The sequence below is a fragment of the Homo sapiens genome, chromosome 5 (assembly GCF_000001405.40).
Source record: "Homo sapiens chromosome 5, GRCh38.p14 Primary Assembly".
NCBI lineage: Eukaryota > Metazoa > Chordata > Mammalia > Primates > Hominidae > Homo > Homo sapiens.
The window spans coordinates 175,785,410-176,231,473 of NC_000005.10; the positions used below are offsets into that span (position 1 = coordinate 175,785,410).

The 446,064-nt window shown below is 46.2% G+C and overlaps 3 protein-coding genes, 5 long non-coding RNA genes and 4 pseudogenes across 22 annotated transcripts, besides 27 other annotated features; 5 read left to right on the forward strand and 7 right to left on the reverse strand.

The window, feature by feature from the left end:
- The first annotated feature begins 11,123 nt into the window (after window positions 1-11,123).
- CPLX2 (complexin 2) lies at window positions 11,124-98,612 on the forward strand. 8 transcript variants are annotated; one of them, XM_047416650.1, is made up of 6 exons: window positions 11,124-11,375; window positions 20,035-20,212; window positions 23,580-23,659; window positions 93,243-93,361; window positions 93,499-93,674; window positions 94,439-98,612. In XM_047416650.1, exons 4-6 carry the CDS (start codon window positions 93,331-93,333, stop codon window positions 94,634-94,636), a joined length of 405 nt encoding a protein of 134 aa, XP_047272606.1. In that variant the 5' UTR covers window positions 11,124-11,375; window positions 20,035-20,212; window positions 23,580-23,659; window positions 93,243-93,330; the 3' UTR covers window positions 94,637-98,612. The 8 variants fall into 8 exon arrangements, with proteins under 8 accessions (XP_047272606.1, NP_006641.1, XP_005265856.1 ...); NM_006650.4 differs by lacking the exon at window positions 20,035-20,212; XM_047416651.1 differs by lacking the exons at window positions 11,124-11,375; window positions 20,035-20,212; window positions 23,580-23,659 and adding exons at window positions 76,268-76,354; window positions 77,599-77,735.
- Window positions 11,618-11,737: a silencer, noted in NCBI's record as "silent region_16645". NCBI's record gives its function as "represses an Ori minimal core promoter by ATAC-STARR-seq in GM12878 lymphoblastoid cells {active_cell/tissue: GM12878}" and the evidence as "EXISTENCE:reporter gene assay evidence [ECO:0000049][PMID:35858748]".
- Window positions 35,203-35,703: an enhancer, noted in NCBI's record as "H3K4me1 hESC enhancer chr5:175247615-175248115 (GRCh37/hg19 assembly coordinates)". NCBI's record gives its function as "activates a minimal SCP1, AML or CMV promoter by ChIP-STARR-seq in primed H9 embryonic stem cells {active_cell/tissue: H9 hESC(primed)}" and the evidence as "EXISTENCE:reporter gene assay evidence [ECO:0000049][PMID:30033119]".
- LOC105377744 (uncharacterized) lies at window positions 35,561-41,569 on the reverse strand. Its single transcript, XR_941268.3, has 3 exons — window positions 41,396-41,569; window positions 40,164-40,500; window positions 35,561-39,478 (listed from the first exon to the last, which is right to left on the reverse strand). It is a non-coding gene; the product is annotated as an uncharacterized LOC105377744 (long non-coding RNA).
- Window positions 38,481-38,540: a silencer, noted in NCBI's record as "silent region_16646". NCBI's record gives its function as "represses an Ori minimal core promoter by ATAC-STARR-seq in GM12878 lymphoblastoid cells {active_cell/tissue: GM12878}" and the evidence as "EXISTENCE:reporter gene assay evidence [ECO:0000049][PMID:35858748]".
- Window positions 61,407-61,976: an enhancer, noted in NCBI's record as "H3K4me1 hESC enhancer chr5:175273819-175274388 (GRCh37/hg19 assembly coordinates)". NCBI's record gives its function as "activates a minimal SCP1, AML or CMV promoter by ChIP-STARR-seq in primed H9 embryonic stem cells {active_cell/tissue: H9 hESC(primed)}" and the evidence as "EXISTENCE:reporter gene assay evidence [ECO:0000049][PMID:30033119]".
- Window positions 75,924-76,425: an enhancer, noted in NCBI's record as "NANOG hESC enhancer chr5:175288336-175288837 (GRCh37/hg19 assembly coordinates)". NCBI's record gives its function as "activates a minimal SCP1, AML or CMV promoter by ChIP-STARR-seq in naive H9 embryonic stem cells {active_cell/tissue: H9 hESC(naive)}" and the evidence as "EXISTENCE:reporter gene assay evidence [ECO:0000049][PMID:30033119]".
- Window positions 86,586-87,309: an enhancer, noted in NCBI's record as "H3K4me1 hESC enhancer chr5:175298998-175299721 (GRCh37/hg19 assembly coordinates)". NCBI's record gives its function as "activates a minimal SCP1, AML or CMV promoter by ChIP-STARR-seq in naive H9 embryonic stem cells {active_cell/tissue: H9 hESC(naive)}" and the evidence as "EXISTENCE:reporter gene assay evidence [ECO:0000049][PMID:30033119]".
- Window positions 87,310-88,032: an enhancer, noted in NCBI's record as "H3K4me1 hESC enhancer chr5:175299722-175300444 (GRCh37/hg19 assembly coordinates)". NCBI's record gives its function as "activates a minimal SCP1, AML or CMV promoter by ChIP-STARR-seq in naive H9 embryonic stem cells {active_cell/tissue: H9 hESC(naive)}" and the evidence as "EXISTENCE:reporter gene assay evidence [ECO:0000049][PMID:30033119]".
- Window positions 93,505-94,235: an enhancer, noted in NCBI's record as "H3K4me1 hESC enhancer chr5:175305917-175306647 (GRCh37/hg19 assembly coordinates)". NCBI's record gives its function as "activates a minimal SCP1, AML or CMV promoter by ChIP-STARR-seq in naive H9 embryonic stem cells {active_cell/tissue: H9 hESC(naive)}" and the evidence as "EXISTENCE:reporter gene assay evidence [ECO:0000049][PMID:30033119]".
- Window positions 94,236-94,966: an enhancer, noted in NCBI's record as "H3K4me1 hESC enhancer chr5:175306648-175307378 (GRCh37/hg19 assembly coordinates)". NCBI's record gives its function as "activates a minimal SCP1, AML or CMV promoter by ChIP-STARR-seq in naive H9 embryonic stem cells {active_cell/tissue: H9 hESC(naive)}" and the evidence as "EXISTENCE:reporter gene assay evidence [ECO:0000049][PMID:30033119]".
- Window positions 122,674-123,516: an enhancer, noted in NCBI's record as "H3K27ac-H3K4me1 hESC enhancer chr5:175335086-175335928 (GRCh37/hg19 assembly coordinates)". NCBI's record gives its function as "activates a minimal SCP1, AML or CMV promoter by ChIP-STARR-seq in naive H9 embryonic stem cells {active_cell/tissue: H9 hESC(naive)}" and the evidence as "EXISTENCE:reporter gene assay evidence [ECO:0000049][PMID:30033119]".
- Window positions 174,122-182,906, reverse strand: THOC3 (THO complex subunit 3). Of its 2 annotated transcripts, NM_032361.4 has the most exons (6): window positions 182,533-182,906; window positions 181,702-181,858; window positions 179,542-179,746; window positions 175,864-176,025; window positions 175,642-175,742; window positions 174,122-174,723 (listed from the first exon to the last, which is right to left on the reverse strand). In NM_032361.4, the coding sequence occupies exons 1-6, from the start codon at window positions 182,797-182,799 to the stop codon at window positions 174,560-174,562; spliced, it is 1,056 nt and encodes a 351-aa protein (NP_115737.1). In that variant the 5' UTR covers window positions 182,800-182,906; the 3' UTR covers window positions 174,122-174,559. The 2 variants fall into 2 exon arrangements, with proteins under 2 accessions (NP_115737.1, NP_001363831.1); NM_001376902.1 differs by lacking the exon at window positions 174,122-174,723 and having other exon boundaries at window positions 174,781-175,742.
- Window positions 182,123-182,645: an enhancer, noted in NCBI's record as "OCT4-H3K27ac hESC enhancer chr5:175394535-175395057 (GRCh37/hg19 assembly coordinates)". NCBI's record gives its function as "activates a minimal SCP1, AML or CMV promoter by ChIP-STARR-seq in naive H9 embryonic stem cells {active_cell/tissue: H9 hESC(naive)}" and the evidence as "EXISTENCE:reporter gene assay evidence [ECO:0000049][PMID:30033119]".
- Window positions 182,907-186,710: 3,804 nt separating the features above from the next.
- THOC3-AS1 (THOC3 antisense RNA 1) lies at window positions 186,711-193,999 on the forward strand. Its single transcript, NR_183278.1, has 2 exons — window positions 186,711-187,543; window positions 193,758-193,999. It is a non-coding gene; the product is annotated as a THOC3 antisense RNA 1 (long non-coding RNA).
- OR1X1P (olfactory receptor family 1 subfamily X member 1 pseudogene) lies at window positions 220,736-221,980 on the forward strand (annotated as a pseudogene).
- Window positions 221,339-251,060, reverse strand: LOC124900194 (uncharacterized). Of its 2 annotated transcripts, XR_007059067.1 has the most exons (4): window positions 250,607-251,060; window positions 249,418-249,503; window positions 249,157-249,318; window positions 221,339-221,732 (listed from the first exon to the last, which is right to left on the reverse strand). It is a non-coding gene; the product is annotated as an uncharacterized LOC124900194 (long non-coding RNA). The 2 variants fall into 2 exon arrangements; XR_007059066.1 differs by lacking the exon at window positions 221,339-221,732 and having other exon boundaries at window positions 247,600-249,318; window positions 250,636-251,060.
- Window positions 224,841-225,341: an enhancer, noted in NCBI's record as "H3K4me1 hESC enhancer chr5:175437253-175437753 (GRCh37/hg19 assembly coordinates)". NCBI's record gives its function as "activates a minimal SCP1, AML or CMV promoter by ChIP-STARR-seq in naive H9 embryonic stem cells {active_cell/tissue: H9 hESC(naive)}" and the evidence as "EXISTENCE:reporter gene assay evidence [ECO:0000049][PMID:30033119]".
- A 156-nt stretch (window positions 251,061-251,216) lies between the features above and the next one.
- Window positions 251,217-260,037, forward strand: LOC124901141 (protein FAM83G-like). 4 transcript variants are annotated; one of them, XR_007059069.1, is made up of 3 exons: window positions 251,217-251,380; window positions 255,278-255,438; window positions 257,316-260,037. XR_007059069.1 is itself a non-coding variant. In XM_047417998.1 (3 exons), exons 1-3 carry the CDS (start codon window positions 255,036-255,038, stop codon window positions 257,436-257,438), a joined length of 306 nt encoding a protein of 101 aa, XP_047273954.1. In that variant the 5' UTR covers window positions 254,656-255,035; the 3' UTR covers window positions 257,439-257,562. The 4 variants fall into 4 exon arrangements, 2 of the variants coding, with proteins under 2 accessions (XP_047273954.1, XP_047273955.1); XM_047417998.1 differs by lacking the exon at window positions 251,217-251,380 and adding an exon at window positions 254,656-255,057 and having other exon boundaries at window positions 257,316-257,562; XR_007059068.1 differs by having other exon boundaries at window positions 255,278-257,562.
- Window positions 259,367-259,867: an enhancer, noted in NCBI's record as "H3K4me1 hESC enhancer chr5:175471779-175472279 (GRCh37/hg19 assembly coordinates)". NCBI's record gives its function as "activates a minimal SCP1, AML or CMV promoter by ChIP-STARR-seq in naive H9 embryonic stem cells {active_cell/tissue: H9 hESC(naive)}" and the evidence as "EXISTENCE:reporter gene assay evidence [ECO:0000049][PMID:30033119]".
- Window positions 260,038-264,268: 4,231 nt separating the features above from the next.
- LOC100996385 (uncharacterized) lies at window positions 264,269-276,646 on the reverse strand. Its single transcript, NR_103794.1, has 3 exons — window positions 276,286-276,646; window positions 274,823-274,956; window positions 264,269-265,323 (listed from the first exon to the last, which is right to left on the reverse strand). It is a non-coding gene; the product is annotated as an uncharacterized LOC100996385 (long non-coding RNA).
- Window positions 266,240-266,740: an enhancer, noted in NCBI's record as "H3K4me1 hESC enhancer chr5:175478652-175479152 (GRCh37/hg19 assembly coordinates)". NCBI's record gives its function as "activates a minimal SCP1, AML or CMV promoter by ChIP-STARR-seq in naive H9 embryonic stem cells {active_cell/tissue: H9 hESC(naive)}" and the evidence as "EXISTENCE:reporter gene assay evidence [ECO:0000049][PMID:30033119]".
- Window positions 266,741-267,241: an enhancer, noted in NCBI's record as "H3K4me1 hESC enhancer chr5:175479153-175479653 (GRCh37/hg19 assembly coordinates)". NCBI's record gives its function as "activates a minimal SCP1, AML or CMV promoter by ChIP-STARR-seq in naive H9 embryonic stem cells {active_cell/tissue: H9 hESC(naive)}" and the evidence as "EXISTENCE:reporter gene assay evidence [ECO:0000049][PMID:30033119]".
- Window positions 276,647-277,645: 999 nt separating the features above from the next.
- On the forward strand, window positions 277,646-341,733 carry FAM153B (family with sequence similarity 153 member B; annotated as a pseudogene). Its single transcript, NR_169299.1, has 27 exons — window positions 277,646-278,355; window positions 304,054-304,112; window positions 304,961-304,985; window positions 307,786-307,865; window positions 308,335-308,359; window positions 311,415-311,491; window positions 311,946-311,970; window positions 313,079-313,149; window positions 313,612-313,636; window positions 315,638-315,708; window positions 316,142-316,172; window positions 317,818-317,888; window positions 318,347-318,371; window positions 320,650-320,720; window positions 321,151-321,181; window positions 323,196-323,266; window positions 323,698-323,728; window positions 327,932-327,969; window positions 328,391-328,458; window positions 328,547-328,652; window positions 330,184-330,843; window positions 334,136-334,290; window positions 335,438-335,571; window positions 336,336-336,405; window positions 338,588-338,711; window positions 338,854-339,023; window positions 339,611-341,733. The product of NR_169299.1 is annotated as a family with sequence similarity 153 member B (transcript).
- Window positions 278,870-279,487: an enhancer, noted in NCBI's record as "OCT4-NANOG hESC enhancer chr5:175491282-175491899 (GRCh37/hg19 assembly coordinates)". NCBI's record gives its function as "activates a minimal SCP1, AML or CMV promoter by ChIP-STARR-seq in naive H9 embryonic stem cells {active_cell/tissue: H9 hESC(naive)}" and the evidence as "EXISTENCE:reporter gene assay evidence [ECO:0000049][PMID:30033119]".
- Window positions 287,154-290,143: a non allelic homologous recombination region, noted in NCBI's record as "PLCR-B recombination region, recombines with the DLCR-2B recombination region". NCBI's record gives the evidence for it as "EXISTENCE:nucleotide sequencing assay evidence [ECO:0000219][PMID:15580547, PMID:15640245]".
- Window positions 341,432-348,212, reverse strand: LOC107986487 (uncharacterized). The gene is made up of 3 exons (XR_001743014.1): window positions 348,123-348,212; window positions 345,873-346,052; window positions 341,432-341,520 (listed from the first exon to the last, which is right to left on the reverse strand). It is a non-coding gene; the product is annotated as an uncharacterized LOC107986487 (long non-coding RNA).
- SEPHS1P3 (selenophosphate synthetase 1 pseudogene 3) lies at window positions 344,304-344,885 on the reverse strand (annotated as a pseudogene).
- Window positions 347,293-347,794: an enhancer, noted in NCBI's record as "H3K4me1 hESC enhancer chr5:175559705-175560206 (GRCh37/hg19 assembly coordinates)". NCBI's record gives its function as "activates a minimal SCP1, AML or CMV promoter by ChIP-STARR-seq in naive H9 embryonic stem cells {active_cell/tissue: H9 hESC(naive)}" and the evidence as "EXISTENCE:reporter gene assay evidence [ECO:0000049][PMID:30033119]".
- Window positions 347,795-348,294: an enhancer, noted in NCBI's record as "H3K4me1 hESC enhancer chr5:175560207-175560706 (GRCh37/hg19 assembly coordinates)". NCBI's record gives its function as "activates a minimal SCP1, AML or CMV promoter by ChIP-STARR-seq in naive H9 embryonic stem cells {active_cell/tissue: H9 hESC(naive)}" and the evidence as "EXISTENCE:reporter gene assay evidence [ECO:0000049][PMID:30033119]".
- Window positions 349,257-349,551: a silencer, noted in NCBI's record as "tiled region #12759; HepG2 Repressive non-DNase unmatched - State 20:ReprD". NCBI's record gives its function as "represses a minimal TATA promoter and a strong SV40 promoter by Sharpr-MPRA in HepG2 cells {active_cell/tissue: HepG2}" and the evidence as "EXISTENCE:reporter gene assay evidence [ECO:0000049][PMID:27701403]".
- Window positions 357,676-413,886, reverse strand: CEP192P1 (CEP192 pseudogene 1; annotated as a pseudogene). Its single transcript, NR_036494.1, has 26 exons — window positions 413,827-413,886; window positions 401,994-402,187; window positions 400,753-400,971; window positions 399,692-399,933; window positions 397,822-397,892; window positions 397,276-397,354; window positions 395,407-395,477; window positions 394,915-394,939; window positions 391,350-391,414; window positions 390,873-391,041; window positions 390,425-390,492; window positions 389,739-389,803; window positions 389,565-389,651; window positions 388,097-388,154; window positions 386,344-386,454; window positions 382,254-382,308; window positions 373,455-373,787; window positions 371,453-371,580; window positions 369,342-370,223; window positions 362,605-362,729; window positions 362,277-362,461; window positions 362,130-362,157; window positions 361,557-361,696; window positions 360,680-360,798; window positions 359,616-359,786; window positions 357,676-358,217 (listed from the first exon to the last, which is right to left on the reverse strand). The product of NR_036494.1 is annotated as a CEP192 pseudogene 1 (transcript).
- Window positions 366,926-367,910: an enhancer, noted in NCBI's record as "H3K27ac-H3K4me1 hESC enhancer chr5:175579338-175580322 (GRCh37/hg19 assembly coordinates)". NCBI's record gives its function as "activates a minimal SCP1, AML or CMV promoter by ChIP-STARR-seq in naive H9 embryonic stem cells {active_cell/tissue: H9 hESC(naive)}" and the evidence as "EXISTENCE:reporter gene assay evidence [ECO:0000049][PMID:30033119]".
- Window positions 367,117-367,411: a silencer, noted in NCBI's record as "tiled region #4969; K562 Repressive DNase matched - State 8:EnhW". NCBI's record gives its function as "represses a minimal TATA promoter and a strong SV40 promoter by Sharpr-MPRA in K562 cells {active_cell/tissue: K562}" and the evidence as "EXISTENCE:reporter gene assay evidence [ECO:0000049][PMID:27701403]".
- Window positions 367,911-368,893: an enhancer, noted in NCBI's record as "H3K27ac-H3K4me1 hESC enhancer chr5:175580323-175581305 (GRCh37/hg19 assembly coordinates)". NCBI's record gives its function as "activates a minimal SCP1, AML or CMV promoter by ChIP-STARR-seq in primed H9 embryonic stem cells {active_cell/tissue: H9 hESC(primed)}" and the evidence as "EXISTENCE:reporter gene assay evidence [ECO:0000049][PMID:30033119]".
- Window positions 375,677-375,917: a silencer, noted in NCBI's record as "fragment chr5:175588089-175588329 (GRCh37/hg19 assembly coordinates)". NCBI's record gives its function as "represses an EF-1alpha promoter that drives an FKBP-Casp9 reporter gene in an ReSE screen in K562 erythroleukemia cells {active_cell/tissue: K562}" and the evidence as "EXISTENCE:reporter gene assay evidence [ECO:0000049][PMID:32094911]".
- Window positions 398,121-398,711: an enhancer, noted in NCBI's record as "NANOG-H3K4me1 hESC enhancer chr5:175610533-175611123 (GRCh37/hg19 assembly coordinates)". NCBI's record gives its function as "activates a minimal SCP1, AML or CMV promoter by ChIP-STARR-seq in naive and primed H9 embryonic stem cells {active_cell/tissue: H9 hESC(naive and primed)}" and the evidence as "EXISTENCE:reporter gene assay evidence [ECO:0000049][PMID:30033119]".
- Window positions 409,149-409,839: an enhancer, noted in NCBI's record as "H3K27ac-H3K4me1 hESC enhancer chr5:175621561-175622251 (GRCh37/hg19 assembly coordinates)". NCBI's record gives its function as "activates a minimal SCP1, AML or CMV promoter by ChIP-STARR-seq in primed H9 embryonic stem cells {active_cell/tissue: H9 hESC(primed)}" and the evidence as "EXISTENCE:reporter gene assay evidence [ECO:0000049][PMID:30033119]".
- Window positions 411,971-412,472: an enhancer, noted in NCBI's record as "H3K4me1 hESC enhancer chr5:175624383-175624884 (GRCh37/hg19 assembly coordinates)". NCBI's record gives its function as "activates a minimal SCP1, AML or CMV promoter by ChIP-STARR-seq in primed H9 embryonic stem cells {active_cell/tissue: H9 hESC(primed)}" and the evidence as "EXISTENCE:reporter gene assay evidence [ECO:0000049][PMID:30033119]".
- Window positions 413,887-446,064: the final 32,178 nt, after the last annotated feature.

Here is a 446,064-nt window from a genome sequence, read left to right on the forward strand (position 1 = left end):
ATGGAGTCAATAATAGCTAACCTACATGGATGAGAAATGCAAGATACTCTTAGGAAAGGGGAAATGAGTGTTAGAAGGCTAGAAATTGACCCCAAACTGCAAGCTCCACATGTTTCCTGGATAGAGAACACATTAAAATATTTAACTGACCTCAAAATGGTCATAATAATGCATGTTTGCACAACTCTTTAAAATATACATATATATACTTTAATTTTTAGAGCAGTTTTAGGTTCACAGCAAAATTGAGTGGAGATGCAGAGATATCCCACATACCCTCTGCACCCACACAAGCATTGCCTACCAACTTATCAATATTCCCCACCAGAGGGTATATTTGTTGCATTTGATGAGCCTACATTGACACATCATTATCACCCAAAGCCTATAGTTTACATTTGGGTTTACTCAGTGTTGCACATTCTGTGGATTTAGACAAATGTATGATGACAAGTATACACCATTGTAGTATCATACAGAGTAGTTTCACTGCCCTAAAAATCCCCTGTGTTCCACTGATTCATTCCTCTCTACCCCAACCCCTGGCAACCACTGATCTTTTTACTGTCTCCATAGTTTTGCCTTTTCCAGAATGTCATATAGTTGGAATTACACAATATATAGCCTTTTCAGACTGGCTTCTTTCACTTAGCATGCACTTAAGTTTCCTTCATGTCTATTCATGGCTTGACATCTCATTTCCTTTCGGCACTGAATAATGTTCATTGTCTGGATGTTCCACAGTTTATTTATCCATTCACCTACTGAAGGACATCTTGGCTGCTTCCAAGTTTTTGCAAAATCATGAATAAAGCTGCTATAAACATCTGTGTTCCGGTTTTTTTATGAACATAAGTTTTCATGCACACTTTTGAACAGTTCCTTTTCATCCATTACTTCTTTGGAGCCCCACATTTTCTCTGAAAGGTAGATACTAGTAACTCCAATGTCTAGATTACCAAACTGAGGTTCTGGCCAAGAACGCATAACAGATCAGTGATAGAGATGAGATTTGAACTCCTAAGGTCTATATTTTTTTCCTGGCCTTGTCATTGACTTCCTGGAAGATGAGTTTCTAGAAAACCAAACTCAAAGCTGCCCCCAAATGGCAAAACACAGACCGAGCCCAAGTTCTTCATCCCCTACTCAGTACACACATATGCCCACCAGGACAGCCTGTTTCATGCTGCCCTTGGTTCTGGGCACCCTGAATTCGATCGTTGGTGAGTCTGGCTGATGGCATGACCCACCCTCAGGCCCCCTGATAGTACCGTTATTTTCCACTAGGCAGATTCCCTGGCTGTATCCAAACCAACTCCAACCAGACTCTAAGTCCCTTGCCTCCCTCCTTCCCTCTGTTCTTGCCTTTCATCATCCAGTGTTTACTGAATACCACCTAAGACCTAATGTCCTTATCATAGCATTTTAGCTCCCTCACTTCCATTCCTCTGACCTCTCCCTCCAACCACTTTCCCCTCATTCACTCTACTCCAGCCACCTACACTCTTCACAGTTCCACAGATGTATGAGGCACACTCCACCTGGTCCCTGCTTCTTACCCACAGGGCTTATTCTCTCATTTCTTTGAAGTTTCTACTTAAATAACACCTTATAAGCAAGGTCTTCTCTGACCTCCCAGGAAAAAAAAAATCAACATCTCCAGTACTTCTAGCACCATCTCTGTTTTAACTTTTTTAAAATTTGTATGATAACAATTATCACAACAAATGTCTTACATATTTATGGATTTATTATATGTCTCCCTGTTCCATGAGAAGATGAAATTTTCAAAGATAGAGATTTTCGGTTTTATCCATTGATGAATTCTAAGCATCTAGAACTATTCTTGGCCCCCTAGGGTACTCAACAAATATTTGTTGAAATAATGAATCCTATCAAGACTGTCATGTAATGACTCTCTTCCAGACAGGGGTGACACCAGCCCAAGGACTCTCCAATCTCAGGAAACCCAGATGAGACTCTCCAAGAGCTAACCTTGAAGCCCCTTTTACCTTTTCCTTTTGTTTTAAGAGACAGGGTCTTGATCTGTCCCCCAGGCTGGATGCAGTGGCATAATCACAGCTCACTACAACTTCGAACTCCTGGGCTCAAGCAATTCTCCAAGCTCAGCCTTCCAAGTAGTTAGGACTACAGGCATGCACCAAATATATATATGTATATTTTCTAGAGATGAGGTCTCACTATGTTGTCCAGACTGGTCTTAAACTCCTGACCTAAAGTGATTCTCCCACCACAGCCCCCCAAAGCACTGGTATTGCAGGTGTAAGCTACCACTCCCAGCCTACCTCTCACTCTTGGGGTGCTCCTCTCCCTCCCCATGACAGTGATGGGATGGCGTGATACCCAGCACTCCACTAATTCCAAAGAAATCCCCTTTCCTTCTCTCTTTAACTTCAACTTTGTATGCCCTCAAGCCTGGTCAAAATTGTTTCAAAATCAATTAGTATATCTTTCATTGGTAGACTGGCACCTCACTTTGCCTGAGGCTGCTTGGCATATACATTTTATTTCTGGTCTCTGTGGCTTCAGCTGACATTGAAATATAAACAGTCCACTAACACCCTGCTACACATACATCATATCACTGAATGTTCACAAGGACCACGCCACACAAATCTCCTTGTCTCTCTTTTGCAGATAGGGAAACTGAGGCTCAGAGAGCTATTACTCTCTCACTGGATAAATGATCACAAAGTACTTGTCTCTCAGTTGAGAGAGCTATGGATATTATGGTATTCCGGCCCCTCAATGCCACTCCTAGACCGTGAGTCAGGGTCTGATTGTCTGCTGTTTTCACTGTAGCGTAGGACTCTGCCTCCCACCCAGTCCTTAGAACATCCCCTACTCCCAGCCAGGCAGAGCCCAGAGAGGCTGTGGACACCGATCAGCAGACCTCTTATCCACCGATGCAATAAGCAGCTTGGAAAGGAGATAAATGGATGTGATTATTGGCTTCAAATGAGGTTTAGGGATTATCTGTGGATTTTCTTTATCCTTGTGGCAGACACAGTGGAGAAGGGAGGGGCTGTGAGTTCAGAACCCAGGGGAGGGGACCAAGCACCTTCGTGACTTGAATTGTACCAAAGCTTGAGAGTCAGATGAATTTTGGCATGCATACAAGCTCTGTGGCCTTGGGTGCGTCACTTCACCTCTCTGAACCTGCTACCTTCCTCTCCACAAGGAGTGGAAACATGCTAGGAATGTTCTTCTTTCACATCAGAATAGGGTCACTCACTCAAGTACTGGTTTGAAGGAGTTCACATACAACCGCAAAACTGCATTAATCTTTCACATCAGAATAGGGTCACTCACTCAAGTACTGGTTTGAAGGAGTTCACATACAACCGCAAAACTGCATTAATTACCTCTGGGCATCTTATCTCCTATTGCAACTCCTCAGCAACATCTTGAAAGAGCAAACTGAAATTACTATATACAACACTAGCAATAATAATAGCAGCCTCCATATACTGAGCTCTTCTTAAATGCAAGCACTTGTGGTCATATTACCACTTAATCCTCTCAATAAATGCTAAGAAGTAGTTTTATTGTATTCCCATTTTACAGAGAGGAAACTGAGTTCCATCTGGCTTGCCCAGTGTCACAAAGTTGATGAGGGGTAAGACCATGCCTAGAACTCAGGGTTAGGTCCCCCAAAGCCAATATTTAAACCACCTGCTAAATGCTTCCATTGCATGTGCCGTGATTTCAATAGCATATTCTGAAATGGGTTTGAACCAGCTTCATTAGAGTAATTATATGTAATCCAACTACTTTTGTGAGCACTAGCTATACTTGTCTCTCTGAGTCGTCATTTCTTCATCTGTTAACTGGGGGTGATAACGCCTTCTCTCATATGGCTGTTTTGAGAATTGAATGAGATGTAATAAACATTTAAGAAGTATCAGTTTTCCTTCTTTTCACCTCAAAAAAATTAATATAAATTGATTTGCTGAAATTATAACAACTGGGGTTTAAGAATATCAATAACAATAGGAAAATAAGTCAGGTGCAAAATTGATGATGTTGGAAATTGTCTACCTACCCAGTCGTGTGTCGCACAATGCTAGAAGTTTTGAGATGCCGTTTATTGCATTGACACTAGAGCTACATGACATGGAAATTAGAGTGGAAAAAGTGTCATTCTCACTAATTCAACAAACAAGCATTGAGCTACTTTTGCCAGCACTGTGGGTGCTATGGTCTGTATGTGTCCTCAAAATACATGTGCTGGAAACTTAATCCTCAGTGCAATAGCACTGGGAGGTGGGGCCTTTGGGGAAGGCTTTTAGGTCATGAGGCCTTGCCCTCATGAACAGATTAAAGCCACTATAAAAAGGGCTTGTGGGAGTGAGTTCTGTCTCTTCTGCTCTTCTGCCATGTGAGAACAGAATTCATCCCTTTTGTCCTTCCACCTTCTGCCATGTGAGGGCACAGCAAGGAGGCTCTCACCAGATGCAGTGCCTTGTTCTTGCACTTCCCAGCCTCCAAAACTATGAGAAAATAAACTTCTGTTCTTTATAAGTTACTCAGTCTCAGGTATGTTGTTGTAGCAACACAAAACAGACTAAGACCCAATGTCCTTACCATAGCATTTTAGCATTTTAGCTATGGGTTCAGAGATAAACAAAACAGATATGGTCCTTGCTCTCATGGACATTACATTCTAGTGAAAGAAACAGAAAATAAACATAAATAAGATGTTTCGAGGAGTAGCGTGTGTTATCAAAAATAAAACAAGGTAATCATATAGTGTAACTTGGGGCAAGAAGAGGCTATTTTAAAGAGCAAGCAGTTCAACTTTCTCTGAGAAATAAACATTGACACGAAGGCCTGAATATTGAAGAATAGGCACTCCTGGAAGGAGCTAAGGCCCAGAGCTGAGAATGAAAGGTATGTGTTCAAGGTACACAAAGCAACTGCAGCTAGTGTGGAGTGAGCATCAGGGTAACTAATGGAATAATAAAATTAAAAAAAACAGGTGGCACCAAATTATGCAAAACCTTGAAGGCCATTGTAAAAAGTTTGGATTTCATTCTAAGTTCAACAGGAAAAATACCATTAGAAATTTTTAGCGGCCAGGCGCAGTGGCTCACACCTGTAATCCCAGCACTTTGGGAGGCCGAGGCAGGTGGATCACAAGGTCAGAAGATCGAGACCAACCTGGCTAACATGGTGAAACCCCGTCTCTACTAAAATACAAAAATTAGTCAGGCTTGGTGGTGTGCGCCTGTAGTCCCAGCTGCTGGGGAGGCTGAGGCAGGAGAATGACGTGAACCCAGGAAGCGGAGCTTGCAGTGAGCCAAGATCGTGCCACTGCACTTTCAGCCTGGGTGACAGAGTGAGACTCTGTCTCAAAAAAAAAAAAAAAGAAAGAAAGAAATTTTTATCAAGAGGCTAGTAACTTGATCTGTTTGATACAAGCCACATCGGACCCACACAAATATAGTGCTAATTGTTTGGATATGCTTTGTCCCTGCCAAAACTCATGATAAAATTTGATCCCCAATGTGATTGTGTTGGAAGGTGGGGCCTAGTGGGAGGTGTTTGGGTCGTGAGGGAGGATCCCTCTTGAATAGATCAATGTCCTCCCACGGGGGTGAGTGAGTTCCTGCTCTCACAGGAATGTATTAGTTCCCCCAGAGACTGGGTTGTTAAAAAGAGTCTGGCTTCCTTGGCTTTGCTCTCTCGTCTCCTCTCTTACCATATGACCTCTTTGCAATGCCCACTCTCCTTCCACTTTATGCCATGAATTGAAGCAGCATGAGGTCCTCACCAGAGGCAGCTGCCCAAGCTTGGACTTTTCATCCACCAGAATTGTGGGCCAAATAAGCCACTTTTCTCTATAAATTACCCAGCCTCAGATATTCTGTTACAGCAACACAAAATGGACTAAAACATGTGGGTACTTGATTTATAACAAAGATAGTACACAGAGCAGAAATGGGAAATAGTCTTTCTTTCAATAAATGGTGCTGTATCAATAGGGTAATGATATGGGTTACAAAAATCATAACCAATACTTTATACCATATACTAAAATAAATTCAATGTGGACTACAAATATAAATATAAAAAGTAAAACAATAAAGATTCTATAAGATAACAAAGAGAATATTTTCATAATCTGGGATAGGCAAAAATTAAACAGAAAACAAAAAGTGCTTTAAAATAGATAAATTAAACTTTAATAAATTAGCGACTTTTGGTTATCAAAAGACACCACCAACAGAGGGAAAGTAGCAAACCACCTGATGGGAGAAGATATTTACAATACATATAATCTCAAAGTATCCCTACCCAGAATAGATATAAAAGTCCTACTAATCAAGAAAAAATATATATATCACAATAGAAAAGTTGACAAAAGTCATTAACAGGTACTTTACAAAAGAAGGTTTTCAAATAATCATTAAATACGTGAAAAATTACTTCATTAGTCATTAGGTAAATTAAAATTAGAACCGCTAAATATCATAGAATGGCTAAAATTAAAAACAGACTGACAATACCAAGTGTTGGTGAGGCAATGGAGCAACTAGAACTCTCAGGCACAGCATACAGGATTAAAACTGGTATCCCTTGGCTGGGTGTGGTGGCTCACACCTGTAATCCTAGCACTTTGGGAGGCCAAGACAGCCAGATTGCCTGAGCTCAGGAGTTCGAGACCAGCCTGGGCAACATGGTGAAACCCCATCTCTACTAAAAATACAAAAAATTAGCCAGGTGTCGTGGCGGGTGCCTGTAGTCCCAGCTACTCAGGAGGCTGAGGCACAAGAATCACTTGAACCTGGGAGGCGGAGGTTGCAGTGAGCTGAGATCATGCCACTGCACTCCAGCCTAGGCAACAGGGCGAGACTCTATCTCAAAAAAGAAAAAAATAAATAAACAACAGCAACTGGTATCCCCACTTTGGGGAACTATTTGGGAGTATGGACTAAAGCTAAGTATATGCATACCTTACCCAGAAATTCCACTTCTGGGAAAATAACTGACCAAAATGCTTGCATATATGTACCAAAAGATTTACACAAAACTTGGAAACAATGAAAAACTCCATCAACAAACTGAGGTGTATTCATATAGTGAAATACTACACAGCATGAAAAGTAACATTGCTGACCCAGGCAACAACATGGATGAATCTCAAAAACATAATATTGAGCAAAAGAAAAAAGCCAAATTCAAAAGCGTATATACTGTCTAGTTTTTTTGTTTGTTTTTTATTTGCTTGTTTGTTTGTTTGTTTGAGACAGAGTCTCACTCTGTCATGCAGGCTAGAATATAGTGGCACAATCTCGGCTCACTGCAACCTCCACCTCCTAGTAGCTGGGACTAACACAGGCGTGCACCATCACATCTGGCTAATTTTTGTATTTTTAGTAGAGATGGGGTTTCACCATCTTAGCCAGGCTGGTCTTGAACTCCTGACCTCAGGCAGTCCACTTGCCTTGGCCTCCCAAAGTGCTGGGATTACAGGTGTGAGCCATGGTGCCTAGCCTTGACTTCTTTCTTACTCATCTGTGAAGTGAGGATGAGAGTCAAACCTACCTCACTGGGTTAATATGTTTCAAGGGCTTCAAAAGTCCCTGATACAATTCAGCCCTCTGTAAGTTAGCCATTTTCAGGGTCTGTGTGGACTTCCCCGAGGGATGAAGAGACAGAAGGTAGATTTTAGTTCTTGTGCCAAGACTGTTTAATTAGCATGGTGATTGCCCTTTAAATCAAGGAAACAAATGATGGCATATAATGTTATTGCCACATAATAAAGTCCATCAGGACCAAAATCCAGGAGCCAAAAGACATCAAGTGCATATATACAACAGAGGAAATCCTGGCTTAGCTGGGCATTGGCTGTCTAGGTGCTAATATGCTTTTCTGTATATGGGAGAGGAAAATCGTTACGATTATTCAGCAACCATTTTGGAGAGCTAAATTCCAGCCTCCCCAAAGTGCTTGGAGATAAGGGGCAATACACTTCAACTTTCCAGAGTACATAGTCCAGAGTTGTGCACTCCTAGATTAAGTGATACTGCTCATCCCTTTGAATTATTGCAGCAGCCTTTAAGCTAGACTCCCATCTGTGTCCAATTTTTTCCTCTTCAACCAATACTGATCACCTACACTGTCTCAGGTTCTCTACTGGGTGCTAGGGGACAATGAGAACAAGCTCACAGGGATGGCGCACTATTAAAGCACTTTGCAAATTGTAAAGTATTGATTCAATGCTGTTGCTGTGGGGATGATCAGGGGTAGTGGCAGTTGTTAAAGCAGTTGTTGAACAGTTCTCTGCTGCCTATGGAATAGAGGCATGGCAGCCAAGTCCAAACCAATTCCTGCCTAATTTCCCATCCCCTATTCCCTACATCAGCTTTACAGTCATCCACACCGAACCTATAGCAGTCCCTTCATTTTCACACCCCAAGGCTCTTAAATATTCCATTTCCTCTATCTGACATATTTTCTTCCTTTTGTCTGCCTGTAAAACCCCCACTTAATCCTTTAGGTTCCAATTTCACCCTCCTGTAACTCCTCCTAACAGGCAGTGTTCATCCCTTCCATGAGCATTTCTCAGTAAAGGCCAAGATATATCAGAATGACCTAAAATCATCTTCAAATCCCAGGCCCATACTGCTCACCAGAAGTTCAGATTCAATAGGTCTGGGGTGCATAATGATTAAGAGCTCAGGCTTTGAGTCAAAAAAACTCAGGTTAAGCCCCAGCTCAGTTGTTTACCAGCTCCATGAGCTTGGCCATGTTACTTAACTTCCCTAAGACAGTTTCCTCTGTGAAAAGGGAATAGGAAAAAGAAAGAATGACTCGTTGAGACAAAGTACATAAAATAGTACAGTACCTGACATCTGGGAAGCACTCAACAAATTATCATCATTGTTATTGAAAAGAGTTCCATTTTATTCTGATTTTGACAGCCTATCCACTTCTTCCCCACCCTACCCCATGCCTCTCCAGGTTGAGAATCACTGTTGAGCAATTATCAAATTGTATTATAATCCAATGTGTATGTGCTTGGGTCTCCTACTACCAGGAAATTCAGAAACTATGTCATAGTTGTAGATCCCCAACATGTAGCACTGTATCAAGAACAGCGTCAGTATTTACAAGCTGTGTGACCTTGTTCAAGTCTGTCTGCCTCTTTTGGCCTCAGTTGATTTGGCATAAAATGGGGAGAATAATGCTTACCAGATAAGGTTGTCAGAAATATCAAGTGAGATAGTGAATTTGAAATTACTTTAAATGATGTGTAGGAGTGAATTGCTATGCTTCTGCCATCTGGGGTGAAAAGGGGCTATGGTCCAGGTTTGTCACTTTATCTATGCCACATATCTAGGTAAAGGGGCTCTCTCCTTTCTCTCCTTCCCTATCTCATGGAGTATCAGTTTGATCCTCTTTCCTTAAACATTCGTAGATGATTTGTGCCTAATAGAAGACTTTAAAATGACCTGCAAAGTGGCTCAAGCCTTTCCAAGGAGAAAGGGACTATTGGTGCATTGGTGTAAGTTCAGTTTCTCTCAGAATGCTAACCACTGAGAACACTGCAGTAAGCTTGACAGACAGGATCCTTGCTCTGGTTGCGTTTGAATTCTAGTTGAGGGAAAGTGAATGATACACAGGTAAACATATAAATAAAATAATTTCAGAGAGTAATAAGTACTACAAAAAAAAAGAAGAAAAGAAAAAATGCAACAGGTAATGTTATAGAGTGATTGGGGGAGGAAGCATTAGGTAGGTGGCCAGAGAAGGCCTCTTTGACAAGGTGACATTTGGGCTGAAATTCAAATGACAAGTATTCAGCCATATAAAGATCAAGATGATGAGGGTCCCAAGCAAATAAAACAGCAAATAAAATTAAAAAAAAAAACTTTAAAAATACCTTGGTACAAAATGGAGGCCATTGTAGGAGGAATTACTGAGACGGGGAGAGTGGGTCATGAGGAGGCAGGAGGGTTGGGCACGGATGTTGTACGCGGAGCTTCGCAGTCTGTGATTCAAAAAATAGAAATCAGGCTGGGTGCGGTGGCTCATGCCTGTAATCCCAGCACTTTGGGAGGCTGAGGCGGGCGGATCACGAGGTCAGGAGATTGAGACAATCCTGGCTAACATGGTGAAACCTCATCTCTACTAAAAATACAAAATATTAGCCGGGTGTGATGGCACGCGCCTGTAGTCCCCGCTACTCTGGAGGCTGAGGCAGGAGAATCACTCGAACCCGGGAGGCAGAGGTTGCAGTGAGCTGAGATCACGCCTTGCACTCCAGCCTGGGCGACAGAGCAAGACTCCGTTTCAAAAAAAAAAAAAAAAAGAAAGAAAAGAAATCAAATGAGCAATTACATGAAGAAAAGGAAGTTATTTTGCCCTCTGCTTCTCATGTGTACATTCATTCAGCAGATATAACTCAACCTCTATTGTGTGCCAGTCACCATGCTAGGAGATGAAGATACAGAGAAACATAAAATATGGAACTAGTTTTTATTAGCCTGGCAACTGAGGATAGAGGTGCATGAGTAACACAATATGATGAGAAGTGTAGTGGAGGGTTGTAAAGGCTGAGGGATCCTAGAGGAGGCGGTGACTGACTGTGCCTTAGGGGCCAGGAAAATTTGCATGGAAAATGAGGATGCTTTCACTTGCAGATAAAGCATAAGTAGTAAGGAAGGGAGAAAGTCTCAGCCAAAGGGAAGGGCAGGTGCTAAGGCCCTGGGGTGAGCCTGTTCAGAGTAAGTGGTCCTCTGTCATGATGGGCACATAGCTTGTCTTGCTAGTGAAGGATCTCGTCAAAAAGTTAGTTTAGAGAGCTTTCTCTGGGACATGGTAAAAGACAACCTGGAATGAAGTACTAGCGGCAGTCAGGCCAGTGAGTGGGGTTGGCAACAGAGCAGGTAGGTAGACCTGCATTTGGTTGCTGGTCACAGAAATGGAGAGTGAGAGATATTTCTAAGTCAGGATGCCCTAGTGGCAGACCCCCAAGTCCTCGAACTTCAGGGCAGAACTGCCTGGGTGGGAACTCTCCCATGTCTCCTTGATTTCACTGCCACCTCTGCTGGCGTCCTCTCTCATCTCCGCCGCCAGCCCCCGCCTCCTTTCTCGGGAAGCTTGGGTCTCCCTGGGAGCGGGTCTGCCCTTAGGGGGAGGCCTCTGGGCTCTGTGCCCTGCAGCTCGGCAGGCATTCGAGGCGGACAGAAACGGGGCTTGGCGCCCCCCGCGTGCACGTGTGCTAGCCCAGGCAGGAGGGAGCGCCTCGGCGGAGGAGTCAAGGAAGAGGGGGAGGGAGAAACGCGCCAGAACCTCGGCCCGGGCGCCCTCGTCGGCCGCGGAGGAGCTGCAGCCTCCAACAGGTTCGTAGAACGCGCGCTCGCTCCCTGTGGCTGAGCCGCCCTCCTCCGCGGGAGCGGTTGGCGGAGAGACCCCGGCCACAGGCCCCGCGCTCGAGAGCTTCCTAGAGGCGGCTTCCTCCGGCCTCTCCCCCTCCCTGGAGCTCTCAGCCGCCGGCGGCTCTTCCGGGGCGAGGCAGAGGGCGCCTCGGGCTTCTCGCTCCAGCACCATCTCGGGGACAGCTCCCGCGCCGCACCGGGTCCCTATCGGGTCAGCACTGCAGCGGCGGACAGCGGCGGCCGGGCGGGCTCCTCCGCACCCTCCGCCCTGGTTCCGCGCGGCTGCTAAGGACCGTCCCTCGCCCCCGCGGGCCGCTCCCAACGCTAGCACCGCGGCGGCGGACAGCTCTCTCCGGCGGCACCGCGAACCGCGAACAAAGCCGCGGGTCTGGGGCCCCCAGCGCGCCTAGGGGTGGCGTGAGGCCGCATCGATCGGGGGATTTCAGCTTCTCCCAGAGAGGTGTCACCGGCGAGCTAGGCGGGGGCCTAGCACAGCCGCGCGTCTCCGGCTTGGGTCCGCCGCCCGCCGAGGCCTGGCCGTGCAATGGCGGGGCCCAGCTAAGAGTGGGCAAGAGGTAGAGGGGAAACAGGCACAGAACGGTCCCGGCTCCGCTAGGCGGGCTGGGCCTAGGCTGAGGTCCCGGCGGGGAGGAAGGAGTGCGCCGCCCCGTCTTCCCTCCAGACCCCCACCCCATCCCAGCTCAGAATCGCGGACTTCCAAGAGCCCTGCACAGAAGCCCGCGGCTGGCAGCTGCAATCACTGACTCCGGCTGTCCCCGGAACATCCCTAGAAAGTGTGAGGCTGAGTTTCCGTAGGGGGAGGGGGCTGAGAAGCCGCGGGGAAGCCTCACGAACGGGACAGCTCCAGGCTCCCTCTCTCCCTCACTCCCCGGGTTCCGCCCCCACCTCCAGAGAAATCCCAGACGGCAGAGAAGGCAGGGGGGAGGGGGCGACCCAGACAGCAGGTTGCGAACTCGGCTTAGACCTGGGAGGTTGCAATTAGCAAGAAAAAAGGTTGAGGGCGTCTGTGAAGCCGGGAGGTTCCCAAACAGGGAAGCCAGTTCCGCGGCAGGAAAGCATACGTGGAAGAGAAACCTTTTCTCTGAGAGCTGAGGCTGGGAGGGCCCTCGGATCACGTGACACTCTAGATCACTGATTGTCTCCGCGGAAGACAAGGCCTAGGGGGCAGGGGTGATTCGCCCAAGGTCACTCAGCAATTTAGTAGCAAAGCTGGGCCTAAAACCCGGGCTCTCTAACTCCTGGGCCTGTTGCATAACATTCATAGAGAAGTCTTTTAAAATCCCACATGCAAGGAGAATAGCAGAGTGGTTTACTTACTAGCATATGACCTTGGGCAAGTGACTGTCTGAGACTATCTTCAGCTATTAAAGAGGAATGAGAAGATCAATAATACCCACTTCGATGAGAATTTAATGAGAGAGCCATGTAATGAGCTTAGTGGCACATAGTAAATGCTCAAAAAATGGTAGATCCCATGACTGCTATCATACTTTCTGTAAACTTGTACTGGGGACCTGTTATATACCAGGCACTGGCTGTGCACTGGGGAGGCAGAGAAGTAGCTTGAGGAGGTCACAGGCCAGAAAAGGAAACAAACAGTTGCAATATGTTATGATAAGTATCAAGGCAACTGGGCTGTGGGATCTCAGAAGCAGGAGTCACGAACTGTAAGGAAAGACCAGGAAAATGACCCCAGGCAGACAGAGCTGTGTGTCAAGGCCAAGAGATGTGAAGTCCCAGCCACCAAGGCAATGTCACTGTGCCAGAGGGTCCTCAGGATGTGGACTGAAAGATGAGAGTGGAGAGAAAGGCTGGAGCCGGTCTCCAAAGAGCCTTTTATGGATGGAATCCTTCAAACATATTTAGAAAAATAGAAAGAATAGTATAATAACCCCCCACATACCCATCATTCAGCTTCAACAGTTGGCCAATTTTGTTTCATTTATACCCACACCCACTCTCATCACACACACCCACATCCACTCTCATCACATGCGCACACACTCACACTGACTTATTTGGAAGCAAACCCAAGACATCACATCATTTCATACAGAGGGATTTTAACATCAGTACAACTTCTGCCATGCAGATACTGGACAGCCTTGGAAGTCACTAACTCAAATCATGACCTTTCTACCTCAATTCATTCTGAACATTTCTGTCCTTTGCAGAATGTTTTGAGAAGCCACACTATAGTGATGAGCCACATGCATTAAAAGAAACTGTTTCAGAAATAAACAAGGGATGCATCAACACTCAACAGGTTTTACCATGCCAGAATTGTTCATGTCCACTACCTACAGTGGGCTTTAGACCAATTACTAAAGACAAATCAAACTCTACAGAGAAAAAGCAAGAGCTTCTCTTTCAAAGTAATCTGAATCGTGAGTTCCTAAGGCTAGAAAGCTTAGCATTATGGAAATCATTGATTTGGAAATCATCAAGCCCAATAGCCACATTTTACAAATGAGGAAGAGGGGGTAAAAAATGGGGAGAAAATGGCCCAAAGTTCCATGGTGCAGAGACCAGAACCGAGATCTTTGAACTCATAAACTTAAGATCCCATTTTCTTCTCTAGCTCAAAGAGGCTGGAAGGTGGAAAAGGAAGGGGGGCAAGAAATACCCTTCTTTGTTCTCAAGAAGATGGCAATGTATGACAGTTGGTCTTGATCTTTGAGATCCCTTTGCAAATTTCATATATATATATATATATATATATATATATATATATAGTAATCACAGCTTACTGTATCCTCAAACTCCTGGGCTTAAGGGGTCCTCCCTCCTCAGCCTCCCAAGTGGTTAGGACTACAGGCATGCACCACCATGCCCAGCTATTTTTTTTATTTTTTTTATTTTTATTTTTTTTGTAGAAATGGAGTCTCACTATGTTGCCCAGGCTGGTCTCAAACTCCTGGGCTCAAGTGATCCTCTTGTCTCACCTCCCTAAATGCTGCTGGGATTAAAGGCATGAACCATCCCACCCAGCCCCTTCCATATACTTTCTAAGTAACTTGATCTTGGTGGCACCTTCTTTCTGGCTGCTGTGTTAACCTCCCAGCTGGCCCCTTAGTTCTCATGAGCAAAAGGCTGCACAGTCAGAAGCCCAGATCTCATTTTTGTGGATTTTTGCCAGCCCTGCTTTTCTTAACCAGATGCATATGAGGCCTTCCTTTTCCGATTTGCCCTGAATTTGGCTGCACACCTAGCTCACAGACCTCAGCTCCTTGGAGGTGCTAAATGAGTAGTATTTGGCTCAGGCTCTGGAAGGACTCAGAGCTCTTGTGCCTTTTGAGAACATAAATTCTCCCCATTACTGATGAAATGTGATGGCCATGATGGGTATGTGTGTCCTGACTGGGCTCTGGGGCTCTGATTCTGCCAGTCAGGCTTTCCACTTTTCAGGGAAGCCCCTGCCTATCAAATGGGGAGGGCAGTGTCTCACAAGTTTCCCCAAGTCGTAGGTAGAAAATTCAGAGCACACGCAAAGAGCTCTTAGCATCCTTGGTGAAGGGAAGTCAGCCATTAAAAGCCAATAAGAGCCAATAAAAGTCCCCTTGAACCCAGGAGGCGAAGGGTGCAGTGAGCTGAGATCATGCCACTGCACTCCAGCCTGGGCAACAAGGCAAGACTCTGTCTCCAGAAAAAAAAAAAACAAGTGCCTTGTTCTGGGAGTGTGATTGCAGTCCAGACATAGACAAGTGATCAAGATAGGGCATCCCAGCTTGTGAAATTATCCCAGCTATCAGCTTGGGATGAGACTGACTTAGATGCAGTATATTACCTGGGCCTAGCTGAACTGCAATATGTAAGATCCCAAAGGGACTTGGTGAGCATCTCCTCTTCCTTCAAGACGCTTACTCATTGAATGGCTATTCTGTGTCGGGCACCATTCCAAGTGATGGTGATACAGCAGAACAAGGCATGCTAATCTCTGTTCTCATGGGGCTTACAGACCCACAGTAGGCACAGTCATTGATAACAATTGAAAAGCAAATGTGAAAATAGACAGACAGAGAAGGCCTGTGTGAACTAGTGACATGGAATTGAGGCCTGAATGACAAAAGTCAGTCATGTGACAACGTGGGGCAGCACACTCCAGGCAGAGGAAATCGCTCTGGCAGAGGCCCTAATGTGAGCCTGGACTGCATGGGGACAGATGGGAGGTGGAGTGAGTGAGGGGAGAGCAGCAGCCGCCAGGGGCAGGGAGGGGGCAGAGAGGAGATCATGCAGGCCCTTCTAGGCCATGGTCAGGATTGAGGCTTTTATTCTAAATGTAATAGATAGTAGCCAGATGGCTTTAAGCAGAGGAGTGTTAAAAAAAAAAAAAAACTGGGTTTTAAAAAAATGCCTCTGTTGCTGTGTGGAGAGTGGATGATATGGGGGTGCTGGGCTGAGCACTGAGGCAGGAAGGGTGAGACACAGCCTCTCCCACCTGGAGGAGGTCAGCATTCAGCTGAGGAGACCATAGGCAAGCAAGAACAACAGTAGCCCACGCTAAGGGCTGCCATTGTGGGAACAGAGACAAGAAGATTTAAGTCAGCCTGGGAAGCATCTGGGAAGGCTTCATGGAGGTGGGCAATGGATGTGGGATTGTATCTGGGAAAGGAGAGTGGTAAGGCTGCTGCATAGGTGGACCAAGGGGCAGCGTGTGGTAGCTGTGGAGGGCATGGCCCAGGAGCTAGGCTGCCTGGGTTCAAATCCCAGCCCTGCCATTGAGAAGCTGTGTGGGTTTAGGCAAGTTGTTTACCCTTGTGTGACTCGATGTCCTCATTCTTAAAGTGGAGACGATGAGAGTCCAAAGACTTATTTCAAGGGATTTCTGTGAGAGTTAAACAAGTTAAAATATGTGCAGCACTCAGACATTCCTGGCACTCAGAAAGTGCCGTATGAGTACGAGTATTCTAAATAAAAACGGAGCAAAATGGAGATGGGCGAGCCGGGAGCACATGCCAAGAAGTGTCCACTAGAGCCCGGCTCGGGGCCTCGAATCCCAGACCAGAGATGCCCACCTTGCTCTGTAAGCAATGGGAGCCATTGAAGACTTTTAAGCAGGGGGGTTCAGAGTAGAGAGGAAGATAAAATCCAAAGGCCCAGAGAGGGAAGGGAACTAACCCACAGTCACACAGCCAGTTACTGGCAGGAGTCTCTGTCCTCCAGCTCCTCCACTGAGTTAACATCTGTAGGAGAACAAAGGCAGTATATATTTTGTCCCATCATTGCATCCTCAGAGTCTAGAATAATGCCTAGGGTATTCTCAGAAAATATTTGTGGGGTACATTGCTGAATTGGTAGCCAGTTGGGCCAGGAAACATCAGAAACCTTGAATCCTCTAGAAGCTCAGTGCTTTCAGGACAATGGTGAAACCAGTCTCAGGAAAATAAACCAAACTTCCAGAGGTGTTGACGTGGGGTCTCAAGCCCTTCCAAATCCTAGGTTCTCCTGTGATCAAAGACACCACTGCCCACACTTTCCCTGCCGCCCCCTCAATCTGCAACAAGCATTGCTGCATAGGGTTCAGAAGTTAATCTTGGTAAAGTGCCTGGCAGATGAAAACTGTTCCTCAGACATTCAGTGTGGTAATTGCCAATGCGGAGAAAATGTATCTCCACGTTTGCAAGAGGCAGGCCTTTTTGTTCCACAAAAACCAGCCATTAGAATTCCTGTCTCTGACTCGTCGGAAGCTGCGACAGCCAGGAGGGCAAGCAGGGTCTTGCAGTTCAAGCAGCAAATGGCAAAAGGCTCCGAGGAACTCAGCCCTGGCTCTCACATCAGGAACACCTCTGCAGAGTAGGGCATGGGGCCAGGTGCTTCTCCAACAGGAGAGAGCCTCAGCCCTGACCCTTCCTAGCTGGACGATCTTGAGCAAGTCCCACCATCTATAAAATGGGGGTAATACCGCCAGGGCCCACTGGGTCATTTTGCACAATGACAGGCACATACCAGATGCTCAACAAATGTGCTTCCTTCCTTCCTTTCTTTTTTTTTATTTTCCTTTTTTTTTTGAGACAGAGTCTCGCTCTGTCACCCAGACTGGAGTGCAGTGTCATGATCTTGGTTCACTGCAACATCCACCTCCCAGGTTCAAGCAATTCTCCTGCCTCAGCCTCCAGAGTAGCTGGGATTACAGGCACCCGCCATCACACCAGACTAATTTTTGTATTTTTAGTAGAGACAGGGTTTCACCGTGTTGGCCAGGTTGGTCTCGAACTCCTGACCTCAGGTGATCCGTTTGCTGGGATCCGAAGTGCTGGGATTACAGGCATGAGCCACCCAGAGTGCTCGGCCCAAATGTGCTTTCAATTGTGACAATAACACTGTGGGTTAGGGTTATCATCCCATTTCCCAAATGTGAAAACTGAAGCCCAAGGAATGGCTCATTGATTCGTCAATACCCACTGGGCAGCTGTATGAGCCAATAACTGTTTTAGAAGCTGGAGAGACAGGGAAGACGAAGACAAGGACCATGCCTCTATGGAGCTCACTTTCTACTGGGAGACAGAAGCCAGGCAAGTAAACAAAATCATTTCACCAAGTCATATAAATACTAGGAAGAAAGTAAAAGAGAGGAGTGTGCCGAGGAGGATGAGGCTGTTTAAATCAGGGAAGGCTTCAAGGAAGAGGCATTGGGACTGGCATCTGAATGAGAAGCTGCCTATGGGACAAGCGTGGAGGCAGAAGAAACAGAACATGCAGAGGTCCTAGGGCAAAAACAAACCTGACAAGATTGCAGGATAGAAACCAAGTGAGCAAGGAGGAGAGTCACAGACGGTGACAGCGGAAAGGCTGTAAGGCTTGGGTTAGGCAGGACCTTGAAGGCTGAGGGAGTCTCTTTGGGAGACAGAGGGGTGGCGTGATCTAAATTGTGATGAAGTCACTTCCCTCAGTCACTCAGCCAGTAAGGGGTGGATGGGGTGAAGCCCATGTCAGAGTGATCCCCTGGGCCCTCCTTCAGGCCACAGTCCCTGCTGCCATCTCTAGAGCAGGTCAGCCAAGGGGCAGGCCAAGTGATGCATCTGCAGGACTCACCTGCTGGGAAATAAATCCATTGGCGCTGGCAGCCGTGTGGGCGCTGCAGTGCCTTGCGGGCAGCATCCTAATGCCGGGAGGATGCAGGGGGAGGGAGACGACATAAGGCCACCAGGACTGGGGTGAGGCCAGTAAGACACCTGCCTCTGGTGCACAATTTAAGGGGATGCTGAAAACTTGATTAAGATAAATAACTTTTTATGCAATTTTTTTTTAAATTAATGCAAAAAAACCGTGATGAATAAAATATCAAAATTTTAAATCAAGACAGGATACAAAAGAGCAGGGATTAGGGTGAGGAAGGTGAAATGAATTGTGCATAAGCAGGACCTAATCTTGGCCCGAAGACATTTGCTTAACTGCAGGGACACTGCCTGGGCCAAGCACTGTTCCCACTAGGAGCCAGTATCAAGAGCCAGTCTGCTCATGGTGAACCAAAAATAAGAAACTGTTCCTGGTGGGGGCCCCAGAGAACACTGCCTGCCTTGGCTGTGGAGACAGAAGCCCAGAGAAAGGATCACACATCAAGGAGGTGATACTGGGCCTGTACCCTAAGGTGCTGTGTAGGATCAGACCCACCCCTTGTATGCTTTGGGAGCCTAGTAAGGTGCATTGCCTCTCCAGCCTCAATTTCCCCATCTGTGAATCCAGAACTAATAAAACTTAGTCACCAGGATTCAGTAGGGTACTGGTTAAAGTCCTCTAGCGCCTGGCTACTCAATGTGTGGTCCACGGACCGGCAACATCAACATCAGCTGGGAGTTTATTAGAAATGCACGATCTCAGCTGCATCTCAGAGGCATTGAATCAGAACCTGTGTTTTAACAAGACCCCCCGGTGATTGACACACCCCGGTGATTGACACACACGTTTAAGTCTGAAAGCCTGGTCAACTCTTGGCACATAAAAGATGCTCATTAAATGTTAGTGCTACTCCCCTGACTACCCAACCCTGTTAGATTCTGACTTCAGACAAGAGGAAAAACCCAAGACGTAAGAAGAGATCCTGAGGTGGACACCTCATGCATTTTAAACCAGCAAGTTTTGAAGCGAGGGACCCTGGCCAAGCTCTTTCTATACTTAACTGTATGAGCCCTCCATTTTGTTCACATGTAAAATGGGGATAATAATTATAGGTAGCTTCTATGGTTGTTGTAATATTAGGAAAACACTCAGCACAATGCTTGGCACATAGTAAGCATTCGGTAAACTCTTGCTGCTGTGGCCGCTGCTGGTGGTGGGTCAATGAATTTCAATAGAGCATAGACCATGTGATGAAATGAAATCAATAACATTCATATTAATTATTCTTTGCCATTTGTAAAGCATTTCAGTTGACGCCATTTCAGCCAACCCTAATAACCCTTTTGAGTAAGCATAAGATATATCCATTTTTCAGAGAAAAAAATCTAGACTCAGGGATGAGGTGACTTGTCCACTAGGATTTAAATCCCTGGAGTCTGACACTAAAATCTGTGTCAGCAACAGAGAATCCGAGCAATAAGCATGGAAAATATAAAAAATGGGATGAGACAGCATTAGACTGCAGAGATCCCTTTTTGTTTTGCAGAAGGGAAAACGGACACCTGTGGAGGGGAAGAAACGTGTCCAAGATCATTCACACAGAGCGTCAGCTCTGGGGTCAGAACCCAGCTCCCAAGGCTTTCCGTGTCCAGACCACCTCCCTCACCTGGTTGGCCAGCCTCCACCTGATGAGCCGGGCAGGCTGCAAGTGGCAAGTTCCCTGGGTGGGTCTAGTGGTCAGGGGGCATCCCAGCCCCACCTTTCCTTCCAGCACAGTCAGAGGAGCTCACGTTGCCAAGGGGAGGGCTGCGAGGTTGCCAGGACATGGTCTGCAAGCAGTCAGGTGGTAGGGGAAGCCTTTGCTGGAACTGGCACTAGGAGCTGCCACAGCGATTTTCTCGTGGCTGGGAGAGGACCTCCAACTCCACAGCATGGGTCAGCTGATGAGAGGGTTGACTGCCACAGACGCCCATGTCACCGCTACACACACACCCAAGCCAGCAGGCTGAGTCCCATTCTCCCTCAGCTCCACACCTCATCAAGCCCTGAGTCCTGATAGCTACTCCTCCTATCTTTGCCACCCCAAGCCACTGCCTTAGCACAGTTCCCTGTCCACAGCCTGTTAAGAGCACCCCAGATTCCCCACCTTCATGCTCCCTTTCTCATCCTTGAGCCCCTGAGGTGCCTGGAAGGATCTAGAGCGCAGAGCTGAGCCCTGCAATGGCTCCCCATCACCCTCAAGGTGAAGCCCAAGCTCCTCTAAGGCCCCTTCTAAACTGGCTCTGACAACCCGCCAGTCTTTTTTTTTTTGGCCCTGAGGCTCCAGCCAAGCCACCTTCCTCCCAGTTCCCTCAGTAAACCATGCATCCCCCGTGTCTTTGCAGATGCTGTTCCTTCTGCCTGGAAAGCCCTTCCTGCCTCACTATCCACTTGGCCTCTGCAAATCCTTAGCTCCAGACTCACCTTTTCAGAGAAGCCCTCCAGCTTCTCTAAGGTGATGAAGAGAGAGGCACCTTAGAGAAACCTGTGTTAGAGGGGGTGACACACTGTAGCTTAAGGATCTGCTTTCCTGCTCGTGTCCCCATTCGGCTGTGAACTTTTTTTGTTTTTGAGACAGAGTTTCACTCTTGTTGCCCAGGCTGGAGTGCAATGGTGCCATCTTGGCTCACCGCAACCTCTGCCTCCTGGGTTCAAGTGATTCTCCTGTCTCAGCCTCCCGAGTAGCTGGGATTACAGGCATGTGTCACCACGCCCGGTTAATTTTGTATTTTTTTTTTTTTTAGTAGAGATGGGGTTTCTCCATGTTGGTCAGGTTGGTCTCAAACTCCCTACCTCAGGCGATCCATCACCTCAGCCTCCCAAAGTGCTGGGATTACAGGTGTGAGCCACTGCGACCAGCCTCAGCTATGAAGTTTTTATGTCTCACTCTTAGAGTAAGACAAGAGACCTTGGCAGAGTCATTCTCCTACTTAGTTACTCACGGGTTTCCACTGTGCGAGATCAAGGCCTCTCTGGGCCTCCGTGCCATCCTCTGTGTGGTAGGGGTTATGACATTGGCCTTGCCAGGCTAGCGGGAGTGTTAAGGATTGTGACTGTGGGGGTTTGGCACACAGTAAATACACTGAAGGTGGTGGCATTGCTGTTTTGTTTACACCAACACCACCAGTGCCCAGCACAGAGGCACAGAAAACTCACCAGCAAGTGCGTGCTCAACGGGCCCCTCGCCTGCACAGGAGAATGACTAGTGTGTGAAAAGGCTCTGTAAGGAATGACGCTCCATTCTAAGTCATAATAATTCTAGTAGTTCACGCTTTTGATTCTCCCTGCCTCCTAGACCCAAGTCATCCCAACATGTGTTCTGCCCACTCTTCATTCATGGAACAAAAGTTTACTAAGCACATACTATGTGCCAGATGACGCGCTAGCTGTTTGGGACTGAGCAGTAGGTAGACATTAAACACAGAATTGTACCACCTCTCCTTCTTTCCTTCCCTTCTTAAAGGCCAGCCTCCTGTCCCTGCACACAGGTGGCCCCACCTAAGGACAGGGAAGATGCCATTTGCTCCCAGGTGCTCGTTCCCTGGGCAGACAGCAGGCTGCAGCCCACAGGCGCCTACCCTTTCTCCCTCCCCAGCAAGCTGGAAACAGGAACATCTGCCCTGTTTTTAATCCAGTTGCTAGTTTTAAATTCAAATATTGTCAGCTCCCTGAGAGCAGGGATCATGCCTGCCCTTTTCACTGCAGTTGTCACCAGCATTTAGAACACAGCCTGGCAGAGTCATTCACCCACTTACTCATCATTCATTCATTCATTCATTCACTCAACATATACTTATCAAGTCCTGCTAAATGCCAGGCTCTGGGGAAACCACTGGGCTCGGCCCCAAGAAGCTCCTATTCCAGCAAAGGAAGAGGGGAGGGAAGTGGGGGTCTGAGGATTGTGTTAGGAGGTAACGGTGCCTGGAGTGGGCTGATCCCTGTGGGAATCCCTGATTCACTCTATACTGTCTCCCTGATCTGGGCCAACCGTTCATGCCTCTCATCCTTAGTCCTCACCTCTGCAAGTGAGACAATAGTATCTGCTTCCTGGAGCCACTGAGAGCAGGGCTATCGTTACTAAAAGAAGAGGAAATAGAGAGCTGGGGGAGGAGGCGACAGGTTGTCCTGGGAGGAGGACATTGCAGCCCCTTCAGTTGCTGGGGCCTTGGTGCCCCGCCCAGTGGGGGCCTGGCTGCAGCAGAGAGCAAGAGCTGCAGAGAGAAGAGTTCCAGCTCCACACCTACCCCTGTGTGATCTTAAGCAGACCATCTCCCCCTCTCCGCATCAGTATTTTCATCTATCAAATGAGGATGGAACATCGACCTCACTCATCCTAAATATGTGATACCAAATCTAGCAAACTTGTCACGATGCTCAGTCAACAATTATTTACTGGCACCTACAATCTGCCCGGCCCCGTGCAGAGCTCTGGAAACAAAGTCATGTAACGGCCAACCTTTGCCTTTTACGGAATGCATGGTGCCCCCTAGAATCAAGCAGAGGAAGGTAATTAAAATTTAAGGAGCTATAGTGTAAAAAAAAAATCTTCACAGACGTGGTCTTATTTAACAACAGCAATCATAACAAGCACTTATATAGCACTGAGTATATGAGGCCAGTAGTATTAGGCATCCCATTTTACAGATGAGGACACTGAGGCTCAGAGAGGACATCCCCAAAGCTGGAATTCAAAACCAGATATGATTGATGATAAATCCTGTCCCTTTACACCAATCAGAAATCACATTTAAGTAAGAAAAGTATGGTCAATTGTACTACCACCAAAGTACGGTCAATGGTACAGTGCTACCCGCACCAGTGAACAAGATGAGTAACTACTATCAGATTGGGTGAGGTGGGCCAGGAGTTGGGTCTGATGCCAGGCAGGGTCCCATCCCGCCCAGCCCTTTGCTGGAATCAAGAGCAGCAGTGGTGGCCTCCGGAGAAGTGAGGGCATGCCTTCACTGGGGTCTGGGGCTCCATGCCCATTCAGCAAGCCAATTCCCCAAGAAGCTCTCTCCTTAGCCCTCAACCTCCTCTCTCCTCCTCCAGGAAGGTGTGGTCCCTGCCATGCTATCTGCTCTGCTCAGCGACTGAAGGTGCCCGCATCCCAGCTCTGCCAGGAAGCAAAGGTAAGGGCACTGCTCAGCACTAAAGCCCTGGATAGTGTTCAGGGCATCCCCTCATCCCTGGAGCCCTGATGAAGGGGGCACGTCTTCCCCTCTGTGATTGCCAAGAACAGTCCTAAGATGGAGTGAGATGGATCAGTTGGGCAGTGTGATGGAATGGTGTTTACCTTGCATGTTCAGAGCCGTTTACAACAGAGAAGCACTTTCTTGTGCAATGCCTTATTCAGTGCTCCCCAAAAAACCTGAGGTGGATATTATTATCCCCAGTTACAGATGAGAAAACTGAAGCTCAGAGAGTGAAAGGACTTGCCTAAAGACACACAGCTGGTAGGTAGCTAAGGCTGAATTCCAAGCTTTTTCATGTCCGTATCCCAATGGCCTGTGCACATTGTAGGTGCTTGGTACATGTTTGATGAATGAATGAATGAACTGATGAACTGCCCAAGATGAATGGAAAGGCAGGGCTGGGCTGGCACTTGGCTCTCTTGTCACTGTCAGATCCTGTGCTTTTTCTGCTGAGCCACGGCTTCCTGCACTGATGAGCTCAACATCCCCCATGCCACCCCCTCCCCAGCCCAGGATCCCAACCATCTTATGGGTGGAGGAGTCAACCTCAGCTCCTCTTCCAGGTGGCCGGCCAAGCTCGGATCACACCCGGCATCCCTCATCCACATCGCCTCTTCCCCACCACCCACGACCAGTAATCCAGTGTGCATAGTTGTAAACTTGTTTCTTTAAATAAACAGTCTTGAGTTTCATACCAAATAGTCTCTTAAGAGAAGGAACGTCTCCAGGCCACCTCGTATTTAGCATACAGTGAGCCACATATTTGCACAGAGAGAGTGTATGTGGATATAGAGATCGCTCGATCGCTATAGATATCGTTGCTCATCCAGATGGGAGCTATTTATGATGCTGAGTCATTCGCAGAGAATGCCACTGAGGAATTCCAGGCTGGGCTCCGAGCCCCAGCATCACAGACCTCATGGCTCTCTGCCTTGTCTTCACTGTTCACAAATGAGAGGTGGGAGGGGGGCCTCCCATCACAGGGCAGGGACAGAAGGGAACATTTTGGCCACAGGAAATGAAGATTTCCTCATAACTAGTTCCTACTGTAAGTCATTCTCCTCCATCCAGAGCCTTGCACCCTTAGGGATCATCTTGTCCAATTCCTTCATTGTGTAGGAGAGAAAACTGAGACCCAGAGTGGGGAGGGACTGGCCCAGTGTCACACAGAGAGTCGGGGACAGAGCTGGTGCTAAAGCCCAGACCTTCTGGCTGCTGTCTGGGGTTTCCACATTCCCAGCAACCTTCTTCAGGTTTTGTCTCCAATGTCTTGGCATTTCCTCTCACTGAGGAGCTTCTCATCTTCCAAAATTTGGAGATGTCACTGAGCACTTGCACCTTTGGGCTCTTGCAGGACAAGAGCTGACTCCAGCTTGTTTGGGTACTCCAGCCCCATGCTTAGTGCAAGACCTGCACACACTGGCTGCTCAATACGTGTGTACTGAGTGTTATATAAGACCAAACTCAGTACCAATTCCTGGGGAACCCATTTGGAAAAGCACCCATCTATCTCCACCCTCTCTTTCTTGTCTCTAAGCCAGTTCCCTATCCATGCAAAAATAGACTCCCTCCCACTCACCACCCACCTCTGCCCAATTCTATAATGAATCAATTTTATTAATAGGCTTTGGGATGGAAACTTGACAAAGGCTTTTTGTGAAAGTCTCGCTTTATCTCCCTACATAGTTCACTTCTCAAAGAATTCTAATAAACTGGTCAGGTGGAATTTGGTCTTACATAAAATATTCATTAATCCACTCTTTCCCTCCATATAGAATGTATTGGTTTAAGCATTCAGTGATCTCTAGCCTGTGTTATAGATTCTATTCAATTGTTCTAAGAGGCAGTGGGATGAGATGGAAAGAGCACGGGCTTTGGAATGAGGGCCAAGTTGAAGTCTAGCTGGCCCCTTACTGGTTTTTCTTTCACATTGATTACTCTGAGGATTAAATGAGATAATATATGTAAGGTGGATGGCACATAGTAAGTGCTCGATGCAGGTTTGTGAATAAATGAATGAATGATTATGAATGATTGGTTCAGGACCCATATAAACCAGATCTTAAAGCTGGAGGAGCCAGCTGACTCTGCATTCTGAGTTAACAAAGTCATACTACCCAGGAAGGGTGGTTTGAAAAGTCTTGAGAAGCAAACTTCAGGATTAGGCTGTTGGTTGGCCTGTCTCCAGGCCAGAAAGGAGGATCTTTCTCCAGCCCCTGGTGCAAGGGGTTCCCTCAGCTCAAGAAAAAATTTGAGTCTGGAATCTGGGTTCAAAACAGAAAACTCCTTGAAAATCAAGACTGTGTCATTTTATTGGTGGATTCTGCCTTTCTCTCAACTAGAGCCTGGCTCAGAGTGATGTCGAATAGGCAGAGAGGTCCACAGCACATATTCATGTTGTGAAGATGAGGTGCATTGACTTGAGTTGATCTGAGTTGACTTGGCTTGAATTGACTTGAGTTGTTCTGAGTTTACTGGTGGACTCAACTCTTGGGCCCACCGAGAGAGAAGCTTCCTGAAACTTGGACTTAGCTAAGACCTGGCTGGTCTCATAGCACAGGGGAGACTTCACAGGTGATGTTCTGGGGACATTACAGAGTGTCCCGAAGATAGAGGCCTTTCAGAGAGGACCAGGGCCATAGTCAGCACTGAAGAGCTGGATAGCAGTCTTGGCTCAGTCAGGGGGCACCACATGGCTAAATGTCCCTTAGGAATCTTTAAAATCTATTGGAACTCTGCCAGGACCTTTTCATATTTTTAAGGCAATAGAAGCCTTTCTTACTGGCATAGAGGGATCTTTTTGGGGTACCCACTTCAGTGGGAGGATGGCCTCCAGGTTGGAAGGTCAACTAGACTCAGCAATGAGGAGAGAAGACAGGGTGAGGCTGGGAACCAGGCAGAGTTTCATACTACAGATGCTGGGACCATTGTAGGTGGGTCCTCCCATGGAAGCGAGGGTTTGGGGATCTGAGTGAGATGTGATTCTAACTCTAGACTTATGTCAGGCAGTGTTTGCTGAAGGGAAAATGACCCAGAAAGTACACTGGGAAATCAGGCAAGACCTATAGCCTCACCATGCGGAGGGCAGCCAGCACAGCTCAGGCCCCTTGGCCAGCCCCATCCCAGGCCCTGCCCACCACAGAATGCAGCCAGCACCTGAGGGAGACAGGAATGAGAACACCAGTGAGCTTCAGGTGAGCAGGGGCTGCTCACACGCTTACTGCACTTGACCAGTGTCTGTCTCTCACACGGGTCTGGGAACCCACCAAAGGAAATATGTTGCGTTCCTATCATCCCCTTTGTACCCCCTAAAAATCTGGGTACAGATTTTAGACATCAGTGTTTGATGAGTGAATAATCAGGTCAGAGTAAGATTTAGAAAGCCAGTGGAAGATTTCAAGATGGCAAAATGGAAAATTTCAAGATTTCAAGGTGGCCAAGGTCCAAGGTAGAGACGCCTAGCCAGAAAAAATAAGATAGACCCAGAAGCTGCCCCTCAGGAATTTGGCTCATGGAAAAATAATGCACTAAATGGAGCCAAGGGACAGGGTGGTGCAATGTGAGCTTGAAATAATGTTCCTCAGCATCCTGGGCTTCTAAGAAGGTTCTCAGGGCCCATTATGGGATGGGTTTGGGGAAGAGAAGGCCTCAAAGAAGAAGCCCTAGATCCTCCAAATCCATTTCAACCACAAAAGCTTCGCTTTTATCTGTTGTATATGTTGGATTTCCTCCTAAATTTTTACTTTTAAAGGGTTCTTTTGATTTTAAAAAGTGCATTTGGGAAAGTACTGGCATTGAAAGAGCCTATGCCTTTGGAGGTAGACTGGGTCCAGATCTCAGCTCCATCCCTTTCCACCAGTGGGACTTGGGGCAAGTGTCCCTTTGAGCCTCCACATTCTCAGCCACGAGCCACCCTCCCAGGGCTGTATGAGCACAGCTAAGCGGCTCTGGTACCTCCCAGAGGCTGGCACACGTGTGATTGATTGATGCTGTACAAGATGACTTTAGCTGGTATACAGATGAACATTTATTATTTTAATAGCTCGCAAGTGATGCGTGTTAGAAATATATAACCAGCACACTAAACTGTGATTTATGAAAATAATATGGCATTTCCTCTGAAAATAAAATTGTGATCTTTTTAAAAAGGCAAATCAATTTAAAGAGAAATACTAAGTAAGTGATAGGGCAGAAATCATGAAGGTGGCACAGGAATGACTGAAATTTGGGGGAAATTGAGAGAATCTATGTAAACACCAATCACAGTGTCTGTCACTTAAGAAGGGCTCAAAAAGTTAGTTCTTATATCCTTCTATTTTAGCTCCCTGGGGTGGTTGAACCTAGAACCATGCTCAAAAAACAAAACAAAACAAAAACAAAGCTTCCTGGGACAAAGTAGGGGCCCAGGCCCAGTCGGTCTGGAACAGTGTGGGGTGGGCATGAGACAGGCAGCCATGGATCCAGCTCTGATGGGCAGAAGTGGTCAAGTGTGGCCAGGGAGCTGGCCACAGGCACACAGAGCAGTCCGAGGCTGCTGAGGTAGCATCTCCCACAAAGTGGGCACAGACCATCGGGGATCCATGAGACAATTTGAAGAGTTATTCAGGCACAAATTAAATAGCACTGGGAGAGAATGACTGCCTTTTTGGTTGATTACATCAAGGAGAGAGTCTCAATTGAAGGTTAGCCTCTCCTTAACCAGCTTGATTTCCTTTCCAAGGAAGAGGCTCAGACTTCAGCCGGCAACAGTAACTAGCTGGAAGTGGATAAACGATGTTTTATTTTCCATTTATTTGTTTTTAACCATGGCCTTCTATTTACAGAACAGGATACTGCATTCCTGTTTATGAGAAGGATCTTATGTTCTCTTTCCAAATATATGTATTAAAGGTCAAAAAATGAACCTGTTACTCTTGCTAAGTATAAAGTGAGTAATAGTAAATGCAAGATGTACATGAGGAAAACAGAGAGAAGTGGTGTATGACTGAGGCAAGAGTCACCTGGCAAAGGTGTTGCAAGGGCTTCCATGGCTCCAGAGCCCATGCTGGGCCCAGAGGCAGGAATGTCTCCAGGCCCCACCACAGCCTCCGGGGCAGTCCTCACCCTGGGGAGGGCAAAGGAGGCCCCATCCTAAGAAGGAGGGAGATTGCTGGGCAGGTGACCCAGAGCCTCCTGCCTGAGCCGGGAGTGCAGAGACCAGGACAGCAGCCTGGCCAGCAGTCAGTGAGGTCAGGGCTACCACCAGAGGGTGGATCTGAAACAGACCCTAGGCCTCTGGTTTCTGGCAAGGTTGATTACATCCAGAAGGGGGTCTTAATTAGAGGCTGTGGTCCAGTGGTTGATCATAACTTGGATTATCCAGCGGGGGCAGGAAGGAGCTGAGGGACAGGAAGAGGCAGCCCGTGTCAGCCTGGTGTTCAAGGAATCAGGTGTGAACCTCAACAGTTCACAGCAGCCTTAGAGAGGGGCTGGGTGTGAATTAGGGTACACTGATAGCAAGCAACAGAGACTAACTCTGTCAGACTCAGACAGAAAAGGGGGTTATCGAGGTTATCAGATGGGACCCAGAACCAAAGGGAAAGCTGGACACAGGGCTCAGGAAAGGACCAGAGCCAAAGCTGCACAAGGGGTCTGGAAGCAGGACCTGAGGCCGGTTTTGTCCAGGTCCCCTCTGGGATGCATCTCAGCCACAGCCGCTTTTTTCCTCCTTGCATCACTCGGCTCATGAGTCACAGCCCCAGGAGGGAGACAGCTGGCTTGGCGTGGGTCCCGTGTCCTCCTCTCGGCCAGCCCAAAGCATGGCGGCTTGACAGGACTGCTTCCGAGATTGAACGTGAGGGAGGGGTGGTTCCCACAAGGAAAATCAAAGGGCTGTCACCAGAAGGAGGAGGAGTGGATTCTGGGCAGCTCAAACCAGCAAATGTCTACCAGAAGGATCCCAGGGAGTACGAGGCACTGTGGTCTCCTAGGTTTCACTCTCTGGGACCATCCCTGAGGCCTCCTTTCTCCTACCCTGAATGGACAAACGTCACCATCCCAGTCTGGGAGCAGTGGTCTGCTGTACCTGAGTAAGGTGGTGAGCTGCTGCAGTGAGGGTCCTCCGATGGGCTGGGGGCCCTAGGGGAAGGGTACTGGGCAAGTCTGATCCTTGGCCCCAGGGCTGAAAAGGATCTGCTGGGCTGAGGAAGTCTAATGAGAACCGACTCACTCAGGGGCTGCAAACCCGCTCGTCAGCAGGCTTGGCGGAGAGCACATGCATGGAGGAACTGTGACAGGGGACAGACATGCTTAGCTAGCAGGACAGCCGCTGCCCACTCCAGGGAGTGGAGTTACCACTCCAGCAGTTACCACACAGGCACGGGGCCCCAGGGTTGATGGTTACACCTGGGCTGGTTTGTTTAAATGAAGGCCCAAATCAGGAGTTCTATGTGAAACTCCTCCTTTTTTAGTATTATCAATTCACAGGAAAACAATTAAATGTTGTGTTGACCAAACAATATGTACCACCAGTTTGTGACCATGGGAACTAACTTCTACTCATCCACTACAACTAAGATGAGACATCACTTCCTCCAGGAAGCCTTCCATGACTTGCCCCTCCCTCTGCCTTGCCACCAATTCTTTGGACTCCCACAGACCCTGTATTTCCTTTTGTCACAGCATTGACCCTCTGTGTTACTTGGAGGCACACAAGTTCGTTTGTTTTTGTCTGCTGCTTTTTGACTGTAAGCTCCTTGAGGAGACCCACTGTCTCTTGTTACATCTATGCCCAGCATCATGCCTGACACACATGAAGGGCTGTGGCATTGATGGAAGGGGCCTATAGGGACTGCAGGTCTCAAGGTTATACTGTGGCAACCAGTTAATCCTCAAATCCTGTTGTGACTTAATACAACAAAGATTTGTTTCTCCTTAACATGATGTCTTCTGTGGAGCCAGCAGCTCTCCAGGCAGCATCCTTCCAATCGGTGACTCCGGGATCTAGGCCGGCTCCGCCACTATGCAGCAGCGGAAGAGAGTGAGTGGAGAACTCACAGTCACTCTTTTTTTTTTTTGAGACAGAGTCTCACTCTGTCGCCAGGCTGGAGTGCAGTGGTGCAATCTCGGCTCACTGCAACCTCCAGCTTCTGGGTTCAAGCGATTCTCCTGCCTCAGCCTCCCAAGTAGTTGGGATTACAGGCCCGCATCACCATGCCCAGCTAATTTTTGTATTTTTAGTAGAGGCGGGGTTTCACCGTGTTAGCCAGGATGGTCTTGATCTCCTGACCTTGTGATCTGCCCGCCTCAGCCTCCCAAAGTGCTAGGATTACAGGCTTGAGCCACCGCACCCAGCCAACAGTCACTCTTAATACCTCAGCCCAGAAGTGACACTGATTGATTCTTCTCACAGGCCGTTGGCCAAAACTAGTCACATGACCTATCTCACCATCAGGGGCGGGAAAGAATTCACTGAGTTCACGTTCTTGCAGCACAAGCCCTGACCTGCCGCTGGCAGTGCTGGGGAGCCAGGGGTCCAAAAGGAGGACTTGGGCTATGCGTGGGGCAGAGGCAGCCAGGAACCAGAGGTGCTCGAGACACAGAAACTTGCCAGCATCACTGAGAACCAGAGGTGCCTCATGGCTGGTACATGAAAGCACCTCTTAATTTGCATGTTTAACTCAACACATCCTAAAAAGTGGGAAAAGAGTGGGGAGAGAATTTCATTAACCTGAGCTTTCCACCTTTCCTTATTTTTCCAATCAGTAAACACTAGCAAATGAAAATCAAGTTGATGGAAAAATAGAGGTCAAATGCCAATGGGCAAACTGTTCAGAAAGAAATTGCCACCTGGTCCCTTCAACATCTTACGTGGTGTCCATGGTGACCCAAGAGCGACTGCAGCTGTTGGAAGGGCTCAGACGCCAGTGCACTCGGGGATACCGACCCTCACTGCTCTGACAGCCTTGGCCAGACCATGGCCGATAGCAAGTCAGTGGGCCCCACTCCAGGGGGCTCCAAGACACTTGCCATGCTTTCTTCAGGCTATATCACAACAGCAGATGTTTCTTTGGGATGGAATCACAGGATCTTAGATGGCTCTAGAAAGAGCAGAAGCTTAGGAGCCAGAAAGATCTGGGTTCAAATTCCAGTTCTTTCCTAGTAAGTCAGCTTCCTACCTAGCAAGACCCTTCACCGCTCTGAGTTTCAGCTTTATCGCCTGTCTAATGGGTACAAGGATAACACCTACCTCCCTGAACAACTGCGCATAGTCTCTGACATCACGTGTCTAATGCGTAATGTCCTAACGCACAGTATGACCTCAACTGATGTCACTGTTTCTCCTTTTCCCCCACTGGGGTCAGAGGGACTGAGTCCAACCTCCCCTGACTGCAGCCAGCCAGTTCCTATTTGCACACCTCTGATGACAAGAAGCTCACTACTCTTCCTACTGCCCCCCTCGCCCTACAAGCCCTGAGCATCTTGCTCCATTTTTTAATTACTCCCACGATGTTTGTGAAGAGAGGGTCTGATGTCCCTAGGGACTAGGGATTGAGGGGAAGGTGCCTGGCTCACTTCCCCACCTGGCTGACTAATCACAGTCTTTGCCCTCAGGAGTTGTGCGGGGGAACTGAGTATAGTGAGGATGAAGGAGGTGAGGGGATCAGGGTGGAGGAATGTGTATCCATTTCTGGTTCACAAAAGGAAACAGAGAAACCCATCACACATGGGAGACAGGATCAGGACTGGGGACATGTGTCCCATAGAAAAGAAATCTCAGGAAGACTGCCACAGGACAATGATGGAGGTTCAACCTAGGGTTAAGTGTGGGGAGCCACAGAGGGGAAAACAGGAGCCTCAAATAAGAGCAAACTTTCCTTCATTCATTCTGCAAGCACTCCCTGTTTCTCCACCCTGCCTGGCCCCAGGCTGAGCATAAGCGCAAGAAATGAATCCGTGGCCTTGACCTTGGGAGAGTGGGCAGGCATGTAGATGATAACATGGAAACCATTTGAGTATTGCTGAGATAAAGGAAAGTTCAATGGGGGCTGTGGGAGCTCAGAGTGGGGGTAGCTGGCCCACTAGGGAGGGGAAGGATGAGGAGGCAAACAGAAAGTCGGGAGAAAAGGGATACCAGCTAGAGGGGCACCATGGGCAAAGGCATAGAGGTGAAAATCAGCCTGTGTGTGGAAAACCCACCCCTTTCTCTAGTGCTTGAGCAGGGAGTGGTGACAGGTGGGCTGATCCAGCAGAAAAGGGCCTTGCAGACAGCCACAGAGCAGAGACCCTGTCCCAGGCTAGGAGGAAGCCATGGAAGGGCGAGTTGTTTTTCATTTTTGTTTTTTCAGGAAAAAAAAATTACTGAACTATAACCTATGTTCATAAAGTTCTCCTAAGTTTACAGCTCAGTGAGTTTTCACAAAGTGAACACGCCCACGTAACCTTCCCCAGCTCGAGACACAGAAACTTGCCATCACGGAAGCTCCCTTTGCTCCCCTTTCCAGTCCCCACCTCCCTGCAAAAGGAGCTGCTGTCCCAACCTTTTTTTTTTTTTTTTTTTTTTTTTTTTTGAGACAGAGTCTTGCTCTGTCACCTGGGCTGGAGTGTAGTGATGCGATCTCGGTTCACTGCAACCTCTGTCTCCCGGGTTCAAGCGATTCTCCTGCCTCAGCCTCCCAAGTAGCTGGGACTACAGGCATGCGCCACTATGCCCAGCTAATTTTGTATTTTTAGTAGAGATGGGGTTTCACCATGTTGGTTGGCCAGGATGGTCTCAATCTCTTGATCTCATGATCGGCCCACCTCAGCCTCCCAAAGTGCTGGGATTACAGGCGTGAGCCACCGCGCCCGGCCCCGACTTCTAATTTCATAGATTCATTGGCTGTTTTTGAACTTCATATAAATGAAATCACGCCGTGTTGGACCCCTGCTCAGCGACGTTGGAGAGTCTCTTGAGTTGTTGCATGTGGTTGTCATTCATTCTCATTGCTGGAGTAAATCTCATCGTGGGACTAGACCAAAATGCAGTTCTAGTGTTGATAGCCACTTGGGTTGTTTTCAGCTTTAGACTCTTGGGAGAAGCGCTGCCATGAAGATTCTTGCACGTGTCTTTGGAAAAACACATGTACACATTTCTAGGGGGTTTATGCCAAGGAGTGGAGTTGCTGCATCACACGAGATGCGGGTTCAGCTCTAGCAGATACTGTCAAATGTTTCTTCCAAAATGATAGTAGCAATTTACATTCCCTACTGTAGCTACTTGGTGGAAGTTTCAGGAGCTCCAAACCCTCACCAACATTTGGTATTTTCCGTCTTTTCCATTTCAGCGATTCTGGTGGATGTGGAGTGGTGCCGTTGGAATTTTTATTTCCCCAAAGACGAGTAGGTTAAACACCTTTTCATATGCTTCCTAGCCATTTGGACATCCTCTTTCCCAAAGTGTCTATTCAAGGCTCTGGACAGGGAGGGTCAAGGGCCGCCTTTCATTTTAGAAAGTTATCTCTGGCAGCCAAGTGGAGTGTCTGGGATTGGAAGTGGGTGTCCTGGAACCTCTGGCTGATACCAGGGGCATCTCTTAGGTACCAGGTTTCATCGGCTTCCTCTGCCTTCTTCACTCCTCACAGTCACCCTTTGACCTCACAGGTCAAAAGTGTTATCAGTATTTCACAGATGAAATGGCCAGGCTCAGAGAGGTGAAGGGCCTGCCCAAGGTCTCACAGAGGGTGCGGAGAGGACAGCTGGGATGTTCTCAGCCTGAAGCAGGTAGCCCAGGGAGGAATAGAACAGAAGGGAACAAAAGGAAGGTGAAGAAGCAGCTACAAGGACATCTATCTCACTCCTTATTTTGCAGAAAAGGAAATTATCCACCTGTCTCCCCAGTTCTCTCCCCTTCCTTCCCCTCTCTCTGCATCACACCAAAAGTCCCTACAGAGGTCAGCAGCCATCTGGAGGTGAGTGTCCCCAGCCTGAGACTGTGTTGGAGGCCCAGTGATGTGCAGGGAGCCAATTTGGTCAGCTCCTGTCTCTGCCACCACCCACCGTGTGGCCCTGGACTGGTCACGTCACCTCCCTGAGCCTTAGGCTCTTTACCTGTTTCAATAATCCCTTCCTCTGGGCCTTGTGGGGAGAAATCACTGAGGGAAACTGATGCAGTGCCCAGCAGGGCGCCTGGCGTCATGAGCCCTTAGTTTACTTGGCACACACTCATTCCTTCCCCCGACACTTCTGTGACTAGCGGGGCTCCGTGTTCTGCCCAGGCCCCCTCTCCCTGGGTAGCAGGGTCAGCCTCTTCACGTCTCATGCAGCCACAACAGGCCACTGGTGGGTTCCTCACTGCCTGAAAGCAGGTGTGGTGGGCCAGGCATGGCATTCCCTCCCGCATCACCTTGTCTCCCTGCAGCTGCCCCCACTCAGGCTGACAGCCACACAATGAGTCCTAGAAGGGCCTTTCTCGTCTCAAGGACTCTCAGCTCAGAGCCCAGACGCCTTTATTTTAGGAGCTGTGGTTAGTAAAGTGCTTCATCAACGCCACCTCCAAGCAGCCCCCCGCCCCCTACCACACACAGCCCGTGTGACTGTCTCACCCGCCCTGTCCTTCCACTCCTTAATCCGTGCTGCATTTCATGAGCATCTCCAGGCACTGTGCTAGGCACCAAGAGGCCCACCAGCTCCCTCCCTTCATGGAGTTTCCTCTGCATTGAGAGAAACAGACAATAAACAAATATATGGACATGGTAAACAGGATGCCTTTGGATGGTGCTCAGGGCCGTGGAGATGATGGAGAAAGCTATAACAGAGAGGGACAGGCAGTCGGCCGCTCGGTCCCAGAGCAGAGTCAGGAACTCCCAGGCCTGCTGCTGGGGATGGTGCGTCCTTCTCTGGTTTGGGCTCTTCCTGGAGGGAGCAGTGACACTGCAGACCTCCTGGGGGTTGTCCTGGGATTTGGCAAAAGATCCTGGCTGCTCCTGACCCCTGGCACTTCCTCCATCCACCAGCTTCTCCCCTCCCGCCCCATAGGATTTCTTCCTCCCAATCCTACTGGATCCTGAGCAAACTGAGTCCTTTCCTGATGGTTTCCCCATCCCCAGGGGCAAGGGCAACTGAACCCCACACAGGGCCAGCAGAGACCCTCAGCTCTACGCAAGCAGGACACTCTTTCTCCCTTCTCAGGCCTCCACCTTCTCTCCCTCCTTCACCCCCTTCCTGACTCAGTCTCTCTGTCTCTGTGCCCCATCTCGCTTTTCCCCTCTCCAACTTCCTGTTACTCTCCTTCTCCTAAATTTCTTTTCCTTCTTTTCCTTTTTCTTTTTTTTCTTGAAATGGAGTTTCGCTGTCGTCACCCAGGCTGGAGTGCAATGGCGCGATCTCGGCTCATTGCAACCTCTGCCTCCTGGGTTCAAGTGATTCTCCCGCCTTAGCCTCCTGAGTAGCTGGGATTACAGGCACCTGTCACCATGCCCGGCTAATTTTTGTATTTTTAGTAGAGACGGGATTTCACCATGCTGGCCATGCTAGTCATGAATTCCTGACCTCCAGTGATCTGCCCGCCTTGGCCTCCCAAAGTGCTGGGATTACAGGCGTGAGCCACCACGCCCGGCCCTAAATTTACTTCTTATTGGGACACTCATTTCCTTCAAATAAATATATGTATTTTTAAATGCACTGAGCCCCTACCGGGTGCAGGCATAAGGTGAGGAGCTTGGGTCTAATCAAAGATGAGTAAGACATGGACTTCCCTGCAAGAGAGATGAGTCATGTACCTAAATAAGTGAAATGGGGAGGCTGAAAGTGGCCAGTGTGATAAAGGAGACACTGATGGGGGCTGCAGAGTAGGAGGGTTCCTGAGGGCTTCAAGGAAGAGGTGATGTTTTTAGTCACCTTGAAATACGATCATGCAATGAAACGTGGGCTGACTCTGGGCCTCTCCTGTGGACAGTTGTTTAAGGACCAGCTCATTTGCCTGGAACGTAGGGAATTTGAATGTCATCTTTCTTTCACTTTATAGTTCTCTGATTCTGACTCACTTCCTTACCGATCTCACCACCTTCTCCTTCATTTTCTCTTTCATCTGTACTTTTTTTCTTCCCCACCTGTCCCTTCACAGACCATAAGACGTACTTTTGAGTTTTGTCCTCAATTTCGTTTTCCTTCCATCCTTTTCTCTCAAGTCTAAGTCCCACTCTCTAGCATCCTTCCTTCCTAACCTCCAAGGTGCCCTGGTAGACCACGTGGACTTTGATGTCTAACAGACCAGGGTCTCAGCCCAGTGACTCAACTCTCTAAGCCTTCATTTCATCATCTGGAAACAGCCTCCTAGGGCTATTGTACAAACCAATGAGACAAAGGATGTGGAAACGCTTCCTACTGTAAATGAGAGTCTTTACCGTTAACGAGGCTCTTTAGACTTAAGTGACAGAAACCCAACTCAAGATGGCCTGAAGGGAAAAGGGAAAGTCTGATGTTGCTAGGTCAGACACACATGGCCCCAGGGCTTCAGACAGTGACCACAACACTCTATCTTTCTACATCTCTCCACTGCCATCCCCCATGTTGGGCAGGCCTTCCTTTGCAGAGTGGGAACACAGCCATCTCCTTCCTATCAGCTGAGCAACTCCAGTGAAAATCGGGCACCCATTCCAGTGGTGTCAGCAAAGCTCTGTGATTGAACGTCAGTGGACTCAGCCCTAACCCATTCCCATAGCCAGGCCTGGGTCCCACGCTATCACACGGACCCGTTAATGATGGGATCCTCCCACCCAACCCATAAGGACCATGAGTGGGAAAGGGGAACATCTTCCCAGAGAGGGGCCATTTCACAGTTACAAAAAGAAGGGGAAATGGCTGTTACGAATCAAGCTCCTTGAGCAACGGAGACAAGAAACACAGGGAAAGGAACAGGCTCACGCCTTCTTAGCCCTCAGGTGTCATCTCCTCAAAAAAAAGTCTTCTCTAATCCCTTAAGGATGTGTTGGGTGCTTCACCTGTGCTCTAGCAGCACCTTATGCTTCCCCTATTATCATATTTTTCGTGTTTATTATACTATTCTATTTGCTTGTCTGTCTCCTTCACAGGACTTTAAGTATCGTCAGGACAAAGTCAGTGCCTGTCTTGCCTGTTGCTGTACACCCAATGTTGACAAATGCCAGACCCTTAGTAAATGATGGATGGAGGGATGGATGGATGGATGGATGGATGAGTGGTGAGATGGATGGAAAACAGACAGCTGGATGGGTGAATGCATGGATGGTAGGATAGATGAGGGTAGGTGAATGAATGAGTGAGTGGTGGAGCGTATGAACGATGGACGATTGGTTGGATAATGAGTGGATGAAGGGATGAATAAATAGATAGATGGATGGATGAATGGTTCAGAGATAACTGGTGAGATCAGTTTGGAATGGGCTTAGCCTGAACTGCCTGTAAACACAAACAGAGCTGCCCCTCAAGTTGTTGATAGATGAACCCCAAGTTCGGGAGAGAGGTCTGGGCTGGAAACAGAGGTTTAGGAGCTATTAATACAGAGACTATAATGGAGTGGATCAAGGTTACAGGGGAGGCAGCAAAGTGGGGGGAGCCAAAATCAGACAGCACCTAAGTGACACTTGAACCCAGGGCTGTGTGATGATGTCAGAGCTTGCTTTCCTTCCTTCATTTTATGGCAGCTTGGCCACTACTTGAGGTGACAGCACAGAGTTAATGTATCTCCCTCTCCCCTCCCTCCCCCTCCTCAAACCACTCAGCCAGAAGGGAGCAGCTGCCTGGGAGGACAGAGAGACAGATTATGTAAACTGTGATTGCCACCCACAGGAGGAGGAGGAGACTGAATAGGTATTGAAATGCGCTTTCAATAATGCATGTCCTCCTCCGCACAGGCCTGGGGCTTGCTGGGGAGGAGAGGATCCTTAAAGGGACCGATCCTCCTGTCCCCAACACCCACAGGCCCCCTGCCAGCCATACAGGTCCCCTGTGCACAATTGGAGGGCTCTATGGACATCCACTCCAGGGGTCCCCAACCTTTCACCCTCAAGGACGCCTTTTTTTCTTTCCCTCTTGACTTCAGTGGATTTGACTTTTTAAAGATTCTGTTTCCCAAACATGCTGCATTTAAGTCATGATTAATTCATTTTCCCCATTTTTTATTAATCAAAGACACTTAACTGCCAGTCAGAGCTTTGATCAGCAAGAGGTAAGCCACGAGGTGAGGTGATGTCATTCCAACCCAAAGCTAAGAAATATAGCAAGCAATATTGTTAGGCAGGCCGGCCTTGCTGCCAGAAAGTGCCCTCCCTTCTTCTAACCCCAGAGATAGAAGAGCCCCAGGCTGGGGACCAGGGACCCTGCCCAAGTCTCTCTCATTTCCCAAAGGAGGAAACCAAGGCCCAGAAAGGCAAATGGACTTGCCCAAGGCCACAGGATCAGTGAGACCTAAAGGCCAAGGTCTGGCCTCTGCAGTTTCAAATGACCTAGAACTTGGCAGTGAAACAGGCCAAGCAGGGGACCTGAAAGTCAAGAGGAGGGCAGGAGAAAGAGAAGCCATGAGAGCCAGCACCTTCATTGTGCTCCTACTACGCACCAGACCCACTAGAAAGTGTCTACCACCTTGTTCTCACACAACAACTCGGAAGGCTGAGATTGACATTCCCGTTGCACAGAGGAAGAAATTGAGCATCAAAGAGGATCCGTGGTTTTACATCATCCACTCAGCTGGGAAGTGAAGGATCAGGATTCCAGCAGGTGTGTCCAACCGACCGTGAAACTTTTTCCACCTCACTGGCCTGGCTGTGATGGAGGCGAGGAGATCATTCAGACCAGATTGGCATTTCTGTTTGCCACTCACCAGTGTGTGAATTTAGCTAATGATCTCACCCCTCTGAGCCCCCATTCCCTCCTCTGAGGAACTGGGATAGCATCTGATGGCTTGAGTGATGGTGGAGGATAAGAAAACAGGGTTAAAGAAAATGGGGCACAGAAACTAGGGTACAGAGAAGCTTTAACTTGGCGAACTGGACCGGGTACAGTGGCTCGCACCTGTAATCCCAGCACTTTGGGAGGCCAAGACAGGCAGATCATGAGGTCAGGAGATCAAGACCATCCTGGCCAACATGGTAAACCCTGTCTCTACTAAAAATACAAAAATTAGCTGGGGATGGTGGCATGCACCTGTAGTCCCAGCTACTTGGGAGGCTGAGGCAGAATTGCTTGAACCCAGGAGGCAGAGGTTCAGTGAGCCAAGATCGCACCACTGCACTCCAGCCTGGCGACAGAGCGAGACTCTGTCTCAAAAACAAACAAAAAGAAAAAAAAAAAGGAAAGAAAATGGGGCACAATACTTAGAAATGGCATCCTCTCGCTCTATTCCCTCCTTTTCTAGTGAAAAACTTCCAAGCTGGCAGAAGCCAGAGTGTGAGATCTGATTGCTTCTGTCTCTGGGGATCTCCTGGGTTGTAGTTCAGGAAAACTTTACCCTGTTCTTCCACTGCTTTCAGTTAAAGGGACTGTTTTCCTCTGGTCCAGTAATTCTAAGACAAGGGTTGAGAGTGGGACGAGAGTCTCTGCCTGTAGCTTGAATGCTCTCCTGGTCACCACCATCTGCTTCCACATCTGGTTTTATTGCTGGGCGGGAGATAGCTTGACCATTCCCATCACACTCCTGGAAACTCCGTTGATTTCCCCAAGGCAGCCAAAGAAGCTGGAGTGGAAATCTCAGCTCCCAGCAGCTAGAGAGGGTGACCCTGCTGGACTTGCCACAGTTGCTCCTCCTGGACCAGGCGGAGGTGGAGTAATTGACTCTCTGGTTTCCCCTGGAAGTGGTTTTAAATGAATAAGTGCAAAAAAAAAAAAAAAAAAAAAAGCCTGGTAACTGGGGTGGGGCACTAAGCAATTTCTTGGGCAGGAATTCAGCAGATCGGATGCTTGTGCCAGTGGTGTGGGCTGGGCTGAGACTCAGGGATGCACAGGGCTTGGTGCAGACAGGGTGGGAGCACTGACTAGCGGCACCACGAGGTTAGAGGGCTGCGATAAAGGTGTGTGAAGGGCACTGCAAGAACCCAGGGTGGGCGCCACTGACTGAGTGGGTAGGATAGTATGGGTGAGGTGAGCTTCTCAGAAGACGGACCTTTGAGCTGAGCCTGGTAAGAAATGGGGAATTTCAGATAGTGTAGACAGATGCAAAGATGGGACCACATGAGAGCATTCTAAGGAGGAGTCCAGGTTGTTTGAATACAAGGGGATGGACAAAAGGTAGGGCAGGAGCGCAAGGCTGGGCCAGATGTTCGAAGGCCTTGAATGCTATTCCCAGTGCGAAAGGACTCCACGCTTTGGTCATGGCCACAGCATGAGCATACCTGGGGTGGGGCTAGTGTTTAAGAAAGATCTCTATGAGAATCAAACTGGAAGCAGATGTTCCCAAGCAAAAGCGATAGGCCAGCAGGAATCAGACGGACCCTCAACTGGGCTGGAGAGATGTTTGTGGCGGGTGAATGGGTTGGATTTGGTGGCTGATTGGATGTGGGAAGGAGACGAAGAAAGGAATCTCCCAGGATGGCACTTGCTTTGGGGCCCCTACTGGCCCCTCTACCCTGCTCAGGGTGGGGAGAGAGGACCCACCAATGCCTAGGCCAACCCAGGTTCCCAGGGAAGCTTGGACAGGGAGGGCTTCCCAACACCCACTCCCTCAAAACTGAAGAGAAAACTTACTACTTGTATTCTTGAGCTGGTCAACACACTCAGTTGCAAGTGAGCAAAATCCAACTTAAAGTGACTTCAGCAAAAGGGGGAATGTGTTTGGTGTGTGTAATGAGAAGCTCTAGGGATGCTGCTTTCCCCTACAGTTGGATCACGCAGCTCGAATGAGGAGAGTAAACCTCATTCTCTCTCCCTGTCTTGGCTCAGCTTTCCTCTGTGTCCAGGCCAGCTCTCGTCACAGGGTGGTTTCTGCTGCTCCAGACTTACATCCCCACAGCTCAGCAGCTGCAGCAACAGGAGACTCCAACAGCCCCATCAAAAGTTCCAGAACTGAGTCTCATTGGCCCCTTTTGGGTCACATGCCCTTCCCTGCACCAATCACTCTAGCCAGAGGGTGGACTACACTGATTGGCCTAAACCGTGGTCATGTGCCCTCTATGGGAGAACAGGCTGGGGCCTCACCCTCAACTAAACCTCACTGAAGGTGACTGGGGGAGGAGCAGCTTCCCCAGAGGAAATGGGGATACCCTTTCTAAAATAAGGGAAATTGTTGCTTGATTGCTTTTCTACAGCAGCTGAGGGCAATGCAGAGTGGCCCCTCTTCTTTCCAGCATCTGACACCCATATTATGGTTTCATACCCAGGCCTCTTCAACATACCTTTAAAGTCCAAGAGATGATGGCCGGGTGCAGTCCCTCACGCCTGTAATCCCAGCACTGTGGGAGGCCGGGGTGGTTGGATCACCTGAGGTCAGGAGTTCGAGACCAGCCTAGCCAATATGGCAAAACCCTGTCTCTACTAAAAATACAAAATTAGCTGGGTGTGGTGGTCAGTGCCGAGCACCTGTAATCCAGCTACTCCGGAGGCTGAGGCAGGAGAATCGCTTGAACACAGGAGGCAGAGGTTGCAGTGAGCTGAGATCACGCCACTGCACTCCAGCCTGAGTGACAGTGAGACTCCGTCTCAATAAATAAATAAATAAATAAAGTCCAAGAGATGAACCAGCAGGGAGATGCACTTGACCTTGTGCACATTTACAAAAAAACCAACTGCAACTATTCATTCATAGACCCATCTGCCTCCTGCGTGCCCTGGCCAGCCCTGCCTATCGAGGGTGATAGAAAGACCCAGACTCTGCCCCCAAGGAGTTTACAGTCAGTGGAGTCTATTTTAGGTATAACTCCTGGATAATTTAGTAGAGTCAGACTTACTCTCCAAAAAATACACTTCACTGCATATGTTTTTCTGGTATTCGGATGCTTTTATTTGCTTTTAGATTAACTGCCTCACATGAAAATCATGAATTGAAAAGACCTTTAAAAATTCACCATTTACTTCTGAGTCAATTTTGTCTTCACTGATAAAAAATACCTAATATCTATTGCACATCCTCACTGAGGCAGCCTCTGGGAGTTTCACGATTTATTCTCTGGAAATCCGGATCTGGGTCCTGAGAAAGTGTGGTGGTCCCTTCATGGACTAAGAGGGTGAGGGTCTGGAAACTGTTCTATTGGAACAGCGAGCTACAGAATGATGGTCTGGACGAAAGAAGACTCGGGGGCATGTGCTCTCTATTACCCAGCATCTGTATGTGGAAGCAACGCACGTTAGAGGGTAGAGAGTAGAAGTGATTGGGAATAGATTTTTTAGCTCAATATGAAAGAGAAATATTTAGAGACCAGAGCTATTGCAAAACAAATAGACTGCCGTATAAGCTAGTGAGCTCCTCATTCCTGGAAGCGTGTAAACAGGGACTCTTAGGTGGAAAGTTAGACCAAATGACCTCAGCCTCTTCCAACTAGAAGATTCCTCAACTATGGGCTGAACAGTGTTTGAGTTTTGGCTCAAACACTATTTTTCTCTGTGGCCTTGGGTGAGGCGCTGTCCCTCTCTGAGCCTCAGTGACCTAGATAGCCCCCACAGCGTCTTCCTCTTCTAAATACTTTGCCTTGCTCATGTCAGATATTCACACCTGCCTCTGCACACTCAGGCAATTTCTGCCCCGTGCATATTTCGAGGCTCCAGAGCCTGAGCAAACCAGCCCACCAAACCCACAGGTGTGAGGCAGCTTCTGTCTGTGCCTTCTGTTCCTAGAGAGGCTGTGATTCATGGCCATGGGGGATGCCTCCCCCATCTGACAGGTGGAGAAGTGAGGTCTGGGGGAGGAAACTAACCACTGGAGCCAGACGCACTCCCCGCAAACACACCTGACTGGGCCTCTCCCACCTCACCATCTCCCTGTCCCCATTATTGGCCCTCAATCCACAAAGGACCCTGGGAATAGGCCTCTCCCCACCACGTCAGGTGAAGGGCAGCCACTGAAGCGGATGCAGACCCCAACATCTTGGACCTGAGAAGTGCATTTCCCACAGATCTCTCCATAGGCAGCCTTAAGGCTTTTTGCGTTTGATTTTTACAACAGCCCTGCAAGGGAGGCATTACCGTCCCCAACTTCTGGGGAGGAAACTGCGGCTCAGCGAGGCCAGCAATTGTCTGAAACCAGCTGGTAAATAAGCTGCAGAGAGGGCACTGGACCAGGCCCACCTGCTCAGCCATGCTCCCTCCCTGGGGTCGCGCAGAAGCTCACCTCGGGAAGAAGGCCCCGCTCCCCCAGGAAGGGCCCCCTTGCCAGGACAGTCATCCAGAGCCACACCTGACCCCAGTTCCTGCTGTCACTCTTTGCTAAAAGATGGAGGGGACTAGGTGGGCCTCGAGCTCCACCTTCCCTCGGACTTCTGCTGGGTCTTTTGGAGAAGCCACTTGCCCTCTCTGAGCCTCTGCTTCCTACCTAAGGATTCCATCAATCTAAGTCTCTGCACCCCTATATCTCCATCTGAGTGGGGAATAAAACTTCCGGCCACACAGAGTCACAAAGCATCCTCTACCCCTTGTCTGCCCTGATATGACCCTGTAATGTGGAGAGCAGAAGACCCACTGCACAAATGAAGAAACTGAGAGACTTTAACTTGTGCCCAAGATCACACAGTTAGGAAGACACAAAGCCAGAGATGCGGTCCTGACCCTTACTACTCAGGCAGTGCCTGCCCAGGACTCTCACGCAGACCTAGCTGGGGCCACAGAATTCACAAGGATGCGGGGTAAGCTGATGACACACTTGTCAGTGGGCCCCACCAGCCACCAGGTCCTCCCTCCCTCCCAGGGCCTCACTGAAGCCAATTTCTGCACCATCAGAGCCGCTGAACCTTCTGCTGTTGGTGGAAGCCAGTCACAGGTCACTGCCTAGCGGTCTCTCTCATCCACCAGCGTGGCTGCGGCCCTCCGTGCTCTCTGGGGTTCTGAAAACAGAACTGTGTGGTGCCAGGTGATCCAGAAGAGAAGCAGTGAGAGCTGGAAGGGCACATGAAGGGCAGTGTGGGCAGAGGGACAGGCAGGGAGGGCACTGCCGCCACAGAGCTGCCCTGGTTCCCTGCCCCCGGGGGAGCACAGCCCAGCAAGAGGGAAATGATGGCATCTTTTGTGGCTGAATTTTCACAACTCATGAGAGAGGAAGAGATGATTAGCCCCATTTTTCAGCTGAAATCATTGATGCTCAGACATGAAGCAACTTGCCCAGGGTTACACAGCCAGGGAGCAGCAGAGCCCAGGTATGAACCATCATGCCTGTCTCCTTCCCCGCCCCCGGAGGTGCGTGATGCCCCCACAGAGGAGAGTGAAGCGAGGCAGCCCTCCTTTAGGAGGGGGAGTTTTAGGGGTGAAGCACCCCACCCCCAGCTGTCCAGCCACCCTTAGCCTCTTCCTCTTTGCCACAGGCCATGCGGCACTAACAAGGACTCTGGTGGTCTCTTCGAGGGACCCTCATACATAGCTCTGCAGGCAGGCAAGGGATGAGCACAATCCAGTCTCTGGAGTCCTCACTCCCCAGAGCTTTCCTGGAAACAGCAGGAAGCTATTTTTAAAGCAGCATCCGCAGGCAGTAACCTGGGAGATGAGTCTCCCTCCAGATCCTCACCCCTGTGGGCTGGGGGCAGCGTTCACCCTGCTCACAGCTCAGCCAAGAAGCCCAGATCTGGGAAGGAGAGCAGGGAACATGTCACCTGCCAAGGGAAGCAGGTGGGTCTGCTCCAAACAAGCCTCGATTTTACCAACTGGAAGGGGCCTTAGAGCCCAAGGGAAACGTGCGTGTGTTCGTGCTCACACAGTTGTGTCAGTGCGATTGTGAGCATGGCTGGGGGTGCGCGTGTGTGCTCATGGCAGCTGAGTGTCTCCATATCCTATGCAGGCGTGACATTTAGGCATAAGTGCGTCTCTGTGTCTGTGAAAGCCAGTGTGCTGATGTCAGCTTGCCTCTGTGTGTGTGTGTGTGTCTCGGTACATCTGAATCTATTTGTTCCTGTGTGCATGTGTGTGGGTGTAAGTATGCATCAGTGTTTACGTGTGTCTGTCAGTCTCCCAGAAACCCTGGAAATACATGGGCAGAATGTTAGAAGTAGGAAGAGCATTCGCTCTCTCCAGCTCCCTCCCTTCTCTCCCCACTGCTCAAGTCACAGAAGGGGAAATCGTAGCTCAGAGAGGGGAAGGGACTTGCTCAAGGCCAGTCAGCCGCAGAGAGAACTGGAACCCAGATTTGCTTCCTGGCTCCCAGGGCCCGTCTACTCAGTCACCCCATTCAGGCTCCATTCCCAAGGCCAAAAGCTGCTCCCTCCTGCCCTGACGCAGGTGAGAACCAACAGGGCCCATCTTCTCCCTGGGCTTTGACTTGGCTGCTGAGAGGGGAAAAGTGTCTGATGCAAGTGTCTCTGTTATGGGCTCTGAGCAGAACATTGACTATGATTCAACAAACCATAGTCTGCTATTGGGGCAGAGCATGTACAAAGCCTACCAGCTGCCCAGCCCTGGTCCCGCAGATATCCCAAGAGAGGCCAGGCATGGCCCCTGCCCTCAAGATACCCACAGCTCAGCAGGAGGTCAGATAGGTCAACCAAGAACTATGACATGGGATTAAACATGCCTAACGGAGGCATGCAGAGAATTCCAAAGCAGCACAGAGGCAGAGGCAACTGATTCTGCCGAGAGGATCAAACAAAGCTAGTGAGGAGATGGGCGACATTTGAGTTGGGGTTTAAGAGAGAAATAGGTATGTCAGACATTGAAAGAGAAAGGGCCTTCTAAGCTGGGGGCACGAGTTATGCCAAGGCAACTTATCCACTTCTGACACTGTTCTAAAGAGGTCCAGCTCTTCCCTGGTCTACCCTAGGACTCTGCTGGCTCTGCCCTCCATGTCTCTTGTCTGTGCTCCTATTATTTCCACCATCTGGGATTTATTCATTCCTTTAGCAAATATGTCCTAGCCACCAAAAAGGTTCCTGGCCCTGAAAGTGGTACAGGAGATAAAGCTGTAATTTTGAGCATAGTCTCCATGTCTGACAGCAGGAGATGGGGGTAGTTAATCATCAACCAGTCACAGCTCCTCATTTCCTATGTGCCTGGCCCTGTGCTCAGTGCCATGAGGAATGGAGAAGACCATGAAAGCTCATTGAGCACCATGCTTGCAACAACACAGAGAGTTAAGTCTTGAAGGCCCCATTTCTGGAAAAGAAAGTTGAAGCTCAGAGAGATGACCTGACTTACCTGAGGTTGCACACAGTGCTGAGAGCCAAACCAGCTCCGTGTGATGAGTGTGGGTTCTTTCTGCCAGGCTGGGCTGCCTGCCTTCACAACCAGAAACATGGGCGTTGGAAACTGCTGCTTCTGCTGTTCTTTTGCCTATAATTGTCTCCTTAACGGGCCTGTGACGCTTTCAGTTATGTTCTTTTGTAAATGCCAGACAAGCTTGGGGACCCAAGGCAGTAGGGAGATTGTCTGCCAAAGAAAGTAGAATCAAACCTCCCCTTCCAAGGAATCTTCCAAACCCAGCAGGTTTGAGGTTAAAATTGGAGAGGGCAGGAATCTCAGGGGTCAAGACTGGGCCCCTATGTGCCTTCCAAGAAAGCACCTCTTCCTGAATCTGATGCTCAGACCAAAAGAAGGGAACATGCATGGAGAGGACCCAGGCAGGCCCCACACATGAAGCCCTTAGCACTCTGCTTGCCTCTTTAATGTGAGCTAAGAAAAAAGGATTAGGCTGGGCGTGGTGGCTCATGCCTGTGATCCCAGCACTTCGGGAGGCCGAGGTGGGCAGATCTACCTGAGGTCAGAAGTTCAAGACCAAGCTGGCCAACATGGTAAAACCCCGTCTCTACTACAAATACAAAAATTAGCTAGGCATAGTGGCAGGCACCTATAATCCCAGCTACTCGGGAGGCTGAGGCAGGAGAATCACTTGAACCCAGCAGGCGGATGTTGCAATGAGCTGAGATCGCGCCACCGTGCTCCAGCCTAGATGACAAAAGTGAAACTCCATCTCAAAAAAAAAAGAGAAAAGAAAAGAAAGGAAAAGAAAAAAGGATTAATCTGCATTGCATGGCCTCCACAAAGCTTTGGGATTTTTTGAAATCTCTTTTGTTACGGAGGCTTCATAATCTACCTTGTGATTAGGAATTGCCACCCTGATTTTGCAGATGAGAAGGGCTGGCTGCTTGGGATACAGAGATGAAGAGAGTACAGTCCCTGACCCCAGAGAACTCGTGGTGAAGAAACACAAACGCACAGAAGGCCTCTAGGGTGCTCAAGTCTGTAATACAAAGAAGCATGGGGGGCTGTACAAGGGACACAGGGGACTCGTTTCCAAGTTGGAAAGTCAAGAAAAGCTTTCTGAAGGAGCAGACATCTAAGCTGAGACCAGAGGAAGAAAGTTAGCCAGGCAAATGGAAATGGGGGGGCCTGGTATGCAATAGGTCAAAGGCTCCAGCCCAAAGCCTAGATCCCACTCCAGGACTCTTTGAGAAACACTGTTTGACACATCCACTGGGCAGGTATGGTTTGGAAGAATTTAGCAGTTAGGATCTGGGGTGGGGATGGGAGGCTGGAGAGGGATTCCACAGCCAAAATCAGTCAGTCCCCAGACGGAGGGGACTCTCTCCGCCCCTTCCTGCCATAGCCAGGCCCCTTCTTTGAAAACTTTGCCCAGACCGCAGGCTCGGCTGCTACCTACCTTCTGTTGCCTGCCTCTGGTTTTCCTCCCTCACATCCCCTTTCCTGGTGAGCTGGGGACCCATCTAACCTGGAGGCCCAGGTTCCTGCAGGGCACTTAGTTTCCATGCATGGCTCCAGCCCCCATGGGCTCAGCGTTCCTCCCTGAAACATCCTCTCTGGCTGCTGTTTTAGCGCAAGATTTTGCTTCAGGGTAAATCCTACGTTTCCCAAACCAACGGCATCTTGGCATGTAACTGAGATGCACAGGGAATCCCTGGATTTGAAGTCAGGAAGGCCTGCCTCTGGATGCCAGCTCTGCCACTGATGTAGCTTGGCAAGTTCCTACGTGTCTCTGGACCTTGATGTCCACAAATGTAAAATGGGGTAATGACACCAACTGCACAGAATTACTGTGAAGATTCAAATGAAACCCTGCATGCGAAAACTGCTCAGAAACGGTCCAGAGATGTGTAGATACAGGCAGGTACTACTGCTGTGACCCTGGTCACAGAAATGTCCATTCACTCAGCAAGTGTTTATCCAGGGCCCGGGTGCCAGGCTCTGCACTCAGAGCTGGAATCTAACAATGGACTAAGTAGACGCAGAGTCTGCCCTCAAGGACCTCACAGTCTGGGAAAGAGACAGACATGGACAACTTCAACGTAACGCAATTCATGCTTGGGTGGGAGGAAGCACAGTGGGCGGGGTAGCAGGGGGAGTCACCTTAAACCTAGGCCAGCCTGGGAAATGCAGAAAAGTTTTGTGGAGCTGGGTGTGGTGGCTCAAGCCTGTAATCCCAGCACTTTGGCAGGCCGAAGTGGACAGATCACGAGGTCAGGAGACATCAAGACCATCCTGGCTAACACGGTGAAACCTGGTCTCTACTAAAAATACAAAAAATTAGCCAGGCATCATGGCGGGAGTCTGTAGTCCCAGCTACTCAGGAGGCTGAGGCAGGAGAATCGCTTGAACCTGGGAGACGGAGGTTGCAGTGAGCTGAGATCGCACCACTGCACTCCAGCCTGGGCGACAGAGCGAGATCCTGTCTCAAAAACAAACAAACAAACAAAAAACAAACAAACGAAAGTTTTGTGGAAGCAAAATCCCAGTGGAGCAAGCCAGGACAGGGTCGGGGAAGAGTGCTCCAGAGAGGGACAACAGGAGGGGCAAAGGCCAGGGGGCAGGACCACAGGGTTGATGGGGACATGGCAAAGAGAGGGAGCTGAGGCTGTGAAGGCAAGCAGGATACATCAATTTTAAGATATGTTTGAAGTTCATGGTATTTTGTTAATTTATCTTAAACAGATTGCAAACAATGTGTTGATTTTTTTTGAAAAAGTAAAAACTGCCACACCATCACATACGTTTAGATCATATTACAGTTACCGGAGCCTGGAGCAGCTAAAACAAGAAAAAGGTTGGAAAACACAACATTGAGAAATAGTTCAATCAATGCATAAGACAGGAATAGTCAGCAAAACAGCTCCCTTTTTAAAAAAGTAATTTATAGCATCAAAAATCTGAATCATGCCTCACTGGTAAATTCTACCAAATATTTAAGGAAGAAATAATACCAATTCTACACAAAATATTTCTAGAAAATAGGAGGGAACCTTCCCAAATCATTTTAAGAGGCCAGGTAAATTAGCTTGATACAGAAACCAGACAAAGGTATTACAAGAAAACCACAGGCCAATATCCCTCATGAACACGGATGCAAAAATCCTCACAAAATATTAGCAAATGGAATCCAACCATCTGCACCTTATTTCCAGATGCTCACAGCTGAGCTCTTCCCAGTGCTGAAATCAAAGTTTTTGTTGAAATCAAATTATTTATTTAAGTGAGTTAGTAAGAGAAGTCTTTGTTGTAAGTGGTTTTTATTTATTTATTTATTTATTTACTTTTTTTTTTTTTTTTTTTTTTTTTTTTGAGACAGGATCTCGCTCTGTCGCCCAGGCTGGAGTGCAGTGGTGTGATCTTGGTTCACTGCAGCCTCCACATCCCGGGTTCAAGTGATTCTCCTGCCTCAGCCTCCTGAGTAACTGGGACTACAGGTGTGCACCATCACGCCTAGCTAAGTTTCATATTTTTAGTAGAGATGGGGTTTCCCCATGTTGGCCGGGCTGGTCTCAAACTCCTGACCTCAAGTGATCCATCTGCCTCAGCCTCACAACATGCTGGGATTACAGGCATGAGTCACCGCGCCCAGCCGCAAATGGCTTTTAAAATCTCAACTGACTAGGCCAGGCGCGGTGGCTCACGCCTGTAATTCCAGCACTTTGGGAGGCCAAGGCGGGCAGATCACGAGGTCAGGAGATCGAAACCATCCTGGCTAACACGGTGAAACCCCGTCTCTACTAAAAATACAAAAAATTAGCTGGGCGTGGTGGCGGGCACCTGTGGTCCCAGCTACTTGGGAGGCTGAGGCAGGAGAATGGCATGAACCCGGGAGGCGGAGCTTGCAGTGAGCCGAGATCGTGCCACTGCACTCCAGCCTGGGCGACAGAGCGAGACTCCGTCTCAAAATAAATAAATAAAATAAAATAAAATAAAATCTCAACTGACTTAAGTAAAAAGAATAAGGTGAAGCACTGGTTCGTGCTCCTGGTCACTCAGGTGACTGGAACGAGGCTCTTACTCAAGTCCACAGGGAGCCAGCTGCCTGCACCCCTCAGCTCTACTCTCCTGGGGTTGTCCCATTGTCTCAGGCAGGTTCTCCAGCGGGGTGGCGAGATGTTGCTATTCTCACCAGGTGTTTGTCCAACCAGCTGCAAGTCATCTGGAAAGAGGGGCCCTCTTTCTGGGGAAGCCCAGAATTGAGGTTCAGCCAGGGTGGGTTACACAAGGGTTTTGCATAAGCATTCCGTCTTCAACTACCCCGTCCTCTGTCCAAAAGATAGAGGCCTTGGCACAGAAAACAGGATAAAAACAGTAGTAATCATTCTCAATCCATGCCTCCCTTTACAGTCTATGAAGCTCCAGCAGCCATCGTCCCAGCTGATCCTTGCCCTGCAAGGCAGGCAGAGCAAGTGCCAATGTCACACCCACTTTACAGATAAAGAACATGAGGCCCAGAGTGCAGGCAGTGGCACAAGTGGTGCAGCCGAAGCTGTGTTCAGTTCAGAGCTGCAAGATGCCACATCCCAGGGCAGTTTCAGTTCTCAAGAAAACCTCTCTAGAAGAAACTAGACCCTAACTTGGGTATCCCAAAGGAGTCAGGGGGAAAGGAAGCACGGGGCCAAGGCTTGGTCACCACTGGTCTCATTCACTCCCTTCTCCACACCTGCAAGGTGGTCTCACTGACCTGAGGCTCTGAGAGGAGCTGTGACCTGGTCAAGGTCACAGGGCTAGGAAGGGAAATTCAGACCCCAAGCTGTGCTTCCCCCTGACCTTCACTTAGCTCTGAAGAAAGGCCTCGGGGCAACCCCACGGGGCGTCTCTGCACGGCTCCCCGCAGCAGGCAGCAGGGGCTAATTGGAAACTGGAGCCTTGAAACCTTCCCGCCCTCCCCTCTTCACCTGGAGCCAAGGCCATCTGTTCCCTTTTGTCTTCAGGCTGCAGGGGAAGATGAAACTAAATTTAAATACTAATAATACTTAACATTTGTCTGGAAAGTGTTTTGCACACTAATTGCTGATTAATCCTCCCCAGGCCCCAGAGAGATCTCCCTGTCTTTGTGTCCCCATTCTGCAGACAGACTGGTGGCTTTCAGACAGAAAGGAGCTGGACCAGAAGGCTGGAAGATGGATTCGGGGCGTACTGTGCAAGACCTTTGCCAGAGCCTGAGCAATTTCCATCTCTACTCAGCTGGATGGGCGTGGTGAATAAATTCATTCAGTTCATTGTTGCTCCACAGCTAACAATAAAGCTGGGAGCTGGGTCCAAATGGTGACTTGGCTGTCTACCAGCTGCTTGGCCATGGGCAACCCCCACCCCCTCTGAGCCTTGGTTTCCGTATCTGTAAAATGTACATGATGCTCCCTGTTGGTTGGGTCAGCCTCCCCAGTGTTACCAAGCCACGGGGCCGGACACTGGGATGCTACATTGAACCAAACAGAGAAGGTCCCAGCTTCCATGCAACTTGCAGTCTAGTCAGAGAGGGAGATAATAGTTAAAAATAAGCAAATAAGCAAGGTAATTACAGCTCGTGATGGTAAGGCTGTTAGAAAACAATTTTGTAAATGTATTTTTTAAACTGTGATATACCTCAAAGATTCTTCTGGGTGGTAGAGTCCTATTTTTGTTGCAACATTTATCTAGAAATCAGAGATGTGTTCCCCAAGAAATGGTTGCAAAAGACGGAAACATAGACCGGGAAATTTTGCCAACGTAAGGGAGCGTCCTAATGGGTCCTGGGGCAGACAGGGCGCCGTCAGCTGCCCACCCTTACATTCCTGCATGGAGGGCAGCTGTAGCTAGCATTTCTCACCCCTCCTGTCTTTTTTTTTTTTTTTTTTTGAGATGGAGTCTTGCTCTGTTGCCCAGGCTGGAGTGCAGTGGCACGATCTCGGCTCACTGCAAGCTCCACCTCCTGGGTTCACGCCATTCTCCTGCCTCAGCCTCCCGTGTAGCAGGGACTACAGGCGCCCACCACCAAGCCCGGCTAATTTTTTTGTATTTTTAGTAGAGATGGGGTTTCACCGTGTTAGCCAGGATGGTCTCGATCTCCTGACCTCGTGATCCAACCGCCTCGGCCTCCCAAAAGTGCGCGTGAGCCACCGCGCCCGGCCCCCCTTCTGTCTTTCATCTTTATACTTCCCCAGGGGTTTCTGGGCTGCCCCCTCACCCAAGCCTCAGAGCCAGGTCTTTCTTATGGAGTTGGAGGCTGTGACCACATGGTTTTCCAGCTTTTCTAGTTCTTTGAAGTCCTAAGATTCTACATCAGGTCTCATAGGCCACCGCAGGGAATGAGGGGACCCAGGCAGGGGTCTCCAGGCCCCCCACCACTCACGCAGCCAGTGCATCTTCACTCTAACTTTCTTACCCATTTGGCTTCCAAATCAAATGCAACTAAAAATAGAATCCCATTTCTATAAAATGCTTGAAAAATAGCTTTCTTCAGGGAGATGACTTGGAGTTGGGACACCAAGATTTAAATCCTGGCTCTGTCTCCTAAGAGCAAGTAACCCAGAGCAGGCCGGCACTGTGAAATGAGGTTGCTGTCTGACCAGAGAACACAAGGAAGGTCGTCCTGGCAACAAACCCAGTGTAATGCTTGGGGCACTCCATAAGCATTTTTTAAAAATGTTTTTAGAGACAAGAGTCACACGATGTTGCCCAGGCTGGCTTTGAACTCCTGGACTCAAGCATTCTTCCCACCTTAGCTCTTGAGTAGCTGGGATTATAGGCACGAGCCACCACATTCAGCTTTAAGCATGTTTTTCTTTTTAATTTTTCCTCAAAAAAGAATGATACAACTTTTATTTTCCATGAATTTTTGTTTTTTTGTTTTGTTTGTTTGTTTGTTTGTTTTTTTGAGAAGGAGTCTCGCTCTGTCACCCAGGCTAGAGTACAGTGGCGTGATCTCGGCTCACTGCAACCTCCGTCTCCCAGGTTCAAGCGATTCTCCTGCCTCAGCCTCCCAAGTAGCTGGGATTACGGGCATGCACCACCATGCCCGGCTAATGTTTGTATTTTAATAGAGATGGGGTTTCACCATGTTGGCCAGGCTGGTCTCGAACTCCTGACCTCAGGTGATCCGCCCACCTCAGCCTCTCAAAAGTGCTAGGATTACAGGCGTGAGCCACCTCATCCGGCCTCAACCTTAAACAATTTTAAGGTGATATGTTTGGTAATGTATCTGTGATCTTTAAAAGGTGTAGAGTTTTGGGAATGTACAACATACAAGGTAAAACCAAGATTACATTAAACATTATTTTATCCTCTGCACTAATTTTGCAGTGAGGCACAAATGGCAAGTACACTATTAAATGACATTTACTGTCAAAATTAGGAACTTCATTGGAATTACTCTGAAAAACTTAAGCCACTGTAACTTGACACAATGACACATTTTTCCATTTTAGGACATCCAATTATATATAAATCTCTGGACTATTACATTCAAACTCATTTGTACTGCCAAATGTGGCATTTTAAAGAAGTTTCTAGAAAACAATTGCAATCACTGTTGTTTGGGGGGAAGGTTATCACCCTGTACATAAGAGATTAAATTAAAATAAAATGTAAACATATAGTATATTATAGTGACAGGTCGTTCTTACCACTCAGAAAGGCCAAATTTATCCATTTCTTTTTCGAACAAAGGTGATTTTTTTTTCTACAGAACATATCCTTTGACATAAAACAATTACAATACATGCCCATTCTTTTTTAAAGGAAAGTCTTCAGAGATCTTCAAAGCATAAAACATATGTTTTTTTTTCAAAGACTGACAGAAATGCTTAATAATCACTAAAATGCCAACCTCAGCAACTAAAAATTAGTGATTCACTATACTGAAATTAAAATAGCTTTAACAAGCTAGTTATAGGTGTTTTACAGATAACAGATGTGATAAAACAAGAGTTGGAGAAGTTTTAATTTGCGTCTTTTCTTCAGGTATTTAACAAGATAGAATAGAGCTGGGTTGCAATATCTTAACTCCACCACCAGGTGGACCTTGCCTGAGAAGGCCAAAAGAAGGCAAAACAAAGTCACAACTTAGATTTTCAAGCCTATGGCTTCTAAAAGTCGGTGTATCCCATTCATTTTAAAACAGTAGATGCCTCCTTCTTTCACTTAAGAACTCAATGTCAAGTCTTCCTTTCATGGAGGACGAAAAATCAGCACCATCCCTCTCAGGGCAAAATAGAGAAAGCCCACTCAAGCACTGTTTTCCTAATGCAAAGGCATGAAGTTCTTTGCAGGATTGACAGGGTCTCACCTCTTCTGTATTAGGCTGGTGCCAGGGAAAAGGGCAGGCATGGAGAGGAAGCAAGAAGACTGTCTTGCAAAAATGTCAAGGAAACATCCCCTGTTTGCACACATGTGGGAAAGCGAGTGGGCCAGCACATGGTGTGACAAGACTTTTTTTTATAGCATGCTCAGCTCAAAGAGCTTCCTCTGTGCTGGGCACACAGGTGTCCTCTGCAAGCCACACAGCAGCCTGACTATCCTCATCTCACAGAGGAAACCAGGGCCCAGGAAAGTGGGTAATTCACCAGCCTCCCACACCACAGTTGGGGAAACTGAGATTTGAACTGAGAACTCTCTAACTATGAAGGGCTGTGCCAGGAATGTTTTAAGGTAGAAACAAGGAAAGCATTGACCTTCATGCTTCAATCCAAGACACAGAGACCTTGAGGTGAGTCTAAGACAGTGATTGCTGGAGGCTCCAGTTCCCATACATACCCTCTGGTGAGCTTCTCAGCATACATCTCAGCCCACTCCAGTTCCCCACACCACCACATACATCCCCCCAAAACCTGCAAACCCAACACGGAGACAGACACTCAGATGCATAGTCAGAACTCATGCCCACACAGAAGGGCAGTTTGTGCAAGCTCCCAGCAGGTGCACACACAGGCTTACGTGGGCACCAGCACACAACAAAGCACAAAGGTGCACCTGGGAGTCACGCTTGTGAAGAGGACATTACACACAGGAGAAGTGCACATCAGAAACAGCCTGAAGCTAGAATAGAGGCAACCAGAGCAGGGAACGTGGGGTACACCTGCCCCACTCCTCAACTACCCTAAAACATGCACTCCTGCTGCTAGCAAGAACCCTATGTCTGAGACCTAGATTCCAGGGACCCCCCAAGTCTCTTCCACACTGCAGGCTCAGAGGATCAAGGTCCCTTACCAGCAGGGACACATGAGTGCCTCTCACACAGAGGCATCCTCTCAAGTGGCTCTCAGATGTGTAGGAGGGCCATGTCTCCCTTCTTTGCCTTAGATCAGATTGGCACAGTGGTTAGAAGCAGAGACTGAATGGGAATCCCAGCTCTCCTCCTGCCTGGGTGGGAGTGACCTTGGACAAGTCTTCTTTTCTATAAGCCTCAAATTTCTCGGCAAAATGAGGGTATGATACTCACCTTGTAAGGTTTTAGTAAGAAATGAGATAAAGTGTAAACATCCAATAAGAACTGAATAGATGTTGATTACCTTTTCTTGGACCCCACTCTCCTAGCACTCGCTGCTCAATGCAGCAGACAGACAGACACCATTCAATCAGCCACAAGCATTCCTCCCATAGGCCCTCCCTTCCAGGGGCTAAGAATTGCAGCGAAGACAGAGATCTAAGCAGATAATGACTGTCCAGCATGGAGGGCCATGAAGGAGGACACACTGCTGGTATGGTGGGAGCCCAGAGGAGGAGACAGCAAAGCAGTGGCACAGCAGGCTGCCCAGAGCTGTGGGTGCCAGCAGGATGGGGGCCATAAGGCCACATTTCAACCGAAAACAGCAGGTGGTAATCATTTCCTCAATGACTCCCACTATTGACACTTACTGAGCACCTACTGTGTACTAGACATTTTACATGTCCCTGTGAGTGAACCAGTGCTCTAATCATACAGCAAAGATGCTATTATTATCTCCTCCTAAAGAAAAGGAAACCAGGGGAGTAGGCATGACCTGCTCAAGGTTACAGAGATCAGGGTGAAGCCTGACTGCAAACCCCACACTCTTCCCTGATGATCCCAGCTCTCAGCTCCTTTAGCAAACGGCCCCGCTTCCTGATTGTGCCTTCCTCCTCGAGTTCACTGGGAAGACACATGGTACCGTGGTGACCCACATCACCATCTCTGCAGAGTCCAGCACCCCGTGGAAGGACGGCCATGGGGCCTGCACTCCAGGGTTCCCCTAATCCTCCTCCCCTGGCCCCAGCCAGGCCCTCTACCTCTGAGGCCCTTCTCACCCACCTGCACTTGCAGGACAGCTGCTCGGTGGCCCCAGCACAGGCCTGCGCCTCTGGGTATTAGGCAGCCTCTCCTGAGCCCTGGCATCTGCCAACCCTGCCCTTCTTAGACTCTTTGGCTAAACACCCAACTCGTGACAACCATTTCACAGAGGGAGAAACTGAGGAAAGAAAGACCAGGGGCCCTAGAGGTGAGGGCCGGCACCCATGCTCTGAAGAGAACATCCCACCAAGTTTCCCCTCTAGGCCCTGGCGCAACTGTGAGTCTAGAGACCCCTCTCCCTACCTCATCCTTGGGAATCAGCAGCCATAGCTTTAAACAGCTCATCCCCCCAGGCTGAGCTAGGATTACAGCAGGCTTGCCAGTGAAGGAGGTTACCAGCGAGATGAGTCAGCCAGCCAGTCAGGGTCAGCGGGTAGGGGAGGGCCAGTCGGTCAGGCAGACAGCAGCAGCCACCCAGGGTCCAGAGCCAGTCTCTGAGGCAGCCAGACGGGGTCAGCTAGTCAGACAACAGGCTGGCCTGGCTCACAGCCTCCTCCAGCCCCTCTCTCGAGCTCTGCCTTCCCCACAAGCCTTTGATGGGGCCTCAAAGCAGTAGCCAGAAAGCCCCAAGCTGTAAACACTGGCTCCCAAGGCACACACACTGTGGTCTCACGCATGCACACACCTGCATGTGCTTACTGTGTGAATGTCCCCCCAACACACACACACAGCGCTGTGCATGCCTAGGCACGCATACACCAGGCACACATGTGTGCATGCTTACTATGTCATGTTGCACACAACACATGCTCACAGTCACGCACACACATACTCACCAAGGCACACTCGTGGCCTCCTTCCTGCTCACATCTTTGTAAATGAACGCAGGATCTCCCCTGCTGATGGGGCCCCTGAACAAGGGAAATCCAATCCCTACCATCACCTAAAGGGCTGAGAAAGCCTTGGGTCGGGGAGGCCACTCCTCACCAGCAAAGGGTGAGTGAGGGAGCAGGCAGGGCCTGGGGTCAGGCCCAGGGTCTCGCTCCATGTGAGCCAGGCTGTGAGCCAAGTGGGTGCCTTCAAAATTAGGTGCTGGCTCCTCTCACCTGGGTTCCTCCAACTGAGGGGAAAGCCTCAGGAGAGAAGGTCGTTGTTACCTGCTATAGCCCCGGGCCAGGTGGCTGGGCAAGCCAGCTGTAGGGAGGGTTCCCAGGAGCACAGAGCTCTGGGCAGGTCCCAGCCCCACCTCTGAGACCTCCTTTCACCCCCTACACAGTGTTCTCTGATTCACTGCCTCCTCATTTGGGGCCTTGCCCATGTGGGGCAGATTTGAGGGCAGAAGACCTGTGTGCCTACCCAGAAATGACCCTTGAGCCCACCCCAGCATCACCTCACCTATAGGACAAGGTTAGTGATCTTCATTAAAAGGGGTGGGGTTTCTGTGCAATGCTATCTAGGGACCATCTTGAGGATGGAAGGCACTGCCCAGGTGGGAATCACCAATGCCCAGCCAGAGGCCAAGGAACACGCCAAGAGGAACAGCCAGAGGCTGCCTGGCAGTTTTGAATGTTAGCAGCGGGATGGAGACAGGGGCTCATTCCCAGAAATGGAGGCACCCAGAAAGGCAAGAAGTTTCTGTTTCTTCATCAGGAAAATCAGTGCCTACCACACAGAATTGGTCACGCATTCATTCAACAAACCTTTACTGAGCTGCTACTGTGTACCAGGCACTGCGGTTAGAGGGGCCAATAGGGACAGACAAGAGCCTGCTCTCTTGAGGCTTCTGTCTGGTGGGAGAAGACAGACAGTCAACAAGGGGACAGATGGAAAAAATAAAACAGAGATTGTCAGCTGTGACAAGGAGGGTGGCTTGTTGTATAAGCAAAGTCAGAGAGGGTCTCTCTTGGGAGGCAGCCTGAATTTGTCTGGCCACCTGAAAAAGAAACCACCAGCCATATGAAGAACAGAGAGAACAGCCATGGGGCCGAGGGAGCAGCAAGTGCGAAGGGCCGGAGGCTGGCGGAGCTTGCTGCAACTCCACGAACAGAGGGATCCTGTGAAGTGGAAATAACGTGAATGAGTTTTTAAAAGCAGGGCGTGGATTTAAAAAGTGCCTTTGCAGGGGGAGGAAGGGACCAGATGATGTAGGACATTGTGAGGACGACCAAACAGCACGTTTGTAAACTCCAAGGGCTGGGAAGATGAGTCTTTGTCGAGGGCTGGATTGTATTTCTGGAAAGCACATTTCAATGCAGGAGCCTCTAGGGTGGATGGAAGACACCAGAATAGCTACAGAACAGAGGCTCTGTGAGCTTTTGGCTGCCCCTCTGCCCAGAACATTCCCTAACAAGGACCAGTTCTTAGAAGGGGAAGCCCCAGGCAGGCCCAGATGGTGACCCAAGAGAGCCTTCCGTGCCCATGGAAGCACTTGCCTGCAGCTTCTGTGGCCAACAGATCACTCTCCTGTATGTTTTCTCATTTTCTCTTCACAACCACTCTGTGTGGGAGTCAACAGCAGACACCTTTTCCAAACCAGAAAGCTCCTTAAAAGGGAATCACACATGTCCCTCCTGTACTTACAACCCTACAAGGATCCACTATTCTTGGACTAAAACCCACAGCCCACTCTGGGACCCGCAAGGCCCCACATCACCTGGCTCCTGCGGCCTCTCCGGCCTCATTTCCTCAACTCTGCCCCTGCTCCCACACTGCAGCCACATGGCCTTTGGTCTATTGCTCCAAAGCACCACCAGGCTCTTTCCTGCCACAGGCCCTTTGCACCTGCTTTTGCTCTCCTTGGCAGATTATCCCATCAGGCAAAGGTCACTCCCCCTCATGAGGGCCACTCCCCCTAGAGTAACTGCCCCCATCTGCGTCACTGTGTGTTATTTTCTTCATATTTTCTTCAGAGCATTGCCTGAAATTATCTTGTCTTTGCATGCTTAGGTAGTATCTTTGCTCCTACTGGACTGTGAGTCTCTTAAGGGCGGGGACTCATTGGTGCTGGTTCCACGGGCCTGGCACACTGCCTGGCACAGAGAAAGAGCCCGAGGGATATTTGTGGGATAAATGGATGAGTGATGTGCCCAAGGTCACGTGGCTGTCAGATAACAGAGGCAGAACTTACACCCAGGCCTTTGGGCTGCTAAGGGCAAAGTTTTCTCCTAGAATCCCAGGACTTTGAGGGAAACCCAGGATGGGTGGGCCTGGGTCCCAGGAAAGGGGAGTCATTTGTGTTCCTCCTGGCTTCCACCCCTCTGGCTTCATCCCCAGCAATCTGAAAGATGCAGATGGCCTGTCCCCTCACCTCCTGAAATCAATCAGGGCGAGACCTTAGTGAGGGCACTAAGGTCTGACCCTCCTGCCCACACCGCACCTGTGGCCTTTTCCTTCCTTCATTTTGAGGCTTGGCTGGCAGGTCTCCACTTCTGGCCATGCACACACACAAACACACACACCCGCACCCCCCTGCCTGGCCAAGTCCTCCCCAAGGGTGGGGGTGAGGCCCAGCACTAGCCATTCTGCACCCCCTGATTCCTGGTCTGTGACTCCACAGGACAGGCATGGCAGATCAGTTCTCCCTGCCCTGTAGGTTCCCAGGGCTCAAGGGCACCTGTGGTCAGCCCCGCAGTAGGATGAAGAGTCAAGAGGGCTGCGTGGAGAGTCAGAGGACCTAGACTCTAGCTCTCTCCACCTCCCTCTGCCTGTATGACCTTGGGCAGGTCACTTCCATCCCCTGAGGCTCAATTTCCTCATCTGTAAAATGAAAACAGGGTGGATTTAATGGTCTCTGAGGAATCTTCTAGGTTGAAAGATAAAGATTTTTTGGGATGCTGGACATTTATTGAACACCAACTGCATACCATCCCCAGATACTGGGCATTTATTGAACACTACTGTATACCACAGCAAATCCATGACTACACCCAGACTCAGAGGGACAAAGAGGCTTGCTCAAGTTGTCCGAGCTAGCAGGTGGCAGAACTGGGATTTGACCCTGGCCTGCCTGATTTCTCTTCCCCAACTGTTCTAGGAGCCTTTGCTGCCTCAGCCCCCCAACTCAATGCCACTCCCCCATGCCTGTAAGCTGGACTTCTGTCTTCTCTGTCTGAAAAGTTTGCTTTTGCACTGAATCCCTCCCGGGCTGCTGGAGTGTGATTTGCTGCCTGACAGCTGGAAGTCAAAGCAGCAAGGCTAACTCCATCCTGCAGGCCTAGCCAAGCTCAGGGGCCCTGAAAGTTTCCAGGGGCAGTTAGACCAAGCTGGGCAACCTTGGGCACGTTGATCAAGCTCTCTGAACCTCGGCCTCCTCATATGTAGTGCAGGGAGGCTACTTCTCCTATTTAGGAGGCGTTGAGATGAATCAACAAGGTGGTGGCACCAAGGAAGCAAAAGGGAGACCCCCGCCTGGAGTCTGGGTGTGTAAATAAAGAGGCGTGGGGCCAAGGAGGGCTTTAGGGGCCTCGTCCCAGGCGACGTGAGGCCACCGCAGGAAGTTTCTGAGCAGGGGAGTGCTGTGAGGCGAGGAGTATTTTAAGAAGATTCTTCTGGCAGCACAGACCAGGTTGAGTTGGAGGAGCCGCGTGGGGGAGTGCGAGCGGCGCCCATGCCTGGAAAACTTTGCAAATGAGGCCCCCTCTTGGAGCCCTTCAGGATCCAAGGCAATCTGAGAAGCAGGGGCTGGGTCCGAGGTCTCACCCCCGACACAGGTTGCATCTACAACCTCAGGGCCATCAGCATCCCCAGAGCAACTCAGACAGGCTCCTAGTCCATCACGACGTGCCTTCGCTCACAGCATGCGTGGCCCACTCAGAGCCGCCGCTAAAGCTAGGATTTGAAGCTGGGTCTGTAGGACATCAAGTCCAGCGCTCTTCCATCAGAGTTACACATACTCCAGGAACCTTGCCTGAGCCTCAGATGGGCATCTTACTGCCCTCAACTCAGCCCAGGGCAGGATTAGAGAGAACGGGAGGTCCTGCTTAGCTGCAGACTCAACAACTCCTGCAGGGGGCATGAGAAGGCGGCTGCAGAACCTGCCCAGACCACACACAGGCTCCACTACATGGTGCCAGTCACAACAGAGTTAACCCTGGCTTCCCCGATTCTGCTAGTCAGGCAGCCACCATGGCAGAGGCACCAAGAGACACTGCCTGGGACCCCCAGCCCCTCTCCTCCAATCCACATGTCTGTCAGTCCCCCCGTGAGGTTCAAGCTTTCTCAGCTGCCGGCGAGTTTTATGGCCTCTGATGCTGACAGTGCTGTTCCAAGTCTCTCACCTAACAGCTTCATCACAGGGCTAATGGTCACTGCTATTCATTCAACAAACAATCTGTGATGCTTGCTTTGTGCCAGGCCCTGGGGCCAAAGAGATGTTTAGACACAGCCCTGCCTCAACAGCCCCAGGCTGGCAGCAAAGAGACACTGCAGGAGATGGGAGATAGTCTGTCCAGCCAGGAAACTCCTAGAAGTCTCCCCAGAGCCCATCATACCTATAAGGAGATCTGAGGGGGGCGGGGGGCAGGGAAGCCAGACACAGCCATTGGTAGGGGAGAGGAAGGAGTGTCCCCAGCATGTACAAAGGCTGAGGCATGATGAAAGGCCCCAAAAAGGAGGGACAGACTGCTGCAGAGGGGCCCATCTACCCAAGGGGGTCAGGAAGCATCCCTGGACCAAGCGATGCTGAGCTGAGTTTTGTGTAGGAGTACAAGTCAACCAGGGGACAGGAGGAGGACAAGGCATTCCAAGAAAGGGAGAAGCAAGTGCAACACAGGCAAGGGAGAACAGGGTGTCTTCTGGCAATTGCAAGGTGTTGTTCAGTGTGACTGAAGGAGAGGGCACGAGGGAGGCATGGGCAGAGTAAGACTCAGAGGACTCAGGGGCTATTTCAGGTGCTGGGACAGAGCCACAGGAAGGGTGGGTGAGGGTCCTACTCCTAGAGAAAAGTCATTCTAGTTGAGGAGATGCAATAAACACATTTAAATGAATAAAGATAATTCCAGACAGTGGCAAGTACTACAAAAACCATTAAATAGAGTAGTGCAATAGGAAGTGAGGTCCTGTTTTAAATATAGCAATCAGAGGGGTTGCTTTGGGGAAGGGACATTCAAGCCAGAATGTGAATACCAAGAAGGAGCCTGCCAGGCAAAGATGAGCATGTTTCAGGCAGCAGAGAGCATGTGCAAAGGTCCTGAGGCAGGAACAAGCTTGGCAACCCGGGGAAGGCAGGGAGTCCGTGTGGCTGAAGCAGAGTGAGCCGGGGAGAGCAGAAGGAAAGGAGGGCATAGAGGAGACGGCTCAGTTTGCATGGGCTTCAGAGGCCCAGAGAGTGACTGGATTGCATTCTACCTGTGCTGGTTTCTTCTAAGCCAATGGAGACTTTCAAACAGAGGTGTGTCGTGATCTAACTTACACTTCTCAGGATCCCTCCTCTGCTGTGGGAGGCTGTGCTGGTGTGTGTTTTTAACACCAGCCAGTGCTGCCGTGTGTGCAGGACCGATGTCCACACTTCACAGGTGGAAACAGAGCACAAAACAGTCAGTTTGCTTGTTTGGGTGGCACTGACCTGTCCATTGTCACCAGCCAGCAGCTCAAAGGGATGTCCGGCTACCCTTGGGTGAGGACAGGGTAGTGTGCTCTCTGATTCCAAAGGGACACCTGATGGTGAGTTTCGCAACACTGGACGTCCGTGTATACTTTCCTGGGACTGATGTCACAAAGAACCAGAATCTTCCTTAGGCCAAGAAACATGGACCCCTCATCTCATACACAGGACCTCATGCATGCAGCCGAACCCCACACTGGATGTTAGAGGCACAAAGACTTGACCTTGAGGGGCTCCCAGCATGGCTGGGGAGATAGCACATAAGCAGAGACTCTCCCTGCACAAGGGGGTGCTACCACGCTGGACAGGGGACCACACTGGCTGGGGGAGCCTTCTCAGGGAGAGAAGAGGAGAGGCTCCTGGAGAGAAGCCCTCTGCCGCAGGTCCTCGTTGGGGTCATCATGGGAGAAGCCGGGCTTTGGAGCTGGACTCACCTGAGCCTCTCGGTGTTATAGCTCCCCTGCTGCGTGAGCTCCAACAGGGCCCTGGACCCCACCCTGGCTCCATCTCCCCTTGGAAGCACCTTCCTTGCCTTGCTCCAGCCATTGGGGTCATGGCATGTGGCCTCTCACCAGGTGGGCTCTCAGCAAACATGAGTCCCTTCCTCAAATATTAATGGAATTGTCCCTTTGGGGGAACGACCGTGTGACTCTGAGCATGAGAAGTGTGGTTTTGGGTACCATCTGTTTCCCACTGAATCAGGGGCTCCCTGTGCTCCAAAGGAGCCACATACACAGAAGTCATCCTTGGGAATGTGTGGTCTGTGCAGCGGGCCACACCACGGCATCAAGGCACATGAGGGCAATGGCGCAGGCCGAGTGAGGAACCTGCTGTTGATGCTGATCAAAATACTGGAGTTTGCAAGTGACAGTTTTTTTGTTTTTTTTTTTTAAGCAAATTAGGGTTGATTCAAAGATTTCCCTGTAACAACGTCACATTCAGGATGATCTAGCATCAGCCAGATATGGGGCCCTGGGGTCTGAGGTCACCCATGCAGGGCCCAGCAAGGGGGTGGTATTTGGGCCGTGCCTTGAAGAAAAGGAAGGGCTGGCTGTATGGAAAACGCAAGTCTGGCAGGAGGATGAGTGGGCGGGAGACAGAGGCAGGAAAGCTGCACAGGCGCAGGGAGCCTCCAGAGGTTCCTTTCGGCTGGCCAGAGCAGACTAGAGCCGCACTGGGAAGGACCCTGACCACTAAGGTCAAGGTCTAGTCTAGACTCTGGCCAACACACCTGCACTTCCTCGGAACACCCCCTTGATGTTCCACATCAAAAGGTGCATGATCAAATAAGTTCTAGAAATGCCACATGCTGCTTCACCTCTCGGAAAATCATCATCCACAGGAGCACAGCAAAGGCCCTGAGAAGTCCTGCAGGGGAAGTCTGTCTGATTCCATTTAGCCCAGCAATCCCCACTCATTTGACCGAGGGCACCCTCATCCCCAGAACCCCCACTAATATCTGCAAGATCCACTTTGAAAAATGCCACCATAGAAAGGGGTGAATTGCTGAGCAGGGGCAGAGCGATGTGTTCAGAGCTGGGCTCACTGAGTCGGAACCAGGTGAGGGCTGGGAGTGACGAAGGGGCTGAGGGAGCCAGGCTGAGGCAGAGACACAACTAGGAGGCTGTGTGTGGTGCAGAGTGGGGCTGGGAAGGCCTGAGGAACCAGAGGCAGGAGGGAGGTGGTAGGGGCAGAGAGACGAGATCTCAGGGGGTGAGTAGTCCAGATTTGGCATCCAAGCAGACCAGGGATTTGAGCTTAAGGAACCACAGAGATGGTAGAGCCGCTGCCTGAGGTGGTTCTGGTGGGAGATAAATAAGTGTGGCTCAGGGCATCTTGCGTGTGAGGAGCCTGTGGACAGGTGGCTGTACCACACTAGAGACAAAGCCCACTTTCTTGTCTCTTCAAAGGTACCCTCAGGTTGAAAGGTGGCCCCCTTTGGTTTGAGCTGGGGAGCCCCTTAATGAAACACACCAGCACCATTCATTCATTCCTCCAGTAAACAGCTGTCAGGTCCAGTTGGGGCCAGGTTGAAGGGCCACGGTGAAGCCTGCACAAAGGCCCAGTGAGGCTGGGGCTGACTGCCCAGGGCAGGTGCCATGTGTCCTGGGTCATAAACAGTCACACAAGGAGAAAGGGCATCCCAGGCAGAGGCACGTGCAGCTTGAGGTGCTGAAAAGGGTGTGGAGAAGAAACACGTGACTGGAGGGAGATTTCCCCCACAAGAAGTCACTTCATGGCCCAGACCTCAGCTTTCCCACCTGTGAAATGGGCGTAATAACTTCCACTGTGGGGTCCTCTGCAAGGCCCACAGAGGAATGGCTGCGGAAGCTCCCTCATCCACACTCCAGGCCCTACTAGGCCTTATGCCAGCCATGGGGGCCACCAAGATGAATGAGTCTCAAGACCAAGGTAGGCTTCTTTGTGCCACTGGCACAGGATATCTGCTTTTTGCCCTCCAGGGTTTAGGAGGTGGTTATTGCTGGAATCAACGCCGGGGCTGTCCTCAGCTCCCAGGGACTAGGTTCCAGATGTGTGCATCTGGCAGCCGTGCTTTGGTCCTGGCTTGAGTGTGAGGATCCGTGGGCCGCTCAAGAAGAGGCAGATGTATTTTGACAAGCCTGCCACAGCTTCTGCAGCATCCTGAGTCAAAATAAGCCCTTCTCTTGGGCAGCCCCTGGGACGGGCTATTTCTGCACCGTGTTTCTTTTTTCTACACAGGGGGCTGAACAGCAATGATTCCAGCTAAAAACAGAAGCTGCCCCAGCTGGAGCCCACAATATTCCCCTCAATGACAGAAACCTCAGCGCACAGCCTGTCAGGAACTCAGGAAGTCTTTCGTGTGGGCTCAAACTCAGATAATTTCCCCTGAGGGTAGGCAGTCCAACTCCAGGAACACTCTGATAGCCTTCCAACCCCAGGTGGTTACGAATAATAAAAATAAGTCCTCACAGGAATACGAAACTTTACCAATGACAAAGTATTTTCTTGCCTAAACAGTAACTTGTTGAGGGGATTCTATTATTCCCATTTTAACAATGAGCAAACGGAGGTTTTGAGAGTTGACCTGCCTCTGGAGGGATGGAGGAGAGAAGATTTGAGCCCATAGCTGTTGAACTGTCTTGGTAGAAAGAAAGAGCCTGCAAAAGAGAAAATGGAATTGCGGCAGAGGTGGCTTCAAACAGTTTCTCGGTTTGACCAGATCAGCACCAAACAGCTAGAGTTCTTGCTTTCTGTGCCAGGCACCATGCAAAGGCACGTACATTCACACACTGCATCTCATTTAATCTTCCGAACAGCCCCGGAAATGGGGATTGCTGTTGCCTTTTTCTGGATAGGGAAACTGAGGATCAGAGAGACAAAGTGTCTTCTTCCCATTTGGCTACAAGTAACGCAGGTTCAACCTGGGGTCTTGTGCATCCAGCAACCATGCAGAAAAGTCCTTTGCCTCCCTGGTACTGGAAGAGCTGAGGCCAAGGACCAGCTAGGTGGGATGGGAAGTAGGGCTGACCCCAGAGAAAGCAGGGCGGGCAGGTGAAGGTGTCTCGCGGTGTTTTCCAAACCCAGGGAAGCATTGGCATCTCCGTGACTGTAGGTGGTTCTGTGGGTACCACTCTCGATAGCAAGTCATATACTGAGGAATCTTTCAACACTCCAGTCATGTCTGTGAGGAAGTCTCAGTACGTCCTCAGCAGTCTCTAATGTTAGCCCCCTCCCTGTCCATGACCAGAGGGCTAGCCTCAGACTGAGGGCCCAGGCCCAACAGCGTGGGGCAAGACAGTACACGGGTTTCCTTTTCACTGCATTTATGTGCATTGTTACCTTCTGTTAATAACAAGTGATACTAGTTTTCTGGTTTAAAGTGCCCATGTGAGGTTTCTTTTTTAAATAAATGCACCAAAGCGTTTTATTTTTGCAAGTGAATGAAATGAGAGAAATGTTAAGTAAATAGCATAGGTGGTTTGGAGACGTGGCAAATACCATAGAGGTGCTACTCCACCAGTCAAGCCGGGGACACACTGGCTCCTCAATTCTGGGCCAGCCCTGGCAACAGCCTCACACGGTGCCCCTGGAAACAGCTGTGAGGACCCCTGAGAAACTGGCCCCAGCGCCCCTCCTCCGAGAGCTGCCCGGCCTCTTGTCTTTCAGGGTTGTACAGAGGCTGTCAGGAGCTCCAGGCCTCAGTCCCACCCTGTCACCTGCTGAAAGAGCTGGGTACCAGGTCTTATTTGTCTCTGGGCCCCAGTTCCAGCACAGGCTCCCACAGGCTTGCTGGCAAATATCTGTCTATTGTGCCCTGAGATATGCTGGGGACAAGGGGCAGAGTCTCTCGGAGGTAAAATTATGAAAATAGCAACTTGAACCCATAAGAGGAGACGGTACAAAGTCAGCAACTGTCTGCACCGGCCCCTTCTCTCATGGACATCCAAATTCAAGCCCTTCTTGTGATGCAATAGGAAAGGGCGGTTCTGGAACCACACGGCCAGAGCACAGATCTCAGGGGCCTCTGACGACTGAGGGCCTTGAGCAAGCGGCTGCACTTCCCTCCCCAGCTTCCCCCTCTGTGGAGTGCGATTGCTGCAATGCCCACTTTCTAGGTCTGTTGAGAGGCTCCCTGAGTTCATGCAGATGAAGAGCTTACAGCACCCCTGGCCCATGGCACCCCATTCATGGTACCTGTTCCTCCATGGCAGGCACTGGCTAGCAATTCCCAGATGTTATCTCAAGCCTGGCATCAGCCTGGGAAAGTGGGCTCAGAGAGGCGCAGTGCCTTGCTCTAGATCACACAGCCAGAAAGTGCTGGGGCTGGGTAGGAGCCCAGGTTCTCCAGCTTCATGCCCGGTGCCCTGTCCCCAGCACCCCTGAGCCCCTACCCATGTGTCCTTGTCCTGAGGCCCCCACTTCTCACAGCTCCTCCTTCCTTTGACCAGCTCTTTTCTCCTTTTATCTTCCACAGTGAGAACTCTTTTCCTTTTGACCAGGGACAGCCAGGCCTTCGTTTGCTGGATCAATCTTAAAGCTCCCTGCTGACCCCAGCCTTCCTGCCACCCTTGCTGCCTGCCATCCCAGCCTAGGTTTCCTCCATAAAGTCACTGGGGAAGCAAGGACTCTTGATTGCATGACACAGAACCCTAACTCAAACTGGGGAGGCGCAAATAGTCCACGCAACCTTTCTGAGCCTCAGTTTGCCCTTCAGTGTAATGGGGTCATAATGCTACATGCAGTACAATTGATGTAAGGATGAAAGGAAGCTATGCATGTCAAAGCCTTAGAACCGTGCCTGGCAGGTGGTGAGCACTCATTATCAGCGTACTATTTGTATTATTATTACTACTGTTATTAGCACTACTCAAGGCATGCGGGGTCAGAGACACTGCCCCATCTTCAAAGAACTCACTGTTAAGAAGGAAAAGCCTAAATATGTATACAAAGATAAGTAAACATCCCAAGATCACAGCAGCCTACGAGACAGCAGAGCCAGAGTGAATTTTGCAGTGTCAGAGTGATACAACACTGCAGTCAAACAGGTGTACCATGATCCAGCGCCACAGTGGGAGCGAAAAAATTACACAATCCATTGATTCCACAAACATTTACCAGGTACCCGCCATGGGCCAGGCGCTGTGCCAAGGCATCGGGGCTGCAACAATGGCCAGACAGACGTCATCTCTGCCTCTGGGGGACTCCCACCCAGCAGAAGAGATAAACCCAGAACAAATAATTATTGAAGTTCAGTGGAGCTCAGAAGAAAAATTATATTAGGCCATAAAATGTCTACCAGAAAACAGAGCTTAGTCTGAGGGTGTAGCCAGCAAGGCTTCTTTCCTGAGGACCTGGGGATTAAAGGGCATGACAGTCGGCAGGGAGAGCAGCTGGATGAGAGCAGGAGAGTAGACATTACACACAGTATTTAGGGGTGACATCTGCCTTCTACCATAAGGCAGAGCAGTCGAGGTTCAGTCCAGAGTCGAAATGTGTGGAGTCTAATCCCAGCTCTACCATGTGCTAGCCGTGACCTCTCAGCCAATATAAGACACCTCTTTTAGCCCTAGTTCCTTCATCTGCGTAATGATCACAATGTCAGTACCCCACTGGATTAAGTGAAATAACACATGTGAACTACTTAGCACAATGCCAGTCAATCCTATTTTAGATGCAAGTGATAGAAAAACAAATGTAAATGGTTTAAGGCCAAAGGAGTTATATTTGTTCATGTAACTGATAAGTTCAAGGGTAGATCTCTGGATTTCAGGAAGGGCTTGATCCAGGAGCTCAAAAAATGTGACCGAGGTTCAGCCTCTCTCTGTCTATCAGCACCTCTTCTGGCGTGGCTTTCCTTTGCGGCAGGCTCTTTCCACACTGTGACCCTGCAGCTTCAGGCTCATGCTTTCCCAGCTCAGTAAGTCCAACAGAAAGAGAGGTTTTCTAATATTTTCAGGACGAGCCCCAGGATCGAGTCTCACTGGACCATCTTGGATCACATGTTCATCCCTAAATCCTAGGCCTGGATTACATGCCAATCTCTAGAGCTTGAGGGAAAGGAGATTCAATTCCATCCAAACCACATGGCCAGAGAACGGGAAAGAGTGGTTCCCCAAGGTAATATTAAGGTGCTATACGGAAGAAAGGCTACCAGAGAAAATAGGACAACCTGCGTCTACCATAGCAACCACACAGAGACACAGGATGACCATGGACAGTGCAGAATAATCCCTCAGTGCCACCTCATCCTACATCCAGCCATGGAGTGAGCCTCATCTCCCATGCAGACATCCTGGTTCCAGAAGGACAGATAGGTTAAGAGAGCAAATTCTTGGACTAAACAGCCTAGAAGCAACCCTGGTATAGCACCTTCTAGTTGTGCGACCTTGGCAAGTTTCCTAACCTCTCTCTGCCTCTCTCCTTCTCTGTAAAATGGGCATAACAATAGTACTTACCTCATAAGGTGGTTGTGTGGCTGAAATGAGGTAGTATAAAGCTCATGTAAACCCATTTTCGTTAAGCACCCAACTGTGTGCCTCACATTCAGCTGAGACTTCTGTACAGTCCTCATCTAATCTTCACCACAGACATGGGTTTTTGTACCCCTGCACTTCTGATGAGGAAACTGAGGCTCAGAGAGGTGCAGTGACTTGCCTACAGTCACCCAGCTAGTGAATGGCCAAGCTGGAGCCCAGCCCCAGGCTTTCAAATGCAACATCTGAGCTCCCGCCACGCTCCGCGCAGAGCCAAGCCGAGGAATCTGACAACCCAGCAGCCCAAGTGGAAAGACAGAGCAGGTTTCCAAGGAGAAGGAGGAGAGGTGTTGGGAACATGCAGTTATTTACAGGATGCCGTGTGGGCTGCGGCATGCGAGAGGGAGCTGTCCTGAGGTGAGGAGGGAGCGGGAGAGACTGGGTCCTCAGTTTCCTCATCTACAGACAGAGATGACGATGGCAGCCTCTCACCAAGAGTGGGCTGATGAAAGGACGTGGCAAATGTGCAGGGCCTGCGCACAGCGGGTTCTCAGGAAGGTGGGGGGTGGGGAGGACCAGCTGGGGTGTGATTGGTTGGCTGTTGTCTTCATCAGTAGGACCAGAGCCTGACCCAGGGACTGTGGGCCTCAGCTTTCCCAGAAATGAGGAAGGAACTTGCCTGGATCCTTCACTGCGGACCTTGGTTCTCCAAAAATGGCAATTCGCTAAGGAAACTGAGCTGACAAATGCAGTCAGAGAATTTAGAACTGGGGACTGAAGAACTGAACTAGGGACTCATGACAGATTCTACCTGCTTATTAAAACCTCCAAATGGCCCCCATCTCAGTCTGATAGCATCCAGGCCTCTCACTAGGGCTGATGAGGTCCCAAACAACCTGGGACTCAGTTCCCATTACATTCCCTGCCACCTGGGCTCCATTCTGTCCTGGGAACAAGCCAAGCTCACTCCCAGCTCAAGGGAGCATCCTTCAGGCCACACTTTCTGCCCCAGATCTTCAGCATGGGCCTCATCCAATTTTTCAGGTCAGGCTCAGATGTCACCTCTAGGAGCCATACTGGGACATCCCTGTCCTGTCTTTCTTTCTCATATCAACTGGCTTTATTTCTGCAGCGCACTCACCACTCTGAATTATCTTTCCATTCACAGATGCTCCTTGACTTACAATGGGTTTATGTCCCAATAAACCCATCGTAAGTTGAAAATACTTTAAGGTGAAAATGCATTTAATACACTGAACCTACTGAGCATCATTGCTGAACCTAGTCTACCTTAAACGTGCTCAGACACTTACGTTAGCCCAGTTGTGCAAAGTCAACTACCACAAAGCTGCTTTATAATAAAGCGTTGGATATATCATGTAATTTATTGAATGTTGTACTGAAAGTGGAAAACAGAGTGGTTGTATGGGTACCTGAGGTACGGATTCTACTGAATGTGTATTGCTTTCACACCACTACAAACTCAAAAAAATCATAAGTGGAACCATTGTAAGTTGGGAGCCATTGTATCTGTTAATTGCCTGTCCACTCCCACCAGAAACTCCCCATTAGGCAGGGCCCTCCTCTGCCTTATTCACCCAGTATTCCAGCTCAGAGACATGCCTGGCCCAGAGCACGTGCTCAGGGAGCAGTGTTAAGTGAGCACGAAGGTGCTGGTCTCTGCCAGACATGGGCATGATGGTTGATTCCAGCTGCTGGTAGCTGTGTGCCTCCCAGCAGCGCCAGGGCCTGTGCATACACTGTCTCAGCCCAGCAACGTGCCTGCAAGGAAAGTGTCAACATCCCACTTTGCAAATGAGGAAACTTAGGCTCAGAGTGGAAAGCTGACTTGCCCAAAGTCACACAGTGAGGGCCTGGCAAAGTCTGGATACAAACCCAATGCCCCTTCCTGCCATTCCCCGGGGAAAAGAGCTCTGAAGAACAGTACATAATAGGAGGTAAGAGAACTCCTTCGGTGAGACCCTCCTGGAGCCCCAAAGTGCTCAATACTGAGGACTGGGAATCGTGAGCTGGTGCCTGTGGTGGACATGACCAGAGCACAACCATACCCACTTACCCCTCTTCTGAGCACAAGCGACACCACCCTTCCCAGCCCCCTGCAGCGGGCAGGCCCAAGGCACTAGGCCTGGCCAATGAATGGTGAGCAGAAATGTGGCTATTGGTGAATCCACGAAGACCCTGGCAGGGAGCATGGGCCACTTTATCTGGCCCATTTGAGGAGAGCTACATCAAGGCATGGGCAGCGTGAACAGATGCCACAAGGATGGCTCAGCCCCCGGGGGCCAGTGTCAGTGGGGAGCCATTAGCACCTCCAACCTGAGGGGCGAAGGAGGAGCAGCTGCCAAGCCTAGAGAGGGTACAAGCAGGAAATGTACACAATATATTACACCAAAAATATCCCAGTGACAAAATGACATGATGATGGGGCCAAAGCATGGAAGGATCTTGCGAAGTTATAGGCACCGGCTGCAAAATGCAAAAAAGCCTCCACCTTCAGCTGAGAGACACTCTGATTGTGCTCTTTTCCTTGCCTCTAATCCCTGCCAGTACCTCTTTGATAAAACCCAAGAAAGCTGAAGACCAAGGGAGCCTGTTGATTGGTCTATGTGGGGCAGCCTCCTGGCCACAGGGCAGCAGTGGAAGGGAAAGGGCAGAACCGGAGAAAGAAACAAGATAGTCCGAAGGATCACTTTCCAGCATGGAAACCTTGGTGACACACAGCTCCCTCTTGCTACCAGAGAAGCCACGTGATCTGATGGCATCACAAGACGATGGAGCCTCCATGAGCCTCACCAACCTAGCATACAGGGTCCCTCCTCCAACTACAGCCTGGCATGGTCTGACCATCACAGTGGGAACCAAAACAAAACTAAGCAAAAACAACAACAAGCTAAGGAGACACATCTGAGAGGCTATTGCAAAGAAAAAAGCATCTTTGGGAAAACATTTAAAACTTGATGACTTGGAATCAGGAGGCGTAGCCAGGGCAGAGAGGCCTTGAAATTATGCAGTCCAAACACACTCTGAAAGTCACCTTGGGAAGGCCTGTGGGACCAAGAATAAGAGGCCTTTCAAATGCATCAAATGGAAAGAGGCCAGATAAAGAACTGGCAAGATGCTTGATGATCATAGCTCTGAGATGAAAAAGAGATATCGAGAAGATCTGAGGAAGCCACAGCCCCAGTCCCAACTGAGGAGGACCCCAGGGAAATCCCTGCTCCCAAATGGTCTCTTGGAAGTAAGGGCACCAAAGGCACTGCTCTTGCAGGCAAATGTTCCAACTCCAGTTGACAAACTAGATGCAGACAAATTGCCAGGAACAGATGGCACCTGCCCAAGAATGCCGACGCCACTCAAAGGTGAAATTGCAGAGCTGTTGGCCAAAAGTATGTGCATCTTTGAGGGGGTGTGGAGATATGAACTGTGGATATGATGTTTGGACTTTGGCAAATCTTTAAGCAAGCACCACCATTGTGAATTCCCTCTCTTTCAGTCAACGTGACCATGGGGACCAGCTTGTAGTAGGTCAAGATGCAGCTTAGAGACAAAGGAAGATCAGCTTCTTCTTTGAATGTGAGAATATTAAATGGTGGGGCTTCCCAGGATTTGGACCTGCCTGATAAGAAGTTTTCTGAAGGAGGGGACACACAGCTCCAAAGTTACAGATTCCAGCAGGTCCCTTCCAGGTGGCCGAGACAGAAACCTAATTCAGAGCAACTGAAGTAAAAAGGCAGCATTTATTGGCTCACATAACTGAAAAGTGCATGAGCAGAGCCGGGACCTGGGCCCTCACACACTGTCATCAGGAATTTGTCTCCTGCCCTTCGCTCAGCTGTGTGCTTCTCTGCATTGGCATCACCCTCGGGCAGGCCCTCCCCAGGTGGTGGCAAACCAGTCACCAGCTGCTCAGTCCCACATTCTGCCAGCCCTGCTAATCCCATACATACAGCCTCCTTTTGGTCAGGCACTGTGGCTCATGCCTGTAATCCCAGCACATTGGGAGGTCAAGGCAGGAGGATCACTTGAGCCCAGGAGTTCAAGACCAGCCTGTAGCCCCAGCTACTGCAGATGCTGAAGCAGAGGATCTCTTGAGCCCAGGAGGTTTTAGGCGGCAGTGAGCCATGATTGTGCCATTGCTCTCCAGTTCTGTCTCAAAAAAAATAAAGAAAGGAAGGAAGGAAGGAAGAAAGAGAAAGAAAGAGAGAGAAAGAAAGAGAGAGAGAGAAAGAAGAAAGAAAGAAAGAAAGAAAAGAAAGAAAGAAAGAAAAAGAAAGAAAGAAAGAAAGAAAGATAGATAGAAAGAAAGAAAGAAAAAGAAGGGAGGGAGGGAGGGAGGGAAGGAAGGAAGGAAGGAAGGAAGGAAGGAAGGAAGGAAGGAAGGAAGGAAGGAAGGGTCTCTTTCCTGTTGGTTCCAGCTAAAGTCCCAGGGCTGACTCTCATTGGCTTAGCTTGTGTCACTTGCCATCCTAGAGCCAATCACCATGGCCAGGTGGCTATCCAGCACTCTAATTAGCTGGCTATGGATCTAATGCCCACCCATGGCAGTAGGACATAGAGTCAACCCCACCCAAACCACAAAGACTGAGGGTGGAAGAAGACAGGAACTCCAGGCAACACTAGACAGGTCAAAAATGTATTATGACCACAGCAAATTACACCAGAAACATCCCAATGACATAATGCCATAGTGATAGGGTGAGAGCATGGAAGGATCTCATGGGGTTATGTGTGTGGGTGAGAAATACAAAAAAAAAAAAAAAGCTTCAGAAGAGGCAAGTGCAAGATTTAAACAAGGATGCCAGAGCTATTATTATGCTCTGTGATCCAGAAAGTGGCCTCAGTCTGCAAATCCTGCCCCTGAGATGGGGACCTCAAAGGCCATGGGCCAAGACAAGTTATTTCAACCCCAAGTAGGTGGGGCAATGCCAGGCATGTATTCTACCTCTGGAAATATTTGTTGACCATCCACAATCAAAAAAGCCTTGGGCTTGATGTTGGGGATTCAGGGATGAGCAAGGCATGCACTTGCTCTCAAGCAGCTTAGGATCCAGCAGCAGGAGACAACCAAACATAGGGTAAAAAGGGCGCCCCAGAGGTGTGGAGGGCTCTGCAGCAGGGAGCACTATGTGGGAGAAGAGTTGAGGTAAACAGGTTGACAAAGGAAGCAGAAGTCAGATCAAGAGGGGCCCTAGTAGGTTTGGACCCGATGCTGCAGGTAATGGTGAGTCACTGAAGGCCTTTGAGCACAGGAGTGACCCAAGCAGGGTGACGCTTCACCGCCTTAATAGAGCCAGACAAAGGCCCAGTGGAGAGTCACAGAGAGGATCAAAGGGCTGGCAATAGGCCTAGAAGGGAGACGGCAGAGGGAAGGCTAGAAAGCTGGAGGCGGGGAGAGCCTTGATCAAAGTCAGGCAGGGGAGCACAGCGGCTTCCTGACGCTGGACCCAGGTGGGGACAGAGCGGCCCTGTGAAGTCAAAGAGAATGTTGCTTTGTTCAGCTCTCACTGGGAAAGGTGAGTGTTGCACAGATGCACCCCAATGTCATTTATATAACCATGACCCCCTCAAGAGGGGGTGTAGGCTGGAAACTGGGACTAACTCTCTAACAAAGAGGTTCTGGCAGAGTCCTGAGTAACAGTCATAAAGGAAAGCAGAGGGCCACCTGGGTGTCTGGGGACGTTCCTTAATCATTCATTAAACAGCCACTTCCTGAGGGCCTGTTTTGGGCCTGGCCCTTCTCTGGGCTCTGAGCCCAGAGACATGAAGCCAGCATGCCCCTGTCTTATTCTGTCATAGCCCAGCACCTGCTGAAAGCACCCTGCCCCTGGGTGTGTTTGCTCAAGCAGTGCCCACTTCTCCTACTAGAAGAGACAGAAATTTGTGTATTTTCTCACCATGTATCCCCAGCAACAAGATGAGTCCCTGGCATACAGTAGATGCTCAGTATGTGTTTGCTAAGTAAAGGACTCCCTCCTCTTCAGTGAGTCCCATCCTCCAAGAGCTCACAATCTAGTAGGGAAGTCAGCCAAGAAAGCAACCTTAAGTATAAAGCTTAGTGCTACAATGAAGGGGTCCACATGGGTGCATGGGTAGTTCCACATGGGTGGTTCCATCCTGTTTCCCAAATTAGATTTTTTTTAATGCTCTAGCTGTGCCATGATGGTCAAAGCAAAGGTTTGCCAAGTGCACAGAGCAGACAAAGGCATTCCACCCAGAGCAAACAGCACGGGCAAAAGTTCAGAAACATGGTTGAGGTTGTGGCATATCCAAGAACTGTAAATCATCTGGTGTTGATGGGGCACAAGTGGCTACTATGAGACTGCAGAAAGCAGTCAGAGTCTGATCACCAAGGGCCTTCAAGGCCAGTTTAAAGGGCTTGGACTTTATACTGAAGGCAATGGGAAGGCATTAAAGGATTTGTATTAGTTAGGCTCCTTTTGGATCCTTAAAGTGTCTTTAAACAAGAAACAAAGGGAAGAGACAAAAGTATAAGACCCAGAATGGAGTCTCTCTGGCCCTCTCTGCTCATGTGCCCTCAATTGATCTCTGGGGACTGGGGGACCAGATGTGCTGATCAGTCCAGCCCAGTTCATGTGATCTGCCACCCATGGGTCCAAATGAAATACACAGGTGGGCTCCTCCAAAGCTGATGCCACACGAGGAAGGAGTTGGCCAAAAAGCTGTGACTACGGCGTGTTTTAAGGAGAGGAGTGATGCAGTCAACTCTGTGTTTTAGAAAGCTCTGATTCTCCTACAGGTCTGGAAGCCAGTTAGAAAGTAAAGAAGAAGGTAAGAGCAGAGGCAGGAGAAGTGGTCCCAGGCTGGTGGTGAGAACAGGGCTGAGCCAAGCTGACTGGAAGTGCACAAAGGCCTACCCCAGAGGGAATTTCTTATGTAAGTCCTTAGGGCACAGCTCTGAGCCCTGACCTACAGCTCCGTCACTTTTGGTCACCTTGAGACCTAGAACACCCAGCCCCATCAAGGATCAGCCCATGGTGAGGTCGCCATATAGGGTGCCCTAGCAAGATCACCCAAACTCTGGGACTAGTTGCCTTGAAGCTGCAGACCCAGGGTCAGCTTCTAGAAACCCCCAATCTCCCTCAGGAAATGTGGCCACCTGGAGAGAGACACCAAGTTCAGATGCTGTTGCTGCTGCTTCTTGGCTGTGTTATCCTGAACAAGGGCTTAACCTCTCTGAGTCTGAATATCCCTCTCTGAATACAAAGTGGAGATAATGATATTTAAGGTAACGGAGGCGAGGGCCTGGGGATTAAATCAGATAAAGATTATGAATCACCTTCCCCCATGAGAGGCTCAGTCGATGAAAATCCCTTCCTCTTCTGCCCTTTAAGCTTTTCCCTGGCTTCATCTTCCCAAGACTTCCCCAATCCTTTTCTTGTTTGCCAAATAAAAGGGAGTTTTGTTTTATTTTGTTTTTTTGCCAGGAAGAAACAACTGGAGGTTGAGTGGCCCAGAGCAGCCATTTTTAAATTTGTGGGTGGAAAATTCCTCCTGTTCTTGGGCCTGAAGTCTAAGTCCCCTCTGGACTTTCCTCACACAGTTCCCATTTTGGAGGACACAAATATCCTAGGCCTTCATGTGCAGGAGAGGCAGGGAGGAAGCCAAGAAAAGGGGTAAAAAGAAGAAGAACCATCTCCCCCATTTTCCTCTAAGCTTTAAATTCTTTTCTTTCTCATTCCAACTTAAATACATGCAGGAAGATTATGAGGCAGAGTTCTTTGACCAAGAGGATCATAAAAGGAGGTTTTGTCTAGTGGTTAGTCTGCCCTGAACTCCAGAAGAGAATGCTATGCCTTGCCTGGGTGTTGGAGAGAAAGAGGGAATTAATACTTGCTGAGGCTATGCTGCTATTTCCTAAGCATTGTTTGATTAGAGCCACACAACCACCCTGGAAGGTAGAGATCACTCCCCCATTTCACCAATGGGACACAGTCTCAGGGAAAAGCCACACACCATGGGAAGGGGCAGAGAATTAGTGAGATTTAACTCCCTGTCTTTACGTGGCCAGTGCCCATGGCTGCCACCACCATGAAACCTCTGAGATGACTTGGATGGCCCCAGAGCTTTCATGCATCAGGAGCAGGGGGTACCAGCCACCCCTGCCCCTTCCCTGCTTTGAGCCTCCAATTCCATCTGGCTTGCAAGCTGTGTGTGTTTGATTCTCTTCCTCAGAGCTCCCTCTTCACTAAGACAGCACTTAACATGTTGTATGGTCATTGACTGTTTGCGGGCATCTGTCTCCCACTTGCTTCTGAGTGCTTCAAATCACAGAGTCTCGGATCTGAAAGGATCTGGAGAGTGTGAACTGGTCCGTGTGTTAGCTCTTAGTGAAGCATTTGCATCTCTCACTGTGGAACGAAGTGGGGGAAGAGAAACTCTGGAACTTCTTGTACACCTTTGCCTAGGAGAGCTCCTGGGGTGCTGTAGGCTCTCCATATATGTTAGATAAGAGAATGAGTGAGTGAAAAATGCTTGCTACATAGGGTTGTCATATGGCTTAAAGGGTTGACATCCGTAATGTCCCTAAAGCAATGCTTGGCACACTGGAGGTGTTTAGGACGTGTGGAGCTGGGCGCTGAGTTATACCTAAAAAAGAATACTTACCTAGAGTGAGAAGTTTCATTAACTTGTTATGTGACCTTGAGAAAGTCCTTTCCCCTTTCTCACCCTCTGTTTCCCCATCCGTAAACTGAGGACACTGGGTTAGATGACCAGAAATTTCTCTCTTCATCACTGATTTCTTTAATGCATGCCTCATTGCCTCCCTTCATCCAACCCTCCCCCAACCACATACTCACATGCACGCATGTGCGCGCGCGCACACACACACACACACTCGTCTATTAATCTCCAGTAGCATTCCTCTGCCCCTTGGCACTCTTTCTCTTTCTTTCATTTCCTCGACCAGAGGCCCCATAAGCTTATTAACCTCTGTTGTCCATGTTCAACCAATATCCTTGCTTTAACAAGACAGCAATAATGTCCTTTTGAATTCATTTTTATCAACAAGCAAGATCTGTTTTGTGGGCCAGAGTGTGCTGGTTCTAAATGGAAAGTAGAAGTCATTTCCAGCTCACTTACTCCATAAATGCAGGGGTTCTGCCGACTGCCTCTGCACCAAGATGGAAAGAACATCTATCTTCACAAATGTAGGCGACACCATAGAGGCAGTCGTTCAAGGGACAAGGGAAAAAGCTTTCCATTCCAAAAGGAACAGGAAGGCTGGAAACTAAAAATTCCTCCTAGAACGGGAACAAAATCACACTCCAGGGTCACTTCCAACTTCACAATTCTTGACACTGAGATTCATAGAATTTAAGATTCTAAAGTTGTGAGTGAATGTGTGTAATTGGTTGATCTGAAGCTTCCATGAATCCTAAAATATTCTATGGCTCCACGATCCAGTTTTTCTGTAAGATGAGGGTCCAGGATCTTATGATTCTCTGACTCTATTGACCCAGGGCAAGGGTTTTTCAACCAGTCGATGTGTCAGAAACACCTGCGGAGCTGGGCAAAAGATGCAAATTCCTGGGCTTCCGTGTCAGAGATTTTGGTTTGTGCCATGTGGGATGAAGCACAAGAATCTGCAATTTTTTAACAAGTCCCCCACTCCAGTGGTTCTGAGTAGGAGTGGGCTACTCTTTGACATATAGTGTTGTAGGGAGCCTATAATTCTGTGATTCTAAATGTGATTCTAAAATGGTCTTTTGCATGATTCTAGTATCCTGCAACTCTGTTATTCTATTTCCCTGTGGCTAAGGAGGATTCTAATGTGTAAAAATTGTCTTTCTGAGCATGCATGGGTTTCACTGGTGGAGAGGAAAAGGGACCAAGCGTCCTGAGGGTGGACAGACACTCAGGAGGGGGACCCTCTCGAGAGCATGGAAAGCAAACTTTGATGCTACACTGATTGTGCCTGGGCAAGTCCAGAGCTGGGACTCAGAAATGAGGATGCTTGGCTGGGGTCATTGGCTAGCTCTAGGGAGAGGCCATCAGAGAAGAGTTCTTAATGGACGGGTATATCCAAACACATCTCAAAGAGTTGAAAGGACTGAGGTTGGAGGAGAGGAGACAGAAGTCATAAATGAGAGTTGGAAAAAGAACCAGAGGCAAGAGAGGAAAGATTTACTACCAAAATATTCTTCCTTTGATAGGATGGGGGCAAGGAGACTGCAGACTGATTTGCAGACATGAAAATGCAAGGTTTCAGGAAAGCACAGGATGAGGGGAGCTAACCAAGTGGGGATATACAGGGCTACAGTGTGGGCTGGGAGACGACTGCTTTGACATGCTAATGAGTGCCTGAATCTGGGAGGGTGGGACGGGATGAAGGCTGGCAGAGGACCTCTGAGGAGCTGCTGGGCAGATGCTGGGCTGGGAGAGAGGCTCTGAGTTAGGGGCAGGGCTTTGGGATAGGGAGGGGCTCCCCCAGGGAATTTCCACATGGACTCCATGCACGACCAATGAGTCAGAGTTCATATGTTGAGCCTGGTACCCTCTTTCTGAGAAAAGTGAAGAATGAACCCAGGTATCATGGCTCCTGCCTGCAATCCCAGAGCTTTGGGAGGCTAAGACAGGATTGCTTGAGGCCAGGAGTTCAAGACTAGCCTGGGCAACATAGTGAGAACTTGTCTCCACAGAAAATAAAAAAAATAAAAATCAGCAGGCTTGGTGGTGCACCCCTGTAGTCCCAGCTACTCAAGAGGCTGAGGTGGATCACTTGAGCTCAGGACTTCAGGGCTGCAGTGAGCTATGATTGTACCACTGCACTCCAGCCTGGGCAACAGAGCAAGACCCTGTATCTAAAAAAATAAAATAAGAATGAAAGGTGCTGGGGCTTTTGCAGCTTCCCAGGTGGGATAGAAGCCAGCAAGTTGGATTAATCAGGGTGCCTCTAGTGGGGGCAGAATAGACAAGGAGGGGTCAGTCACTATCTGTGACACATTTTGCCTGCATACCTGCCCAGTGGTAATGACACACTCCTGGCTGCACACACACACCCTTACTGCCCTACACAATAGCAGTGACACATGTTCCAGCCCATTGTGGCACACTCATATCTGCAGCCTTACCACTGATGGTTACACAGGACTACACCATTTCATACTGATGGTAACACCCTATCACCTGGGGCATTACTGGCTGACAGCAACACTCAGACATACACCAATATACAGAAATGGTGACACGTCCCCAGAGCCTTTGTGTCTGGCACAGTCTATGTAAATGGTGCCCTCTGTGGTTGTGCAGTACACAACCTGCACAGCTCTATGTGGTACTCTTGCCTTACAGCCAAATGCCCAGACAATGCCATTGACTTATTCTACTCTAATAACACCCCACGTAGGTCTATACCATCACACACCAACAACACGCTGACATAGGAGTCACATCCCATCAGGAGGGAAACACCACCACACACCGAGAGTCAGAGACGCACGCCTGCCCTGCCACACGCTGATGATGACACACAGCGCCTGTGTCACTGCACATGAGTGCTGCCACTCTCCCACCTGCACAGTCCCACACTGCTGGGCACTCAAATACACCATTGCACACTTATGGGTTTGCCCTCACACCATGCCATTCCATGTTAAAGGAGGTACACTGGGACCCTCACAGTGATGGCACCCGGCCATTGTCAGTGACAAGAGGGAAGGCACTCATCAGATGAGCAAGGTGGCCTAGAGCCCTTCTCTGTGTACCACCCCCGCAGTTCTGTTTCCTCGGGCACACGGCCAACCTCCCAAACCAAGACCAACTCTGCCCCTCCAGGCTTAGGCTAGAATGACAGGATGTGAAGCCAGTGTCTGGAGCATTTGAATGTCTCCCTGCACCCACCAACGTAACTCCCAGCAAGCTCAGGACCAGCCAGCGAGCTCCAGATCAGAGCTGGTGCCTGGCATTTCCTAGACACCCCCTCACCTCCCACATGGCATCCAGGATGCCCTCTGGGCTGAGGCAATTGCAGGGAAGAAATGGGCTGACCTTTGGACAGGCACCTTACGCAAGCTCTCTCACTGATCACCACGTTTATGGTCTGTGACAGTTGTCATTCCTCACACATTGTTCCTCGATCCTCACACAAAGTACTAACATTAGCTCTCTTGATTGGCTTCCTACTGAACATTCAAGGCATATACATAACATCTTACAAATCTGTTCAAATCTGAACCCCTCCTCCTGCCCCCAGGGCTCATAAATAAAAGTGGAAATTCAGCTCCAGTCAGGATAAGTCACCTGAAGCAGAGCCACATCTATATTTTACCAGGTGACTCTTAGAAGCTGTCTACAGAGCAGGCTCGGCAAGAACCTGCGGCTGGGCCTGTTTGCACTCCCGCTGGATTAGAGATGCAGGAGATGAAGGAAATGCTGGCAACCCACATGACATGAGGACCCCGATCTGGGTGTGAATTCGTGGCAGGTTTTTTTTTTTTTCTTTTAGTGAGAAACTGGAGAACAGGGAAGACTATAAATGCCAATGTAAAAAAAAATCTGCAGAGCAAAAGTTACATTTCCATAGGCTGTGGGATGTGTCAGGAGAGAAGCAGCCCCACGTGCTGGAAGGACCACAGAACTCAGTGTCAGGCAAGCCTGGTCTGGAACCCTGGCTCTGCCAAAGATTCATTTTATCTCCCTGGGCCTCAACTTTCCCATCTTGAACATAAGTGCTTGTGTAAATTAAATGAGAAAATGTAAATTATATAAAGCACCAAAGTTAACACCTGAGACATAATGAAAGCTCAAATATTCACTATTAGTAGTAGTATTTTAATCATTAGGAAAGACTTATGATATTCAGCAACTTTTTCAATAATAGTAGGGCCTTCGGGAAGCATGTCAAGGCTGGTAACACTGAATAGGGAGCAGGTACTCATCTCTTCGTCACCTTTAATGGCTAAAGTGTCATGATTTACCCCTTATTGTGCAACAAAATGAAGTCACCAAAACTTGGCTGAGCTGCCTTCCTATTCGCCAGTGAGATTTTCTGCAGTGAGACACAGTTCATGTCAGCTTAGGCAGTTTTTTATAGACTCAAAGATGCTTGGGTTCAAAGGGGGCTTTAGCCATCAGCTGGACCAGCCTCCCACACACCTGCCATCTTCCAGAGATAGAGAACCCATAACCCCACACAGGGCAGTCTATCCTATGGCTGGACAGCTCCTATGGAGAGCCAGTTCTTCCTCTCAGAGCTTCTGCCTGCTTCCTTTACCTTTCCCCCATTGCCCTAATTCTATCGCCAGCAATAGAAAAAGCAATAGTACTACTCTTCCGCTACAACAGTTATTCATCCATTCAAGCACTTCCTTAGCATCTACTTTGCCAGGCACGTTACTAAGCGGGGGAATTATAAATTAAGCAGGAATTGCCAGCCCTTAAAGGGTTAATGCCCCCTCCGTGTTCTTTCTTCCAGGTGAAAGATCCTCAAATCCTTCAACCTGCCCTCATTTGACCTGATTTCCAGGTGCCCACCACCAAACTAGCCCCTTCTCGAGCTTGACATACTCACGTTTGTCAAAGTCCATCTTAAAGTGTGGTGTCCATAACTGAGCTCAGTATTTTCCTTAAGCCTCAACTAGATTTGTAGCCCAGCTCAGTTGATGTCCATGTCAAAAGCAATACCAGTTGTGGAAAAACTCCAATTGTAACCAGAGTGCTGCCAGCCAGGTCCCATTTACTGAGAATATTCTTGAAGCACATGAAGAAAGAGGGGACGGGGAGGACTGTGCACTTGAAATGACATGATGTCAGATCTCCCTGCCCAGAATTCCCCTCAGGCATTAGTGGAAAGTCTAAGTCACTCTAATCAAAGAGCCTCCCTGCCACTGCCATCCCCCTCTTAGTATCTGCCCTAGGAAAGGGAAGAAAAATAAAGAATAAGCATTCTATGCTGATGGCCCAACACAGTGCTAAACATGGAACTCAGCCCTAAAGGAGGGGCCTTCCTTACACAAGCCTGTAAGGGGAGAACAGACATAGACTTCAGAAGGTGATTCTCCAGGTGACGAGGATGGGTTCACCAATGGCCTCTGACTGGTGGGGGGGTCTCCTGCTTTAAGGCCTCTGCTGTGATCGTGTGTGAAGGGATAAGTTCTCCCTCACTGGAACAAAATCACATTTCTGCAGCTCTTGTTGCCCCTTCCTTGGAAGGAAGCCATCCCCTTAGAAGGAGAAGCCATCTCCACTCTGACATACCTTGATGGATGTGAAACTCCTGCAGATCTTTCACAGGCCTTGTGCAAGGCCCCTCCTCTCCGAAGCCATTTTCCTACACATCGGGCTGGAGTAATTGGGAGCCGAAAGATGGCAGGCAGAATAAAAAGGCTCATTAGGTGAGAGTAATAAAACAAAACAAAACAAAACAAAAATGAGTGCAAGGGGAAGAGGAAAGGCTGGGGGTGGGAGCAGATGTTGTCCTGCCTCTTGGAAGTCCTTTTACTTTCTTGGGCATAGGAGGAAAAGAAATGGCCTTCTAGAATAAATTTTGCCAGAGGAGTCCTTATTCTTCACAGGATATCAGATCTCAAAGGGATTGGCGAGTGGCTTGCCTAAGGTCCACTGCAGTTTTGCATCAGTCTTCTCTTTCTGGGTGCGCAGTGGAGGTTCCTGACCCACTGCGAGGGTCTTGCCCACACGCTCCATCAGTGTTTCCTGAGTGCTCCTGTGGCTGGACACTGTGCTGGGGGGCTGCAAAGATGACCTGGCCAAGGTCCAGTCCTGGAGCTGCTCACAGGCAAGAGGCAAACCAACAGGTGGAACGGGGGTCGCTGAGGCAAGGGCTTGTCTGGGAGTGGCAGGAGCCGCAAGAAGTGCAACCACTCTGCCTGGAGAAACCAAGGAGGGCTTTCCCAAGGAGGTGAACTTTGAGCTTTGCTTTAAAGAACCCTTCCTCCACCCCTTGCCCCCACCACTCCTCAGGAGCAGCAAGCTTGTGGGCCTGGAGCTGTGGCCAGGATGTCTGGTTGCAGGGAGGCGGCAGGGGCGTCTGCGAGGGGGAGGAGAACAGTGTAAGGTGGAGGAGAGAGGGGAGGGGAGCGAGAAAAGAGGGGGAGGAATGGAGGGAGAAGGAGACGGGAGGGAGGGAGAGAGGGAGAGAAGGAGGGGACGAGGGGGGAGGGAGGGAGAGAAAGAGAGAGAGGAGAGAGAGAGAGAGAGAGAGACAGAGAGAGAGAGAGAGAGAGAGAGAGAGAGAGAGAGAGAGAGAGAGAGAGAGATTTGAATTTCCCATCTGGAAGGGGAGCGGTAGAACGTCAGGGCCCGGCTGAGGGGCGTGATTGGAGGGCGCCTTCGGCAGCCGCCCGCGGCAGAAGCCGCGGCTCCAGCTCGCCTGGCGGAATTGCACGCGGCGGCGGGAGCTGGAATAGCAGAAGGAACCACCTCGTGGAGTCGGGCCGGAGCCCTGCAGTGGCTCAGACGGTTGCAGGGACCGCCAGGTCGGTGCTGGCCGAGGGCCGGGAGGGCGGAGCTGGGCTGTGGGCAACAGGGTCCCGGCTCTCGCCTCGAGGCCTTGGGGCAGCTCGGGAAGCTGGGGAGCACGGCTTTCGGGGGGACAGCTCCCCAAGGCTGCCTGGGCACCGGATGGGGACTGAGAGGCGGTAAAGGGGACACTCCCGGGTGCGCTCTCCGTGGTGCTGAAAGGACAGCTCCTTGCGAGGGGCCGCGAGCAGGCAGCTAGCTGCGAACTAAGAGGAAGCGTGGGCCCTAGCCGGAGACTCCGGGCAGAGCCCGAACGGCCGGGGTCCCGGAGCCAGGACCGCCCCGGCTGCGGCGGAGACTCAAGTCTGAACCCAGAGAACAACTTTGAGCTCGCGGGAGTGGGGGACGTCGATCTAAGCTACTTCTGGCTGTGCTTAACCCGAAGCCCGCCGGAGCACGCTTCGCCCCGGAGGAGGGAGTCGCCCCCAGGGGTACAGTGCGCACTCCCGGAGTGAGTCAGAGGGCGGCGGCAGGGGGGCGGACAGACCGCAGGTGGAGGGGAGGAGAACGTAGACATTGACAGGGGATGGGGGACCAAGGGGACTATTTGTCCCTTTCCGGGAGGAGCCGCCGCTTGGACAGCGCACGCCCGCCGCCTGGAGTCTTCGGGAACGACCCCTTCTGTGCTCTCGTTCTCGTCGGCCTCAATCTGCCCCCTTCCCCAGCAAAGTTTGAAACCGGGCCGGGTCTTGGGGTTGGAGCTATGTGTGTTGGGGGAAGGGGCGCTCTCCGTGGCCCACCGGGAGATCCAGGACAGAGCTGCTGGGGGTGTGGGTCTCCGCGGGGGTCCGGGAGAGGGGCGCCGGGGTTCCTGTCCTCTCTTCTGGCCGGGAAACGGGAACCCCCGGCCACTTCCGCTTTTCAGCCGGAGTCGGCTCCCTACCTCCTCCCATCCTCCGCTGCCCCTCCCCTCCCCCATGCGTCTCCCATCCCGGGCCACGGGGTGGGGACGGGGCGGGGGGAGGGGGTGGAGTGACATCCCCTGTCTCTGCCACTGCCTTTGGCGTAGTCCCCTGCCAGAAGCAAATGAGTGTTGAATTGAGTTGCGGTGAATATAGCCCAGACTTGAATCATAAAAACAGAAAAACGGCCATAAGGACAACCACTGCAGGTTACCCGAGTCAGCCTGTCAGATGGCGGGGCCCAGTCCCGAAAACCTCTAGGGGCTCAGATGGTCGAGCCTGAGTCGGTGCTTGGGCTGGGACGGGCTCGGAGGGAGTCGGAGAGGGGAAGGAAGCTGAAGGCGCGCCCTGGGTCCCCGGCGCACTGAAGGTACGGAAACCTGGTGCTACGACGGCATCCCTCGCCGCCCCCGGCCTCCCCTCCCCCAGCGCAGCATCCCCCACCCACCCCCACTCCCACCCACCCCCACCCTCACCCCCCTTCCCGCGCAGGGATAGACCAAGGCTTCCCGCAGAATCGCTAAGGAGCGCCTCCTGGCGGCCTGGCCCAAATCCTCAACTGCCGGCAACCTGCTGGACCTCAGCACTCCCGCAGGCATATGGCAAAACATACACACACACACACCCTGCACACACGCACGCACTCACACGATGTCTAAGTCCAGAGTTGCACACACGGGGTCATACTTTCAACGCACACACCCTCATGCACTCGTTGACACGTTAAATTCAACCCGGCACACACGTCCTCAGGATCTACCATGTACCAGGACATGTAGCCAATTCTGGGGACAGGAGAAATGAAACAAGATACTGGTCCTGTCCTGAGAGGAGCTCAGAGTAACCAGGAAGGGCAAGACAAAGAAAGACAAACAGACAAAGAGAGCATGTACTGGAGGCAGGCAATACTGCCCCCAGAAAGTGCCACAGGTCTCCAAAGGGGAAGATGCCCTCACATCTTGCCAAGGAGATCCGTGAAATTGCATGGAGGGAGTGCTGTTTGAGAGAGATCTTCAGAAATCAATGCTGCTGATGATGATAATGATGACTGCGATGATGTTAGATAATATGTACCTACTTTGTGCCAACACTGGGCTGAGCACTTTATTTGCATCACCTCATTCAATGCTCACTACAAGCCTTGGGAATAGGTGTTGTTGTCTCCATTTCATAGATGAGAAAACATTGAGTCATTTGCTCAAGGTTACTTAGTAAGTGATGGAGCCAGGATTTGAACTGGCAGAGATGAGGGTAAGAGGTTCCAAGGCTGTGGGAATAGCATGCACAAATGCCCAGGCATTCTCAGAAAGATTATCTGTTGGGAAATAATACGTGCTAAGCAGAGCCCTGTGCAAGAGGTGGCACACGAGCAGCAAGGAAGACGGGTGCTAGACTGTGCAGGCCTTGAAGGTCAGCACAAGGACTCGTATCAGTTTAACAAGGCCATGGGGAGCCATTGCAGGGTGTGTATGCATGAGAAAATCTGCCCTTTAGGAAGATTAATTGGATGGCCACGTGGAGGCTGGATGAGAGCTGAGGGAGAGACAGTTAGAGGTTATGGATAAATCCAGAATCTCTAGGTCCTGAACCAAGGCATTAGCAGCAGTCACAGAGTGGAGGGTGGGGATGTAGGCAGCATTGCAAAGCTACAGCGTCTGGACTTCTCCCTGGAATTCTCCCTCGGCACCCCCATCCCAATCTTAACTCACCAATTCCTTGCATGATCTGTTATCCAGCTTCTACCTCCCCAGCCCAACTGAATGCTGTGAGACCACTGCTGGGACTCCCTTGTTCCCTGCCACAGCCCCAGCACCCAGAACAGTGTCTGGCAGAAAGTAGGTACTCAAGGAATATTTGTAGTATGAGCAACTGAGTGAATGAATGAATGAATAATGAGGAATTTGCTGTCTCTAGAGTTTTCAGTTGAGGTGATTGGGACAAGGCATACTAGAGAAAAAGATGGGTGTGTGGGGAAAGCCAGGATGAGACTGATCTTTGGACAGACAGAATTTGAGATTATCCATGTGACAACATCCAGCAGAGAGTTAAATGTGCAGGTGTAGGGGAGGGGAGGCAGAGAGAGGGAGGTATCTGTGGCTAAAGAAGTGCACTAAACCAATAGGGGTGGACGAGATTCCCAAGGGAGACAGAGGGGCAGGAGAGGCAGGAGGGGAGAGTTTGTTTGGAGACCATCTTCACTTTAAAGGAAAGGAAAGGAGTCAGCAAAGAAGAGAGAGAAGACCTATCTGAGAAGTAGGATGAAGACCACAAGAGTGCTGTGTCATGGAATTCAGGAGGAGATTCCAGAAAGCTGGAAAAGGTGGGGGGAGGGAGTCAGCAGCAGCATGTGATTCAGCAGAGGGATGGAGGAGGATGACGGCCGTGAAGACCCTCTTGAATCTGGCAATGGGAAAGCCTCTGGCGACTGATTACCGCAGTTTCAGGGCTCCTGCAGAGGCAGCAGAGCTCTGGTCTCACAGAGAGGTAGGGCTTGACTGGGAGGTGAAGATGTGGAGATACCATGTGGAGATCACTTCATCACAAAGTGAGAGGGGTGGGATTAAGGGAAACGCAGAATTTAGGGAAGGAGTTAGAGAAGGGAGGGAATAAAAGCAACATATGGAGAGGGATGGAAGATGTGAGGAAGAGGGAGTGGTGAGGTACAAAGAGAGGGAATCCAGGGCACAGGTAGATGAATTGGCTTCAGCCAGGAGAGGGCTTCTTCCTCAGGAGCTAGAAGGAGGGGAGGTTACAGGAGCTCCCACTCACTGACATTAATTGTTTTGATTATTACAACCATTTACTGAGCACCCAGCATGTGCAAACACATCCCATAGAGTATTTCTAAAATTTCAAAGTGCCATTATAATTCTCATTTTATAGAGAAGATCAAGTATCAATGAGGTTAGGTCAATTACTCACTATTGCACAGCTTAAAAAGTGGCAGATTCAAGATCTGAGTCAGGCATGCCTAACCTCAGAGCTCAGACCCCTTATACTTTCGCCCGTGAAGTGGAGGGAAAGTCACCTGCTGAGAAGGAAGAGGCAGTAGCATTTTGGGCCTTAAGAAAAGGAGAATTGGTTGGGAGAGTGTAGACAGAGTGAACAGGAGACTGCTTAACAGCTCAGAGGTCCATGCTGGGATCAGGCAGCAGGATTTTTGGGCAGACTCGGGAATTTCAGATAAAGAATCCCAGCAGGCTGAAGAAGAGCTACTTAGAGCCACAGGGATGTAAGCATTGAGAAGACTCAGTGGTGAGTAGAGGTACTTTGCAAACTGGTGGAGGGGTGGCAGTGGTAAACAATGTCTGATGAATGCATGCTGGCAAGCAGAGGTGGCCGGAGAAGGTGATAGTTTGGTGATACAGAAATGGCATGTTAAGTTTGAGGGGTGCCCACAGACATCCAGGAAAGGGTATCCAGGAGAAGGTAAATGTGTTTTTTTACTTATTTATTGCTTATTTTCCTACGCATGTGTGCATATACCCCCACACTCACATACACACATACATACCTCAGAATGTAATCTGCATGAAGGCAAGGCTTTGTCTGTCCTGTTTCCTATAAATCCCCAGTGCCTAACACATTGACTGGCATATAGTAGGTGCTCAATTAATACTTGCTGGATGAGTGAATATAGAGGTCTAGGTGTCATCAGTGTCAGTGGTCATTAAAACCCCTAGAATGGATGAGTTCTCCCAGGGAAAGATTAGAAAGTAAAAAGAGGCAGGGGCTGAGGTCAGAGTTATGGGGAAGAGACAGGAGGAAGAAGAGGAGTCAGAAAAGGCAAAGGAAGAGAAGAAAAGAGGAGAGGAGAGGAAACAGTAAGGGGAAGCAGGGATAGGAAAGAACTGAGTCACAGAACCAAGAGAGAAGGAGGTTTGAGGGTACAGTGGGGTTGTCAGCAGTTCAAATGCTGCAGACTGCTTCAACAGAGGCATGGGAGAAAGGGCCTGGAAGATCATCTGATCCAGGAGAGAGACGTGTCAGAATCACCCAGCAAGTTAGGGATGAGGCTGCAACTAAAGCCCGGGTGCCCTGCCTACCAATTTGGAACATCTCAAATTAGAGCCCTGCATCTCCCACTGCCACCTGGTAATTCCTTGAGCTCTATGTAAACACAGAGTAGGAACCCAAGAGTTTCTGAAATCACTTGATTATTAAATTGTTCATTTCCTGTTCTTAGAAATGAAGTTTTTTCACAATGTATTAAATCGAACGAAAACATCTTGACTGAGCTGAGCAACCTGCAAACTCAGAATTCGGGGTTAGGAGGGTGGGTTCTCTTGCATTTCTGAGAAAGCATGGAAAGCCTGTTCCTTTTTGGCTTGTTCCACAAATATGTAGTCGGCAACGGCTGACATTTTATGAGTTCCTGCAACACCCCAGGCACTTGACCGGTATCATTCATTCTCCTTCAAACGTCCATTCAAGGGCAACCTTAATACTCCCCCATTTTGCAGGGAGCAAACTGAAGCTTGCCCAGGGACCCCCAGCCAGTAAGTATAGCTGCCTGGATTTTGAACCAGGTGTGTCTGATGCCAAAGCCCCTGGGCTGTTTTGTGTTTTGCTTTTTTTTTTTTTTTTTCCTACACATCATGACTTTCTCTTCCCAAAACAACCTATCAGATGAGATGGTCTGATCACGTAGATAAGCTCTTGGGCCCCATATCATGAAATAATCTCAGTCTACCGATATGACTTCTCATCTTGAGAGAAATGAAGAAAATCTATCAAAGAACAACCAGTGACCCTGAACTCAGCCAGGCTGCAATATCCAGCCTTGAACCCAACAAGGTTGCAACATCTGCCACCCTTTCCCAGGAACCCTTTTTCTTCCTTGCAAGGCTGTGTGGGACAAAAGGCCTTGGGGAGCAGGCCTGGCCTCAGCTTACCATGAAGCTACTTCACACTTTGGATAGCTCACGGATGTCCCCTCTACACTTGAAAAGAGATCTGTGTCTGTTAAAGAACAGTGGAACTGAATGGTTAAAATACAAAGAAAATCTCAAGTTAGAGCACTAGGGTTCAGCTTCTCAGGGATGTAGGGGGAAGATGGTAAGGAGGCCAAGGGGGAAGGCTCTTCCTCCCCCACCACCTCCACTGGAAGAGTTCCACTTTTACATATTTTGCATATTGAGAATCCCATTAAGATTTTATTTGGAGAACCCTTCTGAGGCAAAAACATAATAAAAAATATAATAAAAACTGAAAGCCGGTGATTTAGGAAGAGGAGTAGGGTGCTAATGTCTGCCGAGTGCCTGCAAGGCCCGTGCTAGGTAGTTTAAAAGCCCTAAGCCCCCAGAAGATTATAATGTCTCCAACACTCCCACGTGAAATTCAAAATAAAAATCGATATTAAGCTATAAAACATAAAAATTACACGTACATTACAATAAAAATAACGTATTTTCCATTTGTCTAATTTCAAAAGTCAGGATCTGTTTATCCAAGCTGGCTGTTCTCATTTGCTCAGCTGCCTCCGATTGGCTGGGGCAGTAACACCGGCTGGTCTTTTGATGGGCTGATCCAGTGGCCCAGGCTGGGCCCCCTCCAATCTCCGCCGGAGCCGGGGAAAGGTGGCATTGCCATTTCTCTCTTAGAGAGGAGGAAACTGGGGACTCGAGCAGGTTAGGGCCTTGCTGAAGGTCCCATGGCAAATAAGGAAATGACGGTGGCGTTGGAAACCAGATCTGCCTGACTCCAAGTTCCAGGCTCTTTCCAATGCTCCTGGCTTCAATCAAATCTGAACAATAGGGTCAAGATGAAGGCTTTAAAATAGGGACCAAACCGCTTTCAAAAAGCTATTTGGCAGCACCTACGTGTCTGCCCAGTAAATCGCTCTCTTCCATCTCCTTTCTCCTCCAGCAGGGCATTGGGTCTTGACCTCAGAGCGATGGGTGCCTGGTGTCTGAACCAGGGTGAGGCTGCTGTCTGCCTAGCTCCCCCGCCCTGCCTGTGCAGAGGCCTCTCCCATCTGACTCCCAATTCTCTTCTGCAGGTTGTCACATCTTCCCAAGCCAGGCCAGCCAGGAGCGCTGCATGCAAATTCTGCCGTGGGCTAAGGCACGCTAACCAGAGCCGGCGGCATGGACTTCGTCATGAAGCAGGCCCTTGGAGGTGAGGTCCAGCGCCCCTCCGCGTGTCCTCAGCCGGTCCCACCCTTGTGGGAGGTGGCCTCGGCCCACCCGGCCCCTCTCTCCCCAGCCCTGACCCCTAGCTGACCCCGCCCTCTCCTTCCCACCCCTTCCTCGTAGGGGCCACAAAGGACATGGGGAAGATGCTGGGGGGAGAGGAGGAGAAGGACCCCGACGCGCAGAAAAAGGAGGAGGAGCGGCAGGAGGCGCTGCGGCAGCAGGAGGAGGAGCGTAAGGCCAAGCACGCGCGCATGGAGGCGGAGCGGGAGAAGGTCCGGCAGCAGATCCGAGATAAGGTCAGCTCCGCCCGCCCGCCCGTCCTGGGGAGGGCCACAAGCGGGTAAAACCGGTCCAGCTAAAGCCCCTGCTGGGGCTCCCCTGGATCCCAGCTCTCACCTTCGCCCTAGTTCTGAGCCTCACTCTTCTCATCAGCAAAACGGGTATCACAAGGTCACCTCCCTCAAGGGATCCTTTTGGGGATTAAATAAGAGAATGCGCGTAGTAGGTACTCCAAGAGGGTGGACCCTACGGTCCACCATTTCGTACTGCAGATCTTTGGGACCAAAAATGAGTGCAGTTCTGAATTTGGGAATGTTCGAAAAATACCACAGTGTCCTAAGCACTTTGTGCTGTCAGCTGTCACTCCCAGCGGGTCTGGGGCTGCCACCCTACTCCAGACAGTCCAGTGCATGTCTGTTAGTGCGTGCAATAAATAAAGGCTAGAAGTAGTCTTCCATTGGTTCAAGTCAGATTCGTCACCAAAATTTGGCTCAAAATATATGGGCAAACGCCATGTGTTCAGATCTTTGGGGGTTTCAACACAGCAGGAAGTTCTGATGGGCAGGTGTTAATTTTAAAGGAAACCCCACGTATGGTCTCTCCCACTGAGGACCAGGCACCATCCTACAGGGAAGACACCCTTATCCCCACTTTACTAATGACAGGACTGAGGCTTGGGAGGCACTCCTGGCCACCTCAGCCAGTGCTGCATGATCATGAGACTCCTGCTGTCTCCTTGCCCACCCCGCTTCATGCGCGTCTCTGCCCTCCCCCTCCCCAGTATGGGCTGAAGAAGAAGGAGGAGAAGGAAGCAGAGGAGAAAGCAGCCCTGGAGCAGCCCTGCGAGGGGAGCCTGACCCGGCCCAAGAAGGCCATCCCTGCGGGCTGCGGGGACGAGGAGGAGGAGGAAGAGGAGAGCATCCTGGACACGGTGCTCAAATACCTGCCCGGGCCGCTGCAGGACATGTTCAAGAAGTAACCAGGCCTCCTGCCCCAGCCTACTCCACCTGTTACTACTTCTTTTTGGTTCTTTCTTTTCTTTTTATTAGGTTAAGTCTCAATTCTGAAGGGGAAAACCTCAGTTGGCCTCTGCCCCTCTTCCCTGGCCAGGGGCTTCTCCCCCTCAGCTCTCCCTCACACCTCCCTTCATCCCAGGGTATCCACCTGCACCCCACTCCCAAGTAGCTTGAAAAAGGGAGGACAGTCTTTCCCCAGCAGGGGTCAGGGGGGCCCCTCAGGAAGCCTAAGGTCGTGCTAGTGTGGTGACCCCCATACATTCCTCCCTGCTCCCCACTGCCAGGAGGACCACTGTCCCCAGCCAGCCAAAGTAATGACACATTCCAGCCCTGCCCAGCATGCTGACCTTTGGCCTCTAACCCTCAGTGGGCCCCCAGGTCAGGGCAGGGGCACTGAGTGGCCTGGCTCTGAGGAAGGGAGTCAGGGGAAGCCTGTCCCGGGAAGGCCCAGGCTGAGAGGCCCTGGCTCTGGCCAGGCTGGGATCTGGGTGGGAGGCTGGGGCTCTTCTTCTTCCATCTCCTTGGTGACACCCAGCCCAGGGGCACCCCCTTCCCCAGCCCCCACCTGGAGAGACATGGCCCCTGCCAAGCTGGTCCCTTCAAATGGATCCTTTGTGGACTTTAGCTCATTTGTGGAGGAACCCCAGGTAGGGACGCCCCTTGTTCCTCACCCCCACCCCACTTAGGTCCTGGGCCCCCACTGCCAGGCTGGGCCCAGCTTGCTCAGTCAAGGGGCTGCCAGGCCCCCAGAAAACACTTGGAGCCATCGGGTAGCGATGGTCTATGCCATGGGGAACACCTCCATTGGTGTGGCCAAGCTGCCCCCATTCCTATCCACCCCTCTCCCCACCCCGTCCTGTCCATGCGCTTCCAGGGCCCCACGGTCCCCAGGAGGACGCTTCCTGGCCAAAGCCCCAAGCCTTTGGTGAGAAGCCAATTCCCACTTGACAGAAGGCGTCCATCCATTCATCTCATTGGCCAAGGACAAACTCTCCTCTGGGACGTCTGGGACTGGCATTTGTCCCCCACTCAAATTATCAAAGCTTTCTGCTCAGTCAGTTGTGTGGGGATGGTGAGGGAAGAGGGGTCACATGAGGGAGGAAACTGTATCCATGCATGCATGATAATGCGTGGCAGAGACTGCAACAGGGATTGTGTGTTCAGAGATCATATGCATATGTGTAGGGCTGGAGCGTGTGTGTGTCTTGAGATTGTGTGTGTTGCAGTCATCATATCTATGTGTTACAGATTGTGTATGTTAGCCTTGTGTATGTGTGCTTGATTGAGGTGGTGTATTTGGGTTGAAATTGTGTCATATGTGTGTGCTATCCATCTCGTGTTTAGAGGCTGTATATGTTAGCTTGTGTAAGAATGTGTTTTCAAAACAGTGTGTGTATTGGGAGTGATGGGTATGTGTTAGGTATGTGATGGGTTGTAGAAGCGTGTGTTTGAGAGAATTCAGAGACATTTGAAGGCTGCTGTGTGCATGTTTGGGGGTCTGAAAAGACAGTTGTGTGCATGGATGTGTGCGTGGGGAGAAAGAACGTGGGTAAGATGTCCCTTCCCAGCCCTGAGACCACTGGTCACAGTTGGCCACCTCCAACGGGAGACCTTGTCCTTGGCCTAGAGTCCTCCCACCCTTGGGGGGCTCCTGCCTGAGGTCCTCAGAATCCCACTGCAATGGACCCAGGCAGCGCCCCAGGAAGCCATGCTGGGCCCCCGCCAGGGCCTATCCCAAAAGCAGGGGCCAGGGAGGGGGCGACTTGCCTGCCCCTGAAGCCCTTGTTCCCATTGGCCCCAGTTTGCATTCTGCAGGTTTTCCATTTTAGTGGGTTCTGCTTTTATTTCAGAGACAGACATGTGTCTTCTCTGTCCGTTTCCAATAGGTAAAGCCATATCAGTTAGACTGCAATACTTTAAACACGAGACAAAACAATCCATATGTTTAGGGAACCAGAAAAGTCCCCTGGTCTGTCCCTTCTTTGGGGAGCAGGGCCTCGACAGCTCCAGCTCCCTTGACCTACCTTCCTCCCCGCACCCCGCCCCCACCTTGTGCCCCTGTGTCCAGCCCCCCAGGGGGCCTGTGTCTGTGTCTGTGCCTGTGTCTGTGATGGGGAGCCGCCTCGCACCCCTGTTGTCTGCTTGTCTCTTTGTGTCTGTTATCCTGGGCAGGATGGTCATTCTCAAAAACCCTGGGGTCCTGGGCCAGAGACAGGCAGGGCCCAGTCCAGGGGCCCCAGGCCTCCCCAGTCCCAGTGTGCGAGCCCCACTTGGACACAAGTGTTCAGAGAGGTCCCCCTCTGCCACTTGACAGGGACCTTCAAACCTCGACAGTGATGCAAGGACACAGAGAGTACCAGATAGGTAGCAGAGACCAAGGCGCAGGGTGCTTCAGATGAGCAAGAGAACCCAGTCGAACCAGATACCCCAGGTGGGCCGGAGGGACCCCAGACCTTCAGAGGGCTGCCCTGGTGTTCTCCACAGTGCAGTCCCTCTGTATTCCCAGAGTGGGATCGGGGCTTTCAGCCCCACCCTGATGCCTGCCCTCCAGGATGGCTGGTTTAGTCTGGGTCCATGTCCCAGACCCCTCTATTCTGCTCCAGGACAGCAGGACTTCAGGTCTTCCTGGGGGTGGATATAGGAGAAAATTTCTGCCTGGCACACACCTGGCTCCAACCACTGCCAAGTGATCACTCTTAGGCCCAGGGGAACACAATGACTATCATTACTGATGCAGACCTGGCTGTGGAGAGCAGCTAATGTGTGGCCCAGAGAGCCTGTCTGTGTGGAGCACGTAGTGCACAGAATACGTGAGAGTTGCTCTGGCAGGGGCAGAATCCTCACAGGATCGCCTGGGAGGTGAGGTGTGTGTGACCCACTGGATGGGAGGGCAATGAGTGTGCACATACAAATGGGGCAGTGTGCATGCAACACACTTAGGGGAGGAGTGGCCCCAGAATTCAGCACGCACACAACACACAAGGGAGAGAACCCCCAGATGAGAAAATAGGAAGGAGCAATCATTTGTAGATGGGTGAAAAAAGAATGAGGTTCAAGGGAGCGTGCACCAGGTGAGGTGAGCGTGTGTGCTCTCAGGGAAGGGCCCAGGATCCCATGCCTGGGAGGAGCTGCCAGAGAGAAGCAAAAAGGCGGCTGTGGATCGCCCTGGGCTGGGCACCAGTGACAGGTCAGGATCTCCAAACATGGACGTCCTCCCCTCCAAATCCAGAAGCTCCCAGAAGGTGTCCTTAACTGCAAAGCTGTGCAGGGTACTCCTCCAGATGGAATCAGGAAGTCGAGACACCATCCCAGGTGTGTGTAAGAGAGAGAGAGAGAACAGGGAGGATACAGAAGTATTGCAGCCCAGATCCCCTATCAGGGGGACAGCTGGTGGGCAAAGCAGCCACCCCACAGCCTTGTGGCTAGAGTACAGTGGGGTAGACCCTCCAGCCCCAATAGCCCTAGTACCCAGCTGGCAGGGTTGCCCACCCCTGCTGTCCACCTGCTCCATCCTCTAGGGTTCCACAGGCCCCTGACCGCACAGGGAGGCTGGGGCCAGCCTGGTCTCCCAGGCCTGAGGACATGCCTCCCACCAAATGTCCCCTGCTCCAGTCCCACTCCTGTCACCCCACGCTCTGCACTGGGGAGAAAACGGGAGGTGCTCGTGCTGGCCCTGGGTGGGAGCGGGGAGTCCTGGTGAGACCCCGGTGAGATGGACCATCCTGCCCCCGTGGGGGATCCCCTTTCCCACATCCGTGCTGTGTCATTGTTGCTCTGCTTCCTTTCAATGTGTCAGTGCCTGGGGGGAGGGGAGGAGCACCCCCTCAGCCCCCCTGAACCTGACCAAAAGCCATGGCTGTTGCTCCCCCCTTTGTATGATGCAAATGCTGAAATGTACAAAATCAACCATGACAACAAAGAAAAAGACCTTGTACAGCAGCTCTCTGTCTGTGCTCTTCTGTCCATCGGCACCACCAGAGACAAACAGGGGCACCAACTCACCAGGGAGGAGGCAACCCACAAAGCTCGAGGCCCCAGAAAATCTTCAATTTTACCCTGGCTTCTGGCCAGGACACCATGGAGATGACTCCAGAAATCAACCGCAGCCAGAGTTGGGACTGGGCTTGGGGTTCCAGGATCACTCTGCTTCCCTGCCTTCCAGAATCAATTCTTCAGCCCCAGGGGCTGAGTGTTCCCCATGGACCACCCCCCCACCCCCCGCACACACACACCATCTCTGACACCCCTTCCCCCGAGCCCCTCTGGGTGCCGCTTCCTGAGAATGCTGTCAAGTCGCACGGTGGGCAGCAACCTGTCCTCATTCATTCCCCAGACACTGAGGGAGACCTACTCCCCACGGGCCACGTGCAGAAGCCTGGGGTCCCAAAGAAAGGACACCACTCAGCATTCCTCCCAGACACAGGCACTTCCCAGGCCTTGGTGAGGAGTCAGAACTGTTCCGGAACCCCCTCCACCCTTACCCTCACCCTAATACCCTGCCTTAGTTAGGTCCCAATCCTCTCAGCTTGGCTGGGCCCTTCCCATGGCCACGCAATGGTCTCCCAGCCCCCACCCCTCTCCTTCCATGCACCCTCTTCTGCCACCCTGCGCCTGCCTCCAAGGCGCATCCAAAATGCAGACTTCACCATGTCACTCCCTGCCCAGAGCCCTCTAAAGGCCTACAGGAAGGCGCCTGCCTATAGGATAACATCCAGATTGTCCAAATGGCCCTGTGTGATGTGGCCTCAACCTACTGATCAGACCCACACCCACCTCTGTGCTCCAAGTGCCCCAGTCCCCATCTATACCATCTTCTTGGTGTTTGCATATTCTGTCCCCGGTGCCTGAGATGAATGGTGCCCTTACTCTCCTTGGTGCTCTAAGGAGCTTGGAGCTCCCTCAAGCTCCAGCTCAAACATCACTTCCTCTGCGCAGCCCACTCTGATCCAGCCCGTCTCCCTGACCAGAGCAGAGGCTGTTGTGCTCACAGCCACAGAGCATCATGTCTGAGTGTTCAGACAGCGCTGGATGTGCTTACGGCTCTGTCACCCAGCAGAGTGATCTTGAGTAAGCCACTTAACCCCTCTGAGTGTTTGCTCGCAAGTGAAATGGGATGATAAGCATTGCTCCGATCTCCACGCTTGTTGTGAAGAGTAAATGGGGTCCTGCACATGCTTTGAGCACCACACGCCAAGCATTCAGTGAATGGAGCTTTGCAATTTCTGTTGAAAGAGATGTCGCTGCACCTGTATCCCTCACTAACTTGGGAGCTTTATGAGGGCAGGGCTGGCCTGTGCTCTGATCCCTCTGCAACACCCAGCATAGGGTCTGGCCCACAGTGTGTTGCCAGGGACCCCAATGCTGATTCAGGGCCCAAGATATCAATCTTTGCACCATCTACTTGGTAGCCACAGTCACTCTTCTTTTGGCTCTTTGTACTTACTAGGCAATGAGGGGAGGGGTGCAGACCCTGATCCCCCACCTTCTATGTCCTGACATCACCCTCCTGCCTGTTCTCCCAGATCCGCCCATACCCCTGGGTTAGTGCACTGTAGGTAGCAGGGCCCCTGGACTCTCTGAGTCAGATGGAGCTCAGTGTGCAATGGGAGGCCGTGCTAGTGATCGATGGCTACATAACAAATTATTACAAACTCAGCAGCTTAAAACAACACATGTGTATTATCTCCATTTCTGTGGGTCAGGAGTCCCAGCACAGCTTACCAGGGTCCTTCTGCTTCAGGACCTCTCACAGGGCTGCAGTCAAGGTGCAGGCCAGGGTTGGGGTCTCATCAGAAGGCTCAGCTAGGCATGACTCACTTCCAAGCTCACATGATTACTGGCAGGCTTCAGTTCCTGTTGGATTGCGGGCTTCAGTTCTTGGCTGACTGTTGGCTGGAGGCCATCCCCTAGCCCTTGCCAGGTGGGCCTCTCCCACTGGGGCAGCTCACCACAGGGCAGCTTGCTTCACCAAAGCGTGCAAGCCACAAAGGCAACAGAGAGAGTCTGCTAGCAAGATGTAAGCCACGTTGTTATATAAACTAATCATGGAGGTGACTCCCCCGTCACCCTTGCCATCTTCTATTGGCTAGAGGTAAGTCACAGGACTCACCCACACTCTTGGGCAGGGGACTGCACAGGGTGTGAATACCAGGACAGGGGATTATTGGGGGCATCTTAGAGGCTGCCCACCATAGAGACTGAGGCAACTCCCCCTTTCCTACAAAGCACTGGAGTAGAGCAGGGCCTTGGAGAAGCCAGAGCTCCAAACCTCTTCAGCCACAGGGTCCCAGGCGGTGGAGGAAATGTCTCAGAGCTGGAGCAGCAGCCAATGGCAGGCTCTCCTGGAGCCTCTACAAGACTACGGTCATTCCCAGAGCCCCCAGGCTGGGCTCTGAGGGCCTTCTAAGGGTGGGGACTGGAGAGAAAGAGAACAAAAGGGCTTGTGGCTTCCCTGAGAGTCCATCTGTGTGCTCTGCCCAGCACCCCAGGCACTGTCCTCCTAAGACTCAGGGCGCACCTCCAGAAACAACCCAGCCTGGGACACTCAGATAGCTGCCCTCAGCTTCCATCTCCTCTCCACTCCACTCAGTGGATCGCAAGGTCAGTAAATGCCAGCATCCTCTCATTTTCAGTCCTGAATGTCTTCTCCTAAGAGTCTTAATCCTCTCCGGTAAAATGAGTATTCACTGGGCTTCCACCATGTGCTAGACACCAAGAATACCAATCATACAGCCCTCCCTCCAGGAACCTACGTGCTGAAGGAGGAGATAATGGAGAAACAGAACAGCTGCCCACCACAGCATGAGCAGTGCCACCGGTGAACTTGGGATCGTGCTGCAGGCTCCCTGGAGGGGTTTACATCTGAGATGAGTCTTCAATGAGAAGGAATCAGCCTGGTGGAGAAGGAGGGCACATCCAGGAGAGGGACTGGCATGAACAAAGGCATGGAGCAGACAAAAGTAGTTTAACCTGGGCAATGGGAGTGGGGGATGGAGAAACAGAGGGTATCTGCGTGAATTCATTGAGCTCTCCGTGAAAGGCTGAGAGGTCGGGGACTTCAACCTGGGTGCCAGGACGTGGAGCTTGGACTCTACCTGCAGGCAATGGGAAGTCACTGAAGGGTATTGAGCAGAGATATGCCATGATCAGATGTGCAGATTGAGGAAGATCAGCTGGGGCTGTGAGGAAGGTGAACCCCAAAATGTAGCCATGTCTTGACTATTGACTTCACTACAGGATCAAAGCACAGGAAATCAAGAAACCTGGGATGGGAAGGGGATGTAAAGTCAAATCCATCCTCCCATGCAATTCAGGAAAACCTCCTGTGTCATCTTAGGTAGAGGGCGCACTCCTGCTTACATTCTCCACAGTGTTGGGAAGCTCATTCTAGGCAGACAGCTCCCCTCTTTCTCCTAAACCAAAAGCTGCCAGGAAGCAGGGGGTTAATGAAGCCTCCTCCAGCATCTCTTTAATTGACTGCAAAATCCTGCTTCCAGACCACTCACTTAGCACTTGTAATTAATTGGGGCTTCTTGCCTGATCTGAGAGATGATGCGATACCCCCTGAGGACAATGTTTTCTCAGCTGGGATTCTCCAGCTGGAGACAACGCTACACACCCAGCGTCTCCACAGGCACTAGTCTGGGTATGAGTGCAGGCTCCAGCCCTTTCCCTCTGGGTGAGCTCAGGCAGGGCACTTCCCCGTCGGAGCACAGAGCCAGCACATTGCACAGACTCAGTGGGTGGGTCAGAGCTGGTGTCACCATCTCCGTGGGCTCCAGACCCAGGGCATCCACTCTATCCTGGGACAGGACCAGGGGTCTTCAGCTCTTGGCCACATCAACTCCCTGCTGCTCTCATTGTGAGAGGCACTTGCCATGGCCCTGTCTGCATGAGGGTCAAGACAGCCCATGTCAAAGTACATAAGACAGGGGAGAAAAAGGGAAGGCAAGGGAACCCCTACTCACCAACCACCTGCTGTATGCCACACATGGGGGCTGATTACTTTAAAGCCTCCTGCTCTCCTCATCCCAACAGGAATCTGTGAAGTCAGTATTCTCCCCACTTTACATATGAGAAAGCTGAGGCTCACAGGTAAAAGCGTGAAATGGAAATGGACACAGGCTTTGGACTCAGACAAACCTGGCCTTCAATCTGATTCCTTGTATCTGATCCTGGGCAAGTGATCCAACAGCCCTGAACCTGGGTTTTATCTATTTTTAAAAATTATTATGTATTATAATACATACATAATAATACATAATAAAAATTACTATATATACTAATGCCCACCATGACCACCAGGGTCATTGAGGGAACTGAATAAAATGCCCATAGATCCCCTAGCACAGTGCCAGGCACATAGCAGGTACCTAAAAAATAATAGCGACTGGGCGTGGTGGTTCATGCCTGTAATCCCAGCACTTTGGGAGGTCGAGGCAGGTGGATCACCTGAGGTCAGGCATTCGAGACCAGCCTGCACAACATGGTGAAATCCTGTCTCTACTAAAATTACAAAATTAGCCGGGCATGGTGGCGCATGCCTGTAATCCCAGCTACTTGGGTGGCTGAGGCAGGAGAATCTCTTGAACCTGGGAGGTGGAGGTTGCAGTGAGCCAAGATCGCACCACTGCACTCCAGGCTGGGCAACAAGAGCAAAACTCCATCTCAAAAAAAAAAAAAAAAAAAAAGACAGCCATTGCTACTAAATGCTACTATTACTATAGCAAGACTGATGAAGAAAAGTAACTAGAGGAGGAAAGGAAAGGAGGGAGAAGAAATGAAAAGGATAAGGAGAATAATTTGTTATGACAAAAATCCTCCAGTCATCCAAATAGTAAATTGGGAAGCCTGGATTTAAAAAACCAACCTGTCTTTTGTCTTTTCATGTAACACAAGACAGGTGAGAGCCAAGGGCTGAAGTGAGTTAGGGGACAGAGGGAATAACTGACTCCTTCAGGAAGCGCTCTTGAATTTTAGCTCAAAAGACACTTAGCAATTTGCAGTAGTTACCTGTTACTCCATAATAAATTACCCCAAAATATTAGTTGAGTGTGGTGGTGCACACTTGTAGTCCTAGCTACTCAGGAGGCTGAGGTGGGAGCATTGCTTCAGGAGGCTGAGCTGCAGTGAGCTATGATCATGCCACTGCACTCTGACCTGGGCAACAGAGTGAGATCCTATTTCTATAAAAATAAATAAATAAATCACCCTAAAACTTAGTGGCTTCAAGCAATAAACATTTATTTTCTGTCCATTTCTGTGGGTCAGGAATTCTGGAGTGGCCTAAGTAGTTCTGGATTGGGGTCTGTCATGAAGCTACAATCAAGATGTCAGCCAGTCCTGCAGTCTCATCTGAAGGCTTGACTGGGCTGGAGGATCCACCTCCAAGGTGGCTCAGTCACGGGACTGGCAGCTGGTGCTGGCTATTGGCAGGAGGCCTCTTTTCCAGAGCCTCTTCATAGAACTTCTTTAGCATCCTTGCAATATGGCAGCTAGCCTCCCCCAGAGTGAGTAATCCAAGAGAGCAAGGTGGAAGCTGCAATGTCTTTCATGACCTAGCCTCAGACACATACCATACCTTCTGCAGTATTTTATTAGCCACACCAACCAGCTGTGATTCAATGTGAGCGGATGCTACACAGGGCATGAATACTGGGAGGGAAGCTCCCTGGGGAGTGCCCCCACTCCGCGCCCCCCCCCCACCCCTTGCAGGTTGTCTACCTCACAATGCAGACCTCAGCACACCTGCAGCTCTTTCTTTAGTCTCTAGTTAATAAACACTCCTTCATTCATCCATCCATTGAGAAAACATCTCCTCATTCCTTTCTGCCATCAGCAAGTGCCTTCCTACCAAGGGCCTCCTCACAGCCAAACCCAGGCTAAGCACTGCCTTTCAGACCCAAATCTGACATGGTCACCAGAGCCTGTAGTCGGGACATGCAAATCAACACACAGCAAGCAGCCTATCATGAGCAAACACTTGGAACCTGGTTCCAAGCCAGGCTTCATTTGACCTTGATCACATTATCTCATCTCTCAGGGCCTCCGTAAAAAGAGATAAGACTTGCACTGCCCAGTCATGGCAAAAATATGTTAAAGTGCCCAGCACAAGGCAAGTTCTCAATAAATGATGACTAAGACTGTTAATATTACTATTCTAAACAAACAGAACTTGCACCCCCAAACCCGAACAGTCACACACCTAGGCTTCCCCCACCCTTCAAGAGAAGGCTGGGCTCTTGGACCCCAACGCTGGCCCCCAGTTCCTGCCAGCCACCTTCTCCAAGGCCTAGCTGAGCCTTGCCTTGGCTCTGCCTGCCAGAGCCTCCCCAGCTGCCAGCCCTAATCAGCCGCTCCAGCCAAGACCTCAAATTGATTTGCCATCGTTTAGCTGGGAAGCAAGAGCTCTTCTTGACTCCTGGCCAAAATCCATTCTGTGATAGCAGAGTAATCACCTCCATGGCGGGTGTCCGGAGAATGTGATAGAGATCTAGGACACAAAGTCTCCATCCTAACGCCCAGAACTCCAGCCTCGCTGCAGCACACCTCTGGTCTCCCTCCTCCCTCCTGCACCTGTGCGGCCACCATGTGTGTCCTCTGCAGTAGCATGTCCCCTCCTGTACTTTACGTGGTCTGATGCAGTAGCTCTAAAACTTTGCAGCACAGCAGACTAGCCTGGGGAAGCTCCAAAATATACTGAAGCCTGGCCCTGGCCCCCTGACAATCTGATTCAATTGGTATGGGGTGCATGCTGGGCATGGAGGTGCTTTTCAGTTAGTTTGTTTGTTTGTTTGTTTGTTTGTTTGTTTGAGACAGGGTCTCGCTCTGTCACCAAGGCTGGAATGCCCCATGGTGCAATCACAGCTCAGTGCAGCCTCGATCTCTTGGGCTCAAGCAATCCTCTTGCCTCAGCCTCCCTAGTAGCTGGGACTGCAGGCATGCACCATCAAACTCAGCTAAATATTGTTTTGTTTTAAGAGATGAGGACTTGTTGTGTTGCCCAGGCTGGTCTTGAACTCCTGGCCTCAAATGATCCTCCTGCCTCAGCCACCCAGGCATTGGGGTTTTTAATTAAGAGCTCTCTAGGGGGTTCTGATGGGCAGCAAAGTCAGGGAACTGCTAGTCTAAGGCATACAGCACTGCCACCCCTGGATGCGTGCACTCAGCATGACTCATTTAGTCACTCAACAATTATTTATTGAGCACCTACAATGGCTGAGCGCTGTTCTAAGGGCTGGAAATGCCACCAAGAACAAAGTCATTGCCTGCATAGACTCAACATTCTAGTCAAAGGCAGTGGCCAAGAAACAAGAGAATAAGTAAAATTTATAAGCTACTAAATAATAATAAATGCCGGCCAGGCACAGTGGCTCACGCCTGTAATCCCAGCATTTTGGGAGGCCGAAGCAGGCAGATCACCTGAGGAGTCCAAGACCAGCCTGGCCAACATGGTGAAACCCCGTCTCTACTAAAAATACAAAAATTAGCCAGGTATGGTGGTGCACACCTATAATCCCAGCTACTTGGGAGGCTAAGGCAGGAGAATTGCTTCAAGTGAGCTGAGACTGAGCCACTGCACTCCAGCCTGGGTGACAGAGCAAGACTCCATCTCATAATAATAATAATAATAATAATAATAATAATAAGTGCTTAAGAAGTCATGTGTGGCCAAAGTGGCTTTTGAATGACACCTGAGTCCCCCATATACCAGCTTATGGCATCTGCCCTGCCTACTGCTGGACAGATTCTGGTCCCTTACCTCAGGTCTAGACTGAGTCTCCACCTCAGCCATAGAGTGACGCCGACTCACACTGTACCCCCAACCCTGGCCACACACTCAGTCTTGACACCAAGCACAGAGTGAGGCTTAACCCTAGTGGCAGACCGAGCCCGAGGATGTGATAGTCTCTGACCATTTGCTTGGGCCCCAAATTCTCCCATGATCCCAGGTCTTATCTCCCAGCAGCACCGCATGCAGAGAACAAAGCTCCCTAATGCCTGTCTAGCCCTGCTGCCAATCCCAAACTTAGCTCTACTCTCCACAACTTTCCCTACAGAAAACCCACTGGGTTTTCTAAGGATTTTTACTACTGGTGTCTACAGGCACAAGAAAACAGATGGGCTAAACAGATGGGAAAAGCCTCCGAGTGGTAAGGTTTTCGAAGCTGGAAGGTCCCTTAGAGAGCATCCAACCTCACCCCCTTGCTTTACAGCAAGGCCCAGAGAAGTTCCTAAGTAACTTGCTCAAGGTCATGCAGCAAACCAGCAGCTAAACCAGAAATGGAATCCAGGTCGCCTCTCAGCCCAGTGTTCCCTCTCCTGCCTCCCTACAACAGAGTAGGGGGTATCGCCCATCTGGTAAAACAGCGCCCAGAATTTCCTCTGGGAACCCACTCCTCCTCTATTCTCTACCCATGATTTGCGTGAAATCCAATCCAATCTTCGGCAAGTGTTCCCCTGGTCCTGTGATTGGTTGGAAGCCAGACTCAGCACCCAATTGGGCAAGGCGGGGCCGGGAAGTGTGCTGAGACCGCAGTTCCTCCTCCTTGGTGCACTCAAAGCTGAGGACTGGGAGGCACGAGTGCTGCCTGCCTCACTGTCATCTCACGTGGGCTGAGGATGAAGCCAATCCCGGATGAGGAGGAAACATGTGCAATGAAGAGAAATGGAATTGTCGGGGCATCATCTGAACATCCACCAACCCATACCTGGAAGAGTTCCTCCCTCTGGCTTTTTTAGTTCCGTAAGTCAATAAAATCCCCTTGTACTTAAAGCCATCTGGGTTGGGTCGCTGTTGTGTGCAGGCCTGACCAATACCGAAGGCAAGCTCTTTCTGGCTCTCCCAGAACGGCACTTCCCTACATCAAACCGTCCCGCTCTCAGACCTCAACCATCTTTTTGCCCTTGGTTTCTCCCCACTTCTGGAGCTCCATGGAGCATGGTCCCTCCCCCGACAGGGCTCTGTCTTCTCCAGTGTCCCCCACATTGTGGCAGGCAGAACAATGCCCCTAACCCCCACAAAGATGTCCACATCCTAATGCCTAGAATCTGTGAATGTGTTCTTATCGTACGCAGCAAAGAGGAATTAATGCTGCAGATGCAATTAAGGTTTCTAATCATCTGATCTCAAAAGAGTAGATTATCCTGGATTATCTGATTGGGTGCAATGTAAACACCAATGTCCTTAAAAGTGGAAGAAAGAGGCAGAAGAGAGCCAGGGTGACAGCAGTGTCAGAAGGACGCAGCCCAACATTTCTGGCTTTAAAGACAGAAAGGGCCCATGAGCCAAAGAAAGTGGGCGGCCTCTAGAAGCGGGAAAAGGCGAGGAAACAGACTCCTCCTGAGAGCCTCCAGGAGGAACACAGCCCTGCCCACACCTTGATGTTAGCCCAGTGAGATTGAGTCTGGTCAGATTTCTGACCTCCAGAACCCTAAGAGAATAACTGTGTTGTTTCAGGCACTGCGTTTGTTACAGCAGCAATGGGAAACGGATATGATACTGGTACTCAACAGGGTGGTTAACAAACAATCCCCCTGAGGCCCTGGATCAGCACTAAGCACAGGCCTGACTCTGAGCTGGATGCCAGGAACAGCGAGATAAACAAGGCCCCCAGTGCCAACCCTCCAGGCTCTGGCAGTCAGCTGGGGCAGGGGCCAGATCTGCAGTAGACTCTGGCACAGCATGCTCAGTGCTGTAACGCAGGACCGCGCAGGATGCTGCCGGAGACCAGGGTAGAGACACCCAAACCTGCTGGGGGCATTTCCTAGAGGAGGCAGAAGCTGAGCTGACTCTCGAGTTAGCTAAGATTGAAAACCAAAAGCCAGGGGGTGGGGATGCAGGGCAGGCATCCCAGGCAGAAGGAGCTGCAGGAGCAGAGGCTCCGAGATTGGGGGAGCCAGCCCCCTGTGGGAACTGGAGGGTGCAAAGGGCTGCAGGGGGATGCGGAAGCAGAGGCTACAGCGGGGACCCGGCTGTGCGGGCCTGGAATGCCAGAATAAGGAGAGCGAACTTCAACCACAGGGCTGGGGGCCACTGGAAATATCAGGCAGGAAAGAGATGTAGACAGACAGCGGGACCAAAGTGAAGACTGTGAAATGGTCCAACAGGGAAGGGAAGGTGTGAGGTCTAGGGCTGTGAGGAAGGGAGTGGAGGGAGACACTGGAGAGCTGACATCCCTGCGGGGGGTAAGGAAAGAAACAGAGTTGAGGATGAGTCCAGTTTTCTGGCCTGGACTAGTGCTCTTCCTGAAGACAGGTGCCACGGAGGCAGAGCAGATTTGAGGGGAGGAGGAGAATGCAGGAGTCTGTGGAGCCTGGAAACACCCCAAGAGACACCCTGGAGACAGCTGCTCAGCAGAGAGGTCTGAGCTGTAGACAGGAATTCGAGTCACCACCGATGGCCGGGGAGCACATGGTGACGGGGAGAGAAGAGGCCAGGGGAACTGAGCCACCTAACAGATGTCCTTCCACATGGAACAAGGGAAAATGCTGTGGTCTGCAATATGGGAGCAGGAAGAGGCCCCAAAACTGCAAACAGAAATGGCAGGATTCTCAGAGACAGACAAGGCGGGGTGTGAGAGTCCAATGGACACCCCCAGCCCCCACCATGGAAGCCAAGGCCTCAGGATGGGGGTGCCCCTCAGAGGGGCCATGGGGACCAGGTCTGACATTAATCCAGCTCCCTGCCTGCATATAAGGATGCCCAAGACATCTGTGCTGCCAGGGGGTAGCCATGGTGACAGGTATAGGCCCTGGAGAAGCCCCAATATCACCTCTCCCCCAATCAAATGAGACCAAGGGGTTTCCTAGTCCAGGCAGAGCCAAGCCCCACCCCCTCAACACACAACTCCCACAGTTGGTTTTTCCCCTCCCACCAAGCTCTTCAACATAGGGAGTATTTAATAACTGGCTGCCAAGTCCCCTGGGGACAGGCTAATGAAGCTGCCTCCCTGCCTCCCACCTCGTCTGGGGCCTTGGCCCCCTCCCCACCTCTCCCTGCCTATTCTACCCCTCCCAGCTCTCTCCTAAACCTTCCACCTCCTCCTCTCTGAAGCAATGGGGACCCAAATTGCTTTAGATGAGAAAGGGAGGCAGAAGACGCAGGCCAGAAAGTAAAGTCTCCCTCTGTGCCTCCCGTTCCAGTGTCCTCAGAATATTTGCTGAGTGACTGTGGGACAAAGGCGCACCACCCACCTGCCATGTTTCTGGGGTGCTGCAGGCTGCAATTGGGTCTCTGGCCTCCAGCAGAAAAGGGGTCCCAGGGTGGAAGAAATGGTGCTTGTATGTCACATGGACTGGGGGGAATCTGGCTTCTCTACCTTCCAGTGTGTGACCGTGGTGGAAGTCTCCCAGTTTCCTAGAAGCTCAGTTTCCTCGTCTGCGAAATGGGAACAATACCCCCTCACACGGACAGGCTGGAAGGAGACCATGTATGTACAGCACCTGCCACAGGGCCTGATACGCAGAATGTTTGCAATAAATTATACGCCAGAATGTTTCCAATTGCACTCCTTGGCAAGGTGAGGTGTCCAATCAGGATGTGGCGGTTGCCCTGGAAACACAGGTTTCTCTACACAAAGGGTCAGCAGATGCCATGGGGACTAAGCTCACCTCTCTGGCTTCCCCTAGGCTGGTTTTGTCCCTCCAGGGGTTGGTACTAATTTCTAAAACCCCTTTCTTCCTCTTACTTAATCACTTCTAATCCCTTGAGGGCTTGATCAGGTGGAGTCTGTGGTTCAAGCTGGTGAGTTGCGGAAGCTCAGATCCTTCGTCACACATCCTTCCTCAAGATCACAATCAGGACAGTGTGGGGAGGAGACAGAAACGCTCCTCGCCCTGTCTGAGCAGTTCGCCGCGACCATGCCTGTTCCCTGACACAGCTTTCCACCGTCAGGATGGTCATTCTGCCTCTCAGGCGGGCTCCTCAGGCTGTGTGCCCTTCCCCCCTCCCCCAGCTCAGGAGCCTGATGCCTTTCTCAGCCCAGGCTCAAAGGAGATCACTGGGCAGCTCTGTCTCCTGAAGACCAGGCTGCAAACTCCTCTGGGGTTCTGTGAAGGACACCGGCTGAGCATGCTGGCCTTCTCTCCTTCTTCTAAGAGCAGAACCCCAATATTATTTTGAGGGACCACCCTTCTCTACTCTCAACCCCTGTTCTGGCTCCGCTGGCCAACTTCAAAGGTGAATCAGGATGGGTTCAAGGATGATCCCATGAAGCAGCTATGACCAGTAAGAACCCCATCTGAAATGCTCACGAGAACCACTGGGAAAGCAGCTGCCCCTCCCTCCCCTCCCCTCCCTTCCCCAGCCCTCCCCTCCCCTCTGCTCTGGCTAAATGGCTACATACAGGTCTGGAGCTGCCAGTGTTCCTCCTGCCACCTTCTAGGGAGGGCCCACTTGAGAAGGACGTTCACACAGGGGAGAGCAGAGCTGAGTGCTGGTGGCAGTCACGTGTTTGGGTCTTTGAGTGCCAGAGTTGCAGCAGGAGTGAGTCTTGGGAACAGGAGCGCTCATTTCGCTCATTTTGAGGCGAGCTTTGACCACCAGGCTCAGAGTCACACAGAACTGGGTGTGAGTCCCAGTTGTGCATTCTGCATGCCTGACCTGTGTGAGATTCAGTTACATCCTCTAGGGCTAATTTAATATAGGGTTAATACCTGAAAGCAAGCCAGGAGATCCAACATTATTTCCTTTGAGGGAATGTACTACTCCAGCTTCTCCACTTTGCAAACTCCTACTTGGCCTTCAAAACCCCATTCAGTGTCACCTCCAAGCAGTCAGATTCTCTCTGCCACGCCCCCACATAGAATGAATGCTTACTATACGCCGGGCATTGTGTTGTTGCATTTCATCTGCACAATGACCCTGAAAGGTGGGGACTAAAATATCACAGTTTTGCAGATGAGGCACCAGAAATGTAAAGAGTTTAATTAACTGGCCAGGGACAGTGGCTCACACCTGTAATCCTAGCACTTTGGGAGGCCAAGGCGGGTGGATCACTTGAGGTCAGGAGTTCGAGAGCAGCCTGGCCAACAAGGTGAAACCCCATCTCTACCAAAAAATATAAAAAATTAGCCAGGCGTGTTGGTGTGCACCTGTAATCCCAGCTACTCGGGAGGCTGAGGCAGTAGAATCACTTGAACCCAGGAGGCAGAGGCTGCAGTGAGCCGAGATTGTGCCACTGCACTCCAGCCTGGGCAACAGAGTGAGACTCTGTCTCAAAAAGAAATCAAAGAGTTTAATTAACTTACCCAAGATCATACCCTCCATTCTGGTCTTATAATTGTCCATTTTGCCTCATTTTGCTCTCTCCTCCACAAAACTATGAACTCTCTGGACCTTGTTTATCTCTGCATCCTGCCTCTCAGGCGAGCTCCTTGGGCTGTGTGCCCTTCTCCTACCCGAGAGCCTTTACGCCAGATGGAAGCATGTACACACATGCCAACCACCAAGAGAAACTCGGAAGTCCCTCTTTCCATTCACCCACCCTCTCGGCCCCAGCCTGCATCCCCGCCCTTTAAGAATGCCCCGGGACATAGAAGAGAGGCTGAATTCGAATGCCCCCAGGAACCTACTAGGCATGCAGAGAAAGCTGGTGTGGGGAGGCTCCCCTTAATGGAGAACCCAGCCCTTCTGAAGGGCCAGCTTCTGTCTATGGATTTGGAAATCTCTTCCAAACGCATCATTAAGTATCAAAGCAAAGACAGAGCCTATTATAAATGAAAGACAGTTGAGGGAATATCTATTCATATTTATTTTTACCTGCATTAAAAAAAAAAACCCTGAAAGGATGCACAAGAAACTCAAATAAGGGTTTCTTTGTGGTGGGGGGTTGAGACCAGTGAATGGTGGCAGGTGTAGGAGTTGGAGATTTCATTCTATACTGTTGTGTATTGTTTTGATTGTTGAACCCTAAGATGTATTATTTATTTGATATAAACATTAAAATTTGTAGATAACAGAAGAGGAAAGCCCCACTCCCCTCCAGCTGACTAACGCTGTGCAGAGATGCGGGCCCTGTGTGGCTGGAGTTTGCAGTTACTCAGAAGAAACCAGAATACAGGAGCTTAATGTGAAATAGCTGGATTTTTTAAAACACGTCTTCTCATTATTTTTTATTGTGGCAAAATCCATATCAATAACATTTCCCATCTTACCCATTCTTAAGTGTACACTTCAGGGGCATGAAGTACATTCACACTGTTGTGCAGCCATCACCACCACCCCTCTCCAGAACTCTTTTCATCTTGTTAAGCCAAAACCCTGTGCCCCTTAAGCACTAGCTCCCCATTCGCCCCCTCACCTCAGCCCCTGGCACTCACCTTTCTGCTTTTTTTTTTTTTTTTTTTTTTTTTTTTTTGCTTTTTTTTGAGACAGTCTCGCTCTGAAACCCAGGCTGGAGTGCAGTGGTGTGATCTCGGCTCACCGCAACCTCCGCCTCTAGGGTTCAAGCAATTCTCTTGCCTCAGCCTCCTGAGTAGCTGGGATTACAGGCACCCGCCACCAGGCCCGGCTAATTTTTTTATTTTTAGTAGAGACAGGGTTTCACTATGTTGGTCAGGCTGGTCTCGAACTCCTGACCTCGTGATCTGCCCGCCTCGGCCCCCCAAAGTGCTGGGATTACAGGCATGAGCCACTGCACCCAGCCCTGCTTTCTGTCTTTGTGATTCTGACTCCTCCAACTACCTCATGCAAGTGGAGTCATACAGTATTCGTCCTTCTGTGTCTGGCTTGTTTCATGCAGCGTCATGTCCTCAAGTTCCATCCAGGCTGCAGCATGTGCCATGATTTTCCTCCCTCCTAAGGCTGAATCATACTCCATGTGTGTATGTGCACATTTGGTGTCTGTCATGGACCCTTGGGTTGCTTCTGTGCTTTCACTATTGTGAACAGTGCTGCTGTGAACCTGAGTGGACAAATGTCTCTTCAAGTCCCTGCTTTTATTTATTTATTTATTTATTTATTTATTTATTTATTTATTTATTTTTGAGACAGAGTCTCACTCTGTCTCCCAGGCTGGAGTGCAGTGGTGCAATCTCAGCTCACTGCAACCTCTGCCTCCCTGGTTCAGGTGATTTCTCCTGCCTCAACCTCCTGAGTAGCTGGGATTACAGGCACGCACCACCACACCCGGCTAATTTTTGTATTTTTAGTAGAGATGGGGTTTCACCATGTTGGCCAGGCTGGTCTCAAGCTCCTGACCTCAAGTAATCCACCCGCTTTGGCCTCCCAAAGTGCTGGGACTACAGGCGTGAGCCACCACGCCCGGCCAAGTCCCTGCTTTTAATTCTTTTGAGTATATCCCCAGAAGTGGAATGCTGCCTCATATGGTACTTCTATTTTTAACTTTCTGAGAAAGTGACATGCTGTTTCCCCAATGTTTAAATGTTGATAATTACTGTATTTCACCAATACTAAGCAGTACATATTTTCACATATTAAAATCACTGAAATTGGGGGCCATCTTACAATTGCTGGATGTCAGAGTTTGTGAGCTTTATTTCCTTGGTGGTAGGTAAAATAGAGGCTTACCTTGCAATCAGTGTCACAGTAGATTTGATGAAATAGTACAGAAATGGTAATGTAGATAAATGTTTTTAAACATTTGCAGCCCAAAGAGAGCACCCCCTGAGAGCCAGACAGACCCAGGGACTGCCGGCTCAGGCTGGGGCTGGCTCCTCTTCAGCCCCCCAGCTCCCTGCTGCCTCATCCCATGGAGCACTGTGTGGCCCAGTCCTCAGCCATCTATCCTTCACAGGGGAGAGGCTCAGATACCACCACCAGGGCCTCACACTGGGGCCGGCAAAAGTAGATGCTAATAATGCGTATTGAATGGAGGAAGCCAGGCAGAGGAATGATTTTGAGACAAATTAGAGTCAGACGTGGCCTCGTGGTCCACCTGGACTCAGTCTTGGGGCCAGGGGCAAAGGTTCACTGCCCAGGGCTGACCGAGCAAAGGATCTGCAGCCAAGAAGTCATTCAAGAAAACCAGGTTTCCAGAACCCATGGGCCAAAAGACAGTGACTGTCTGACGGGGCTTTGAGAGATCAACAGCTTAAGCCAAAAGAGAAAGATGTTTTGACACAGACCAAAAATCCTGGGGGTCTTGCCCCAGGGAAAGTCAGAGACGCAAACCCAGTCCCTAGGGGTCCCAGACCCTTTGTGCAGAGAAACCCACGTTTCCAGGGCAACCACCGCCTCCTAAGTAGGCAATCTCATCTGCCAAGGAATGCATCTTAAAATATTCTCATGTTTAATATATTGAGAACAAACAGTGCACCAGGCCCCATGCCAAGGGCTTCATGAGCTGTCACTTAATTCGCACAGGGAGAATCCGGTCCCCTCTTCAGATCTGATGCCAGCGGGGTTCTCAGGCTCAGAAGCCTAACCCCAAGGTCACACATAATTTCATCCAAGTCTGTCTGACCCCCTGATTTTTTCCCATTTCCCCAGGAAGCTGGGGCCCCTTTGATGCTGGACCCACTCTGATATACCCCAGAAACACGGTCAGTGGGCCATGCAGTGTGTCTCCAGGCAGCCACACAGACACGTGTCACATGCGATCACGTGAGCCACATTCCTGAATTTAGCACACGCCCCCACACAGCCGACCAGTCCCATGCCCCTTCGCCCTCTCGATGGAATGGGGAGGGCTCCCAGGTGGAGGGAAGTGGTATCTGGTTTTTGCCAGCATCTGCCCTCCTTTATTTTGCTCACGGCATCTCAGTTTCCCTTCAGGAAACCTCCTTCCCCAGTTCCCATGGAGAGGGGCTGCCCTCATCCCCCCAGGTCTAGGGATGAGCCCATGTCCCAGGCCTGGCCCATGGGTGTCTGCCCCTGGGGTTTATCCTAGAGCTATTCATTGCTGGGTGTGGGGCCCAACCTTTCTGCCAGTGTTGCTGAGCTGGCAGGCTGTGGGCCTGGAGCTGTTGGGGGCAATCTTTAACTTCAGTAGGGAGATTGCCTGGGAGTGAGGCCAATGCCGAGGAATTAGAGATGGAGAGACAGGTGTGTCTGTGGAGATGGAGATGCAATCTCCCTGAGGACATACTTTGAGGAGAGGGAGATGCAATCCACCCTGAGGACATCCTTTGAGCTGCTGAATCTACCCATTCCTGATGCCATCTTTCTAACTGCATGAACAAGTAAATTCCTTTCATTACTTAGATTATTTTGAGTTGAAGTCTTACCACTTATAAATATCCTCAAAAGGCCAGGTGTGGTGGCTCACGCCTGTAATCCCAGCACTTTGGGAGGCCAAGGCAGGTGGATCACTTGAGGTCAGGGGTTCAAGACAAGCCTGGGCAACATGGTGAAACCCCATCTCTACTAAAAATACAAGAAATTAGCCGGGCATAGTGGGGTACCCCTGTAATCCCAGCTACTCTGGAGGCTGAGGCATGAGAATCACTTGAACCCAGGAGGCAGAGGTTGCAGTGAGCCAAGATCATGCCACTGCACTCCAGCCTGGGCAACAGAACGAGACTCTGCCTTAAAAAACAAACCAACCAACCAAAAAAAAAACCTCAGAAAACTACCTATAAAGTATGTAATAGCTATCATTTGCGAGTCCTTATCAGTTAACCAAGTGTTAGCTAAGGACATTTATCCCTATTTCACAGAGAAGTGAACTCAGGTGTTAGGTGGATACTGCGATGCACCACTCAGGTTCCCCTTCAGAAATAAAGGACCTATTACCCCAGCTGTAGGAAGTGCCACCATCAGACAGCCCTCAGCTATCCGCACCTTCAAGGGTTGCCTCCACAGGAAAGGGCCACCTCACCTGGGCCACACACTGTTCCCAAAACTGCCCGCATCCAGTGACTGATCAACATGGCGCTACAAAGGCCAGGCCCTCTTGCTCCAGTGAGGACAGCTCCAAAGGCTCCTACCACCTTCGGAGCTCCCAGCGAGCCAGCAGAGGCTGCCATCCTGTGTTGCAAATTGATTTCCCTCCTTACCCAGTCCTGCTTCTCGCCCTTTCCTTCCACAGGTGTTGATCCCAAAATTAACTCTCCATAAATATCCTGCATGCTGAACTTCATCACAGTCTTTTTTCCAGGAACCCAACCTGTTACAGTTGGTGCTGAACATGAGTCAGGAAAGCAGACACTGGGGTGGAGAGGTTGGAGCTGAACCACCTGCTGCTCAGCTGGCAATGAGACGCCTGGCACCGATCGCCCCTGGCCCAGGTGATGAAGGATGCTGGACTTGTGAAAGAAATTCATTAACTGGTGTGATGTGTCAGTGTGACAGATTTGAGAAAGACGGGGGTGGAGGGTCGGGGGGCGGAAGTAATATAACAGTTGAACTGGGTGGCTATTGTTAAACCCACTTGATCTGGAAAGCAATAACAAAAAGCTAAGCGTGATTAATCAGCAATTAAAGGCTAACGTGAAAGCCAGAGGCCCTTCTGTTGGCGTTTAAAGAGGCTCTCATCTGCACCAGGAGGACGGAGAAAGCAGAAACCAGGCTCAGGATCCACAGAAGATGCAACTCCAACCAAGGCAGGTCTACTGTGCCAAGGCCAGGGCCCTGGTTAGAAGAGAGCGCAACCCTGTGGCCTGCCACAGTGGCTCACACTTGTAATCTCAGCACTTTGGGAGGCCGAGGTGGGTGGATCACGAGGTCAGGAGTTAGAAACCAGCCTGGCCAACGTGGTGAATCCCTGTATCTACTAAAAATATGAAAAACCAGCCTGGCCAACATGGTGAATCCCTGTCTCTATTAAAAATATGAAAATTAGCCAAGTGTGGTGGCATGCACCTGTAATCCCAGCTACTCAGGAGGCTGAGGCAGGAGAATCACTTGAATCCGGGAGGCGGAGGTTCCAGTGAGCTGAGATCGCACCACTGTACTCCAGCCTGGGTGACATAGCGACACTCTGTCCCCCCACCCCTTGCCAAAAAAAAAAAAAAAAAAGGAGAGAGACAGAGAGAGTACAACCCTGACACACAGGCTGGGAACATTTAGGTTGAGGTCTCTACAAACGATGGACTCTCTATATCCCCACTGAGCCCTCTGAGCTGGCAGGAATGCCACCCCTGCCGCTAAGGGCTGGCACTCCCTCCCTCCTTGCCTGGACACTGTGCAGAGGCCTCTCCCCAGCCAGACAACACGTCCCCGGCTCAGGCTCTGCCTCGTCTGTCCTCCTGGTCATTAGGCCAATGACTAGGATGAAGTCACAACAGCAACCAGCTGTGGGCATGTTGAGCCTGGTGAGGAAAGATGGGGCTATACCCCAAAGGAGCTGTAGGACCTACCCAGCACAGGTCTGCAGGAACATGGGATTGGAATCCAAGGGTGTCTGGTCAAGGAGGTCAGAAGGTAAGGTTAGATAAGGGAGTATTTATCAACTTGGGAGAACTCTCCCAGGATACAGGATTTAATACTCTCACCAGTGTCCCAGGAGATGGTGCAAACTCACTACAGATGGTTCCTAGAAACATGGGAAAAAGCAGCGGCCAACATGAAGTGAGAACTGCTGGAGCAGACGGTAGGCCCTTGGCACTTAGGCTCAGAGAGGTGGGCCCACCAGAGGAGGTGTGCCATGTAAGGCTGGAACTCCCAGAGGCCTGTGCTGCACACAGGACCCAGATGATAACCCACTTACCAAGGATGTTAGGAATGGATCACTTAGAAATTCAGTGATGGCTCCTCTCTGGGGACCAGGGCTGGCAGGAGGAATTGCCACTGTACAACCAGGCTTACTCACAGAAATGATCCCAAGGACCTTGGAAAACTAGAAGCCATCTACCTTAGTGCTGCTGTAACAAAATGCCATAGGCTGGGTGGCTTATAAAGAAATTTATTTCTAACAGTTCTGGAGGCCGGGAAGTCCAAGATCAAAGTAGATTTGGTGTCTGCTGAAGGCCCACTTTCTGGCTCATAGATGGTGCCTTCTCACTGTGTCCTCAGAGTGTAGAACAGGCAGGGCAGCATGCTGGGACATCTTTTCATTAGGGCACTAGTCCCATTCATGAGGCTCCATCTTCATGACCCAATCGCCTTCCAAAGGCCCCACCTCCTGATACCCTCACATTGGTGGTCAGGTTTCAACGTATGAATTTTGGGGAGACACCAACATTCAGACCATGGCACCATCAGAAGGCAGGAAGATGTCATTGTGGTGAGTGGTAGGGTAGAGAGGAGGCCAGGGGAGCCTGACCTACAGAGACCTGTGGAGTGAATAGAACTTGGCACCCCTAGGGGCCACATAGATATGGAGCCAATAAGGATACTACTGTATCTGCATAATCAAAAACAGCACGGATGGATGGCTGGGAAGCTAAGGACAGTCACCTTAATTTAAAAAAAAGTAAAAATCCCTTCCGCAATGTCCATCCCTGAGCAAGTTCTTGGACGTGGAAACTTGATAGACAGAAAGCCTATGTCCCCAGGAGGAAGAACCCCATGACTGCACACAGCGAGGATTCCTCCATTTCTTCCCAGCGTTACTCAGATAACTGTGTACTGGGGAAGGGGAAACCCAGAGCATTAGCATGGCCCCTCCTAAGGGAGCCAGGTGATAAATGGAGTTCTAGCTTAGGTCCAGCTCACCCACAGTCCATGGTCCCACCGTCAGTGGTCTCCAAATGTATAACTGTAATTGACATACTTAGTAATTGACACAAGCCCTTTATCCTGTGAGGTAAGAGCTATCATAGTGGGGAAATCCAAGTGGAAGCCTCTGAAACTCCCCCTTCTGGCCAAGATGGCAAATTAAAAAGCAGTATTACATCCCAGGGGATGGCAAAGATGAGTGCTGTTCTTAAAGATCTAAAAGATGCATGGATGATCATTCCTATTATAGTCCCATTTAATTCACCAGTCTGTTCCCCATGGAAACTACCAGAAGTGCAACAACTAGTAGCCCCATTGCAGCTTCCTTGCTAGGTGTGGTATTGCTGCTAGAGAAGATTAATATGAATTCAGGGAGCCAGGCAAAGTGGCTCATGCCTACAGTCCCAGCATTTGGGAGGCTGAGGTTGGTGGATCATTTGAAGTCAGGAGTTTGAGACCAGCTTGGTCAACATGATAAACCCCATCTCTGTTAAAAATACAAAAACTGGCCAGGCATGGTGGCTCATGCCTGTAATCCCAGCTACTCAGGAGGCTGAGGCAGGAGAATCACTTCACCTGGGAGGCAAAGGTTGTGTGAGCCAAGATCGCGCCCCACTGCACTCCAGCCTGGGTGACAGAGTGAGATTCCGTCTCAAAAAAAAATTGAATTCAGGTACATGTTATGAAGCCATTAATCTGGTGAATATGTTCATTTCCATCTCAATCAAGAAAGAGAATCAGAAAGAGTTCACATTCACATGGAAGGGACAACAGTATACATTCACAACTTTCATCAGAGCTCTGTCATGACCATCCAAAAAGATCTGGATCATCGGACATCCTGCAGAACATCACACTGATCCAGTACACTGATGTCATCATGCTGATCAGGCAGATAGACAAGCAGTACCTAGCATGCTGGAAGCCAAAGGGTGAGAGAGAAAACTACTGAAGATCGAGAGGCCACCACATTAGTAAAATTTCTAGGAATTCAATGGTCTGGTGAATACTGGGACATACCTACAAAGCAAAGATAAATTATTTAATCTTTTACCTCCCACCATGAAGAAGAAATCCTAACACCTGATAGGTAGATCTGGAGGCAACATATTTCATAGCTAGGAATACTGCTCCAACCCCATATGCCAATGCCATGAAAGGCTGCCAAGGCCCAGAGCAAGAAAGGATTCTGCAAAAGTGTCAGGCTGCTAGAGCCATCAACCCCATCCCTTGACTTGAGCCATACAGTACTCAGCAGACCCTATGGTGTCAGCCATGTGAGTGATAGGAAGAGATGCCAGTGAAGAATGCAAGCTCCAATGGGAGAATCCCTTAGGATCTGGAGACTCCCTAAAATTTGGGAGTGAATTACAATTAGCAGCAAAGGATTATTCACCTTCTGAAAACAGGTCCTGGTGTGCCTGTGCTACTAGCCCTCATGTGACACACAACACCCAGACATGAGACACCGAGTGATCAGGCAGCTGGAACTGCCTGTCATGAGCTGGGTCTGCCAGACCCAATCAATCAATCTAACATGGTGGGGACATCCCGGGTCAAACATGAGCACGCCTTGAGGACACCAGCAAGCTACACGGCAGGTAGCCCAGACCCCACATCATCCCCACTGAGGCACCAGCAGCCTCAGCTCATTCGAATGGCCACATGGGGGACTCCCATGTCACCAGCTGAAGAGGATAAAACTGAGATTGGTTTGGCTTGGCATGTGGCAGATGACTACACTGGACCCTCTCCTGAAAGATCAGGAATAGAGACCAGTTCCACATAGAGATTTGCCTTTCCTGCCCATGGATTCTCTGCTCAAGGGTCTATGAAGTGTTTGATTCACTGGCACACGATGCCACATAACATCACTTCTGACTCAACAGCCCATCTTATAGCAATAACCCTGCAGGGGCGGGAGTGGGCTGGCCCATGACCAGGGATCCACTGTTAATACTGCACACCACATGACCCCAAAGCTGCTGGCCCGATGGAGACAGAGCTGCAATGCCAGTTCAGAAACAAGCCTTCACAAGGTTTCAGTACCATCCTCCAAGATGCAGTATCACTTCAAATCAAATACTATATATGGCACTGCATCCCCACTGGGCAGAATACACGGGTCTAGGAACCTAGGGGTAGAAGCTTAAGCGGCCCAGTGGCCCACTTAAAGAATTTGTGCTTTCTGTCCCTCAACTCTGGGTTCCGTAAGTTTAGAGGTCCTTGTTCCCAAAGAGAAAATACTTCTGCAAGGTGGCACAGCCAGAGTCCCTCAAAGTCGAAGCACAGTCGCCTCCTTGGCACTCTGGGTTTCTTGTCCTTGCATCAAGGGGCCAGCGGTAAGAAGAGGAGTCGCATCCTGGCATCCAGAAGCGGTTGCATATGGGGTCTGGGAGGAATATGTTTGACATCCAGGCGATGCCCTTGGGTGCTTCTTGGTACTCCCTTGCCCAATTTTGATGTTAAGTTGACAAGTGTAGCAACCCTGGCCTGAAAATAGCATGGTGACCAGGGTCTCAGTTCCCTCAGGTAATCAGGAGACCAACAGAGATGTCGTCTGAGAGTGAGGTGGTCTATAATGGGTAGTGGAGTGGGCAGGTGAGGATGTCAGTTGCAGCCCTGAGACCCCAAAACTTCAGAGGTAGGGGTTGGAGTTCATCCCAGTAATTTTCCTCTTCAAGTTGCCTCCTAGAAGAGCTTCTCACAGAACTTACATGAAGTGGATCCAAGAGGTGACTGTGAAGGACTCTGTAAGGTGCCACCCAGGTCCCTCTGCAGGAATAAAGGACTTATTACCCCAGCTGCTGGGAGTACTGCCTGCAGAAAGTTGACAGCCCTCATGCTCCATTCCCAGGGAGGCCTACATCCAATGACCCAATGTGGGGTCACTGGCACCAATGTGGGGTGCCAAGTACCCGAACTTTTGCTTTGACTCGGGACAGTCCTGAGGGGTCATCCCATCCTCAGGCCAGCTGAGCCTTCTGCTGAGATAGCATCATAGGTCAGCCTCCCCCTTTGCCCAAGCCTGCTCCTCCCCACTCCCTTCCAATGGTATTGACTTCAGGAGCACTGGCCAATGAGCCCCCACACACTTCATCTCAGAGACCTGCCCAAGCTCATACTCAGACCTGAAGTGGCAGAAACAAACCTCAGACTCACTGTGGCTGTCCAAAGCCCAGAGATTGGAAAGGTTAGCACGTGCAGGACTCAGAAGTGAGAAACAGAGCAGATACCTTGGATGCAATGAAGATTTGAACTCCATACAAGGAATGATAGTCTAATTACCTTAGGCTGCTTGTGATGTTGCTCAGTTTCTGCTCACAGGATGGGGAAGGGGAGATATTCCAGAAGAACAGAGCAGCCCCCTCACCCATCTCAGGCTTGGGGGTCATTCAGATCTGAGAATGTCAGAGCTTTCACTTCCTAGCTGTGGGGACTTGAGCAAACCGCTCCACCTCCCTGAGCCTCAGTTTCCCCCACTCCAAACTGGAGCCAATAAGATGCACCTGTGATTCTTGCGTAGATCACATTTGCAGGGCTCCTCGTGCACAGAAATCTCTCGGTAAATGTGGCCATTATTATTCAAGAGCCGAGGAGCTAATTAGCCTCGCTGCTGATGCAACAGGAATTCACAGCGCGGGGACTGGCCTGCTGAAGGGAGGACGAGGCTGGAACATCTCATTTTGACAAATGGCTTTTGTTTACCCACGACTGGCAAACAAACGCTCCACGACGTGCGGCTAATCACCTAAAAATAACAGCACATATGTTCCCTCTGAGGAGTGTTCCTTGCTAACAAGCACAGTGGCTGTGGGCTGCTGGGGGTGGGGTGGGGACACTCTGCACTCCTCTGAGGCAAATTCAAAAGCCTCTCTCTCTGCCCCCAGCCGTCCTCCTGCACCCCACATCCATCCTGCTGCCCAGCCCTGTCCGCAGCGCCACACACAAACCACCCTCCCTTGTGTCTCCCTGCACCACCCCCCGACCAAGTCCCCGGCTGCTGTGCTGGGGCAGGGCTGGTGCCACAGTCCCCTTTCTGCCCTCCTGGCCTTGCTCCATCCCCTCCACCCTGCCCCGGAGGCACCCTTCTAAAACACACACATCTGACTAGTCACTCCCCTTCTCGGAACTCCTCATGGCTCTCTCTGCCTCCAGGCCATGCTAGTCTCATTTCCCACACTACCTGGGCCTGACCATCAGTGTGCACCAGGGCCTTCCAGCCTCCAGGCCTCTGCAGATGTTGGAGTAGGGCTGCTTCTCTACCTACACACCTCCTCCACCCTCGGGCAGGTGCTCAGCTCTAAATGACATCCAAGCTGATGACGAATGAATGAGTTCTCTCTGAACTCCTGCCCACTGCATGTCTCCTCCTGGTTGTCCAGTGGGCATCTCTGAACCGTGTCCAAAAGCACACGCGAACACACACACACACACGATCCTCCTGCAATCTTATTGGTTGCTCAGGCCAAAAGCCTTGGAGTCCTCCATGTCCCCCACCTGCCATCCCACAACCAACCCATTAGCAAATGGGGTCAGCTGTCTTCAAAACACACGCAGACTCCCCTCAGCACCTGCACACTGCCTCCTGGCGCCTCCATCCCACCTCTCACCTCCAGCGGCTCCCCCCTCTTGCCAGCCACAGTCCGCTCACACCCCAGGACCCTTTAAAACTGGTCACGCCCCGTCTCTCCTGCACCCCAAAGCTTCCAGTGACTTCCATCTCAGAGTAAAGCCAAAGTCTTGTAGAGGCCACAGCTAGGGTGGCCAGATTTCACAAACAAAAAGGCAGGATGCCCGTTAGGTTTGAATTTCAAGGACATGTTAAGTGAAATAAGCCAGACACAGAAAAACAAATACCACGTGATCTCACATGGACATGCGAACTCTGAAAAAGCCAAATTCATTGAAGCAGAAAGTAGAATGGTGGTTACCAGAGGCTGGCGGACAGGGAGTGAGAATTGGGGAGCTGTGGGTCAAAGGACACAAAGTTCCAGTTAGGGAGAATAAGTGAAAGAGCCCCATGGTACGTCGTGGCAGCATAGCTAATGACAGTGTACTGCATTCTTGAAAATCGCTAAGAGTAGATTTTAAGTGTTCTCACCACAGGAAAAAAAAAACAAGGTGGGAAGTAATGCATATGTTAATTAGCTCAATTTAGTCATCCCATAAATGTATACATATTCCAAAACATCATATTGTAGGCCATAAGAATATGCAATTTTTATTGGTCAATTAAAACAATGTTTTAAAAAGAAGAAAGGGATATTAGGAACTAAAAATCTTTTTTTGAATTTCAGAGAAAGGCAAACTTGCGTGGGACACACTTATACTAAAAAATTATTTGCTGCTTATCTGAAATTCCAGTGTAACTGGGCATCCTGTAATTTTCCAGCAGCCAGACCTACAAAGCCTGAGATGACCGGGGACACCCCCGCACCCCATCGTACCTCACGCCCCCCACCTCCCCTGCAGCTTGGGTGTCCTGCTTTTCCCGGAGCCCAGAGAGAGTTCCTCCACTTCAGGAATGCGTCCCGCCATCCCCTCTGCTCCTGGTATCCCTGTGGGCCACTCCCCTGGCCCCTGCAGATCTCTGCCCAGATGGCGTCTCTCGCCGAGGCCTGTCCTGACCAGCCAGTACAAAACAGCAGCTCTGCCACTGCCCCCTCACTGCTCGGTGGCTTCTATGCCCTTCCACCAGAAAGCCGTCTCCTTGAAGGCAGAGTTTCATCTCTGCCGTCCACAGCTGTGTCCCCACACTGAGGACAGTGCCTGGCATGTAGTAGTTAGTCAATAAATATTTTTCAAATAAATGATGTCCCTACTGCCCCACCCCAGGCCACCGGCAAACTCCTTAAACCACAAGGACAGCTTTGTGGCCTCTCCTCTGCAAAGCTCTCCCTGACCACACGCGTGTCCTCCAGGCAGGAAGAGCCTCCTCACTAGCCGAAGAGTCCCTCCGAGGTAGCGATGGTGTCCCATCCACCTTTCTATCCCCAGTGCCACATCGATGCCAATGTGAGAGGTGCTCGGTACACGTGTGAGTGGATGACTCAATGAATGAATATCTGAGTGAGTGAAGAAATGACGAGCATAGGAACCAAGCAAAACTCTATCTCTAAGGCTCCCTGCGGGAGCTGGTTTGATTCCTGTTGCCCCTAAAGAAAGACTTTTGATATTTATCCCCACTCGGTAAAGAACAATGAAGAAGGAGGAGATGGTGAAGATGCCCTTCGCTCCCCTCTAGTCCACATTCTACAAAATGTGTCCACCTCATTCCATGATCCTCTCACCAGCCTGAGAGGCAGCTATCATCACCCCATAGTTGAGATGAAGAAACACAGAGGCCCAAAGACAGGAAGCGAGTTGCTGGAGCCACAGGGAGAGGGGAGAGGAGATGCAGCTGGGACCCGGCCCCAGCCCATCCAGCCCTGAAGGCCTCCATGCCTCGCTGCCTCTCCAGCCTGCCCAGGGTTTCGGTGACTCAGTGACCCATGCAGGCCCCCCAAGCAGGGAGGAGGGAGAAGTCAGGTTGCACAAGAGGACAGGGACCCTGCCCAAGGCAGAGCTGCTTTGCCCCCTCTTCCCCTCAGGCATCCCGGGGACCCGGCCTGGTTGTCCACCCACATATGCACGGCTCTCTCTGTCTTGGACCACGGTACCATCACCCACACCAGCTTCTGAGCCAGCCCTCCATAGGCGTCTGCCCTGAATCATTGCATTTGTCTCAGAAGATTTTTGATATTAATGTCATTCTGCACTAATGAGTCCAGCCCACTTGGTCCCAGCTGGAGCTTCCATTGTCTGCTGATTAATTGGTACAGAACTCTGGGGGGTAGCAGGGGGGAGGTGGGGGAAGAGAAAGGGAGAGAAGAGCCATTTCCAGAGCAGAAATAGGTTTCCTCTGCTCACCAGTGATTATTCTCCTTATCCTGAAGCCTTCAGCTAGGTATGGGGCAGAAACTAGAGGGCCACTCCCTCCTCAGCCACTTAACTGTCCCGCTTCAGGAAAAGTGAGACCCATGGATACTGTCCCAGCGTACGAAGGTAGGTCTGGAGGAAAGCACAAGTTAAGAACTGGTAGACTTGAGCCAGTGCAGTGGCTCACGCCTGTAATCCTAGCACTTCGGGAGGCCCAGGCATGTGGATCACTTGAGGTCAGGATTTTGAGACCAGCCTGGCCAACATGGTGAAACACCATCTCTACTAAAAATACAAAAACTAGCCGGTGTCATGGTGCATGCCTGTAGTCCCAGCTACTCGGGAGGCTGAGGCAGGAGAACTGCTTGAACCCAGGAGGTGGAGGTTGCAGTGAGCCGAGATTGCGCTGCTGCACTCTAACCTGGGTGACAGAGTGAGACTCCATCTCAATTGGTAGATTTGGATTCCGACTCATCCCAGCTCTGCTCGCTGTTGCCCTGGGCAAGTTGCTGGCCTCCCCAAGCCTCATTTTCCATCTGCAAAATGGGGGACAAAAGTCCCACCAAAGCACAGAGTTGAAAGCTCTTGGATTTGACAACTTGGCTTTCAACTCCATATCTTCCATTTAGTGGGGCTGCGTGGCCTTGGGCAAGCTGCCTAACCTCATGTGCAAAATGGAAATATTAACAGCACCCACCTGATGGGGCTGCAGTGAGGACTGAAGGAGAAATGAGGAAGGTGCAGTGCTTGGCCTGGCGCTTAGCAGGATCAGTAAATAGAGGCTATTGTTACCACGTCTGGAAATAGCCACCTGATTAAACAAAGCCTGTGACTCTACTTGGTGGAATATTATGCAGGCACCAAAAAGGATACACAGTAGATGGTGCAGCCCAGGAAATGCCTATGTCCAAATGCCTTCTTCACTAGATCTCTGCAAGGGAATAATTATCTCCATTGACAGAAGGGATAGCTGAGGCTTACAGAAGGGGCCTGAATGGTCCCAGGTCACAGAGCAAGTAAATAGCTGAGCTGGGAATTGAACACAGGGAAAACCTGTCTCGAAATGCAGATTCCATCCTCTTTGTCACAATTCCTGCACATCATATTTTAGAAATTGATTTGCTCAAGTCAGGAGCCTGCAGGCATTTCATTTTGGTTTCTGTCCAGGTGATCATGATGTTTTTGTGCCATTGATAATTATTTTTTAAGGCAGATAATAATGTTGACCTGCACTCCCCACCTGGCTAATGTGCAGAGCAAAGGAGCTCAAAGCTGTGTGTGGGATCTGGCAACAGGACAGAGCATGTGAGCAACAGTTAACATCATTCCAGGACCAGGGTGGCTTAGCTTAATACTACACAGTCATTCATTCATTTATTCTACAAGCATTTATTGAGCCTAAAGGTACATGTTCTGGGCTCAGAGGACACAGCAGGGAACCAGAGAAATGACATATTCCTGCCTTCTCAGAGCTGACATCCCTGGGGAAAAGACATACACTAGACAAGTAAACAGACACAAATACTAGAGAGGAAAATAAAGCAGGATCAGGGCATGGGGGCGTGGGGTGACGCTCCTTTGTTCCTAGTGTCATGGAAGGCCTCTCTGGTAAGGTGCCATAGGAGGCTAAGGTTCAAACAAAGAAAGGAGATAAACCATGATATCCAAGGGAAAAGCATCTGGGCAGAGAAACAGCAAGTGCAAAGGCCCTTAGTCTGTTGGGGCTGCTCTAACAAAATACCATAAAATGGGAAGCTTATAAACAAATAATTGACTTCTAACCATTCTGGAGGCTGTGAAGTCCAAGATCAGGGCACCAGCAGATTCAGTGTCTAATGACAGACAGCTTGCTTTCTGGTTCCCAGATGGCACTTTCTCACCATGTCCCCACACAGTGGAAAGGACAAGGTGGGCCTCTTTGATGAGGGCACTAATTCCATTTGTGAGGGCTCCACCCTCATGACCTACTCACCTCCCAAAGGCCCCCTTCCTAATACCCTCACACTGGGGATTAGGTTTCAACATAGATTCAGAAGGACACAGTTGGACCACAGCAGGCCCTGAGGCTGAATTATACCTGTGAAGTTCAGGAAACAGCAAGCAGGCCAGTGTGGCTGCAGCAAGTAGGGGAAGGAGGTGGGGAAGGGGTGTGGTGGGCAGCAGATGCTACAGGGCCTCACAGGCCACTGTAGGAACTTCAGAATTTACCATTCAGCATGAAGGATCTGGCTTGTCATTCTCTCATTGGTTGTATTATTTGCATTTTCTTTACCCAACAATTTCCCATTTCTGACCAGATAAAATCTGAACTCCCAGATGTGGCATTCAAAGGCTTTCAGAGTAAGGGGAGGACAGGGAGGTGCTCAGTACCCCACCTCACTTTCCAGCCTCCTGTCCTGCCGCTCCCCACCATACATCGTCACCGCCCCCCTCCCCTCACTACCCTCTGTCACACCTCTGTGCCTTTGCCCATGCAGGGCTCTCTGCCTGCCTTCATTCAGGCTGACACTCAAATACTTGAGGAGCACCTCCCGAGTGCCAGGCCCTAACGGAGGGGCTGGAGAAATAGTGGTGAGCAAAACTGTCCCCGTCTCTGCTCATCTGGCATCTAGCAGAGAACAGCAACACTAACCTGGTAGGTGGGGAACTGTGGGCCGCGGCAACGGCCACTCTGGAGTGAGGGTAGACAGGGAGGCCCTGAAGAGGGAGTGTGGAAGCTGAGACACAAGAATGAGCAGCAGTCAGCCCAGCAAAGAGGTGGGAAGAATGACTAGCCCCCTTGAACAGCACAGCAGAGGGAGGAGGGAGGGAGAAAGAGGGCAGAGCTCGCCTCACCTGAGCCAGGCCGGGAAGGGAGCTCAGCAAATAGGCAGCGCCCGCCAGGCTCAGCGGCAGGTAAACAGGACTCTGTGCCACACCTGCTGCCCCCTCACCGCCCGCAGCCGCACAGGGATCAATATTTGCCTACAGACCTGTCTTGCCTGATGAGTGTTTGGGCATCCGCCAGGCAGGCCTGGCTGGAGGGGAGCTGGCAAGAAGCGGGACAGTCCTGGGGGATTCCAGCGCCTCACTGCCTGTAGCCCTGAGATGTGGGACCCAGACCAAGAAGAACCACAGCCAGGAGCCATGGGCAGGGCATCACCAAAGTCCTTCACTACTGCTCCAGCGGGGTTAGGAAGGCCTGATGCCAGGAAACCAAGGATAGAGTGACCCCAAAAAGGGCAGCCCACCTCCACACCTGACCACAGCTGCCGACCGCAGAGCAGCCGCTGCCTGTGTCCCCCACCCTTTCTCACTCACTTCTCCTCCTTCTTCTAAATACACTAAATGCATGCCGGGAATAAATTAATTCTGTATCAGATAGTTGAGAGACCTGCAGAATTATACATCTCCACCTTGTGCCTTCTGAATTTTTGTGCATTATTGGGTATTCAAATGAGTAAATAGTAAGGTGCATATTTTCATAATTTTAAAAAATCAAATTGTAAAGAAGATTAATTCATTGAAAACAGAAGTCCCCTGACCCCCTAATTCTACTTCACAACTTATCTTCATCTTAACTTTGGTAAGATTTCATTTTCAGCATAAATAGCATCATATCACACATCCGGTTCTCCCCTAACAACATGGTATACCCTGGGCACCTTTCCACCCCCACACATCTGGGGCTACCTCATTCTTTTTTGCAGCTAAAATATCTTCCATGTCTTGGATGTACTGGGGTTCGTGTAGACCCATTTTGGTAGGCATTTGTTTCCAGTTTTGTTTTGTTTTCTTTCAGTTTTGGTTTTGGTTTTTGCTATTAAAAATAATTCTCTACTGGACAGTCTTTTACTTGCATCTCTGCATATTTGTTGGAGTTTCTTTGTAGAATACATTCTAAACTGGAGGGCAAATGGCTTGTACAGTGTTTACATTTCACAGACATTGCCACAGTGCCCTCCAAAGAGGCTGTGCTCCTTCCCCTCCTACTGCCTCAGCCCAGGAGAGACTATTTCCCTGCCCTCAGCTGTCAGGAAACCTTTAGCTCTTTGACAAACTCATGAGTGAAAGATGATAGCTGTTTTATTTGTATTTCTTAATTATTAGTGAAGTTGGTATCTTTTAGGGCTAAGTCATTTGCATTTTTTGATGAATCGCCTCATTATACACTTTACACCGTTTCTTTAAAGGGGTATTCTTTCCTTATTTCATTTCAGCGATGTTTTAGCACCTACTCTGTAGTGGTTTACCACCCCCTTGTGAAACAGGATAGTGTGTCTGCACGGAAGCAGGGGGCAGAAGCAAACAAGAGTTCCTGTGTGGGGCATTCCCAACACAAAAGAGAGGTCATCAAGCCTTGAATCTGGTGAGACTTGAAGCATCTGATTACAAATGGACTGAGCCTCCATTTCCTTATCAGTAAAACAGAAAAATACAGTAATTCCTGTCCCTTGGTGAAAAAAAGCACAAAACCGTATGTGTAAGTCAGAATACCAGTCAAAACTGACATAAACCAAAAGGGAACTTATTGGTTCATGTAACTAAAAGCTCCAACTTCAGGCATGGCTGGATCCAGGTGCTCAAACACCATCAAGCATCGTCTGGCTCTCTCCACATTTCAGCTCTGCTTTCCTCTGTGTTAGCTGCATTCTCAACCTAGAGATACTGAGATAGCACCCAGTAGCTCCAGACTTATATCCTATTGATTCAACTATCCACAGAGAGCAGCTCCAGCAAAAACCCAGGGATTTGCTGTGATTGGTCTGGACTGGGTCATGCATCCATCCTCAAGCTAATCACTGAGGCTTGGGTGATAGACGATATAGATTCACCAGGCCTGGAGCTGAGGGATGAGAATGAATCCCATATGAAGCATGTGGCCTGAGCAGGAAGATGAGGAAATTCAGCTGCTGTTACCAAAAGAAAGGACAGGATAAAACTACAGATGTCCCTCTGCGAGATTTTAGCCCTGCCTCAGGTATGTGACCCTGCACAAATTATTTCTCCTCTCCAGTCTTTGAGTTCCCTACCTGTAAGATTCTGACTTCAAACTCAATTGCTGATTTTGATACCTTTTGTAGCAGAAAACTTTTTTACTTTTCAATAAACAATACACGGAACCCAAAACATAGAACAGATAAGAGCTGTGTTTTATTAGAAATGTTATTTGTGTTTAATTTTTATTTTTTATTTTACTTTACACTCTGGGATACATGTGCAGAACATGCAGGTTTGTTACATAGGTATACATGTGTCATGGTGGTTTGCTGCACCTATCAACCCATCATCTAGGTTTTAAGCCCCGCATGCATTAGGTATTTGTCCTAATGCTGTCCCTCCCCTGGCCCCTCACCCCCCAACAGGCCCCGGTGTGTGATGTTCCCCTCCCTGTGTCCATGTGTCCTCATTGCTCAACTCCCACTTATGAGTGAGAACATGCAGTGTTTGGTTTTCTGTTCCTGTGTTAGTTTGCTGAGGATGATGGTTTCCAGCTCTATCCATGTCCCTGCAAAGGACATGAACTCATTTTTTATGGCTGCATAGTATTCCATGGTGTGTATGTGCCACATTTTCTTTATCCAGTCTATCATTGATGGGCATTTGGGTTGGTTCCAAGTCTTTGCTATTGTAAATAGTGCTGCAATAAACACACATGTGCATGTGTTTCTATAGTAGAATGCTTTATCATCCTTTGGGTATATACCCAGTAATGGGATTGCTGGGTCAAATGGTATTTCTGGTTCTAGATCCTTGAGGAATCACCATACTGTCTTCCACAATGGTTGAACTAATTTACACTCACACCAATAGCGTAAAAGCGTTCCTATTTCTCCACAGCCTCACCAGCATCTGTTGTTTCCTGACTTTTTAATCATCTCCTTTCTAACTGACGTGAGATGGTATCTCATTGTGGTTTTGATTTGCAAGAAACGTTATTTGTTTGATCCAGTATTAGTCAGGATAGACCAGAATCTGCTGTAATAAATAAACCCCAATATCTCAGTGGCTTAACACACAAAGGTTTGCTTCTTGCTCCTGTCACTGTTCGGTGCAGGTCAGGGAACTCTTCTTAGCAGATCTTCTCTACCCCTCAACCAGTGGTCCAGAGACCCACCCTCCCACCATCTGTGGTTCTGCCATGATACAGCTCTGGCCTCTGTGTAAGGGGAAGAAGCCACAAACTCCATGTCTGCCCACATCCCAGGGGCCCTCAGCATCCAGTCACAGGCCTCTATTCAAAGGCAAGAAACTCTGGGAAATGTAATCTTCCTCTACTGGAAAAGGAAAATGACACTGTATGTTCTATAACATTTACTTATTATAAGGTCAGTCATTGAGAACAATGAGGTTGTTTTGATAGATCAAAAAGAATAAGAAATTCCGCTGGGCGTGGTGGCTCACGCCTGTAATCGCAAAACTCTGGGAGGCCGAGGCGGGTGGGTCGCTTGAGGTCAGGAGTTTGAGACCAGCCTGGCCAACATGGTGAAACCCCGTCTCTACCGAACATACAAAAATTAGCTGGGCTTGGTGGTGGGCGCCTGTAATCCCAGCTACTTGGGAGGCTGAGGCAGGAGAATGGCTTGAACCACTGCACACCAGGCTGGGTGACAGAACGAGACTCTGTCTGAAAAAACAAACAAACAAACAAAGAAATTAGATATCATGGATGACAGATTTAGTCATGTCTCAACCTCAGCACTGACTTTAAGCTTCAAAACTTTTAAACTTTTTAAAGTTGCAAATATATTAAGAAAATCCCAGGTCAACAAGTAATAGCAGTTGAAAATCCTAGCAGTATTTAGAACCTTGCTTTGCTTGCAATTTTTAGGGTCCTCTTTACTTGTACAGAGATAGCAGGACAAACTTCAGTGTCAAACTTACTGACAACTGAGTTAATGGCAGAAGAAACTGTGCTGGCCATCTCCAGATGCTAACATTTAGTATGCAATATATCCAAGGGTTTTTGTTCTGTTTATTACAATGCTCAAATCCATATTTCAAATGTGAAGCTCAAATACAGTGTTTGCGGAGGGCTCTGTTCTGGAGCGCACAGTGCCAGAGGACCTTTGGGTTTCATAATGCATATGCATCTAAGCAGAGAATGGCTGGGTGTCCTCAGGCAAGACGTTTCCCCTCATTAGGCCTTGTTCTTTTCATCTATAATAGGGAAGGCTCAGCAAACCCAAGGGCCTCGACCAGAAAACAAATAAACAAACAGACCACACACAAACACACAAAGATCCTTTGCTTTGGGTGAAGGCATCTGCCACGTTGTGACAATGCTCAGGTAGACTAGATCGGGCAACGGAGAAAGAACCTCAGGCTTCCAGACATCAGCCACTGAACAAGCCTGGAGATGTCTGCTTCAGCTGGAAGCTTTATTGCAACCTCATGAGAGACTCTGAGCCAGAACCATCCAGCTAAGCTGCTTTCAGATTTCTAACAGTCGGGCACTGTGAGATAAAAATATTTGTGGTGTTAAATGCTATGTTTTGGAGTATTTTGTTACCCAGCAGCAGATAACTAATACAGATGATAAAGGGAATGATTTCATCTTCTTAGGTGTGATACTGGTGGTGTGATTATGCAGGAGACTGCCCTTATTTTTAAGAGTTTCAGGCCAATGTGTTTAGTGATTTAGTGGTGATACCCATGCACACCTGTGACTCACTTGGATTACCTACAGCTTAACCTACAAAGGCCATTAGCATGAAACTGCTGTTTTTATAGATCAAAAATGGCCAAATATAAGCAATTTTGCATGCAATATAAACTAATATATGAGAACTGATAGTCTATGGCCCTTTTCTAGCCCATATACATGTCTGTTTGTTTTTTTAATGTGTTTCATTTTAATCTTACAAATTGAGACGTCGCACACAGAAAACAGATTTCTGGTCTCTCTTTAGAAAAAAATACCTTTAAAGGAAGACATAGACATAGGGGGAAATCTTTGTGATCATAGATTAGGCAGAGGTTTTTTTAGCTATAACACTAGAAGAATGACCCATAAAAGAAAAAGTTGATAAATTGGACTTCGTCAAAATCCTGCTCTTCAAAAGATGTTGCTAAGAGAAGGAAATCAAAACCCACAGACTTGAGAGAACATATTTGCAAACTGTCTATCAGATTTTTAAAACTCTTATACCCAGACTATACGAAGAAGCTTCAAGTCACAAAAGACTACAGATTACATGATTGCATTTTATGAGACATCCAGAATAGGCTAATCCATGGAGAGACAGAAATAAGTAGTTTCTTAGGGCAGAAGTGGAGGGGTTATTATGGGGCTTGGGTAATGCCTAAAAGAATGGGGTTTCTTTTTGAGGTAATCAATATGCTTTAAAATGGACAGTGGTGATGACGGTACAACTCTGTGAATACACTAAAATATGTAGCCCCAGCCCTGAAGCATGCCCCACCCCACTGACCCCTTCATTTCCCTCCGTACCACTTATCACCATGTCACAAATATCTGCTTGCTTGTTGTCTTTATCCTCCCACAGAATATAATAATGACAGGGCCGGGCACGGTGGCTCATGCCTGTAATCCCAGCACTTTGGGAGGCTGAGGTGGGCAGATCACCTGAGGTTGGGGGTTTGAGACCAGCCTGACCAACACGGAGAAACCCCATCTCTACTAAAAATACAAAATTAGCTGGGTGTGGCGGCCCATGCCTGTAATCCCAGCTACTCAGGAGGCTGAGGCAGAAGAATCACTGGAACCCAGGAGGCGGAGGTTGTGATGAGTCGAGATCGCATCATAGCACTTTCCAGCCTGGGTAACAAGAGCAAAACTTCATCTCAAAAAAAAAAAAAAAAAAAAAAAAAGAATAATGACAGCAGAGACACTGTTTAATTCATTGCTGTGTCCGAAGCACCTAGAATGGTGTCTGAATCAGAGCCAGGAGCTCAATAAAATATTTGTGAAATAAATGAATCCTTTTTTTTTTTTTTTTTTTTAAAGAGGCGGGGTCTCGTTCTATCACCCAGGCTGGAGTGCAGTGGCACAATCACAGCTCACTGCAGCCCTGCCTCCTGGGCTCAAGCCATCCTCCCACCTCAGCCTTCCAAGCAGCTGGGACTAAAAGTGTGTGCCACCACGCCTGGCTGAATCCCTATTTTATAGATGAGGAAATAAGGTCTCACAGCTAGTACGATCTGGGTTTTATATGAGTTTGACTTTAAAGAACGTTCTCTTAACCAGAGTCTGGCACAGGGGGCCTCAGAGAACAGGCTTTGGAATCAGAATAGCCTTGGCTTAAATTAGTGGCTCTTAATCTTTGAGAATCACTGACCCCTTGGAGAATCCTTTGAAAGTTTTAAGCTCCTTACCCTGGGAAATGGATACAAGTACAAACATAAAACATTTTGCAGATGATTTCAGGAGCGCATGGACATTTTTGTACCTTCCTGAGTGTCTTGGGTTTGTGTCTTTGAATAGTCATTTCATCCCTCTGAGCCTCAGTTAATGCTATAAAGTGAGGATAATGAGATTGACCTTACATGGTTGCCTGGAAGATCCAATGAGATCAGTACGAACATTAGGGGTTCAAATATTGTCAGGCCCCAATTCCCCTTCCCTACCTGAGCCTGGGTCCCAGGCTGGCCTCTCCCTTTTCCCAGCTTGTATGACTCTCAGACCCTTATTTTCCATCAGCCTTAGTGCCCCCTGCCCAGGAAAATAGGATTATTGCTCATTTAATGGAATAACTCAAATGAGATAGGGGAAGCCCTCAGGAAACATGAAAGCCCTAGAAACGTTTCCCAAGACATTCGCTCTGCCTGCTGCAAATTGTTTTACTTTTTCAATTTCAGCTACAAAAAGTGTTCTGCAGGTCCACGCCTAAGGAGCTCAAGGATAATGTGGGTCAAATCCCATTTCACTAAATCCTATTATAGTGCCCCTTTTCCATGGAAGGCTGCTCTCCTGGATCGCAGCCTCCCAGGGAGGACCGACTGACTTGCCTTTGTCCCCAGCCACCCTAGCACAGAGCCTGGCACCATGGGAGCTTTGCTGCCAAAACTGTCACCTGCAGCCAAAAACTTTGTGTAGTCCCCACGATTTCTGTTTCAATTAAATGCCAACATTTAACAATCAGGAGAGTTCATAAACAAATTGAGGCTTTTGGCTCCTCTTGGAAAATCAGATCTATATCCCGAGCTCAAGTTCTCACGTGTTGGAAGAGCTGGAACTGCAGCTGCCCCCATCCTTTTCAATGGCAACTAGCATGTGGCCTCTAGCCCCCACAGTCCCCACAGTAGTATTTATGTCCATCTCCAGGCTGGAATCAATAGGCATGGGAGTCAGCTTCTGTATTTTATATCCTTAGAATGCTACATGAAACCCGTTCGCAAGCAGCAGCATCTTCTTTAGCCCGTAAGAAACCTCTGTGAGTTACGTACTATCAACTCACATCATAGTTGAAAAAACTAAGGCTCCAAGAGGCAAAGAAACTCATCCAAGAGCACAAAGTTAGTAAGACACAAATTCATGGCTCAATCATAAATTCCTGTTACCTGGAGAGAGATTAACACCTCTAATAAGTGGCTTCCATTTATTTAAAGTGATATTCACTGCAACTACACTCTGGTGCAAAGACTTTGAGGCAAGCAGATCTTGTTCCAAATCTGGATTCTGCCATGTACTGACATTGAGACTTGACCTTATCCATTTCTGCATCTCTAAAATGGAGCCTCAAATTCCTTCCTCACAGGGCTACTTACTAATCCTTTGTAGATCTTAGTAAGTGAATCTGGAAACTGCTACCCTGACCCAAGAATGAGGGCCACCCCATGGAGTTCATCAAAATGAGAGTCAACATGTGGGTTTTGTTTGGTTTGGGACAAAACCAAAGGACAGTGATCTCTAAACAGGAACTATGAAAAGATATATAACCAAAGGCAGCTTTCTTTAAAATATTTGAACCATGTAGTCATAGCTGAACAGATGCCTAGAGGAGGTATTCAGAGGGTTCCAGTGAGAAGAGGAGATGAGAGCAACAAAACTAATGAAACTAGATGGATAATAACTGTTTTAGCAGACCAGAGGAAGCAGAAACCTAGGCTACTGGTGGGGAAGCTCAGAAGCTGGCCGATTAGCACTGCAAGTCTCCAGAAGGCCTCAGGAATTGAAGGCACCAAATACCTCTGAAAGAGGCATGAAGATGGGACTTAAAGCAGGTAGTCTGGTTGAAAGTCTGTTTAAGAAGCAGTTGGAACCAAATGATCAAACAGCATCGCCAATAGCAATCCCTCCTGACATATGCCTCCGGGTGAAGTACATAGCTTTGGCTATGATATCTTCCTGGCAGGATGTTTAACCTGAATTTAAAAGGCCTGTAGACTAAACTTTCAATCCATAGGAAATACAGGGGATAGAGGAACAAGTCAAGTGAGGAAATAATCAGCAAGCCTAGACTGTGGGACGTTCTAGAAGACTGGCCTTTTCAAAAAGCCAATGTCATAGATTAGAAAGACCAAAGAGATACAACAGCCAAATGCAATGGATCCTGGTTTTTGGTTTTTCTGTGTTTTTTTTTTTTTTTTAGGCCATTTGGAGAAATTTGAAGATGAATCAGATATTAAATGGTGAGGTAGCCAGCCTCCAAGATGGGCCATAGTGATCCCCACCCCCACACTCATACATAGTCCTTCCTGCATTACACTAGGATTGGTCTATGTGTCTAATACCATACTGCAGAAGTGATGGTAAGTCACTGCTGTGAATAGTTATAAAAGACTACAGCTTCCGTCTTGGGTACTTGCTCTCTCTCTCTCTCTCTCGCTCTCATTCACACACACACACACACACACACACACACACACAAAGATCCTTTGCTTTGGGTGAAGGCATCTGCCACGTTGTGACAATGCTCAGGTAGACTAGATCGGGCAATGGAGAAAGAACCTCAGGCTTCCAGACATCAGCCACTGAACAAGCCTGGAGATGTCTGCTTCAGCTGGAAGCTTTATTGCAACCTCATGAGAGACTCTGAGCCAGAACCATCCAGCTAAGCTGCTTTCAGATTTCTAACCGTCGAGCACTGTGAGATAAAAAATATTTGTGGTGTTAAATGCTATGTTTTGGAGTATTTTGTTACCCAGCAGCAGATAACTAATACAGATGATAAAGGGAATGATTTCATATTCTTAGGTGTGATACTGGTGGTGTGATTATGCAGGAGACTGTCCTTATTTTTAGGAGTTTCAGGCCAATGTGTTTAGTGATTTAGTGGTGAAATGTCCTGATACCTCTACAATTTAGTTTCAAATGGTCCAGCAAATATATAAACATGGCAGGCGTGCGTGCACACACACACACACACACTCACACACACAGTTCCTGAATCCAAGTGCTAAGTATACAAATAATCATTGTATCATTCTTTTAACGACTCTGTATCTTTGAAAATTCTCACAATAAAAACTTAAAGAATTTCTGCTTCTAGCCAAGATGAAGTAACAGAATCTTGATTTATCCTACCATTGAAAACAACCAAGAAACCATTAAAAATATATGAAATAGGCCAGGGAACAGTGGCTCACACTTGTAATCCCAGCACTTTGGGAGGCCAAGGTGGGTGGATCACTTGAGGCCAGGAGTTCGAGACCAGCCTGGCCAACATGGTGAAAACTCGCCTTTACTAAAAATACAAAAATTAGCCCAGCATGGTGGCAGGTGCCTGTAATCCCAGCTACTTGGGAAGCTGAGGCAGAAGAATTGCTTGAGCCCAGGAGGCGGAGGTTGCAGTGAGCCAAGATCACACCACTGCACTCCAGCCTGAGCAACAGAGCGAGACCCTGTCTCAAATATATATATACATATATCTAATATTTTATATATAAAATACATATATTTATATATAAATAAAATAATGAAATAGCAGTTTTCAAGACACTGGACACCAGACAACAACAAAGGACAGTGATCTCTGAGAGATGCAAAATAAGACAAACCCTGTAATTTTCCCCAATCACCGTATTAACAGAGTTTCCCAACCATAACCCAGGGCAGGCGAACTGAGGCAGATCCCAGCAGACTCCCTACATTGAGGAGATAGAGCTTCTTCTCAATGTCTGCCTACAAACTCTTGTTTGTGTTAAAATCTTCCATTCATTGAAAGAAAACACTAACTGATGAATCATTTGGAAAGCAAGCTTCTTTTTACTTTCTGGGGCTGAATATCTCCATTGGCCTGTGGATGCATATGAGAGTAAGAAATTTCTTCTACTAGATTCTTCTTGATATCTACCTACGATCTCCTTTTTGTCTTAAGATTTTCCACTCCAGGAAGGGAGACAAAAGCAGAGTTTCTAGAGCAGATTGCAGAGAAAAGGTAACTGCCCAGAGAGAGAGCACCAGAAATCTGCAGTGGGTCTCCCTCATGGAAACGGCAGAGTACTGGTCAACTCATGTATGCAATAAAAATACCTGAGGCTAGGCCAGGCATGGTGGGCACACGCCTACAGTCCCAGCTACTCAGGAGGCTGAGGTGGGAGGATCGCTTGAGCCCAGGAGTTCAAGACTGTAGTGTGTGATGATCATGCCTATGAATAGCCACTGCACTCCAGCCTGGGCAACACAGTGAGAACTCATCTCTAAAACAAACAAAATATAAAAGAAACCTGAGGCTGTGGAAAAAAACAAACAAACAAACATCTGAAAGGATTCAAAGCAATAGTATCTCGCACTCACACAGGGCTAAGAACAGTGCTTACTGACACCAGGCAGACGTTAAAATCGAACAATTCACGGATCATTGGGTGGAGTACTCACAAGGGTCTTTCTTTAGTCATGTGGAATAATTAGTCCTAGACTAAGCATTGCTCTAAACCTTCCTAACAAATAATAAAAGCAAGACCCCAGAAAGATCAAACTATTTCCAAGTAAATTGGATTCCAGAGCACATATTTATAAAAATACAAACATATTAAACACCTGACAAAGTAAAATTCACATATGGCATTCAATCATCAGGGATTATCAAGCATGCATAGAGGTGGCAAAAACACAAACTATAATGAGGACAATAATCAATAAATCAAACTGACCAAGAACTGACACAGATGTAAGAATGAGCAAAGAAAGGCTGGGTGCAGTGGCTTATGCCTGTAATCCTAGCACTTTGGGAGGCTAAGGCAGGTGGATCATTTGAGGCCAAGAGTTTGAGACCAGCCTGGCCAACATGGCAAAACCCCATCTCTACTAAAAATACAGAAATAAGCTAGGTGTCATGGCAGGCACCTGTAATCCCAGGTACTCATGAGGCTGAGGTAGGAGAATGGCTTGAACCCATGAGGCAAAGGTGCAGTGAGCCAAGATTGTGCCACTGCACTCCAGCCTGGGCAACAGAACAAGACTCCATTTCAAAAAAAAAAAAAAATCATCAAAGGAACATTAAAACAGTTATGAAAATTATACTCTATAAATTCAACATTAGGTAGAGATATGGAAGATATACAAAATACCCAAATCAAACTTCTAGAGATAAAATTTATAATGTTTAAGAGGAAAAATATGTCTAAGATTAAAAGCAGATGAGACATCGCAGAAAAAAAGATGAGTGAACTTGAAGACATAGAAATTACCCATAATTACACAGAAGAAAAAAGAAAAAAATAAAAAGAGCATCAACAACTCTATGTCCAAAATTTAATAACTTAATTGAAATTGACCAATTACTTGAAGGACACAATCTACCAAAACTCACAAAAAGAGCAATAGACAATCTGATAGGCCTGTATCTTTAACAAAATTTAACCAGAATTAATAACCTTCCAAAACAGAAAACATCAGGTCCAGCTGATTTCACTGGTAAACTGTACCACTTAAGGAAGAAATGATACTAATTCTCTATCATCTCTTCCAGAACACTTCTTAACTTATTCTGTGAGTCCAGCATTACCCTAATATCAAAACCAGATAAAGAAATTACAAGAAAGGAAGACTTCAGATCAACATCTTTCAAGAACATAAATACAAAAATCTTCAGCAAAACATTAGCAAATCAAATTCAACAATGTATTTTTAAAAAACTACATGCCATGGCTAAGTGGAATTTATTACAGGTACACAAAGCTGATTCAAGATTCAAATGGCAGCAAAGATGGTGGAATGATCACGATGCTGCAAACTGGCCTCTTGGCCAGGGGGCCAGCTGCTTTCTGGGAGGCTGAGTGTGTCTGTTGGACTGTGCAAGGAGAAGAAAAAAAGATATCAACCAGAGGAAAGGAATGGAATATTTTTCTTCCCTACCTTACAGCGGGGAGTAATAATCTACTCTAAAGCAAAGGTCTTAAGTAGGTGACTATAAACTATTGGAAATTTTATGCACAATTACACATTTTTGTAGAAAGAAGAAGGTCCATAATATCAGCAGATTCTCAAACAGGACAGTGTTCCATAAAAGCTTGAGAACCGCTTCTCTGCGACTTCTGACATCTTTTTAAATTAACCCCAGTGCAGCTTCCTTAACACAGGAAGAACATCTTTTCTCGAACTTTAGGTGCCTTGATATGCATCTCAAAAAAAAAAAAAATTCTGAACTCGGGACGTGGCAAGTATCTCTATGTTGTCTCCTAAAGCGGGCAGTCCTGCTTCTTTTATCCAGTTACTTTCTCTCTTCTTGAAATGTGGTTGTCTCTTCTCTACACATTACCTCCATGGCTTGGAATGGAAAAGGCCACTTTTCTTTTTGTTCCACGTCTCAGATTCAACACAGAGATGCCCCTAGGGTTGCAGTTATCCTGTCAACTTCTCCAGGAAGAAAAAAGCAACTAGCATAGGTTTTCTGCTGCTATTTCCTTAATTATAAAGACATTATTTTGCAAGCTGAAGACTGATGTTTCATTTGAAACAGGGGCTTAGGTGGTAGTATTTGTGAATTATTTACTTTTTGTTCCAAACAAGAAGACTAAATAAACAGCAAGCATGGATAACTTCAGGATTTTTTTTTAATGTCTTCTCATGTCAGCCATTATCACGAGACTACAGCAGTAAATTCCAAATATGTGGTTCTAATTTGAAATGAAAGATACTAAAAAGTTACATATATTTACATATCTAAATCCTGGCTCATCTTGTAACACGGATTTACTGAATAAGAACAAAGGTCCAATTTTGCAAGTAAACCTTTGATGTGATAAGCCTGAAGATAACGAAGTTAATTTCATATGCAATTAAAATCATCACAGTATCTGTACAGTTTTAAAAAACATTCAAAATCAATAAATATAATCTGTCACATCAAGAAGCTAAAGAAAAAATCATATGCTCATATGAATAAATGGATAAAAAGCATTTGACAAAATCCAACCTCCATCTTGATAAAAATTCAGCAAACTAGAAATAGAGGAGAAATTCCTCAGTTTAATACAGAACATCTATAAAAAACCTACAGCTACTGTCATACTTCATGATGAGAAACTGGATGTCTTCCCCCTAAGATTAGGATGTACTCTCTCATCATTCCTATTCAACATTGTACTGAAAGTTCTAGCTGATGACCTAAGACAAGAAAAGGAGATAAATATACACAGACTGGAAAGAAATAAATGAAAACTGTCCTTGTTCACAGATGACATGATTTTTATATAGAAAAATCCTAAAGAATTAACAAACCTGAACCAATCATCAATTATAGCAAGCTTGCCAGGATAAAAGGTTTATACATAAGTCAATTGTTTTCCTATATACCAGCAATGAACCACTGAAATTTGAAATTTCAAACACAATACCATTTATATTAGCATTAAAAATACTTGGTTATGAGTCTAATAAAATATGTATAAGATCTACATGACGAAAACTACAAAACTGATTAAAGAAATCAAAAGAAATCTAAATAAATAGATACTTCATGTTTATGAAGAGGAAGACTCAATATTGCCAAGATGTCAATTGATCTATAGATTCAATGCCATCCCAGTCAAAATTTCAGCAAGTTATTTTGTGGATTTTGACAAACTGGTTCTAAAATTTATATGGAAAGATGAATGACCCAGAATAGCCAACACAGTACTAAGGAAAAACAGTCAGGGGACCAATAATATCTGATTCAAGACTTACTGTAACGCTACAGTAATCAAGACAGTGTAGTATTAGTAAAAGAATAGATGAACAGATCAATGGAACAGAACAGAGACCAGAAATAGACCTATACAAGTAGTCAACTGATCTTTGACATAGGAGCAAAGGCAATTCAAGGGTAGCAAAGGCAATGGAGCAAGGGGTAGTGTTTTCAACAAATGGTGCCGAAACAAGTGGACATGCAACATCACATGCAGAAACAACAGGGAAGGAAGAAAGAAAGTAAGGAAGGAAGAAAGGAAGGGAGGGAGGGAGGGAGAGATGGAGGGAGGGGAGGTTCTAGACACAGACCTTACACCTTTCATAAAAATTTGCTCAAAATGAATCATAGACCTAAATGTAAACTACTAGAAGATGACATAGGAGAAAATCTAAATAACCCTGGGTTTGGCAATGACTTTTATTATACAACACCAAAACCCTGATCCATGAAAGAAATACTTGAAAAATTGGACTTCATTAAAAATTACAAACTTCTGATCTCAGAAAGTCCTTGATAAGAGAATGCAAAGACAAGTCACACAGTAGGAGAAAATATTTGCCAAACACATAAAAGACTGGCATCCAAAATATGTGAAGATCTCTTAAAACTCAACAATAAGAAACAAACAAGCCAAATTTAAAATGGCAAAAAATCTAAGCAGACATCTCATCAAAGAAGATACATAAATTACAAATAAACATAGAAAAGATGCTCAACATCATATGTCTTTAGGAAACTGCAAATCAAACCAACAATGGGATAGCGCTGTATACCATTTAGCAGAATGACTAAAAATCTGACAATACCAGAGGCTAACAAGGATCCGAGGCAACAGGAACTCTCAGGAACTCTCATTTATTGCTGGTGGGAATACAAAATGTTGCAGCCACTCTAGAAGACAATTTGGTAGTTTCTTACAAAATTAAACATTCTCTTACCATACAATCCAGCAACCATGTTCCTAGGTACTTAAGTAATTGGGTTGAACACATATGTCTACATAAAAACCTGTATATGAATGTTTATTATGGCTTTATTCATAATTGCCCCAAACTGGAGGCAACCAGGATGTCCTTCAATAGGTGAATGGTAAAAACAAACATATATACAATAGAATATTATTGATGGATAAAAAGAGATGAGCTATCAAGCCATAATAAGACCTGAAGGAAGTATAAATGAGTATTGCTAAATGAAAGAAATCAGTTTGAAAAAGGCTACATACTGTGTGATTCCAACTATAGGACATTCTGGAAAAGGCAAATATAGACAGACAATAAAAGATAGTGGTTTCCAGGGAGAGGGGAAGCAGGTACATTTAGGGGAAGCAGGTACATTTAGGTGGAGCATAGGGGATTGTTTTCAAGGCAGAGAAATGATTCTGTATGATACTGTAATGGTGGATATATGATATCATCATTTGTCAACATACCTAGAATGTACAACACAAAGAGTGAACCCTAATGTAAACTATGGACTTGAGTTAGCAATAATGGATCAGTGTTGGTTCATCAATTGTAACTAACGTATAACACTAAAAAAGCTATAGGAAGGAGAGGGGAGAATGGACATATGGGAATTATCTGCATGATTTTTCTGTACATCTAAAACTGCTCTAAAAAATAAAGTCTATTAATTTTAAAAAAGTATCAGTGAGTTGTGGGACAAGGTCAAGCAGCCTATTATGTATATAATTTGAGTCACCAAATAACAGGAGTGAGGTGGGGACAGAAAAAATATCTGAAGAAACAACGACCAAAAATTTTCTAAACTTGCCATAGATCTAAAAAGCTCAAAGAATCCAAGCACACACCCACACCAAAAAAAAAAAAGAAAAAAAAAACTGAAGAAAATTACATGTTATAATCAAATTTGTAAAGACCACTTAGCAAAAGAACATCTTAAAGGCAGCCAAAGAAAAAAGAAAAGGACATGTCATGTAGAGAGAAATCAAAATAAGGATGGCACAGATTTCTTGTCAGAAATATGGCAATCAAGAAGACAGCAGATAAACATCATTAGGCTACTGAAAGAAAAACATTCTCAACGTAATTGACAATAAAATATTTTCACTATACTTAGTTAAAATATTGAAAAATGAAAGTGAAGTAAAGACTCACAAAAGCTGAGGAAATTAATCACCAGCAGATCCACACTATAAGAAATGTTAAAGTGAGGGCTTCGGGCAGAAAAAAATAATACCAGCTGGAAATCTGGTTCCAGACAAAGGAATGACGAATACCAAAAATGGTAACTATGTACGTAAATATATAATTTTTTTTAATTTTTTGAAACTCCTTACATAAAATTGACCATACAAAAACACTAACAATGTAGTCTGGATTTTAAAACATAAGCAAAAGTAAGATACATGACAATAAGTATAAAGAATAGGAAGGAGGCAATAGAAGTACATTATTCTAAGCTTATACTGTACATGAAGTGGTATAATAGTACTTGCTTGAAGATAGATTGCAATAAATAAACATATACCTTATAAACCCTAAAACAACTACTAAAATAACAAAACAAACAGTTATAGCTAATAATTTACTAATAGTGCACCATATAAAATGGAATCACAGGCCAGGCATGGTGGTTCACACCTGTAATCCCAGCACATTGGGAGGCCAAGACAGGCAGATTACTTGAGGCCAGGAGTTGGAGACCAGCCTGGCCAAATATAGCGAAACCCCATCTCTACTAAAAATACAAAAAAATTAGCTGGGCGTGGTGGTGCATACCCATAATCTCAGCTACTCAGGAGGCTCAGGCACGAGAATCACTTGAACCCAGGAGGAAGAGGTTGTAGTAAGCTGAGATTGCACCACTGCACTCCAGCCTGGGCAACAGAGCAAGGCTCTGTCTCAAAAACAATAATAATAAATAAAATAGAATCATTAAAAAAATTAATCCATGAGGATACTGAATGTTCCCAAAACAAAGAAACAATAAAATGTTTGAGATGATGAATATGCTAATTACCCTGATCTGATCACTATACATTATATGTATTGAAACATCACTATGCTTTCCATGAATATATACAATTATTATTTGTCAATTTTAAAAAATAAAATGAAAATTAATCCAAAAAAGTCAGAACAAAAGGAAAAAGGAAACAAAGAATGACGGGAAATAGAACACAAATAAGATGATAGGCTTCAAAGTAACTATATTAATAAACACATTAAATATAAGTGATCTAAACATTCCCAATTAAAATACAGGAATTACCAGGTTGCATTTTTTTAAAAGGCAGGACCAGACTCTATGCTGTCTACAAGAAACACACTTTAAATATGAAGACACCAATAGGTTGAGTAAAAAGATGGAAAATTATATAGCATGTTAACACAGTTCAAAGATAGCTGGAGTGGCCATATTAATATTAGACAAGGTATACTTCAGAGCAAAAACTATTATAAGATAAAAAGAAGTTTATTTTGTAATAAAGGGGGACAATTAATCAAAAGAACATAACAATTCTATACACCTATGTACCTAATAACAGAGTTTCAAAATACATGAAGTAAAAAATGATAGCACTGCAGGGAGAAATTTAAAAATCCACGACCATAGTCAGAAATTTTAATATCATCAATAATGAATAGAACAACTATATAGAAAGTCAACAAGAATATAGAAGATGAATAACACTATCAATCAACTTGACCTGATTGACATTTACAGAACATTCCATCCAACAACAACAGAATACACATTCTTCTCAAGAGTACATAGAACATTTATCAAGATAGACCACATTCTGGGTCATAAAACAAATCTCAATAAATTCAGAAGGATTCAAGTCATAAAAAGTGTGTTATCTGACAAAAATAGAATTAATTAAAAATCAGCAACAAAAAGATCTCTGGAAAACCCCCAAGTGTTGGGAAATTAAATACCATACTTCAAAATAACCCACGGATCAAAGAAAAAAGTCAAAAGACACTTATATTTTGGACTGAATGAAAGTGAAAATACAACATATCAAAATCTGTGGGAGGCTGCTAACACATCATTTAGTGGGAAATTTATAGCACTAAATGCCTATATTAGAAAATAATAAAGGTCTGCTGGGTGCAGTGGCTCTTGCCTGTAATCCCAACACTTTGGGAGGCCAAAGTGTTGAGTCCGGGAATTAGCAATCAGCCTGGCCAACACAGAGCATAAAGCATACAAAAAATGCTTTAAAAATTAGCTGGGCATGGTGACATGCGCCTGTAGTCTCAGCTACTCAGGAGGCTGAGATGGGAGGATCGCTTTAGCCCAGGAGGTTGAGGCTACAGTGAGCTGTACTCCAGTTTGGGTAACAGAGCAAGAACCTGTCTCAAAAGAAAAAAGAAGAAAAGAAAATAATCACATCTTAAATCAGTGAGTCCAACTTTCCTTTTACAAAACTAGAATAAGAAGAGATATTAAATTTAAAATAAACAAAGAGGCTGGGTGCAGTGGCTCATGCCTGTAATCCCAGCACACTGGGAGGCCAAGACGGGCAGATCACTTGAGGTCAGGAGTTCTAGACCAGCCTGGCCAACATGGTGAAACACCGTTTCTATTAAAAATACAAAAATTAGCCAGTTGTGGTGGCATGCACCTGTAGTCCCAGCTACTCGGGAGGCTGAGGCACGAGAATCACTTGAACCCAGGAGGCGGAGGTCACAGCAAGCCAAGATCACACCACTGCACTCCAGCCTGGGCAACAGAGCAAGACCCTGACTCAAATAATAACAACAATAATAATAATAATCATCATCATCATCAAAGAAAATAGTGAGAATGAAAATCAATAAACTACAAAATAGAAAAACAATACAGACAATCAATGAAAATGAAAGCTAGTTGTTTAAAAAGATAAATAAAATTGATAAATTTCTAGTCAGATAGATCAGGAAAAAAGGAAAGAAAATAAAAATTATCAAGATCAAAAATAAGAGAGGTGCCATCAGTACAGATTCTATAGATATTAAAAGGATAAGAGAATACTGTGTACTCTTTATGCCAATAAATCTGAAAACTTAAAGAGACAAATTCATGAAAGATACAAACTACAAAAGCTCACTTAAGAAGCAATAGTCAAGGGGAATAGCCCCTTATCTATTTTAGAAGTTGCAGTTGTAGTTTAAACCTTCCCACAAAGAAAACTTCCAGTCCACATCACTTCATCGTGAATGTTATCAAATATTTAGGGGAAGAAAAAATGCCAGTTCTACACAAATTCTTCCAAAAAATTGAAGAGGAGCAAATATTCCCCCAATTTGTTCCATGAAGCAAGCATTACCCAGATACCAAAACCAGAAAAAGACATTGTGAGAAAAGAAAACTACAGACCAATAATGCTCATAAATACAGATAGGGAAAAAAAGTCTAAACAAATTTTAGCAATTTGAATCTGACAACATACTAAAAGCATAATAACCAATTGGACTGACTATGTGTCAGAAATTAAAGGTTGGTCATTATTAGAAAAATCAATCAATGTTTAACTTACAATAGTAACTACAAAACAGAAACCATATGATCACTTACACAGACATAAAAAGCATTCAAAAAAATTCAATGCCCATTCCTGATTTTTTAGAAAAAATCTCTTAGAAAACTAGGAACAGAAAGGAACCTAACCCGATTAAAAAAAAAATCTGCAAACCACTTACAACAAAAAATCAACTTACTGATGAAAGACGGAATGCCTTCCTCCTGAGATCAGAAATAAGACAAGACAAGCTCTCACCACTCCTATTAAACATTGTTCTGGAGTTCGTAGCCAGTAATAAAAGGAAAAAGATACATAAAAGGCATCCTGATTAGAAAGGAAGAAGCAAAACTGTATTTGTCTATGTAGAAAATCCAAAGAAATGCAAAAAAAAAAGCTACTAGTACGAATAAATGACTTTGGGCAAGATTGCAGGATACAAGATGTGTAGACCAGGGCAGATTATATTTTTGTATGTCAGAAACAATCAGAAATTACAACTTTTTAAAATATCATTTATAAAACATTAAAAATGTGAAACAGACATTTGACAAAAGATGCAGAAGACTAGTACACTCTAAACTATGAAACCTTGCTGAAAGAAGCTCTCAAAGACAAACAAGTAGAAAGATATACCTGGTTATTGGGTCAGAATAGTCCTTTTTTTTTTTTTTTTTTTTTTTGAGATGGAGTTTCACCCTTGTTGCCCAGTGGCACGATCTTGACTCACTGCAACCTCCGCCTCCTGGGGTCAAGCGATTCTCCTGCCTCAGCCTCCCGAAGAGCTGGGATTACAGGCACCCGCCACCACGTCTGGCTAATATTTTGTATTTTCAGTAGAGACAGGGTTTTGCAGGCTGGTCTCGAACTCCTGACCTCAGGTGATCCACCTGCCTCGGCCTCCCAAAGTGCTGGGATTACCGGCGTGAGCCACCGCGCTCGGCCAGAATAGTCAATATTTAACATGGCAATTCTCCTGGTTTGATCCCTATATGCAACACAATCTTAATAAAAATATCAGGGAGCATTTTTTTGTACAAATTAGCAAGCTAATTTTAAAATTCTAGCAAAGGAGCTAGAATTCACACACACACACACACTACTCACATATTATTAGGTGTGTGCAAAAGTAATTGGGGTTTTTGCCATTACTTTTGAGAGCAAAACTGCAATTACTTTTGTACCAACCTAATAGAATGGTTTCAGTGAAAAAGACTGACCATAACAAGTATTGGTGAGAATGTAGAGGAAATGGCACTCTCATGGTGGGTGCAGTTAAACACATGCTTACAATATGATCCAGCCGTTCCACTCTTAGGAAATTCCCAAGAGAAAAGGAAATATATATCCATGTAAAAACTTGTACCCAAATGTTCAGAGCAGCTTTGTTTGTAAAAGCCAAAAACTGGAAAAAATTCAAATGGCTAACAACAAATCATGATATAGCCATTCAATTGAATATTATTTAGCAATAAACAGGAATGAAATATTTATGCAAACAACAACATAATCTCAAAATAATTATGCTGAGTGAAAGAAGCCAGACAAAAAAGTACATATTCTATGATTCTAGCTAAAACACTAAGAAATGCAAACTAAATTATAGTAACACAAATGAGAACAGTGCTTTCTTATGGGAGGGTGGCATCCATGGGGGAGTGATGACAGTCAAGAGGACACCGTTGGGACAAAGGCTATGTTCACTATCTCAATTGTGGTAATGGTTTCGTGGATGTATACATCTGTGAAAGTTTATAAAACTGTACATTCTAAATAGATGCAGTTTACTGTCAATCAGCCATACTCCAATAAAAGCCGAGCAACAAATTAAAGCACAGAGGAACATGTTAAATGATACCACAAGAATGCAATCTACAAAATCCACACTGTGAGAGACTCTACAGACAAATGACCCAGTGTCTTCAACAAGTAAATTACAAGAAAAAAGAAAGAGAACCATGGAGAACTTTATGTTAAATAGACTTAAGAGATCTATCAACTAATGGCAATGATCCTGACTTGAATCTAATTCAGACATCCAATTAGAAACTTGACGCCAGGCACGTGGCTCACGCCTGTAATCCCAGCACTTTGGGAGGCTGAGGCGGACAGATCACTTGAGGCCAGGAGTTCAAGACCAGCCTGGCCAACATGGCAAAACCCTTTCTCTACTAAAAATACAAAAAAATAAGCCGGGCATGGTGGCATATACTTGTAGTCCCAGATATTCAGGAGGCTGAGGATCGCTTGAACCCAGGAGGCAGGAGTTGCAGTGAGCCAAGATTGTGCAACTGTACTCCAGCCTGGGCAATGCAGCAAGACTCTGTCTCAAAAACAAAAACAAAAAAACCTTGAACATTGGGTATTTTATGATATTAAGAAGGTATTTTTAATGTTTTAGGCATGACAATATTGTGGTTACTAGCTTTTAATCTTTTTTTTTTTTTTTTGAGATGGGGTCTCACTCTGTCACCCAGACTGGAGTACAGTGTGATCACTGCTCACTGCAGCTTTGACTTCCTAGACTCAGGCAATCCTCCCACCTCAGCCCCCTCCCAGTAGCTGGGACTACAGGTGCACGCCACCACGCCTAGGTAAATATTTGTATTTTTTGTAGTAGAGATGGGGTTTTGCCATGTTGCCCAGGCTAATCTCAAACTCCTGGAATCAAATGATCCACCCACCTGGGCCTACCAGAGTGCTAGGATTACAGGTGTGAGCCACCAAGCCTGGCCTTAAAAGAATCTTATTTAGAGATTTGCCTAAGATTTATTCACTCCCTCCACAAGAACTAATTTTTGCCCCCTTTGACACCCTCAACCCTGGTTGAGAACAAGTGCCTTATATTACATTGGTGCAAAAGTAGTTGTGGTTTTTGCCATTGACAGTAATGGCAAAACTCAGCCTCCCAAAGTGCTGGGATTACAGGCATGAGCCACTATGCCCGGCGGGCGTCAAGTTTCTAATTGGATGTCTGAATTAGATTCAAATCAGGATCATTACCATTAGTTGATAGATTGAAAGTAATGGCAAAAACCACAACTGCTTTTGCACCAACCTGATATTATTCTACTTTTGTATATGTCTCTAAGTTTTCATTAAAATTTAAAAAATATATTTTTTAAGAAAAAACAAGAGTGTAATCACTCATATAACAAATCACTGGTGAGGGAAAATCCCATTGACCTGGCTTTTCAGCTGACTGGAACCAGAATTCAAATAGCATCAAGACTAACTTGTCAGCTGAGAGGCTTGTGGTCGTATTTTAGACCATAGAGGGGATTTATGACTTCCGTATCAGGAGGAGCCAGAGATAGGATGGGCTTCAGGGAAGAAGTGGTCAACTAGCTAGACCCAGAATCTCTGCTTGTCTCTCTTCCTTAAGAATCATTCTCGGCTGGGTGCAGTGGCTCATGCCTGTAATCCCAGCACTTTGGGAGGCCAAAGCAGGCGGATCACCGGAGGTCAGGAATTCGAGACCAGCCTGGCCAATAGGGTGAAACTCTATCTCTACTAAAAATACAAAAATTAACCAGGCATGGTGGTGCGTGCCTGTAGTCCCAGCTACTCAGGAGGCTGAGGCAGAAGAATCACTTGAACCCCAAAGGCAGAGGCTGCAGTCAGTTGAGATTGCACCACTGCACTCCTGCCTGGGCGACAGAGCGAGACTCCGTCTCAAAAAAAAAAAAAAAAAAATCAATCTCAGGCCAGGCGAAGGTGGCTCACGCCTGTAATCACTTTGGGAGGCCAAGGCGAGTGGATCATGTGAGGTCAGGAGTTCGAGACCAGCCTGCCCAACATGGCAAAACCCCATCTCCACTAAAAATACAAAAATTAGCCAGGAGTGGTGGCAGGAGCCTGTAATCCCAGCTACTCGGGAGGCTGAGGCAGGAGAATAGCTTGAACCCAGGTGGCAGAGGTTGCAGTGAGCCAAGATCTCACCATTGCCCTACAGCCTGGGTGACAGAGTGAAACTCCATCTCAAAAAATACATACATACATACATTTAAAAAAAAAAAAAGGATCAAACTTATTCCAAGACTGGCTTGCCTGCTGGTCCCAAAATGGAAGCTCACAGGGTAGTTGCATGCTTCCTGGTTGGTTCTCATCCAACAGGAAAGAGACACTGCACTTCAGCATTCAGTACAAGTCTTTAATTCACTCTGATTGGACTAGCCTTGATAACTGCCCATCTTGGGCAGTTTCTGCAGTGGGGAAATGGAATGTGCTGAGTGCCCAGCCCAGGCCAAGTGGTCCACTCTGGGGTCACAGGGACAGGGAGAGTCAATGTTTCTAGGACTACATAGCTCTCTAAACAGAAATCAGGGCTTTTGGAAGGGAGAAAGAGAAACTGCCCATCTTTTCTTTACTTTATTGGCATATGTTTAATTTGTTCCAGTCAGTGTCTCCACAAGGTTAAGAATGTGTTTGCCAGATGATCTGGGAAGACCTACCATTACCTTTTGCTAGAGGGGTAAGTAAGGTTATGAGCTCCAATTTTAAATAAAAAATCTCAGAAAAGGATGTGATTGGCCTGGTTTGAGTCATGTGCTCATGCCTGGACCAATTACTATTGCTGTGGAGGTGGAATGCTATGATTGGCACAGCTAGGGTCAAATGCCCGCCCCCAGGCAGGGAGGCAGTGCTGGGGATGCAGCTCCTGTTTCCCTGAAGACAGAGGGTTGCTCTTAGGTGGACAAAACATTTGGAGTTCTCTCAATGGTTATCAAACAGGGTTATTACAAAAATGTACAATTAAGTTTTCTTTTCTCTTGGGCATCCATTGTGTCTTTAATCCTTGTTTTCTTTCCCAAGTCCCCATCCCACCCCACCTTCCAGCTCCGAATTTGCCAAGTGGAAGAGCAGGCCCTGGGAAGAAACAAAACAATAAAAACTACTGGATGATTTCTATTGAAGCAGGCTCTGACTCCCCCATGAACATCTTTCTCATCTCAAATAAATAAAATGCAGCGGGGGCTTGAACTAGCCACCATATCCCTGAGACACAGACTCCTCGCCTGTAAATGGAATTAGTAACAGAACCTACCTCACAGGGTAAATGTGATATGAAGTGGGTTGATGCACGTGAAATGCATTCCAAGCATACGGTAGATACTTAATAAATGGTAGCTATTATGTTCCAATCTATTCTACACTTTAAATAACCCAGTCAGAAGGAAATTTGACTAAAAACAAATTACCCAAGTACATTTCAAAATCTCCTCCATAGCCAAGAAAAGACCACATCACCTTCTTCCCAGGAAACCACCTGTGCCTTGGGTATCACCCACTATTGTCCCCACCTGCAACTCTGCACACCAGACTGACTCCCTTCCACCCTGTTTCTCGGAGATCTGAGGATCTGCACATTAACCTCCCACCACCTCCCTCCCCACCCACCAGTCATCTGTGCTGCCCACCCTGGCAAGCTGTCTCCCTAACACCTCACCTACTCACGGCTTCATTATTTTATTTCCCACCTTTCTCACTCAGAGAAAGGGGGAGGAGCAGAGATAATCCTACAAGCCAGAAGACAGTGGGAGCCGGCTGGACCTAGCTCCTGTCCCCTGGGGCCACGCCATCCACCCACAGCTCCTGCAAGCCTACCCACTGGCCTTCTGGTACTCCCTTCTCCCTCCCCTCACCTCCCTGACCACCCCAACCTGAGCAACCAGTACTTTTTATCCATTGCCTCTTCCCTAATCCCTCTTCTCCACTTTCCATGAAAGCCCACAAAGCCAGGCCAAGTTCCAGACCTCCAGGTCTACAGCTCTGGCAAAAAGCCCAATTCTCCTGTCTGGATGGATGCATGAGGTAGAAGGCACACTCCTTTATCTGAAGGGGTTGGGTGTGGGAAGGGGGCATTAGGAAAACAACTCATGGAGATCTCTGACTCTCCACAAACTCCTGGGCTCATTAGCCCCGTAGGCCTTGATATATTACTCTCTGAGCCCACCTTTATTGACCTCTCCCAAAAAAAAATATAGTGATGCCAACCCTTCATGTGGTTCTGTCTCCCCTGTGGGAACTACAAGTATAATGGGGACATGGGTTCAATCCTGGCTCTGCCGTTATAGACTGTGTGACCTTGAACAAGTCTCTTCACCTCTCTGAGGTTCTGTCCCCTTATCTGTAAAATGGGAATGACATGACACCCACCTCGCAGGCTTACTTTGAAAAGCAGAGCAATCACAGGACAATGGGAACACACTTTGTCAAGCTGTCGGTTGTTGTTACAGAGGAAAGTTCCTTCTAATGTGGGTTTTGAAGGAAAAATAATATATTAAAAAGGTAACACTTCTACTTCTAGCAAGATGGTGTCACAGGGTATGGATTTACTCTTACCTGACACAACCAAAAAGCCAGAAAAAAAAATACACGAGACAACAGTTTTCAGGCCAGTGGTCATCAGGCAACAAATGACAATAATCCCTGTGAGACAGAAAACAAACAAAGTGAGCCTACAGCTGCACTGCCTCGCTGCCTGGAGTGTCCAGGCTGTAGGGCAGGGAGGGAGAGAAGCAAGGCAGAGGTCTGCAAAATTTGAGTTGGGAGACAGAAGTCTGTAGATACTTAGGTGTCTGCAGTGTGCAGGGCAGATTCTAAAGAGTATACAGCTACACAGAGAACTCTGGAGCTACCTGATGAGTCCCCCAGAGTATGTAGCAAAGCACTGAGCAGTACATGCACTATCCAAGGCCAGGGGAAAAAAACATTCAAGGGCATCTGAGGGAACAGCTTCAGGTTCTGAGGGCCAGGAATAGCGCCCGTTCCTACCAGCCAGATTGTAAAGCCCCAAGCTCCACAGGGCATTCAGTAGAGTACTCAGAGGCTTGCCTTCATAGTGAGGGATAACCAGCCCAACACCACATACAGCTATGGTCTTGTACAACTCATCTTCAAAGCAAGACAAAAAAATAAACTGTTTTCAAATGATTTAACTGCTTTTTAAAACAAAGCTCAGGAACATTTTTAGGAATACTAAAATAGCTAGCAACACAAGGTAAAATTCACAATGCATGACATCCAATAAGAGACTAATAGGCATAAAAAAGAGCAGGAAAACATAACCCATAATAAGGCAAAAAATCAATCATAACCAATCTAGAACTAACATGAATATCAGAACGAGCAAAGAAGGACATTATGTTACTATATTTTAGCATATTGTATTATATTATAATATTTTGAAAATATTCCATATTTTTAAAAAGTTAACCAGACACATGGAAGGTATATTTTTATAGACCGAAATTGAATTTTTAGAGATGAAAACTGCAATGTTTGAAATGGAAAATATACTATATGGGATTAACAGCAGATTAGTCATTGCAGGAGAAAATATTAGTGAACTTAAAGACACAGCAATAGAAACTATCCAAAATAAATCACACAAAGGAAAAATGGCTTAAAAAATGAAAGGAATGCCAGTAAACCATGGAACAACTTCAAACAACCTAATATACATGCAACTGAAGTTCCTGAAGAAAAGAATACACAGAAAAATATTTGAAGAAATAACATCCTAAATTTTCTAGATTTGATGAAAACCACAAACCCACAGATCCAAGAAGCTCAATAAACTCCAAGAACAAGAAACATCAATAAAACTACACCAAGACACATCATAATAAAATTGTTCAAAATCAGTAATAAAGAAAATCTTAAAATAGAGGGGAAAATGTCACATATAGAGGGATAAAGATGAAGATAACACAAATTTTTCATCAGAAACAATGCAAGCAAGAAGACAAACAATGTAGCAATATATTTAAAGTATTAAAAAAGACAACCGTAAACCTGGAGATATACCTTGTTATTGGTTAAGAATTATCACAAGATAGAGAACCCAGAAATAAATCCACGTATTTACAGCCAACTGATTTTTGACAAAGATGCCAAGAAAATACACTGAGGAAAGGACACCCTATTCAATAACTGGTGCTGGGAAAATTAGATATCCATATGCAGAAGAATGAAACTGGACCCCATCTCTCACCATATACAAAAATCAGCTCAAGATGGATTAAAGATTTAAACATAAGACCTAAAACTATAAAACTACTAGAAGAAAACATACAGGGGAAACACTTCAGGATACTGGTCTAGACAGAGATTTTTGTGGCTAAGACCTCAAAAGCACAGGCAACAAAAATAAAAATAGACAAGTGGGACTATATTAAACTAAAAAGCTTCTGCACAGAAAACAACCGACAAAGTGAAAAGACAACCCACAGAATGGGATTAAAATATATGCAAACTGTCCATCTGACAAGAGATGAATATCCAGAATGTACAAGGAACTCAAACAACTCAACAGTAAAAAAATAAAAAGTCCCATTAACAAGTGGACAAAGGACATGAACAGACATTTACAAATGGTCAACAGGTATATTAAAGAACACTCAGCATCACTAATCATTAGGGAAATGCAAATCAAAATCACAATGAGATATTCTCCTAGCCCAGTCAGAATGGCTATTACTAAATGACAAAAAGTAACAGATGACAGTGAGGATGTAGAGAAAAGGGAACTTTTATACAGTTGGTGGGTACACAAAATAGAGCAGCCACTATGGAAAAGTGTATGGGGATTTCTCAAAAAACTAAAAACAGAAATGCCATACAGTCTAGCAATCTCACTACTGGGTATTTATCCAAAGGAAAAGAAATCAGTGTATCAAAAGGATACCTGAACTCCACGCTTAGTGAAGCACTATTTACAATAGCAAAGATATAGAATCAACCTAAGTATCCATCAGTGGACAAATGAATAAAGAAAATGTGGTATATATGCACAGTGGAATACTATTTGGTCAAAAAAATGAAATCATATCATTTGCAGCAACATGGATAGAACTGCAGGTCATTATGTTAAGTAAAATAAGCCAGGCACAGAAAGACAAATATCCCATATTCTCATTCAAATGTAAGAGCTAAAAAAGTTAATCTCGTGGAGGTAGAGAACAGAATGATAGACACTAGAGACTTGGATGGGTAAGTGTGGTGCAGGGGGATAAAGAGAGGTTGGTTAATGGTTACAAACATATAGTTTTATAGAAGGAAGAAGTTCTAATGTTTTATAGCAGAGTAGGGTGACTACAGTTACCAATGTGTTTTATATTTCAAAATAGCTTGAAGAGAGGACTTGAAATGTTCCCAAGATATAGATATGATAAATACTTGAGGGGATGGATACCCCAAACACCCTCGTTTGATCATTAAACAGTCTATGCATATAACAAAATGAAACAGGAAATTTTCCCTAAACCCTCTGCAGGCCTCATGACAAGGGTGCTCACTTAGCCTGCAGCTCTCAACCCCTCATGGGAGGGGCAGCACGCAGGTGATGAGGTACAGGAGCCGAGCCAAGGTGAGTGCTTCTGGGTGCCAGCAGGAGCAAAACACCGTGCAGGCCCAAGGCAGCATCAAGTGGGGAGTACTCGTGATCCCTGAAGCTCCAGAGGGCGTGTGTTACAGTGTGCTCTTTTAGCTTTGCCATCCACAGACAGCTTAAGTGTTAAACAGCTCAGTGGGCCCTCTGCCTTTTCACGTGAGGTGGTTGCTCTCCACCAGTGAGGGCAGAGGGTCAGTGTGACAGCCTTTAGTGTTCACACCCGTAGCTCCTGAGCTGTTATTCAGCATCCAGGAATAATCAGGTTGCACGAACAAATTGAAGGGTGGTGAATATGGAGGATTTTATTGCCAATGGAAGTGGCTCTCAGTGGGAAGGAGAGCTAGAAAGGGGATGGAGCAGGAAGGTGTTTTTCTCCAAAGTCCCACCATCAAGCCATTCCTCTGAAGTCAAACTGCTTCTCTCTGATGTTCAGCTGCTTCTTCTCTTCTCCCTTTCTCTGCCCTCTGCCAGTGAAGCCTGGGGTTTTTATGAATAGGGGATGGGGGTGCAGGGTGGGCCAGGGGTGGTTTTGGAAAAGGCAACATTCAAGCAGGAAAACGGGGATGTAAAGTTCTCACTTTGGGTCAGGCTTGAGGGTGGGGCCCTTGCCAGGGACCCTGCCCTTTTCTGCCTGGAATTTCTCTGCCTCCTGGCCCTATCAAAAATATCACATGAACCCCATAAATATGTACAAATACTATAAATCAATTTTTAAAAGAAGAGTCAATATTATTAACATATCAATTCTCCCCAAATTGTTGCATATATTCAACATAACCCCAGTTAAAGTATCAGGAAGCTGTTCTTACAAATTGACAAGCTAATTATAAAGGTCATAGGGAGATGCAAAGAAGCTAGAACTCACACACACACACACACACACACACACACACACACACACACACGTACACACACACCCCTCTGAAAAAACAAAGTTGAAGGGTTAGGACTACCAGATTTCAAGAATCATAAAGTTACATTAATCAAGGCAGCATGGTATCGGCATCAAAATAGCCACACAGATCAGTGAAACAGAAGGAAGCGTCAACAAATAAACCCATACATATTTGAATTTTTGACAAAACTGCAAAGGAAATGCAGTAGACAAAAGGCAGCCTTCTTAACAAATGGTGTTAGGACAACCGGATATCCATATGCACAAAGACAAACTTGGATACATACTTGTAATCATCTATAAAAAATTAACTAAAAAATGGATCATAGACCTAAATGTAAAGCCTAAAACTATAAAATTTCTAGAAGAAAACACAGAAAAAAATATTTGGCCTTGAATATCATATCAAAGATTTTTTTATATCTGACACCAAAAGCATGATCCATAAAAGAACAAAGTTCTTGTACATGAGTTCCTTATGTATTCTGGATCTCAATAAATAAATTGGACTTCATCAAAATTACATACTTCTGCACTTTGAAAGACACTTTAAAAAATAAAATGACAAGCCACAGACAGGGAGAAAATATTCGTGAAGAATATATCTGATTAAACATTTATATTCAGAATAAACAAAGAACTTTCAAAACTCAACAATAAGAAAACAAGCAAGCTAATTTGAAAAAACGGTCAAAATATTTTAATAGGCATTTCACCAAAGAAGACATACAGATGGCAAATAAGCACATGAAGAAATGCTCTACAATGTAAGTCATTAGAAAAATGCAAATTAAAACCACAGTGAGATACCATTACATGCCCATTAGGATGGCTTCAATAAAAAGACTGGCTATAACAAGTGTTGGCGAAGGTGTGGGGGAAATGGCACTCTCGTGGTGGTAAAGTTAAACATACACTTACCATATGATGCAGCCATCACACTCCTAGGAGTCTGCCCAGGAGAAGAGGAAATATATATCCGTACAAAGACTTGTACACAAATGTTCACAGAAGCTGTTTGTAACCGCCCCATATTGGAAACAAATGGCCACCAACAGCTAAATGGATAAACAAATTGTGATATATCCATTCAATGGAATACTCTGCGGAAATAAAAATGAACTATTTTTGCAAAAAACAAAATGGATGAATCTCAAAATAATTATGCTGACTAAATGGAGCAAGACAGAAGAGTACATGCTGAGTCAGAGAAATTAGGCAAGAAAAAGAAGTAAAAGGCATCCAAATCTGAAAGGAAGATGTCAAATTACCCTTGTTTGCAAAGGACATGATCTTATACCTAGAAAAAAATTTAAAGATTCCACCAAAAATACACTATGGAGTATTATTCAGCCATAAAAAAGAATGAAATCCTATCATTTGCAGCAACATAAATGAAATTAGAGGTCATTATGTTAAGTGAAATAAGCCAAGCATAAACAGATAAATATTGCATGTTCTCACTCATATGCAGGAGCTAAAAAGGTGGATCTCATGAAGATAGAGAGTAGACTGGTTGTTACCAGAGGCTGGGAAGGGGAAGGAAGAGAGGTGATGATGGGAGAAAATATACATATAAATGTATTTATTTTATTTTTATAATTTAAAAAAAATTTTTTTGAGATGGAGCCTCGGTCTGTTACCCAGGCTGGAGTGCGGTAGCGCAATCTTGCCTCACTGCAACCTCCACTTCCTGGGTTCAAGCGATTCTCCTGCCTCAGCCTCTTGAGTAGCTGGGACTACAGGCATGCTCCACCATGCCGCCTGGCTAATTTTTGTATTTTTAATAGAGACAGGGTTTCACCGTGTTGGCCAGGCTGGTCTCGAACTCCTGATCTCAGGTGGTCTGCCCCCCTCGGCCTCCCAAAGTGCTGGGATTACAGGCATGAGCCATCGTGCCCGACCTTATAAATCTATTTATTACCACTGAACTAGACACTTTAAAATGGTAAAGATGGTAAATTAAATATATAATTTACCTCAATTTTTTAAGTAATAATTTTAAAAAGAGTACATGCTGTATGATTCCATTTATACGAAACTCTAGACAAACTAACCACAGTAACGCAAAGCAGATCAGCAGTTGTCTATTGCAGGGAGAGGTGCAGGCACAGAGAGGAATGACAAGGAGATATGAGGAACTGTCTGTAAGTGACAGGTGTATTCACTACCCTGACTGCAGTGATGGGTTTCATGAGAGAATATGTATGTCAAAACTTATCAAACTATCGTATGCTTATCACACACTTTCAACATGTGTAATTTATTGCATGTCAATATGTAAATCAAAAAAGGCATTTAAAAACATAACACAGGAGTAAAGCAGGCACTGCTCCACCCAGTACAATCTACTTCTGGTTTGAAATTATCTTACACTTACAGAAGTGTTGCAAAGACAACACACATTATTTCCAAACACCCTTCCCTCAGATCCCCCTAATGCCAACAGTGTACATAACCACAGTACAATTAGCAAAATTCACACACTCCTCGCTCTCCTCCCTCTCTGGGACAGCCTGCTGCAGTCCAGAAGGTCCATGCCTTTAATAAGAAGGTCCATGCCAGGCCTCCACTCCGGCTTTGCCTCTGCTGCTCTGCGCGCAGTCAGCACTCTCCACACTCCAGATGTCTCACTGGCTCCCCCCAGCCCCATCTCTCACAAGCTCCAGATCCTATAATTAACTGCATCCTCAACGTCTCCCCAGCTATCCCACAGACACCTCGAATGCAGCTCGTCTAAAACTGAATGCATTACTGTTGCAGCATCCCCCACAACCCTTTCTCCTGTGGTCTTTAGCTAAGCAAATGGCATTGTCATCTATACCCCCTCCCTCCACCCCTCCGGCCCCAGTCAGACATCTCTGACATCACCATTCAAGTTCTACTTTCTCCACATGTCGCTCAAACCCCACCCTGCAGGCCCCATCTCTGCTATGGACACCTTGATTCAGGCAGGATGTCAACTGTCCTAAGGCTGTCAGAACAGGCTCTAAACACTCCTCACACTTGAGTCCCTCTGCCTCTAATCCTACTGCCTGGAGTGGTCTCTCTGAAATGCTCACCTATGTCACTTCCTGCTGAAAATCTTACAGTGCCTCCCAAACGCGCATAGGGTGGCATTCTGGCTCTGGGATTCAAGGTCCTCTCCAAATAGGCTTTGACAACCCCTCTTGACTATAACTGGCCAGTTTGCTCCTTGAAGGAGTCATCAAATGACACGAAACTCCTCTTCCTCCTACACCCACCGGACAGCCTCACGCCCCTGCTCCTGTTGTTCCCTCAGCCTAGGTTCTTCCCCATCTTCCCCACTGGGAAACTCCTATCCAGATGCAGCACTATTTCAACCCTTAGAATGAAGCCTTCACAGAAATACGAGGCAGAATTGCAAGTCCTTTCTTGTGTACGAGAGCCTTTTATACATCCTTTGAGGCAGGTTTCTGTGTCTGTCTGCACTGGATGTAAAAGCCTAAACAGCAAAGATTGTTTCTTACTTATCTCCATCCCAGCACAGCCTAGGACTTGGGCCTTATAGACACACTGATGGCTGGATGAATGGATAAAGAGATAAACAGATGTACTCATGGATGGATGGAGAGAGGAGACAAATGGAAAAATGAGTAGATAAAGGACGAATGGGGGGATGGATGGGTAGTGAGATGAACAGATAAGACAAACACCAGATCAGTGATTGCATGGACAGAAACATGAACGTACAAAGGGATGGATGAATGAATGGAAAGTTCCTAGGCATTTCAAGGGCAGAGATTATTTCTTATTCAACTCTGTTTTTATAGGGCCTAGAAGAGGGCCTGGAATATACTAGTAGATGTTCAATATGTGCTACTGGAGGGAAGCGCCAGGTTTTTGTGGGAAAAGTTTTGGACTAACAGTTGGAAGACCTGATTTCCAGCTCTATCTGTATCCTCAATAGTTCATATAAACATGAGCGACCTAACCTCCAATTTTCCATTTACTCTTCTGTAAAGTGGGTAGGTTGAATTAAACGACTTTTAGGTATTTTCCAAATACACTGGCTCCCTGATTTGAAGCTGCCCAAATCTAAGATAAGGCTACAGAATGGGACGAGGGCCACATTTGAGCAAATGTGTGTTTACTTACAACTTGTCCTAATGCAGAGCTGATCCCAGATCTCTGCCAGCAATGGGGGAGAAGAGCAAACACACTCCAAATGAGATTCTGTTCCAACTGTCTGGCTGACAGCCTTGTGGTGGGAATGAGAGACAGGCTGATAAAAGAGCCTGGGGGGTAATTAATAGTGAAACATGAACCTCCGTGAGGCTGTACCCACCCCTCGCTGAATGGAAGGAGGGAAGGGCCGGGCTGCACAAAGCCTTCCCAGGGCCCTTGGCTGCTGGCCAAATGTACCCTTTATCCAGAAAGATGGGCTTTTGTTCACAGAGTATGGGGTCTGTCCCGTTAGATTCACACCTGGACTCCTGGCATGCTGTGGAGTAGCAATTGTACTATGAACACAGCTATCACCACTCCCAGAACAAAGTGTGCCAGGCTGTCTACATGTCCCCTTGACACTTCCAACAACCCTGGGAGGCAGGAAAGGTGATTATCATGAAGGAACATGTAGCTTGTAAGTGGGAGGTTCAGGCTTTGAACCCAGGACAGCCTGACTCTTTGTGCTACGACCGGCTGCTTTCTGCAGACAGCTGCCCTGGAACTGGTCGGATAACATGCCAGAGACATCATAGTTCATGCCACCCCAAACTGCAGTGCCGCCTGCCTGAGCCTGCCTGGACTCTTTGCAAGGTGCTTTCACGTTGATTCAAGTTGGCAGTGTGGGCCATCACTCCTATTGTGCAGATGGGACACTGAGACTCAGGCTGACAGGTGAAGTGACCCAGCCACAGTCACACAACTTGTAAATGGTGGAGCTGGGATTCCATCCCTGGGAACTGGAGTCCCAAGCCAGGTGCTTAATGGGTGAATTATTCTGTTCCATGGTGGTAGCTGTAGTGGACATCTGTGGGTTTTGCCTGGTGACAGCATCTGAATTTTCTTTGTGAAATAACAGTTCCCTCCCCCCACCACCCACCTCAGCTCATGTGATTTGGGCAAAACTAATATGCCCTGTATCTCTGTACTCCTCGCAGGGGTGGGCAGGCAATCCCTGCAGCCATGGTGGATGCATATGACTGACAGTGTCCTGTGATATTCAATTCCACAACTCCAGAGGAAACTACTGATCAAGAGGCATCCTCCTTCTGCTGGGGTTCCCTGAGCTGGTGACTTGGAAGCCAGGAGCTGCCGGAGGCCACCTGTGACACTGCAAAGGGACAATCTGCCAAAGAGTGAAGCCAACACAGAGAAAAGCAGGGGAAAGAGGCAAGCAGTTTCCTAAAGACATATTTTGAGACCCCCGAATCCAGCCACACTTGAATATATTCCAGGTAAATGAGCCAGTGTGAATTTCCTTTCTGCTTAAACCAGTCTGACTCGGGTGCCTCTCACCCACATCTGAAAGGCTCCAAGTCAATACTGCCCCTCATCACACTGAATAACCATCACTTGTTTCCTTGGCTGTTGTCCCATTAGACCCAGGGCACTTGAGGGCAGGGCCTAGTTCAAAGCCATCACGATGTCTCAGTGCCTGATTCCAACCATCCTGGATGAATATTTGCTGAATGAATAAAAACCCAATCTGACTCAATGTTCATTTGTGAACTTATTGGTATATGAGGCCCAAGAGAAGCCTGAATTCTCTAGTCCAACCCACTCTTCCCCTCCTCCTTCCACCTTTCAAGGCCTAATTCCAAAGCCACCTCCTCTGAAGCTGGCCCATGGCCTGCACCCCAGTCCAAAAGTGCTTTCGCCCACATCAGGACCTCCATGGTATGTTTCTGCCTTTTACAGTAATTCACACACATGCCTGGCCTCTCCAACCAGACTGAGAAGTCCTGAGGAAAGGGTCTAACATTGATTCATTTTTATATCAAGCTAGCTCCTGGCACCCGCCAACTCAAAAAAAAAAAAAAAAATCTGAATCCAAAGGATCATTTTATTCAATATTCACCAACCCCTAATATAAGTCAGGCACTGAGAATATATGGGTGAATACAGCATAATGATTAAGAATAATGATGATGATGACAATAGCTACCATCTACTGAGGTATTACTTAGTGCCCAGCACTAATCTAAGCACTTTACATATATTAACTCATTTAACCCTCAGAGAAAACCAATGAGGTGGCTACCATTATGCCCCATTTTACAAATGAAAAAACTAAGGCTCAGACATCAAAGAATTTGCCCAAGGTTGCAAAGATGGTAAGTGGCAGAGCCAGGACTTGAACCCAGGCAATCTGGCTCTGAATCCCTGCTCTTAACTGAATCTTATGCTATAGGATCATGAATACTAAACAGACTGCTTTGTAAAAACCATGGCCTTCTCCTGTCTAATGCCTAATGTCTTTTGGAAAGAGCTGGGCTAAAAATGGAATCGACCATGCCCAGTGATTCTGGAGCTTGGACAGCAGGCAGGTTTTTAGCAAACTGGAGTCAGACACACTGGTCTGAATTTCTAATAGCACCATTCTTTGGCCCAATGTGTGTTACTGGGACCTCCCTGAGCCTCAGTTTCTGCAGGATTAATAATCTCACGGGCAGTTACCGGGCTTAGAAGAGTTAACACATGAAAATCACTTAGCATAGTACCTGGCTCCTACCACACAATCAGTGAGCGGACGCTGCTGTCACTAGTACCTTTTATTATTATTATGGAATAAAGCAAATGTACAGGGCTTGGGACAAGGTATACTGTCCAATATTATAAATGTGCTTCTGGTTTTTTTTTTTTTTTTTTCTTTCTTTCTATAACCTTGAAAGAATACCTGCCCTTCTCTAAAATGATTCAACTAGGGCTGCTTACCAGGCCCACAGAAAGCCCTGCTGCCAGCCGGCCTTCAAAATGGCTTAAGGATTTGGAGTTCTCTTCATTTCTCCACTCACAGGATCAAAGGGTGCGGGCGAGGACTGGGAAGCGGGGGAGGAAATGCAAGATGGAACAGGCCCCAAGTTTTTAACTGGCATAAGAGCAACTGTGGTTCATCCTAGGCTCAGCTGAGCTGCAGGGAGCAGGCCCCCATGATCTGTACAGCCTGTGCCCTTGAGAAATAAACACAACTGCCAGAAAGCAGCACGCTTCAGCTACTGCTAATCCCAGGCTACAAGACAAGCAGGAAATCAGAGGTGCCCTGTGATGTGTTTTCCAAAAAGCGTCAGCAAGTACACAGAGCAAGGAGGAGGGGACAGTCCAATGCAAATACACAATTGGGTTTCAGAACAGGGAATAAAGGCTGAACGCACAGACCAGCCCCAACCGAGGGCACACAATGCTCCATCCTCAGCCTTGACTCCACTGCCCTCTAGAGGACACACAGGCACCAGCCGACAGGTTTTCAGCAAGTTCCCGCTGTGGAAGGAAGCAGCGTGTTCTCCTATGAGGGAGGATCATAGGCTTTGAGCCACTGAGAAAACAGATGCCCTCCATCCCTCAGCCACGAGCCTCGTTCAGCCTCTCTTTCATCTCTCCCTTGGACTTCAGCAACAGCCTCCTCACTGGTATTAATAAAATAATAAAACGATCCTCTATTAAATGCTGACCACAGGCACTGTGCTGAGGGATTATACACGTTAAATCATGGGATTCTTACAACATCCTAGGAAGCAGGTAGCATTCCAATTTACAGATGAGGAAACTAAGGCTCACACAGGTTAGAGGAACGGGCCAAGGCCACATAGCTAGCTACAAGTAGAAGATCTAAAGTTTAAACCCAGCAAGGGTTTAAACCCTGGGCAAGGGCCCTGTATCTATCTGACTAACCACTTTACCAACATTAGCGGCAGCAGCAACAGCGACCCCTGAGAATGTTAGAAAATCAAACTCTCGGCTGGGCTCACACCTGTAATCCCAGCACTTTGGGAGGCCGAGGTGGGCAGATCACGAGGCCAGGAGTATGAGACCAGCCTGGCCAACATGGTGAAACCCCATCTCTACTAAAAATACAAAAAGAAAAAATAAAAATTAGCCGGACATGGTGGCAGGCACCTGTAATCCCAGCTACTGGGGAGGCTGAAGCAGGAGAATTGCTTGAACCCAGGAAGGCTGAGGTTGCAGTGAACCGAGATCGCACCATTGCACTCCTGACTAAGCAACAAGAGCAAGACTCCGTCTCAAAAAACAAACAAACAAAAATAAAACTCTCAGAGTGGGATCTAGCAACACGTGCTTTAACAGCTCCTCCAGATACTTAGATGCACCCTAGCTTGAGAAGCTCTGCACTAGACGGAGTTGCTTCAAGAAACTCTCTCCCTCAATCATGACATTTCCACACTGCCCCAGGTGGTCTTCCTAAAACACAACTCAAACTCTTTAAAGGCCTTAGAACTCCACTGGCAGGCCCCGGTCCTAACTCAGCACAGCAGTCAGGCCCTCCACAGCCCCTTAAATCCATGAGAAGCAGGACTTGGAGAGAGAACCCGATCGAGCATCTCCTCTATCGTGTACAAGCTCTGCCCTAGTCCTGAGCCTACAGGAGGGTACTTAGTCCTTGTCGGTGAGAAAATCCTTCTGCCCAGAATAGAGAGACTGAAACTGGGACAGGTGACAAGATGTACTCATGTTCATGCAGCCAGCAAGCGCCAAGGCCAAGATCAGCGCGTGGGACCATTTGACCCCACAGCCCAAGTGCTTCCAAGGCAAATAGGGCCAAACTGGTTAGGAAGCTGGGCCAGGGGCCCATGGCTGTGGGCTCTGACATCCAAACAGGCACAGGCTTCCCACCCCAGGTTCTGGTCTTTAACAAAGTGACCCAGCCAATATCCAGCTGATTTCATCCAAAGAGCCTTCATGGGTAAATCCCAGTCTTGACCTCCTCCTCTGTGACCCTAATAATAGTGGGATAGGAGCTGGGAGAGGCCAAAGCCCTGAAAGGATCCTCAAGAAACCACATCCTGCTGGGCGCGTGGCTCACGCCTGTAATCCCAGCACGTGGGAGGCCAAGGCAGGCAGATCATCTGAGGTCAGGAGTTTGAGACCAGCCTGGCCAACATGCTGAAACCTCATCTCTACTAAAAAATACACAAATTAGCTGGGTGTATTGGCACACACCTGTGGTCCCAGCTACTCGGGAGGCTGAGGCAGGAGAATCGCTTGAACCCGGGAGGTGGAGGTTGCAGTGAGCCAAGATCACGCCACTGCACTCCAGCCTGGGTGAGACTCAGTCTCGAAAAAAGAAAAAAAAAAAAAAAGAAAAGAAACCACACCCAGAAAAGACATGCGTTAGACCATGACAGACAAGGTAGAAGAGTCCAAATATGTCAGTCAACACTCTCCTCAGTGCAAGACTGTTCAAGGAGTCCATCCTCACCCTGCCTGCCCCGCTGCCCTGCTCCTTGTCCACACCAGACCAGGATGGTGCATGTCTCCACGCCTTTGCAGACACCAGCCCCTCTGCCTCAAACCTTCTCCAAGAGCTGCCCAGCAGATTCCTACCCACCCTTCTAAGACAAACCCCAGTGCCTTCTTCAGGAAGCCTTCTCCCTCCACTCCCAGGCACTGTTGTGCCATTTCTGTGACAACACTCACCTTTCCACAGATCAGAGAAGCACCAGGGCCTAGGATGGTGATTCTCCATCCTGTTAGAATCCCCTGGGGAGCTTGCTTGGCATGGAGAATGAACATCAGGTGGTTCCAGTATATAGCCAGGATCAAGAAAAATTGACCTCCTGGAAGACCTGGGCTTTGAAGCTGCACACAAATGTATAGATCCTGCTTCTCTGCCTCACAGCTGAGTCACTGGAGCAAGGAAACACAACCTGCTTCCCACCCTGTGAACTGGGGATTACAGCACCTACCACGCTGAGATCCCACCTTCTTGCCTCCTCCCCTCCCACATCCCCACCAAGCAAGGACTAACCGCCTGCTTGTCATTCTGCCCAGATTGGTAACTCCTTTCTCGTGCATTCGTTTACTTAATGGCTATTTATTGAACACCTGCTGAGTACTACCAGGCACGGTGCTGGAGATGTGGGGTACGGCAATGAACATGTCAGGCAAAATTGCTAGAACATCTGGCAGTTTACCTGGGGAGACAGCCACAAAGGAAGCAAACAGGAGTAGCTTCCCATGATAAGCACGCTGAATAAAATTAAAGTCGGTGGGAAGAGATCCAGCAATGGGGCAAAGGGAGGCTACATTAACATTCAGGTTAGAGAGGACTGCTTCTAAATTAAGACCTAAATGCTGAGAAAGCAGCCTGGGAAGATCAGATCTGAGGAAGGTGGAGTGAGAGCCAATGGAGTGTTCTAGGCAAGGGAGAGGTGGGATCTGTCTTGCTTTTTAATGAAACCACTCACATGAATTGTCACCATCTGCACACCAGGCTGTGGGACCTTCACCTCTGTACCCTCAGTGTTCCAGTCAGGCCTGGCACAGGAGAGGGGTTGAGTGACTGGCTGAATAAATGAACCCTCTTCCCCTGAATGTGTTGTTTCCAGGTCTCCAAGCTAAAGCTTCTCTGTCCCCTGGCTTCTGCCCATCAGCAGTGTGACATCTTTCCCACAAAGAACCAGGTGAATCCCATGTTGATGGTCAAACTCCTAAGACCCTAAGCCTTTACATCTGTGTTACTGTTAAGCCACATCTAGACTAGGCTAAACTTAAACAGCTGGGATGAAAGGAACATGGGCTTCAAACTCATATACAGACCGTTTGACCCTGGACAAGTTCTCTAACCTCCTTGAACCAGTTTTTACCCGTACAGTAGGTCCAAGGTACAGTGGTCTGGTTTATCCCTCTCCCTTGTACAGTCCTAGCCAGATGAGTTCAATTTGTGGTCAACCCAACAGAGCGTGAGAGGGCCTCCTATGTGTTGAGCAAAGCACTTTGGCCGTCATTTTGGAGGAGACACAGCCCATCATAAACGTTCAATAAACAATCACAGGCCTGATCACCCTCAACCTGAACTCAACCGTGATACTTCAGGAGAGCAGCTATTCTCGAAGCTGACTGTAATCCCCCTTGGGGGTACAGTTGATGACCAGCTACAAATCAACCTGTGCCAGCCCAGATTTCCTTTGGTCCTCAAGGACATCCCGAGATGACTGGACAGATTCCTTGCTGCATCTGCACCATTCCCTGACCTGTATTCCAGTAACCTTATCAGGAAGGTAACAGGAAATGTAAATTTATCAACTTGTTCTTGGTAGATCTATGGTGCCCCAGTGGTCCCTGACAGCGGGCAAGTTGTACCCGGTGACTCTGTCACTGACGCTGCTGGTCAGGTGGGCATGTTTTCACAAGCAGGTCTGCTTCTTGTAAGTCGTAAAAGAGTGAAATGCTAGATGTCTTAAAATTGAACGACTTATGCCTCTTGCCGGATGTCTTAAAATTCAACAACTTATGGCTCTGCATCACTAACCATCCCAAACATGTAAACTGTTAGTAAATCTGTATAAATATTGGCTGAATAGTTTCCAGTTTAGTGTTCCTGAAAGTTAAATGGCCTTAGCTCTACAAATGGGTGATAAAAAATAATTGTCAAATATTCATTTTCTCCAAATCCCATCCTCTTTTCAAGGCTACAGTATCTTCTTTACAACGCTATATCCCTCCCTTTTAGACAATGTGATGAGCCCAGGGGACACTGAAAACCCCTTCCTAAGGTAGGGAGGTTATACAGCACACACGTATGGTATTAGCACCTAGGTAACAAGAGCTGCTGTTTCCTGCACGCCCACAGTGTGCCAGGCATTTACACACAGCAACTCATTGAACCCTCCTAAGTCACATTACCATCAGGCACATCTTAAAGACAAGCAAAATCATGGAGGTGAAGTAATTTGGCTAAAGTCTCCCTGTTAGCAATGGCAGGAAAGGATCTGAACCCAGGTATATCCGTCTCTTACCTACTCACCCAGCCACACTACCAGCCAGTCCAAACTGAAACCACTCAGAACCAGACACCCCTCCCTCCCTCTTCCCTCCAGCGACATCTCCTACTGCCCCTGACCATCTTCACGTCCAGGACACTGACGGCCACACCTTGGCTTGGCTCCAAGCTGCAGCAACGCCCCCCCACCTGTCCCCTGTCCTGCACTCACCTCTGCTCTACCCAAGGCCTGCACTGAGGCCACCCCCTCCCCATACGACCCTTTCCCAGCAGCCTCAGTTAACAGGAGCTTTGCCCCCCTCCTCCTTCACCCGCTGCTGTGCAGTCTGAGTTATGCTCCACTTGTTCACACACACACACACTTATCCATCATGAGCCCAAACTGACTGCAAACGGAAAGCAGATCTCATATTTCTCCTCTGAACCTCCCACTGCGCCCGGGGTGTGATGGATCCATATCCTCCCTTCACAGCACTCACTCTGGAATGATGAACGTTGCTCGCTTGGTGGCGGCACTGGAGCTGAGAAGGATGACAGACCAGTGACAGGTCTCCATGCTCTCGCTAGGAGCTCCTCCACCTCAAGCAAGGGGAAGGCTTATTAAGCACCTCCCTTGTGCCAGGTGCTGTGCTAGACACCGTACAGGCTGTATCTTGTTTAATCTTCCTAACGACCCAAGAAGGGGATTCATTGTCTCCACTTAATGGATGAGCAAAGTGGGTTCAGATAAACCACTGCTGGAGCCAGCTTCAAATCTGATTCTGCCCAAGTTATGAAGCCAGTGTTATCTCCACCGCACCACAGCGTCAGAGAGAGAAAAGAACGCAACGCCTCACCTACATCTGGGTATCTCTGAGTCCGCAACACACTCTGTTCAACCTCTACTCTCTTCCTGAAGAGAGGAATTACCTTTTACATCTGTCTATGGGCTTTTTTCCTTCCAAAGCAGGAAGACATTTCATGGTCCTTTGTGTAACTAAAACCCTTAGGGAGCAGAATACATCTTTCAAACAGGAAAGGGCTCAAGGACATTTCTACCCCATTCCTGGCCACTCTCAACTGAGCCAACCCACACATCACATCGCACCCCAACCAGATTCTCTCTGTCTTCCCTCCCCCAGACCCTACACCCCCCGCCCCTGCAAGACCTCCTAGGAGCCTGCTCTGGGCTTAGCCCCTTCCTTGGATCCACCTGCCTCTGGTCAGGACTCCCTGCACCAGCCTCCCATCCCCACACAGGACCCTCTCCCAGGACTCCAGCTGCTCAGCCTCCCACCCACACAGGTTAAGGTGTGGGGAACAACATGGCACATACACTTCACAAGCTTCCCATGTGGCATGGCTCATCCTACTCTGGATCTCACGCCATCCAAATACCAGGATCTCAGCAAAAGAGATGATACTACAAACTTCACTACCTATCAGTCTGACTTGTCATTCCAGCCAACACAACAGTGGGTCATTGGTATGTGGATACTGCAGTCTGTTTGGGCACATGATGAGTAAGTGTGTGTGTGAACAAGTGCAGCAAATCCTAGACTCTCCCTGCCAACTAAAATCTAGCTCGTAGCTGACCTCCCCACTCACTCCTGACTTGCTGATGTGTGTAGTAGCAACTGCAGAAAACGCCTCGACAGACCAAATAATAAATGGCCAGCTGTGACTCTGAATGGCATCCTTCCAGCTCTGCAGAATTAGAAAATGCACTCAAACCAAAGGGGCCCCGGGTCTGAGACATGTCATTTCCCCAGGATGGACCCACCTTGAACTCCTCCAGTACTTCAAAGCCAAGGCACAGAGATGGTGTCATCAAGACCTTGAGAGTCTGCAAAAACTCACACACACTGGGACTCCTTGCTCATGGATGTGTGTTCTCCTGTTGCTACAAGTGTCCCACCAGTTAAATGCAAAGTTTCCTCTTGTTTAAGTGACAGGTCGTGTGGATCACTAATTTACATAAACCCAGAGGAGAAAAAAATCCACAAGGATGGAAGAGGGAATCAATCAAATATTAAGATGTAGCCCAAACCCTCAGCATCTGGTACCAGTTCTAGAGGGAATATATAAACATGGCAGAGACCACAGGAATGACAGATGGTTGCAAAAACAAGAAATAATGCATCAAATTTACTCACGGTGACACGAACAACACTCAACTTCTGCCGCTGAGGTGGCAAGTTGGTTTGCAACTGAAAAGACCCTTCATCAGGGAAGGTGAGAAACGCTACTGCAAACACTACTGTGCACACTACTGCACCTGCTCAACACATCACTCACTACTATGAGCCAACAGTTGACTTCTCATGGCCATGGTTTATTCATCTGTGAAGCGGGAATGGCAATACTTGCAGAAACAGAGTAGCCCATTACAAGCAAAGGCACATGGGCCTTTAAACAAACCTAGATCTGAATACAGTCACTTGATGAGTAACACTGAGTTACTTAAACTCCCTGAGGTAGTAAAATGGTGATAACACCCACCTCAGAAGGCTGCTGCAAACACTGAGTAACAGCTGATAAAAGTGTTCCTTATAGTAGCAGGCATGTAGTGAATGCCCAGTAACTACAAATGTCTATTAAGACTTGTTGAGTGTTTATAATACTCCCCAACATGGTGCTATGCACCTTGCCTAACTTATCTTGCCATACTTGGTTTGTCTACCCTTCATGTATGAAGATAAACATGTTTTTATACATAAACATGGACACGAGAAAACTTCTGGAAGGATATACATCAAAATTCTAATAGCAGTTACCTCTTGGTGCTAGGAATGTAATTTTTCTTTTTGCTTATCTTTTTCCAAAATTTTCTACCAACACTATTTCTATATGCCTCAATATTTGCTTTAACACCAAACAAAATTACAATATAATGAAAAACCACTGCTCTTAGGTAACAACCCTCCAAACATAAGCCCTTTTTTTTAGAGGGAAGAACTAATAAAGCTTTGCTTTCCATGAGGAACCAATAAGTGTTTTTCTTTTCAATAAGAAAGCTAAATGACTTACTCCCCTCTTCACTTTGCCACCAGGAAGCTCAGAGCCAAAATTTTAGTTTGGTCATTCAATTAGCTTTGTCCCTATATTTCAGAGGCTTCTTGGTTGGGACATTAAATGACAGAATTATAACATTTAAATTCTCTTTCTGAAATTAAAAAAAAAAAAAATACAAAACTGCAACTCAAGGACATAATAATTTTAAAAGTCTTAGAAGTTCCATAATAACAAAAGTCAGTTTATTAAATGCTCAATTCTCAAAATTATATATATATATTTTTAATTATTTAAAAAAACTTCCATGCCCTTCCATTCCCCTCCCTCCAAACTAGGTATTGTCCAAGTTGTATCAAATGCCACAAAGTCTACCATGCACCCAGAAGCAGAGAAGACAGGAGGTCCAGAGGACAAGGTATGGTGGGGTCACTACTCGCACTGCAGAGTCCACGCGAGTTAACTCATGCTGGGGGCAAAGAATGGAAAGAGCTAATACACAGACAAAGCAAAAGAATGAAATGCGCAGCCTGACCAGAGACGTTTACAATTTATACCAACTTACAAATATTTAGGGTGCCCACCAACTCCGAGAGAACAGACCAAACTAACCACATGAAGGAAGACCTCTGCCGGGGCCTCCTCTCCCTACAACCTCCTCTCAAGAATCATTAGGAAGCCCAAACAGCTTCACAGTTCCGGCTTCCCGGCTGCTGTCATATTTGCCGTCTTTGTCATCACAGGCAAATGCCAGCAGAGGCCTTTTGGGGTGCCACGCCACTGTGAAGGTCGGAGACTCACACTGTACCTCCCATAGTTTGTCCCCTACAGAAAACAATAGAGAGAAACCAATCAATACGTTCAAAACGAAGGACACATTCATTAAGTACTTACCAGTATTAACTGGTTTAATCCACCTACTAATCCCATGAGATAGATACAACTATTACCTCATTTTACAGAGAACCCCCAGGCACAGAGAGCCCACAAGCCAGTGGAGGACAGAGCCGGTTCTGAGCACAGGTGGGTTAACTCAAGAGCAGGTCACTGAGCAGGAAAGTGTCTCCGCGTCACAGGGACATGCAGTTACATGAAGGATCTGCATGGCTGGATGCTGGACAATGTTCACCACAACGTGACTAACAGGGGCATGCATTCTTTACATAGTGGAATTTCAAGTTCTTTACTTTCCTCTTCGAAGTTTTCTATACAGTTTTAATCTTTTTACGAAGAGTGTCAAAGATTTCCAAAAACAATAAAGCAACATTAAAAAACAAATCTGAGGAAATTCTTTTGCAAAATGAATACTCTCCTCCCATTTTTCTATTTCCAGCTTCTGTTGTTTTTAAAGCAAAAACTTTATAATTCCTCAAATTTTAAATAATATTTTTTCAAGTTCATATACAGGCAAAAGATAAAGAGAAATATATCACAACATTTAAAACAGGTGGTATTTAGAGAGTGGGACCCCAAGTGGTGCTTTTTTCTTCCTTCTACTCTGTAGTTTAAAGTTTAAATAAATCAAAATATTTTTCTAAATCACTTTCCTCAGACCTGCCTGTTTATTTCTTAACTCTTTGCTTCCTCACCACCTGGCAGTGACAGTCAAAACAGAAACATACTTGTCTAAAGGAGACAAATTCATTCATGATCATGCTGGTGAAGTAGTCACATGCAGAGATGAGATCACAAGAGAAGTCCTGACTGCCAAAGGTGAAAGACGGTAGATTCTCATGAAGTTACCTGTCTCCACTTCAGCAATGTCAATAAAATGATCTTCCGATGCTGACGCCAGCATTTTCCCATCATGGCTGAAACTGAGGGTTCTTACAGGCCAATCCAGCCTATGATACAGAGTGGACAGAAGAGACAAGAGAATTACCAAGTAAGAGGAGGGAACAATGTCACTCAAGATGAAATAAAATTAATGTACCCAACAAGGGAAGTGCTGATAGAGTCACTTACCTGGAAAAGCACCGAACACACACTAACTCATCCACATCCCAGAGGCTGACCAAAGCATCTGCACTTCCTGTGGCAAAGTACTTCCCCATGGGGTCAAACTTGATACAGATGCAGTTGGAAGGATGGGCGTTGATGGACTGCACAGGCTTCAGTTCTGGGTAGCTGAGAAAAAAGACAGCGATCAAACTGCAGAAGAGGACTGTGGTGCTGAAACAATAATAGGAGATGATGAAGAAGAAAAGCAAAGATAATAGACCACCACCAAGAACTGTCATTCAAGATAACATTCCTGAAATAAAAAAAGATTTTGAACTACATTATTTAAAAAGCACAACACATACCTGAGACTACAGAACCAAAGTTACCAACATCGAGACAGAGACTAGCAAAACTAGTGGACTTTAAAGAAAAAGAAAATTAGATTATTGGGCTTTCTGACAGCAACACTTAATGCCAAAAGAAAATGGAGTACCATATTTAAGAAAGATACACAAGCGAGAAAACGAGCCAAGGATTTTTACATCCAGCAAAACTGAATTTCAAATATAATGATACAAACAATAAGCACAATAACGTTTTATAAAATCTGTAAGTTTTAGAAGTACGTAAATAAGTTGTAATAAAAACTCCAGGAATAATGTTCCCATGAACGCTTCCCGAGGAATCTTAACTAGAGAATGAGCTTCAATTAAAAAAATGACTAGAGACTTATAAGGACTGGTGCTCAACACTGAATATACAGTTTCTTGCAAAAACTATACATGGTTTAAAGAGAGGGTATAATATGTAACATCTGCACATGCTTACAACATATAGTACTATTTTTTTAATGGGGGAAGAATGGAAAGAGTATATGCAAAAACCAAAAACATTTTTTGTTTCAAGTCATCACATTGGTGGTAGCAGCAGTAATATTGTTGTTCTGAGACATCTATATGTTTACCATGGGAGATAGGTAATAAGTAACCATCGGATATTCTAATTCTATGATCCCCTGTGCCCTTGAGAACCAGAATACTCAATTTGGGAGGAAAGAAATATATTTGTAATATAGAAGAGGTTTAGTAAAATCCCTGGAGTCCTCAATTTTGATTGCAAGTTATCAACATGAATTCATAAGGTATTTTATCTTTAAATATATATATATATACACACACACACACACACACACGTAATTCCTAGGCCAACCCAGCAGTAATGAACATTCCTAACTTCAGTATCATTTCTCAGTAAAAGAATGTAAGGCTCCTTTTTTTTTTTTTTTTTTGAGGTGGAATCTCACTCAGTCGTCCAGAATGCTGGAGTGCAGTGGTGCAATCTAAACTTACTACAACCTCCGCCTCCCGGGTTCAAGCGATTCTCCTGCCTCAGTCTGCCAAGCAGCTGGGAATATACACGTGCGTCACCACGCCCAGATAATTTTTGTATTTTGAGTAGAGACAGGGTTTCTCTATGATTGCCAGGTCTCAAGTGATCCACTCGCCTCGGCCTCCCAAAGTGCCAAAGTGCTGGGATTACAGGCGTGAGCCACCGCACCCAGCCAGAATGTTAAGGCTTCTTGGAGAATGTTCTGATTAAAGGTCTGGGGCAAGAAATGCACAAGATGAACTTGGAACATCTTATCAAACCAGAGAGCAAAAAAACAGAAGACGATGGGATTATGTCAAAAAAGGTCTCAGGAACCAACTTGAAGAGGTTCTTATTGGCCAAAGATGGGATAATTTGAGCTTCAACAGGCGTAACAATTACAAGAGATGGAAACACACCAACTATGTTTAAAAACATCAGCCCGTAATGATTCTTTAAAAAAAAAACACCTAACTGCTCATCTTTGGAGGTAGCAGGAAACAAAATCATTATCTGACAAACAGAATCAAAATTTTATCCTGCCTTCCCTACATGAACTACACTACTGGGTAACCAAATCGCAGATGAGAAGCAGCATCTCTTTACACAACAGTCCAACACATAAACAGCATATGGAATCAGCAAAAGCCAAACTGGGAGAATCTCCACAGGTTAACAGTCTGGTTTTTCAACAGCTACGTTTTCGGAAGTTTCTTTTGAGTAATTTAAGAGATACAAAAGACATATCAATTTTTTTTTTTTTTAATGAGCAAAACTAGGGTATCTAGGGGCTGCACATGTGGTAGATAAACTATGAAGAAACACTATAAAAGTCAGGATAGTGTTTGCTTTTGTGGAAGGAAGTTGTAATTAGGACAAATCACCTGGATGGACTTCTGGGATGGCTGGAAAGAACTACTTCTCAACTTGGGCGGGGTTGCACAAGAGTTAAGCCTATAAGAGTTCATTAAGCTATACATTTATTTTATGTGGTTTTCAATATCTGTGTTTTATAATAAAAAGATTTTTCTTAAAAAGTTATAGAATCCCCATTGCCTACAAAATAAAACCCAAGATACTAAGCATAAAATAAAGGCCTTTTATAATCTGGTCCCAAATTAGACTTCATCTTCCCATTATCATGCCCTCTCTTATTTCCCTTATCTGCCACCACTCCCCCAACAACCCTGACCTAACCACTCTCCAAGTAAGTCATGCTCACTCACACCTGCTTTGTCAGTTATGTGGTTCCCTTTTGCTTATTCTTAAAATTCTGCTCATCTTTCAAGATCAAGCTCACAAGCTCCCTCCTTCAACCCCCCATATAGTATGTCTGTTCTTTCCGTGGAATTTCACAGCAAACTCCTGGCCTCCCACTCACAGAACCTATCTCACTTGGTCTTGCATTGTTCACCTGGGATAGTGGAAGGCTAGAATTGAACAGACCTGAATTTCAGCTCCACAGTTTCATTCATTTACAGAACAAATATTTACTAAGATCCTACTACGTGGAGCAGGTACAGGACTAGACATTAGGGACTCAACACTAAACAAGGCAAACACCATCCCTACCATCAAGGAATTCACAGTCTAACAGGAGACACAGGCAAATAAACATGCAATTACAATATAGAAAGAAAAGTGCTTCCTACAGAAAGTATATAAAATACGCCTCTAACCTACCTCTAACCTTGGGGTAGCGGGGGAGCTTCCCTGAAGGCAAAGTGATATTTCAGTTGAAACTTTAAGAGTACGAATTAGCCAGAGGTCGGGCTAATCACCTGAGGTCGGGAGTTGGAGACCAGCCTGACCAACATGGAGAAACCCTAAACTACAAAAAATACAAAATTAGCCAGGTGTGGTGGCACATGCCTCTAATCCCAGCTACTTGGGAGGCTGAGGCAGGAGAATCGCTTAACCTCGGAGGCAGAGGTTGCGGTGAGCCAAGATCACACCATTGCACTGCAGCCTGGGCAACAAGAGCAAAACTCTGTCTCGAAAAACAAAAAAAAAGGGAGTACGAATTAGCCATAATTCAAGGTGCATCCAGTTCTAGCACACACTAGCTGACTACTGATGTAACCTCTCACCCTCAGATCCTCATCTGTCAAATGAGAAGCAAATCATCAACCCCTAGAATTTCTGTAAGGACTCAGTAAAATATAAAGTATATAAAATATACAGCTCAAATGTACTTAAGACAGGTTAGGATTCTCTCTTACTATTTGTGTTTTAAGCTCCTTCAGGATAGGCTCACATCTAATTCATCTCCATATCTGACACAGCACCCAGCACAAAGACATGACAGTCCCCTAAGCTAGACCCCCTCACCTGAGGATGTTGATACAACCATTGCCATTTGTCAGGAAGAACATATTATTGTCATTGTTCCAGGAGATTTCGTTGACCTCGAACTTGAACTGCTCTTCTGCTTTGGAACGGTGTGTCTTGGCATCAATAAAGGTCACCACATCATCCTTGTTGCCTACAGCAATGGTCTGCCCATCAGGACTCCAGCAGATATTAATGTTCTCCCCTGGGAACCCAGACATAATCAGCAAGATAATCTGTTTGCTCATAATCTTCCACAAGTTTATTGCACTATCCTAGAAAGAAGACCAGAGCTTTCTTCCGGGCTTACTCATTAAAGTCCTAGACAATGGAAGGGAGCTACCACTTATGATTCAACAATAAGTCCAGAACTTTCATCTACACATTTCCCCATTTGGTCTTCACAATACTCCTCTAACATACACTTTATTATCTCCATTTATAAAATCTATAAGATTTTATAGATGAAGGAAATAGGAGATAAGACGACAAGCCAAAGTGTCAAAGCTATGAAGTCACAGAGCTATGAAGTGGCGCAATCTCGGCTCACTGCAAGCTCCACCTCCTGGGTTCACGCCATTCTCTCGCCTCAGCCTCCCGAGTAGCTGGGACTACAGGCGCCTGCCACCACACCAGGCTAATTTTTTTGTATTTTTAGTAGAGACGGGGTTTCACCGTGTTAGCCAGGATGGTCTCGATCTCCTGACCTCGTGATCCGCCCGCCTCGGCCTCCCAAAGTGCTGGGATTACAGGCGTGAGCCACCGTGCCCGGCCAAGCCAAGATTTTAAACCCAGATTTGACCCCAAAGCCCCCTTTTCTCTTACACCAGCATTTCTCAACTCCAGCCATTCGCATGCCAACATCACAATTTTTGTCCTATCCATTAAACACTATACTTTTCTTTATTCAAGATTTTTCTTAAAATTGATTCAAAAAAGTTTACTTAAATAAATTTAGCAGCCAGCTGTGGAGGCTCAAGCCTGTAATTCCAGCACTTTGGGAGGCCAAGGTAGGCAGATCACTTGAGTCCAGGAGTTCAAGATCAGCCTGGGCAATATGGCAAAACCCGTCTCTACAAAAAATTAGCCAGGCATGGTGGCATGTGCCTGTAGTCCCAGCTACTCAGGAGGTTGAGGTGAGAGGATGGCTTGAGCCCAGGTGGAGGCTGCAGGGAGCCAATATTGTGCCACTGTACTCCATCCTGGGTAACAGGGCAAGACCCTGTCTCAAAAATAAAAATAAAATAAAATAAATAAAAATAAAATAAATTTAGCTTCAACTGAATAATAAATTCTATGTGCTAGTTCTTCTAGTAGACATTAAGATATTTGCAAAACTGGTTTTTAATGTTCACCCACGCATCACCTGAATCACTCATGGATCAGCAGCTGTATACTTGGGGAAAAACCACACCATTCCGCCTCCAGAGATAAGTCTTGTCAACAAAGTCCAGTGGCCCACACTGAACACATCAATTAAAAATCTCACCAACTTTTTCCATTCTAAAACGCATATTTTCTCACATTTTAGTATCTACACTGTATCTTAAAATGTATCAGAAAGCATTTCAAAATTTTGGGTGTATCACAGTTATTTACCAACTTTCTTTCCTAATGGAACATCTTACGATCAATGAAAACTCAGAGTCCCATACAATATCGGCCTCAATACTTACAACAGAGCCTATAAATGTACTGCACAACTTTCTCCCAGATCACCAAGACCATCCAAGTTTCAACCATTCTAACTCATCAGAATTTTCCAAATTCTCCATGCCTTTGCACATGCCGTTCCCTCCTGGAAATGTCCCATTCCCCACCCACAGCACCCTGACCACTCAACTCCTATGGCTACCCTAAAAGTTTGCTCAAATTTGGTGAGGCCTTCCCTGGCTCCCCTAGGCAGACTTTTGTTTTCATTTCTATTCTGGGTATCCACCTTGCAGACCTCTCCATTATAAAATGAACCATATCTTGCTATGTTATTTGTATATATATGTCTTCTCCCCGCAGGGGAGGTCCTTGGAGCTGGAAACTCTTATTCAGCTCAGGATGTCTCATACACAGCTGAGTGCCAAGCACAGAAAAGATATTCGGAAAATGGTTGTTGAATGAATCCAAACAGCTTATCTTCCTATTGCCCTCTCTCTGAATAGTCACCTTTAGTGTTCACAGTGGCAATGCATTTTGTAGTCCTCACATCCCAGATGCGAATGGTTTTATCTCCGGACGCCGTAACAAATAGGTCAGGATTACTTGGATGCCAACAAAGCTGGTCCACACTATCCCCATGTCCCCGATAATTGTTTTCTTTGACCTGAAAGAACAGAATCCAGATGTGACTTCACATAGATGTAACTGCCTCCGCATGTAACTTTATAAGCTTATTCAAACCAAAGTATGCTGGGACCAGTAAAGATCTGGGTAATTCAGAATCCAGTTCCTCCAAGCCCTTTCTCCCTTCTCTTCTCCGCAGGCCTTCTGAACTGTTTTTCTCAGCTTCCACACCTATGCCCTTACTTTTGTGCCCTCCCTGGCCTTCTCCTCCTTCCTGGTTTTCCACCCTTACTCTACCACCAACGTACCACCAACGTACCACCACCAACGTACCACCACCACCACCACCACCACCACCACAGCCCCTAGCCACTTCTTATCAGCACAGGATTCGACTCCAAACCAGTAAGGCTCCCATCGCAGCCCTGTCCCATCCACCCTCTCCTCACCTTCACCCGCCATCGCCAACCTCCTTACTTCCACACTCTTCACACGCCCCCAGTCTTCCTCTCCTCACCCCTCACGACCCCGTCACCCCCACACTCCACCTTCTCCCTACTCCCTCCTCATCTCCACACTCCCCCTTTCCCCTTCCCTCAAACCCACTCTCCTTTCACCCCCGCGGCTCCGTTCGCCCCCATTCGCTCTCCCACTACCGCACCTCACTTCACCACGGCCCCTCTCCCTAGCCTGAGCCGAGCCCCGGCAGCTCACCAACCGGTCCTTCTCCAGCAAGAAGACGCTGGCCGTCTTGTCGAAGGACCCCGAGGCTAGGCGACGCCCGTCGCAACTCCAGGCCACCGAGTGCACCTTGGCGCTGTGCGCCAGGAACTCGCGCGTCTTGCTGTGGCCCCGGAACAGCTCCTGCATCCCAAGCACGTAGCGCGACGGGCCGCTGCTCACTGAGCACCACGGGGCCATCGAGCCGGGGCCGCTCTGGCCCAACGCCGAGGGCCCCATGGCTGCAGCGGGGACCGCCATGCCGAGCTCCCCAGCTTCCAACTCACAACACTGCAGCAGCCTCCACGGCGCAGTCAGTCCTGGCGCCGCTGCCGCACGCATGCGCCCGGAAGAGCGACGGCCCCTCTGCGCAGGCGCGCTGTACCCCGCCCCGGAAGGGACTACAAATCCCGGTATGCAGCGCGTGCCCGCGTCTGCTTACTTAGTAATATTTGGTTCTTTTAACTCCAAATATGCTTCACACTTAACGATTCCGAGTTTTTTTAGTGTTCTTATTTCTCCCTTACCTATTCTTTGGTAGATATATGTGTATTCCTGTTTAATCGAATAAAAGAACCAACACTAACCTTCTAAACAGTTAACTCATCACCTTTCTTCTGGGGTTGTTCCGTAATCCCTAGTCCCCTCCCTTAAGAGCAGAAAGCTCTGGTCTTTTTGCTGGAGAAGGACCAGCTGGTGAGCTTGTCCCATGAAAAGGGCTAGCGGGTGTGGAGTGAGGGAAGAGGTGTTAAGAAGGGGTCTGGAGGTTTTGTTTTTTTTTTTTAAATAAAAATGGATTTTTTGTTTTTAAAAGGTAATGGCAGAGGCGTGTGAACCAGAGCAACTCTATCTTAAATAGGAACTGGGTAAAATGAGGCTTAAACCTACTGGGCTGCATTCCCAGACTGTTAAGGCATTCTAATCACAGGATGAAATAGGAGGTCAGCACAAAATACAGGTCATAAAGACCTTGATGATAAAACAGGTTGCAGTAAAGGAACCGGCCAAAACCCACCAAAACCAAAATGGCGATGAGAGTGACCTCTGGTCATCCTCACCTCTACACTCCCACCAGTGCCAGGACAGTTTGTAAATGCCATGGCAATGTCAGGAAGTTACCCTATACGGTCTAAAAAAGGGAGGCATGAATAATCCACCACTTGTTTAGCATATCATCAGGAAAAACCATAAAAATGCGCAACCAGCGGCCCTCGGGGCTGCTCTGTCTATGGAGTGGCCATTCTTTTATTCCCTTTACTTTCTTAATAAACTTGCTTTCACTTTGCACTGCGGACTTGCCCTGAATTCTTTCCTGAGTGAGATCCAAGAACCCACTCCTGGGGTCTGGATTGGGACCCTTTTCCTGTAACAGTATTACATGCACATGATTGTAAATATAAAAATAAAAGATATAGAGTGAAAAGTAAATGTCCACCTGCGTATCCACCCCACCTCTCATATCTCCCTTAAACCAGTGGCTTCTTGCTGGAGAAAAAAGGGGTGGTGAGCTGCCAGCGCCAGTCAAGGCCCTGGAGAAGAGCTGAGGGGGGAAGGTTTTGGTGGTGAGTAGTAGTGGTAAATGTGTTTAAAAACCCAATTTTTAAAAGGCAACACGTGCACTTGGTAACAAATGTAAAATGTATAAAAGGGAATAGATTGAAAAGCTTCCCTCCATCCTGTGTCCCCAAACTTCTCTTCTGAAAAAGTTAAATTTCTTGTGTGGCCTTCCAGAGACAGTGTAAGTAAGCACCTGGGCAAGGTAGATAGGTGTGTGCATAACCTCTCCCAACACACTGCCAAAAAGGTAGCATTCCTTACACAACTTGCTTCCTATGGTAAATATGTATAGGAAATCATTTCTTGTCAGAAAATGCAGACGTCTCATTCTTCTCAATGGTGGCAGTCTTTATATGAATATATAATATTCAACTGATCCCTTCATGAATTTGCTTTTAGAACAATATTAGAACAATATTGCAGTGAATATCCCTATACAACCTTCATTGTGCACATCTGCACTTTTTTATTTGGATATATATTGCCAAAACACCTATGAAGAGGTTTAATAATTTATACTTCCACCAGCAACATAAGAAAGTGTCAGAAGGTCCTAGGTACTAAATGAGTACACATATAAAGCATATGGCTCTCAGAAGGACCGTAGGAAATAAGGTCCCTATCTTTCCCCAATCTTTTCCCTACCCCATTGCAACCAGAAATTCTTGGAAACTACAAAGCTTTTCAGACTCCAAGAATACCACTGAAGTCTCTAAAATCTTGGAGTAGGAAACTATTTGGTGTCTAGTTTTCTTCCTTACCCCTCTTTTTCAGGAATCTTCATATATATATATATATTTAGATATTTTTCCTACATTTTCCCTGTATTTTGTATTTTTTTTTTTTTTTTTTTTTTTTTTTTGCTGCATACACTGAGGATTTACAAGTCCCTGCCAAGATACAAAAACTGAAGTAGAAAGAGGTAAAATGTCCTGGTCCAGGTCACATGACTATCATGTGACAGAGCAAAGGTTAGAACTCAGATGTTACTGACTCTAAAATCTACACTCTGATTCTCAGTATCTGAAATCACGTAAATGTGATTCTTTGTATTTCTGCATTCATTTTGTATTTTTGTATGTAATGTATATTTTTTATTTTTTAATTTTTTTTTGAGATGAAGTTTTGCTCCTATTGCCCAGGCTGGAGTGCAGTGCGATCTTGGCTCACTGCAACTTCCGCCTCCCAGGTTCAACCAAGTCTTCTGCCTCAGTCTCCCGAGTAGCTGGGATTACAAGCACCGCCACCATGCCTGGCTAATTTTTTGTATTTTCGGTTGAGATGGGGTTTCGCTATGCTGGCCAGGCTGGTCTCGAACTCCTGATGTCAGGTGATCCACCCGTCTCTGCCTCCCAAAGTGCTGGGATTACAGGCATGAGCCACCGCGCCCGGCCTGTAATGTATGTTTTTTACTTAATTTCCCCTTGTGTTCCTTTTCTATATTCTGTATACATGGATGTTAGAAACTCAGTTGTGATAAGTATATCCGACTGCTCTTGCCTGAGACAGAAACTGGTATAACATTTCAAGTTGGACTAGCACACATCTGGGGGCAATGTTGAGACTGAAGTCAGAGTCTCTCAAAGGGGAGATAAAATTGAGGGGAACAGAGTCATGGGCCATTTTTTAAAACTTTTTATTTGGAAAAATTCAAATTTACAGAAAAGTTGCAAGAATACTAAAAAGCACTGCTATTCCTGTGACACAGATTCACCAAATTGTAGCATTTTGTTCCACTTTTTTTCTTTTTTTAGTTTTATTTTTATTTATTTATTTTTTTGAGACACAGTCTTACTCTGTCACCCAGGCTGGAGTGCAGTGGCGCGATCTTGGCTCACTGCAACCTCCGCTTCCCAGGTTCAAGCGATTCTCATGTCTCAGCCACCTGAGTAGCTGGGATTACAGGCATGCACCCCCACACCCGCTAATTTTTTGTATGTTTTGTAGAAATGGAGTTTCTCCATGTTGGCCAGGCTGGTCTCAAACTCCTGGCCTCACCCGCCTTGGCCTCCCAAAGTGCTGAGATTACAGGCCTGAGTCACTGTGCCCAGCCTCCATTTGCTTTCTCTACATATATCTACGTTACTACTCTTTTGTCTAAACATTTGGCAATTGTGCATTAGTCCGTTCTCACATTGCTATAGGGAACTACCTGAGACTGGGTAATTTATAAAGAAAAGAGGTTTAATTGGGCCAGGCGCGGTGGCTCACACCTGTAATTCCAGCACTTTGGGAGGTCAAGGCGGGTGGATCACGAGGTCAGGAGTTCAAGACCAGCCTGGCCAAGATGATGAAACCTCGTCTCTACTTAAAATATAATAAAATTAGCCAGGCGTGGTGGCGGGCGCCTGTAGTCCCAGCTACTTGGAAGGCTGAGGCAGGAGAATGGCGTGAACCCGGGAGGCGGAGCTTGCAGTGAGCCTAGATTGCACCACTGCACTCCAGCCTGGGCTACAGAGCAAAAAGCTGTCTCAAAAAAAAAAAAAAAAAAAAAAGAGGTTTAATTGGCTCGTGGTTCCATAGGCTGTACAGGAAGCATGGCTGGGCACGTCTCAGGAAACAGAGAGACAGGGAGGTGCCACATACTTTTAAACAGCCAGATGTCATAAGAACTCAGTCACTGTAACGAGAACAGCAAGGGGGAAATTCGCTCCGATGATCCAGTCACCTCTCACCAGGCCCCTCCTCCAACACTGGGGTTTACAATTGGAAATTTTCTCAGGGACACAAATCCAAGACATATCACATTGTAAGTTGCATACATCTTACCCTTTACCCCTAAATATTTCAGTATTTCCTAAGAAATAGGATGTTCTGTTTCCTACCCCCAGTATAGTTATCGATGTTGGTAAATTGAACAGAAACATGGAATTTTATTTAATCTACTGTCTGTATTTCATTTGTGTCAATTTAGCCAGAAATGTTCTTTATAGCCCTTCTTTTCTTTCAGTACATGTTCCAGTCTAGAACCTCATACTATATTTAGTTATTATATGTCCTTAGTCTCCTTGAATCTATAAAGGTTCCCCAGCATTTCTGTGCCTATTATGACATCAACATTTTTGAAGAATGCAGTTGATGGACCGTTTTTACAGTTCCTTCTCTCACCTAGAAATTCTCTCTTAGGAGCTGATCAAAATCAAACTAAGAAATTTTTTACACATGTGAGTCTTGGGGACTTCAGGGTCATTCAAGGCAGAATCAGGCCATAAATAGTAATGCCAGAGATGACAGGATGTGTAGAGGGACAGGGGAAAAATCTTACAGTGAAAGAAGAGTAGGGGAGTCTTGAAGTATAAGTCCTTTGGGGGTCAGAGGACTTTAGAGAAGCTGATGTTGTAAAAGAAAACAGACTTGTCACCTCTGGCAAAGCCTCAACATATGGGTATGTATCCGTCAGGGTTCAGCCAGAGAAGCAGAACAACTGGAAGATAATTAGAATTATCAGGTAAGTGAAGAAATCAAACTAAAGAAAGGATAGAGTTTCATTTCAGCAGCTTAAAATTTTATATCACAAAGCTGATAATGTTACAACTTAATTATATACCAGACTAATATTCAGAACTAAAGCAGATATATATATGTTCTGCTTTAGTCATATATATGTGATTTTAAAATATAAATATATATTCATATATTTAAATGTTTATATGATAAAATACCTAGATATAAACTTATACAAAATATATTTAAAAATTTTACCAAAAATTACTAATTTTAAGAATTATTTAAGCTGGTGTGGTGGCTCACACCTGTAATCCCAGCACCTTGGAGGCTGAGGCGGGTAGACCACCTGATGTAAGGATTTTGAGACCACCCTGGCCAACATGGTGAAACCCTGTCTCTACTAAAAATACAAAAATTAGCTGGGCATGGTGGTGCGCAACTGTAGTCCCAGCTACTCAGGAGGCTGAGGCAAGAGAATCGAATGAATCCAGGAGATGGAGGTTGCAGTGAGTCGAGATCATACCACTGCACTCCAGGTTGGAGGACAGAACAAGACTCTGTCTTGACAACAACAACAATAAGAGTTATTGAGAGGCCAATAAGAATTTTGGTGAAAAAACTGAAAAGGGAAAAATTAGGAAACCATTTATAGAGGAAATATCCATAGATGTAATTCAAAACAAACAAAAAATATTGCTCTACAGAATTCCTACTGCTCCCTTAAGTGTTTGGATATGCAAAACAGAGGCCTCACCGATTCTCCGTATAAAGATGGGTTTAAGTGATTAGATTGGGTATGGTCATGGGAGAGTTGAGTTGCTCTGTATGAAAATGAAAAGAATAGGCCGGGCATGGTGGTTCATGCCTGTAATCCCAGCATTTTGGGAGGCTGAGGCAGGCAGATCACCTGAGATCAGGAGTTCGAGACCAGCCTGGCCAACATAGTGAAACCCCATCTCTACTAAAAATACAAAAATTAGCCAGGCGTGGTGGTACATGCATATAGTTCCAGCTACTAGGAGGCTGAGGCAGGAGAATTGCTTGAACCCAAAAGGCGGAGGTTGCAGTAAGCCGAGATCGTGCCACTGCACTCCAGCCTGGGTGACAGAGTGAGACTCCATTTCAAAAAATAAAAAATTACATGAAAATGAAAAAAATAATTTAAAATATTTGGGGGAATACCAAGACAGAGCAGCACAAACCAGCAGAGTGGAGCACTGCATAGGTAGAAAGGGGAGATTTTAGGTCCCTTAGGACAGGTGGCTGTTTTTTCAAACGCCTTCTTAAAATCACAAGGCACACAAAGAAACAGGAAAATATGGCCTGATCAAAGTCAACAAAATAAATCTCCAAAAACCAACTCTAAAGAAACACAGGTTTCAGGCTTACTAAACAAAGACTTTAAAACAATGGTCTTTATTAAATATACTCAATGAGACACTGAATTAAAGGAAGCAGGAAAACAATACATGAACAAAATAGGATATCAGCAAAGAGACAAATTATTTTTAAAAAGAACCATACAGACATCCTAGAGTTGAAAAATCAGCTAACTGAATTGGAAAATTAACTAGAGGGGTTCAAAATCAGAATTGAATGGGCAGAAGAATCAGTGAACTTGAAGAAACATCATTTGAAATTATCAAGTCTGAGAAGCAAAAAGAAAAAAACAATGAAGAAAAGTGAACAGAGCCTAGGGAGCATATGGAACAACATCAAGTGGACCAAGTTATAAGCTATTGGAATTCCAGAAAGAAAAGAGAGAGACAGAGAGAAACACAGAGGGAAAAAAATAGACTTTTTTTTCTTTTTAAAATTAAGATGGAGTCTCACTCTGTCATCCAGACTGGAGTGCAGTGGCGTGATCTCGGCTCACTGCAACTTCCACCTCCCAGGTTCAAGCAATTCTCGTGTCTCAGCCTCCCAAGCAGCTGGGACTATGGGTGCGTGCCACCACACCCAGCTAAGTTTTTTTTTGTATTTTTTAGTAGAGAAGGGGTTTTGCCATGTTGGCCAGGTTGGTCTCGAACTCTTGACCTCAGGTGATCCACCTGCCTTGGCCTCCCAAAGTGTGGGATTACAGGCGTGAGCCACCACTCCCAGCCTAAAAATAGACACTAAGTAAAAATAAAACTGTTACAAGAAACAGGAGAATATTATATAATGGTGAAAGGGTCAATTCACCAAGAAGATATAACAATTAAAAACATTTATGCAATAAATATTAGAGCCTAAATATACATAGCAAACATTGACAGAATTGAAGACAGAAATAGACAACTTGAAAAAATAGTAGGAGACTTCAGTACTACCCTTTCAATAACGGATAGAACAACTAGACAGAAGATCAATAAGGAAATACAAGAACTTGAACAACACTATAGACGAAATGGCCCTAACAGACATAAACAACACAATCCACCTAACAATAGAATATACTTTTTTTAAAGTGCATTATGAAACATTCTCCAGGATAGAGGATGTGTTAGGCCACAAAACAAGTCTTAATGAATTTTAAAAGATTAAAATCATACAAAATATTGTTTCCAATCACAATGGAAAGAAACCAATAGCAAAAGTTGTGCTGAAAAATCCACAAATACATGAAAATTAAACAACACATTCCTTAATCCCAGATACTCAGGAGGCTGAAGTGGAAGGATCACTTGAGCCCAGGCATTTGAGGCTGCAGTGAGCTTTGATCATGCCACTGCACTCCAACTTGGATGATGGAGCAAGAGCTCATCTCTAAAGAAAACAAAAGAGAGAACAAAACAATACACTCTCAAATAACAATGGGTCAAAAGAAAAAAATCACAAGGGAAATTAGAAAATATCTTCAGACAAATGAAAATAAAAACAAATGTACCAAAATGTATGGGATGCAGCAAACATAGTACTAAAAAGGAAATTTACAGCTGTAATTGCTTGCATACCAAATAAGAACCCAAATCAACAATGTAACTTTACACCTTAAGGAACTAGAAAAATAACAAATGAAACTGAAACCTCGCAGAGGAAAAGAAATAATGAAGATTTGAGCAAAGATCAACAAAATAGAGAATAGAAAACAACTTTTAAAATTAAAAAACAAGAGTTGGTTCTTCCATAAGATCAGCAAAACTGCCAACTGACTAAGAAAATAAGAGAGAAGTCTCAAATAACTAAAATCAGAAATGAAAGGAGACATTGCTGCTGCTTTTACAGAAATAAAAAGGATCATAAGCTAGTAATGTGAATACCTATATGATGAAAAATTAGATAACTAGATGAAATGAATAAAATCCTAGAAATACACAATCTACCAAGAGTGAATCTGGAGAAACAGAAAACTGGAATAGACTACAATTAATAAGGAGATTGAATCTATAGCCAAAAACCTTTCAACAACAACCAAAAAAAAAAACAAAACCCTAGAACAAGATGGTTTCACTAGTAAATTCTACCAAACATTTATAGAAAAATTAACAGCAATCCTCCTAAACTGTTAAAAAGACTGAAGAGAGGACACCCCCCACTTATTCTATAAGACCAGCATTACCCTAATATAAAAGCCAAACAAATACACTACAAGAAAAGAAAACCACACAGACCAGTATCCCTGGTAAACACTGAAGTGAAAATCCTTAACAAAATACTAGCCAACAGAATTCAACAATGCTTTAAAATTACTACATACCACGACCAAGTGGGATTTATTTCTGGAGTGCAAGGATGATTTAACATACAAAAAACAATGAATGCGGCCAGGTGCAGTGGCTCATGCCTGTAATCCCAACGCTTTGGGAGGCCAAGGTGGGCGGATCACCTGAGGTCAGGAGTTTGAGACCAGCCTGGCCAACATGGTGAAACCCTGTCTCTACTAAAAACACAAAAATTAGCCAGGAGTGATGGCGGGCACCTGTAATCCCAGCTACTCGAGAGGCTGAGGCAGGAGAATCTGAATCCAGGAGATGGAGGTTGCAGTGAATTGAGATCGCGCCAGTGCACTCCAGCCTGAGTCACAGAGTGAGACTCCCATCTCGAAAAAAAAAAATGCATTTCTCCACATAAATAGAATTAAACACAAAACCACATGATCATCTCAATTGATTCAGAAAGAACGTTTGACAAAATTCAACATATTTTCATGATAAAAAGTACTCAGCAAACTAGAAATAAAAGAGAACTACCTCAATATAATAAAAGCCATATATGTAAAGCTTACAGCTAACACGTTAAATGGTTAAAGACCAAAAGGTCTAGGATCACAAACAAGAATAAAGATGCCTGCTTTTGCCACTTCTATTCAACATAGTACTGGAAGTCCTAACTGGAGCAAGCAGGTAAGAAAAAGAAATAAAAAGCATCTAAATTGGAAAAAAAACACATAAAATTATCTCTCTTCTCAGATTACACATTTAATGTAGGAAACCCTGAAGAGTCCACTAAAAAACAAACGAACAAACAAACAAAAACTGTTAGAACAATCACTAATCATTAGGAAAATGCAAATCAGGCCAGGCATGGTGGCTCATACCTACAATCTCAGTACTTTGGGAGGCCAAAGTGAGAGGATGGCTTGAGCCCAGGAGTTCAAGACCAGCCTGGGCAACAGGGTAAAACCCGGTCTCTACCAAAAATACAAAAATTAGCTGGGTGGGGTGGTGCATGCCTGAAGTCCAGCTACTCAGGAGGCTGAGGTAGGAAAAGCACCTGAGCCTGGGAAGTCAAGGCTGCGGTGAGCTATGATTGTGCCACTGCACTCCAGCCTGGGCAATGGGAGAGAGACCCTGTCTCAAAAAAAAAAAAAAAAGCAAAAATTAAAATTGAAATGATAATGAGATGCTACTTCATACCCATTATGATGGCTACTATTTAAAAAATGAGCAGAAAATAAAAAGTGTTGGCAAGGGTGTGTAGAAATTGAAACCATTGTGCACTATTGGTGGGAATGGAAAATGGTGAAGTCACATTGGAAAACAGTATGGCAGTTTCCCAAAAAGTTAAAAATAGAATTACCATATGATAAAGCAATTCTGTTTTGGGGTATAGACCCAAAAAGAATTGAAAAGCAGGGTCTCAAGGAGATCGCCATATACCCATGTTCACAGCAGCATTATTCACAATAGGGAAAAGATGGAAGAAATCCAAGTGTTCAGTGACAGATGAATGGGTAAACAAGATGTGATAAATACATATAATAGAATATTATTCAGCTTTAAAAAGAAATTCTGACACATGCTACAACATGAGTTTGAACTTTGAACACATTTTGCAAAGTGAAATAAACCAGTTACAAAAACAGAAATGCTGTATAATTCCACTTATATGAGATTTCTAGAATAGTCTAATTCATAGAAACAGAAAGTAGAATAGTGGTTGCCAGAGGCTGAGGGAAGGGGAGAATTCCAGGGAGTTACTGTTTAATGGGTATTGAGTTTGAGTTCAGCAAGATAAACAGTGTTCTGGAGACAGATGGTGGTGATGGTTGCAGAACAATGTGAATGTACTTTGTAAACCAAAAATAAAATTCTAACCACCTCCTGCCCCACCATCTGAATGGACTTCTCTTGGCAAGAGCATTCCAAGGCTAACCAGGGGGACTGGTTCTGACCATAATGGGAGGCAGGGAGCAGACATGTCTCATTATGCCCTCTTCCCTTTCAAAATTACTGAATAGAACAGACTGTTGAAGTCTGATGAAAAACATTTACAATCTGTTCTCTCTGAAGCCTGGTACCTGGAAGCTTCATCTGCATGATAAAACTTTGGTCTCCACAACTCCTAATCATCACAACCCAGACGTTCCTTTCTACTGATTCCAGGTCTTTAGATAATAACATAACTCTTTCGACCAATTGCCAAATAGAAATTTTTTTAATCTACCTATAACCTGGAAGCGCCCCCTCCTTCAAGTTGTCTGGCCTTTCCAGACTGAACCAATGTACATTTTACATGTACTTTATTGATATCTCATGTCTCCCTAAAATGTATAAAACTAGGCCATGCCCCAACCACCTTGGGCACATTATTAATAGAGACAGGAGGCAGAGAAATCATAGTCAGATAGGGTGGGTCCCTGGTGAAACCCCACCTTCCAGCCCAAAACAGCCTGAAACTCACAGAGCAGAGTGAGACCTTCTATTCCTGTTTGCCTGCTCTCTCCCAATTGGATCTTTCTGAATAATGCCTTTTAACCAAACAAATGTTGCTTTTTCCTGTACTACCTACAGCCTGTGCCACCCCCATCATGTGTCTCTAAAGACCCCAGACTCAGTCAGTAGAGGGGAGATGGCCTGACTTTGGGGAGGAGACAGCCTGACTTCAGGGAAGAAATGGCCTGACTTCGGGACAAAGACCTCCTGACTTCAGGGGAAGACAACGAGCGGCCCTTCCCATCCCCTCTCCAACTCCCCTCTCCGCTGAGAGCTGTTTTCATCACTCAATAAAATTCTCTGCCCCCACCGTCCTTCAATCGGCAAGTGTGACCTCATTCTTCTTGGACGCTGGATAAGAGCTCAGGCCCCACCAAGTGTGGGTACCCAGAAGGGTTGTCACACTGGCCCTTTGCCCTCGCTGGCAGAGTGCAGCCACCCCACGCAACAGGGCCAGGGGCCGACTGAGCCGCTAACAATCTGTGGTCCATCAGGCTGTGGGCAGCAGAACTAAAAGAGCTAATTAGCACATGAACACAGCCTCTGGGGCTTCAGGGTCACAGGCACCCTTGTCTGGGTGCCACGGCATTCCCCTCAAGGCAACATGCCTGGTCTGGCCATGGGTGCTGCGTAGAGCTTGCTCCCGTATCAGCACCCAGAGCAGCCAGCCGGATCCCACACTCACTCACCCACTCACGTACTCCCTCCCACAAGAGGGCTGAGTGCGGCAGGCCAAGTAGATGGGGCACCCCTGCCGTGAGTCCAGCAAAGGGGCGGAGAAAAATCCTGCATCATTGTCGGAACTTGCTGAGGCTGTTTAACCTTGGCAAAATAAACTTTCCACGTTGATTGAGATCTGTCTCAAATACTTTGGATTCACAACTTAACACCACTTAACTGTACACTTAAAAATGGTTAAGATGGTAAAACTTATGTTGTGTGTATTTTATGACAATTTTAAAACTAAGAAAAAAAATACATACTAAATTGTTAACAGTGGTTACCACTGAAGAAAAAGACAAGGGGAGAAGGAAACACTTTCGGTTTTCACAATTCTAAATTGTTGGAACTGTTTTTATAATTAATAAACCTTGTATTAGGGAAACAATTTTAAACATAGAAAAATTTCATGTACAAAATTATTCCCTACAGTATTAGTTAACAGTGATAAATTAGAAGCAACCTAAAAGTCCTCCTATTGCAAAGTAATGGTTATGTAAACCATAGCATGTCCACTTAATTAAATGTCATATAGCCATCAAAATCCTCAAAACAGTAAAGGGAGGTTCATATGACAGGATATATAAATGTTACTTTGCAGCTCGGTTTTTAAAAAGGATAGAAAACCAGCTAAATGGAAAGACACCAAAATGTAAAACATAATTGTGATTGGATAATGGCTGTTTATTTCCTTCTTCCTTTCTGTATTTTCCAATTTTAAAAATACAGACAGGTATTACTTTATTATAAACTGTATTTTAAAAAATGTTAGAAGATAGAAACAAATTGAACAAAACTGCAGGATACAAAATCAAAACACAAAAATCAGTTGGGTTTCTAAACACCAACAATGCACAATTTGAAAAGGAAATTAAGAAAACAATTCCATTTGCATAGCATCAGGAAGATGCAAACACTTAGGAATAAGGTAAACCAAGGAAGCAAAAGACACACTGAAAACTACAAAATGTATTTTAAAGAAATTAAAGAAGACACCAATAAACGGGAAGACATCCTGTGTTCATGGATTGGATAACTTAATATTGTTAAGGTGTCAATACCACCGAAAGTGATACACAAATTCAATGAAATCCCTGTCCCAACCTCAATGACTATTTTTATAGATTTTTTTTAGATACTAAAATTCATAGGCAATCCCAAGGGACCCCAAATAGCCAAAACAATCTTGTAAAAATAACAACGTGGGAGATCCCATATTTCCTGATTTCAAAACTTACTGTACAGTAACCAAAACAGTGTCATGCAAGCATAAAGACAGACATGTAGAACAATGAAATAGAATAGAGAGCCAAAAATAAACCATTGCTTATACAGTCTAATGATTTTTGACAAAAGTGTCAAGACCATTCAAAGGGGAATGGGCAGTCTTTTCAACAATGGTGTTGGAAAAGCTGGATATCCACATGAAAAATAATGAAGTTGGACTCTTATCTTATACCATAAACAAAAATTAACTAAGAATAAATCAAAGACCTAAATATAAATCTTGGAAGAAACTTAAACTCTTAGAAGAAAACATAGGAGGAATACTTCATGACATTGGATTTGGCAACGATTTCTTATACATGACACCAACAACACAGGTAGCAAAAGAAAAAGATAGACTACATCAAAATTTAAAACTTCTGGGTATCAAAGAACAAAATCAACAGAGTGAAATAGGAACACATAAAACAGAAGAAAATATTTGCAAATCATATATCTGATAAAGGATTAATAGCCAGAATATATATAGAAATCCTACAACTCACCAATGACAACAACAACAAAAAAATCAGATTTAAAAAATAGGCCAAGGCCAGGCGTGGTGGCTCACACCTGTAATCCCAGCACTTTGGGAGGCCAAGGGAGTGGATCACCTGAGGTCAGGAGTTCAAGACAAGCCTGGCCAACATGGGGAAACCCGTCTCTAAATAAATAAACAAATAAACAATCAGCCAGGTGTGGTGGCGGGCACCTGTAATCCCAGCTACTCAGGAGGCTGAGGCAGGAGAATCACTTGAACCCAGGAGGTAGAGGTTGCAGTGAGCCAAGATGGCGCCATTTTACTCCAGCTGGGCAACAGAGTGGGACTCCATCTCAAAAAAAAAAAAAAAAAAAATAGGCCAGGCATGGTGGCTCACGCCTGTAATCCCGGCACTTTCGGAGGCTGAGGCGGGTGGATCACCTGAGATCAGGAGTTCAAGACCAGCCTGGCCAATGTGGTAAAACCCCATCTCTACTAAAAATTAAAAAAAAAAAAAAATTAGCCAGCCGTGGTGGCAGACGCCTGTAATTCCAGCTACTTGGGAGGCTGAGGCAGGAGAAATGCTTGAACCGAGGAGGCAGAGGTTGCAGTGAGCCAAGATCGTGCCATTGCACTCCAACTTGGGCAACAAGCAAAACTCCATCTCAAAATAAAAAAAAATAAAAAAATAGAACTTGGACATTCCTCCAAAAAGATATACAGATGCCCAGTAAACACATGAAAAGATGCTCAACATTACCAGTGATTATGAGAAAGCAAATCAAAACCATAATGAGGTACCACCTTACACCCATTAGGATAGCTATTATCAAAAAAGAAAAACAAAAGAAAAAAGCAAATGTTGGCAAGGATGTGGAGAAATTGGAGCCCTTGTGCCCCGTTGGTGGGAATGTGAAATGGGGCATTTGCTATGGCAAACAGCATGGCAGTCTCTCAAAAAATTCAAAATAGAATTATCATATGATCTACCAATTTCTTTCTTCTTCTTTTTGAGACAGTCTTGTTCTGTCACCCAGGCTGGACTGCAGAGGCGCCATCTTGGCTCACTGCAGCCTCCGCCTCCCGGGCTCAAGCAATTCTCCTGCCTCAGCCTCCTGAGTAACTGAGATTACCGGCGCCCACCACCACACTCAGCTAATTTTTGTATTTTTTAGTAGAGACGGGGTTTCATCATGTCGGCCAGGCTGGTCTTGAACTCCTAACCTCAAGTGATCCACCTGCCTCAGCCTCCCAAAGTGCTGGGATTACAGGCGTGAGCCACCATGCCCAGCCATTGATCTAGCAATTTCACTTAAGGAGATATACCCAAAAGAATTAAAAGCAGGGTCTCAAAAAGGTATTCATACACCCAAGTCCATAGCCAAAAGGTGGAAGCAACCCAAGAGTTCAAGAGATGAACAGATAAACCAAATGTGGCATAGACCTACAATGGAATATTCTTCAGCCTTAAGAAAATTCTGACACATGCTACAACATGAACCTCAAGGCTGTCACGCTAAGTGAACCTTGAAGACATTATGTTAAGTGAAATAAGGCAGTACCAAAAGGATGAATACTATATAGTTCTTCAAATTCATAGAGTCAGAAAGTAAAATGGTAGTTGCCAGGGCCTGCAGGTAAGGAGGAATAGATGAGTTATTGTTTAATGGGTACAAAGTTTTATTTTTTGCAAAATGAAAAGTTTGAGAGAGAATAGTGGCCATGGTTTCTCAACAGTGAGAATGTACTTAATGCCACTAAACTGTACACATAATAAAACAGCTAAAATGGTAAATAAGGAAAAATCAACTGTTTTTCCTCTTAATGCTTCATTTCTGTCAGCAGATATATAGGGGTGGGGGTTCCCCCCAACAATCAATTCTCCAACACGAACCAATTCTCTGATACCTACTATTCAATTTAATTCTGACACTAAAGAGTTAGCACAAACCCCAAGGGTTAAGGACACAGTCCCACAAGACTGCTCCACTTCAGATGCCAATCACAAGTCCCACATTGTCACCTGTACTTCTGACCAGCTGGCTATAAAATCTGGGCTTCCACAGTCCCATCCTCAGGTTCAATAATTTGCTAAGACAGCTCATAGAATTCAGAAAAACACTTACCCACATTTACGGGCTTATCTTATAATAAACGATGTGTGATAAAGGACACGAATAAATAGCCATATGAAGAGAGACATAGGGCAAGGTCTGGAAGGGTCCCGAGAACAAGAGTCTGTCCCCATGGAGTTGAGGTGCACCACCCTCCCAGCATGTGGATACATTCACCAACCTGGAAGCTCTCTGAACTCTTTTAATTCAGGGATTTTTATAGAGGCTTCGGATACCGAACCAGGCTTACTCTTCCCCCTTGTTCAGTAAGCCAATCACTGAAATGACAAGTTTTGCCATAGAGAAAACACTTTATTTGCAGGGCGGCCCAGCGAGGGGATGGGAGAACAGCTCTGGAATCTACCTCCCTGAATACAGGGCTCGAGGACATTCATGGGATAAAGAAGTGGGGTGGTCTAAGGCATGGGGAAAGGTGACTGGAGGTGGGAAAAATGAGGAAATCGGTGGTCTGCACAAGCATAGCCAGGGTTCTTGGCAGTTTAGAGGACACATATTCAGAAAATGGCAGTGTTAGCATGAGCTGAGGGAGGAATTTTTGGCCCTTTGACATCTCGCACACTTGTGCAGGCCCAGCCGAAGGGTCAGTGGTCTCAACTGGTTCAAACTGGACAAGAGCTTCCCCCTAGCTCCTGAGAAACAACTTTAAGCAGCCATTACCATAGTGACATGTATATTAGAAACGTTATCCGTAAGGAGCTAGTGGGAGTTTACTAAGATATTGTTTGGCTATGTGATTTTTAGCTATATAGGTTTTCAGGTCAACCAGAAGTCAGCGATGAAAAGCAAGGAAGGCAGGTTACATTTGGTGGGCTTAATCAGGCTAGCCCTCTATCTCACTTCATCACATAGGCATGATCCATTATTAACAGTCTCCAGTCCCTCCCTGCTTCCCAGAGAATGGGTGGTGGGGATGAAAATTTCAAGCTTCTAATCATCCCCTAATCTTTCTGGTGACCAACCTCTGTATAGGAGCCCATCAAGAGTCACCTCATTAAAACAAAAGACACCCCTATCACCCAGGAATGTTCAAGGGATTAAGAGCTCTGTCAGAGACTGATGCCAAAGACCAACTGTTACAACAAAAGATTCTCCTAGCACCTCTATTGCTCAGGAAATTACCAGGGTTTAAGGAGCTCTGTGCCAGGAACTGGGGACAAAGTCTAAAATATATATTTCTTATTATAAATCACAGTATCACAGGTGGTAAATTTTTGTTATGTATATTTTGCCACAAAATTTTTAAAACTTTCTTAAAAAAATACTTGCCATGGGGACCTCTCTCCCTTTTTGCCAATCTTAAAGTATCTTTAACAGAGGCCACATTGGTCACTAAAGCTTTCTTGTAAAAGTGGATGTTTTGGGGAGAACCTGAAAGCCGTGGCTGAACTCTATGTCTGCTTTACACAAGGCAAAAACAGAAGCCAGAGTTGAAAACAAAGCAGGATGAGAGTATAATTCCCCAGGAATTAACAAAAATTCCTGGAATAACTCCAGACTTTCAAAGCTATAGAATTAGTAGGATCAAAGCTGACAATTTTTAAGGGCTAAAGCTGAATCGAGCTCTGGTTATACGAATAAGTAGAGAATTGCACTAAAATATATATTATGTGCTGAAAGGTTGGAGTTAGAAAATAGCAAGGCTCAGAGAAGAGTGGAGGGGTGCAGATGGTCCATGATGGGTGGTGAGATCTGCTAGGCTGGAGGGTAAGAGAGGTGCTTTTAGGTGCAGGCTCTTTCTTCTTTGTGTCTCCTCCACGAACCTCAAAAGACCATAGTGACTGTTCCATAGCTATGTGATCCAAGTCAGGAACTCAGCTAATGAACATTCTCAGTGCCCAGGTGCCTGAGGCAGGTGTGTGGTTCAGATGATGGAGAAATCTCTCTTTCTTCTGAGAAACTCTAGTAGCCCATGAGTGAGTTCAAGCTTGACTTTATGGGACATTTTTCTACTTTCCAGCTCATTTGTCATGTGGGGATCCTCTGTGTTGGGAACCGATGCTTGGTATCACAAAAATCAACACTGAGACAAAGTATCTCTCAGCAAGGCTAGTTTACTTTCTGCAGAAAGGGTGCCACTCGCTAGCAGTCTCGCCATGAGAGCACACACGAACAAAGGAGACAGGGTCATTTATAACCTGAAGTGTCCACCCTTCTGCTGTGTCCAGTTTCCACTGGCTGGAACAGGACCTCACATTCTGTACTCTACCCGAATGGCTAGCAACTTAGAACTTCTCAAAAGAGGCAAACGCAGAGGAGAACAAAGGAAGAGAGGAAGTAACTTATGGAATGCTGAGAGAGGCAAAAACACTTCCAAATAAGGAAAAGGAGTAGGCTGTGACCTAATGCTTGCTTGGACTGGTTCAGGCATGCCAGGGCAAATATCTAGGCTAAAATGTAAGAGCTAAGAACAGAGTATATTGATTTCTTTATTACGGCTAACAGAATTTAAGAATATCAGCACAGGTCTCTGAGTAAATTTTGCTTCTAAGAGAGGTTACTATCTATTCTTAATTAGACTGGGAGGAAAGTCCCTTTGAAGAGGAACCTGTATTTATTTAATTTTCTACACTCTGTTTCTCCACTCCCTCCAGAGGAATCTGCTTCTATCAATATTGGGTAGGTGATCCCTAGACTTAGCCTCCAAAATGAACTGATTCTTGTTGTCTGTTCCTCTTCCCACTTTACTAAATCATTTACAGAGATGCCTCAAAGGGGAACACACAAGGTACAGCAGAACATCACCCTTCTAGGGGAACAGGATAGAATGAGGAGGAGTCAGAATGGCAACTAGAGCTTTGCTTCAAAGCCCACAGTCAAATCCAGAGGCTGTATAGAGAGAGGACTCTGTCTCAAAATCTCTGGTCTCTGAGATTCTGGATTGGATAATTAAGAAAGTTCAGGGTACTTGCAGCAGAACAGAATCCCACAATACTTGCTTCTCAGTTACCTTCCCATATGGAGTCTTGGTCTTTGGGCCAAGCCTTTGTGTCAGGGTTAATCTGGAAAGCAATTCTCATCCTGCAAAACTCTCTCAGCAGATTCCAAAAACTCACTCTGAACTTGGAGACCAGAATCCTACCTGCTGGAGCAAATTGCATCTCGAGTTTTGAGAATCAGCACCCTTATTAAGCAGAGAATGACTGAAAGATCATTGAGGATCACATATCAAAGGCACTTTATTTGAAATTTTCAAAGAATCAACAGAAAATATTTTTATCTACTTTAAATGAATGACAGAAAAGAACACAGAGACCCATGAATTCAATGAAAAAGACATATTATTCATGAATAATGAACGACTGCTGTAGCCCAGAGAAATGATGGTAAGAACTGATTCCCAGCCTTTCATTCTTGTCTTTTAGTGTCAACAGAGTAAAGAAAAGTGATGGCCTCACCTGGCCCTACACTGTCTCGTGACATCAAGCTCTCACCAAATGTGACCCACCCCTTGGATCCCTGATTCATTCACCTGGCACCCTCCACTTTTAAAGCATTCTATCCTACCACTGCCAGACTCCACCTTAAGTCCCAATCTGGTGTGATTTCCACATGACTGAACACCATTCCAGAGAGCTCATCTCTAGCTGGCACCCCTGGTTGGCCTCCTCTGTTCTAACATTCCTAAGCATGGACCACTCATACCTGCATGTTTCACATTTCCCTGAGGGCTGGCGTCTCGTACCTCCTCCACCAGGTTTTTGAGCAAGAGCTTCTTTCACTTCAACCCCCTCTGGGGAGAGTCTGTAAGCAGGCCTATGGGAACAAACAGCATCTTTGTCCTCACCCTTTACATCCAAGTACATCTGAAGATATCAGTTATAAAGAGAGTGGATTTCTAAACTTTGGAAATTGGAAATTTCCTTAGTCCAATAATCCTTTAGGGGCACTATGGGTCATCCTGGCTGTATCCCCGTCTCTTCAGATTGCCCACTAACCTAGATCAATGGGCCTACTAAAGCAGCTTTTGTTCTAATAACTGAGTTTTTGGTACATTTCTTATCTCCAAGCACCCACCTTGCAGACCAGTGGAAGTGACTAAGATGCTTCTCTCTCCTGAGTGTGAGACTTTGCCCCAGTTCCCTTTCTCATAATCCAAATCTTACAGGACTGGGATCTGTCTTGTCTCAGTCCTGATTTCTTTTCAAAACCCGGATTCTGTTTCTACTGGCCGGGCACGGTGGCTCACACCTGTAATCCCAGCACTTTGGGAGGCTGAGGCAGGTGGATCACCTGAGGTCAGGAGTTTGAGACCAGCCTGGCCAATACAATGAAACCCCATCTCTACTAAAAATACAAAAATTAGCCAGGCATGGTGGTTTGTTCCTGTAGTCCTGGTTACTTGGGAGGCTGAAGCAAGAGAATCGCATGAACCTGGGGAGGCAGAGGTTTCAGTGAGCCGAGATCTCACCACTGCGCGATCGCCAGCCTTGGCGACAGAGAGAGACTCTGTCTCAAAAACAAAAACAAAACTGGATTCTGTTTCTAAATGACAACTCTTTTTGTCAGTATTATTACTGTTTTTTTTGTTTGTTTGTTTTTTGTTTTTTTTTCACTAAACTGATTTTGCCACTACTGTGAGTTTTTGGACTTTCTAATGTCTTGTTTCTCCGGGCTGCTGGAGATTTGCCTATGGCTGAAAAGTTCTCCTATGAATGTTAATGTTATTTCATGTATCCAATGACCTGCTCTTCTAGTATTGCTTCTGGCAACCGTTTGAAGGAAAAAATGACCAAAAATCATTACCCAAACTTATTAATCTAGGGAGATGGAGGAAACCCAGCATAGAGCCAGGCTTTAGGGAAAATAAAGCCCTGGAATTTCTCCAAAAGAACATACACCACTTCCATCCACATCCCAGGCGCCCTCAGTATCCAGGCACAGGCCTCCATTCAAATGCAAGGTAGTCTGGGAAATGTAATCTTCCTCTGCTGGAAAAGGAAAATGGCACTGTATACTTACTCTACCACACTTACTTATCAGGTCATTCATTGAGAATAATGACGTTGCTTTACAGGTCAAAAAGAATAAGAAACTAGATAAGAAACTAGAAACAGAAGCAGTCATGTCTCAACTTCAGTACTGAACTTAGTCTCATCTTTTTTTGTTGTTGTTCCAAATATTATGAAAATCCCAGGTCGCAAAGAATAGCAGTACTTAAAAGGCTAGCAGTACTTAAAAGCTTGCTTTACAATGTCAGGATCCTCTTTAATCACACAGAGATAGGAGGAGAAACTTTAGTGTCAAGCATCTACCCAGCCTAGTTAGAGGTATAGGAAACTGTGCTAGCCATCTCCAAAATGTTAATATTTAGCATGCAACGTATCTGAAGATTCACACTGCATTAATTATGGTGCTTACTTGAATGTTATTTCAAATATGAAATTCAAGTAAAATGTCTGTGGAGGCCTCTGCTTTGGAGATCCGTGCACCAAGTGACCTTTGAGCTTTACAGTCCATACCCCTAAGTGGACTCCTGTTGTATGTCCCTGGGGAAGATGTTTCCCTAATTAGGCATGAGTTAAAGATGGCTTATCTAATTCATAGGACTTTACCAGACCAAAAAAAAAAAAAAAAAAGATAGATTCTGTACTGAGCCAAAGACATATGTGACTAGGTTGACTGCCTACAATTTTAAAAGCTGCTGTTTCTATAGGTCAAACATAGCTGAGTATCTGTGATTTTTAGTATAATATAAGCTAATATATTAAAACCGATAACCCATAGCCCTTTCCTAGACATGTTTAGGAAGAAAACAGACATGTTTTGTTTTAAAACATTTACAAATTGAGCTACTTCACCTGCAGACAAACAAACTTCTATTCTCTTTTTAAAAAAATAGTTCCTGGAAAAAAATAGGAGAAAATCTTTGTGACCTTGGGTTTGGCAAAGATTTTACAGATATGATACCAAAAGCGTGATCCATAAAATTATGAAAATTTAACAAGCTGGAATTCATCAAAATTAATTACTTCTGCTCATCAAAACATATTGTTAAGAGAATGAATATGTAGACTGAATAAGTTCCAGGGTTCTATACCACTGTAGGATGACTATAGTTAATAATACATAGCTTTGAATAGCTAGAAGTATACTGAATGTTCCCAACACAAAGATATGATAAATGTTTAAGATGAGGGATATGCTAATTACCCTGATCTGATCATTATACATGATATGTATCGAAGCATCACTGTGTACTCTATGAATATATACAATTATTATTTGCCAAATATTATAACAAAAACGAGAATAAAAACATAATCCACAGACTGTTAGAAAATATTTGCAAACCACATATTTAACAGAGAAGATGTGTATAGAACATATAAAGAACTCTCAAAACTCAATAATAAAAGTGTTTAAAAAACCCACCGTAGATCAATATCCCTCATGAACAAAGATGTGAACATCCTTAAGAAAATACTAGCAGGGCCGGGCACGGTGGCTCATGCTTGAAATCCCAGCACTTTCGGAGGCCGAGGTGGGGGCGGATCACCTGAGGTCAGGAGTTCAAGACCAGTCTGGCCAAAATGGTGCAACCCCATCTCTACTAAAAATACAAAAAAAAAAAAAAAAAAAAACTTGGCCCGGCACAGTGGCGCATGCCTGTAATCCCAGCTACTCAGGAGGCTGAGGCAGGAGAATCACTTGAACCCAGGAGGCGGAGGTCGCAGTGAACCGAGATGGTGCCATTGCACTCCTAAGGCCTGGGCAACAAGAGTGAAACTCCATCTCAAAAAACAAAAAGAAAAGAAAAGAAAATACTAGCAAACTAAACCCAGCAATGTGTAAAAATGCAAGATCAAGTAGTTTATCCCTATAAGACTGGTTCAATATTTCAAAATTAATCAGTATAATCCACCATATAACAATCTAAAGAAAAAATATGATCAAATCAAGTGATACAGAAAAATCATTTGACAAAATTCATCATCATATATGGTACAAACTTTTGGCAAACTGTGAATAATTTATCCCCAACTGATAAAGGATACCTATCTAAAAAAAAAAAAAAAAAAAAAAAAGCTGTAGCTAACACTTTTTTTTTTCAAGACAGCATCTCACTCTATCATCCAGGCTGGAGTGCAGTGGCATGATCATGGCTCACTGCAGCCTCAACTTCCTGGGCTCCAGTAATCCTCCCACCTTAGCCCCCTTGAGTAGCTGGGACCACAGGCATGCACCACCACGCCTGGCCAATATTTTTGCATTTTTGATAGAGATGGGGTTTTGCCATGTTGCCCAGACTAGCATTCATTTTTATCTTTTTTTTTTTTTTTCTTTTTTTGAGACAGAGTGTTGCTCTGTTGCCCAGGCTGGAGTGCAGTGGTGTGATCTCTGCATACTGCAACCTCTACCTCCCGGGTTCAAGTGATTCTTGTGGTTCAGCCTCCCAGGTAGCTGGGATTACAGGCAAGTGCCACCATGCCCAGCTAATTTTTGTATTTTTTTTAATAGTAGAAATGGGGTTTCCCCATGTTGGCCAAGCTGGTCTCGAACTCCTGGCCTCAAGTGATCCACCTTCCTTGGCCTCCCAAAGTGCCAAAGTGCTAGGATTACAGGTGTGAGACACCACGCCAAGCCCAGATTAACATTCTTAAATGGTGAAAGACAAATGCTTTTCCCCTGAGACCAGGGAATAAGGTAAAGACATCTACTCCCACCACTACTATAAAACAAATTCCAATCAAAATCCTGGCAGAGTATTTTGTAGCAACAGACCAACCAACTCTAAAATTTGTACAGAGAGGAAAAGAAACTAGGTAGCTAAAATAATTGACATAGAAAGGCAAAGGACCTAGAATACCTAAAAGAATTTTTGAAGAGAGAAACAAACACGTACGAATTATACTACCTGATTTTAAGGCTTACTATAAAGTTACAGTAATCAAGATACTGTGGTATTAGTGAAAGGATAGAAAAATAGATTAATGGAATAGAATATGAAGATCAGAAATAAGTTCATAAAAACATGGCTATTTTTTGACAAAAAGTAAAAAAGCAATTCAGTACATTGCTTTTAATAACTGCTATTGAAACAATTAAACAAAAATGATCTTCAGTATAAATTTCACATCTTATAAAAAATTTAACTCAAAATGGATCATAGATCTAAGTATAAAACAAAATTATAGAATTTCAGAAAAAAATGAGAAAATATTTATGACATACAATTTAGTCATGACACCAAAGAACAAGGCATAAGAAACTGAGCATCATTAAAAGTTTTTTCTCAGCCTGACACACAGCTGAGATTCCTTAAAAATTTATTTATTTATTTATTTATTTATTTATTTATTTATTTATTTAGCGAAAGTCTCACCCTGTCACCCAGGCTGGAGTGCAGTGGCACAATCCCGGCTCACTGCAACCTCTACCTCCTGGGCTCAAGTCCTGGCTCACTGCAACCTCCACTTCCTGGGCTCAAGTGATTCTCCTGCCTCAGCCTCCTGAGTAGCTGGGATTACAGGTGTGCACTACCATGCCCAGCTAATTTTTGTATTTTTAGTAGAGAAGGGATTTCACAATATTGGCCAGGCTGGTCTTGAACTCCTGACCGCAAATGATCCGCCCAGCTAGGCCTCCCGAAGTGCTGGGATTACAGGAGGGAGCCGCTGCACCCAGCCTCATTAAAAATTTAAAAAGACATTGTTAAGTGAATGAAAAGACAAGATACAGACTAGGAGAAAATATATGGAAATTTTGTATCTGGCAAAGAACTTTTATGCAAAATATATCAAGAACTCTTGCAACTCAATAATTTTAAAATGGGTGCAATATTTGAATAGACATTTTACCAAAGAAGATATATAAATGGTTAGTAGGTACATGAAAAGATGCTCAACATCATTAGTTATTATGGAAATGCAAATTTAAAAAGACAATGAGATACCACTTCACACCCACAAGTATGGCTATAATCAAAAAGACAAACAATAACAAGTACTGGTGACTATGTGGAGAAATGGAAACCTCATATCTTGCTGGTGGGAATGGGAAATAGTAGTGAAATAGTATTGAGACGGGAATCTCACTTAGACCACTTAGATCCCACCATGGAGCCACCGAGCTCCCAAAAATGAGTCTCCCTTGATCTCACCCCATCCAATCTGCTGTCAGCTTCCCACCGGCCCAGAGATCTGCTACTGTAGGAAAATCAGAGGCATATGTCCAACTTAAAGCCTTCAGGCAAAACTAGGGGAAGACATTCCAAACTGTGCATCTTCAGCTCAGACCTCTTCCCCTCATTTCATCTATGCAACGGCCTACTCAGCAATCCAGTCTCTTAACATTCCAAACTGAAATCTGAATTCACACACACACACACACACACACACACACACACCTATTACCCCATCAGGTTGATGGCACCACCATCAACCTAGGTACTCAAGCCACAGTCCTGCAAACTGTCATTCTTCAGATGACTTTCCCTCAACCTTCCCATCCTCCAACAATTCCAACAGCAAACTGATAATTCTCCCTCTAAAATATATCAGCAATCATCCACTCCTCTCCATCCCACAGCCTCCATCATCACCATCACCTCTGGCCAGCGTGACTGCAGTAGACTCCTTATTGGTCTCCCTGCTTCCATTCTTGCCCCCTTCAATCCTTCTCTCCAGACACAGCAGCCCCAGTAAGTTTATTAAAACACACATAAGATCACATCACACCCCTTCTTAAAGCCTTTCATTAGCTTCCCATCTCATTTAGAATGAAATGAAAAGCCCACACCTTGGTTTACTAGCCCAAACTTGACAGAGCTGCATACGGCCTCTCTGAGCTCACCCCCTTCCACTCCTCCCACTCCACTCAAGCCACACTGGACTCCTTGCTGCCACTTGCACTCTCACGCTGTGGCATGCTGTGCTTTCCAAACACAGTCATGTCACCTCCCATCCCTTATGTTCTTATATATTTTTTCTTAACAGTCTTGCTCTGTTGCCCAGGCTGGAGTGCAGTGGCACAATCATGGCTCACTACAGCCTCATCCTCTCAGGCTCAAGTAGTCCTCCCACCTCAACCTCCCACATAGCTGGGACCACAGGCGTGCACCACCACACCTGGCTAATTTTTTCATTTTTTGTAGAGATGAGGTCTCTCTATGTTGGCCAGGCTGGTGTCAAACTCCTGGACTCAAGTGATCCTCCCACCTCAGCCTCCCAAAGTTCTGGGATTACTACCATGCCCAGCTCTTATGTTCTTCTTAACAATGTGTCTTGGACATGTTTCCTATTGATGGGTGGGGGTCTCTGTTCCCACCCTATGAATCCTGAGAGACCTTGTGACTACAGTGGCAGTGATCGGAAAAGGTGATGCAGCTTCCACCCTGCTGCCTGGACACTCCTACTGTGGCCCAGAGCAGCTTGTGGATGATCCAGTGGCCTTGAGCAGTCACACTATGAAGAAGCCTTCACTACTCATGCAGACCAACCACACAGCGAGGCCCTGAGCTGACATGAAGAGGCAGACAGGCTCAGCCAGCTCCCCTCTGGCCTGCCCCTCCACTGTTCCAGGTGTAGCCACTGTCTGAATGAAAGCATAAGAGAAATCCACCCAGCCAAGCCCTTCCAAAATGCCTCACAGGGGAATCATAAGACCATACGTTGATTGTGGTTGTTATAAGCCCCTAAATTTCAGTATGATTTGCTACATAGCAATAGATAGCCAGACCATTTACCATGAGTGTGCTTTCTTCAGGATGCAGACCCAGATCTTATATAGGTTTTAATTTTAAAGAATATCCTCTTAACTAGGATCTGGTGGAGGGTGCCCCCGCATACAGGCTTTGGAGTCAGAAAGGCCTCAGCTTAAATTAGTGGCTCTTAACTCTTTGAGAATCACAGACCCCTTTGAGAATCTGTCCAAAGTTTTAGGACTTTTACTCTGAGAAACAGACAAAAGTGCAAATATAAAACATTTTTCAGATTACCTCAAGGAGTGCATGGACACGCTTTGGTACCTTTCTTGAGCTTCCTGGATGTATGTCTTTGGATGAGTCGTCTCATCTCTCTGAGCTGTCCGCACTTCCCCCTCCCTATTTGTAGCAAGCTGGGAAACAGACTCAGGAGGGCTGGGTCCCAGGCTGGCCTCTCCCTCATCCCAGCCTGTGTGACTCTCAGACACTTATTTCCCTTGAGCCTTAGTTGCCTGCTACCCCTCGACCCCCAGGAAAATGGGTTTATTGCTCATTTAATGGAGTAACTCAAATGAGATAGGGAAAGTCCTTAGGAAACTCAAAAGCCCTTAGGAGAAAAAAAAGCCTGCTGCAAGGTGTTTTACTTTTTCCATTTCAGCTACAAAAAGCCTTCTGCAGATTCATGCCTAAGGAGCTCAAGAATAACGTGGGTCAAATCCCATTACACCAAATCCTATGACAGTGCTCCTTTCCCCTGTAGAAGGCTGCTCTCACCTGTGGATCAAAGCTTCCCAAGGAGTCCTGGCTGACTTGCCTTTGTCCCCAGCCACCCTAGCACAGAGCGTGGCACTGCAGGAGCTCTGCTGCCAAAAACTCCTTTCACCTGCAGTCAAGAACTACATGTGAAGAACTGCAGTTGAGAACTGCACTGTTTGGTCCACATGTTTTTTTTTTTTTCAATTAGATGCCAACATTTAAAAATTGGGACAATGGGGCCAGGCGCGGTGGCTCACGCCTGTAATCCCAGCACTTTGGGAGGTCAAGGCAGATGGGTCACCTGAGGTCAGGAGCTCAAGACTAGCCTGGCCAACATGGCAAAACCCCATCTCTACTAAAAATACAAAAATTAGCCAAGCTTGGTCGTGCGCACCTGTGATTCCAGCTACTCTGGAGCCTGACGCAGGAGAATTGCTTGAACCCAGGAGGCGGAGGCTGCAGTGAGATGAGATCACATACTGCACTCCAGTCTGGGTGACACGCGAGACCCTGCTGAAAAAAAAAAAATTGGGACAGTTAACATACAAATACTAACAGAAACTCTAGCTTCCCACAGGAAGAGGAGTTACTATTGGAGTAGTCAAAACGATACCAGTTCACTCAATAGTATCTACTATGCAGAATGTATATAGGAACCTAATACTGTATTTGGCACAGTCTTAAATATTGTATTCTCTTCTCTCATCCCTCTCCAAATCTGCTAAGCTGAGGTCAAGGCCCTCCCATGAATTCTGTCTAAACAGACTCCAGCCCCCTATGAACATCTTGCGTTGAAAGAAGGAAGCTCATGACTGTAATCCCAGCCCTTTTGGAGGCAGAGGTGGGCAGATCACCTGACCAGCTGGGCAACATGGTGAAACTCCACCTCTACAAAAAATGCAAAAAGTTAGCTGGGCATGGTTGGTGCACGCCTGTAATCCCAGCTACTCAGGAGGCTGAGGTGGGAGGATGGCGTCAGCCCAGGAGACTGCACTGAGCCAAGACTGCACCTCTGCACTCCAGCATGGGCCAAAGAGCAAGACCCTGTCTCAAAACAACAATAACAACAACAAAGCAGGCTGGTGGCTGACATCTGTAATCCTAGCACTTCGGGAGGCTGAGGCAGGAGGATCGCTTGAGTTGGAGAGGTTGAGGCTGCAGTGAGCTATAAGCTATGATTGTGCCACTACACTCCAGCCTAGGTGACAGACTGAGCCCGTCTCAAAACAAACAAACAAACAACAACAACAAAAAAAACCCACCACACACACAAGACAAAGCACAGGGTGCTTCAGTAAGCCATCCCCATGGCCCTGAGCCTCAAATTCTGCACCTGTGAAATGGAATTAATAGTACCTACCTTATGTGAGAATGAAACAGGCTGATGCATGTGAAATGGGTTCTGAGCATACAGTAGGCACTTAATAAATGGCACTATTCTGTGCCATTCCACACTTTAAAAAACTCAGTCTGAAAATAATCTCACTATAAAAGAAATTCTCCAAGAACCTTTCAAAGCCTCCCCCATGGCCAGGAAAAGACCACATCCCCTTCTTTCCAGGAAACACCTGTGCCTCAGGTATCAGCCACCAGTGCCCCCACCTGCCACTCTGCACACCACGTTAGCCCCCTCCACCTTGTTTCTCAGAGATCTGAGGATCTGCACATTCACCTCCCACCACCTCCCTCCCCACCCACCAGTCATCTGTGCTGCCCACCCTGGCAAGCTGTCTCCCTAACACCTCACCTACTCACGGCTTCATGAATTTATTTCCCCACCTTTTTCACCCAGAAGTGGGAGAAGCAGGGATAATCACAAACCAGGAGATGGGTGGAGAGCGGTGGAGAGCTGGTGTAGCCCCACCTCAGTGTGCTCTGCCCACAGCTTCCACCAGGCTACCCTCTAACCTTCTGGTGCTCCTCCCTCCCCTCACCCCGTCCTCTCTACCACTGGGTGCCAGTAACTCCCCACTATCCCTGAGATTTCAGGGGTTTCAGACTCCCAACTCCACAGCTCTGGCAAGAAGCCTGATTCTCTGGCAGATGCATTAGATAAGAAGACACACTCTCTGACCAGGCGCGGTGGTTCACGCCTATAATCCCAGCACTTTGGGAGGCCAAGGTGGGTGGATCACTTGAGGTCAGGAGTTCAAGACCAGCCTGGCCAACATGGCAAAAACCCAGCTCTACCAAATATACAAAAAATTAGCTGGGCGTGGTGGCACGCGCCTGTGATCCCAGCTACTTAGGAGGCTGACGCATGAGAATCATTTGAACCTAGGAGGCAGTGAGCCAAGATGGCACCACTGCATTCCAGCCTGGGCAACAATGTGAGACCCCCATTTCAAAAAAAAAAAAAATTGCCTTATCTTCTGAATAAGGCGCAGTCAGAAGACCAATCACAGAGATCCCTGATTCTCCCCAGGTGCCCCAGCTCAGTGACGCTGTCACCCTGGAAATATCACTCTCAAAGCCCACCAAAAAATAAAATAAAATAAAAATTAAAAATGAAAACAGTAATACCAACCCTTACACCATATGGCTCTGTTTTCCCTGCTGGGAACTACAGCAGGTCACACAGTCTGTACAATCTGTACAGCCGGGAACTACCAAGGTCACACAGTCTGTACAGGCGGAGCCAGGATCAAGCCCATATCCCCACTACAATGGCGGTCTGTGTGACCTGGGAAAAGTCTCTTAACCTCTCTGAGGCTCTGTCCCCTTATCTGTAAAATGGGGATATAGCATCCACCTTGCAGGCTTGCTTTGAAAAGCAGAGGAGTGACAGAACAATGGGAACACACTTTGTCAAGCTGTTGGTTGTTGTTACAGAGGAAGGGTTTCTTCTAATGTGGGGTTTGAAAGAAAAATATTAAAAGTCAGTGGACACTTCTGCTTCTAGCAGATGGAGTAAAAGGAAACGGATTTACCCTCCCACTTGGCACAACCAAAATCCTGAAAAAATACAGGAAACAACAGCTCTCAGGCCAGTGGGCACGAGGCAATAAAAGCTAATGATCCCTGTGGCAGCCCTGTGACTGCCCGGCACACCACCTCAAGCAAGTGCCTAGGCATAGGGAGAGGAAACGAGGAGGAGGGCAGGCTCCCTGAACTGAGGAGGCCAAGGCAGTGGGTGTTCACAAGACAGAGTAACAGGCAACAGAAAGCAGGAAAGGAGAAAACTCCAGACTTCTGTGGAGGGTCTGTTTGAGTACTGATCAGTGCAAGCGTTGTCAGGAAACTACCAGAGATCAGAGAAGGAATGATCGGAAAGGACTAGTGAGAACAGCACCTGGGTTCACAGAGGGCTGAGAAGGGCACCTGTTTCTAACAGCCGGACTAGAAACCTAATAATTCAGGGACACTGGTGGTAGAAGCAAAAAGCTCTTGCCTCAGTGATAGGGAATAATTAGCCCTAGGAAAAAAAATGTTGCTCTGTTCTGACCTAACAAATCTTGACAGCCAGACCTGAAAGGATCAAGCTTCTTCTAAGCAGCTTAACTACATCCCAGAACAAAGCTAAAGAATATTTATAGGAGTAATAAAATACCCAGCAACACAAGGTAAAATCCACAGTATCTAGCATCCGGTTGAACTAACAGCACACAAAACGACAAGAAAAGACCCACAATGAGGGGGAAATCAGTCACCTTAAACTGATCCAGAAATGGCACAGATGTTAGAATTAGCAGACAAGAACATCAAAAACAGTTACTATAACTGTAGTCCATATGTTCAAAAAGTTAAGAAGAGACAGAGATAATATTTTTATTTTTTCTTTTTTTCAGCTCTAACTCCAATGGATGATATTTTTTAAAGACCCAAATCATACTTCTAAAGATGAAAAATATAATCACTAAGGTGAAAAAACAGTGGATGAGATGAATGGCAAATTAGACATTGCAGAAGGAAAGATCAGTGAACTTGAAGACAGCGATATATATTATCCAAAATAAAACAGAGAACAAAATAATTTTCAAAAACAGTTATCAGTGAGCTGTGTGACAGCATCAGACAGCCTAATATATGTGCAAATGGAAAGAGGGAGCAAGGGGTACAGAAAAATAGTAATTGTTCAGATTTTTATGAAACATACAAATTCAGCTGGGCGCGGTGGCACATGCCTGTAATCCCAGCACTTTGGGAGGCCAAGGCGGGCGGATCATGAGGTCAGGAGTTCAAGACCAGCCTGGCCAACATAGTGAAACCCCATCTCTACTAGAAATACAAAAATTAGCCAGGCATGGTGGCACGCGCCTGTAGTCCCAGCTACTCAGGAGGCTGAGGCAGGAGAATCACTTGAACCCGGGAGGTGGAGGTTGTGGTGAGCCAAGATCGCACCACTGCACTCCAGCCTGGGCCAGAGCAAGACTCCATCTCAAAAAAAAAGAAAAATAGAAACTTACAAATTCACAGATATAGGAAGATCAAGAAACCCAAGCACAAGTAATGAAGTTTCCTTACTAAAAGAAGCCACCTAATAATAAGAGAGTGCAAAATCAGTGAGAAAACACAAGTAACCAGAGAGAAAAAAGGCACTGCATATAAAGAAACAAGGACACGGATGACAACAGATTGGTCATCAGAAACCATGCAAGTGATATACAGGAGAGCAATAGCTTTAAAGTACTGAAAGAAAAAGAAACTGTCAGTGTACAATTCTAAATCCAGTATAAAACAAATCCAAAGTGAAACAGACTGTCAGAAAAAGAAATGCTGAAAGAATTTACTACCAGCAGACCCGCACTAAAAGAAATGTTAAAGGAAGTCTTTCAGGTAGAAGAAAAATGACCCTATATGAAAATGCACATCTATACAAAGGAATGAAGAACACCAGAATCGATAACTGCACAGATGAATATATGACTGTTTTCTTATTTAAAAATCTGTAAAAGAGGCTGGGCGCGGTGGCTCATGCCTATAATCCCAGCACTTTGGGAGGCCAAGGCAGGTGGATCACCTGAGGTCAGGAGATTGAGACCAGCCTGGCCAACATAGTGAAACCCCGTCTCTACTGAAAAAAAAAAAAAAATTAGCTGGGCGTGGTGGCATGTCTGTAATCCCAGCTACTCAGGAGGCTGAGACAGGAGAGTCACTTGAATCTGGGAGGCGGAGGTTGCAGTGAGCCAAGATCACACCATTGCACTCTAGCTTGGGTGACAAGAGTGAAACTCTACGTCAAAAAAAAATAATAATAATAACTGCAAAAGACAGATGAATGTAAACAAAAATAATAATAATGCCATATAGTGTTTGTAACATGAATAAGATGATACAGCTTAAAGTCTGAGAGAGAAGAAATAGAAATATAACACAGTAAGGTTCTTATACAGGAGATGGTATAACATCACTTGCAGATAGACCGATAAGCTGAAGAAGTATATAATAAACCCTAAGGCAACCACTAAAAGAACAAGAGAAATAGTTATAGCTAATAAGTCAACAAAGGAGATCAAATGAAAACATTAAAAATATTCAATTAATCCAAAGGAAGTTAGACCAAGAGAAAACATAGAACAACTAACAGATGGAGCCAATAGACAACACGTTGCAGGGTTTGTAGACTCAATCCTAACTATATGAATAATCACATCAAATGTAAATAGTCTGAATATCCTAATTAAAAAACAGAGATTGGGCTGGGCTTAGTGGCTCACGCCTGTAATCCCAGCACTTTGGGAGGCAGAGGAGGGCGGATCACCTGAGGTCAGGAGTTCGAGACCAGCCTGGCCAACATGATGAAACCCCATCTCTACTAAAAAAAATACAAAAATTAGCTGGGCGTGGTGGTGGGTGCCTGCAATCTCAGCTACTCAGGAGGCTGAGGCAACAGAATTGCTTGAACCAGGGAGGCAGCGGTTGCAGTGAGCCAAGATCGCACCATTGCACTCCAGCCTGGACAACAGAATGAGACTCCATCTCAAAATAAATAAACAAAAGCAGAGATTGATTTTAAGATTTGATTTAAAAAAGTAAGACCCAATTTTATATTCCCTACAATAAATGCACTTCAAATATACCTATCAAAATCAAACAGTGGAAAAAGATATACCATGCTAACACTCATCAAAAAGAGTGGCTATTGTAATATCAGACAATGTAAACTTTAGAGCAAGAAATATTACCAGGGATAAATAAGGTCATCTGATGATGATAAAGGGGTCAATTAATCAAGAGAATGTAACAATCCCACATATTTACACATCTGTGAAAGTTGATCATACAAATTGGGTTATTCTTGTCATACCCAACTAAAACAGAGTCAAGAGGCCAGAGAAATAAAAGCAATCAGGGCACATAACATTGCTCCAAGAATGAATTCTCTGCAAGCCTAGCTGTTGTAAACTGAAGCCAGTTTATCTAATTAGCTGTTAAAATAACCTGGTACAACTCTAAAACTAGTTTGACCCACCGCCATCACTCACCAATCAGAACTTGCCAGCTCCCCGGAACCTTACCAGTGACAATGTACTTTCTTGCAAAACAATATGTAACATTTCTCTTTTTCATAACACCTCTAACCTTCTCTTTGTTCTTCAGACATACCAAAACCCACCTGGTCTGTGTGTATGCCCCAACTGCAATTCTTGCTTCCAAAATAAAACATTTTAAATTTAGAGATTCATCTCTTTATTTTATCTGACTTCAACACATCTAATAACAGAGCTTCAAAATATATGAAGAAAAATCTAATAGAACAGCACAGAGGAATAGACACGTTTATAATTATAACAAGATTTCAATCTCCCTCTCCCAATCTTCCAGAGATTTCATTGTCTTCCAGATAATGAGTAGGATATAGTATACTTGAACAGCATTATCAAACAACTTAACCTGACATTTATAGAATACTCCACCCCAACACAACAGAATACACATTCTTTCCAACTGCGTAAGAAACTTTTACCAAAATATCCATGAGTATGAACTCATGGATATTTACTGTATACTCTGGGTTATAATCCAATACTACTCTCTTTATTCTGCTGCTCCAGTTGTTCCAGCTTTGACCATTGGGAGCTCTTTCAGTTGGCTCCTGTCATGTAACCCCATCAAATACGGTTTTCCTTATTCAGTACTTCCTTACTTTCTGGTGCTACAAGATGTTCCAGGCTCATCTTGTGTATTTCCTGCCTCAGTCCTAAAATCAGCCACTTCAAGGAGCTCTAGATTGTTTTACTGAAGAATGGTTTTAAAAACCAAGATCTGGGTACTAGGTATGCTAACTGCTATTGAAGCAAACAATTTTGAGAAAGGTGCAAAGGTAATTCAGTGGAGAAAGCGATCTTTTCAACAAATTGTGCTAAAACAACTGGATATCCATATGCAAAAAAAAATGAGGCTGGGTACAATATCTCATGTCTGTAATCCCAGCACTTTAGGAGGCCCAGGTTGAAGGACTGCTTGAGCCCAAGAGTGCGAGACCAGCCTGGGCAACATAGTAAGACTCCATCTTAAAAAAAAATTTTTTTTTACTAGTTAGCCAGACTGGAGTGCAGTGGCACAATCTCGGCTCACTGCAACCTCCATCTCCCAGGTTCCAGCAGTTCTTGTGCCTCAGCCTTCCAAGTAGCTGGAGTTACAGGTGCCCGCCACCATGCCTAGCTAATTTTTGTATGCTGAGCCAATTTCCATCAGGTCATCTTTTAGCTGCTCTGAACTTCATGTTTATTGTGTTGCTGGTCAAAAATTACTGGTTTGGGCTCCTTGAATAAATGGCTGATTCTAGGCCTGAGGCAGGGAAAGCGTAAGATGAGCCTGGGGCATCTCGTAGTGTAAGAAAGTAAGAAAGCACTAAAAAAACCAACAGGCCAGGTGCAGTGGCTCATGCCTGTAATCCCAGCACTCTGGGAGGCCGAGGCGGGCAGATCACCTGAGGTCAGGAGTTCAAGACCAGCGTGGCCAACATGGCGAAACCCCATCTCTACTAAAAATACAAAAATTAGCTGGGTGTGGTGATGGGTGCCTGTAATCCCAGTTACTTGAGAGGCTGAGGCAGGAGAATCACTTGAACCTGGGAGGCGGAGGTTGCAGTGAGCCAAGATTGCACCACTGCACTCCAGCCTGGGAGACAGAGTAAGACTCTGTCTCAAAGAAAAAAAAGAAAAAAACCAACAATGAAGAAACAGAAACCAGAACAGAGGATGGGTACATGTCAAAGAGATACAGCAGCCAATGTAAAAAAGCTACTAATGGTCAAAACTGGAACAATTCAAGCAATAAACAGAGTAGTATGAGGGGCTTTAAAAAGTTCATGGAAAAAACGCAATTGAAAGATAAAAATTAGGGCTGGGCACAGTGGCTCACGCCTGTAATCCCAACACTTTGGGAGGCAGAGGTGGGCAGAATACCTGAGGTCAAGAGCTCGAGACCAGCCTGATCAACATGGAGAAACCCCCTCTGTACTAAAAATACAGAATTAGCCAGGCGTGGTGGCACGTGCCTGTAATCCCAGCTACTTGAGAGGCTGAGGCAGGAGAGTGGCTTAAACCCAGGAGGCAGAGGTTGCAGTGAGCCAAGACTGCACCATTGCACTCCAGCCTGGACAACAAGAGCAAAACTCCGTCTCAAAAAAAAAAAAAAGTAAGAAAGGTAAAAATTAAAAATACAAACTTTATTTCTTAACAGACGCTCCATCAAGTTCAAGACACTTTTATAAGTGATGATGCCAGCCATTTAGTGTCCATCCCTAAAGAACTGAGGGTCCTGGGAATTCAACTGTGATAACGTAGCATTTTTTACATTATTAATGGAAGAAAAAATGGGTGCCCTTTAAAGATTTTTGTAAGATTAGAAAACAAAAAAAATAGAAGGAGCCAAATGAGAACTGTAAGGTGAATGCCTAATGATTTCCAATAGAAACATTTGCAAGGCCAGGTGCAGTGGCTCATGCCTGTGATCCCAGCACTGTGGGAGGCTGAGGTGGATGGATGACCTGAGGTCGGGAGTTCAAGACTAGCCTGACTAACATGGAGAAACCCTGACTCTACCACAAATACAAAATTAGCCGAGCATGGTGGCACATGTCTGTAATCCCAGCTACTCAGGAGGCTGAGGCAGAAGAATTACTTGAACCTGGGAGTCGGAGGTTGTGGTGAGCCAAGAGTGCGCCATTGCACAAGAGCGAAACTTGCAAAATTGCCCTTGTTTGATGAGAGGAATGAGCAGGAGCATTGTCGTGGTGGAGAAGGACTCTATGGTTAAGCTTTCCTGGGCTAAAGCTTTTTTTTTTTTTTTTTTTTTTTAGCTTTCTGCTAAAGCTTTGGCCAACTTTCTGAAAACACTCTCATAATAAGCACGTTATTGTTCATTGGCCCTCCAGAAAGTCAACAAGCAAAATGCCTTGAGTATCTCCAAAAACCAGTTGCCATGATCTTTGCTCTTGACTGGTCTGCTTTTGCTGTGACTAGACCCCTTCCGCCGCTTGGTGGCCATTGCTTTGATTGTGCTTTGTCTTCAGGATTGTACTGGTGAAGCCATGTTCCATCTCCGGTTACATGTCTTCGAAGAAATGCTTCAGGATCTTCATCCCACTTGTCTAAAATTTCCATGGAAATCTCTGCTCTTGTCTGCAGCTGATCAGGGTGCAATGGTTTTGGCACTCATCGAGTAGAAAGTTTTCTTAACTTTTTCAGTCAGAATTGTGTAAGCTGAAACAGTTGAGATATCTATGGTGCTGGCTATTGCTTTTGCTGTTAATTGCCAGTCCTCTTCTATTAAGGCAAGACCAAGATGAATTTTTTTCTTGCAAATTGATGCAGATAGTCTGCCACTGCAAGCTTCATTTTAAACATCATCTCATCTCCTCCCTTCTTAAAACAATGTATCCATTTGTAAACTGCTAATTTCTTTGGGGCATTGTCCTCATAAACGTTTCAAAAAGCATCAATGATTTCACCACTCTTCCACCCAAGCTTCAATTTGATGTTTCTGTTCCACTAATTTAATGTTTGTCCCTGTTTCAAATTTAGCAGAATTTATGTTTTTCTGATAGGGGCTCTTTTCAAACTGATGTCTTATCCTTCCTAGTGCCTCAAACTAGATTCTGTTCAGACATGTTATAACATGTTAGTATGAGTTTATTTTGATGCGAAAAAATGCTTGAGATCCGTGTATAGTTTTTCTCATAATATTAACACATACTTTCCATGAACTTTTTGAAGACCTTCACATCGGATTATAACCCAAAGTATGAAATAAATATAAGCGAGTCCATACTGATGAAAACAGATGATTAAATAAATCAGTGTGGGAGAAGAAACAAATTTTCCTTACAGAAGAATTCCAAGTAATGTCTGTGAACACTTTTCCCACCCCCAAACCCACCCACCAGAAGCTGAAGCTTAATCCTCTCCTCCCACTTGAGGATGGGCTGGACTTAGTGACTTGCTTCCAACGAACAAAGTATAGAATATGGGAAAAAACAAACTTTATGGTGGAAAAGCCTGGGAAACATTACCCTAAACAAGTGAGGAAGGTTAACATTATCAGTGATAAGTCATGCTGATAATCACGTACCTCTGGTATGATAAAAATATTTCACCTCTCTGGGGTTCTTCCCCCAAAACCATAATGGTAGTTAATGGAGTCAAGGACGTGCTATCCCCAAATATGCTTAATCGGCATATTGATTATTTTGAATGAAAAACATTGGAGAAATTGTAGCTTCAGAAAGGGTTAGCTGACCTGTCTCTCCCTGCATGCAGCCAGCCATAAAGATTCCTCCCAGTGACATGGCAAGAAAATAGTCCCTTATCACCAGAGACTGAAAATTAGGGCTGCAATGAACCTGAAAAATAAACTTCCTGAAACAACCCTTACTTTCTTATTTATTTATTTATTTATTTATTTATTTATTTATTTATTTATTTATTTTAGACGGAGTCTCGCTCTGTCAGCAGGCTGGAGTGCAGTGGTGAGATCTCGGCTCACTGCAACCTCCCCCTCTGATTCTGCAATCTGATTCTGAACATAAAGCAAGCCCAGACTCTGCTAAGTGATTTTCCCCTGTGGTCTGTGTAGCCTGCTACCTCCCTGAGCTGTAGTGGGATGTCCAGGGGGTAAAGAGAATGAGACAGGAGTTGGCGAGTTCCTCTTGCTCAGCATCACCAGTGACTCAGAGAAGCAGCAGGCCCTCTTCTGGCTCTTCCTGTGTATGCACTTAGTCACTGAGGCTGGAAACACACCCATCATCCTGGGCATCGGCTCCAACCCTCGCCTGCACACCCCCACGTACTTCTTCACCCATCTCTCCTTTGTCAACATCTGCTTCATCACCAACCTGATCCCCAAGCTCCTGGTCAACCATGTGGCAGGAACAGGGATGATCTCTTTTTTTTTTTGAGACTGTCTTGCTCTGTCACCCAGGCTGGAGTGCAGTGGCCCGATCTCAGCTCACTGCAAGCTCCGCCTCCCGGGTTCACGCCATTCTCCTGCCACAGCCTCCCGAGTAGCTGGGACTACAGGTGCCTGCCACCGTGCCTGGCTAACTTTTTTTTTTTTTTTTTGTATTTTTAGTAGAGACAGGGTTTCACCATGTTAGCCAGGATGGTCTCCATCTCCTGACCTCATGATCTGCCCGCCTCGGCCTCCCAAAGTGCTGGGATTACAGGTGTGAGCCACCTCGCCCGGCCTATGGACGATCTCTTCTCCCCAGTGCCTGACTCAGATGTACTTCCTCATCTCCTTTGCCAACGTGGACACCTTTCTGCTGGCCATCATGGCACTGGACCACTATGTGGCCATCTGCAGCGCCCTGCGGTACTGCTCCATCATCACCCCCGGCTCTGTCAGGGGCTGGCCGTGCTAGCGTGAGCAGGCTCCAGCCTCATCTCCCTGGTCCACACGGTCATCATGAGCAGACTGGCCTTCTGCTCCTCCGCCCAGATTTCACACTTCTACTGTGACGCCTACCTGCTCATGAAGATTGCCTGCTCACATACATGTCAATCAGCATGTGTTCCTGGGGGCCGTGGTCCTGTTCCTGGCTCCCTGTGCGCTCATCTTGGTCTCCTACATCCGCATTGCTGCAGCCATCCTCCGGATTCCCTCTCCTACAAGAAGGCGCAAGGCATGTTCCATATGTAGCTCCCACCTGTCTCTGGTCACCCTGTTCTATGGAACTGTCCTGGGGATCTGCATATGACCCCCAGACTCCTTCTCAGCCCAGGACACCATAGCAACCATCATGTACACTGTGGTGACCTCTATGCTAAACCCCTTCATCTACAGTCTGATGAACAAGGAGGTCCAGGAGGCCGTGAGAAGGCTCTTCAGTAGGGGCTCACACTCATCATGGTGCTGGTGAGTGCTGGGCCGATGTCTGGGGAGGTTCAAGATGGGAGGAAACAGAACCCGACTCTGGACGTCACCTCAACACCACTTCCTTCCACACACCAATTTAGACTATTTTTAGAGAAGGGAAAAAAAAACTGAAAGTGGGAGAAGAATTAGAAGAGAATTTTACTATTATTAGAAGAGATATGCCTATCTCTGGGAATCTAAATCAGCTGCAGGTAACAGAAAATCCCAATTACATCTATTTAAACAAGACGGGTTTATTTTTGTCTTCCATAATGACAATTCCAGAATGGGAAGTCCAACGCCAGAAACGTGGCTCCTTCTAGATCCCTCCTCCCCCAGCCATAGAGTGAGGCTTTCATCCCTGTGTTTCCAAAATGGCTGCTGGGGATCCCACCATCTTGTCCTGTCTCAGTGGAAGGATGAGGAGAGGAAGGGCAAAAGAAGTTTATCACTTTCCAGGGATTTCCCAGAATCACCACTCAGCATCTTCTTTTCACATCTCAATGGCCACCTGCCTGCCACGCAGGCTGGGAAAGGTTGTTGTCATATGTTGCTGTTGTTTGTTCACTTGTTTGTTAGGGTTAGATACATCACCATTTCCAATAAAATATAGATTATCTTAGAAAGGATGAGAAGGAAGTGGATAATGGACAAACAAAGGGAAGAAATGCAATACCTGACTTATTTTGCCACATTCACAGATGTGAGGTCATATTGTTATTTTAGGAGTTTTGCACATGGATTCCCTCTGGACTGATTGTGTATTAGGAGACAAACCAGACGGGTTTCCACACTCCTGAGGCTACAGAATCTGAAGACAAATCCCACAGTTCTCCCAAACATCAGAGTGAGGTTCCTTCTGGTGGAGACAAGCAGTGTGAGAAAAAGTGATGGGCAGATTTAGTGGCATTAACTTTTTGTGAGACTATAATTTTTTTAAGGAGGAGTAGATTTTATTTGAGATTTGTTTTTCCTCTGTGGGAACCTCTGTGTTTTGTTTGTTTGTGACAGAGTTTCACTCTTGTTGCCCAGGCTGGAGTGCAGTGGCACAATCTTGGCTCACCGCAACCTCTGCCTCATGGGTTCAAGTGATTCTCCTGCCTCAGCCTCCCAAGTAGCTGGGATTACAGGTGCACGCCACCATGCCTGGCTAATTTTTGTGCTTTTAGTAGAGACCAGGTTTCACCATGTTGGCCAGGCTGGTTGCAAACTCCTGATCTCAGATAATCTGCCTGCCTTGGCCTCCCAAAGTGCTGGGATTATAGGCATGAGCCACCGCGCCCAGCCCCTCTGTGGGAACTTAATATGGGGGAAAATTTATACTGTTAAAATTTTGCACATTGTACTATTGATATAAACTGCTCTTAAAATAAAGCACCAAAATACCCCAAATGTAATAAAGGAGACAATGAAGCATATAGTAAAATAGCAAATATTTCACAAGGCTTTGTGGAACATATATTTCTAGGTCCAATATCAAGGGCTAAATCAATACAATTTGTAAAAAATCAGCTGCAAGAGACTTTTTAATTGCTATGCTTTCTTAGTCTGATGTTTTGACATTGAGGACCTCTATAATGGGAGAGGGACTGTGCCTCTGAGAGATAGGTAATTCCTAGAGATAGCAAACAACTCAACCAGGGTGGTGCCTTTGACATGCGAGCTCATCATTCCAGAACCCAGACCACTCCCAGCTCCTCACTCTGGGCCAACACTCCCGTTCCATAATCATCCCAGGTCCAGGTATCAGGCCACTAGGTACAGATCCTATGCCCAGAGCTCACTGAAATTACTCAAACCAGCCAATCCTAAACCTGTGTAGCCTGCCTCTCCCATTCCTAACTGCAGAAACCATAACAAAGGATCTTCCTCATGTTTTCTTCTTGCTTCCTCTACCTCCTGACCAACGCTAGTACTTCCTATGTGGCCCACCGTGGCATGCTGTGCCTCCTGTTTCTAGCAATCTGTGATATAAAAACTTCTTCCTTCAAGGCAGTCATTTCTGTGTCTGTGTGTCTTACCATACCTGATTAAAACAAACCCAGGGAACATGTTTATCCCGATGTGATTGTTTGTTTGTTTTTGTATTTTTGGTAGAGACAGAGTTTCACCATGTTAGCCAGGCTGGTCTCGAACTCCTGACTTCAAGTGATCTGCCCACCTCGGCCTCCCAAAGTGCTGGGATTACAGGCGTGAGCCACCTCACCCAGCCCTGATGTGATAGTTTTATAATTGAGAATATCCAGTATGCTTGGAGTGGTGAAGCAGGCACTTAAGGTGTGAATCAAAGGTTAATCAAACTGTGATTGATGGTGATACAAACAGGAGACAGGGAAATACTGGGTAGAAGAGGGTGGCTCCCTGGCAAAGGCCCCACCCTCCAGCCTGAAGACCTGCAGCCCTAAGTGAGGACAGGCATTTCTGTTTTCATGCCCAAAAAGTTGCCTTTTGGCCCTCCATGCCCCCCATCCTGTGCCCATATAAACCCAAGACCTTAGGGGGTACAGACAGAAGTGGCTGAATGTCAAGAGGAGCAGAGGAACAGACCAGCAAACACCAGCAGACCAGCAATGGTGGAATGACACAGCAGAGAAAGGGAGAAGAGGACGTCTAGACACTGAGGGGAGTTCAGCCGCGGATGGTCGGGCTGACTCTAGGGGAAGACCACCTTCTCACTCCATCCCCACGTCCAGCTCCCCATCCATCGCACTGAGAGCCACCTCCGCCACACAGTAAAACCGTGCACTCATCCTTTCAGCCCACGTGTGATCTGATTTTTCTGGTACACTGGGCAAGAACTCAGGCTGTCACACTGGCCCCCTGCCCTTGCAAAAAGGCGGAGGGTTTATTGAGCTGATTAACACAAGCCGTCTGCAGATGGCAAAGCTGAAAGAACACACTGTAACACATGTCCACGTGGGCTTCAGGAGTCGTAGACACCCCACCCTAGGCACCGCCATGGGGCCGGAGCCCAAAAGCACTCCCCACAGCCTCTGCATCTGCCCGTCTGCATGCTCCCCCTACGGGCTGGAGCAGCCATACTCCTGCTGCATGTCCTGCCAGGGGGATAAGGGACCTCACCACTTTCAATGGGAGAGTAAACTGGGACAAACTTTCTGAAAGAAAATGTAGCAATTTTTACCAAAGCCAAAAAAACCTGGCTCAACAAATCATATTTTAGGAGTTTATCATTAAAGAAACATAACAAGTTGTTACGATGTTCATTATACGATATTGATAATAATAAAAAGAAAAGATTTAGATGTCCATTGGTTTGGGAAGTGTTAAATAAATTATTATTTTGTTCTTAAAAATCATGACAATCTATACTTACTAACATGGAAAGATGTCAAAGATACACTCAGTTTTTTAAAAAAGCAAGTAAAAGGACAAAATAAACGACTCTGTACACATAATCATGCACAGAAAAATGTTAATAGTTATATATAAAATCTTAAGGATGAGTATCTCTTAGCGAAGGGTAATTTTCATATAAAGTTTGTGCATCCAAATATTTTAAGGGAGTGTTTTTTCTCTTATAATCAGAAAAAAAGCAGTTTCATTTATTTAAAAACTACAAAAATACTGAGGGTAGTACACAGAAGCCTGTCACTTACATGTTCCTTCCAGTTTGCCTGACTGAGGAGGAAGGCCCAGCGGTGATAGACGATGGAGCAGCACGTTGGTGGTAGGCTTGAGGAAGTAGTTCTACAGGGCAAGCCAGAATGGAGAGAGGGATATCATGCAAAAGGGCAGAGTAGGGAGCTCCAGGGTCAGCACCCCCACCAAAGCAATGACTGACCTTGAAAGAGCAAATGGAATCAATGATTTTGGAATCCTGGAACCTGATTGGACCCTTAGAACAACCAGTGGAGTGCTTCACGAAGGGGGAGGCTACTGCGCTTTGGTACGAGAGCAGCATGCATAATCAGCTACCACCCCTCCTCCCACCATTTCTCAGCCCCACTGGAGGGTCAGGCTGCTGCCAGATCAGAAAGCCAGGACCTTGTCTTGCAAATCTGGGGATTGTATAATACGTACTGGGTGATCTGAATAGTATTCTGAGGGACCAAAGCAGACATCAGCCTTGGTTTCATCCCACTTCGCTACAGTAGCTTCTCCAAACCCTTAAAGAGATAAAGCCCCTTTTTGTCGCCTTTTTGGAGCCAGGCATTTAAGGGACTCTCATCAGTTGATGCAAGTGGAGGGCTCACTTCGTTTCTTTCCTTTTTCTCAGGAATTACTGTCCTTTACAGTTTGATGCCCAGTGTCCTAAAACCATCAACTCATACATTTTGTCCATTTTCAGCCAGAAGATAAGTTCACTGTTACTCCATTCTAGCCAGAAGTGGACATCCAATTAATTTTTATTTTTTTGAGACAGAATCTCACTTTGTTGCCCAAGCTGGAGTGCAATAGCGTGATCTCAGCTCACTGCAACCTCTGCCTCCTGGCTTCAAGTGATTCTCCTGCCTTGGCCTCCCAAGTAGCTGAAACTACAGGCACACGCCATCACGCCCAGCTAATTTGTGTGTGTGTGTGTATATATATACACACACACATATATTTTAGAGGAGATGGGGTTTCACCATGTTGGCCATGCTGGTCTCAAACTCCTGACCTCAAGTCATCCACCGGCCTTGGCCTCCCAAAGTGCTGGGATTACAGGCATGAGCCACCACGCCCGGCCTAGATAATTTATTTTTGACAAAGACCTCAATGCAATTAATTGAGGAAAAGGGCAGTCATTGCAAAAAATGGTGCTGGAACAACTGGATTTCCACATGCGGAAAAAGTAAACTTCAATCCCTACCTCATGTCATACATGAACATTACCTCAAAATGGATCACATGTAAGGGGCAAAACTGTAAAGGTTCTAGAAGAAAAGAAAGGAGAAAATCTTTACAACCTTAGTGGGTGTAAAGGTTTCCTAAATAGGACACATAACTTCTAACTATCAAAGAACAAAGTGATAAATTGGACTCTATCAAAATTAAAATTTTCTTTTCACCAAAAGATATCCTTGGCCTGGCATGGTGGCTCACACCTGTAATCCCAGCACTTTGGGAGGCCAAGATGGGTGAATCACCTGAGGTCAGGAGTTCAAGACCAGCCTGGCCAACATGGTGAAACCCTGTCTCTACTTAAAATACAGAAATTAGCCGGGCGTGGTGGCAGGTGCCTCTAATTCCAGCTACTCAGGAGGCCGAGGCAGGAGAATTGCTTGAACCCGGGAGGCGGAGGTTGCAGGGTTGCAGTGAGCCGAGATCGCGCCATTGCACTCTTGTCCTGGGGGACAAGAGTGAGACTTCGTCTGGAAATTAAAAAAAAAAAAAAAAAGATATCCTTAAGAAAATGAAAAGGCAAAAGCAAGCCACAGACCAGGAGAATGAATACGAGTATATATATATATATATATATATATATATATATATATATATGAATAATATATATAATATAAAAATTGTTTATATAATGTATTCTGGGAGGATTTTTACCTAGAATATATAAACAAGTCACACAAATATTTAAGACAAACAATGTAATAAAAATGGGCAAAGGACTCCTTGTGATTTGGGTCAGGGCAGACTAGCTGTGATTCAGGTCCCTGAAGGACATGAAGCTATGCCAACACTGGACATACATAGCGCCTGCTCACAGTGAATGATTGCTAGTAAAAGTTCATAAACAACATGAAATATTCAGTAACAGTGCACATGCACCTGCTAATGTATACAATCCAAACAGGCATTTCAGAGTGCTTCTCATCTGTGATGCCCAGAAAAGACAAATAAATTTGTCAAGAAAAAGCTAAGGGAAGTTAACTATAAGTAAATCTGCCCAAAAGGCAGTTTAAGTTCATAGACTGTCATGAGGTTCAATGAAGTTGAATTGATGGCTAGGGAAACAGAAAGCCACAGCTCTAATTGGGGCCTCCAGCATCAGCAAACTCCTGACTCTCTTTAGACAGGCTGAAACCCTTTGCTGTCAACTAACCCACATTTGTAGAAATATTTGGCATTGATTTGTTTTTTTTTTTTTTTTTTTTGAGATGGAGTCTCATGCTGTCGCCCAGGCTGGAGTGCAGTGGCATGATCTCAGCTCACTGCAACCTCCACCTTCCAGGTTCAAGCAATTCTTCTGCATCAGCCTCCCAAGTAGCTGGGATTACAGGTGTGTGCCACCAAGCCCAGCTAATTTCTGTAATTTTTTTAGTAGAGATGGGGTTTCACCATGCTGGGCAGGCTGGTCTTGAACTCCTGACCTTAGGTAATCCACCCTCCTTGGCCTCCCAAAGTGCTGGGATTACAGGAGTGAGCCACCGCACCCAGCCTGGAATTGATATTATTTTGATATTATATTCTGGGATCCATGGAGTAGCAAGCTGAGCTCCAAACTGATCCCACAGTTCATCCGATTAGTGGGTGAGATCAGATAGTGACCAGAGGTGGAAATCATGCAATCTTTGATGATAAGAGGACAAAGAATTATTGCCTCATTAGTACAGTGTAAAGGCTATATCATGGGCTGGGCAAGGTGCTAGTCCCAGCACTTTGGGAGGCCGAGGCGGGTGGATCACCTGAGGTCAGGAGTTGGAGACCAGCCTGGCCAACATGGCGAAACCCCGTCTCTACTAAAAATATAAAAATTAGCCAGGCGTTGTGGTGGGCACCTGTAATCCCAGTTACCCGGGAGGCTGAGGTGGGAGAATTGCTTGAGCTTGGGAGGCGAAGGTTGCAGTGAGACAAGATCACACCACTGTACTCCAACTTGGGTGACAGAGCAAGACTCCATTTCAAAAAAAAAAAAAAAGAAAAGGATGGGGGGCAACCACAAGGTGGTTCTGGTCACGCTTGGGCTCATCCCCATGTGAAAGCCTCGGAGAGTGGCACCTGGCAACTACATCTCACCCCCATCATTCCCACCCTGCAATGTGCAAGCCCAAAGGACCAGGCATGCGGACGAAGAGGAAGAAGGGCAGGAGGCCTAGGACACCATTGTGTGGTGTGCTATATATGAAATGGCCGGGTCCTCTCTAACCTCCAATCCACTAGGAGAAGCACCCAAGAACTCTCCATGCAGGGCATGCAAGAGAGAAAGAGCAGATGTCTGCCAGCTGCACACAGTGCTGGGTGGACGGCAGAATGGCCTGACTCAAACAGCTGCTCAGTGTGATGTGACCCTGGCACCACGGGTGGGAACGTGGCAAAGGTGCCTGAGCTTCTGTGGATGGCGGTAACCTGAACAGCCCAGCAAGAAGTCTGGCGAAGTTGGCTGGAATATAACCAATGATCTGTGCTGCCATGTAAGGAAAAATGGTGCTGATGCAAACTAAAAAAAGAAAAGCTTTCCTGAAGTAGTAATTAAAATAGGCTTTTGAGAGACTATAAAAATATTGACTGGGTATTTTAACAATATGAACCAGCGAGATGTGAACATAACTTCGTTCTTTTCGGACTGGGGAGAGTTGTGCTTCCAGATCTGGAAACATCCTACTTTATTACTGGATCAACATGGAGTGTGAGAAAAGAGTGAGACCAAAGAGAATCTCAAATTTCTGACCCGAGTAGCTGAAAGGACAGAGTTGTCATTAACTGAGATTTTTTTTTAAAAGTAAGCCAACAGCGGGCGTGGTGGCTCACGCCTGTAATTATTCTAGCACTTTGGGAGGCCGAGGCAGGCGCATCACAAGGTCAGGAGATCGAGACCATCCCAGCCAACATGGTGAAACCCTGTTTCTGCTAAAAAAATACAAAAATTATCTGGATGTGGTGGCGCGTGCCTGCAGTCCCAGCTACTAGGGAGGCCGAAGCAGGAGAATCGCTTGAACCTGGGAAGCAGAGCTTGCAGTGAGCCGAGATCGTGCCCCTGCACTCCAGCCTGGTGACAGAGCGAGACTCTGTCTCAGAAAAACAAAAACAAAAACAAACAAAAAAAAGTAAGCCAACACCAAGTCCTGTCCTAATGTCAACAGGACTTTGGGTGATACTGACATGTCAGTGTTGGTTATTCAGTTGCAACAAATGTACCTCTTTATTTCTTTTTCTTCCTCCCTTCCTTCCTTCCCTATCCTTCCTCCCTCTTTTCTCCTTCTTTTTCTTTCTCTTTTTCCTTCCTTCCTTTCTCTTTTTCTTTCTTTCTTTTCCTTCCCTTTCCTTCTCTTTCTTTCTCTTTATTTCTTTTCTCCCTCTCTCTTTTTATTTTTCCTGGGTCTTGCTCTGTCACCCAGCCTGCAGTACAGTGATTTGATCACTGCTCTCGAAGCTTTGATCTCCGAGGCTCAAGCAATCCTCCCACTGCAGCCTCCTGAGTACCTGGGACTACAAGCACATGCGGTCTCGCCATTTTGCCCAGGCTGGTTTCCAATTCCTAGGCTCAAGTGAGCCTCCCGCCTTCAGCATCCCAGAGTGCTGGGATTACAGGCATTAGTCACAGCACCTGGCCACTCAAATGTACTAATCTTGCAGGATGTTAACAGGTAGGCTGTGAGTGTGTGGGACAAGGGGCTATGAGAACTCTCTGTACTTCTGGCTCCATTTTCCTGTAAACCTAAAAACAGCTCTAAAAAATACAATCTATTTTTTTAAATATGGGTAAAACTGATTTGGGAGATAAGACAAAATATCCTATTTTAAAAACATGTTAATTTTGAGATACCTAAAAGAAACACTTGCTGAAGTATGAAAGTGATCGAGGAAATGGGGAGATGTGAGTCAAAGGACACAAAATAGCAGATATGTGGGATGAACGAGTCTAGACATCTAATGTACAACATGAGGGCTAAGGTTAATACGATTGTAATGTACTAGGGATTTGTGTTCGATAGATTCTAGCTGCTCGTCACAAAAAAGTAACTACGTGAGATGATAGATATGTTAATCAGCTTCATTACAGTAACTGCTGTACTAGCTATATGTATCCCATAATATGTTGTAATCCTCAAGTGTACACAATAGCATTTATTTTTAGAAAACAAGTGATACTATACTCTGGTTTGATATGTTATTTCTGTCAATTAATACTACACTTTGCATGTTAAGCACTGTCATACTATTAGATAACACTGCTTACAAAAATACTATGGATACTATGAAATTATTTTGACCCAAACAATGACCTTTCTTTTTTTTCTTTTGAAACAGAGTCCCCCTCTGTCACCCAGACTGGAATGAGTGATGTGATCTCAGCTCACTGCAACCTCTGCCTTTGAGCTCAAGTGATTCTCCTGCCTCAGCCTCGCGAGTAGCTGGGACTACACGCATGCGCCACCACACCTGGCTAATTTTTTTTTTAATTCTTTTTAAATTTTTGAGGTGGACTCTCGCTCTGTTGCCCAGGCAGGCTAGAGTACGGAGTACAGTGGCGCAATCTCGGCTCACTGCAACCTCCGCCTCCCAGGTTCAAGTGATTCTCCTGCCTCAGCCTACTGAGTAGCTGGGATTACAGGTGCACATCACCATGCCTGGCTAATTTTTGTATTTTTAGTAGAGACAGGGTTTTACCATGTTAGCCAGGCTGGTCTCTAACTCCTGGCCTCAAGTAATCCTCCCGCCTCGGCCTCCCAAAGTGCTGGGATTACAGACCTGAGGCACTGCACCTGGCCACAACGACCTAATTATTTAAGGAATAAGTGGGATGTTAATGGCCCATTTTATAATTCAAATCCTGGTGATCATGAGTATATTAACTTATATTCTTTTCTATATTTAAAAAAATAAGCAGTGTGTTATTACACTATAGTTTTGCAAGATGTTGCCATTGCAGAAGCTGGGTGAAGCATACATAGGATGTCTTTGATTATTTATTATACCAGCATGTGAACCAACAATTATCTCAAAAATCAAAGTTTAATTAAAAAAAAATTAACCAAAGATCAAGGGGATAGATGATAGGGATAGGAAATGAGTTAACAAAATCCTTTATCCATCTCTGTAAAACAATTTGACCTTGGGTTAGCTTACTACCGCAGTTCCCCTACCTACCAAGAAAGCACGTCAACTATGTTCCTAAAGCAACTTATTTATAGTTCTGATTGCCTTGGTAACCTGCTAGAAACACTCATCAGTTTCACTACTAGGCAACACTGCTTATGACAAGCCTGACTCCTGGTTGGTAAACTGTATCTGAACTTGGCAAGCCCCTTGCAGGAACACTGAAAACCACACTCACTATATTCATAGGTTACTATAAGATAGTGGGTCTGGTAGGGCTTAGGGCTTCAAAGCCAGCGTGAGTTCTTCTTACCTGAGCTGTCACTTGACACATCAGAAGAAACAGCTGCTGAATACCTGTGCGTGCTTTTTTTGTTTTTGTTCTTGAGACAGAGTCTCACCCTGTCACCTAGGCTGGAGCACAGTGGAGGGATCTTGGCTCACTGCAACCTCCGCCTACTAGGTTCAAGCGATTCTCCTGCCTCAGCCTCCCGAGTAGCTGGCATTACAGGTGTGTGCCACCACACCTGGCTAATTTTTGTATTTTTAGTGTAGGCAGGGTTTCACCATGTCGACCAGGCTGGTCTCAAACTTCTGACCTCAGGTGATCCACCCACCTCGGCCTCCCAAAGTGCTGGGATTACCGGTGTAAGACACTGCGCTTAGCTGCTTTTTTTTGTTTGTTTTTTAATTTAGATTTTCCTTTTTTGGAATCAGGGTCTCTCTCCATCACCCAGGCTGGAGTATAGTGGCACAATCATGGCTCACTGCAGCCTCCAACGGCTGGACTCAAGCAATCCTCCCACCTCAGCCTCCTGCATAGCTGGGACTACAGACACACACCACCCCCACCACATCCAGCTAATTTTTAGGGGGGTGTGTGTGGTTTTTTTTTGTTTTTTGTTCTTTTAAGAGACAGGTTCTCACTATGTTGCCCAGGCTGGTCCCGAGCTCCTAGGCTCAAGTGATCCTCCCTCTTCAGCCCCTCAAAGTGCTGGGATTACAGGTGTGATCCACAAGCCCAGCCTGTATGTGCTTCTTAAAAGACTACTCTCACTGATGGACAATGTCTGACACAGACAATCTCACATGCTGTGCTCCCTGCATTTAATCCAAACATCATTGAAGCAATGTGATAGTGTGAGGCAATGTAATAGGTGAAGCTGTGGCTGCTGAGCCAGAAGATATTTCTGAACACTTGGTCAGGAGGATGATCACCCAAAAGTTACACCTATCTAATCTTTGAAGCTCTAATCCATCATCTAAGCTCTTCATGTTAAGACCCATGGGTATGTTTATTAACCATATTTATTAACCTCTCCTTCTTGGGACAGAAAACGTTTACCTCAACTTAAAGATTGTTGCTCAGATTTGTCCTTCTGTGTGGGTCATAGCTGCCTGGTGTCTGGAAGCCTTGGGAACACCCTGGCTCTGTTCCTCCAACACAGAATCATGCGCTTTGTGAATGTGCTGCTTTAGGCATTCAGCTGCAGGGGAAAACTTTAAAGGTTAACTTGAAATATTTGCAGAGAATATTCTGTGGTAGCAAGACATTAACATAACACAATTTGCTGCTACTTGGTCTTTGCTAAACAAGCTATTGCTACTTGGTGTTTGTTAATGAAAGGAGCTCTTAAGACTCTTATGAATTTGTCCTGCTTAAAATATATTATATTGGGCTGGGCGTGGTGGCTCACACCTGTAATCCCAGCACTTTGGGAGGCCACGGTGGGCAGATCATGGGGTCAGGAGGTTGAGACCATCCTGGCTAAAACGGTGAAACCCCATCTCTACTAAAAATACAAAAAATTAGCTGGGCATGGTGGCACGCACCTATAGTCCCAGCTACTAGGGAGGCTGAGGCAGGAGAATTGCTTGAACCCAGGAGGCAGAGGTTGCAGTGAGCCGAGATGGCACCACTGCACTCCAGCCTGGGCAACAGAGTGAGACTCCGTCTCAGAAGAAAAAAGAATCATATCGTCTCAAACAGGCAGCGAAGATTGAAATGTTGCCACCCATAGGATTCTTCACTGGAGGTGACTAAGACCAGCATAAGTCCGTGTTATTTGCACCACTAAGTCATATTTCTCAGACTGATGTATTGCCAAACCAAGAAATGGAAAGTATTAAGATAATGTCAATAATAACATGAATGAGAATAGAGTAAGTGTGGACCACTTGTTAGAACTGGCTCGATTACAAACGTGTTGCTCAAACCTAATAGCTTTAGTCTTCTTCAAGAAGATTAGATTTGGATTTCAATTAGTGTTACTAACTGGCATGGGTATAATGATATGCTGAACCTGTAATATGATTACAGGTTCAGGTCCTTATTTGTTATATTATTAGACAATTTCTGTTAAATGTCATATAAGAAAAGTGTAAAAGATGATTGCAGAATCGGAACCGTGGGATGAAGCGGAACGTGACACACTGAGGTCTTACGGGTGGTAGAGCAATTTGCTCCCAACTGGGACCATCTGAAGGCACAAGGCTGTGCCCCAGCTCAGGTCCACAGCTAAACATTGAGAAACATATCAGCAGAATGCAGAGCCTCTCCTCCGGTAAATTACTTGAGATGAAAGTTCTTAACCAACATGAAATAACTGAACTGAGTTTGATAAAATTCAGCTGGGCCTTTCAGGGGCCTTTCCCACCAGCAGAACCCTCATTTGGGAAAAGTAAATTTGCCAGGAGAAAGTTAAGAGAGGCTACGTTGAGTTAACTTGAACAAGCGGCTAAGGGACAGTTTAAGTTTATACGGCAATTAGAGGTTTAATGAAATTTAATTTACAGCTGGGAGAATAAGAAATTGCTCTGTCTACTTGGGGACATCCAGCATCACTGCAATTCTCGACTGTCTTCAGACCTGCTTGTATCCTTTCCTACCAAATAAGCATGTTTCACAGAGACTTCTAAGACTGAGATGTTAATTTGCAAGAGACTTGAGCAGACATTTTGCAAAGGAATATATACAAATGGCCCATAAACACATGAAAAGGTGCTCAACGTCATCTGTCTTCCGGGAAATGCAAATTAAAACTACAATGAGATACCACTATATAGTCAGGCTAAAATGAAAAAGATGCCACTAGCAAGTGCTGGTGAGTATATGAGCGGTCAGAACTCTTATACACTGCTCTTGGGGGTGTACAGTGATACAACCACCTTGGAAAACTATAGCAGTTTGGAATAGAGTTAAACATCACCTACTGCTATGGACAGAATGTTTGTGTCCCCTCCTAAGTTCATATCTTGAAGCCCCAACTTCCACTGTGATGGTTTTGGAGACAGGGCTTTTGGGAGATAATTAGGGTTAAAGGAGGTCATGAAGATGGGGCCCTTGCAATGGGATTAGCATCCTTATAAAAAGAGACTCCAGAGAACTTGCCCTCTCTCTTCCTGTGTTGTAATTTCTTTCTAATGTGGTCTTGAGGCATCTCTTTCTGGAGAGTGGCTACAAACAATAACCCTGCCCTCACAGGGCACCAAGCATGTTGCTCATAAAAGGAATGTTTACAGTTTACCTTTCACAGGATCCTTCTTGATCCTGGCAGGTGGCCTCATGCCCAAGTGCTCAACCTGTGACAGATGTCCCTTTCACAGGAAGCTTGTATATAGAGGACGATGCCCTTGTAGCTGTTGTCTGACCTGTGTTCAATTTATTCCTACCAAGACAGCCACTCTCTAGGGCAGCCCTGATGAGGAGGGTTGGGTTCGGGTGTGTCAGTCAGGTGAGACACAGTGTGTGCAATAAAACACATGAAATAGCAGGAGTAGTTGATTACTCACAGATCCCAGAGAGAGGAGGGCACCATGCCTCGCAGGGCCAGCAGGAAGTGGGGAGCCATTCAGGATACCCACGTTTAGCCAGCAGGTGGGGACTGAAAGAGAGAGGACCTCTAGGACTAAAGCCTTTATTGGGGTCCAGGGTGTGACCCCAGCAAGTTTCCCATAGGAAGCTCTAATTGATTGTTTAGAGCAAGCAGGCACGAGCTCCAGGTGATCATGCTGTGACTGGGAAGTGGGCACTGTGGTGTATCTGGGCAGACCACGTAGGGTGAGGGGTCAGAGGGTGAGTCAAGGGCAGACCACGCAGGGTGAGGGGTCAGAGGGTGAGTCAAGTACGTTGTATCCAGCTCCCCTCCAGGGAGGTGGTGCCTGGGAGGTGGCTGTACATGGCAGATATCTGAGTTGACCACTTTGAGGAACTGGAAGGAGTTAAAGAACTGGAAATGGTGTTAAGGGTAATTATGCCATGCTTCTGGTATGAGAAAGTCCAACTTAAATTCAAAACGGGGGCCGGGCATGGTGGCTCATGACTGTAATCCCAGCACTTTGGGAGGCTAAGGTGGATGGATCACTTGAGGTCAGGAGTTTGACACCAGCCTGGCCAACATGGTGAAACCCTGTCTCTACTAAAAATGTAAAAATTAGCCACGCGTGGTGGTGCATGCTTGTAATCCCAGCTACTCGGGAGGCTGAGGCAGAATCGCTTGAACTCGGGAGGCAGAGGTTGTAGTGTGCCAAGATCACGCCACTGACTTCCAGTGTAGGTGACAGAGTGAGATTCTGTCTCAAAAAACAACAACAACAAAAATGGATTCCATGGCAACATAAAATTGTAGGAATTCACTACACCATGCACCTACACAAAGAAGTAATCACAGGTACACACATAGGGAGACAACTTGTAGGCACAAACCAAGAGAAGAGGCCTCAGAATGAAATCCACCTTGCCAGCACCTTGACCTTGGACTGCCCAGACCAGAACTGTGAGAAATTTCTGTTAAGTTACCTAGTCTATGGCATTCTGCTATGGCCACACAAGCAGACCAATATACCTAACTAACAACCATCAATTCTGTCTTCGGTATTTGTCCACAGGAGATGAAATCCATGTCCACTACAAGACTTGTACACTAATGTTCACAGCAGCCTTACTCACAATAACTTCAAAACAATGCAAATATCCATCAATGGTAACTGGAGAAACAAATTGTCTGTGTGTGCAGTGCAATACTCCACAGCAATGACAATGGAACTACTGCTACGCAGGGCAGCACACATGAATCTCATGAGTGATACAATTTCATGAAAGACGCCAGATGCAAATAAAGCACAGACTATATGATTCCATTTGTAGGAAGTTTTAAAACTGGTGACATTAACCTATAGGGGAAGAAGTCGGTCACTGATTCAAGAAGTACCTTCTTGGAGAGCACCAATGTCCCCACAGAGAGCCGCCAAGAGTCACCAACCAAAAAAAATAGAGATGGATGGAAAGCTCCCAAGCTGCAGGGTTCTTCCCACGCAGAACCAGAACGCAAAGGAAATGTGTGGACACCACAGAAAAGGAACCAACACCAGGACAGGGGCCGGGAGGAGGAGGAACAAGGGTTCTGAGCGAGAATCGGTCCTCCAGGGATGGTCGGGGATTGCACGCAGTGGCCATGCTGCGAACGCTCTCCCCAGCCCCCACCACTGGACAGATTGTTTTGAAGATGTTGAAAGAACTTTTCTTAAGACAAAGAGAATGATCTGCGGGTTTCAAAGTCAATGGCATCACATATTTCAACGTCGTCCAGAAAACAGCCTCTCCTGGTAAATCCTGTCTCTGGTTATTCCTCACAGACTCAGCCCAGCTCCTGGGCAACATCAAAGTCAGCTTCCCCTGGGAACCCAGTGAGTGTCTGCTCCCATCTTCTCCTTAATGAACAGCCAGTCTGTAGGCTTTAAATATAGTCTGCCACTATCTGTTTAAATTGTTGTGTACATTCACACACACACACGTGCACACATGCACACAACAGCTTCTGTCAGCTTGCGGGGACATCCATTTTGTAAGCAATGCAAATTAAAGCTGTGATCCAATCTGGGTGAACCTCCTCCTCCCCGACTTAGAATCGAAGCAGAGTGTACTGCGGCAGGGAGCTGGGGGACGACGACGCAACCTTTGAAGACCTGCCTCTAAAAAGAGTCAAGTCTTGTCTGTATCAGCAGAACTTAAAATTAAAAGGCAAGAGCCACAGCTCTCACCAGCTCTTTAAAAGGTTAAAATTGGCTGGGTGCAGGCTGGGTGTGGTAGCTCACGCCTGTAATCTCAGCACTTTGGGAGGCCGAGGCGGGCGGATCACGAGGTCAGGAGCTCGAGACCAGCCTGGCCAAGATGGTGAAACCCTGTCTCTACTAAAAATACAAAAATTAGCTGGGCACAGTGGCATGCACCTAATTTTTAAAAATTAGCCAGACAAGGTGGCATGCACCCGCAGTCCTAGCTACTCAGGTGGCTGAGGTGGGAGGATTCCTTGAGCCCAGAAGTTCGAGGCTGCACTGAGCCGAGATCGTGCCAGTACACTCCAGCCTGGTGATAAAGTGAGGCTTTGTCTCTAAATAAATAAATAAATAAATAAATAAATAAATAAATAAAGTGTCTGGAAATTGTCCTAAGGGCATACAGCAAATGAAGAAATATTTATTCTAGAAAATCTACAAAAATTCAGAAAGAACCATGAGTCTCTGTGATATTGAGCTACAACCCACTCCCTTCTCCTCCTTCCCCCAGCTCAGAGTGATGGAGGCTCTGCTCCAGGTAGGTCGGGTTAAGAGTAGGTGGTTCCCTCCTTGCTCAGCTGCCACTCAAGCTCACCATATCACACTGGGAGGCATGGGCTGCCAGCATTTCTCATCCCCTCTCTTGAGGAACCACAAAGAAAAGAACTGAAAAATATAGTTAAAGAATTATTAAAGTAACCAAAATGTGACACTGGAAAATATTTACTGAATGCAAAAGAATGTAGTAAATAAGGTAGGAGAGAACAAAGAAAGACATGAGACATAGAAAACATGAATGACAGACACAGATCCAACCATATAACAAAATCCTTAAATGTGAACAGATTAAACAATCCAATTAGAAGGCAGAGATGTCAGGCTTGGTTAAAAAACAAACTATATGCTGTCTACAGGAAATACACTTTAGATTCAAAGATACAAACAGGCTGAAAGTAAAAAGATGGGAAAAAGACATACCGTGAAAACAGCAACCATAGCAAGCTGGAATGGCTATATCAATATGAGACAAAATAGACTGTAAAAATGTTACAAGAGGCCGGACGTGGTGGCTCACGCCTGTAATCCCAGCACTTTGGGAGGCGGAGGTGGGTGGATCACTTACGCTCAGGAGTTCAAGACCAGCCTTGCCTACATGGTGAAACCCCATCTCTACCAAAAATACAAAAATTATCTGGGTTGGTGGCAAGTGCCTGTAATCTCAGCTACTAGGGAGGCTGCGGCAGGAGAATCACTTGAACCTGGGAGGCGGAGCTTGCAGTGAGCAGAGATGGCACCACTGCACTCCAGCATGGGTGACAGAGCAAGAGACCCTGTCCCAAAAATTAAATAAATAAATAAATAAATAATAAAAAATAAATTAAAATGTTACAAGTGATAAAGAGGGACATTTTATAATGAACAAAGTGTCAATTCATCAGGAAGACACAACGGTTATAAACATATGCAACTAACGAAAGAGACCCAATATGATGCAAAAATGAACCACAGAACTGAAAGGAGAAATGGACAATTGAACAGTAATAGTTGGAGACTTCCATACCCAACTTTCTTTTTTTTTTTTTTTTTTTTGAGATGGAGTCTCCCTCTGTCGCCCAGGCTGGAGTGCAATGGAGCTCTATCTTGGCTCACTGCAAGCTCCGCCTCTGGGGTTCACACCATTCTCCAGCCTCAGCCTCCCAAGTAGCTGAGACTACAGGTGCCCGCCGCCATGCCGGGCTGATTTTTTTTTGTATTTTTAGTAGAGATGGGGTTTCACCGTGTTAGCCTGGATGGTCTCGATCTGCTGACCTCGTGATCTGCCTGCCTCTGCCTCCAAAAGTGCTGGGATTACAGGCGTGAGCCACCATGCCCAGCCTTCCATACCCAACTTTCGAGAACAGATACAACAGCTAGATGAAAGATTAACAAGGATATAGAAGATGTGAACATTGTTAATCCAACCAGACTAACAGATATCTACAGAACACTCCAACCAACAGAGGCAGAACACACATTCTTCTCAAGCACACACAGTACATTCTCCAAGACATACCATGTGCTAGGCCATAAAACAAACCTCAATAAATTTAGAAAGACTGAAATCATATAAAGTACATTCTGTGGCCACAGTAGAAATTAGAATTCAATAACAGAAGACCATTTGGGAAATTCACAAACATAGAAAAATTAAATGTCACACTCCTAAATAACAAAGGGATGCTATGGTTTGAATGTATCTCTCAAAACTCATGTGTTGAAAGCTTAATGCCCAATGGAACAGTATGGGCAGGTGGGGACCAATGGGAGGTGTATAGCTCATGAATGGAAACGCCACTATAAAAAGGGCCCATGGAAGCAGTTTCTATCTCTGTCTCCCTGCCCCCACCTCCTGCCATGTGAGAACACGGTGTTTCTCCTCTCTGGAAGACACAGTGCTCAAGGCACCACCTTGGAAGCAGAGAAACCAGGCCCTAACCTGCTAGCACCTTCATCTTGGATTTCCTAGCCTCTAGAACTATCAGAAAATAAATTTACATTCTTTTTTTTTTTTTTTTTTTTTGAGACAGTCTCGCTCTGTCGCCCAGCCTGGAGTGCAGTGGCGCAATCTCGGCTCACTGCAAGCTCCACCTCCCGGGTTCATGCCATTCTCCTGCCTCAGCCTCCCGAGTAGTTGGGACTACAGGCGCCCACCACCACCCCTGGCTAATTTTTTTTTTTTTTTGTATTTTTAGTAGAGATGGGGTTGCACTGTGTTAGCCAGGATGGTCTCGAACTCCTAACCTCATGATCCGCCCGCCTCGGCCTCCCAAAGTGTTGGGATTACAGGTATGAGCCACCGCACCCGTCCAGGTTTGTTTTAAATTTATTGAGGCTTGCTTCATGACTGAGCATGCGATTGATCTTAGAGAGTCTTACCTGTGCAGATGAGAAAAATGTATATTCTGTGGTTGTTGAGTGGAGTGTTCTGTAGAAAACTATTAGGTCTAACTGGTCAAGTGTTGAGTTTAAGTCCAGTTTCCTTGTTAATTTTCTGTGTTAATGATCTGTCTAACGCTGTCAGTGGGGAGTTGAGGTCTCCCTCAACTGTGTGGTTGTCTAAGTCATGTTGTAGGCCAAGAAGAACTTGTGTTATGAATCGGTTGTTCCAACGTTGGGTGAATATATATTTAAGATAGTTAAGTCTTGTTGGATTGTACCCTTCATCATTATATAATGGCCTTCATTGTCCTACTTAATTTTTATTGCTTTACCATTTGTTTTATCTAAGAATAGCAATGCCTGGGCTGGACGCGGTGGCTCAGACTTGTAATCCTAGCACTTTGGAAGGCTGAAGCAAGTGGATTGTTTGAGCACAGGAGTTGGAAATCAGCCTGGGCAACGTGGCAAAACCCCATCTCTACCACAAAATACAAAAATTAACCAGGTGTGGTGGTGCATGCCTGTAGTCCCAGCTACTCAGGAGGTTGAGGTGGGAGGATCACTTGGGAGGTTGAGTGCAGCGAGCCATAATCACACCAGTGCACTCCAGCCTCGGTGACAGAGCCCATCTCCAAAAAAAAAAAAAAAAAAAAAAAATGGTGACTTTTGCATGGTAGATATTTCTCCATCCCTTTACTTTGAGCCTGTGGATGTTGTTACACGTGAGATGAGTCCTTGAAGATGGTGGGTCTTGCCACTGGATCAGAGATTTAAGTGTAAGGCCTCAAACCATAAGAACTCTAAAAGAAAACCTAGGAAATACCATTCAGGACATTGGCCTTGGGAAACAATCTATGACTAGGTCGTCCTCAAAATCAATTGCAACACCAACAAAAGTTGACAAGTGGGACCTAATTGAATGACAGAGCTTCTTCACAGCGAAAGACATTATTAACAGAGTAAATATACAACCTATGAAATGAGAGAAAATATTCCCCAACTATGCATCTGACAAAGGTCTAATATCTGCATCTGTAAGGAACTTAAATCAACATGCAAAATATAAATAACCCTATTAAAAAGTGGGCAAAAGATATAAATGGACACTTCTCAAAAGATACACAAGCAGACACACATGAAAAAATGTTCAGCATCACTAATCATCAAACAAATACAAATCAAAATCACAATGAGACACCACCTTCCTCTTGCAAAAATGGCCATAATTAAAAAGTCAAAAAACGGTAGATGTTGGTAGGAATGTGGTGAAAAGGAAACACTCTTACTCTCCTAGTGGGGAATGTAAGTGAGCATAACCACTGTGGAAAACAGTATGAAGAGTCCTTAAAGAAATAAAAGTAGAACTCCCATTCAGTCCAGCAGCCCCACTACTGGGTATCTACACAAAGGAACAGAAGTCATCCTGTGAAAAAGGCACATGCACATGCATGTTTGCACAATTCACAAGTGCAAAGACGTGGAACCAACTTAAGTGCCCATCAACCAACGAGTAGACAAAGAAAACGTGGTATATATACACCACGGAATACCACTCAGCCATAAAAAGGAACAAAATAATGCCTTTTGCAGCAACTTAGAGGGAGCTGGAGGCCATTATTCTAAGTGAAGTAACTCGGGAATGAAAAACCAAAAATCATATGTTCTCACTTAAAAGTTAGAGATAAGCTACACCGATAAAAAGGCCTAAGAATGATATAATTGACGCTGGGGACTCAGAGAGGAAAGGATGGGAGGGGGATGAGGGATGAAAGACTACATATTAGGTACAGTGTACACTGCTCAGGTGACGGACCCACTAGAATCTCAGAACACATCCATGTAACTGAAAACCACCTGTACCCAAAAACTGTTGAAATAAAAATAAAATTTAAAAAGTAATTATTCCTGGGGATCTGTTTAAAATGTACTGTCAATATTCCATGACCCGACTCTTTTAAATTCCCATTCAAAACCCTACAAATACTCAGAAACAGATTTAACATCTCAAACCATTGCAAAAAAATTCACTGGGCCTGGTGGTAGGCACCTGTAATCCCAACTATTTGGGAGGCTGAGGCAGGAGAACTGCTTGAACCTGGGAGGTGGAGTCTGCAATGAGCCAAGATCACCGCACTGCACTTCAGCCTGAGCGCTAGAGTGAGACTCTGTCTCAAAAAAAACCAAACTTATAAAAAAATCACCCAGAGACAATGACTGTTAACATTCCTGGCTGGTGTATTTTCTTCCTGCTCCTGTTCCTTATTTTATTTTATTTTATTTATTTATTTTCTTTTTTTTTTTGAGATGGAGTTTCAATCTTGTCGTCTAGGCTGGAGTGCAATGGTACGGTCTCGGCTCACTGCGACCTCTGCCTCCCTGGTTCAAGTGATTCTCCTGCCTTAGCCTCCCCAGTAGCTGGGATTACAGGCATGCGCCACCACGCCCGGCTAATTTTTTGCAGTTTTAGTAGAGATAGGGTTTCTCCGTGTTGGTCAGGCTGGTTTCGAACTCCCGACCTCAGGTGATCTGCCCTCCTCGGCCTCCCAAAGTGTTGGGATTACAGGCGTGAGCCACCGCACTTGGTCCCTGTTCCTTTTTTTACATGGAGGTGACATTTTCTGCTCCACCTAAGGAAGGTCATGGCCTACATGATTCTACATCACTTTATTGAAATATCATGACAGCCTGGCATGGTGGCTCATGCATGTAATCCCAGCACTTTGGGAGGCCAAGGTGGTAGATCTCTTCATAGGGGGTTCGAGACCAGCCTGGCCAACATGGTGAAACCCTATCTCTACTAAAAACACCAAAAAGTTAGCTGGGCGTGGTGGCGCATGCCTGTAGTCCCAGCTACTTGGGAGGCTGAGGCACAAGAATTGCTTCAACCCAGGAGACAGAGGTTGCAGTAAGCTGAGATTGTGCTGCTACACTCCAGCCTGGGTGACACAGTGAGACTCCAAAAAGAAAAAAAAAAAAGAAAGAAAGAAGAAAGAAAAGAAAGGAAAGAAAGGATCAAAGAAAAGAAAGGAAAGAAAGGGTCAAAGAAAAGAAAAAAGAAAACAGAAATATCATGACAGGCATCATCACTCTAATTTCACCAACAGGGAAATTAACGCCTAGGGCAGGTTAGAGGCCACAGAGCTTAGAAGGGCCAGGACTGAATGTGAATGCAGGTCCCTGAGGCCAAGTTCCAGAATCTCACCACGCCAGGATTCTTTCGAGGAAGTTCATTCCCTCATTCCTGTACACATTCACTTAAGCATGCCAAGGACCTTGTGGGTCCTGGCCTGTGACAGACCAGGGGTGACAGAGTCTAGCTGGCAGTAGTCCTGCCATCAACCAGCTTCCATTCTAAAGGCTTAATGTCTGCAACCCAGGGCGCCCACTACCCAGCGTAGCCCAGCAGGAGTGAGTGGGGAAGGCGATATGCCCCTTCAAAAGGACTCACTCTCTGCCCAGCTGTCAGCACCTTCCGGGTCCCCTCAGCTCTCAGTTCGAGGCCACCCTCTTCCCTGGTGGCCAGTGACTGAGCAAGTGGTATCAGGGCCTTTTCTGTCTAACAGGGGACTCCTCTGTCAGGCACTTAGATCCAGAGCTCCTCTGCTGGTGCCCTCTGCCCAATCCAGTTCCTCCCCATTTATTTTTCTTTTTGAGACAGAGTCTTGCTCTGTTGCCCAGGCTGGAGTGCAGGCATGATCATAGCTCACTGTGGCCTCCAACTCCTGGGCTCAACTGATCCTCCCACCTTAGCCTCCTGAGTAATCGGGAATACAGACACCACGCCAGGCTAATTTTTTTTATTTTTATTTTTTTTGTAGAAACAGGGTTTTGCTATGTTGCCCAGGCTGGTCTCAAACTCCTGGCCTCAAGAAATCCTCCCACCTTGGCCTCCCCAAATGCTAGGATTTACTGGCATGAGCTACCATGCCCAGCTCCCTTCCTCCCCTTTGCTCTCCTAACTCCATCTCAGCATCTACCCCTGAGGACCAATGCAACAGGGCACTCAGTGCATCTGTGAACCTCCCATCAGTCCTGTGGTGGACTACTGTCCCCTCTGGTGCATTCTTTGTCCCCATCAGCCTAGTAAGCTCCAGGGGCTGGCAGCTGGCACAGAGTAGGAGGCTGCACTCCCTGACTTTTCTATGCTGCACACAGTCCTGTGACCATCTTGTCCTCAGACCTGCCAGGGCCATGACCAACCTGCCAAGGGTGTGGGAAACTGTGTGTGACCCAACTCTAGGAGGAGGTGGAGCAGGCGGAACGTAGGGGAAGCTGCTGCCCCAGTAGGTTTAGAGGAAGGGTGGGGTGTGGCAGGGCCAGGCAAGTGAGGGTGTGAGGGTGGGGGTGTGAGGGTGGGGGTGTGTGGGTGAGGGTGTGGGTGGGGGTGTGTGGGTGAGGGTGTGGGTGGGGGTGTGTGGGTGAGGGTGTGGGTGGGGGTGTGTGGGTGAGGGTGTGGGTGGGGGTGTGTGGGTGAGGGTGTGGGTGGGGGTGTGGGCGAGGGTGTGGGTGGGGGTGTGGGGGGGAGGGTTTGGATGGGGGTGTGTGAGTGAGGGTGTGGGTGAGGGTGTGGGTGGGGGTGTGGGCGAGGGTGTGGGTGGGGATGTGAGGGTGGGGGTGTGTGGGTGAGGGTGTGGGTGGGGGTGTGGGCGAGGGTGTGGGTGGGGGTGTGAGGGTGGGGGTGTGTGGGTGAGGGTGTGGGTGGGGGTGTGTGGGTGAGGGTGTGGGTGGGGGTGTGTGGGTGAGGGTGTGTGAGTGAGGGTGTGGGTGGGGGTGTGGGCGAGGGTGTGGGTGGGGATGTGAGGGTGGGGGTGTGTGGGGGAGGGTGTGGGTGGGGGTGTGTGGGGGAGGGTGTGGGTGGGGGTGTGTGGGGGAGGGTGTGGGTGGGGGGGTGAGTGCCTGTCTGGCTCTCCTGGGTGGGGCTGGATGAATGTTTGGGCACAGGCAGCAGCTGTCACATGGCCTGGCTGTGGGTTTGGGACGGAAACCAGGTAGGTGTGCCGTATCAGGCACAGCTACAAACTGTGCCAAGGAAACAGTCAGAGCAGGGGCCCGGGGAAACTTCTGCCTTGGCAGAAGGTACTGGGGAGATGGGATGATTTGGGGAGGTCTTCCAAGGCCCATGGTGCTTCATGGAGCCAGGGCCCAGGGCAGGGAGGGCTATAACCCTGGCTTGCCTGATTGGCTGAACACAAACAGGATGGAAGGGGGTGTGAGCAGCCCGCTAGGTGGATGCCTAAGTGAGGAAGGAATGGGTGGCCACGTGGCTGAGACCCCCAAGACCAGGACCCCACTGTCAGGCCAGTGGCTTCCATAGGCCAGTAAGAAGCGTTCTCCTTTGGGCACTGAGGCCATCGGCTTCAGCTTCACACCCTTTTCCAAACAGACAGAAGTCCTTCAGGTAACCTCAAAAGTCACTTCTCCTGGCCTTCCCCAGAGGGGAAAGGAGAGAGCGGTGCTTGTGGCAGGGGGCCCTCAGAGCTGGTGGAGGGCACAGCAGAGAGACTGCTTGCATGTGGGAGGCCCCCAGCAGACCTTGCCCAGATGTCAGCCCTCGTTTGAGGCAAACTATAAAATTATTACAATTTAGGCCAGGCGCAATGGCCCATGCCTGTAATCCCAGCACTCTGGGAGGCCATGGCAGGAGAATCTCTTGAGCCCTGGAGTTTGAGCCTGCAGTGAGCTATGACTACACCACTGCACTTCAACCTGGGCAACAGAGGAAGACCCTGTCTCTAAAATAAATAAATAGGCTAGTCGTGGTGTCTCATGCCTGTAATCCCAGCACTTTGGGAGGCCAAGGCAGGTGAATCACCTGAGGTCAGGAGTTCAAGATCAGCATGACCAATATGGTAAAACTTCATTTCTACTAAAAACACAAAAATCAGCCAGGTGTGGTGGCACGTGCCTGTAATCCCAGCTACTCAGGAGACTGAGGCAGGAGAATCACTTGAACCCGGGAGGCAGAGGTTGCAGTGAGCTGAGATCACACCACTGCACTCCAGCCTGGGCGACACAGCAAGACTCCACCTCAAAAAAATAAAAAATAAATAAATAAATAAAAGATGGAAAAGCTATGTTCTTAACATTTTTGAAATGATAATTCATACTAAAAAATGTTACCAATATTAATGCACAAAGCATTTTATAAGTTTTAGACTATTAATAAAAGATACTAAAACTGAATTTAAGTATTTGTAGCCATAATTAACACTATAAGTTTGTATACCTATAATGTAGCAACTAATTATCCAAAAATTTAATAAATGACAAAATAAAATTTTGCAAACAGATTTGTAATAACCAGAAAGAAATCTGTATTGGCAATTAATGTAACATAATAAAAATAATTTGTTATGGTCATCTGCTAAATGCTAATTAATGTAAAATGTTAAAAGATTATCTTAATTATGACATCTTAATTTTTAATGGTTTTAAATATTATAAATATAATAAGGGGTTTCTAAATTTAAAAGAGGAACGACTAAATTTTTCAGAATTAGTTCATATTTCTTGTTGTACAATATAAGAACACCATTCCACTTTTCCTGTTAGATTAGGAACCCTCCCTTATTATCTCACTGAAGGAGAATGCTGGATGGTGCTACAAAGAAGGCAATCTAAGGACTCCAGAACTGAAGTGGCACTGCATGTCACTTCCCTAACTCAACTGAAAAAGCAGACAAAAACCTAGCGTTTTCTACCCTCAAGCCAGCAAGAAACACAGTCCAGGTAAGCTCGTTTCTTCCCCAGTGGAGCGGGAGTCTATCCAACAAGAGGCAACCATTCTGCCATGATCTTAGAGTAGAACTGTTCAGAAGTTTGCTAACAATAAGCAGCCAACATAGACACATTCTTTCTCTAGTAAATCTAAAATTCCCTTTTTCCCCAGAGGCACTGGGGTGCCTGAGGGGCATGTAGCAAAAGTGACCCCAGCCACACCACGCAAACTAGCCAGGAAACCTTTTTGTCTTCACAGATCTGAGAGTCCCTGAGAACCCAGAGACAACACAGAGGCAGCAGGACATGAACAGGAGAGTCCCAGCATCAGTTCCTGGCCATAGAATCCCTCCTGAGCAGCAGGCAGGACAGAACCCCTTTCAGCAACCAGCCTGCCGGAGAAGCCTCTGCCCCTGTGGTGTGAGGATCCACTTCCCCCAGGTGACACCATGGGCAGGTGGGCTGAAGAAGTGGGAAGGCCAAATCGACTGGCCCAGGAGGATGCCTCTTTGATGATACAGGTGACACAGGTCTAAGCCTCCCTTCTTCCACAGGAGGCCCAGCCAGGATGCCTCTTTGATGATACAGGTGACACAGGTCTAAGCCTCCCTTCTTCCACAGGAGGCCCAGCCAGGATGCCTCTTTGATGATACAGGTGACACAGGTCTAAGCCTCCCTTCTTCCACAGGAGGCCCAGCCAGGATGCCTCTTTGATGATACAGGTGACACAGGTCTAAGCCTCCCTTCTTCCACAGGAGGCCCAGCCAGGATGCCTCTTTGATGATACAGGTGACACAGGTCTAAGCCTCCCTTCTTCCACAGGAGGCCCAGCCAGGATGCCTCTTTGATGATACAGGTGACACAGGTCTAAGCCTCCCTTCTTCCACAGGAGGCCCAGCCAGGATGCCTCTTTGATGATACAGGTGACACAGGTCTAAGCCTCCCTTCTTCCACAGGAGAAACTAGGTGGCCCAGAGGCTGCCCAGAGGTAGGGGATCTGCCACAGCAGCCACCCTCCTGGGAGGTTCCCTTTCTTCTCCTTGATGAACTCCCTCCAACACACACCTTCCCAGGAAAGCACCCTTTATCTTGCATGGGAAGGGGATCCCACCACACCAAAACCCAGCCAAAGAAGCCTTTTGTTCCTTAAGGGATAAGTTATCAAAACAAACACAAGCAAAAAGACACACAACTAGTCACCCCCTAAATTCTGTTAAGAATGAGACAATGCTGCCACTCACTCCTGGCTCAGGCACCAGCAGGAGGAGGACACCCTCCAGAAACTGCAGAAGAAAGGGGAGGACTCCTCCTTGCCCTGGCTGCACCTCCACCACTGTCACTGAGGCCTGCAGTACAGAACCAGCAGCTTCCTACACACCCCAGGCCAGGCCAGGCCCCAAAGCTCTCCTACTCCCCCTTCCCGGCCCCCAGACTTGCTGCTGTTACCACTATTACCGCCGATGCCAACACAACCAGTGCTTCTGTCACCTTCCATGCACCCACCCACCCTCCAGGGCTCCTTCCACCTGGCCTCCACGGGCACCCTCCTACCATTCCTGTCGAGCTGCAGTCTCCATCGCTGTCACTGCCACAACCACAGGAAGTGAGCCACAGAGCCACGCCATCTACAGGCTCCAACCTCCAGCTCACCACAGGTGACTCCTACTTCACCAGCCTGGCTTGGAACAGCTGGAGAGGAAAAGCCAGAAAAACCTACAACGGGATGCAGAAAGTGGTAGTGTTAAAGCCTCGCCTTGTCATGCTGGCCACTGGGTGGCAGCGGCCAGTTTCAGCAAAGGCATTCACACTCACCTGCCAAAGTCCAGCCTCTCCTCCTGGCCCAAGCTGGCCTCCTGACCTGGGGTGGGGACTGGAGACACCACAGTGCCCAACACTCCCTGGGGAGCAGGAACAGCAGAAACTCACACTCAGCCAGTACTCCCCACCCAAGTACTGGTTCCCATTCCTGACTCCTCCACCCACAGGCCCTGAGCCCCCGTGGTGCCCACTACTCCTGCTCCATGCCTGGAGGTCCCAGATGGTCTCCACAACATGGAGCGAGAGGGCAAGGGCTGGGGAACCACAGTGGGTGTGGGGGCCCTGCCATGCTTAGAGGATTGGCATGAAAACTCTGTGCGCCCGCCACACTCCCACACGAGCAGGAGGAGTTCTCTCTCTAGAGCCCTGAGTCTGAGAAAAGGAGAAGGTCCCCTTCCTCGGAGGCAACCGTTGTCCCGGCCACCTCCACAACCTGCCTCTGGTGGCAGCAGTGCAGACCCCGATAGCGCCCCTAACCTGGCCCCCGCTGCCGGCAATGCAGCCCCCGGATTGCACCCACAACACACCCAGAGACTACCGTAGTAGGCAATGTAACCCCAATAGTGCCCCCAAACCACCACTCTGCCCCCAGCAGTGTAGCATTTGATGGTGTCCACAGCCAATCCCGCTACCGGCATTGCAGCACCTGACAGCGCCCCAAACCAGCCCCCCACCAGGGCCACAGGCAGCACAGCCCTGGATAGCGCCCCCAACCTGCTCCCATCGTGGGCAGTGAATGCCCAGGATAGTGCACCCAACCAAACCCCCCACCCCACCTTCCCCTTTCCCCCTTCCCCCACAAGCACTGCAGCATTTGACAGCTCCCCTAAACCTCCCCCGACTGCCGGCCCACATTGTTGCTGGCATTGTAGCCCAGGATAGCACACCCAACCTGCCCCCTGCCTCTGGCAGTGCAGCAAATAACACCCCTAACCTGCCCCCATGAGCCGCTGGCTGTGCACAATAGCGCACACAACCTGCCTCCAACCCCTCGACCTTGGGCACTGTAGGCCCTGATAACTCAGCCAACCTGCCCCCCACCCCCACAGCAATGCAATGCCAGATAGCGCCCCCACCAGCCCCTCCCTACCCCTGCGGCAGGCACTGCAGCCTCAACAGCTTACCAAATATGCCTCCCCAACCCCCTGCAGGAGGGCAGTGCAGCCGCAAAGAGTGCACCTACCCGGCAAACTTTCTACCACTCTAACAGACCTGCAGTCTCGGTCGCCACCACCAACCGCAGCCAGAGGAGCCTCGGTGGCCAAGGCTCCAGCCTCCAGCGTGGAGCAGGGGGCCCCCCTTCTTCTAGACCGCTAGCCAGTCAAGAGCAGCTCCCGCTGCCATCCTCCCTTCTACCGCTCTGGCCGTGCTGCCTGCTGTCTCTGTCACCACTGCCAACTGTAGCGAGGCGAGCCACAGTGTTGCAGGCTCCAGCATCCAGCTCCCCCTTCTCTTGATCTGCTAAGCTAGGAACAGAGTAGCTCCGCCGGCCGATTTAGGAAAGCCTAGGATGGCGTGAGGCCTCCTCAGCATGCACATGGGGTTATGCACAAGGATTCTGAACTACATGTTCTGATTGGATGAGAGAAAACCTCTAGGCCTTCTCTGATTGGACTTTATTTCATACGCTGACTGGTTGTCCTAAGACTTGCTCTCATCCAATCAGAACATGCTAACAAAGTCCAATCAGAGTAGGCCTCTGCGTTTTCTCTTACCCAATCCTGGAACATGTAGTCCAGGAACCTCATATGCATAACCTCAGTATATAAATGGTGCTGAAGGGGTGTCAGGCCGTTCTAGGCTCATGCGTGTCTGCGCGCTGGGCTGCTCCGTTCCCGGCTTAGAGGACCAGGACAAGGGCTAGCCACCGCTGCATGCTGGAGGCTGTGGCTGCGGCACCACAGCTCGCCTCGCTGCGGTTGGTGGCAGCGACGGAGACTGCAGTGTGGCTGGAGCGGTAGGAAGGGGAAAATAGTTTTGGGGTAGATGGAGGAGTAAAGAGGGTGGTTAGTGCCAAAGGGAAAAGAGGATGGCGAGCAGGAGAAGGTGTTGCAAAAAAGACAGTGAGGAAAAGACGGTGGGGAAAAAATGTTGGGGGTAGGTGGAGGGGGAAAAACGGTGGTGAACAGGAGGGAGAGAAGGTTTTGCGGAAAGATGGTGGGGAAAAAGTTTTTGGGTAGATGGAAGGGGGAAAGAGAGGGTGGTGGGGGGAACGGGGGTGAGCAGGAGGGAGAGAAAGTTTGCAAAAATACAGTTGGGAAAAAAAGAAAGGGAAAGAAGAGGGTGGATAAAAAGATTTTGAGTAGATGGAGCGGGAAAAAGGGGTGGCAAGTGGGAGGAGAAAAGAGGGTGCAGAGAGGGAGGGGGAGGAGAGAGTGGCGAGCAGGAGGGAGAGAAGGTTTTGTGAAAAGGCAGTGAGGAGAGAAGCTTTTAAGTAGATGGAGGGGAAAAGAGGGTGGCAAGCGGGAGAAAGATAAAGAGGGTGGCGAGCAGGGAGAAAAGGTTTTGGGAAAAACCAGTGGGCAGAAAAGAAAGTGCAGAAAGAAAACACGGTGGGTAGAAAGTGGGTAGATGGAGGGGGAAAAGAGGGTGGCAAGTGAGAGGAGAATAGAAGGTGCCCAGGGGGAGTGGGGAGAGTTGGGAAAATGATGATAGGGAAAATAGTTTGGGGTAGATGGAGGGCAAAAAGAGGGTGGCAAACAGGATAGAGGAAAGAAGAGGGTGAGCGGGAAGCAGGGAAGGCCTTTGTGAAAAGACGGTGGGGGAAAATTGGGGAGGTAGATGGGTAAACGAGGGTGGTAAGGAGGAGTAGGAAGGCGGCTTTGCAAAAAGATGGCTGGGATGTTTTTGGGTAGATGGAGAAGGGAAAGAGGATGGCAAGGAGGAAAGAAGAAAAAGACGATGGGGAAACAGTTTTTGGGTAGATGGAGGGGGAAGGAGGGTGGCGAGCAGCAGGAGTGGAGAGAAGGCTTTGGGAAGAGATGGGAGAAAATGTATTTGGGGAGATGAAGGAACAAAAGAGGGTGATGAGAGCCGGAGGGGCAAAAAAGGGTGGCCAGGGAGAGGGAGAAAAGACGGTGGGGAAAAGGTTTTGGGTAGATGGGTGGGGAAAACTGTAGTGAGCGGGTGAGTAGAGAAGGCTTTGCGAAAAGATGGTGGGGGAAAAAGTTTTGGGGTAGATGGAGGAAGAAAAAGGGTGGCGAAAGAGAGGGGGCCAAAGGTCGTCGGGAAAAAAAGATGGGGAAATAATGGTGGGGGACAAAGGTTTTGAGTAGATCTTTTTCTGATTTTTAAATCAGATTATTTGTATTTTTGCTTTTGAGTAGCTTCAGTTCTTTATATGTTGTGTGTATTAACCCTTTGCCTGATGTATAGTTTGCAAATACTTCCATTGTCTGGTTTGTTTCTTCATTCTATTGATTGCTTCCTCTGCTTTGCAGAAGTTTTAAGTTTAATGTAATTGCATTTCTCTATTTTGGCTTTTGTTGCTTGTGCTTTTGATGTCTGTTTCAAAATCCCTTGTCCTAACCAATTCCATGAAGTATTTATCCTATGTCTTCTTCTCTAGTAGTTTCATAGTTTCAGGTTCTACATGTCAATCTTTGAGTAGATTTTTGTATATGGTAAGATAAAGATCTAAATTTATTCTCGTACGTGTGGGTGTTGTGTTTTCCTAGCGTTTACTGAAGAGATTGTCCTTCCCAAAGGTGTGTTCTTGGTGCCTTTGTTAAAAATGAGTTGACTGTAAATGCGTGAATTTATTTCTGAGTTCTCTACACTGTTTCATTTGTCTTTGTCTCTGTCATTCATCTATGTCTGTCTGTCTGTCTCTGTCTCTCCTTGCTCCTTTTTTCGCCAGTTCCATGGTATTTTGGTAGTATATTTTGAAACCAGGTATTGTGATGCCTCCAGCTTTTTTCTTTTTATTCAAGATTATTTTATCTGAGGTATTTTGCATTTCCATGTGAATTTTAGAATTTTTTTTCTATTTCTATGAAGAATGTGTTTTGTAATTTAACGTGGATTGCATTGATTCTGTAGCTCACATTGGGTGATACAGATATTTTACCAATATTCTTCTAGTGCTTGGACATGGGATATCTGTCCATTTACATGTGTCTGCTTTAATATTTTTCATCTATGTTTTATAATTTTGTTGTGGGATCTTTAACCTTTTTGGTTATCTCTAGGTATTTTTTTGGTGGTAGCAGTAATGAAATAGCTTTCTTGATTTCTTTCTTAGGTGTTTCACTATTGGCGCATGCGTGTGCTACTCATTTTTGTATATTGATATTGTGTCTAGTAACTTTACTATATTTATTGTTTCTAGTAGGTTTTGTTGTATAATCTCTAGGATTCTCTCCATATGTAAAAGATCATGTCACTTGCAAACAGAGACAATTTGAATTCCTTTTTTCCCATTTGGATGCTTTTTATTGCATTCTCCTGTCTAATTGCTCTAGCTCAGACTTCCAGTACTATGATGAATAAAAGTGGTAAAAGTAGCCACACTTGGGCCAGGCACAGTGGCTCATGCCTGTAATCCCAGCACTTTGGGAGGCCGAGGTGGGCGGATCACGAGGTCAGGAGATCAAGACCATCCTGGCTAACAGAGTGAAACCCCGTCTCTACTAAAAATACAAAAAAAAAAAAAAAAAAGCTGGGCGTGGTGGCAGGCGCCTGTAGTCCCAGCTACTCAGGAGGCTGAGGCAGGAGAATGGTGTGAACCTGGGAGGTAGAGCTTGCGGTGAGCTGAGATCACGCCACTGCACTCCAGCCTAGGTGACAGAGCAAGACTCCACCTCAAAAAAAAAAGTAGCCACACTTGTTCCAGATCTTAGAGGAAGAGTTTTTAACTTTTTCCCGTTGTTTATGATGTTAGCTGTGTTTTTGTCATATATGGCCTTTATTGTGCTGAGATATGTTTTTTTTCTGTACTCATTTTGTTGAATTTTTATTATGAAGGAATGTTTAATTTTTTTCAGCATCTACCGAAATGATTATATGGTTTTTTCTTTGATTCACTGAAAGTGGTGTAGCACATTTATTTATTTGTGTTTATTGAATCATCCTCATATTCCTGGGATGAATCCCACTTGATTATGGCAAATGATATTTTTATTGTCTTGTCAAATGCATTTTTCAAGTATTTTGCTGAGGATTTTTGCATCTGTGTTCATCAGGAGTGTTTCCCTGTGGTTTTCTTTTTGTGTTGTGTTTTGGTCTGCTTTTTGTACCAAGGTAATTCTGGCCTCATAGAACAAGTTTGGAAGCATTCCTTCCTCTTCATTCTTTGGGGGAATGTTTTGGTAAAATTGGTATTAGCTCTTTTAAAACATTTGGTTGAATTCAGCAGTAAAACCATGATTCTTGTGGGTTTCTTTGACGGGAGACTTTTTATTACTGCTTTAATTGCATTACTCATTATTGGTCTGTTCAGGTTTCTTATTTTTCTATCATTCTATCCACATCAGCCCAGGGATGCAGGGGAGGTCCCAGCAAGTGGCCACGCCAGCTGCTGCCCTTCTCCCCTGGCCATTGACACATCTGGTTCACCTCAGCATCCCTAGGTGTTACGAGGAGGGCAGAGTGTAGCCAGCCCTGGCCTGGGAATGCACCAACACGGGGTCCCTGGTGAGTCCAGAGCTGGGGCTGCAGCTAGAACTTCAGGGCAAGAGAGACCCCATGCCCTTCACTTCCTGGTCCCGGTCCTGAGGTTCCAGGAGTGGGATCAGAGTGGGCACCCGTGAGAAGCTGGTGGCATGGGAGGGCTGTGCGTTCTGCTGAGGCACCGTGTCCCCACTGCTGTGCTGTCTGACAGGCCCCTGTCTCTCTTCTTGCTCCTGGGTGATAGCTGTGGTCATGGACATGTTCACCCATGTGGACATCTTCAAAGACCTGCTGGATGCCGGCTTCAAGAGGAAAGCAGATTTGTACATCATCGTGGACGGGAGTAAAGTCAAGTACGTTCTGCATATGTGTGAGCAGACCCGCATGCACCTGGGGCACCTCAAGGTGAGCAGGCTCCTCACTTGCCTACGTGGCCAGATGGCAGGGGTCATTCAGTTTGTCAAACACCTCGAGTACCTGCCTGCTCTGGACGGAGTCCTGTGCCAGGCACTCAGAGTCCAGTAATCCTAGAGCCTCTGCTTGAATTCCCTGAGGGACAGGATACTTGCCATGTCTGATGGGACAGAGATAAGATAAACATTGATGAGGTGCTTGCTGACCAGGTGCTGGAGCTCATGCCAAGTGCTGCATCATATGTTATTTCAGAGCAGCCCATGCCACATTGGTTACCTGTCTGCTTGCATACCCCTGGTCATAGTGTGCTCACTATGTCCTCAGGTAGCTCGTGGCCTATCTGGAGAGATTCAGTTCCCAGGAAGTCTTTCTTGGGTTAAGCCAAAACCTGTCTCCTTAGAATGTCCATTTACTGGTTTTAGGATCTGGCTCAGACAGAAGCAGCTCTCCCTCAGGCTGAGGCCAGGGAAGGCTTCCTTGATGTCTGCACAGTTGAAGTGGATTTGAGGCACATGAGCAGAGTAGAACCTTTAGGGTGGGGAGAAACCACGGAACAGAGGTGGATCAGAGACGGCTGCCAGTGGGGTCAAGGTGGGCTGCAGGTCCCCAGTGCTGCTTTTCTGTGTGTCCCTGGGCATGTCACCTCCCCTTTCTGGGCTATACAACATCTCATTGCTCCAACTCTGTTCTACCCAGACACCCTGGCATTTGGTGTCTGGCTAATTTTTTTTTTTTTTTTTTTTTGAGACCGAGTCTTGCTCTGTCACCTAGGTTGGAGTGCAGTGGTGCGATCTCGGCTCACTGCAACCGCTGCCTCCTGGGTTCAAGCAATTCTCCTGCCCCAGCCTCCCAAGCAGCTGGGACTACAGGCGCGCACCACTACGCCCAACTACTTTTTGTATTTTCTGTAGATACGAGGTTTCACCATATTGGCCAGGCTGGTCTCAAGCTCTGGACCTCGTGATCCACTTGCCTCGGCCTCCCAAAGTGCTGGGATTACAAGCGTGAGCCACCGCACCCAGCTAGTGTCTGGCTAATTTTTTTGTATTTTTAGTAGAGACAAGAGTTTCACCATGTTGGGCAGGCTGGTTTCGAACTCCTGACCTTGTGATCCATCCACCTTGGTCTCTGAAAGTGCTGGGATTACAGGTGTAAGCCACTGTGCCCAGCCAATAAAAGCCAGTTTTAAAACTGAAAAAACAGCTTTGAAATTGAGGGCTGCATTTTTACAGAGAATATTTTCCAGCATGTGCAATCTAACATAGTAGCACTATACTCCTCACTTAAACAGACTAGCTTTTATAATGAATGATTTTGTTTTAAAATGTGAGTAACAGCACACCAGGGGCTGTGACAGCATGATCGCTTCTGTTAACATCTCTTTCTAATACCGTAGTCCCACGTAAGCTGCATTTGGCTTTCACGGTTTCACTTACCTACAGGCAATCCTGGTCTGAAAACATTAAATGAAAAATCCACAGATAAACAACTGACAAGTTTTAACTTGCTGTGCTGTTCCAAGTAGTGTGGTGGGAGCTCCTGTCATCCCCCTCTACTCAAGGCCCACCCAGGACGTGAATCATCTCTGCCCACAACATCTACCTGTCTACCTTCCCACTTGTTAGTCACTTAGCAGCTCTCTGAGTCGTCAAATCCTCTGTTGAGATATCACAGTGTTTGTGTTCAAAGAAATCTTGTTTTACTTAATGGCCCCAAAGTGCAAAAGTACTGATGCTGGCAATTCAAAAATGCCAAAGAGAAGCCATAAAGTGTTCCTTTTAAGTGAAAAGGTGAAAGTTAATCATAGGGCATGCATGTGTAGAAACAAAGATAATCTATATTGGATTTAGTACTATCTGTGGTTTCAGGCATCCTCTGAAGATCTTGAAATGTATCCCCTATGGATAAAGGAGGACTACTATATTCTCAATGGATTTTGCAAGAAGAAAATTAATCATTCACAAAATATTTTAACCTTAGAATTTAAATAAATGTGTATATTCTCTACAAGTTAAACACAAATATTGTAATAACCTATGGCCACTTTTTCTTATTTTTATGCCATTTGAGTAATGACTGGTATTGATTTGCTGAGGTTCAAATTTCGAATTCTAGTTTTTCTTAAACATGACTTATATTAATAAGAATATGTTCAACTCTGGTGTGCTTTATCAGTCAAAAACACAAATTAATTATGCAGAGAATATTATTTTCTTTTTTGAGATGGAGTCTCCCTCTGTCGCCCCGGCTGGAGTGCAGTAGCGCAATCTTGGCTCACTGCAAACTCCACCTCCCGGATTCAAGTGATTCTACTGCCTCAGCCACCCAGGTAGCTGGGATTACAGGCATGCCCCACAATGCCTGGCTAACTTTTCTATTTTTATAAAATCTAAAACCTGGGACCTGGTATAAGGCCTGGGTATCCACCCGGGGCTTGATTTTAGCAGGGGCCTGAAGTTCTTCTAGCACCTGGTGTCCACCTGAGGCCTGGGTGTCAGCCTGGGACCAGATGTCCAGCTGGGGCCTGAGTGTTTCTCGGTGCCTGAGGACTTTCTGGGCCCGGATGTCCACGTGGGACCTAGATGTGTACCTGGGGTCTAATGTTCACCAGGAGCCAAGGTATCTACCTGGGGCCTATGTCCACCCAGAGCCTGATATCCATTTGGAGTCAAGTGTCCACCTGGGGCCCAGGTGTCCTTCAGGAGCCTGGTTTTGACCTGGGGCCTCAGTGGACACTTGGGGCCTGATGTCCACCCGGTTCCTAGGTATCCTCCTGAGGCCTGGTGTGCTGCTGAGGCCTGGTTTCGGCCTGGTTTGTACCTGGGGTATGGGTATCCACCTGGTTACTGTTGCTTACCTAAGACCTGTTGTCCACCTTGGACCTCTTGATCCTCTGGGGCCTTGTGTCCACCTGTGCCCGGGTGTCAGCTTGGTACCTGATATCCACTTGGGGCCTCCACAGCCACCTGGGGCCTTGTGGTCCCTTGAAGCCTGAAGCCCTGGGTATAGGTATCCACCTGGGTCCTGGGTGTCCACTTGGGGCCACATGTCCAGCTCTGGTCTGAGTGTCCCCATGGGGCCTGATACGCACCAGGGGCCTAGGCATGTACTTGATGCCTGGTGTCCATATGGAGCGTGCTGTCCCATGAGGATTGATACTCAGATGGGGCCTGGTATCCACTTCGGGCCTATTGTACTCCTGGAGTCTGATACACATCCTGTGCCTGCTGCCTACATAGGGCCTCATGCTCCCCTTGAGCCTGGATGTCCACCTGAGTCCTTGGTATTCTCTGTGGGATGGCTGTCCACCTGTGACTTTGTGTCCAGCTGTGGCCTGGGTGTGAGCCTGGTGCTTGATGGACACCTTGAGTCCGTGTGCACCTGGGGCCTTATGTCTATCTGGGGACTAGTGTCTACTTGGAGCTGATGTCTATATAGGGACCGTGTGCTTATCCAGGACCCGATGTCCATCTGGAATCAGATGTTCCCTTGGGGTCAGGGTGTCCGTCTGGGGCCTAATTCTCACCAGGGACCTGCTGTTCACCAGGAGCCTAGGCATCCACCTGTGGCCTGCTGTCCACTTGGGGCCCCCTGTTCACCTTGGCCCTGATACTTACTTGGGGCCTGGACATCCACTTGGAGCCTGGGGTTCAAGTGGCGCCTGGTGTTCCTCCAAGATGCCTGATGTCCATCTGTGGCCAGGTTTCCACCTGGGGCCTGGTACGTAGCTGGGGCCTCGGGTCCACCTGGGGCCTGGTATTTACCTGAGGCCTGGGCGTTCACCTGGGGCCTGATGTCTAGCTGGGGCCTCATATCCACCTGGGGCCTCCATGCCAAACTGCGACCTGATGTCCAGCGGAGGCCTGATGTCCATGCAGGAACTGGAGTCCCTCTGGGACCTGTTGTCCACCCGGGGCCTGGTGTCCAACGTCCACCTTGAGTCCAGTGTGCACTTGGGGCCCGACGTTTTCCTGGGGCCTTTGTGTCCGCTGGGGCCTTATGCCCACCTGGAGGGGGTGTGTCCCACGCACCCGCCCTTGTCCTGGGGAGAGTGTGTAGAGAGTTGCTCTGGCCCTGCCCCTTGTCATCTGGGAATTGCCCCTCCTGCCAACGCGGTGGGGAAGGTGTCATCTTGACTCAGGTGGGTGCTGGGTTTCAAACTGGGGCCTTATATTTACCTGGGGACTGCTGTCCATGTGGGGCCTGGTGTCCACGTAGGTGCTGGGTATTCACCTGGAGCCTCACGTCCACCTGGGGTCAAAAGTGTTCACCTGGGGCCCGATGTTACCTAGCACAGGCGTTGCACAGAATACACACAGACTGGAAAGGAAGAAGGAATGGAAACGTGGGACCTACGTATTCAGTATAAGAAAAGTGAAAATAGCAACCAGGAAAGAACACAAAGAAAGTACGAGAAGGATGGTATGAAGAAGACACAAACCAACCTAGGCCCAGTTTCCTAAGAAACACTGGAAACCACACTGAAATGAAATGTCAGACGGAATCAAGCCATCTCTGGATTTTCCCCTGTGGGCCGCTCAGTGTCAGCGGGGATGGGAGCAACTGTGGGCCGCTCAGTGTCAGCGGGGATGGGAGCAACTGGGACTCTCCTACATCACTCTTAGGGCTAGAAATTGCTAAGGCCGCCCCGAAAACATCCTACTCACTTTTCAGAAAATCACAACTTGCAAAGTACAGCAAAACCAAGGAAGGCCAAGAGCTTACCTTGGAGAAAGTTCTCGCAGCCCTGGGCGCCACCGGCTGGCTGGTTCTGGGGCTGCTTTGCCAGCAGGCAGCCTTTTCTCAGCTGCCTTTCTTCGCATCAGGTGGCGGCGGCTGATGGCCCGTGTGGCCTTTGCCCTTGAGGATTAGCCCAGCAGGTTGACTTAGGCCTGGAGCAGCGGTAAGGGCAGCGTTCTCTGGCGCTGCCCTTTTCCTGTTGGCAGCAGGATGGGGCGAAGCTCCAGGGCCCCAATTCCAGCACCTGATTTGGAAGCATCCAGCGGCCTGTGGCACGACGGCGGTGGAGGCGAGCCTGAGCGACTGCAGCTGCATCTCTGTTCCCAGTGCCATCTCCAGATCTTCATGCCCTGAGCAGTGACCTGGGCCAAGAAGTCACTTTCCTGGATGGTGTCTTCAGGAGGGCATGTTCCTGAACCGTGAGGGGTGGGTGTTCAGCAACTCTCCACAAACTTTTCCCAGGAATTGGGCGAGGTGCATTGTGCCACAGCCCTTTTTGGGTAGGCATAAGGCCCCACGTGGACACCCAGGCCTCAGTCAATATTCAGGAGCAAAGTGGAGACCTAGGCTCCAGGCAAACATCAGGCCTCAAGTGGACAGTCCCAGGTGAACATTGGACATCCAACACCAGATTGACGCTATGTCTTAGGTGTATGCCAGTTCCCAGGTGGACTCCAGTTTCCAAATGGACATCAGGCACCAGGCGGACATCAGGTTCCCAGTTGACAAATAGGTTCCAGATGGACAACAGGCCCCAGGTGATGCCTAGGCCCCACGTTGACACCTGGGCCCCAGGTAGACATGAGGCCCCACGTGGATAGTTATGTTCCTGGTGAACATTAGGCCCCAAATGGACACTCTGGTTCCAGGTGGATATATGGCCTCAGGGGGCCATCGGGTCCCGGGTGCGCACTGGACTTGACGTATACATCAGGCACGAGGTTTACACCCAGGCCCCAGGTGCACTGAATGTCACAGATGGACTTCAGGCCCAAGGAGGATACCAAGGCTTCAGGCGGACACCCAGGCCTCACGTGGATATCAGGTCTTAGGTGAAACTCAGGCTCTAGTTGGATACCGAGTCTTCAAGTGGACATAACAATGCCCCAGGTGGAACCCAGGCTTTAGATGGATACCAGGCTCCAGGTGGACATTAGGCCCCAGGGTGACACCAAGGCTCCACGTGGACAGTAAGCCCCAGGTGAACCCCAGACCTCAGGTGGACATCAGGCCCTAATGGATGCCCACACTGCAGGTTGACATCAGGCCTCAGGAGGGCACCAGCCCTCAAGTGACCACCAGGTCCCAGGTGGCTGTGTAGGTCCCAGGTGGATATCAGGCATCAGGATGACTCTCAGGGCCCAGGTGAATGCCAGGCCACAGATGAACAGCAGGTCCAAGGGGTGGACACAGGCCCCCGGTGAACACAAGTTCCCAGATGTATACCCAGCCTGATGTGCACCTGCAGACCAGAGTTCGCCTAGGGTCTGATTTCTCCCTGGGGCCTGGGTGTTTTCCTGGGACCTATAACCTGCCTGGGGTCTGGTGTTTACCTAGGGATGGGTATCCACCCTGGGTCTGATGTCCGCCTGGGGCCTGGTATCCATCTGGGGCCTGGGTGTCACCCTGGGGCCTTCTGTTGATCTAGGGCCCGATTTCCATCCTGAGACTGGGTGTCCACCTGGAGTCTGTGTCCCCATGTGACTTGGTGTCCAACTGGGACATTGGACACCGGTAAACACCAGGCCCCGTGTGGATTACTGTGGTACACCTGATGTACAGCTTGAATCCAGTGTCCACTTGGTCCTGATGGCTACCTTAGGCCTGTTGTTCACCTGGGGCCAGGCGTTGTGCTGGGCCCTAATGTCCACTAGGAGCCTGGTGTTTACCAGGGGGTCTCGACTCCCACCTGGGGCCTGGGTGTTTCCATGGGATCTGATACCCTTCTGTGGCTTTGGTTTCCATCTGTGGCCTGATGTTCACCTGGCATCTAGGTACCCATGTGAGGCCTGGTGTCACCCTGGGACCTGACGTTCACCTGGAGCCTGGTGTCAACTTGGGGCATGGGTGTTCACCTGGGGCCTAGTAGTTTACATGTGCCTTCATGTTTACTGAGTTCTTAAGTGTCAACTTGTGTCTTGATTTCTACCATGAGCCTGGTGTCCACCTGGAGCCTGGGTGTCACCCTAGGGCCTGAAGTCCTGGGGACTAGCTGTCCAATTGGAGCCTAGGTATCCACCTGGGTCTGAATTTCGCCTGGGGTCTGATGTCCATTTGGAGTGAAGTTTTCACTTGAGTCCTCATGTAAACCTGGGGCCTGGGTGTCAACCTTGAGCCTGATGTTCACCTGTGGTCCTGTGTCCACATTGGGACTGATTATTCACCTGGTGCCACGTGTGCACGTGGGGCCTGAGGGTTTACCTGGCTCATGCCCACCTGGGACCTTATGAGTTCCTGGGGCCTAGGTATACTCCCTAGGCCAGGTGCCCACCTGGGTTCTCATATCCACGTTGGGCTTTGTGTTCACTTGAGGCGTGGTATTCTTCTGGGGGTGGGTGTTCACCTGCGACCTCATACCTACTTGGGGCTTGGGTATCCTCCTGGGGCCTGATATTCCCCTATGACCTGGGGTGCAACTGGGGCCTGGGTGTCAGCCTGGCAGCTGAGTTCAGTGTCCACTTGGGGCCTGGTATTTAGCTGAGGCCTGACACCCACCTGAGGCCTGGGTGTTTAGGTGTGGTCTGTTATCTTTCTGTTGCCTGGGTTTTTATCAGGAGCCTGATGTTCACCAGGCCACCTAGGTGTCCACCTGGACCAAATGTCTCTCTGGGCCCTGATGTTCACTTGTTGTCTGGTATTTACCAAGGCTTGGGCATCCACCTGTTGACTGATGTTCAGCTGGGGCATAGATATTCACATGGGGCCCGAGGGTACACCTGGTGCCTGACGTCTGCCCGGGTCCTAGTAATCCACATGGGCCTGGTGTTTACCAGAAGCCTAATGTTCACCCTGGGCCTCATGTTTACCTGGAGCCTTGGTGTCAACCTGGGGCCAGATATCGACTGGGGGCCTAGTATCCACCTGGAGATGGGATGTCCAGCTGGGTTCTGATGTCCACCTAGGATTGTCCTCATGTGTGGTGGATGAAATTTAGGGCCTGGTGGTGAAATTTAAAACAGAGCCTTAAAAGCTATCGAGCCAAGTGAAGCAAGCAGAGGAAGGTCATTCCATTCCGGCAATGAGAAGAATGTGAGCCCAGTGATGGAGCCATGAACAGCTCAGTATGTGTTGGGATCTGCAAGAGGGAGGTAAGTTGTGGGTGCACTGGAATACCAGACCAGGGACGGGAGGATGCTTTTCAAGCTGCCTTTCGCTTTTTCCTCGAATGTCATAGGAAGTCAGACTTATTCTTTGTAGGTCAGAGTTGAGTGTTACCTAATATCAACGTTTGCAGGAAATGAAGTGGAAACACTTTTCTTAGATAGAAGAGATAGCACTTGCAAAAATTTAGAAATGTGAGGGAACATAAATTGGAAATAATTTTGTTTTTAAAACAAGTAGTTAATAATACTTTACTTTCTATTTATTTATTTATTTATTTATTTTTTGGAGACAGTCTTGCTCTGTCGCCCATGCTGGAATGCAGTGTTGTGATCTTGGTTCACTGCAACCCCTACCTCCCAGGTTCAAGCCATTCTCTGCCTCAGCCTCCTGGGTAGCTGGGATTACAGGCACACACCACCGAGCCTGGCTAATTTTTTTGTATTTTTAGTAGAGACACGGGGTCTTGCCACACTGCCCAGGCTGGTCTCAAATTCCAGAGCACAATGTGATCCTCCCACCTTGGCCTCCCAAAGTGCTGGGATTACAGCCAGGAGTCACTGCACCCAGCCAGGATGTTTATTTTTTAACCTTCTATTTGTCTGATGTCTGGGCTCTATGGGGAGTGGCAAGGGAAAGTGATATACACTTAATGACACAGAGGAGACTTTGACCTAAATGGTGAGACCCTGAAGTGTGAATGCTTTGGAGGAGAATATAGATCAGAAGTTTATGATCAAAGTAATTATTTACAAATAGATATTTTCCATTACTTTATTTTTAATTTACAGTTCTATATAACATTGGAAGTAATATTCTTTATGTACAACTACAATAGATTTTATCCTTTTTCTAATACTTCTGTTCTAGTTACAGAACCATGAATGACCTCTTTGATAACTGGAATGAAAATGTTGTAGCTGCTTATAAGATTTTTTAAAGATAATTCTTTACGACAGCCTTGGGGGGGTGCATGTTGGTGTGAGAGAGGAGTAAGTTAAGGGGATGATATGAATATCAAAGGGAAACTAATGAATAAAGAAGTCCAACCTTAAGATTAGTTTCAGCAGAAGTAATTTTCCACCAAAATTTCAGATTACCTTTTCACTTATATAGGAGTGTGATTAATTAGGGAAGACATTTGTAACACTTGCACTTTTAAAACCATATTTATTATGCAGCATTGCAAAGCAGTCTTTTCTTCCACAGCCCCCAGTCCCAGAACAAAAAAAGTATGGGGGAAAGTACCTCAGAAAACCCAGTCACAATATGCTATATTTGAAAATAGCCATTTTGTGGAGACCTTAGCAGAAATTTGGCCTTGAAGTCATCTGGGGGCATTTTAAAATTCTTACCTGTGTTAGATTCACTAGTTTAGATGTTGATACCATACTACCATAGCCATGCATGTAATGGTGGTAAGCTTTAAGGTTGAATATAGTATATTTACCAGAATTTACCTAGATTTGGCTGATCTTTGAGGAAATGTTTAGATGACGCCAGTTATGATTTCACCCTGTGCTAAAGAACATGTATATGTTTTTGCCATAGGTGTGTTTTCTTTACATTATTTATACAAATAATTTTCTATAATATCTGGGAGCAAACTGGGGAATTTGGCAGTCCAATTGGCAGGTCCCCTCAGATACCCACGGGCTGACGGCATTGGTACCAAGTGACCAGGTTCACAGTGCAGCTTGTGGCTCCAGTCCAACTGGCAGGTGGCTCTTCCTCCACGTCCCAGCTGCCATTTTCATAAAACAATCCGTGGTGTCCCGCTCGGAGACTGGGTTCCTGGCTCTCCCACTCGCATTGCTGTAGCAAGAGATCCATAGAACATATTTTAAAATGTTACTTGCTATTTGCTTAAATGTAGACTTTTCTAGGCTATTTCTTTTCCTTACTCCATTACTGAACAACTCCCTTACTTCCTCCTCCCCCCCAGTATCACTCCCAAGTAAGGGATTGGTTTTAGTCCCAGAACTGAAGTACCCTGAGCTCCATTCGAAGCAGTACTCTACAGAGACCCACATTTTCTTTATATTTTGAATTTAACAAGTTTAGTGAGTAGTTATTTTTGCTGAATTTATGGACCCTTTGTTTTAGATTTGCAAGACAAGAAAAACTTTTACAGACTTCTTACTTAATGTTTTATTATAATGCAGACCTGTACAGTGTTGTATGCTGAAGATACTGGAATGCCTGTGTGCTCTTCTACCGGAGAGTGTCTGATCAGAACTCTTCAGTATGACCAAAGAAACTCAAGTTAGCATTGTCCTGCAGGAAGCTGAGGATCTCTCTCTCTCTAAGTTTTTCTTCTGTATAATTTCTTCTGTGTGCTTTGAGTAGATATAGTGTGATCTTTAAAAAGATCAGGCAAGGCTAGGTGCCGTGGCTCATGCCTGTAATCCCAGAACTTTAGGAGGCCAAGGTGGGCAGATCATCAGGTCAGGAGGTCGAGATTGTCCTGGCCAACATGGTGAAACCCCGTCTCTACTAAAAAATACAAAAAAATTAGCCAGGCATGGTGGTGCACGCCTGTAGTCCCAGCTACTTGGGAGGCTGAGGCAGTGGAACTGGAGGTTGCAGTGAGCCGAAATTGTGCCACTGCACTCCAGCCTGGCAACAAAGCGAGACTCTGTCTCAAAAAACAAAACAAAACAAAAAACAAGGCAGTTCCTCAGAGAGTGGATCCAGGGTCAGAACGAAGAACTTTGTACATGGACACAACAAAATCTTTATAATATCTGACCTACAGAATTCCACTATTGCAATGGATCAGTGACTTCTGTGTTTTTTTCCCATCTTCTATTTTCCAAATGAAAAATTTTACTGGGACTGGGAGGGTTCCAACATAGCCGAATAGGAACAGCTCCAGTCTACAGCTACTAGCATGAGAGAAGCAGAAGACGGGTGACTTCTGCATTTCCAGCTGAGGTACCGGGTTCATCTCACTGGGGCTTGTCGGACAGTGGATGCAGGACAGTGGGTGCAGTGCACTGAGTGTGAGCTGAAGCAGGGCGACGCAACACCTCGCCTGGGAAGCGGGAGGGGTCAGGGAATTCCCTTCCCTAGCCAAGCAAAGCTGTGACAGATGGCACCTGGAAAATCAGGTCACTCCCACCCTAATACTGCACTGTTCCAACACCCTTAGCAAACGGCACACCAGGAGATCATATCCCGCGCTTGGCTCAGAGGGTCCTACACCCACGGAGACTCACTCATTGCTAGCACAGCAGTCTGAGATCAAACTGCAAGGCGGCAGCGAGGCTGGGGGAGGGGCGCCTGCCATTGCTGAGGCTTGAGCAGGTAAACAAAGCATCTGGGAAGCACGAACTGGGTGGAGCCCACCACAGCTCAATGAGGCCTGCCTGCCTCTGTAGACTCCACCTCTGGGGGCAGGACATAGCCAAACAAAAGGCAGCAGAAACCTCTGCAGACTTAAATGTCCCTGTCTGACAGCTTTGAAGACAGCAGTGGTTCTCCCAGCACGCAGTTTGAGATCTGAGAACGGACAGACTGCCTCCTCAAGTGGGTCCCTGACCCCCGAGTAGCCTAACTGGGAGGCACCCCCAAGTAGGGGCAGACTGACACCTCACACAGCCAGGTACCCCTCTAAGACGAAACTTCCAGAGGAACGATCAAACAGCAACATTTGCTGTTCAGCAATATTTGCTGTTCTGCAGCCTCCACTGCTGATAACCAGGCAAACGGTCTGGAGTGGACCTCCAGCAAACTCCAACAGACTTGCAGCTGAGGGTCCTGACTGTTAGAAGGAAAACTAAAAAACAGAAAGGACATCCACACCCAAACCCCATCTGTACGACACCATCATCAAAGACCAAAGGTAGATAAAACCACAAAGATGGGGGAAAAACAGCAGAAAAACTGAAATTCTAAAAATCAGAGCACCTCTCCTCCTCCAAAGGAATGCAGCTCCTCACCAGCAATGGAACAAAGCTGGATGGAGGATGACTATGACGAGTTGAGAGAAGAAGGCTTCAGATGATCAAACTTCTCCAAGCTAAAGGAGGAAGTGCAAACCCATCACAAAGAAGTTAAAAACCTTGAACGAAGATTCAGACGAATGGCTAACTAGAATAACCAATGTAGAGAAGGCCTTAAATGACCTGATGGAGCTGAAAACCATGGCATGAGAACTACGTGACATATGCAAAAGCTTCAGTAGCCGATTTGATCAACTGGAAGAAAGGGTATCACTGATGGAAGATCAAATGAATGAAATGAAGCGAGAAGAGAAGTTTAGAGAAAAAAGAATAAAAAGAAACAAACAAAGCCTCCAAGAAATATGGGACTATGTGAAAAGACCAAATCTATGTCTGATTGGTGTACCTGAAAGTGACGGGGAGAATGGAACCAAGTTGGAAAACACTCTGCAGGATATTATCCAGGAGAACTTCCCCAATCTAGCAAGGCAGGCCAACATTCAAATTCAGGAAATACAGAGAATGCCACAAAGATACTCCTCGAGAAGAGTAACTCCAAGACACATAATTGTCAGATTCACCAAAGCTGAAATGAAGGAAAAAATGTTAAGGGCAGCCAGAGAGAAAGGTCAGGTTACTCACAAAGGGAAGCCCATCAGACTAACAGCTGGTCTCTCGGCAGAAACTCTACAAGCCAGAAGAGAGTGGGGGCCAATATTCAACATTCTTAAAGAAAAGAATTTTCAACCCAGAATTTCATATCCAGCCAAACTAAGCTTCATAAGTGAAGGAGAAATAAAATCCTTTACAGACAAGCAAATGCTGAGAGATTTTGTCACCACCAGGCCTGCCCTACAAGAGCTCCTGAAGGAAGCACTAAACATGGAAAGGAACAACCGGTACCAGCCACTGCAAAACCATGCCAAATTGTAAAGACCATCAAGGCTAGGAAGAAACTGCGTCAACTAACGAGCAAAATAACCAGCTAACATCATAACGACAGGATCAAATTCACACATAACAATATTAACCTTAAATGTAAATGGGCTAAATGCTCCAATTAAAAGACACAGACTGGCAAATTGGATAAAGAGTCAAGACCCATCAGTGTGCTATATTCAGGAAACCCATCTCACGTGCAGAGACACACATAGGCTCAGAATAAAGGGATGGAGGAAGATCTACCAAGCAAATGGAAAACAAAAAAAGGCAGGGGTTGCAATCCTAATCTCTGATAAAACAGACTTTAAACCAACAAAGATCAAAATAGACAAAGAAGGCCATTACATAATGGTAAAGGGATCAATTCAACAAGAACAGCTAACTAACCTAAATATATATGCACCCAATACAGGAGCCCCCAGATTCATAAAGCAAGTCCTTAGAGACCTACAAAGAGACTTAGACTCCCACACAATAATAATGGGAGACTGTAACACCCCACTGTCAACATTAGACAGATCCACGAGACAGAAAGTTAACAAGGATATCCAGGAATTGAACTCAGCTCTGCACCAAGCAGACCTAATAGACATCTACAGAACTCTCCACCCCAAATCAACAGAATATACGTTCTTCTCAGCACCACATTGCACTTATTCCAAAATTGACCACATAGTTGGAAGTAAAGCACTCCTCAGCAAATGTAAAAGAACAGAAATTATAACAAACTGTCTCTTAGACCACAGTGCAATCAAACTAGAACTCAGGATTAAGAAACTCACTCAAAACCACTCAACTACATGGAAACTGAACAACCTGCTCCTGAATGACTACTGGCTACATAACAAAATGAAGGCAGAAATAAAGATCTTCTTTGAAACCAACGAGAACAAAGACACAACATACCAGAATCTCTGGGACACATTTAAAGCAGTGTGTTAGAGGGAAATTTATAGCACTAAATGCCCACAAGAGAAAGCAGGAAAGATCTAAAATTAACACCCTAACATCACAATTAAAAGAACTACAGAAGCAAGAGGAAACACATTCAAAAGCTAGCAGAAGGTGAGAAATAACTAAGATCAGAGCAGAACTGAAGGAAACAGAGACACAAAAAGCCCTTCAAAAAATCAATGAATCCAGGAGCTGGTTTTTTGAAAAGATCAACAAAATTGATAGACTGCTAGCAAGACTAACAAGAAAAGAGATAAGAATCAAATAGAGGCAATAAAAAATGATAAAGGGGAGATCACCACCGATCCCACAGAAATACAAACTACCATCAGAGAATACTATAAACACTGCTACACAAACAAACTAGAAAATCTAGAAATGGATAAAGTCCTTGATACATACAACCTCACAAGACTAAACCAGGAGGAAGTTGAATATCTGAACAGACCAACAGGCTCTGAAATTGAGGCAATAATTAATAGCTTACCAACCAAAAAAAGTCCAGGACCAGACGGATTCACAGCTGAATTCTACCAGAGGTACAAGGAGGAGCTGGTACCATTCCTTCTGAAACTATTCCAATCAATAGAAAAAGAGAGAATCCTCCCTAATTCATTTTATGAGGCCAGCATCATCCTGATACCAAAGCCTGGCAGAGACACAACAAAAAAAGAGAATTTTAGACCCATATCCCTGATGAACATCGATGCAGAAATCCTCAATAAAATACTGGCAAACCGAATCCAGCAGCACATCAAAAAGCTTATCCAACACGATCAAGTGGGCTTCATCCCTGGGATGCAAGGCTGGTTCAACATACGCAAATCAATAAATGTAATCCAGCATATAAACAGAACCAAAGACAAAAACCACATGATTATCTCAATAGATGCAGAAAAGGCCTTTGGCAAAATTCAACAGCCCTTCATGCTAAAAACTCTCAATAAATTAGTTATTGATGGGACGTATCTCAAAATAATAAGAGCTATGTATGACAAACCCACAGCCAATATCATACTGAATGGGCAAAAACTGGAAGCATTCCCTTTGAAAACTGGCACAAGACAGGGATGCCCTCTCTCACCACTCCTCTTCAACATAGTGTTGGAAGTTCTGGCCAGGGCAATCAGGCAGGAGAAGGAAATAAAGGGTATTCAATTAGGAAAAGAGGAAGTCAAATTGTCCCTGTTTGCAAATGACATGATTGTATAGCTAGAAAACCCCATCGTCTCAGCCCAAAATCTCCTTAAGCTGATAAGTAACTCCAGCAAAGTCTCAGGATTCAAAATCAATGTACAAAAATCACAAGCATTCTTATACACCAATAACAGACAAACAGAGAGCCAAATCATGAGTGAACTCCCATTCACAGTTGCTTCAAAGGGAATAAAATACCTAGGAATCCAACTTCCAAGGGATGTGAAGGATCTCCTCAAGGAGAACTACAAACCACTGCTCAATGAAATAAAAGAGGATACGAACAAATGGAAGAACATTCCATGCTCATGGGTAGAAAGAATCAATATCATGAAAATGGCCATACTGCCCAAGGTAATTTATAGATTCAATGCCATCCCCATCAAGCTACCAATGACTTTCTTCACTGAATTGGAAAAAACTACTTTAAAGTTCATATGGAACCAAAAAAGAGCCCGCATTGCCAAGTCAATCCTAAGCCAAAAGAACAAAGCTGGAGGCATCACGCTTCCTGACTTCAAACTATACTACAAGGCTACAGTAACCAAAACGGCATGGTACTGGTACCAAAACAGAGATATAGACCAATGGAACAGAACAGAGCCCTCAGAAATAATGCCACATATCTACAACTATCTGATCTTTGACAAACCTGACAAAAACAAGAAATGGGGAAAGGATTCCCTATATAATAAATGGTGCTGGGAAAACTGGCTAGGCATATGTAGAAAGCTGAAACTGGATCCCTTCCTTACACCTTTTACAAAAATTAATTCAAGATGCATTAAAGACTTAAATGTTAGACCTAAAACCATAAAAACCCTAGAAGAAAACCTAGGCAATACCATTCAGGACATAGGCATGGGCAAGGACTTCCTGTCTAAAACACCAAAAGCAATGGCAACAAAAGCCAAAATTGACAAATGGGATCTAATTGAACTAAAGAGCTCCTTCTGCACAGCAAAAAAACTACCATCAGAGTGAACAGGCAACCTACAGAATGGGAGAAAATTTTTGCAATCTACTCACCTGACTAAAGGGCTGATACCCAGAATCTACAAAGAACTCAAACAAATTTACAAGAAAAAAATCAAACAACCCCATCAAAAAGTAGGCGAAGGATATGAACAGACACTTCTCAAAAGAAGACATTTATGCAGCCAACAGACACATGAAAAAATGCTCATCATCACTGGCCATCAGAGAAATGCAAATCAAAACCACAATGACATACCATCTTACACCAGTTAGAATGGTGATCATTAAAAAGTCAGGAAACGACAGGTGCTGGAGAGGATGTGGAGAAATAGGAACACTTACACTGTTGGTGGGACTGTAAACTAGTTCAACCATTGTGGAAGAGAGAGTGGCGATTCCTCAGGGATCTAGAACTAGAAATACCATTTGACCCAGCCATCCCATTACTGAGTATATACCCAGAGGATTATAAGTCATGTTGCTATAAAGACATGCACACGTATGTTTATTGTGGCACTATTCACAATAGCAAAGACTTGGAACCAACCCAAATGTCCAACAATGATAGACTGGATTAAGAAAATGTGGCACATATACACCATGGAATACTATGCAGCCATAAAAAATGATGAGTTCATGTCCTTTGTAGGGACATGGATGAAGCTGGAAACCATCATTCTCAACAAACTCTCGGAAGGACAAAAAACCAAACACTGCATGTTCTCACTCATAGGTGGTAATTGAACAATGAGAACACATGCACACAGGAAGGGGAGCATCGCAGACCAGGGCCTGTTGTGGGGTGGGGGGAGGGATAGCATTAGGAGATATACCTAATGTAAATGATGAGTTAATGGGTGCAGCACACCAACATGGCACATGTATACATATGTAACAAACCTGCACGTTGTGCACATGTACCCTAGAACTTAAAGTATAATAAAAATATATATATATATAAATTTTATTGGGACTATTTTGATTCTACACCACTATTCTTTATTGGGTGTAACCCAGCAGGTCCACAAATAATTATTATTATTATTATTACCTTTTTTTTTGAGATGGAGTGTCACTCTTGTCACCTGGGCTAGAGTGCAGATGCGCAAAAGAGTGAGACTCTGTCTCAAAATAAATAAATAAAATAAAAACAGGAAAATACATTTGTTGACCTCCTGGGTTGTGCCCAATAAAGAATAGTGGAGTTTAATAGCGGTTCACTGCAACCTCCACCTCCCAGCTTAAAGCGATTCTTCTCCCTCAGTCTCCCAAGTAGCTGGGATTACGGCACCCACCACCATACTCAGCTAATTTTTGTATTTTTAGTAGAGACAGGTTTCACCATGTTGGCCAGGCTGGTCTCAAACTCCTGACCTCAGGTGATCCGCCCACATTGTCCTCCCAAAGTGCTAGATTACAGGCATGAACCACCACGTCCGGCCTAACAAATGATTTTTCATAGGTCACTGGACATCAAGGAGCCACTTGTGAACCAGGTGGAATGCAGGTGGGATGCATAGCACATGGCCCACAGGACCTGCACTGTGGGTTGGATACAGTAACGGAAGGGGCCTTTGGTCTTTCTTTTTTTTTTTTTTTTTTTTTTTTTGAGAGAGAGTCTTGTTCTGTTCCCCAGGCTGGAGTGCAGTGGCGTGATCTCGGCTCACTGCAAACTGCGCCTCCCGGGTTCACGCCATTTTCCTGCCTCAGCCTCCAGAGTAGCTGCTGGGACTACAGGTGCCCACCACCACGCCTGGCTAATTTTTTGTATTTTTAGTTGAGACGGGGTTTCACCGTGTTAGCCAGGATGGTTTCGATCCCCTGACCTCGTGATCCACCCGCCTCGGCCTCCCAAAGTGCTGGGATTACAGGCGTGAGTCACCGCGCCTGGCAAGGGACTTTGGTCTTTCTTGCTTGGGGCTGGGATGAGTGTGTCCTGTGTGAGAAGAAGGAGGCACAAGGCAGATTGGGTGGCCACAGCTGTAACCTGGAGCCACAGAGCGGGCTTCTGTTACACACTATTCTTCTTTTCTTCACTTTAACAGAACCATCCCTTGAGGTTTAGCTGGGGGCACCTGGCTGCCCAGCTACAGACTAGATTTTCCAGACTAATTTATATCAATTTTCTTTATTCTTTTAAAAGTTGTTTATTTATTGCACTTACATACTAAGATACCATTCTCAAAGGACCACGAAAGCAGAAATGGTTAATATATGAAGCTGTCTATAGGCATGATAGAATAAAAAGTTTAAAAATTATTTGGGTCGGGCTTAAATAACTTTAACAGGTTAAAAAAGTGTTTGACAATATTCAACAAATAATTCTTCACCTAATTTCTTATTGAAGCAATCACCTTAATATTCATTGGCCTTGATAAATGTGAACACTGGTCATATTTATGTAAATAATGGTCATGTGGCTTTCTTGGCATATCTAAATTCATGTTAGATCTGGCTTAACCTGTGCTTATGTATGTATATGTTACAGTTATGTACATTAAATGTGTGTGTAAGAGTTGGAATTATTTGAAAGATAGCAAAATTTTAACTAGAAAAAATAAGTTAATATCTAATAATAGTTGACTTGTTGATTAAAATAAGTAGTTATTATGAAAGAGAAAAAAGGTGATTTCAAATTGATTCAGAAGAACTGGCCTAGCAACTAAGATTGTATGCTTTCCTTTTTTTAAAAAAAAAAAAAGAACGGATATAATGTTATGTGACAATTAAATACAGAAATTACAAAACTAGTTAAATTGATGTTGCCATTAAAGCAACATTAAATAGTTTTGGGGGAGAAGAAAGAAGCCGAGAAGATGGTATCTGTGCAGTTAAGATGGTCATGTCATTTGATACATGTAAACAGAAAGCAGCCTGAGGCCCACACCTGCACCATGCTGAAAGAGCTGACCAGCGTTATATGTTCAGTCCTAGATGAAGTGCTGCATTTGTTTTTTAAACACTGGTATGCATTGTTTTAAAAATGTATAAAATAACAGTGAAAAGTTAAAGAATCGTAAGAATGTAGCTAAAGGTAAAAAAATTTTGCAAAGCCATAATTTTTATGATGAAACAATGTATTTTTTATCTTTTACGTATAATGTTTTAATGCTTTTTTAGCCCAATGAAATGTGGAAGTGTTTTGTGATTTTTATCTTACTATAGTGATTGTTTTATAAACAAAGAAAAAATTAATTCAGGATTGCAGATATGGTAAACTATTAAAATAGTTTGGGTATTAAAATATGAAATAATTGGGTATTAATTCAAAATCCAAGAGTTGCCATTGAACAAACCTGTAGGCATAGGTAAGTGCTGAGGTGAAAGTGCCAACCAAAGCCGTTAGATTGAACATTTATGCCTGGAGGGAATCAGTAGAGGAACTGGCTGTGGACCTTCACCTCTGCATCCCCTTTGCTTTCTGCTGTAGCTGGGTATCACAAAAACAACAACAAAAGCCACTTATTTCTTAAAGACAGAGAAAGGATAGTTCCTTCCATTTAGGCATTCCTAAATTGCCTCCCCGGTGGCCCCTGCGCTCTTGGAGGAGGTCAAGGCAGAGCAGACCCTCAGGTGGGTGAGCGATGCACTTGACCCTGAGGACATCAGGTACCAGGCCCACTAGCCCCCGCAGGCGCGGAGCTGCGGCTGCAGCCACCAGCCTAGACGTGGCGCGCCCGCAGCAAGTGGCTGGACACCGCAGACCAGGCCCGCGTCCCCAGCAGCGCGGATCCCGGGGCCAGCCGCCCAGGCAGCAAAGTCAGGCGGTCGGCTTCGCCAGCAGCCGATGAGTCTCATCCTGTGGATTGCCCAGCGCCAGGGATCAGGATCCGGAGAGGTGTCCAGGAGGAGCAGACCCTCAGACCAGGTAGGCTGTGCACTCGGTGACCCTGACGCCATCCAAGGGAAGCTCCGCCATCCCGCGCCAGTGCCTGAGCTGCAACTGCAAACTGCGCGTCCTGGCACGAGCAGCGGTGGGGGCGGGTGGGGGAAGGAGCGAGTGACTCTCCAGGCGTCTTCCGCTACCTGACACCAGCCAGGCAGCCCCCAGGGCCAGAGCGTCAGCGCCGAAGCCAGGCTCATCCGGGAAGCCACTCCGGTGGCCGCGGGGTGCCCATGCCAGCACCAGATCTCTCTTCGGAAGGAGGAGCGGGGCGGGCTACACGGCCAGGCGGGCCCTCCCCTTAAGGCGGGGTGGGCCGCGCGCCTGCGATTTTCCGTCCGTGGTCCTGGGGCAGCCCGGGCCAGCCAGGAGAACCCGCGAGCCCAGCGGCGCCTGCACCTGCGGCTTCCGGGAGCCGGGCGGCTTTGCGAGGCTCACTAGGTCTGAGAGGTCGGAGGCCGCCAGTGTCGCTGCTGAAGGGTGGACCAGGCGGGATCGCGGATTCTGGGCTAGATCGCAGACTTGGTATCGCGGATTGGGATTTGGATCGGGGATTTTGAGTTGGATCACGGATTGGGGGTTGGATCGCGGATTGGGGGTTGGATCGCGGATTGGGGGTTGGATCGCGGATTGGGGGTTGGATCGCGGATTGGGAGTTGGATCGCGGATTGGGGGTTGGATCGCGGATTGGGGGTTGGATCGCGGATTGGGGTTTGGATCGCGGATTGGAGGTTGGATCGCGGATTGGGGGTTGGATAGGGGATTTGGAGTTGGATTGGGGATTTGGGGCTGGGTGTGGGGCGAGGGGGAGTGAAAAGGTGACACGGAGCTGCCGCGGCTCAGGAGCCAGTGGTTGGGGGTCTGAGAAGAACTCACCACCTTGAAGAAGTTCTTCGGCTTTGGGAGCCGCAGGGGCCGGCGGTCCGGGGCTCCCTAGGCCACGTCTACAGGGGTTCGGGGTACCGAATCGGAAGATCCACAGGGCGCTGTCAAGGGCGAAGCCGCGGAAGTGGAGCGCTGCCTGGAGCGCAGGAGCAGAGACCTGGAAGCCGGGGACAGGCAGCACAGGCAGTGGGGTGGGGGCTCAGCCCAGGGTGGGAGGGGGTCCCCAGGCCCGGCTTCCCCGCAGCCCCTGGGATGGGGCCTCGGAGGGCACCCTCAGAGGGGTGGTGCCAAACGGAGCCTCAGCTGCTCTGCATCCCCCATAATTCCCCAGCTGGAGCGCTTGGTGGAGAATGTGAGTGATTTAACTCACCAAGCTAAGCATACACAGTGTTATTTTTAACCTACACGTTTAAAACATGGTGTTATACACATTATAGGAGGTGCCTAATGAGAGAACTCATTCCTCTATCAAAAAATACCGTGAGTCGGCCGGGCGCGGTGGCTCAGGCCTGTAATCCTAGCACTTTGGGAGGCCGAGGCGGGCGGATCACCAGGTCAAGAGATCGAGACCATCCTGGCTAACACGGTGAAACCCCGTCTCTACTAAAAATACAAAAAAAAAAAAAAAAGATTAGCCGGGCGTGGTGGCGGGCGCCTGTAGTCCCAGCTACTCGGGAGGCTGAGGCAGGAGAATGGCGTGAACCCGGGAGGCGCAGCTTGCAGTGAGCCGAGATGGTGCCACTGCACTCCAGCCTTGGCAACAGAGTGAGACTCCATCTCCAAAAAGAAAAACAAACAAACAAACAAAAAACCGTGAGTCATTTTCAGTAGCGAAAAGCTCTCACCTAAAACTGTCCGTTTTACATCCGTATCCACCTGTGTAGATCGGTTCTTTACTGAAGGTTCTTAGAAGGAAACTTGGAAGTGGGAGGTGGGTTCTGTGTTCCTGAATGGGAAGACACATTTTTCTCAAAATGTGAGCTCTTTCTGTGATTATCAATTTTACATAAGCCGAATGAAAAAATCAAGGTTTTAACATTTTTGCATGACACCTACTGTCTTTTACTATTGTAATGACATTTGTAAAAATTTTAGGGCTGGGCGCGGTGGCTCACGCCTGTAATCCCCGCACTTTGGGAGGCCGAGGTGGGCGGATCACGAGGTCAGGAGATTGAGATTGAGACCATCCTGGCAAACACGGTGAAACCCTGTCTGTACTAAAAATACAAAAAAAAAAAAAAAAAATAGCCGGGCGTGGTGGTGGGCGCCCATAGTCCCAGCTACTCCGGAGGCTGAGGCAGGAGAATGCTGTGAACCCGGGAGGGGGAGCTTGCAGTGAGCCGCCATCCAGAAGTGCTGGGATTACAGGTGTGAGCCACCGCGCCCGGCCTGAAAAGTGCATCTTCATTTTACAGGGAATTCTTTCAAATCAAATAATCAAAAACTGTAAAAGGGGGCAAAGTACTTTTTTGCAGATCTACAAGTTTCTTATGTAAATAGGAAAAAAAGCCTTTGCTTTTCTGGTATAAGAATTTAAATTAAAAGAGGAATGAAACTGTTTTCTATCCACAATGTGTGAGGATGTTTTTTATACTGCTGCCTGAAGTTTAAGTTGCTGATTACTTTTTAAATAGATAATTTGGTGGTAAGTACTATATTTTAAAAATGCGTATGCCCGTTACCCTTCAATTCCATTATACTAAAATACCCTTGGGAAATAGAGATACATGCACTTTGTTTTTCACAGCACTTATTTTAAAAAGAACCCATAGAATGGATCTTATAAGTAAATTTCAGTTGCATCCATAGGATGCAATAATATGTGACCATCAAAGGTGACAATAGATATAGAAGTACGTTGATGTGCGAAGATGTATTTTGTTTTAGCCAGCGAGGAAAAAAGAATCAGTTTGATTATACATTTACCAAACATTAAGAATTTAATATGGTAACTTTTATTTCAGTATTAAAATAGCAATTTTATTTATTACTTTTTTATATACAGAATTCGACACCAAATTTTGGAACTTAAAAAGAAGATTCTTAAAACTTACAATCCAGGTAAGACTTCTGATAGTGAATTTCTCATTTCTCATGGTGGTCCTACTCTTGGTTTAAAAAAATTAAGATGTAAGATTAAGGTAGTTTTGAAGGAAAAGAAAAGTTTAAAAAGATGTGTAAATTGCATGTATATATACATATATACATACATGTAAATTAGTTTCTTATATTTAACTTCTTTAGTTTGGAATTAAGAGTTATTTAAGAAGGTAGTTGTAGCTGATTTATAATCTCAAACAGTATTATCTGAAAAAAAAAATCATTTACTTAATTATGATCCTGAAAATCCTATATAATATTTATGTTTTCTCTATAGTCACATTGTAACAAATTGGACTTGTTATACATATGGATCTTCTAGTTCATTTTTGTAATAAGTTGTTTATTTTTATAATAAATTGTTTATATTTAGTAAATACATAATTACACTTGACCCATGAATAATGTGGGGGTTAGGGGCTCTGATTCCAGTGCAGCTGAAAATCTAAGTATAACTTTTGATTTTCCCAATTTAGCTACTAATAGCCCACTATTGACTGGAAGCCTTCCTGATAACATAAACGGTCGATTAATACCTATTTTATTTGTGCTGCATTATTATATACTGTGTTCTTACAATAAAGTAAGCTAGACAAGTGAAGCTGTTAGAAAGAAAATCTGCAGGAAAAATATATTGACTTTTCATAAAGCGTAAATGGATCCTCACAAAGGTCTTCATCTTTATCATCTTCAGGTTGTTCAGGCTGAGAAGGAAGAGAGGTTGGTCTTGCTGTCTCTGGGTTGCAGAGGCAGAAGAAAATCTGCATATAAATGAACTCCTGCAGTTCAAACCCTTGCTGTTCAAGGGTGAACTGTATTACCTGTTAATTTGTGTCACTAAGGAAGTATCTTTAGAACCGGGAACTCAACAATCCCTTTCTCGTAGAATAAATAAATGGCAGTAAGAACTGTAAAAGTGAACCAGTGTGCACCCATACGAATAGGAGATTATTGTTTGAAGATACCTACTGAGTGCAGAAAACAGAAAAGCAATTCCTTTGTGAGAAGCACAAGTTATGTTACATATTCTTACATAAGCAAAATGGTTTTATCTGTCATAGTTTACACACACACGTGCACATACACACATGTGCGTTCGGGTGCGCACACACACACATGCACACAAAGTTAAAAGTCCTGCTGATTGTTAATGACCAAATCCACTGCTTGCAGGGAGTAGTGGATAACACAGCCTACAGCTTGGATGCAATTCTTTTGGCTTTTTGACTTGTTCTGTGATGAACTGCCTTGAATGGGTCAACCATGTTTTAGTCTTATGAGAAATGAAAAGATTAGGGGCAAGTAAAAGGAACTCTATGATCAGTAGTTATACTATTATACTATATTCAATGGTTATGTTTTTTTCCAGTTATACAAGTTACTTGAATGATGCACAATTAATTTATTATCATTATTATAAGAGATGGGCTCTCTCTATGTTGCCCAGGCTAGAATATTGTGTCTATTCAGTGGTACAGTCATAGCTCACTGTAGCCTGGAACTTCTGGGCTCAAGCAGTCGTCCCACCTCATCCTCCTGAGTAGCTGGGATTGTAGCTATGTGTAGTTACATCTAGCTGGATACACAATCATTTGTTTATTTATTTATTCATTTTTATTATTATTATTTTTTGAGACAGGTCCCCCTCTGTTGCCAGTACTGGAGTGCAGTGGTGGGATCTATCTTGGCTCCCTGCAACTTCTGCTTTCTGGCCTTAAATGATTCTTTCACCTCAGCCTCCCGAGTAGCTGGGACTACAGGCATGCCCCACCACGCTTGGCTAATTTTCCTTTTAAGGTTTTTTTTTCCTCACTATATTGCCCAGGCTGGTCTGGAAGTCTGGAACTTCTGGGCTCAAGTGATCCTCCTGCTTCGGCCTCCCAAAATGCTAGGATTTTACGGATGTGAGCCACCACACCTGGCCTGCACAATTATTATAAAAAGGAATTAAGCCCAGTTGAGTTGCAGAAAATTGACCACCTTTTCATTTTTTGTTTCTAGAAACATTCATATTGTAGAACATATTGTCAATCATCAAGATTCCCTATTTTTTATTCTGGTAAAACTAGGATTGCTGCTTATTTCCCATTATTTTCTAACAATTGCTTCACTTATTTCTTTTATGGCTTTAATCAGTTGAGTATAGAAATACAAGAACCTCCAAGTCAAATATCAAGGAAAGAAAAGAAAAACAGATTAGGGAAAGTTATTCTGTGAAATAACCATCTGATTATAGGTCATGTCAACTTAATAAAAACCTTATATAATGCATTTGTGACAAGGGTTCCCAAGACCACCCCCAGGTTTGGTGATTCACTAGAAGGACTCACAGGATTCAGCAAATAATCATATTCAGATCTTTAATTGATTACAATGAAAGGGTACAAGCAAAATGAGAGGGAAAAGGTGCATGTGGTGGTCAAGTCTGGAGGAAACCAGGCACAAGCTTCCAGAAGTTCTCTCCTGTGGAGTTCCCAGGATCTGCTTAATTCCCCCAGCCTCACATTTTGACAACCCATGTGCAGTGATGTCTACCAGTACCAGAATCTCATTAGAGACTCAGTACCCAAGTGTTTTTTATGGAGGTTACTCTCCCTCACATGTACCCACATTCCGACCTTCAGAAGGAAAGCAGCTGCTCAGAAGTAACCGCATTGTTTCTATAAACACTTTAGACACAGTGACCAGTCTTAGGGCATGGTGGGAACCCTCCCAATTCCAATTTCCTAAACAACAGCCAAGGGCCAGGCTTGCATGCGGGTCTTTCTGAGGACGGCAGTCTCTCTCCTGCTATATGAAATCTTTCCTGCACAACAGTTTTAGCCCCAACTTAACTTTTGGTGCTGTTTTAAAATTTCATTTTAACAGCAAATAATATTATAAGATAAGGTAACCTGGTGCTAGTTTCTGTTGCATGATCCATCCTGTGTTGCAATGCTGGCTACCTTTTTGACTTCTGGTGACTCACAGGTATTTGAATGGAAGTTACCATAGCAATATTAAGCAATTATAATCTGTCCTTCTTATCTCTTTAACCTTTCAGTGAAAGTGTTAAATTGAATAAGCATAATAATTTCTGAGTTAAAATTAGAATAAAAATGGTCTTTTATTTTGATTATGTGAATCTAGTTTTCATGTCGTGCTAAATCCCTGTTTAGAGTTATGAAATAAGATATTCAATCATTTTATCAATATTTTCTTGCCTAAGCTTGCAATTGAATCTATTTGTTTTATGTATTTTCTATACTGCGATTTGAGAAATCATGCCCACATGCTGTTACTTTGGTCTTTAATGATCTCCAATTTTTAGGGTTACCACTGTGTCCTGCTTAAATATATCATAATAACAGATTCAGTGAATATCTTTTATTTTTTATTTTTGTTCTGGAAATCCTGGGATGCATAGACAATGAATATGTTTTTTAAATCAGTAACTCTATTTCTTATAGCAGTTTTAGGTTCACAGCAAAATCGGAGGAAGGTACAGAGATTTCTCCTATGTTCCATGCCTCCCACACATGCATGGCCTCCCCCATGATTAGTATTTTCCACCAGAGTGGTACATTTGTTACAACTGATGATCCTACATTGACACATTATAATCACTCAAAGTTCATAGTTGACATCAGGCTCCATTCTTAATACTGTACATTCTGTGAATTTGGACAAATGTATAATGACATGTGTCTATTTATTATAGATAGAACAGTTTCACTGCCCTAAAAATGCTCTATTCTCTGCCTGTTCATCTCTCCCTTTCTCCCTAGCAGCTGCTGGAAACCACTGATCTTTTATCTGTCTTCATAGTTTTACTTTTTTCAGGAGAGTCATATAGTTGAAATAATACAATGGATATCTTTTTGAATAGTTAAAAAAGTAAAGTTCCATGGTAATTGAATGTAGTCATTTAAGATGTTCTTTGTCCTTTTGTTTTTCTTTAGCTTCTTTGTCTTTGTAAGGTCTGATGACATATGCTTTACATACTTAGGAAACATGATTTGTATAGGCCTTTGCCACATAATGGAAAGGGTTGAGGAAAATGACACCATGCAATACCACACAGCACAAACTGGAGCATCTTGCTCCAGTGAGGTGGGTCCAGATAGACTCCCTAGCAATGGAAGGGGAGAAGCTCAAGAGGTTGTACTTTAAAAAACTGGAATCACAAAGTCTTTCATACTTACCTTGGGTTGGAAATAAGACCAGGCAGTGAATGTTATAGATAAATACATATGTTCCTCACTGATCCTCTTCCTTTGAGGGATGACTTTGAAAACAGTCTGTGTTATGATGACATGACTCACCTGCAACTAGATTCTGTGTCATGAGGGACGGCAGTTTTGCTTTGTGTGAGGTGAAAAAGAATTTTTTTCTCCTACTAGGGAAAGGGGCAAGCATTGGAACATTCTGGCAGCAAGAGGGCATTGATAGTTTTCTTTCTGTATATTTTTCATATCATATAGTACTGCCTGGCAGCCTGGCATACCACGCCGGTGTTTCTTAAGCTTCTCTCTGAATGTGAGGCGTGGTTCCGAGTGGATAAGCTCTTAAAGGAGTGATCTTTCCAGTGGTTCTTTCTGTGGGAGGTAAAATGGCAGGTGAATTTGGGCCTTGTTATACGTGGGGCAGAGTATATAGCTACAACTAAGGAAACCACCCAGCACCTTCCCCAGAAGAGTAGTATCCAGAGTAACACATTGAGCTCTCTTGAGCTCTTCTCCACTGGCAGCTGGAAAGTTTTTGCAAGGATCCCTGTTGCTGGTCTGATTCCTATGTTCTGCTGGCTGCTGGTGATAGGGTGTTTTATTCTAAACTGAAAAGTTTTAACTGAAGAGCTAGAGAGGCTGTGTTGTGTTACAACAAAATAAGTGCAGTAGTTCCCCATTAACTATGGGAGATAACATTCTAAGACACCCCCAGTGAATGCCTGAGACCACAAATAGTACCGAATCACCCACTGGTTTTTCCTACACATACATAACCATGATAATATTTAATGTATAAATTAGGCACAGTAAGAAATGAACAATAAAATAAAAAATTATACTGTAATAAAAGTTACTTGAATGTGGTCTCTTGAAATATATTGCACGGTTCTCACCCTTTTTTTTGGGGGGGGGGGGACGGAGTCTCGCTGTCGCCCAGGCTGGAGTGCAATGCTGTGATCTCGGCTCGCTGCAAGCTCTGCCTCCTGGGTTCACACCATTCTGCTGCCTCAGCCTCTGGAGTAGCTGGGACTACAGGCACCCGCCACAAAGCCTGGCTAATTTTTTTTTTTTTTATTTCTTTAGTAGAGATGGGGTTTCACCGTGTTAGCCAGGATGGTCTTGATCTCCTGACGTCGTGATCTGCCCGCCTCGGCCTCCCAAAGTGCTGGGATTACAGGTGTGAGCCACTGCACCCGGCTGGTTCTCACCCTTTTTCTTGTTATGATATGAAGTGATACAATGCCCGTGTAATGAGATGAACTGAGGTGAATGACGTGATCCTAGATAGTCAGGCCTTGATGTTGGCGGCAGGGTACAGGAGGAGACCGTGTTGATGACTAACGGGTGGACAGCATGTGCAGTGTAGGTGCACTGCAGGACGATTCACATCCTGGGCTGGATAGAGGGTGCTGACGGTTTCACTGTGCTTCTCGGAATGGCACACTAAAACTTATGACCTCTTTATTTCTGGAGTTTTCCGTGTATATTTTTGGAATACAGTTGACTATTAGTAACTGTAACCACAGAAATCAAAACTGCAGATGTAAAATCTCTGGATCTTAACTCATTTGTTGGGTACAATTCTTAAAATCCTTAGGATTTCCAAAGTGATGTTTTTTTGTATGCTAATGATCGATGGCTGGAAGCCCCTAGGTAGCTTCAGGATGGGAACTGGTCACCATCCTGAAGACATGATTGATTAGAGTGTTGAGATCTTCTGTCTCATTCAGGAGACTCTGGAGAGGAGAGAAGAGCTGAAGGTTGTCAGTCACCAAAGGCCAGTGATGCCAATATAATGAAGCTTTCATCAAGACCCAAAGTGACTGGGCTTGGAGAGCTTCCAGATGGCTGAATGCATGGAGGCTCCTACAGGGTGGTGTGTCCTGGGAGGGCATGGAATCTCTGTGCCACCTCCCCCATACTTTGCACTATGCATCTCTTCATCTGTATCTTTTGTAATGTCATTCATAGAAAACTGGTAAATGTGTTTCCCTGAGTACTTTGAGCCACTCTAGCAATTCAATTTAACCCAAAGAGGGAGTCCTGGGAACCCCAATTTGAAGACAGTTGGCCAGAAGTTCTGGAGTTTCAGACCTACGACTGATGTAGGGAGGCAGTTTCATGGGACTGAGCCCTTTACCTGTGCAATCTGATGCTATCTGCAGATAGAGTGTGAGAATTGACTTAAGAGGATGCCCAGTTTGTGTCATCTGCAGAAATGATTGCTTACTTGTTGGTGGAGAAAAACCCTCCCCACGTTTTGTCACAGGAGACTTCTTTGTTGATGATTGTTGCTGTGACGTGACAGCAGAGAAAAACAGGTCAAATGTGTCTTTTCCACACATACAGTGGACAAGGGGTACTACTGTATACTCTGTTTGAACTGCCCGTCATGTTTTGGTCCTGAAATCATGCTCTTTGACACTGTTCATTCATCACACCTGTTCTGCTAACAATACCATTTTTAGTCAATCTCATAGGGTTTGGCTAGGATAACTTGTATACTGCGGTTCACTTGTAGATATCAAATTTTATAAATTTATTCTTCTTTGCATTTAATAAATACAAAGTAAGGGAAGTAAGAGTTCTTACTGCATTAATTATCTACTAATAGGTATAATTAATATTAATTCTAATAAGGTCCCGGTTATGCTCCCAAAGGAATGCTTTATAACAAAGCATCAGTCCTATGCTTTAAAAAAAGAAAAGAAAAGAAAAGAAAAGAAAAAAACATGGTCTGAAGTCTGCACACAAGTGTGCATAACTTTTTTGTGAAGGTAGAGTCTTGCTGTTTCCCAAGCTGGCCTCAAACTTCTGGGTTCCTCAAGTGATCCTCCTGCCTCAGCCTCCCAAGTAGTTGGGAATACAGGCATGTATCACTGTGCCTTCTTATGCTTTTAATATTCTATACAATTATTATTGATTTATAATGCAGTATACCTTTTTCTTTAATAGATTCTGGGAGTTCTGATGAATATGCAGTCAGGTAGGATTTTACAGATTTAAAAAATTATGTTAACTAAGGAAATATAGATGGAAGAGATTCATATCTGTTGAGTGTTGTATTCTGGGCTAAACCCCTATTGTGTGCTATGCATTTATCATCCCATAAAGCCATCGCAACATCTGTGTTCTTATAACCTACTGTTTATTACATAGGCGACTGTGGTTTAGAGGTTGATTAATTGGCTCATGATCCTGTAGTTAACAAAGTAGCCGACCCACAGTTAAACCATCAGCCTGTCTGGCTTCCAGATCCCTTATCTTGCTCCTCAGCATAGATTGATAGAAATCTGTGCAGCACTTGGATCAAGGTACACGTCTGAATCAGATTAATTTAGACAGTCAAATCTAGTTGTATGTTAACTCTCATTTAAGGTTATTGTTAGAAATGTGGTTAGTCCAAGAGTTTCTCCTCATAAATTTGACAGTTTCAGTGGTAGCCAATATCTTATTTTACTATCAGAGGCTTTAGGGCAAGGTAAAGGTTTGGCCATAGGATTATAATTTTACAAAAGCAAGATTAGACAAGTCTCAGAAATTATTTGACTTCCCAGTTTGGTTTTCCCTTTAGGCTAGTACTTCTGCTTAATTCCATAATACTTTTTTTAAGACTTTTTCCTTTTTCCATGACATTTCTATAATCCTGTCTTGATGTTGTAAAACTTTCTTCTCTGCTTTTCTTGGTCTTTCGTTATATTATTTTTTCAAAATCTGCTGACTATGTATTCCCAGTTTTCTTATAGACAGAATCAAAAGCACATAGAATTACAGAATTTTAAGGAATCATAGGACAAATTAAAATAACCTCTAGTACTTTAACCTGTGTTAAACATTCTGGTCAAGTGTTTCTCTAGATAGAGAACGTGAGACTCAAAGAGATTAGGATAGTTTTTTTATATATAGGAAGTGGCAGAAAGGAGATTTCAACTCATTTTAAAGCTCAGTACTTGTCTTTTTTTTTTTTTTTATCCTATTGGCATGTTTTTCTGTTTGTTTTTTGTTTTATTTTGTTTTTTTGAGACAGTCTCTCTCTGCTGCCCAGGCTGGAGTGCAGTGGCACAGTCTTGGCTCAATGCAACCTCTGCCGCCCGAGTTCAAGCGATTCTCCTGCCTCAGCCTCCTGAGTAGCTGGGATTACATGCACTTGCCACTACACCCGGGTAGTATTTGTATTTTAAGTAGAGGTGGGGTTTCAGCATCTTGGCCACGCTGGCCTTGAACTTCAGACCTCGATCCACTCGTCTCCACCACCCAAAGTGCTGAGATCACAGGCAAGAGCCACGACGCCCGGTTTGGCATGTGTTTTAATAATACAAAGTAGGGCGGGGCACAGTGGCTCACAACTGTGGGTCCTCATTTGCATGAGCTAAGTTTTTCATAGCAATCAAAAGCAAAGCAAGCCCAGGTGTTCGCCATTCTCCTTAATGGCATCAAGCCCAGGGTTTGAGAGCCATTTTCATTGGCCCCAGATGACCTGTTCATACCTGTCTTCATTGTGCCCAGCTCGGGGCTTCAAAGCTGGCTTCATCCAGGCCTGCAAAGGTGTTCACAGTGGTCCTCATCTAAGCCAGCCAAGGTGTTCTCTTACCATCCACACGATAGCCAGCCCAGATGTCCCTAGCCGTCCTCATCGAGGCCAGCCAGTTTGTTCACACTCGTGCTTATTGGGGCCAGCCACCTTCATAGAGGTCATCTCAGGTATTTACAGGCATCCTCACTGGGCCCAGCCCATGTGTCCACAGCTGTCCTCAGTGGGCATAGCCCGGGTGTTCATAGTTTTCCTCACTGGACTTAATCCAGGTGTTCTGAGCAATTCACATGGTCCCAGGCCAGGTGTTGACAGGTGTCCTCAATGGGGATGGCCCAGATGTTCACCGTTGTCTTAATTAGGCCAAGTGCAGATGCCCATAGCTGCCTCACAGGGCTCAGCCAAAAGGAACAAGGCTGTTCTCCTGAGCCCACATCACGTATTTATAGCTTTCCACATTGGGGTCAGCCCAGGTGTTGGTAGCCATGCATTCTGGGCCAATCCGTTATTCCAAGCTGTTTCCTTGGGCCCAGCCCAGGTGTCCACAGCCATCCTCATTGGTCCAGCACAGGTGTTCAGAGCTATCCTCCTTGGCCCCAGGCCAGATGTTGACACTCGATCTGACTGGGCCCAGACCGGGTATGCAAAGCTGTCTTAACTGGGAGCAGCCCATGCTTTCACAGCGGTCTTCACTGGTGTCAGCCAGGTTTCTCAGAACTGTCACTTGGCCGAACCTTGGTGTACATTGCCATCCCCATGGAGCACAGCTCAGGTATCCATAGCCATCCTCACTGGGGCCAGCTGAGGTGTTCCCAGCCATCCTCATTTGTCTCAGTGCAGGGGTTCACAGCTGTCCTCACTGGCTGAGCCTAGTTGTTCCTTGCAATCATTACTTGAGCAAGACCAGGTGTTCATGGCTGTTCTAATTGGGGGCGAGCCCAGGAGTTAATGGTGCTCCTCATCTGGGCCAGCCCAGGTATTCACAGCCATCCTCATCATGATCAGTTTCAGTGTTCAAAGCTGTCCTCCTGAGGCCAGCCTGGTTGTTCGCTGCTGCTTTTACTGGGCCCAGCCCAGGTTTTCCCAGCTTCCCTCACTGGGGCTAGCGCAGGTGTTCACAGCTTTCCTCATTGGGCCCAGGCCATGGGTTCATAGCCATCTTCATCAGGCAAAGCCAAGGTGTTCACAGCCATTTTTTCCGGGTCCAGCCGAAGTCGCCCTCACTTGGGCCCAGCCCAGGCGTTAATAGTCATCATCAGTGGGATTAGCCCAGTTGTTCACAGCATCTTTCTAGGGCTGAGTTTAGGTGTCAAGAGCCATTCATCTTGGGCCCAGCCAGCTGTTCATAGGCATCCTCATGGGGACAGGCCCAAGTGCTCACAGTGGCTCTCACTGAAACCAGGGCAGGTGTTTTTGGCTGTCTTCATTGGGCCCAGCCTAGACATTCATAGCTGTGCTCAAGGCGACCAGCCACGATGTTAACAGCTGTCTTCAGGGCAATCGTCCCCGGTGCCACAGCTGTCCTTATTGGCTTAGCCCAAGTGTTCTCAGCTGTTCTCGTTGGACCCAGGCCAGGTGTTCACAGCTGTCCTCACTGGCCCAGCCCAGGTTTCCATAGCCACCCTCACTGGGTCCAGCTCAGGGCTTCACAGCTGTTTACTCTGGGCCGAGTCCAAACACTCCAAGCTGTCCTTAGAGGGCCCAGCCAAGGCGTTCACAGCTATCCTCATTGGTAGCTAGCCCAGGTGTTAGTCCTTGTCCTCAGTGGGCCAGACCAGTGTTCACAGACATCCTTATTGGGCCAGCCCAGGAGTTCCATGCTGACCTCGCTGGGCCCTGCCTAGCCCTTCATAGCTGTCCTCACTGGGCCCAGGCCAGGTGTTTGCAGCCATCCCCATCAAGGTCAGCCCAGGGGTTCACAGCCTTCCTTGTTTGTATGAACTCAGTTTATTATAGCAACAGTTTTTGATGGCTGTCAATATCAAGGCAAGCCCAGGAGTTCACGCTACCCCTCAGTAACATCAAGCCCAGGGTTAAGAGCCATTTTCACTGGCCCCAGGCCACCTGTTCATAGCTGTCTTCATTGTTTCCAGCCCAGGGCTTCCCAGCTGTCTTCATCCAGGCCTGCGCCGGTGTTCACAGTGGTCCTCATCTAAGCCAGCCAAGAAGATCTCTGTCATCCACGTGACAGCCAGCCCAGATGTCCCTAGCCGTCCTCATCAAGGCCAGCCAGTTTGCTTACACGTGTGCTAATTGGAGCCAGCCACCCTCATAGAGGCCATCCCAGGTACCGACAGCCATCCACACTGAGCCCAGCCCAGGTGTCCACACCTGTCCCCATTGAGCCTAGCCCTGGTGTTCATGGCTTTTGTCACAGGACTTCTCCCAGTTGTTTCCAGCAGTTTCCATGGTCCCAGGCCAGGGTTTCACAGACATCCTCAATGGGGACAGCCCAGCTGTTCACCATTGTCTTAATTAGGCCCAGTGCAGATGTTCACACGTGTCTTCCTTTGGCTCAGCCAAAATGAACAGAACTCCTGAGCGCATACCAGCGGTTTCTAGCTGTCCACATTGGGGCCAGCCCAGGTGTTCGTAGCCCTACGTTCTGGGCCCATCCCAGTTATTCCAAGCTGTCCTCTTGGGCCTAGCCCAGGTGTCCACAGCCATCCTCCTTGGTCCCGGCACAGGTGTTCACAGCTATCCTCCTTGGCCCCAGGCCACATGTTCACATGCCATCTCACTGGGCCCAGAGCAGCTATGGAAATTTTTGCTCTTGAAGTTGAGGTCTGTTTTAATTGAGGTTTCTGAGGTTGTATAGCAGTGTGCAGATGCAGGGGACTTGTGCCCCAGCACTGGGCTGCCTGGCTGTGCCCTGGGCTTGTGTGACCTTCAGTCTGTGCTGGGCTGGAATCTGCTCTAGAGGTTTCCAGATTTCTTTTTACCCTCCACCCCAACAGACCCTCAGGCCTTTTTGTGCTCACTTCCCAAGCTCCCCCTGGACTCTGCTCCAGAGTCCATGTCAGCCCCGCCTGGGACCTTGACTGCCACATCACCCACATTGCTCCTCTCAGCCTGTGATGACGATATATCCAGACCCCTTTCTGCCCCAGAGCTGCAGTGGGTCTCAGAGGAGCCCAGCTTTACCCCACAGTCTACCCTGGGAAGGTGGAGACACATCTGATACTGACACTGCAGGGGGTGCCCCATATGGCAGCTGCTCCACCAGGGCTGCCCTGACCCGTCCCCAGCTGTAAGTCCCATGTCACTGGTGTGCACAGGCACTCACCTCTTTAACTTTGTCACGTCCACATTCTTAAGTGTTTGGTGGCACCAGGACCTGGCAGGTCTGAGGGAAGGACCCCTCGAAGCTCAGTTAGTTCTCTATGTCCAGCAAGGATGAGTGTGAGGCCCCGAGCATCGAGCATCGGGAAAACCACGTCAGGTGTTCCTCCCAAGTAGGTGCCCATTGCAGTGCCTGCCCCTGCCAGAGGGCACTGCCTGAGCTAAATCCCCCGTCTCACCTTCCCAGACCTTCACCTGGTTTCAGGGCTCCTCAGCCACCCACATATCGCTGAAATGTCAAAGAGCTTGTGAGGAAGCTTCTGGGGCACCTGCCTTCTAGAGGAGGCTGAGGGCAGCTGCGGATGGTTATTTATGGGGATGTTTTTGGCCTGGGCCACAAGCAGGTGGGTAAGTGGCACAGGGATGGCAGCTTAAGGTGCCCCGGCTTCTCTGCGTGGCTGTCACTGAGCAGAGGAGTCCGGGCCTGCCAGCAGGTTCCATCCTAGCTTATTCTCTGTGTGTCCTCAGTTGGGGTACCTACCCGGTCTCTGCCTCAGTTTCCTCCTCTGTGAGACAGTGATCCTAACAGGCCCTACCTCTGACAGTGGTTTTGATGAAGTACGCGATGTGGGTGAAGCACCTGGAGCTGGCCCACTCACAAAGAACGCGCCACGGACTCTCAAGGTTAATGTTGAAAAGGGGCTGGGGTGGGGCAAAAGTGGGCAGGCCATTTCAGCTCCAGGTGCCTGGGCTGACAGATTGGATTAAATTAGCATGTGCATTGCTGAGTGCACAGGGGACAGTTGCCCAGGCCAGAGGCATCAGGGTCAAAGCTGGTGATGCCTTGGCCTCATCACCCCAGGCTAGGGCCAGTGCATGATGTAGTCAGCCAGGGGAGGGCTCTGGAGCCCTGCAGCCGAGGGGGCCTGGTGACCCTCACAAGGTCATTCACAGGCCACTAGGATGGCCTGCCCTTTTCCGGCCAGGCCTCACTCTAGGAAAAAAAAAAAATTGATTGTAACCTCGTTGGCAGTTTCCTTTGCATAGAAGTGGGAATTCGCTGCTAGCGAGGCTGGTGATGAACTCCGCAAAAGCTGGGAAATCTCGTTTGAGCAGGAGCGCCCATTATCTTGGCCAAGCTGCTGCAGCTGGGCTGAGCGGGTGTGGAAGTGTGGGTGGTAGTCGTGTAAGTTCTCCAGCCAAGCCCAAGTTCCTCTGCAGACCTGTGCATGACGGCATATCCAGATGATTCCAACCTCCTGCTGTGGATTCAGTCCCGCTCCATAAGACTTCTCTGCAGTCCCCAGACATCAACAAGGAGCAATAAGCTATCTTTTCTGTGTCTTACCTGAATTCTTGTCCCTGTGAAGCATTAGCAAATTGAAATGTTTGTTTTCTACCAGCATTTGGGGGTATTAGTTTTTTTTATTTAAAAATAATCACAGTAAAGACATCAGGAATAACACACTTGTAGGACATTCACGAGGTACAGAAGAATGCACACCAAAATCTGGACTTGTCTTTTCCTCTTCTGTAGCCTGCCAGCTTCTGCCTCTGGAAGTAACAACTGTTAAGTTTCTGCACATCTTTCCAGATTTATTAATTGAACAATCATACAGCACTGACACCGTGACAAAGCTTTGTCAAAGGACTTTGGCTACCAGTGTAAAAGACTCATTTATTTTCATTTACTGTGAACACTTAGGTGGCACCAGGAAGGAAAGCCTTATGTTCATTCCTTTTTATTCTTCCTAACATATTCTGTTTTTAAAAATGTCTTTTCTAGGGGCTGGGCACAGTGGCTCACGCCTGTAATACCAACACTTTTGGAGGCCGAGGCAGGTGGATCACTTGGTCAAGAGATCGACACCATCCTGGATAACACGGTGAAACCCTGTCTCTACTAAAAATACAAAAAATTAGCTGGGCACAGTGGCGGGCGCCTGTAGTCCCAGCTACTCGGGAGGCTGAGGCAGGAGAATGGCGTGAACCTGGGAGGCAGAGGTTGCAGTGAGCCGAGATCGTGCCGCTGCACTCCAGCCTGGGTGACAGAGCGAGACTCCATCTCAAGAAAAAAAAAAAAAAAAAAGTATTTCCCAATTTGGCATTAAGAGATATAAATCTGTGGTCTAGTATTTTTTAATTGAGTTTTCTCACTCTCTCTCATATATGTGTATATATATATGTGCACACCTGCCCAATTTTCTATTCAGTTGTTGACAATTAAAATTCTCCATTTACACAGGTAATATGTGTTCCTTCCCAAATTCTGTTAACCACCCCTTCAATTAGATAATTCCTGAAAAAAATTGCAACATCTATGTTAATGCAGTTTTTTTTGTTTTTTTTTTATTTTTTACTTTTTGTTTATTATACTATAAGTTTTAGGGTACATGTGCACAACGTGCAGTTTTGTTACATATGTATACATGTGCCATGTTGGTGTGCTGCACCCATTAACTTGTCATTTAACATTAAGTATATCTCCTAATGCTATCCCTCCCCCCACCCCCCACCCCACAACAGGCCCCGGTGTGTGATGTTCCCCTTCCTGTGTGCATGTGTTCTCATTGTTCAATTACCACCTATGAGTGAGAACATGTGGTATTTGGTTTTTTGTCCTTGCTATAGTTTGCTGAGAATGATGGTTTCCAGCTTCATCCATGTCCCTACAAAGGACATGAACTCATCATTTTTTATGGCTGCATAGTATTCCATGGTGTATATGTGCCACATTTTCTTAATCCAGTCTATCATTGTTGGACATTTGGGTTGGTTCCAAGTCTTTGCTATTGTGAATAGTGCCACAATAAACATACGTGTGCATGTCTTTATAGCAACATGACTTATAATCCTCTGGGTATATACTCAGTAATGGGATGGCTGGGTCAAATGGTATTTCTAGTTCTAGATCCCTGAGGAATCGCCACTCTCTCTTCCACAATGGTTGAACTAGTTTACAGTCCCACCAACAGTGTAAAAGTGTTCCTATTTCTCCACATCCTCTCCAGCACCTGTCGTTTCCTGACTTTTTAAAGATCACCATTCTAACTGGTGTGAGATGGTATGTCATTGTGGTTTTGATTTGCATTTCTCTGATGGCCAGTGATGATGAGCATTTTTTCATGTGTCTGTTGGCTGCATAAATGTCTTCTTTTGAGAAGTGTCTCTTTGTATCCTTTGCCCACTTCTTAATGGGGTTGTTTTTTTCTTGTAAATTTGTTTGAGTTCTTTGTAGATTCTGGATATTAGCCCTTTATCAGATGAGTAGATTGCAAAAATTTTTCTCCCATTCTGTAGGTTGCCTGTTCACTCTGATGGTAGTTTCTTTTCTGTGCAGAAGCTCTTTAGTTTAATTAGATCCCATTTGTTAATTTTGGCTTTCGTTGTCATTGCTTTTGGTGTTTTAGACATGAAGTCCTTGCCCATGCCTATGTTCTGAATGGTATTGCCTAGGTTTTCTTCTAGGGTTTTTATGGTTTAAGTCTAACATTTAAGTCTTTAATCCATCTTGAATTAATTTTTGTAAAAGGTGTAAGGAAGGGATCTAGTTTCAGCTTTCTACATGTGGCTAGCCAGTTTTCCCAGCACCATTTATTATATAGGGAATCCTTTCCCCATTTCTTGTTTTTGTCAGGTTTGTCAAAGATCAGATAGTTGTAGATATGTGGCATTATTTCTGAGGGCTCTGTTCTGTTCCATTGGTCTATATCTCTGTTTTGGTACCAGTACCATGCTGTTTTGGTTACTGTAGCCTTGTAGTATAGTTTGAAGTCAGGTAGCATGATGCCTCCAGCTTTGTTCTTTTGGCTTAGGATTGACTTGGCAATGCGGGCTCTTTTTTGGTTCCATATGAACTTTAAAGTAGTTTTTTCCAATTCAGTAAAGAAATTCATTGGTAGCTTGATGGGGATGGCATTGAATCTATAAATTACCTTGGGCAGTATGGCCATTTTCACAATATTGATTCTTTCTACCCATGAGCATGGAATGTTCTTCCATTTGTTTGTATCCTCTTTTATTTCATTGAGCAGTGGTTTGTAGTTCTCCTTGAAGAGACCCTTCACATCCCTTGGAAGTTGGATTCCTAGGTATTTTATTCCCTTTGAAGCAATTGTGAATGGGAGTTCACTCATGATTTGGCTCTCTGTTTGTCTGTTATTGGTGTATAAGAATGCTTGTGATTTTTGTACATTGATTTCGTATCCTGAGACTTTGCTGAAGTTGCTTATCAGCTTAAGGAGGTTTTGGGCTGAGACGATGGGGTTTTCTAGATATACAATCATGTCATTTGCAAACGGGGACAATTTGACTTCCTCTTTTCCTAATTGAATACCCTTTATTTCCTTCTGCCTGATTGCCCTGGCCAGAACTTCCAACACTATGTTGAAGAGGAGTGGTGAGAGAGGGCATCCCTGTCTTGTGCCAGTTTTCAAAGGGAATGCTTCCAGTTTTTGCCCATTCAGTATGATATTGGCTGTGGGTTTGTCATACATAGCTCTTATTATTTTGAGATACGTCCCATCAATAACTAATTTATTGAGAGTTTTTAGCATGAAGGGCTGTTGAATTTTGTCAAAGGCCTTTTCTGCATCTATTGAGATAATCATGTGGTTTTTGTCTTTGGTTCTGTTTATATGCTGGATTACATTTATTGATTTGCATATGTTGAACCAGTCTTGCATCCCAGGGATGAAGCCCACTTGATCATGTTGGATAAGCTTTTTGATGTGCTGCTGGATTCGGTTTGCCAGTATTTTATTGAGGATTTTTGCATCAATGTTCATCAGGGATATCGGTCTAAAATTCTCTTTTTTGTTGTGTCTCTGCCAGGCTTTGGTATCAGGATGATGCTGGCCTCAGAAAATGAATTAGGGAGGATTCTCTCTTTTTCTATTGATTGGAATAGTTTCAGAAGGAATGGTACCAGCTCCTCCTTGTACCTCTGGTAGAATTCGGCTGTGAATCCATCTGGTCCTGGACTTTTTTTGGTTGGTAAGCTATTAATTATTGCCTGAATTTCAGAGCCTGTTATTGGTCTTTTCAGAGATTCAACTTCCTCCTGGTTTAGTCTTGGGAAGGTGTATGTGTCGAGGAATTTATCCATTTCTTCTAGTTTTTCTAGTTTATTTGTGTAGAGGTGTTTATAGTATTCTCTGACGGTCATTTGTATTTCTGTGGGATCGGTGGTGATCTCCCCTTTATCATTTTTTATTGCCTCTATTTGATTCTTCTCTCTTTTCTTGTTAGTCTTGCTAGCAGTCTATCAATTTTGTTGATCTTTTCAAAAAACCAGCTCCTGGATTCATTGATTTTTTGAAGGGCTTTTTGTGTCTCTGTTTCCTTCAGTTCTGCTCTGATCTTAGTTATTTCTTGCTTCTGCTAGCTTTTGAATGTGTTTCCTCTTGCTTCTGTAGTTCTTTTAATTGTGATGTTAGGGTGTTAATTTTAGATCTTTCCTGCTTTCTCTTGTGGGCATTTAGTGCTATAAATTTCCCTCTAACACACTGCTTTAAATGTGTCCCAGAGATTCTGGTATGTTGTGTCTTTGTTCTCGTTGGTTTCAAAGAAGATCTTTATTTCTGCCTTCATTTTGTTATGTAGCCAGTAGTCATTCAGGAGCAGGTTGTTCAGTTTCCATGTAGTTGAGTGGTTTTGAGTGAGTTTCTTAATCCTGAGTTCTAGTTTGATTGCACTGTGGTCTGAGAGACAGTTTGTTATAACTTCTGTTCTTTTACATTTGCTGAGGAGTGCTTTACTTCCAACTATGTGGTCAGTTTTGGAATAAGTGCGATGTGGTGCTGAGAAGAACGTATATTCTGTTGATTTGGGGTGGAGAGTTCTGTAGATGTCTATTAGGTCTGCTTGGTGCAGAGCTGAGTTCAATTCCTGGATATCCTTGTTAACTTTCTGTCTCGTGGATCTGTCTAATGTTGACAGTGGGGTGTTACAGTCTCCCATTATTATTGTGTGGGAGTCTAAGTCTCTTTGTAGGTCTCTAAGGACTTGCTTTATGAATCTGGGGGCTCCTGTATTGGGTGCATATATATTTAGGATAGTTAGCTGTTCTTGTTGAATTGATCCCTTTACCATTATGTAATGGCCTTCTTTGTCTATTTTGATCTTTGTTGGTTTAAAGTCTGTTTTATCAGAGATTAGGATTGCAACCCCTGCCTTTTTTTATTTTCCATTTGCTTGGTAGATCTTCCTCCATCCCTTTATTCTGAGCCTATGTGTGTCTCTGCACGTGAGATGGGTTTCCTGAATATAGCACACTGATGGGTCTTGACTCTTTATCCAATTTGCCAGTCTGTGTCTTTTAATTGGAGCATTTAGCCCATTTACATTTAAGGTTAATATTGTTATGTGTGAATTTGATCCTGTCGTTATGATGTTAGCTGGTTATTTTGCTCGTTAGTTGACGCAGTTTCTTCCTAGCCTTGATGGTCTTTACAATTTGGCATGGTTTTGCAGTGGCTGGTACCGGTTGTTCCTTTCCATGTTTAGTGCTTCCTTCAGGAGCTCTTGTAGGGCAGGCCTGGTGGTGACAAAATCTCTCAGCATTTGCTTGTCTGTAAAGGATTTTATTTCTCCTTCACTTATGAAGCTTAGTTTGGCTGGATATGAAATTCTGGGTTGAAAATTCTTTTCTTTAAGAATGTTGAATATTGGCCCCCACTCTCTTCTGGCTTGTAGAGTTTATGCCGAGAGATCAGCTGTTAGTCTGATGGGCTTCCCTTTGTGGGTAACCTGACCTTTCTCTCTGGCTGCCCTTAACATTTTTTCCTTCATTTCAGCTTTGGTGAATCTGACAATTATGTGTCTTGGAGTTGCTCTTCTCGAGGAGTATCTTTGTGGCATTCTCTGTATTTCCTGAATTTGAATGTTGGCCTGCCTTGCTAGATTGGGGAAGTTCTCCTGGATAATATCCTGCAGAGTGTTTTCCAACTTGGTTCCATTCTCCCCGTCACTTTCAGGTACACCAATCAGACATAGATTTGGTCTTTTCACATAGTCCCATATTTCTTGGAGGCTTTGTTTGTTTCTTTTTATTCTTTTTTCTCTAAACTTCTCTTCTCGCTTCATTTCATTCATTTGATCTTCCATCACTGATACCCTTTCTTCCAGTTGATCGAATTGGCTACTGAGGCTTGTGCATTTGTCACATAGTTCTCATGCCATGGTTTTCAGCTCCATCAGGTCATTTAAGGACTTCTCTGCATTGGTTATTCTAGTTAGCCATTCATTTAATCTTTTTTCAAGGTTTTTAACTTCTTTGCCATTGGTTTGAACTTCCTCCTTTAGCTCGGAGAAGTTTGATCATCTGAATCCTTCTTCTCTACTCGTCAAAGTCATCCTCCATCCAGCTTTGTCCTGTTACTGGTGAGGAGCTGCGTTCCTTTGGAGGAGGAGAGGCACTCTGATTTTTAGAATTTTGAGTTTTTCTGCTCTGTTTTTCCCCATCTTTGTGGTTTTATCTACCCTTGGTCTTTGATGATGGTGACATACAGATGGGGTTTTGGTGTGGATGTCCTTTCTCTGTTTGTTAGTTATCCTTCTAACAGCCAGGACCCTCAGCTGCAGGTCTGTTGGAGTTTGCTGGAGGTCCACTCCAGACCTTGTTTGCCTGGGTGTCAGCAGTGGAGGCTGCAGAACAGCGAATATTGAGGAACAGCAAATGATGCTGCCTGATTGTTCCTCTGGAAGTTTTGTCTCAGAGGAGTAGCTGGCCATGTGAGGTGTCAGTCTGCCCCTACTGGGTGGTGCCTCCCAGTTAGGCTACTCGGGGGTCAGGGACCCACTTGAGGAGGCAGTCTGTCCGTTCTCAGATCTCAAACTGTGTGCTGGGAGAACCACTACTCTCTTCAAAGCTGTCAGACAGGGACATTTAAGTCTGCAGAGGTTTCTGCTGCCTTTTGTTTGGCTATGCCCTGCCCCCAGAGGTGGAGTCTACAGAGGCAGGCAGGCCTCCTTGAGCTGCGGTGGGCTCCACCCAGTTAGAGCTTCCCAGCCACTTTGTTTACCTACTCAAGCCTGGGCAATGGCGGGCGCCCCTACCCCAGCCTCGCTGCAGCCTTGCAGTTTGATCTCAGACTGCTGTGCTAGCAATGAGCGAGGCTCCATGGGCGTAGGACCCTCCGAGCCAGGTGCAGGATATAATCTCCTGGTGTGCCGTTGGCTAAGACCATTGGAAAAGCGCAGTATTAGGGTGGGAGTGACCTGATTTTCCAGGTGCTGTCTGTCATCCCTTTCCTTGGCTAGGGGAGGGAATTCCCTGACCCTTTGCACTTCCCGGGTGAGGCAATGCCTTGCCCTGCTTCGGCTCACACTCAGTGCGCTGCACCCACTGTCCTGCACCCACTGTCCTACAATCCCCAATGAGATGAACCTGGTACCTCAGTTGGAAATGCAGAAATCATTCGTATTCTGCATCGCTCATGCTGGGAGCTGCAGACTGGAGTTGTTCCTATTCGGCCATCTTGGCTCCACCCCCTATTAATGCAGTTTTTGTGCCTCATTAATGACCCATTTGATTTAATAGTTCTTAAAACTTGTGATGAATCAACAGTGATGGAAAGTTGTACTGAATCATATCTTTTTTTATTACTATGAATTATATTGTTAGAGATTGGCTTTAAAATTGAAGTTACACTAATGCATTTTAAATGTAATTTGGAGCTAGTTTAGAATTGTTGAAGCTAGGACTCTCTGGTGACTCAGGAATAGTAGAAATTGGTGGGGAAGGCATTTCACATCAAGCCTGGAATCTCCCTTTATTCTCAATGTATTAGCTTTTCTTATCTTTACCCTGAAATTTTCACTATCAAATATATTTGAGAGGCAAATCTTTTTCCTCCTTTAATGTTTGTTTCATACACATAGAATAATACTGTGTGTCTGAGATTCAGTTTTTGAAATGAAACATGGAGTCTAAGTGACCCCTTGTCGATGTGACAATGGACTGGTCTAGATCACAGCAGTTGGGCCCCATATTGTGACATGGATGCTTGCGAAAATTCTACTGTGACCTGTTGCTGAGGTGATCTGATGATATAGGTCTTGCCTTTCATTTTAACTGCCATTCTGGCAACTGAACGTTGGCAGTAAACGCAGCTTAGTTGTCTCAGAGGACTCACAATGGGATGTGCTTATAGTTGTTGCCTCGAAGGTATGTATGTTCATTTCCATCTTCTGACTGCAATTTCTTCAGATAAGCCAGTTTTCCTGTACGTTAAATGTCATTCTGATTTTTTTTTATTTCCCCAGCTCCTATTTGTCTACAGATTTATAAATATGTTTCAGAGTTTTATTACTCAATTTGTGTTTTTTTATTCTTCTATCAAGATTTTTGCCTCAAATACTTTTCTCTAGAAAATACACTGCTTCCAATGCCAATTTTTTTTTTTTTTTTTTTTTTTTTGGAAGAGTCTTGCTCTGTTGCCTAGGCTAGAATGCAGTGGTGTGATAATGGCTCACAGCAACCTCCACCTCCCAGGTTTAAGCAATTCTCCTGCCTCAGCCTCCTGAGTAGCTGGGATTACAGGCATCCGCCACCACGCCTGGCTAATTTTCGTATGTTTAGTAGAGACAGGGTTTTACAATGTTGGCAAGGGAGGTCTTGAACTTCTGACCTCCTGATCCACCTTCCTTGGCCTCCCAAAGTGATGGGATTATAGGCATGAGCCACAGAGCCTGGACTTTTCTTTTCTTTTTTTTTTTTGGCAGAGTCTCATTCTGTCACCCAGGCTGGAGTGCAGTGGCACAATCTCAGCTCTTTGCAACCTCTGCATCCCAGGTTCAAGCGATTCTCCTGCCTCAGCCTCCCAAGTAGCTGGGACTACGGGTGCCTGCCACCATGCCTGGCTAATTTTTGTATTTTTAGTAGAGACAGGGTTTCACCATATTGACCAGGCTGGTCTTGAACTCCTGACCTTGTGATCTGCCCACCTTGGCCTCCCAAAGTGCTGGGATACAGGTGTGAGCCACCACACCCGGCCTCCCCCGCCACACACACTCTTTCATAGACTAGATACAGAATAAACTGCTGAAAAATCCACTGGGGGGCCACATTTTCAGTTAATTCCCATTAATTGCTTCTTCAGAATGGTTCAGTTGAAGGGAAGTTTATTCTTGGCACAGCCATCAAGTGGTAGTTAGTTTGGAAGGTCCTAAGTTCCGAACTACCTTGGGGGCCAAGCAGAACTTGGTCCCTTGCTGTGGTCAGTTGGTCATGGAGGGGTGCTCACTGCCAGACAGCTGACAATACAGGGCAATGGGTAGGATGACCAGACATTTGAATTTGTTCCTCAGAGAGGCTTCGTTTGCAGGAAAGTGCCATATTTTAGCCCAGGAGTTAAAACCTAGAGACAGGAGTTTTGTTTTGTTAAATGATTTGGCTTTTTTCTGGACTCACCACCTCTTCCAAATACATCAACCTTCCTGAAGAGCCCTTGGTGCAGGAGGATTGAGAAAGGGAGTGGAAAGAGCTCCAGGTTCAGGGTCCAGGCCATGATTTAGAGGCCTCAGGTATTCAGGGATCTCTGTCCCCAGAAAACCAGCCAAATTCTTGTCCCAGATCTATCATTCGTCAGTGTTGTGACCCTAGGCAGGTCGCTTCAAATCTCTTCATTTCACTTCCCTGAACCGTCACCTCTGAGTGGCAGCCCCTGCTCTGCCCATCTCTCTGGGCCTATGTGGGCATCACAGGAAATTCAAACAAAAACTTTTCACGAGTTCTAAAGCATGAGACCCATGTCAAGAATGAAAAGAATTTTAGCCTCCACTGCCCTGGAGTCCCCCAAGTGGCTTCTCTATTAACCACTACCAAGGGCCTGGCTTATTCTTCCAGACATGAAATAATTGAACACTTTATGGCACTTAGGAAGCACCCGTTTTAAGGCTTTAGGTCCATTTAACTATTCTTACCCTTTTAACATAACGTAGGCCATTAGGAGGCACAGAGGGATCTATAGAACTTCCTCAGGTTCTAGCAGCTTCTCAGAAGTCCCTGAGCTCAGATCCTATGCTCCGGACCCTATGCTCTTGGTCACTCCAATCTACTACCTTTCTGTAATGTCTCATCTCAATACAGGCATTTGCCTGCACACTTATACGTGCAACCCACAGTGCAAGTCTTTCTGAAGCCCAACTCAGATTCAGGGGGCTTTGCTCTGCAGATGATGAACAATGGAATCAAACATTTAAGCTGTGAATAAATAATTACTCATTTCTCTGATCTTTTGCGGCAAGACACCAACACCTGTCTTTATTTTAATTCATTTCCCAGTGTGTTGTGGCGAGGATGAAATAGTGTATCCTAGGATGCCAGGGGAATCCACCGTCTGCCACCGCGAGCGTGAGAAGCCAATCACCTATCACTGGTATCACTGGCATCCCGGCCATATATACCCTAGAGTTGCATCAATGGAAGGTGTTGTGGAAATTCAGTCATTCAGTTCATTCATGATATGATTTCTAGATTCTTCAGTGTCTCATATTTCAGACAATTATAAAATTGCGATGCTATATTCTTTATTTCATGTGTGCATATTTAAATGTGTTAAGTCAATCACTAGTGCTACAACCAGAGGAGTAAAGGTGTATTTCCATTCCAGATTTGGGTTTACTTTTAATAGTAAATAACATCTCAGTGCAAATTGTAGACATTTTGCTGATTGTTAAAACATTAATTAAAAAGGATCTTTTTCTGAGACAGTGTTGCCAGGTTTGTAAAGTAATGGACATCACTTCAAACTGTTTGGAAGTAACCGAAAAATGGAGGAAGTGGCAACAAAACTTTCCATATACCCACCTTCCTCAGTATTTTTTGGTGATCCCATCTTTGTGAGTGTGATAACGCTCGTAACAATGACTGAGCCAATAGTGATACATTCTTATGAACAGAAGTCCAAGGTTAGCATCAGTGACTGAGCCAATAGTGATACATTCTTATGAACAGAAATCTAGGGTTAGCATCAAGGTTCACTCTGTGTTGTCCAGCCTATGGGTTTTGACAAACTGACAATGTCTTTTGTCACCCTGACGGAATAATTTCACATCCTACACATGACCTGAGCTGCATCTACTAATTCCTCTCCTTTTCTGAGGATTCCTGACAACTATGGATGATTTTACTGCCTCTATAGGTTTCCTTTTCCAGAATTGTATAGAGTTGGAATCATAGAGTATGTAGCTACGTATAACTAACTTATTTTACTTAGCAATATACATGTAAGATCTTTTGTATCGTTTTGAAGCTTAACAGCTTAATAATTCTTATCAGTGAACAATAGTCCATTGGTTTCATCGAACAGGGTTAGTTGGTTCACTCACTGCCTGAAGACCATCTGAGCTGCTTCCAATTTGGGTAATTATGAATAAAGCTGCCCACATTCTTGTGCAGATTTTAAGATGAACATAATTTTCTAATTTAGCTGGGTAAATATGTAGAATTTTGATCACTTGCTGGTAAGACTATGTTTTCCATTGTGTTAGGCAGAATTCACCAGTACAATTATGTGGGCATTTTTTTTTAAGTTATTACTTCCTGATTAAATTCTATAATGATAGAGGCCTACTCAGATTATCTATCTCTCCTTTGGGTGGTTATGGTAGTTTCTCCCTTTGAAGGCATTTGTCCATTTCATCTAAGCTAGGAAATTTGTGGGTGTAGACACTTGAATCTGACAAGTTGCCTGCTTGGTTCTCATCAAAGGCTACTGTGCTTCCTGTCATTCCTACTCTCAAACTTTTCAATAGACTTTCACTCCTGCACTTAAAAAATTGCAGGCATAGATTTGTTGAAAGTATTCTGTTATTATTTTCTTAATGATTATGGGATCAGCAAGGATAATTCCTCTTCTATTCATATTGTTTGTACATCGTGTCTTCTGTATTTTCTTTGTGATTAGCCTTGCTGGAGGTTTACCAATTCTATTGATCTTTTCTAAGAAGCAGCTTTTGGTTTTGTTGAGTTTCTTTATTTTATTATTTCTATTACATTGATTTCTGCAAATATTGTTATATTTTGGGGGAGGAGTGTTGCCTGGTTTACATTACACTACACTTTTTTCTCTAGTTTCCTAAGGTGGAAAGTAAGACATCTGGATTTGGATTACATTTAGTTTACTGCACAGAATTGTGAATGGCACTGATGCCCCTGAAGTGTGCACTTGATTATTAAAATAATAAATATGATGTATTTTGGCCACAATACTGATTTTAAAGCCAATTAAATGGATGATAAGTACAGGAGGAGCATATGTAGATCAAGGAAAGATAAATGACATTATAACATTTCAACAACAAAAGAAATTTACCGGGCCTCAAAATGCACAAGGGGGTGATGGGACACTGTCATGAAATCAGCAGTGCATTTGTGTGCCACCCTGTGTGAACTCTGCCTTTTTTGCAGTGGTGTGGGGGCTTAGCCAGAGAACCAGGTCCTGACTTCTGTGGCTTCCTGATGGTCTCATTTGCCTTCCCTCATCACCCAGGAGGGTGTCCCAGTGGCAGCCAAGTTTCTACCCTTAACCCACCTCCTTTACACATGCCAGCCCCCTGTCCTTAGCATCCAAGGTTGCCTAAGGGATTCCTTCAGTGGAACCAACATGATGACAGTTACTCTGTGTTTCCTAGATTACGATGAGGACCTGGTGCAGGAAGCTTCATCTGAAGATGTCCTGGGCGTTCATATGGTAAGTTCTTCTTTATGTTTCTGAGATGGAAATTTTGTTGCTCTTGGTTCTTTTTTATTTTATTTGAATTGAGATATGAAAATCTTACCATGTACATTATAGATGACTTACAGAATATTTTGGTGGGAAAATGTGAGGGTCATTACCAGGTAAGAAATGATCTCAGATGGCATTCTTAGATGACACCTTCAGTTATGAACTGTATGGCAGAAAGAATTTTTGTTAGGGGAAAAGCTTTCTTCTTACAACATTGTGACTATACAACCAAAACAATCTTGAAAGTCTTGCATAAAAATCTTGTGCCTTTCCAGAAGTGTCTTCGAGGCTTTAGGACCATTGCCTCAACCACTGTCTCCCATCTGCTTTTCTAATGTCACCAAGTAAAGAAAAGACTTGTATGGTGAAACCCCATCTCTACTAAAAATACAAAAATTAGCTGGGCATGCTGACCGGCTACTGTAATCTCAGCTACTGGGGAGGCTAAGGGAGCAGGATCGCTTGAGGCCAGGAGGCGGATGTTGCAGTGAGCCATGATCATAACACTGTACTCCAGCCTGGGTGACAGAGCGAAATTCCAGCAAAGAAAGGGAGAGAGGAAGGGAGAGAGGGAGTAGGGGAGAGAGAGAGAGAGAGAGAGAGAGGCAGGAAGGAAGGAAGAAGGGAAGGGAAGAAGGAAGAGAAAGAAGGAAGGGAAAGAAAGAAGGAAGGAAAGAGAAAAAGAGAAAGAAAGAAAAAGAAAGAAAAGAAAGGAAAGAAAGAAGGAAGGGAGGGAGGGAAAAGGAAAACCTGTGCACACAGGACACAGCATGGTCTGACCCTTGTAGTGTTTTGTTTTTCTCTAAATGCAGGTGGACAAAGACACAGAGAGAGACAGTACGTATTCTGGAATCACCCCTATGCTGAGGAAAAATTCTAGTGTTGACAAAGGTGACACTTTCTTGCCTCATTTTTTCTGGAGAGCCACTCTGGTTTGAACTTCCTGCCAGAAATGTGGTTCAAGCACTTTTGTCTTGACAAGTGAAGAACCTGGTCAAGAAATGTGACCGTTGACTCTGGTGCTTGGAAGGAACAGGGTCATTTGGATAGAAGAGGGTGTTGTGAATCAGAGTTGGGAGGTATGGAGGAATGAGTCAATGTGGAATGATTGTGAATGTCTCTGCGAGTTTGTGTGCTTTTCCCCAGAAAATACGTTCCCATATGCAAAGCACAACACAAAGATTGATATTCTAGAAACAAAATTTGATCACCACTGCATTTTTGCAAAAAATCAACCCATTCATTCCTCACCACAGCTGTAGCTGAAGGTAAGTTTAATATCCCAAGTCCTCACATGGAGATGATGTAGAGATGAATTTTTCAGGCTTTTGGTCTCCTAAATGGAAATGGCATAGATGAACTCGGGAATGGGTGGAAGGGTGATGCTGTGGGCTACTAGTCTGAAGTTATAACATGGCCCTGGTGTAACTTGTCACCATGTCAGAGAGTCCTTAGCATCTATGTGTATGTGGAAGTATGTTGGCCTATAAAGATCTCCAGCACTGTATACCACAATAGAATGGTCTCAATGGTCAGCTGACCCAGAGTTTGAGTAGGTTCATTGTACAGTGAACTTGGGTGCGGTCATTAATATGAAACATACAGAGGGAGCTGCCAGGCCTTTGGTCTTAAGTGATGGGGTATTCCTCAGTTCCTGGTCAAGGGCAGAGAACATTCAGAGATATATTCTATTATATTTAATGAGATCATCACCACAAACGTTAGAAATGCTCCAATTCAGTAGCACACATACCCAAGACACAGCACCCAACAAGATCTCACAGAGCCAATTGGCTGTTAGCCTGGTGCCCATCTTGTCTGCTGGAATCTCTGCACAGCTGGGTAACAGAGGGTCAGCGCTCCCACCTGCTGTCACCCATGAAGGGCTGTCCCATTCCTGGAGCCAGTGTGAGTATGAGCAACAGCGGGCCCCATGACACACACACACAGTGTTAAAAGAAAGAGCAGAAGGACAAATATCACAGGCTAAGTAGAGGTCATCTTTAAATGGTAGGATAATTGAGTATTTTCAAATCTTGGTTTAGTCTTCTTTGAAACAAAGGTTAGTGAATATGTAGAATATTTTGGCTAGAATTATATCACCTCTTTGAAGAAAGGTTGCTTTTTACCTCGTACAAAATGTTCTGGCTGGAGACGGTGGCTCATGCCTGTAATCCCAGTGCTTTGGGAGGCCAAGGAGGGTGGATTACCTAAGGTCAGGAGTTCAAGACCAGCCTGATCAACATGGAGAAACCCCATCTCTACTAAAAATACAAAATTAGCTGGGCATGGGAGCACATGTCTCTAATACCAGCTACTCAGGAAGCACATGTCTTTAATACCAGCTACTCAGGGAGCACATGTCTGTAATACCAGCTACTCAGCTACCCATTCATCGTCCACCACAGCTGTACCTGAAGATAAGTTTAATATCCCCAGTCCTCAGATGGACATGCTGCAGAGTTGAATTTCCCAAGCTCTTGGTCTTTTAAATGGAAGAGACACATGTGAACTCGGGAATGAGTGGAAGGTTAATGCCATGGGCTACTACACTGAATTTGTCACAAAGCCCTGGTATAATTTCTTGCTAGGCCAAGTTATTCCAGCACTTCTGTGTGCTGGAAGAATGAAAACCTATTCAGATCCCAAACACTATCATTATCGGATGGTCTCAATGGTCAGCTAACCCAGGGTTTGTTTGAGTAGGTACATTGCACTGTGGGCTTTAGTGTGATCATTAATGTAAAACACACAGAGTCCTCAGGCTTTTGGTCTACAGCGTTGAGGTCATTCCTCAGCTCCTGTTCAAAAGCAGACAATAATCAGTGACATACTCTATTGTATTTAAGGAGATAATCACCACAAGTCTTAGAAATTCAGTGGAAACCAATCCCAACACATAGCATCCAATAAAATCTCAAGACTCAACTTGGGTGTTAGCCTGGCACCCATTTTCCCTGATGGAATCTCTGCACAGCTGGGTTGGAGAGGGTCAGTGCCCACCCCTTGCCCCGCCTCGCTGCTCCCCATGACAGACTGTCTCTGTGCTGGAGTCAGTGTGAGCATGAGCAGCAGTGAACTCCATGGTGCACACACATGGTGTTGAAAAGGAAGAGCGGAAGAACAAATATCACATGCTAAGTAGGGGTCATCGTTAAATGGTAGGATAATAGAGTATTTTCAAATCTCTGTTTATTTGCCTTGTAACAGAAAGTTAGTAATAAAATCTTTTGGCTAGAATTAAATCTCCTATTTTAAGAAAGGTTACTTCTTGTTTAGTACAAAATCTTCTAGAAGGGATGATAAACAGATCAGCAGCACATGTGGATTCTGAGGAGGAAATGACTTTGGCAGGGATCAATAAGAGGGCAAGTTAGCTCAGGTCAGATTAGGAAGGAGGAGCCCTAAGAGGCTGCCAGGGACACACAGCCTGCACTGCTGGTGTGCACTGTTTGAGATTGGCTATTATATGTTTATGAGGCGGCCTGGAGCTAGGAAGCCAAAGGCCCTGATTCCCTTTCTTCCTGCATCTCTCCTGTGCCTGCTACCCTCCTCCCAAGCCCACCTCAAGCAGTGTTACTGAATTGTTCATGAGCGCCACCACCAAGGTGCTGACGGTCACTCTGTATCCTCCTAGTTGAGATGAAACGGCAACTACGGCGACTACGGGAGCTCCACCTATACAGCACATGGAAGAAGTACCAAGAGGCGATGAAGGTCAGGCCACCTGGATTTGTCTGAGAAAAAACAGTTGCTTTCTTAGCTTTATCTTATTTGGATTAAATTAAGATATGAGACTCTGACAATATGTATCTTAGTTACACAGTGTCCTTGGGGGGAATTGTAAGTGAGAGTCTGTCCCCACTGAGGCTTGATTTAAAACAGTGGGAGAAAATGACAGCATCAGTCACACATTGTGGGGCAGGGAGCTTTTGCCTTACTAATTTTGTTCTCTCTTTGGAGCAAAATCAGTTACTTGCCAACCAACATGGACTTGAGAGGAAATATCCTCTGAGAAAAATTTGTGTCTTTAGTATGAGTTGATTTGCTCTGTTCTTCTTTGGGGTTCCTTTGAACACTGGTTTTTCCATCTTGTTTTCTAATGTCACTAAGTGAAGAAAAGTCCTGTGCTCACAGGACACAGCATGGTCTGATGCTCATAGCAATTTATTTTCTGTCGTTACAGACATCCTTGGGAGTTCCACAATGTGGTACGTATTGGGGAACCCCTCTCATACTGATGAGTAATCTAGATGTTGAGGAATGTGGCCCTGTCTCACAGGCTTTCCTGTAGACAGGCAGCCTGAGCTGAGCTTCATGTTGTGAATGAGGACCTAGACTGTGATGGGAGAAATGGTTTTTCTAGATAAGAAACAGTGGCCACATTCTGCAGTCCCCGGGAACAACTGTGTTCTCTGAAGGTGGGGTGGGATCCCGTGCAAGGGGCCTGCCATGTCTTTTGTGAATTCATGTGGTGCCATGGTCCGTGTGTCTGGCGGGCGGGTGTGTGGGTTTCCATACTACATATCCCCAGAGTTTCTAGTGTCCACATTCTCAACAGAGATTTCCGTCACCATTGCGGTCCTATTGTAGGCACAAAAAAAGATTAACTTGTAAGCTTCCAATGTTTGCAGTTTATTTCATGCACAGGGCACTTCAATAAACCTAAAAGAAATCCTGTCAACACAAAGGCAAATTCTTACTGCACACCCATAGAACAGGACTGTGTCAGAATCTCTGCTGATTTTATTTTTTCATTCAGAATTCCCTGCTATACTTTATTTTCTAATAAACCTCACCTCTTCACAGGCCTTTCTATTTCCTCTGCCACTGGAGTGGTCATGACACCTCACTCTAGCCCCTTCCCTCCTTTACAAGCCTTTTATCTACCAAAGCCCTCAGAATTGACCCTCCACCACCCATCTTGAGCAGGGAGAGTGGGGCAGGGCTTCTTCCTGTGCATTTAGACCCTGGAGCAGCCTCATGCTACAGCGAGTTCTGGGAAACTGAGAAAGGAGCCTGCAGGTGGGGTTGGGGTGAAATCACCCCAACTTTCTCCATTGAGGCCTCATATTGACCATAAGATAATGGGGCCCAGAATGGATAATTCCAGGGTCATATAGAGTTTCAGCCTTCTATCCCTCAGCCTAGTCATGGTTTCTGTGTGCTCGGCTCAGAAACTACATGAAAAGAAAACCAAGGGGTTTGCCCTAGGGTCTGAGAGGCAGGGCGAGCACTTGCCTTCCTAGCATGATGGAGGGTGGCTCATGCACTGCAGGTGGGAAAGCAAACTCGGCTGTGGTACTGCAGAGGCTCCACGATGTCCCCATTCAACCGACTGTTGGCAAAGGTGCTTGTTTGTTTCTGAAGGCTGTTGCAAAAAAAAAAAAAAAAAACAAAAAAAAAACAAGTGAATGCAGTTGGTTTCGGTGAATAGGAATATAAAGTCAGCCAAATTTAGCTTGAGTTTTTTCTTGGAGTATGCATTTGGTGGAAACTTATTGTGTATAAATCAAATTTGATTGCTGTGTAGGTGTCATTACTTATCCCACGTTGTAAAACAATCAGGCTGGTGTGATTTGAAAATGTCCTTCACTAACCTCAGACACTGTCCCCTCATAACCCGATTCCCCTAGTCATCTTTAATCTCTAGAATATAGTTTCTTGTGGTACTCAGGGGGCTTTCTGCTGTGAGCGATTAAAGGTACAAATCAGTGTTACCAACATTGGGGCTCTAAAAATTCATAGACAGCTGCCCGTTGGGCTCTATGCGAGAGACAGCAGGCTACAGCCTTGGCCTGGGCCTGCAGAGGAACATGATTTGGAGGAGCAGAAGGAAGGCATGAGGGCAGCAAAGCCACGAGGGAAGCCAAGGTGCAACATCAGGAGAGTCAGTTCTACATCACCTGGGCACGGCCGGAATGTTCAAGCCTCATCTGAAGGAGGAGTTGAGCTCCGACTTCATGGCTGGCCTGAACATTGGCCATCTTCCCAAAAGCCTGGACAGAGGAGCTACTTTCTTGTTTCTTGTCTTCTCCATCTCCCTGTGTGTTGACAGCAATGGCACCACCAGAAATTAGTGAGAGACAGAGAACAGGAGTGAGTTCCTGAAATGTTCAACTTAGCCCAGAGAGGACATGATCATTAGGGATGGACTTCAGGGTCAGGCCAGACACAGAGTAGTTGCCAGGCTTGATCACCCTGTGGCTGGGACAAAGATCAGCTTCTGGGAGTCGCTGGACAGGTGGTCCTTGTGTAGCTACTATTGGCCAAGAGTGTCCTGGCCCAGAGTTCCGTTTTACTGGAGGGAGCCTCAGCTCCAAGGCAGGGCAGCTGCCCAATGCTAGTGTTGGAGGAGGCGAGGAGGGGACCTTGCTCTAAGGCAGGCTGAACTCAACAAAGGGAGAGGGGCTGCCCTGGAGTTTAGGTGGTCCTTGCAACCCTCCCGCGTGATCCATAAGAGATCAGTTTCTCTGAGACAGCCTTGCAATCATCAGTCCCAAAGTCTGTAGTCTCCTACTCACAGGTGGAGGAATCCTGGCCATGGCTGGTCACTGGGAGGGCAGGGACTGTGTCCTCATCCTTCTTTCTCATCCCAGAGCTCAGCTCTGGGCAGCCCATCTTGGGCCCCAGTGATGTTCCGATGCCTGCATTCCTGTTCTGAGATCTAGCACAAGTGTGCAAAAACTTTCTGCTCATTTTCTATAGTCTCCGGGTTCCCACACTTACCCAGTTACCTGCGTGGGTTGTAATCCAGGGTCGGGGAGAAGAGGGTGGGCTCCTCAAACAGTGAGGTTTTCTCTTCTCTGCCCCTGCGGTTCTGGTCTGTCTGTTCCTGAAGTGTGCACTGAATGATTACAATAATAAATTTTGTATATGTTTTACCACAACAATGTCTGAAGTTCAATAAAATGAATGGAAAGTGCAAGAGAGGCATATGTAGACCCAGGAAAGATAAATGACATTGTCACATTTCAACAGGAAAGTGGAAATTTCCCAGGCCTCAAAACGCATAGGGGAATGATGAGACACTGCCATGGCATCAGCAGTGCATGTCTGTGCTGCCAAGGCTCTGTCTTCCGTGGCTTTCCTGATGGTCTCATTGACCTTTCTTCATCACCAAGGAGGATGTTCTGGCAGGAGGTCCGTTTTTGCAGTTAACCCCCCTTGTCTACATGTGCCAGCCCCGTGTTTTTAGCACACAAGTCTGCCTGACGGATTCCTTCAGTGCACCCAACGTGCTGACAATTACTCTGTGTTTCCTAGAGCGTGACGAAGGCTCCTTGGGCAAGCCATTGTGTCCACCCGAGATACTCTCGGAGACGTTGCCAGGCTCTGTGAAGGTAAAGTCTTTTTTGTTTATCTGAGGTGGGAATTTTATTTCTCTTAGTTTCCATAGAAATTGAGATAAGAGATGATCATCTTACCATGTACATTATAGATGACTTACAGAATGTCTTGGTGGGCAGCTGTAAAGTCAGAGTCAATTACCAGCAAGAATGAATTCAAGATGACAGGTTCACTTAAAAACTCTAGGGCAGTAAGCATTTTCCATAGGAGAAGTGCTTCCTTCTTGAAACTAATGGTGAACATGCAATGAAAATAAACTTGGAAATCATGCACAGAAAACTTGTGCCTTTCCACGTGCCCTCTAGGCTTTAATTTGGAGCCCTTGTGTTGACTATTTTCACTATTTCCATTGGGTTTTCTATAATGTCAACAATGCAGAAAAGACCTGTGCACACAGGCCACAGTGTGGTCTGACTCTCATAATGTTTTTCTTTTCTCTATTTGCAGAAAAGGGTATGCTTTCCATCAGAAGGTATGTATTCTGGGTTTACTCTTTTTATTGTTTTTATTTTGCTTGCAATTCTAGGATGCATGTGTAGAACATGCAGCTTTGTTACATCGGTATAAATGTGTCATGGTGGTTTGCTGCACCTAAGCCTTGATCATGGCACTGCATTCTAGCCTGGGCAACACAGTGAGATTTCATCTCAAAAAAAAAAAAAATGCAGAGAACAATCAGGGACATATTCTACTATGTTTAATAACATGATGGCCACAAGTGTTCCACATGCCCTTATTCAGCCCACACATCCAATACACAGTGCAGAATAAGAGCTCAAGGAAGAATTGGGGTGTTATTCTGGTGTCCATCACCCCAGTGGGATTTCCTGCACAGCTAGTTTGGAGAGTGTTAGCGCCCCCACCTACTGCCCCCCATGATGATCTGTCCTAGTGCTGGAGTCAGCGTGAGCATGAACAGCAACTGACTCCATGGACACATACATCGTGTTGAAAAGGAAGAGTGGAAGGACAAATAAGCTAAGTGCGGGTCATTTTTAAATGGTAGGATAATTGAGTATTTTCAAATCTTGGTTTAATTCTGTTTGACTCAAAGGTTCAGTGAAGTCATAAGTTTTTTTGACTTCAGGGTCAGGCCAGACACAGAGTAGTTGCCAGGCTTGATCACCAAAGGTTAAATTTTTTTGAAGAAAGGTTGCTTTTATGCAGTACAAAATGTTTTAGGAGGGATGATGAACAGCAGCAGCACATGTGGATCCTGAGGGGGAAATGACCTCAGAAGGGATCACAAAGGGAGGGCAAGTTAGCTCAGGTCAGATTAGGAAGGAGGAACCTGAGACGTTGTAGGGAAGCACAGCCTGCCCCTATGGTGTGCCATCTTTGAGATCAGCTGAGTGCCATTGATGAGCTTGCGTTAGCCAGAGGACCAACGCTCTAGTTCCCATGGCTTTCCTCGTTGTCTCATTTGCCTGCCTGCACCACCAAGGAGAAAGGGCCTGCGGCTCCGTCTGGGGTAGCCAACCTTCTTCACACATGCCAGCCTCATGTCCACACCACCCAATACAACCCGAGGGATTCCCTCAGCGGAATCCATGCAGTGACACTTACCCTATTTCTCCTAGATCATCTAGAGGAGTTTATAGCAGAACATCTCCCTGAAGCATCCAATCAGAGTCTCCTCACTGTTGCCCATGTAAGTTGTTCTTTTTTTGTCTGAAAGGGGAATTTCATTTTCCTAGGTTTCTTTCAATTTCACTTGAATAAAGATAGGAAAATCTTACTGCCATGTACATTACAGATGACTTACAGAATTTCTTGGTGGGAAAATGTAAAATGAGAATTCATTACTAACTAAGAACTGATTGAAGATGGCATTCATAGATGACAGCTTCAGTTACAAACTATGTCAGCAAGCATTGTCCTCAGGAGAAAAACCTTTTTGAGAATTATGAATTTGCAACCAAAATAAATTTTAAATAATCTTGCACAAAAACCTGGTGCCTTTCTACAAGTGTTCTCTAGGCTTTATTTTTGTGGCCATTGCCTCCACCAGAATTTCCCATCTGGTTTTCTAATAGCACCAAGTTTAGAAAAGACCTGTGCACAGAGACAGCATGATCTTACCCTCATGGTGTTTTTCTTTCTCTAAACGCAGGCAGACACAGGCATCCAAACCAACGGTACGTATTCTGGGATCACCTTTTTGCTAAGGAAAAATCTTAGTGTTGAGAAAGGTGACACGTTCTTGCCTGCGTTTTCTGGAGAACCACTCTCATTGGAGCTTCCTATTGGAAAATGGGGTTTGGGAAGAAATTTCTAAGAGTGTACTGACGAGTGGTGACCATCCTACGTAGTCTCTGTTAGCTGCCGTGTCATTCTATGAAATCGAATGAGGTGCATCAAGGTGGGGGGCGGGTATAAGAAGAGAGTCTATGTATAGTGATTATGAATGTCTTTGGGAGGATGTGTATATTTCTCCAGATAGCATGCTTCCATGTGCACAGCTCAACACAAAGATGAGTGTTGTAAATAAAAATTCCATTACCACTGCACACCTTAACGTCACTCTGCCCATTTATCCTCCACCACAGCTGTAGCTGAAGGCCAGTTTAATATCCCCAGTACGCAGCTGGAGATAGTGCAGAGATGAATTTGCCAAGTGCTTTATCTCCTCAGTGCAAGAGGTAGAGGTGAACTCAGGAGTGGGTGGAAGGTTGATGCCATGGGCTACTACTCTGAAGTAATCACATGGTTCAGGTATAATTTGTTGTTATGCCGGAGAGTTTTAGCACCTATGTGTGCATATGGAAGTTGGATGGCCTTCAGAAATCCCAAGCACTGTCTCTCATGTAGGATTGTCTCAATGGTCACATAACTCCGTGTAGGAATAAGTACATTTTACAGTGGACTTTGGTGTGGTGACAGATGGGAAACAGACAATGCGAGGTCAGGCTTTTGGCTGCAGTGCTGCGTTATTTTCTCATCTCCTGATCCAAAGCAGAAAATAATCAGGCGTGTTATGTTGTATTTAACGGCATAAACTCCACAAGCCTTACATATGCTGCAGTTCAGCACACACCCCCGAGACACAGCACCAAATAAGAACCGAAGGAAAAACTTGGGTGTTATCCTGGTGCTCATCTTCTCTGCTGGACTCTTCTACACAGCTGGGTTGGAGAGGTTCAGCACCCCCACCTGCTGCCCCCGTGATGGGCTGTCCTAGTGCTGGAGCCAGTGTGAGCATGAGCAGCAGCAGGTCCCGTGGCACACGCACACTGTGTTAAAAGGAAGGGCAGAAGGACAAACATCACGGGCCAAGTAGCAGTCATCTTTAAATGGTAGGATAATTGAGTATTTTCAAATCTTGGTTTAGTCTTCTTTAAAACAAAAAGTTAGTGAATACATAGAATATTTTGATAGAATTAATCTCCTCATTGAAGAAAGGTTGCTTTGTTTCTAGTACAGAATATTCTGGTCAGGCATGGTGGCTCACACCTGTAATTCCAGCAGTTTGGGGGGCCAAGACGGGTGGATCACCTGAGGCCAGGCGTTCGAAACCAGGCTGACCAACATGGAGAAAACCCATCTCTCCTAAAAATACAGAATTAACCGGGCATGGTGATGCATGCCTATAATCCCAGCTACTCAGGAGGCTGAGGCTGGAGAATCACTTGAACCTGGGAGGCAGAGGTGGTGGTGGGTTGAGATTGCACAATTATACTCCAGCTGGGGCAAGAAGAGAGTAACTCCATCTCAAAAATAATAATAATAATAATTCTAGGAGGGACAAAATACACAGCAGCAGGACATGTGGATCCTGGGGAGGAAATGACCTCTAGGGGATCAAGAAGGGAGGGCAAGTTAGCTCAGGTCAGATTAGGAAGGAGAAGCTGTCGATGCTCCAGGGAAACACTGTGTGGTGTGCCCTGTTTGAGATGGGTTACTTCATCTCAAAGAGGTTGCCTTAGCTAGAGGACCAAGGCTCTGTCTTCTGAGACCTTCCTGGTGCCTTCCTTCACCATTTGCCTTCCCTCTCCACCATGGAGGATGGACCGGCAGCAGCTGAGTCTGTGCTGTGAACACACCTTTCCACACACGCCAGCCCCGTGTCCACAGCTCCAAGACCACCTGAGGGATTCACTCAGTGGAGCTCATGTGCTTATAGCGACTCTGTTTCCTAGGTGACCTGGAAGACCTGGAGGAGCATGGGCCAGGGCAGACAGTCTCTGAGGAAGCCACAGAAGTTCACATGGTAAAGTCGTCTTCTTTCCTCTGAAAAGGAAATTTTATTTCTCTCGGTTTCTCTGTTTCAATTGAATTAAGATGTATACATCTCACCATGTACACTATAGGTGACTGACAGAATTTCTTGGTGGGCAAATGTCAGCGTTCATTATCAACTAAAGAGTGGTTTCAGATGGCATCCACATTTACAAACTGTGTGTCAGCAGGCATTTACCTTAAGAGAAATGTCTTCTTGAGAAAAATTTGGAATTGTCAAACAAAAACAATTGAAAATCTTGCACAAAAATCTTGTGCCTTTCCACGAATGTCTTCTAGATATCGGGGCCATTGTCTCAAGTACTATTTACCATCTGTTTTTTTAACATAAACAAGTGAAGAGAAGACCTGTGCACACAGGACACAGCCTGGTCTGAACCTCATAGTGTTTTGTTTTTCTCTAGATGGAGGGGGACCCAGACACACTGGCCGAACGTACGTATTCTGGGATCATCTCTTTGTTTAGGTTCAAAATATTAGAGTTGCAAAGATGGCACTGTTTTGCCTGCCTTTGTTCAAGAGCCACTCTGGTTTGAGCTGTCTGCCAGAAATGAGATTTGGGAAGTTTGGTTTAAAAGAATGCTAAGATCCAGTAAACCACTCTAACCATGCTACTGTCATCCCTGGAAGCAGCAGTGTCATCTAAGGTGGGGTGGTACATCAGGGATGGGAGGGACAGAGGAGAGAGTCTGTATGGAATGATTGTGGATGTCTTTGGGAGTGTGTGTGCATTTCCCCAGAAAACACACTCCCATCTGCAAAGCACAACATGAGGATCAATGTTCAAGAAAAATTCCATCACCACTGCACAGTTTGCATAAATCAACCCATTCATCCTCCACCACAGCTGTACCTGAAGATAAGTTTAATATCCGCAGTCCTCAGATGGACATGCTGCAGAGTTGAATTTCCCAAGCTCTTGGTCTTTTAAATGGAAGAGGCACATGTGAACTCAGGGATGAGTGGAAGGTTAATGCCATGAGCTAGTACACTGAATTTGTCACAAAGCCCTGGTATAATTTCTTGCTAGGCCAAGTTATTCCAGCACTTCTGTGTGCATGTGGGAGAATGAAAACCTATTCAGATCCCAAACACTATCATTATCAGATGGTGTCAATGGTCATCTAACCCAGGGTTTGTTTGAGTAGGTACATTGCACAGTGGGCTTTAGTGTGATCATTAATGTAAAACACACAGAGTCCTCAGGCTTTTGGTCTACAGCGTTGAGGTCATTCCTCAGCTCCTGTTCAAAAGCAGACGATAATCAGTGCCATACTCTATTGTATTTGATGAGATAATCACGGCAAGTCTTAGAAGTTCAGTGGAACCCAATCCCAAGACATAGAATCCAATAAAAAAAAGTCAAGGCTCAACTTGGGTGTTAGCCGGGCACCCATTTTCCCTGCTGGAATCTCCTGCACAGCTGGATTGGAGAGGGTCAGTGCCCACCCCCCGCACCCCCTCGCTGCTCCCCATGACAGGCTGCTCCAGTGCTGGAGTCAGTGTGAGCATGGGGAGCAGTGAACATCATGCTACACACAAATTCTGTTGAAAAGGGAAAGTGGAAGAACAAATACCACATGCTAAGTAGGGGTCATCTTTAAATGGTAGGAAAATTATTTTCAAATCTTGGTTTATTTGCCTTGTACCAGAAAGTTAGTAATAAAATCTTTTGGCTAGAATTAAATCTCCTATTTTAAGAAAGGTTGCTTCTTATTCCGTACAAAATCTTCTAGAAGGGATGATAAACAGATCAGCAGCACATGTGGATTCTGAGGAGGAAATGACTTTGGCAGGGATCAATAAGAGGGCAAGTTAGCTCAGGTCAGATTAGGAAGGAGGAGCCCTCAGAGACTGCCAGGGACACACAGCCTGCACTGCGTGGTGTGCACTGTTTGAGATTGGCTATTTTATGTTTATGAGGTGGCCTGGAGCTAGGAAGCCAAAGGCCCTGATTCCCTTTCTTCCTGCATCTCTCCTGTGCCTGCTACCCTCCTCCCAAACCCACCTCAAGCAGTGTTACTGAATTGTTCATGAGCACCACCACCAAGGTGCTGATGGTCACTTTGTATCCTCCTAGTTCTGATCAGGGATGTACTTCAGGAGCTGTCCAGTTACAACGGCGAGGAGGAGGACCCAGAGGAGGTGAAGGTCAGGCCAACTGGATTTGTCTGAGAAAAAACTGTTGCTTTCTTAGCTTTATCTTATTTGGATTAAATTAAGATATGAGACTCTGACGATATATATCTTAGTTACACAGTGTCCTTGGGGGAAATGGTAAGTGAGAGTCTGTCCCCACTGAGGCTTGATTTAAGACAGTGGGAGAAAATGACAGCATCAGTCACCCGTTGTGTAACAGTGAGCCTTACCAATTTTGTTCTCTTTGGAGCAAAATCAGCTACTTGCCAGCCAACATGGACTTCAGAGGAAACATCCTCTGAGAAAAATGTGTGTCTTTAGTATGAGTTGATTTGTTCGCTTCTTTGGGGTTCCTTTGAACACTGGGTTTTCCATCTTGTTTTCTAATGTCACTAAGTGAAGAAAAGTCCTGTGCTCACAGGACACAGCATGGTCTGATGCTCATAGCAATTTATTTTCTGTCGTTACAGACATCCTTGGGAGTTCCACAACGTGGTACGTATTGGGGAACCCCTCTCATACTGATGAGTAATCCAGATGTTGAGGAATGTGGCCCTGTCTCACTGGCTTTCCTGTAGACAGACAGCCTGAGCTGAGCTTCATGTTGTGAATGAGGACCTAGACTGTGATGGGAGAAATGGTTTTCTAGATAAGAAACAGTGGCCACATTCTGCAGTCCCCGGGAGCAGCTGTGTTCTCTGAAGGTGGGGTGGGATCCCGTGCAAGGGGCCTGCTCATGTCTTTTGTGAATTCATGTGGTGCCGTGGTCAGTGAGTCTGGGGGCGTGTGTGTGGGTTTCCGTACTACATATCCCCGGATTTTCTAGTGTCCACATTCTCAACAGAGATTTCCATCACCGTTGCAGTCCTGTTGCAGGCACATGAAAAAATTAACTTGTAAGCTTCCAAAGTGTACAGTTTATTTCACGCACAGGACACTTTAATTAACCTAAAAGAAATCCTCTCCACACCCAGGCAAATTCTTACTGCACACCCATAGAACAGGACTGTGTCAGGATCTCTGCTGATTTTATTTTTTCATTCAGAATTCCCTGCTATACTTTATTTTCTAATAAACCTCACCTCTTCACAGGCCTTTCTATTTCCTCTTGCCACTAGAATGGCATGACACCTCACTCTAGCCCCTTCCCTCCTTTACAAGCCTTTTCTACCAAAGCCCTCAGAACTGACCCTCCACCACCCATCTTGAGCAAGGAGAGTGGGGCAGGGCTTCTTCCTGTGCATTTAGACCCTGGAGCAGCCTCATGCTACAGCGAGTTCTGCTGGGAAACTGAGAAGAGAGGAGCCTGCAGGCGGGGTTAGGGGGAAATCACCCCAACTTTCTCCATAGAGGTCTCATATTGACCATAAGATAATGGGGCCCAGAATGGATAATTCCAGGGTCATGTAGAGTTTCAGCCTTGTATCCCTCAGCCTAGTCATGGTTTCTGTGTGCTCGGCTCAGAAACTACAACATGAAAAGAAAACCAAGGGGTTTGCCCTAGGGTCTGAGAGGCAGGGTGAGCACTTGCCTTCCTAGCATGATGGAGGGTGGCTCATGCAGTGCTGTGTTATTTTCTCATGTCCTGATCAAAAGCACAAAATAATCAGGTGTGTTATATTGTATTTAATGGCATAATCTCCACAAGCCTTACATATGCTGCAGTTCAGCACATACCCCCAAGACACAGCACCAAATAAGAACCGAAGGAAAAACTTGGATGTTACCCTGGTCCTCATCTTCTCTGCTGGACTCCTACACAGCTGGGTTGGAGAGGTTCAGCACCCCCACCTGCTGCCCCCATGATGGGCTGTCCTAGTGCTGGAGCCAGTGTGAGCATGAGCAGCAGCAGGTCCCATGGCACACACACACTGTGTTAAAAGGAAGAGCAGAAGCACAAACACCATGGGCCAAGTAGCGGTCATCTTTAAATGGTAGGATAATTGAGTATTTTCAAATCTTGGCTTAGTCTTCTTTAAAACAAAAGGTTAGTGAATACGTAGGATATTTTAGTTAGAATTAAGTCTCCTCTTTGAGGAAGGGTTGCTTTTTATCTAGTACAAAAGTTGTGACATGGTGACTGACGCCTGTAACCCCAGCACTTTGGGAGGCCAAGGCGCGCAGATTACCTGAGGTTGAGAGTTCGAGACCAGACTGACCAACATGGAGAAAACCCGTTTCTCCTAAAAATACAGAATTAGCCAAGCATGGAGATGCATGCCTGTAATCCTAGCTACTCAGGAGGCTGACACTGGAGAATCACTTGAACCCAGGTGGCACAGGTTGTGGTGGGTCGAGATGGCACCATTATACTCCAGCCTGGGCAAGAAAAGAGAAACTCCATCTCAAAAAAAAAAAAAAAAGCAAGTTCTGGGAGGGACAAAAAACACAGCAGCAGGACAGGTGGATCCTGGGAGGAAATGACCTCGAGGGGATAAAGAAGGGAGGACAAGTTAGCTGAGGTCAGATTAGGAAGGAGGAGCCCTGGAGGCTGCAGTGAAACACTGTGTGGTGTGCCCTGTTTGAGATGGGCTCTTTCATGTCGAAGAGGTTGGCGTAGCTAGAGGACCAAGGCTCTGTCTTCTGAGACCTTCCTGGTGCCTTCCTTCACCATTTGCCTTCCCTCTCCACCATGGAGGATGGACCGGCAGCAGCTGAGTCTGTGCTGTGAACACACCTTTCCACACACGCCAGCCCCGTGTCCACAGCTCCAAGACCACCTGAGGGATTCACTCAGTGGAGCTCATGTGCTTATAGCGACTCTGTTTCCTAGGTGACCTGGAAGACCTGGAGGAGCATGTGCCAGGGCAGACAGTCTCTGAGGAAGCCACAGGGGTTCACATGGTAAAGTCGTCTTCTTTCCTCTGAAAAGGAAATTTTATTTCTCTCGGTTTCTCTGTTTCAATTGAATTAAGATGTATACATCTCACCATGTACACTATAGGTGATTGACAGAATTTCTTGGTGGGCAAATGCCAGAGTTCATTATCAACTAAAAAATGGTTTCAGATGGCATCCACACTTAGAAACTGTGTGTCAGAGGCATTTTCCTTAAGAGAAATGCCTTCTTCTTGAGAAAAATTTGGAATTGTCAAACAGAAACAATTGAAAATGTTGCACAGAAATCCTGTGCCTTTCCAGGAATGTCTTCTAGATACCGGGGCCATTGTCTCAACCACTGTTTACCATCTGGCTTTTTAATGTCAACAAGTGAAGACCTGTGCACACAGGAGACAGCATGGTCTGACCCTCATGGTGTTTTCTTTTTCTCTAGATGCAGGTGGACCCAGCCACGCCGGCAAAGAGTACGTATTCTGGGATCATCTCTTTGTTTAGGTTTGAAATCTTAGTGTTGTAAAGGTGGCGCTGCTTCACCTGCTTTTGCTCAAGGGCCACTCTGGTTTGAGCTTTCTGCCAGAAATGAGATTTGGGAAGTTCAGTTTAAAAACTACTAAGAGTCACACCGGGCACAGTGGCTCACGCCTGTAATCCCAGCACCTTGAGAGGTGGAGACGGGCGGATCAGCAGAAGTCAGGAGTTTGAGACCAGCCTGACTGACATTGAGAAACCCCATCGCTCCTAAAAATACAAAATTACCTGGGTGTGTTGTCACATGCCTGTAATCCCAGCTACTCAGGAGGCTGAGGCAGGAGAATCACTGGAACCCAGGTGGTAGAGGTTGCAGTGAGCCAAGGTTGTGCCATTGCACTTCAGCCTGGGCAACGAGTGAAACTCTGTCTCAAAAAAAAAAAAAAAAAAAAACCCAACAAACTGGGAGTCCAGTACTCTAACCATGCTACTGTCATCCCTGGAAGCAGCAGTGTCATCTAAGGTGGGGTGGTACATCAGAGTTGGGAGGGACAGAGGAGAGAGTCTATATGGAATGATTGTGGATGTCTTTGCGAGTGTGTGTGCATTTCCCCAGAAAACATACTCCCATGTTCAAAGCACAACACAAGGATCAATGTCCAAGAAAAATTCCATCACCACTGCACAGTTTCCATAAATCAATCCATTCATCCTCCACCACAGCTGTACCTGAAGATAAGTTTAATATCCACAGTCCTCAGATGGACATGCTGCAGAGTTGAATTTCCCAAGCTCTTGGTCTTTTAAGTGGAAGAGGCACATGTGAACTCGGGGATGAGTGGAAGGTTAACGGCATGAGCTACTACACTGAATTTGTCACAAAGCCCTTGTATAGTTTCTTCCTAGGCCAACTGATCCCAGCACTTCTGTGTGCATGTGGGAGAATGAAAACCTATTCAGATCCCACAGACTATCGTTATTGGGTGGTCTCAATGGTCAGCTAACCCAGGGTTTGAGTAGGTACATTGCACAGTGGGCTTTAGTGTGACCATTAATGTAAAACACACAGAGTCCTCAGGCTTTTGGACTACAGTGTTGAGGTCATTCCTCAGCTCCTGTTCAAAAGCAGACAATAATCAGTGCCATACTCTATTGTATTTAAGGAGATAATCACCGCAAGTCTTAGAAGTTCAGTGGAACCCAATCCCAAGACATAGCATCCAATAAAAAAATCTCAAGGCTCAACTTGGGTGTTAGCCGGGCACCCATTTTCCCTGCTGGAATCTCCTGCACAGCTGGGTTGGAGAGGGTCAGTGCCCGCCCCCCGCACCCCCTCGCTGCTCCCCATGACAGGCTGTCCCAGTGCTGGAGTCAGTGTGAGCATGAGGAGCAGTGAACATCATGGTGCACACAAATTCTGTTGAAAAGGGAGAGTGGAAGAACAAATACCACATGCTAAGTAGGGGTCATCTTTAAATGGTAGGATAATTATTTTCAAATCTTGGTTTATTTGCCTTGTAACAGAAAGTCAGTAATAAAATCTTTTGGCTAGAATTAAATCTCCTATTTTAAGAATGGTTGCTTCTTATTCCATACAAAATCCTCTAAAAGGGATGATAAACACATCAGCATCCTCCTCAGTGGATTGTGAGGAGGAAATGACTTTGGCAGGGATCAATAAGAGGGCAAGTTAGCTCAGGTCATATTAGGAAGGAGGAGTCCTGGATGCTGCAGTGAAACACTGTGTGGTGTGCTCTGTTTGAGATGGGCTCTTTCATGTCGAAGAGGTTGGCGTAGCTAGAGGACCAAGGCTCTGTCTTCTGAGGCCTTCCTGGTGCCTTCCTTCACCATTTGCCTTCCCTCTCCACCACGGAGGATGGACCGGCAGCAGCTGAGTCTGTGCTGTGAACACACCTTTCCACACATGCCAGCCCCGTGTCCACAGCTCCAAGACCACCTGAGGGATTCACTCAGTGGAGCTCATGTGCTTATAGCGACTCTGTTTCCTAGGTGACCTGGAAGACCTGGAGGAGCATGTGCCAGGGCAGACAGTCTCTGAGGAAGCCACAGGGGTTCACATGGTAAAGTCGTCTTCTTTCCTCTGAAAAGGAAATTTTATTTCTCTCGGTTTCTCTGTTTCAATTGAATTAAGATGTATACACCTCACCATATACACTATAGGTGACTGACAGAATTTCTTGGTGGGCAAATGCCAGAGTTCATTATCAACTAAACAGTGGTTTCAGATGGCATCCACACTTACAAACTGTGTGTCAACAGGCATTTTCCTTAAGAGAAATGCCTTCTTCTTGAGAAGAATTTGGAATTGTCAAAGAAAAACAATTGAAAATGTTGCACAGAAATCCTGTGCCTTTCCAGGAATGTCTTCTAGATACCGGGGCCATTGTCTCAACCACTGTTTACCATCTGGCTTTTTAACGTCAACAAGTGAAGACCTGTGCACACAGGAGACAGCATGGTCTGACCCTCATAGTGTTTTCTTTTTCTCTAGATGCAGGTGGACCCAGCCACACTGGCAAAGCGTACGTATTCTGGGATCATCTCTTTGTTTAGGTGTGAAATCTTAGTGTTGTAAAGGTAGTGCTGCTTCACCTGCTTTTGCTCAAGGGCCACTCTGGTTTGAGCTTTCTGCCAGAAATGAGATTTGGGAATTTTGGTTTAAAAACTACTAAGAGTCACACCGGGCACAGTGGCTCACGCCTGTAATCCCAGCACCTTGAGAGGCGGAGACGGGCGGATCAGCAGAGGTCAGGAGTTTGAGACCAGCCTGACTGACATTGAGAAACCCCACCGCTCCTAAAAATACAAAATTACCTGGGTGTGGTGTCACATGCCTGCAATCCCAGCTACTCAGGAGGCCAAGGCAGGAGAATCACTTGAACCGAGGTGGTAGAGGTTGAGGTGAGCCAAGGTTGTGCCATTGCACTCCAGCCTGGGCAACGAGCGAAACTCCGTCTCAAAAAAAAAAAAAAAAAAACAAAAAACAAAAAAACACCCCAACAAACTAAGAGTCCAGTACTCTAACCATGCTACTGTCATCCCTGGAAGCAGCAGTGTCATGTAAGGTGGGGTAGTACATCAGAGTTGGGAGGGACAGAGGAGAGAGTCTATATGGAATGATTGTGGATGTCTTTGTGAGTGTGTGTGCATTTCCCCAGAAAACATACTCCCATGTTCAAAGCACAACACAAGGATCAATGTCCAAGAAAAATTCCATCACCACTGCACAGTTTGCATAAATCAACCCATTCATCGTCCACCACAGCTGTACCTGAAGATAAGTTTAATATACCCAGTCCTCAGATGGACATGCTGCAGAGTTGAATTTCCCAAGCTCTTGGTCTTTTAAGTGCAAGAGGCACATGTGAACTCGGGGATGAGTGGAAGGTTAATGCCATGAGCTAGTACACTGAATTTGTCACAAAGCCCTGGTATAATTTCTTGCTAGGCCAAGTTATTCCAGCAATTCTGTGTGCATGTGGGAGAATGAAAAGCTATTCAGATCCCAAACACTATCGTTATCAGATGGTCTCAATGGTCAGCTAACCCAGGGTTTGTTTGAGTAGGTACATTGCACAGTGGGCTTTAGTGTGATCATTAATGTAAAACACACACAGTCCTCAGGCTTTTGGTCTAGAATGGTGAAATCATTCCTCAGCTCCTTTTCAAAAGCAGACAATAATCAGTGGCATATTCTATTGTATTTAATGAAATAATCATCAGGCAGGATACCTGCCCCACACTAGTTGCAGAGGAGGTGAGAACGGACCCTGCTTCAGTGCAAGGTGAACTCAGCAAAGGGAGAGGGGCTGCTCCAGAGTCCAGGTGGTCCTTGCAACTCTCCTGTGTGATGTATAAGACATCACTTTGCCTTTTTCTCTGAGATAGTCTTGGAATTGTTAGTCCTAAACTCTGTTTTGCTTTACTTATGTGTAGATGAATCCTGGCCATGGCTGGTCACGGAGGGGAAGGACTATGTCCTCCTCGTTCCTTCTCATCCCAGAGCTTAGCCCTGGGCAGCCCATCTTGGGCCCCAGTAATGTTCCAATGCTTCCAAACCCTTTGCTGAGATCCAGCACCAGTGTGAAAAGGCTTCCTGCTCATCTCCTTCAATCTGTTGTTTCTCATAGTAATTTAGAAACCTTAGTGGATTCTGATCCAAGGTCACAGGAGAATAGGGTGGGCTCCTGAAGTCAATGAAGTGTCCCCCTCATCTCTACCCTGGCTACTTTGGTTCAGCTTTTCTCCTTGCAGAAGAGGCTGTTTTTCTGTTTACGAGTCCTCCTTTGCTGGACCAGGCTTTTTTATTTTTGTTGTGGCATCCCTGCACTTCACAGGGGGCCTGGAGCTTGTTCCTGTGCCCCTGAAGTACCCATCCATGAATGATCAGATCAGAGCAGCAAACCACTCTGCCAGGAATCACCAGGGGGGAGAGTCACATCTTCCTCATCTTTGGGTTTAGACCTGTGCATTCCAGTATGGTTCTCAGTGGCATATGTGCCCATTCATGTTAAAATAAATGAAAAAATTCATAACCTCCTCACAAGAGCCATGCTAGAAGTTCCCAGTTGCCAAAAGTCTACTCTTAAGAGAGCATCTCCATTCTCCCAGAATCACCTGGGAAGCAGCTGCTGTGAGTCTGGCCCAGGTTCTGTTCTCTGCACCCACCTAACTCAGTGCATTTGCATCAAGGCTGGAATCTCAGGTTCTCAGATTGGAGGTAAGAGATGCTATGAGCCAGTGTCGGTGAACAGTTGAAAGGGATTATTTCAGGTCCTCTGTCTTACCTGAAGGCTCACAACTGTGAGCAGTGCCTTCATAAAGGCCCCTGAGTTCACAGAGCCCAGGGAGAATCACAGTGGACAGAGCAGTAGTACTAATGTTTGTGTCTCTGTACATGGGCTCATGGGCACCACCTCTGGATCCATCCAGGAGGAAATAGACTGGTCAGGTAGGGACCAACACTCCAGGGTTGACCAGTGAGACAGGGTTCTTGGGAATTGGGTTACACTTATTTTGGAGCCTAGGATGGGATCAGTGAAGTGACTAAATATGAAACAGGTGTAGAAGTCTGACTTGGGATTTTTTGTATCTTAATGAGAAAGTCCTAAGAGTTTTTTTCTCATGGGCTTTGTGCGAGTTGTGTATGTCACCATCATTTCTTGCTCTGGTGTTTAAATATTACATTTTGCAGAAGACCAGATCATTCCTGCCTTTGCCACAGTAAGCACCAGAGCCCTGGGTTTTGATGAGGTAGCATTTTTTTGTGAATAGAGATCACAAGATGAGTATGCAGGTGTAAAGTTGAGTGTGGGGTGGGACACAGCCCCACATAGGCGCTACGTGATCCTGAAGACAAAGTCCTTCATACGTGTGCCAGGAGGTGAAAGGAGCCCACTGTCTTTCTCTACACTCTTGGGACCTGCAACAGCACCTTCCTGTCCTGTCCTCACTGTCTGCTCCTGCTCTAAGGGTGCTCCCTGGGTCGGATGACACAGGGAATCCTTCCTCTGGGATTCCTACGTGTGCCCCAGCATCCTGGAGTCCTGAGGGCAGAACACATGATTGAGCACAGTTTTGGCCTCCACTCCTCACCCAATCCCATCCAATCCCAAATCCCTGTGCTTTGAATGAAACCTAAATTGGCTTTCACTGGAGAGGCCCAAGTCCAGCTGTTGCTCAGGGCCCTCTGTGGCTGGCAGGAATCCTAAGGGATATGTGTGGAGGGGCTGCTGTGTTGCTGTAGGCAGTGGCTCTCACCCTCCCTGTAGCCTGGTCCCTGGAATCCACTGGGCCCAGGGCAGAGCCTCTGGGCAGCTGGCACAGTGGTCACTTGTCTTGTCACACCCTCCTCTCTGGCTCAGCAGCCTTGTCCTTCTCCCCACACTCCAGTCAGGCCCAGCTTGTTCTCTGTGTCAGGTCTTCCAGGTACCTTCCCTCCTAGTCTTCCCACAGCTCAGGCAAACCCTGGGAGGGTCCCCTCATTTCTGTGCTGGCAACTGCTGGCGTCACCTGCAGATTAAGGCAACTGGGACAAGGAGCTTTACCTTGAATTCTGTTCCATTGTTTCCAAATATTCAGAAGCTGCTGGGATTCTTTTGAGGGCTGAATATTTTCCAAGTCTCTAAGGTCACTCCAGGCATAGAACAGTCACTGTATAAGTGACATCGGCCATCATCACCTCCCGCAGGCCCCAACACAACCCCAGGCCTGTGGGAGGTGCTGCTGACCCAGGGTGCGATCCGTGGGTTGATTGGAGGCCCTGGCAGTGCAGCCTTGACCTTCTTTCCAGTGTTCTTATTTTGGAGAACAGTAGGACTGGTGGAGGTCCACAGGGTGAAAGGAAATGGGATTCATGCGGGAACAGAAACAGGCCCTACAGGAGGAGAAGGGAGGGAACTCCATGTCACGCACAACGTTGTGAAGAGGGCGCTGCCTCTTGGAGGAACAGAATGACACGGCTTCCCCTCCCTTGGCTCAGTTATGGAATGTGAGGGCTGGGAAAGTACGTGGGAAGTCAGAGGTCCCTCCCTCATAGCACAGAGGAAATGATACAGGCTGTGGAGAAGGCTCCAGAAATGAGCACATCAGAGGCTCTGGGGTTGGCTCCACAGCCCCAGGACAGCGGGGTCTGAGTGGTTCTCTCGACTCTAACTCTCCCCTTTCCTTCTTATGGCCACCCCATCACCGCTGCTCCTCCGGACACTCTGATGCTTGCTTCACAGAATTGGAAGACTCCACCATTACAGGCAGCCACCAGCAGGTAATTGATCTCCTCTTATATGCTGGCTGTCTTTTATCCTCTTTCTGACTCATGAGCTCCTTTTTTAGCTCTAGTCCTTTTCCTCTTTCCCTCTCTTGTGATTGTTCTCCTGAAGGACCTGGTCTCATCCCACAGTTGAGGTCCTCGGGTCTTCAGTGTCGATAAAATCCCTCTCCAGCCCTCCTGCCCACTGCCTTGGCATTGCCCTGTTTACTGGCCCCCAGGTTGCAGCTTTGAATCTTGCTGAACAACCCTACAGGGTCCAGGGGAGGGGGCTGGGCTGGGGTCAGAAGAGCTGGACCCCACCCTGCTGGAGGGACCCCCCAGTGACATCTGGGTCTGCTCTGGGCACCGCCTTCACAGATAGGTCTTTTCCTGCACTGGCGTCTCTGGACATGCACAATTGTTCTCTTCCTCACAGATGTCAGCAAGTCCTTCCTCTGCACCTGCAGAAGAAGCAACAGAAAAGACCAAAGTGGAAGAGGAAGTGTGAGTGTGCAGTGGGCAGAATGATGAGGGAAGTGGGCACGTGCCCATGTTCTTCTTGGCTACGCTCACTTTCTTGTTGTCCCATCAGGAAAACCAGAAAGCCCAAGAAGAAAACCAGGAAGCCCAGCAAGAAAAGCCGGTGGAATGTCCTGAAATGTTGGGACATTTTTAATATATTTTAGAGACCTCTGAAGGTAAGTGAAGGATGCCCTGAGAACATGCTCCAGGAAACAGACACCCACTCCATAGCAGCCCCTGAGCCTGCTGGGCTGAGCCCTCCACAGGCTGCTTAGTGAGGGAGACACTGAGGTGCTGGTCGCACCCCCATGTGCAGGACTCCAAGGGCTTTGCACTGTGTTGTCTGCAGTAACTCTTCAGCTCACCAACATCTCATTTGGGGGGACCTAGCTCTGTCTTCCCAGCCCCTTGAGGACAACAGGGAGCATCACTAGTTCATCCTGAGGAGACACTAGGGTTGACATGAATCCCCCTGGTTCAGGCCTCCTGGGAAAGGTGTGAGAGGGATGGAGGCACCCCCAGGCTCCTTGTCACACAAGCGAGCAGCCCACCCGACCCAGTATTGCAGGCCAGCAGGCCCTCAGTAGGTCCTGGTGTCAAGCAGGGGACACGGCAGGATCCAAGAAGCACTGAAATGTGTCCAGTCCCAGGAGTCCTTCAGCCTCTGGGGGGTCTGGGGGCCTCCAGTTCCAGGGGTCCTTCAGCCTCTGTGGGGGCCTGGGGTGGCCTCATGGCCCCATTTTTCAAGATGAGGTTGGAGGCTTCTGTATGTAGAGGGCACTGGCTTGGGCCAAATGCCAACAAAACAAACCCTTGAAGACATTTCAGGGCCATGCTCACTTGGGAGGGTTTGAGGACATGATTTAGCGAGCCTCTGTTTTTTAAATATATTTTCCAATCTTGAAATAAGGTACACATATGAATGTGTGTGTGTGTGTGTACATATACACTGTTTTTCACTCTTTCAAATGTATGTCTTCTGTAACCCTTTTATGCTAGAATATACAAACATGAGAAATTTGTGTCTTACCAAAGCATAATTTTAAAAATTACAAAGCAAAGACAGGTCCGGTTGGGATGCTAGAAAGACCAGGTCTTATTAGGCAATAACAATGACGTGCTCCAGGAAGCTATGCATATTCAACGTGCAGCTCTTCTCCAGGAAGCTATGCATGTTCAACGTGCAGCTCTTCTCCAGGAAGCTATGCATGTTCAACGTGCAGCTCTTCTCCAGGAAGCTATGCATATTCAACGTGCAGCTCTTCCGTCTGGATGGCACAGAGGATCTGGGTGGCAAGGCAGGGTCACCACCCCCACCCTGTGTCATGAGACCTCCTGCTCCTCTTAGGGCCCAGGGGCATGGGACTCTGCCTGTTGATCCTGGTATGCTTGAAATTCCATTTCTGTGTGTCTGTTTTACCCTCCGGGGAACCAGCCCCCTGAAGGTGCCCGTGTGAGCGCCCAGGTTCATTCTTCCTCCATGACACTCACACTCTCTGTGGACAGATAACTCCTCAGCAGAGAGCAGCACACAGGGCTCAGTGCCTTGACATCTGAGTAGACCTGACTGTGGGGAGCTCAGGGGCCCCAGGTCACCTTCCAGGGCCCAAGGAGGTCTCTGAGACCTGCACACCCATCCCAGGGAGCCCCTCCTCCCTCTACTTCTGTGCCTCTCTAGTGACCCTTGCACCTCTGTCTGTGTTGCAGATTCCTCGACCACCAGGAAGGGCCCCGACGTGGGGATGTCAACATGGCTCAGACTTGATGTGGATCGTGATCATTTCGGGAAATGTGTTACTCCAAAAACTTTTATAATCTTTGCTTAATTTGTTTTTAAATACTTTCCTGGCTGGGCGTGGTGGCTTATGCCTGTAATCCCAGCACTTTGGGAGGCCGAGGCGGGTGGATCACCTGAGGTCAGGAGTTAAAGACCAGCCTGGCCAACAAGGTGAAACCCCGTCTCTACTAAAAATACAAAAATTAGCTAGGCGTGGTGGCGCACTCTTGTAGTCCCAGCTATTTGGGAGGCTGAGGCAGGAGAATCACTTGACCTCAGGAGGCGGAGGTTGCAGTGAGCCGAGATCATGCCACTGCACCCCAGCACCTGGCTACAGAGTGAGACTTTGTCTCAAAAAAAAAAAAAAAAGAACAAAAAAATTCTGACTTTAACCTCTGTTTTTCAGAGGGCACAAATTGTTCTTGTATTGTTTCCATTTTACATTTTTTTCTTGAAGTTATTTTCCAATTGTTTTCATTCTTTCTGAAGTTTTGTTTACTCGGTTTTAAGTTTTTGTAATTTTGATAGACTTTTGTGCTTTCATTTTCTTAATGACTTTTACCTCATTTTTAAAACAAATCCATAGTATGGTAAGTTACATCAATATGGAGTATTTTTATGTTTTGTGGTGATTTACATTCTGTATGTATTTTACATATATAAATGTTAATGGCCTGGTGCAGGGGCTACCACCTGTAATCTCAGCAGTTTGGGAGACCAAAGCAGGACAATTGCTTGATCCCAGGAGTTTAAGACCAGCCGGGGCAACATAGTGAGACCTCATCCCTACAAAAAAAAAAAATCCTTTAATTAGCTGGGCATGGTAGCATCCATCTGTAGCCCCAGCTACTTGGGAGGCTGAGGCAGGAGGATTGGTTGAGCCTAGGAGGTTGAGGCTCCAGTAAGCCATGACTGCACCACTGCACTCCAGCCTGGGTGACAGAGCAAGACCCTGTCTTAAAAAAGAAAAGTTTATTAACGTGAATATCAGTTAGAAATCTAGTTGTTCATTGCAAAACTAAACCAGTTTATAGCAGAAATAAGCACTTGGAGGGAAATGTTACATTTTCACTGCAGGCCTTGAATCCTTAGCCACCAGCTCCGTGTCCTTCAGTGTTCTGTGGTTCCTGGTTCCAGAGAGATCACCTGCTCCAATGTAACGAGTGAAGAGTTCTTTAGGTGATGGCTGCTGGGCCCAGCTTTGCTGTTGTCTTTGCTGTCTTGTAAGCTTTGTGTCGCTCAAGTTCAGTTGTGTATGAGTGTACTAACCACTGTGAGCTTCTCCAAGCATGTGCAAGCAATTTGAGAGGAGCCTAATGTTTGCAAGGAATTTGAGAGGAGCCTTTTAAGGATGTTTTATTGGCGGGGGTCAGGTGAGGGAGATAACACGGGGGCAAGAAGGAAAGTTATTAATTCATGGGAAACTACCAGCCCTTCATCACCTAACTTGTGATTTACAGACACTGAGCACATTGCAGGTTGAGAAGGTGCTTGGTCCTTTTTGTAGCCTTATGCTGTGCTCTTCAGAGCCGTGAGTGTGCTGCTTTTTCTCACCATTTTGTTTCTTGTAGATTGTTTTCCTTGATGCTGGAAAACATTTTGAAGACAAGACTCTAAACAGTGACCTATGCCACACTAGTTTATTGGAAAATGAGAAACTTACATTACTGACAAGCTTGGAAGATTCTTCAGTCCTGCAGTGACCTGTGTTTCCCTGGTCTTTACCTTACCAATCTGCTTGATTCTCCTTTCTTGTGGCAGTAGTTATGATGCCAACTTTTGGGGTTCTTTGTCCTCCTCTTTTCTTCCTACCTGCCAGCATTCAAATGGCCACTTCTATTAAGTGATGGAATTCAAGAATGTATTTATTTATTAATCCTGATATTGTTTCACTCATCCCTCAGTTTAACATTTAGGGTACAAAGTAGTCACCTAGAGGTGCCACTCAATATACAGCACTGTGTTTAGAAATTGAGGGAGCCATGAAATATTTAGCCTCTGCTCTCTGAGACCTCAGCCAGGTGCAAAGAAGAGATGCAGAACCACATTTCAGATTGTGTTGTGTACAACCAGCAGCACCAAAATGTGCCTGGGAATCATGGGGGTCAGAAATTTACCTCTGAGGCAGGTATGGCTGAAGCTTTACGAAAAGAGATGGGGCCCGTGCCAGGCCTTAGACGTGCGAGAAGGAGGGCGTGTCAGGAAGCAGAAACAGTATCAGCAAAGGCGCTGCTGGGAGGCATGTGGGCAGTGTTTGGGGAACGGCCAGGGGCTTTCTGTGTCAGGTTTACAGCATCTGTGGGAGGCTGCGTTGGTAAATAAGCCCAGAGAAGTAGGCTGGGGCTACTTACATTAAAAGTATGCATGGCTTGAAGGCCAGCTGAGTGGTATAAATAGAAACTACAAATAGTATCACATTTATTGAGGACAGCTTGTGCTGCCAAAAGAGTTTTTAAAATTTTTTTGGATTGTGTAATTGGTGGATAAAGAATTATTGACCTAAATGTATCTGATCTTAGAGTGTTTTAGTATGCTAGATTATTGGAGGTGAAATGGCTAAGTCAAAGGTGATGAGTGTTTTTGAGACTCTTAATGTTAATTGCAAAATTAACCTCTAAAAAGGTAGGCCGGGCGCACTGGCTCACGCCTGTAATCCCAGCACTTTGGGAGGCCGAGGCGGGCGGATCACGAGGTCAGGAGATTGAGACCATCCTGGCTAACACGGTGAAACCCCGTCTCTACTAAAAATACAAAAAGTTAGCCCGATGTGGTGGCAGGTGCCTGTGGTCCCAGCTACTCAGGAGGCTGAGGCAGGAGAATGGTGTGAACCCAGGAGGTGGAGCTTGCAGTGAGCCGAGATCACGCCACTGCACTCCAGCCTAGGTGACAGAGTGAGACTCCACCTCGGAAAAAAAAAAAAAAAGCCAGTGCCAACTTAGACCATGACTGAGAGCTCTTGGTTTATCTTATCCTTGCCGAGCTGGGTGTTACAACATTGAAGCCTTCTGCAGTGTCCTCCCTCCCTTTTTCTCTCTTTCTCTCTCTCTCCTCCCTTTCTTCCTTTTACTTCTCTTATGATAGGCTCGTCTGTACTTTTTTGATAGAGGTAACCATTTGCCACACCATTTTCTGAAGGGCCTGCTCTCTTCCCCATTCATTTGTGATGGCACATTTATCCTACCCTAAGCTTTGATAACGTGTCAGGATCTTTCTGTCCTGTCCTCTCAAAGAGGTTAAATATTTTTTTATAATGACTTATAATTGACTGAAGTTATAACAGTTTTCTCATGTCAAGTATAAAACAGGCCAGGCGAGGTGGCTCACACCTGTAATCCCAGCACTTTGGTAGGCCAAGGTGGGTGGAATGCTTGAGTCCAGGAGTTTAAGACCAGCCTGGACAACATGGGACAACCCCATTTCTACAAAAAAAAATACAAAAATTATCCAGGCGAGGTGGTGCACACGTGTAGTCCCAGTTACTCGGGAGGCTGAGGTGGGAGGATGGCTTGAACCTGGGAGGTGAAGATTGCAGTGAGCTGAGATCACACCACTGCATTCAGTCTGGATAATAGAACAAGACTCTATCTCAAAAAAAAATTGTATACTTTATTGACTCATTTATGTCTGATGGGTATTTTTGATTACAAATTGTTTAGTCACTACTTTAAAGCCTGCTTTATTTTTTTCTTAATTTTATTGACTCATTTATGTCTTAGTCTTTTTTATTACAAATTATTTATTGTTCAGTCACTACCTTAGAGCCTGTTTTATTTTTTCTTAATTTTATTGACTCATTTATATCTCAGCCCTTTTTATTACAAATTATTTATTGTTTAGTCACTGCCTTAGAGCCTGTTTTATTTTTTCTTAATTTTATTAAAGGATGATATTGATGATGAAATGTCTTACGATGATCATTTAGAGGTTTATTTTGAACAACTGGCAATTCCAGGAATGATGGAATAAAGCATACGAAGTAGAAGGACTGGAACCTCCAGAAAAAGTACTTTAAGTTACCTACAGGTGATCCTAGTCAGGTATGTTACAGTCTTAATGGCTTTTCAGAAATTTGACAGAAAATCACTATTGATCTCACTGGATGTTTACATGAATTTTAAGCCTTTGGTTTTCTTTTAACTCTGTTTTTTACAGGTATGAATTGATAAGAAATGCCTGCACCTTCCCTCCTTCCTATCTTTCCCTTGCCTACAGAAAATTAAAAGGCAAAACAATAGACATCTGCATATTCTTCATTCAGATCAACCAGTGGCTAGCATTTGCCACCTTTTGCAGTTTCTTTCTCTTTCCATAAGTACTTTCTTCTCTGAATCATTTGAAAGTAAGTTGCAAAGAGCATGGTGTTTTACCCCAACACTTCAGCATTTATCTCTTGTGAATAATGACATGTTCTATGTAATTACAGTTCTACCATCTAACTATAATACAGTAATTTGATGTACAGCCCATATTCAGATTTACCTAATTGTCTCCAAAATGTTCTTTATTTTTGTTTTAGATCCACAGTTTAATCAAAGATTAACCTTGCCTTTGGTTGTCACATCTCTCTATTCTTTTACTTTGGAGTAGTTCTTTCAATACATGAAACATTTTGAAAAATCTAGGCTCTTTGTTTTGTGGAGTGACCCATAATCTAGATATATCTGGTTGCTTTTTTCTTCTGACTAGAATAGATTGAGCATTTTGGCAAGAATACAGATTAAACAGTGTTCTCATGAATGGATCCAGATTAAACAGGGAATAATGCCTAATTCAGATTAGGCAGTGTTGCGTACTTACCACCTCACACCAGGAGATGTTTGCGTCTGTTTGTCCCACGATTGCTGATGCTATGTTTAATAATTTTGGTTGAGATAGTGTCAACTGGACATCTCCTTGTGAGGGTAGCTTTTCCCTTTTGTTATTAGTCATCTGTGGAATGAGACATCAAAGCACTGTGAACATCTTACTCCCCGGCAAACTTCACGAGCTGGTTTCAGCGTCATTGCTGAAGGCTCTTGGAAACATTGCTTACACCCGTGGTTCCAATGGTGATTTTTCTCATTCCTTTTACATTGATTACCTGCCTCCTTGAGTGAGGTAGATGTTGTCTGCTCCCCATGTTTTCCCTTCAAATGTTTAATTTTAATTTAAATGATTAATACAGCTAAGTTATTCTTTCAACAGGCAAATGAAAACAGTAGCCTAAAGTGTCAGTTTCAACCAGAAAATAACAGCTCTGATTTCTCATGGCTCATACTCGTCTGAAACGACTCAGGTAGAGGCTGAGGAAGGCCGTGTTGTTTGTCTACCTGGGACTAGTAAGTATAGAAATAGAATTCCTTTGTTCTTAAATTCTACCTTTGACTTTACTTTTAAAATATAATTTCTTTGGTACGATTTAGCTCATGCCTATAATCCTAGCATTTTGGGAGGCCAAAGAGGGAGAATTGCTTGAGCCCAGGAGTTTGAGACCAGACTCTACACACACACACACACACACACACACACACACACACACACACGCACACACGAAGCGGGAATGGTGGCATGCGACTGAGACCCCAGCTACCTGGGAGGCTGAGGTTGGAGGATCATTTGGACCCAGGAGGTGGAGGCTGCAGTGAACCATGATTGTGCCACTGTACTCCAGCCTGGGTGACAGAGCAAGACCCTGTCTCACAAAAGAAAAAGAAGAAGAGATCATCTATTAGTCTTCTTGATTTTTGTTAAAATGTGTTATGTGATAGTTGATAAGCTTTATGCATATGTCAATCTGTGGCCATTTAATTTTGGGCTAAGGACTTGTTCTATTATAGCACAGTAATCATTTTACTAAATAGTGACTATTTGTCATTAAAAACAATATATTTAGTTTTAATACAGTTGAATACTCACAAATTTCTGGGGGAACTTGGTCAGGACATTTCAACTGAGAATTGTCAGGCACCTTCTCACTGATAGGCATGCTGCTCGGTGGTGCAGCTCATAAGCAGACAACCCCCTTCACGTAATTTAGTAGGAAAATGACAGAAATACTTGTGTAACTATAAAGTAAAGCAGAATTCTGGTTATTGAATCACAGCACCTACTGAAAGAAGTTCTCAAGTTCTGATTGAGTTCTAAAATTTTTTGAAGATTGGAATTCTTCATATGTAAGTAAAAACAATTTCTGATGACCCATTTCTAGTCCATCTTCTAAAGAAGTATTTAATCTGGGCCAGGCACAGTGGCTCACGCCTGTAATCCCAGCACTTTGGGAGGCCGGGGTGGGTGGATCATGAGGTCAAGAGATCAAGACCATCCTGGCCAACATGGTGAAACCCCATCTCTACTAAAAACACGAAAATTAGCTGAGCATGGTGGCGCGTGCCTGTAGTCCCAGCTACTCGGGAGGCTGAGGCAGGAGAATCACTTGAACCTGGGAGGTGGGGGCTACAGTGAGCTGAAATTGCGCCACTGCACTCCAGCCTGGCAACAGAGCAAGACTCCATCTGAAAAAAAAAAAAAAAAAAAAAAGAAGTATTTAGTCTAAGCTGGGCATGATGGCTCACTCCTGTAATCCCAGCACTCTTAGAGGCCAAGGTATGAGGGTTACTATAAACCAGGAGTTTGACACCAGCCTAGGCAACAATAGCAAGACCCCATTTCTACAAAAAAAAATTTAAAAATTAGCTGTGCAGGAGGCTGAGTTGGGAGGATCACTTGAGCTTAGGAGTTAGAGGTTGTAGAAAGCTATGATCATACCACTGCACTCCAGGCTGGATGACAGTGGGCCCTGTCTCTAAAACACAAAAAAAAACTAACAAAAAAAGTGTTTAATCCATAAGATGACCACATTTATAGGAGGCTCCCGGCAATCTTAGCCTGAAGCCATGAAGGAAGACGCAGTGTGAAGGCAAGTGCAGGCTGGCCTCTGGCAGCTGAGGATCAGGACAGGATGTGGAGTGAACATCCACATCAAAGCTTTATTGCTTGGATTGGAAAAAAAATTCCTATCTGTAGGTCAGCCTTAAAATACACCATTTCATAAAATATTGATTGTCTTTCCCATATTTTGAGCCCATGCAATTTGTGCTACCTGAGGGAACAGTATTGTGTCCTTGATTTGGTGAGATCAGTAGCTTTCTTATCTTATTGAGTGACAGCTACAGAACTCAGAAACAGAAGCTGCATATTAAGCAAATTTATATCTTTCTTGTTATAATATTATTGTGTATAAGAAATAGAGATGGCCGGGTGCGGTGGCTCACGCCTGTAATCTCAGCACTTTGGGAGGCTGAGGCAGATGGATCACACGGTCAGGAGTTTGAGACCAGCCTGGCCAACATGGTGAAACCCTGTCTCTACTAAAAATACAAAAGGCAATAAGAGGTTCTATGTGGACTTTGAAGGTCGTCTCTATCAATTTGAGGTTGGAAAGAACAGTTTTGTTGACATCCTTTAGCTGTGTTACAAGTACAATTTTGTTTTTTACTCAGGCAAAAGAAAATGTGTGTGTGTGTTAAATACAGTCAGCCCTCTTTATCTGTGGGTCCTGCATCCTTGCTTTCTACCAACCTCAGATCAAAAATATTCCAGAAAAAAAAGGATGGTTGCATCTGTACTGAATATGTACAAGCTTTTTTTCTTGTCATTCTTTATGCAATAAAGTATAACAACCATTTACGTTGCATTTCCATTGTATTAGGTATTGTGGGTAATCTAGAGATGATTTGAAGGATATTGGAGGGTGTGTCCAGGCTGCAGGCAAGTACTATGGCATTTTATGTCAGGGACACCTACAGATTTTTGTCTCCAGCCATGGTTCCTGTATAGTTTAACATTTCCACACGCTGAGGGTGTGATGGGTCTGAGTTGGGTTGGTCCCCCATGTTTGAGGAAGTGTGCCCATCATGATTGTACACCCTTGTTGTAAACTTCGGATATGTCTATTTTGATATTTAAAACATTTTCAGGTTAAGTCTGAAAAATGCCAAGATAGTAACAATATTTTAAAAGGGAATTCAGAAGTATTACTATAATAATAGAACTCATTATTAGAACATTCTAATAGTAGAAAAGGAAGTCTATTTATTTTATAAAATTGTCAGTTCAGCTTAAGATCTAATAGTCTTTTCCAATTAGCAGCAACTTAATTGAGACTACCTCAAAAGAAGAATTTAACATTTATTTTTGTAGAAAAAAAGCAATTTTAAAATAGCCTGGGAAAACTTAGGTAAGTTTTCCTTAATCCTGACTCCTAATTTGTGGCTAGAAGTGGCAATGATATGAACATAAGTTGTGCTATTTGTTAATATATTGCTTTTCATAAATCAATCCCTTTTTTGTAATTAGGTAAAAAGAGAAGAGAAAGACATTCTTGATTTTGGTGACTAGAGTTGTAGATGCTGGAAGCTTTGCCACTAACATTGATGAACCAGATGCATGTCACCAGCCCATCACGGTGATTCTTAATGCCGTTAAGTATGAACATACAGTAAAAGACTGTTGATAGAATACATCGGTCTTATGAAATGAAATGTGTTGGTTAAGGATTTTTTAAACGAATTTCACATTACACAACTGGCTTTACTAAATCTGAGTCTTGTATTTCTGAACAGGGCACCATGGGCCCGGCACTGCCACGTTTTCCAAGGAACCTGCCGGAGCTCCTGCGGAAGCTGCTCCTCAGGCGATGGAGTCCCTTCGCTGGTAGGCCCTTCTTCAGTCACCACAGGATGCCTGCCATTCATGAACAAGAAGGAGAGGACGGGCTTTGAATAAAAAACAGGTAAGTTTCCAAACTGCTTTTTTTCATCAAGATTTCAATCTTGGCTGGGCAAAGTGGCTCACGCCTGTAATCTCAGCATTTTGGGAGACCAAGGCGGGCAGATCATGAGGTCAGGAGATAGAGACCATCCTGGCCAACATCATCTCCTCAGCACCCAGCTCAGTCATTTAGACAAAGAAAATATGTAAGATGACCGAGCACGGTTGCTCACGCCTGTAATCCCAGCACTTTGGGAGGCTGAGGTGGGCGGATCACGAGGTCAGGAGGTCAGGAGATCGAGACCGTCCTGGCTAACACGGTGAAACCCCATCTCTACTAAAAATACAAAAAAAAAAAAAAATTAGCTGGGCATGGTGGCAGGCACCTCTAGTCCCAGCTACTCGGGAGGCTGAGGCAGGAGAATGACGTGAAGCCAGGAGGCGGAGCTTGCAGTGAGCTGAGATCGTGCTACTGCACTCCAGCCTAGGCAACAGAGCGAGACTCCTTCTCAAAAAAAAAAAGAAAAGAAAGAAAAAGAAAACACGTAAGAAATAGTTGCCAAAATAATTGAATACAGGATCTTCAACTGAGATTATTTTCTTTGTTAGGATCCAGGAAATATTTGTGAGGCCATTTGGACTTCAGTGTGAAATGGTGTTAAAAGATGAAGTCATTTATTCAAGAAGTAAACCTCTGCCACCTGGACTGTGCGCAGACATTTCATTGATTTTGTTTAATAAACATTTTCTGGCTTTGGGAGGTGTCTCTCTTGGTAGAACACAGTGTCAAAGATGGACAAGATGGACACATAGTCCATTATTTGGTATTGTTTGTGTATGGGAGCAGACCACAAATTAATGTTTGGAGAACAATTTTGTCATAACACACTGTTGAGGCTCAGTTGTACAGAACTGGAAAAGTCTTCAGCTTGGCACATGTCCTGATTCAGCCTTTGTTTAACATATATTCCAATCCGGATTCTATCTTCACTGGCTACAAAGACCACCTGATACGTGCACCACGACACAGGAGCTGCTGGAGAGGGGGTAGTGTTATCACCTCAAACCCACAGCCATATTTTTCAAAAGCCAGCTTAGAGAGAGGTGTACTGATAGCTGCATAGAGAACATGCAGTCCATCCATTCTTCCCAGTGATGTACATTTCTCAATCAGTAACCACGTGGTATACCAGCCTTGAGTGTCACATCTCCCAACCATACCAAATGGATCACCTAACTGGAGGTGGGGGGGGCCCTCAGAAATGAGATTTCGTATTTACTGTAAAATTGCCTTATTTTTTCTTTTGAGGTGGAGTCTCACTCTGTTGCCTGGGCTGGAGTGCAATGGTGTGATCACTGCTCACTGCAACCTCCGCCTCCTGGGTTCAAGCAGTTCTCCTGCCTCAGCCTCCCAAGTAGCTGCAATTACAGGTGCATGCCACCACTCCCAGCAAATTTTTATATTTTTAGTGGAGACAGGGTTTCACCATGTTGACCAGGCTGGTCTCAAACTCCTGACCTCAGGTGATCTGCCCACCTTGGCCTCCCAAAGTTCTGGGATTAAAGGTACGAGCCACCGCAACTGGCTGAGAATCTTTTTATTTGCTGATTTGTCTCTTGTGTATTTTCTTTGTTCAGATGTCTCTTCAGATCTTTTTCTCACTTTTAAATTGTTTTTTAATTGTTAAGAATTTTCTGTCTAGTTTAGATATAAGCCCTTTATCAGACATGTGTTTTGCAAATATTTTCTCCTAGTCTGTGGCTTGTATTCTGTCTCTTAACACTCATTTTATTTTTACTTTTGGAACTAAAGAAGAAGAATGGTCAGCTTTCCATTATTCTTGTAACAGTAATGGCAGAACCAAGTCTGCTAATGCTACACTGAGCAAAGAAAGTCACCTGGTGAAGTCCAACATTAATGAAATGGGGTAGTACATGCAGGCAGCGTTGGGGGTGGGGAGGGAACAAATGCTTCTTGAGAGTAATATAATCTGCCATACCATCCAGGAACCTACAATGGCTATCTATTACCTTATTCTCTGGTTTGTTTAATGTTCGAATCTTTCCGAAAGATCCTTCAACCTTTCTGGAAGAATCTAATCTGATAACACCATCAAAAACACATTACTTCTTTTGGCATAATTTAAATTGTAAGACATCATTCACATTTATCAATGTTACATATATAAGAACTCACCCACCATATTCTTCCTTGAGGAATTACAGCATGTAATTCTATAATCATTTTTATAATCGTCTAACAATTTTATAATGGATTGGTTGCTTACTATCAATTTTTTAAAAGTCATGGCTTCTCCAGTCATTTCTTGCTTATCGAAATTATTTCATGAGATGGGTCTCTCCTTGTATATTTGAAAATGAGGTTTGCTTCCTTCTACTTAAAAAACAACTTGAACATACCTGTTTGGATCACATGGTCTTGTCCTGATAACTTGGAAGAGGTTGCTTCAGCATTGTTCTTATTGTTGTGGTGGTTATTATTAATATTGTTTCATATTCTGTTTAAAAAATTAAAATTTTACACAAGACCAATGTCTTCTTTTCAATTCCAGTACATTTTTCAGAAGTAACTAATGCTATTGGCTTTGTGCATTGTAATTTCAGACCATTTTATATGTCTTTAGTTATATGTACAGTATACACACATATGTGTCATATTATTCCATTTTTTCTAGCATTAAACATTGCTATGGAAAACTCTCGGAAAAATATTTATTTGAACAGAACTTTTTCTTTTCTCAGATGTACCCTCCTTAGGAATCTTTCTTTGATCCTTGAAGTTTGGTAACAACTTTAAATATGTGTATCCCAGCTGGGAGCAGCGGCTCACACCTGTAATTTCAGCACTTTGGGAGGCCGAGGAGGGTGGATCACCTGAGGTCAGGAGTTTGCCTGGCCAACATGGTGAAACCCCGTCTTTACTGAAAATACAAAAAGTTAGCCAGGTGTGGTGGCTGGCACCTGTAATCCCAGCTACATGGGAGGCTGAGGCAGGAGAATCGCTTGAACCTATAGAGACAAGGTTTCACCATGTTGACCAGGCTGGTCTCGAACTCCTGACCTCAGGTGATCCACCCACCTCAGCCTCCCAAAATGCTGGGATTACAGGCATGAGCCATTGCACCCAGCCATACAGGAGCAAGTTTAAAAATTAAATATTTATTTGAATAACAAGCTTACATTGGAGCTGCAATGTTGGCAATCCAGATTTTGAACACGGATCACAAAAAGCATGCATAAAATCCTACTGGCCCAGAGAACAAAACACTGCTCAGAATTAAGCGAAATAGCTGCTACTGTTAAGAAAACAGGCCTGAAATCAATATACAAGATTTTAAAAAATGTATTGGCCGGATGCAGTGGCTCATTCCTGTAATTCCAGAACTTTGGGAGGCCAAGACAGGAGAATCACCTGAGGTCAGGAGTTCAAGACCAGCCTGGCCAACATGGTGAAACTCCATCTCTACTAAAAATAAAAAATTAGCTGGGTGTGGTGACACATGCCTGTAGTCCCAGCTACCTGGGAGGCTGAGGCAGAATAATTTCTCGAACCCAGGAGGAGGAGGTTGCAGTGAGCCGAGATCATGCTATTGCACTCCAGCCTGGGCTACAGGTGAGACTCCGTCTCAGGGAAAAAAAAAAAAGGTATTAAACACTACCATATACAGAACAATCTTTGTTATTGACTATATTTAAAAATCATTTTGCACAGTTAATTATATATTGCAAATGAGCATAATACATGAACTTCATTTTGGAAGGCAATTCCTTGTTACACTAAAAAACATCTAATTTCAGCTGGGCGCGGTGGCTCATGCCTGTAATTCCAGCACTTTGGGAGGCCAAGATAGGCAGATCAACTGAGGTCAGGAGTTGGAGACCAGCCTGCCGAACATGGCGAAAACCTGTCACTATAAAAATTAGCCGGGCATGGTGGCAGGTGCCTGCAGTCCCAGCTCCTTAGCGAGGCTGAGGCAGGAGAATCGCTTGAACCCGGGAGGCAGAGGTGGCAGTGAGCTGAGATTGTGCCACCGCACTCTGGCCCGAGCAACAAGAGCAAAACTTGGTCAAAAAAAAAAAAACAAAAAAAAAAACCAGCCGGGCGCAGTGGCTGACGCCTGTAATCCCAGCACTTTGGGAGGCCGAGGCGGGTGAATCACGAGGTCAGGAGTTTGAGACTAGCCTGGCAAACATGGTGAAACCCCATCTCTTCTAAAAATACAAAAAATTAGCTGGGTGTAGTGGCGGACGCCTGTAATCCCAGCTATTCGGGAGGCTGAGGCAGGAGAATCGCTTGAACCTGGAAGGTGGAGGTTGCCGTGAGCCGAGATCGCGCCATTGCACTCCAGCCCTGGCAACAGAGTGAGACTTCATCTCGGAAAAAAAAAAAAATCCTAATTACATCACTTTGCAAATAATCTCGTCTTTGCTGTCAATAAATAGTTAATAGTATTACTGTAAATATCAGGAAGACTACAAAAAAAAAGATTCCTTTTTGTCTTCAAAGTGTTTTTTACGCAGTGAAGCAGTTACTGTGTTGAACAGAATGCAGTACTAGAAAATGTCCTGGGTGTGAGATGCTCTTGAGTGACAAAACTAGGCTTTTCTTTCTTTTTCTTTTTTTTTTTTTTTTTTTGAGACGGAGTCTCACTCTCTCACCAGGCTGGGGTGCAGTGGTGCAATCTCGGCTCACTGCAACCTCTGCCCCCTGGGTTCAAGTGATTCTCCTGCCCCAGCCTCCCGAGTCGCTGGGACTACAGGCACCCACCACCACTCCCGGCTAAATTTTGTGTTTTTAGTAGAGACGGGGTTTCACCATGTTGGCCAGGATGGTCTCGATCTCTTGACCTCGTGATCCACCTCCCTGGGCTTCCCAAAGTGCTAGGATTACAGGCGTGAGCCACTGAGCCGGGTCCAAGACTAGGCTTTTCAAATCAAAGACAAAGGAATCATGCAACCCTCTTACAATTGGGATACCATCCTGTGCCACTTGCCAATACTGTCTTTCCAGAAAACCATTCAAGACACTAAAAAAAGATCAGACATATGATAAACATACATAAAATGAAAAGACACCAACTGCTATTTGACACTACTATTGGTAATGCCTGACATATGTGAAAGCACTTTTATTTTATTTTTTATTTTGAGACTGAGTTTCGCTCTTGTTGCCCAGGCTGGAGTGCAATGGCATGATCTCTGCTCACCGCAACCTCCGCCTCCCGGGTTCAAGCAATTCTCCTACTTCAGCCTCCCGAGTAGCTGGGATTACAGGCATGTGCCACCATGCCTGGCTACTTTTCTGTATTTTTAGTAGAGACAGAGTTTCTCCATGTTGGTCAGGCTGGTCTTGAACTCACAACCTCCGGTGATCTGCCTGCCTCGGCCTCCCATAGTGCTGGGATTACAGGCATGAGCCACCATGCCTGCCCATGAAAGCACTTTTAAAAAGAGAGCACCTCTGCTGCCTGGTCATATTCTGTACCTGTTCCCAAACCCTGAAACCAGTGATGTCAATGGCTGCGTGGGCATTGAACGTGTACATGATTCCTGCAGCTTTCCTGTTGACCTGGACCATGTTCATCAATGCTTTTTGGTACATTAATTCTACATCTTCTTCGGTGACCACAGTTTATGTTTATTTCATTTTTCAGGAATATCCAGCCACTGGTGCACAGCCATTGCCACTTGTGCCCCCAGGGGATCTTGTCAACTCCAGTATGTCCCCCCAGCACTGTGTTATCTGGCATAATAAATGTAGTTGGGCTGTAGTTGTAGTGACTCCTCCCAAAACAACCCAGGAGTTTAATACTGTTTGGCCACCGGTTACAGACATTGCTGCCCCTTCCGCTGCGGCTTTAAAAGCCTATCTAATCGGCTGGGTGTGATGGTGGCTCAGACCTATAATCCCAGCACTTTGGGAGTCCAAGGTGGGTGGATCACCTGAGGTCAGGAGTTTGAGACCGGCCTGGCCAACATGGTGAAACCCCATCTCTACTAAAAATACAGCAAATTAGCTGGGCGTGGTGGCGCATGACTGTAATCCCAGCTACTCGGGAGGCTGAGGTAGGAGAATTGCTTGGGTGGCAGAGTAAGACTCCGTCCCAAAAAAAAAAGTTATCTAATCAGGGACGTCACCTTTCCCTGCCAGTCATTTTGTTACCAATGAAAGAAAACATATTCAAATCAATTTTTAGTTCAGAAAATGTTTCTTTCATTGTATCTTTGAATTTTATTGTTCTGCATTTTTTACTTCAAAAACACCTACTATATGCATTTTTTCTCTCGTTTCCTTTTTTTTCCAAGAAATGTTTTTGTCCTTTTGATTTTTTCACTGACCATTACCATTATTTATATACCATGTACCTGGAGAGTTTCCAATGTTTCTCTTTGGTCTGAGATACTTGCTATGATTTTCACTTTTTAAATGCTCTTTTGAGATTTGTTTTGTGGCCTAAAATGTGGTCTATCCTGGAGAATGTTCTGTGAGCTGATGAGAAGAATGCACGTTCTGCAGTTGGTGGGTGAAATGTTCTGTAATTACCTGTGAGGTCCCTTTGACTTCTCTTGGAGTCAGTCTGGTCTGTTACTTTTCTGCCTAGAGGGTGTGTCTGTTGCTGAAAGTGGGTGTTGGAGTCCCCAGCTATTATTGTCTGTCTCTGTCTGTTGCTCGAATAACTCTTACTTTAATAACTGGGGCTCCTGTGTCAGGTGTGTTTACATTGACAACTGTCCTACCTTCTTGCTGAATTGATCTCTTTATCGTTTTATAATGACCTTTATTTTCTATTTTTGTGCTTTTTTGACTTAAAGCCTACTTTGTGTGACAAGCATAGCTATACATACTCACTTTTGGTAACACTTTTCATTTCTTATCATCTTCATTGAATCTCACTTCTTCACATTTACCAAAATGTCTACTTTTGAGCTGTGGCACCTCTTTGAATCTTCAGATCCACCACATGCTGATCAAGCCTTCCTTTTTGTCTGTACTCTGAGGAATCCCAAACAGGCATTTTTGCAAGAAAGTCTAGGAGGGAAACATAAATCTATGTGTCAAAAAAATGAACATAGAAAATAATGTGTCCTGGTTAACAAAAGTTCTCATTGTAAAGTGTTAGGCACAAGACTATGGAATTTCATGTGCCATAAATAAAATTGTCTTGATTTGTCTAAAACTACATTTTGTCTAAAACTACTTTTAAAAATTACATGTTACTCTAATAAATGTATTTTTGAGAATTTGGTGACTTATTTCCTAGATCTCTTTCTTTAATTTTAAATTAAATTCCAGCATATTTTGTTTGTGTGAGGCAGAAATTTAAAAATAAATATGCAATTATTCACTCCAAGAAAAGTAACAGGCAAGGCAAGGGTTAAAAAGAAAAGAACAAGTTTTCCTCTGCTTAGCAGCTCACTTCAAGGACAGTTATTAGATAAGGCTGTTTGAGAAGCCAAGGCCAAAGGAATGGGCTCCAGACACCCCCTCTTCCAGAGCAAGGATGAAGGAAAAAAAAGAAAAAGACAATTTATTTTACTGTTACTCTTTCCCCAGCCTTCTTAAGCATGATTATGTTTTACAAATGTCCGTATTTAGCCAGTTCCTGTTTTTCTTTCAATGCAGCTACAAGGCCACTGGCTATGCAAGGCCACAAGTTGTGCTATGCTCTAGATTATGTGACCTGTCATATGATTAGCTGCTTTTGTTTTATTTATTGTAAGTCCACTTACAAAAACCCCGCTCTGTCTTTGTTTAATGCTCAGCTTTTTGGATGCGAATCCACTGAGCCAATGTGTACCTAAAATAAACAATCCTCCTGTACTCTCATATCAGTCTCTCCAGTCCTCAGTTTCCTGCAACATGTTGTGTGTGACTTTCATGTCATAAATAGTTTATCAAGAAACATTTTGAATGGATCTAATGGATTGTGTGGTTGTCTAAACGTTAATAGTCTGAAGACATCAAGCGGGCAGGAGCTGGGCAGGGGTAGGATCATGGTGCAGGCAGGACCAGGGTGCAGTGCGGATGGGCTCCAGTAGGAGTGGGGTGCTGGTGGGGCAGGGGTGGGGGTAGGTGTGGGGGGCGAGTCAGAGCAGGGTGCTCCTAGGAGTCGGGTGCTGGTGGGGTGGGGCACAGATAGGAGCAGGTTGTAGGTAGGAGCTAGGTGTGGGTAATATTGGGGTGCTGGTGGGGTGGGGCATGGGTGGTATGGGGTACTGGTAGGGCAGGGTGTGGGTAGGAGCAGGGTTCAGGTAGGGGCTGGCGCTGGAGTGGTGGGGCATGTGTAGCAGTGGGCTGCGAGTAGGAGCCGGGTTCAAGTAGGAGTAGGGTGATTGCTGGGCTAGGCATGTGTAGGATGGGGTGCTGGCAGGGCACGGAGCTGGAAGGAGCAGAACGCAGGTAGAAGCAGGGTGCTGGCGGGGCATGGCATGGGTGGGAGTGGAGTGCGGGTAAGACTGGGGTTCTGGCGGGGCGAGCATGTGTAGGATGGTAGCAGTTGGGTAGGAGGTGCTGTAGGACTGGTAGCAGTTGGGTGCTGGCGGATTGGGGCGCCTGTAGGATGCGGTGCTGCCAGGCAGGGCAGCAGGTAGGAGAAAGGTCCATGTAGGAGCTAGGTGCTCCGGGGCTGGACAAAGGTAGGAGCGGGGTGTGGGTAGGAGCAGGATGACAGCTGGGCCAGGCCCAGGAAGGAGGAGAGTGTGGGTAGGAACTGAGTGCTGATGACGCAGGGCCCAGGTAGAAGAGGGGTCCGGGTGGAGCAGGATGCTGACGGGGCACGGCACGGCGGGGTACTGGTGGGGAGAAGCGTGTAGGCGCGGGGTGCGGGTAGGATCGGGGTCCTGGAGGCGCGTGGGAGGATGCGACGGAGTGCGGTAGGGGCAGGGTGATTGTGGGGCGGGGGGCGGGTAAGACGTGGTGCTGGCAGGGCCGGGTGTGGGTAGAGCAGAGCGGTAGGAGCAGGGTGCCGGTGGGGCGGGGCGCGGTTAGGACAGGGCAGGGCGTTGGTAGGAGCCGGGTGCCAGCAGGAGTAGGGTGCAGGACGCGGGTAGGATCGAAACCTCATGCTGGAAAGGCCACCAGTAGCCTGGGTCCCCGTACCTCTGCAGGCGCAGCCGCTCTTTTCACCTGGTGCGCCAGCTTGCAAGTCGTGCATTTACCTCTTTTGGCTGCACAGAGGGCAGGGAAGCCTCGCGGGTATGCAAGATCGGGAATGGCTGGGGGTGCGACCAAGGGGACTTGGAGAACCGCCCCGCCTCCCCAGGTTCCCCTGGTAGAGCGCACCACCCCCCACCCCCGCGAGTTTTCAGAGGCCCAGGCCCTGTGGAGCTGGGTCTCTGCGGAAGGGGTGGGGACCGGGCAGAGGCAGGAGGACGGAAAGAGCTGGGCAGGGAAGGGGGCCAAGAGAGCCCTTTCTCAACATCCAGGTTAGTGGATAGGCTGGGGGTCCTGCAGAAATGTAACCATGTGTGGAAAAACAGGAAATGGGGAGGGGCGAGGAAGAGGAGTTGGTCACCCGGCAGCAGGTGGTGGCTTAGACAATCATAGGGGCTGAGGGGCTGGCTTCTCACTGTCAGGTCCTGGGCTGGTAAGTTTCAGGGAACTCAGATGAAACAAATGTAACTTTCTTTAAGAGTAACAGGATCGATTTCTCTGTTTATTCAAGGAAGCTGTATACATCGGGTCTATGGGAGAATTGGGCACCTTTCAGCCTCACGGGGGAAGCTGTAAGGGTGGGCGCCCTTCCCCCCCTCTACACAAGCGCACTCTTAGGATGTGGGACGGGCGGCAGAGGAGAGCGGGCGGCAGAGGAGAGCGGGCGGCAGAGGAGAGCGGGCGGCAGAGGAGAGCGGGCGGCAGAGGAGAGCGGGCGGCAGAGGAGAGCGGGCGGCAGAGGAGAGCGGGCGGCAGAGGAGAGCGGGCAGCAGAGGAGAGCGCGCAACAGAGAGGAACTGGAGCCCCAAAGACTCTAGTTTCCCCCAAATAAATGATAGCCATGAACATATTCACCTCACAAGGAGAAGCCAGGGGGCCTGCGCTGGGGGGTTGTGGGCTGAGGTTGGAAGTGGGTTTTGGGCCTTTGTGGGGAAAGTCCTCTGTTCTCTCCCCATCCCCTAGCTGCCTCTTGAGGTCCGGCCTGCATCTAGGCACAGAGGGATGGAGGAAGGGAAGCCCATGCGGCCTTGGGGTGGGAGGGCCTAGGAACCTGAGCCTGGGGTGCCCCCGGGCCAGCTGCTCGTGTCCTTGCTGTGTCCCACGTGCACGTCCAGAAACCAGGAACCTGGAACCTGGTGGGGCTCAGGGCTGAATCTGCAATCTGCACATCAGTCTGCAGATTTGAAGTCAAAGTGAAGTCGCCCTCGCAGGCAGGATGGAGAGCTGCCAAGACAGGGTCTGGCTCAGACTCAGCCAACCGCTATGTCCAGAGCCGGCCTGCTGAGGGGGAGGTGGTGGGGGGAGCCTGGGAGCAGGGGCAGCCAGCCCAGGAGAGCTAACCTGGACCTAGGGACCAGGTGCTGCCTGCCACCCACCCTCGTCAGGGGCTGACAAACCTGCAGTTGGCCACAGGGAGCTCCCCAGGGTGCAGACGGGTCCCGTCTCTGTGGCTAGCAGATACCCAGGCTGCACCCTCACGCCTATACCCAGGGAAGGGAACTGATAAGGAGGGAGAGGCTGGGGGCGAGGGGTGCGTGGAACTTTTGGTGGCAAACAAGCTCCTGTGACTGTCTTTCAGGAGAATGAAGAGGTAAGCGGGTGGGTCTGAATAGCCCCCTCCCCACACTTCCCAGGGACCACTCTGGCCAGACCTTGGCTGACGTGCACAAGCTGAATGTCTAGCTCAGCTCTGTGACGGCCTCGAGGCCCATCTGAGATGGCAGTTCCCAGAATCTGAACCACTTCTCCCCTGTCTCTCCACCCCACCCTTGGGGAGCTTGAGTGGAGACCTGACACCATGGGGGGATACAGCCTTATCCTGAGAAAAACGTCTGTAGGGGATCTTACATGGGTGCACCCTGCACACTTGCACACATGCACACACCTGTCTCCACATATGTGGACACACATGCCCATGGATGTATATCTTTTCCCACGTGCACGTCCAGGAACCTGACCAGAGGGTCGTCCAGTAGAGGACAGAGTTGAAGCCTGGGGCCTGCTGGCCTTGGGGGCTGCAGGGAGAGGAGACTCAGCCCTGCCAGGGCCTGGGTGTGGGCTCAGGATCCAGAACATCAGGCAGCAGGAAAGAACTCCTCATCCAGCAGAGTAGAAGCGGGGCCCCTCCTGAGGTCCCACAAGGGGAATTTGGGGCCAGGTGGGGTGCAAGGCAGACGTGCCAGCCTGCAACTGCCCAGGAGGCCTGGCCCTGACTTCTTCTTGTCCCCAAGGAGAGGAGGGCCTGCACCCCGGGCTCTGCCTCCCTTTCTTGACACCCCTTAGTCATCTCTATCTAATTTAAAGTATGTTTATGCTATTAATTTTTCAGCACACAATCTTAAATACCTACACAAGGAAAGTGCTACTGTCATAATGCCATGTGAAAATTCTACCAGCAAAAAATTATGTAAAAATATTATGCTAGCTGGCCGGGCAAGGTGGCTCATGCCTGGAATCCCAGCACTTTGGGAGGCTGTTTATACACGTTTTAGTTTAGTCAGACTTTCTTTTATTTATTTATTTTTTATTTAATTTAATTTATTTATTTATTTATTTTTTGAGACGGAGTCTCACTCTGTCGCCCAGGCTGGAGTGCAGTGGCACAATCTTGGCTCACTGCAAGCTCTGCCTCCCAGGTTCACGCCATTCTCCTGCCTCAGCCTCCCGAGTAGCTGGGACTACAGGCGTGTGCCACCACGCCTGGCTAATTTTTTGTATTTTTAGTAGAGACGGGGTTTCACCGTGTTAGCCAGGATGGTCTCGATCTCCTGACCTCGTGATCCATCCACCTTGGCCTCCCAAAGTGCTGGGATTACAGATGTGAGCCACTGCGCCCGGCCTATTTATTTATTTTAACTTTCATCTTAAGTTCAGGGGCACATGTGCAGGTTTGTTACACAGGTGAAATCATGTCACAGGGGTTTGTTGTACAGATTATTTTGTCACCCAGATACTAAGCCTAGTACCCAATAGTTATTTTTCCTGCTCCTCTCCCTCCTCCCACCCTCCACTCTCTGATAGGCCCCAGTGTGTGTTGTTCCCCTCTATGTGTTCATATATTCTCATCATTTAGTTCCCACTTGTAAATGAGAACATGCAGTATTTGGTTTTCTGTTCCTATGTTAGTTTGCTAAGGATAATGACCTCCAGCTCCATCCATGTTCCTGCAGAGAACATGATCTGGTTCTTTTTTATGGCTGCATGGTATTTCATGGTGTATATGTGCCACGTTTTATTTATCCAGTCTACCATCGATGGGCATTTAGATTGATTCCATGCCTTTGCAACTGTTACACACATATTTTCATAGTTAAAATGCTTTCAGTAACTATTGATGTTTTCAAATTAAAATGTGATATTATTCTCTATTTTAAGGAGTGTTCAAATTTCATAAAATAAGTATGCACTCAAATTTAATATGATCAAATAAGTTTGCCCATTTAAACTACTGCAATTCAATATCAAATGGTGTTAAATGGAGTTTGATTGTACAATATCAATTGTAAATAGGCTAATGTATAAACGAAATTATACTTGCCAGATTGTAAATATGAAATGCATGTATTTTGTCACAGGGAAAAGAACTGAAGAACAGTTTGTTGACTGAGGAGCTGAAGTATTAAGTACAGAGACACATATATATTTAAAGACCCTGTGGAAAAAAGTTAATGAACAAAAAAGAATTGGAAGAAGGTGAGAGATTACCCGAAACATCCAAAGGATAAAATGACTACTGGGCATTTGGCTAAGTAGGTAAAATTAAGTGGAAACAGGAGGAACTGTACAGAGCATAAAACTTGTATGATTAAAAAGTTTAGGGCCGGGCACGATGGCTCAAATCTATAATCCCAGTCCTTTGAATATTAATCTGACTGGGCCAGTGCACCTAAATAATTAATAAATATCCTCCTGAACCCCATCAATCTCTCTGATTCCTTAAAAATCCCACTACAAGTAACTATTGTGTTAGGCACACAAGTCCTAAACAACTCTTGAACACAAAACTTTTAAACCAGGTAAATTTTATCCTTTATAAAATTGGAATAATTTATCAGAGGGTGGAGGGTGAGAGGAGGAAGAGGATCAGGAAAAATAACTAATGGGTACTAGGCTTAATACCTGGGTGATGACATAATCTGTACAACAAACCCCTGTGACACAATTTACCTATATAACAAACCTACACATGTACCCCTGAACTTAAAAGTTAAATTTTAAAAAAGTAAGTTTTTTTGTTTTGTTCTGTTTTGTTTTGTTTTGTTTTGTTTTTTTGAGATGGAGTCTCGCTCTGTCACCCAGGCTGGAGTGCAGTGGCGCAATCTCGGCTCACTGCAACCTCCACCTCCTGGGTTCACGCCATTCTCCTGCCTCAGCCTCCCGAGTAGCTGGGACTACAGGCGCCCACCACCACGCCCAGCTCATTTTTTGTACTTTTAGTAGAGACGGGGTTTCACCGTGTTAGCCAGGATGGTCTCGATCTCCTGACCTCATGATCCTCCCGCCTTGGCCTCCCAAAGTGCTGGGATTACAGGCGTGAGCCACCGCACCCGGCCAACAACTAAGTTTTTAAAAATTTTTATTATGTCCAGTACTATGGAATCTGTTCACTGAAATGGATATTTAACATTAAAGGTCCAATTAAAGCATTTCCAGAACTTAAAAAAGAAAACAAATACTTTTTCTTGGAGTTAAGTTCTATAGCAGAAAAAAGACAAATAAACACAGTTAAATTTTAATGTATACAATGAAATAATGTATTATAGTATTATTCCAAACATACCATTTTCTAAGAAAATATTAATAACTGTATAAGAGATTTTAGCTATTCTTGCACCTAGTCTCAGATTTTTAAATAAGTGCTTTTTAGATTTAATAAATAACATTGAAGGAATGTCTATAAGAATTTACTATCAGAAATAATATGATTTCTGTCACTTCCATGCTCATAAAATTAAACTCTCAAATGTCAAATCTGATTAAATATCAAAAATTACTCATAAAAATGTCATAGCTTGGAAACTGGACGTTACTGGATTTTATAGCACAAAAAGTATAAGCTTCTCTTTAAAAATCAAAATGAAATATACTGTACTTATTCCAGGGTATATGCAAAGAGCAATAAAATCAAGGAATATGAAAGCAAATAAATTAGGAAGTCAAAACAAGACTATCTGGACATTATATAGAGTTATGAATCTTTATTATTTTAGCTCATTCAGAATATAGTGGTATAGGCATTTTCTAGGAGATATGTATAATCCAACAATATGTTTCTGTTATTTTCTATTAGAGATTTCTATTAGATGAACAATAATGTCTTACTTTATATAATGGCTCAAATATAATTTTATATGGTCCTATGTCTGAACACAGTGTACAAAATCTACATAGGTAAAAATGATGCAGCTTAATTTTAAGTAGTGAAGCAAAGCTAACTGTCTTCTGCTCAGAACAAAGTTATTTTTCTTTAAATGCATTAAACATAAAGGAAATATTAGTAGGACTTGGTGAATAACAGTTAATAGTGATAATTGAAACCATCCAATCACCTACCCATATACCATGACATTTATTGTACAGGAAATTTCATCAAAATGCTACATTGTGTAAAATAAAAGCATGGGGCTTGATTTCTTTAGGGTCTTTAATCTTTATGGAAGAATTTTAACCTAAACTAAAATTTAGAAAATGAATTCTGATGAAACTTGAAAGATTATGAAATATTTTAATCTCCCTACATCAGGAACTCCGGATAGACTGTTACTAACTGGCTTCCTATGGCCCAAGGCTGAGAGGAAAGGCAAGGCAAACATTTGGTGTCCTATCTATATAATGGAGCTTTTTTTTAACAACTCAGATTGTTACCCATCCCATCTTTCAGTAGGCTGGGAAGAAAAATAAGGAAATATTCCTTTCTTTTTAATGCAAAAAAAGATTTAAGTTGTATGTATTTACCGTGTAGAACATTATGTTTTGAAGCATATATACATTGTGGAATGACTACATCTAGCTAATTAACATATGTATTATCACTCACTTTGATCATTTTTGTGATTGAAACACTTAACACCTACTCTCAAGCATTTCTTAAGAGTATAATAAGTGATTAAGTGTAATTGTGTAGTAGGTTAGATCTACTAAATTTATTCCTTCTATCCAACTGAAATTTTATATCCTTTGATTAACATATATGCTGCCCTCCCCAATCTCAGCCACCCCAGCCTCTGGTCACCATAATTCTACTCTCTGTTTCTTTAAGTTCTATCATTTTAGCTTCCACATATAAGTGAGAATATGTGGTATTTGTCTTTGTGCATCTGGTTCATTTCACTTAGCATAACGGCCCACAGGTTCATCCATGTTGTCACAAATGACAGGATTTCCCTCATTTTATGGCTGAATAGTACTCCACTGTGTATATTTACCACATTTTTAATCCATTCATCCGTTGATGGGCACTTAGGCACTTAGCCAAGATTCCGTATCTTGGCTATAGTGAATAATGGTGAAATGAACATGGGAGTGCAGAAGTACCGATTTCATTTCTTTTGGATATATACCCAGAATTAAATTGCTGGATCACATGGTAGTTCTATTTTTAATTTTCTGAGGAACCTCCATACTGTATTCCATAATGGCTGTACTAATCACATTCCCAAAAATGTGCAAAGTGCCCTTTTCTCCACAGCCTCACCAACACTTATCTCTTGTGTTTTTGGTAACAGTCATTCTGAAAGATGTGAGGAAATATCTTGTGGTTTTGATTTGCATTTCCCTGATTAGTGATTTGAGCATTTTTTTCAGACACCAGTTGGTCATTTGTATGTCTTCTTTTGAGAAATGACTATTCAAGTCCTTTGCCCATTTTCAGTTGTTTTTTGCTTATTTGTTTGTTTGTTTGTTTTTGAGACGGAGTCTTGCTCTGTTGCCAGGCTGGAGTGCAGTGGTGCAATCTCGGCTCACTGCAAACTCTGCCTCCCGGGTTCAAGCATTTCTCCTGCCTCAGCCTCCCAAGTACCTGGGACTACATGTGCCCACCACCACACCCAGCTAATTTTTGTTGTTTTAGTAGGATGGGATTTCACCATGTTAGCCAGGATGGTCTTGATCTCTCGACCTCGTGATCCACCCACCTCGGCCTCCCAAAGTGCTGGGATTACAGGCTTGAGCCACCACGCCCAGCCTCCAATTTCTTTGTTTCTTGCTATTGAGTTGTCTGAATTCTGTATATTTTTTGGATAGTAGCCCCTTGTTAGATGTGTGGTTTGCAAATATTTTCTCCCATCCTGTAGGTTTTCTCTCCACTCTGTTCACTGTATCCTTTGCTGTGCAGAAGCTTCTCACTTTGCTGTCATCTCATTTGTCTATTTTTGCTTTTGTTGTCTGTGTTTTTAGAGTAAAATCCAAAATGTCATTGCCCAGATCAATGTCATGGAGCTTGAGCTCATGAGTTTGAGACCAGCCTGGGCAACATGGACAACGTCTTAAAAAAAAAAATTTTAAAGCCGTGTGTGGTGGCATATGCCTTTAGTTCCAGCTACTCGGGAGGTTGAGGCAGGAGGATCACTTGAGGCAGGGAGGTGGGGGCTGCAGTAAGCCATGATCATGCCACTGCATTCCAGTCTGGGTGACAAGAGACTGTCTCAAGAAACAAAAAATCATGTCATCTGCAAATGGACAACTCAACGTTTTTCTTTCCAATTTGGATGTCTTTTGTTTCTGCTGCCTAGTTGTTCTAACACCTCCAGTACTATACTGAATTGAAGTGGCGAGAGGGCATCCTTGTCTTGTTCTGGATCTTCTTTCTCCGTTGATGATGATGCTAGCTGTGGCTCTGTCATATGTGGCTTTATATTGTGTAGTTGCACATTCTTTATAGACCTAATTTGTTGATAGTTTTCATCACTAATAGATGTTGAATCTGTCAAATGCTTTTTTCTGCATATATTTAATGCTCATGGAGTCATATGGTTTGGAACTCTGTCTCTGCCCAAATCTCATGTTCAACTATAATCCCCAGTGTTGGAGATGGGGCCTCTTGGGAGGCGATTGGGTCATGGGGGCAGTTTCTCATGGTTTAACACCATCCCCCTTGGTGTTTCCATGGCAATAGCAAGTTATCATGAGATCATGTTTAAAAGTGTGTAGTGCCTACCCCCACTCCTCCTGCTCCAGCCATGTGATGTGCCAGTTTCCCCTTTGCCTTCCACCATAATTGAAGCTGAGCAGATGCTGCCATGCTTCCTGTACAACCTATGGAACCATGAGCCAATTAAACCTCTTTTCTTTGGAAATTAACCAGTCTCAGGCATTTCTTTATAACAATGCAAGAATGAACTAGTACCAAAAATTGGTACTCAGAGTGGGACAGTTTTGAAGACACCTTAAAATATGGAAGCAGCTTTGGAACTGGTAATCATCTGCAGCTTGTGAGGGTTTGGAAGGCTCAGGAGACAGGAAGATTAGGGAAAAATTTGAACTTCCTAGAGACTTGTTAAATAGTTGTGACCAAAATGCAGATTAGTGATATGGACAATGAAGTCCAGGCTGAGTAGGTTTCATATGGAGATAAAAACCTTATTGGGAACTGGAGTAAAGGTCACTCTCATATGCTTCAACAAAGAGACTGGCGGCATTGTGCTCCTGCTGTAAGAATCAGTGGAACATTGAACTTGAGAGAGGTGATTTAGGGTATCTTGTGGAAGAAATTTCTAAGCAGCAAAGCATTCAAGATTTGACCTAACTGCTTCTAAAAGCCTATGCTCATATGCCTGAGTAAAGAAATGACTTGAAACTGAAACTTATATTTGAAAGAGAAGCAGAGCTTCAACATTTGAAAACTTTGCAATCTGGCCATGCAGTAGATAAGAAAAATCCATTTTCAGGGGGAGGTATTAAAAGCAAGTTGCAAAAATTTGCCCAGGTAAAAAGGAGTCAATTGCTAATTGACAAGACAATGAAAAAACAGCCTCAGAAGCATTTCAGAGACCTCCATGACAGTCTCTCTCAACATAGGCCTGGAGGCCCAGGAAGACTGAAAGGTCTTATGGGCCAGGCTCAGGGACCTCCTGCTCTGTGCAGCCTCAATACATGATGCCCTGCACTTTGGCCACTCCAGCTCCAGCCATGGCTAACAGTGGCCAAGGTACAACTTGGGCTGCTGCTTCCGAGGGTGCAAACTGTAAGCCTTGGCAACTTCCACATGGTGTTAAGCCTGCAGGTGTACAGTGAGGCTTAGGAACCTCCGCCTAGATTTCAGAAAATTTATACAAAACCCAGAGAACCTCTAACTAGGATGGTGTGGTGGGGAGACGTGGGGTTAGAGCCTCCATATAAAGTCCCCACTGGGGCACTGCCTAGTGGAGCTGTAAGAAGAGGGCTACCATCCTCCAGACCCCAGAATGGTAGATCCACCTGTTACCAGAAAGGGGTCCGAATCCAGACCCCAAGAGAGGGTTCTTGGATCTCATGCAAGGAAGAATTTGGAGCAAGTCCACAGTGCAAAATAGAAGCAACTTTAATAAAGGAGGGAATGAATAGTGACTCCATAGACAGGGTAGGGCATTTCCAAAAGTAAGAAAAGCATCCAGCCTAGGTACAATGCGTATTTAAAACTAGAAGTGCTTTTGTTCTCAAAGTATCAAGACGTTCCTGAGTCTGTTAAGTCCTGAGTCTGTTTAGGAAACATTATTAATCTGTTCCCTCAATTGTAAACATCTTGAGGCTAAGAATGCTTAACCTCCTGGGCATGCAGCCCAACAGGACCCAGCTTCATTTTTCTTAGCCCTTGTTCAAAATGGAGTCGCTCTGGTTTGAATGCTTCTTACATATTTCCCCTCCCTTTTACAAGAGGACCCTTAATCCTAAGGGTTGCAGAAGGATGAAGGTCCATCTTTTGTAACTTCTTCATGCTGAACGGGGCGATGATATTTCCACATAACTATTAGGGTCTCTTGTATTCAGGGCAGAGAGGAGTTCAGTCAGAAGGCATTGGTACATTAAGCATCATTTGTAGCTCTGAGTTCCAGCAAAAGGTGAAACCTGGAAGATTAATAAGTGTCCAATTTAAGAAAGTATCGAGTAAGCTTATCTTGTGTTCCTATACGAAGAGTACAACCATCATATACTCAACAACATCAAAGCAAAATAAGTAAAATTATCCCAGGTAAACTAACAGGAAGGCTTTCCAAAGACTGGGCAGTTGTCGGGACCAAGCCGATATGGAGTTGACTGACAGTGCATCAATGGCAGAGATATGAGTGTCTAAAGCTTTCTTAGCCTGGGTAATATTATGTGAATAGTCTCAAACATGCTGCAACATTTGGTTTTGATCAAAGCACAAGTTCCCTCTTGAGCTGCAGTTAAAATGGCTTTGCCATGCGGTTTGGTAAGGCCACCTGCCTAATCTGAGAGGTGTCCTCAGGAGGGTAAGGGCATGGTGTGTATTACTCAAAACTGCAGCCGTGTGCTCGGCCAAGGCCTCAACTTGCAGCTCAACATTGATCGTGGCTGCCTGTGAAGAAGGTATAGCCATCTGGTGGAAGCAGATGGCTTCTATAATGAGTCTTTACAGTTTCTCAGTTAGATGGAAGACAGTCCAATTTGGTGAGGATACATCCCAGAGGATAAAGATGATCCCACATACACCTTCCAATCCACTTATAAGGTGAGTATGACCAGCTGAGTTCCACAAGCCCATAACCACCTCAAAAAAGAAGAGGCACCAGTTTTTTGTGAGTTATGTTGCCATCTCACCCACATTTTGTCTGTTAAAAGAAGGGTCTTATTCAAATTTGGGGAAAATCAGCAGCTAATAAATTATTTAAGCTGTGGTCTATGCCTCTCTGCCTTGTATTAAAAGAGAAAGTTGAGACCTTTAGAGATGAATCTGTATAATATGGGGAGTCTCAAAAACCTAATTTTACAGTAAATACTAAATCCCATTTCTTAGGGTCTGCTCCTTTTGAGGTGCTCCATTTGGTATGGGCACAGTGTGACACCCAAGGCTGGAGCATCAAAACCACTTCTGCGGTGTCTGCTAAAACCACGGGGTGACAGACTGAGAAATTTAGCTGAATGAGATGCCTGGATGGACTGCATGTTCTCTCCACAGCTCTCTGTAAATATCTCTCTTGGCTGGCTCTTGAAAATACCAGGTGGCTGTGAGTTTGAGGTGATAATACTCCCTCTTCAGCAGCTCCTGTGCTGTGGTCACATGTCAGGTACTTTGCAGCTGGTGAAGGCAGGATCAGGATTGGAATATATGTTAAACAAAGGCTGAATCTAGACACATGCACATCTAAAGGCTTTTCCAGTTCTGTACAACTGAGCCTCAACACTGTCTGTTACAACAAAATTGTCCTCCAAACATTAATTTGGGATCTTCTCCAATACATGTATAAACAGTGGATTGACTATTTGCCCATCTTTGACACTTACTGTGTTCCACCAAGAGAGACACCTTCCAAAGCAAGAAATTGTTGGACAAACTTCAATAGGATGTCTGAGCATGATCCACGTGGCAGAGGTTTACTTCCTGAAGAATGGACTTCACCTTTTAACACCACTTCATACTGAGGTCCAAATGGCTGCACAAACATTTTTTAGATCCTAACAGAGACAGAAATCTGAGTTGAAGATTCTGAATTCAATTCTTTTGTCAACTATTTTCTATATCGCCTGTGTCCAAAAGACCTACCTAGGTGCTGAGGATACAATGTTATTCCCACCCTTAGCGCCTGTACTCCAGAGAAGAATATAGGCAAGGAGAGAGACGATCGCAATGCCATCTGCACAGGGGATGTGAGCGGCCATGGTGCTACAAGCATGCTATTCATGGGAAATCTGGGAAGAGTGGAGGAAAGCTTCCCAGAAGGAGCCAGCCCAGGGAAGCTGAGGACAAGCATTCCAGGCACAGGCATTCACACTGGTGCAGGCAGGACTCTTCTATTCTTCCCTAAGATCCTAATAGCAGACTAAACAAACGAAAGAGTTCTGTAACCCAGGTAGGGGGATAAGCCATGTGTGTCTCAGAGGAGAGTGCCCTTTAAGCAAGGGTCACACAAGCAAAGCTTGGTACTCTTGACAGGGGAACTCTGGCTCTAAGTTGATATTCACTTAGGATTTGAAAGCCCAGAATTCATGGGCCTATAGAAGAAATGAAGAAATATAGCTCAACAGCTGACAAAATCAACAAATAGTTTCTGGGAGAATAAGAAAAGTGAATGAGAAAAATAAAAATTTTTGTTCATTATTTACTTTTGTCAGAATATACTTAAAAATAATGATTCCTTAATATCTATTCAGCTGGTTTCAAAGGAGATTCTCAGTAAAAGAAAGAAAATCTGAAGCTAAATGAAAGAGTTTACACAGATTCATAACATCTATAAGCAAAAGTAAGATGTGGACTTTGTCATTCAGATGGTGGATTTTGAAGCACCTCCAAGAGAGTGGCTGTTTTGAGAGATGAGTAAAACTTGTCATTATAAACATATTTATGTTACCTTTCCTCCCAAACTTTGGGATCCCTTGGAGAAAAAGAAACTATAACCTCATGTTCTTCTCCAGGTTTAACGAATAGATTCTCTAGATCCACTAAAGAGGGACTTTCTCATTCTGGGACCTAAACAGTGACAGAATAATAATTAAATGCGGACTTACAAAAAGGCAGCTTTCACTCAGTGACTCCTGCCTTACATTCCTTTCTCATTTACCAAGAGAGGTTATTTTTCCCTTTCTCCCAGTCCATCAGAGTCTCAACTCATCCTGCTCTCTTGGAAAGCGCCTCTTTTTCTTCTTTTTCTTCCATAACAAACCTGATGTCCCACAAACTGCACCCCCGATTTCCTGTCACTAACATACTCTCACTCACCTTTGGGTCTCAGAAAAGAGGTCAAAGTGTGTGGGTGACTCTTCCCCAATTCCAGCGACAAGCTGACATGCACATTTTTCAGAAATCAATCTAGAACTTGCTTTTCACATTCAAGACATTGGAGTCTACACTGAGAGCACCATAGCATACACTTCACACTAGAGAAACAGCCAGTGTTTAAAACTCTCAGTGATTCCATCATCTGGTCCTCAGGACACCCTGAAGGGGCAGGCAGCACCGGGACCCTCAGAAGGCAGGGAACCCTCACAGTCTCAGGAAAGACTACTTTATGGTTCTTTGACAATAATTCATAGGTTGATATCTAAATAACCTACAACTTTCCCAGCGTTTCTCAGAGGTAAGGTCTGTTTTGTGGATGGAGCCACGACGGCCACCAAATGCATCATCTAGAAGATGGAGTGAGACAAACCTTTCAACAATCTGTCACCATGAAAGCGACATCAGTCCGAATGCAAGACAATGAAGGCAGAGGGGAGGACTGAGGGTACCTGTAAGTCCCTGGGAGCAGGAGTTGTAGCTCTTTCTGCTCTTTCTTGGAGATCAATACTTCTAAGAACTGGTGTGGGGTTTGGGCTGTCAACTTCTACGTCAACTCTCACTACGAAGTCTTCTCCTGAGTCCTGAATCTCTAAAATTCAAAAGGGTTGTTCTTTTAGTTCAGAGACCAGACACTTATTGAATTGTACACGCCATCAGCAGTCCAACACAATGTCCTTAGGGGCCACAGAAAAATGTAGGCAAGAAGATTTTTTAAAGAATTAAAATAGGACTGGAAATGAGTGGAGAAGCAGAGAAAGCAAGAGCACATCCAACTGGTAAATGAGATGAGATCAATTTAGAGAAAATATCCCAATAGGTCCTCAGTGGTACTTGCTGTGGTCATGCACATTCACCTAGGTTTGACCCAAAACAGCAGGCATCTGCCTCATTGTCAGAACAACAGAAGATACTTGACAGATGACTGGAAGTATTCACATGTACTGACAGAGGAAATCAGTCTCAAATTTGTAGTCTATTTAGATACACAGAAAAGCAATTCCCAGAAAACATAAACATCATACCTGAAGAGCCGAGTTCCTTCTTGGGACTCTGGAAAAGAAGTGATATTATCAGAAATTCTGGACCTTATGAAATAAAAATTTAAAAATTAATATATACTAGTATTAAGAGGAAATCTGAATGAAAGAAAAGGAGTTTGAAAAACTTACTTTTTTTTGTTTGTTTTGATGGAAAGCCCATCCTCTCCTACCTGTCCCTCATAACAGGCAGGTGTCACCTGGTTGATCACAGAGCAGCCTGCCAGCCAAGGGACCACATCAGTGCAGGGAGCAGCTCTCACAGGAGCTCAGCCGGGTTCCTCGGAAAACGTCCGATCTTGCCAGGCCACGGTGCTCTGTTCCGAAAGAGAAGACTCAGTGTCAGTAAAGCCAATAGCAATAAGAACATGAACTGTGTTAACAAAATCTTTAACAAAAATAGTTCAGTTCATAGAATGTATTCTGTGAACAGCATTTTTTCCTGTACATTCATACTCACAACATTGAGAATCAACTTGATTGGTAAGTGGTGTGTGTCCAGTTCAGTGCTTTTATTGGCAGAGACTTCCAGCCTCCACAACTCCAGTCACCAAAATCAAGAATGGCTTTCTGTTCTGTTTCTACCTAATTACAAAAAAGGAACTGATTTATGAAAAGCAATATATTAATAAATAGCACTCCTTATGTTCATATCAATGCCATTTCTAGCCATAAATTAAGAGTCAGGATTAAGGAGAACTTTCCAATTGCTTATTTTCTACAAAGATAAATATTAAATTCTTTTTTTGAGGTCATCTATATACCCAAATGGACCAGAGAATTAAGCTGCTGCCTCCTGGAAAAGGCTATTTAATCTTGAGATGAAGTGACAATTGTATAAATTACATAGACCTCCCCTCTATTATTAGAAAGTTTTAACAATGAGTCCTACTCTTAGAATAATGACTTCTCCATTCTTTTCAAAAATACCACTAGTATCTTCGCATTTTCCGATTTTATTTAAAAATGTTTAAAATATATCAAAATAGACGTATTTAAAGCTTCCAAAAAGTGCCTATGATCATGAAGAACTGACTTCCTTAATCAGGGGTGACCAACATAACTGAGACCCTGAGACCCCCACATATGGAAATATTTGAAGACGTGGGAACGCCACTGGACACCACAATCTGGGCAAGTCCCTGACATGAAATGGCACAGTACCTGCCTGCAGCCTAGGCACATTCTCCTTCATACTTCAAATCATTCCTAGATTATTCACAATGCTTAATAGAGTGTAAATGCTACGTAAATAGTTGTTATACATTACCGTGTAGAGAACAGTAACAAGGAAGAAATGCTTGTACATGTTCAGTACAAATGCAACCAGCTTTTTTATGAAGGGATGTGGATATTTTTGATTCAAGCTTGGTAGAATGTGAGGATGCAGGACCCACAGATACACAGGGCTGAATATATTTAACACACACACATTTTTCTTTGCCTTATACAACCATAAAATAAAGGGAAATCAAAGGCCGCCTGGCAAGAGGGAGCTGACTTCCACAGTGGCTCAGAAAAGTCTGGGGTCCAGATTGACCCTCAAGGAGGTAAAGCTTTAATACCTTCCAGAGAACAATCGATGTGACTTCAAGCTTGTTGTGGTGTGACTTCTTGTTGTGGACAGGGAGAGGCTAAAATGAAATTTGAATTCTATACATAAAGCCCAGAAAGTCAAAGAAGCATTCTTTCTAGAAATAAAAAGAAAACTGAAAAAAAGTCTGATCGCATGTCTGTGGGGATAACAAGGAACCTGTCCAGAGGTGGGTGGCATCGAAGGTTGTTAACAGGAACATGAAGGCCTGGGCCAAGGCCCCACCAGGCATGGGAGCCCCAGGCTAAAAATCACGAAGGCTTTCAGTGCCTCCAGCATTTCTGCAAAGTATCCTCTAGGGACATTTCCAAAAAGCAGGACACATGGGATTCCTAAAGCAGAAAAGCAGCCTCAATCAATGTGAACTTGCATGAAACATTTTTAAATACCAAAAAAATGGAATCCACTCAAAGAAAGTCAGGAAGATTCAACAAAAGTAACTGGTGGAAACATTAGTGCCTCAAGAAACAGAAATCTGAAATCAACTACACAACGGTTCGTTTCAAATACAGATCATAAAGTCTACAACAGAGGAAAAAGTAGAAGATTCATGAAGCGATGCTGAGCATGAACAAGTTCAAATAGCTCCATCAATCTGTAAAATTGTTTTAATAGACTTTTTTATTTTTTTATTTTATTATTATTATACTTTAAGTTTTAGGGTACATGTGCACAACATGCAGGTTTGTTACATATGTATACATGTGCCATGTTGGTGTGCTGCACCCGTTAACTCGTCATTTAGCATTAGGTATATCTCCTAATGCTATCCCTCCCCCCTCCCCCCACCCCACAACAGTCCCCGGTGTGTGATGTTCCCCTTCCTGTGTCCATGTGTTCTCATTGTTTCAATTCCCACCTATGAGTGAGAACATGCGGTGTTTGGTTTTTTGTCCTTGCGATAGTTTGCTGAGAATGATGGTTTCCAGTTTCATCCATGTCCCTACAAAGGACATGAACTCATCATTTTTTATGGCTGCATAGTATTCCATGGTGTGTATGTGCCACATTTTCTCAATCCAGTCTATTGTTGTTGGACATTTAGGTTGGTTCCAAGTCTTTGCTATTGTAAAACTTTTTTAATGTTGGGGTTTCAAAAGCCATTTAGAACTAAAATATTGGTCAAAGGTAATATGGAAGGAAAAGATGAGCATTTAAATGAAGAAAGCTGACTGTGTTGTTTGAAAATAGAACAGAGCTCTTGATTCACCTTAGATTTGAGTAAGCAATATGAAGTGCGCAGAAATAGAAACACATAATGTCCAAAGTAATGCAAAGGAAGGACAAAGGAAAATATAATCCAAGAGGAGGCAGAAAAGGAAGGAAGAAACAAAAGGAAAAATTTTGGCTAAATTTTTAAGGTATAGTCAACTAAAGTATATGTTAAAAACTGCAAACAAAATGATGGAAATAGATACACAAGGAAACTCGTGAAGAAAATAACAGATGGGCCGGGCGCAGTGGCTCACGCCTGTAATCCCAGCACTTTGGGAGGCTCAGGCGGGTGGATCACTTGATGTCAGGAGTTCGAGACCAGCCTGACCAACATGGTGAAACCCCGTTTCTAATAAAAATACAAAATTAGCCGGGCGTGGTGGCACACGCCTGTAATCCCAGCTACTTGTGAGGCTGAGGCAGGAGACTCTCTTGAACCCGGGAGGTGGAGGTTGTAGTGAGTGAGATTGTGCCATTGCACTCCATCCTGGGCAACAAGAGGAAACTCTGTCTCAAAAAAAAAAGAAAAAAGAAAAGAAAGATGATGCACAATATTAACACCAGACAAAATTGGCTCTAAGACAAAAGGGGTAAAGAGAATTTTTATTTCTTTATTTTATTTTATTTATTTATTTTTTGAGACGGGGTCTCGCTCTGTCGCCCAGGCTGGAGTGCAGTGGCGCGATCTCGGCTCACTGCAAGCTCTGCCTCCCGGGTTCACGCCATTCTCCTGCCTCGGCCTCCCAAGTAGCTGGGACTACAGGCACCCACCACCATGCCTGGCTAATTTGGGGTATTTTTACTAGAGACGGGGTTTCACCGTGTTAGCCAGGATGGTCTCGATCTCCTGACCTCGTGATCCACCCGCCTCGGCCTCCCAAAGTGCTGGGATTACAGGCGTGAGCCGCCGCGCCCGGCCTGTTTCTTTATTTTATTACTTTTAAAGTTTGTTTAGGCTCAGACCCTCGCTCTGTCGCCAGTGCTGGAGCGCAGCAGCACGATGCTAGCTCACTGCAGCCTGGACCTCCGGGGCCACCACGCCTGGCTGATTTTTCAAACGTTTTTTTAGAGACAGAGTCTCACTGGGTTGCTCAGGCTGGTCTAAAGCTCCTGGCCTCCCTAAGTGCTGGAATTACATCGCTATGGGTCGCTATGTCTGACCAAGAATTACTTAAAAATGAATCATTCCACACAGAAGGCAAAACAATCCTAAACCTAAACATATGTAACAATATAGCTGTGTGACACCCACAAAAGAAATGATAGGATGTATAATTCTCCTTGTAGGAGAAATTTCAGATCTACAACCATCTCTCAGAAGCTGAAAGGCTAAGCAAACAAAAATATGAGTAATGATTCAGAAGATTTGAACTACAGAGAAATTAAACCCGAGCTAAGTACATGTAAGAGCTCTGCACCTGCCAGAAGAGTCCTGCTAAGCTCACAGGAGACACCAACATCAGCTGAACATCCTAGATGACGGAACCAACCCATCTGTCTCCATCCCACACTCTGACCATGAAGGGGGAAATGGGGGCTGGGGAGAAAGCTGCCAAGTAGGACAAAGACTCGTTTACAAGTTATCACCTTCATAACCGGACTCCCCACAGTAACAGGGAGAGCGGCAGAGGTAGCCAAATGCTAGCTAGAATGGACTTCACCTTTTAACACCACTTCACACTGAGGCCCAAATGGCTGCACAAATATTTTCCAGATGCTAGCAGAGAAAGCAATCCAAATTGAAGGTCCTTGATCTAATTATTTTGGTAACGATTTTCTACATATTTTATTTGTCCAAAAGACAGAGCTAGGTGCTAAGGATACCATATTCCCACACTTAGAGCTTATGCTCCAGAGAAGGATATAGACAGGGAGAGAGACGATCACAATGCCATCTGCACAGGGGGTGGGAGCAGCCGTGGTGCTCCCGGAACACTGTTTATAAGAAGTCTGGGAATTCCCAGGAGCCAGCCCAGGGAAGCTGCGGGCAAGCAGTCCAGGCACAGGCATTCCCACTGCTGCAGGCGGGACTCTTTTCTTCTGTAAGGCCTTAACAGCTGATTGAGCACACAAAAGAATTCCGTAACCCAGGCAGGGGGATACGCCACGTGTGCCTCAGAGCAGAGTGTGCTTTAACCAAGGGTCACACAAGCAAGCTCAGTACTCTTGACAAGAGAGCTCTGACTGTAAGCTGATGTTCACTTATGATTTGAGGGCCCAGAATTCATGGGCCTGGAGAAGAAACGAAGAAATATATCTTAACAGCTGACAAAGTTAACTAGTAGTTTCTGGGAAAAAAAAGAAAAGGTGAATGAGAAACATCAATACACAGCGTGGTGGGGACAGACAGGCTAATCGCTGAGGTCCCACAGCTCCACCCCACCCCGACTGTGATGACACAACTCTGGCCACCTCTCCCTTGTCTCTCTCAATGGGGATCTTCTCTTCTACTCCCCACTGCCAAAGACAGCACCGCTTCATTCACAGACTCCTGGGTGTCCCTAAAAAGTCTTCACAGCCCACTTTTCACCCTCAACCCTTTCCTTCAATCACCTGCTTTTCACCTAAGCTGAGGATCTGAAAGCAGAGGGGAAAAGCCAGGAAAGGGGAGGGGGAGGGCATCTTATTTTACCAGGTAAACAAGGGTCACTAAGAGGCATGCGGGAAGACTAAACCCATCCACCAATGCTAGTTTGCAAGTAGCAATCACAAAACCAGGACACTGAAAAACAGGAGCTGCTGACCCTATTCCCCTCCCCACTCCCTGCCATTCAAATGGTCCTTGTAACCAGGAAAGGAGATGTGGAGTCTAGAGTTACAGCAGCTACAACTGAGCAGGTGAGAGACCCTTGCCAGAGTTCATGTTAAAACTGCATTTCCAGCTATTTCAAAATCTTACGTAAGAAAGTCATCAGATAAGTTGGTCAAAAAGACTCCCGTTACCAAATGAAGGCATAGCCCCAAGATTAACTTGGTTCTCTCCTTCTCTCTTTTGATAAATGACAGTAACTTATATTCAGTCCCATTTTACAAAATTAACAAGTAGAGCGACCAGGATCTCTGAGCTTTCAGTGATTGTAGTAATAGTGCTACAAACAAATTTGTATAATTTTATAAATAAGTAACAATGAAATATAAATAATGACAGAAAAAAACAAAACATTCAGATTTCACTGTACATTATAAGCACTACAACAAAATGGGGCCTGAGGAGAAGATTCCAGGGCAACGCCAGTGTGCGGGGAAAGGGGTGGGAGAGCCTGGCCCCGAGAAAGGAGAAATCCAGCACTGACTCCCAGTGCAACTGTTACATCAACGGAGAGCGCCCTAGAAAGCTGTCTTTTCCTCACTGACACTGATCTCAGGACCCCGATGCTGACTTGCAGCCAGGGGTCGGCTGCATTGAGGACATGAAGGCGGGTCTGGGAAGCCGTCCCAACACCGCAGGCAGAAGGAAGCTTCCACTCCTCAGGCAGATACTCCCCGGTGAGAATAAGGCACAGTCAACGATGCCAGTGACACCAGACCCCTGACTAATAGGTCAATCGGTTCAATGGCAATGAGTCTACGGGACGGCCTGTTTGTAGCCCAGAGCCACAGTTCAAAGCGCTCCAGATGCAGGACTCCCTGCCACTGCCTGAGCCTCAGCAGAGGCCTGCCAACATTTTCTTCCTGCTTCCATCCAGTCCAGGAAAAACAATGAAGATTAGATCACACTCACCATTATAGGCACTGAATTATTTCATGTTACTGTCATGTCTTCCTTTTTTCTCTCACAGATCATAAGCCACCGCTTAACCTCAAAGAAAACCATAAAGGCTCTGACTTTCCAGATGTAAAGCCCAGCCGATTCTAATACTACCACCCATCTTTGCCCCATCCTCACGCAGCTGCTCTGGAGGGCAGACAAGACAGCACCCCAGTAGCATGTGTACCATGTCAGGAAAAGCAACGAGCCCAGCTATGGGGGCACATGACCATCAGCAAGAGAGAAGCTGCCTCACGGACGCACCTGAGTGCTGCCTCTCCACCACAGACACCCAGAAACTCACAAGCTGGAAGCACTCGCTCACTCCAGGATTCAACTCTAAACTGGACATTTCCTAGCTGAAATAATCACAAAACTGCAACAACAGAGCAAAAGAGAGGTAAGGAAGACGAAGCCGCAGGCAGCCTGTCACCTGTATAGGTGCTAAGTGTGTTCTAAGCCATCTTCAGGAACCTTGCACAGAAATATATTGTGGTGGTCTTAGTTTAGGACAAAGCACAAAACTTACAAGAAACTAAGGCCAACCAGTAACTCCTTGAAACAAACGAGCTTTGTGGGGTCATTTGAAAAAATTCAACTAGGAAATAACAACAACAGTAACACAGCAAAAGCATCTCACCCAGTACTGATGTCATTCCTGAATCTCGTGGTTTCTTTCCAGTTTGTACCAATAGAATGCACAGGAAAAGGCTTCGCTGTGCTTAGCAGGTTCCGATGTGAGGCATCAGAATATGGGTCGCAGATGGAAGAGGTGCCCATCCATCCAGAGCCGGTATTTGGTCCCAAATTCCACAGCCACAGAGTTCTGCACATGCTCTCCCGTGACAGCTGGATAGGGATGGCCTCCTGAGAAGCCACAGGCTATGGCCCTGCCAGCCTGGCACTGAGGCAGGGCGACACTTCCAGCTGAAGGGAGTGTTCTTCAATACCTCTGGCTGAAGGAAGCTGTGCTGGGAGGGGTGACATCAAGAGTGCAGGCACCGCAGCCCCATGTTCTGCGTCTCAGCTGCAGAGCCATGAATGGTTCCGCTGGGAACAGGTCCCGGCCTCTGAGCTCACAACTTGCAGTTGACGTAGCTTTAGTGATGATTCTTTGATCATCATCTACAGTCTCCTGGCAGGACACAGGGAGGTGTGAGCAGCTGACCCCGTCTGACGACTCAGACCTGACTTGCTCAGGAGAGCCAGCCCGATCCGGTCCACTTTCTTGAGGTCTGACGTCCAATCCACCTCACTGGGTTCCAACAGATCTCCACTTTTGGAGGAAGGATCTTCACTTGATCTAAGGTTAGGTTTTACATCTTTAGGCTTGCTACTCAGAGAAGTAGTTGCAGTCATTTTTTCATATCAGTCGTTTGGGATCATAGATGGTAATGTTCCTTTATGTTCCTTTTCCTATATTCTGAAATGGAAATTCTCTCAATTTTTCCACAGCCTATTCCTCGGACAGGGCTGGGCTGGCTTGAATAACTGTGGTGCTCATCTCATTGGTGGTATCACTCTGAGTGTGACAAAATTTTAAAAATAATCAGATAAACTGAATACAACAAATTCAAGTCATGCTGATATAAACTCGGGTAATGTAATAAAGGAATCTACACGGGTTATCTTTCTGAATTAGATGTGGTATACACAAAGGAGTTATTTTGCAACGGGAAATGCAGGCTATTAGAAAATTTATGTTTGTCGCTTTGTAAAACATAGAATATGAGGAAAATAAACAGGAGGTATACACCAGTCATATCTGAAATTTACATAAAGGACCAGAGTCAAGTAAGTTTTTGAAAATGTGAGGGACTTGTGTAAACTTTATAATGAAAATCTAAATACATTAGTCACGAGGCAGAGTGGGGGTTGGAGGCGCAGCCGGCTCGCAGGGCCCCGCCCTTCCTCTGTCCCTGCTGCTGCCTGTGCTTGAAGAGCCAAAGATGTTAACTCTCATGTGGACCCGTCCCTTTCCTGTGTCTAAATGCATGTGGCTCTAATAACGCATGACTTATCGCGGTCATTCCACAGCACTGGACATTTGGGAGAGCCTAGTACTAGCGGTGGGTAGAATAATTTCTCCTATGGCCCCTTCTGAGCCTATTCACAATAAGGCTGGGCTTGGCAGGCCAAGGAGCACTGTGGCTCCTTCCAGTTATAGAGGAGCCCAGGCCCTGCGGTTGGTGGCACAGCATCTTCACAGGCTAAAGCTCAAAACGCCATGACCCGCCGTTCTGCAGACCTAAGACAGGTTGTACTTTCACTGTCAAGATTATGCTGATCAGCAGCCTAACTGCTTCCTTTCATGCTCTTATCCCTTCAGGTTTCATTTATCTTTTTTGTCACTTTTCTTCCATCACTTCTATCACACTTCTTAGCCTTTACTCTAAAATGGGCTGCTGTTTATAATGACTCATTTACCAGAACATTTCTTTTGCTCAGGACAGAATTTTTAAGGTGGACAAGCAAAGCCTAAAGTCCCTTCCAGCCCTGCAATACTATGGGGTCTACACAGAAGTAGAAGACTGCTCTTCTCACTCATTGGCTTTGCTTCAACAAATGGTTCGGCTTCTGCCGTGATGAAGACCAGCTCACTCAAACCTTGGTTCCTATGAAAGTAACTGAAGAGCTTCCAGAATACAATGATAGTCCCAAAGGGATCTGATGTGGCTGAGTAGGGCAACCTCAGAAACACCATCAGAAACAATGAAAACCATACAACAAATGTGCTCATCATATACTTACAACCAGATCTCAAGTCTTCAGTCATCTCATCACATTTTGTTTGCTCGTAAAAGATGTGTGACAGGCAAGGTCCATGACCCCTCTGCCCTCTTCATTTCCATAGACCACATTCTGTGTGAGATTCATTTCTAAAAAACAGAATTCCAAAACTATCCATTGACACATGTAACAACTAAAATGATACGACATTCTCACATAATTGTTTTATCTAGATGACTGCCTTAATTACCAACAGCACTGAAATCTGCCCAAAATGTGTTGGAAAAAGAAAAATCCATTTCCCCAAATGAAAATATCTCTTTTATGGCAGACAAGCCAGCTGTGCTCATGAAAACAAGTCAATAATTGAGACTGAGAAATAAAGAAAAAAATGCTAAGACATAGAAAGGTACATTTCCACTAGAACTCTGATGAAAGGTACGATTTCTGAGCAATTCTCCCTATACTAGTATATTTGAAATTTTGTCTGAACTATAAAACACTTAAATATTCCAACCTAAAAGACTGACACAGCCCACATGAATATACACCCTATCCAAAATGTACAAATATCTGTTTCTCTTTTTTTATAGTTACAATGACAGTTTGTTATAAAGGATACAAATGAAGAGCCAGGTGAAGAGATACTCAGGGCAGCAAGGTCTGGAGGGGTCCAGGGTACAGAGCTTCTGTGCCCTCTCCAACTGGTCTGTCTGTCTAGCACATCAATAGATTCACCAACCAGGAAGCTCTCCAAGCCTTATTGCTGAGTTTTTATCTAGGTTTCATTTTATAGGTGTAATTGCTTAAATCATTGGCCATGTGACTGGGCTCAATTCTAGCCCCCTTCCTCTCCCCAGAGATTGGGAGGGTGAAAATTCCAACCCCCGAATTACATGATTGGTTTTTCTGGCAAACAGCCTTTATCCTGAAGCCATCCAGCCCATCTCCCCGCCCCACATCCATGAGCCATCTTGCTGGCATAAATTCAGGTATAGTCCAAAGGGGTTTGTATGAGTAATGAAAGACACTCTTATTCAGGAAATTCCTAGGGTTTGTGAAGCTCTGTGTCAGGAACTCGGGAGAAAACCTAAATGTACTTTTAAAGTTTATACCACAAGCTTGGAATTTGGGAGTGGTTAGCACCTATTGGAAGTGGTTGGAATCTATCTAAAAGCCTCAGTCAAAAGTGAGAGGAAGAATTTGATTTTAACATCCTATTACAGTATGAAAGTGCAACAGAACTACTGCAACATAAATGTTAGTTCAGATAGGACAAATACGGCCTTTCAATTTGGGCATGATTCGTTTTAGATGTTCTTGGATTTTTTCATCAAGTTAGGTGTAAGTGAAAGGACATGAAGCAAATCAAAGAACTTGTTGAAAAATTGCATCCCTGATAACTAGCGACATATTTTTCATGTTTGTTATAAATACCCTGTAGGTACTGCCTCCAGTGAACCAATTTAAATAAGATTCCCTGGGTATCGAAGCCGTGAGAACACGGGAATATATTGAGAAGGACATTTTCCTACTTTGAAAGGTTTGTACTTGGAATCTATGTGCTTGTATATCTTAAAAGAGGTTAGGAAAGGAATAACTTATCTGTTAATAGGAATACCTGAGTCCTCCGCAATTCTGGTGGGGAAAAAGGGAGTGAGCAGAGAACCACTTAATAAAAGTGGAAAAACTGTAATAGTGTTCCTCTGAGACACATTTTTACTAAAAGTATATTTTCTTTTTGTTTGAAAATCAGAATCAAAGGCATATTTAACTACAGTGAAAATAGCTGTTTTTAATCACTGAGTCTCTCAAATGTGACGTTACAAATTTAGATAACACAATAGTTTCTTCAAAGTAATATAAACCTAATTGTATTCACATGTTTACAGACAAGCAAAAGTGTTTTAGCATCTAGTGGCTCATTCAGGTGGAAGGCAGCTGTTCCTTAACTGCATCCTTTTAACCTTGATCAAAATGAAAACTTGTGTTTCTTTTATTCTGTTTTTTCAAGCCCACTTACTGTCTTTTTTCAACGGACTCATGATATTCACGTGTTCTCTTTTCAGGAGTCGGTGACCGAAAGGTATTAGTGAAATTAATTCTATGGTCACTAACAGGCTTCAGAGACATTGTGTCCACATTTTCTTGAAGGGACACTGAAGGAGTCTCAGTGTGTAAACATCCATCCACGTCCAAAACTGTCTCCGCATCTGATGCCACGTGCTTATGCTGGTGAGGAGACTGTGCCTCCTTGCACAGGGTCAGTCAGGTCAAAACCACCTTTGTGGGCATTTGCATCATGAAAATGAACAGAGCTGAGGGTCTTCACCGGAACATACTTTCTTGCATTTTCCTTTAAGAGAGAATCAGTAACAGAGCAATAGTAAGTTTTATGTTTCATAACTCATACTAAAATTTATGGGAAAATTATACAGTTGATATAAAAGTTGTATTATTTGAAGGAACAATATACACTCTTGACTGTATTCCAGACTACATGTGAACCAAACATAAGCAGCTGACCAAACCAAAAGCTATGATGTGGTCATGAAAAACACACACATCGACGGATTCAGATGCTGAAAGTGGCCTCAGGTTCCATTACATCAGGGCTCCCAACCCCTGGGCCCCAGATATCAACAGGTTCAGATACCAAAGTGGGTCTTGTGTATCCGTTTCATGAGAGAATGATAGAAATGTCAGCTTAACTTTTATCATGACCCACCAATGTCTCTACAAGGGTGGTCAGCCCATTAGTGTGACCAACCTCCTAAAGTTAATACGAGTAACGGCCCCTGAAAACACAGATATTAGTGTCTCTTCGTAGGAGTAAAATAGTGGATACTACAAATGCCCCTGAGCAGTCCAATAAAATTTGTAGCAGACACAGCAAATTTAGCCAGTGCCTTAAAATTACGCTCTCCATCACATCTTTCCAAGTGGCACGTCTTAGTCTCTCCTAAAATTGTAACTGCTGAAAAGGGGCTCAGATGTCTTCAGTACTGCTTGTGGACATTTGGCTGTCACCGTGGTCTCAAGGACCAATAAAACCTATTAACAGCAGCCCCTTCTGCTGTAAGATGAGCAAGAAAGGGAACGACCTGATAAGGCTCAGCTTCCGGAAGTTACAACATTAAAATGCTAAATAAAGCATGCTGACGTAAAGATTGAGATGTGAAAGTATTAGAAGAAGATACAGATTAATTAGCTTATAGTCTTCAGTAGATAACATCTAAGTATAATACTCTAATGGTCTGAACTGTGTCCCTCCAAAAAGATACATTCAAGTCCTGAGCCTGGTAACTATAAATTGTCATATTATTATTCTAGAACAAGGTGTTTGCAGATGCAATTTACTTAAGAATCTTCAGATGAGGTCTTCCTGGATTTGGGGTGGATCTTAAGCACAATGACCAATGTCCTTATCAGAGAAAAGAAGGAAAATTTTCAGACAGAGACATCAAGGCCAAGTGAACAGAAAGACAAGAATGGAATGATGCTGCTACAAGCCAAGGAATGTCAGGAGCCACCAGAAGCTGAGACAGCCAGGGGGGATTTTCCTCTAGAGCCTTTGGAGGGAGCACCACCCTGTCAATATCTTGATTTCAAACTTTTGGCTTCCAGAAACCTGAGGGAATAAATTTCTGTTGTTTTAGGCCAGCATGACTGTGGTAATTTGTTCTGGCAAGCCTAGGAAACTGACATACATTAAAGGCTGAAATGCATAAAGATCAATATATTTCCATAACATAGAAACCTCACAAAACTGATAGTTAAGATATGAATACCCCAATAGAAAAAGGACAAAGATGACAAAGAAACACCATGTAAAACTAGACAACTACTTTTCATATACGACACTTGCAAAGATGAAAAAGAAGCACAATGTGAAAAACCAGCTGTCTCGCCCGCAAAGCAACTTGAAATAATCTTGAATGAAAAATGCAGTTGTAACTTCTAGCTTCCAGTTCTGCACATCAAGAGCTTGGAAGTCAACACTCCATCCCAACAACAAGTAAAAAGATGAACAAACTGACAAGTCAACAATTCTTCTGAGATCTCTGAGAGAAGTGAAGTCACGGCACAAACCACCGCCTCCAAAGCTGGAGAGAGAGATAGATGAATGCAGAGAATTATAACATATGGGAGCATAAACTCCCAAGCAGAGGCCCCCACAGTAGCCACAGCCAGCGTAGGAAAGCCGGAAATGCAATCGAGGAACTGCTGCACGCTCAGTGTGGAAAAGTCTGAGGCTTAAAAACTCCAGGCCGGGCGCGGTGGCTCACGCCTGTAATCCCAGCACTTTGGGAGGCCGAGGCGGGCAGATCACGAGGTCAGGAGATCGAGACCACCCTGGCTAATACGGTGAAACCCTGTCTCTACTAAAAAACACAAAACAAAACAAAACAAAACAAAACAAAAAACTCCAGGGGGCCCAGTCATAGGTGGGCCCCTATGCTTTTGTGAGTTTTATCTCCAGGAACATGACCAGGTTCTCACAGCAAATATTGGAGAAAAATCCCTCTGGACTTCCAGCAGGGAGGGGGAAAGGGGCCACTTTGAAATATGACATGGCACTTTGTTCTTAATTAGGTCAGTCCTCAGGAAAACTGACTAACCAGAGCCTAACCTGCTGGGGTTTTAGCTGAGCCTAACTAGCCTAGAGGAAGGGAAATACCCAACTCCATTTCCCTCTAGCCACCCTGTTCAACCTGAGAGGGAGAAAGACCGAGACACACTTGTGAAGTGCACAGTCCAAAGGCACAGGCTCACTGAAAGACTGGGACCACATCCCAGAACTGTGGAATGCTTCCCCTCTCCAACGTTTTACCGCAACATGTTGAAAGCTGTTCTTTTTACTTAATATATGGTGTCCAGCTAGCAAGAGAAAGTTACAATTTAGAAAAAGGTGAAAAACACAGTTATATTAAGCACATTATGCTTAGGAATTAGAAATCTTTTGTTACTATGAGGTACTCAAACTACTGTGGAAGCAGGATAATGTCATTTGAAAGTGAGCATGGATTAATTATTGATGTATGTTGCAAATACTAGAGCAACCACTAAAAAAGTGGAAACAAAGAATTATGTCTCATATGCTAAAAAAGAGAAAATGGAATCATATAAAATGCTGAACTAAAACCATGTAAAGCTAAAACCCCTCAAAAACGCATTTAGTTCATCTTCTTAGATCCATGAAATATATATATTATATAGATAACCTTAAACATTTAAATTAGTTAGATTTTCCAAACCAAATTCTGATTATTTGCCTATAACATTAGAAATGAAAAGATAACAAGAAGTGACATTAGGAAAGATGGCAAAGTAGAAAGTGCCAGAAATGTGTGTCTCCACCTAGTCAACAACCATAGTGTACTGAAAAAAGACTCTCTGGAGTAACTGTTAGAACTCTGAGGTCTCTTTGAACACTTCCAGCTACCAGGGAAAAAGCTTAGCTGGTAAAGTGCAGTTAATGTGGACCAACTTCAGGCTTCAGCATAACAGTGGCTACCCAGCCCCAGGCTCACGGCCAACAAGTGTAGAGAAAGTAATCTGTGTTTCTAGGGCAGATGGCTGGAGCCACATTTGGCAATAGAACCTTGCCTCCGCTTTATCAGGGTTCTATGTCCTGACTGCAAATTGCTGCTTCTGATTGCCCGGGATAGGTACACAGAAGCTGCCCATCACTGTTTCAAACCCACTGGCTGAAGCAGCCTTTAGGAGACTTAAAGGAGCTGCATTTCTTTTCTTTCTTTTTTCTTTTTCTTTTTTTTTTTTTTGGTATTCAAAAATCAAACAGCATGTAAAAAAAAAGTATTCACCATAACCAGGATACACCATTCCTGGGCTGTATCCCAGGAATGACAATGTGGTTCAACATAAGAAAGCCAATAAATGTAATAAATCACATTAATAAAACTATATGATCACCTTAAACAATGCAAAAAAAAAAAGGCATTTGACAAAATCCAACACCTTTTTATAATAGAAACTCTCAGAAAACTAGAAATAGAAGGGAAATTCCTCAACATGATAAAGGGTATTTGTTTTAATCTACAGCTAACATCATACTGAATGATAAAGATGGAAAGTTATCCCTATAAGATTAGGAACAAGAAATGATGCCTGCTTAAATTGCTGCTACTGAATAGTGTACTGGAAATCACAGACAGCGATTAGAAGGAAAAGAAATAAAAGGCATGCAAATTGGAAAGAGTTGTAAAAGTATCTCTCTCTGCAGATTACATCATCCTATATGCATAAAATCCCAAAGAATCCACAAGAGAGCTACTGGAGCTAGTAAATAAATTCAACATTGAAGGGCACAAGATCGATACACAGAAATCAGGCGTTTCTAAACACCAATAATAAACAATCTAAAATATAAATTAAGAAAGTGATTCCATTTATAATAGCATCTAAAAAAATTAAGTACTTCGGAATAAGTTTAGTCAAGGAAGCAAAAGACATGCTGAAAACTACAAAACACTGTTAAAAGAAAGAAAACCTAAACAAATGGAAAGGCATCCATCCTGTGTGTTGATGAAGGCTTAATCCTTTACAACGTTGAATTTCACAACTTCGTGGATATGACAACAAAAGCACAGGGAGCAAAAGAAAACATAGATAATAACACTATATCGTAATTAAAAATTTTCGCACATGAAAGACTAATATCAAGAAAGTGAAAGACAACCTACAGAATGAAATATTTATAAATCATATATCTGTTAAGGAATTAATATCCAGATGACATAAAGAACTCTACAATTCAACAACAAAAAGCCAAACAACTCAATTAAAAACTGAGCAAAGGACTTAAATGAACAGCTCCCCAAGGAAGTCATACAAATGGCCAATAATTACATGAAAAGATGCTCAACATCACTAGTCATCAGGGAAATGCAAATCCAAACCACAGTGATGTACCACCACCTCACACCTATTGGGATAACGATAATAAAAAGAAGGGGGTAAAAGTGTCATTTAGGATGTGGAGAAGTTGGAACCCTGCCGTTTTGCTGGTGGATGGAAACTGGTGCAGCTGCTGGAGAAAACAGCGTGGCAGTTCCTCAAAACATTAAGCATAGAGCTACCACAGGACCCAGCAATTTCACCTCTGCATATATATTTAAATAAACTGAAAGCAGGGACTTGCACAGGTATTTGTACACCAATATTCACAGCAGCATTATACTCAAAAGCCAGAAGACTCAAAACATCCAACTGCCCATTGACAGATGAAGAGAGAAAAAAAGTCATATATACAATGGAATATTATTCAACCATAAAAAATGACATTTTGACATATGCTACAACATGAGTAGACCTTGAAGACATCGTGCTAAATGAAATAAGCCAGAATAGGAAAGCCAAATGTTGTATGATTCCCCTCACATGAGGTTACCCAGAGTAGGCAAATTTATCAAGACAGAAAGTGAGAAAGAAATTTGCTTAGTATGGTAGCTTGTATTTCTAAGTTCTGTAGAGGTCATACAATAAGGAAGGCAGGCTACTTATTAAATCAAGGACACAATATGGTTCTCTCAGTTAACACAAACTGCATGGCCTCAAATTAGGGGAATCATCATCACTTTATAAAGTAATGTATTTTAAGGCTGACCTACAGGTAGAGATTTTTATGCCACCCAAGCAATCAAGCTTTGATGTGGATGTTCATTCCACATTCTGCCCTGATCCTCAGCTGCCAGAGGTGAGGCTGCACTGGCCTCCACACTACCTGCCTCCCTTCACGGCTTCAGGATCAGAGAGCTGGGAGGCTCCTACATACGCGGACATCTTATGGATTTAACACTTTCTTTTTTTGTTGTTTGTTTGTTTGGCTTTTTCTTTTTTTTTTCTAAAGACAGGGTATTGCTCTGGAGTGCTGTGCTTAGATCATAGCTTTCTGTAGCCTCCAACTCCTGGGCTCAAGTGATCCTTCTGCCTCAGCCTCCCAAGTAGCTAGGAATACAGGCATGCAGTACCACATCCAGCTAGTTTTTAAATTTTTTGTAGAGACAGGGTCCTGCTATGTTGCCCAGGCTGGTCTCAAACTCCTGGCATCAAGCAACCCTCATGCCTCCACCTCCAAAGGTGCTGAGATTACAGGAGTGAGCCATCATGCCTGGTCCAGGTTAAATACTTTCTTCGGAGATGGACTAGAAATGGATCATCAGAAATTATGTTTGTACTCACACATGAAGAATTCCAACAGCCAAAAATTTTTAGAACTCAATCAGAACTTGAGAACTTCTCTCAGTAGGCGCTACATGATCCAATGACGCGGATTCTGCTTTAATCAAGTTATTTTACAGTTATCCAAGTATTTCTTTTATTTTCCTACTAAGTTTTCAGAAGGGAGATTATCTACATATGACCTACACCACCAAGCAGCACACCTATCACTCAGAAGGCTCCTGATCATTCTCTCATTTGAAACAACCTGACCAAGATTCCCCAACAATTTGTGAGACTCAACCGTATTCAAACTAAATATATTGTTTTCAATAGTCATTTATCAAATAGTTGCCGTACTATAGCAGAACAAGATGTTAGCCCAAAATTAAGTCACCACAGATTGACCTATTTATAAAGCTTATCAACAATCACATTTTGACAAAAATCAAAACTAATAGATGCTATCTCTCTTCTGTTTTTCCTTTTGTGAGATAGGGTCTCACTCTGTCACTGCAGCCTCCACCTCCTGCGCCCAAGTGATCCTCCCGCCTAAGCCTCCCAAGTAGCTGGGACTATAGGCATGCTGTGCATGTGTGTGTGTGTCTGTGTGTGTGTGTGTCTGTGTGTAGAGACAGGGTCTCCCAGGCTGTCTTGAACTCCTGGGCTCAAGCAATCCCCCTGCCTTATCCTACCAAACTGCTAGAATTACAGGTATGAGCCACCATGCCTGGCCTGTTATCTCTTTCTTATTCCTAATTTGCTACCTCCAACTGGCTGAGGGCTGGAAATCCATTAACTAAATAGATTAAAATTACAAAACTCTGCACTGTTGCCTACACATACACATCAATGGTATCGCACATCACGGTTACACACATGTCCCAGTGTCTACAGCACAGCACTGGGAGGAAAACCCACGGACTCTGGAACACTCATCCTGGCTGCCTGAGAAAATGCCTTTGTATTTTATTTCTATGTAACTGCTTCCTCTGGTTAATTACAAATTCTTGAAGCTGCTGAATAGGCAACTTCTAGGTAAGTGATGCATTTCTACCCATAATAAAGTACTATACTGTGGAATACAGTTACTCTAATAGGAGTTCAGATCAGTTCATGTAGTCTAAAATGATTAAAAAGTAACTCAAGACATGACCAAAGACTGGAAAGATGGTTATAATTTGGATTAGGGACAGAAGAGAGAAAAATGTAGAAAGTAAAAGAGACAGATAATGTGGGACCAGATGAAACAATACCTTAAGAACTGTTAATATGAAACATAGGGACATAGAGAATATTATACACAAAAAAAGCCACTGTAACAAGATTAATCTGCTGCTTTCAAGCATGACGGAGTAGTGAGACACTGTAGATGGGGCAATGAATTAGATGTGTTAATTAGCACCTTGAACTTGAATTGGTGTAAATGAAATAAACAAGAAAGAAAAATCTTTAAGGCAAGGCTTGAGGCTGTACTGACAGGATTTAGGCCTTCTGAACCTCATCTCCCTTAAGATGACAATCCTGTCTCTTGCTGCTTTAGTCCACTCATAGAATTCTGTGAGGATGGAATGACTGTCTCCATAGCACACACACTCCCTCCAAATAGTAAACGCCATTCTACAGTCGTGAGTCGTACATTACTAACAAAGGGCATAATGAATAGGTAAGGGTCAGAAATGCTGACCAAGTCTCAAGCACAGAAAAAATGGGGTGGTATTAACCAACAGAAAAAACAGAAACAATGAAAAACAAATATGCTTGAGCGAGGTAAAAGGTCTGTTTGCTTTTTATTTAATGTCTTGACATTGGGCCAAAGAACTTTCCACATGAATGATCTAAACACAAGACATTAAATATTTAAATGTAAGAAAATTATGTGAAAGAAACTTACATACAGAAACATTATTGTAGTAATTTTTTATACTTTTTCTATAGTTTTCAGATGTCAACAGGAATTGTTTCTTTGAAAAAAACTGGTATCATACAAACACAAAAGACTCCTTATGCCCTTCATAGGACATCTAAAGCATAACTTACCCTGCTAAGGTCTGGAAATACCATTCACATTTTTCTGCCATTTCTTTCTCAATTATCCAAGCACTAGAGGGAAATGGCATGATCTGTGTGCCTTCTACTACCTCCAGTAACTACAGAATTACCTGAAAAATACAGTTAATGGAGCAACGTCCAATCTGAGCAATCTAATATAATAACTGCATCCTTCTTGTCAAATCATTCTTTTATGTAAACCTAATACTTGGCATTCATATGACAAACTCCACAATTTGCATAGAGAGAAAATACACAACAGTAAGAGGCAATAATAAACATGATAAACTACTACCATATGAGAGAATTCACAGCTAATTCTCGATGTCTGGGTAGAATACAATCATTCATAACATTCAGCCCAAGAAATACAGACTATGGTATTTCTAATAACACCAATTACCCAGGTATTCTTAAAAGTTCTTTTGAAAAGTTTTAGACTTGAGGGAGTGGAAAAGGGTTAATACATGCTAAATCATACCAAAGAAATAATTTTTTAAAGGTGAAGTCAAACTTAGAATTTAAGAACAAAAGAACTGTTTCGTACTTACTAGTCCCAGGGAGACAAATAAACTGGCCCACTTACCAGTGAGAACTGCTTCCTCAGGCTCTTCGTGAGTTGTTTCAGAGGAGTGTGAGCCCTGGGAAATCCAAGAGCTGTTAGTTTCTGATTGAAACTTAGAGTTTAAACTGCGGTTTTTATTTGCCTGTTGAAAGAATATCCTGGCTGTATTAATCTTTTAAATTAAAATTGAACATTTTCAAGGGGCAAATGTAGGGAATAGGCCATGTCTGCTTCACTGAATAACGCAGGCAGTCAATGTAGAAGGAATTCAAGAAATTGCCACCGTCACCGTGAGTGTAATCAACGTTTCCCAGAGGCTTCAGCAGTGGCACTGAAACCAGCTCTGAAGGGTTGTCAGGGAACAGGATGTTCACAGGGCTTTCATGTCTCATCCCACAGATGACTGACTAATAACAAAGGGGAAAGGCTACCTTCACAAAGAGATGCCTAGCTGACTCCACCTTGGCCAAAATTACCAAATACAGCATCACAAATTATGGGACAGACAGACTCAAACGTCTCCTGGTGTGAGGCACTAAGAAGTACACCACGCTGCCCATGTTTAATCTGAATCCACTCATTAGGAAACTGTTTAATCTGTATTCTTGCAAAAATGCTTAATCTCATCTAGTCCAGGCAGGGGAGCAATCAGATGTATCTAGATTGCGAATCACTCTGAAAAACAAAGAGCCTAGATTTTACAAAATGTTTCACACGTCATGAAAGAATGACTCCAAATTAAAAGAGAATACAGAAATATGACAACCAAAGGCGAGGTTAATCTCTGATTAAACTGTGGATCGAAAACAATACAAATAAAGGACATTTGGGAGATAATCACATAAATTTCAATGTGGATGGTATATTAATTTAAATTATTGTATCAAAGTTAGATAATAGAATTGTGATTATGGAGAAAGATGTCCTGATTCACAAGAGATAGATGCTGAAGTATTGGGGTAAAATGTCATGTTCTCTGCAATTTACTTTCAAATGACTCAGGGAAGAAAGTATGAAGACAGAAAAAACGCAAAGGTGGCAAACACTAGCAACTGGTGAATCTGGATGAAGAATATGTAAATCTCCATTGTGTTAGCCTTTGAATTTTCTGTAGGTTGAGGGAGAGGTAGGAAGAAGGAAGAAAAGGCAGGCATTCCTCATTAATTCATACCTGGAAAAAATGGAGTCCAAAGACAACCAGAGGCTTAAATTTCATGTGAACATCCAATGAGGACGATAGTGATTTTCTAATGCCAAATTTCGGAAAAGCCATAAAGACTGGAACATTCCTGACTAGGAGCACTTGCAGGTAATGTCCAGTCTTTTTCCGGAGGCTCCAGTCCTTCTAGATCTTCATATGTTTAATACCATCACTCATGGAATTGCCAGTTATTCAAAATAAGCCTTTAAATGATCATCATCAAACATTTCATCATCAATATCATCATCTATTGATAAAACTTAGGAAAAAATAGGACACACTTTAAAGCGTTGACTATACAATAATTTGTAATAAAAAGGCTGGTAAGACATAAGTGAGTCAATGAACTATATGATTTTGTTTTTACATTTGACATGAGAAAACTCAATTATAACTCATTATGAAAATAATATTTAACCTCTTTGAGAGGACATGAAAGAAAGATCCTGGCATGTTATCAAAAGTTAGGATGTGGCTGGGCACAGTGGCTCACGCCTGTAATCCCAACACTTTGGGAAGCCGAGGTGGATGCATCACCTGAGGTCAGGAGTTCAAGACCAGCCTGGCCAACATGGTGAAACCCTGTCTCTACTAAAAATATAAAAACTAGCTGGGTGTGGTGGCATATGCCTGTAATCCCAGCTACTCAGGAGGCTGAAGCAGGAGAATCCCTTGAACCCAGGAGGCAGAGGTGGCAGTGAGCCAAGATCGTACCATTGCACTCCAGCCTCAATGACAAAGTGAGATTCTGTCTCAAAAAAAAAAAAAGAATGTGATAAATGTGGCATCATAAATAAATGGGAAGAGAGCAGCAGGCTCTTCAGAAAATGAGAGCCTATCATAGGAGAAGTAAAAGGAAGAAAGGGAAGAACCAAGGAAGAGAGAGGGGGAGGGAGGGAGGGGAAGGGAGGGAGAGCAGGGGGGAGGGAGGGAGAGAAAGAGGACCTGCAGGGGTTCTCGATGTTGTAACACCCAGCTCTGCAAGGTCGAGATAAAACAAGAACTCTCAGTCAGTCATGGTCTTCTAAGCTGGCACTGCCTTTTTAGAGGTTAATTTTGCAGTCAACATTAAGTCTCAACAACACTCATCACCTTGACTTAGCAATTTCACCTCCAAGAATCTGGCATACTAAAACAATCAAAGATCAAATACATTCAGGTCAATAATTCTTCATCCACAATTACACAATCCAACAAAGTCTAAAAAATCTCTTGGCAGCAAAACCTGTCCTCAATGGAGGTGATGCTACTTATAGTTTCTATTTATCCCACTCAACTCATCAGATTGACCTTCAAAGTCATGCATAATTTGGCCCCAGCCTACTTTTCTGGGCTTACTTACCAATGCAGTCTCCTACAGGTGCTGTAAACCTGCCACACAAAACCCCTGGCTGTTCCCCAAACACAGCCCACGTTCCTCACAACAGTGCCGTTGCTGAGGCCACTGCTGCTTCCTGACAGCTCCTCCTTCTCCCACATCCAAGGCCTGGCACAGACCCCATCCTCCTTCCAAAAAGCATCAGAGATACCTGCCTCAGTCAGAGTTAATTTTTCACCCCCATGATTCCCAGGCACATTCTGGTACTGCTGGATGTAAGTAACTCAACCTCACATTCAGCTCTGTATCTGCTCTTTGCACCTGGCTGAAGTCTCAGAGAGCAGAGGCTAAATACTTCACGGCTCCCTAAATTTCTAAACACAGTGCTATATACTGAGTGGCACCTCTAGGTGACTACTTTGCACCCTAACGATGATAAACTGAGTGAAATAGTATCAGGTTTAATATACAGAAAAAAATTGTGGAATTCCATCACTTAATACGAGTGGCCATTTGAGTGCTGGCAGGAAGGAAGAAAAGGGGAGAAAAAAACAAAAAGTTGTGGCATTATAGCTACTGCAACAGAAAAGGAGAATAAAGCGGAGTGGCAAGATGAAGACCAGGGAAATGTGGGTGACTGCAGGACCACAAGAATCTTCCAAGCCTGTTGATAACATAAGTTTCTCATTTTCTAATCAGCTAGTGTGGCATACGTCGCTGTTTGGAGTCTTGTCTTCAAAATGTTTTCCAGCATCAAACACAACAATCTATGAGAAACCACATGGTGAGTAAGAGCAGCACACTCACGGCTCTGAAGAGCACAGCACAAGGCTGCAATAAAGACCCACGTATGTTCTCAACCTGCAGTGTGCTCAGTGCCTGCACATCACAACTCAGGTGATGAAGGGATGGCAGTTTTACATGAATTAATCAGTTTCCTTCTTAACCCCATGCCATTTCCCTCACCTGACCCACCCAAGAAAACACCCTTAAAAGGCTTCTCTCACACTGCTTACACATATTAAGCTTCTCGCCAATTGCCTGCACGTGCTCGGAGAAGCTTGCAATACCGTTAGTGTGTTAATACTCACACAGCTGGACCTCAGCAACACAAGGCTTACTAGAAAGCGAAGACAATAGCAAAGCTGGGCCCAGCAGCCGTTCCCTAAGGAACTCTTCGCCCCTTACACTGGAGCAATTGATCTCTCTGCTCCTCAACCAGGAACCGTAGAGCCCTACAGGGCACACAGCCAGTTACTAAGGACTCAGGGCCTGGAATGAAGTGTAGTATTTTCCTCCAAGAGCTTGTATCTGCTATAAACCAGTTTAATTCTGCTATAAACAAGTAGACTTCTAACTAATATTAATATAAACAAGCACTTTTTTTTCAGAGACAGGGTCTCACTCTGTCACCCAGGCTGGAGTGCGGTGGTGCGATCATGGCTCACTGCAGCCTCGACCACCTGAGCTCAAGCAATCCTCCTGCCTCAGCCTCCCAGGCAACTGGGACTATAGGCATGTGCCAGTGTGCCCAGATAATTTTATATATATACATAAACTTTTTTTTTTTTTTAGTAGGGATGTGGTCTTACCATGTTTCCCAGGCTGGTCTCCAACTCCTGGGCTCAAGTGATTCTCCCGCCTCAGCCTCCCAAAGTGCTGGGATTACAAGCGTGAGCCACTGCGCCCAGCCATTAACATTTCTACATGTGAAAAGATGTACAGAATATAAGCTATTAAAAAACATTAAAAATACTATGTCTCTCTTTTTTTTTTTTCTTTTTTTGAGGTGGAGTCTCGCTCTGTTGCCCAGGCTGGAGTGCAGTGGCACTATCTCAGCTCACTGCAAGCTCCGCCTCCCAGGTTCACGCCATTCTCCTGCCTCAGCCTCCCGAGCAGCTGGGACTACAGGCGCCCCCCCACCACGCCCAGCTAATTTTTTGTATTTTTAGCAGAGATGGTGTTTCACAGTGTTAGCCAGGACGGTCTTGATCTCCTGACCTCATGATCTGCCCGCCTCGGGCCTCCCAAAGTGCTAAGTATTACAGGCGTGAGCCACCACGCCCGGCCAAAATATTGTCTTAATATAACTTACTGTTGTAATGCCTAACCTTGTTTTTACTGTAACTCGCTATTTTTAAATTTTCCCTTTTGTCTCCTTAATTACCCAGCCTTGTTTCCCATATGAATAAGACTCTCCCTTAGCTGGGAAAGCCGGACAAACTCCATTTGGCCTCTTGATTAACAAGACATCAAGGGCTCCTTACCCAAACCCCTTCCTCAAGGCGTTAACCTGTGTAAGCAGATCCTCAGCATTTCAAAGGAGCCCAATTAACTGATAAGGTACTGGAACAAACAATGTATGAAGTTCCCAGGGTTTTGCTCAAAGAGATAACAGCATAAAGCCTTGAGTCCGTGTCTGGCAGAGCATCCATATCGAACTCTAATGAAGGATTTAGAGCCCCGCACCTGGTTCCGTTGCTTTTTTTGTAACCATTTGTCTTTTAAATTGTTTCTCCCTCTATAACCATTTGTTTTTTTGATTCTTGCATGTTTTTACTTCTGTAGAATTATTGCATTTGAGTTCCCCTCCCCTTCCTAAACCAAGGTATAAAAGTTAATGAAGCCCCATCCTCAGGGCCGAGAGAATTTTGAGCGTTAGCCATCTCTTTGGCCGCTGGCTTAAATAAACGACTCTTTTTTTTTTTTTTTTTTTTTTTTTTGAGACAGAGTCTTGCTCTGTCGCCCAGGCTGGAGTGCAGTGGCACGATCTCAGCTCACTGTAAGCTCCGCCTCCCAGGTTCATGCCATTCTCCTGCCTCAGCCTCCTGAGCAGCTGGGACTACAGGCGCCCGCCACCACGCCCAGCTAATTTTTTATATTTTTAGTAGAGACGGGGTTTCACCGTGTTAGCCAGGATGGTCTCGATCTCCTGACCTTGTGATCCGCCCGCCTCGGCCTCCCAAAGTGCTGGGATTACAGGCTTGAGCCACGCGCCCGGCCAATAATGGACTCTTAATTCGTCTCAAAGTGTGGCGTTTTCTCTGACTCGCTTGGGTATAACACTGTACTATGGGTTTGTTAAAAACTAAGGTAAAAGTCATTAAGAAAACAATACAAAGCATAAAAGAACACCTATCAAAATTACAAAAACTCCAAAATGAGCGGACAAAGATCCAAAAAAAACTAATAAAACATTTGAAAATTTACTTCAGCAATAAAATATAAGCTGACACAATCACATCGTGTCTTAAAAATAAACAGGTCAAAGAAAAGAGTATTTTTACATCAGTCCAGGAAAGTCAAAAGCATATACAGAGGAAGAGGTTTCTCCAAAACTCGTACACTCCAGAGGGCTGAGGGGCCCGGGAAATCCACTGGCTGGCGGCCCTTCCGGATGAATCTGCAAAACAGACAGAGGTTCGAGAGTCACTGGGGGGGCACAGAGGTGGAGGGAGGGGCGCTCCCTGGGGTGGGTGTGCAGGTCTCAGAGGGCTCCTCAGGCCCTAGAAGGTGGCCTTGGGCCCCTGGCCTCCCCAGAGTCCACCCACAGGGCACCAAGGCCTGTGTGCTGCTCTCTGCTGAGGGGGTTGTCTGTGCACAGAGTGTCTATAAATGTCCTGCAGGAGGCACTGAGCCCAGGCACGCACATGGGCGCCTTCAGGGGACTGGACCTCCAGATACTGAAACACAAAGAGCAAGGATCAACAGGCAGAGCCCCATGCCCCCGGGCCCTGGGAGGAGCAGGAGGTCTGATGACACAGGGTGGGGTGGTGACCTGCCCCTCCACCCAGACCCTCCACGCCATCCAGACAGAAGAGCTGCACGTTAAATGTGTGCCGCTTCCTGGAGCACATCATTGTTATCGCCCAATAAGACTTGTTCCTTCCAACATCCCCACCAACCCTGTCTATGCATTTTCATTCAAAAAATCATTAATGCTTTGCTAAAACATGCATTTCTCACTTAATACATTCCAGCATAAAAAGATTATGGAAACCACTGTTTTAAAGAGTAAAAAACTGTGTGTGTGTGTGACTGTGTGTGTACATATATACACACACATATCTATAAAATACACAAAAACACACACTCATATATGTTAATTTCAAATTGGAAAATACATTTAAAACAGTGACTTCCTGAATCCTGCCCCTCAACAACTCCTAAGTGAGCATGGCCCTGACTTGTCTTCACGAGTATTTTTGTTGGCATCTGACACAGACACAGAACCACTGATGCCCAAATCAGTGCTCTCTACACACAGAAGCCTCCAAACTCATCTTGAGAAATGGGGCCATGAGGCCACCCGAGGCACCGAGGGCTCCATGGAGGCTGGGGGGTCCCTGGGACTGGGCACATCCCAGCGGGTCTTGGATCCTGGCCTTTCCCCTTCTTGATGCCAGGACCTACTGAGTGCCCGCAGGTGTGCAATGCTGGGCTGGGTGGGCTGCTTGTGTGGCAAGAAGCCTGGGGCTGCCTCCCTCCCTCTCACACCTTTCCCAGCAGGCATGCAACAGGGGGATTCATGATCAACCCAGTGGCTGCTCATGTTGAATTGGTGAAGCTCCCTCCCTGTTGTCTTCTGGGGACATGGAGGGCAGGGCTGGGTCCCCTCAAATGAGCTTAAGTGGCACTGCAGACAGGAACGCGCTGCATGGCCCTCAGAATCCTGCATCTGGTAGCCTGACCAGCACCTCAGCCCCTCCCTCATTAAAGCAGCCTATGGAAGGCTCAGCCCGGTGGGCTCAGGGGCTGCTATGGAGAGGCTGTCTGCTCCCTGGAGGATGTTCTCAGGGCATCCTTCACTTGCCTTTAGGGATTTCCAGCATAAGTACAAAGGCCACAACAAGTGAGCTCAGGCTCTTCAGCAGCCTCATCCTTCAGCTCACTAGGTTTTCTGATGGGACAACAAGAGAATGAGGGCAGCCATGGGCACACAGGCATTGTCTGCCTTCCCCTGGTCATGCCGCCCCTGCACACTCACGTTTCTGCCTCTTCGGGGATTTTCCCCACTTTTTCTGCAGGTGCCGGGAGAGGGCTTGTTGGTATCTGGGAGGAAGACAACAAGTGCGCATGTCCAGAGACCCCAGTGCAGCAAAAGCCCCGGGGCGGAGGGGGGCGGCCACAGCAGACCCAGACGTCACTGGGAACCCTTCCTGCAGGGTGGCGCCAACTCTTCTGACCTCAGCCGGGCTCCCTTCCTAAACCCTGTGGGGTTGCTCAACAGGATTCAACGCTGCAGCCTGGGGACCAGGAATGGAGGCAATGCCAAGACAGCGGGCAGGAGGGCTGCAGGGGGACTTTATAGACACTGAAGACCCAGGACATTGACTGTCACGATGAGACCACCCAAAAGCACCCAAAATAAGAACAGGACATACCGAATCATGCTAAAAACCTAAGTTTTTATTGGAGGATGTTTCCTGTAAGTCCATGTTGCTTGGCAATTAAGTGATTTTGCCCCAAGGAGAGAATCAAGCTGCTGAGTGGCTGATGATGTCATTTTCTTCTGCCATCTTAAATCAAACCTCAGTGGGGAACAGACTCTCACTCTAAATTCTCCTTACCAAGGACACTGTGTAAGTCACCTATGATACATATGGTCAGATTCTCATATTTTAATTCAAATAGGGGTTATCTTTTTTCTTTGACAAAAGCAGGTGGCCTGACCTACGATGGTCCTGGGGCATTCTCATCTGATTCATATATGAATTCTTCCACGGGATCCTCTGTGCAACCTAGGAGGACAGAGTGACTGTCAGGAGGTGCAGAGAAAGCATGTTCCTCTGTGCAAAGCACGACCCAAAGATCAATGTTCTAGAGAAATGCACACACTCCCAAATACATTCACCATCACTCCACACGGACTCTCTCCTCCACATCTCCCCACCCCGATGCACCCTATTCCTATTTAAATGACATCACTGCTTCTGGGAACTGCAGTGGATGGCCACAGTTGTTGACTAAACTCTTCATTTTTTCACACCCAACTGCCCAACCTCATTTCTAGCAGGAAGCTCAAACCAGGGTGGCTCTCCAGCAGAAGTAGGGGGGAAAGTGTCACCTTTCTCAACACTAAGATATTTCCTTAGCAAATGGGTGACCCCAGAGTACGTACCACTTGCCCAAAGTGCTGAATCCCTCTGCAGAGAGAAAGGAAAACACTGTGAGCGTCAGACCATGCTGTGTCCTGTGTATACAGGTCTTTTCTTCAGTTGCTGACATTAGGAAACCAGACAAGAAACAGTGCTCGAGGTAATGGCCCCAAAATAAAGCCTAGAAGACACCTGTGGAAAGGCACAAGAGTTTCGTCTAAGACTTTCGATATGATTTTTGTTGCAAAGTCACCATTATTTTCTAACAGTAAGCATTTCTCCTGAGGAAAATGTTATCTGCATACAGTTTGTAACTGAAGGTGGCATCTATGCGTGCCATCTGGAGCCAGCTCCTAGTTGCTCATGAACTCTCACATTATCCCACCAAGAAATTCTGTAACTTATCTATAATGTCCATGGTAAGGTTTGCATATCTTAATTCAAATGAAATAGAAACCAAGAGAAATACAATTCCCATCTTAGTCAAAGAAAGATCTCACTTCGACAATGGCAATGACTTGCTCTGAGGACTCCCCAGGAAGCTCTGCTGCCACAGGCTTGACACCTAGGAAACATAAGAGTCACTGTCAGCTCATGGGAGCTGCTGAAGAATCCCTCAGGCAGCTTTGGGTGCTGTGGACAGGGGGCTGGCGTGTGTGGAAAAGGTGGGATAACAGCACAGGCTGAGCAGCTGCTGGCCGTCCTCCTTAGTGGAGAAGGAAAGCAAAGGAGACCATCAGGAAAGCCCTGGGAGACAGAGCCTTGGCTCTCTAGCTAAGCCACCCTCATCGGTGTGAAAGCTGATCTCAAACAGGGTACACCATACAATGTGGCTGTTTCAACAACAGCATCTCAGGGAGCCTTCTATTCAAACCTGAGCTAAGTTGTACTTTTTGTTTGAGATGGTTTTGCACTGTCACCCAGGCTGGAGTGCTGTGGTTCAATCACAACTCACTGCAGCCTCGACCTCCCAAGCCCGGGTGGATCCTTCGCCTCAGCCTCCAAGTCGCTAAAACTACAGATGCCCCCATCAAGCCCAGCTGATTTTTTGTATTTTTTTGTAGAAATGGGGTTTTGCCAGGTTGCCCAGGCTGGTCTCGAACTCCTGGGCTCAAGCAATACATCCACCATGGCCTCCAAAAGTACTCAGATTACAGATGTGAGCCACCGCTCCCGGCCTCTGCTGCCTTCCTGATCCCTTCTGAGGGCATTTACTCCCAGGACCCACCTGCGCTGCTGTGTGGATCACCCCTCCTAGAAGATTTCTTACATCATAAAATCAGCCCTTCTTTTAAAAAATATGCAATTCAGCCAAAATATTCTACAACATTTATCCGTCAAACATCTGTTTTAAGCAAAATTAAAGATTTGAAAATACAATTATCCTACCATTTAAACATGACATGTCACATGTGCTATCTGTCCTTCCGGTCTCCCTCTTCAACACACGCGTCCAGGGAGTCTGCTACTGCTCAGGCTCTCACTGGCTCTGACACTGGGAGAGCCCATCCTGGAAGCAGCAGGTGGGGGCGCTGACCCTCTCCATCCCAGCTGTGCAGGAATTCCAGCAGGAGAGATGGGCACCAGGCTAATGCCCAAGTTGTTCCTTGAGCTCCTGTTTGCTGCTGTGCCTTAGGTGCGTGTGCTAGTGAACTGCAGCATTTCTAAGGCTTGTGGTTACTATGTTCTTAAATACAACAGGACATGTCCTTGATTATTCTCTGCTCTCCACCAGGAGCTGAGGAATGAACCCATCATGCCGCCAAAACCCCCTGAGCTCTGCAAGTGTGCCTCACATTAATGACCACGCCAGATTCCACTGTAAAATGTAGCTATTCCTACGCGGTGTTAGGTGACCACTAAGACCGTCCTGTAATGACAGTGCTTAAAATCTCTACAGGCTGTCATACTTCCACATGCACACATAGGTGCTGAACTCCCTGGCATGCTGATGAGTTATGCTAGGGCTGTCTCATAAACGCGCAGTAGTAGCCCATCGCATCCATGTTTCACCCATTCTTGAGTTCACATTTGTCTCTTCCATTTAGGAGACCAAGAGCTCGGGAAATTCATCTCCACACCATCTCTATCTGAGGAGTGAAGACAGGAAACTTACCTTCAGATACAGCTGCCATGGAGGATGAAAGGGCTGATTGACGTGACGTGTACAATGGTGATGAATTTTGTGTTTAGAACAGTAATCCTTGTGTTGTGCTTTGTACATAGGAACATGCTTTCTGGGGAAATGCACACACGCGCCCAAAGACATTTGTGATCCCTTTACACAGACTCCCTCCTCCATACCTCCCACCCTGATGCACACCACCTTCTTCCATCTAAATGACACCACTGCCTCAGGGACCAGACTGGGATGCTCACAGTTCTTTACTAGACTTCCCCTCCCTTCCTGAGTCCTTCCAACATCATTTCCTCCCTAGAATCCACCTGTGGTGCTTCTGTGTGTATCACTCATTCTAGAATATTTTATACTTGGTAAAAACAGTATTTGTTCAGAGAGATTTCATTCCAGCCCCAATATTCTACATATTCACCAAACTTCTGTGTTAAAGACAATAAAACAAAGCTTTGAAAATACTCAATTATCCTCTATTTAAAGATAACCCCTACTTAGCAAGTGCTATCTGTCCTTGCACTCAACCTTCTCAATGCAATGTCTGTGTGTCGGGAGTCCCTTGCTGCTCACACTCACACTGGCTCTGACACTAGTAGAGAATGTCATGGGGGCAGCAGGTGGCAGCACTGACCATCTCCAACCCAGCTGTGCAGGAGGTTCCACCAGGGGAGATGGGTGGGAGGCCAACACCCAAGTTGTTCCTTGGGATGATATTTGGCGCTGTGTATTGATTGTGTTTGCTACGTAACTAAAGCATTTCTTTCCTTCTTTCAATAGCAGGTCTCTGTTACCAAAGCTGGAGTGTAGGGGCATGATCTCTGCTCCCTGGAACCTGTGCCTCCTGGGATCTAGTGATCCTCCCCAATCGGCCTCCCAGGTAGCTGGGACCATGGATGGACCACCACACTGAGGTAGTTTTTTGTATTTTTAGTAGATACGAGTTTTCACCTTTCTGCCTTGCCTCATCTCCAACTCCTGAACTTGCCTCAGCCTCCCAAACTACTAGGATTACAGGCGTGAGCCACTGTTCCTGGCCAACTGGAGCATTTCTAAGGCTTGTGATAATCATGTTATTAAATACAATAGAGCATGTTCCTGAGTATTCCCTGCTTTTGACCATGAGCTGAGAAATAACCCCACCACTACGGCCAAAAGCCCGTGAGCTCGCTATGTGTGTTTCACATTAATGGCCACATCAAAGTCCAGTGTAAAATGTACCTACTGCTACCCTGGGTTAGGCAACCTTTGAGACCTCCCTACAATGACAGACAGTGTTTGGGACCTCTTTAGGCTATCATCCTTCCACATGCAAAAACGAATGCCGGAAGTCCCTGGACTAATGGTGAGTTACGCCAGGGCTGGCTGCTGAATGCACAGTAGTCACCCTTTCCATCAACTCTCCACACATTCCTGAGTTCACATTTGCCTCTTGCATTTAGGAGATTGAGAGCCTGGGAAATCTGTACCATCTCTATCTGAGGAGTGAGGATATAAAATTTACCTTCAGGTACAGCTGTAGTGGAGGATGAATGGGTTAATTTATGTGAAGTGTGCAGTGGTGTTGCAATTTTTTTTTTAGGAAAATTGCTCCTTCGGTTGTGCTCTGCACAGGGGAACATGCTTTCTGGGGAAATGCCCACACAACTCCCAAAGACACTCCCAATCACTCCACACGACTCTGTCCTCTGTACCTCCCCACCCTGATGCACAGCACACTATTCCACCTAAATGACAATCCTGCCTCCCCGGACTCGAGTGGATGGTCACAGTTCTTTACTGGACTCAGTGTTTTTTATACCAAACTGTCCAAATCTCATTTCTGTCAGGAAGCTCAAACCAAAGTGTCTCTCCAGCAAAAGCAGACTAGTAAGTGCCACATTTTGCAACACTGAAGGTCTTTCCTTAGAAAGGAGTGCTCCCAGAATACACACCTTTCTCCTCAGCCTGTACCTCTGCCTGCATTGAGAGAAAGAAAAACACCATGAGCTTCAGACCATCCGAGTACCAAGTGCACAGGACTTTTCTTCACTTGGTGACATTAGAAAACCAGATGGAAAACAGTGTTCAAATCAAAGGAACACAGAAGAAGAACAGGGCAAACTGACTCATGCTAAAATTTTTCTTGGAGGATGTTTCCTCTCAAGGTCATGTTGCTAGGCAATTAAGTGATTTTGCCCCAAGGAGAGAATCAAGCTGCTGAGGAAAAAGCTCACTGCCACTCAGTGCATGGCTGATACTGTCGTTTTCTCCTGCCGTCTTAAATCAAGCCTCAATGGGGAACAGACTCACTCAGAATTCCCCCCACCAAGGACACTGTATAAGTCACCTATGATATATAGGGTCAGATTCTCATATCTTATTTTAATTCAAGAAGATAAAGCGAAGAAAGTAACTTTTTCCCAGACAAAACCAGGTGGCCTGACCTTCAGTTGTTGTGTGTCACTATCATCTCTGGTGTTCCTGCGGAGTCTCCTCAAGAGGGGATCTCTTGCCACTAGGAGGACACATAGTGACTGTCAGCAAGTGCAGGGCAGGAGCAGGGAAGAAAGGCTTTCTAGCCCTGACTGCCTCATCAATGTGAAATGGCCCATCTTAAACAGGGCATACCACCCAGGGCAGGCTGTGTGTCCCTGCAGCCTCTCAGGGCTCCTGCTTCTTAATCTGACCCGAGCTCACTTGCCCTCCCTTCCTGAGTCCTGCCAAGGTCATTTCCTCCCCAGAATCCACCAGTGGTGCTGCTGTGACTATCACCCCTCCTAGAGGTTTTCTACTCGATAAGAAGCAGGCTTTCTTTAAAGAGAAGATTTAATTCCAACCAAAACCTTCTATTTTTTCACTATCCATTTGTTTTTAGGACAATGAAATAAAGCTTTGAAAATACTCAGTTTTCCTCCCATTTAAAGATAACCCCTATTTAGCACGTGCTATCTGTCCTTCCACTCTCTCTTTTCCATACGTGTGTGTGTGTCCGTGGAGTCTGTTACTGCTCACACTTACCCTGGCTTTGGCACTGGGACAGCCTGTCATGGGAGCAGCATGTGGGGGCGCTGACCCTCTCTAACCCGGCTGTTTGAGATTCCAGCAGGGAAGAGGGGCACCAGGCTAACACCCAAGTTGTTTTTGACATCATATTGGGTGCTACTTCTTGGGTGTTTGTATTACTAAGCTGGAGCATTTCTAAGGCTTGTGGTCATCATGATTTTTGTTTTGTTTTTTTGTGGCAGGGTCTCACTCTGTTTCCCAGATGGAATGCAGTGGCACAATCATGGCTCACTGAAGACTCCACCTCTCCGGCCAAAGCAATCCTCCCACCTCAGCTTCCTGAGAAACTGGGACTACAGGAGCATGTCCCCACGCCTGGCTAATTTTTGTATTTTTTGTAGAGATGTGGTTTTACTATGTTGCCCAGGCTGATCTTAAACTCCTGGACTCAAGTGATCCTCCTGCCTCAACCTCCCAAAGTGCTGGGATTACAGGCATGAGCCTCCCCATTGGGTCCAATCATATCTTTAAATACAATAGGACATATCCCTGATTGTTCTCTGCTTTTGAACAAGAGCTGAGAAATGACACCACCACTGCAGTCAAAAGCCTGTGACTCCCCTATGTGGGTTTCACATTAAGAACCACCCCAAAGTCCACTGTATTGCTACCCTGCCTTTCGCCATCACTGAGAACATCTTACAATGCTGGGCAGTGTGTGGGATCTCTCTAGGCTGTCATACTTCCACATGCACACACAGATGCTGGAACTCCCTGGTGTAGTGACGAGTTATACCAGGGCCACGTGAGGACTGTGGAGTAGCAGCCCATCACGTCAACCTTTCACTCATTCCTGAGTTCACATTCGCCTTTCCCATTGAGGAAATTGAGAGCTTGGGAAATTCATCTCTCCACCATCTCCAATCTGAGGACCGGGGATGTTAAACTAACCTTCAGGTACAGCTGTGGTAAAGGATGAAGTGTCGACTGATGCGGGGATGGAATTTTGTTTCTAGAACATTGATCCTTGGGTCATGCTTTGCACAGAGGAACATGCTTTCTAGAGAAATGCACACACACTCCCAAAGGCATTCACCATCACTTCACACGGACTCTCTCCTCCATATCTCCCCACCCTGATGCACCCCTATTCCTATTTAAATGATATCACTGCTTCTGGGAACTGCAGTGATTGGCCACAGTTGTTGACTAAACTCTTCATTTTTTTACATCAAACTGCCCAACCTCATTTCCAGCAGGAAGCTCAAACCAGGGTAGTTCTCCAGCAAAAGTAGGGAGGAAAGTGTCACCTTTCTCAAAGCTAAGATCCTTCCTTAGCAAATGGGAGATCCCAGAGTGCATACTGTAGAGCTGAATCGCTGAGTGTGTCTGCAGAGAGAAAGGAAAACACTGTGAGCGTCAGACCATGCTGTGTCCTGTGTTCATGGGTCTTTTCTTCACTTGGTGACATTAGAAATCTGGTTGGGAGATGGTGCTCGAGGCAACGGCCCCCAAATAAAGCCTGGAAGACACTTGAGGAAATGCACAAGAGTGTTGTATGAGATTTTCAAAAACGATTTTTGGTTGCAAAGTCACCCCTATTTTCAAGAATGCATTTCTCCTGAGGACAATGCTCTCTGCCATGCAGTCTGTCACTAACACTGTCATCTATGAGTGCCATCTGGAACAAGTTCCAAGTTGGCAATGAATGGGCTCTCACATACCTCTGCCCACCAAGAAATTCTGTGGCTCATCTGTAAAGTCCGTGGTAAGAATTACATATCTTAATTCAGAGAAAATAGAAAGAAACCAAAAGAAATAAAATTCCCATCTCAGACAAAGAAAGAAGACTTTACCGAGTGTGCTGCCTGGATCAGGTCCCAAGAATCCAGCGAGAGAAACCGCCAATTCTGGCGGTAGAAGAAGCCTAGGAAACATAGAGTCACTGTCAGCCGTGGCAGCTGCTGAAGGACCTCTGGCAGCCTTGGGTGCTGAGGACACAGGGCTGGTGTGTGTGGAGGAGGTGGGTGAGAGCACGGGCGGAGCTGCTGCTGGGCCACCCTCCCTGGTGGTGAAGGCAGGCAAAGGACGCCATCAGGAGAGCCCTGGGAGACACAGCCTCGGGTCCCTGGCTAAGCCGCCCGCATCACTGTGAAGTAGGCAGTGTTCATACAGGCAGCCCTCATGACCAGTGAACACCCCAAGGGACCGACGGTCTACTTGGTCCCCAAGATGGCTCAGAACTCAGAACATTCTAAGCCAACCGCCACCTGATGGCTGTGCCAAGAATCAACTTCCCTTCAACTGACCAACCCTGCGTGAGCAGTTCACTGAAAATGTGGCCATCAGGGCTGGCGCTTAAGTGACTGAATGAATTAAATCTGTGACCCCCACTGTCTCACTGACTACTTATCTGAGCAACTATCTGAGCAGGCTGAACTAAGGCCTGCCTGAGAATGGGCAGTGTTTAAATGAAGCCTATTGAATAACTTGGAAGTCACACCTCATGAGAAGGGTACTCGAATTTAATGAGACACAGCGTGTGTTCAGTCATGCGTGAATACTGTATTACAGAGAAGTGTAAACAGAACTGCTAGTAACTTGAGCGGGGGGATACCTGGCTCTAACTAACAGCATGGGAGGCTTCCTGATCACCTGAAACAATCAAGACATAGCAAAAGGCCAAGAGTACAAAATCATTTTACATCTGAGGCAAACATTAGTATTTCAGACCTTTAAAATAAGCATTTTAGTATTACAGCAGCAGAATTAGAACCTGGGTGGGGGCGGATGAAAATTTAAAGGAGAGAGTTATCATCCAAGCCAAGTATAAAGATGCGCCTTTTCCAGGGGAAAAGAAACAGAAGGCAATGATGTGGGACCTGTAACTTAGGTGTAAAGAGACACAGAAAAATTCAAACCTCTGAGGTATAAATCTGAGAAGTTTAACAAAAAAAAAAACAGATTTCAGAAGAAAAAATTATTACCTCTTATAATTTCATTGAGAACAAATTATCTATCTTAACAAAAGCTTATTTCTAAACCAAAATTTTAGTTTGGTATTACTGTATTTTTAATATTGTAGCTAATTTTAAGAAGACCTTATCAATAAATCTATCTACCCCCGTCAGTTTTGACTACAAAGTAAGATTTTCATAAACCTTTTATAACCTCTAATAATTTTTCTATTTTGTAACTTTGTATATCCACTTGATTGTGTTTATGTTTTCAAAAGGTCTTTAATTTAAAACAATCCTCAAAACCTCTTCACTAGGCCACTGCGTTTCCCACCAGAAGATCGCAGTTTATTTTCTAAACATCTCTGGATTCCAGCTGTTTCAACATTTGATTTAAGATTTTCACATCTCAATTTAGAGGACTTTGGCCTGTCATCTGCCTTTCATGGAACGTCTCACACTGTCATCGGTATCAAGATCTCCCGATATGACCAAGGAAATGCTGTTGCGTTTCTTCTGGGTCTATTCTATGCAAGTGTGTATAAAATTGGCCTTGGAAACAGTACATTTTTCTAAACAGAGGAAAATATTTAAGGCAGAAAGCTTGATAGCAGAATCAAAAATACAAACTGAGTCATAAAACTCTAAAACCAATTTGTAAATCTCTAGACAAACTGGAGGTGGGGGAAAAATACATAAATCAGGAAAACATTTAAGTACAAGTGGCCCATCTGAAGAAACTGCAGTGAGAAGATGGAAATGAACCTACCTTCACCTTCACCACAGCAGCAGAGGCTGCCTCCCATTTTGGTGAGCAGTCTAGCTGGCAGTTCCAACACAGCGGCAGTTGAAACACAGCCAGCGACAGTTGAAACACAGTGGCAGTTGGGGTGGAAGACAGGATACGCATCATCACAGGACCTCAGCGACAGGTCATCAGAGAATGTTCAAATGAACACAGGAACACGTGCCACACTCTGGGGTCCAACTGCCGCTCTCTAGACCAGTGCACTTTCACAAGGACAAGGGGCCACTCAGAGTTCATTTCAAAATCAAAATCTGAATCCCACACCCACAGTACTATTCTCTGTGTATGAAATAAACGTTAAATGAGGAAAGAAGACCTGCCTTCCAAATATATTTGATAGTGAAAACTTCAGGGTGAAGAGGGTCAAAACTAACACATTCAGAATAAAATGAGGTTCCTTCCTTGACTTGAAATACTATCCCCATCCCTCTTACTATTCCTGAGTCATCAGCAATTTCCATATTCAACAATTTTAAATTTATTCCAGATGAAAGTTTAAAATGCCTTAGTATAAATTCAATTTTTTTTTTTTTTTTTTTTTTGAGACCAGAGTCTCGCTCTGTCACCCAGGCTGGAGTCCAGTGGTGCGATCTTGGCTCACTGCAACCTCCGCCCCCCGGATTCAAGTGATTCTGCTGCCTCAGCCTCCCGAGTAGCTGGAACTACAGGCATGCACCAACACGCCCAGCTAATTTTTGTACGTTTAGTAGAGATGGGGTTTCACCGTGTTGGCCAAGCTGGTCTTGAACTCTTGACCTCAGGTGATCCACCCACCTTGGCTTCCCAAAATGCTGGGATTACAGGAGGGAGCCACTGGGCCCAGCCTAAATTCAATTTTTAAAAGTCGATCTCTAAGAATATAACTCATAGTAATTGTATAAAATATCTTATCACCTATCTATATTATCTACTGTTTTTCTCTGTATGTAACTAAGTTGCAGACTTACTAATTTCCGAATCTCTCTGAGTTCTTGAGAGATTTCTCTGTGAAAGTATACATGAAAGATTGTCTATTCACTCACCTGGAGATGAAGAAAAAAGAAGCATTGTATGTTCAACATACAATGATGATTTTCTAAAATATAAAGGATGATTTTCTAAGTGGGGAGTTCTGATAACCTCAAACTCCAGGATTCAATGTGTTCGACTCATCAATCAACACCCAGTCATAGCCATTCTTATCTCGTCATGAGAATTAGCACTTGGAAGGCAACTGACAAGGTCCCCAAAAGACACAACAACTGAAAATTAGAGAATAAAAACGAGAGAGTTACCATGTTTAAGACAAAGTGGATACCCATTAAGATATGAAATGGCTCAGTGAAAATTTCCATCACCACAGATTCATCACAAGCTTTAAGAACTATCAAATCAAATGGGCACTGATGAGGTATAAAAACTGCATTAATACAGACCTTGCCAATTTTTCAGGGATTACCTAATTGAGAAGGTGACAGACAGGATTTGGGAAGGAGTAAGTAATATTACCTGTCTAAATGGAGAATTGTAATTGTTAACTGAACAGAAAAATGTGTGTTTGTTTACACATAATATACATATACTTGCATATATACATACATACATATACATGTATATGCATATATATATATATATATATGCATGAGACAGAGAAAGAGACAGTGGTGAGACTTAAGGAAAAACTGGAAAACAGATTCACATCTCCAATGCAAATTGGGGAAGAAATTGTTTTAAAAAATACAGAATACAGTAAAAAAATAAAACCATCTCACTGGAGGAACAGCATTGTAAAGCTACTTTTAAAAACGCAGCTCATTTATAGGGAATAGTTAAAAAGAGCAAACGGCTTTCCTTCCTGCTGCCACCTGAGTGTTTACAGGGAATGAAAACTAAATGGCTCTTTCACATTGGTAGGCAAAGCCCTCAGAAAGCTTTGTCACGGTGTCAGCGCTATATGATTGTTCAATTAATAAATCTGGAAAAATGTACAAAAACTAAACAGCCATTTCTTCCAGAGGCAGGAGCTGGCAGGCTGCAGAAGAGGGAAAGGAGGAAACGCAGACTTCAGTGTGTCTTCTTCTGTACCTTGTGAATGTGCTGCAAGTGTGTTATTCCTGGTGCGTTTATTGTGACTTTATTAAAAACATATAGATACCCCAAAATGCTGGTGTAAAACAACCATTTTCTTTTGTTGACGCTTCACAGGGATAGGAATTCACGCAAAACACAGAAAAGATATCTTCTCGCTACGTGTTGATGTCTGGGGCCTGCAGAGAAGGCTCACCGGCTGGGGCTGAATCCACAGCAAGGGGTTGGGATCATCCAGAGGGGGACATCACTCCCGGGCCTGCCGGGGTCATCGGGCTCGGCTGGAGGACCTACAGGAAACTCTCTGGTGTCCGGGGCTTCCAAGCAGTGGGGCAGTCTCAGGATATTCAGAGCCTTGACTGAGCGGCCAAGGGCGCCACAGGTGAGTGACTGGAGTAAACCAGAAAGAGACTCGTGGCCTTTTCAAACATAGCTTGGGAAGTTTCTCAGCATCCCCTCCACATCACCTGGCAGTGACAAGTGAGCACTAGTGCCTGGCCTCATGAGAAGAGGCATAGACGCCCACCTCTCAAAGAGGAGAATAGCAGAGAAATTGCAAACATGTTTAAAAAGCCACATGCAAATTCCCGTTTGAAAACCTCCAGCACAGAGATACCTCTCAAACATGAGATAAAAGACCTGCCGCTGTATGACCCAGGTCAAGGGTAAGACACCTGTGTGTTTTCCTGCTGCTTCAGCCACTGTGGGTTGACTGTCAAGTAAACACACACATTCAGGGAAATTAACCAGAGGGTTATGGAGTAACAGGGTAATGAAAGCTAACGTAGACCTGAAATGCTGCTCTACAAAGGAAGCATTTCATTCACTCTGTTAACTTAAAAAAAATCACAACATTTATACATTCAGAAAACAAGAGGAGACTCTTTTTCTTCACTTCATTTTAGGTTCAGGGGCTTCATGTGCAGGTTGTTACATGGGTACATCGTGTCGCTGAGGCCTGGTATAAGACCTAATTAAACCAAGGAGCTTCTGCCACAACCAGAGACTTGATTTCTTATGAAAGTTTATAGCCCGCAAGGTGGCCATCCTGCAGGCTGGGAAGCGTGCCTCCTGCCAAGGCCAGAGCCTGGCACATGGAAGGAGGGGGAGTTGGGACAGGAGCTTTACGCTGCACAGGCTGGCTGAATAGAAACCTTCGACAGGTTACAGGAGGAGCTGTGAATATTCACGAGGATGGTCCTGATGCATGCATACCAAACAAACATACATGTAACATAGGACCCATGTTCACCATGGGGTGGAGACATAACATTTAAATGTATTACAATTAGGCCCTATCCTCAAAAGGTCTTTTCAGGACACAAAGGCACACAAGTGCACAGCCTCTGTAAACCGGCCAGAGCCAGCCCATGGCGAGTGATCTCTTCCCGCGAGAGAGTTACTGAAATCGGTCTCCCGTCCAGTTGGAGCTCTAGTTATGGCTGGTGGAACAGGGCTTGGGGGCCAGTTACTCAGTGTCTGGTGGTGTGCTATAACTGTTAATAGTGCTTATTTAGCTGCTAGAGGAAAAGAAACCCTGTGGCAGTCGGAACAGTTTATTCCTTGTTTAGGGGTGTGTGACTCAACCCCTGCCTGGCATGGCTGCAGGTGCTGTTTACACGTTGGTACCTTACTGCCACAGAATCTGTTCTGTCCATCTTGTGACCTCTATTGGAACATGTATGCTGGACACTGGCTGTGTCTAAACATAAAAGGAAGGGGCAGAACGAGGCATCAGGTCGCCCATCTGCCATGGCCTGATGCCCTGCACTGAGCAAGGGTGGAGAGGTCTGGAGCAGGCTAGAGTGACAGGATGGTCCACAGGAGCCTCACTCTGGGAACAGCTGCCTCAGCTCATGGCTCCACGGTCCAGCTGCACTCATCTACAAGCCAGTGCTTCCATCTGGAAAACCTGACAGCCTGTCCTATTCCTAGTGCCCTGAGTTTAAGCATCTCTCTGCCAAACCATCAAGAAAACCCTGGGCTCTGCAGATGCATGAACAGCCTAGTGCATACACCAGGCACTCAATAAATGCCAACGACAGCTACCTCCCTGGTGTCCAATGAGGACAACAGTCACCGTCATGGCAGTGCAGTCTCAGTTCTAGACTTAAATTCCTTCTTCCCAACATGTGGAGCAGGTGACCCAGTGTGGGGTGCAGGGCCTCTGCAGACACCTCTCCTCCTGGGCCCCCAGACAGGAGGGGGTGGCCTGGAGGAGCAGCAGGAGGAGGAGCAGAGATGGGAGTCAGCCCTGGCCTCGGAGGCGCCACCATCTCTGCCCACACAGGCACAGCCCTCTCTTCCTCGAGGTTCTTCCTCCAACACCCGGCCTGAGCCACCCACTGAAGAACACGGACATCCCTCTCCCCATTCTGTGCGGGGAAACGGAGGCGCAGCACTCGCATCTCACACTCATGGTGGAACTGTGACCGGGACCCAAGTCTCCTGACACCCCTACAACGACATGCAGCCCTCTGCCTGGGTGGGGAGGGGGTCCGGGCACAGCTGAGGTTTGGGGGAAGGAGGTCTTCTGGGAATGTTCCCGGGGTTCCCGAGGATGGTGGTGACTCAGTGCCCATGGGAGAAATCAGATGATCCCACGCCCTCCTCGAAATGGACGGGGGCTCAGGCACTGATGAAGATGCCTCTGGATGAAGCTGCTTGATTGTTTCGGCAGAGAAATGCTTAAACTCAGGACACTAAAAATGGGACAGGCTGTTGGGTTTTCCAAATGCAGACAACGGGCAGAGGGCTCAAAGAGATGCCATTCCAATGAGAGGCAACTGGCCAGCAAGCCCAGGAAAAGGTGTCCAGCAGCACTGTCACCAGGGAAAGGCAAGCCAGAGCCACAGGGGAGATGACGCCGTGCACCCACTGGATGGCCAGAGTTATCTGACTCAACCACTGTGGAAAACAGCGTGGCAGCTCCTCAAAAAACAAAATAATTACCCAGCAATTTCACACCTGGGGCCTAGGTACGTACCCAAGAGAACTGAGAGCAGAGACTCAGGCATTTGTAACGGGAATGTCCCTGACAGCACTTTTCATAATCGCCAAAGGGTGGAAGGCACGCACATGTCTGTCCCCAGATGAACGGGTGATGGAACACTATTCACCCCTCTCAGGAACGGGGCCTGTTGCATGCCACAGTGTGGAGGAGCCCAGAAGACCTTATGCTGAGTGACAGAAGCCAGACAAAGGTCCAGGTGAAATGTCCCGAAGAGGCGAGGCCACAGAGACAGAACCCAGGGGCCGGGGGAGGGGAGAGCAGGGAGCAACTGTTTAATACGTATGGGGTTTCCTTTTGGGGCCATGGAAATGTCTTGGAACTACACAGAGGCGATGCCTGTGCAAAGCTCTAACGGTGCTGAATGCCACAAATCTCCCACTTAAAAATGGATAACTTTGGGCCGGGCGCGGTGGCTCACGCCTGTAATCCCGGCACTTTGGGAGGTCGAGGCAGGTGGATCATGAGGTCACGAGATCGAGACCATCCTGGCTAACACGGTGAAACCCCGTCTCTACTAAAAATACAAAAAAACAAAAAATTAGCCGGGCGTGGTAGCAGGTGCCTGTAGTCCCAGCTACTCAGGAGGCTGAGGCAGGAGAACGGTGTGAACCCGGGAGGCGGAGCTTGCAGTGAGCCGAGATTGCGCCACTGCACTCCAGCCTGGGCGACAGCGCGAGACTCCGTCTCAAAAAAAAAAAAAAAAAGTAAACCGTAATTATTTGCCACCCCAATTTCCCCTCCCTGCCCCCCAGCTGCTGGGCCCACCACCAGCCCCTGCTGTGCGGCCAGGACAAGGGCAGAAGAGCCGTGTGCAGGAGCGTGTGCAGGCACACCCCTGAGCACCCCCAGCCCTGTGTCCTCTGTATTCCAAGCCTCCCTTGAGGTGAGAAGGGCTGTGTGACCGGATCCCATGGAACACAGGCAAAGTGACAACGGCCCTTCCCAGGCCTCAAACCTCCTCAAGCCTCAGGCTCCTCGAGGCTCTGTGTTCCTCTGAGCACACGGCCGGGTACATGGGCTGGAGGTGCGGCCACCAGTCCCAGAGCCTGGAGGACATGCCAGGCTGTGCCACAAGCAGGACACGAGTGGACGGCATTAGCTCCCGAGACTGGGGGTGTTCCTGTCCCCAAATACAGTCTCACCTGCCCTCACAGGTACTGGTGGTCTGGAGGCTGGGCGAGCAAAGAAGATTCGAGCCCTTCCTGGGTCACGACTTTTCAAAGCTCTGTGGGGCGTCCTGTGTGTGACCTGCCAGAGGAGTCTCCTGCAGAGATGACCTGGGGGCTGCCCACCGGTGCTGGGTCCCACAGCCAAGGCTGGCCTCTTGCCACGGAAGAGCAACGTGCCCACGTCACCAAGCGCCTGTGAGCCCCGTTTCCCCAGGTGAGGAGGGCCGGGCCCAGAGCCCCACCTCTGCTCAGTGTCAGGCTGGAAGGGAGCTGGGGCTTCCCAGGGTGCAGCAGACACCCTACAGGCCACGGTGGAGGAGTGGGAGGGGGAGAAGACCAGAACAAAACCACTGGCCCACCCAGGACCAGTTCCGTCTGCCAGGTCTGTGCCAGCTTCAGTGGCAACTAAAGTGTGAGGAAGAAACCCAGGAAGCCCTCCCCACCCTCGCCCACCCCGGCTCATGCTGCACCCCCAGCTCCCCACCCTCGCCCACCCCGCCTCAGGCTGCACCCCCAGCTCCCCACCCTCGCCCACCCTGCATCAAGCTGCACCCCCAGCTCCCCACCCTCGCCCACCCCGGCTCACGCTGCACCCCCAGATCCCCACCCTCAGGTCCTGGCACCCGGAGTGCACATCTCCCCCAGCATCCCCCAGGGTCATGACTTAAATTCTAGGCAACTACATTTTTTCTCTTTTAGGAACCCAAGGGTGAGAATTTTCTAGAGTCATGGAGACACAGGAGGGACCTGGAAGCGACTGGGATGGCCCCTGTCCTGCCTCCCCTGCCTCCTGCCCAGGGCCACACTGCCCCCCAGGTGCTTCCCTGGAACGCTGGGCTCTGCAGGACACAGACATCAGCAGCTCAGGGCACAGAGGAGCCCAGGGCCAGGACCGGAAGCACCACTGCCAGCACCCAAATCTGGGAAGCGGCTCTGGTGCCCCAGGACCTGGGCCTGCAGGGCTGCAGACATCTCCCGAGCTGGCCCCAGCTCCTCTGGTATCACTAGTGTCAGGGAGGAAAGCCTGAACCAGGTGGGTGCACACCCGTCCAGGTGCACAGAGGACCTGTGGTGGTGACTGGGCTGCTGTAATTTGTGGAGCCATCCATGACGCAAAAGCCGACAGAGATGTTTGCTCAGAGCTAAATGCCAGTCCCTCCAAGACCCAGGGGAGGCTGAACTGCCGCCCTCGAGGTCCTGCCTGCACCGTCTCCCTGCCCCGGGCTCTCTAGGGGGCAGGAGCCAAGCAGAAAGCAGCTTCAGGAATAAGGACACCTCACTGCCTGCTCTTGCCCAACTCCCACCTTGTCCGGGGTGTCAGAGGGGACAGCTCAGGTATCCCTCCACAGGCCTCATGGCCTTCAGGCTCAGGGGCAGAGGAGAGAGGAGTCCCCGAGGCCCCCACAACCACACAGCCGTGACACCAGAGCTCCACGGAGGCCCAGGGATGATCTCAGAGCCATTCCCAGGCCTGGGCCTCACCCTAGAGCTCCGGGAGGGAGGCCAAGGCTGGGAGAAAGGGCAGGACCACAGGGGCTGCCAAGTGTCCTTGAGCGTGGGTCAGGAGAGGGCCTATCCTCCAAGGTCCCCTGGGGAAAGTGGAGCCTGCCTCAGGGGGCACAGCATCACCTCCTCAACCCCAAGCCTGGCTGCCTTTCTGATGGAGGAGCCAGGTGGGCTCTGGGAGGCCTAGAACCTTCTCACCCCTCCCAGCCCCAAAGGGTGCAGTTAGTTACTGCATCACAGCCCCCAGGGGACCCCTGACCGCAACCTCTCTGAGTCACACTGACCGGCAGCCTCCCAGGGGCCGAAGACCCCCACCCCATGGAGCATGGCAGACAGCCCTGGCAGGCCCAAGTGCAGACACGCAGGGAGAGGTGGCCCCACTGTCGTGGTCCCCTACAGCCACCGCCGGGGTGCACTCCCTGTTTGGCAGCCACTGTCTAGTCCCCTGCGCCTGGCCACACACAGGTGGGGAAGAAATCATGACACAGGGTGTTGACTGCGGCCTCTCCCTGCCATGTGACAGCTCCCGAGGTCCCTGCGGCACTCTCCCCAATGCATCCTGATCTCACTATATTTGCACCCCAAACCCTGGCACCCAGGCCCCACGCGGCACTCCCTGTCCTCAGCGCAGCGGTACCCCTGTCCGTGGACCCTCAGCCCATCAACCTTCACCCCGTCCTCAGCACAGCAGCACCCCTATCTCACGAAACCAAGCCCCCCACCCTGCACCCTGTTCTCAGCAAAGCAGCACCCCTGCCCCGACACCCATTCCCCCACCCTGACCCCTGAAAACGAGCCCCCGGCCCTGCACCCGCTGTCAGCACAGCAGCACCCCTGCCCTGAATCCCAGCCCCGCCACCCTGAACCCCATCCTCAGCACAGCACCATCCATGCCTTTTGACGCCCGGGCCACCCGCCCTGCCCCACCCGTCCTCAGCACAGCAGCACCCCTGTCCTCTGACACCCAGTCCCAAAACCCGCACCGGTAAGTGTTGGCCCTGAGCCTCCCATGGCCCTGAAGGCCGCATCTTCAGGTGCTCTGTCCGCAGCAGCACGTAACTCCCAGGCTGCCCGGTGGGTTGAGGCCCACGGCAGCCTCACCAAGGGCTCCACCCCAGAAACGACAGGCTTTTAGATGTTTAAAGACCAGAGTGGCAAAAATGCAGGAGAGCAAAGGAGCCTTGCCTAAGAGACAGCTCCACTCCAGCAGCAGAGCTGGAGGAGGAATGAGGGAGGTAGAGCGCAGAAGGGAACTCAGGACTGGGCCATCTGCTGCAGAAACAGCAGGCCCAGGACAGTGGCGACTTCTGGGCTCCCCGGCCCTCTGCTCATGCTTGCTCAGAAAGGGCTGTCCTGTTTACTTCGGGAGGCGGCTTTGGCGGGAGGGGCAGCCACACTGGGACCTCCGGCTGTGGCTGGGTTCTGGGCACCAAGCCCGCTGCCAGGCCGGCGCCTGCTCCCGCAGACCTGCCATGCCAATGCTCTCCAAGCTGAGGCCGGGTGGCCTGCGACGCTCAGCCCGCTGCCCATCACAAGAAGAAAAGCGCTTATCAGGGCGCTGTGCGCACGGGGCCACCTTCGCGCTGGCCCGTGCGGGCACCCTCAGCCGGCGGGACTTTCACCTTTGCCGAGCAGCGGCGGCAGCACCGGATGTCTCCTTCGCCCCTGCGCACCGGGGTCGCGCAGAAAGGACGGTGGTTCTGACCGGCGGCTCTGCGGGGCGGGGTGCGGCGCTCAGCCCGGTCGCCCCATGCCTGCCCAGGGCTTGGTGGACCCGAGGGACACTGTGGGCATGGCACCTCTGGGCAGGGACTCCTGGGCAATCTGAGCTGCTGTACGCCCTGCTCTGGTCTCTGCCCGCCAGGCGAGCGCCGTGCGCGAGAGGAGCAGGCAGGGGAAGCACGCAGGCGGCATGTAGGAGAGGAGCGCGGACTGTGCAAGGGCAGGAGCGGGGCGGGGGCCAGGCAGGGGCAGGGGCAGGGGCAGGGGCAGGAGCGGGGAGCGGGCCAGGCAGGGATAGGAGCGGGTCGCCACAGGAGCGGGGCGCGGGTAAGAGCAAAGCCGGCCGGCAGAGGTGGGAGCAGGGCGTGGTGCTGGGAAGGCCACCACTAACCTGGGTCCGCTCGCCTTTGCACGCACAGCCCCTCCTTTCACCAGGTGCACCTGCCTGCAGTCCCTGTGCTTTGCCCTTTTTGCTGCACAAAGACAGCAGGGAAGCCGTGCAGGATGCAAGATCTGAGACTGCTAGGGTTGTGACCCGAGGACTCTGAGAACACCACCCTCCCCGCCAACCGCCCATCCCTACCCCAGCTCCAGGCTCCCCCAACCAGAGCGCATCCCCAGCCATTTCTCCTGAGGCAGAGGCTCGGTGGAGCTCAGCCTCTGTGGGGCTAGAGGCCAGAGGAAGGGAAGATATGGGCAGGGAAGGGGGCAGGAGAGCCTTTGTCAGCATCCAGGGCAGTGCAGAGGGTGGGGGTCCTGGAGGCCAGGCCTGGGAAAAATGTAACCAGGTTTGGAAAAACAAGAATTAGGGAGGCGGGAGGCAGACGCGTTGGTCAACAGGCACCAGGTGGCTGAGGCAGTCCAGAGGGGTGAGGGGCAGGCCTGTCAATGTCAGGCCCCGAGCTGGTAAGTTTCAACTCCCTACTGTTCTCTGGGAGGTTTCCAGAGAAACTAACTCCAGTGAGACAAATGTAACTTTCTTTAAGACTGGGAGGATCAATTTCTACATTTATTCAAAGAAGCAGTAAACATCTACAGGAGAATTTGGCTACTTTCCACCTCATTGGGGGAGTGTGGGGGGGGGCCTTCCCTCCTCTACACAGGAAAGCACGGGGTGTGGGACTAGGAGAGCCAGCATGGAGCCCCAGAGAATCCAGTTTTCCCCCGAAGAAATGATGCCCAGCATCACATTCACCTCTAACAAGGGGAAGCCATGGACCTGTCAGGGGGGTCCTGGGGTGAGGTAGGAGGTGGGTTCTGGGCTTCTGTGGGGAAAGTCCCTTTTCTTTCCATATCCCCCAGCTGCCTCTTGAGGTCTGGCCTGCACCCAGCCACAGACAGATGGAGGAAGGGAAGCCCATGGGGCCATGGGGTGGGAGGGCCCAGGAAGCTGGGCCTGGGGTGCCCCGGGGCCAGCCCCTCCTCTTTCTCCTGCATCCTGGCTGAGCTCAGGGCTGAATCAGTGATCTGCACATCACTGCAGATCTGAAAAAGTGAAGTCACCCTGGCAGGCAGGAGGAGGAGTTGCCAAGACGGGCTGGCTCGGACTTGGCCAACCGCTATGTCCAGAGCCGGCCTGCTGAGGGGTAGGTGGTGTGGGCAGCCAGCCCACGAGAGGTACCCTAAACCACTGGACCCTCTGCTGCCTGCCACCCACCCCCGCCAGGCTTTACAGAGCTGGAGTTGTCTCCCTTGGGTGCATACAAGCCCCGTTTCTGTTGCTAGCAGCTACACAGTCTTCACACTCAGGCCTATGCCCAGGGAAGGGACATTGTAGGTAGGGAGGGGCTGAGGGGGACTTTTGGCAACAGACAAGCTCCTGTGACTGTCCCCTAGGAGAATGAAGAGAGAAGGGGGTGGGCCTGAATAGCACCCCCCCGCCCCCACCTCCCAGGAACCTCTCTGGCCACATCTTGGCTGCTGCACAGACTGGATGCCTGGCTCAGCTCTGTGACCACCTCAGGGCCCATCTGAGCCTGCACTCCTGCCTGGCATCCCAGGCACTTTTCCCTTCTCCCCATCCCCACCCTTGGAGGGCTTGAGTGGACACCTGACACCAGGGGGAGATATGGTCTTCTCCTGGGGAAAAGGTCTGGGGAGCCTCATGTGGGTGCACCCCTGTACACTTGCATACGTGCACACATGCATACACCTGTGTTCACATGTGTGGACACACATGCACACGGATGCACACCTTCCTCCACATGCACACCCAGGGACCTGACCAGAGGATCACCCAGTAGAGAACAGAGGTGAAGCCTGCGGCCTGATGGCCTCAGCAACTACAGGGAGAGGAGACAGCCCTGCCTGGGTGTGGGCTCAGGATCCAAAACATCAGGCAGCAAAAAGGAGCTCCTCACCCGCACAAGGGAAATGGGGCCACCCCGAGGTCCCACAAGGGGAGGTGGAGGCAGAGTGGGTTGCAAGGCAGGCCCTGGCCCTGGCTTCTCTCGGTTCCTCGGGTGAGGAGGGCCTGCAGGGGGCTCTGCCTCCCTTTCTTGCCTTCCCTTAGTCGACTCTCTCTGAGCCTCAGTTTCCCCAGCTGGAAACATCTCCATCTCAGAAGGAGGGGTTGTAAGAATTAAAGAGGAGAGAAACACGGAGGGTGGCTCAATAGTCAGCAGGTTTATTTCAAACCTGGGAGGGACTTTTGTCCAAGTTAAGTCAGAAGCCGCACTCCCCTACATGCTAAAAGTTTTTAAGGATTCAGGGTGGGAGAGTTTATCAGAGGCTTGCACTGCTCCTATGTCTCTTTGTTGTGCTTATCTGGAAGGGAGAATTGTGTGTCTGTTCCCATACATCTTGCTTCAGCCGCAGGCATACCTCCCCCCTCCCCCGAGTCTGCTTTAGCTTCCCTATCTTAGTGCATCTGAAGGGAAAGGACAGTGATTATTAAGGCCCACTGGTTTACCGGGGCCCATTGTATGAGGGTGAAGTTTGGTAGTTACTTGAGAGACTTTCCCCCCTCCCCCCACCTCCCTCTGTGCCCAAGCTGTCTTATCTTTTACTGCCTGCTCTTTCTGGCTGCTGCTTGTAGTTAGAAGTGAAGTGATTTCCTTGAAATGCATGGGGCTAGAAAGGGAGCTGGAACTTAAAGTGGCAGTGTTTGTCTGAGATGACGGTGCTCCTGCTCTGTCACCCCTGCCTTTTCATGCCCGGGAACCCTGCCCTGCACCACCTCTGTCCTCTGCACTGCAGCAACTCTGCCCCTGACACTCAACACCACACCCTGCACCTCATCCTCAGTGCAGCAGCACCCCTGGCCCTGACACCCAGCCCCAAAACTTGCACCCGTAAGTGTTGTCCCTGACCTCCCATGGCCCCAAAGCCACATCTTCAGGTGCCCTCCCAGACAGCGGCACAGAACTCCCAGGCTGCAGGCTGGGTCTCAGCCCACTGCAGCCCCTCCAAGGGAGCCACCCCAGAAACCACAGGCTTTTAGGTTTTTAAAGACCAGGTGGCAAAAACGCAGGAGAGCAAAGCAACCTTGCCAAAGAGAGCCTCTGCACTCCTCTGCCAGCCAAAGTGGCAGAGCTGGAGGAGGAATGAGGAAGGTAGAGCTCAAAAAGGAAACCAGGAATCGCCACACTGTCTTCCACAATGGTTGAACTAATTTACACTCCTACCAACAGTGTAAAAGCGTTCCTATTTCTCCACATCCTCAAGGATCTAGAAATAGAAATGCAATTTGACCCAGCAATCCCATTACTGGGTATATACCCAAAGGATTATCAATCATTCTACTATAAAGACACAAGCACACATATGTTTATTGCGGCACTGTTCCACAATAGCAAAGACTTGGAACCAACCCAAATGTCCATCAATGATAGACTGGATAAAGAAAACGTGGCACATATACACCATGGAATACTATGCAGCCATAAAAAAGGATGAGTTCCTGTCCTTTGCAGGGACATGGATGAAGCTGGGAAACATCATTCTCAGCAAACTAACACAGGAACAGAAAACCAAACACCACATGTTCTCACTCATAAGTGGGAGTTGAACAATGAGAATACATGGACACAGGGAGGGGAACATCACACACTGGGGCCTGTTGGGGGCTGGGGGGAGGGATAGCATTAGGAGAAATACCTAATGTTGATGACAGGTTGATGGGTGCAACAAACCACCATGGCCCATGTATACCTGTTAACCAACCTGCACATTCTGCACATGTACCCCAGAACTTAAAGCATAATAAAATAAAATTTTAAAAAAGGAAACCAGGACTGCACCATCTCCTTCAAAAACAGCAGACCCGTGCCACTCGTGGCTTCCTGGGCTCCCTGCCCCTTCGCCCACACCTGCCCCGAAAGAGCTGTCCTGTTTGCTTCAGGACACCGGCTTTGGCGCTTGGGACAACCACGCTGGGAACTCCCACTGCGCTAGGTTCTGGGCACCAGCCCCGCTGCCCGCGGGCGCCTGCTCCTGTCAGAGACCTGCCCGCCGCCCGCCACCAGTGCGCTCCCAGCCGAGGCCAGGTGGCCAGTCACACGCAGCCCGCTGCCCAGCGCAAGCAGAAAGGTGCTTCTCAAAGCCTCGGCTCCGCCGCTTGGCACTCTGGGCCACCTTTGCACTGGCCGATGCGGGCGCCTGCAGCCAGCAAGACTTACTTTTGTGAGCAGCCTCGGCGCACCGGATGTCGTCTTTGCCATCCCCAGTGGGCGCTGGGGCCGCGTCTGGAGAGACAGTGGCTCTGGCCGGCGGGGTGCGGCGCTAAGCCCGACCGCCCCATGCCTGCCCGGGTGAGGCCGACGTGGGCGTGGCACCTCGGGGCAGGGACTCCAGAGCACTCAGCGGCTGCGCGCCCTGCTCTGTCACTGTTGGGCTAGGCGGGTGCCGGCTGCTGGCGAGGAGCCGGAAGGGGCAGCGCAAGGCGGCGGGTGGGAGTGGGCACGGGCCGGGCTTAGCTAGGAGCGGGGCACGGATAGGAGCGGCGCACGCGTAGGAGCGGGGCGCGGGCAGGTACAGAACGCGGGCAGGAGCAGGACGCGGAGGGGAGCGGGGCGCGGGCTGGCAGAGGTCAGAACAGGACGCGGTAGCAGCGGGGCGCCACTAGGCAGGGATAGGAGCGTGGGGCGGTAGCTGCCAGACAGGCGGGTGCTGGAAAGGCCACCAGTATCCTGGGTCAGCGCACCTCTGCAAGCACAGCCGCTCCTTTCAAACAGGTGCGCCCTTTCCACTGCACAGCGGGCAAGGAAACCAGGTGGGGATGCAAGATCTGGTACTGCTGGGGTTGCTGGGGTTGCGACCCAGAAGACTCTGAGAACAACGCCCTCTCCCCAACCCCCCATCCCTACCCCAGCTTCAGGCTCCCCCGCAGCGCACCCCCAGCCATTTCTCAGAGGCAGAGGCACAGTGTAGCTGGGCCTCTGCATGGCCAAAGGTGGGAGGAGGGGAGGAGCTGGTTAGGGAGGGGGAAGGACAGCCTTCGTCAGCATCCAGGGCAGTGCAGAGGGTGGGGGTCCTGGAGGCCTGGCCAAGAAGAAATGTAACCAGTTGTGGAAAAACAGGAGTTAGAGAGCAGGGAGGCAAAGGCGTTGGTCAACAGACACCAGGTAGCTGAGGCACTCCGGAGGGCTGAGGGAGGGGTGAGGGGCAGGCCTCTCACTATCAGGCCCAGAGCTCTAGCTCGTAAGTTTCAGCTCCCTACTGTTCTCTGGGAGGTTTCCCAAGAAAACTCCATTGAGACAAATGTAACTTTCTTTAAGGCTGGGATGATCAATTTCTGTTTATTCAAAGCAGTAGCAAACTTTTTCTATGGGAGAATTTGGCCACTTTCAGCCTCATGGGGGGAGTGTGGAGGGGGTGGCCTTCCCCCTTCTACACAGGGGAAGTGGGATGTGGGACTGGCAGCCTAGGAGAGCCAGCAGCAGAGAGGAACTGGAGCCCCAAAGAATCCAATTTTCCCCCAAATAAATGATGCCCAGGATCACATTCACCTCTAATAATGGGAAGCCACTGGACCTGTGCTGGGGGATCCTGGGGTGAGCCTACGACCTGGGGCTTATACCCAGTGCCTAGGACCCGGGGCTCACACCCAGAGCCTAGGACTTGGGGCTTACACCCACAGCCTAGGACCCGGGGCTTACACCCAGAGCCTAGGACTTGGGGCTTATACCCAGAGCCTAGGAAACAAAGCTTATACCCAGAGCCTAGGACCCGGGGCTTATACCCAGAGCCTAGGACTTGGGGCTTATACACAGAGCCAAGGACTTGGGGCTTATACACAGAGCCAAGGACGTGGGGCTTATACCCAGAGCCTAGGAAACAAAGCTTATACCCAGAGCCTGGGATATGGAGCTTATACCCAAAGACTAAATCACAAGGCTTATACCCAGAGCCGAGGACACAAGGCTTATATCCAGAGTTTAGGACCCGGGTCTTATACACTGAGCCTAGGACACTGGGCTTGTACTCAGAGCCTAGGACATGGAGCTTATACCCAGAGCCTAGGAAACACAAGTCTTATACCCAGAAAAAACGTGGGGCTTATACCCAGAGCCTAGGACCCGGGGCTTATACACTACTTATACTCTACTTTTAGTAGAGACGGAGTTTCACCATGTTGGCCAGGCTGGTCTCAAACTCCTGACCTCAGGTGATCCACCCGCCTCAGCCTCCCAAAATGCTGGGATTACAGGCATGAGCCATTGTACCCAGCCATACAGTACAGAAGCAAGTTTAAAAATAAAATATTTATTTGAATAACAAGCTTACACTGGAGCTGCAATGTTGGCAATGCAGATTTTGAACACGGATCACAAAAAGCATGCATAAAATCCTACTGGCCCAGAGAACAAACCACTGCTCAGAATTAGGCTAAATAGCTGCTGCTTTTAAGAAAATAAAAGGCCTGAAATCAATATACAACATTTTTTAAAATGTATTGGCCGGGCGGGTGCCTGTAATTCCAGCACTTTGGGAGGCCAAAATAGGAGGATCACCTGAGGTCAGGAGTTCAAGACCAGCCTGGCCAACATGGTGAAACTCCGTCTCTACTAAAAATAAAAAATTAGCTGGGTGTGGTGACACACGCCTGTAGTCCCAGCTACCTGGGAGGCTGAGGCAGAAAAATTGCTTGAACCTGGGAGGAGGAGATGGCAGTGAGCCATGATCATGCTATTGCACTCCAGCCTGGGCAACGGGTAAGACTCCATCTCAGGGAAAAAAAAAAAAAAAAAAGGTATTAAACACTACCATATACAGAACAATCTTTGTTACTGACTATATTTAAAAATTATTTGCATAGTTATTACATATTGCAAATGAGCATAATACATGAACTTTCTTTTGGAAGGCAATTCCTTTTTACATACAATAAGAAACATCTAATTTCAGCTGGGCGCGGTGGCTGATGCCTATAATTCCAGCAGTTTGTGGGGCCAACATAGGCACATCATCTGAGGTCAGGAGTTGGAGAGCAGCCTGCCGAACATGGCGAAAACCTGTCTCTACTAAAAATACAAAAATTAGCCAGGCATGGTGGCGGGCGCCTGTAGTCCCAGCTCCTTAGGGAGGCTGAGGCAGGAGAATCGCTTGAACCCGGGAGGCAGAGGTTGCAGTGAGCTGAGATTCTGCCACTGCACTCTGGCCTGGGCAACAAGAGCAAAACTTGGCCTAAAAAAAAAAAACCCTAATTACATCACATTGCAAATATCTCATTTTTCCTGTCAATAAACAGTTAATAGTATTACTGTAAATATCAGGAAGGCTACAAAAATATAAGATTTCTTTTGGTCTTCACAGTGTTTTTTATGCAGTGAAGCACTTACTGTATTGAACAGAATGCAGTACTAGAAAATGTCCTGGGTGTGAGATGCTCGAGTGCCAAAACTAGGCTTTTCTTTTCTTTTTTTTTTGAGATGGAGTCTCACTCTCTCACCAGGCTGGGGTGCAGTGGTGCAATCTCGGCTCACTGCAACCTCTGCCCCCCGGGTTCAAGTGATTCTCCTGCCCCAGCCTCCCAAGTCAGTGGGACTACAGGCGCCCGCCACCATACCCGGCTAATTTTTTTGTATTTTTAGTAGAGACGGGGTTTCACCATGTTGGCCAGGATGGTCTCAATCTCTTGACCTCGTGATCCACCCACCTGGGGCTCCTAAAGTGCTGGGATTATAGGCTTGAGCCACCGAGCCCGGTCCAAGACCAGGCTTTTCAAATCAAAGATAAAAGAATCATGCAACCCTCTTACAACTGGGATACCATCCTGTGTCACTTGCCAATACTGTCTTTCCAGAAAACCATTCAAGACACTAAAAAAAGATCAGACTTATATGATAAACACACATAGAATGAAAAGACACCAACTGCTATTTGACACTACTATTGGTAATGTCTGTCATATGTGAAAGTACTTTTTATTTTATTATTTGAGACTGAGTTTTGCTCTTGTTGCCCAGGCTGGAGTGCAATGGCACGATCTCTGCTCACCGCAACCTCCGCCTCCCGGGTTCAAGTGATTGTCCTACCTCAGCCTCCCGAGTAGCTGGGATTATAGGCATGTGCCACCACGCCTGGCTACTTTTCTGTATTTTTAGTAGAGATAGAGTTTCACCATGTTGGTCAGGCTGGTCTCGAAATCAGAACCTCCGGTGATCTGCCTGCCTCGGCCTCCCATAGTGCTGGGATCACAGGCATGAGCCACTGTGCCTGCCTGTGAAAGCACTTTTAAAAAGAGAGCACGTCTGCTGCCTGGTCACATTCTGTACCTGTTCCCAAACCCCGAAGCCAGTGATGTCAGTGGCTGCATGGGCATTGAACGTGTACATTATTCCTGCAGCTTTCCTGTTGACCTGGACCATGTTCATCAATGTTTTTCAATACATTAATTCTACATCTTCTTGGATGACCACTAGTTTTATTTCATTTTTCAGAAATATCCAGCCACTGGTGCACAGCCATTGCCACTTGTGCCCCCAGGGGATCTTGTCAACTCCAGTATGTCCCCCCAGCACTGTGTTATCTGGCATAATAAATGTAGTTGGGCTGTAGTTGTAGTGACTCCTCCCAAAACAACCCAGGAGTTTAATACTGTTTGGCCACCGGTTACAGACACTGCTCCTCCTTCCGCTGCGGCTTTAAAAGCCTATCTAATCGGCTGGGTGTGATGGTGGCTCAGACCTATAATCCCAGCACTTTGGGAGTCCGAGGTGGGTGGATCACCTGAGGTCAGGAGTTTGAGACCGGCCTGGCCAACATGGTGAAACCCCATCTCTACTAAAAATACAGCAAATTAGCTGGGCGTGGCGGCGCATGACTGTAATCCCAGCTACTCGGGAGGCTGAGGTAGGAGAATTGCTTGGGTGGCAGAGTAAGACTCTGTCTCAAAAAAAAAAAATAAAATGTTATCTCATCAGGGACAACACCTTTCCCTGCCAGTCATTTTGTTACCAATGAAAGAAAACATATTCAAATCAATTTTTAGTTCAGAAAATGTTTTACTGTATCTTTTAACTTTTTTATTGTTCTGCATTTTTTACGTTAAAAACACCTACCATATATATTTTTTTCTGTTTTGTTTCCTTTTTTTTTTTTTTCAAGAAATGTTTTTGTTACTTTCCTTTTTAATTTTTTCACTGACCATTACCATTATTTATATACCATGTACCTAGAGAGTTTCCAACGTTCCTCTTGTTATTGGCTTTTAATTTTATGCCATTTTGGTCTGAGAAGATACTTGCTATGATTTTCATTTTTTAAATGCTTTTTTGAGATTTGTTTTGTGGCCTAAAATGTGGTCTATCCTGGAGAACGTTTTGTGAGCTGATGAGAAGAATGCAGTTCTGCAGTTGGTGGGTGAAATGTTCTGTAATTACCTGTGAGGTCCCTTTGACTTCTCTTGGAGTCAGTCTGGTCTTTGTTACTTTTCTGCCTAGAGGGTGTGTCTGTTGCTGAAAGTGGGTTTTGGAGTCCCCAGCTATTATTGTCTGTCTCTGTCTGTTGCTCGAATAACTCTTACTTTAATAACTGGGGCTCCTGTGTCAGGTGTGTTTACATTGACAACTGTCCTACCTTCTTGCTGAATTGATCCCTTTATCATTTTATAATGACCTTTATTTTCTATTTTTGTGCTTTTTTGACTTAAAGCCTACTTTGTGTGACAAGCATAGCTGCACATACTCACTTTTGGTAACACCTTTCATTTCTTATCATCTTCATTGAATCTCACTCTTCACATTTACCAAAATGTCTACTTTTGAGCCGCGGCAATTCTTTGAATCTTCAGATCCACCACATGCTGATCAAGCCTTCCTTTTTGTCTGTACTCTGAGGAATCCCGAACAGGCATTTTTGCAAGAAAGTCTAGGAGGGAAACATAAATCTATGTGTCAGAAGAATTAACATAGAAAATAGTGTGTCCCGGTTAACAAAAGTTCTCATTGTAAAGTGTTATGCACAAGACTATGAAATTTCATGTGCCATAAATAAAATTGTCTTGATTTGTCTAAAACTACGTTTTGTCTAAAACTACTTTTAAAAATTACATGTTACTCTAATAAATGTATTTTTGGCTGGGCGCAGTGGCTTACGCCTGTAATCCCAGCACTTTGGGAGGCCGAGGCAGGTGGATCACGAGGTCAGGAGATCGAGACCATCCTGGCTAACACAGTGAAACCCTGCCTCTACTAAAAATACAAAAAAAAATTAGCCGGGCTTGGTGGCGGGTGCCTGTAGTCCCAGCTACTCAGGAGGCTGAGGCAGGAGAATGGCGTGGACCTGGGAGGTGGAGGTTGCAGTGAGCCGAGACTGCGCCACTGCACTCCAGCCTGGGCGACAGAGCAAGACTCTGTCTCAAAAACAACAACAACAAAAAAAAAACAAATATTTTTTCCAACTATATTCTTTCTTTTTTTCAAGATTATTTTGCCTATATTGGGTTCGTTGTATTTCTACTGGGTCCACTTGTCTACAAAAAAGTCTTTTGACAGGGATTGTGTGGAATCTACAGATTAATTTGGGAAACACTGACATATTAACGTTAAGTCTTTCAATCCATGCATGCAAAATGTCTTTCTTTTTATTTAGGTCTTCTTTAGTTTCTTTGAAAAATGTTTTCTAGGCTGGGCGCGGTGGCTCACGCCTATAATCCCAGCACTTTGGGAGGCCGAGGCGGGCAGATCACGAGGTCAGGAGTTCAAGAACAGCCTGGCCAACATGGTGAAACCCCGTCTCCACTAAAAATACAAAAATTAGCTGGGCATGGTGGTGTGCACCTGTAATCTCACCTACTGGGGAGGCTGAGGCAGGAGAATGGCTTGAACCCAGGAAGCAGAGGTTGCAGTGAGCCGAGATTATGTCACTGCACTCCAGCCTGGGTGACAAGCAAGACTTCATCTCAAAAAAAAAAAAAAAAAAAGAAAAAGAAAAATGTTTTCTAGTTTTCAGTGCACAAGTTTTACACTTCTTTTGTTAAATTTATTCCTAAGCATTTTATTATTTTTGATGCTATTGTAAATGGAATGTGTTAATCTATTCTTGCATTACTATAAATAAATACCTGAGACTGAGTAATTTATAAAGACAAGAGGTTTAATTGGCTCATGGTTCTGCAGTCTGTACAAGCAGCACAGCAGCTTCTGCTTCTGGGAAGGCCTCAGGAAGCTTCCAATCATGGCAGAAGGCAAAGGAGAAGTGAGGTATCTCACATGGTGAAAGCAGAAGGAAGAGGGGGTGGGGGTGGGGGTGCCATATACTTTTGTTTGTTTGAGACGGAGTCTCACTCTGTCACTCTGGCTGGAGTATAGTGGCATGATCTTGGCTCACTGCAACCTCTGCCTGCCAGGTTCAAGTGATTCTCCCACCACAGCCTCCCGAGTAGATGAGATTATAAGCACATGCCACCATGCTCGGCTAATTTTTGTATTTTTAGTAGAGACAGGGTTTCACCATGTTGGCCAGGCTGGTTTTGAACTCCAGACCTCAAGTGATCCACCCACCTCGGCCTCCCAGAGTGCTGGGATTACAAATGTGAGCCACCGCACCCAGTCTATATCATTTTTTTTTTTTTTTTTTTTGAGATGGAGTCTCACTCTGTCACCCAGGCTGGAGTGCGGTGGTGTGATCTTGGCTCACTGCACCCTCCACCTCCCGGGTTCAAGCAACTCTCGTGCCTCAGCCTCCCAAGTAGCTGTGACTACAGGTGAGCGCCACCATGTCCAGCTGATTTTTTGTATTTTAGTAGAGATGGGGTTTCACTGTGTTGCCCAGGCTGGTCTCGAACTCCTGAGCTCAGAAAATCCACCTGCCTCAGCCTCCCAAAGTGCTCACAGGCATGAGCCGCTGCACCTGGCTGGGGCCTATGTACTTTTAAACAACCAGATCTCATGAGATCTCCCTCACTATCATGAGAATGGCACCACGGGAATGGTGCTAAACCATTCGTGAGAAACCGCCTCCATGGTCCAATCACCCCCCACCATGCCCGACCTCAAACAGAGAAACCGCCTCCAGGGTCCAATCACCTCCCACCATGCCCGACCTCAAACAGAGAAACCGCCTCCATGGTCCAGTCACCTCCCACCATGCCCGACCTCAAACAGAGAAACCGCCTCCATGATCCAATCACCTCCCTCCATGCCCGACCTCAAACAGAGAAACCGCCTCCAGGGTCCAATCACCCCCCACCATGCCCGACCTCAAACAGAGAAACCGCCTCCATGGTCCAATCACCTCCCACCATGCCCGACCTCAAACAGAGAAACCGCCTCCATGGTCCAATCATCCCCCACCATGCCCGACCTCAAACAGAGAAACCGCCTCCAGGGTCCAATCACCCCCCACCATGCCCGACCTCAAACAGAGAAACCGCCTCCAGGGTCCAATCACCCCCCACCATGCCCAACCTCAAACAGAGAAACCGCCTCCATGGTCCAATCACCCCCCACCATGCCCGACCTCAAACAGAGAAACCGCCTCCATGGTCCAATCACCTCCCACCATGCCCGACCTCAAACAGAGAAACCGCCTCCATGATCCAATCACCTCCCACCATGCCCGACCTCAAACAGAGAAACCGCCTCCAGGGTCCAATCACCCCCCACCATGCCCGACCTCAAACATTGAGGATTACAATTTGACAGTCCCCAATGTCAGGTCCTTTCCACATTTCATGCCTTCCCAACAGTCCCCTAAAGTCTTAACTCATTCCAGCATTAACTCAAAAGTCCAAAGTCCAAAGTCTCATCTGAGACAAGGCTAGTTCCTTCCACCTATAGGTCTGTAAAATCAAAAACAAGTTAGTTACTTCCAAGATACAATTGAGGTATAGGAATTAGGTAAATATTCCCATTCCAAAAGGGAGAAATTGACCAAAACAAAGGGGCTACAGGCCCCATGCAAGTCTGAAACCCAGCAGGGCAGTCATTAAATCCTAAAACTCCAAAATAATCTCCTTTGACTCCATGTCCCACATCCAGGGCAACTGATGGAAGGGGTGGACTCCCAAGGCCTTGGGCAACTCTGCCCCTGTGGCTTTGCAAGGCTCAGCCCCCGACACCACTCTCAAGGGCTGGTTTTGAGTACCTGAAGCTTTTCCAGGCACAGAGTGCAAGCTGCTGGTGGATCTACCATTCTGGGGTCTGGAAGATGGTGGATCTCTTCTCACAGCTCCACTAGGAAGTGTTCCAATGGGGACTCTGCATGGGAAATCCAACCCCACATTTCCCCTCCTCACTGCCCTGGTAGAGGTTCTCCATGCTGCTGCATGGGGCAGAGCCTTCATGGAGGACCTCTACTAGGGCAGTGAGGCTTCTGCTTAGACATTCAGGCTTTGCTATACATCCTCTGAAATATAGGCAGAGGCTCCAAAGCCTCAACTCTTGCACTCTGTGAACTCACAGGCATATTACCACATGGAAGCCACCAAGGCTTATGGCTTGCACCCTCTGAAGCAGTGGCCTAAGCTGTACCTGGGCCTGTTTGAGCCATGGCTAGGCTGGGATGCAGGGAGCAGTGTCCTGAGGCTGCACAGGACAGCAGGAGCCCTAGGTCTGGCCCAGAAAACCATTCTTCCCTTCTAGGCCTCTGAGTCTGTGATGGGAGGGGCCGTGGTGAAGGTCTCTGAAATGTCTTCTAGGCTTTTCCCCCATTGTCTTGGCTATTAGCACTTGGCACCTTTTTACATATGCAAATTTCTGCAGCCTGCTTGAATTCATCCCCTGAAAAGGGCCTTTTCTTTCCAGGCTGCAAAATTTCCAAACTTTTACACTCTGCTTCCCCTTTAAATATAAGTTCCAACTTTAGGTCATTTCTTTGCTCATGCATATGAGTGTAGGTTGTTAGAAGCAACTAGGTCACATCTTGAATGCTGTGCTGCTTAGAAATTTCTTCCACCAGATAGCCTAAATCATCACTCTCAAGTTCAAAGTTCCACAGATCCCTACGGCAGGGGCACAATGCAGCTATGCACCCAGGTTCTTTGCTAAGGTATAACAAAAGTGACCTTTGCTCCAGTTCCCATCAAGTTCCTCATTTGCATTTGAGACCTCATCAGCCTGGCCTTCACTGTCCACATCACTACTAGCATTTTGGTCTAACCATTCAACCAGTCTCTAAGTTCCAAGCTTTCCCTCATCTTCCTGTCGGTTTTCTGAGCCCTCCACATTCTTGCAACCTCTGCCTGTTACCCAGTTCCAAAGCTGCTTCCACATTTTCAGCTATCTTTATAGTAATGCCCCACTCCTTGGTACCAATTTTCTGTATTAGTCTGTTCTTGTATTGCTATAAAGAAATACCTCAGACTAGGTAATTTTAATTTTATTTATTTTTTAAAATTTATTTATTTTTGAGACAGTCTCACTCTGTCACCCAGGCTGGAGTGCAGTGGCGTGATCTTGGCTCACTGCAACCTCCACCCCCTGGGTTCAAGCAATTCTCGTGCCTCAGCCACCCAAGTAGCTGGGATTATAGGCATGCACCACCACACCTGGCTGATTTTTTGTATTGTTAGTAGAGACGAAGTTTCACTATGTTGCCCAGGCTGGTCATTTACTCCTAGCCTCAAGTGATCCACCTGTCTCAGCCTCCCAAAGTGCTGGGGTTACAGGCATGAGCCACCATGCCTGGCATAGACTGGGTAATTTATAAAGAAAAGAGTTTTAATTGACTCATGATTTTACAGGCTGTACAGGAAGCACAGTGGCTTCTGCTTCTGGGGAGGCCTCGAGAAGCTTCCAATCATGGCAAAAGGTAAAGGCAGAGCAAGGCATCTCACATGGTGGGAGCAGGAGTGACAGAGAGAGGGGAAGTACTATACACTTTTAAACAAACAGATCTCAAGAGAACTCACTATCACGAGAACACCACCAAGGGGATTGTGCTAAACCATTCATGAGAAAATGCTGCTATGATCCACTCATCTCCCATCAGGCTCCACTTCCAACACCAGGGATTATAATTCGACCTGAGATTCAGGTGGGGACATGGATCCAAATCATATCAGAATTGTTTTCTTAATTTCATTTTTGAGTGTTCATTACTAGGGTATAGAAATACAACTGATTTTTGTGTCTTGGTCTTGTATCCTGCAACTGAGGTGTTTTGTTTTGAGACAGAGTCTTGCTCTGTGCCCCAGGCTGGAGTGCAATGGTGTGATCTTGGCTCACTGTAACCTCTGCCTCCTGGGTTCAAGTGATTCTCCTGCCTCAGCCTCCTGAGTAGCTGGGATTACAGGCGCCTGCCACCATGCCCAACTAATGTTTATATTTTTAGTAGAGACGGCATTTCACCATGTTGGCCAGGCTGGTCTTGACCTCCTACCTCAGGTGATCCACCTACCTCAGCATCCCAAAGTGCTGGGATTACAGGCATGAGCTACTACACCCAGCCACAACTGAGTTTTGTATTTTGGTCCTGTATCCTGAAACCTTGCTGAACTCCTTCATTAGCTGTCATAGTTTTGTAGATGCCTTAGGATTTTCTATATTCAGGATCATGTCATCTGCAAACATAGTTTTACTTCCACCTTTCCTATCTGGATGCCTTTTAATACTTTTTCTAGCCTGTCTGGTTAGAAATTCCAATACAATATTAATAGAAATAATGAGAGTGAACATCTTTGTATTGTTCTTGACTTTAGGGAGAAAACTCTCAATATTTTACCCTAAAGCATGAAATTATCTGTGGATTTTCAGAGATACCCTTTCATGGGTTGGGAAGTTTCCCTCCTATTCCTAGTTTATTCATTGTTTTTATTTTGAATTTTATCAAATGCTTTATCTGAAGTTACTGAGATGATTATGTGGGTTTTGTCCTTTATTCTATTAATAGGGTGTATTATATTGATTTTCATCTGATGAACAAACTGCATGCATTCCTGGGATAAATCCCATATGGTCATGATATATCATCCCTTTATATGTTGCTAGATTCAGTTCACTAGGCTTTTGTTAAGGATTTTTATATCTAAATTCATAGGAGATATTGGTTGGTAGTTTTCCTTCTTGTGTTTTTTTTCTGGCTTTGGTATCTGGGTAATACTAGCCTCATAGAAGGAGTTGGGAAGTATTTCCTCCTCTTCTATGCTTATGGAAGAGTTTATGAACAATAAATATTAATTCCTCTTTACATGTTTGGTAGAATTCACCAGTTAAGCCATCTGGCCCTGGGCTTTTTTGTGGGGGAAGGATTTTTTATTACTAATTCAATATCTTTTCTTGTTATACATCTTTCAGATTTTCCACTTCTTGAGTCAATTTCAGTAGTTTGTGTGTTTCTAGAAACTTGTTCATTTCATTTAAGTTACCTAATTTGACACAGTTGTCCATAGTATTCCCTTATAATTCTTTTTATTTTGTAAGGTCAGTAGTAACATCTACACTCTCATTCCTAATTTTAGTAATTTTGGACCTTTTCTCCTCTATGCTTGATTAGCCTAGCTAAAAGCTAAAAGTAAATTTTGTTGATATTTTCAAAGAACCAGCTTCTGGTTTCCTTTATTTTTTTCCGTTTTCTACCTCTTTCATTTATTTCCACTTTGCACATTAATATTTCCTCCCTTCTGCTTGCTTTGAGTGTAGTTTGATCTTCTTTTCCAGTTTCTTAAAGTGGAAGGTTAAGTTATTGATTTGAGATCTTTCTTCTTTTCAATATAGGCATTTACAACTATCAATTTAGCTCTAAGTAATGTAGTAGTATTGGATATAAGGTACTTTTAATGAACTTAAATTGCTATGGTACTTAGATTTCTTTGGATACATTTTAAAATATGGGATAGTAAGCCAGGTGCAGAAGCATGTGCCTGTAGACCCAGCTACTTGGGATGCTGACATAGGAGGATTACTTGAGCCCAGGAGTTCGGAGACCAGCCTAGGGAATATAGTGAGACCCTGCCTCTAAAAAAATTGTTTAAATTTTAAAAAGTGGCAGCACACAGTGGCTCACACCTGTAATCCCAGCACTTTGGGAAGCTGAGGCAGGAGATCACTTGAGCTCAGGAGTTCAAGACCAGCCTGGGCAACAGGGCGAAAGCCCATCTCTACCAAAAATACAAAAATTAGCCAGGCGTGGTGGCACATGCTGTGGTCCCAGCTACTCAGGATGCTGAGCCAGGAGGATCACTTGAGCCCAGGAGGTCAAGGCTGCAATAAGCCGTGATCGCACCACTGCACCCCAGCCTGGGTGACAGAGCAAGACCCCGTCTCAAAAAAATAAATAGAAAAGAAAGTATGGGATAATAGTGACAGTTTATTTTGTAAACATCAATATATGTAATAACTTAGTATTTAACTATTTAAACTTACGATAAAAAAAAGCTTTAAATGTCAACAAAGGAGGTATATAGATTTTCAAAACTCTTTTAGAGGGCAATAAGCAAGTCTGAAGCAGGCTCCAGTAAAGGCCATCACTGAATCTGGAGAAGTGACCGTGTCCAAGTTTGTCAGTGAAGCCACCCAAAAGGAATGGGTTCAGCTGGACAGGGAAGGCATTGTCTGCCATTATGCAGAACAAGAATGCAGAGTCAGAAATTAATGAGGTATTAAGAATGAAGAAAATTATACTGTTTGCACACCTGAGTTTGTGACTGAAAAATTCACATCATGATTATAAAAGTAATGATGATGATTAGAGCACACAAGAGCCTTTTAAGACAGATGCTATGTTTTGAAAACCTCCTGCTGGATGGGAAAGTACAAATGAGAACCTTTCCTTGGTTGGCACAATTCCTTCCCTTCCTGGGCATCACCTTACTAACTAGAACCAAAGAGCCATATTTGCAATGCTAATACCCAGCCCTGGGGAGAGCCCACAGTTGCCCATCTGCCTTACTTACCTCAGGAACACAATTGCTAACTTCCCAAACAAAAAGCTGCTCAAGTGTCAGCCACAGCTACCAGTGACCAAAACACAGGAGCTCCCAGAAAAGAAAAGCAACAACCACAGGCTGGTATCAACTTAGATGGGGGACAGTAAGGACTCAGGTCCTAAGAGGGGGGCAGGGGGAACTGGCTGCAGAATAGAACACTAAGGAAATCTGTCAGAAAATAGTCAGGAACAAGGTAGGAAAAGTGTCCAGCCCTCATCTTCCCCCAGAGAAACAGATCTTGTCAAAAGAAGGTACATTCTATAAATTTACAGTGCCAGGCAGAGTCCCCCAATCCTCAGAGAGCTGGAGTAGGGATCTGGAACAAGATCTAAGAACCCCCAGGTACCAGGGGACCCAGATCCTAGGACTGCTGAAGTACAGAAGAGGGCCAGAGTGGTTGCTGCCCAATGACAACCACTGACTCCTCCAGCATCTCAGGCTATCCCCCGTAAGAAGCATCCCAGACTGTGCATTTCCAACCCTGCTGAAAAGCAGGACAAGGAGAAAGGGCTGACTCTGCCTCAGCTGCAGATGAGGCTGTGCAGTCTGCAGACAATTGTGGGTTCATTACTGACAGTAGAAATGGCACTGGAAATTGTCGGGATCAGAGCAAAGGGGCTTCTGAGTGAACTAGGAACACCAGCACTGACAGCAAAACCACCCAGCTAAATAAACAGTAGGATATACGTAATTCCAGCAAGGTCACAAAACATAAGATCAATACACAAAAATCGATTATTTTTCTATATACCAGCAATGAACAATTCAAAAATGAAATTTAAAAAATAATTCCATTCATAATAGTATCAATACAATAAAATGCTTAGGGATAAATTTTACAAAAAATGCACTTCTTTGATACAATAAAACTTTTATACACTAAAACTGGTGCTGAGAGAAATTAAAGAAGATTTAAATAAATGAGGGGACATCCATATTTACAGATTGGAAAACTCAATCTTGTTAAGATGACAATTCTCCCCAAATTGATCTATAGCTTCAATGCAATCCTTTCAAAATCCCACCTGCCTTTTTCACAGGAATTAACAAGCTGATCCTAAAATTGATATGAAAATACAAATAACCTAGAATAGCCAAAACAATTTTGAAAAAGAACAAAGTTGGAGGACTTACAGTTCCTAATTTCAAAACATATTATAAATCTACAAAAATAAGGACAGGCTGGGCACGATGGCTCATGCTTATAGTATCAGCTACTTGGGAGGTTAAGGTGGGAGGATCACTTGAGCCCAGGACTTCAAGGCTGTAGTGAGCTATGATCACACCACGGTACTCCAGCCTAGGCAACAGAGCAAGACTGTCTAGAAAAAGAAAAAAAAAAATCAGGAGAGTGTACTGGCATAGGGATTGACATATAGATCAATTAAACAGAATTGAGAGCTCAAAAATAAACTCAACATTTATGGCCAACTGATTTTCAACAAAGCTGCCAGAAAAATTCAAACTGGAAAGAATATTATTTTCAACAAACGGTGTGGGACAATATTCACATGCAAAAAGATAAATTTAGGTACTTCACACTAGTCATTAAAAACAGCTCAAAAACTGAGATGTGAGGAGCACCTCTGCCCGGCCGCCCCATCTGGGAAATGAGGAGCGTCTCTGCCCAGCCGCCCCATCTGGGAAGTGAGGAGCGCCTCTGCCCGGCCACCCATCTGGGAAGTGAGGAGCGCCTCTGCCCGGCCGCCACCCCGTCTGGGAAGTGGGGAGTGCCTCTGCCCGGCCACCCCGTCTGGGAAGTGAGGAGCGCCTCTGCCCGGCCGCCCTGTCTGGGAAGTGAGGAGCGCCTCTGCCCAGCCGCCACCCCATCTGGGAAGTGAGGAGCGCCCCTGCCTGGCCACCCCGTCTGGGAAGTGAGGAGTGCCTCTGCCCGGCCGCCCCATCTGGGAGGTGTACCCAACAGCCCTGAAGAGACAGCGACCATCGAGAACAGGCCATGATGATGATGGTGGTTTTGTCTAAAAGAAAGGGGGAAATGTGGGGAAAAGAAAGAGATCAGATTGTTACTGTGTCTGTGTAGAAAGAAGTAGACATAGGAGACTCCATTTTGTTCTGTACTAAGAAAAATTCTTCTGCCTTGGGATGCTGTTAATCTATAACCTTACCCTGAACCCCATGCTCTCTGAAACATGTGCTGTGCCAACTCAGGGTTAAATGGATTAAGGGCGGTGCAAGATGTGCTTTGTTAAACAGATGCCTGAAGGCAGCATGCTCGTTAAGTGTCATCACCACTCCCTAATCTCAAGGACCCAGGGACACAAACACTGCGGAAGGCCACAGGGACCTCTGCCTAGGAAAACCAGAGACCTTTGTTCACGTGTTTATCTGCTGACCTTCTCTCCACTATTATCCTATGATCCTGCCACATCCGCCTCTCCGAGAAACACCCAAGAATGATCAATAAATAAAAAAATAGCTTAAAAAGAGTCACAGATCTACATATAAGAACTAAAATTACAGGCAGGGTGCAGTGGCTCACGCCTGTAATCCCAGCACTTTGGGAGGCTGAGGTGGGCAGATCACAAGGTCAGGACTTCAAGACCAGCCTGGCCAATGTGGTAAAACCCCATCTCTACTAAAAATACAAAAATTAGCCAGGCATGGTGGCGTGCGCCTATAGTCCCAGGTACTTGGGAGGCTGAGGCATAAGAATTGCTTGAACCCGGGAGGCGGAGATTGCAGTTAGCTGAGCTCATGCCACTGTACTCCAGCCTGGGCAACCAAGTGAGACTCCATTCCAAAAAAATTAAAAACCTAAAATTACAACATGTTTAGAAGAAAATAATCCTGTGACCCTGGATTATGTGGAGTCCTAATTAGGGAAAAGGAATCAGGCTGGTGGGATTGAGGGAAAGCAACAAGAAAAAGCAGATAAGCTATAAGTTTTCCTTTCTTCATGGTCCAGGACACACAGCCCTCCTGAGCAAATAACTCACAATCTTCCTGCACCCAGCTATCACCAGACCCTCAGCTGATAGAAAAATGCAATTTAGTTCACTGCAACGTTGGTGTTATCAGTATACACAAAGCCCTCTTCAGTACACAGCACAAGCGCCATCCTATAAAATCCCCAGCAGGCCTTTGTTTCCTTGCAGTTACCTCCACACTTGCTAACTTGCCCATTGCTTCCTTGCAACATATTTTCCTACTTTCTCTAATAAATCAGCCTTTCTTAACCTACAACTGTCTTGGTAAATTCTTTGAACCATCACGCCACCAGCCCCAGATAGTCACCACTCACCCATGACATTTTGGTGGCCCATATAAGGACTCTCTCTCCTTACAGGGAATCCTCTCCATTCTCTTTCCCAACTTGTGATCCTTGGTGGCCAACATCTGAGCACAGAGACAACTAAAGGTCTCTGGCCAGACCTACACTCCAGTGGGACTGACAGGTGTCCATGTGGAAGCGTTTGACCCACCACCAGGTTCAGGTGAAGGACCTAAATTTACTTTCACTTTTCAGTCTCCCAGCAGCTGGCTTCTAGTATCCGACAATTGATGGCAACTGGCCAGGGCCACTCTCTGGTGTTGTCTGAAGGCCAAAGGGTGAATAGGGCTGAGTGCCCTGCCCAACAGGAAGGAAAGCTCTCTCCTATCTTTTCTGGTCAAAAGTCCCTAAACCCTACGTGTGACACAACTGACAGCAGAAGCTCGTTCAGAGCAAATTCACACGCATTTTGGGTGACTTGTACCCTCTCTTTCTCGCTCTGAATTATCCATCTTGTTCAGGACTTTGCTAAATCAGGTGATCCAGACAGCCTCAGAACAATGAGTCTTCCCTTATCCACCCGCTCTTCTGACTGGCACCAGGCTGAGTTCTTCCTTTACCCTTTTTCCTCATACCTGGGCTGATCACCCAGTGTCAGTACCTGGACTGGCCACCGATTGTAAAGCCCCTGAGCAGCCGAGAGGTCTTTTCTAACGGTGGGAGGCCCCTTTAGAAAGTGTACCCTGAGTCCCTCAGCAGACATAAGTGGAGCCCTTTTCATCTTGGCAGGATATCCAGAGAGAATGCGCGGTTCAAATAGCCCCAAGCAGCATGTTTTCCAGTCCCATCATGGGATAAACCCCATCTATTCCTTTAGCCTCACCTCTAGGCTGCATTCTAAAACACTGGAGAAATTTAACCTTTAGACTCTCAAGAAGAAACGTCTAATTTTCTTGTGTAATACAGCATAGCCCCTGTGCAGAAAATCCTCAAATTAGCCTCCTCAGTCTTTCATAGCCAAAAGCAGAATAAGGAGGACAGGGCTAAAAAGAAAGAAAACCATAGGGACAAAAGGCAGGCTCAGCTCTTGGCTGCTTTACAAGCCCTCAGCCCCCTCCAGGTTTCCCTAAGAACACTCCTCCAAATAACTGTCATTGGTACAAAAGGCTAGGCCACTAACAGGCAAACTGCCCTAATGGGATAAATGGGAAAAAAACCCACATGGCTTACCCCAACCCATAAGCTCGGCCGCTGGAAAAGGGACTGCACTGAGGACCGAAGGGCCCCTGGAACAGAATCCTGACCCCTGATGGCCTTAAGCTGAAGGGGCTCTCTGCTCCCGCTGGAGACAGCTCACTTTAACTGGTGGCTTGTGGAGGTAGGAGGAATTCATCCCATACTGTGTAGGTCTGGGGTGCTAAGGCTCTCCCTGATAGGAAATGAGCGAGAGGGGTAGGGATGCTGCCCTGCACTGTCCAGTGGCTGCAGGCTCAAAAGCCATCCTGTAAAGCTTAACCTTTTCCTCTATTCCTTTCTTTTCTTTTTCTCTTTTTCTGTTCAATCCAGGAGTCTAACCTTAAATGGGAAAAAACAGTTTGTAACATCCTAGCCCGATTTTATTGTTCTCTTTAAAACTCCAGCTGCTTACATATTATGCTGTTTTTGTGCACATTTTAAACTAATGGGCAAATTACAAAAAAAAAAAAATTCAGAGCTCAAATATTTAACTTGCACTACAGAGTTAAACAGTCTTCTAAAGCTCTCGATTTTCCTTTTTTTTCTTCCTGCTTTAGAACTGCTGTTACTAAGCTGCTGCTGCTGAGATAAGACTCATTATTTATGGTCTAACTAGAATGTAAACACTGGAAACTCTTTTAAAGTTAAGAAAAAAAAAGGTTAAAGAAGTTTTGTTAAACCAAACAACCTAGAATTTTTTAACCTCCCTTAAAGTTGATGGAAATAAATCCAGCACCTCTTTTAAATCTGTTTTGTCTTGTTTTGAGACAGAGTCTCTGTCACCCAGGCTGGACTGCAGTGGCGCCATCTCAGCTCACTGCAACCTCCACCTCCTGAGTTCAAGCGATTCTCCTGCCTCAGCCTCCTGAGTAGCTGTGATTACAGGCATGTGCCACCAAGCCCGGCTAATTTTTGTATTTTTAGTAGAGATGGGATTTCACCATGTTGGCCAGGCTGGTCTCGAACTCCTGGCTGCAAGTGCTCCATCAGCGTCAGCCTCCCAAAGTGCTGGAATTACAGGCATGAGCCACCGTGCTGGGCTAAATCTTCTTAAAGCGAACTCTTTGCATTCAGTTCTACCACAGGATCTCAGTAATTCTCCAACTGCCTGTTAAGCAGCTTCACCCTCTTGATATTAATGCTTTTATAAGGGAGATAGTACACGATTGCTATTTGCAGAGGAACCTCCAAAACTATCACCCAGATGAAACTTCTTTATATTTGTCCTAGTGATGTTATTTACCCCCACCACAACTTCAATGTGCTGAAGTACTAGTATTTAACTGTTTTTCTCATACTCTTTACAGCCCATCTTCTTTCCTGCCTTCCTAAGTTTACCATATATTGTCATTTTCCTTAAATATGATTCTGTTTTTACTCTATCATAGCTAGCTACTGCCTCAATGGCTGCACCCAAGCACCCACTCTACCCAGTAATATCTCAAGTTGCTAACGTAACACACAATACTGACTGCTGAATATGCCCACACAAGCAGGCACTTGAGGATGACATTACACTCCTTCCTAGCTGTTGCACTATCTATAGAAGAAATTGTTAACATACAAGCCCAATAGTCTGGATTCGACTACACCACTTACACACACACCAAAAACGCAGGTTTAAGAGGGGGACCTAGGCCAATGGATGCCTCATGGCAATCATCCACCATGACAAAGTGGATCGGGAAGGCATCAGAGATGGCCGTAAGGCAAACCTCTGCATTAGAAACTCCAAGGGGTTCGGCCCTTTCCTAGGGGCTTTAACACAAGTGCATTGCAATTCTGCCCTGAACTATAATCAGGTACACCAGGAACAGGTGCCATATGACGACTCTGATCAGCTCACTGTGGACGCCCACAGGCTTTCTCTATTGCGGGGAAACAACAAAGTTAATGCCTGCAAGATTGATGATGATGACTTTATGCCTATAAACAATTCAGCAACGGGGATGGAATATATAGGAATAGGGGTCAAGACTAGACAACTCCTCATCCTCACTAATACATCTACATCTTTTTCTCAATTTTCCCTTATCCCATTAATATTTAGAAATCTTTATCTGTCAGACCCCACTTCTCCCACCTGTAATAATGCTCATAGGAGTTCATTTGTACCATTCATTGTTAATGCAATATCTCATTTTGTGTCTTCTAGAATACAACAATTTCAAACCAAAATGTTACTGCAGCAATGGTATCAGCCATTAAGGGTACTCCATTAACTCTCCTTTAAACACAGCAGGACAAAATTTTAGGCTGCTAAATAAATGCTGTTCCCCCATAGTCCCACAGTCACCCTGCTCAATTCAAGTCCCAACTCCGGGGTTTAGGCCCATATAACCTCCTAACAGGCCAGTAATCCTAGGTAGGGCCAACTCTATGCCCCTGGTCAGCAGGAAGCAGTTGGAAGATGAGACCTTCACCCACATGACAAAGATTTGTCACTATTGCTCTGTCAGCAAGAAAATGTAGAGTCTTAATTAGGGAAAAGGAGTCAGGCTGGTGGGACTAAGGGAAAGCAAAAAGAGAAGGCAGATAAGCTGTAAGTTTGCCTTTCTTCATGGTGCAGGACACGTAGCCCTCTTGGGCAAATAACTCACAGTCTTCCTGCACCTATCAACAGACCCTCGGCTGACAGAAAACTGCAGGTTAGCTCACTGGAACCTTGGTGTTATCAATACTGCACAAAGACCCCTTCAGCACACAGCACAAGCATCACCCTGTAAAATCCCCAGCAAGCCTTTGTCTCCTTGTAGTTAGCTTCTCTCTTGCAAACTTGCCTGTTGCTTCCTTGCAATGTATCTTCCTACTTTCTCTAATACATCTGCCTTTCTTTACCTGCAACTGTCTTGGTAAACTCTTTTTACCACACCACCAGCCCCAGATAGTTACTGCTCACCCATGACAGATTAGACTGAGTCCTTCAAAAGCCTAATGCATAAAGAAAAATCTGATAAATTAAACTGCAGAAACATTTAAAAAATGTTTGCTCTTAAGAAGACATCACTTAGAAAATGAAAAGAAAAATCAGACTAGAAAAAATATTTGCAAATCATATACCTGATCAAGGACTTGTATCTAGAATATATAAAGGCCTCTCATAACGCAATGATAAGTACACAATTCAATTAAAATATGGGTAAAATATTTGAACAAACATTTCACCGAGGAAGATATACAAACTGTTAACAAGCACACGAGTAGATGCTTGACATCATTAGTCATTAGAGAAATGCAAATTAAAGCCATAATGAGCTACCACTGGAATAGCTATAATTAGGTAAGACGTTGGTAAATTACAGAACCACCTGTTTCTGTATAATAAAGTTTTATTGCAATACAGCCCTCCCATTTATTTATAATGTATGGTCTATGCCTGCTTTTACACTATCATGGCAGAATTGAGTAGCTGCTAGAGACCACAGTGGTCTGCACATTCTAAAATATTTACTATCTGACCTTTCACAGAAAAAGTGACAAGTATTGGTGAGGTTGTGGTAGGTAAATCATACCTCAACACTGCTCATGGTGTGTCCAGAATTGGTGCGTTCTTGGTCTCACTGACTTCAAGAATGAAGCCGCGGACCCTCGCGGTGAGTGGTACAGCTCTTAAGGTGGCGCGTCTGGAGTTTGTTCCTTTTGATATTTGGATGTGTTCGGAGTTTCTTCCTTCTGGTGGGTTCGGGGTCTCGCTGGCTCAGGAGTAAAGCTGCAGACCATTGCGGTGAGTGTTATAGCTCTTAAGGCAGCGCACCTGGAGTTGTTCGTCCTCCTGGTGGGCTCCTGGTCTCGCTGGCTTCAAGAGTGAAGCTGCAGACTTTTGCGGTGAGTGTTACAGCTCATAAAAGCAGTGTGGACCCAAAGAGTGAGCAGCAGCAAGATTTAAAGCAAAGAGTGAAAGAACAAAGCTTCCACAATGTGTAAGGGCACCCGAGCGGGTTGCCACTGCTGGCTGGGGCAGCCTGCTTTTATTCTCTTATCTGGCCCCACCCACGTCCTGCTGATTGGTAGAGCCCAGTGGTCTGTTTTGACAGGGCGCTGATTGGTGCATTTACAATCCCCGAGCTAGACACAAAGGTTCTCCACGTCTCCATCAGATTAGTTAGATACAAAGTATCCACAAAAAGGTTCTCCAAGGCCCCACCAGAGCAGCTAGATACAGAGTGTGGATTGGTGCACTCACAAACCCTGAGCTAAACACAGGGTGCTGATTGGTGTGTTTACAAACCTTGAGCTAGATACAGAGTGCCAACTGGTGTATTTACAATCCCTGAGCTAGACATAAATGTTCTCCAAGACCCCACCAGAGCAGCTAGATACAGAGTGTCGATTGGTGCACTCATAAACCCTGAGCTAGACACAGGGTGCTGATTGGTGTGTTTACAAACCTTGAGCTAGATACACAGTGCCGATTGGTGTATTTACAATCCCTGAGCTAGACACAGGGTGCTCCAAGGCCCCACCACAGTAGCTAGATACAGAGTGCCGACTGGTGTATTTACAATCCCTGAGCTAGACATAAAGGTTCTCCATGTCCCCACCAGACTCAAGAGCCCAGCTGGCTTCACCCAGTGGATCCCGCACCGGGGCTGCAGGTGGAGCTGCCTGCCAGTCCCGCGCCATGTGCTCGCACTCCTCAGCCCTTGGGTGATCGATGGGACTGGGCGCTGTGGAGCAGGGGGCGGTGCTCGTCGGGGAGGCTTGGGCTGCACAGGAGCCCACGGAGGCGGGGGAAGGCTCAGGCATGGCGGGCTGCAGTCCCGAGGCCTGCCCCGCGGGAAGGCAGCTAAGGCCCGGCGAAAAATCGAGCGCAGCGCCGGTGGGCTGGCACTGCTGGGGGACCCAGTACACCCTCCGCAGCCGCTGGCGCGGGTGCTAAGTCCCTCATTGCCCGGGGCCGGCAGGGCCGGCTGGCTGCTCGGAGTGCGGGGCCCGCCAAGCCCACGCCTACCCGGAACTCCAGCTGGCCCGCAAGCGCCGCACGCAGCCCCAGTTCCTGCTCGCGCCTCTCCCTCCACACCTCCCTGCAAGCTGAGGGAGTGGGCTCCGGCCTTGGCCAGCCTAGAAAGGGGCTCCCACAGTGCAGCGGTGGGCTGAAGGGCTCCTCAAGTGCCGCCAAAGTGGGAGCCCAGGCAGAGGAGGCGCCGAGAGCGAGCGAGGGCTGTGAGGACTGCCAGCACGCTGTCACCTCTCAATGGGAATGTGAAATAACAGTCTGGTGGCGTTTTAAAAGGTTAATCACAAATTTACCATATTACCCAGCCATTCCATTCCTAGGTAATAAAGAGAAATGAAATTATATGTCCACATGGACTTGCACAGGGATGTTCACAGCAGCATTATTCATACAGCCAAAAAGTGGAAAGAACCAAATGTTAATCTACTGGTAAACAGACAAGTGAAATGCAGTCTATCTATACAATAGAATACTATTAAGAAATAAAAGGGCCTGGCGCAGTGGCTCACACCTGTAATCCCAGCACTTTGGGAGGCCGAGACGGGTGGATCACAATGTCAGGAGATCAAGACCATCCTGGCTAACATGGTGAAACCCTGTCTCTACCAAAAATACAAAAAAAATTAGCCGGGTGTGGTGGTGGGCCCTGCAGTCCCAGCTACGTGGGAGGCTGAGGCAGGAGAATGGTGTGAACCTAGGAGGTGGAGCTTGCAGTGAGCTGAGATCACGCCACTGCACTACAGCCTGGGCAACAGAGCGACACTCTGTCTCAACAACAACAAAAAAAGAAATGATATATTGATACATGCCACAACATGGATGACCTCAAAACCAGTACATTGAATGAAAGAAGCCCGATGCAAAAGATCAGATATTATATGATTTCATGTATATGAAATGTCCAGACGAAGCATTAAACCTAGAGACAGAAAGCAGATTAGCAGTTGCCTGAACCTATGGGTAGGAATAGGGATTGGTTACAAATAAACAAAAGCAGGGGATTTTTGGGGGGTGATCAAAATGTTCTAAAACTTGATTGTGATGGTGGTTACACAACCCTATAAATATACTAAAAATCATTAAATTATAACACGTAACATGTGTAAATATTGTGGTATGTAAACTGTGCCTCAACAAAGCTGTTTTAAGAAAGGCTATAAAAATTACATAACTTTCTAACTGTAAATTACAAAGAGAGAATCTGGTTCTTAAAGGAAAAATATCAAAGCAATGACATAGACAAGCTCACACTAAGCCTAAAGTGGGTTGGGGTATAAATATACCATATAAAAAACAAGAAGAGATTAAACCACAAATGTGATTTCCCCCATTATAATAAGATAGTTTGTACAATTCTTTCCTGATGAATGTGTAAGTCTTGAATCAGACATGTTTTGAGAAAATATGAATTACCAAAATTGGTTCAAGAAGAACCATAAAATCAGAAGTTAAAAAAAAAAAACTTTGAAAAACAAGTACTGAAAGAAACATTCCATAAAAAGGCACCAGACCAAAGATTTTTATGTGCAAGTCCTTTCGAATTTTCAAGGAACAGTCAGTCCCAAATATTCATCAAATGTCTACGAGGTTATTGGACCCTGTGCCGGGCACTGAGCTGCAACAGTGTTCACAGTTGGGCATTCTCCACGCTCTCGCGGCACTCACAGTTGAAGAGGGAGGGGCAAATGTTAATCAAAGGTACCACCTCTAGGCCCAATTATTAACTTAGGCTATGACCTAGAGAAAAGGGCCCCAATTCTCCAGAAAGTTGTAAGATATGTTCTTGACATAGATTGGAGGTTTGGAGAGTTTTCCATGACCTAGGGATGCTGTGCTGAGATCTGCCAGGGACTAAGCATTTCATAGAGGCTCCCATAAAGGCCCTGCCTGGGTCAAGGGGGAACATACCATGTTAGAAGGGTCACTATGGCTGAATTTCAGGGAGCAAGTGGGGAGTGTGGCACAATGAGACTAGAGATGTAGGCTGTGATAAGAAGACAGAGACTGGCAGGTCATCTTAAGGATTTGGGGGTTTTAGTCAAAGACTGATAGGAGATGATTAAAGCCTTTAAATGCATTAAAGCAGAACAAAAAGACATTTAAAAAAGAAAAGAAACATGATCAGATTTGTGTTTTGAAAATATCCCTCAAGCAATAGTATGGACAATGGACAGGAGATGGGCCGAGGGTAGATGTAAGGGAATAGGTTTGAAGGCTACAATAAGAGTCCTGGTGACAAAGAATCATGGCTTGGATAGCAGAGGAGATTTAAGAGATGATGCAGGAGTTAAGCAGGCTTGGAAATGGATTAGATACGTGGTTAAGGAGAGAGAGGTGCATGGCGGGCTATAAGCAACTGGATAGATGGTGGTAGTGTTATTCACTGAAATAGAAAACACAGAAAGAGAACCAAGTTTTGAGGGAAAGATGATTTGTTTTCTGAGTAGAGACTGAGGTGCTTTGGGGGTGATGAAGGATAATGCTGAGCGAACAGTTTCAAATGTAGGTGAATTGTTCTGGGAAGACGTCTGGGTTGGATGAAGAAACTGTCAACTGCAAATTTACTGAGAGGCTGAGTGAGAACTCTGAGAAAGATTAGATTGAAAAGAGAAGAAGACTTTAAAGAGCTCATCACTGAAATGACTGTAGAGGAGAAAGAACAGGCAAAGGAATGAGAAGGAAGGATTGGGGAGGTAGAAGAATGTAGTGTGGTGGAATTAAAAGGAAGAGTGTTTCAGAGAGGGAGAGGTCAACAGTGTCAAATGCTGCCCAGAAGTCACGGCATCCTTTAGATATAACAATGTGTAGGTTGTATTCCTTATCTATTGCTGTGTAACAAATTACCCTAAACTTCAGCACCTTACAACAACAAATATATATTAACTGATTGCTGTGGTTTGAATGCGTCCCCTCCAAAATTCAGGTGTTGCCAATGTGACAGTATGAAGGGGTGGGGTGTTTATGAGATGATTAGGCCATGAAGTTTCCTCTCTCATTAATGGGATTGAGGCCCTTATAAAGGAGGCTTCTTGCAGCATTTGCTTAGCTCTCTCTTCTCCTCTTCAACCATGTGAGGACACAGTATTCCTCTCTCCCAGAGGATGCAGCAAGAAGGCCCTCACCACGTACCCGTGCTGGCACCTTGATCTTGGATTTCCCAGCCTCCAGAAACAGTGAGGAAATGAATTTCTGTTCTTTATAAATGACCCAGTCTTAGGTATTCTGTCACAGAAGCATGAACAGATTAAGATACTCATGCAGTTTCTGAAACTGAAGGATCCAGGAGCTGCTCAGCTGAGTGATTTGGGCCCAGTGTCTCATGAGGCTGCAGCCATCTAAAAGGCCAGTAGGCCTGGAGGATCCTCATCCACCAAGGCCCACTCACACCTGGCTCTCCCAGAGTAGGCAATCTATGCAGGAGAGAAACGTTGAAGTCACATTGCCTTTTTCAACCCAGACTTGGAAATCACCCACCATCACTTCTGACACATTCTATTTATCATACGCAAGTCAACCAAGTACAACCCACAATTAAAGGGAGGGAAATTAGACCTGCCTTTTGAAGGAGGGACTTCTAAGGAATTTGTGGACACGTTTTAAAACCACCACAGAGGTCAGGGGACCTGAGTGAGCACTATCTCTGCTGACTAATGAGGAGTGGGAGCTAGATTGGGGTGGGTTGAGAAGTGAATATGAGGCTAGAAAATGGAGCCTGCTAATGTAGATGACTCTCTCAGGAAGTGTGTGAAGGAGAGAAAATTGATTAGAATAGTGTTGAGGCCTGATATGTTGGTAATCATTAGTCTGCAGGAATTAGAAGGAAATCCCAGAAAAATGGAGAGCAAATGGTGTCAGATTGAAGGAGAAAATCATAATCTAAAACATCCAGAGGAGAAAATCGCAACAAAAGGTAAGATCAACTTGATGGATCTCCAACCTCAGGAGCAGCAGATATGAGGAAACAGGATTGAGCCCTGGGCACCTAAGAGTAACCTTCTCCAGCGTTTGCAAAGCAACTGGCAGCAGAAGCTTAAGAGCAGTAAGTGCGAGTGTGAGCATCTGAGCCAGAGAGGCAGGGCGTTGCAGTGCCCATGGTAACTATGTGGTTTCCCCCAACACACACACATGCCTGTCCCAGAAGACTGGATGCTAACAAACCCTATCCCATTGCAAGTCCAAATTCTTTCCTGAAATTACTGGCAACAAGGTGCTATGAAAAAATCCAGCACTCACATGTGAGCTAACAGGGAACTTCAAAAATTAAGACAAACACCCAACCAAGAATGACAAAATATTTGAGGAAAACTCTAACACTAAAAATGAGAAACACCACCCCGCACGAAGGAGAGAAGTCACATCTAAGGAAATAGAACTAATAGAGCAAGCAACATGACTCACTCTGAGGGGGAAGAAACTGGCTCCGAATATCTTATACCTGAGCCCCAGCTTTGACATTCACAAGCCAAGAATGTATCTTTTTGTATTCTGGTTCCACTGTGACAATCTTCTTTAAGGCAAAGGATGACTCCGTCTAGTTATCTGAATGGTGAAAGAGTTACATACTGGATAAAAACAGGTGGGCTTAAATATCAATATTTTCCCAGCACATCAAAGAATTGTTATGTATGTTATAATATTATGTAACCAACGACTCAAGATGAAAGGCACTAAAAGGGACAAATGGTGATATTTCATACCAGTAAAATAACAATTAACTTGAATTTTTATATATCTCACATAAGCGCTTGTAAATATATAAATCAAAATAAAATAGAAATATCAGACTTCTGATAAGATGATGAAATGAAATTGTATTAGCAATTTTCTCCCTCAATACCTTACCAAATGAGCAATAAGTGGTAGATGCACTCACACACACACGCGTGTGAGCGCACACACACACACGTTGAACACGCACATTATCAGCATCGCCAAACTAGATCGGTAGTTAAGAAGAGAGTCTAGAGCAAAAGGAGGTCCAACTTAGCAACACTGCAGCCTCAACCCCCAGTAGCCTTACTGGAGAACTCACAAAACCCTGAAAATACTTGCTAACGTCATCAAACCTGGAGTGATCTAACCTGAATGGGAATCCTTATCTTTTACTTCTTCTAGGTAGTACACATGGATCCTAGAAAAGAACAGGGGTTGGGAGGAAGTGGGGATGATTAACAGGTACAAAAAGAGTAGTTAGAATGAATAAGACCTAGTATTTGCTAGCATAACGGGGGGACTATAGCCAAAAATCATTTAATTGTACATTTTTACATAAGAGTATAATTGGAGAGTTTGTAACACAAAGGATAAATGCTTGAGGTTTACCCCCATTTACCCTGATGTGATTGTTACACATTGCATGCCTGTATCAAAGAGTCTGATGCAACCCATAAATATATGCACCTATGTACCCACAAAAACTTTTTTTTTTTTCTGAGACGGAATCTGGCTCTTGTCACCCAGGCTGGAGTGCAGTGGTGCAATCTTGGCTCACTGCAACCTCCACTTCCCAGGTTTAAGCGATTCTCCTGCCTCAGCCTCCCAAGTAGCTGGGATTACAGGCACCCGCCACCACGCCCAGCTAATTTTTGTATTTTTGTATTTTTAGTAGAGACGAGGTTTCACCACGTTAGCCAGGCTAGTCTTGAACTCCTAACCTCAGGTGATCCATCCACCTCGGCCTCCCTAACTGCTGGGATTACAGCTACCACGCCTGGCCAGAAAAATATTTTTAAAGAGTAGGGTAGGTAAAAATGAAACTGACTCTCAGACAAAAGGAAAAATTTCAAAACTACCCACTGAATTGGGAAAATGTTCCAAAGAAGAAGAAATCCAAATTGACAAACTTTAAAAAGATTGTTTTAAAGCCCACTGACTGAAGGCCATCAGGAACATTTCTATAGTAGAAAATAGTTTGGTTTATTTACCTTGCTGCAGGAGCGGGGAAAGCACTCCAAAGGAACTGTAGAGGTCTCAACAAGGAATTGAAAGGGGCTTCTCATAGGATTTGGGCTTGTACTAGATTATTTCAAGAAAAGCTGGAGAAGTGAGGATTAGCTGTGAGTTGAGGGTTGTTAATAAGTTAGGGCAATGCAGTGGCTGGGATATCTTAATTCTTATCTAGGAAGTAGGACTAAGGTAAGACTACAGTCGTCATTGGTAAATGAGCAGCAGTCACTCCAGTCAGAAATGGAGAATGTTTTATTGTTTCCATGGTTGCAAAATGGCTTTTCTCTATTTTGTTCCAGACATGGTCATGCAGTAGCCTTGTCTATATCCCATTTATATTCTAGAAAGTATTCTTTATGTTTGTTTGGGAACACCATAACCTGACTGCTAGCTGCCAAAAAGGAAGTGTTACACTTTCTCAAGATAATCAATCTCACTAGCAGTAAGGTAAATACAAATTATAGCAGCAAATACCTCTTTGCACACATCAGATTGACAAAAATAAAAGTAGTAACACCCATTACCAAGGGAAATGTAAGGTAATCATTTTTCTCATACATTGATAATATAGGGTGAATTATTACAGCTTTATAAAATTATTATTGTGGAGAATATCTAAAAGGAAGACAGTGGTATAATGGACTCTCATTATACCAGCTCCAACAATTGTCAATTCAAGGCCATTCATTTTATCCCTGTTTCCATCCACTTGTCTCTCCCCGATACCTTTCTGAAGCAAATTATTTTATCCATAAATATTTCAGAATGTCTCTTGACCATTATTACATCTAAAAATAGAAAACCAAAAAGTCCTTAATTTAGTGAAACATCTACGCAGTGTTCAAATTTTTTTTTAAGAGACGGGGTCTTGCTCCCTGCCCAGGCTGGAGCGCAGTAGCACAATCATAGCTCACTGCAGCCTCGATCTCCTGGGCTCAAGTGATCTTCCTACCTCAGCCTCCCCAGGACCTGGGATTACAGGCATGAGCCACCACACCTGACGCTGTGTTCAAATTTCCAACTGTCTTGTAAATGTCATACTTTTTCTATTTTGTTTGAACTGAGATCCAAATAAGGTCCATACATTGATACTGGGTGATATGACCTACAACCTTTTAAAGTAAGTAACATGGCCTTATACACTAAAACCAAAAATATACATACCCTTTGATCTAGTGATCCTAGTCCTAACAATGTAAGGTCGAATCTGAGACTTACTGTGACACTGTAATGACAAAAAACATGAAAACAGCTTGAATGACCATCAATGGGGAAAAAGTAAATAAACATGTACCTCTACAGTAGGAATAACTATGTCACTATTTAAAACAAGTAGGATCTGTAGTGTATTGATCTGGTGGCTGTCCGGATGAATTAAGCAAAAAAAAAGTGGTTAAGAAATATAGTTTATGATCTCACTTTAGTAAAAGCAAATGACAAATTCACAATCTCTAACATATATTTTATATATTTCTATGTGGTGTACATGTGTCTGTATATCTTTGGAGAGGCTTACATGATTATGGAGAAATATGTACAGGCTTACATACCTGGGCAAAACATTTGCCTGGTGATGGTGGTCACGATGGTGGTCAACAAAGAATGTATAAGAAGAGCATAAAGGGAGATAACAAACAGATTTGCAAAATTGGAAAATATTCACAGTATGCTAAGTGAAATGTATAAATCCAAAGTCTAACCACAATATTGTTAAAATATGTAAAACTGAATATGTAATGGTAACTAGGACAAAGGACAACTTAATGTGAGTAGTAGATTTTTGTCTTGGATGTCTTTTTTCACAAGAAAGTAACATTGGAACAAAGAAAAAATAGCATTTTATATATCGTTATTAATTAAATGCATATTAGAACAAAACAAGAGAGCCCACCAACTTTTGTCTATTTGATTTTGTCAATAACATGAATGCAGAAAATGTTCAGATAATTATTCTGTACAAAATGGTGTTAATAACTTCAGTTCTTTGCTACCTCAAGGTAGACCTCATACTTGGTCAAAACCACCTCCAAACAATCCTGGAATGCCTGGTTTTATGCAGTTACCCAGTAACTCCTGTAAAACTAAGGTGGACATTGTGGTCATTAATGCAATTTGGCTTGAATTGGTGTCCTAATCCAATTATTACTCAAATCAGAAATGTGAAACAATGTCATTGTTTCCTACTACACTTGCTGCTAATGAACAAGTTGTACAAAGACAGGATTTGTTCAACTCATCCTCCCTCAAATCATTCCCTACATTCTTCTAATTTAAAGGATTGCTTTTGCCCAGGTTCTTTTGAGCTCTGCTTGCCCTGGAGTCCACCTGCCCCATGAGTAAACTGGCTCAATTCTCCCACTACGTCCCTCCACTTAGTTAAAATTCATGAACTACCATAGTGCCTTAAAACATTATGCACCTGGCCAGGCGCGGTGGCTAACGCCTGTAATCCCAGCACTTTGGGAGGCCAAGGCAGGCGGATCACGAGGTCAGGAGATCGAGACCATCCTGGCTAACACGGTAAAACCCTGTCTCTGCTAAAAATACAAAAAATTAGCCAGGTGTGGTGGCGAGCACCTGTAGTCCCAGCTACTTGGGAGGCTGAGACAGGAGAATGGCGTGAACCGGGGAGGCGGAGCTTGCAGTGAGCCGAGATGGTGCCACTGCACTCCAGCCTGGGGGACAGAGCAAGATCCGTCTCAAAAAAAAAAGACAAAAACATTATGCACCAATGCAGGCAACTATAAACAGAAATATAAAGCCAATGTTGGAGTTGTACGGTCATAAAATGATTCAGAATGTGCTTATAATTTTTAATACTATTGCCCACCTGAAAATTACAAAATTACTTTTTCTTTTTTTTTTTTTTTAACCCTAGAATTTGCAGACTCCCAGGAGGTCTGGGCACTCAAATAGAGAAAGAGAGTTAGGATTTTACAAAGCTTATTGATGAAAGCAGGTAGGATGATATCATCAATTAGCCTGCTAACTAAACTCTAATTTAGAGCTGACTGGCCTTGCAATTGGGAGTAACTGTTTAGTTCCTTTCTTTCCTACTTCCTCACTTGGACCATTCCCCTATCACACAATGCTATTTGGAACATTTGGACAAATAATTCAACTTTAAATCAGCAATTCCACTTCTAGAAATTTAACTTAAACAGATAGATATCTGG

Excerpts from the sequence above, each read along its gene's own strand:
- CPLX2 (XM_047416650.1), top strand. The coding sequence starts at position 93,331 with ATGGACTTCGTCATGAAGCAGGCCCTTGGAG. Across the intron at positions 93,362-93,498 it reads CATGAAGCAGGCCCTTGGAG|GGGCCACAAAGGACATGGGG; the intron begins GTGAGGTCCAGC and ends CCTTCCTCGTAG. Across the intron at positions 93,675-94,438 it reads GGCAGCAGATCCGAGATAAG|TATGGGCTGAAGAAGAAGGA; the intron begins GTCAGCTCCGCC and ends CCCCCTCCCCAG.
- THOC3 (NM_032361.4), bottom strand. The coding sequence starts at position 182,799 with ATGGCGGTCCCCGCTGCAGCCATGGGGCCCTCGGCGTTGGGCCAGAGC. Across the intron at positions 179,747-181,701 it reads TGCCACTGTGAACACTAAAG|GGGAGAACATTAATATCTGC; the intron begins GTGACTATTCAG and ends CTGGGTTCCCAG. Across the intron at positions 174,724-175,641 it reads CATTGCTGAAGTGGAGACAG|GGGACAAACTATGGGAGGTA; the intron begins GTAACTTCATGA and ends TGTTTTCTGTAG.
- LOC124901141 (XM_047417998.1), top strand. The coding sequence starts at position 255,036 with ATGCACCAACACGGGGTCCCTG. Across the intron at positions 255,058-255,277 it reads GCACCAACACGGGGTCCCTG|CTGTGGTCATGGACATGTTC; the intron begins GTGAGTCCAGAG and ends CCTGGGTGATAG. Across the intron at positions 255,439-257,315 it reads TGCACCTGGGGCACCTCAAG|GCATCCTCTGAAGATCTTGA; the intron begins GTGAGCAGGCTC and ends CTGTGGTTTCAG.